This window comes from Tursiops truncatus, chromosome 8 (genome assembly GCF_011762595.2).
Source record: "Tursiops truncatus isolate mTurTru1 chromosome 8, mTurTru1.mat.Y, whole genome shotgun sequence".
In the NCBI taxonomy this organism is placed as follows: Eukaryota; Metazoa; Chordata; class Mammalia; order Artiodactyla; family Delphinidae; genus Tursiops; species Tursiops truncatus.
Genome location: NC_047041.1, coordinates 102,197,522 through 102,760,276, shown reverse-complemented (window position 1 = coordinate 102,760,276; position 562,755 = coordinate 102,197,522). Strand labels below are relative to the sequence as shown.

Sequence of the window (562,755 nt, the reverse complement as noted above, 5' to 3'; positions counted from 1 at the left end):
CCCGGCTCGGGGAACTAAGATCCCGCAAGCCGCTCGGAGCGGCCAAAACAAAAAAACCTCCCTAGGAGTTTTAGATACACAGAAAAAGTGAGGAGATAGTACAGAGGAATTCATATACCCCTGCACCCAGTTTTCCCCCATTAGCACCTTATGTTTGCCTGGACAATAAGGTACATTTTTTACAAGTAAGGAAGCAACATTGATACATTAGTATCAGCAGATTTCCTTAGTTTTTACCTAATGTCCTTTTCTGTCCCAGGGTCCCATCCAGGACACCACTCATTTGGTTTTCTTCCCTTCCTTCCTCCCTCCCTCCCTCCCTTCCTTCCTTCCTTCCTTCCTTTCTTTCCATACCATGTGGTTTGTGGGATCTTAGTTCCCTGACCAGGGATTGAACCTGGGCCCTCAGCAGTGAAAGTGCCGACTCTTAACCACTGGACTGCCAGGGAACTGCCAGTTTTCATATCTTCTTAGGCTCCTCTGTGCTACCGTTTCTCAAACTTTCCTCGTTTTTGATGACCTTGACAGTTTTGAGGAGGACCTGTCAGGTAGCTTATGGAATATCTGTCAATGGCGGGTTTTCTCATGATTAAGTAGGGGTAACGGGTTTTGGGTAGGAAGCTCACAGAGGTAAAGTGCTTTGATTAATTTTTGGTATAAAAATACAGTTATTTCCAAAATTGTAACTTTTCGCTCCCTCCATCCCTTCCTTCCCTGTTTCCTTCCTTCCGTCTGTCTTTTTCTTCTGTGGTGCACCTGCTTTGCCGGCCCCGAGAGCTTCCTCTGTCTCTCTGCTGGGTAGTGAGCACTGGGCCTGGCATCAGAGCTAAGAAGTCGAGGGGTGGGGCGCTCAGTGGGATCGGAGAGCCTCAGGGAGGCTGCTGGGGGCGGGAAGGTGGTCTGCGTGGTGCAGATCTGCTGCTTGAGATCATGGACTTCCTGGGGGTTTGAATCCCAGGAAGCCTTGCACTTCCTGCTTCTCTGTTAAGAGCACCCTTAGGTACTTGCTAGGGTTGTTGGGAGCACTAGGGAGATGGTAGATTATGGCCCCATCAAAGGGGGTGCTTGAGGTGAGCCCTAAACAGTCCTGCATGACTGGAGTGATGGGAGATGAGGGGCAGCACCCCCTTGCCCTCAAAGACCCTTCAGTAGCTGCTATAAGCTGTACAGCAAAACTGTCCTCCGGGCTGACCCTTGGGCTGCAGGCCATCACTAATGACAGAATGGCCTCCCTAGAACACCCACTGGGCTCTCATCTGCTGGGCGCTCACTAGGCCGGGAGTTATGTTAAGTCGTCCCATACACAGGTTGGACCTCTTCCAACCTGTGAGCATGGTACATCACAGATAAGTGGTATTATCATTACCCCCTTATAGAAGAGGAAGCCCAGGCACCACTCACTGAGTTAGCCACTGTATACTGATCTTGATCTGACAATAAATCAATGTATCTGAAACCAAGAGTGTCATAGAAGAATCCAGAACGAGTTTTTCCTTCTCAAAAACCTTTCTCCTCTAGTTTACTGATTCCTGGGTGCCCTTGAACAGTTCTGAATAAAAGCCTCACTAGCACTTTGATGGAACAGAGTTTCAATTTGAGGACAGTCACTCCAGTCCTGCAGGAAGACCTGTGTCCTGCCAGCACCCTGTGACCTTGGGTGGGGCTGCTAACCCCTGCTTCCTTATTAGTGCACTGTGATGTGTGCATGGGTGTGTGGGGAGTAATCCAGTGCCCTTGATTGATTAAGAGATACTGCTGATCCGCAGGGCTACTATTGAAATAGCATTTGTTGTCAAGTAAGCTTTCTTAGTTGCAGAAAAACTAGAAACAATGCAAATAAATTTACAACAGGCATAATAAATAAAGTTTTAAAACTTTAGAATATTCACTAGATGAAATAATATGTGGCCACTAAGAATGACAGTCACTTAAATGCACCGTGGTATCCTGGATTGGATCTTGGAACAGGAAGAGGACATTAGTGAAAAAACTGGTACAACCTGAATAAAGTGTGGAGTTTAATTAATAGTGTTAAAGTTAATTTCTTAGTTTTGATAAATGAATGTTAACATTAGGGGAAGCCAGGTGAAAGGTATATGGGGACTCTATGTACTATTTTTGTAATTCTTGTTTAAATCTAAAATTATTCAAAAAAATTGAATGACATTCTCAAGTTGTTTGGAATATAGGAATAGTTTAGGCTAAAACATTCAATGAAAAAGACAGAATTCAAAATTGTGTGACAGTGTGATTACAGCTATGCAAAATTATTTTTCATAGAAAAAAAGAGGAAAAGAAAATATGCAATTATTGGGACTTCCCTTGTGGTGCAGTGGTTAAGAATCCACCTGTCAATGCAGTGGACACGGTTTCGAGCCCTGGTCCGGGAAGATCCCACATGCCATGGAGCAACTAAGCCCGTGCGCCACAACTACTGAGACTGCGCTCTAGCGCCTGCGAGCACAACTACTGAGCCCACGTCCCACAACCACTGAAGCCAGCACACCTAGAGCCCGTGCTCCACAACAAGAGAAGCCACTGCAATGTGAAGCCTGCGCACCACAACGAAGAATAGCGCCCCATCGCCGCAACTAGAGAAAACCTGAGTGCAGCAATGAAGACCCAACGCAGCCATAAATAAATAAATAAATAAATAAATAGTTGGGTGACTATGAAATTGAGAGTTATTCAAATCCTAGGTTTTTTTTTGTTGTTTTCCAATTTTTCCTTAATATGGGATCTCAACCACTTAGAGCTTTTCAGAAGCTGGGAACATCAGAAGGGAGTGGTTAATTTCAGCAGGAAAGAGCCTTATGGAAAGGCTGTCTGATCACTCTCTGAGTCAGTAAGAGGGCCAGGGAGCAGGTCCCCACCACTCGGATTACAGCCACTGGCTGTTGTCTCTGGGCCCACCACCCCTACCCATTGCCTGCACAATGCAGGCATCCAGCCTGGGTTCAAATTAAACTTGTCATTTGCTAGCTTGAGACCTTGGACAAATTTCTTAATCTCTCTGCCCCTCAGTTTCCTGATCTGTAAAATGAGGCTTCTGCTAGCTGTGCCTACGTCGTAGGGCGGCTATAAGGATTGAATAGGTCTGGCATGTAGTGAGCTCCATATACTTGTTAAAGGAAAAGAAACATCACCAGTGTCAGTGGAACAAATTTAAACATCCCTTTTTGTCTCTTGCCCAGATTCAAAGTCCTAAGTGAGGGGGCTAGCAGGTGACTTGACACTGGTGATGTCCTCCCTGCCAGAGTCAGGAGAGAGTGAGCGTCCAGTGGGCGGTTCGGCTTCCATAGAAGAAGGGGTGCTGCTTCCCCACAAGGCTCCACAGAAGACCAAGAAACCAGAGAGGGTCCAGGTACTAAGCTGCGAAGCAGGGATTTTATAGTAAATGCTCAATAAATAATTATTGAATGTATGAACGGGCAACCAAATAAATGCAACAGCTGCAACAAACAGTAGAGCTCATTTGGGAAGAGATGCCAGGAAGCAGGAAAGAGTTGGAGAGCCCAGGGTGTCTCAAGTGGCAGGACTGGGCCAGAGAGAAGCCCCGAAGGCTGCCACCTCCTGGTGCAGTGGCAGCAGCCCTTTGTCACGTGACTCAGTGCTCAGCTGGTGGCAGCACAGGGAGAAGAGGGTCCGCAACTCCGCTAACTTTTCCCAGCACCTTCCCGCCCCCATCACAGGGTCTGGATCTCCTTGTGGGCTGGTTCTCCAGCAAGAAGGACCCCAGGGTTCTCCAGATGCCCCCCCTTCTTCCCTTCCCTCCTCCTCCTGCCAGTCCCCCAGGTTCTGGCCACAGCGGCAGGGTGTGCCCCCAGGTGCTGGCTCATAGCACCTTACTTTCTGGCAGCACTCCCTTGGGGTTCCTTGTTTTTAAAACAAAATTTTTTTAATGTATTTATTTGGCTGCACGGGATCTTCGTTGCAGCATGCGGGATCTTTTTCAGTTGCGGCATGTGGAATCTAGTTCTCTGACTGGGGATCGAATCTGGGCCCCCTGCATTGGGAGCGTGGAGTCTTAATCCCTGCACCACCAGGGAAGTCCCCCCACCTTGGGGTTCCTTGACATTCTGAAGTTTTTTGATCATCTCCTGAACTATGTTACAAATTCTGGGGTGGGATCAGGGGAGAGGAGGGCAGGGACCGAGACCCCTCAGTCCCAAGCTGCCTCCCCAGGTGTAGCACAGAGGAAGTTAGATGAGGCTTGGTTACATGGCCCCGTGGAAAACTCTTTGCCGAGCTGTCTCCTTTGGTCTCACTCTGGACCACGCACTGGACTATGATCCTGTGAGGTGGTGCGCGCAGGATCGGGATTCAAACCCTAGATTCTGACCCTAGAACCATGACAGATGCGGGACAGCATAATTTTCATTCTAGGTCTGCTCAGACTGGCCGAATAGTCAACTCACTTTGGCCACTCTGAGCTTATCTTTTCTTCAGTAAAATGTTGGGATGGGTGGGGCTCAGTGGGTGGTGGCTGGTGGGAGCGGCGTGTCCCCAGGCAGGAGCGATGAGGTCGCTCTCCACAGCTGGCCAGCCTCCCCGTGCTGGGGAAAGTCTCCTCTCCTTGGGCCCTGCTGCCCTCTGCTGGTCGAGGTCCAGCCGCCTGGCCCGTGCCCAGGGGCGGTCAGGAGCTGGGGCTGGGAGTCCCGTCCTGTCCTGTCCCGTGTCCAAGTCCCTAGCTCTGCCACTCACTGCTTTTGGTCCCACTCTTTGGCTTTCTGAAACTGCTTCCTCAGCTGTAAAGTGTGGGGATGGTGAGGGCTGAATGGGGTAGGATGTGCAGAATGTCACGTACAGCGCGTGGCCAGACAGGACTTTGTGATGCTGCTCTGGTGGGCAGACAGGAGCGGGAGTCCTAGAACAACTCTGTCTCAGATGCCTGGGTGTGAGGGGTGAGCTCGATGTGTCTTTCGTTCATTGACTCCCCCAGCCCCCTGGAATCCCCAGGTTCCTTCCCGTTTATCTCAATGGCAGGAGCAAGCCGCTCAGTGAACATCAGACACTCCCCTCCCCCACTGGTTGTGTCCACATTGGAACTCCCACACAGGATGGGGGCTGGGAAGGCAAGGACCATATCCTGCTCACTCCTCCACCCCTGTGCTCCGCCCTGGACTGGGCTTGGTGTCCCCTCAGCAATCATGAGCCCTGGAGGAAATTCCGACCTATCCTCCCAGCTCCCCTCAGAGGGTTCAGCCAGCCTTGCAGAAAGCCATCTGCCTCATACTCCATGTCCACTCCCCTCTGAGGCTGCCCATCCTTGTCATCAGGAGGGTCTATGTTCCCTCTCAGGCCTGGGATCCAGATTGGGAAGAGGGGACCAACACCCGAGAAACACTTCCATGCTTGCCCCTGCTTTGCAGCCCCTGCAAGAATGTTGCATAGCAAATAACCCTCACTTCATAGTTAATAACTCTAGTTGACACTGACTACGGACTGAACAAGCCCTAGTTGCATTAACTCATTGAATCCAACTCTGGGAGGTAGGTCCTACTCTTACCCTCATTTTACAGATAAGGAAACTGACACAAAGAGGAACCTAGTGACTCCTCCGAAGTCACAGAGCTGGTAAATTGCAGAACCAGGATTTGAAACTAGGAAAATCCCCTGCTTTCCATAAGCTGGCCTACGTGTCAGAAGCCTTTAGCTTGGAGATCAAGCTCTGGGTAGGGTGGGTGGTCAGGTATTCCATGCTGTTTTGGATCTCTCTGCCCCTCTGGTCTTAGGCTCTGCTGGATCCCTAGCTAGTGGCTTCGGGATGACTTCCTGGAAGCTGTGAGTTCTCATCCTCCAAAGGAAGGGTCCCCAAGAGCAAAAGGCAGGAGAGAGCAAACAGGGTGGCCTGAAGTGGGTGATCTGCCAGCCACCCACCCCTTCCCACACCCAGACGCGGGCCCAGGGTGCTGTCTGGGCAGAGGGGAGAGGAAAGCTTCGTGACTCACAGATAGTGTGCCCCACCCTCCCTGCGCAAGGATGCCAGGGAGTGGCCTGTCCTGGGGAAGTTGACTTGGGGTCCCCTCCCCTACCCCTTGCCTTCCTGGCAGACACCCCCAAGGCTGGGCGGAGGCGGTGTGAAGAAACGAAGACACTGGTTTGTGGCTCTTGGCCCCAGCTGGCCTCCGGGCTGCACCTTCCCCAGGCTCCCACTCGTCTGGCCACGCCGCCCTGCCAGGCCGGTTGTGAGAAACTGAAAGCGGCTCCTCAGCTGGGCATCTCCAAGTGCTGCCACTCACCCTGCCCTCCCGTGACACCTGGGACAGCTGTGCGGTGGCCGGGATGGCTGGGGGCCTGAAGCTGGAAACCAGCCACCGAGTGGTTCCCACCTCTCCCAGAGCAGGTGTCTCAGGAAGGGGCTCGCCTTCTCACGCACGCAGGGGTGAGGCCTGCATTCTTCCCTCACTCTCAGCATCCCCACCCTTCCCACACGCAGTCCACCCTCTCTGCAGCCACCGCTTCCCAGCCCAGAAGTCACCCGGCCTTGACTTGTGGTGGCCTGTTTCTCATGTCTGGGTGTCTGCAGCTGCCCAACTGGTCTCCTGCTCCCACCTCTGCCCTCCTGGCCACCCTGCCTGGTCTCGTCACCAGATGTGTCATCTTAAGGAATCCAAACTGGCCTTTCCCACAGCACGGGAACAGAGGTCCAGTTCCTTAGCCAAGGGGCCCACGCAAAGACAGTAAACGCTCTGGTGTGCAGGCGGGTCCGTGTGTGTGCGGTGATGCAGGAGTGAGGAAGCCAGCAGAGCCACAGGCTTCCTGGACAAGGTGGTGTCTGAGCTGGGCACCGAAGGATCTGGGGGTGGAGGGGGGTTTGAACAAGCAGTGACTGGGAGGAAGGGCAGGCCGAGGTGGGGAAACAGCCAGAGCAGAGACTTGGAGGCTGGTCCAGCTACCCTGGGTGTGGCTGGAGTGTCAGGTGTCCTAGGCGTAAGGTGGGGAAGGTGGGCTTCAGCCAGATGTGAGAGACCTCCCAGGTCTCCACCTGGCGAAGTTAGACCTCCTCTGGACGGGGGGCTGCAGAAGGCTCAAGGTGACGTGACTGGATCTGTGCTTTGGAAGATTGCTGATGGGGAGGATGAAGGAGGCCAAGAGCCTGGAGGCTGGGAGACCTTTGAGGTGGTCCAGGCAGGCGCGGCTGACAGCCTGAAGTGGGGCATTGCCTCGCGGCACTCGTCCATTTGTTCATCACGTATTCCTTTAGTGCTTCTTCCATGCGAGGCACTGTTTGAGGCACAGGGGATTCCAACAAACGCAGTCCGTGCTCTCAAGGAGTTGGCAATTCAGTGGGAGACAGGATCACGTCAAAAGTTGATGAGCTCTCCAAGAACGTAAAAGAGAGCAGCCAAGGGTGGGGGGCGGGGGGAGGTGTGGCTGGAGAGAAAGTAAAGGTGAGTGTTCCTGCCTCAACTGCTCCCCTGCAGGCACTCTCCTCTCCAGCGGCCCCCATCAGAGCAGGCCCCTGCCCACTTCCCCCTCTGTGCAGTGGCCCCAGAAGCCCCCCTTCTCCACCTCTCACACCTGTGGATCCTTCCACCTCCTTGACCCCCATCCTGCTTCCCCGCTGCTCACAGACAGCAGTTGTTCCCAGACCTTGACCTCCCAAACCGTGTCCTGGGTGAAGTACAGCAATGGCCAGAGTTGAATTTCAGTCCTACTTCTGGCCACGTGACCCTCTTCTTCCAGAAACCTCAGTGCAGTGTTTGAAGGCATTCACCTCATTGGATGAGGCCCACACACATCATACAAAGTAATCTGCTTTACTCAAAGGCTACAAATTTAAAAGTAATCGGGGGCTTCCCTGGTGGCGCAGTGGTTAGGAGTCCGCCTGCCAATGCAGGGGACACAGGTTTGATCCCTGGTCCAGAAGGATCCCACATGCTGCGGAGCAACTCGGCCTGTGCGCCACAACTGCTGAGGCCTGCGCACCTGGAGCCCCTGCTCCACAGAGGGAGAGCCACCGCAAGGAGAAGCCCACGTGCAGCAAAGAAGAGTAGCTCCCGCTCCCAGCAACTAGAGAAAGCCCACGCACAGCAACAAAGACCCAACGCAGCCATATTTATTTTATTTTAACTAAATAAAAATAAAAGTAATCGGGACTTCCCGGGTGGCACAGTGGATAAGACTCTGCGCTCCCAATGCAGGGGGCCCAGGTTCAATCCGTGGTCAGGGAACTAGATCCCACGTGCATACTGCAACTAAGAGTTCACATGCCACAACTAAGGAGCCCACATGCCGCAACTAAGGAGCTGGCAAGCTGCAACTAAGACCCGGTGCAGCCAAATAAATAAATATCTTTTTAAAAAGGTAATCATATCAAAAAAATACCTTCACAACATCTCAACTGGCATTTGACCAAACAACTGGGCACTGTAGCCTCATCAAGTTGACATATAAATTTTTTTTTTTTTTTTTTTTTTGGCTGCGCTGCATGGCTTGTGGGATCTTAGCTCCCTGACCAGCAAACCTGGGGCCAAGGCAGTGAAAGCACCGAGTCCTAACCACTGGACCACCAGGGAATTCCTGGGAAGTCCCAACATTTAAATCTGGCCATCACACCTATTTATTTATCTATCTAATCATCTCATTCTTGATATTCTTAACCCTGCTGAGAGATAAGAGGCAACAAGGCAGAATTTATTCCTCCTGTTTATCAGGTGAGTAGACTGACACTCTCCAGAACCAAGCCCACCACTCCATCACCTTCTAGTTAATACTCTCAGCCCTCCTTGGCCTGAGCCTCTTGTCTCGTCTGCCTGGCAAAACCTCACACAACATTCGACAAGACTCTCAGTGGCACTCATTACCCCCCAGCCTCACCGGGCTGTCTCTCTTTTCAGGGAAGTGCCTTTTCTCTCCTGGTAGCTTCCCAACCACCCCTGCATGCTGGGGTTAGGACCCCTCCTCTGTGGCATTGCAAACAGATCTGGCTTTGAGGGCACAAACTGTGGGTTCCCTGTATAATACCCCTAGTTCTTGTCATGGTGTTTCGGGCACATCAGGGAGCTCCTTGGACACCAGGCTGTTGAAGGCACGGATGATGGAGTCCCTGGTTGTCTCAGGGAAGGAGTCTGAGCCAGCGCTCAGGTCTCCTGACATCTGGTTCAGTACCTTGCCCTCCCGTATAGGATACACTGTCCAGTACAGCTCTACTCCATGCAATCCAGCCCGTGTTTCCTGCACACCTCCTTTATTCCTGGCACTGTGCTAGGCACCTGACAAGCAGTTTGTCACTTTACCCTCACAGCAACACTCTAGGACGGGCATGATTACCTACATTTGCCAGATGGCATGTTGAGGCTCAAAGAGTGTGACTCTCATAAAGTCACATGGCTCTGGAAAGTGGCAGGACTAGGATTCACACCCAGATCTGCTACTGACTCGAGAGACGGAACACTCTGCCTCTCTGCAATGCCAAGAGGCCAAGCCACATCCCCAACTAGGGTCTGGGAACAAAGAGATGAGGGAGCCGAAGAGCCTGACTTCAAGGGAAGCCCAGGTCTGGTACAAGAAGTCAGTGTGAAAAGCTTCCTATAGCCAGATAACTATCAAGGGTTCCAGGGACTCACATTTGGGGAAATTAGAGGAGATGCGTGAACTGGGCTTAGCTCACTGGGCTGGGGAGGGCAGGCAGGGGGAGAAGAGGGAAGAACATTCTGGGCATGGGGTGTGCTTGGGGAAGGAGCAATCAGGCTAGAAATCTAGGCCAGGAAAAGTTGTTTCCCACCCCTGAGCAGCTTATATTAAAACACTGGAGTGGAGCCTGTAATCCAGGTGGGGTTTTCTGAGCAGGTCCCTAACATCACTTCCTCTGCCTCAGCTCAGCTCTGTAACCTGAGCCATGAGCCCTCACCTGGAGGAAGTGGTCCCACCCCTGGAGCTGTTTCCTAATGAAACTGAGGGGGTGGGTGTTAGTGGCTGGTTCTGTGTGGGTGCACCTCATCCAATCAGTTGAAGACCTTAAAAGAAAAGACTGAGTTTTCCCAAGGAAGAAGGAATTCTGCCTCAAGTCAGTAATACGGAATCCCTGTCTGAATTTCCAGCCTGCTGCCCTGCAGAATTCAGACTCAAGACTGCAACATTGGGACTTCCCTGGTGGTCCAGTGGGTAAGACTCTGCGCTCCCAATGCAGGGGGCCCGGGTTCGATCCCTGGTCGGGAAACTGGATCCCGCACGCATGCCGCTACTAAGAAGTCCACATCCTGCAACGAAGACCCCACATGCCGCAACTAAGACCCGGCACAGCCTAAATAAATAAATATTTTTTTTAAAAAAAGACTGCAACATCGACCTCCAGCCTGCCCGACAGGTTTCAGACTTGCCAGCCTCCACAATCGCAGGGACCAATTCCTTAAAATCTCTCTCTGTATATATAGAGCCTATTGGCTCTATTTTCCTGCAGAACCCTGACTATCCATTTTATCAGTCATATTACATACATCTATAGAATATTGTCTATTGTATTTATCATAAATAAAAGTGACACCTGTGAACCTTTTGTGAGCACTTACTGTGTGCCAGGCACCTGCTACGTTCTTCGCAGGTGTCTCATGATGCTCTTACTCATCCCAAAGCTCCATGAGGTCATCTGTGATTGGTCCCATTTCACAGACGAGAGGCCCAGAGAATTCCAGTAACTTGCCCAGGGTTCTAAAGTGATAAAGCCGGATTTGGATCCAAGGTAGTTACACTGGGTCCAGTGCCTACGTGGGGTGTGCTCTTATCCACCATGGAACGTGTGTGTAAAGGCATTTCGAAACAAGAGGCGTGACGCAACTGAAAAGTGATGTCATTTTAGTGTTACAGTTACCACTGGGATGGGCAGGGCGAAGGGGGACGGGGCAGGGTGTGAGTTCTGGCTGGAGGGTCCTAGCACCACCGGGTCCTGAAGGTGCAGGCCCGAGAACACCCACGAGGTGGCGCCAGGCTGCACAGGCCGCTCCAGGATGTGTAGTCCAGGGCTGGGAGCTGGGAGTGATTCCAGGGGTCTCCAGGCCTAGCCCTCCACAGGGCTGGTGAGCCCGGGAACCCCCTTCCTCAGGCTTCAGAGGGGTTTCTCTCCAGTCCAGGGATACCAGCGCCAGAGTCAGGGGCCCGGCCTCGGTGGTGCCCATCTGTTTGGGGTACAGTTCGGTGGTCACAGCCTGGGGACTGGGTCCAGCCCAGCCAACTGGCCAGGTCAGCGCCCAGCTCCTTCCTGTGCCGCTGGTGTGGTCAGGGAAGGAGCGCCCCAGCCCATCAAGTCACCACACAACAGCTCTGGGTAATCCGCCTCCAGAAGTTGCGACGGCGGCTGCTGAGGGCCACCTTGGCCGCCTCCTGGAAGATGGTGTGGACGTTCTCCTGGAGCAGAGCCGAGCACTCTAGGTAGGCCACGGCGCCCACGGCCCGTGCCATCTCCTGGCCCTAACAGGGAGAGCGGACGGGGCCGCCGTCAGGTGGGTGCCGCTGGGGCCTCACGTCCAGCCAACCCCCAGCCCCCTTGGCCATCCTAGGTGCGTCTTCCTAGGACACCCACAGCTCCTGTCCCCTGGCCTGACCAAGCCCATCGATGGCTTCATCGGGTTTCCTGCCTCAGTTCCCGGCTGGGTCTCTGCCTCTCGAGGCATCAACGAATTAACTTCCCGGCCTGACCCAGGCATGCTGCAGAGAGGGGCCTGTGGACTGGAGACCTGGGGGTCCCCCCCGGCTGTGAGGCGGGTAGGCAGGATCTGATGTGCACCGCACTCACTCACTCTCCATCCCACAGCTGGAAACTTCCAAGCCCGGCAGTTCTTGACCATGACTGCCTCCAAATCAACCCCTACCCTGACCCACACCCTGCGGGTGCCAGATGTCTGGTGCTGCTGAGAGGCTGGGCCGGAACAGCATTACCCCAGGGGTTTCCTCTCCTGGCACCCCTACCCCCGTGCCCTGGGCTGGGTTTCCTACCCTGTGGTAGGTCACAGGTTCCAACCTATTTTTCTGCAGCTTCTTCACCAGCAACTTGTCCTTGCGCAGGTCAGTCTTGCAGGCCACGACGATGATGGGCACCTCCTTGCAGAAGTGATTCACCTCCGGGTACCACTGTGGGGAGGGAGGTGGGGAGGGGGGATGTGTGAGCCATCAAGGGAGTGGGCCGCTCTCCTGCCCTCCAGGTAACTCCCACAACAATAATCAGCAAAGCCAGTTTAGGGAGAACTACTCTGTGCCAGGCTAAGACTTTACATGTAATGAACACATTAACCCCCCAAGTCCCTATGAAGCAAGTTCTATTATCAATCCCATTGTACCGATGCACTAACTGAGGCTCAGGGACGTTATATAACTTGCCCTTGGTCACACAACTGGAAGTGGCAGAATTTGAACCCAGGGGGTGGCACCCAGAGCCCGGTTCCCACCTGCTCTAGAATCCTACCTCTGCAAGGTAAGGGGTCCCATGACCGTCTCCCCAACAGGGTAAAATATATAAAGAAATCAGTGAGGCTTTAAAATTAAAGCATCTCACAACATGGTTGCAGCAGCTGTTGCCTGTTGGAGGGGGCACTCCTGTCCCGTGTCAGCTGCTCTTCGGAATGCGAGCCTCCAGGGCCTGGTTATTTCAGTCTGGACTATAACCTGGGAGCCTGGAATCCAGGCGTTAGATCTCCAGCAGCGCACGCCTGCTCAGTTTCAGGAAAAATTGACATCAAACCGTCTGGCTTCTGGAGCCAGATGGGGCCGGTGTGCGGTCCCAGCAAGTCCTCCCCTCCACAGAACTGCCCTTGAAAAGGGTCTCCTCCCCGACTCCACTTTGCTAAACGCAACAGGGAATCCTCAGACCTCATCCTACCTGAGCCCTGACATCAGCGATCACTCCCTCCTCTGAAACCTGGTCTGCGCTTCATCCCAGGGCCGCGCTCTCCTGGTTGACCCCAGGTCTCCAGGTGACAGCCCCCCTCTCCCCCACGCCCAGTCCACAGCTCTTCCCCACCAGCAACTCCTAAATGGATCTGCCCAGCCCTGCCCCCTCCCGGGAACTGCAGCCTCAGACTTCTGCCTGCCTGCCTGACCCTCCACTGGGACGCCCAACGGGCCTCCATCGCCCACCTCCCTGCCCCCAGCTTGCTCCTTCTCATCTTGGGAAATGGCAAGTCCACCTGCCAGGTGCTCTGGTCAAATGTCTCTCTCCCACCCATGTCCAATCCATCTGCAAATGCTGACGGTTCGGTTCTGCCTTCTGAACAGATCTGCTGGCCTCTCACCACCGCCTCTGCTGGCACCCCGGTCCCAGCCACCACTTGCCTGGTCCTTGGTGCCTACAACAGTACCTGGCACACAGTAAGTTCTCGATAAATGCTGCCATCATCGTTGTGGTTACAGTTACTAATGCTGTCACTGGCTGTGTTCTGAGGAACCCTGGAGCACGCCGTTCACACGCGCATGGAGGCCCTGGCAGCAGTGGGGGCGGGGCTGTGGCTGCTGGGTAGGAGCAGAGGAACTCAAGGGACCGTTTCCCTGACACCTGTGTGCAGCCTCGGGAACCTCTGAGATAACTGGGGGACATGCTGGGAGGCCGCTGGGAGCCAGTAGTCACACTGATGGAGGCTGAGGGCTGCTGGAAACTGATGGCTCGTGTGACCTTGGGCAGGCCCAGGCTGGGGAGATGCGGAGGCCTCTGGGTCGCCCAGAATCTTCAGGCAGGGTCACGGTAGAAAGAGCCACAGCGTTCTGAGTCTGCAGTATGGGGCAGACAAGGAGCACTGGACCGGGAGTCAGAGGGCCAGTCCAGACCCTGCCACCAAATCCCTGAGGGACCCTGACTAAGTCTCTCTAGGCCTCAGTTTCCCCATATTTATGCCAAAGGCACTGGACCCGATGCCATCCAGGGCCTGCCGAGCTCTGACAGTCTGCTGGGTCAAGGGTAGGGGTGGAGCAGAGCGGCCCGGCTATGGGGCTGTGCCTGTCTGCCCCCCACCCGCTGTACCCACCCGGTTAGAGATGTTGTCAAAGCTGTGTGGGCTGGTGACGTCAAAGCAGAGGAGCAGGACGCTGGCATCAGGGTAGAACAGGGGCCGCAGGCGGTCGTAGTCGACTTGCCCTGGGTAGAATAGGGGTGGTCACTCCCTCCAGATCTCCTGCCCATTGTCAGCACCTCCCCAGCATCAGGGAGGTCACCCCAACCAAGACTAGGGGCGGGTGTCGATGGGGATGGTCTGGATCAGGGCCTAGACCTGTGCCTCAGGATCCAACACGTGAACGTCCCCCTCGGGGCTGTGTTCCCCTGGCTGGCCTGTGGGACGTGCCACTGCTGAGAGAGCCCTGTTCTGGAAGGAGTGGGGGATGTCTGAGGCCATCACTCAGAAGCCTGCTTTGCCCTGGACTTGGGGCGGGGATGGGGGATGAGAAGAAAGAGGCAGGCGGGACCTGGGCAAAGATATCACAGCCCAACCAAGGTAAGGGGGCTGCTGGGATTCCCAGAGTTTAGCTTTGAGTTCTGATGTAGATTTGACTCTGAACCCTCTTATGGGCTAGGTCAGGAGGCTAGAGGGCAGAGGTCACGTTCAAACAGACCTTACAGAAGCTAAAGCCAGGGTGGACCGCTCAGGAGGCCAGGAACGGTCCATCCCTTGAGAGCTAAGAGCTCCGATTCACCTCCAGGACATGGTGGGCTGCTCTGGGCTGGGGAAGCAGCAGACACAGATGCCGAAGCGAGGAGGGTTCAGGCTCCCGGGGGCCCTAATCCTGGCCAACACCTGTTCCCTGGAGACTGGTTGGCCTCCCTGGTTCGGAAGGAAGGTCGTGGGTCCCTTCCTCCCACTCTGTCCCTCCCCCAGCCTGGCACCCACCTGCTGTGTCCCAGATTTGGAGGTGCACGGGTTTGCCCTTCACGTGCAGATTCACGGTGAGCTGCTCGAATACCGTGGGGGTGTAGCTCTGAGGAAGAAGGGGTCAAGGGGGCAGCTGAGAAGGCGGCATCTGAAGCCGGTGGTCACAGTGCCCAGGCCAGAGCCCAGGAGTGCCCGCGGCACTGCCGCTCTTTGGAGTAGCTTGGAGCAGAGTGGAGTAGTTTCTGGGGGGGAGTCGGCTGGTGGGTGGAGGCCTAGAGCTGCCACTCTGTAGCTGTGCACCCTCCCAAGGCACTGAGCCTCCCTGGCCTCCTCTGCGCCTAAAAAGTGGGTCTATTAAGGCCCCCAGCGCAGCACGTTGCTGAAAGGATTCAAGGAGGCGCTTCATGCGGAGCCCTGAGCACAGGGCCTGGTAGAAAATAAGCACTGTACACATGCCGGGACTGTTATTTTTATCTCTGTCCTCGTCCAGACTGTCCCATTTCTGAGCCTTCCTTCCTGCCGTCCCCTCCTCCTTCAATGACATTAACCTATGTTTGTTCATTCACTCACTTACTCATTCATTCATTCATGAGCACCCTCTCTGGATCCGATTCTGGACACCCGGGAGCAACTAATAAAGACTCATTGCCTGCCCTGAGGAGCTCCTAGCTTTTGGGGGCCCCTCCTTTGCCTCTCAACCTTTCACAATCCAACCAGAATGCCCCTGTTTCTGTCTCTCTTACCTGCCCTGCCTGGCCCCAGGGGGAGGTCACCCAGGCCAGAGGCCCCTCCGCCCCAGGCCTGCTGAGCCTGAGCTCACCCCGTCTCCACAAAGGCTGGATGAATGGAAGCAGGATGGGTTTTTACACAAGCGCAGGAATAAAGACGGGGAGCTTTTAAGGATGGGGTCTGAGCAACAGGGGAGAAGGTTATCAAAACCCTGCCACGACACAAGCCCTTTGCACCAAGGGGCGTGCTGGACCGCCTGCATCTTGGGTGCCCAGGCCTTGCTCCCTTGCTCAGGGCTGGGTGGGGGGACCACAGACGGGAGGACACTGTGGGGCCCTGTGCCCTGAGGCAAGACTCTTCTCTCTGGCCTCAGTTTTCCCATCTGTAAAATGAAGGCCTTGCCAGCTCTCAAACCTTGTGTTTCTTTTAAATGAAGAGGTCTCTTGGGAATTCCCTGGCGGTCCAGTGGTTAGGACCCTGTGCTTTCTGTGCCGGGGCCTGGGTTCGAAACCTGGTCGGGGAACTAAGATCCTGCAAGCCGGGCGGTGCCCAGATAAATAAATAAATAAATAGATAAATAAATAAATAAATAAATGGAGAGGTGTCTCTTGGGCCTGGAGGCAGACGGGTCCCAGGAAATCAGGGTCCCCAAACAGGAGAGGAACCTAGACAAGGCAGGTCCAGCCCTCTGGTGACAGGCATGTTCTTCTCCCTTTCCCTTCAGAGTGTCCTTCACCATGCACTGTCTGGACTTCCCTGGTGGTGGAGTGGTTAAGAATCCGCCTGCCAATGCAGGGGACACAGGTTCGAGCCCTGGTCCAGGAAAATCCCACATGCCACGGAGCAGCTAAGCCCGTGCGCCACAACTGCCGAGCCTGCGCTCTAGAGCCCGCGAGCCACAACTATTGCAGCCCGTGCGCCTAGAGCCCGTGCTCCGCAACAAGAGAAGCCACCGCCAGGAGAAGCCCGCGCACCACAACAAAGAGTAGCCCCCACTCGCTGCAACTAGAGAAAGCCTGCGTGCAGCAACAAAGACCCATCGCAGCCAAAAAAATAATTAATTAATTAATTTTTTTTAAATTGTGAAAAACACACTGTCCATCAACTGTGAGATGCCCATTTCCGCACTGTAACCTCTCTGCAATTGGGATGGGTCTCACTCTCAAGGCCATCTCAGAGCCCAGGACAGTGGTGGTGAGCGACCACCCCTCCCAGCACTGCTTCTGGGCCCCAGCTGGCCTAGCCTCTCTGTGGCACTCTGTGGTGCTCCCCACACTGCCATAATTGTTGGGTTCTAACAGGCAGCCTCTGGGGGCCTGGAAACACATCCCTCCCCCCAGCTAAAAAAAATGTGACTGGCCAAAGGATGTGACATCAGCTCCAAAAACCACAAAGCAAGAGTCGGCTCGATGCTGCCACAGTGGAAAGAAAGGCTGACTCTGGGTTAGCGGGCCCGGCTGCTCCTGCCTCCCGCATCCAACCCCCCAGTGCTGTACCACCCCAGGGCTTTGGCGGGGCTGGGATCAGCAGGCAGGGGGACGTGATGCTGGAAGCAGACCCACGCATGGACTCCCAGGGGAACTGGGCTGAGTGGGGCACGGTGGGTGGGTGTGTCCAGCCCGTCCTGGTACCAGTGAGTCCGCTTGGACAGGCAGTAGGCATGTCAGTGAAGGAGTGACAGTCCACATGCTCAGGCGTCAAGGACATGCCAGGTACTCGGGGCCGTCTCTCAGCCTTACCTTCCACCTCACCACCACCCTCGGGTCTCTCCACCCGGCGAGGTCGAGGGAGGGGTCGGAGGCTCACAGAGGCTGAGCAAAGCACTGAGGGCCCCGGAGTTTGTTGGAGACTGAGGTGCTAACCCAGCTGTCTGAGCGGCTGGTGTGCTCTTACTCTCCAAGGCTGAGCCCACGGGACATCCACTGTAGGGGCAAGAGCTGGGGGAAGACACGATGTCTCCCAAGAAAAACGCTGGCCACTTTTCAGTGAGTCCTTCCTGTTGCAGCTCAGAGCTGAGCCCCTGACCTGTACGAACTCTCTCATCACTGCGACCCTGGGAGGTGGGCACCACGGTTATTCCTATTAAGCAGTTAAGGAAACAGGCACAGAGAGGGTAAGCGGCTTGCCCCAGGGCGCACAGCTGTAAGTCGCAAAGCCGTGATTCGAAGCCAAGGCTGTCCGTCCCACTTAGCCAGGCTGTGCCGCCAAGTGCTCTCTTAGGACCCGCTATGTTCCCCAGGCTGCCTAAGTCATTCCCCGGGACACCTCTCCCGGGTAGGTGGCATTCTTGGCACTTGACAGGCGATGTCACTCCCGCGGGCAAAGTGAGAACTGCCTTCGACCCCACGCTCTGCGGGGAGGCAGAACGGGCGCACTTCCCTCCCGGGGTGGAGAAGGATGCACCCAGGCCGCGGCGCCCCGTTGAGCCCGAGGGACCGGCACTCACCTCGGGGAAGGCGCCCTCGGCGAAGACCATCAACAGCGACGTCTTCCCGCAGCCGCCGTCGCCCACCAGGACCACCTTGACGGACCGCGCGCCGGGCGGCGCCTCCTCGCCTGAGGCCTGGGCCGCCTTCATCGCGGGGCAGCGGAGGGAGGACCAGGCGCAGCGGAGCGGCGGCCTCGGGGCCGGCGGGGCAGGAATGTGGAAGGGGCGGGGCGGGGCGGGGCGGGGCGAGGAAGTGCGGGCGGCGGCTGGCGGCTCAGGTGAGGGGCCGGGCGGATTCCGTGGCCTGGCGCCGGCTGGGCCCTGCCCCTCGCGTCCCAGGTCCCAGGCGGCCCGAGGAAGACACACCTCTGTGTGGGGCGCTAGGTCACAGGAGTGGGCACCGAGACTCGGCCTCTGTCCTCAGGAGCGCACCCTGGTCTGATGGGGAGCAGACACGTAGCTGGGCAGTGATGGTGTGGACGGGGAAAGAGGAGCGTCCTGGCCCCCTTCTCCGGGAGAAGGGAGGTGGGGGTCAGCCCTGCTGGCCCACTAGCTTGCTGGGGACAGGGACTGGGTACCTGGTGCCCAGCCTAGGCGGGGCACCCAGCAGGAGCTGGTGACTTTTGATGGATGAATGAATGAGTGAATGAATGAATGTGCCTTTCCCCAGGGCTCTGGAGAAGCCCTCCACACCACGGCCTCCCTACGGGTGTTTCAGGGCGGGTGGGAAGGGGGTGATCTGGCAGGCCTTTATGCGTTAGTCACTGGCACTGCCAGCTGGGCCTACCCTCCCCCAGCCAGCACCAGGAAGTCTCACTACAGGCGGGTCTCACCTCTGCCTCGGTCATGGTCTGGAGAAAGCGATGGAACCTTCCATCTGTCAAGCGCTTAGAGTAGGGTCTGGTACGTGGTTGGTGATGCCATGTGTGAGTGATTCTTATAATTTAACCAACACTGATGGCCCCCTGTGCCCACGGACCTGGGGACCCTGAACCGTTGAAGTCAAAGTCTCCCACGGCCTAGAATGGGAGACAGGCAGGACATCACTGTGATAAGAGCTACAACGGTGGGGGGGACAGGCAGCGGACGGGAGTCGGGAAGAGGGGCTCCTCACCGGGGTTGGGGGTGGTCAGGAAACCCTTCTGAGAAAAGGGGCCAGAGTCTGCAGGAAAAAGTGAGACACAGTTAGATAGTGGAAGGGTAAAGCGTTCCAAACGGAGGCAACAGCACGTGCAAGGTATGGAGGCAAGGGGGGGGGGAATCCTTTGCTGGGGGTTGGGGGGCGTGGTGTGGTTCTTCCCTGTGATGATGGTGAGGCTGGTTTGGGGAGTTGGTACAGGGGGTGAGGCTGAGGGTTAATTAGGGCCTGGAGAGTGAAGCACTTTGGACGCCAGGAATAAAGACAGAATTGAACTGGAAACTCACTGTCACCCGACCTCCCACCCCTGTTAGTAGACAGAGTCAAAACATGTATTTAAAAAATGGGCACAAGGGCCCCCAGATCTTGGACTGTTTTCACTGAAGCTCAGACAAACAGAGGGCAGAAGTTTTGGGGTTTCACACCCTTCCCCACACAGGTCATGACATCATTCCTCATGGAGTTCCAAGCCAGGCAGGTGAAAAACCACCCTCAGCCCCCTTTAAACCTCACTGTGGCCCAAAGGGGCAGCCAGGGCAAGAGTCACGGCCCCTCCTGCACAGAGGCAGAGCCCAGACCCCTGACTCCCATTCCAGGCTCACCCAGGGCCACAGTCAGCAGGCTGAATGAAGCCTCACCTGGATGGAGGGAGTGCCCCAGGACATCCCCAACCTTTAGGCCCCTTCCTCCCCAAAACCACCAAAGGGCTGGACAGTGACCTGGCACCAGGCTGGGTGTGTAGCCACTGATCAGGACTCCCCGCCCCCAAGGAGTGGTAGGGAGGGACCCCATCCCCCAGCGATCAGCTGTCAGCCTCGTCATCCCCTAGTCTCTCCACTACTGCTGTCATCAATCAGGCTTTGGGTGGCAAGGCTGGGAGGCAGGTGGGGTCAGACAAGGGGTGGAGGGAGCTGAGAGTCAGACAGAGGCTTTTGGCCTTGGTTGCTATGGGGATAATCACTCTAATGACACTCCTGATATGCGTCATGCTTTAGAGTTTCACTGAACATTTCCTAATAGTAACAGCGCCCATTAATGGATTGCCAACCGAGTGGAGGCACTGTCCCCTCGCAGGTGGGAAGTGTTAGCCCTGGTTTACAGATGGGACACTTGAGGCCCAGGGAGGTTTAAGCTCTTGTCTAAGATCCAAGAGGCTAGCAGGAGGCAGAGCTCTGAGTTTGAACCCAGGTCTGGTGACAAAGCTGGGCTGTCTCCCAACATCACACCTCATGTGCATTATTTCATTTAGTGCTCAGACCGTGAGCTGGGCAGGGTGGGTGATCGGGAGCTGAGGCTCAGAGAAAGGCATTGGCTTGTGGCAGGCCAGCACGACCCAGAGCCAGGATTTCAACCCAGGTCTCCTGATGTTAAACCCAGCCTCACTCCCACTCTGCGTTCCTGATTCTGTGAGAGGGAGATTAGTCACTGGGCTGGGGAAATCTGCCTTGGTTGGCAGGGAATTTCTCCAAATCTCAGACATTGCCAGGCCCTGGACGGCACCGTTTTCCTGGAGTTTATTTTGGAGTGGGGAGGCGGCCCAAGTCACAGTCTGCCTGGTCAGGGTACTGTTAACTGTCTTACTGTTTTCTGTGGCTGCTGGTCACTACCGGCTTGCGGGTGACTCATCCCCTTGAGGCCCCACCAGTCCCGGGTCCAGAGTCCTTCAGCACCCTGCTCAGCGGGTCACTGCCCTGCAGACCCCAGGCCCTCGGCCTGAGGTGGAATCCCCTCCTTCAGATGCAGGTGGCCAGGCAGGATCTTCCAGTCCCCAGCCAAGTCTTGAGCACCTCCAGGGCAGGGGCCAAGTCCCACCCATCTCTGTATCCCAGACAGGAGTGCCTGCCCCAGGCTGGCATCCAGCTGTGGCTCAGGATGTTATGTCCAGTTCACTGGCTGGACAAGGAAAAGGAAGGAAAAGGAAGGAGCAAGGGTAAGAGAAAGGAAGGAAGATGGACTGCTTCAAAAGCATTTACAAACTGAAGAAACAAAGGAACAACAGTTGCATGGATGAGTGAATTCAGCGAATGACCTGAGTGTCGGGTCAGTAGACAGGTGACCACCCTCCGGCCTCCATCTGCTCCAAGGCCCCCCTGGCCTTGGCCCCTCTGCCCCATTTTCTGACCTCCCACCCCCATTCTCCCTGAGGCCGGAATCCCCTGCTGTCGGGGCCGGATCTCTGCTGCCCCCGTGTGGCCGCTCTGCTCCCTGCACCGTCATCACCCGGGGCTGCCGGCTCTGCTTCGGGTTCCTGGCTTGGGGTGTGGAGAGTTTATGGATGGTTGAAGGAGTGGAGGGACATGGAGGCACCCTGGAGTTGGTGCCAGAGGGGGTGGAACTTCATAGGCCCAGTCCTGCCCCTTGGGATGCCTTGGAAGGGGACACAGACTCTTTGCTCCCGACGCCTCCTGGGATGTCCCCTCCCGATGTCCCCTCCCCTCCCTTTCATCCCAAACACCAGATCCCAGAGCTCCAGAACTCCTCCACCCAAAGCCTTGACCTCACGTTTACTGAGCACCCACTGTGTGCCAGTCAGTTGGCATGTGGCATTTAATTCCATCCTGTGAAGTATGTATAATTCTTATCCTCCTCTGACAAATGAGGAAACTGAGGCACAAAGGGGCTAGATAATTTGCCCAAGATCCCACGGCTGATAAGTGGGGGTGTGGGTGCTTTTAGAGGCCTTCTTGACTAATACGCTCATTCTCCAGATGGGGAAACAGGCTCTTGAAGGGAAGGAATTGTCACACAGCAAGTAAGCAGCAGACCCAGCCTATGGCAGGTGGAACACAGAAGGGCTTCTTCTCCCAAGTTCCCCTCCGTCTGGCCTCTCCAGACCAACCCAACTCTGGCTGCCATTTAACTGGAGCTCAGGGCTGGGGCCGCAGGCCACCTGTCCCTGCCTCGCCATTACTGACCCTTCTGGGTGGGATGGGAAGGTTGATAACGGGGTGGGAGGGGGTGGAGAGTGAGGGAGCCCCGTGGCCCAGTCTGAGTGTTCCTTTAGTTGTTTGGTCTGTCCCTTCAGGTGTCTGCAGGCAGAGACAAGGCAGGAGGGAGGAAGTGAAGCTTCGAGCTGCTGTGGCTCACCCTGCTCCTCCCACACGCAGGCGTGGACCGCCACTGCCGCTGTCAGAACAGGGACCGCCATACCTGTCCTCTTGGGTGGGACTTGGCTATCCTGAGGGCTCCCAGACAGAGGGGGCTTGGGACCCTTGAAGCAGGCCCACGGGCCTGGGGCTGGAGGAGCGGGGAGAAGAGTGGGGTGGCAGGGGAGGAAGAGGCAGGAAGAGATGGGAGTACAGTGGTTTGGGCCCTGCTAAAGGCGGCTGGGATGCTCCTCATTGACCAAGAGCAGCACTCGCTGATGTCCCTCGTCATCACTTCAAAGCGACTTAGAGCAGCCCCCCCTCCCTGCCTCCCTCCCTCCCTCTGACCTCTCCTGTCCAGGGCCTCACTGCCAGCAGGACCAGGACCTTCGGCCTCACCCAGGACATGAAGCTTCCCCAGCTCAGCCCCACCTGGCCTTTCCAGCCCCAGCTGGCTGTGTGGCTCCCCAGACACCCGTGGCACCTTTGCATAGGCAGTTTCCCTGCCTTGAGGCTGCTCTCCCTTCTCCACCTGCACAGCCCTCGCCACCCAGCGAGGCTGGTGCCTCCATCTCCTCCAGGAAGCCTTCCCTGGTTTCCACCCTTCCTGGGCTCCTGTAAGGCCTGTCTCATTGGTTACCTCTGTCTGCCGGGCTCTGCAGGGGGTGGGGGTGGTGTTCCACAGAAGCTCTTCCTTCAGGCCCTGTGGTGGGCAGGCCTCCTGAGAATTTCTACCCAGATTCTCCTCCTTCCATGCTTGCTGTGATCTTCCAGGGGAGGGGAGGGGAAAACCAGAGCAGCCTGGGATCCAGAGGGGCTTCTCTGCTGCCCCTCGGCCCCACTGTCGAGAAGCTGGGGAAGGCGGCATTATGGTCTAGTAGTTAAGTCATGAGCTCAGGAGCTAGACAGCTTGAGCTCAAATCACAGCTCTGAGATGCTCTGGCTGTGTGATCTTGGGCTAGTTACCTAGCCTCTCTGAGTTTCAGTTTCTACATCTGCAAAAAAGGAGCCAACAACAGACCTACCTCTAAGTCTGCAGGGTTGCAGGCCAGGCAGCAGTACTCACTGAACTCACATGGCCCGTCTCCCCTCCAAGCCTTTCCCCGGGCTCCCTTCTCCCCATCCTCCCCAACTTTAGCAAAGTTGATGCATTGGCCAACTTTTTGTCCACTCCTGCCCTTTTCTACATGCTGTTCCCACAACCAGGAAGGCTGTTTTGGTCTTACCCCCCTTTTCTGGCCTTATCCCTCTCGCCCTGAAGACAGCGCAGCAACACCACTGGGCGGCCTTCCTTGATATTCCCTTCTGCATTCTCCCTGCCAGCCTGGCTCGGGGCCGCTTCTCGGAGCTTCCCCAGCAGCCTCGTGGCACTGGTCCTTGTGACGGTCTCCCCAGCCAGACAGAACCCTCCTGCTCCTCCGGGCGCCCAGCAGCAGGGGAACGCGTGCTCACAGCAACCCGCACCGAGGCCCGGGGCCCTGATTTCTGGAGACAAAGGTGATTTGGGGCGAGCAGGGCTCCCCGGAAGCCCCCTCCCTCCTGCCCCAGCTTTATTTTGGTTCTAGAATTATTCCAGTCAGCATACTCGGTCCCCACCACGCCCATCCGGGTGCACAGTCAGCATTTCATGCAGTTAGAGGGAGGGATGGAAGGGGAAGAGAAGGCAGGCGAGTAAATGGTCTGCACAGCAGAGCCACTGGGGTGGAAGGGCGGGGGCCTCTCCCTGGCGGCAGGGGCCCCCGCCAGCTGCGTGTCCCCGGGCCCTGGGCTGGCCTGGGCCGCGCAGACCTCCTGGCGCCGGCCACACGGTGGGCAGCCCGGCCTCGGGACCGGGCCGCAGCTGCGTCAGGTGGGGAGAGCCACCACGCTGCCTCAGGTCCCGTGACCACCCTGGGCTCCCCGACATCACTGGGGGTAACTGGCTGGGCCTGGGCCTCCGTAGCCCACCAGGTCCAGAGGCAGCCAGCCTGAGGACCTACCTCTCACCTCCCTTCCCCCCATCGCTGTAACCCGGTGGGCCCCCCACCCCTCAGCTGCGAGGGGCGCACAGCGCCTGCTTCTCTGGGGCTGCCTTCGGCGGCTTGGAGCCGCCTCAGTGACACCTAGAAGGCCACGCACGCCTTCCCTCCAAGACTCCTGTGGGTGTGTAACGGTCCAGCCCTTGGCTCCTGGGCAGGACTCCTCTGGGGTGCCATCCGCACAAGCCCTCACCGTTGGGACTCCGCGGAAGCCACAACCTGCCGGCTCCTTCGCTTGCCCCAAAGCCCCCTCTCTGCCTTACAGGGTTCTCCTGAGGGCTCTCCCCCAATAAACCCCTTGCCTGCGAACCTCGGGGTCTGCTTCTGGAATCAGCCTTGGGCAGCTGGTGTCCTGGGGGTCTGAACCAGGCTCCAGAGCCATCTCCCCCGCTGGCATTCAAGCCTGCCCCCCCAACTCCATCCTGACCCCCTCAACTTCCCCTCACGGTCGCCACTCAGGTCGCCCCTTCCTGCAAGGCCCAGCCCAAGGCCTCGGGCTCCACTGTGTCCTCCCAGGTGCCTGCTGCCCACAGAGGCCTCTCCCATGCCCCTCGGCAGTCTGTATTCTGCCTCCCCATTGCCCACCAGCACCCCCCAGAGGCTGAGGCATCTCTCTTCCCCGCAAGGCCTGGCCTGAAGGGACACCAACCAACGCCGTGGAGCCAATGCCTGAACACAAGGACCTGGCTCTGGGACTCTTTGGACCCCTGGGCCTTATAAGGGTTACAGTTCTATTTCATAGAGGATGACCCAGCGTCCCACATGGCCTGAGGGCCACTGATTGGCCTGGTCCCTCGGTCTCTCCTCCTTCCCAGAGAGAGGCTCTTGTGTCCACGGCAGTAGGGTGAGAACTGCGTTTGTGACAGGGATGTTCTTACCCTGCCACGCTGCGGACGGGCCACTGGCCTGGGACACTCAGTTCTTTCCCTGACCCTCACAGCACAGCTCCCATCTTGTCCCCGCGCTCCCCGGCCCCAGAGCCCTCCCCAGGTCTACGTGGAGGGGCCGCCATCCGCAAAAAGCAGATCACCAGGGCAAGGGGATCTTGTCTTCCCGACGTCCTAGGGGCTGTGCCTTGTTCGTGTCACCCCAGCCTGTGCCTTGCACAGCACCTGGCCTCCAAGACTCATGGTCCTTGTGCGTGGCCTCCCAGCAGGGATGGGATGTGGGGAGCTCTGAGAGGCCAAGGCCCCGCCAAGGCCAAGGGACAGGCCTGTTGGGGAGCTCAAAATGGGAGCACAGCGGGCCAATGCCTGGCTGCCCTCCCTGGGCCCTGGCCCAGCCACGGCTGGTCCTCAGTGGGAGACAACCCTGGGTCCCTAGACATCCAGCCAGGCCTGTTCCTCCACCGCAGCCTGGATAGAGGGACCAAGATGGCTCTTGGGGACTCCACCGGGGGACCCCAGCGTTCAATGGTTCCAGCCAGACTACAGAGAAGGGTGTTGGAGCTGAGTTCACGCCGGGCTCCGGTGCCCACCCGGGCCCTGCCCCGGCTGCTAGTTTCGACGGACAGGGTGCCACATGGACACGGGCCTGCGCAGCGTGGCCAGCATCTGGTTCCAGTGCGTGGTGCCCATGCCACTGGCCGACGGCCCAATGATGACATGGCCTACGTTGTCCCCACGGCCATCACTGCTGCTCTCAGCTACCGTCACACGGAGAGACAGGTCCTGGGGAGGAAGTGACATGGGTGCTAGGGACCAGGGGCAGTGCCAGAGGTCCCCCATGGCCCCCAGGCCCCAGCGGGGTGCCAGGCACGGCCCCGTGAATCCTCACCTCTGACCTGTCTAACCTCACAGCCCAGATGTAAATGCTGGCCTCACCACTTCCTTGCTGCGTGACCTTGGGCAGTGACTTGGGCTCTTCCTACCTCAGTTTCCCCATCTGTAAAATGGTGATAATCATAGTTCCCACCTGTTCTGGGAACGAAATGAGTTAAAAGGTGTAAAGCACTTAGAACAGTGCCTGCACACCGTCAGCGCAGTATAGATGTCTGTTGTTAATCCTGAGATAATCGTATGTTGGACTCATAACAGGAAGGGAAAGAACTTGCTTGAGATCAAAGTGGTGAAGCTGAGACTGGAACCCAGCCTGACTTCTCTCCTTCCCCTCCCCCCTCCCCTCCCCTCCCCCCACCGCTGGTCCCAAGAAGTAGGAGGCTGCAGAGTAGGAGTGGTGGCACTAGGACACCCAGGGAAGCAGGGGGCAGACGGGTGGCCTGTCCCATGAGGGTGGCAAGGCAGGACCAACCAGGGATGCTGAGATGTTTTTCTGGATTCCAAACACCCAGAGTGCGGCAGAGTTCTGGGCTTTCAAATTCAGGCCGGCTATCCCAAGAGGGGAGATTAGGGGGTTTCTGTACAGCCCCAGGGCCAAGGGGCAAGTTTTGGCTCAAGGCACAAAAGGACTTTCTCACGTGGTCAGGAATGCCCAAGGATGGAAGGAGGGAGTGAGGGAAGGTGGTGAGCTCCCCATCCTCTGAGGCATGCAAGCCGGGCCACTTCTGTGGCCCAGGGCACATCCTCTGCAGTCCTCCCACCCTTGGCCTGTGATATCTGTGCTGGGAGGGGGTCTCCCTGGGGCACATCGCCTGCTGAAGGCCAGGGGGGTTCTGGGGAGCTCCACAGGGCCTCTGTAGGCAGAACCTCGGGAGATTTAGGGCCAGAGCTCTGGGCGTTGGGTCAGTCCTGGCTCATCCCTAGTCCTCTGCAGCTCCCTCCACCGGGAACTGTCTTCCCACAGATCTCAGCTTAGCTACCCCCACCTGCAGAGGCCTCCCCTGACTGCCAAGGTCTGGCATGCTCTTAGTGGATGTGATTGTCTGCAGACTTTCCTGCCTGTCCCTTGTGAGCGCCAAGGAAGCAATTCCCATGTCCCCAGCACCCACCAGAGGGCTGGTACCTAGTAGGTGCTCAATACACACTTCTCGACTAGAAAGGTGATGCCTTAAGGCAAACCATCACCCCCTGCAGGAGCTCGGAGGAGATAGACTGGAGGGGATAGAGGGGCCCCCACCCCCTGCGCCATCCCCCCTCACCTGGAGCACGATGGCTGGCACTGAGAAGATCATGGCTTCATTGAACACTGGGTTAGGGTCGTCCCTCTTCACAGCCGTCTTCTTTTTGCTCATCTTCCTCCCATCCTGCAGCAGGTACACCTTGACGAAGGGGTCTGTGGGCGGGGAGGGGGGTGGGGGTGAGAGCCAGTGTGACACTCACTTGGCATAGACCTGCCCGGTCACAGCGGCTCACCGGCCACTCTCTCCTGCGGTCCTGCCATCAGTTCTTTATTGCGTTCCCATTTTACAGATGAGAAAACTGAGGCTCACGCGCGAGTCAGGAGAAGAGCTGGGCTTTGGACTCCGGCAGCCGGCCCACCAGCCCGCACGAGTGCTCCCCTCATGTGAGGCTCTGGGGAGCTCAGCAGACCCACCAGTTTTCATTCTATAAATGGCCCAAACGCAGATGTCAGCCCCGAGTCACCCGGCGCCTGCTCAGTGGAGCCTGACTCAAGGACATGCAGCTCTGGAATAACGAGTCGCTGCCTGCTCGTCACTTACCACCCACTGGGTGTCCTTGCTGCACCTGCCTGGACCCGGGTCCCCCAGGCTCCCAGTCAGCCTCCTGCAGCCCTCAGTTTTCAGTTACTCGGGGCTGAGGCTCCCGCAGACCTGACGCATCAGGTCCTGCCTGGCACCCCCACCATCTCGGTGGCCCTGGTCCCCGTTTGGGATCTGGGATGCAGTCCAGCCTCTGGGAAACGCCTACCTTGTTTTCATACCAGTGCCCCAGCCTCCTGCTCTCAGACTCCCATCCCTCCCCCACAGGGGCTCCCTGCCAGCCTCTGTGGTTCCCATGTTTCCCCAGCTAGATTAATCTTCCCACTGTGCATGGCTCCTGAGCCCAGCCAAAGCCAGGGGTGGGGGGCCTGGCACTGTGCCCTACACCTACTGATGCCTCCAGGTGCCCAGGGCTTAGCAGCTGGGCCATGGCTCCCACCTGCCCCACGGAGGAGCCAGGCAGCCAGGAGGGCCTTACCCGCTGTGGTCTTGTCGTTGGTCCAGATGAGATTCTTGGCTTTCACCACGACCACTGTAAGACGCTCGGCCGTTGGGAGGTAGCTGAGGGACAGCAGGATCTCGCCCACAGCGTCGGCGGCCTGGAGGACAGGCGGGTGACTCAGAGGGCTTCTGCCCCTGGACTTGAGGGGCCCAGGGAAAGGCAGAAGCTTCCTTCTCCACTGAGAAGCTGCTGCTCTTGGGGGCCCTTACACCAGGGCACCAGGCTGGTGGAATTGAGAAAGGGACCCCTCTCCCGCTCCACAGCGCCATCCCTGCCTTGTACCGGGTATGGGTCCTGCCTTGGAAGGAAGGCCATAGGTTGCCTGTCAAATGCAGCAACAAAATGCAGTTATGTTCCCTCATTCCAGACCAGAGAAAACATTCTCCGGTAGTAGCACTTACAGGTCCAGGTGGACTGGAATTAGTAGATCATTTGCTTAAATAACAGTGATGCTCCCTAAGCGCTGCTACATTTATGACGGTAAACTGCAGCTTGGCCTCTGTCTGAAATGACTCACTTGAGGGCCAGAGGAGTACTTCCCTAACAGAAGCTCTACAGGAGTAGAGCTTCTAAAGGTTTGGTGGTAGGAGCAGTAGAAGGGCTGTAAACAGTGGTCAGGGTGCCTTTCATCTGCATGCAGTAAACTGAGTTTCCTTGAGTGTGGCTCAGCTCTTTCTCTAATCTCCTAAAGATGTTGGTGTTCAGGCTGTTGCGAGGACAGTGGATTTCCTCCCCTGAAGTGTACATATGGCGCTGTCCTCAGGCACAGGCAGGTGGGCGGGCTTACCTTGTTCTGGTCCTGTAGGTAGAGCCAGCCGCCAAAGGGCTGCAGCGGGAGGTCAAGCACAGAAAGCTTCAGCTCCACCACCCCTGTGCTCACATTCCGCTCATCTTCATCGATGCCAAACACGGAAAACCGCAGGCTCTTCTCCTCCAGGGCTGCAGGGTCCAGGGGGATGGAGAACTTCTCGTCGAAGAAGATGGAGTAGGCGTTCCTCTGGATCTGCAGAGAGAAAGAGCAGTGGAAGGAGGTCCAAAGCTGGGGAGGAGGTGGCAGCTGGATGCCTGCGAGGCCATGGCAGGGAGTGAGCGCTGGATGGGGTGTCTGGAGACCTGGGCTAGCGTCTTGGCTCTGCTGTCCCCACACTGCAATGCCAATCCTTCCTTTGGTGGCTCAGCCCTGATGATATAAAAGCCCCCTGTCCTCTTCTCAGTGGTGGCCAATCTAGTGGCCTGGCATTCGAAGCTTCCACAAGCTGACCCCAACTAATCCCCATCCTCAGTGCCCATGGGTCCACAGAACCCTTGCGATGTGCCGGCTGAGCTGGCCATCTTTCTTGCACGTGTTCAAGTCCAGCCCTGGGCCAGGCATGCAGTGAGTAGGGATAACTGTCTGTGAAGTTGAGAGTCACTGATGTCCCATCCCGCGTGGGGCCTGGCCTAGGACTCTCTGAACGTTATGGGGTGGATGGACCGATGGAGTGACGAGGCAAGGCTGGGCAGACTCTGTTTCTAAGCCTAGTCCTGCCTGGTGGGCGCCACTGGCCTCTTCCCAGGAAGCCGTGGGTGGGCCCTCCGGGAAGGTGCACTTGTGGGCACTGATCCCCCTTCCGTGGGGGGCTGCTTTGGTCACTGCCTGGCGATATTTTAAGAGAGGAGATCTCATCCCTGGCACCTCGCCTGATGCCGGGGGGCTGCCCAACCTGGGGGCAGCCACCCACTCACTGGGATTGGCTGGGCTGTGATGCTAAGAAGCCTGCATTCTTGGGAATAAATCTGTCGGTACCTCCAGATGCCCTGAGCTGCACTCTTCGGTCACTGTCTGGGCTGGAAAAGCCTCTTCTTACCTTGCGCCCTGAAGGCTACATCCCCTACCCAATCACTTGCTTGAGAACCAAGGGCGACCCTTCCTTCCTGGGATAAAGCCCACCTCCTGATCCTGACCCTGACATTCAGGCTTTTCACGATCTTTGGCCCTAAATTCCTTCCTCTGGCCAAATTAGCGCCTTGACTGTCCCCTGCCCATAGGAGTACAGGCTCCCTGACGATCCATTCTCTGTACGTTGCACTTTATGAGCACGTGGAGACCCCTGGGGTGGAGTCCTGGATCTCCTGCTCACTTGCTGGGGTTGTCGTGGGCAAAGCACTTTCCTGAGCCTCAGTTTCCTCATCTGTAAGATGCCCTCAATCCATCCCCCATCACTGGGGCTAATGAGAGGGTCGCAGATGCGTTGGGCTCTGTGAACCAGGTTCTCAGCATACATCAGGCCGTGGTGGCTGCTGTCAACGTGCTGCCTCGAGGGGTGTGTCCAGAACCGCCCAGGTCCTCCAGGCAGCTGAGGCCGCGGGCAGCGTGGATCTGGGCTCAACAGGAACACCTCATGGTCCTGACAGACGACAATCCACTGAGCGCTTACCAAGGACTGGGCTAAGGATTTTGCGTTTCCTGAAGCACTATGATGCTCACTTGACAGATGGGAAAACTGAGTCGCAGAGTGCTTAAGTGACTCACCCAAAGTCACACTTCTAGGAAGTAGGGAGCCAGGATTTGAACCCAGGCAATCAGGCTCCAGGGTCCTGCGCCTAACCACCCACTGGGCTGCCTCTCTGAAGCCGGCCTCCCCTTCTCGGCCCTACGTACGCCCTGGTGGTTGGTTCTAGACCCTCCTAGAGTGCGGGGGGCAGGGTGGGGCAGGAGAGGAATGACAGTCTCCACCTCTGAGGGGCAGCCAATTTCAGCACAGGAAACAGGACTGGACACGGGTGGGTCTCTGAGGAGCCAGAGCCACTTGGCCGCAGGATCCTCCTGCCCTGGTCACAGCCCGTGCTGGGCTGACCTCGACCGCTGGTGCTGGGCAGCAGGGTGTCTCACGTAGACCTCTCTCTCTCTCAGCAAGGGGGGTGGATCATGGAGGGGTATCCTGGGGGGTGTGCTGGGTCCCTCTCCTTGCCCCTCCCGGCTTATTCTGCACCCTCCCCCCTGCTTTCGGCCCCAGGGGCTGACCTCCATGGGCTGCATCAACAGGCTCCCTAGGCCTCTGGCTTCCGGTGGGGTCAGCCAGTAGGGGTCACTGGAGGGAAACCAGAGGTCGGAGGGAGGTCGGGGTGCTTATTCCTCCAGGTCCTTCTCGGCAGGATCGCTGCGAGCAGACGGCGCCTCTTGACCAAAGGGCACGGCGCCTATCAAAGTGGCCCTCTGCATACACTGGTCTTTAGGTAACCTCGCGTTCCCCTCATCCCCTCAGGCCAGGGTACCACGCCATCCCTGAGGTCGCCCCCCACACAGCATTATAACAGTCCTGTTATTAAGCTGTCCCCAAATTAGCCAACATGAGCTTGTCATCCCTTCCCTGCCAGGTCCCCAAGTTGACACAATTGACAAATGGACAATTACCACACACTGGATTCATGTGGCAGGACTGCTGAGAACTGCACACAATGGGAGCCTGCAGGTGGAGGCCCCAGACTCCCAGTTCTGTCCTCCCTATAGCCAGCACCTTCCGCTCTGGGATCAGCACCCAAATCTGCTCTCTAGCTCCCTCCTCAGATTCTGCCTGGCCCTGCACCCCTGCCTGCCTGGGCAGGACTCCTGAGAGCCCAGGGCACACGGCTGCCCCGCCCTCCCAGCCCCCACTTACCCGGGAAATGCCCACGATCTGCTCATCCGGCAGCAGGCTGACGCGCATGAAGCAGGACTCGAAGCTGGCTTCCTCCCGCTCCAGGAGGTCCTTGCCCTGCAGCACAGCCACGTGGAGGGTGTGGGAGGCGGCATCGTAGTCCATGCTCACCTCCACCTGGCCCAGCGTGAAGTCCTGCCCGAAGGTGTTGCTCACGGAGGAGATGGAGTTCAGGGAGTCGGCCGACTGGGATTTTCGGAGGGTCCCGTAGGGGGCCAGGTCCAGCTCACGGCCCATCAGCTCCAGGGGTCCCAGCTCGCTGATGCTCTCAAAGGTGTCCTCAATGCTGAGGCTGCCTTTGCGACTGGGTGGCCCCCTAGTGCTGGCCCGCTGGGCATTCCAGGCAGGCACTCTCTGGGGGTGAGAAAAAGGGACATGGGAGCATCGAAAGGGCAATAGGCATGGTCTTGAAGAGACAGCAAAGAGATACGGTAAGCCCTGTTCATGCAAGGCACCTCCAAGTTCCCCTTTCGCAAAAACAGGGCATGCCTTAGTTAGGAAGGTCCTTCTTTATTGTTATTTCATGTCAGTTTTCTCTCCCTAACCAGAAGGTAAGAGAGCTTTTTCTCAAAATGTTTATTTATATGGACTGAGTTTCATACATAAAGATGTTCACTGCAGTGATGTTTATAAAAAGGAAAAATAGTTAGCAATCTAAGTGTCCAGCAGAAGGGGAACGGGTAAGAAAACTAGAGTACAGATACTCAATACATGACAGAGCAGCCTCAAAGGAAGTTTACAAAAATGTCTACCACATGAGGAAGTTTTCAAGTTGGATAACACTAACTCTAATATTCAAATTTTTCTTTTCTCTCAATTGACCTTGGGATTTGAGAAAACAAAAACCTTTGTACTGTAAGCATCTCCCATGTTGGTACATAATCTTCATTACCATAATTTTTAATGGTCCCCTTAATTTGCCATTGAGTGGATCGCCATAGTTTATTTTACTATTCCCCTACAGTTGGACATTTATATTGTTTTTAATTTTTCACAAATATAAACAATGCAGCATTGAATAGATTTCCTTTTTTTTTTTGGCCGCGCTGCACGGCATGCAGGATCCTAGCTCCCTAACTAGGGAACGAACCCGTGCCCCCTGCAGTGGAAGTGCAGAGTCTTAACCACTGGACCTCCTGGTAAGCCCCTTGAATAGCTTTCTTAAAATCTTGACTTAGAGGACATAGTCCCCCTTTTTTTTTTTTTAAATCTATTTTATTTATTTTTTATTTTTGGCTGTGTTGGGTCTTCGTTGCTGTGCACAGGTTTTCTCTAGTTGCTGCAAGTGGGGGTTACTCTTTGTTGCAGTGTGTGGGCTTCTCATCGCGGTGGCTTCTCTTGTGGAGCACGGGCTTTAGGCATGTGGCTTCAGTCGTTGTGGCACATGGGCTCAGTAGTTGTGGCTCTCGGGCTCTAGAGCACAGGCAGTAGTTGTGGCGCACGGGCTTAGTTGTTCCATGGCACGTGGGATCTTCCCAGACTGGGGATCGAACCCGTGTCCCCTGCATTGGCAGGCGGGTTCTTAACCACTGTGCCACCAGGGAAGTCCTGAGGACATAGTCCTTTTGAAAGCTTTTGATACATGTTTCCAAAATGCTCTTTGGAAAAGTTGTTCCAATTTACAGTCCCTCCAACTGAGCGTGAGATAATTCCTTCCAAAACCCCAAATGAGCGAGCATGTGGGACCTTTATCTGGTAACAGATTCTGGCTGTGCTCTCTGGAACTCTACATGATGTTAGAAAAATTCTCTGCCAATGTTAAGTGATGAAGCATTTAGCAATATGTAGAGAGCCCTAAACATGTTTATACTCCCTGATACAGTAGTTTCACATCTGGGCATTCATTCAAAGTACGTAATCCCAAATGAAGACAAAGTTTTACATGTAAACCATTTACTGCATTATTTATAGTGGCATTTAGTAAACCATGGCACATACACAAAAAGGAATCTTAGGCAGCCATTAAAATAATGTTTACAATCAACAATATGAGGAAGTGCTTCCGTTTTACGTGAGATGAAAAGGGTAGGGTATAAAATTCTCTGTAGAGATGACACCCATTGTGTAAAAACTATGCATGGAAAAAAGACCGGGGGGGAGGGGCCTAGATTTAAAATATTGGAAAGAAATAAATCAAAATGTTAATAGTTTGAAGACAATTCACAGTTGCTTGCCTCTGGGTGGTGACATTTGGAGAGGTTTTTCTTCTTATTTTTATTTTCCTGTAATTGTCACAGGATGGTGTTTTAAATTGAAAGCATTCATTCATTCGCCAAGTATTCATGGATTACCTAGCACTGGGCTATGTTGGAATGTGGAGGAGGACAAGGGTCCCTGTTCGCAGGAGGAAATTAACCAGGAGGGAGTGAGGGGGGGAGGGAGTGGGGGCCAGTCCTGAGAGTGGACGGTTGGGGCATGGGGTGTGCAGTCCAGTGTGCACCCATGAAAACAGAAGCCTCACCTTCTGCTGGGCCTCTGCGTAGTTCTCACCATACTTCTGCTGAAGGTACCTGTAGTCGTAGTTTGGGAACGGGGAGGGGCTGGGGAAGCTCCCCGACGTCCAGAGCTTCCACAGGCTCACAGCTGCAATTCCCAGCAGTGCCAGGGCCCCGGCAGCATAGACACCCACTTCCCAGTCAGGGGGGCTCTTGATGACTGCAAGGCAAGAGCAGAGCAGTCTCTCGTTAATGGGCACTAGGACCCCTCAGTTGTTACACATTCCCACCCAGTGAGCCTGTAGTTCAGCACTGATTTGCTTATTCATTGAAAAAATATTTATTGAGTGTCTACTACGTCAGGTTCTGTGCTGGGTGCTGGGGATCCAGTGTTGAACAAGCTATACACCCTCCGATATCTGCTTTTAGCTCCTTTCCACAAAAACATACATTACTATCAGGAGCGACCCTTGGGTAGAGCAGATGAAGAGCTGTGAACAATGGTTAAATATTCCTTAGGCTTTAAACAGGTAGGGGTTTTTTTAAAATTAATTAATTTTATTTTTGGCTGCACTGGGTCTTTGTTGCTGCACAGGGGCTTTTCTCTAGTTGAGGTGAGCAGGGGCTACTCTTCATTGCAGTGCACAGGCTTCTCATTGTGGTGGCTTCTCTTGTTGCAGAGCACGGGCTCTAGGCACGCGGGCTCAGTAGTTGTGGCTCACGGGCTTAGTTGCTCTGCGGCATGTGGGATCTTCCCGGACTAGGGTTCGAACCCATGTCCCTTGCTTTGGCAGGCGGATTCTTAACCACTGTGCCACCAGGGAAGCCCCAGATGGGGTTTTTCTTGCCTCTTTGAGTTCTCTCTACCTTCAGAGGACTTCTGCTTCCAGATAATCAATGCAGCCTGTTGGGATCTGAGGAAAGTGGAAGGGAACTTGGGGGAGAAAAAGAAATGACCCCCTTTTTGCCTCAGACCTCATCTAAAACAATCCAATGTCCATCAGTTGATGAACGGGAAAATAAAATGTAGTACATCATACAATGGAATATTATTCAGCAATAAAAAGGAATGAAATGATACACGTTATAACGCGGATGAACCTTGAAAACATCAAGCTAAGTGAAAGAAGCCAGTGCCCCAAGACCGTATGTTGTATGATTCTATTGCTATGAAATGTCCAAAAGAGGCAAATCTGTACAGACAGAAAGTAGATTAGTGATTGTCAGGGGCTGCCAGGGGTTGGGGGGAGTAGGGGGAAATGTGGAGTGTGGGGTTTATTTTTGGGGTGATGAATATATTCTAAAAGTTGATTGGCTAATGGTTGCACAATATACTGAAGCCCACTGAATTGTACGCTTTAAGCGAGTGAACTTATGGCATGTGAGTTTTATCTTGATTAAGCTGTTACCAAAAACCAAAAAACAAACAAACAAAAAACTCAGCCAGAAGTGAGAGGTGGCTGTAGGCTGGGCAGGGCTTGGGGACAAATCCAGATGCTCAAATGCGTCTGCCCACGGATGTTTTAATAACCTCACTCATCTGAGCCTCACTGTCCCCAAACAGTAATTAACTACCCCCTCAACTGTGTTGGGTAAGTCCTCACCTAGCACAGAGCTTGGCCCACGGCAGAACCATAAATGTTAAGTCACTCTTCTGGGAAACCTGGCTCTGCATTCCCAAAAGAAGCCAATGAGACAGTAGGATTCGTTTTGCAGAAGATCGCACTGTTGGCAAATATAATTCTCTAAACCATTCTCAGTGTTGCCTCTATACTCGATTCAAATGGGGAAACTGAGACACACAAGAACTTGCCCAAGGTCACAGAGCCAAGAAGGGGTGGCCCTGGGATCCCAACACTGGCGGCCAGATTCCAGAGCAAGCAGGGGTAAAAACCACGGCCCCACCCGGCCTCCACCAGCACGGTTCCCCAGCAGCCGGGCGGAGAGATGTGCGGAGGGTGTTTCAGGGCGGAGATTTCTCATCACACAGCCACTGAGCACCTACTGTGTGTGAGCACCCTGCGGAGCGGGTCAGCCCCAGGCCCAGTCCCCGTCCTTAATAAGTGGCTCATAGTCTAGTGGGTGGGGTGGGCAGATAAACAGACAAAAGAGGGATGGGGGTCGTGATGAGAACAGCCCAGGAGGGCTTCCCAAAGAGAGATGCCTAAGCTGGGATATGCAGGAGCAGCAAGAAGTGTGCCGGCCAAGGCGCCAGGCACCAGGAGTTTACGGAAGGAGGAGGAGGGTGTGCAAAGCTCAGAGCGTTCAGAGCGCCCAGTGAGAGAGAGGGAAGGGGGCATTTGGGGATGGAGGGGCCACTGCCACTGCTCCCCAAAGCCTGCGTAGGGAGGAATCATCCAGCAATGGGAGGCCCCAGCCGGGCCCTGCTCTGCTGAGCCCAGCCAGCTCCAGCCAGAAGCTACCATACTTGCTCACCCCAGAGAAGGGCAGGGCCCAGCCTTCAGCCCTGGCATTTACGCAGCACTTAGCACCCTACGAGCTCCCTACCTCCACTTTCCAGAGGAGAACTGAGGCGGATAGCAGTTAAAGAACACATCTGTTGGGTTGGCCAAAAAGTTCGTTCGGGATTTCGGGCCCAGCTTCTCGACACACCCGAACGAACTTTTTGGCCACCCCAATATTTATGGGCTCAAGGCCACAGGGGTGAGAAATGGAGAGCGTGGTGCAGGTGCTTTGGCTCCCTGAGGCCACCTCACCTCCCTGGCTCCAGTCTCCTCATCCAGAAAGAGGAGATGACACCAAAAACATCCCCATCCAGTGGTTCTACCCCAAAGGAATTGATTCTAAGGGAAAAATCCCAACAAGTTTTATGTCTGGAGTGAGTCATCGAGTCTGTATTTATAACAGCAGAAATCTGGAAGCAGCCTGAGGGTCTGAGCAAGGGTGCCTGTGGTGCTGCCTCAGGAGGGGTTGTCACTGGGCTTTGAGAATGGCAGTTGAGGTCATCAGGATGTCACCGTGGCAATGCAGAGAATCATTTCAGGCATTGTTAAGAGGAAAAAAAAAACAAAAAACAATCCCCAACATGGTATAAGCACATGATTTTGATGTAAAACTCACGCAGCAGCGTATGGGCAAGGGCTGGGCGGACCAGGGAGGCATGGGAGGAGCCAGAGATGCGGATGGAGGGACGGTGAGCAAACCTGTTTACTCCTGACTTCTGTTGCGAGAATGTAATTTGTGGGATAAATAAAACCACAACAAAGAGCTACCGGGGGCCCAGGGCCAAGACCTGGCCAGGCTCTCAGGAAGTCCTGGGAGTCCTGCGAATAGGGGATGGGATGGGAACGTACCTGGTGCCTGGAGAGTGAAGTGCATGTGCGGGGGGGCTCCCACCTAGACACACACACAGCCCCAGCCAGCTCACAGGGGCTTGGGTGCTGCCAGGAGGCGGGCCAGGGCCCGGGCACAGCGTCCACATAGGCGATGGGCACAGCAAAGTGGCAAAGCAGCCCCAGGCTCCCCTGAGAGTGAGGATCCGGGGGCTGAGGGCCTGAAGCCAGCACCCTGGCTGGCATGAAAGGGGGGCCAGGGCCAGGGACACGAAAGGAAAAACCCCAGCAAGCTGACATGAAATGATGACAGTTAATGCTCATTTATTTACTCATTTTATTGCGTACCAGCCTCTGGAAGGTATGAGAAGAATTCCCCAGGGAAGTGAGGTCTGAGCTGAGACCAGAAATGAGGAAGGAGGAATCTTAGTAATAATGGTTCCCTTACTATTTTCCATTCGCCAGGCTCTGCTCCAAACACTTCATGTATACTAACCCACTGAGTCCTCAGAACCACCCTGTGAGGAAGGTTCTATTATTATCCCCATTTTACAGACGATGAAGCTGAGAGATAGAGGAGCTATTCGCTGCCAGACAATCTGGCTCCAGATCTGTGCTCAAGATCTCCACACCAGTCTCAAGGCCTTAGCCAGGCAGATGCAGTTCCCAAGGGAAGGGAACAGTATGTGCAAAGGCCCGGAGGTCGGAGAGAGCTGTGTTCAAACTGTTGGGCACTTCACACATGTTAGCTCGTTGAATCTTCCCAGCAGTCCCTGAGGCAGGCCGCATTGCCCCCATTTTACGGATGAGTAAGTGGAGGTTCAGAGAGGTTTCATCACTTACTGATGGCCACGCCAGGGCCTGGACAAAGACCTGTGAGCCTGCAGGTGAAAAGTGAAAATTCCTGGCTGGGAGTTGGAAAAGGTGGTTCCCCCTTGTACGTCCTTCAGCTCAGCCCTGGGCTGGCTGGGGTCTGAGCTAGGGGAGGAGCTGGAGTGATGGGGAGCACCGGCCTGGGAGTCAGGAGACCTGGGCCCACGTCCTGACCCTGTTACTTACTTAGTCACTGTCCCTTTCCTTTGCTGAGCCTGCCTTCTCCCATCTGTAAATGGGGAGGGGAACGTAAGGAGAAAAGATGGCGAGGGTACTTCAGTTCTGACACCATCCATCGTCAGCTGGAGTGTGTCTGGTGTCTTGAGGCCGGTCCCAAGCTCAGTGCCTGCAGGGGCACACATGAGGAGAAGGTGGGAGCTGCCATCCCTGGACTGGGCGACCTCTGAGTTTAATGTCCTGTGGATCTAACATCGACCTTCCTGGGTTTCCTCGCCTTTGGCTCCAGGAATGGCCCCAGGGGAGTGGATTCCGCATGACAGGCTCGACCTTAGGGAGTAGCAGCACATGGGCCTCCCGGGCGATCCCCTCAAGTCCTTCCACCGGAGCAGAAAGACGAAGAGACCTCAGACTGGCCCCAACCCGGCGTCCCCAAGGCTGTGTGATCTTGGGCAACTCACTGACAGTCCTTACCAGTAAAACAGGGCCGTGACTGGTGTCCCACTGACATCCCCCACCCCAGGCCCGGTGGGAGGGTCCTGTGAGATGGCACGTTTGCCGCGGGGACTCACCGCTCAGGTGGTATTCTGCCACGTCCACGGCCATGACGCCCACCGCAGGGGCTGAGACTGGAAGGGAGAGGAGAGTCAGTGGAGGGGGCTTCAGAGGGTCATCAACCCCACCCCCCGCTATGGCCCAGGTGCCCATCATCCAGCTCACACTCAGGTGGAGGGGGCCTGGGCAAAAGTAGTGTTTTTTTCATTCTTTCATTTTTATTTTTTGGCTGTGCTGCGTGGCATGCAGGATCTTAGTTACCCGACCAAGGATCGAACCTGGGCCCTCCGCAGTGGAAGTGCGGAGTCCTAACCACTGGACCGTCAGGAAAGTCCCTAAAATAGCATTTTAAAAAAATGGTGTTTAAAGCTCTTTTCAAGCACTCTGAGACCTCATTTCAGGGTTGCCAAACACGAAAACACAAGACACCCAGTGAAATGTGAATTTTGGATTCGTTTTTAGTGGAAGTATGTCCAAATATCGCATGGGACATGCTTATACTGAAATATTATCCACTGTTTATCTGAAGCTCAAAAGTTGCTGGCATCCCGTATTTGTACTTGCTAAATCTGGCAACCCTGCTTCACTTCCGTCCTACCAACAACAGGCTGACCAGCAGCAACTCTGTTACTCCTTAGAGCGGCCCCTCACGGTGTTCCCTAAGGCTGACTTCAAATGCTTTTGTTTAAATCGGACCCGAAATGCTGCATTTCTACAATATTCTATTATCAGTTCTTTCTCTGCTTGGGATGGTTTCCTCCCCACCCTCCGCTCCCAAGTTTTATGAACCACTGAAGGTCTGAGAGGTTTGAAGGTTTAAGTTGTTTAGAAAGGTCTAGAAGCTCATACAAGCCATCACCTGCCCAGGCAACTGCTTACAGTTTTATTATTTTTGTTGCTAAGAAGTAAACTGGCTCCCAGACATGTTCTAAATGGGGTGGGGGGTTGAAAAAGGGAGGCTAGGAAGAGCTGTATGGATCTCAGCTCAAGGGACACGGAGGACAGGATGGCCCCCAAGCTAACCTCTGCATTCCCTCGCGGTTCAGAGAGGTGGTTATAAACAGGTAAGATGGGGTACACGGGGCGGTGGCGGGGGAGACCTGCAGAGTGTCCGTCCACCCAAGGGCAACTGCTTTTCTGTTCCCGCGGGAATGCCAACCCAGCCTGGCTGGATCTTCTGAAAAGCCAGATACCGGTATTTTTTAACATGCAGTTTCTTGATTTTTAAATGTTGCAACCAACTCACAAAAAATGTAAACACTACTGGGTGGAGAGGAAAAGGGTCCTGGCTGGTGGCGGCTAGCCTGTTTGCAACTCCTCGAAGGATTGTGTGGGCTCCCTTTGGGACTGGGGTCAAATCAGGGGGTGAGCATTTTCTAGAATCCTGGGGTTCTCCCCAGTTTGTAGCTCTGGAGTCAAGAAGCTGGGGTGCCTTGATCCAGACAGGGTTATCCGGCACATGTGGGAGTGCCGTAGGTCCCAGGACAGCAGGCCTCGAGAAGCAGGGCGGAACAGGGCCCTGGGGCAAAGCCTTGCCAGGTGCACAGACAGCTCCTTGCTCCCAGCTCCCCTGATGATGCCCCCACTCCCACAGTGAGATGTGGGTTGTCATGGTGATGGGAGGGAGGCGCTAACCTGGACCGGCTTCACCCATGCCAATTCAAGTGGAAGCTCATTGCTGGGACCTGCTGAGATCATGATAAGTACCTTGCTAAGCACCCCTTACACCCAAGCCCTAAGCACTTTGCATGTATATTACCTCATATATTACCGACCTCTAACAGCCCCTTGAGGTAGGTGCTATTACTATCTCTGGTTTGTGGAAGAGAGTCTGAGGCAAGGAGGTAAGGTCATTTGCCCCAGGCTACACAGCTTAAGAAACTGTTCAACCCGGGCCACTGGTTCCACGCTCCCTAACCCCTGTGCCTTACTGCGGGGGGGGGTGGGGGGGGTGGGCGGCATAAGGATTCAAAAGTTGCCTGAGAACCCGCAGGCCAAATTAGGCAGTGTGTACAAGCCCAAGGTGGCCCTACTTCGTGGCAGAAGGGAGGCTGGATACACCAAAACACACATGTTAACATGAACACACATGTCCCAGTCTGCCTCTGCCTTGCTGGGAATCTGATCATGCCATCAGCTTTCTTTCCTGTTTCTCTAGCACAGGCTGACTTCCTGCACGGGGACAGCCCATGCCAGCAGCACACTAGAGTGGGTGGGCTGGGTACACCCCTGCGGCAAGTTCCTGTGGCTGGGGACAGAACCCCATACCTGCTGTATCAGACCTCTGGCTGTCGAGGGGCCCCCATGTATCAGACCTCTGGCTGTCGAGGGGCCCCCATCTCTCCAAGGCTGGTCCAGCTCAGACCCCAGACTCCCACACTGCCCACCTTTCCCCCTCCCCTCATCACAACACCCTGGGAGCTGTGCTTTCAGTGGAGTTGTGAATGACTCTAGGCTCACCCAGGCCAGAAGGTCCCGCAGGTGTGCCCTGGGAACGGGAGAAGCCAAAGCACATCTGCCTGAGAGGAGGGAAGAGAGAACTTGGGAGAGATGTCGAGGTTCCTGGGATGGGGCGGCAACCTGAGTACAGCTGTGAACCCCCGATCTGCCCCCTCTGTAAAATGGGGCTTAAGATGGCCTTATCAGGGTGTCAGGAGGGAGGAATGAGAAGTGCAGTGGGGCTTTTTGGCAAATCTTAGCTGCTGTGCTTCCTCGCCTGGCAATGGTCCGAAAGGCCCCTGAGCCCCTACTTTGAGCAGTGGAATTGTGTGGGCAGCACTGCCAGCCTGCAGATGTGTTATATTTGTCTTAAAGTGAGTTACCAACATTTAAAAATTGGGAAATTTCCCATTAAAAAATGAATTTCTTAAAAAAAAAAAAAAGGATAGATTTCCAGCTTCCCGTTAAAAGTAAGATTTGGGAACAGTGGGTCTGTATACCCTGCCACCCCCAACAGCCAGAGCTGGAGCTGAGTAGGCTCTGTCCCTCAGACGGGGCATCTGCTCTTCCGGCCTGGCACCTCCTACCCTTCCATTCACTTCCAGAACCTGCTGGCCCCTGGAAGCATCTCTATTCATGAGCCTGGTAAGCAGGCTTTTGGATGAGCTAGGGGAGGTTCAGAAAGGTTAAGTGACTTGCCCAAAGCCACACAGCCAGCAGTGGTAGAGCTGGGCCTGCCACCCCATCCAGCACCTCTTCTATTAGTAGCCACAGCCCCTGTGCAAAGGACTTCATGTACGTCTTCCCCATGGCCTCGCCCAAGACCCCTAGGGGGCAAATCCTGTTATTATCCCCACTCCACAGAGGAGGAAAGTGAGGCTCAGGGAAGGGCAGTGAATTTGCCCAGGGTCACCCAGCCAGTAAGCGGAGAGCTGAGACCGAGCCAGATCTGGCTCTGCAGCAAGCGCCCTTCTTAACGGCTTTACTTACTATCCCTGAGACCCCCTGACTCCATCTCAGCCAGTACTGACAACCTCCGCAGACTCCCACTGGCAGCCTGGAGGTTTGCCAGGTAGAGGGGCTGCAGCTTCAGCTTGGAACAGGACGCTGACAAGGCACATCCGAGGCCAGGGCAGCCTCTGACCAGAGCTTCCCTGCATTTCTGACACACAGGAAATGGGGCACAGCAGGGGTGGGTCAGAGCTGCCCCAAACCTTCATCTGAGCCCCTTCCTGGCACCCTTCCTCACTCCATCTATTCATTCTGGCCCCAAACCCCCAAACCCTAAATTGCATGGCGCTTGTTCATTGAAAACAGCTCTGGGTTCCAATGCTGGCTTAACCATACCTACCCGGCAATACGTACCTATTGCTGTAAGAATTAGACATAATTCATGCTAAATGCCTAGCGTAGTGCCTGGCTCGTAGTGTGAACACGATATAGACCTGATGACTGAATGGATAAACGGATCCCCCTTTTACAGATTAGGAAGGTGGGGATGGAGTCACTCGGCATATGAGTAGCAATACTGGGACTGACTCCCGGGTACAATGCATCTGGGCCTGGGCTCTTGGCCACCATGCCACCTCCTGACCAGGCCTTTCGGGGGTGGAGATGGGTGGGAGGAACTGCCACGGGCCTTACTGGAATCTGACCACAGTCGAGGCCTCCTCCTGGGCTTATCAAGAAATGGCTTTCCAGGAATTTGGTGACTCTGCGGCGGAGAGGGTCCCCACGTCTCTGCTCCCCCTCACCCCATTTCCTTGCTTAGTGTCCCCATGTCACATCTCTGGCTAGCAAGCTTTTGGCTCCCCCTACCCTCACCCTGAGGCCAGCAGGCAATGGGAAGGATCAGGGGGTGGTACAGGGGAGCCCTCGACCTTCCAGGCTGGGAACCTCTTTAGGAGCGTTAGCTTTGAGATCCTTTTCAAGTGCTCCCACTTCCTGGAATAACCACATCCTGCTACCATCCCCCCAAAAGCCCACAAAAACCACAGTACAGACTGGCGAGGATGGTGGTAGCTGGCATTAACTGGGCACCTACTATGTGCTGAGCACTGTACCAAGGACTCGCCAGGTGTTATTTCGGCAAGTCCTCCCTGCTGCCCTCTGAGGGGGCTGATACTCTTCCCATTGTACTGGTAAGAAAACTGAGGTGCAGGAAAACACTTGCCCATAGTCACCAGAGCAGACAAGAGGCAGAGTCCAAGGTTGAACCCCGGGCTGGGAGCCCCCTCTCTCCCAAGCTGTTTGGAAAGGCTTCAGATTTCAGGGTGGGGAGGCCAGGGGCTTAGGTCTTGACCCTTCTCCAGACTGGCTGTGTTAATTTGGGTGAGTCTCCTGCCCTCTCTGAGCCTCAGTTTCCCCATTTGTAGTAGGATGCATAGCTCCTGCCGCTCTCCAAACCTGTCACCCACCCCCTGGCTCAGGGAAGAGGCTAACATTCCAGGGTGCAGGTTTCCCAGGCTCTTTGTGGGGGAGGGTGGCCTCACTGGCTGAGGAGGGGGCACCCAGTCCCTCTGCAGCCCATGAAAGAGGGATCACTAGGAGGGCGTGCTCAGGGCTCCTCCACCCACAGGCCTGGCTCCAGGTCCCCATGTTTGGACCCAGTTCCCCCTTCTTCAGCCCAAATCTACAGCCCCAAGGCCCTGGGATGGGCAAGCTTCCTCTCCCAAAGAGCAGTGGCATCAAAGGTTGGCAGGGAGACCCTGGAAAGCTCCCCACCCGTGCTGGTGACACCAGACAGAGGCTGAGGATCCTCTTGGCCTCCCAGGGCTTCCTGGCAATAGGGTGCGACATGGGGCATTTCCTAAAAACCCAGCACCCATGCCGCGGTAACCCCCAGGATACATGGGGACCGGAGTGTGGGGGGCTGACCCGGGAGTCGGGAAGAGGGTGTGAGGCGGGGCCGGGAAAGTGGGGACAATCAGGGCGCTGTGTGTGTGAGGGGCGTGCGTGCAGCGCGGGCGCCGGGGAGGCGTGTAAATGGCCGGGTGAGCCGCGTGTGTGCACACGCGGGGCGGGCGTGTGGGGCACGATGCGATGCGCAGTGCATGGAGTGGCAGGGCCGGGGAAGGGTGCCCGGCGTGCGCTGTGCCGGGCTTGCGTGTGCAAGCGCGGCGCGGGTGTGCAGACGAGAGGGGAGCTTGGAGCCCGGGGGTCCCCGGCGCTGGGAGGGGCACTGCGTGCATCTGCGCGAAGGGCGCGTACTCACCCCGGCTCCGCGGAGGGGCCGCCGCTCCAGCTCCGGCTCCGGTTTGGGCTCCGGCTCCGGCTTGGGCTCCGGCTCCCGGCCGGCCTCCCGCAGCGCGCACGCACTGGCGCCAAGCCCGGCCGTAGCCGGCGGAGCCAAGCCTGCAGTGTCTCCCCGCGCCCGCCTGGGAGGAGCGCGGCGCGGTCCGGGGGCTCGGCCGGGCCGGGGCGGCAGTCGCGAGCTGCGCCGCAGTCCGGGCACGCTCCCAGGAGCCCGCCGCGCGCTCCCTCGCGCTCGCCCGCCCGCTCCCTCTTTAAAGTGACAAACCCGCGCGTGGTCTCCGCTCCCGGGAGTTGCGCGGCGCTTCCGGGGTCTAAGCCGAAGATCCCCAAGCGCTCCCCGGATCCCAGGGGGTCGTCCGAGGCAGAAGCCAAACCCTCACTCCCTGGCCCAGGATGAGTGGGGATGGGGAATGGGAACGTGCTCACCGCGAGCTTCGAGAGGCTGGCGGAGCACTGGGCACGGAGTCAGCAGGCTTGGGTTCTAGCCCCAGCTGCCGCACCCCGGCTTATCCTGTTCCCCTGTTAGGCCTCAGTTTATTTTTCTGTAAAACGGGCTGGATACTGTGCACCTCCTAGGAACCGATCAGGAAACAGGAGGCGGGAGGTTTCCGCTTCTCTGAATGGTAGGCCAACATCATCTCAGTTAATCCTCACAATGGCTTAATGGTGTCAGTGGTCACTCCGTTTTCTTTTTACAGGAGGAAACAGGTTCAGAGAGGTGAAATGACCTTCCAAGGTCACAGAGCCAAGGGCCAGAGCCAAGACTTGAACCTAGGTCTATGTGACTTTAAAGCCCATACTCTTAACCACTTAGGGGTCCTGCTTTCTCTCAAAAGGAATGAATGAATCATTCAGGAGATATGACGCCCCCGCTGGATGCTAGGCACAGTGCCAGGTGTGGGCGATCTTCCATCTTCCGGGAACAGGGGGACAAGTCCCTCCCTGCCCGCGCAGTCTGGCAGGGAGGCACGCACGCATTAAGAGGGGCTGGGGTGTGCGGGGGGAAGGTGCCACGTGCTGTGGGCTCAGTTACCAGGACAGCAGGCTTGGTGGGTACCTGGGAGGGCTTCTGAGGGGATCTGTAGAATCTGGGGTGGGATGGGAAGAGGGGAGAGGATCTCAGGTGGGGAGCAAGTGTGCTAAGGCAGCAGTAGTTTCTGGATCATCTGCCCTCTGGGATTTCGGGGCTGAAAGCAACCTGCGGGCACTGCCCTCTCAGTAGGAGCTGGGTCTGTGCTGGCCTTGTTGGTGGGAGGGGGCATCCTTGGTCTAGAAAGCAGGACCCTGGGGAGCCAAGGATTCAGTTTCACTCTCGTCCACAGGGGACACCCTGTTTTCAGTTCATTTTATGGATTCCGAAGAAAAAGGAGAGAAAGGTCATTAATTATGCCCCTTTGAAGGGGAGGGCTGGGCACTGGGCCATGGGCTCTCATTGCCATTTCTCATCTAAGTTAATCTTCATAGCCAGCCAGGTGCAGTTTGGAATGACCGAGCCCATTTTTCCACATGAGGACACTGAGGCATGAAGGGTTCCCGGTTCGGGAGGGAGCATTGAAATTAGACACACCATCAGCACATAAAATGGCACACTGATACTGGCTTCTGTTGGAGCAGTAAAAAGGTGAGGTTGATCAACAGCAAAAAACCAAATAATTCAATTGAAAAATGGGTGGAAGACTTTAATAGACATTTCTCCGAAGAAGGCATACAGATGGCCAGTAGACACATGAAGAGATGCTCAACATCACTAATTATTAAAGAAATGCACATCAGAACAATGAGGGACCAGCTCACATGGGTCAGAATGGCCATCATTAAAAAGTCTACAAATAACAAATGCTGGAGAGGGTGTGGAGAAAGGGGAACCTTCCTACACTGTTGGTGGGAATGTAAGTTGGTGCAGCCACTATAGAGAACAGTATGGAAGTTCCTCGGAAAACTAAAAATAGAACTACCATATGATCCAGCAATCCCACTCCTGAGCATATACCCCGACAAAACTGTAATTCAAAAATATACATGTACCCCTATGTTCATAGCAGCACTATTTACAATAGCCAAGCCATGGAAACAACCTAAATGCTCATCAACATATGAATGGGTAAAGAAGATGTGGTACATATATACAATGGAATACTACTCAGCTATAAAAAAAACTGAAATAATGCTATTTGCAGCAACATGGATGCAACTACAGATCATCATTTTAAGGGAAATAAGTCAGAAAGAGAAAGACAAATACCATATGATATCACTTATATGTATAATCTGAAATATGGCACAAATGAACCTATCTAAAAGACAGAAACAGACTCACAGACATAGAGAACAGGCTTGTGTTTCCCAAGGGGGAGGGAGGGAGGGAGCAGGAGGGACTGGGAGTTTGGGGTTAGTAAATGCAAACTATTACATTTAGAATGGATAAACAACAGGGTCCTACTGTAAGCACAGGGAACTATATCCAATCTCTTGGGATAAACCATAATAGAAAAGAATATAAAAAATGTATATATGTGTATAACTGAGTCACTTTGCTGTGCAGCAGAAATTAGCACAACATTGTAAATCAGCTATACTTCAATTAGAAAAAAAAAAAAAAAAAGGTGAAGTTGAGGCTGTTCTGCTTCTGGTGTCAGCCCAGTGGGACGATGTGGGAACTGGAGTCTGGAGTGAGCTTGAAAGGAGGTCTTGCCAATTTCATGTAATAACCCTTCAGTGGCCAGAAAAGCATATGTATGTGTGCCAAAGACAGGAATTACAAGTGCCTATCCACAGGAGAGTATGTAAATGCATAGCGGTACAGTCACAATGGCACACGGTGCAACAAAGAGGAGAAAAGAGCTACCACCACCTGCAACAGGTGGATGAATCTTGCTTGTAAAGTTGAATGAAAGAAACCGGCCACAAAAGACCACATGGTGTATGATTCCATTTACAGAGAGTTCAAAAAGCAGGCAGAACTACTCTCTGCTGTTAAAAGTCATCATGGCGGTTACCATGCGGTGGTGACTGTGAGGGGCCTGAGGGGGATTCTGGGATGCTGTTCATGTTCTGGTTTTGATCCCAGTGCAGGGTCCCCCCCACCCCTCCCCCCAGCTCTGTTTTGTGTGTGCGTGTGTTTGAAAATTTGCAGCACTGCACACTTATGATTTGTATACTTTTCTACATGTGCGATACACTTCAATACCACTTACAGAAACACACAAAAACCTTGTGTGGCTGCCCACTGCACTGGAAAAAAGCCAAACTCCTTTCTGTGGTTTACAAGGGCCTGCTGGCCTCTCTGACATGCCATGCCGTCCTCACCCACCAATCTCCTGCCTATCAGCCTTCTGGTGTTCCCAACACCTGCCAAGCTGTTTTCCTCCTCAGGGATTCTCACTCGCTGGTCTCTGCCTGGAAGGTGCTTTCCCTGTTCTTGCCAAGACCGCTCCCTTCATCCCTCACCTCTTCCGAGAGACCCTCCTGACGACCCCACCTAGAGTCCTCCACCCACAGCATGCTGTTTGTTTCCTACAGAACACTAGCCATAATCTGCAATTATTTTATTTGTTTACAGTTCATTTTCTGCCTCTGCCAGGAGACTGATAATCACAAACACACGGCACACTTACCGTGTGCCAAGCGATATTCAAGCATCGTATTAAGGCATTGAATCTTCACCCCAACTCCATGGGGGGATACTCTCCTTAGCCCTATTTTACTGTTGAGGCAATTGGGGCTCAGAGAGGTTGTATAAGTTGCTCACGGTCACACAGCTGGAAAGTAGCAGAGCCAAGGTTTGAACCCAGGCAGCCTGGTTCCAGAGTCCTTTCTTTAAACTCTATACTTTGACAGATCTGTTGTTTTTTTTTTTATTCCCCTGTAGTATATCTGGGACAGTATGTGGCACACCGTTGGTACTCAATAAATGTTGGGGGAATAAATGAGTGTGCTAAAGAGAGGTGAGGGGGAAGCTTGGATCCCAGAGTGGGTGTTGAGGGGAGGGATTGTGCAATGGAATCTGGAGTCCCAGGAGCAAGGTAACCAGGGAACCGACAGCAGATGGAGGTTCCCAGACAGCTGGAATTAACTGCAAGCTGTAGTCAGGGCCAAGGCCTTGCCTGGACCTGGGCCTGGGCACATCTTCCCAAGTGGAGCCTACCTTCAGCCTCCCCTACAGACCCTACAAGACACATAGCCATTCACAGAGGGGGCTCTGCCTTAAGGGCATACAACCTGTCTAGGGTCCCTTGAAGGATGGAAGCCCCCCAGGAGGTGATGCTACCTATCAAGTGCCCAGGGCTGTGGTGGCCCTGGAGAGAGTGACATGAATCTTGTGAATCACCTGCCTCTGGCCAGAAACTTTCTGGACCTTGGAACCTCCTCCAGGGATAGGAAGGTCCTATGTGACTTACTTGGAGTCTAAGATGTGGCTACAGTGCTGGTCAGTGAAGGCCACAGCCTGTGTCATCATCTCCCTTGAACTTGTCATGAAGTTCCCACACCCCGGTAGCTGGAGTCAGCGCGCCACTGGTTCCCCACCATCTTCTGCACCAGCCTGTCCTGGTGGGGCTGTCACGGCTGTGAGCCTGCTCAATCCATCTCCCAGCGGGACCCCTCCTCATTCTTCATCAGCCTCTGGGACAACTGCGACCAGTTCCTGAAGAGCAAGGGCGCCTTGGGTGAGGCGTCGCCCTGAGGTCTGGCCCAAAGGATGCTCTACCCCTGCGGCTGCTGGGTGTGAAGTCAGCCCAGCTACAGATCACGAAACTAAGGCCCAGAGAAAGGAAGGGCCAGCCAAGGCTGCGCAGTGGGGGAGTTCTGGGGTCAGGACAGGGGCGTGGGCCCCAAGGCCAGCGCTCCAGCAGCAGTTCCACGTTGCCAGGGCCCTGGCCGGGAGCTTGTCCGTTCTGCATCTTGAGACCTGGGCCTCCTGCGGGCCCGACTCTTTCGTTTTCGGAGAGGCTCAGCCTAATTCTCGTGGGCATGAGCTCTGAGGTCAGGCAGACGTGAACTTGCATTTCCATCCCTGACAAGTGGTTTCACTTCTCTGAGCTCAATGTCCTCATCAGTAAAATGGGGCTGAAGTTCCTCTCACCTCACAAGCTTGGAGGAGCATTAAAGGAGCTGGTGCCCGGGGTAGAGCAAGGCCTCAGTGAATGGGAGCTGCCGCTATCACCCGCTCTTTCCTGAGCTTTCCGTTCAGGTTTTCCCAACCCTGCCCTCAGCCTGCCTCTTTGTGATGATGTTTTGCTCCAGCCATGAGCTCTCTCTGGCCTCCCTCTGGCCTCTTCAATGCCTTTCCTCCCACTCCCACCTCATAGAAATCCAGAGTCCTCCTTGCCAGCAAGGGGGGCAGGAACCGCTGGACACTTCTGTATTCACAGTTTTTTTCTGGTCACATACAGGAAGGAAATTCATAAAGATCAGAACACTAGACACAAAGGGATGCTAGCAGTGAAGCCACAACTGCTGGGATCTGTCAGACATGTTTCAAACCCTCTTTCTATTCATTATCTCATTTGATCCTGCCAGGCTGATGCTACTCTTTTGCTGATGAGGAACCCAAGTCCAGGAGAGCTGAAATCACTGGCCATGTGGAGCCCACGAGGCCTGGCCCCAAATCCTGAGCCCCCTCTCTCCGAGAAGCCCTTTATGTTCCCTTTGCTCCCAGTTGGGGCTCCCATCAACCCATCACCTGAAGGCACCCACCTTGCCTGATCCCACACGCCTCCCTCATCTATGCCAGGGTAAGGAAGTGGCCCCTTGAGCAACTGCCACCGACACAGCTCCTTGGACAGCTGCCCGCTGGGACGCAGAGAGCATGAGGCAAGGGGCCAGGACCCAGGATGGGTGAGTGTTGATGAGGGCAGCCCAAGGGAGGCCTGGAGATGCAAATGCTGTTGTGGTAGCAGGGGCAGTTCTCCCAGAGCTGGCTTCAGCCTCCCTGCTTCCCTGTTGCAGGGACCATCAGTCTCTGTACGCACAGGACACCTGGGCTGCCTGTGTCATCTGCAACTAAGAGCCCCTCGGGTGGGGACAAAGCTGCCACTGGCATTAGGGCAGAGGAAACCCAAGAGGGAGCTGCAGCTCTGGAGGTAGGGGCCCCTGTTCCAGCCACCCAGCACGCGCCCAGGGCGACCTGTCTGCCAGCCCCTTCTCTCCTGCTGGGTATCAATCTGTCCACCTGCCTCTGCGGCTCAAAGGCCCAGGGTTGCTGTGATTCTCCCCACCTCACTCCCAGGCCCGTCGGCTCTCTGGGCCCACATTCGCTGGCTGAGATGGTCCTTCCATTGCCCCCACCCCACCACTGTCTTTGGCAGTCCCAGCCTCCAGGGAATGTCAGTGTTGGAGTCGGGAGGCCACGAGGGTCCCAGCTGCCTGTGGAAGGCCGGAGAGAACAGCTACGTCCATCTGTGTCCTCAGACTCCCATGCCAAGCCTCCATCCCACCACCCGCCCCTCCCCCCCCCCATGCTGCAACCCCTCAGCCCTTTATTCTCCAACCTGGGTTTTGCCCACAAGGCCCCAGGTTTCCACCAGGTCCCAGTTGCTGGGGACCATGCTGTGCTCACAGCCCGGCCTGAGTGCCCAGACAGAGGGCAACCAGGCCCTTTCCCCAGTCCTCTCCAGAGAAGCTGGTATTTGGGAGGCAGGGTTGCTAGTCCGTGGTATCTGTGGTTGCCATTCCATCTACTCCACCCGCCAAGCTCCCCCACCAACCCTGGCATCTGTTCTGGACATATTACTTGGATTCCCAGTCCTTGAGTCCTGTCAACAACACCTCTTTTCTTCCAACGAGCATTTTTTGTGGGGATGTGCGGGTGAGGTTGACACTGTCCCTGACCCCTGATGGGATGCTGGAGTGAGATAAATTGTGCCCCCCTCCAGGAAAAAAAAAAAAAAGATATGTTCAAGTCCTAACCCCTGGTATCTGTGAATGGAAAAATAAAGAAATATATTTGCTGAGGTAATTAAGGATCTCAAGATGAGATCAGCTTGGATATAGGGTGGGTCCTCAACCCAATGACTGGTGTCCTTCTAATCACAGACGCAGAGAGGAGAAGGCCAGGTGAAGACAAGGCAGAGACTGGAGTTAGGAAGCCCCAAGCCAAGGAGCGCCAAGGGTTACCAGTTGCCACCAGAAGCTGGCAGGGAGGCATGCGAGAGATTCTCCCTCAAGTTTCCAGATAGAACCAGCGCTGCTGACACTTTGACTTCAGACTTCTGGCCTCCAGAACTGTGAGCGAATAAAGTTCTGTTGCTTTAAGTTGCCAAGTTTGTGGTCATTTGTTACAGCAGCCCCAAGAACCTCATACAGAGGGTTTGAACCCCGACGTGCACCAAAGGCACTGAGCAGAGGGCCACGGGGTCTGGGGGCAGAGCAGCCCTGACCTGGGGGTCAGATGAGGCTTCTCAGCCATGGCCACACTTGACATGGGCCTGTAACCTCGCCAGGAAGAGACAGGGACATGGGAGAACCTCACAGACAAGGTCCAAGGCAGGACCATTCAGCGTTTTCAGTGCCCAGTTAACTGGCCGGTGGGGCCTCAGCCCAGGGAGGGGGGCTGTAGACCAGGGGCCTGGAGTAGTGATTGGGGTGGGCGCAAGGGCTGAGGCCTTGAATGGTGGGGTTGGGGCAAAGAGGAGAGAAGTAGGAATCTTGTCTAAAAACCAGAAAGATCTGGATGGCCTGCTCAGCACCTGGAAGGGCTGCAGGGAGGAAAGGGGGAGGAGGGGGGATCCAGGTGGGCCTTGAGCACCAGGCCACCTGAGGAATCTTCAGGGAGGCGGATGTCAGCTCAGCCCCCCAGACTGAGAGCATCTCGGAGGGGCAGCAAGCTCCCCATTAAGGGAGGTGTGTAAACAAGAGTGCCTGGGGGACTTCCCTGGTTGTCCCGTGGTAAAGAGTCCGCCTTCCAATGCAGGGGACGATCCCTGGTCGGGGAACTAAGATCCCACATGCCGCGGGGCAACTAAGACTGCACGCCACAACTACTGAGCTTGCGTGCCTCAACGAGAGCGCCCGCGTGCCGCAAAACTACAGAGCCCACGTGCCCTGGAGCCCGTGTGCCACAGCTAGAGAGAGAAAACCACATGCCACAACTAGAGAGAAGCCCAAGTGCCACAACGAAGAGCCCGCGTGCCGCAACTAAGACCCAACACAGCCAAAAAATAAATAAATATTAAAGAGAAAAAGAATGTAAAAACTTATTTTAAAAAAAAGTGCCTGGGAGAGACCTCAGCCCCATACAAGGTTTGTTACCGGTGGCCCCAAAGGACCCCTTTCTGTCCTGAGACCCTATACGCTGCCTGACTGGGCCCTCACCCCAGCAGCTGGTCTCGGACCTCCCCTCCCCACTCCGGGAGTCCATTTCCCTGAATTACTCTGACCCGAGCCAGCCATACCCCCTTACCTGCCAGACTCTGGAGCCTGCCACCTGTGAAGACACAGGTGCCATTCTTTGAGACCCAGAATTTGGGAACGACAGGCAGATTCTCATCACCCCCAACCTCCCAGAAGAAAGGCTGGCCCTCCTGGGCCTCAGAGCCCCAGCTTATCTCCCGGGACTCCCCTCCCCCTGGGGGAGCAACCACTGCCGCCCCCTTTTAGTGTGTATTTCCTTCACACTAAACATCTGACGTCTGTTAACCTTCTCCACAACCCTCAGAGGCAGTACACAAGATTAAGAGCACCAAAGTTGCTGCGGGACCTTGGATAATTTTATAACCTCTCTAGGCCTCAGTTTCTGCAAATTGCAAAATAAATGTAACTGCCTCCTAGATGGGTTACAATCTGGAGTGCGGCTCCATAAGTGATGGCTCTTATTATCATTTTGAGCCAATGGGGAAACCAGCCCCAGTGCTGACTGCAAGGCTCTTTTGCCCCATTTACCTGCTGACATTTATAAGCCCCTACGTTTTCAAGTGGATGCTGGTCTGAAATGAGTGAGATAGACCTTACCCTCAGGGGGCTCACAGTCTGATAGTGAAGGCCAACTTATGACCAAGTTACAAGGCGATGTGATAAGGGAGTACAGAGCACCGTGGGAGGGCAAAGGAAGGGTGGCCCGTCCAATCTGAGGGGGGAGGGCTTCCTGGAGGAGGTGACCTTTAAGACCTAAAAGATGACCAGGTATAGGCCAGGCAAAGGGGGTTGAGGAAAGCATTCCAAGCAGAGGAAACTGCAGATACCAAGGAGCTGCAGTTCGCTGGGCTGTAAACTCCGTGAGAGTAGGGAGGGGGTTTCACCTGATCAACCCTGCACGTGCAGCACCTGGGAGGTGCCCATAAGTATTTGTTGAGGGAATGAAATTCACTTGGGGAGGGGAAAGGAGCAAGACGGGGCTGTGGAGGTGAGAAAGGACTGAGCAGGGTCTTGTGGGTCCCAGGAGTTTGGACTTTATCTTGAGGGCTTAAATGCAAGTCAGAAGGAGTTCTTTTGCTGGAACAAGAGGGTTGCAGTGGAGATGGAGGTGGGAGCATATCTGGAGGCTTTGCCACCCACATGGGTACCTGGGCTCCAGTTCCAAGTCCCTAGCCTGCCGATCTGTCCAGCCCTGGGGCCTCCCTCCCTGGGCCCAGGCTTTCCCTCACCCCCTCTTGTCCCTGAACCCCGGCCTGTGCCCATCCAGGTGCTGCGCCCCACCCCTGAGCATAGCCCCAGACCCTGAGCCTTTGTCCCTACTGTCAGTCCTGCTGTGGAGGTAACAAGCAGCGGGGGCTCCCCCTGTCTTTTGCAATAGGTTTCTTGCCACTAGGGTTCCGACCTAAGAACCTCAGTTTTCCCGTTTGTACAATGAGCATTGCTCGTCCTTCCTCTCACAGGCTCGCTGTGATGAGCGGTGAGATGGTGCATCTGAAACGTAAAGCACGCTAAATACACGTAGTGTTCATTTTTTCCTTTCACCATTACGGTAGTCAGATGTGTGTCCGAGAGAAAGATTGTAAAATACTAGTAAATAGAAAAAGGAAAACAAGTGTAATTCCCTGAAGTCCCACTGCCCAAGGGGAACATCTTGGTTTCTGCCTCAAGTGTGTGTTGTGACCATTCCAAAGGGAAACCCAGCCCCGGAGGAAGCGTGGGACAGGTCAGGCCGGCCCTCCAGGCTCAGGCCTTCTTTGAGGAGGAAAGATTATGTGGAAGCCCGTCAAGGCACATTTATTAAGCACCCACTGTGTGCCCGCGCTGGACCGGGAGACAAGCCCTTCATGTTTAGTGAGAATGTTGATTTCCCAGAAGGTCTGTCACTAAGGGTGGGATTGTGCCGGGGGACACTGCGGGGTTCAGAGCGGAGGCTCCTGAGGGCTGAGGGGTTGGGAGCCTCTGTCAGAAGTTCTTCAGAAACAGTCTGGTACCTCCAATCCAGTTTGGCCTACAACGTCTGACACCTGGGAAAATTATTGCCTTCAAAATAAGCAAAGAAAATCAAAGTTAATATTTTATCTCACACAAATATTTTGACAACTAGTAAACTGCACGTCAGTATAGTGTGATACAGAACTCTATTTCTGTGAAGTGTGGACCCATTTTGTGTGATGTGTTGTGTTGTGGGATGAGGCCTTCAGGAGAAAGAGGCCCTGGGGCCTAGGAAAGTCTTACATGTCCCTGGCCTCCAAGTTCTTTCCCCAGACCCGGAATTGCCTTGGCTCAGCCTCCTCTGGGGGGTGAGACCAGAAAAGTGCAGGCACCATCACCAAGAAGTCACTGTTAACATAAGACAAAAGGGTTTCCCTGGTGGCGCAGTGGTTAAGAATCCGCCTGCCAGTGTAGGGGACACGGGTTCGAGCCCTGGTCCGGGAAGATCCCACATGCCACGGAGCAACTAAACCCGTGAGCCACAACTACTGAGCCCGCGTGCCACAACTACTGAAGCCCACGCAACAAGAGAAGCCACTGCAATGAGAAACCCGCACACCGCAACGAAGAGTAGCCCCCGCTTGCCGCAACTAGAGAAAGCCCGCATGCAGCAATGAAGACCCAACGCAGCCAAAAATAAATAAATAAAATAAAAAAATAATAATAAAAAATAGGACAAAAGAACCACAGGAATGCGTCTCCCAACACCCCCCCACCCCTGCCTGAAGACCCTGAGATGCGATTGAGGCTACCCTCCCCCAGTATGCCCAGGGAGAGGCGTCAGGGCCTTATGGGAGTAAACAGGATGTGGGGCAGCCGCAGAAAACATTTGGAGGTGGTGGCAGGTGTCACCAGCAGGCCTCTGGCTGACACAGAGCCGGAACAGTCCTGGCAAGACGAAGGGGCATGAGCTCAGGCTTGGGCACGGAGCCCAGGAAGGGGTCAGGTGGGGCTGGGCGCTGCCCACCTCCAGCTCCACCATGAAGCCTACTGTCAGGACATTGACCTCCTCCCCCTGCCACCAGCTCTAACTTGTCCTGCCCACCCCTCAGAGCCCAGTGCGTCAGAACTCCAGAAACCATCCATACCCACCCCCTCAAGGGAGCCTGGGATAGAGTTGGCATGGATGCTTCTGTGGGGGAGGAACAAATGACTGAAGATTCTTCTTCAGGGTAATTCTTAAGACTCTGTTCTTTCTTTTTTTAGCCTGGGAGGTGGCAGAGTATTTTCTCTAAATGTCTCGGTAAGCCAGAAATCAGGTCAGGTATTTTGTTGTATTTTCTCACCCATCGCTTTGGCCTTTTGTCTAGCCCTTGCCATCCCTCAGGCCACACACTTTAAGCTTCAGCCACGATGCCCTACTAACTATTCCCCAAACACAACAAACTCTCTTGCCTCCAAGCTTTTGCTCGGTGCAATTCCTTTTGCCTGGAATGCCCTCTATTTGCTTCTCTCCATGTAAACTCCTCTTCATCCTTCAAAACCCTCTCCTGTAAGGCCTTCCACGATTGCTCCAGCAGGTCAGTCAGGCTCCTCTCCCACAGTACCTGGACGCTCCCTCTAGCACATCACATAGAGTGTCTTTCCTGGAAGTATTTCCTTCCGTGCCTGTCCCTACTGGATGCTGGCCAATTGAAGAGTAGAAGCTGGTTTTTAGTCATCTCTCAATCCTTCACGCCCAGCATACAACAGGTGCCTTGTCAATATTTAAAAATCAAGAACCCACATTTACGGCTTCCCTGGTGGAGCAGTGGTTAAGGATCTGCCTGCCTATGCAGGGGACATGGGTTCAAGCCCTGCCACGAAGATCTCACATGCTGCAGAGCAACTTAACCCAAGCACCACAACTACTGAGCCTGCGCTCTAGAGCCTGCATGCCACAACTACTGAAGCCCGTGCGCCTAGAGTCCATGTTCCACAACAAGAGAAGCCACCACAATGAGAAGTCTGCACGCGGCAATGAAGAGTAGCCTTTGCTCTCCGCACCTAGAGAAAGCCTGCGTGCAGCAACAAAGACCCAACACAGCCAAAAATAAAAAATAAATAATTTTTTTTAAAAGGAACCCAGATTTATGAAGGCCTTCCATGCCAGGCAGAGTTTTCAGTGCATTACATGTATCTAAGACTCCCAACACCCCTACAATGACGATTGCTTTATCAGCCCCAATTCTACATATTCAGAAATGGAGGTATAGAGAGGTTAAGAAATGTGGCCAGTAAGACATGGAAACAACCTAAGTGTTTGCCAATGGATAAATGAATAAAGAAGATGTGGTAGATATTCACAAGGGAATATTATTCAGTCATGAGAAGGAAGGAAATCTTGCCACTTGTGACAACATGGATGAAACATGAGGGCATTATGCTAAACGAAATAAGTCAGACAGAGAAAGACAAATACTGTATGATATCACTATGTGTGGAATTAAATTAGCCAAACTCATAGAAACAGAAAGTAGAGTGGTGATTACCAGGGCCTGGGGGAAGGTGGGGGTGGGTGGGAGACGCTGGTCAAAGGGTACAAATTTCCAGTTATAGATGACTAAGTTCTGGGGATTCTAATGTACAGCATGGTGATTATAGTTAACAATACTGTATTATATACTTGAAAGCTGCCATGAGAATAAATCTTCAATGTTCTCATCACAAAAAAGAAATGGTAATTATGTGATGTGATGCAAGTGTTAGTTAACATTGTGGATCATTTTGCAATATACAAGTATATTAAATCAACCCCTTAAATGTACACAATGTTATATGTCAATTATACCTCAATAAAACTGGGGGAAAAGTTATTTTTAAAGAAACAGAGTGGTTTCTGACAAATCATAAATGAGACCTGATGAAGGAGTTCATGTGTTTGATGCTCGTACAATTTGATTGTCTTAAGTGTGGCTTCTACTTTTATCTGGTGGGGGATAAGTCAATTAATTGTTCTACTAAAAAGAGAAAGAAAAAAAGGAAGGTACAACAGACACCGCAGAAATACAAAGCATCCTAAGAGACTACTACAAGCAACTCTATGCTAATAAAATGGACAACCTGGAAGAAATGGACAGATTCTAGAAAGGTATAACCTTCCAAGACTGAACCAGGAAGAAATAGAAAATATGAACAGACCAATCACAAGTAATGAAATTGAAACTGTGATTAAAGATCTTCCAACAGGGCTTCCCTGGTGGCGCAGTGGTTGAGAGTCCACCTGCCGATGCAGGGGACACGGGTTCATGCCCCGGTCCGGGAAGATCCCACATGCCACGGAGTGCCTGGTCCCATGAGCCATGGCCGCTGAGCCTGCGTGTCCGGAGCCTGCGTGTCCGGAGCCTGTGCTCCGCAACGGGAGAGGCCACAACAATGAGAGGCCGGCATACCGCAAAAAAAAAAAAAAAAAAAAAAAAAAAATCTTCCAGCAAACAAAAGTCCAGGACCAGATGGCTTCACACGTGAATTCTATCAAACATTTAGAGAAGAGCTAACACACATCCTTCTCAAACTCTTCCAAAAAATTGCAGAGGAAGGAACACTCCCAAACTCATTCTATGAGGCCACCAACACCCTGATACCAAAACCAGACAAAGATACTACAAAAAAAGAAAATTACAGACCAATATCACTGATGAATAGAGATGTAAAAATCCTCAACAAAATACTAGCAAACAGAATCCAACAACACATTAAAAGGATCATACACCATGATCAGGTGGGATTTATCCCAGGGATGCAAGGATTCTTCAATATACACAAATCAATCAATGTGATACACCATATTAACAAATTGAAGGAGAAAAACCATATGATCATCTCAATAGATGCAGAAAAAGCTTTTGACAAAATTCAACACCCATTTATGATAAAAACTCTCCAGAAAGTGGGCATAGAGGGATCCTACCTCAACATAATAAAGGCCGTGTACGACAAACCCACAGCAAACATCATTCTCAATGGTGAAAAACTGAAAGCATTTCCTCTAAGATCAGGAATAAGACAAGGATGTCCACTCTCACCACTATTATTCAACAAACTTATGGAAGTCCTAGCCACGGCAATCAGAGAAGAAAAAGAAATACAAATTGGAAAAGAAGAAGTAAAACTGTCACTCTTTGCAGATGACGTGATACTATAAATAGAGAATCCTAAAAATGCCACCAGAAAACTACTAGAGCTAATCAATGAATTTGGTAAAGTTGCAGGATACAAAATTAATGCACAGAAATCTCTTGCATTCCTATACACTAATGATGAAAAATCTGAAAGAGAAATTAAGGAAACACTCCCATTTACCATTGCAACAAAAAGAATAAAATACCTAGGAGGGCTTCCCTGGTGGCGCAGTGGTTGGGAGTCCGCCTGCTGATGCAGGGGACACGGGTTCGTGCCCCAGTCCGGGAGGATCCCGCGTGCCGCGGAGTGGCTGGGCCCGTGAGCCATGGCCGCTGGGCCTGCGCATCCGGAGCCTGTGCTCCGCAACAGGAGAGGCCACAAGAGTGAGAGGCCCGTGTACCGCAAGAAAATTTTTTTAAAATAAATAAATAAAATAAAATACCTAGGAATAAACCTACCTAGGGAGACAAAAGACCTGTATGCAGAAAACTGTAAGACACTGATGAAAGAAATTAAAGATGATACCAACAGATGGAGAGATATACCATGTTCTTGGATTGGAAGAATCAATATTGTGAAAATGACTATACTACCCAAAGCAATCTACAGATTCAATGCAATCCCTATCAAATTGTCAATGGTATTTTTTATGGAACTACAACAAAAAAAATCTTAAAATTTGTATGGAGACACAAAAGACCCTGAATAGCCAAAGCAGTCTTGAGGGAAAAAAATGGAGCTGGAGGAATCAGACTCCCTGACTTCAGACTATACTACAAAGCTACAGTAATCAAGACAATATGGTACTGGCACAAAAACAGAAACATAGATCAATGGAACAAGATAGAAAGCCCAGAGGCAAACCCATACACCTATGGTCAACTAATCTATGACAAAGGAGGCAAGGATATACAATGGAGAAAAGACAGTGTCTTCAATAAGTGGTGCTGGGAAAACTGGACAGCTACATGTAAAAGAATGAAATTAGAACACTCCTTAAAACCATACACAAAAATAAACACAAAATGGATTAGAGACCTAAATGTAAGACCGGACACTATAAAACTCTTAGAGGAAAACATAGGAAGAACACTCTTTGACATAAATCACAGCAAGATCTTTTTTGATCCACCTCCTAGAGTAATGGAAATAAAAACAAAAATAAACAAATGGGACCTAATGAAACTTGAAAGCTTTTGCACAGCAAAGAAAACCACAAACAAGACGAAAAGACAACCCTCAGAATCGGAGAAAATATTTGCAAACGAATCAACGGACAAAGGATTAATCTCAAAAATATATAAACAGCTCATGCAGCTCAATATTAAAGAAACAAACAACCCAATCCAAAAAAGGGCAGAAGACCTAAATAGACATTTCTCCAAAGAAGACATACAGGTGGCCAAGAAGCACATGAAAAGCTGCTCAACATCACTAATCATTAGAGAAATGCAAATCAAAACTACAATGAGGCATCACCTCACACCAGTTAGAATGGACATCATCAGAAAATCTACAAACAACAAATGCTGGGGAAGGTGTGGAGAAAAGGGAACCCTCTTGCACTGTTGGTGGGAATATAAATTGATACAGCCACTATGGAGAACAGTATGGAGGTTCCTTAAAAAACTAAAAATAGAATTACCATATGATCCAGCAACCCCACTACTGTGCATATACCCAAAGAAAATGATAATTGAAAAAGACACATGTGCCCCAGTGTTCATTGCAGCACTATTTACAATAGCCAGGTTATGGAAGCCACCTAAATGCCCATCGACAGACAAATGAATAAAGAAGATGTGGCACATATATACAATGGAATATTACTCAGCCATAAAAAGGAATGAAATTGGGTCATTTGTTGAGACATGGATGGATCTAGAGACTGTCATACATAGTGAAGTAAGTCAGAAAGAGAAAAACAAATATCATATATTAACGCATGTATGTGGAACCTAGGAAAATGGTACAGATGAACCGGTTTGCAGGGCAGAAGTTGAGACACAGATGTAGAGAACAAACTATGGACACCAAGGGGGAAGCCACGGGGGGTTGGAAATGGTGGTGTGGTGAATTGGGTGATTGGGATTGACATGTATACAATGATGTGTATAAAATTGATGACTAATAAGAACCTGCTGTATAAAAAAAAAACTAAAATTCAAAAATTAAAATAAAAAGAAAAAAGAAAGAAAGGAAGGAAGGGAGAAAGAAAGAAAGGACTTCCCTGGTGGCGCAGTGGTTAAGAATCCACCTGCCAATGAAGGGGACACAGGTTTGGGCCCCGGTCCGACATGCTGCAGAGCAACTGCAGAGCAGTTGATCCCACATGCTGCAGAGCAACTAAGCCCATGTGCCACAACTACTGAAGCCCACACACCTAGAGCCCGTGCTCCACAAAAAAAGAAGCCACCACAATGAGAAGCCCACGCACTGCAACAAAGAGTAGCTCCCACTCTCTACAGCTAGAGAAAGCCCGCATGCAGCAATGAAGACCCAACACAACCAAAAATAAATAAAATAGAATAAATAAATTAAAAGATCTCCTTGTTAAAAAAAACTTTATGAAAGAAAGAAAGAAAGAAAGAAAGAAAGAAAGAAAGAAAGAAAGAAAGAAAAGAAAGAAGAAATGTGGCCAAGAACAAACACCAGCAGGTGGCAGAGGTGGGATTCAAACAAATGAGTAACAAGTGGTAATAATAATAAGTAATGAGTTGATGAATGAATAGATGAATAAAAGGACTGAAAGGAGGAGAAAAATCAAATAAAGAGGGATGTTCTCAGTATTGGGGAGGAAGTGCTCCCCCTCACATGTGAAGAGAAACCTTTGATCCAAATCTTATAATAAAGAAATATATTCTTCCTTCTCCCGCTCCCTCTTATTACTGTCTCCCACTCAGGAACTGAGAACTGGCATGTAAAAATAGCAAACCTGAAGGAGTGTGAAGGAAGTGCTCAGCAGAGCACCCCACCAGGAACTCTACTCTCCTACCGTGTCATCCACTCCCGATTTCTTGCTCATCCTTCAGGGCCCAGTTTATTTCCCTCTCCTCTGGGAAGCCTTTGCCAACCCCCAGCAAGTAACAGAAACTCAAGGAAACTAGCTGAAGCAAAAGAGGGGGACTTATCAAAAAGATCCAGTGTTTCAAGCCATCCCAGGACATCAATGCAGCCAGATGTCCATGAAGGACAAGGATCAGGGATGGAGAGACTATCAGGAGCCCTAATGGCTCCCCGCCTGCGGCTCAGCTTCCTTCTTCCTTTTGTGCGGTCCCCCGTTACGGGGGAGAACGGCCACCCACACCCACGCAGTTAACATCATCTTTAGAATTTCAATCTGTGCCACATTCTTAGGGAAGAGCTCTGATTGGCTGGTGTGGATCAGGTGATCAGCCCTGCTCCAATCCCCTGGGTCAGGAGTGCTGTCACGTGGTACAAATATGACGGCTGGAGGCCTGCCCTCAGAGAGTGAGGGGAGAAGCAAGGCACCCAGAAGGTGTCTCTGCTGCCTGCTCATTCATCACCCTCCCTCTTCCTGCGGAATTAATCTCCTCTGTGCTTACGGTTCTTCCTTCACAATTCCATTCAAGCTCTGATCACGTTCTTCGGCTTGCTGTCTGAATTGAATTGGTGCGTGTGTGCCTATCCTTGTGCACAAGCCCACAGGAGAGCTCCAGCTTGCAGAATAGACTGACCCTCGACCCCTGTGTTACTTTAAGGCCTCCATCCTGAACCTCTCCTGGAGGCCAGCTTCATGGGTGTACAGCCTGCGCATGGTTTAATGCTCTGCTTTTGCCCTCTTGAAATTCTCAGTAATTTTTGAATAAAGAGTCCAGCATTTTCATTTTGCACAGGGCCCTGAAAATTATGTAGCTGGTCCTGCCTCTCTCCTAGCCCCACCTCGAGCTCTTCCTCCCAACCTAAGTCTCCTTGGGCTGTCATAATAAAATACCACAGGCCGGGTGGCTTAAACAACAGAAATTGATTTTGTCATATGTCTGGAGGTTAGAAGTTCAAATCAAAGTACTGGCAGAGTTGGTTTCTGGTGAGATTCCTCTTTCTGGCTTGTAGAGGGCTGCCTTCTTGCTGTGTCCTTAATGGCCTTTTCCCTCTGTGTGCCTGTGGAGAGAGAGTGCATTCTGGTGTCTTCCTCTTCTTATAAGGTTGCCAGTGGATCTGATTAGGGCCCATCCTAGTGACCTCATTTAACCTTAATTACCTCCCCAAAGGCCTTATCTCTAAATACAGTCACAATGGGGGGGGGGGTGGCTTAGGGCTTTGACATATGACTTGTGGCGGTGGTGGGGGACACAATCCAGCCCATAACACTGACCTTCTTGGATCCTAGCCCCTTTGCTTGCACCCCAAGCACAGCCTCATGCCTGCTCCTTGGATTTGCCTGGTGACACTCTCCCTTGGAGATGACCTCTAGTTTTCCTCCTTAGTGGTGGCCTACTTTGTCTTGGATTCCTCACCCTGGGCAGCACCCTGCCCTACCCAGTCTACTCCTGACCTTGTCTGTTACAGTCCTTTAGGGCCAGGGGACCCCCCCACCCCCACCCCAGGCCTGGAGGAGGGTGGGGCCAGTCTCCTCCATGGCATGGGAAGCACTCACACCCTTCAGGGACTTTGTCAGCATCCTGGATGGTGCGTTCTTGCTTGCCTAACTCATACTCAACCTTCAGAATTTGCCAAGAGCCCTCTCCTTCTTGCACGCCATTTCTGCCCACCTTCCACTACTCGCATGGCTGGGGTCTTATCTTACCCCATTAGCGTTCCCACGATACCACATCACAATGGCCAATTTCATACCTATTGGTTCTGCTGGTGCCTTTGTCATCATCTTCACCCTGGTGCCTCACACAGGGTTGGCACAGAGCAGGCACAATAAAGGATGAGCCCCTATTGAAGGTGAGGCTTAGATTGTCACCTTCGATCCTTTTCCCCAGACCCTTTCTGTTTTTTTTTAATATTTATTTACTTATTTGGCTGTGCTGGGTCTTAGCTGCAGCTCACAGGATCTTCGTTGAGACATGTGGGATCTAGTTCCCTGACCAGGGATCAAACCCAGGCCCCCTGCATTGGGAGCACAGAGTCTTAGCCACTGGACCACCAGGGAAGTCCCTCCCCAGACCCTTTCTGACTGTACCCAGAAGGTGTGCAGGGAGTATTGTCTGCAGGGACAGAGAGGGAGTTGGCCACTTCTAGGCCAGATGAGAAAATAATCTGTTGGTTTCTTAATCATATGGCTTTTTAAAACTACAGCCATCAAAGGCCCCAGATAACGTCACATACTTTGGTCCTTTTTACTTTCTATTTGCAGTTGTGATAGCCCTTAGGAAATATATTCACTAAGTTTTTTAAAATTATGGAAGCCATACCGTTATATCCTCACTGTAGAAAAATCAAACAAACGGCTGTAGTCTAAGATTTGAAACACAAAAACTGGTTCAAAAAACTGCAACTCTTTCTAAATCTGTAATAAACATGATGACCCAAAAACCTATGAGATGCGGCAAAAGCAGTTCTAAGAGGGAAATTTATAGCAATACAATCAAGAAACAAGAAAACAAGAAAAACACAGGAAACAAAAACTGTAAAGAAATACAAACACATGGAGTCTAAATCTGTAGTAACTGAGCTCAGCTCCCCAGCCCACAGTTCTGCTCAATAGCAGCAAAATCCCCAATATTTCCAATTTACCACTGGGCACTTTCCATTCACACTTACACTTATAAATCTTTGAGAAAGTTTTTCTTATATTTTTGACCTTGGCTAACAGTAGGAAATCCACTGCACTTTGAAACCCAGTGCAACATTTAATCAATCATCAGGGAGCAAAAGTTTCATAAAATAAAACTTAATTTGATACTCTCTGATATTTTCTATCCTGTCTCTATTTTCTAATCTATTCTGCGATGCTTTATTTGATTTTATTCTGTGTTGTCCACTCAGTGAATTTCAAGAACCACTGATGGGTCATAAGCCAGTTTCTCTCCCTAACCCTTTCCCTCTGCTTCTAGTGTTACCTGAAAACTGGGTTTGCCTCTTGGTGGGTGTTGAGCCAAAAGACACAACCAAGCCAAAGGTCAGGAGAAGGAAGGATTTACCACTTGCAGCACGTAATGAGAACACGGGGGATCTTTCCCAAAGTAGTGTTGCCCTGAAGAGCAAAATTGGGGAAGTTTTAAGCTAAGGTAGATGCATATTCATGAAGGGGCTTGAGTGGCGTATGCATATTCATGAAAGGGCTTGAATAGAGAATTCAACACAGAATTGGGGCAAAGGTTGACAGAGTCCAAGCTTCAGTGGATTGTTGAAAGGTCCACATCTTCATTCCTTAGGTTCCAACCAGTTTGGTGTCTGGGGTCTTAGCATGTAGTTCTTGTAGAACAACTCAGAGATGTCCATTGTCCTTGAAACACTGGATCTTTTTGATAAATCCCCCTCTTTTTTTTTTTTTTTTTTTTTTTTTTTGTGGCGATATGCGGGCCTCTCACTGTTGTGGCCTCTCCCATTGTGGAGCACAGGCTCCGGACGCGCAGGCTCAGCGGCCATGGCTCATGGGCCCAGCTGCTCCGCGGCATGTGGGATCCTCCCAGACCAGGGCACGAACCCGTGTCCCCTGCATCGGCAGGCGGACTCTCAACCACTGCGCCACCAGGGAAGCACAAATCCCCCTCTTTTGCTTCAGCTAGTTTCCTTGGGTTTCTGTTACTTGCTGGGAGTTGGCAAAGGCTTCACAGAGGAGGGGGAAATAAACTGGGCCCTGAAGGATGAGCAAGAAATCGGGAGTGGATGACACGGTAGGAGAGTAGAGTTCCTGGTGGGGTGCTTTGCTGAGCCCTTCCTTCACACTCCTTCAGGTTTGCTATTTTTACATGATACACGTGTATCAGGTTGTTCTTTTTTTAAAAATTAAATTCTAGTTAATTTATAATGTTCTGTTAATCTCTGCTGTACAGCAAAGTGATTCAGTTATACATACATATACACGGAAACCCCCTGACTCTTTCCACTGAGGAAAACTTTCTGTTCTGAGTGCTCCAAGGCCTGCAGCACTTTATTTCTCAACAAACCTCTTCTTCCTCAGAAAGCCCCACAATAGAAATCTCCTATGGGGAGAAACTTGTTTTGTTTCTGTTCTGAATTTTGAAAAGTCTAATTTGAAACCCAAAGCTGAGCAATGACTTCTTTGTTCCCCTGCATTCGCCCTCCCAGGAACCGGTGGTGGTGGTGGTGGTGTGGCTGGAGGGAAGGGTAAAATGAAAGAAAAAACAATAACAACTGCAGAATCAAAATAATACTCTTCTACACAGCTGGAGTGAAAACCCCCCGCTCCCCTTCCCCACGCTGCCCTCTGAAAGTAAGCACCTCTATCCGGTGTTTGTTTATACATTCCTGTATACATATATGCACACAACTTTGTGTGTGTACATATATATTCTGCTGTTATTTTTGTCATTTAGAACCAGCCTGCCTGGATTCAAATCCTTGCTCTGCTATTTACTACATGTGCAACCTTGGGAAAATTACTTAACCTCTCTGTGATTCAATCTTCTCAACTGTAAAATGGGAACAACAATAGTGATTAACCCAGAGTAGCGAAGATTACATTTATTTTATTATTATTTTTTTTTAATTTATTAATTTATTTATTTTTGGCTGCATTGGGTCTTCATTGCTGCGCATGGGCTTTCTCTAGTTGTGGCAAGCGGGGGTTCGGTAGTTGTGGTGCCTGGGTTTAGTTGCTCCACAGCATGTGGGATCTTCCCGGGCCAGGGCTCAAACCCGTGTCCCCTGCATTGGCAGGTGGATTCTTAACCACTGTGCCACAAGGGAATCCCGAAGATTACATTTAGAGAGAGGCTAGCACGTGATGAGCTATACAGTGTTAGCACTGTGATTTATTGCAGAATATTCCATTGTGTGGGCACATCATCGTCTCCTATTGAAAGACCAAGGTTGTTTTCAGGTTTCGTTATTGCAAATAACGTTGCAATGAACACACTGGGCATGTGTATTTTTCTTTTAAAAGTTACAGCCCAATTGTCTCCTCCAATGATTGGAGGAGACAATTTATACTCCTACCAACACTACCTATTTTTCCTGCACTGTCACCAATACTGGACACCATCAGTTTGTTAGGTGAGAGGATGATGTGGTATTTAGCAGGCTTCTCCACTGTCAACTTACTTTTTATTCCCCCATCCCTTGGCTGTGAACTGTGTTTATGGTGCCTATGGTTATACAGTGAGCACTCCTGGAACACTTAGCCTGTGCTAAGAGCTTCTGCGGGTTGTCGCCCCAATTTCTGAGGACAGCCTGTAATGTTGGTTCCCCTTATTGTCTCCATTTCATAGATCAGAAAGCAGAATCCTCCCGTGATGAGCCACACCAGAGCTAGCAAGTGGCAGAGTAAGGACTCCTTCCTGGTCTGTCTGACCCTGCATGTAACTGCTTAGATGTAGAAACTGAGGTCCAGAAAAGGGACGTTTCTCTGAGTGCACCCAGCATGTCCGTGGCTCTGCCCAGGCCCTTGCACGGCCAAGCCACCTCTGACCCCACCAAGTCGGCAGCTGTTTCTCACCCACCATGGCCTTCCCTGGCCCCAGCCCCGCCCCAAGCTGCCCACTCCAGACCCTCCTCCAGTTTGTGTTCTTTTTTTTTTTTTTCAGTTTGTGTTCTTTGGCCACTGTGGCTTCTAGCATGCCCGGGAAGGGACCCAGACTTCCCAGCAAATAAACACCGCCCACAGATTTCCAAATATACAGATAAGTGTTCCCTCCCACCTCGGCCAGGACTGGCTGGAACTCCACACATTCGGCCCTTCTTCTGCTCCTCCTGGTGCCGGGTTCTGTGTCTGAGTCCTCAGTGGAACAGCACGTGTCCTCCACTGTATGGGGGAGGGGAAACCTGCACCGCGGGGCATCACTGTCCTCAACAGTAGCAGAGTAACTAACAGCCATATCCTGGTTCGGATACACTTTTCCAGTGTTCACATTTTACGAAACAATTGTGAACAGAGTCTCCCCAAACAACTTGGACAGCAGTGTCTTTGTCACCAGAAAGAGCCCTTTTGGGAGTCATCTAACAGGGCTGTCACCAGCACCCCACACCCCAGCCTCACATCCAGGGGGGTGAATCAGGGTCCAGAGCTGTTCAGGTATGTTAGCCATCTCCACGTGGTCACCACTTACAGAGAGGGTTGCTTTTCAAAAATTTGATTAGGAAGAATTTTGAACATATATAAAATTAGGCAGAAAGCCCACCCTCACCCTGTCCCCATCACCCAGCTTTTGCAGTTATCAGCTCAGGATTGATCTTGCTTCATCTTCATTCCTGCCTGTTTCTCTCACCTTTAAAACAAATACTGTATCATTTCATCCACAGAAGGTAAGAGTAGGGCTTCCCTGGTGGCGCAGTGGTTGAGAGTCTGCCTGCCGATGCAGGGGACACAGGTTCGTGCCCTGGTCCGGGAAGATCCCACATGCCGCAGAGCGGAGCCATGGCCGCTGAGCATGCACGTCCGGAGCCTGTGCTCCACAACAGTGAGGGGCCCGCGTACCGCAAAAAAAAAGGTAAGAGTAATCTAAAAGACGAAGAGTCTTTTATTAATATAATAACATTTTCACCCCTAAGAAAGGAATAGATCTCTCATATCATCCAAAATCTGGTCAATATTCAAAGTTCCAGATACTTCATAAATCTTTTCTTTTTTTTATAGTTTGCATTAGTATCTAAATAGGGTTAATACACTGTGATTGGTTAATATGTCAGGTTTCTTTTACTCTGGAATTTCCCCCTCCATCCCTCTCTTTTTCTTTTTCTTTGCAATTTATTTTGTTGAAAAAACCTTGGCTGTTTTATCTGTAGGGATCACTGCAGTCTAGAATTTGCTGATTGCAGCCCCATGGTGTAGTTCAGCATGATTCTCCATCCCCAGGGGTTCTTATAAATTGGGAATTGCATCTAGAACTGCATCTGATAAATGCAGGCTTGACTTTTTTGGGCAAGAATATTTCATAAGTGGTACTGTTTCTCCTGTCTGGAGGCATATACTGTCTGGTTGCTTCTCCTTTTATGATGCTATCATGTCGCTTTAGTTTTTTAAAGCTCTTATTTCGAAAAAACTTCGAACCTATGGAAAGTCGCAAGGATAGTGCAATGAACTCATTGATTTACCAGTTTTTGCCACATTTGCTTTATCATTCATACTCTTTTCATATATAGATATATTTTTCTAAGTCATTTGAGAATGGGTTTCAAGCATCAAGCCCCTTCACTCTTAAATATTTCAGGGTGAACCTGCTAAGAACTCTTTTCCATAAGCATCTAAAAGAAAAACCATTCTTCTATTTTCACAGTACTTTTGACACAATGTGTGGGGTTTTCCCTCACACTAAACAATTCTCCAGCTCTTCAGACATCAAGTTGGCGTCCTACAATTCAGTTCTGACATTAACTTCCCAGAGTTAGCATAAACACCACAGGTTAAGGGCTCAGTCCCACAAGACTGCTCCCACTTTGGACACCAGTCATAAGTTGCCGGTTGTCACCTGTGCTTTTGGTCAACCAGCTATAAATTAGGGGTTCCCAGACCCTCGCCTCAAGTTTGATAATTTGCTAGAAAGAACTCAGGGAAATATTTATGTTTACCAGTTTATTATAAAGGATGCAGATGAATAGCCAAATGGAAGAGAGGCATAGGGCAAAGTATACAGAAGGGCCGGAAGCTTCCACGCCCTCTCTGGGAGTGTCACCGTCCTAGCACCTCGATGTGTTCACCAACCCAGAAATTCTCTGAACCCCATTGTTCAGGGTTTTTGTGAAGGTTCCATTAAGTAGGCATGCCTGATTAAATCACTGGCCTTTGGTGATGGAACTCAATCTCCAGCCCCTCTCGACTCCCCAGATATCAGGAAGTGGGGCTGAACGTTCCAACCCTCTAATCACCTGATTGGTTCCTCTGGCAACCAGTCCCCATCCTCCCAGCATCCCCTTATTAGCATAAACTCAGGTATGGTGGAAAGGGGCTTATTGCAAATAATGAAAGATGCTCCTATCACCTCTATCACTCAGGAAATTCCAAGAGTTTTAGGAGCTCGTGCCAGGAACTAGGGACAGAGTCCAAATATATATTTCTTATGCCACACTATCAAATTCAGGAAATATTACAGTGATGACATTCTATTATCCAATATCTAGATCATACTCAAAATTTGCCAATTATCTTGTGTTGCTTTGTGTGTGTGTGTGTGTGTGTGTGTGTGTGTGTGTGTGTGTTGCTTTTTAAAATGACTTTAAAGGACTTATTTCCGGGAATTCCCTGGCAATCCAGTAGTTAGGACTCTGCACTTTCACTGCCGAGGGCCCGGGTTCAATCCCTGATCAAAGAGACTTATTTCCAAATGTCTAATCCTTGCAGCCATGGAATCGTATCCTCAGAAATAATTTATAAATCTATATTAAATTTATTTTTATTTCATTTTTATTATCAAAGCAATAAATGTACTTCATTTAAAACATAAAACAGTCTAGGGACTTCCCTGGTGGTGCAGTGGTTAAGAATCCGCCTGCCAATGCAGGGGACACAGGTTCAGTCCCTGGTCCGGGAAGATCTCACATGCTGCGTAGCTACTAAGCCCTCGCGCCACAACTACTGAGCCCGCGTGCCACAACTACTGAAGCTCGCATGCCTAGAGCCCATGCTCCACAACAAGAGAGGCCACCGCAATGAGAAGCCCGCGCACCACAATGAAGAGTAGCCCCCGCTCGCCGCAACTAGAGAAAGCCCACGCAGCAACGAAGACCGAACACAGCCAAAAATAAATAAAATTTTAAAAATAAATAAATAAAATGGTCTAAACTTATGAAGAAAACTAACATTCCTTTGCTTTCTCCCACTCCATCCCCATGGCAGCCCCCACGTGGCTTCAGCCCAGAGGTGTTTCCTCTGGGATTTACCTCCGTGTTCCTAGATAATATGCTTTCATTGCATTTCTTTCTTTTTCAAATGTAGACGTTATCTGTTGGCTTCTACTATGAAAGATCACGATGTAGCCCTCCTTGATCACCCCTCACCCACCCTCCCAATATAGTTATTAATACCTCATGAGCTCTGGTTAGATATTCATTGGTTACATTGTTTTGACTGTGTAAATACTGTTCACAGCTGAGCCACTCCCTCCCCACACCCCCGACCCTGAGCCTCTCACTTGTAATGTGGGAACACAGTGGGTCTGCTCCCTTCACAGTGGGCACCCCCATCCTCCGTGCTGGAGTGGTCACAGGGAATCTCTCTAAGCTACCTCTCCCTCCTCTACTGAGAAGCCTGTCACGGCTCCCTGGCGGTCCTTGGGTGACGTGCCGTCCCGGCTCCTTTGAGCCCTGTCCCTTGTCTATCTGTCTGTCCTCACCTCCCCCACTCCCATTTTTTCCCCAGCAAAACTGAGTTATGCCTTGATCTCCAAACGCTCTAGCTGGTCCACGTCTCCATGTCCCATACGTGCCACTCCCTCCGCCTGGCACGCCCTCCCCAGCCCTTCCACGGGGTGAACCACACTCAGCTCTGCTGTCCGCTCCTCAGGAAGCCTTCTGTGATGCCCACCTTCCAAGAGCTAAGCTTGCCCTTCTCTGGGCACTTCCGCTCCCTAGCCAGCTCTGGAGTACTGGATCATCAACAGGGCTGTCACCCCAAGGGGCCTGGAGGGCTACGCATGTCGTCCTTTCTGAAGTTCTCAACGGAGCAGGGTTCTGACTGTGACTTGCTGAGCGTTGGTTGAATTGACTGCTTGTGCCTGGAGCTCAGAGAAGGGAGACAGGGCCTGGCAGTCGGTAGGGGCAGGGAGGGTTCAGTGACAGCCACGGTAGGGGGTGGGGTAGGGTGAGGAGAGAGGCCTTCCTCCCACGCCCATTCCAGCATTGGCACTAAAAGAGACCACCCCCTTGGAGGCCCCAGGGCAGCCGTCTGGTCTGCGGCTGGGCCCACTTTCCTGGATCCTGACGCCTGCGACCCTGCCAAGGTCCAGCTTGGCCAAGGTGAGCTGAGGACATGGCAGGCTCTGAGGGCCAGGTTTCCCGAGGCTGTCATTGATAGTGCGCTTCCGTGGGCCGGCCCTGGACTCAGCGCATGCGTGCTTTGGCCCATCTCATCCCTAAGACACCTAGAGCCAGGTGCTATTATTAACACCCCCATTTCCCAGAGAAAGACTGCTGAGGCTCAGAGAAGGGTCATGCAGGGAGAACGTCCTGGAACTGACTACTGAGATCCCAGGGCTAAATGTTCTTAGTGCTTTCCATGCATTAACTTGGGTGAGGAGGGACCGTTATTATTTCGATTGAACAGGTGAGGAAACCAAAGCGCAGAGAGGTTAAGCAACTTGTCCAAGGTCACCCAGCAAGTAAGTGGCAGAACCCGGGCATTCGGCCACAGAGTTTTACTCCCTTTGCTCTCAGCCTGATCTTGAGGGTGATGGGGGTGGGGGGCGATGTGGCGCTCCCGGTCAGGACACAGCACACCTCAGTTTGCAAAGATATTGCACACCTGCCACCTCACCTGCCTTTCAGTCCAGAGAATTCACAGAGATCATGGCCCCCGTTTTGCAGAGGAGAAAATGAAAACCGGAGGAGGGTAACGACTGGCACAAGGTCACACAGTAAGTTAGCTGCTGGATAGGGGCTTGGGTCCCAGGTTTGATACCCAGGCCTGGGCCGGCCCTGGCCCCCTGACTGGCTGGACCCACTGAGTTTGGTGACCCTGAGGAAGGGGGTTATCAGGGGGTTACAGGGCAGGTGAGCAGAGAGTTCTGAGCGGGGAGGCAGGAGGTCTGGAGGGGAGCCCAAGCCTTGCCTCCTGCTTGCCGTGGGAACCTCAATTTCCTCATCTGTAACATAAATGGCCTGCATCTGTTGGACCCTGAGGGCCCTTCCAGCCTGAATTCACAAGGTGCCTGGGGACACAGTGTTTCCTGCTCGCCCCGTTGCTTTCCCCGTTGGTGCAGCCGAGCAGCCCCATTTCCCCTGCAGGATATTTTTTTCCACCTGTTCGCAGCCTCTTCCCATCTGGCATGGCTGCAGGCCTCAGGAAGCTGGGGAAGATGCCCAGCCCAGCCCAGAGCGCCACACTGGTTTGGGAATGAGCACCTACTGCTCAATCTGCCTCACCACGCTGCCCAGTGAGCACTTCCTCGTTCTGTTTTGTAGCAGAGCAGCCTGTCATCTGTCTGTCTGTCTGTCTGTGACCCTCTCCAGCAGGACTGTGAGCTCGATGAGGGCAGAGGTCACATCGAGAGATCAGAGCTTGATAAGCAGTGAGCCTCCCATTTCTGGAAGCATGCACAGAGAGGCTGCGTGTGGCCGGGATGTGGAGCGGGACAGAGAATGGAGCCGGGGGTGGGGGTGAAGGGAATCAGGCCCTCCAGCTCCGGGCTCTGAGACCCCCAGGAGCAGTCCTTGAGACCCCACGGCCCGGGAGAGGACTGGGGGGCTCTGTCCTCTGTGGGCAGTGGAAAGAGAACACAGAGGCATGAAACTGACTCATCAAGGATGTCTTTATAGGAACTGTGGCAGACACTGGCCTGAGGGTGGATAGACTCAGAGCCTCCAGGGCTTTTGCTCCATAGGAGTCCCCTCTGTGCTTGGGCCACCCTGACCGCCAACGTCGGGAGGCCTCGGTGGGGAGCCACATCCCCCCACAAGTGTCCACGCTATCAGCCATGTCCTCTGGGGTCTGATGGGCTGCCACACCATGAGAGTGACGTCTTCCGTGCTGACGAAACCAGGATGGGCAAAGCTTGGAGGGTGCACTTTGGGGGAGGGGGACCGCTTGCTGAGCCAGGGGCATCTGCTGCACTCTCGCCCACTCGAATGGTCTGCACCTCCAGATGCACCTCGTTCCCTCTGGCCTCAAGGCCTCTGCCCAGGCCCCTCCCTCACCTGAAACACTCATCCCCTCCCCTGGCCAGGCTAACTCCTACTCATCCTTGAGGTCTCTGTTTCAGTAATTCAACAACTGCTTCCTGGGCACCTACGATGAGGCAGAATAGTGAATAGTGAATAGTGAATAGTGAAAGTGAATAGTGAATAGTCCTGCCCGAGTTTCCACACGATGCTGATGTGGGATGAGTTGCCATAGGCTTGTGGCTATAACGAGTAGCCCCCAAGTCAATGGCTTAACCCAATGAAGGTCTATTTTGCACCCATATCACAGTCTAAATGGGTGGCAGGGGGGCTCTGCTTCAGTGCCACTGCCATCCCCTAGCCTTGGATAGGGTCCCCTTGGACCCTCTGCATCGGGCCAGCTGGTGAGGGAAGAGGGGGAGCATGGAGGGCTGGGCAGGGAGGCTTCACGCCTTGGCCTGGGGCAGCAGGCATGCCACTTCCACCCACTTTCTCCTGGTGAGAGCTTGGCCGCAAATACACTGTCTGAATGTCCTGGGGCTGCTGTAACAATTCCCGAAACTTGGTAGCTTGAAACAACAGAAATGTATTCTCTCATGGTTCCGGAGGCCAGAAGCCTGAAATCAAGGTGCTGGCAGGGCCGTGCTCCCTCTGCAGCTTCCAGGGGAGGGTCCTTCCTTCCTCTCCTGGCTTCTAGGTGCTGTCAGCAATCCTTAGCATCCTGGGCTTACGGCCGCATCACTCCAATCTCTGGCTCTGACTTCACATCGCCTTCTCCTCTGTGTCTTTCCCTTTTTGTGTCCCTCTTATCAGGATACTTGTTATTGGGTTTAGCCCCCTGGTAATCCAAGGTGATTTTCTCATCTCAAGATCCTTAATAATTATATCTTGCAAAGATTTTTTTCCAAATAAGGTAAAATTCATAGGTTCTGGGGATTAGAACATGGACCTATCTGTTTGGGTGCCACCTTCCAACACTAGCAGAATCACCTGGACTCCTTTACACAGCAGCCAGCTTCCAGGCGGGCAGAAACAGAAGCTATTGGTACAAAGTCTCTTAAGGCCTAGGCCCAGAAGTCCCAGAACATTATTTCTACTGCATTCTATTGGTCAAAGCAGGTTTCAGGGCTTACCCAGATTCAAGGGCAAGTAGAATACATAGAATACCCTTCCTGTTGGCAGATGTGGCAACAATGCCAAAGGGCACGCGTCATGGGAGGGATGGCGGCTGCTGTCTTTGGAAACAAGCTCACAGAGTGTGTGTGTGTGTTTTGGCGAAGGCCTCTGCTAGAGGCCCCGGAAATGTGCTCCCTGATGATGGTGTTGCTGACGAGGCTGAGGTAGGAAAGGCTCCACCCGAGTGGAGCTCAGCCATCAACTAGCTGACCCTGGGCCAGTCCCTCATTCACTCAACAACTACCTACTATGCGCCAGGCCCCGAGCGAGGCACTGGGGTCCCAGTGGTGAGCAAGCCAGGTCCCTGTGGAACTGGCCATCCTGTGGATGACAAAAGCTTATAACTGGACACACTTGTCACAGAGTGTGACAAGTAGAAGGAGACCAGCAAGGAGATGGGCTGGAGAATCCCTGGGGACAAAAGAGGCCAGGATGAGCCTGGAGGGCAGAGACCCAGAGGATGACCCCTCCTGGGCCTCAGTTTCCTCCTCTGGACATCAAGAGGGTGTGTCAGAGCCATGGACCCAAACTATGTTCCCTGGAGTCCTAGCATCTCCCAGAGGCACCGCAGGGGCTACTGCAGGGGATACTGCAGAGGGGGCTGAGCAGGGGGCATCTAAAGTTTGTGACTAATTGGGTTGGAAGCTTCCAGGGATCTCCCACAGTCTAGGTGCCAAGCCAGACGTCCTGGTCTTGTCCTGGTCTCATCCCGGTGACTGTCTGGGACAAAATTTTCCCAGGACCCCTCCTGTTCCTGGATGGCTCTGCCAGGGTCCTGGGCTCTGGGGAAATAGGGAACCTCCCCTTTGTCTATTGGGCCCTCAGGTCCCCCTAACACCCCAGAACAAACCCTCCACCAGGATGCTTGCAGCTGCTCCCTTACCTTTGACCTTGGGTCTGCTTGAGCTGGGAGAGCCCCAGGGACCCCACATGAGGTGCCAGTGTCTCTCAAAGAGCTCAGGCTCTTTGGGGTCCCACCCTCCCCTCTGTGTGGCCCTGGGTGGGCCCCTTGCCCTCTCTGATCCTCTGGGTAAGTCCTGCCTCATGGGGGTGAGCACAAAGGCAAGGAGCCGGTGAGATCCAGGCCCTCTGACGCTGGCTTGAGATCAGCACAGGGAGAGCCAGAGAAGTGCCAGGAGACACCCAGCCTCCTGGGGACCTGCCCCTGGTGCTTCTGCCCCATGATCTGGGAAGCTCTGGACCCCACCTGCCCCCAGGGGGTTGGGAGAGGACTGGGGTCGAGTTAGTCAATAGGAAAACCATTTACTTCAGTTCAGCAACTTTTATTCCTGTGTTCAACGCAGTGTTGGGCATTGGGTAGGGGCGGGGCCAGAGATGCCAAAGAGAATAATCCCCTCCCGCCTCTGGGCCTCAGTTTTTCTCGCACAGGGAGGGAAGGTTTCCTCTGTTTCCTTCATGGGGAGGCTGTGAGGACAGTGGCAATACACGACAAGACATAGTCCTTGCCCTGGAGATGGGCTCACCCTCTGGGAGGGAGGCCCATGCCCTGCCCACCACTAGCAGCTGGCAAGAAGGGCGGCTGGGGCCCTGTGACCAGGCGATGCGCCAGAGGCTCTCAGCCACGGGTCTGGCTTCACTGAGCTCTGTCCTGGTGACAGAGGCCTCAACGGGCCACGTAAGGAAGGGGAACAGTCCACGCAGAGGAGGTCACTCCGTTCACAGTCCAGAGGGCCACGAAGAGGTAGGTCATGCCATCTCCTCCAGGTGCAGCGAGGACCCACACCGCTGCTAGCATCCTTAGCTGGTGGTGCCCAGCGAGGGCTGTGGGGAGGCCGACTGGCTCAGGGTCACGCTGGGGAAGCTGGTGACAAAGCTCTCCCACCTTCTCCTTATCTTCTGCAAGACAGGAGGGGTCGAGATCAGGGCCCAGGTCTCTGGACTGGGTGGTGGGCTTCAGGTGCTGTTCCACCTACAGCCACGAGGTGGTGGTAGACCCCAGAGACAGAAGCATGGCTCACTAGCCACCCTTCCTCCTAGAGGAAGCCCACCCAGGGGGGACGGATCACCCCCTTTTCCGGGGAAGAGGGGAGCACAAGATGTAACCCTGGGGAAGTTGTACTGGCTGATCTCTTGCCTCCAGCAAAATCCACCCATCCAGCACGCTGACAGATTGATCATCTCGGAACAGCTCTGACCGTATCACCCACCTGCTCTAAAACCTTCCCTGACTCCCCAGTGCCTATGGGATAAATCCCAAAGGCCTTCAGGCCCCCCTGAAATACAGTTCTTGGATATCTCTCTCTCCAGCCCCTTCCCCAGACAGCTCTGTTATCTTTTTGATCTACAGCCCCATACATTTCTGCCTCTGAGCCTTTGCTGCCCTGGGTCCTGCTCCTGGGGACCTCCCCCTCCCCTCTAGCACTCCTCCATCCACCAGCCCTCAGCCAAACCTGTTGATATTGCCTCAGCCACCACTGGCTGCCTTCTTGCTGGGCTTGGATCAGCTGCTCTGTGTCCCCCAGGCTCCCTGGCAGTTGCTCCTGCCCGGGGGCATCCAGCCTTTCTGGGCCTCCGTCTGAGGACCTGGACTTCTCACGACCCTGTCTGAGGCTCAGCGCCCGACGCAGTTGGCCTGCCAGGGGCCTCCCGCAGGGCTCCTGGAGCTTGCTATAGGAGGACCGTGGTCCTCGCAAGGACTGGCTGCGTAGCCCTGTCCCCATGGTTCTGGAGGCTGCAGGCACAGGACTGCTCCAGCCCCTTGGCGAGCCCCTGGCCTTCTGAGATGGCCTGGTGCCTCCACCCACCTGACAGGAGCTCACTTGGGGACAAAGGTTGGTGCTGTTGAGGTGGCCGTTGTAAACCAAAGGGCGGTGGAGAGGCGGTGTTGTGGGTGACTCAGGGATGCTTGACCTCGGTGGCCTGCCCTCCTCTTCCTCCTCCAGGCAGCCTTCCCTGACCACCCCACCCCAAAGATCTTGCCCTCCCCTGAACTCCTGTAGTCCTGGCTGTCCAGACTCATTTCGTTGACAGAACAGATGGCTCAACAGCAAAACAGAGACAGGCTTTTAAGAAATAGGACAGCTCCAACCTAGAACTGTCAAATTCACAGAGACAGAAGGGAGCATGGTGGTTGCCAGGGCCTGGGGGGAATGGCAAGTTGCTTAATGGCTATAGAGTTTCAGTTTTGCAAGGTGAGAAACTCCTGGAGGTTGGTCGTGCAACAATGTGAACGTGCATAACGCTACTGAACTGTACATGTAAAAATGGCTAAGGTGGTACATTTTATGTGTCTGTATTTTTTTTGCTACAGTTGGAAATTTAAAAAAAGAAAGAAAGAAAAAAGAAACAGGATAGTTCTAGGCTGGAAGTTAGGAGACTTGGGTTTTTTCCAGGCCTAGCTCTGCCCCTAATTTTCCAGCACAGAATAGGGTTAAGCGCTCAGGCTCTGAGGACCAGCTGCTCCTGGGTAAACCTCGGTTCCATCCCCCGCAGCTACGTGACGCTGGGTGCCTTCTCCCTTGGTTTCCTTGTCTAAAACAGAGACAGATAACTCACGTGGTGTCGTGAGGACTAAATGTGATGATGCTATGCCCAGCAAAGGGCTTGGCATGCAGCAAGCGCTCAGTAAAAGTGAGCTGGTGGCATTCAGTATTTGAGGCAAACCCTTTTTCCTCTTGGGCAGTCTTCTCATCTGTAAAATGGGTTGTTGTGAACATCAAATGAAATCATGAATGTGGACGCCTCTAAAGACAAGACTACCAGCAGCAGCTCTTTCTCCCAAGTCAGGGGAAAGAGAAAGGTACTTGGGCTGGGCCAGCCGATCCTCAGAATCCTAGAATTTGAGAGTTTAAAGGGAGCTCCCACATCTGAGAAACAAAAACACACTCCTTTTTGTTTTAATCTCTATTTTTTGAGCTTTTATTTTTTACTGGTTCTGGAGCTAATTCCTGCCTATATTTCGTTTAAACCTCATGACAGTCCTATGAGGTGTGCATCATTTTCTTCATGTTATAGATCCCCATTTTGTAGATGGGGCAAACTGAGGCTCAGAGAGATTAAGCATGCCCAGTAAGTGGCAGAGCTGGGACTCCCGCCCTGGTCAGACTGGCTTTAGAGCCCGTGTTTCAACCACTCTGCTCTCCTGTCCTGGTGTTGGTGGCAGAGGTGGGACTGGAAGCTGGGCGTCCTGCTTCCTCTGTGTCTGGGGTGCCGCACGAGGTGCCCTGTCAGGGGTCGGGGAAGTGCTGGCTGCAACTCTTGGCTCACCCCAGACTCCTCTGCTCCTGGTCTTGCTTTTTCCCTCTCTCAGAATTTCTAGGCCTTCCTTGGGTTCAGGATCTCTTAATATCTGTCAGGCTCACCTCCCAGCCAGAGGAGCCAAGGCAGGGCCAGTGTGAAGAGGAGAATGGAGAAAAGGGACCCTGACCCTCTGTCCCAGCCTGTCCCAGAGGTGGATTATGACCATTATTCCAACCCTGACCACACGTTTAATGCCTGACCCATGTGCCAACCCTGACCTTGGTTAAAAAGCAACAAAACCATTACACAGTCTTCAACGCCTTCACTCCACCACAGTTAACTCAAATCCTCACTCTCATCCAAGTCTGAGCTGGGAAGGGCTTGCTGATGACTCACGGGCCTCTGAGATGTGTCAGGGTGAATCACTCGTTCTTGTGTCACGCCTGTCGCTGCCGTATACCCTCTTGCCAAGCGTGTAATCGTACAACAATTCCCCAGATCCGTACATCTGTGGAGGACCGGGAGAAAATATGTGTTCTTTTCCTTCCCTCCCCACTGCCTCCCTGCCTTTGTCACCGGGGGGGTGGTGAGGGTTCTTACCTTTCCAGACCCTGCTGGGTGACAGCTCCCCTGGAAGCCTGCCCAACCCCTCAGCCTGGGTTAGGGAGGCTGTCCCCTGTCCAGCCCACCCAATACACACAGTAGCAGCAGTCACCCCAGGATGCCTTTCCCCGCCACACTGGTGTCCCTTGATGGCTAGGACAACATCTCTTTCATCTCTGTCCCCAGGACATGACATAGTAAATGCTTGGGCTTAAATATTGGAGACTATTACGTGTCTATTGCTGTGTAACAGAATACCCCAAAACTTAGTGGCTTAAGGCAGCACTCATGTATAACCTCACAGTTTCTGTGGGTCTGGGATCCAGGCACAGCTTAACGGGGGCCTCTGGCTCAGGGTCCCTTGCAGGCTTCAATCAGAAGGCTGTTAGTCACCTCCAGGTTTGTCTGGGGGTGGATCTGCTTCCAAGGTTGTTGGCAGGACCTGCTTCCTCGCAGGTTGTTGCCGTGAGGGTCTCAGTTTCTTGTTGATTGTTGGCTGTTCCCAAGGGCAACTCACATCATGGGGGCTGGCTTCAGTTGGAGCCGGCAAGAGAGTGTGAGAGATGGCAGGCGGGCAGAAGCCACAGTCTTTGGGGAACTTAACCTCAGAAGTGACCTCCCATCACTTTTGCCATCACTGTTCCTCCAAGGCGAGTCACCAGGTCCAGTCGGCACCCAAGGGAGGGGACCCACAAGGGCGTGAACACCAGGAGGCAGGATCTTTGCGGGTCATCGCGGAGGCAGCTTACCCATGAGACCTGGGTCCCAAGCCCATCAGACTGCCCGAGCCGAAAGCCTTGCACGTTTATGGGACACCTACGTGCTTTGAGTGAGCAGCTTAACCTCACGTGCCTACAGTTACTCAGCTATAAAATGGGGATAATATTTTATTTCATCAAATCTAAGATGACGTCGATAGAAAGATAGCATTATTTTATACACCAGTAAGAAAGAATATCCACTGCCCATTCATTGGAAGATGCAGCCCCATTTCAGAGCTTGAAGTGTGGGGGGGAAATGTACGTCTTAAAATTAATAAAACCCACAGTGTTTATTTCCTAAGGTGATCTGAGACTTAAATGACTGGTACTATTTAAGGTTGTTGTGAGGCTTAGATGTACGGAAGGCTGCAAACTGGGGCAGGCTGCCCAGATGTTCCATTTATTTATTTATTTATTTATTTATTCATTCATTTATTTATATATGGCTGCATTGGGTCTCCGTTGCTGTGTGCAGGCTTTCTCTAGTTGTGGCGAGCGGGGGCTACTCTTTGTTGCAGTGCACGGACTTCTCACTGCAGTGGCTGCTTAGTAGCTGTGGCGCACGGGCTTAGCTGCTCCGCGGCATGTGGGATCTTCCCGGACCAGGGCTTGAACCTCTGTGCCCTACACTGGCAGGCGGGTTCTTAACCACTGCTCCACCAGGGAAGCCCCAGATGTTACTTTTTATTAGTGAGCCAATGAAATTAATCCACACCTACACACTGTGGGCAAGATCTTGTTTTGATGATGTCTAGGCTAGAAGGGAGGCCAAGGGGAGCAGGATAGAATCTCCACCCCCAGAAAAGGAGGGATTCTCATGTACATCAAGCAAGGCACCTTAAAACAGACACCAAGCGCTGAGGGTGCACGGAAGAGAACGGGAGACCCCCATCTGTCTTGGAGGTGGTTAGCATCTGGGCAGGCTCCCTGGAGGAGGTGGTGTTGGAGCCCAGCATTGAGGGCAGGGAGGACTGTTGCAGTAGAGATAGAGGTAGGATCCTGTGGGTGACCAAAGCCTGGGAACACAAAGGGTTGCCCTTGGGTGGGAGAAAAATCTGGAAAGGTAGACTGAAGCCTGCTCTTCCTTCCAGAGCCTGGAAGAAGAATCTGAGCTTGGGAGACAAGGGGGATGGGGTGTGCCCTCCACTCCAGGAGCCTTACCTCTGTGATTGCATTTCACCCTCACACTCTCTGGAGCTTAGCCCCATTTTTCAGATGAAATAACAGAAGCTCAGAGGGATGAAGCAACTTGCCCAAGGAGACACAGTCAGTAGTGGGCCTTGAATGCAGCCCCACAGAGTCAGGCCAGCAAACAGAGTCCTCAGCAAATGAGTGTTCCACCCCCAGACTCCACTCCTCACCCCGGTCTTCATGCACCCTACACGATGATCAGACAGAACCATTAGCTTAAGGTTAACGCCACTAAAGTTTTCCTTGAAAATATGATATGCCCACCATCAATGAGGCAAGGGGCTCATGTGTGTGTGTTTCAACTAATAATTTATCTCTTTGCCTGAGCAGCTCTTATAATACAGTACATTTTGGGGGAACTAGTTCTTTTTTTTTTTTTTTTTGCTGTACACGGACCTCTCACTGTTGTGGCCTCTCCCGTTGCGGAGCACAGGCTCCGGACGCGCAGGCTCTGGACGCGCAGGCTCAGCGGCCATGGCTCACGGGCCCAGCCGCTCCGCGGCATGTGGGATCTTCCCGGACCGGGGCACGAACCCGTGTTCCCTGCATCAGCAGGCGGACTCTCAACCACTGCGCCACCAGGGAAGCCCAGAACTAGTTCTTTTACTTCAGAACAATGATCCATTGTTTTGGTTTTCATTTCCCAAAGGAAGCTAGAATGCCAGGCTGTCAGTTTCAGCAAGAGATTTTGGTCAACTTATCACTTGGAGAAATCAAACAAAGGGAACAATAAATAGTAATAATGCTATTGATTGTAAGAGCTCCCACGTTCTGAGCACTCAGGCTGTGCCAGGCGTTGTGCTTAGGGCTTCCTGTATTCAGTCCTGATAGCACTCTGAGGAATCGGGGGAGAATTGTTCTCAGTTTAGACAAAGCGTGTATCAGTAATTGCAGGGTCCCAGAACTGGCAACGCAGATGCTCTTGCATTTTTTTCAAATGTGCAGGACCTGATGACTATCAGCGGTGGGTCTGCCCCTTCTCCTGTCTGAGCCTATTACCTCCTCGGTAAAATGGGCCTGAGCGGGTCTAGCCAGGGTGCCCCAAGGTTTCCTTTGTTAAAAAAACACCAGTCACTGGGCCCCGTCAAAACCCCTTGCATATACAGGTCTGGGCAGGGCCCTGAAAAGCTGTCTGCACAATCACATCCCAGGAGATCTGTCTCTTGTGGGAAATCTTGGAAACAATTGCTCAAAGCCCTTCCACCTCTGAGGACTGTGATCTTAGGACTCAAATTTCAAACCAAAGCTCTTCCTTTGAAATCTGAATTCTAAACATTCTTGTCTTCTCTTTCACAACAAGGTGGCCAGTGGAGCAGAAAGAGCACAGCCTGGGGGGGTCAGTGGACTGGAGGTCCAGTTCCAGCTCTGCCCCTGACTAGCTATGTGATCCAGAGAGGAAGTCATTTCCTTTCTCTGAGCCTCCGTGTCCACACCTGCAAAATGGGTACAACATACCTGCCCAGGGATGTTGGGAGGTCCAGAGGAGCCATAGCTCAGAGCTGGGAGGAGGATCTTACCCTCCTCTGCCTCAACCTGTGGGCAGAGGCCTTGATATGGACCTGGGGAAGTGCTGAGACTGTGATCTGCTAGACCAATGCCCACCTTGGCAGGTGGAAGGTCTGACCGACTTGTAGAGATGCCATGATGGGATGGGCTTGTGTATGGAGGAGTCACCCCAAAAGCCTGGGTGGAGTGGCCTGGACCCCTCGAGGATGTGGGGGGAGGGAAACATATCAAAAAGAGCAGAAGAGCTACTCCTGAACCATCCCCACCCCATCACACACTGTGAGGGTCCCCTGCTGCTTAGAATGGAGACACAACCCCAGCCTGCGGAGAAGGGCTGTCGTGGCCATTCTTCAGTCAGTGAGTGGGTGCGTTCATCACAGCCTAGTGCCCTGCCCTGTGTTTCCATCAATAAGGGTTTATCCTGAGGTCTCACCAGCAGTTAGGCTATCTGCAGCTCAGTTCGAACTGCCAGAACTTTGTTAATTAAAAAAAAAAGTGATTTTTCTTGTGTCATCTCAGGACAGGGGTTCTGGGAAATCTAGGTTGTCCTTGTGAGATCCTCAGGGCAAACCTGGCCTTCCAAATTGTAAACACAAGAGTGGTGGGCTGTTTCTGGGTTTATAGTGACTGCTACAGTATGAGGGTTCATGGCTTTGTCTGTGAGTCCCCATCCACTCAGATGCTTCTGCTTACCCAAGCCTTCTCAGCGCCAACTGCTCTTGGCCTTCCCCACAGCTCCCTCTCAGGCTGCACTTCCTGAACTTACTAGCAATCTGTCCTCACTGACCCTCTCCATGCCTTGACCCCATGATGCCCTCCCCCAGCTTTGCTTGGGCCATGTATGGGATCCATTTTTACCAATATATTTACCTGATTAACTCTTGATTTATGCATGTATGTATGTATGTATCTATCTATCTATCGACTTTCCCTCCTCCAGGAAGCCCTCCATGTCCCCTCTCGTGGGGAAAGGGACCCCTCCTTGGACTCCCATAGCACTCTGGCCATTATCTCTAGCACAGCACCACACTGCTTTGAAGTGGAGTGCTTTGAGGTCTGTGTACCCTCACTGGTCTGGGAGCAGCTTGGGGATGGGGAAAATACCTCATTTTCACCGTATCTCTATTGGGTGCTGCTGAGGGGGCTGCAGAGTGAAGGGATCACATTTGTCCCCACCACCCCATTTTCCTTCCTGGCCCAGTTGACACCTCCCTCCTCCGAATTTACTCCTTCCTATCGCATCGATCGTGCCTGCTTCTCCTTAACTTTCCCCTTCCCCTTAAATGTGGTACCCTGCAGACTCCTCTCCCTATCGGACTCGGCTCAGCTTCTGGGGCAGTCCCATCCACTCCATAGCTTCGACCACTAAGTGTGGGCTGATGACTCCCACTTCTTCATTTGCCAACTATATATTAAGCATCTACCATGTGCCAAACTCAACTTTTGTAGAGGTGATGTTCAAGTGTGGGGAAGGGACAGGAGTATAGAAGATAAACAGACAAAAACCAAGAACTTTCCAAAAAGTGACAGTTACTAAGAAGCAATAAGGCAGACATACTCCCAGTCTAACAGGAGCCCTGAGCTGCTCTGCAGCTGCCCCTGGCCCACTCTCTCCCGACAGAGCCCTGCTGCCCAGCCTATGCCTCTCCTGGCTGGCCCTCCACAGGCTGGTCTCAGCCTGTCTGTCCTGCCTCCCCTTCCCTTGCATCTCCCAGAAACTCAGCCACGTTCCCCAACCTTCCCGGGCCTCAAGAGTCAATTTCACAAGTTGGGGCCTGTTTAAAAAATAAATTAATTAAATAGAAAGATTCCTGGGCCCCACCCCATGAATCAGGATCCACAGGGGCCTGAGGTCCGGGAATCCATTTTGTTTTTAAAGAGAGTCCCAGGGGATTCCTCTTATCAGGGAAGTCTGGGTAATAACTTCTCTAGGAATCTCAGTGGGTCTCAACGCTGACCCACATTAGAACAATTTGGAGAGCTTCTAAAACTAGCAATGCAATGCAATGCAGGGGATTCCATTCGCCAGAGACAGACTTAAGTGGTATTCTGCTGATGATTCTAAGACCTCTGAGTTGGTGGTTCATATGTATAAGAACCATGGGGGAGGAGTGGGGCTCAAGAATCTGTGTTTCCAATCAGTACCTTGTCCCAAGGAGATCCTGTCACTAGTATTACAGAAGCCCACGCTGAGCAATGCCTTTTCTAGCCACACTGGACTCCTCATCTCAGCTTTTTCTTGGGCAGTTTTCTCTGTCTGGGGTGGAATACCCCTCCCAGCTTTGTCCTCCTGGAGGACTCAGCCTGGAGGTAGGACAGAGCCTGGATGGAGAGATGTCTTGTTTCCTAGCCAAACTTCAACTAATTTATGTGGCTGAGCTAACTGTCTAAAATCCATACTACTTTTGTTCACAGCAGTCCATCTTTTAGCTCTCAATTAGTTTCTTTGTTCAGACCTCCACCTGGTGGTGTTGACATGGGATTCACCTGAACCTGCGTGGAGCCACCTGCCCTCTGCTCCAGACTCAGGATTTCACAGGGACCAGCCAGGACTCAGCTGATGTTCCTCGAAAACTGGATTCACCTCTTGGTGGGTGTTGAGCCAAAAGATACAACCAAGCCAGAGATCAGGAGAAGGAAGGATTTATTACTTGCAGCAAGTAAGGAGAACACCGGGGATTTTTTCCAAAGCAGTGTCTCCCCAAACAGCAAAATTGGGGAAGTTTTAAGCTAAAGGTATATGCATGTTCATGAAGGGGCTTGAGTGGAGGAGAACACAGCATAGAATTGGGGCAAAGGTGGACAGTTAGGTTCCAGTGGACCTGGTGGTTGAGAACCTTGGTGGGGGAAGGTGTTAAGTTCTGCAAAATAGCTCAAGAAAGTGCTTCAGGCCAATCTTTATCATTGAAACAGAACTGGAAGTTTACAACTGATTTATTATCTTTGCTATTGTTACTTCTCTTGCCTGATAACAGTGTTTGTTCCCTTACGATCATTATTACTGAGACCTGTTCAGGGCAAGAACTGTGGTCAGGTGAGCTCTATGATGTGATGGTAGAGGCTGTTTTTTTTCACGTGCGTCTCCGGCATAGCACCAGGCCCATAGTAGGTGCTCAAGCGATGCTTGTTAATTGAATGAATACCTGAATCTGGAAAACTGGAATTTTAATCCTTGTTCTGGTACTAAAATAGCTGTGTTGGACTGACCCAGGTTGGAGTTCAGCCAGATATGTGGAAGGAAGGACAAAGAAATTTGTCCAAAGGACAAACAAAATGGACACAACACAGAGAAGAGAATGCAGTTGTAATATCTCTCCATACTCAATCATCAAATTTTAGTTAAAAAGATGTTCTCATAGTCCTTGATTCTCCCAACTGTCTAGAAGCAGGTTATTTTTCTCCATGCCTTGATTATCATCTGATGTACCTTATATTTTATTTTATCGTCTTTCTTCTCTCACTGGGAGGCAGAAATTTTGGTTTATTTTGGTCACTCCTGCATCTCCTGGTTGGCACAGAGCCCAATTTTTGAAGCTTTCCGTTCAACCAAGCCTTCTAAACCCTCTAGGTCCTGAGTGGCCTCTATTTACAGATTAGGAAACTGAGGCTCAGAGAGGTGAGGTTGCTTGTCCAGTGTCACACGGAGACTCCTGCCCGTCACCATCACCCCCACAGCTGCTAAGAGACAATCGCGTAAACCCGTCTGGCACAAGCGCCATTTCCTTCTTCCTGCCCTTTGCAAACCCTTTTTCCTCCGACCTCTTCTCCACCCATTAGCGTGCACCTGAGTCTGCCTGGATTCTTGAGCCCGAGGGTTATCTGTTGTGCTTGGGGTTTTGAGAGACACGTGCTACCCGGGTGAATGAATCGCACGTCCCCACCCCCGCCAATAGCCAATCACAGCCTGTCAGAGCCTGGCCACTTCCGCCTATTGCGGGCCGCGTCTGGGGCCTTGCGGCCCACGTGGGGCTCTGGAGACCAGGGAGTAGGTGGTGGTGAGCCAGGGGCGGGCTCCCCCAGCCTCGTCACCAATCCAGAGGCCTGCCGGGGACGGGAGGGGCGGGGCTGATGTGGGGCGCCAAGGCTTAAACGTGACGGGCAGGCGGGCGTAGGGAGGAGTCCCGGGCAGGGGAACGGTGAGTGACAGAGGAGGCTGTCCAGTAACAGGAGGGGTTGGGCTGTCTGAGCCAATAGGAAGTCCGCAAGGCGGGACTGGGACCGCAGCAAGTTCGGTTGCGCGGAGACCGCAGCTGTTCCCTGTCAGTGGAGGCAGCGGCGGTAGAGGCGGTGGCGGCAACTTGCGGCAACACCGAGGAGGTGAGTGCCGGCGGCGCTGTGCATTTTCCTCTTCCCGCAGCGGGTCGGAGCGGGTGGGCGTGCGCCGGCGCTGCCGCGGGGGACGCTTATGTAAGGGTCGCGCGCGCCAAGGCGGCGCCAGCTCCACGAGTGACGGCTGGAGGAGACGGCAGCGGGCGGTGCGCGACGCGCCGCGCCGCGCGCCGCCCCTCCCCTCCCCCTCCCGCGAGGGACTGTTTGCGCGAGCCCGCCCCCCACCCCCGCCCTGGGGACCCGTCGCCCCAGTTCTCCGGGCCCGCCGCCCCGCGAGCATCCTTCCCGCGTTGGCGCAGCCCGGCCTCGTCCACTCGGCTCCCCGGGGGCCGCCGGCGGCCTTATTCCTGCTCTCGGGCCCATTTTGCAGATGGAGAACCTGAGGGCACGGAGCCCTCAAATGCCTCGCGCGAGGTCCCTGAGGGCTCGAACCCAAGTCTGTCAGAATCCGGAGCCCAAGTGTCCCCCACCATACTGGAAGTTGCTCAGCTCTGAAGAAAGCCATGGCGTGTAAGGCGAGGGTTTTCCGTGTTACGAGTGCCTGCACTCTGCTTCCCATAGGATCCACCTGGTAACCCTGGGGGGCATTCTTGTAATTCCACTTAGTTTCAGAAGAGGAAGCTTCGGGCGCCCAGAAGCAGTGATTAGGAGGAGGTGGGGCTGAGCTCAGCCCGTTATTTCTACAGCTTTTAGCAGTTTACAAAGTGCAGTGAGTAGCAGCTGGCCCTCCGGGAAATGCCCTCCTGGGCACGCAGTCTGAAGCCCTGGCTTTGAGGACCTGCCATACACGTTCCTCCCAGCACATCTTGCTTTGTGTACTTGGAGTGAGTTGTTTCACCTCTGGATATCCTTTTCCTCATTTCACAAGTGCCGGGGCTAGGTCAGGTCCCTAGGTCCCTGGGAGCTTTGAAATTCTTAAAAATCTGATTAAAATTCATTTTGTGATAAAGAGGAGGCCAGGGATCCCCGTTCTGTAGCTGAGAAAGCTGAGGCTCAGAGAGGTGCCGCTATTTGCCAGATCATAACCAGGGCCTCCCCAGTCTTTACCAAGAAGTCTTTGCCTTCCCGTTGCTCCCTTACCCACTGCTACCAGCAGCCTTGGCCTCCCCACCCCCCCACCCTTCCCCTGCCTGTGATGCACATACTGGAGTGGATGTGCTCAGCATTTCGATGCCCTCGCAGCTACAGCTTTTCTGCCTGCCTGCTCTTCATCTAAACCCTTGAACTCTTCATCACATTCTTTGCACACCTGTCATGTTCAGAGCCCTAGACTGGGTGCTGCGCGAAGACGTGGGAGACGAGGTGCCCCAGAACTGCCAACAAACTGGTTGGGGGAGAGAAAAAGAAACAGAGCGTAAGCAGAAAGTCGGCATGCCGCAGATGTTTGTAGAGAGCTGGTGTGGGTGAGGTATGGCCAGAGGAGGACGTGGAAGAGGAAGTTCCGTAGAGGCTGGCAAATCAGGGCAAAACTCACACCAAGGCCAGGGACAGGAGAACTGGACTGGCTGGGGCTGGATGGGCATGGATTAGGGAAGGCTTGGTGGAGGAGGCGAGTTGGGAGCCTCCTTTTTTTCTTTTTCTATAAATTTATTTATTTTATTTTTGGCTGCGTTGGGTCTTCGTTGCTGCGTGTGGGCTTCCTCTAGTTGCGGTGAGCGTGGGCGACTCTTCGTTGCGGTGCGCAGGCTTCTCATGGCGGTGGCTTCTCTTGTTGTGGTGCACAGGCCTCAGTAGTTGTGGCTCACGGGCTCTGTAGCGCAGGCTCAATAGTTGTGCCACACAGACTTAGCTGCTCCGTGGCATGTGGGATCTTCCCGGACCAGGGCTTGAACCTGTGTGCCCTACATTAGCAGGCGGATTCTTAACCATTGCGCCACCAGGGAAGCCTGAGTTGTGAGCCTCTTGATTCCACGGCGGCCAGCAGTGAAGAAGCAGTGATTGGATTTGAGCAGCCAAGGTTGTATGATGAAGTACAGGTGAGTTTTAAGTAACTGGACCCTGGCAGAGGAAGGCTGAGGAAGGTGGAAGGAGAACGTGGAGATAGCACTTCCCAGTTGAGTGTGAGAAGTTTGGTTGGTCATCTCGCAGAGGCCTCTGCAGGAGGCGTTATAAGGTGAGGGCACTTGCTAAGGTGCGGGTGAGTCAGAAGTGAGATTGGGTCCAGAGGCGCCAGGGTGCTTGGTTGGGCTCTGAGGGCCCAGCAGCAGCGGGCCTGAGCTACAGTCTGTTCTGTTTGTGTTCTAGTAAGCAACCTATGAGCACGTGTCCTTGTGAGAAGTTTCTTAGTGGCTGCTCTGCCCTGCAGAAAAGGGCGTTGTTCACTATAGCTGCGCAGTATCTATTGGTTGAATTGAATTAGGCTGCCATTCAGAATTTCTGCAGTTTACCCCAAAGTCCCCTCTGCTCCTTATCTCTTTATCTTTCTCTACTGAAGCCTGTCCCAGCTTGACTGACTCTCTCTGTGCCAGTTCTCACCTCCAAGATCATCCCTCAGAGGGGTTTGCCTTGATGTTGTAACCCCGGTGGATCCCTCCTGCCTTTGAGGTGCTAGTACAGGTGGCTTGTCTTTTTTTTTTTTTTAAATCCTCTGCCTTGTTTTCCCTTTGTCTCACTTCCAGCGCCCTGGGTGCTGTGCTGGGTCCCTGTCCTGACACTGTTTGCAGAGGCGTGGGGCACTGGGGCACAGCAGGACTGCAGATCCAGGTCTCATTCCAAGTCACAGCACATTCAGGGGCTGCAGGGATGATTGTCGTATGTCAGAGGATCTGGGCGGAAGGCCTGGGCAGGCCCCAGACTGTCCAGATCTCTCCCTGGCACTTTCCCGCGTGAGCTGGAGACCTCAGGCCGGTAAACATTCCCCGTGAGGACTAGTGTGGGCCTTCTCTCTGGCTCCCTCCCAGTAGCATCTTACTGTCTTCTGAACAGGGCCCTCCTCCCCCCATCCAGAAGGTGTGCCTGTTTGGGGGCAAGTTTCTCTTCCAGACACATCGTTCACAGAAGTGGGGCATTTGCCTGCTCTCTCTGAAGCCTCACCTGGGCCCGCCTGACCATCTCTTCCCTTCCCTCTGTGTCTTAGCTGCCTCTTGTCTCAGCTGTGGATACTTTGCCAAACTGTCAAAGGAGTAGGGCCTGACGGTGGAAGCTGGGACAGTGACGAAGAGGAAACCGTTTCCTCTTCCTTACTGAAGGAAAAGATAGGCTCCCACCTGTTGGGCTTTTTCTTCTCTTTGACCCCACAGGTACCCTCTTCTGCCTCAGCCTCATCTGAGACTACTGGCTGTTGCCCCGAAACTCACTTCTTTGTGTCCTTCTGCTGATCTTGTTCCTGACGATCTTGACTCTGCAGGACTTTTCCTCTTCTCTTGTCCTGTCGAAATTACTCTTCAGGCTTTCCTGCAATAAGCCTTGCTGAATCTATTGAGCTGGACGTGGGTTCTCTCTTTTAATAATAATGATGATAAATAATGATTGATTGTTATTAATAATAAAAGTCATCCTTTGTTGAGCTCATACTGTGTGGTGGCAGGGACCTTGCTAAGCCCCTTTTATGTATTATTTGATTATCACAACAACCCTACAACAAAAGTACAGTTAGCTCCTTGTTTACAGATGAGGAACGGTGAGTGAAATAACTCGCTCAGAGTCACACAGCTAGGAAAGGGCACGGCTAGGGTCCTCCCCAAGCTGTCAGGCTCAGAGTACACGCTCGGGTCCCTCTCACATACTATCCTGTTCTTACCTCTACTAGCTAGCCCCCGACAACCCTGCCCTATGCAGGGTATGTGCTCAAGACGTATTTTATTGAATTGAATGCCCCAAACATTCATTTTCAGCCTTGACATAATCTACCAAGGCAACTCGTTTTCTTGGAACATGGACTTAGTTCATTTGATGGTTTGCTGGCCTGTGTCTCCATTTTGCTCTTTACTGACCAGTGGCTAAAGCTAACGGACAGGTGTGGCCTTTCAAAAACAAGCAGTCTGTAAACTCTAGAAAGTGGTCACGCACCACCAACTGGGCTCCCATGGGTCCAAACACAGGTGTGCTCTTTGTGTGTGGGGTGGTGGTCTCTGCAGGAAGGGATCTGAGGACATAGCTGGCGAAATAGGAAACACATCAGCTTCTTCATTTGTGTCCAGTTGCAGAGTGAGACAGGAACCAGGCTCAGAGAATCCGGAGGTGAGTTAGCTCCTGAAGGATTGGAGGTGGCTCGAAAATTGGCCTGAGGTTGGATGGGAATGGGCAGGAAGACCAGGCACTTCAGATCAAACAAGAAAAGTTTCTAGAACGTGTTCTTGTGTAGTGGGTGCCAGAAAAAGGTTTTACTTAAATGCTTATTAGGCACGTTGGCCAACCGTCTGAGCGCGTCCTCTATACCAGGCATGGTGCCAGTGCTTTGAGTGTGTACCTCCTCGGGAGCCTTCCTCCCTGGTGGTGTTACTCCCATTGCACATATGAGGAAACAAGCTTTGAGTGGTTCTGGGAGTGGGTGGCAAAGCAGCAAGAATAGAGCCCAGGTAGTCGGATGACAGAGCTGGGTTGCTCTCAGCCCCGTGCTGTCCTGGTGGCCCCCCAGATACCCTTGAGATCAGGGGAAGGCAAAGCAGCAGTTCTCCTCTGGGTTTTAAGTCTGTGTTCCTGCTATGCCTGGCTTCTCTGGGGAGTGCTGGGAGAGAAACGAGGGTAACACTTTCTTTTTCTTTTATTTAGATAACCCCTGCCTCCTGAGAGCTGACAATACACTTGAGGGTAAGTCCTGTGCCTGGGTCCAGGTCAGTGGGATGCCTGTGGGAGCAGCAGCTGTAGGTGTTAGCAGTCCTCGCACATCAGTGATCAAGCTCAATAAATAAAAAAGGCCAAGCTCTGAGTTTTGGAAAATATATGCAGTCTTTGTTCCAGACTCTCTTGGTTTTCTTGGTTTTCACAGGACAGTGATGTCTGGCTCCCTGCTGGCCCCAGTTGGCTGCTGGCCAGCCTCAGCAGGAGGCCCTGCTTCTGGAAGGGTGTGGCTTGGGATGCCTGGTGGGGGGGGAGAGTGGCGAGGCTCCTCAGGACCACAGGAAGGAAGCATCTGTAGGGCTGGGCAGCCTCTGAGAAGAGCCCTTGAGTCCACGTGGAGAGCAGGCAGCTGGGCACAGGAGGTGGCTCTGTCAGCTGGCTGTAAAAGCACTTGATTGTGTCCAGACAACGATGAGGGGGTGAAGGTGGACTTGCCCCTCCTTCCCCCCACATAGTGCTGTGTGTGGCAGCACGGCCCTGTATAACCTCCTGCTCTTAAGGTTTCCCCTCACACGGGAAACTCCACCGATTGCGTTGATCCCGGTGCATCTCCGCAGCCTAAATTCCAAGGCCCTCGGGTCCAGGGTCCACCTGGTGGTCTGTGAGAGGGCCCTAACCGGGCATGGTCCTGGCTCTGTGTAGCATCCCGCCTGCAGTTCAGACACTGGTATGCTCCTCCCTTCGTCCAGAGGCAGGCCAGCCGCTACCCCCTGTTTCACAGTCAGGTGCCCTGGGAACTTAGTGGCTCAGGGGCAGCTTTGCCCAGAGCTCAGGTTCAGTGCTCAGTGTGGAGATTCCTTTGTCCGGGGACTTTTTTCATATGATCCTTCAGAACCCATAAGCTGTTCTCCGTCCTGAGATTTTTCCACAGTCCTCACGTGTCCTAGGTCTTGGGCCAGGAGTGGCCGTTTTCCACTCTGAGATGGAGTTTGCTTGGAAAAGTGGGCGGAGTGTAAAGGCAGGTGGTATGAGTGGAAATGCCTCTGGACCTGTGACGGACTCCACCCTCCACAAACTTCCCACTGTTCTCTCTGCTTGCTGTCGGTCTCCCATCTTAGCTGATAGAGTTGAATGTTGTTGCTCTTTCTGGCATCCCTGTGAGGAGAAGAGAGGCAGTTTGGTGACAGTCCCAATTTCTCAGCTTACGGAGCTGAGAAATTGGGGCCCAGAGAAGGCTAATTAGCAGAATCCAAGATTCTGACACCCCTCCTTTTTTTTTTTTTTTTTCCCCAGAGTATCATCTTTTCTTGCATGTCTTCCCCAAATCCATCAGTAGGAAGGGAAAATTAGTCGCCAGGAAGGGCCTTCCTCTGCCAGGTCATCTAATTTGTTAAAGCTTGTTTGGCTTTTCAGTCCCTACTTCCCTCCTGAGTCTATGGAGCTTTGCTTAGTTACTGTAACTAAGACTCTGCCATTGAAGGTTCTCGCCTTCCCCTGTCCTCCTCCTTTTGGTCGCCTTGGTGATCCTGGAGGGAGGTAGATGTGGGCTTTTTTTTTTTTTAAGTATTATTCCAGAAGGCGTAACCCTGGGTCATCTCAACACCCCCTCATGGCTGCTCTTCCTCACCTCCTTACCCTGATTTGCCTGTGGGGCAGGGGGCGTTTGGCGGTGGTGCTGGGATATCGGATATCCAAGGCAGCTCTAGGTACATTTCCACCAGCTGTGGGCCAGACTCCACATGTGGCAGCTCCTCTCTGGCTGAGGCCTCGGGAAAATTCCATGATCTGGCTGTGCTGAGTCATGCTTAGTCTCTGAGGATACGTGTGTCACCTTCCGCATGTCTGTCACTGGTCAGCCCAGGATCTGGGAAAGGCTGCAGTTACTTACTATAGAGTGATATCATGCTGCTGATCTTTTCTATTTGCCCATCGCTGTATGCTTTTCCCAGTGCTTTTACTAATGTGCTGTTTATCAATATGAAAATGATTAATATTAAATCATTTATAATAAGTGGATTATTCTGGAAAACATTCCTCTCGTGAATGAGGAAACTGAAGTTCGGTGAGACCAAGTGACTTGGTGAGTTTTGGGTGACTGGTGAGTAGCATGCTTGAGTGAGATTTTTTAATCATCCCCCCCGCCCCCGGGTTTTTGTGTAATGCAAAGATTATTCAGAAGTTACTTTGATTGTACAAATTGATTTTCAGTTTGTTCAAGTTACAAACTCAAAAATCTCATTCTTCCTTTAAGGGCCAGTCTTTTACATTTAGCTTTTAAGTGTAGCCTACCAATCTTTCTGTTCTACTTATGATTCTAGAAAATTTTAATAATCACTTTAAGGGGTCTTTGGGTTAATACTTGATCCATTTGCAATCTTAACTCATTTGAAAATTTTAAATTGAGTTTATGAATTACATTCAACTTCCTTTAATAATACTTGAAATTGTCTGATTACCAAATCTTTAATACTTAAATATTCCTGTTTAACTAATAAATTAAACTGACTCTTAAATTTTCTTAAACATTCCTATACTGTTTTATCTTATTTTTTCACACAGCTTTACTGAGGTGTTTTTGACATAATAAATTGCACATATTTAAAGTGTACAATTTATATTTTGAAATATGCATGCACTTGTGAAACCATGACCACAATTAAGATAGTGATTATCCAAAAGTGTCCTTGTGCCCCTTGGTAATCCCTGCCTCCCACCCCTCTCTGCCTTTACCATCTCCAAGTAACCACTGAACTGCTTTCTGTTACTATAGATTAATTTGCATTTTCTAGAATTTTACCTAAGTGGAATCATATAGTATGTACTCCTTTTTTGTCTGGCTTCATTCACTCAGCATAATTATTTTGAGGTTTGTCTATGTTGCATGTATGAATAGTTCTTTTTATTGCTGAGTAATATTCCATTAGTGGATATTCCACAATTTGTTTATCTCTTCACCTGTTGGTCATTTTAGTTTCCAGTTTTTGGTGATTCTAAATAAAGCTGCTGTGAACCTCTGTACAAGTCGTTGTATGGACATATATCTCCTTTTATCTTGGCAAATGTGTAGGAGCAGAGTGGCTGGATCATATGGTAGGTATATGTTTAACTTAAACTGCCCGACCGTTTTCCAAAGTGGATATATCATTTTACATTCCCACCAGCAGCAGATGAGGGTTCTGGTCCCTCCACACCCTTACCAACAATGGAGACGGTCAGTCTTTTTCATTTTAGCCATTCTGAAAGGTATGTAGTGGCATCTCATGGTGGTTTCAATTTGAATTTCCCTGGTAGCTAATGATGTTGAGCATCTTTTCATGTGCTTATTTGTCATCTGCCAATACTGATTTTATTTTATTTTATATTAGTTTTTTAAAACTTCATCTTTTTTTTAAAAATGTTTTATTTATTTTATTTTATTTATTTATTTTTGGCTGTGTTGAGTCTTTGTTGCTGTGCGCAGGCTTTCTCTAGTTGTGGTGAGCAGTGGCTGCTCTTTGTTGCAGTGTGCGGGCTCCTTATTGCAGTGGCTTCTCTTGTTGCAGAGCACAGGCTCTAGTCACAGGGGCCTCAGTAGTTGTGGCATGCGGGCTCAGTAGTTATGGCGCATGGGCTTTGTTGCTCCGCGGCATGTGGCATCCTCCCGGACCAGGGCTCGAATCCGTGTCCCCTGCATTGGCAGGCAGATTCTTAACCACTGCGACACTAGGGAAGCCCCAATACTGATTTTAAACTTAGTAAAATTCCGAGTTAAAATCCTAAGTTTAAACCAATTACTCAGTTACATATTTTAATTGGAATCTTGAGACTGACTCGTTACTCTGAACAGACCAAATTCCCTTGAACAGTGAAGTACATAAAGTAACAGATACACACAGATTTCTTAACACAAAATTATAAATATTATGGTTTTTATTTTCTTAGGCATATTTATATGCTTAAATTTCGTCTTCCTGGAGTTAAAGAAGCTTGCCTAATAAGGAAATAATGATATGATCTCAAACTGTAGTAAATCACTTTCCTAAGTGACATTTGGAGTTTCTTTCTCAACTGGATAACACTTTTTTTTTTTATAATTCAAGAGATTGCTGCCCAGGGTGAAACTGGGTCTTAGTCTTTGAATCCAACTGCTAGGCAGAGCCCCGAGTCATTGCCATTTTGCCCCCAATTGGGGACGGTTTCATAGCCCATGTGCCCTAGATTGAGGCATGCCTAATCCTTCTCTTCTCATGGAACTCTGCACTTCTATACCCAGGCTGCTACGCTGTGTGACTGGATTCAATTAATCTACTTAAGCCTTCATTTCTGTGCGCTATGGCCACAAAATAGGTGGAATTAAAATACAAAATAGGTGGAATTTAGATTCTGCATATCTTCCAAACCTTTGATCAAGGACTAGTTTTAAAATCTTGCCAGTGGGACTTTCCAGGTGGCACAGTGGTTAAGAATCCACCTGCCAGTGCAGGGGACATGGGTTCAAACCCTGATCTGGGAAGATTCCACATGCTGCAGAGGCTAAGCCTGTGCGCCACAACTACTGAGTCCTCATGACACAACTACTGAAGCCTGCGTGCCTGGAGCCCATACTCCACAACTAAGAGAAGTCACTGCAATGAGAAGCCTGTGCACTGCAACAAAGAGTAGCCCCTGCTCTCCACAACTAGAGAAAAGCCTGCGCGCAGCAATGAAGACCCAATGCAGCCAAAAATTAATTAATTAATTAATTAAAAAAAAATCATGCCAGTGACACAGCAGTGTGGGAATTTGAGTCCCAGTCTTCTGTGTCTGGCGTTTCCTCCCTATACCTTACATCTTATCAAATGCAGAGAAAGGGAGTCTGGTACTTAAGGGTTCTTGGTTTCTGGTCAGGCTTGGTTACTAAGAAATTCTGGCACCCGAAACCCATGCCTGCCTTTTCGTATTCTTTAGTTCATCCCCCTGGAAATGGTGAGAACCCTGGCCTCTCCCTAACCTCCCAGTGGAGAGCTACAAGTCTCTTTGGAGGGACATTGTGATCAAACTCTTGTTAGAGATTTGGATATTATTTTATTTATTTTATTTTTTTAAAGTGATTTTTTAAAACTTTATTTTTAAAAATTTATTTATTTATTTATTTTTGGCTGCGTTGGGTCTTCGTTACTGTGCGAGGGCTTTCTCTAGTTGCGGCGAGCGGGGGCCACTCTTCATCGTGGTGCGCAGGCCTCTTACTGTCGCGGCCTTTCTTGTTGCGGAGCACAGGCGCCAGACGCACAGGCTCCGTAGTTGTGGCTCACGGGCCTAGTTGCTCCGTGGCACGTGGGATCTTCCCAGACCAGGGCTCGAACCCGTGTCCCCTGCATTGGCAGGCAGATTATCAACCACTGCGCCACCAGGGAAGCCCTAAATTTATTATTTATTTATTTATTTTTGGCTGCGTTGGGTCTTCACTGCTGTGCGTGGGCTTTCTCTAGTTGCAGCGAGCGGGGGCTACTCTTCGTTGCAGTGCGCAGGCTTCTCCTTGCGGTGGCTTCTCTTGTTGCGGAGCACGGGCTGTAGGCGCACAGGCTTCAGTAGTTGTGGCGCACAGGCGTAGTTGCTCCGCGGCATGTGCGATCTTCCCGGACCAGGGCTCGAACCCGTGTCCCCTGCATTGGCAGGCGGATTCTTAACCACTGTGCCACCAGGGAAGTCCCAGAGATTTGGATTTTAGATGATAAACAGATCTGGACTTGCGTTCCTGTCTTGGTCACTGGGTGTGGCCTTAGGAAGCTTGTGACTGGTGAGTGGGACCTGGCTGAAAATTATTAATGCAGGCTGACCTCTCCCCTGTTGTCTAATGCTTATGTGGCTCCATATGGGTAAAAGCAAAGGTCTGTGGAGTTCCATGAAAAGGAAATTTGAATAGGGGACTGTCTTAGATTCCTGCTTTTCAGAAGTTTTAAATACAGTCTTTCCTTACCTTTGACTCTGAGTTCCCCCTTCAGGTGGTGAAGGAGCATTGCGTGATACACAGCGTGAGAATCTATTAAATGATGGCAGTGACATCACTGAGTATTAGCATCTGCATCCAAAGAGATAGGAAAATGTGCTCCATATCAGGGCAGGGCATTAAATGGCAGAGGATACAGAGAAAATTAAAACTAAAACTTAAAAAAACAAAAGGCATTTGACAAGGCATTTGACATGGCAATTTCAGTTCTAGAAATGTAACCTAAGGTATAATGGGACAAGCACACAAGCATACTAGGCTGTTTGGATCAGCATTTTTATAGCAAAAAAAAAAAAAAAGGGAAACCACCAACTGTACATCAGAAAAGGATTGCTACATATGCAGTCCATTCAGTGTCATACAATGCAGCTTTAAACATAGCCCGTGTACCCTGATCAAACTGTTGCTGTAAACCTATTACCACAGAGCAAGAGCCAGGATACTTTTACTCGAGAAAAGGTAAAACAAAATGTATAATACCTCATTTTGGTTATTTTGGAATGTTATTCCAATTTTTTTTCTAGATGCTGGAATTATAAAATTATGTGTTTAATAAACGTTGCTGTGTCTTGTAAATAATCAGATTTTTAAAAAAATTTAGAGAAGTGTGGCATTTAAAACACTATTTGGGGCTTAAGATCAAGTACAGAGTGTTTAAGTATCAGAGTTCTTTTACCCATATTCTTCAAAAAATTGCTTAGAGGGATGAAAACCTCTTTCTAACTGCCATATGAGATATAGATTCCTCGGGAATGGTGAAATAAGGAGTTCTTAAAAGGTATTCCTCTGTAAAAGAAATGAGAAAACTGGCAAAAATTGTCAGAGTCAACTTTTTCAGAACTCTGGAAATTAACCAAAGGCTTACAGCAATCCAGGGAACATTTATTCAAGAAAAATGGCTGAATCTTGTTTTCAACAAAAGATTATGAGGCATGTAAAGAATGGCATATACACAGGGAAAGACACAATCAGTAGAAACTGTCCCTGAGGAAACTCAGGCCTTAGACTTTATAGACAAAGACTTTAAATCATCTGTTTAAAAATATGTTTAGGGCTTCCCCGGTGGCGCAGTGGTTGAGAGTCCGCCTGCCGTTGCAGGGGACACGGGTTCGTGCCCCGGTCCGGGAAGATCACACGTGCCGCGGAGCGGCTGGGCCCGTGAGCCATGGCCGCTGAGCCTGCGCGTCCGGAGCCTGTGCTCCGCAACGGGAGAGGCCACAACAGTGAGAGGCCCGCGTACCGCAAAACAAAAAAACAAAAAAAAACCCAAAACAAACAAACAAAAAATATGTTTAGGACTTCCCTGTCAGTCCAGTGGTTAAGACTCGGAGCTTCCACTGCAGGGGGCATGGTTTTGATCCCTGGTTGGGGAATTAAGATGATCTCCCTTGCCTCGCTGCATGGCCAAAAAAAAAAAAATGTTTAAAGAACTAAGGGAAAGTATGAGAACAATGCCTCACCAAAAAGAGATGATCAATAAGAGATAGAAATTACCAAAAAAAAAAAAAAAATTCTGGAGTTGAAAATTACAATAACTAAAGTGAAAAAATCACTAGGAGCTCAACAGCAGAGTTGGGCAGGCAGAAGAATCAGCAAACTTTTTTTGTTTTGGCCGCGCCACGCAGAATGTGGGATCTTAGTTCCATGACCAGGGATTGAACCCGCACCCTCGGCAGTGAAAGTGCAGAGTCCTAACCACTAGACCACCAGGGAATTCCCAGAATCAGCAAACTTGAAGATAGGTCATTTGAGGTTAAACACTGAGAAACAGAAGGAAAAAAGAATGAAGGAAAATGAGCAGGGCCTCAGACACCGACAGCATACGCATGATGGGAGTCCTAGAAAGAGGATAGAAAGGAGCAGAACGAATGTTTGATGAAATAGCCCTAAAATTCCCAAATTTGATGAAAAACAGTAATTTATGTACCCAGGAAGTTCAGTGAACTCCAAGTAGGATAAAATCAAAGAGATCCACACCTAGACACATCATAATCAAAGAATCTTGAAAACAGCAAGAGATAAGCGACTCATCACAAGGACCTTTGATAAGGTTAAGAGCTGACTTCTCCTTGGAAACCATGGATGCCAGAAGGCAGTGAGATGAACATAGATGCCATATGAGGCAAAACCTTTAACTGTATTTGATCTTTGAGTCTTAGATGGCTCTGATCTCTTCCATCTTCAGGGATAACATGTCAATGTAGTCCCTAAATAACAATTACTCAAGCTCCTTTCACACTTGACCTGTAGGAATTCTTTTACCAAGTTCCCCTCTGCAGGTATTTTTAGAAATACCTAAGGAATACTTATTATGTGTTCCACCAAGCCTGGGACATAGTTGGGGCTCAAAAAATCTTTGTTAAATGAATAAAATCTACCTGGGTTACTGATTTCCTTGGCCAGCTGTCTATTTTCTCTTCTGCATGTCACTAGTTCTCCCTGTCTCAGGGCTGTTGCCTCCTTCCTCATATTATTTTGCCTTCAACATGCAAACAGACTTAACTCATAACTTCTCAAAGTACATCTTTTATTTTATTTTATTTTTTTGGCGATACGCAGGCTTCTCACTGTTGTGGCCTCTCCCGTTGTGGAGCACAGGCTCCAGACGCGCAGGCTCAGCGGCCATGGCTCACGGGCCCAGCCGCTCCGCGGCATGTGGGATCTTCCCGGACCGGGGCACGAACCCGTGTCCCCTGCAACGGCAGGCGGACTCTCAACCACTGCACCACCGGGGAAGCCCTCAAAGTACATCTTTTAAAAATATTACCAGGCTTCCGGGTGGTGCAGTGGTTAAGAATCTGCCTGCCAGTGCAGGGGACACAGGTTTGAGCCCTGGTCCGGGAAGATCCCACGTCCCGCAGAGCAACTAAGCCCGTGCATCACAACTACTGAGCCTGCACTCTAGAGCCCGCAAGCCACAACTACTGAAGCCTGCGCACCTAGAGCCCGTGCTCCGCAACAAGAGAAGCCACCGCAGTGAGAAGCCCGCGCACCACAACGAAGAGTAGCCCCCGCTCGCCACAACTAGAGAAAGCCCGCGCACAGCAACAAAGACCCAACACAGCTAAAAATAAAAATAAATAAATAAAATTTAAAAAATAAATAAAATATTACCAGATATTTCACAAAATTTTACTGAATGCTCGGGGATAGCAGGTTGGAATTACAACACAGAAAAAAAATTTTTGTCCCCAAAGGTGAATTCAACCTTTACCTCAAGAAAAATAGAACAACTACTATAATCTACTAATGGCAGCCTCTCCCCTACCCATCAGCCATCAAGGTTTCAACTGTCTCACCCCAGGACACTATGGAACCAACTGCTGATGTTCTGTTGCTTTTGTTGTTGATAATATTCCTTATATGTGTATCACACTTTAGAGTTTTATTCTTTATTGGACAGTTCTCATTGGGACAGGTTAAGGTTGTGGTTTCATCGTCATGGATGATGGATCAGAGGTTCGGGGGGGTTCAGTGACTTACCCAGCTCCACCAGTAAGAGGCAGAGCCAAGCTTTGGAAGCAGCAGTTCCAGTTCCTGGCCTTGGGTTCTTCCTGCTGTCCAGAATATTAGAACATGATGCCTCAGTGTCACTGTGCGCAGGTCTGAGAAGACCAACCCGAAACTCTCCGACTTTCCTACTTAAATTAATCTCTTCATCCGTGTTTGCTGCTTTTGTCCCAAAAGCCATTTGTTGTCACCTGGACTTGTGGCCGGTTGGGAGTCTTCACTCAGGGCAGGGCTCTCCTCCCTGCCATGTTGCCTAAGACCTTTTGCCTTTCCTCAACCTTTCTGGATTTTGACTATTCAGTTCCAGCCGGTTGCAAAACAGCTGTTTGTGTTTTTGCTGACCCGAATCATCTTTCCATCCCTTTTTACTTCTGATATTCTTAAATGGCAGTTTCAATATTTGGCAAAATAAATTCCCCGTGATCTAATCCTGAGTTTTCACACTTCACTGAATGGTTTAAAAAGGGCAAAAGTTATTACTGTGCATTGTTCTAAGAAAGTGTTCTTTGCTCAAGCATTTGCTGTGCATCTGTGGCAGGCACAGATGGATCTGACGACATGGCCCCTGCCTTCAGTCGCTTATCCTGTGGTTGAGGAGAGAAGGGATGCATGTCCTGGGGCAAAATACATGCTCGCTCAAGTAGTAACTAGCTAATAAGGAACAGTCATAACTGCTGTTTACTGAGTGCTGTTTCTGTGGCAGGTAAGATGCTAAATGCAAAAACGAATGTAGAAAATTATCAGGCAAGTTCCTTAGGCTCTTTGAGCTTTGGTTTCCTCGTCTATAACATAGGGGCAATAAGACCTTCCTCATGGGGATATTGGGGGGATTAAATGAAATAACGTAAAGCGGCACTTAGTGGGCACATCCTAGTGGTGGCTGTGTTGATGGGGCCAGTGGAGAATAGTTCCAGGAGAACTCATTATGGAGAGTAGAATACATGAGGCCAAGGGCCTGCAAGCTGAGGGGACTGGGTGGGAGGGGAGCTGCTCAGAAAGGACTTCTTGGGAGAGTTGGCCCTTGAATGAGGGAGTCACATTGGGGTTGGTGGAGAGGAGGGGACGGTACCCAGGCAGTGGCACACGGAGGAAAGTCATGGCGATGAGAAGAGCCAGGCATGGGAAAGGGGTGATGCCCCTAGCCTCACTGTCAGGAGGAAGGCGATGGATGGTCCATGAAGGTGGAGATTTGTGTTTGCTTTGTCTTCTGCTGAACACACAGGACCCTGGAACTTAGGAAACCCTGTTTAAAAAAAAAAAGGATGCTCTTGGGGATTAGTGAGCATCAGGGCTGGGAGATTCATTCTGTGAATGCCCAGCTGCCTGTTGGAATTTGAGACAAGAAGCCTCTGAGATGCTTGAGCTGGCGACCCCCCGAAAGGTGAATGGGGTTTTGAGAAACTCTTCTGGAAGCAGTGAGCCAGCTGACCTGGCATGGGGAGAGGCAGGAGGTCAGGGTGGGGGACCAGCTCTGAGAGGCAATTGTTGCAATTCAGACCAGCTGTTACCACGTGTGTGGACTAGGGAAGGGGTGGTGATGGGAAGGAAGAAGTGAACACAGAAGAAAGGTTGTCATGGAGCGAAGTGCAGAGAGGACTTGGAGAACTCTAGTTTGTAACTCTACCTCTGTCCCGAAATGCAGAGCAAGAAAAGCAACGCATTCATGTAGCTGAAGGACTGAGGTCGGGGAGAGTGGAGAGGCGTAGAAATAAGGAGTTGAAGTGGGGTGCCATCTTTGGAGATGGGCTATTAAACCCCGCTCAGAATTTCCTGAGAAAACTGAGTTTGCTTGAGACCGGAGCAGTTAGTCCTGAGAACTTAACCTGGAGAAAAGTTAGAATAGACGGGGGGCACCTGCTGACGAGAGGGGAAGTGCGTGGAGACTGAAGTCACAAGTTAGGGGATGGTCAGCTTTACCTTCTATTGTAGGAAAGGTCTGAGTCTAGTCTTGCAGCTGGCCTCTCCCTTTGTTGTTTTTACGACTCTGAGTCAGTTTTCTTCCCCCTCATGACTCACTTCTGCAGCTGGGGAGAACACACAGCTTAAAGAGGCTTTCTCTCTAGGGGGCAGATGAAGGACATTTCTGGGGCAGAGGGCCCCAGAATGTAGCCATTCCTAGCAGACTTATGGCCCCAGAAGGACGTTTCACTCACTGCCTCTTTGAGATTTTTGTCCCAGATCAGCCAGCCCGGCAGAATAAGCCCAAGTGGTCAGTTATCGATGGGATCCCAACCAGGGGTCTCTGATGGTGTTTTTTACGTTGAACATCTCTGACACCAAATGTGTGCTGTTTTTCCCAGCACCAACAAATTCTCTGACTCTGGCACCAACTGGGTGATCTACAATTTAATTCAGTTCTGACACTAACCACTTGGAGTTAGCGCAGATACCAGAGGTTAAGCGCTCAGTCCCACAAGACTGTCCCTATTTCAGTCCCCAGTCCCCAGTTACCACCTGTACTTCTGACCAACCGACTAGAAATAGGGCATTCCCACCTAGGTTTGATAATTTGCTGTAATGGCTCGCAGAACTCAGGGAAACACTTTACTTACATTTACTGATTTATTTTAAAGGATACAAATAAACAGCCAGATAAAGGGGTACTTTAGGTGAGGTCTGGAAGGATCCAGGCACAGGATCTTCTGCCCCCATGGAGTTAGGGTGCCTCACCCTACTGGCATTCACCAACCAGGAAGTTCCCTGAACCCTGTGGTTTAGGGTATTTATGGAGGTTCCATTGTGTAGGCATGATTGGCCATTGGTGATTAACTCAATCTCCAGCTCCTCCCCACTTCCTCGAAGTCGGAAGTCAGGGGTTAGGGCTGAAGGTGCCAATCCTCTAATCGCGTGGTTGCTTCCTGCGGTTAGCCAGCCCCTATCCTGACGCTATATCTAGGAGCTCACCAAGAGTCATTGTATCAGCACAAACTCAGGCGTGGTTGAAAGGGACTTTTATGAATAACAGAAGGTGCTCCTCTCACCCCTATCACTCAGGAAATTCCAAGCGTTTTAGAAACTCTTGTGCCAGGAACCTAGGGCAAAGACCAAATATATATTTCTTATTATATCACAACATTGCAGGGTCTCTGTGGGATTCTAGGCTTGGATGGGCTGGAGTTGTGCCCTGGCTGTGAAATCTTTTGAGATGATGGAGGACCTTCCACCCTGAAATCTGAGGTCTGGTGAAGCAGTTACTGATAAGGCAAAGGAAGCCCAGGTGTGATCCATGTAATGGCCTCAGCAGCACTACACTTGAACCTAATAGAGTTTAACAGGTTACCAAGTGGTAACCCAAAAGATTAGGGCTTGACTTAAAAAAAAAAAAAAAGAGTTTTATATTTTAGCTCAGTAATACTTGCACCTGGTACAGATGTTTAAATGTATAAAAATCTCCTTTTGGGGCTTCCCTGGTGGCGCAGTGGTTGAGAGTCCGCCTGCCAATGCAGGGGACACGGGTTCGTGCCCCGGTCCGGGAAGATCCCACATGATGCGGAGCGGCTGGGCCCGTGAGTCATGGCCGCTGAGCCTGCGCGTCCGGAGCCTGTGCCCTGCAACGGGAGAGGCCACAACAGTGAGAGGCCCGCGTATCGCAAAAAAAAAAAAAAAAAAAAAAATCTCCTTTTGTTTTCTCTCCCTTATAACCCAGTGTCTCTCCCTAGAGGCCACCTCTGGTTAAAGTGTCTTGTCTATCCTTTTAGAGACGATGTGGCCATTTAAAATAGAAGTATACTTCTGTTCTTTTTTTCTCCTACACCCTCTCTCTGCTCTGTGCCCTTTTCATTTATGAATGTATCTTAGAGATACATTCCATATCAATACGGATGTCTGCCTCACTCTTTTTCTTTTTTTTAAACAAAATGCACATCTTTATTTGTATATTGGAGAGTTTGAAAGAATATATACCAAACTGTTAATTCTATTTGAGGAAAAAAAGGGAGGGTATCAGTTACTGTGTTTTCACTTGCAAATAATAGAAAATATAGACACAAATATGCTTAAATAATAAATGGAATATAGTGACCAAGTAACCAAAAAGCTCAGACGTGAAGTGGGCTTTGGTGAAGGGTTAATGCAGGAGTTCAACAGTGTCATTCAGCTGCCAACTTTTCTCTGTCTTGCCCTTTGCCTTCAAAGGTAAAAGCTTCTTGAGGACGTTATGCTAAGTGAAATAAGCCAGACAAAAAAGGACAAATACTGTATGATTCCACTTATATAAGGTACATAGAACTGTCAGACTTTTTTTTTTTAACATCTTTATTGGAGTATAATTGCTTTACAGTGTTGTGTTAGTTTCTGCTGTATAACAAAGTGAATCATTATATGCATACGTATATCCCCCATATCCCTTCCCTCTTGCGTCTCCCTCCCACCCTCCTTATCCCACCCCTCTAGGTGGTCGCAAAGCACCGAGCTGATCTCCCTGTGCTATGCAGCTGCTTCCCACTAGCTATCTGTTTTACATTTGGTAGTGTATATATGTCTATGCTACTCTCTCACTTCGTCCCAGCTTACCCTTCCCCCTCCCCATGTCCTCAGGTCCATTCTCTACATCTGTGTATTTATTCCTGTCCTGCCCCTAGGTTCTTCAGAACCATTTTTTTTTAGATTCCATATATATGTGTTAGCATACGGTATTTGTTATTCTCTTTCTGACTTACTTCACTCTGTATGACAGACTTCAGGTCCATCCACCTCACTACAAATAGCTCAATTTCGTTTCTTTTTATGGCTGAGTAATATTCCATTGTATATATGTGCCACATCTTCTTTATCCATTCATCTGTCAATGGACACTTAGGTTGCTTCCATGTCCTGGCTATTGTAAATAGAGCTGCAATGAACATTGTGGTACATGTATCTTTTTGAATTATGGTTTTCTCAGGGTAGATGCCCAGTAGTGGGATTGCTGGGTCATATGGTAGTTCTATTTGTAGTTTTTTAAGGAACCTCCATACTGTTCTCCATAGTGGCTGTATCAATTTATATTCCCACCAACAGTGCAAGAGGGTTCCCTTTTCTCCACACCCTCTACAGCATTTACTGTTTCTAGATTTTTTGATGATGGCCATTCTGACTCGTGTGAGGTGATACCTCATTGTCATTTTGATTTGCATTTCTCTAATGATTAGTGATGTTGAGCATCTTTTCATGTGTTTGTTGGCAATCTGTTTATCTTCTTTGGAGAAATGTCTATTTAGGTCTTCTGCCCATTTTTGGATTGGGTTGTTTGTCTTTTTGATATTTAGCTGCATGAGCTGCTTATATATTTTGGAGATTAATCCTTTGTCAGTTGCTTCGTTTGCAAACATTTTCTCCCATTCTATGGGCTGTCTTTTTTTTTTTTACCGTTTCCTTTGCTGTGCAAAAGCTTTTAAGTTTCTTAGGTCCCATTTGTTTGTTTTTGTTTTTATTTGCATTTCTTTAGGAGGTGGGTCAAAAAGGATCTTGCTGTGATTTATGTCATAGAGTGTTCTGCCTATGTTTTCCTCTAACAGTTTTATAGTGTCTGGCCTTACATTTAGGTTTTTAATCCATTTTGAGTTTATTTTTGTGTATGGTGTTAGGAAGTGTTCTAATTTCATTCTTTTACATGTAGCTGTCCAGTTTTCCCAGCACCACTTATTGAAGAGGCTGTCTTTTCTCCATTGTATACTCTTGCCTCCTTTATCAAAGATAAGGTGACCATATGTGCGTGGGTTTATCTCTGGGCTATCTATCCTGTTTCATTGATCTATATTTCTGTTTTTGTACCAGTACCGTACTGTCTTTTTTTTTTTTTTAACATCTTTATTGGGGTATCATTGCTTTACAATGGTGTGTTAGTTTCTGCTTTATAACAAAGTGAATCAGTTATACATATACATATGTTCCCATATCTCTTCCCTCTTGCGTCTCCCACCCTCCCACCCTCCCTATCCCACCTCTCCAGGCGGTCACAAAGCACCGAGCTGATGAGCTGATATCCCTGTGCTATGTGGCTGCTTCCCACTAGCTATCTACCTTACGTTTGGTGGTGTATATATGTCCATGCCTCTCTCTGGCTTTGTCACAACTCCCCCTTCCCCCTCCCCATATCCTCAAGTCCGTTCTCCAGTAGCTCTGTGTCTTTATTCCTGTCTTACCCCTAGGTTCTTCATGACATTTTTTTTTGTTAAATTCCATATATATGTGTTAGCATACGGTATTTGTCTTTCTCTTTCTGACTTACTTCACTCTGTATGACAGACTCTAGGTCTATCCACCTCATTACAAATAGCTCAATTTCGTTTCTTTTTATGGCTGAGTAATATTCCATTGTATATATGTGCCACATCTTCTTTACCCATTCATCCGATGATGGGCACTTAGGATGTTTCCATCTCCGGGCTATTGTAAATAGAGCTGCAATGAACATTTTGGTACATGACTCTTTTTGAATTTGGGTTTTCTCAGGGTATATGCCCAGTAGTGGGATTGATGGGTCATATAGTAGTTCTATTTGTAGTTTTTTAAGGAACCTCCATACTGTTTTGCATAGTGGCTGAACCAATTCACATTCCCACCAGCAGTGCAAAAGTGTTCCCTTTTCTCCACACCCTCTCCAGCATTTATTGTTTCTAGATTTTTTGATGATGGCCATTCTGACTGGTGTGAGATGATATCTCATTGTAGTTTTGTTTTGCATTTCTATAATGCTTAATGATGTTGACCATTCTTTCATGTGTTTGTTGACAGTCTGTATCTCTTCTTTGGAGAAATGTCTATTTAGGTCTTCTGCCCATTTTTGGATTGGGTTGTTTGTTTTTTTGTTATTGAGCTGCTTGTAAATTTTGGAAATTAATCCTTTCTCAGCTGCTTCATTTGCAAATATTTTCTCCCATTCTGACGGTTGTCCTTTGGTCTTGTTTATGGTTTCCTTTGCTGTGCAAAAGCTTTGAAGTTTCATTAGGTCCCATTTGTTTATTTTTATTTCCATTTCTCTAGGAGGTGGGTCAAAAAGGATCTTGCTGTGATTTATGTCATAGAGTGTTCTGCCTATGTTTTCCTCTAACAGTTTTATAGTTTCTGGCCTTACATTTAGGTCTTTAATCCATTTTGAGCTTATTTTTGTGTATGGTGTTAGGGAGTGATCTAATCTCATAGTTTTACATGTACCTGTCCAGTTTTCCCAGCACCACTTATTGAAGAGGCTGTCCTTTCTCCACTGTACATTCCTGCCTCCTTTATCAAAGACAAGGTGACCATATGTGCGTGGGTTTATCTCTGGGCTTTCTATCCTGTTCCATTGATCTATCTTTCTGTTTTTGTGCCAGTACCATACTGTCTTGATTACTGTAGCTTTGTAGTATAGTTTGAAGTCAGGGAGCCTGATTCCTCCAGCTCCGTTTTTCATTCTCAAGATTGCTTTGGCTATTTGGGGTCTTTTGTGTTTCCATACAAATTGTGAAATTTTTTGTTGTAGTTCTGTGAAAAATGCCAGTGGTAGTTTGATAGGGATTGCATTGAATCTGTAGATTGCTTTGGGTAGAAGAGTCATTTTCACAATGTTGATTCTTCCAATCCAAGAACATGGTGTATCTCTCCATCTATTTGTATCATCTTTAATTTCTTTCATCAGTGTCTTATAATTTTCTGCATACAGGTCTTTTGTCTCCTTAGGTAGGTTTATTCCTAGATATTTTATTCTTTTTGTTGCAGTGGTAAATGGGAGTGTTTTCTTGATTTCACTTTCAGATTTTTCATCATTAGTGTATAGGAATGCAAGAGATTTCTGTGCATTAATTTTGTATCCTGCAACTTTACCAAATTCATTGATTAGCTCTAGTAGTTTTCTGGTGGCATTTTTAGGATTCTCTATTTATAGTATCATGTCATCTGCAAACGGTGACAGCTTTACTTCTTCTTTTCTGATTTGGATTCCTTTTATTTCCTTTTCTTCTCTGATTGCTGCGGCTAAAACTTCCAAAACTATATTGAATAAGAGTGGTGAGAGTGGGCAGCCTTGTCTTGTTCCTGATCTTAGTGTAAATGCTTTCAGTTTTTCACCATTGAGGATGATGTTGGCTGTGGGTTTGTCATATATGGCCTTTATTATGTTGACGAAAGTTCCCTCTATGCCTACTTTCTGCAGGGTTTTTATTTTTGGGTGTTGTATTTTATTTTGGGTGTTGAATTTTGTCAGAAGCTTTCTCTGCATCTATTGAGATGATCATATGGTTTTTCTCCTTCAGTTTGTTAATATGGTTTATCACATTGATAGATTTGCGTATATTGAAGAATCCTTGCATTCCTGGAATAAACCCCACTTGATCATGGTGTATGAGCCTTTTAATGTTCTGTTGGATTCTGTTTGCTAGTATTTTGTTGAGGACTTTTGCATCTGTGTTCATCAGTGATATTGGCCTGTAGTTTTCTTTCTTGGTGACATCCTTGTCTGGTTTTGGTATCAAGGTGTTGGTGGCCTCATAGCATGAGTTTGGGAGTGTTCCTCCCTCTGCTGTATTTTGGAAGAGTTTGAGAAGGATAGGTGTTAGCTCTTCTCTAAATATTTGATAGAATTCGCCTGTGAAGCCATCTGGTCCTGGACTTCTGTTTGTTGGAAGATTTTTAATCACAGTCTCAATTTCAGTGCTTGTGATCAGTCTGTTCATATTTTCTATTTCTTCCTGGTTCAGTCTTGGAAGGTTGTGCTTTTCTAAGAATTTGTCCATTTCTTCCAGGTTGTCCACTTTATTGGCATAGAGTTGCTTGTAGTAATCTCTCATGATCCTTTGTATTTCTGCAGGGTCAGTTGTTACTTCTCCTTTTTCATTTCTAATTCTGCTGATTTGAGTCTTCTCCCTTTTTTTCTTGATGAGTCTGGCTAATGCTTTATCAATTTTGTTTATCTTCTCAAAGAACCAGCTTTTAGTTTTATTGATCTTTGCTATTGTTTCCTTCTTTTTCATTTATTTCTGATCTTATCTTTATGATTTCTTTTCTTCTGCTAACTTTGGGGTTTTTTGGGTTTTTTTTTTTAATTTTATTTTATTATTTATTTATTTATGGCTGTGTTGGGTCTTTGTTGCTGTGCGAGGGCTTTCTCTAGTTGCGGTGAGCGGGGGCTACTCTTCATTGTGGTGTGCGGGCTTCTCGTTTCAGTGGTTTCACTTGTTGCACAGCATGGACTCTAGGCGCACGGGCTTCGGTAGTTGTGGCATGTGGGTTCATTAGTTGTGGCTCACGGGCTCTAGAGCGCAGGATCAGTAGTTGTGGCACACAGGCTTAGTTGCTCCATTATATGTGGGATCTTCCCGGACCAGGGCTCGAACCCGTGTCCCTTGCATTGGCAGGTGGATTCTTAACCACTGTGCCACCAGGGAAGTCCCTATTCTGACTTTTGTAGTAATAATTCTCTTGATTTTCTCAATAGTTTACCACTTATGAACAATCTCTAAATAACTTACTGTTTAGTTCTGCCTCTTTTGGAACATCATAGACATGGAGTTGTACTGTGACTTCTGTGACTGGCTTCGCATTACATTGGGATTTATTCACGGGCATGCATGTGACTCCTTTCATTTTCTGTGCTGTGTAGCTTTACACTGTATGAATGTGTTACAGTGTATTTATCCTTTCTGCTGCCTGGAAGCCTGTATGTGTTTGCTCTTAGGAATAACCCTGCTGGGCACATTCTTATACATGGCCCCTGGTGTACGGGAGCAAGTTTTTCCAGGATATGAAGTAGGAGTGGAATTCCTGCCACATCTAACTCTTCCTGGTTATGCAAAACTCTATTCCAGTGTGGTTGTACTAATTTACCCTTTTTCCCACCAGCAATATAGAGCATTGAGTATTTTCTGACCACCCATGTGGTGGGAATTTGAACCACAAACCTGTGAGTGTTGTCTTGTGATTACAACTTCTTGGGGTGAGTTTGTTTGTTTCTCCAACTGCTCAGTGCCGAAGATAGAGACATTTGATGTTTTGTGCAGGTAGCTCTTGGGGGTGAGGAGAGGTAGATCAGGTTTGTTTCTGCTTTACTCGTATTCTGAGGGAGTATCGTTGGAAGTCACAACTTCACTGGAGGTAAGGTCTCCTTAGACCTCCCACCTTGGGTGGGCTCTGGGCTCTGCCTGTGTGCCCTTTGAAACTTGGAAAACTGAAGCTCAGGTTTGCCTTGGTTCTGCAAATGCCCTCAGTGCAAAAACTTCAATGTTTACTTGCCTCTCTGGGTTTCTGCCTCTGCTTAGATTTGGACCCAAATGTTCCTTATTTTCTTGCTAACTTGTCTATTCTTTCAAGAAAAAAATTTAAATATATATACATATATAGACACACACATATTTTATCTAGCATTTTTAGTTGTTTTCAGCAGGAGGGTTGGACGGTTATCTCCCCCAGCTAGAAAATTTCTTTTTTAAAGTAGTGCTTTTGGAATGGAGTCCTTGCATCCCTAGGGATGTGGCTTCCATTCTCATGGGTCTTTGGGTTTCACACTTGAGAATAAGACCATCAGTATCACAGTGATGTTATGGAGGCGGTTTGGGCTGTTCCCCCAGAGTTGTAGTACTTTGCTGCTTGGGTTGGGCCAGGAAATGTGACTCACTCATTTCAAACTCATGTGACACTGATTTGTCCCAGAAGGCCACTTTGTGAATTTGTAATGGAAGATGGAATCTCTGGGGTCTGCCCCTCCTGGTTTTAAAGACCTGTGGTTGGCCCATCTGTACCAAGTACCAGGGGCTGTGTACCAGCCAGGGGCTGTGTCCACTCTAGCATTCACTATATAGATAGGGTTGCTTTGGAGAGCAGGAATAGCACAACTATTAATACATGTCTTAAGGGATTTTAAGAATGATATTATCCTATTTTAGACCCTGGTCCCCCTTGACTCTGGTTGCAGATTCCTACTTTCACATAGATCTTTTTCCAATTATTTTGCCCTTCTGATTTATGAAATTCCCCATAATTCACATATTTTTGGCATTCCTGGGAAGACTGAATACCCTTGCTGTCATTCTGCTACTGCCAAACTGATCTTGTTTTGTGTTAATTTCAGGCTGGCCTGATTCTTGTTTGGTTTTGTGTTTTCTTAAAAACCTTTTTATATTGTCCTTCTGTTGTCTGGAAACGAAAAAGGCTACTTATTTATTTTATTTTTCCTTTTTTTCTTATTGTGGTAAAATACACATAAACTTTACCCTGTGAACCATTTTTAAGTATACAGTTCAGTGGTATTAAGTCCATTTCACATTGTTGTGCAACCATCCTCACCATCCATCCCCATAACTCTTTTCATCTTGTAAAACAGAAACTCACTCCATTAAACAATAACTTCTATTCTCCCCTCCCTGCCAGGCCCTGGCGACCATCATTATACTTTTCGTGTTTTCATGTGCTTATTGGCCATTTATATATCTTCTTTGAAGAAATGTTTATCCAAGTCCTTTTTTCCATTTTTGAATTGGGTTGTTTGTTTTTTTGCTGTTGAGTTTTAGGAGTTCTCTCTATATTCTAGTTATTAACCCTTTATCAGATATATGATTTGCAAATATTTTCTCCCTTTCTGTGGGTTGCCTTTTTACTCTGTGAATAATGTCTTCTTTTTTTTTGTGAAGTACAGTTGATTTACAATGTTGTGTTACTTTCTGCTATACAGCAAAGTGAATCAGTTATACATATACATATATCCATTCTTTTTTAGATTCTTTTCCCATATAGGTCATTACAGAGTACTGAGTAGAAGTTCCCTGTGCTATACAGTAGGTCCTTATTAGTTATCTATTATATATATAGTAGTGTATATATGTCAATCCCAATCTCCCAATTTATCCCTCCCCTTCTTCCCCTCCCGGTAACCATAAGATTGTTTTCTACATCTGTAACTCTATTTCTGTTTTGTAAATAAGTTCATCTAAAACATTTTTTTTAGATTCCACATATAAGCGATATCATATGATATTTGTCCCTCTCTGACTTACTTCACTCAGTATGATGATCTCTGGGTCCATCCATGCTGCTGCAAATGGCATTATTTTGTTCTTTTTTATGGCTGAGTAATATTCCATTGTATATATGTGTCACATCTTCTTTATCCATTCCTCTGTCAGTGGACATTTAGGTTGCTTCCACGTCCTGGCTGTTGTAAATAGTGCTGCAGTGAACATTGTGGTGCATGTATCTTTTTGAATGACGGTTTTCTCTGGGTATATGCTGAATCACATAGTAGCTCTATTTTTAGTTTTTTAAGGAACCTCTGTACTGTTCTCCATTGTGGCTGTACCAGTTTACATTCTCACCAACAGTGTAGGAGGGTCCCCTTTTCTCCACACCCTCTCCAGCATTTACTCTTTATAGATTTTTTGATGATGGCCATTCTGACCGGTATGAAGTGGTACCTCGTTGTAGTTTTGATTTGCATTTCTCTAATAATTAGTGACGTTGAGCATCTTTTCATGTGCTTTTTGGCCATCTGAATAATGTCTTCAGATGCGCAAATTTTTAAAATTTTCATGAAGTTCAATTTGTCTATTTTTTCTTTTGTTATTTGTGCCTTTGATGTCATATTAGAGAAGTCCAGTGTCCAAAGTCATGAAGCTTTTGTCCTGTTTTCTTCTAAGAGTGTTGTTATTTTTGGTTTTACATATAGGTCCTTGATCCATTTTGAGTTTATTTTTGTATATGGTGTTAGGTAAGAGTCCAACTTCATTCTTTTGGATGTGGGTATCCAATATTCCCAGCACTATTAGTTGAAAAGACTGTCCTTTCCCCATTGAATAGTCTTAGCATCCTCATGAAAAATAATTTGACCATATATGTGAGAGTTTATTTCTAGGCTCTCTGTTCTATTCCATTGGTCTATGTGTCTACCTTTATGCCAGTACCACACTGTAATTGATTACTGTAGCTTTGTAGTAGGTTTTGAAATCCGGAAGTATGAGTCTTCCAGTTTTGTTCTTCTTTTTCAAGATTGTTTTGGCTATTTGGGGTCCCTTGAGATTCCATTAGGATGGGTTTTTCTATTTCTACAAAAAAATGTCATTAGGATTTTGATAGGGATTGCTTTGAATCTGTAGAATGCTTTGGGTAGTATTGACATTTTAACAATATTAAGTCTTCCAATCCATGAACATAGAATGTGTTTCCATTTATTTATGTCTTCTTTAATTTCTTTCAGCAGTGCTTTATCGTTTACATTGTACCAGTCTATCAACTCCTTGGTTAATTCCTAAGTATTTTATTCTTCTTGATGCTATTGTAAATTGAATTGTTTTTGTAATTTTCTTTTCAGATAATTAATTGTTCATGTATAGAAACTGTTCTATACATGAAACTGTTCATGTATAGCATCTATACATGAAACTGTTCATGTATAGCAACTGTTTTTTGTGTGCTAACGTTGTATCCTGATACTTTGCTGAATTCATCTGTTAGCTCTCACAGCTTTTTTATGGACTCTGTTGAGTTTTTATGTGTAAAATCATATCTGCAAACAGAGGTAATTTTACTTCTTCCTTTCCAATTTGGATGCCTTTAATTTCTCTTTCTTTTATAATTGCTCTGGCTAGAACTTCTAGTACTATGTTGAATAGAGTGGAGAAAGTGGCATCCTTACTTTGTTCCTGATTGTAGAAAAAGCTTTGTCTTTCACCATTGGGTATTATGTTTGCTATTTTTCATGGACATCTTTTATTATGTGGAGTTAGTTTACTTCTGTTACTGTTTTGTTGAATGTTTTTACTCTGAAAGGGTGTTGAATTTTGTTAAATGCTTTTTTTGCATCAAATGAGATGATCATGTGGGGGTTTTTTCCCTTCATTTTGTTGATGTGGCATATAACATTGATGTGTTTTTGTTTGTTGAACCATCCTTGCATTCCAGGAGTAAATCCCACTATGTCATGGTGTATAATCCTTTTAATATGCCTCTGAATTCTGTTTGTAGATTTTTACATCAGTGCTCATAAGGGATATTGATCTGTAGTTGTTTTTTTTTCTTGTAGTGTCTTTGTCAGGCTTTGTTATTAGGATTCTGCTAGCCTCATAGAATAAGTTAGGAAATGTCCCCTCCTCTTCAGTTTTTTGGAAAAGTTTCAGGAGGATTGGTATTAGTTCTTTAAATGTCTGATAGAATTCACCAGTGAAGCCGTCAGGTCCAGGATTTTTCTTTGTTGGGTGATTTTTAATTACTGATTCAATCTCCTTACTAGTTATAGGTCTATTCAGATTTTTTTATTTCTATGTGATTTAGTCTTGGTGATTTTCTGTTTCTAGGAATCTATCCATGTCATCTAGGTGATTCAGTTTGTTGGTGTACCGTTGATCATAGTTATCTCTCACAGTCCTTTTGATTTCTGTATAATCAATAGTAATGTCCCCACTTTCATTTCTGATTTCAGTAATTTGAGTCTTCACTCTTTTTCTCTTAGTCCATCTAGCTAAAGGTTTGTTAATTTTGATCTTTTCTAAGACCCAACTTTTGGTTTCACTGATTTTCTCTATTGTTTTTCTATTCTCTATTTCATTTATCTCTGCTCTTAATCTTTATTATTTCCTTCCTTCTGCTGGCTTTGGACTTAGCTGTTCTTCGTTTACTTGTTCCTTAAGTTATAAAGTTAGGTTGGTGATTGAGGTCTTTCTTGTTTTTTTTAATGTAAGTATTTATAGCTATAAATTTCCCCCCAGCACTGCTTTCACTGCATCCCATAAGTTTTGGTATGTCATGCTTTTGGTTTCATTTGTCTCTAAGCATTTTATTTCCCTTGTGATTTCTTCTTTGAACAATAGGTTGTTTAAAAATGTGTTTAATTTCCACAAATTTGTGAGTTTTCCAGTTTTCCTTTTGTTATTAATTTTTAACTTCATCCTGTTATGGTAGAAGATACTTTGTATGATATGTATCTTTTAAAATCTTTTGAGACTTAATTAGTGGCCTAATATATGGTCTATCCTGGAAAACGTCCCACGTGCACTTGAGAAGAATGTGTATTCTGTTGTTGTTGGGTAGAGTGTTCTTCATATGTCTGTTAGATATAGCTGATTTATTGTGTTGTGTGAGTCCTCTGTTTCCTTACTTCTGTTTTACCTATTATTTTGATAAGGTATTGAAGTCTCCAGCTATTATTATAGAACTGTCTATGTCTCCCTTCCATTTTGTCAGCTTTTTTTTTATTTTTTATTTTTTGCGGTATGCGGGCCTCTCACTGTTGTCGCCTCTCCCGTGGCGGAGCACAGGCTCCGGACGTGCAGGCTCAGCTGCCATGGCTCACGGGCCCAGCCGCTCCGCGGCATGTGGAATCTTCCCGGACCAGGGCACAAACCCGCGTCCCCTGCATCGGCAGGCGGACTCTCAACCACTGCGCCACCAGGGAAGCCCAATTTTGTCAGTTTTTGTTTCACATATTTTGATGGTCTGTCATTAGGTGTGTAAATGTTTATAATTGTTATGTTTTCTTGCTGTATTGAACTTTTTATTAACATATAATGTCCTTCTTTGTCTTTTTTAACCTTTTTTTATTTAAAGACTGTTTAATCTGATATTAGAATAGCCACTCCTGCTCTGTTTTGATTACTATGCATGAAATATCTTTTTCCATCCAGTCACTTTCAACCTGTTTGCGTCTTTGGATCTCAAGTGACTCTCTTGTAGACAGCGTATAATTGGATCTTGTGTTTTTATCCGTTCTGCCAATCTCTGTCATTTGATTGGAGAGTTTAATCCATTTACATTTAAAGAAACTACTGATAAGGAGGGACTTCTTTCATTGCGCTATTTGTTTTCTGTATGACTTATAGTTTTTTTGGTCCCTCATTTCCTGTGTTACTGTTCTTTTGTGTGTGTTTAGTTATTTTTTGGTAGTGAAATGTTTAAATTCCTTTCTCTTTTGCTTTTGTGTAATATTCTATAGCTATTTTCTTTATGGTTGCCATGGGGATTACATTTAAAATCCTAAAGTTATAACATTAATTTGAATTTATACCAGTTTAACTTCAGTACCATACGAAAGCTGCTCCTTTACAGCTACATTCCCACCAGTATCAGTTGTTTTGTCGTAAGATTACATTTTTATATGTTGTGTGCCCCCAAACATAAAACAATAATTCCTTTTAGTGCATTTGTTTCCTAAATTATGTAGAAAACAAGATCTGAAGTTACAAACCAAAGTTACAGTAATACTAGCTTTTTCACTAATAATGTTTTTTTCTTTAAATGTATTATAGTTGACCCTTGAACAATGCAGAGGTTAATCCACATATAACTTATAGTCGGCCCTTTGTATCTCTGGTTCCTTTGTATGCATGCATTCATCCAACCATGGACTGTGCAGTATTATAGATTTTACTATTGAAAAATATCTTTGTATAGGTGGACCCATTCAGATTAAACCTGTGTTGTTCAGGGTCAGTTGTAGTCTCTTAAATCATGTAGAAAACAAAAAGTACAGTTATAAACCATTGTTATTATAATACTAGATTTTATAATTGCCAATGTTTTTACCTTTATTGAGATCTTTATTTCTTCATATGCCTTTGAGTTACTGTCTAGTATACTTTTATTTCACCTTGTAGGATTTCCTTGAACATTTCTTGCAGGGCAGGTCTTGTGGTCACAGAGTCCCTCATCTTTTATGTGGAAATATCTTAATTTCCCCCTCACTTTTGAAGGACAGTTTTGCCAAATACAGGACTTACGTTTGATAGGTTTGTTTTGTTTTGTTTTTTAGCACTTTGAATATATTGAACCACTGCCTTTTGGCCTCCAAAGTTTCTGTATGAGAAATCTGCTGTTAATCTTATTTTTTAAAATTAATTAATTAATTAATTTCTGTCTGTGTTGGGTCTTTGTCGCTGTGTGTGGGTTTTCCCTAGTTGCGGCAAGCAGGGATTACTCTTTGTTGCAGTGCTGCGGCTTCTCATTGCTGTGACTTCTCTTGTTGCGGAGCATGGGCTCTAGGTGCACGGGCTTCAGTAGTTGCAGCACACAGGCTCAGTAGTTGTGGCTTGCGGGCTCTAGAGCACAGGCTCAGTAGCTGTGGTGCATGGGCTTAGTTGCTCCGCGGCATGTGGGATATTCCTGGACCAGGGCTCAAACCCGTTTTCCCTGCATTGGCAGGCAGATTCTTAACCACTGCTCCATCAGGGAAGTCCTGCTGTTAATCTTATTGATGATCCTTTGTATGTGACAGTTTGCTTCTCTCTTGTTGCTTTCAAAATCCTCTTTGTCTTTGTCTTTTGAAAGTTTGATTATAATGTGTCTTGGTGTGTGTCTCTTTGACTTCATCTTATTTAGAGTTTGTTGAGCTTCTTGAATGTTTATATTTATGTTTTTCATCAAATTTAGGACATTTACAGCTGTTATTTCTTCAGATATTCTCTCTGTCCCTTTCTCTCCCTTTTCCTTCTTTTTTAAAAGTAATTAATTAATTATTTTTTGGCTGTGCTGGGTCTTCTTTGCTGCATGTGCGCTTTCTTGTGGTGAGCAGGGGCTCCCCTTTGTTGCAGTGTGCAGGCTTCTCATTGCGGTGGCTTCTCTTGTTGCAGAGCATGGGCTCTAGGCGTGCGGGCTTCAGTAGTTGTGACACTTGAGCTCAGTAGTTGTGGCTCACAGGCTTTAGAGCACAGGCTCAGTAGTTGTGGCACACGGGCTTAGTTGCTCCATGGCATGTGGGATCTTCCCAGACCAGGGCTCGAACCCGTGACCCCTGCATTGGCATGTGGACTCCAACCACTCCACCACTAGGGAAGCCCTCTCCCTTTTCCTTCTGAGACTCCTACAAAGCATATCTTGGTACACTTGATGGGGTACCACAGGTCCCTTAGCCTCTGTTCACCTTTCTTTCAGTCTTTTTTCTTTCTGTTCATCAGGCCTGATAATTTCCATTGTTTTATCTTAAATTTCACTGATTCTGTTTTCTGTCTGCTGAAATCTGCTTTGGATCTCTGTAGTGAATTTTTCATTTCAGTTATCGTACTTTTCAGCTCCAGACTTTTTTTGTTTCTTTCTTTTAAGGTTTTCTGTGTCTTTATTGATTTTTTCATTTTTAATTGATATTTTCATTTATTTTCTTGCCTTTCTCCACATCTTCTGATAGTTCTTTGAGCATCTTTAAGACAGTTGTTTAAAGTCTTTGTCTAGTATATCTGCTAGTATATATATATGTCTTTCTCAGGGACAGTTTCTGTTAGTTTTTTTCCTCTGAATGGGCCATACTTTCTTGTTTCTTTGTATGCCTTGTGATATTTTTTGTTGAACACTGGGACAGTTGATTCTAATAATGGGGTAACTGTGGAAATCAGATTCTTCCTCTTTCCCAGGGTGTGTGTGCTGTTTTTGTTTTTTTGATTGTTGTAGCCTGTCTCTGTGCCAAGGATCAGCCTGAGGTGTGAGCTTAAGGTCTTTTCAGATGTTTTCTTCCCTAGGCATGCATGGTCACTTTCTGATTTTCCCTGTATATGCAGTTGTTTTTGAATTTCCTAGTCTTTGATGCCTGGCTTCCAAAAGGAGAAAAAGCCAAAAATGAAGTGGGAGAAAAGATGGTGTGGGCTTTTTAAATCCCCTGGCAGTCACTTCAGCCAGAGGGGATGGGGCTTGCAGCAGTGGGGCTGGGTGGGGGGGATGAGAGGGATGCAGCAACAATGGCTGTCTGTCTCTTTGTCTGCACCTTTGTGATAAGAAGCAGCAATCAGTGATTGTCCTCAGTATTTGGAGGACAGAGTCCTTTCTGCCCACCCTGGCTCCATAAGCTCTGTGCCAGGTACTGCAAGAACAGTGGCCCAGTTGCCTGCTATTGGGGTGGGTAGGGAATGGGTAGATGCTACTATGCTAGGAGCTGAAATTGACTGAACTTAACCACAGTTGACCAAAACTAACTGTGATTTACCCTGTATGTATACAAAATAAAATAGGAGGATTCTGGGAAGGCGCCCATCTCTTACAGGTGTGTCCATAAATATACAGGTATTATTTCCCACGTTTATATTCATTTTTTGTAGAACTTTACATTTTATAATGATATAAAAAATTAAGACAACTTTCCTCTAAAATACCTGTTTCTTTTTCATATTCTCCTTTACTAGTGCCCCTTTTTTTCTCCTCCCACTTTCTTTACATGAATTTTGCATTTTTTATTGCCTCAGTTCTATAAATTGCCTTCTGAGTTTAGCAGTTGTAGCCATCACATTTCTGACATGTTCTGTGCTGTGGAGCATTGCCTTTTTCAGTGTAATCAGTTGCATAGGGTCTCATTTCCCCTATTAGGTCTCTGCTCTCCAGCTTCCCCTCCTTCGCCAGGGAAATGCCCTGGAACCTCTGTGCGCCCTGAGGCATTTCTGCCTCTTTAGTAGTTCTGTCTCTGCTCTCAGGTGGTGCTCTTTAGTCCCTTTGATATCTGCCTGTCATGCTGTGCTCATCACAAGGCATCAGTCTGTTCTTTGGACCATTTTAGACATAAATTCGTATGTTTGTTTTTATTTTCTTAGCCTTTTCCCCTTCCTGTTTCTTCATATAAGTTTCCTCTGTTCTTTACATTTTTCTTTTCTTTCTCTCAGTCCTGATTCTACAAACATTTGTTTCCTGTGCTCTGGTTTCCTGCCTTCCTCACCACTCTTTCATCTTAAGTAGGTTTGACACCATCCAGCTCTTTCAAGTGGGGAGAGCAGAACCCAAAGTTAGCACCCCAAATTCTATCCTTTTCTTTACTGCATGAATGGACAAACCTTTACTGAAAGCCTGTTGTGTGCCGGGGCCTTGAGTAAGTGCTCGCCCACCTGTCACCCCCTCGTCTTACTTAGCTTCACAGCAGCATGGATGCACATAACAGCATCCCTGTTTTACTAAGGGATCCAAAAGGTAAGCCTGTGGAGTTTCTCACTGACGATCTGCAAACTCCCTTCTGTTGGGTTGTGGCGACAGGAAGGAGTACAATCAGGTGGTTTTCTGTCCATGCAGCTGGTGCTTCATGTATATAGACTGTTGACAATGACTTTTAAATTTCAGCTGCTTCCCTCTGCCATCTAGTACATTTCCGGACTGCTGTTACCTTCCATATCAGAGAATGAAAATGAAGGAATACAGTGGTGTGATTGGGCGCCAAGCTCTGGAGTCAGACTACTGGGGTCAAGTTCTTGACTAATTAAAGCATAACTAGGAAGGCCAGCCTGGATGGTTAAAAATTATGTATTTAAAATGTCACATATGCATTAATGTTCATAGTAGCATTATTCATAATAGCCAAAAAGTGGAAACAACCCAGATTTTTATCAGCTGATGAGTGGATAAACAAAATGTGGTATATCTTGATAGTGGAATGTTATTCATGCTACATGCTACAACCATGGATGAACCTTGAAAACATTATGCTAAGTTAAAGAAGTCAGACACAAAAGGCAACATACTGTATGAAATTTATATGAAATGTCCAGAATGGGCAAATTCATAGAGACAGAAACTAGACTAGTGGTTGCCATTGGTGGGGGGAGGGGGAAATGGAGAGTGACCGTAAATGGTACCAGGTTTCTTTGTGGGGTGTGATGAATATGTTCTGGAATTAGATAGTGGTGATAGATGTACAATATTTTGAATATACTAAAAACCACTGAGGTGTATAGTTTAAAATGGTTAAAATAGTGAAAAAAAAATTTCTAAAGTAGTAAACTGAAAGTTTATTCACATCACATTGGACCGATTTCTCCTGTGTGTCAATGCACCTGTACATTTTGTACATACTTGAACCCACTGTATGTACATTATCAGGCCCATCTGCTGTACAATTCTAGTTGGTCATGGACCTAGTCTCTGGTCATATCAATTTACCATGATTTGATACAGTTTAAAAAAAAATTCTACTTTCTCTGCTATACCAGGCACTTAAGAAGTACGCTACGAATATTTGTTGAATTACCTATGCTTGCTATTCCCATTTCATTAGTGTGGACAATTGCAGGTTAGCTGTAATTACCTATTGTTCCAGATTGTTTATGTGCCTTTCAGTAAGAGCTCTACATTTTACATTTGTAAGCTGTGTACATATTTTTTCCTGATAGAAAATAGCTTGCTTGCCTTTTATCACAAAGGTAATATCTGCTAATTATAAGAGGTTGTTCAGGTAATGGTCTTGCCTGGACTATGGCCTTTAGATTTTAGAGGCCTCCAAACAATTCTGTATCTGCAAAGGAGTTTCTTTTTTGAAAACTATTTGCCCTGTCATTCTTTTCATCATCTTCTCTGCATCTGGAGTTTGCTTGGCTTTCATCATTTCCTGCTAAATAGCTTCTTAGTCACCTTCTCTGAGACAGGAGCCTAGGATGCCATTGTCCTCTGGTCCAAAGATCTCATCTCTCTTGTTTGCAAATAAGAAGGAAGAATAAACAGAGTGCTTGCCATTTGTTCTGCTAAGCCAACACCCCCTTGATTCCTAACTTTTTTCTTTCTCTCTTTCTCTTTTTGTGGCCTTGTCATTTTCTGAATTCCAAAGCTGTGTGCTTTTCCGTGACCCATTTAAAACCTTCATCAGGGCTTCCCTGGTGGCGCGGTGGTTGGGAGTCCGCCTGCCGATGTGGGGGACGTGGGTTCGTGCCCCGGTCCGGGAGGATCCCACATGCCGCGGAGCGGCTGGGCCCGTGGGCCATGGCCGCTGAGCCTGCGCGTCCGGAGCCTGTGCTCTGCAGCGGGAGAGGCCACAGCAGTGAGATGCCCGCGTACCACAAAAAAAAAAAAAAAAACCTTCATCTATGATATAGCTCTTTTGCGGAAAGGAGATGGTGGACTTCTAAGACTTCTCCCTTTCCCTTTGTGAGTGGCAGAGATACTCGCCAGTCTGCCTTCTTGCTTCTCAGTGGTATCTGGTCCCCTTTCCCTGCTGCACTCATGGCTCAGCAACCTTGAGGTGAGATGTGGTAGCAATGACTGGCCATTCTGTCTATGAAGCTAATGTTATTGACCTGTGCCTTGCTTTTCTCTTGGGAGTTATTTTCCAGGAATGAGGATGCTCTCATACTCTCTGCATCCTTGTCTGAAACCCCCCCTTTTTAAAAAAAATTATTTATTTATTTTTGGCTGCATTGGGTCTTTGTTGCTGCACGTGGGCTTTCTCTAGTTGCAGCGAGCGGGGGCTACTCTTGGTTGCGGTGCGCGGGCTTCTCATTGTTGTGGCTTCTCTTGTTTGGGGCATGGGCTCTAGGTGCGTGGGCTTCAGTCATTGTCATACGCGGGCTCAGTAGTTGTGGCTCGCGGGCTCTAGAGCACAGGCTCAATAGTTGTGGTGCACAGGCTTAGTTGCTCCGCAGCACGTGGAATCTTCCCGGACCAGGGCTTGAACCCGTGTCCCCTGCATTGGTAGGCAGATTCTCAACCACTGCGCCACAAGGGAAGTCCTGAAATCCCCTTTTTAGCTAATGGCAAACTTGGGCAGGACAGTTCCTCAGAGTGAGGGGAGAGCCCAGGACCTGGAGTGCAACTAACAGGCCTTCTCAGTGATGGGGAGGCCAATGGCTCTCGGCTTCCTACGGATAGTAAACGACTCATGCCCATGTCACCTGCAGCCATGTGGGGATGTGGGCCAGAGACAGGAAATGAAAGGGTAGAGCAGAGGAAGAGCAGGCACTTCTCCCTGGAGTTGTAGATGCAAGTCCAGCAGAGCTGATGGCCATTGCTTTTCCTCACTGAGCTGATGACCAAAAGAATATTTGAATCTTAGGATGGGACCGTGATTTTTTGAATGAAAGTATCACTTTCTGTAGCTGCCTCTTCATCCTTCTTGTCATTATTGTTTGTTTAGATTTCAAGCCCCAAACCCCATTCTCTACCCCCACCCCTCTGATTTAAATTAATACTGTCTGAAACCCTCTTTCTTAAGAAAATCTTTTCTGGGATCGTAAATGCTGGGTGGGCTTTATGCAGGCAAAGGGACCCCCAACCTCATTCACAAGCACAGAGGACTTGTACTTAGGAAGGTGGTGGGTCTCTTTTTTCCTATTTAACTGAGCTGGGAGTTAGGGAAGGAACCCCTTTGCGAATTATGTGGAGGAGGTAGCTTTCTCTTTGTGGAGGTTTGCCAGTCTGGAGCTCTCAGGGAGAGTTCCAAAGTGTGGGCAAAATCAGGTCAGAAGTCTTGGGTGATGTTGTATCTGCAGGTTGATTTGTTTCCTCATTTAGAACTCAATTTATATAAAAGGATACAACAGTAAAATAGTAATGGCAGCTCCGTCCATTCTGCTCTGCTGTGGTCTCTTCTGGAGGGTGGAAGGTGTTACCTTCAGGAAACTGAGGCTCCAGGAGGTGAGCTGATTGCCCAGAGTTGTGCAGGTACGAAGTGGCAGAGCCCAGGTTCAGACTCGTCTCTCTGCCCGACAACCCAGGCCGTGCCCAGTGCCAGGCGCTGCCAGAAGAGCAAAACGCACCCCGCTGTGGAGTGCTGCGCGTGGTGTGTTTCCCTGTGTCATTGCTGTGCTTGCGTCCTTTGCAAAGCCTGTGGTTTCCTTCTATTTTTCCTTCCCCGCTAGCCTCTGAGTGATACCAAGGGCCTGGAAGCAGGGTTCTCTGCTCAGACATCTTGGTTCTCATCTGTTTTACAAGATTATCCTTGGCCTCTGTTCTGTTTTTGCTTTTGTTTCCTTTCTGGAATGCTTCTTTAAGGCTGTAGTAAAGATAAAGATAATCCTGCCCAAGGGCTTGAAGAAATGTAAGGGAGAAGGTTTTTTAGCAAGCAGTTGAGGTTTCCAGCAAGGTTTGTTGCCACACTCCTTGATGCCCTGGGGGTCGTCTTTCTCAGAAGCGGAGGAGACATGTGTATAAATGGACGCAGCTGCGTTGAGCCGTGGACCCAGTGAGGCATCTTGTCCTCGGCCACATTTCTCTGCATTAAGCAAATTAAATGGGAGCCCAGGCCCAGCACCATTCCCTGAAGAGGTTGGAGTTCTGATCCCAGGTAGAAGGAAGAAAGCCAAACCAGTGAGGCTGCTTGCAGGAGGGTGCGGTGAAGACAGGAGTGGCTCTGAGAGTCTTGGGATCTTGGGGTCGACAGGAAGCCATTGCTTAGAGCTGCCCCTTTGCCCTTTCTGAAGCAGCAAGCAGGTCCCTGAGAGACAGGCCTTCTGGTGACTGCCACTTTATGTACCCGATTTTAGGTCCGTACCATTTCTCCTGTTCCCCTCTACTTGTCCCAGACACATATTCAATCTGGGGCTGACGGTCCTGCTGATGAGTAGCCTGGCACCTTTCTTCAGGGTGTCTCCTGAGCCAGCTGCGACTCATCTTGTTGGCATGTAGAGTCTGAGAACACATCTCCCTTGCTTTCCCCCTCCTCCCTTCCCCTTCCCTCTATGCCTCAGCTAGGACCATGCGGTATCCTGGGTCTGTGGTAAAATAAGCTTAGTTGCACACGCACCTTCTTTCAGTCTCTGCTACTCTGACTCTTCCAGGTCAAACCAGCCTCAATCTGAATTCACTTACCCACATATTCATTCAACAAGCCTTTTGTGCCAGGCACTGTGGTAACCTACATTTTCAAGGCTGTATCTGATATTGTCAAACCAGTATCATATGCAAAAGTTTGGGTCACTGATCTGCCTTTGACCTGATGCCCGTTTTATAAACTCATTTTCTTCTTGATTAATACAGTACCTCTTCCCCAAAGAGTTGAGGCCTAGATTTTGATTCTGACCTCAATTCAAGGTGGGGAGCCTGGACCAGGCCCCTCACTGACAGGTCTCATTGTTTTCTCAGGATGGGAGTTAGAACCTCCCTCCCCCTTTGTTATCTGTTTGCTATTCCTAGCACAGATCCTCAGGATTGGCCTGTGCACTGCCTCTGGCCTGGAGCCCATTTGGTTGTTGTAGCTACCCTGTCCCCCACTCCCACCCTGCGCTCCTCCCCCCAGGCAATGGCTTCTTGTTCCTTCCCAGCTTGTCCAGCTCCTGGAGGTCTCTGGAGAGTCCCTGACTGCACACAGGAAGCCCCATCCAGGGTTCCGCAAAGATGCTCTTTAAGGGTGTGAGTGAAGGGAGAATTTGAAAATAGAAAAAGGGACTCCGTTCACTTACTTTACCCTTTGAGACTAACCTGGTGGTTTGAATCAGTCCACTTGGGCCCATGATGCCAGGATTATTGGAGTCTTTCCCAGGGCCTCTTCTGGAACCCTCTGGTTTCTGGGAGTGCTGGAGGCTTGTGGGGCTTGGTCTAGCTCCTCTCTGAGGAGCTGCTGTGTTAGGAGCTGCTGTGTTAGGGGCGCTTCTGGATCGGAGATCTTCAGGGAGAAGACCCGAGTGTTGCTGCCCTCTGGTCCTGGGCCTTCTCCACTGGGCGGGGGCTCTGCTTTGGGGCCAGGGTGAGCAGAACATCTGGGGACTTAGGGGGTGGGGAAGCCTTTTATTCATTCCCTTATTTATTTGTTCTTTTGCCTCTCACCTTCCCACCCATCTCACCTCCCCACCCCAAAAAGAGAATGTCAGAAGTAGAAATGTTAGCAGCAGAGTAGACTCTTACAGACTCAGGCCTGGTGGTTTATTTATCTCCCTTCCGCAGGAGCTGCAGGTGGAGACAAGAGTGCTCATTGCCTTCACATGAATTTTCCTTTAGTTCAGGATTACTTAGGAGGAGGAAAGATTTTACTTGCTGTTTTCCTTACCACCTAGAGAGCTCACAAGCTGTAGCAAGGGTAGGGACTTGGGCATTTTGACTCAAGATTTTGCAGAGGATGCTGGGTGCTCCATGCTGGATAGGAATACGTGCTAACTTAGGGGAGAGCTAACAGGATCCCAATTTCTCCCCTCCCTGCAGCAGGAGGTCCTCATGGACCATCCCAGGCCCTAGGCAGCCCTTCCAAGGACCTGCCCACAGCCCACCCGGAGCTGTGAGTGTCGCTGTCCGGAAGGCTGAGGCCAGGCCTGAGGTGCCTTTTGCCAGCACCTCAGGCCAAAAACTCATCTCTCCCTTGTTATACACGGTGCCAGCAGTTTTCCAGACCCTTTCCCCTTGTCAGCAACTTTCTTATTTCAGAGCAGTTGACATGCATTTATGTAGGTGTTAGATTACCGGGAAGCTTAGATCCAGCTTAGGCAAAACACAGACATACCAGACAGAGCCTGAGAGCAATGTACAAAGCAACAAACACATCAACCACGATAAAATGCGATCATCCCGGGCCTGGCTCCTGTTTTCCTTGGAGCTTAGTTCTGGAATTTCAGACCTGACTTTTTTTCTTGGCTTATCAATTTTCCATATCCTTGAACTCCTTATCCCAGGTAGGAAAAGGTGAGGGGCCATCTCTGGAAACCTATACCAATTTGCATAGGCCCTTACAGTAAGCAAAGTACTTTCACATACATTCCTAAGGGGTATCAGCGGTCTCATTTTGCAGATGATTTGCCCGAGGTCAGGTATTCTGCCACCAAGTTTTCTGTACATTCTGAAGAGCCATGTTTCTCTCCCTTTAGGGTTTATTTGTTCTCTAAACGTTTACCCAGTGCCTGCTTGGTTCCCTGCTCTGCTAGGTTTGGGATGCCAAGATGAATAAGCCGTGGTCTCAGGCCTGGCAGTGCAGTGAGCTACTTGCTGCCTGTAGCCAGCCACGTCACTTGGGAAGTAAGGCTCCTCTTAACCTTCTTCGGAACACAGACTGCACAAATAAATGTGCTTGGCAACAAGCAGAACAGGTGTTCTGTCCAGAGCCATGAACTGGGCCTGCCCGTTGCTGGGGGAAGGCACTGGGCTGGGCCGAATGGTGGGGGCACTCAGGAAGGATGTGGTGAATGAGAACTGGGTGCCTTCCCTGGAAAGTGGAGCCCACGCACGGAAAGCCTGAGGATTGATGGGAGAGTGAGGGAGGAGGTCCGGGCCCCGCGAAAAGCTCCTTCGTTTTTGCCAGTCCCGCCAGCAGTAGAGGGAGTTCTGGCAGACTCTGTTGGTGGCTAAAAGCAACGCTGGTTGTTGTGTTTGTTCAGGGGGTGAGGAGGAGGAGGGACTGAAGCAGAGGCGGGCGGTGGTGGTATAAAAGCATTTAGGGAGAGACTGAGCCAGCATGGGGAGAAAGGGTAGTTAGCACTTAGCTTGAAATGCTAAAAGATTCAAGCGGTAGCTGGTGCTAGGCGAGGACTGAGAAAGGAGAAGGGAGAGTGAACCGAATCTGGGGCCTCCGAGGATTGGAACCAGCCTTTCCCTCTCCCCCCACGCTTGCTCCTCAGGGTCAGGAATTCCACCTGATCGCCCTCTCTGTTCCTTTAGCGCGAGACTTAAGGATATTTGTCTTATGGAAGTCTCATGGAAGTCTCAGAACCTGGCCCAGTGCCTCTCAATGAACTGTTCCCCATGAAGCTCGCTGAGGCCTATTGCCCCTCTCCCAGTAGCCCCCACCGAGGGGAGGGCCCCTGGCACAGACCCACCCCGTCGGGGATGGAGCCCTTGGTCTCCATGGTCACTGGGCTCTGAGTGGTCAGCAGCTAGCCCTCAGCTTCAGGGGCCACTGTGTAGCTGAGAGAGACTTGCATTTGCTTCCCAACCATTTATTGAGTGCTCACCCTGTTCCAGGCCCCGTGCTACACACTGGAGACACAGCAGGGAACCAGAAAAACAGCCCTGATCTCCTGTCCTCAGGGGAGGCAGACAGAGAAGGCCAGTTGCTGTGTAATTGCAGCCTTGATGTAAGGAGAGTGCCTTAACCCGAGTGGGCCAGGAGAAGCCTCCCCCGCTGTGCTGTTATCTGCTTCACAGCAGGCGCGGCTGGGTGAGGATCTTGGCAGAACACCGGGGGACTTGGGGCAGGTTTCACGTCTCAAACTCTCAGTGAACTGGAGTAGAGGGTGGGAGGGGCTATGGCAGCCACGCCCCCTCCCTGGCTGGAGCCACGCCTCCCCCTCCCCAGCTGGAGTCTCTTCCGGAGCTGTGTCGTCCTGGTGAGTCCCTTCCCACTGACGCACCCTAGGACCCTGTGTGGCACAGCTCTTAACTAGCCCCTGTGGTGTCACTGGGGTGATGGCAGAAGGGCTTGTTTCAAGTTGAATTAAATGCTTTCTTGCCCGGCAGCGGATTATCAGATTGTGGATTATTTGGTTTTCTCCTCACATCTGTTAGGTGTGTTTACTTCAGGCCAGGCTCAGCCCTTCCCTGGAAGAACTCCCAGCAAAGTCTTCCTGATGTCTTTTTTTCCTGGCCTCTTACCTGCTGACCTTACTGAGAGGTACTGGGCAGGGGTGAGGTGTGAATTCAGAACAAACCGCCTTGGTACCCACAGGAGCACAGGTGGAAGAAACTGAGTTCGGGGTTGCCCAGGTAGCAGTGACCAGAAAACAAGAAGTACCCGGGCTGTGAGGCCCTGATTTCTTTTTTGAAGGCAGCCCTCGTAGCCCTTCAGGCCATGACTGTGGTTGTGTCTGCAGGGCCAGGGCCACCCTTAGGCCGGGCACGTGTGGCCTCTGCCTGGAACTGTGCACCTGAGGGGCCCACACGTTGGAGTGCCTCCCTCCAGTGCTGTTCCAGCTGGACATTCCGAACCCAGACTGGGACCCACATCAGCCCCTTTGGGGAGCTCTCAACCCTCTACCCTGTGCAGGGACAACCAGATGTCCTGCGGGGTTGTCCCAGGGCCCTGAGTCCAGGCCCCGTTCCAGGAGGGCAGATTCCACTGGCGGCTGCGACAGTCCTTTGTAGGGTTGTGTGAGGTTGGGCGGCCAAAATGGTGCTGACACGCTAATTTTGAGCGACTCAAGTTTTTTATATAGATAAGGGGATTTCCCCGCCCCCCCCCCCAAGTGTTTGCCTGGGACCCCACGTATCCTAGGGCAGCCCTGTCCAGGGGCTACCCATCGGGCCTTCCAGCTCTGCTTAGCAGCTCTTGGCCTAGACCAGAGTGTAGGATAAGGGCCTATTGTTTCTCCCTCGGGCCTGAATGGCAGTCTGTTTTCTGCACTTGGCTCCCGGGCCAGCAGCTTTCTTGCTGCTGCAGTTGTAACAGTCTTGTCTCAAATGAGAAATTCGTTCCCGCCCTGACTTCACATTGTTTTACTGGAATCATGGGAGGATAAGGCTTTGAGCCAACATGGGGTCTTGTGTTGGTTGCTGCTGGGTGGGAGCTGATAGCTGAGGTGCAGAGAAGGGGGCCTTTCCTACCAAGAGACCTTAGTCTGGGGGAAGCAAAAGGGGGAAAACCCCTTTGTTCACATTGAACTAAGGGGCGAGTTGGCAGGAATCTAGGCCAGCTCTGACCTGGCAGGAGAGGAATGTGGTAGGAATGCAGAGAATTGGTAGGAAGCCCCCTCTGTGCCCCCTGGGTGAACTGAGACTGGGGGCAACTGGGCAGAGCCAAGGTGAGATATTTGCTGCCCTCTTCCCTTTCTCCCTTGCTTCCTGCCATCCTTCCCCAGCCACATGTGTTCCTCTTTGCCCTGTCTACTGTAGAGCAGAACAATCCCGAGATTGAAGGGGCCTCTTTTGTGTCAAGGTCAAAGGAGTGGAAAGGTGGTGTGGGACAGAGAGCTTGTTTGTAAGACTTTGAAACCGCAGGAAGCCATCTGCTCAGTTGAAACAACTGGGCCCTTTAAGGTGGTCAAATATAGGGCACTGAGGTCAGTCCGCCTGCCTTGACTCAGTGCAGGAATCACAGCCCATTCTGCACTCACCTCCACTACCTCCTCTTATGTCACAAAGTGAAGAAGCCTGTTTGCTTTATTTTAAAGTTGTTTTTCCTTCTCTCAGTCCACAGGGAATGGCTTCCTAGACCAGTGGTTCTTCAAGTGGGGTCCCCAGGTCCCTGCAGGTCCTCAAGACCATTTCGAGGGGGTCCCTGAGTCAAATTTTCATATAATACTAGGAAGTTACCTGCCTTTCCCACTGTGTTGACATTTGCACTGATGGTGCAAAAGCAATGGTGGGCAAAACGGCTGGCAGCTTTGCAGGAGTCAGGGCGGATCCCTTCACCTCCACACCCTTGCAGTTCAAAAGAGCCAGCTTCACTTAAGACTGGCCTTGATGAAACAGTAAAGATGGCTCATTTTATTAACTCTCTATGCTTGTGTGCAGGTCTTTGATATTCTATGATGATGAGATGGGAAGTAAACAAACTGCATTGGTTGGCTCGAGGGAAAGCCCTTCAGGGGGGTTTTGAGTTACGAGCTGAACTAGCCGTATTTTCAGGAGATGCTGTTTTTACTTGAAAATAACTGGCAGCTGTGGTTATTCAGACTGGGGTATCCGACAGACTTTTTCTCGAAAATGAATGTAGTGAGCCTGTTGCTTCAAAGAAAACAACTAATAGTATTTGTTGCCAGTTTGTTTACCAATAGTATTTGGTAAAATTAGAGCTTTCAGGCCAAAATTAGCATTTGGAAAGCTTGTATCCATCCTCTTGTGCTCGACAACTTCTCAATACTTAGAGTTTTCTGATGAGATTGATGGTGATATTACATCTGTGACATCTTGGCATTTTATTATATCAGTAAAATGTGTCAGCATCTTGAGGATTAGGATAACTCAGTAAACTGGTATTTTCCAAATGACCAGTGTATGACGTTACAAAATCATGTTGGGAAAAGGCCCATTTGCAATTTAAGAAAGGCCAATGGGGGCTACCCTGGTGGTGCAGTGGTTAAGAATCCGCCTGCCAATGCAGGGGACACGGGTTCGAGCCCTGGTCTGGGAAGATCCCACATGCCGCGGAGCAATTAAGCCCGTGTGCCACAACTACTGAAGCCCATGCACCTAGAGCCCATGCTCCGCAACAAGAGAAGCCACCACAATGAGAAGCCCACGCACCGCAATGAAAGAGTAGACCCTGCTTGCTGCAAGTAGAGAAAGCCCGCACACAGCAACAAAGACCTAATGCAGCCAAAAATAAATAAATAAATAAATAAATAAAATTTATTAGGGAAAAAAGAAAGGCCAATGGATTTTTAACGTAACAGTACATTAAAGTCCATAGGGTTTCATATTTCACATTATAATTAACTACCATTTGTCAAATTTTGTCAAATTAGTATCCAACAGTGGTATCCACAATTGTCTGAAAAGGCAATTAAAATATTCCTCCCTTTTGCAACTACATGTCTGGGCGAGTCTAGATTTTCTTCATAGACTCTACTTATTACAATAAATTGAACACAGAAGTGCAGATATGAGAATCCAGCGTCTTCTGTTGAGCTGAACATTGAAGAGATTTGCAAAATGTAAAACAAGACCCATTCTTCTCACTAATTTTTTAAAAATATAGTTATATTTTATTAAAATATTTGTTAGCTTATAATGTGTTTGTTATTTTTAAACAAATTAATAAATATCAACAAAGGTACCACATCCTGGAATAACCCAGCACTGAATTTCCTTTGTCTACAGAAACCCCTCCTCCCCTTATTAGAAAACTCTCTGAGATCAAGGAGCATCTAGACTTCTGATTGATGGTTAAAAGGCAAACACAAAAAACTTATTTGCATAAGAAGGTTAACTTTTCAAGAAGCTTTAACATGCATTACTTTTAAAATTTTATTTTTATAACAGCTTTATTGAGATATATTTCACATTCTTTAAAATTCACCTTTTTAAAGTGTATAATTCAGTGGTTTTAGTATATCCACAGTGTTATACAACCATCACCCCTATCTAATTCTAGAACATTCTTATCACCCCAAAAAGAAACCCTGTTTCCCAGAAGGAAACCTTCCCCTACAGCCTCTGGCAACCATTTTCTGTCTCTATGGGTTTACCTCCTCTACACATTACATAGAAATGGAATCGTATAATAGTGGCCTTTTGTGTCTGGCTTATTTTAGTTAGAATATTTTCAAGGTTCATCTACTGTGTAGCAAGTAACAATACTTAATTTTTAATGGTTGAATAATATTCCATTGTATGGCTATACAACATTTTGTTTATCCATTCATCAGTTGGACATTTAGGTTGTTTCCAATTTTTGATTATTATGAACAGTGCTACTATGATCATTTAAATGCATGTTTTTGTGTGGACAAATGTCTTCATTTCTCTTGTGTATATATCTAAGAGCTGGATCATTTGATAACTCTGTATTTAATTGTTTGAGGAACTTCAAAGAGTTTTCCAAAGTAGTCATTTTATATTCCCACCAGCAGTGTATGAGCGTTCCAGTTTCTCCATATCCTCGCCAATACTTATTATTGTCTGTCTTTTTGATTATAGTCACCCTAGTGGGTGTGAAGTAGTATCCTCTTGTGGGTTTTTTTTTTTTTTTTGCGGTACGCAGACCTCTCTGTTGTGGCCTCTCCCGTTGCAGAGCACAGGCTCCGGTCGCGCAGGCTCAGCGGCCATGGCTCACGGGCCCAGCTGCTCCGCGGCATGTGGGATCTTCCTGGACCAGGGCACGAACCCGTGTCCCCTGCATTGGCAGGCGGACTCTCAACCACTGCGCCACCAGGGAAGCCCCCTGTTGTGGTTTTGATTTGCATTTTCTGTAAGGCTAATGATGTTGAGCATCTTTTCTTATGCTTATTGGCCATTCATATGTCTTCTTCAGAGAAATGTGTATTCACATCTGTTGCCCATTTTTAGTTGTGTTGTTTGTGTTTTTGTCATTGAGTTGTAAGAGTTCTTTATATATTCTGGATATTAGACCCTTATCAGGTTATATGATTTATAAAACTTTTCTCCCATTCTGTGGTTTGTCTTTTCATTTTCTTGCTGGGGTCCTTGAAAGCACAAAAGTTTTTTTATTTTGATGAAGCCAGTTTACCTATGTTCTTTTTGATTGCTTGTGCTTTTGCTGTCATAGCTAAGAAACCATTGCCTAATCCAAGGCCACAAGGATTTATATTTTATTCTAAGATTTTTATAGTTTCAGGCCTTAAATTTAAGTCTTTGATCCATTTTGTGTGAGATTCTGTAGATGGTGTGAGGTTAGGGTCCAACTTCATTCTTTTGCATGTATATATCTGGTTGTTCCAGCACCGTTTGTTGAATTGTCTTGGTACCCTGTTGAAGATCGATCGATTGGCTGTAAATGTGAGAGTTTTCTGGGCCCTCAATCTCTTCCACTGATCTATATGTCTATCCATATCCCAGTACCACACCATTTTGATTACTGTAGCCTTGTAGTAAGTTTTGAAATTGGCAAGTGTGAGTCCTCCAACTGTGATCTTCTTTTTCAGTATTTTTTTGGCTGTTCTGGTTCCTTTGCATTCCCATGCAAAGAATCATCTTGTCAATTTCTAATAAAGTAAGCTGTGATTTCTTGATAGAGATTGCATGCATTGAATCTGTAGATCAGTTTGGGGAGTATTGCCATTTAAACAATATTAAGTCTCTGATCTGTGAAAATGAGGTGTTCTTGTTTAGGTCTTTACATTCTTTCAATGATATTTTGTAGTTTTCAGCAAACCAGTCCGCACTTTTGTTAAATCTGTTCCTTGGTGTTTTATTCTTTTTGGTGCCTGTCTTACTGTATCTTGATTTAACTGTATCTTGTTTACCCCTCCTCCCCACTCTCTCCTCTCAACCACACTGAGTCTCCATAGGGCCTGGCACTTCAGTAGCACAGTGCACTACAGTAAAGGTTTTATGGTTTTATTGATTTTTTACCCACACCACCTTCGTGAAGAAGGCATGGCCATTACTGCCCCTGGCGTAACGGTTGAAGAAACCGAAGCCCAGAATGCAAGGTGAGTCCCAGCACAGCACTGGCCGATGGTCGCAGAGGCAGGGCCCGGGGCTTAGTAACTCACAGCTCCTTCTGGTCATCATCCTCCCTGAGACTGACACGCTATTCTTGGCCCCCAAGTTTGTTTCTGTGTTGCTACCTCTCTTATCTTGAGCCCCTGGGCATGATGGGAAGAGAGATGGATGAAGGCTGGTATCACAAGGACTGACCATTAGGATCACTCTTCTGGGCATCACCAATGTGCCAGACTCTCTGGGTATTTCAAAAACACATGACCTCTTGAAGCCCTCAGAGCAACTCTACAAGATGACTCAGATCTTTCTGCATTTTATAGATCAGGAAACTAAGGTTCAAAGGGTTATGAATATTCCCAAGTCAAAGAGCGAATTACGTGCTGGAGCTGCAGTTCAGCACAGTTCCCAGAGCTCAAGCTGTGGCGCTGGACCAGGGGAGTCGTGGTGCTGGAAGGTGTGAGCTGTGTGGAGGAGGAAGGGAATGGGGGTTTCTTGGAAATTGTGAGGCTCCCTAACACTAGGGTTGGGTTGGGTCAATCTAGAAGCATCTGTTCATTAGTCTGGAGCTGATGTCTCCAAGTAGTGGGCTTGTTGTGTCTTTCTGAGGGTGACAAAGTGCCAGCAGAGGCCTGGAAAAGCCCTGTGACCCTATACCCTGTGGCGTCATCCTTTGGTCATTAATTCTGGTGGTGGAAGCTCATTTGCCACGTGTAGGTCTTGCCTCCACCATCCACATGGTGAATTCTTTTTTTTTTTTTTTAATATTTATTTATTTATTTATTGGCTGTGTTGGGTCTTCGTTTCTGTGCAAGGGCTTTCTCTAGTTGCGGCGAGCAGGGGCCACTCTTCATCGCGGTGCGCAGGCCTCTCACCGTCATGGCCTCTCTTGTGGCGGAGCACAGGCTCCAGACGCACAGGCTCAGTATTTGTGGCTCACGGGCCCAGTTGCTCCGTGGCATGTGGGATCTTCCCAGACCAGAGCTCGAACCTGTGTCCCCTGCATTGGCAGGCAGATTCTCAACCACTGTGCCACCAGGGAAGCCCCTACGCATGGTGAATTCTTAAAGTGCAGGGGTCACATCACCTTCTATCTTTGTTTCTCCATAGCACCTAGCATTGTTTCTGTTACCCGGTGGGCATTCCTTATAAGCTTTTTGAATAAATGGAAGACATTCTGCTTGCTTTGCTCCTAGAAGTTATAGACTCTCAATGCCTCTGTGGCTGGATTTGGGGTGATAGAGAAGAATGGGGGACCAAGGCCATTAGAGGGGTCCAGCTGCTCTCGTAGTGCGAGACAAGAGGCTTGAGATGGATGCAAGATCTGCCTCTTGTTGACCATGTTCCCATCCCCAGAGCTGAGTGCAGACCGATGTTGTTCCTACTTGGAGTCCCTGATGGGATGTCTGGTCTGTCTGTCACACGTAGGGTCAACAGTGTTGTTTCTACATCTGAGCAACCCATGAAACCAGAATAACTTGGCCATCAGTTTACCTGCGACAGATCCTTACTCCTTCCCCCAAATTGTTTCCTAAGATGAAGAAAACAACCATGAAGAAGTAGTAATTGGTGGCCTTGGTGGTATTTCACAGCTGCGTAGAAAGTTAGTTGCTGCAATTTCCAATGCTGGATGTTCTGCTTAGACTGGAAACAGCTGCACAGATGATTACGTCCCTCTGTGATGCAGTGAGGGGTAGGGAGCTTGCCTTTCTCCCCAGCCTTGTTGTGGCAACGGGTGTCCCAGTCACACCAAGCCACACATGGCTTGTGAACACGCAAAGCCAGGTGGCCTTCCCGTCACAATGCTCCCTCTTGCTGGAGCACTTCCTCTTCCTCTTTCCCTGCCAGGCCACCTGTCAGTCTCCTCCTTAACCTCCAGTCTCATCTCTAGATGTCATTCCCGCTGCTGTTGGATAGAAAGTGGCTAGTCATAGTAACCAGATCCATTGACCCTCACAAACAACCGTGCAAGGTATATGTTGTTAATCCCCCAAAACATTTTACTATTCCTGGATGGAGCCTCTCGTTGGAGTGTCATTCTGGCCTCATCTCCCGGGATCTCCAGCTGCCGGTCTTTGCAGGGTTTATTAGTGGTTCGCACCCTTCCTTGGTGGGCTGGAGGGGAAGCACGAGGCTGCTTATTGCCAGCTCTGGAGAACGATGAAGAGGTGGAAACACAGGTAGCTGTGCGGGTCAGGATCTGGATCTGAGAGCAGTGAGCAAGTTCCCTCCCCCACTGGGTTTTCACTTAACTCGTGGGCTCCAGGAGGCTCCTGTGATTTGGACCTTCACCTGACTTAGGGACCAGGTGCACCCACATTTCATTAGCAGGCTCTCTGGGCGCCAGCTGCCACGTCAGGTCGTCGCACGGAGCCAGGGAAGGCCCTCTCTGACTAATTAACCTTGGGTTCTGGACACTAAACAAAGTTAGAACAGTGAGTTATTGACTCTGCTGCCTCCAAGAGCTTGTCAGAGCTGAGGCTGGTTGTTTTTGTTTTGGTGGTATTGGGTGGTACCCAGTGGGTGGGAACGCTACTCCTGTTCTTTTTTTTTTAAAGATTTATTTTTATTTATTTATTTTATTTATTTTGGCTGCGCCGGGTCTTAGTTGCGGCACGCGGGATCTTTGTTGCAGGATGCAGGATTTTTTAGTTGCGGCATGCGAACTCTTAGTTGCGGCATGCACGCGGGAGCTAGTTCCCTGATCAGGAATTGAACCTAGGGCCCCTGCGTTGGGAGCACAGAGTCTTCCCCACTGGACCACCAGGGAAGTCCCTCTACTCCTGTTCTTGACCGGAGTGGTCTTTGGGAGAACACTGCACTAAATGAATTGGTCTGGGTGGGCTTAATAATGTGGGCACGCATTTAAAAACCTTGCTAGGGCTTCCCTGGCGGCACAGTTGTTAAGAATCCGCCTGCCAATGCAGGGGACACGGATTTGAACCCTGGTGCTGGAAGATCCCACATGCCGCGGAGCAACTAAGCCCGTGCGCCACAACTGCTGAGCCTGCGCTCTAGAGCCCATGAGCCACAACTACTGAAGCCCGCGTGCCACAACTGCTGAAGCCTGCGCGCCTAGAGCCCGTGCTCCGCAACAAGAGAAGCCACCGCAGTGAGAGGCCCACGCACTGCAACAAAGAGTAGCCCCCGCTTGCCACAACTAGAGAAAGCCCGTGCGCAGCAACGAAGATCCAACGCAGCCAAAAATAAATAAAATAAATTGATTTTAAAAAATTAGAAAAAACCTTGCTGACGAGGTCATACCAGGCCAACAACCCACAAGAGCCACTGGGTAACATGTGCCCTTGTGAGGAATCCAGTCTCCTGTCCCCATGATGTTACCAGTTCCCAGGGGCACAACCTGAGGCATCCCGAGGTCTCAGGAGGGGGAGAAAGACATTAGACACCTCATTTTTTTCTTCTCCTGTTGGATCCTCTGCTCCTTTTCTTAGGCCAGAAGCTCGCTCTCCTGCCTGGCTCTCCCATCCCTGGCCCCGGTCCTCCTCCCCTTGTAAAACCCAAATACCACTGCCCTTTAATCCTTCAGTCAGAACACATGGGCAGCAGCTTTTCACTGCCTCCTCCCAGCTCACCCCTGACCTGATTTTGTTTTTTTGCCTTTTCTCAAACAGTCTGTTCAAGGTCTACTCCTGAGTTGGAGGTTGGCTCACAAGCAGCCTGTCTCTCGCCTGAGCTGTAGGGGAGGGGGCAATTCTGGAAAGTCATTGACAGAGGCTTAACCCAGAACGTCATTTATAAACAGGCAGCAGGCAGAGGGCCCAGATTTCGGTGTTCCGGCACCAAGGACAGCATGGCCTCCCTGGGGCTCTGCAGACCAGCTGCCGTGGTAAGAGGACCGCCTTTCAGAGTCCCCTAGGCATACTGTCCTGGGTGGGGTGTGCACGCACTGTGGCCTCGTTTCTCTCCTCTCTGGAACTTGGCAGCCTTCTCGTACCTGGGAAAGGAGAGGGCACAGGGATTCTGGGAACGGTCCTTAGAGACAGGAAACCAGGGGTGGCCTGGATCATTGCTCATGGGCCTTTGGGGACACTGGTCAGGGATGGGCAGGACCGAGGAGCCCGAGGTAGGCAAACCCTACCTGACAGTGAAAATGGGTTCTGCCCAAGACCTGGGGACAGAGGAAGATGGGCCGTGAGTCCCAGAGCTGTGGGCCAGAGTGCCTTTGTGTGGTGGTGACATTTAGGGGAAAGGTCACGTGGTTCCTTTGACTGGGGTCCCTTGTTGAGATGGTGAAGCTGCCAGCGGTCGGGAAGGGTCTCCTCTGAGCACAGCACCAGGCCCAGGGTGCACACGTGCTGTACTGCACATCCTTGGCCAACTCGGGCCTTGATGAAATGCTCTGTAGCCGCAGAACAGGAAGGCCTGGCTTTCCTTTAGGAATCTGGGAAAGATCAGCTCTCCTCAAGACGTGAGTTTGTGATTATATCCTAGACAGCAATGAATGGAAAGTGGGTAGGCACCCCCTTCTGGGAAGCCAGATTTCTGGCATTTGAGCAGACTTGCAGCTCAGGCCTCAGGGGGGAGGACTTATCCCATTTGCTTAGAAGAAAACCTTTCCCTCAGTTTACAGGGAGGAGAAACAGATAAGGGCCCCAAATGGCTTCTGGTTCTTATCTTCACACCAGGCCAGAGTGTCCTCCAGGTCATGGGATAAAGACTCAAGGAGAAGGGAGAAACTGGCGCTGTGTGTGTGTGTATGTGTGTGTGTGTGTGTGTGTGTTTGTTTGTTTGTGTGTGTTTGTGTGTGTCTGTGTGTTTCAAGGAGCAGGTGAGAGGGAGGGACATACAGTTCCCTCTGCTTTGTCCCCAGCTTGCCAGGAGCAGAAGCTGGTAAGGAATATGCCTTTTCTCCCTGCTGTCCTGTGGAGGGATGTGGTTCCTTTGACTTTATTCACAGTCAGGTAACTCTAAGGGACACCTGCCATGAGGAGGAAGTCTGAGACAAGGAGGCAATCAGTACTTACTAATCAGGATGGATCTGGAATGATCTTGTTTGCCTATTTGGTCTCCTTCTGACTGGAAGGAAATGTCAGTTTCCCGTGGGCAGGGACCTCTTCTCTCTCTTTCAAGTGCCTAAGGGCACCTGGCCGTGTTACAAAGGCTCAGTCAATATCGAATGATTGAATGAATGGAGTGCCTTTTCTTTGCTTCTCATTTCACTAAACCTCTCCAACTTCATTTTCTGTTGATTTCATACCAGACTTTTCACTTGATCAGCACCTACTTGGTGACGCCTGACCCTGGCCCTAAACTAGTCAGGCCAGACTGTGCTCGCAGGGAGAGGAGGCCCATGCCAGACCCTCTCTCCGTCCATCTGCCCGCCGAGCAGGTGCCGTCACCCCGTGTGCCAGGCGCTGCGACCTGCCGGGGCCTCTTGAGTGGATCCTTCCTCTGAGCCCAGATCAAGTCCCCACCCCCATGACCCCTTACCCAGCTCTCCTCAGCTGCTTCACCCTTCCCCCGCCTCCTTTGCATATGCTAGGTGTTTAATATTCCTTATATTTCAAGTGAACTAGTCTTGTCTCCTCGCCAGATAGACAGTTTCTTGAAGGCACGGGCCGTGTTTTATATTATCCTCTGTCCTGCAAGTCTGTGTTACAGGCAATAGGTGCTCAATAAACACTTGATGGCTCTGATTGTGTGAAATCTAATCATAGTCCTTTGAGGATGCTTTGCAGTTTACACTTTATGAAACCGAAGGAACAGTCTGCAGTTTCACGTACAACAGGTCACTCACTTGTCAGCCCTCCATGTTGGACGGATAAGCCTGCTTTATAGGTGAACTAACAGGTCTGAACTGTTTTTCACTCATAACACTTCTGACATCGAATATGTGGGTTTTTTCCTCACACCAACTGATTCTCCTGTTCTCTGCAGACATCAACTAGGTATCCTCCAATTCAATTCAGTTCTGACACTACTGAAAGTTAGTGCAGACCCCACAAGTGAAGGGCTCAGTCCCACAAGACGGCCCTGGCTTCAGACACCAATGACAACACCTGGCCTCCTGTGAATCAGAGATTCCCCGACCCCTCCTCAGGTTTGAGAGTTTTCTAGAACTGCTCACAGAACTCAGAAAAGTACTTACTATTACCAGTTTATTTTAAAGGATACCATGAGCAGCCAGATGAAGAGGTGAATAGGGCAAGGTCTGGAAGCGTCCAGAGTGCAGGAGCTCCTGTCCCCAGGGGTTGGGGTGCACCACCTCTTGGCACAAGGGTGGATTTACCAACCTGAAAGTTCTCTGAACCCCATCGTTTAGAGTTTTCATTGAGGTTCCATTACACAGGTATGATAGGCCATTGGTGATTAACTCAATCTCCAGTTCCTCCCCTCCAAGTAATGGGGTAGGGCTGAAAGTTCCAACCTTCTAATCACAGGGTTGATGCCTCTGGCAACCAGCCCCCATCCTGATGCTATCTAGGGACACACCAGGAGTCACCTCCTTAGCATAAACCCAGGTGTGATTGAAAGGGGCTAATTATGAATGAGAAAGGTGGCTCCTGTCTCCCCTTCCACTCAGGAAATTCCAAGCATTTTAAGAGCTCTGTGCCAGGAACCAGGGACAAAACCCAGATTATATATTTCTTATAGATCACAGTATCACACAGGTGCAGAGAGGTAGGTTGATCCCCAGACTCAAATGATCAGATGGTGGCAAAGCCGCAAGTTGAACCTGAGTTTTTTGACTGTCAGACCTTGCCCTTCCAATGGGACCACGTGGTGTAGGGGGCGTATGGGGGTGTGTGGTCCCCACCTTCGCTTCTTCAAAGCTGCTCCTGCCCTCCATGAAGGGAGATTCCTGCCTGACTTCACTTGTCACCCCTGCACTCCCCACCCCCTCCCACACCCTGGCTGTTTTTCCCTTTATCCTTCCAAAGCTCCAGCTCCTGGGATGCTGGTGCAGTGAGTGGAAATGGGAAATGGGCTGCATGAAGGAACACTGAGGTGGCAGGGAGTTCAGGAGGTGGTGCTGGGGCCTGGGGGGCAGCAGATGGGGCTGGAAAGCCCATTTTCCTTATCTAGAAAGTGAAGATGAGGGACTTACCTGGTGGCGCAGTGGTTAATAATCCACCTGGTGGGCTTCCCTGGTGGCGCAGTGGTTGAGAGTCCGCCTGCCGATGCAGGGGACATGGGTTCGTGCCCCGGTCCGGGAAGATCCCACATGCCGCGAAGCGGCTGGGCCCGTGAGCCATGGCCGCTGAACCTGCGTGTCCGGAGCCTGTGCTCCACAACGGGAGAAGCCACAACAGTGAGAGGCCCGTGTACCGCAAAAAAATTAAAAAAAAAAAGAATCCGCCTGGCAATGCAGGGGACACGGGTTCAAGCCCTGGTCTGGGAAGATCCCACATGCCACGGAGCAACTAAGCCCGTGCGCCACAACTACTGAAGCCTGTACTCTAGAGCCCGCGAGACACAGCTACTGAAGCCTGTGCGCCTAGAGCCCATGCTCCGCAACAAGAGAAGCTACCGCAATGAGAAGCCTGCGCACCACAACGAAGAGTAGCCCCCGCTCATGGCAACTAGAGAAAGCTTGTGTGCAGCAATGAAGACCCAGCGCAGCCGAAAAAAAAAAAAAAAAAAAGTTAAAAAATGAGAAAAAGAAGATGATGCTGTCTGTGCCAGTAGTCAAGGTTCCTGTTAGTAGCAAATGAGAGCATCTATTAAAGTACTTTATAAACTGCAATGCCATAAGAATATTGTTGTTCAATATAATTATAGTATGCAAGTTGCAGCTCAGTAAAGTTCCAAATGGGATAATACCCACCTCATAAGTATGAGGGTGACCTGGCTGGTGCCTCGTCCAGGGCCTGGCACTTAACAGACGCTTGTAGCTATTATTCACTATTATTGTTTTTGTACTTATTGTAAGACATGGCGTCTTCCCTCAGAGAGGGGTGGGTGGCACTGAGAGGGCCTCCTGAAGTAGGGACCTGTAGGTTGGGACTGAGAAGATAGAAGAGGCAGTCTGTCACCTGGGGCTTTCGTAATTCATTTACTACCTCAGGAAACCCTGTTTTTCCATAAAGTCTAAACTTCTCAGCTGGGATGCTCCTTCCTCCCTGGAGAATTTTCAGCAGTCTAACTTCTCAACATTGAGGAGAAACTACTACCTTCAAGCGAACACGCCCACTGCTGCTGGCAAGCAGAAAGTGAGTCTTGGCACTTCAGAACCTGCTCAGTAGGCAAAAGAGCCTGCGGTTGTAGTTGCCAGAGCTCCTGGCAGCCACCCGTCTCTTCTCCCCGCCCAGGGCATGCACTGCAGGGTAAAGGCCAGTGTGGGTCTGTGCACCCTGGCTATCACTGCAAAACTTCAAAACAACCCAGGGGGGAGGTGCCTGCTCCACTCAGCTGTGTGCTCTGTCGGACTTCCACCAGCGATGGGCACAGGACCAGTGAGGTCCAGTTAGCCTGTGCGGGAGAGGCTGTGCTGGGGGGATGAGGCGTGGGTGTGATGCTGACCCGGCTGGTGGGGGAGGTGGCAGGCCCTCACACAGTGATTGCAGGCCCGGGAACAGCCAGGGCAAGCGTGATGGTTGGGGAGGAACGGTTGGGGGTTGGCAGGCAGGGCAGAGCGAGGGTGGTAATGAGTAAGCTAGATAGGATGGTAGATCTTAAATCTATCCACAGCAGGCTCCTGGGGAGCAGGACCCTGACTGAGGCACAGCTTGGGACGATGGGCAGAACGGAATGTGATTGCCGTGGCCAAGCTACGTATCCTGAGTTTCTGTTTCCTTACTTACAAAGCTGGGGCCTTACAAAAAACCTTACAAGGTTTTTTGATGGTTAAATGAGATAATGTGAAGCACTTAATGCGATGGCTGGCACTCGGTGGCAAGCCCATGCAAGCGATATCCGTGGTTCTGATGCTTTGCCAGGTGGCCGTGGTCATTAGGATAAAACCAGCAGTAGTGGATGCCTAGGACTCTGTCTCTGGGAAGCCTCTGGCCAGCTTTTGTGCTCAAATTCCAAAGCAGGGTGAAAGGTCAGATCAAGGGGCAACAAAGGAACGGCTTCCTGGGGAATCAGGAATAGGGAGAGAAAGCAGCAGCAGCCCTAGTCAAGGTCGTGTCCTGTCTGGGTTGCTGTTTACTTTCCTTCTTCCAGGAATGGAAGCTCTTTGCCACTGGATTCCGTCACCATCTCCTCGGCTTGTGGACTCTGTGAGGTGGTGATCAGTTTATCAGAGAACCAAGTTTTCATGCTGAGTGAAGTTCCACAGTGCCTTCCTCTGTAGGGTTGCTCGGGGTGTGGGTGTTGAGCAGAAGAGCAGTAAAGGCTGGCCAGGAATGGTCGACGGTCATGCATTGATTCTGAGAAATTGAATTAATTGGCCAAGGCAAGTCACATACCCAACAAGGGAGGTTGAGGCATCCAGGGACGAGCAACGGTGGGAAGTCATTACTTACCTGTAGGCCTGAAGGGGTCAGGAGAGGAAGTAGTGTTTCCTCCAGACTTCAGGGCGGGTTGACAGAGTGGAGGCAAGGATGCCCAGCAGGGAATCTCATAGAGGCCAGACATATCCTGAGTCAGGACTGTGACATCAAGGCCAGCAGAGAGTAGGGAAGAGCATACTCCACGTTCTCTCTTCTCCCAGCCTCCTCTCTCCTGCCCGGGGCCTCCCATTGGCTGAACCTGCAGGACGCCAGCCAGCGAGGGAGTCCAGGTACCTCCATCCACAGGCCTCAGCTTCGCTGGGTGCAGGGCAGAGAAGGGAGATGCAGAGAAGTGAGCGGAGAGCAACCAACCAGGAAACCTCTCCCAAAGGCTAGTTCCTGGTGGAAACATCGACTCAACAGGTGTGACGGACTTCCCTGGTGGCACAGTGATTGAGAATCCGCCTGCCAATGCAGGGGACATGGGTTTGAGCCCTGGTCCGGGAAGATCCCACATGCCGCTCAGCAACTAAGCCCGTGTGCCACAACTACCGAGCCTGCATTCTGGAGCCCACAAGCCACAACTACTGAGCCCGCGTGCTGCAACTAGTGAAGCCTGTGTGGCCTAGAGCCTGTGCTCCGCAACAAGAAAAGCCACTGCACCGAGTAGCCCTCACACCGCAGCAAAGGGTAGCCCCTGCTCACCGCAACTAGAGAAAGCCGCGCACGGCAACGAGGACCCAGCACAGCCAAAAATAAAATATAAACAAATAGGGCTTCCCTGGTGGCGCAGTGGTTGAGAGTCCGCCTGCCGATGCAGGGGACACGGGTTCGTGCCCCGGTCTGGGAAGATCCCACATGCCGCGGAGCGGCTGGGCCCATGAGCAATGGCCGCTGAGCCTACACGTCCGGAGCCTGTGCTCCACAACGGGAGAGGCCGCAACGGTGAGAGGCCGGCGTACCGCAAAAAAAAAAAAAAACAACATTGTTGAAAAAAATGAAAGAAAACCTGAATAAATAAATGGACTCCCTATGTTCATGGATGAGAAGGCTTAATATTGTTAAGATATAGGCTTAATATCCTTAAATTGATCTACAGATTCAATGCAGTGTCTTTTACAATTCCAGCTGCCTTTATTTGCAGATGACAATATGAGCCTAAAGTTCACATGGAAATGCAAGGGAACTAGACTGCCAAAGAATCTTGAAAAAGAACACAGAGGACTCGCACTTCCCAATTTCAAAACTTATCACAAAGCTACAATAATCAAGACAGAGTGGTACTGGCATAAGGACAGACATACAGATCAATGGAATAGAATTGAGAGCCCAGAAATAAACCCTCACATTTATAGTCAGTTGAGTTCTAACAAGGGTACCAAGATAACTTAACGGGAAAAGAATAGTCTTTTCCACAAATCGTGCTGAAACAACTGGACATCCACTTGCAAAAGAATGAAGTTGGACCCCAGCCTCATACCACACATAAAACTCAAAGTGGATCAAAGACCTAAACATAAGAGCTAATAACTATAAAACTTTCAGAAGAAAACATAGTCATAAATCTTTGTGATATTGGGTTAGGCAGTGGTGTCTTAGATACGACAGCAAAAGCACGAGCAATAAAATTTTAAAAATAGATAAATTGGGCTTCATCAATATTAAAAACTTTTGTGCAGCAAAGGACACTATCAAGAAAGTAAAAAGGTGGTTCAAAGAATGGGAGAAATTTTTTTGCAAATCATTTATCTGATAGGCCCTTGTATCTAGAATAGATTTTGAAAAACTCTTAAAACTCAACAATAAAAATACAAATAATCCAAAGGCAAAGGATATGTATAGACATTCCTCCAAAGAATATATCCACATGGCCAGTAAGCACATGACAATATGCTCAACATCATTAGCCATCAGGGAAGCGTAAAACAAAACTGCAATGAGATATCACTTCATACCCACTAGGATGGCTAATCAAAAAGGCAGATCATAACAAGTGCTGGTGAGGATGTGGAGGAATTGGAGACATAAGCTGCTGGTGGAATATAAAATGGAGCAACAGCTGTGGAAAACAGTCTGGCTGTTCCTCAAGTGGTTAAACATAGAGTTACTATATGATCCAGCAGTGTATACCCGAGAGAAATGAAAACACATGTGCACCCAAAACTTGTACACAAGTGTTCACAGCAGCATTATTCATAATAGCCAAAAGGTAGGAACAACCCAAATGTCCGTCAGATGGGTTAATAAAATGTGGAATATCTGTACAATGAGATATTCTTTGGCAATTAAATAGAGTACTGTTACCTGTTACAACGTGGATGAACCTTGAAAACATTACGCTACATGAAAGAAGCCAGACACAGAGGAGCATATAATTTAGTATTCCTGTGTCAGTTAGAAGCAAGGCCCTGGGCCTCAGTTGTCACTCATGTTGTCTTCCTGTGTCACAGTCAGGTTCAGCCAGAGGCCATTTCCACCATGGGTCCCATCAGTAGGAATGCTGGCTCCGCTTCCCTTCAGGTCCCCTTGTGGGGAAGGGTGCCTGTGGAGTGGTCATGTGTAGTCCACGCCTTACCTGGTGCCCCTCTGAGTGCCACGCTCCGGGGACGCCCTCTGCCTTCCTGTTCTTGCAGCTCTTGCTGCCTTTCTGGCCTGTTCTCTCCCTTTTTTGGGTGGGGCTCATCCACAGTAGCTTCCTGAGAAGCAGTGCCAGGAGGTCAGTTGTGGCAGCCCTGTTCTTTGTATTTTTTTTTCCTTCTTGTCTTTATTTGAAGAGAGCTCAAAATACTAACAGAGTATCACTTTATTACAGTCATGATTTCACAGTCACAAGACTGAAAGTTTCAGATTTTACCAAGAGTGAAATGGCTTTATACATGAACTTCGGTTTAACCCCAAAATAGCAGCTACCCAGGTTTCCCACAGAACTTGACCATAATAATGTATAAGTCCCATTCTCATACGCATCCTCATTCACATAAACTGCTCTTAAATTGAGTTCGATTCCAAAGTGATTAAAATTGATTAATTGAAATCAATTAAAATTGATTTGCTCTTTATCTTTATTTCACCTTCACACATAATGGATAGTTCAGCTGGATAGAGAGTTTCAGGCTAGAAATCATTTTCCTTTTGAAGTTTTAAAGAAATGCTTTGTTCTTTTCTAGCTTCCCAAGTTGCTGTTGAGAAATCCAAAACCGTGCTGATTTCAGATTATTTGTGCCCCCTTTCCCCCACTTTCTGCAAGCTTACAGGGTCTGAAATTTCATGACATGCCTGGTGTGAGTCTGCATTTGTCCATCTTGTCGGCTCGGTGCGTCCTTCCATGTGGAAACGTGGCCTCTGTCCTAGGGGTTTCTTGAATTATTTTGTTTCTTCCCCTGTGTTTTAGCTGTTCTCTCTTTCTGAGACTCCTGTTATTTAATTTTTGGATCTCTTGAACTGACCTCAGATTCTCATCCCTTTCTTTTTTTTTTTAAATAAATTTATTTATTTTGGGCTGCGTTGAGTCTTTGTTGCTGCGTGCCAGCTTTCTCTGGTTGTGGCGAGCAGGGGCTACTCTTCGTTGCGGTGCGCAGGCTTCTCATTGCGGTGGCTTCTCTTGTTGTGGAGCACGGGCTCTAGGCATGAGGGCTCAGTAGCTGTGACTCACAGGCTCTAGAGCGCAGGCTCAGTAGTTGTGGCGCATGGGCTTAGTTGCTCTGCAGCATGTGGGATCTTCCCAGATCAGGGCCTGAACCCGTGTCCCCTGCATTGGCAGGCGATTCTTAACCACTGCGCCACCAGGGAAGCCCTCTCTTGCCTTTCTTGCCCACTTTCCGTTTCTTTGTCTTTTTGTTTCAGTTTCTAGGAGATTTCCTTTACCTAATCTTCCAACCCTTCTATTGATTTTTTTGTTTGTTTTTCCCATTATATTTTAATTTCCAAGAGCTTTTCTTGCTCTCTGAATGGGTCTTTAAAAATATGTGCATAACATCCTACAGTTCCACCTATGTAGTCTTTTCTTGTTTCTCTGAGGATATTAATGCCATGTTTGTTTAAGTTTTCTTCTCCTTGCATTGGCTGTTTCCTCCAAGTTGCTTTTTTCTGCTACTTTCCTTTGGTCTCTCTTTGAAGGAATCTGTCCTCGGCTGCCCAGTGATCTTTGGTTGCCGGTTCACAATGACCAGTAGGGGCTAAAAGCTGCCTGGGAGTCCAGTTTCTGAGGTGCACAGTGGTGATGAGGCATGCTATTTGTTGGGGAACCTCAGTGTCAATATCCTGAGGCCTCCCCTCTTGGGCTGGGTCAGGTCTCAGAGGAGGGGAAGGGTGTTCTAGGAGCTGAGTGGGCAAGGGGACAGGATGCATAGGCTCACTTAACTTTCCTCTCCTGTTTTTGGCAAGGTACCCAGGCCCTCACCTGTGCCTTGCACCCCCCAGTGCAGACCCTGAGCTTCGTCCTCTCCAGAGAGCAAACCTCTGTTCTTCAGGAGAGGGTGGGAGAGGGGTGGTCTCCAGCAGCATGAGGTGGGGGGACGGATCTAGGGATCTAACTGCTTCTCAAAAGCTTTCACCCAGCTTCCATTGTACGTATCAGCCCATTCATCCCATCCCGGGGGACCTGGAGCCACAGTTCCCTAGCTTCTTGGTGGTGGAAACTGGTGGATGAGCAGCCTTCCCCACTGCCAGGTAGGGCCACGAGGACAGTTAACCCAAGCTGCTTCCACAGTTATGTTGCTGTGGTCTCCCTTCCTGGTCTCTCTGTCCTTGGGGATTTATAGCTTAAAAAACAAAAACCTCTTACTAAAGTTTTGGTGGGATTTCGGGAGGGAGAAAAATTAGACACATAACCCAGACATGAGTGGGCTTTGCACAGGGAAAAGGGCATCCAGGTGGGGAGCATCTTGGTGGAAGGAGTGCTCTGAGGAAGACGGGAACGTGCTTGGATTATTTGGGAACAAGGAGGAGGCAGTTTGGCTGGAGTTACAGGACCCAGGAGGCTGAGGAGTGATGGGAAATGAGGCTCGACAGGCAGGTTGGACTAATGATGTGAGGCGAGATTCTTACCTGTAGGCAGTAAGGGTCGTGGAGGGTTTTAAAAAGAGAGTGAAAGAATGCCTGCACCGGGGATGCTGTCCTCAGTATATAGCCTGGATCAGTAGCTAAAGCCAACCAATGGTAATGGTTGGTCATGGTTAGGAGGCCTTTACAGCAGTTCAGGTAGGAAGAAGGGGGTGATCTAGGGTGGGTTAGTGGAAATGAAAGCAAGGAGAACGTGAGCGATTTCAGAGGAAGAACTGATGGGCCTTCTTGACTAGATGGTGGGAGAGGGAGAGGGAAGGACAAAGATGACCCCCAAACTGAAGCCCTAGTTCCCTGGGGATGGAAGACAAGAGGTGTTTGGTTGGGTTTGGGGGAGTGTGTGTCATCTGGGATGGGGGAGGGAGGGGGTAAGTTCTGTTACAGAATAGACATTTGACATGTATGTGCAACAGCTGTTATTTTAAATCCTCACATTTCAACCTGCAAATGCCTCTGTTGGTTAAGAAAGAGTGAAGGGGGTGGGGTGGGGAGAGAGAAAAGGTGTCAAGGGTATATGAGTAAGGAAATCAGTCCCTTAAAAAGCAAAGACTAATTTTCACGTTGTTAAATGAGATTATCAAAGGAATCTTTATTTTGGTATCCTCACAGGTTCATTAGTGTTGCAGGATGGCTTCTGAACTGCCTTGAGCATAGAGAGTTTCTGATTCATTTCTTCCTTAGCTCATCCTCATGTTTTGACTGAATTAAATGCTCTGTACAAGAGGCTTCTACAAAAGACACAGAGGCCTCTTTTTTTAAAATTAAATTTTATTTTATATTGGAGTATAATTGTTTTACAATGTTGTGTTAGTTTCAGGTGTACAGCAAAGTGATTCATTTATACATATACATATATCCATTCTTTTCCCATATAGGTTATTACAGAAAGTTGAGTAGAGTTCCCTATATTATACAGTAGGTCCTTGTTGATTATCTAATATATATATAGTAATGTGTATATGTTAATTCCAAACTCCTAATTTATCCCTCCACACCCCCCACCTTTCCCCTTTGGTAACTATGAGTTTGTTTTCTAAGTCTGTGAGTCTGTTCCTCTTTTGTAAATAAGATCATTTGTGTCATATTTTCAGATTCCACATATAAGTTATATCATATGATATTTGTCTTTGTCTGACTTACTTCACTTAGTATGATAATCTCTATCAGAGATTATAATAATAATGCCATGTGGCTGCAAATGGCACTATTTCATTCTTTTTTATGGCTGAGTAATATTCCATTGTATATATGTACCACAGCTTCTTTATCTATTCCTCTGTCAATGGACATTTAGGTTGCTTCCATGTCTTGGCTATTGTGAATAGTGCTGTTATGAACATTGGATGCATATATCTTTTCAAATTATGTTTTTCTCCAGATATATGCCCAGGAATGGGATTGCTGGATCATATGGTAGTTCTATTTTTAGTTTTTAAAGGAACCTCCATACTGTTCTCCAGAGTGGTTGTACCAATGTACATTCCCACCAGCAATGCAAGAGGGTTCCCTTTTCTCCACACCCTCTCCAGCATTTGTTTGTAGACTTTGATGATGGCCATTTTGACTGGTGTGAGGTGATACCTCATTATGGTTTTGATTTGCATTTCTCTAATAATTAGCAATGTTGAGCATATTTTCATGTGCTTTTTGGCCATCTGTATGTCTTCTTTGGAGGAATGTCTATTTAGATCTTCTGCCCATTTTTTGATTGGGTTGTTTATTTTTTGATATTGAGCTGCATGAACTGTTTGTATATTTTGGAGATTAATCCCTTGTTGGTTGCTTCATTTGCAAATATTTTCTCCCATTCTGTGGGTTGTCTTTTCGTTTTGTTTATGGTTTCCTTTGCTATGCAAAATCTTTTAAGTTTAATTAGGCCCCATTTGTTTATTTTTGTTTTTATTTCTATTTCTCTAGGAGGTGGATCCAAAAAGATACTGCTGTGATTTATGTCAGAGTGTTCTGCCTTTGTTTTCCTCTAAGAGTTTTATAGTGTCCAGTCTTACATTTATGTCTCTAATCCATTTTGATTTATTTTTGTGTATGGTGTTAGAGAATGTTCTAATTCATTCTTTTACATGTAGCTGTCCAGTTTTCCCAGCACCACTTATTGAAGAGGCTGTCTTTTCTCCATTGTATATTCTTGCCTCCTTTGTCATAGATTAATTGACCATAGGTGCATGGATTTATTTCTGGGCTTTCTATTCTGTTCCATTGATCTGTATTTCTGTTTTTGTGCCAGCACCATACTGTTTTGATTGCTGTAGCTTTGTAGTATAGTCAAGTCAGGGAGCCTGATTCCTCCAGCTCTGTTTTTCTTTCTCAGGTTTGCTTTGGCTATTTGGGGTCTTTTGTGTTTCCTTACAAATTTAAAAATTGTTTGTTCTAATTCTGTGAGAAATGCCATTCATGATTTGATAGGGATTGCACTGAATCTGTAGATTGCCTTGGGTAGTATAATCATTTTGACAATATTGATTCTACCAATCTAAGAACATGGTATATCTTTCCATCTGTTTGTGTCATCTTCAATTTCTTTCATCAGCATCTTATACTTTTCGGAGTACAGGTCTTTTGCTTCCTTAGGTAGGTTTATTTTATTTTTATTATTTTATTTATTTATTTTTTTGCGGTACGCGGGCCTCTCACTGTTGTGGCCTCTCCCATTGTGGAGCACAGGCTCCGGACGCGCAGGCTCAGCGGCCATGGCTCACGGGCCTAGCTGCTCCGCGGCATGTGGGATCTTCCCGGACCGGGGCATGAACCCGTGTCCCCTGCATCAGCAGGCGGACTCTCAACCACTGTGCCACCAGGGAAGCCCTATTTTATTCTTTTTGATGTGATGATAAATGGGATTGTTTCCTTAATTTCTCTTTCTGATCTTTCATTGTTAGTGTGTAGAAATGCAAGAGATTTCTGTGTATTAATTTTGTATCCTCTAACTTTACCAAATTCATTGATGAGCTCCAGTAGTCTTCTGGTAGCATCTTTAGGATTCTCTATGTATAGTATCATGTCATCTGCAAACAGTGACAGTTTTACTTCTTCTTTTCCAATTTGGATTCCTTTTATTCCTTTTTCTCCTCTGATTGCTGTGGCTAGGACTTCCAAATTATGTGGAAAAGAAGTGGCAAGAGTGGACATCCTTGTCTTGTTCCTGATCTTAGAGCAGATGCTTTCAGCTTTTCACCATTGAGTATGATGTTAGTTGTGGGTTTGTCATATATGGTCTTCATTATGTTGAGATAAGTTCCCTCTATGCCCACTTTCTGGAGAGTGTTTATCATAAATAGATGTTGAATTTTGTCAAAAGCTTTTTCTGCATCTATTGAGGTGATCATATGGGTTTTTAAAAAATATTTTAAAAATTTATTTATTCATTTATTTTTTTGGCTGCATTGGGTCCTCATTGCTGCGTGCGGGCTTTCTTTAGTTGTGGAGAGCAGGGGCTACTCTTTGTTGCGGTGCACGGGCTTCTCATTGCGGTGGCTTCTCTTGTTGTGGAGCATGGGCTCTAGGCACATGGGCTCAGTAGCTGTGGCTCACGGGCTCTAGAGCACAGGCTCAGTAGTTGTGGCGCACAAGCTTATTTGCTCTGCAGCATGTGGGATCTTCCCGGACCAGGGCTCGAACCCTTGTCCCCTGCATTGGCAGGCAGATTCTTAAGCACTGTGCCACCAGGGAAGCCCCAGCATGTGGTCTTTATTCTTCAATTTGTTGATGTGGTGTATCACACTGATTGATTTGCGGATATTGAAAAATCCTTGCATCCCTGGGGTAAATCCCACTTGATCATGGTGTATGATCTTTTTAGTGTATTGTTGAATTCGGTTTGCTAGTATTTTGTTGAGGATTTTTGGGTCTGTGTTCATCAGTGATGAACATGGCATGTACTTTTCTTTTTTGTGTGGTATCTTTGTCTGGTTTTGGTATCAGGGTGATGGTGGCCTCATAGAATGAGTTTGGGAGTGTTCCTTCCTCTGCAATTTTTTGGAATAGTTTCAGAAGGATAGGTTTTAACTCTTCTCTAAATGTTGGATAGAATTCACCTGTGAAGCCATCTGGTCCTGGACTTTTGTTTGTTGGAAGTTTTTAAATCACAGTTTCAATTTCAGTACTTGTGATTGGTCTGTTCATATTTTCTCTTTCTTCCTGGTTCAGTCTTGGAAGATTGTACCTTTCTAAGAATTTGACCATTTCTTCTAGGTTGTCCATTTTATTGGCATATAGTTGCTTGTAGTATTCTATTATGATCCTTTGTATTTCTGTGGTGTCAGTTGTAACTTCTTCATTTCTAATTTTATTGATTTAGGCCCTCTCCCTTTTTTTCTTCCTGAGTCTGGCTAAAGGTTTATCCATTTTGCTTATCTTTTCAAAGAACCAGCTTTTAGTTTCATTGATCTTTTCTACTGATTTCTTCATCTCTATTTCATTTATTTCTGCTCTGATCTTTATGATTTCTTTCCTTCTACTAACTTTGGGTTTTGTTTGTTCCTCTTTCTCTAGTTGCTTTAGGTGTAAGTTTAGGTTGTTTATTTGAGATTTTTCTTGTTTCCTGAGGTAAGATTGTATTGCTATAAACCTCCCACAGAGGCCTTTTTATTTGGGGTCTGTAGCCAAACGGGCAAGTGGAGAGGGGGTACCACTCACCCAGCCCACCCTTACTGCCTGTCTCCAGGTCACTTTGGGATGCTTAGCCTGTCTAGGTGTTCTTTTCATCTGTGGCTCCCGGGGAGGTGAGGAAAGGGCCCTGGTTGTAGCATTTGCAGATTTCTGTGGTGTACAGATGCCCACTGTGATCAGTTTCAGGCTGTTACTCAATGTCACTGAGCACTGAGTTGGAAAGGGGCAGAGTCAGGGAGCCGGTGGGAGCGATCATTCTGTGCCTGGTGCGGGTGGCTCATGATAGATCCTCCCCCAAAGGATGTGTGTGGGTGGGAGGACCCCATTTCTTAGGTCATCTGACTTGCTCTGACTAAGGAGGCTATGAGGGTCAAGTTGTGCTTCAAAGCATCATCTCCACAAGCAAGCCCCAGCCCAGCTGGGCTGGCCTGTGGTTCTCTCCTCATGGCCCTGGCCCTGCCCACCTCTGCCCGTCAGAAGCAGGCCCAAGTCCCCTGTTCAGCCTCTGCATTGCTGACACTGAAAGCTGACGTTTATAATAAAGGCCCGTTATGTGCCAGACACTCTTCTGAGCACGTTACATACATTAACTCGTTTGATCTTTGTAACAAGCCTATGCACATTACTGTTATTATCCCTGATTTTACAGATGAAGAAATTCAGGCCTGGAGATTAAACAGCTTGCCCAGAGCTAGTGGGCTTGGTGGAGCCCTGACTGGAACCCAGGCCGTTCGACCCCTGGGGTCTTACCACTGTGTTTTCCCTGCCCTGTTACGTCAACATCTGGGAATTCTCTTTACGTGTTTTTTTTTTTTTCTCCTTAAGATCCAGTCAGGGCCTCGGCACTGTTGGTGCATTGGGGCTGCCAGATAAAATACTGGTTAAATTCAAATGGCTAGTTTATTAAAATGGCTAGTTGAATTCAAATTTCAGGTAAACCAATAATTTAGTAGTGTTAAGTATGCTCCAAATATTACACAGGATATACTTGTACATTTTTTAAAATGCAGTCTAGCTGAAATTCGGATTCTAACTGGACACTTGGCATTTTAATTGGCTGCATCTGGCGGCCCTTGGCTCAGCGACTTTATCTCGGTTGAGAAAAGAGTCAGGCGCCCAGGAGGAGATTGAAGTAATCAGTCTTGCTACTCGCATTTCTCTGGCCAGATTGTGCTGAGGGCTACCAGTCTCTGATTCATGGTACTTTTTTTGTTTGTTTAATTTATTTCTTGGCTGTACCGCGCGGCATGCGGGATCCTAGTTCCCTGACCAGGGATCAAACCCACGCCCCCAGCAGTGGAAGCACCGAGTCTTAACCACTGCGCCACCAGGGAAGTCCGTCATGGTACATTTTAAAGTAAAACATACTTAATATCTAAATTCCAAACATGTCTAACTTTTGCTTTTCTCCTCTAAAGAAAGAATATTAACACAACCTGTTGTAGGAACATGCCAAGATACAGGTAGATCACAGCAGAAACGTAAGAAATCTCATACAATCAGTCTAATATTTAGCTATTCCAGAAGACTCATTTGACCTAAACCAATTCATTCAGAAAACTGTCTAAAAATTTTTTAAGCCCCCTCACAGGGAAACGCCATTGCCTTTTCTAATCTGTATCTTTTGCTGATCTGACCGGCCAGATATTTTTCATAAAGCTTAGTCTCATCCTGCTTCTTGGAGCGGCTGTGGCTAACCAGGAGTTTGGGTGTGAACAGGAAGCACGGCCGTCTACAGGTCTGCCTTCCCTGGGCTGCTGCTTCTCTGGCTGTGCCTCTCTGAACGTGATGTCTTGCCCTGTCAGCCCAGAGAGCCGGAGCACAAAAGCCACTGGTCATCTTAGCCCTTGGCAGGGTCAGTGCATTGGGTGATGCCTGGGTCCCAGCCGGTGCTGGAGTATTTGACACTGGCACTAGAGCTTTGCTCTCAGAGGAGGGAGGCGCTCTTCATCCAGTACAAGGCCAGTCTTTCACCTGAGCTGAGCCGCTTTCCAGGGATGCTCCATCTCTGTAACTCCTAGCAGCCTACCCTCCTGTTTCCAAACAGCATTCGGCTCTGTTTTCTGATCTCCTCCTGTGGAAGGTTTAGCTCGCTTTTACCCCCCAGCCCAGACATACCCACTTTCCCTGCTCTCCTCCTTCCCGCATGGTTACGTAACCATTTAAAAGTACATTTTCAGTTTTTACATTATTAAAATCAAGTAAATATTCACAGTTGAGAACACCAGGTGTATACGTGGTAACGTTTTCCTGTATAACTTCTCAGTTTCCTGGAGTTGCTCTTTACCTCATTCCTTCATCCCCAGACGAACTATAAAAACTGCCATCTCCTCCCCATTTTTTCAGAGACATCAGGTCATCCAGCCTTTTTGTTTGTTTATTTAGACCCCCGATTGCCCCCTTGGAGCCCCATCTCTGGAAGCTTCCCGGCCCATGCTGTTGTCTGGAGAAGCAGTTCTCACCATCCCCTGAGAACTCCCCAGGCTTCCTTCTGTGCTGGCTCCCAGGCTTCTCGGTCTTGGTTTATCTACTCCCTTGTTTCGTTGGTGCTCATCTCCCAAGAGTTTCCTGGGAAAATGCACGCGAGGGTGGTAAACTTTCCTAGGCCAAGCAGGTCTGAAAATACCTTTATTTTGCCCTCACACTTGATTGATGGTCTAACCGGGTAGAAAATTATGGGTTGGAGAGCGTTTCCCTCAGAAGTGGCTCAGCGTTACTGTGGCCTCCTTCTTCTCTTCAGGAGTGTAGTTGGCTGAGTGACGGCCCCCAAAGATGTCTAGGTCCTCATCCCTGGCACCTGTAAGTGTCACATTATCAGGGAAAAGGGTCTTTGCAGATATGACAAAGTGAAGGATCTTGACATGGGGAGGTGACCCTGGATTATCCGGGGGCCCTAAATGCCATCGCAGGTGTCCTCAGAAGGGAGATGCAGGAGGTTAGACACACACTGCGGTTCTAGAAGGCCAAGTGATGACAGAGGCAGAGACTGGAGTGATGTGGCCATAAGCAGAGGCATTCTGGCAGCAGCAGAAGCTGGAGGAGGCAAGGAAAGACTCCCCTGCAGCCTCCGGAGTGGATATGACCCTGCCTGCACCTCGATTTGGGCCCAGTGAAACCGATGCTGAACTCTGGCCTCCAGAACTAAAAGAGAATACATTTTGGTTGTTTTAAGCCACCCACTCTGTGATACAGGAAGTTAACAGGATCCCCCTGATCTTACTTCCAGGCAGGACTTCGGGCATCGTGCTGGGGCTCAAAGGGTCCTCACAGCCACAAGTGCACGAGGTGCAGGAGGTGATGCTGGATGACTCTGCCCTGCTCCCCCCCGGGGGGCTGGGGGCGGGCTCCCCGGACTCAGCCTCTTATTTTCTTACCTTTTCGCCTATTTGCCATATGTCAGTCTTTTTGTTATGCTTTCTGGGTGATGTCCTCCACTGTCTTCTAATTCTTCTATTTATTATGTTTAAAAATGTCTGCAATGCTATTTTTAATTCCCTAGAGCTCTTTCTCATTGCCTTTTTAAAATAGCTGCCACCTCGCAGTGCTATAGCTTCTCTTACTTCTCTGAGATTAATTATAGTGGTTTTTTTCTAAGTATCTGCTCTCTCTATTACTTTCTCCTCAGAGTCCCATGTTTTTATTCCCAGTTTGTTTTGGTGAATTTTTTTGGCTCTGTCCTCAAACATCTGGTGATTTTGGCTGTCCCTTCATACTGAAGCCGATTGGAAAGCCTGGGCACGGTGGGGCTTATGGACCAGTTGTCCTCACCTTGAGAGGAGGCTGCAGGCCACCCCTTTCTTTGGGTGCCGACTACGTGTCTGTAGCCACGGGACGTCCGTCCTGGGCGGGTGGTTTCCTAGAGAGGAGCCCTCAGGGTGCTCCCTAGCCATCAGCCTGGGAACCACTTCGTGGTAGCCGAGGGCTTTGCCATCTCCCCTGCTGTCTGCAGCGCCGTCTGGTGCCCTGTCTGCCGCCTCTCCCCTGGCTGGGCCTCGTGGCCACAGTGGAGCCTTTCCAGGAACCCAACCTCTCGTCTTCTGAAAGGCGCCAGTGCCTGGCGGTCAGGAGCGGGGCCCTGGATGCCCATAACCGGTCCACCTGGCTCTGACACTTCCTAGCAGCGTGCTCTTGGGCACGTGACTCCATCTGTCCTGGCTGCGCCTCAGTTTCCATGGCTCTAGACCTGGGAACGCAGGTGAACCGTCTCAGGGGTCGCTGCGAGGATTCAGCCAGTGACTGCGCTGGACTCAGCAGGGCTGAGGCTGTTCGCTGTTCCTGTGGTTCTGCTGGGGTGTGGTGCAGGGATGGGTCTGGGGCTCTTACTCCCTTAGACTGTAACCAGCCTTCAGTTTGCAGCCCCACTGTCCAGCCGACCCACTAAGTTCTGAACTTCCCGGGAGCCTGCAACTCACATTTGCTCACTCTGTGGATTCCTCTGCGTGCTCTCCACCCCCCACCCCCCGTCATTGCCACTTGTCCACATGCTGTGCCTCGTTCAGGTTTAGGGGCCTCTCTCATCTGCTGCCCTTGGCTTTCCCATTTGTCCTTGGGGGTTTGTGCTCTTTTTAAAAAGATCCTTTTACCGATGTTTTAGTGGGATTTCAGAAGGGTAGAAATGAACCCCTGTGTTCCATCCATACATTTCACCAGACCTAGTTCTTACCGTAAAAAGGGAAGCAAATATGTCAACATAGTGACATCAGTTTATTCTGAGTTTCTGGGTCTTATATTTATTGCTAGCTGTATGGTCTGTATTTTTCAAATGTTTCATAAAGAAAAGAAAAAGAAAGAAAGAAAGGGAGGAAGGAATGAAGGGAGGGAGGGAGGGAGGGAGCCTCGATCCTAGTACCCTCTAGGATCGTCTAGGATGCTCAAGTGCTCATCCTGCATTTCTCCTCTTCTTACTTGAACATTAAGTTAAGACGTCCTTGTCCGGACATTGGGGAGTTTACAGCAGAGACCTCCTTACCTCCCACTAACTCACTTTTACCTCTACCCCCTCTGAGCCACCGCTGTGGCCACCAGTGAGCCCTCTGCTGTTAAACCCCATGTCTGTTTTTTTCACTCCTTATCAGAGCTCTGCTGCCTTAGACATTGACATTCCTCAGAGCCCTGGCCCTCACCATGCGCCTACTGGTCCCTGGGTGTCCCTCGGCTCATCCTGGCCCGTGGGTGTTTCTGGCCGCCCCATCCATCCTTCCTGCCCTCATGTCCCCAGCAGGACGTGGCTCCCAGACCTGCCTCTCCTGCTCAGAGTTCTCCTTCAACGTCAGACTCACGTCCAGCAGCCTGTTTGGACTCCCCAGCTGGATAGCTTGCAGTTAATTCAAGCTCATCAGGGTCAAAATTGAACTTGCCGGCCGCTACCTACATCCGCTTCTGTGTTCCTTAACTTGGCATTGCCACTGTTCACCCCTTCCCTTAAAACAGGAGCCAAGAGCCACCCTTACCTGTGGCCTCTTTACCCCTCGTCGAACAGGTTCTGGAGGAGTACTTCCGGCATGTTTCTTGCCTACATTAGAACATCTTCCTTGTTTTTCTTCCACCTCTAGTCTTTCCTCCTCAAATTCGTCTTCCTCAGAACAGTCAGAGTGGTCCCTCTAAATTGCAAATCCCTCCTCCCCTGCCTAGTTTCCTGGGTCACATCCCCTGACATTGAGGGTAAGTCTGCGCCCCTTGCTGCGCATGCAGGCTCGTGACCTGGAGTCTAGGTGTCTGCGCTTGGTCTCCTGGGCATCCTCACTCCCTGCCTCTGGCCTCGGTGGACATTTGCCAGGCTGTTTGGTCCTTCGTCTTTGCTCCCCCTGTCCCCACGCCTGAACCACCTCCCTCCTTCCTCCTTGTCCTTTGATTCGTCCCTGGTGTGTTTCTTCAGGAGGTCTTCCTGCTGGCTCTGCCCTCTCTCCGTGCAGCCATGTGTTGGCATCGGCACAGTTCACAGGCTCGTTTTTGCTGCCACCCACTCGGCCTTTCCTGGCCCAGAGAGGGTGCTGATCACAGTCCTAAATAGCTCCGTGCTCTGAAGGCCCCCGCTTGGCCTGCTTCAGGATGAGCGGGTGAGAGAAGGCGGGGGGGGGGGTTATTTTTTATTTTTAAAAACAATTTTTGGCCGCGCCGTGTGGCTTGCGGGATCTTAGTTCCCTGACCAGGGATTGAAGCCGTGCTCCCTGCAGTGGAAGTGTGGAGTCCTAACCACTGGACCACCAGGGAATTCTCGAGGGAGCGTTTTTAATACCCTGTACTCCCCAGCCCCTGGTTTTAGGGTCTCTGTAGGTTCTGGTCATTTATGGGGAACGTGGGTCTGTTAGTTTCCTAGGGCTGCCATAGCAAAGAACCCAAAACGGGATGGCTTACGACAGAGATTTATCGTCTCGCAGCCTGGAGATCAGAAGTCCAAAGTCAAGGTGTCGGCAGGGCCACGGTCCCTCTGACAGTTCTGGGGGGGATCCTTCCTTATCTCTTCCAGCTTCCGGTGTTTCCAGCAATCCTTGGCGTTCTCTCCAGGCACATGGCTGTCTTCTCCCTGTGTGTCTCCACATGGTCTTCCATCTGCGTGTGTCTGTCTCTATGTTCAAATTTCATCTTTTTATAAGGACACCAAACATATTGGATTTGGGCCCACCCTAGTGACCTCATTTTCACTGATTACCTCTGTAAAGACCTAATTTTGGGGAATTCCCTGCTGGTCTAGTGGTCAGGACTCTGCACTTCCACTGCAGGGGGCACGGGTTCGATCCCTGATCAGGGAACTAAGATTCTGAATACTGTGCAGAGCGGCCCAAAAAGAAAAAAAAGGAAAAAAAAGGACCTTATTTCCAACTAAAGTCACATTCTGAGGTCTTAGGGGTTGGCACGCCCACGTATCTCTTTGGGGAACAAAATTCAGCCCATACACTGGTGTCCACTTTCCTACCACCTTGAAACTGGGGTGACCTGAGTGAGCGAGTGGGGACGAGGTCCTGTGTGACTCGCCAGCTGGGGTGGGTGTGCCATGAAGGTGTCAGGGAGCTTTCTGGACCACCTGCATGTCTGCTGTGTTTTGGTGTCCGTCTCCCTGCAAAGCATCGTCCAGCCGTGATTAGAATTGAGTCTTTAGTGCCTGTCACCCTCTCAGCCCTGAAATGCTGTCCTGGTTCCCACCCTCGGGCTGGGAGGTATATTTTGCTGACCTTGCCCCTTTGACCTTCCTTGTCAACGCTTTGGGCTCTTATCTGTGTGTAAGGGACACTCATGTGTCCCTTTAGCTTGTGTGTGCTGCTCCCAGGAGGGCCATGCCTTATTCATTGTCTAGCCGCTCCACAGTATTTCTGGGCTCACAGTACTCTGCAAGCTCATGTGGCCTGGAGCAGTCATTCATTCCTTCACTCATTCATTCCCCAGACATTTAATGTCGGTGTCGGGCACTGGGCAGAGTGCTAGGGAGACACTGGGGGACAAAACAGACTGAGAATCCTGTCGCCAAGTCCTCACAGTGTCTGGTGAGACGGGTCAGCAAATCGTTATAACATTAAATGCTCCTTTTTTTTTTTAATTTCATTTTTTTAGAATAAATTTCTTTATTTTTTTATTTTCGGCTGCGTTTGGTCGTTGTTGCAGCGTGCAGGCTCAGTAGTTGTGGCACACGGGCTCAGTAGTTGTGGCGCACGGGCTTAGTTGCTCTGCGGCATGTGGGATCTTCCCGGACCAGGGCTCGAACCCGTGTCCCCTCCATTGGTGGGCAGATTCTTAAGCACTGCACCACCAGGGGAGCGCTAAGGGCTCCTTGAGGACACAGACGCAGACACGACCTCACCGAGAACCCCCACAAGCAGGAGGACAGGGGTTGTGGCAGGGACAGTGACAGAGCTGCAGTGAAGACAGATGGCCGCCCGAGGAAGGGTGTCTGAGCAGCCTGGGGTGGTGGAGGAGTCCAGGAAGACCTTCCTGAGTGGGATCTAAAGGATGTGGAGAAATTCGCGCGAGTGGCTTTCCGGCTGTGAGCCTGGCCCGACGTTCAGGTCCCCAGGCAGGCATGCACAGGTTGGCAGTAGCACTCCTTTTGCACCAGGGGGCAGTGTTTGCCTTGAAAGTCTCCTTGCCCTCAAATGAGGCTGGGACAGGGCAGCTGCTGTGCCCACCGGGCCCCCTCCTCACCCTGTGCTTCCTGCCACTCCCTTGCGGGCCTTGATCAGTCCTCATGCGCCTCTCTCTCTGAGCCTCCCCCGTTTCCCAGTCCACAAATCCCCTTGGCCAACGCGGGGCCCGTTGTCCCAGGTGCCGCTGTTACCCCCTCTCCCCTCTGCCTGCCGCCTAAATCGAGGGTTGCCAGGGGCGACGCAGAGCCCCGCCGCTCAGGGTGGGAGGTGGGCTGTGCTGCCCCAGGCCCCGCGCTGTTTGCGCTCCGAGTCTCTTCCTGCCTTTGATGTTCTGGCGCCCCTTTCTTCTTCATCTGTCACCTTCGTTGTTTCTCCTGTCCTCCCTTCAGCTCCCCCTGCTCAGAAATCTCGGCCTTGGTCTGTCCTCTCTTGGGCGCTTTGATATCAGCCGCTGCAGCCCTGAAAGTCAGGTGGAGTCTTTCCCTTTCATCTGTCCCCGTTGGCCTCCAGCCCCGGGCCACCATCCGACACGTTTAGGACAGCGCGGAGCTGCCTGGAAGGAAGGCTCCCCGAGAGCAGCCCCATCCATCAGAGGCTCGCTTCTGCCACAGTGTGGAGTCCTCCACCAAGAACTCTTTCTTTCTGGTTCTGACCTGCTTTTGCTTGCAGCCAGCCGCTGAGGCCGGCTGGGGGCAGGGGATAAAGCCTGGTAGGGGTGCTAGTGCTGGGGGTGGGTAGTAGGAAGTAATTGTGTAGGAGCCTCACTAGTTAACTTGGAGATCCTGGGGCCTGTTTCTGACCCGCTCTCCCTTCTTCTCACCCCACCTGGCTGCTCCAACACACGTCTGAGATGGATGTGATCAGGTACTTGGGGACTGGGGGCGGGCAGTTCAGTCTATGGGCTTCCAAAACTAACACATCAGCCAGCCACCCCCAAAGCAGGGCCACAGCTTTACTTTCCTCTGTGCCTCCTGCCCACAGTTGCCCTCTGAGTCTGCAGGAGCTGCTGTGTGAAGAACAGGGATATTTAGGGTGGAAGCAATACAGATCCTCGAAGGAACATTCCAGGGCCCGATGCTTGGCTACAACAGCTATTCAGGTGGCCGCCTACCCTGATCCCAGCAAGGCTGCTCTGGCTGAGAGCACGTCCGCCCTTGAGCCCAGTGGCTTTATTGTCTGGACCAAAATTCGGATGGTGATGGCTTGACGGCGGAATTTTGTGCTGCTCTTGGTTGCAAGAGGCAGCCTGGGAGGTGTAGTTTAGGTCTGAAGTAATGGGACCTCTAGTGACATTTTGATGATTATTGGATGAATTGAAACTGCCCTAGCTCATCAGGGACACGTGATGGCTGGCTCCGTTAGCCTGCTCCCTGGTGAGAAGTGCAGAGCCCCACTGGTGGCCCTGCCGAAGTTCAGGCAGTAACGCATTTTTATCAGGAGTGGGGTTTTGGCTTTTGGTGTCCAAGTGCTGTCACGCTGTGCTTCTGATGAAAACCATAACTTATTCCTTTAGTTAGGTGAGGACACCCTAATGGGTCAGCGCTCTTGCTCTAGGAGACATACAAAGTGGGCTCAGAACTGCCCCTGCTGGCTGACCTTGAGTGTGACTTAATCCCACTGTGCCTGGTTCCTTCTGTCAAAGGGAGTGATAAGCAGCTGTGAGGCTGACCTGAGTTAGTACGTGCGGAGCCCAATGCCTGGGAAAGAGTAGAGACTCTGCTAGGTGTGCTGTTCCCCGCTGTGTCCCCACCTGCTGGCACCGGCCTGGCACGGGGGTGGAGCTTGGCGAGTGTTGGACGCTGTAGAAGCCGCAGGGGCAGGGCAGGTCACCGGGCCTGGCAGCCGATGTCACCACCTCCCCTGCCTCGTGCCCCAGGTTGTTGTCAGCACCCTCTTGACTGAATCGTCACCACTCCCTTCTGGAAGGAAAGAACACTGAGCTTATCCATTCAGTGTTGGGGGGAGGTTTGAAGCTGGAAGAGAAGTCGAGACTGCCTGTGGAGTCACGCTGAGAGGCAGCGGGGGAGAAACAGGTGTTCCCAACACTCCCCGCCTCCCTGTGCCTCATTCTTGCTGGCGTTGTTTACACGTCCCAAGTGAGAGTCAAAGCCGTCTTCCTCCCCGTCTCTAATGCACAGCCCGGGGCCAAGGAAAGGGATCTGTCAGCTGGCATTTGCAAAAATAGCAAATGGGCCTCTCTGGGCCTGTCGGCTCACTGGAGAGGAAACCGGATAAGGGATCTTTGGGCGGTGGCGGTTGCTTTTCTCTTGCTCATCACTCCCCCATCTCTGAGGTCAGAAAAGGAGATTTTTGCTCACGTGTGCCACTGGCACTGAGCAAGGCAAAGTGGCGTCCCCGAGGCAGGTGACCGGAGGCTGGCTGTGCCCTGGCTCCTCCAAGGGGCCTCTCCCCCCGGGGGAACCCAGCCAGTGGGGGAGTCCCATCCGTCCGCAGAGCAGCCGCCCTCTCTGAAGGCTTGTGGCTCCCCTGGGCAAGGTCAGCTGATGCAACAGAACACGAGGGCTTCCCAGGGTGTCGGGTTTGGTTAACGAAGCCCTCGGCGTTTTTAAGGAAGATTTTCAGCCAAACTGCCAACGACCTTGAGAAGTTCTGGGTTCCCATCCCGCAACCGAAAGCTCAAAAGCAAGGCACAGTGTGGCACCAATGGTGGGAGCCTGGGCCTTGCCCACACCGCCCTCCTGTGACCGGTGCCGTCACCTGTGCTCTGCTCTGCAGTGAGGGGACGAGAATGCTACCTGCAACGGTGCTTGAGGGAAGGCCAGTGCTCTGCGAAAGTGGCGCTGTGAAGAGGGGCTGGCACTCAGGTCACTGCAAGATGCCAGAGTTTGGTCTCAGGGCGGGGGTCCCATTGAATGCCAGAGGCAGCCCCTCTGGGAGGGCTGCAGAAGGGAGTTTGGTCTCCTGAGGCCTGGCCACGCTCAGACCTCAGGCGCTGAGCTTCTGCTGCCGGGCCTCACCGGGTGCCTGGCTGCCTGCCTCCGCCACCCCGAGCGGGAATCCGCCCACTCAGCGCCTCCTTCGGCCCACCCCGGACCCTCAGACTCGACACAGCCAGAGTGAGTGCATCACACACTCGACCCACGAAGGGCCTGCTTCCTGGAAGGGAGGCCTCTGTGAGGTGGCTCACCTCTGTCCTGCAGGTTTTCTCCCAGCTGAAGTTGATTCTGGAAAGGCCTTAGGAGGCACCAAGCAGCCGAACCCCCTGGGTTTCAGGTCTGGGAGGGGAGTGGGACTTGACAAGGGAAAAGGCTGGGTTAACCAAGTTCTGAGGTGTCCTGGGAACGCAGCAGGATTTTTATTCACCTTTGTGTCCTCAAGACCCAAGCGTGGCTTTGCGGGGTCAGGGGGTGGGGGTCGCTTGTGACTAAGCTGGGAACTGAGCTACAGGGCTGTGTCTAGGCTCTGAGGGGCAGTGTGACCTGTGCCCTCGGGCATCCACGAGGGCCCCGTCTGACCAGCCTCCCCAGACCCCACTCTGCCTGTTGGCTGACGTTTCTGTGCCTTTCACCTGCAGGGGCAGCAGGAAGTCCGCTGTCCCGCTCCCGGCTGGTGTCCTGCCTCAGGACACCTCCTTCGGGCTTCCCTGGTGGCGCAGTGGTTAAGAATCTGCCTGCCAATGCAGGGGACACGGGTTCAAGCCCTGGTCCGGGAAGATCCCACATGCCACGGAGCAACTAAGCGCATGCGCCACAACTACTGAGCCTGTGTGCCACAACTACTGAGCCCGCACGCCTAGATCCTGTGCTCCGCAACAGGAGAAACCACCGCAGTGAGAAGCCCACGCACCGCAACGAAGAGTAGCCCTTGCTCGCCGCAACTAGAGAAAGCCCGCGCGCAGCAAGGAAGACCCAACACAGCCTAATTAATTAATTAATTTTTTTAAAAAAGAACACCTCCTTCGTGCTCTTTCCCTATCCCTGGGGATCGGGGAGCAGGCTTTGGGCTGTGAAGCTCCTGCTGCCTGCGTGACCCAGCCTCCATGCCTCCCCTGCTCCGGGGCACCCCTTCCGCCAGTTTCAGCCTTGGCAGCCGTCCCTGCCTCCAGCAGACTGGGGCGGGACAACTTTGTTCCCTGGGCCACTGACTCAGGCCGAGCAGATGGCGTGGCCTCCCTGGGAAGAAGCAGCCCTGGGTGCCTGGCTGGTGTGGGGTGAGTGCCCCAGGGCTCCCTTGTCACGTGCAGGTCTTCCCACCCGAGAATGCGGTCCGCTCTCTGTGGGTGCACGTTCCGGCCCTTGTCCGGCGAGAGCCACTGGGCGGGTGGCCGCATCACTGGTTGGGGCGGGAATGAGAGCCCTGCGGGTGTGGGCACCAGAGCCGGGGGTTCCTTCTCGTGCCCCGCACTCATCAGGGAGGAAAGGCCAGTGGGAAGATGGCGATGGCGGCCACGTTCATCGCCCAGGCATGGCACTCAGGGCCCCCGCTCAGTGATCCCCAGGACGACCTGCCGAGGTTGGGGTGGTGTTGGCCACTTCCACAGAGGAGGGAATGAGGCCTCAGGTGCCCAGACCCAGGCCTGCTGACTCCAGGTTCACACTGGGCTGCCAGCCGGTGCGTGTGGCTGCCCTCTGCCCACTTTTTCCACTGCTCTGACTTCAGCGAAGGACCGTGACCTTTCCCCTTCTATAAACATCTGCCTGCTCACTCCCGCACCCCAGGGTCTGCTCAGGTCTCAAGTCCAGGCCGATGTTTGCTTCCGTCTGCACAGGACAGGGGGCTCCGGGGCATTCAGAGACTCCCCACCTCCACCACCCAGTGCCCAGACCCTGGTTTCTTGGTTTGTAAAGTGGGACGCCAGGAAAGCCCTTGCTGTCTAGAGCACGTGTGAGGGTCAAATGCAGAAATGTGTGTGGGTCTCTAAGGCCGGATAATTCAGACTCCCTTGTTTGCTGACTGAGCTAGGGAGGCACTTGGCACCCAGCCCGGGGGCATAACCTCCAGGGATCTCTTTCTTTATCTGGAAAAGGGATTGGGGCATGTGTGGTTGGGGACAGGACAGAAATGTCTGTTTATCCACAGGACAATGCGTAGTGCCTAAGGCGTCCTCAGGAGTAAACCCACCCAAGCGGGAGAAAAGAGCCTGCCTCCCTGGAGATAGCTGAGACGTCCCTGGAGGATGGAGAGTCTCCGTGCCAGTGGTACCAGCTGTAAGGCTGCTCACCTGTAGATAAGTGAGGAAGATCCCGCCTGCAGCCCTGAGCAGAGCAGGCATCTGGTGCCCAGGACGCGGGCGAGGTTTGCATCCCACACCTGCTCCCGGGGTGTGCGCCATGGACCGCCAGGGCCTGCTTGCTTCTGGCTGCTCCGCTGGGCAAGCGCTTCCCTCCTAGTGGGTGGGTGTCTGAATCCGGAAGCCGGTGCAGAGGATTAGGTGCTGCCAGTAGACCTGCGAGGGGGAGATAACAGGATAGCATCTGAAGTTCACTGGCTTTCAGAAAGGTGTGGGAGTCAAATGTTTCCACTCTGAGGCCCAGCTGGTACTTGGCACCCACAGTGAGCGGGTCCCGGGGGCTCCCTTGGGTCGCTTCTCCATCGGCGCCAGCTGGAGCATGGCTTCTTTCTTTCAGACCCACAGACAGGCTGCGGAAGCAGTGCGGAGAATTCTCTCACACCCCTTACCCCAGTTTCCCAAACATTGACCACGTTTGCTTCATTATTCTCATGTTTTTCCCTGAACCATTTGAGTGTAAGTTGCAGATATGATGCCCTTAAACTCCTAAACACTTAAGTGTTTTTTCCCTAAGAATGAGGATATTCTCTAAAGTTACCGCAGTACAACAATTAACATTGACACAATACTCGTTTCTAACGTACAGACCTCATTAAAATTTTGTCAGTTGTCCCCCTAATGTCCTTTACTGCAGCTGAAATCCAAGATCCAATCCAGGAGCACGTGTGCATTTCATTGTTCTGGCTCTTTAGTCTCCTTTAACCTGGAAGTTCTTTAGTCTTTGTTCCTCATGACCTTTGACACGTGTGAAGAGTACAGGCCAGTGGTTTGGTGGAACGTCCCTCAGTCTGGGTTTGCCTTGTGTTGGCTCCCGATTAGACTCAGGCTGGGCATCTGTGGCAGGAACACCCGCAGGTCCTTCTTGGCCGCCCGTCAGGAGGCATGTGATGGCCGTTTCCTGCTGGTGATGTTAACCTGCATGACACGTACAGGGGTGTCTGCCAGGTTCGTCCACTTTGTATTAATAAGTAAGGACTGTGTGCTCCATTTTAGAAGATGAGCCAGAGCCCAGCGAGGCTGCTTCCCCACCCTTGACATTCGCACTGCTGGTGGGACCCCGGGCGCCCACTGCCCGCCCTCGCCTCTGCCCCTGTTGGCTCTCAACTCCCGAGAGCTTCTGCCCCAGCCCCACGGCGCTTCCTGGCTTTCCTCCTCATCCAGACTCAACATTGGTGCACCCACCACAACTCTCTTTTTTTTTTTGCGGTACGTGGGCCTCTCACTGTTGTGGCCTCTCCCGTTGCGGAGCACAGGCTCCGGACGCGCAGGCTCAGCGGCCATGGCTTATGGGCCCAGCCGCTCCGTGGCATGTGGGATCTTCCCGGACCGGGGCACGAACCCATGTCCCCAGCATCGGCAGGCGGACTCCCAACCACTGCGCCACCAGGGAAGCCCTCCTGTCTTGACTGTTCTGTCCCCAGCAAATCTACCCCAGGCCCAGGGCTTCCAACCCCACCCTTTTGCTGAAGCACCCAGGCTTCCTGCCTGGCTCTGACCTCTTTGGCAGCCCGTTCCCAACCCCAGTCTGGTCTCTCCTGAGGTGGGGGAGGCACTTCCACTCGCCCATCCTGGGCTTCTTCCTTCCCCTCATCTTCCACAGTGGGTCTCAGCGAATCTAGCCTGTTGTATCCCAGATACCTCCCCACCCCCTCTGTCCCCCCAGTCAGAGGTGCTGTTTCTGTCTCAGCCCCTGCACAGCCCCACACGTGCACCCTCTTTCCATCCTCGCTGCTCTCAACCCAGGCATCTTTTCCAAACACACAGCAGGTCGTGCCCTCCACCACCGTGTTGGGTGAGAGGCGGACGTACCCAGAGGCCTCGGCAGCCTGGCCCGTCTCACCTTCAGCCGTGGGGTCCCTGCCCCCAGCTGTCAGACCGGATCTTTCTTGGACACACCCAGCTCCTTCTTCCCTCGGGTCCTTGGCTGTGGCTGTTACTGTGCTTGGGGTGCGTTCCCTGCAGATCAGATCTGTGTGTGGCTGCGGCTTCCTGCATTTAGGTCCCCACGTCTGTGCCCTCCTCGGAGAGGCCCACTTAATATCCAGCCCCCCGCCCGGTAATTCACAAAATGTTACCTGTTTTCTTGCCCTTGGGGCACTAGTCATGATCTGAAAGGACCTTATTTCTGTCTGTTTTTTTCCTTTTCTCTTCTCCTTCCCTGGGTCTACCTCCTGTGAGCGCCGAGGCCTTCCTGCCTTGTTCTCGACGCCCTCGCCTGGCGCTGTGCCTGGCGGGGTTGATGCTCGGCGGGCTGCCCTCTCTCCCCTGGTCTGAGGGCTTCCCTCTTCTCTCTTTCTTCTCTTTATTTCCTTATTTCTTTTCTTCTCTTGTCTTTCTATTTGGTCTTTATTTCCCCTTATCCGTCTTGTTGGCCATAATATGATGCTGAGGTTTTTATATATAAATATATATATATATATATTTATGCTTCTTAAAACAAAATGGTTGAGTCAAGCATTTAACCTTTACTGAGAAATAGTTCACGTGGTTAGCTGGATGAAGGCACCGGAGCAAGGGTAAAGGACCGAATGCCAGTTTGGGCTCTGCTGTAACAGCTGTGTGACTTTGAACACACTTTTTAAAGCTCGCCTGGGCCTTGGTTTTCTTCATTTGTAAAATGAGGCGGTGGTTGACCTCTGAAGATGTTCTACATTCTGGGATGTAAATTGCCCTCAATTTACTTTTATTGTGATAAAATGTGTATTGATGTAACAGAAGGTGCATCTTAACTATCTTTAAGCGTATGGTTCGTTCACTGGCGTTACGTACCTTCGCATCGTTGTGCAACCATCACTACCGGCCATTTCCAGCACTTTTTCGTCTTGCAAAACTGAGACTCTGTCCCCTTTAAACAATCCCCAACCCCACCCCCATCCCCTGGCCCCCCCACTCCCACTGTCTTGTCTCTGTGAATTTGACTCCTCCGGGGACCTCATCTAAGCAGAATCATGCTGTATTTGTCTTTTTGTGACTGGCCCATTTCACTGGCCCTCAGCTGGGTTTCATGACTAATTTACTTAGTAGCCCTTGTAGCAAGAAAGGTTTCTGCAGTTTGAAGAAATCTGCATTTTAACCAAGTAGAGGCTGTGCTTCCCTAGAGCACACTGATGCGGGTTCGCTCCTGGGGAGATCCACTGTCACCCTCCCTGCCCAGCCAGACGGAACCCTGAGGGAGGGACGCAGGGGTCAGTGTGGGGCACGAAGGTTCTAAAGTCTGGGGTTGCCTGGACAGCTGTGCCCAGCAGAGGGGACACTGACATTACACACTGTGGTCATGCAGGGCTGCTGGCTCGTCTCTGAAATTGCTTTAAAAGCTTGAAGTGCGGTGCTTTAGAAATTATAGTGAGTATTAGAGTATGAGGGTAAACTTGGGGTGCCATCTGGGTGTGAATTTGCTCCCTTCCCTATAGTTACTCAGCCCCGCAGGGAGGAATCGAGGCAACAGTGGTGCTGGCTTTCACGCGGGGCTGCTGGGAGGCTGGCGCGGGACCCCCGCTCTTCCCGGGGACCCTCCGAGCTGAGGTTTCTCTAACCTGGCCATGACTTCCCTCCCTAGATGCTGAAGTTTCAAACTATCCGTGGGGGCCTGAGGCTCCTAGGTATCCGCCGAACCTCCACTGCCCCCGCTGCCTCGCCCAGTGTCCGGCGCCTGGAGTACAAGCCCATCAAGAAGGTCATGGTGGCCAACAGAGGTGAGCACAGCGGGAGCCAGTGTCCAGCCCCTGCCCCAGCTCCCTGCCCCTTTTTCTGCGTCTCTTAGGATCCGGGGATCTAAATTCCCATCCTGTTGCCCACCCCCGGCCCCAGGCGAGATCGCCATCCGCGTGTTCCGGGCCTGCACGGAGCTGGGCATCCGCACCGTGGCTGTCTACTCAGAGCAGGACACTGGCCAGATGCACCGACAGAAAGCTGACGAAGCCTACCTCATCGGCCGCGGCCTCGCCCCGGTGCAGGCCTATCTGCACATCCCAGACATCATCAAGGTGGCCAAGGTGAGCGGGGCTGGGCTGGGCTGGGGGCCTCCTGAGGGCCAGGCCTGGGTCCTGTGTCTGCCCCCCGCAAAACTTGACCCTGCTGGCAGTGAGTCCCTGTGAAGGGACGAATGAGTGAGTGAGTGAAGGAATGAGTGAGTGAAGGAATGAGTGAATGAGTGAGTGAGTGAAGGAATGAGTGAGTGAATGAATGAGTGAGTGAGGGAATGAGTGAGTGAATGAGTGAGTGAATGAGTGAGTGAGTGAGTGAATGAGTGAGTGAGCGAATGAGTGAGTGAGTGAATGAATGGAGCAAGTGCGGGGGAGCAGGCGCGAGGGCTGCAGGGTTTGGGCGGGCCTGTGTGAAGGGCTTTGAGGTGAGCTCCACTCTTCTGACGCCACCAACCCCCCGCCAGGAAAACAACGTGGATGCCGTGCACCCTGGCTATGGGTTTCTGTCAGAGCGAGCAGACTTTGCCCAGGCCTGCCAGGATGCCGGGGTTCGGTTCATTGGGCCGAGCCCCGAGGTGGTCCGCAAGATGGGAGATAAGGTGGAAGCCCGGGCCATTGCCATCGCTGCAGGTGAGCATGGGGGCCACACAGCTCCTGAGGGGGCTGTCTGGGGCAGGGGCGCTGCTGGCGGGCTTCGGCCTGACCTGCCCGTCTCCCAACAGGTGTCCCCGTGGTCCCCGGCACAGATGCCCCCATCACTTCCCTGAACGAGGCTCACCATTTCTCCAACACCTACGGCTTCCCCATTATCTTCAAGGCCGCCTATGGGGGCGGGGGGCGCGGCATGAGGGTTGTGCAGAGCTACGAGGTGAGCAGATGCGGAGGGCTGGGAGACCACCTGCAGAGGGACTGGGGTGCTGGGGGCGGGCGGGGCCGCGCACGGCAGAGCTTGGGACCCACTGTCTCCTTGGCCCTCGCCTGCCCTCCCAGGAGCTGGAGGAGAACTACACCCGGGCCTACTCGGAGGCTCTGGCCGCCTTCGGGAACGGGGCGCTCTTCGTGGAGAAGTTCATTGAGAAGCCGCGCCACATCGAGGTGCAGATCCTGGGTGAGTGGGGCGTGTTCCCGGGGCCACAGCGCGAGGCGGCTGCCAAGGACCCGCTCCTTCTGGCTTGGGGAAAGCTGCAGGGGCTCTCCCTCAGGAAGGCCCTCCCCAGGAAGGCGGGCTGTGGGGCCGTGCTGGTCGGGCCCAAGGCCTCCGTTGTGCCCGTTTCTGTCCTGGCTGAGCCACCGCTGGGAGCCGTGCCGAGCGGCCACAGTGCTTGCGTGGGGATCGCCAGCAGCTCGGGGGTGTCTGGGTCCCAGGAGGAGCTGAGCGCAGTCTACCTCCACCCCAGGGGACCAGTACGGGAACATCCTGCACCTGTACGAGCGAGACTGCTCCATCCAGCGGCGGCACCAGAAGGTGGTCGAGATCGCCCCTGCTGCCCACCTGGACCCCCAGCTTCGGAGCCGGCTCACCAGTGACTCTGTCAAACTTGCAAAGCAGGTGAAGGGCAGGGGCTCTCGGGGACAGAGTTTGAAAGCCAAGGGCACGGGCTCCTCCCCATGTGGAGACAAGGAGCCCATTCCTGCAGGCTTGCTTTGAGCTCCTGCTGGCATAAGCCTCACAGCCAGCGGTCACTGGGGTCCAGATGTGGCCAGCAGCTGCAGAGCAGGGAGGCCCAGGGTGACCAGCTCCGGGACGGGGGCAGGAGGATTGAGGGCTGATGCGGGGCCCTCGGGATCCTTGCTTTGCAGCCGCAGAGGCGCTCGGCCCAGAGGCCAAGCCTGGAGACCAGAAAGGCTGAGAGGAGGAGGGAAAGAGCCACCGGCCCCTCCTTAGTGCCCTCTGCACAGATTGAGTTTCTGCGCAGCACCAGCGAACCCCTGGAACAAAGGAAATGGGAGTCAGTGGGATCTGTTAAGATTAAAGAACAGTATTCAGGCATCTCTTCCTTCCTCACTTATTGTTTTTTTTTTGGCTGCTCTGGGTCTTCGTTGCTGCGTGTGGGCTTTCTCTAGTTGCGGCGAGCGGGGGCTACTCTTTTTTGCGGTGCCTGGGGTTCTCATTGTGTTGGCTTCTCTTGTTGCAGAGCACGGGCTCTAGGCGTGCAGGCTTCAGTAGTTGTGGCTCGCGGGCTCTAGAGCGCAGGCTCAGTAGTTGTGGCACACGGGCTTAGTTGCTCTGTGGCATGTGGGATCTTCCTGGACCAGGGCTCGAACCCGTGTCCCTTGCATTGGTAGGCGGATTCTTAACCATTGGGCCACCAGGGAAGCCCCTCGCTTACTCTTAACTGTCCCCTACATCACATCTATTGCAACCCATTTGCTCCCCAGGTCCTCCTCCGCCTGTCTCTGCTCTGCAGGGATATGGAGTGACTTCCCCAGGCCGGCCCAGGAAAGTGCCTGCCACACGTGACCAGGCTGCAGCAGGGGCCCTGCTCTCTGTTCCGCTGGGGCCCTCCTGACCCCACCCCCACTCAGAGGCCAGGCATCCTACCCCCGCCTCTGCCTCCCCATCCCAGAGGCCCGAGTGGACATTTCTTCAGATCTGCTCTCCCCGGCTGCCAGGCGGGCCCCTGGGCCCGCTCTCCTTCCAGACCCTAGCTCCCTCAGGCTCTCAGGCAGCCCGCGCCCACGGACCATGGACGCTTCTGTAACCTTCCCCAAATGGAAAGCCAGCCACGGCTAACATGCAGCATTGATTAGGGTCTGATTATAGTTGAGATTTTGGTTCCTTTATAAGAGGACTATTCTTGCCTTGAGTTTGGTCTTATTTATTGGCTTATGCTGTGTCTCCTTCCAGAACAGATTTGAGGGAGCTGAATGAAGTCTAGTTTGTGGTTTTGGTAGGACCAGAAGTGAAGCTAGAATTAGGCTTGTATTTTGAGTTAGAGCCTTATCTGTTGGTTCCTCTCAAATGGCATCTCTTTGGGTAGTGGCCAGAAGTGATGATGGAGTAAAGTAGAGGGGAACTTTCTGAAGACCCTCGAAGAAGAAGAAGGGTCCAGGAGAGGCCAGGGTGTGCACAGGTGGGCCTGTGCCCAAAAGCTGAGGAGCTGCTGGGTAGAGGGCACCGTCTGGGCCAGACAGGAGCTTCTGCTCATGTCTCACCCGGACAAGCTGTGTGCAGCCCTCAGAGGTGTCTGCGGAGGCCTGGGGTAAGATGTCCAGGCCGGGGCCCATTGTGGGTTTTGGGCTCTCGCCTCCCGGGGGCAGGGCTGGTGGGCTGCCTGCCATCGGTTGGGGCAGGGTTTGCCGCAGTCTGTTCTGTTATGGAACCAGCCCAGTGGGTGAGCCTGCATCCCCATCGGGCTCCCACCACTGCGCCCCTGCTGATGAGGCCACCCCACAGGTGGGCTACGAGAACGCGGGCACGGTGGAATTCCTGGTGGACAAGTACGGCAAGCACTACTTCATTGAGGTCAACTCGCGCCTGCAGGTGGAGCACACCGTCACCGAGGAGATCACCGAGTGAGCACAGGGGTCAGCCCAGTGACGCAGGGGCAGCCTCCGTGACCAGCCCGTGGCTGCAAACGGCGGGGAGCAGTACTGGGAAGGGGCGTCTCCCCCATCTTGTGCGAAATCCACATCAGGTGGTTCCTAGGGAGTGGGCAGCGGGAGCTCAGCTCATGTCCACTGGTAGAGAATGTTTAGGGATCCAGGTACTTACTTTTTATGAAAATTATTATTATAAAAGCATTACATGGTTATTGTAAGAATTAGTACAAAGGAGCAAATAAAAATGACTCAGAACCCCACCCCTCAGAAACGGGATGCTGAGGAGGTTCCCGGCACGCTGTGATGTGTGCTGCACATAATGACCTCACTGGAAGATGGTGCCAATCAACCCCATTTTTCAGATGACGAAACTGAGGCTCAGAGAGGTTAAGAGAGTTGCTCAAGGTCACACAGCTGGTCGTCTCCAGCCCTGTGCTGTGTCTCCTACGCCCACACTAAATCTTTTGGTTTCTTTCCATCTTTATTTACTACATAAGTAGTTTGACACAACTGAGATGTTTTGTATAGAGCTTTTATTCTACATTTAAAATTTAATATTTGTCTAAGGCATTCCCATTCTTTCCAAATACTTTAAGTGGTTGCACACTATTCCATTTTCTGGGTATTTTATAACTTATCTACATATTCCTCTATTTTTAGACAATCAGGTTGTTTGGCTTTTGTAGTTATTAAGGGTGTGTCAGTTAACATCTTTGGGCCTACATCTTTGCCCACCTCTCTGAAGAGTTCTGAGGACAGACACCTTCAGTAGGATTACCTGAGCAATGGATAAGCAACATCTCACCTAAAGAGCCTTCGAGACCCCTTGTTCCAATTTGTTCTCCCACAAGCATTGCGTAGAGACATTCCAAAAAAACCTGCCCATTTTATAAACAATTAATATGGCCTTTCATGGTTTCAAAATACATACATTGAGCCTTTCAAGTGTTACACCCTAGCTTTGGGTCAGTCCATCTCACCATGGAACCTTTCGGACAGTTCCTTCCCCGACCCCTGACCCCACCTGAGACTGAGGATGCTGCTGGGGCGCCTGCCTTTGCCCGGCAGGTGCACGGAAGGCCTCAGGGTCCTTGCTCGCTCGAGGTGAAGGCTGAGTTGAGGCACATGCTCCGGCCTCGCCCTCTGGCCCCGTGAGACTTTCCCCATTGCGTTGCTGTAAAATTGTCGTCAATCTTGAGCCTGTTCGGAGCCTGTTCTGCTAAGGACGGGAGTCTTTGCTTGCTCGAGAGCAGAGGTTTTATGTCAGACAGACACAGACTGGGGTGCAGCTTCCTCCCGAGTCACTAGCTGCGTAGAGCTTGGGTGGGCTGCAGCCTCTCTGACCCTCGGGCTCCTCCTCTGATGGGAATGACAGTGACTCCCAGAGCATTACCGTGGAGGTGAAGCTTGGAAAGAGCACAGCCATGGTCTGCGGTATAGACACGGCGGTGCATGGTAGTCATCCTCACTGCTGTGGAGTGGTTTAGCAGGAAATGCGAAACGCTGAGGAAGATCCGCCAGGGCAGTAGTTCCCAGGCCGTCCTTATCATAAGCCTCGGTGACAATAAATTTAAAACCTTGAGTTTTTTTTAACAGCCGTTCCACTTAGATTTGTTGCTGTCCTTAGGAGCATGGCAGTCAGCGAGGGTGTGCTTAGAAAACCAGACACATTTGGAGAGCTTTGTACTGTGAGATCTTCTCTGAAGGGTCTTTCTTGGGGACGGGCCCAGCTGCAACATAGGTCCTGGGAGGGTGGGATCCTGACCGCGATGGCACCCACCGGTGTGGACCCTCCAGTAGCTGCGGCCCCATCTCAGCAAGCCTGGCCTTCACTCTAACCCTGTCGTCTTGCAAACTGGCCCCCAGCCCCACCCAGCACACACCCTGTGGCACATACCACTCATAAGAATGAGGGTCTGAGTCTTCAGATCCAGGCTTGGCCAAGGGAGGGTTTGGGGGAGGCAGGAGGACAGAGAGACCCCAGGGAAGGAGTAGGGCAGAGCGTGGGGAGGAGTAGTTTGCGAGGGGGTGCAAGATCAGGTAGATGCTAATATTTCAGCCACCCCTCCGGCTGCCGCGTTCTCCTCATTCAGACTCTGCGGGTTCCCAGCCCAGTCTGGTTGGGAGGAGGCTGCCGAAGGGTCAGCCGGCAGGGGCGGCGGGGCCGGGGCTGCCCTGCCCATCCCCTGCCTCACGCTCTCCCCCTCCTCTGCCTCTCCCCCATCCTGCAGTGTGGACCTGGTCCACGCCCAGATCCACGTGGCCGAGGGCCGGAGCCTGCCTGACTTGGGCCTGCGGCAAGAGAACATCCGCATCAACGGCTGTGCCATCCAGTGCCGTGTCACCACTGAGGACCCCTCGCGCAGCTTCCAGCCGGACACCGGCCGCATTGAGGTAGGGCCGCCTTCCCGCTGAGCCCGCCACCAGTCTCGGCCTGCTTGCAGACGCTTCTCCAGGGGGCACGAGGGAGCCTGTGGGCCCGGCAGTGAAGGAGGCCCCTGGCTTGAGCTGACAGGAAGCTGGCTGAGAGTACGTGGGAGCCAGGCACTGTCCAGGACTAAAGGGGAGAGCACTCCCGGGGAGAGACGGCCATGTGCACAGGCCGGAAAGGCCAGCGGGGGGGATCACGTGGAATAGGAAGCAGACCAGCTGGGTGCCAAGTGCACGGTCCCTGGGAACAAAGTGTCACAAGAATCCAAAGCTTCACTGCCCACCGAGCAGCGCTGCTGGCCTCTGTCCTGCCTTCAGTCTGAGGGAGACCCTGGGTGCAGCAAGGGATTGGGGCCCGTTATGTCTCAGTGGAGGGGACGGGCTGGGCCAAGGGACCCATCAGGGATGAATGAGGGAGTCGGGGAGATGGAGGGGGCCAGGGAGGAGACCCAGAGGCAGGCTCTGCCTGTCAGGGGCTGAGAGAGGGCCTGGGCGGGCTCCCCTGCCCCTCCCCTGGGCACTCCTCTCTCCCCTTCCCTCCCCTCCCCTCCCACCCCAGCCTCTGGGCCCGCTGCAGGCAGGCGCCCTCTGGCCTGCTGGGACTCCTGTTCCCTGGTCCTGTCTCATGCCACCAGCTAAGGATACCTCCAGTCCTGCACGTCAGCAGTGCTGTCACAGGCTCTGCTGGTTTACTGCTCCCCATCTGGCCCGAGCCTCTGAGGAAGCAGGATGCGTGCAGGAGTCCAGGGAGGAGGGCGAGGGTGATTTTGAGGCAGACCCTGAGTTCCTGAGACAAGTGATGTGGGGTGGCCGGGGAGGGAAGGGGAGCTGTCTGGATTCTGAAAGCCGCATAGAGCTGCTCGGCTTGAGGCAGAGCTGCTGCCGGAGTTGCGTTTCTGGAAGGGTCCAAGTCCATAGGTGGGGGCCAGCCCCAAGGCCAGAGTGCTATGCACTGAGCGGCCCCGACTTCCCTGCCCTCGGCCGGGAAGGGGCAGCTCGGAGACACAGCGCTGCCTTGCTGCACCTCCACCTCCGGGGCCTGGCTCCTCTGAGCCTAGTTTACCGCAGAATATTTTTAGCTGACAGTTCCTGCTCACAGCTGTGTGGTCACCCTTAAATATTTTATTGAGTTCCTTTTTATTGAACACGGGCCTGTGTCCCTCAGACGCGGAAATACGGTGCAGCGTGTGTCCCAAGCCCCCCCGGCTGTCTCTCCCGTCCCGTCTCCCTGACCTGTGCCGCACATGGGTCGCCTGCCCCGGGTGCAGGCTCTCCCTCCCCCTCCACAGTGGTTCACGCCCCAAGCCCCTGTCCCCGTGCCGTGGCCCCCCTCCCCGCATCCGACCGTTTGGGGCCCCCGTGCATCCCCATGACGCCTCTCTGACCCTCCCTCTCTGCTTCCCTTCCTGGGCCCGTGGGCTCCTGTGTGTCTCCCTGCATCTGGCCTGGCTCCCTGTTCCTAGTATTAATCATCCGCTCACTGGCTCCTCCCATTTGGAAGGAAGGGAAGGTGGGGGGACACGGAGGCCTTCCCTGTCACTGCGTATGTTATACGCCCCCTGGCCCCCTGGCCTGCCTCCGCTTGCCTTGCTCTCGTCCTGCAGCATCCTTGTCACCCGCCTGTGTGTTTCCTCATTTGTTTGTCTGCCCCCTTCGCCCAGCAGGCTGGGAGCCCCCTGCGAGCAGGGGACTCTGTTTTAGCTGCTCTGTCTCCACTACCTGGCACGAGGCGGGCACACATGCTGTGGAATGAATGAACCTGAAAAGCAACAGGGTTGGTCAGGCGGGCGGGGTGGCAGGTCGGTGGGATCTGGCCGGCTTGCCCTGGTCCCTCCGTGCCCTGCAGGCTCCGCATCAGCCCTGAGTGCTAGGCGCCAAGCCCTGGGGCTGGCAGGGCACGCCCTCCCCATCCCTTGTCCTGCCCCCTTTCTCCTCTTGGGGAGGAGGGAGCGGTGACTGTGGCCCTTCTTCCACACGGTGGGGTGCCCCTGGGTTTGCTGGCAGAAAGTAAGAACTTGACAAGCCAGAGTTGGGGTTCACCTGTGCACGGCCCTCAGCACCCTGCCGGCCCATGCTGGCCTCTCCCCGCAGGTGTTCCGGAGCGGGGAGGGAATGGGCATCCGCCTGGACAACGCCTCTGCCTTCCAAGGCGCCGTCATCTCCCCCCACTACGACTCCCTGCTGGTCAAAGTCATCGCCCACGGCAAGGACCACCCCACGGCCGCCACGAAGATGAGCAGAGCCCTTGCCGAGTTCAGAGTCCGAGGCGTGAAGGTGAGAGTCTGCAGGCCCGAGATGCCCATTGGCCTCTCGGTCAGGCCCTGTCAGTTGTGTATAGCTGGAGATGGAATCACAGCCACATACTGTCTTGTCCCTGAGGCCAGCGCTGCTTGAGTAGCTGCGGGCACTCCCTGGGCAGACGCTGCCGTCAGACACTCTGCAAGGCAGGAGGGGCAGAAGGACGGGGCTCTGCCCCTCGGAGATCACGCTGCCCAGCCCCCTGTGGAGGGTGGCGGCCTGGCAGACCCACTCCTCCTCACCTGAGAGTCCCGGGGGATGCTCTCCCGTGCTGAGGACACCATCCCCTGCCCACTGCGCACGGGGAGCTGGGTGGCTGACGGCCCTGCGCACGGTACACGGGGAGCTGGGTGGCTGACGGCCCCTCCGCACCGCCCTCTCCTCGGCTGCTCCAGCCCTGCTGCGTCCAGGCTCGGCGCTGGGTCTGGGGCGCATGGGCAGCGCTGTCCTCTCTCAGCCCCACATCATTCCCCTCACCTGTTGACATGCTCCACAGTGTCTGGCAGGTGCTCTGAGGGTGCAGAAGCGTTTTGAAAAAGCACGTGGGAGGGAGGAGCCTGTGGGGCTCAGCCCACCTCCCAGGGTCCGTGTTATGGGGCCTCTGCACTTCCGTGAGGAGCCTCAGGGCTCCCGGTCGGGGGGCCATTTCCTGCACACGTGGCAGAGACGTGTCGTGACGTGTGCTCCACCCGCTTCTTGCTGCGGGGGCTTGGTCTCCTACCACGGTGTCCCAGGGCTGCTTCCGGTGGGGGGTGGCCAGTGTGCAGGGGGCCCGGCCACCCCACCCCTCGCCTGCCTGCTTCTGTTGCTCTGTGTTGTCCTGTTGGTGACCCCGGCTGGTCCCCCCGTGGTTGTGCCCGTGGGCCATAGGACCCTCCACCTGTCCTATGGGCTGGAGGGCTCCTGAGCGCCCACTGCCTTAGAGCTGGCAGGTGGAGAAGGGAGACCAGGGCCACGGGGGCCTTGAAGGGGCCGAGGAAGGTGGGAGGCTGACAGCACGCTGGGGCACCAGCATCCTGCCCAAATGTGCACCTGGACCAGGCCACTGGCCCTGCCAACCCTGCGCCGCAGCCCTGCAGGCCACCTGCCCTCCCCCGCCTTCCCCTGTGCCTTCTCCACCCTCTCTCCGCGGCCCCTTGCAGGGCTCACGCTCTCCTGCTCTTCTCTGTTGAAGACCTTGTTTCATTTTATTTAAACCAGGATCTCTCTTGGGCCACATCCAGGTATGTGTTCTGGGGCTGGGCGGGCAGGCACACGTGTGTGTCGATGCCATGCACACATACAAGTGTGTGAGCTCGGCCTGCCACATGTGTACGCACGCACCTTATCGCGCCAACTCTCACTGGGCTGCCATCAGAGCCACAGTGGGCCCCCTTAGGCAGAAAGGGCCACACACCCCTCAGCACAGGTGCAGCACAGCAGGCCTGGGGTGCCACGCCCACCCTCCGCAGCGGGACCCGGGCACCTGCATGTCCTCGAAGCACTGGGTACACGGGCTGCGCCACACGTGCCCGGAAGTGTGTTTGGAGCACTGACTCCTCCCAGCTGATGCCCAGGAGCAGTGGTTGTTTGAAGGCTGGAGGAGGCCTGTCTGGGCCAGAGGCTGGTGGGGACCTGGGCCTGGAGGAGGCAGGGCAGGGCACGCCGCCCCGCGACTGTGGCTCCTTGAGGTGGGGACTAGAGCAGGGGCCGTGTGGGCGTGGTCCCCCTTGGTGTTTGCCCCTGGGTGTCCAGCAAGAGCAAAGCCACGAGGGGCGTCAGTGGAGCAGTTGAGAGCCAAGATCTTGCTCAGGGCCTGCATCCCTGACAGGAACCTTCTGGGGGGTCCCAGACTGACAGCAGGGCAATGGGATTCCAAGTCCCTTTCCAATCCCTTTGGAGTGACATTTTATACATCCAGAAGGTGCCCTGGCCAATGGTGAATAAGGTTGTCACCCACGGGAGCCAATGGGGACTTCCTTACTGAGTTGCTAAGAACGTTACCAGCCCAGGTCCCTTTGCCCAGAAGGGCTGCACCGCCTCCCACCTGCTCCCTTTGCTACCCAGTGCACTGTAACGCCCATGCCAGGTGAGGGCGAGACATCCTGCCCGTGCGCTGTCAGGAAGGGGCGTTCCCTGCACTCAGACGTGGGCAAAGAGCACAGAGGCACTGGGCCCCACAGCACTCCAGGACCCGAGGGCACCCCAGGCTGGCTGGGCCTCCACGGGGCTGGTAGCCCCAGCACTGACCCCGTCTTGTTTGTGCCTCCACTGGCCCGGAGTCCCCCCTCTCTTTTCAGGAAACCTAGCAGGGCAAGACCAGAGACTAGCGGTGAGGTGACCCCAGTAATTTTATTATAAAGAAAAACAAGACTTGCACTTGGTGGCTGTAGCCCCCGCCTCGGAGGCCGTGAGCACCTGTCACAGGGACCTGTCCCATTTTGCCCGACTGGAGGCCAGAACCAAGGAGAGCGCCCCCTGTCCTTCCCAAGGGACCCAGGGTAAAACCAGGAGGGACTCCCAGGCAGCACTGACCCACTGGGCCAGGAGGCTGCCCACCCCACACCCTCTGCCGCCCACCCCGGGCTGGCTCCCTTGCCATCACACCACACTCTCTTCCAGCCGCTCGGCGCTGCCCCCCATGCCCCGGCACCCGGCCCCGAGCAGCCCCCCGTGCACAGAGTGGCTCCGTCGGGCCCAGGCCCCTCCGAGGCGCCTGGCGTACCCGTAGCACCCGCCTGTGTCTCCCAGGTCCAGGGAGCAGCTGCGCTGGGGGCGAGGCGGGGGGCTCCGTGGTGGGTGCGTCTTGGGTGTGGGGCTGGGGCCCCCGTTGGTCTGGGATTGGACGTGGCTGAGCTTGAGGGGGAGGCGGCCATTCCCGGCCCCCCGGCCCCGAACCAGCAAGGCCACAGTGAAGACCAGTAAGGCAGCCACCAGCACCCCCCCGACAGCCACAGTCAGGGTCCCGCCCAGCACGTGGGCCTGCAGGGCGTGGCACAGGGGCATGGCTGGCAGCGTGGAAAAGTGGGCACAGCCCAGCAGCCTAGTGGCTGTGAGGTCGGAAGGCCCAGCGGCGGGTGACAGGGCCAGCAGACAGAGGTCATAGTCGGCACCCGGGACCAGGTGTTTCAGCAGGAAGTGGTGGCTGGAGGCTGGGACGATCCTGTGGGCAAGGGCAGGCAGTCAGAGTGCAGGCAAGGGGGCCCAGGCCCCAGCCCACCCCCACCCGCCTCACCACACGCCCCCAGGCCCCAGCTCTGAACTCCCCCTTCCCCAGGACCACACGGGCCTGTGTGTTCACTGAAGAAAGCAGAGAAAACAAGACAGGCGCGTGTGGCCCTGGAGCCGGTTGTCAGGGGCCAGAGAGGTGTGCACGTTGACACCCGGGCCCAGGGCTGGCCTCGAGGCGGTAGAGAATCACACGCCAGACGCACAAACACCACGCGTGTGCGGGCCAAGCCCACGAGCTTAAATGCAGACGGCCGCCAACACCCGAGGCCTCCCCCTCCCCTCCCCCTGCAGCCCCCACTCGGCCCAGGCAGCTCAGAAGCTGAGGAGGGGTGTGTGGAAGCCCCCGAGGAGGCAGAAGGAGCAGGAGAGGTAGCCAAGCCCGAAGGGTGGGGCAGGGTTCAGAGGAGGGCGGCGGGGGTGGCGCTGGGGGCACGGACTGCGAAGCCCCTCCTCACCGGTACACGAGGGTGTCGTCCTCGCTGCTGTTGTATTGGATTTGGAACATCCACACGGGGTCCGCCGGCCGCCCTGGCCCCCAGCTCACTAGCCCCGAGGTGGCGGTCACCTCCGTCACCTGCACGGCTGGCTCAGACTCCAGCGTCCCCTCGCCCTCGGCAGCAGTGCGGGCTGAGGCGGCGATGTCCGAGGGCCCCGGGCGGGCCCCCTCGGTACTGCCGTTCCCTCCGTGGGGTAAGGCCAGCACTCGTAGTTCTACCCGCGCTGTGGCCTCGCCAGCAGGGTTGGTGGCAATGCAGGTGTAGCCCCCCGCGTCCGCGGAACCCGTCACCCCAATCTCCAGGGTCCCGTTGGGAAAAGCCCGGGCTCGGGAGGAGTTGCCGACTAGCCGGTCGTCAGGGCCGACCCAGTGCATGGTGGGCGCAGGGTCGCCGAGGGCGCGGCACCGCAGTGTGGCCCGCTGGCCCTCCAGCACCCAGAGGCGCTGCGTGTGGCGGGCAATGAGGGGCGGCTCACAGGAGAACTCGCCCTCAGGCACCGCCCAGAAGTAGCGCCCGGCCAGGCTGGGCGGGGAGGCGCAGGTCTCCAGGTCGTCCGGCCGGGCGAGCCGCCGCAGCCACAGCAGTTCGCAGTTGCAGTGCAGGGGGTTCCCACTGAAGCTCAGCACCAGCGGGGCAGGCGAGGCCTCGGCATTGCGCCCCCGGGAGAAGAGCGGGTCGGGCGCCAGCGTGGCCAAGCGGTTGGAGGTGAGGTCGAGGCGGGAGAGCTGGCCGAGTTGGGCAAAGGCGCCCGGGGGCAATGCGTCGATGAGGTTGTGGTCCAGGTTGAGGGTGTGTAGGGCAGGCATGGCGCCGATGCCGGCCCAGGGCACCTGCCGCAGGTTGTTGTAGGACAGGTCCAGGTCCTCCAAGCTGTCCAGGAAGTCGTCGAAGGCCCCCGGTGCAATGCGGCCCAGCTGGTTGCCGCTGAGAATGAGGTGCTGCAGGTTGACGGGGCCCCGCAGGCTGCCAGTGCCCAGCTCCACCAGCCTGTTGCCATCCAGGTGCAGGGAGCGCAGGCTCTCCAGGTCCCCGAAGGCGCGGGCCCCGATGCGGGTGATGGCGTTGCGGGACAGCGTCAGGTCCACCAGCCCCGTCATGTTGCGGAAGTCTGGCGGCCCTAAGGCCTGGATGAAGTTGTCAGCCAGCCGCAGCTCCACTGTGCGCCGGTCCACGTTGGGTGGCACGAACAGCAGGCCTCGGTGGGCACAGAGGGTGCTGAGCGACTCGGACAGGTTCTGGCAGACGCAGGGCAGTGGGCAGGCGGCCGCTCCACTGGCCAGCAGCAGCAGCAGGAGCGGCGGGGCCATGGTGAGCGCCCTGTAGGGAAGGGTCACAGCCCAGGCACAGGTGGGTCTGGCACAGGTGCCCACTTGCCCCAAGACCCAGTCTCAGGGGCCAGCTTCGAGAGCCTGGCCTGGCGGTGGGGTCAGGGTCAGAGGCCCAAGGGGTCCCCCAAGGCTGAGAGAGGGCTGGAGCCTGCAGGGCCAGGGCCCCCAGAGTAAAGGTCACATTCCCCAAGCAGTTAGGGGGAGTCCGGGCTCTGGGTACAAGGTGAGGCTTGAGGCAGGAAGCGGAGGTGGCCACGAGAGCAGGGAGGGTCCCGGAACTTCCTTTCCCCGGTGTCCCCTGGAATCTCCGGCATCCCTTCGGCGCCATCCCCTCCCCCGCCTGCTAAGGTGCCCCTCCCCAACCCCTCCCCAACCCCTCCCGTGGCCCCTTGCCCCTCCCTGGCCAACCCCCAGTCTGTCCCCCGCGGCCCCCTCACCTGGTGTCCGCAGCTCAGGGGGCGCGGGCCGGCCTCCCCGTGGGCCCGGCCGGCCCCTGCCGACTCCAGGCGGCTCTCCCGCGGGGGTGAGGCCCGGGGCTGACCAGCCGCCCTCCGCACGCCTTCCGGCCCATGGCGCTCGGGCCCGCGGCCCCGGCTCACTCGGTTCCCGGCACCTTTTCCGCGGCGCGGCGGCGGCGGCGGCGGCGGCGGCGGCGGCGGCAGCAGCGGCAGTAGCGGCAGTAGCAGCAGTAGCAGCAGTGACAGGCAGGGGGGTGCGAGCCAACGAGCACGCGCACCGTGGACACGCACGTGGAGAGCGGACGTGGAGGGGCTCGCGGGGATCCACCGGGGCCCAGGCCGGCTCCCGAGGTCACCCGGATACGCGGCCACTGCAGAGCCCACGGGTGGCTCCTGGTCACGCCCGAGGCCCGGGCCGGCGCGGACCCGCCGCGCAGCCCCCCGGCGCCGCCGCAGTGCACTCACCCTGGCACAGGCGCGCGCGCCCCCGGCCACCCTGGCGCCCCTGCATCCTGCACCGCACTGGCGCCTGCTGCCGCTGCGCGAACCGTCACTCTGCAGACAGCCAGACAAAGCGCCAGCCCGCGGGCCCCTTCACCATCTCCCAGAGACGAGAAAGTCTTCGTCACATGTCGCTGGGCACCCTCCCGAACACACCCACGCATGTCCACACACCCACACGTCCCCGCACCCACAGGCAGGGCCGGGTGCAAACCCGCACTGTTGCTGGGACCCTTGCATTCACAGACACACGCTGAAGGTCATAACCGTTCTGCATTGCCAAGTCACGTGGAGGGTCCCCAACAGACACGGGCCTTGCGGGGGGAGGGGAGGGTTTGGGGCGTCGCCTCCCCCTCCCCCCAGGAACGGCTCCCGCGGGGTGGGGCCGAGAGGGCTCGGCCTTGGGTCTGGCGCCGTGCTCCGCCCCCGCTGCCGGCCCCTCCCTCTTTCCCGGGCTCCCCGCCCTGCCTGGTGCGCTCCGGAGCCAACCGGTCTCCGCCTCCGACCCAATTGGTGTGCGCGGCGCGGTTCCCAGCTGGCCGGCGGTGGCACGCTGTTTCAAGCTGTGCGTCAGTGGTCCTGGCTGTGCCGGCGGCCCCTCCGTCCAGCTTCTGCCCCTACCGGGCCATTTCCCTGGAAGAGTGGCCCGGGACAAGCTCGGCTTAGACGGATCAGCTGAGAAGGGGCTCCCGGGGTGTGTGTGTTAGTGGCGGGCGGGGGGGGGGGCGGAGGCGTGAGTTCCCTGCTTTCTACCTCCGAGATCCGGGGCTTGGGTGGGAGCGCTGAGGGCTGAGAACCAGGTCGGGCACTTTGGTCTTTCGTCGTGGCTGCCCAGATGGGAAACAAGGCAAGTCACCACCTCCCCCAAGTATTTCCTGGTCCTCAGGCTACTCAGATCCTTTCCCTTACCTCAGGGAAACAGACGGAACTCTAATCCTGCCTGGTACACCAGGTAACCTTGGACAAGTTTTTTAACCACTGAGACAATTTTCTTATCTATGCCAAAGAATATTAATTTTACGTGCTTCATAGGGCTGAGAGGAGAAGAAATGAAGCAGCCTGTGAGGGGCTGAGCCACCTGGCCGCTGGAAGCCATTCTTACCGTTGCCACTCCCCCGGCCTCGGCTGTTGCATTTGTAAAATGAAGGCACTGGATCCTAGCCCAGGTCAACTCTTGCTCAGTGGCATTAGATATCCCCTTGTTCCTCTTCTCCCCATCAAAAATGTTTTCATTCACTCTAAACGTACGTGTTTACTGGCATCCATCGTGTTCCACTCTGTGCAGGGAGTTGGGGTACATCAGGAACCAGATGGGCCTGGTTGCTATCCCCATGGAGTACAGATGGGATGACAGAGGCTCCGAAAATTACAAAGGGGGAGGGGTCTACAAAAGGGACATGCAGGGTGGGACAGGGGAGGCCTCTTAGGATCCTTCCCACCCCTAGGTGGCTCTAGGTTCTTCAGATGGTTTAACTGGTTTCTTCATCTCAAATGCCATGCCTTGGCGCAGGTGAAATGTCCCCATCTCTTTAAGAGGAGCATTGACTAGTCTCAGGGGCAGACAGGCAGACTGGTCACACCAGACAGGCACGAGGCAATGTCGGCTGGGCCCCACTCTGCAGTGGCCACCAGTGGGATGCTGGCTGGGGAGGCACCCTTCCCATTCCGGGCCTCCAGGTGATAGGAGCCCTGGGGGAACAGGTAGGATCTCACAGTAGCAGCAGGGCCCAGCAGCTCATGCTGGGCCTGGAGTCCCTACTGAAGGTGCCACCAGAGATCACGAATGGGTGACACATGGAGCTGCCTTCTCTGAAGTAACAGCCAGGCTGTAGCCATATGGTCATAGGCACACGTACACTGGAATCCCTTCCACTTGCAGTCATGGGGCATCTCTCAGCGCTGGCTCCCAGGCCCCCATGTGGCCTCTAGGTTGGACTTTACCCTGCCCTAGCGTCATTCTGTCACCCAGCTGTTTAACGAGCAGACCTGGGGGCCCTTGTGCACAAAGCACGTGGGCACCGGTCCCTCAGACAGCACCCATGCTCCCGGGCATGTGAGGGATACAGACAAGCGAAAGATGATGAGGCTGAGGGAGGAACTTTCCAACAGCTGATCCCATGGAGTCCTAGAAAGGGAGCATCCGGCTCCACTATGAGGGTGGGGGATGAGGACAAAGGTGGTCTTCGAGTTCAGACTTCCAGAAAGAGCTTACCAGGCAGGTGTGGAGGTGTGAGAGCACAAGGCAAGATTGGTGTGGCTAGAGGTGGCCATGATGACGAAGCCCGGCAGAGGGCATGGCCTGAGGACAGGGGTCACAGAGTCTAGAGATGGCTGTGGTAGAGTCGTCTGGCTTGACCAGTGGCACAGGAGTCGGGGGTGAGGGTGATTTTAGTGGAGGTTTTGGTAACTGGGTAGATGGTGAGACACCCAGCAGAAGGCAGAGGACTGGGTGAGAGAAGCTGATTTTGGACCTGATGAGCTTGTGTGAGGGACACACAAGGACAGATGCCCAGGAGGCATTTCCACTTTGGGTCTGGAGCTGGAGGCCCAGGACAAGGCCACCCAGAGAGAGTGTGCTGTGTGGGAAGAGGCCCAGTGACAGCCCTGAGAACTCCATCCTGCAGGGGTGGGAGGAGCCCCCAGTGGGGACCAGGGAGAAGGAGGGGAGCAAGATGTCTTGGAAGCCCAGGGAGAGAACATCCCGGTGGGAGCTGTTAGCAGGAGAAGGCTGGGAAGGTGGCCCCTTAACTGGAAGGAGGGGCCGTAGGGAGACTATCAGGGCATGGCCGTGTGCTGTGTGTGGCGGGGAGGGTGCTGGAGGCGGGAGCCTCTTTGAAGAGGTGCAGCTAGCAGGGCCAGAGGGGACTGCTTTATGCCGCACCGCTGTGGGGAGGGCCGAATCCATCTAGGCTGTGAGGTGGGAGGAGGTGCTTATTTCCAGATCCCTGAGGAAGGAGGAGGTGGGGCTCAGCACATGCTCCACGGCAAGCAAGGAGGGCAGGACGGGCTCAGGCCCCTCACGGCTTAGGGGACTCTGCCAGAACGGGGGTGGGTCTGGTGAGGAGATGGGGGAACGCCACTCCGCAGGGAGGCTTCAGCCTCAGCATGGTGCCCTGGGGAACTTGGGCAGCTGTGCTAGCCTAGAGTGGCACTTTTAGCCTCTCCTGTCCCTGTCTGTGCTGCACGGTGACACCCTCCCACCCGCCTCTGTCCTGCAGACCAACATCCCCTTCCTGCAGAACGTGCTCAACAACCAGCAGTTCCTGGCAGGCACCGTGGACACCCAGTTCATCGATGAGAACCCGGAGCTATTCCAGCTGCGGCCTGCACAGAACCGGGCCCAGAAGCTGCTGCACTACCTTGGTCCGGCCCCGAGACTGCCCTTCTCTCCCCTCCCAGATGCCTTGCTTCTGGCTCCCTGCCCAGAGAGCTTCCTAGCAGCCCCTGCCTCTGTCCTCAGTCTGGTCCTGCACCTTCTTCCTTTGCTTCACCCTCCCACCCCGCCCACCTTCCTTGCTCCTGATCTTAGAGGCCCCCTTTCCCATCCATGTGGCCGTCACTAGGTCCCCACTGCCTGGACCCAGGAGGCCCTGGCTTTGGAGAGGACGGGCCAGCTGGAAGACCAGGGATCCTGGAGGAATCCCCCCATCCCCGAGCCCAGCAACTCTCTGCCCTCAACTCAGGCTCTGCCCAGCCTGCCCTGACCCACTGCCCACTCTCTCCCCAGGACACGTCATGGTGAACGGCCCAACCACCCCGATCCCCGTCAAGGCCAACCCCAGCCCCACGGACCCTATTGTCCCTGTGGTGCCCATAGGTAGGTGAGATTCATTCTGCCACCTCATAGGGGAGACAAAGAGGAGGCTGCCCCCTGCAGGATGAGTGCTAACGCCCCAGTCTGCCCTAGGCCTGCCCCCAGCTGGTTTCAGAGACATCCTGCTGCGGGAGGGTCCCGAGGGCTTTGCTCGAGCGGTGAGGAACCACCAGGGGCTGCTGCTGATGGACACGACCTTCAGGGACGCCCACCAGTCACTGCTGGCCACGCGTGTGCGAACCCACGATCTCAAAAAGATCTCCCCCTATGTTGCCCACAACTTCAGCAAACTCTTCAGCATAGAGAACTGGGGAGGTAGGCTGGAGGAGGGATGGGATGGGATGTGGGACAGTGCATGGCAGGAATGTGGTATCCACAGTACAGGCAGGCCACTCAGGCTCTCCAGGAATAGCTAGAGATGTTAACACTGAGGGAACGAGTGAGAACGGAACAAGGCACGACATTCATGTGTTTAGCAAATAGTGACTGGTGCCCATTCTAGCCAGTCCTGGTGCTGGGCATGAGATCGCAGAGCTGAGACCCAGGCAGCTCAGGGTCAGGGAGGAGATGCCTGCCTGTTAATTATAGCACAGAGAGTATGGGGTGAGGGCTGTGAAAGCGGATGCAGAGAGGACACAGTAAACCTGAGCTGTCCCAAGAGATCAGCAAAGGAAAAAGTCTGCAGGAATTGTGGCTGGGACGCGAGGGGTGCTGAAGATGAGCAGGGCCTGGTGGTAGGGCCAGAGGCTCAGGCTGCAGAGCTGCAGGGCGTGGTGGGGTCCCCAGGACGTTTCGGGGTTGACCTGGGCCTCTTGGTCCCTGTGCAGGAGCCACATTTGATGTTGCGATGCGCTTCCTGTACGAGTGCCCTTGGCGGCGGCTGCAGGAGCTCCGGGAGCTCGTCCCTAATATCCCGTTCCAGATGCTGCTGCGGGGGGCCAATGCTGTGGGCTACACCAACTACCCCGACAATGTGGTTTTCAAGTGAGCCTGGGGTGGGGTGGGCAGACACTGCACGATGTGGCCCAGCAGGTGCCAGGCCACAATGCAATGGCCTGTGCTCCCCACAGTGGGCTTGAAACCAAGTCTCTCGGTAGCTGTACCCAGCAAGGGCTGCAAGTTACAGTCAGGGAACTGGGAGGGCTTCCAGTGGAGGCCCCAGGAGGGCAGGTGACTTGTCCCAGGCCACGTGGTATAGAGCTGGGGCTGAAACCCAGGCCACACTGTTTCCCTCAGCCTGCCATTCCTTTGCAAAGCAGAATCCCCAGCAGATTCTTCGAACTTGGGCAGACTGAGCTGCACTGCATGCGACTAGCACAGGACAGCTCCGGTCCTTGCCGGATGCTGCTGGGGCGACCCTGCCCAGCCCAGGCTGCCCTGGAGAGGCCTTGTCCACACTATGGACATACTGTGGTGCCCCTGGCTCTGTGGGTGCCACGCCCCCTGCCAGACCCAACCGTCACGTATTATTCCCCAGGGGCTGCAAGTGGGCCAGGAGGCAGAAAAGGATGTGCTGCAGGGAGTGGGATGGCGCTAACCCCTGAGCTCTCCTACCCACTCAGGTTCTGTGAGGTAGCCAAGGAGAATGGCATGGATGTCTTCCGGGTCTTTGACTCCCTCAACTACCTGCCCAACCTGCTGCTGGGCATGGAGGCGGCGGGCAGTGCTGGTGGTGTGGTGGAGGCCGCGATCTCCTACACGGGTGACGTGGCCGACCCCAGCCGTACCAAATATTCACTGCAGTACTACATGGGCCTGGCTGAAGAGCTGGTGCGAGCTGGCACCCACATCCTGTGCATCAAGGTGCCTGGGCCCAGCCCACCCCCAGGAGTCTCCCCACCATGTCCCTCATCCCCCCCATGTCACGCCCCCTCCTCACCGTTTTTCTTTCTCCTCCCCTCTTCCCTTAGGACATGGCAGGGCTGCTGAAGCCAACGGCCTGCACCATGCTGGTCACCTCCCTCCGAGACCGCTTCCCTGACCTCCCATTGCACATCCACACCCACGACACGTCAGGGGCAGGCGTGGCAGCCATGCTGGCCTGTGCCCACGCAGGCGCTGATGTGGTAGACGTGGCAGCTGACTCCATGTCTGGAATGACTTCACAGCCCAGCATGGGGGCCCTGGTGGCCTGTACCCGAGGGACTCCCCTGGACACAGGTAGGAACAGCCACAGCCCAAGGCCATTCCCCTCTCAGAGCTGCAGCCCTCACCAGTCCCAGCAGAGCTGGGCATATCCTAGAATCCAGATGCTCCGGCCTGGCCTGGTCTTGCCTTCCATCAGCCACGTCTGCGATGTGGCCTGACCTGGCCCTGGGGTCCTGGGAGGAGCATCTGGAAGCTCAGCACATTTCCAAGCCCTCTCCGCCTCTGGCCTCCCTGCAGGGGTGCCCCTGGACCGTGTGTTTGACTACAGTGAGTACTGGGAGGGGGCCCGGGGACTGTATGCGGCCTTTGACTGCACGGCCACCATGAAGTCTGGCAACTCTGATGTGTATGAGAATGAGATCCCAGGGGGCCAGTACACCAACCTGCACTTCCAAGCATATAGCATGGGGCTCGGCTCCAAGTTCAAGGAGGTCAAGAAGGCCTATGTGGAGGCCAACCAGATGCTGGGCGACCTCATCAAGGTGAGCCAGGCCCAGTGCTCTTACCCCCGCCTCTGGGCCTCTATACGGTGCCTGGCACCCTAACCCAGGGGTCCCCTCTCCTCAGGTAACCCCCTCCTCCAAGATCGTGGGGGACCTGGCCCAGTTTATGGTGCAGAATGGGCTGAGCCGGGCAGAGGCCGAAGCTCAGGCAGAAGAGCTGTCCTTCCCCCGCTCAGTGGTGGAGTTCCTGCAGGGGTACATTGGCATCCCCCACGGGGGGTTCCCTGAGCCCCTTCGCTCCAAGGTAAGGAAGGCCCAGCACAATGTGGTGGGGCGGAGGGGAGTCCAGGAATCAGGCCTGACCCTCTGCTTTGCACCCCAGGTGCTAAAGGACCTGCCAAGGGTGGAGGGACGGCCCGGAGCCTCCCTCCCTCCCCTGGATCTGCAGGCACTGGAGAAGGGGCTGATAGAACGGCATGGGGAGGAGGTGACCCCGGAGGATGTACTCTCAGCGGCCATGTACCCCGACGTCTTTGCCCACTTCAAGGACTTCACTGCCACCTTTGGTCCCCTGGACAGCCTCAACACCCGCCTCTTCCTGCAGGGACCCAAAATTGCAGAGGAGTTTGAGGTCAGTGGCTCTGGCACCCATCTGCACTCCACCCCAGCACTCCTGCTATCCCTAAGGACCCCAGCACATCTAGAGTGCCAGGCTTTGGCTTGGCCGTCACTGGGCCTCGTGAGCTATGGGTTCACAAAGTACCCTTAAGAGACCAGGGAGCTAGGCCTTTACAAGGGAGGAGCTGAGACCCAGAGAGGGGGGACTTGCCTGGGATTGGGTCAGGGGGTTGCCCTCCCCGCACCTGCCCCCATCCCAGCTCTGAGCCTCCACACCCTCCCTGCAGGTGGAGCTGGAGCGAGGCAAGACGCTGCACATCAAAGCCCTGGCCATAAGTGACCTGAACCGGGCCGGCCAGAGGCAGGTCTTCTTCGAGCTCAATGGACAGCTGCGATCCATTCTGGTCAAGGATACTCAGGCCATGAAGGTACAGCCCCCCCCACAGGGCCAGCCAGGCGGTGGGGATGGGCAGGGCCTGGTGTCTCACGTCCTCTCCCCTGTCTGCAGGAGATGCACTTCCACCCCAAGGCCCTGAAGGATGTGAAGGGCCAGATTGGGGCACCCATGCCTGGGAAGGTGATAGACATCAAGGTGGCAGCAGGGGACAAGGTGACCAAGGGCCAGCCTCTGTGTGTGCTCAGTGCCATGAAGATGGAGACTGTAGTGACTTCGCCCGTGGAGGGCACTGTCCGCAAGGTCCACGTGACTACAGACATGACACTGGAGGGTGACGACCTCATCCTGGAGATTGAGTGATCTTGCCCCAGACTGGCAGCCTGGCCATCCCCACCCCAAGCCTTCAAGGTGCTGTGCTGCCAGGGCAGGCCCAGGCCAGCCAGTGCCCGAGGGCAGGAAGGGCGGGCCCTGGAGCTCCTGTCCTCAGTTGTTTGTGGCAGGAGAGACACTGCCTGTGGTGGCCCATGCCTTTCCTCCTGCCCTCTGTCCTTTTCCTGCCGGTGGACAGTTGCTCACATATTCATCCCTTGCCAAATAAGGGTCCCCCCCTGCTGGAGACTACAGGTGGGGGTGCAGGCAGGCCTGGGACCTAGGGAAGCAGACTTAGGGGCCCTGCCTCCTGCAGGGGAAACCTAAGTCCCAGGTCTGAGAACTTCACTCAATAAAACTGGCTTTCCCCTTCCCTCCATTCTGGGTCCTGTGCAGCCCACCCCACCCTAGTGCCACACGGCAGAGGGGCAGGGCTGCCTCTTGGACTCCCCCCTGGGCAGGGGGGCAGTCAGTTGTATCTTCCTCCTAGGAGGGTAGTGAGGATGACAACAGTGGCCCTGGTTTTACGTCACTACTAAGTGCCTATTGTATACACACCCCAAATAGGATAATCTAGTTGTCACTGAGAGCTTGGGCTGGGGAAGGGGTTGTTCCAAGCACTTAACACCTATTAACTCAACACCTGTTAACATTTTCACCCATTTTATAGACACAGAAATGGAGTCATAGGCAGGTTAAATAACTTGTCCAGGACCTGACTGACAGCTAGTTAAGAGGCAGAGAGAGTTCAAACCCAGGCTGCTGGTGGACTTGCTTCTCAACTACACTGCTTTATTTTCTAAGCTGGGACCAACCCACCACCCTATCCAGAACTAGATGCAAACAGACACCACTTTCTAGAGGCAGACGAGACCCTTGGGTGTGGGAACCTCTGGGTGTGGATTTTGGTGGGAGGTTAGAAGCACTGGACTGAGTCCCAGGATCTAATCCTGCCTGACCCCCTGACCCCCAAATCAGCCCTCGGGAGAATCCCAATTCTTCCCTGCAGTTCCCTCACCTGTGGGGTGGGACAGCAATCCTGCCCATGTCACTGCACCGCTGCCCACCGCACAGGGGAGGTAAGGATGGTGAGTAAAGAGAAAGGCAGGGGGATCCTGGGCAGTTCCTGAGCAGGAGCATAAGGAAGAGGAGGGACAGAGCCCAGATCCCCTGACCCTCAGGGGACCAGGCAGGAAGTACATCCCAGCACCCTGCCAGCCTAGTGCTCTCAGGGTACTACACCTAACCTTTGGTGTGGTCCTGGGCCGCCGCCTCTCTCGACTCCCAGATCCCAAATGTACCCTCTAAAACCAGCCTGTACTCAATTCCTTGGCTTCCCTGACAGCTGCTACACAGGCTGGGGGAGAGGAAAGCTCTCCAGGGAGGTAGGTATGTGACTGTCACGATGCCCTTTTAGATCCAGTTTAGCCACAGCCAACCTGCGGGAGCTCTGGGGAGTGACTGCACAGCGGTTTCCTTTCCTTCGACAACCAGCCTCAGGGAAGGGGACTTGGGACAATCTCCTTGAGTCTGGAATGGGACCTAAAGGGATAACATTAAGAATGTTTAAAAAAAAGTGGGGGGGTGTCCTAGGGGCAGCGGAATGAGACTATAAGAACCATTCCAAAAACACGATGAAGAGCAGGTAAAACACTACCAAGTTCTAGAAAGAACCCTGAGTTACAGTGTTGCTTGGCAGGGTTGCTTATGCTTGCTGGACCTTTGTTCTGGGTTCCTCCAGAGACCAAACGACTGGCACGGTGGCAGAGGTCTGAGGTGGAGAGAGCCAAAGAAGCCTCCCAGGTGACTGAACTTCCAGTTTACACTTATTTCCTCTTGTGTAATGTGAGGCTGGTAGACTTCGGGGAGGTCCTGGTGGAAGGCCCATAGTGGACTCCCCCACCCTCTCAGAGGCTGGAGGCTCCGTCACTGGGGTCAAGGCCCTGGGTTCTACTCTGATCCTGGTAGATAGGCACAGGTCCCAGGATGAGCTGGGCCCACACCTGGTACCTGGTCCCAGGCCCACCTGTGCTAGGACTTGGGGCCTTGCTCAGGAAGGAGAAAGCTGCAGACCCAGGGCAACCACAGGCTCCCATCCTGTCTGGTACTTCAGGGAACTATGCCTACCAGGCTTCCCTGCCTAGAGGTTAGTGTTCAAGGTAGCCAGGACCAGGTGAGGGGCATATTCCCAAGACCCCAAAGAGACTAATTCCCAAAGGTCCAAGGCCATGTTACCCAAGTTAAATCTCTTTAATATCCCAATACAAAGTCCTGATGCAAAAAGACAATGAGAAAACCCTGGGAAGGTGGGGGGAGGGTTTTTGTAAATTCCACCCCCGAGCAGCTTTTCAGAGGCAGGGGGGACAGAGCAGCTCAGAGAAGCAACAGTCCAAAGTGAGGAAGGGAGTGCACGGCTCCTGGGACCCGCCCCTTGTCCCCTCACTCCTGGCTGCTCCTCAACCCCCTTTCAGGAGGGGCCACATCCTTTGGATATCTACTCCTTTCTCTTGGTCCCTGGGATTCAACTAGCTCTGGCTTCAATCCCCTACAAAAATTCCTGAGTTCTCGGGGACCCCAGCCAGCTCCTCCCCTGCAGTACCCCTTGATGGGGAGGGGCTGGGAAGCCCATGAGAGTTCATAGGAGTGTGTACAGGAGCGTGGGTCAGGAACACAGGGGAGCCTCTGAGTCCCCTGCCCGCTCCAAAAGCACACAAAGGGGAAGGCTGCCGTAGAGCTTAGGGTCCGTGAGGGGCTGGAGCAGAAGCAGGAAGAATCCCACACCCAGGGCATAGCCTGCCAGCAGGAGCCGCCTCTGCGGATGCTCCAGGGCCGCACATACGGCAGGAAAGCCCATGTAATTGCAGAAGGAGTGGCAGAGAACCGGCCCAATCAGGTGTCCTGGGGAGGGGAGACAGAGTAGCTCATGGAGCAGCCCCACCACCTCCCCGGGCCCTTCCAGGGCTAAGACCCTTCATCCCCTGAAACAGGAGATCACTGCCCCACCCATCCACCCACACACCACAGCCTGTGCTTCCTGCCAGCTCTCAAACCACAGCAGGCCGAGGGCCCAGGCTCAGCCTGTCTCAAGGACTGCGGTAGAAGAAACTTGTCGCTCCTAGAACAGACACAGATTCCCATTCTCCCACCCACTCCTGTGGGCCCTTGAGCCCCAGGGTACCCGAGAGACTGAGGACCAACCTGTGCGAATGAAGAGGAAAGCAGTGTAGGCACCGAAGACAGCTGTGTAGGAGAACTGGAACGCTGGAGACGGGGAGGCCTCGAGTGACCACACCTGCATGCCCTTCCTGCCCCAGCACTGCACACCCATCAGCCAGAGACAACCCCTTCCCCTGGGGGCAGTGGCTGCCTGCCCCAGTACCTAGGCTGTTCTCTACACCCCAACTCCCATGGTCAGCGGCCCCTCCAATACTGCAGCCCTCTGTTCCCCATTCTTCCTCCAGAGTGACTTATCAGGGACACCCTCACACACCCAACCCAGGACTGCCCCAGGCAAGCTCTCTAGGACTCACCTGCAGACAAGAAGATGCTCCCCACACTGCTCTGGCGGAAACGAAGCTGCTCAAAAATGTGGTGAAAATGGGCTGAGGAAGATGAGAACCACATCACATTCCTCCCAGCCTGCCCTATAGGCCCTGCCCTTGCCCCAAACCCCATTCTTGGTTCCCATGCCAGGAACATTTCAGTAGGACCAGGCTGGACAAACTCACCAACTCCAAAGAAGAGTGGGCAGGTGAACACAGCAGGGCCCAGGCCTGTGCACGGTGCTAACATGGGCAGCATGCAGGCCCGGAACACCAGCTCCTCTGTCAGGGGGGCGATCACTTGGTTCCGCAGCCAGCGCATGTCTGTGAGGCAGCGGGCCCAGGAGCGAGGGGCTAGGGAGGGGATTCAGGGCAAGCAATGAGTGACTAGCTATTGAACAAAATGACCCTAGAGGCCCCAAGGGCCCCTCTGCCACAACCTCCCCCTGGCCAAACTCAGCTTAGGCATAAATACTTGTGAGAACAGGAAAGGGTCAAATTTTCTTATCGGACCTAGTATAAAACAGCGTCTCAAGGGGACCGAAAGGGAAGGCATTAGTAGCTGAGGCAAGGTGTCCTGACTGTAAACTCTGGAAACATCAAAACTTGCCCAAAACCAGCTCTAGTTCGGGAAACCAAAGGTTAAAGGAAGTAACGGACAATGCTTTCTTGTCCACGACAAGTACTGCCTGGGGTCCCTACAGGCCTCACTGGACATCAGGAACTAACTTTTTGAGACCACCGGATATGTGCTCCCGCTTTACTGATGAGGAAACAGAACATCTCATGTCTCATGTCCAGGACCCACCATAAGCACACTGATCCCCTTACCTCATTGTCCTGGACTGCCTGTACCTACTTTTTTCCTTGGCCCTGAGGACTCACCTAGGACAACCTTCAACCTATCTGCCAGGTCACAGGGGCAATCCATAGAGAGCTGCATCAGTGGACCCAGGAAAAGGATCTGGGGGCAGAAAAACAGGAGCGATCAAAGGAAAGTTTCAAACCATAATCCACTGCCCTTGCCCAGACATGGCTTCATGAGACTTCAAGCTTCCATAGATGCATACCCGAGGGCCCTGAGCCATCTCACAATTCTTGTCTCCCATCAGTCAAAAGCTGGATACAATCAGGATTAGAATAAAAGGCCACGTAAAGAAGCGTCACGCTAATAACAAAGAGCAGAGAAGGAAAAATAAAGCAAGAGCACTCACCATGGTCAGCAGCAGGGGCAGCAGCGCTGCTGGAAAAATGCCCTCCAGCCTGAATCCCATCAGGGTGAGCAGGGATGTGCCTGGCTGAGCCACAGGAAAGGGGGCATCAGTCTTGCTTCCTCCCCCAATGAGCCCTGAGACCTCTCGCCCGCTGCCCTCTGCCCCGCCTCCTTCGCACCTGGATGCCTGTAAGTTCCCTCCAGAGTAGCACGCAGAGGGGCGAGAGACTTGACACTACCAGGACACTGGTGAAGCGCCGCTTGATTACGGCAGGATGGTCCCTATGAAGGAGGCAGTAAATTCAAGGGGACCACAACCACCTCCTGACAGCGCGGCCCCACCCTCTGTTCGCCCAAGCTCCGCCCATAGCCCCGCCTCGTGGAGGCGCGGATTTTGGCTGCGCGCGCGCGCCCGCGCGCGCGCAGCCCCCGCACCTGGGCAGCTCGCTCTTCCAGACGTAGAGGCTGCCCACATAGGAGCAGGCGAGGCTGAGACAAGAGAACACGGACACCCAGCAGCACAAACCGGGGCCTGGACCGCCCAGAGCCGCCGACTCGGGCTGCCGCTCCGGCCGCGACACCGACAGCAGGCGAAGCCCGTCCCCGCCCAGCGCCGCCATCGCGCCCGGACCCGCGGCGCGCCCCAGTGACGCGGTCCCGCCGCTGCCAGGCCCGCTCCGGCCGGAAGCGTGGTGACGTCACCCGGCGGCTCGGGCTCCAGCCCCGCCCCCGACTCCTCCCCGACACTGAAGCAGAAACTGCGCGCGCAGAGTAGGTTTATTGAACTACAGACAACATGCGGCCCCGGCAGCGGCAGGGCAGACGTGGAGGCGGCGGGAGGGGGCCCGATTCAGGACGCAGAGCCGGGACTTAGCCACTCGGACAGATTGGAGATTTCCTGCAGCCACAGCGCGTCCTGCGGGAGGAAAGGGGGCCCGGGGTGAGGACCCCTTGGCAGCGGCCGGGTCCCCGCCCTCCCGCCGCTCCCTCCCCTGCGCGGCCTTAGCCCGGTTACCTCCAGGCCGCTCCTGGGGCCCGTCCTGTTTCTGCTAGGGGTCAGGGGAGCCGCGGTGGGTTCCGCGCGGCCCAAGGCGGCCTCTGACGGGTTCAGGGCCCGAGGGGAGCGGAAAGCCCGCGTCTCCTCCACTCCTTGGCGGAGGCTGCCTCTTTTGAGACTCTTGTTTTCTACTTGCCCGCTGGTCCCTAGGAGAAAACAAGCCCGCTCCCATGTCCTGTGCTAGGACGACCCTTGGGGGAAACCTGGGAGAAAGGGAGGAGCTGGAGTCCGGCTCTCTTAGCCCTCCCACCTCAGGACCCTTTCATCTGGTCCTGTCCGGATCAAAACCCGGCAGCTCCGGGTCTTCAGGGTCAGGCTGAGGCTGCACAATGGCTTCGGGGTCTCTCTGTAGCCACTGAGCTGGGCCTGGGAAGAGGCATCTGGGATTGAACCAAGCCCTCACTTGGGGCTTGCGCCCACTTGGTCACTTCACACAGATTCCTCGTGGAGTCTGCACCATCCAGCTCCTCCCTCCCTGCCAAACTGTGATTCCCCTGCCAGAAAGCCGGCCTCACCTCTCTCCCCCTTTGTTGGGCACGCTGCTTAGGCAGTGCAAACTTAAAGTAAGTTTGGATCTACAGGTTCTTCCTGAGCACGTCCTAGGAATGTAGATCAATGAGCTGTTCCCTGGGTGAAGCTCACAGATGCTAGGAACGATGCAGAAGTGTGTACAAAGTCCAGGGGTAAAACAAAGAAGCTGTTAACCATCTCTGTAAGTGAAAAATGTTTCCTTGAGGAAATGTCTGAGATGGGTTTTGAAGGATGAAGAGTAATACACCAGACTGACAAGGCAGAGGAAAGGATTAACAGGCTGAAAGGGTTAAGCAAACACCCAAAGGCATTAAACAGTATCCCACACAAAATGCAAAGTGTAGGGGGGGGTCCAAGGAGATGAATCTGAATGGGTTAGTGGGAATCAGAGAAGGCTAAGAAATGGATTTTTATCTGTAGGAAATAGGAAGGCAGTGAAGAATTTTTAAACACTGGAGATATATTGTTAATTTTGTATTTCAGAAAAGTCATCATTCGTCAAAGGTGTGGCTTAGAGTCAGCTTAGAGGAGGGAAGACCTCAAGAGCCCAGAAGAAGTGAAGGCAGCGGGGATGGAGGAGTCAGAAGTATTCATAAGGCCGAATTGACAAGCCTTGGTAGTAGACTGGATATGAAACATTAGAATGGGGGGCAGTTCAAACGAGTCTCAGGTTTCAGATGTGAAAAACTGGATAGGTTGTGCTAGTAGTCATGACAGAGACTGAAGAAAGAAGAGCTGATTTTGGGTGTGTGTGCAGAGGGCAAGATATCAGGAGAAAGGAAATTGAGGTACCAGTGGGACCGCCATATGTAGCAGCCTAGTGAGCAGATATATCTCCCACCTAACACTCAGGAGAGACCTGGAATGGTCATACCAGCTGAGGAGTCTTCTGCCCAGAGGCAGGGGTCAACGCCTGGGATGGAAGAGAGCAGCTAGGGAGGGACTGCAGTATGAGCACTATTTGGGGGTGGCCAGAGGAAGCTAGTCGAAGAGAGAAGAGATGGGGAGAACCTGATGAGTCATAGTCTCACAGTGCCAAGCTCTGCAAATAGTCCAGGTGTGATAAAGATGAATGCACAGTCATCAGTTTGGTAATTAAGAGGCCTTCCCAAACAAGAGACTTTGCAGTTCAGAGGCCACAGGGAAGGCAGGTGCCCTGGGTTAGGGAGAGAATGAAAGAAAGAGAGGGAAACAGTGTAGCTTGCTTTTTTGAGAACCTTGATTGAGATATGATGGAGAGAGACAGGTGGGAGAAGTTCAAGATCATGGGAGATATCCTTTTGAAGATGGACCTCCTGAGGGAAAGGAACTCAGAAAAGAAGTTGAAGGTGCAGAGATGATAACGTGCTACCATGAAAGCAGTAAGGATAATGCCACCCCTTAGCCTGGAGGGGGTGAGTCCCTATGCTGATAAGGTTCTGGCAGTGGGGGGAGTACAAACTGGGTGAGTTTACTGAAAAAAGAGATTAGTAAGTGAAGTAGGAGGCTAAATCAGGAGGACGAGGCTTGGTAGTTTTTTAAAAGAATGGAGTGGCGGGCTTCCCTGGTGGCGCAGTGGTTGAGAGTCCGCCTGCCGATGCAGGGGACACGGGTTCGTGCCCCGGTCCGGGAGGATCCCACATGCCACGGAGCGGCTGGGCCCGTGAGCCATGGCCGCTGAGCCTGTGCGTCCGGAGCCTCTGCTCCGCAGCGGGAGAGGCCACAACGGTGAGAGGCCCTCGTACCACAAAAAAAAAAAAAAAAAAAGGATGGAGTGGCCACTGAGGAGAAGGCCAGGAAGACAATGGAAAGAATTGACAAACTGAAGGCTCCTCAGGGAATGGACCACAGGTGTACAGTGGCATCACACACTTAGTGATTTTCTTCAGTGTAGCTGCCCATGTGGAACATAGGACTGACGGCAACTAGAGTTGCAGCTCTGTAAGGCAGAGCAGCTCAAACACTCTTCTAGGGGGCGGTCCACCAGATCATAAACACCTAGATTTTAAGGCTTATGTTGCATTGTAGAGAAAGCATGAGCTATAGAGGCAGCAGGAGTTCAGATCCTCCTCCTGCTAAGTGCTCTATCCTATCTCTGAACCTGGGTTGTCTCTTGTGAGAGGGGGCCAATGCTACCCACCCCAAAGGGTCACCGTGAGAGTGGTCACTGGAAGAGCCTAGCATCTCCCTGGGTCCACAGAAGGTGCTGAATTAAATGTTAATTTTTTTCTTCTAAGGAAAGTACTTATTCTTTTGTCTTTTCACTACATAAATAGTGAATCGTATGTGGTGAATGCTGAATTGTGCTATATGATACACTTCCATTCTTCTAAATCTCCAAATCTAAATTATAGATTCTTGGCTTTGTACCAGCCTTTGCTGCAGGGTTCTTTTTGGGAGGAACAGCCCCCACAACATTTAAAATACAGTTTAATTGACAGAATGATTCAGAAACACATCTTAGGCCTAAGCACAGACGCCATGCAGTATGTTGTAGCTGTTACCCTGGAGAGAGGAATTTTACCAACAAAGCACGCTGCTGAAAGCAGTCCCCAAATTCCCTCAAGCCCAGGCATTGTTAGGTCCGACAGTGCATCCCCACCAGCCTGGCTCTGTTAGAGATAGACCAGAGCCAGACTGCCTGGGTTTGAATTCTGGCTCTGTCGTTTACTAGCTGTGTGACCTCAGGTAAGTTTATTGACATCTCTGGGCCTCTGTTTCCACATCTGTAGAATGAGGATAATAATAGTACCATAGTACTGTTTTGAGAATTAAGAGCGTTAATACACTTTCAAATCTCGGACTAGTGCCTGGCACCTGCACCATACCAGTTCAAGCACCAGTGGCTATGATTATTTTCAGACATACACACCTGCTACTGCAGGCCCTGAAGGCTGTTTAAGTGTTGGAGGGAGGGGAAAAGACAATATAATCACCGTCACATTACACACACTGACACCTCCCCATAACATTTATCAAGGTTGAGGTGGTGTCTGCAACCAGGAGCAGACTCCGGAGCCCCAAACACAGTAGTAACCAGAACTAAGGACGGCCACAGTAGCAACACTATAATGATGAAAACATGAAGGAACCAACTGAATTCAGGGCCCTGCCCCATCATGTGCAGCTATCTAACTGCACAAACTGAGAAATTTCTAGTCCTATCGTAGCAGCTTTTGGAAGGGAATGCCTCCTGCTGCCCCAGAATACCCAGAGTGGTGGTGGGAGCCACAACCAAAGCCCAGAACGTTGCTGTGGTGTAAGGTGCTGTCTGAAGGTTTGAAGTCACATCTTTGACTTCCCAGCTTTGATCCAGGGCTCACCTGAAAAGCTGGATGAAACCTTACCTGCAAGGAGCTCCAGGCTGCTGTTCTCATGTGCATCCTCTGTGCTCTGCTCTGCATTATTTTTCTCTGGGAGCAGCTGCTTAAAAAATTAGAAGTCCTAAGTGAGTTTTGCAGAAGCATGAACAAGCCCCAGTGAGATCACGTGCCTGGTGGCTTTGTTGACCTCACAGGGCTTTCCTCCTTCACCTGGAACCCCCTATTACTTCCTCCTGGCTCATGTGAACCCCCTGCCCAGCCCCCAACTTTTAAGACTTCCTTCTTCTTTTGGAGGCTTTGCAGTTCACTCCAGCCATTCCGGGCATTTCCTAGCTTTTCTGAACTCTGGTCACTCATGTACTGTCTGCTCCATTCCTTGGGCTCTTTTAAGTATGCATTGCATGCCCCTTTTCATCAATTTATGTATTTATGTCCATTTCCTACATCTTAAATTCATTGTAAGGTTCATCATGCCTGTATCTCTTTTACAGCTAGCATAGTGCCTTGCACACAGTAAGTGCTCAACAAATGACTGACTGAGGTCAAACATGGGAAGCCACAGGGCACATTTTGTAGTCTTGTGTAGCTTTCAAAGCCCTGCTATTTGGTTCAATTTGGACAGAGAAACAAAGGTCAGAACCCAATCCTCCCAGTTCCTTGTTTTTCAATACAAGTATATAAAAATAGATATCCTCTTCATCAAAATTAAAAACTTTTGTGCTTCAAGGGACACTTGAAAGTGAAAAGTCAACCCACAAGAATGGGAGAAAATATTTGGAAATCATATCTGATAAGGGACTTGTATCCAGAATAAAGAACTCATAGTTCAACTTTAAAATAACAACCCAATAAAAAAATGGGTTTGACAAAGAATTTGAATAGACATTTCTCCAAAGAAGAGATATAAATGGCCAATAAGCACATGAAAAGATGCTCAACATAATTATTCATTAGGGATATGCAAATCAAAGCCACTATGAGATACCACTTTATACCCACTGGGATGGTAGTAATAATAATAGATAATAACAACTGTGGATGAGGATATGGAAAAATTGGAACCATTACACAGTGCTGGTGGGAAAGTAAAATAATGCAGCCAGTTTGGAAAACAGTTTGAGTTACCATATGACCCAGCAATTCTGCCCCTAGCTATACACCAAAGAGAATGACAAACATATGTCCACACACACAAAAATGTTTACATCAGCATTATTCATAATAGCCAAAAAGTGGAAATAACATGTCTATCAACTGATGGATGGATTAAAAAATGTGGTGTATATCCATACAATGGACTATTACTCAACCATAAAAAAGGAATGTACTGTTACCTGTTACAACATGGATGAACCTTGAAAACATTATGCTAAGTGAAAGAAGCCAGACACAAAAATCCACTTATTGTATGATTCCATTTATATGAAATATCCAGTATAGGCAAATCCACTGAGAGGAAAAGTAAATTAGTGGTTGCCAGGGGACAGGAGATAGGAGAATTGGGACTGACTGCAGATTAGGTACAAGGTTTTTTTCTTTGGCGTGATGGAGATGTTCTGGAATTTACTGGTGATGGCTGCAAACCACAGTGAATATACTTAAAACCACTGAATTGTAAATTTACAGTGGTAAATTTTATGGTATGTGAATTTAACAAAAAAAATGTATTCTATCATATGTTGTTTAACAAGGCAAGTTTCAGTTTCTAAGTAATTATATTCCAAGAAACATAGAAGAGGTAAAGATGGCCCTAAAGGTGTGAAAAAAGAAACAGCATTAGGAAAATTTCCAAACATCTTTTTTCTTCTTTAAGAAAAAGCTTATTCTTTTACTTCACTCCAGCCTAGTAAGTCTCATGTAATAGACAAACCTTTACCCAAGGAAATACCTACATTCAGATATAAATCTCTGAGTCCTAGGAGAGCCTTGCACACCTTCCATTCTCATCAGGTCCCCCAGATGAGAGAGCCCTATCCTCAGGATAGACCTCCTTGAGTTTAACACTCTATGAGACATTTCATTCTGGTCTACCACCTGCGAAACAATACCTTTCCTTAGGAAGCTGCCTCCATGCTACTGCTCCTGCTTACTCTGGGTTTAAGTTTTTAGTCCCTACACTCAAATGTGACAGTAAGTCCAGGATTACTATCTTGTCTTCATGGCCCACTGTCCTCTGTTCCAACACCAAGGCTTAATATCTCCACTCTTGGCACGACCTTTCCATGAATATATTCTATAAAACCCTAAATATTCTCTCATTTCTTTCATTTCTCCATAAACTATATAATAGCTATAGATGGTTTTATTCAATGTTACTCAAGAGGTCAGCTATTCTACTTTACCTGTTTAGAAATGGAAACTGAGGGACTGGTGCAGAGGTAAAAGAATTGGACCTATCATTCATCTTGTAGTTTTTAGCTATAGCCACTGGGTGCCAGTCGTGTGCCACTAACAAGTTACTAATCACTAAATGGCCATTTTCCGAGGGAAACGGGAATGATCTTGAGTAGGGAAGTATGGGTTTGGTCACTTATATTCCCTGGGCTTGTGATCGAGTCCTATATGGCAAAAATGTTACTAGGCTTCGGATCCAGGAGAACTCATTATAAATCCTAGCCTTGCCATTTACTGACTGCGTGATTCTGGGCAAATTAGAAAAGTTCCCTAACCAGTTTCTTCATCTATAAAATGGGAAATCTACAACCTACCTCAGGATTTTTGTAGAGATTAAAGTGGAAATCTTGGCACAGATTAGGGATTCAATAAATGTTCCTTCCTTCCAAGCCCTGTGACTACTGCATAAGACTAGCCAGCCATCTGCCAAATTTACTGGGCTGTGAATGGCCCTGAGGCTATGGGTCATCACCATAGCAATACAGTGGGGCAAAGGAGGTCAGATCATTTCCTTTTCAGATCTCACTGGGATATCACAGAGGCCCAAGCAAAAGGACTTCACAGGCTGAAACACTTGTAGATCCTGCCCATGTATCTCAGGTCCTATGATAATGCCACATGCCTTACCCTTGACCTATCCCTAGAAATTTGAAGATATAGATAGCTGTAGTGAATTGAATAGTAGCCCCCCAAAAGATATGTCCAAGTCTTAACCACTAGTACCTGTGAATGTGCAAAGGGTCCTTGCAGATGTAATTAAGGATCTCAAGATAAGATCATTGTGGATTTAGAGAGGGCCCTAAATCCAATGACAGGTGTCCTTGTAAGAGAAAGGCAGAGGGAGACTTGAGAGACAAAGGGGAATGGCCATGAAGATGGAGGCAGAGACTGGAGTCATGTGGCCACAAGTCAAGGAACATCTGGGGCCACCAGAGCTGGAAGGGGTAAGGAAGGATTCTCCTCTAGAGCCTTTGGAGGGAGTGTGGCCCTGCAAACACCTTGATTTCAGACTTCTGGACTCCAGAACTCTGAGATAATAAATTTCTTTTGTTTTTAAGCTACCAAATTTGTGGTAATTTGTTACAGCATCCACGGGTAATGATACAATGGGTATTAGCTTTTACCTATTCGCTCAAGTTGTGGGCAGCAGCTTACCGAGCTGAAGGGAAACCAGCAAGAGTGTTTGCAGTGAGCCAGCTGAAAGGAACGGCAGATGCATTCCTAGGAAGGTGCTTCCTAGAAGGTACATGCAGCCATGAAAAAACAGTGTGGTGAAGGGAGTATTTATAGGGGCTTCACTGCTACAAAGCAGAGGAGAGTGGGCAAATCCATGAGATGCTGTGATCCTTGGGTGACTAGGTACCCAAACCTCCCCATCTGATCAGGCAAACAGAAGTAGGAGAGGGAGAGAGGCAGAAGAGGTGTCTCTCAGAAACAGTGTCTATAATTTTTATAGCAACTTTATTGAGATATAGCTTGCATACATATAATGAATTGCATCTTTATAAAATGTACAATTTGATAAGTTCTGGCAAATGTATATACTTGTGAAACCATCAAGATAACCAGCATATCCATCACCCTCAAAAGTTTCTTCTGTCCTTCATAACTCCTCCACTCCCTCCAACTCCTATGCCTCCCATCTTCAAGCAACCACTGATCTGTAACTACAGAGTAATTGGCATTTTATAGAATTGTTATAAATTCAGTCAAGCAGTATGTACTCTTGTATTTCCAGGTTTTTTCATTCAGCATGATTATTTAGAGATTCATCCATCCTACTGTGTGTATCAACAGTTCACTCCTTTTATTGCTGAGTAGTATTCCACTGAACGGATATGCTGCAGTGTATTTATTCTTTTACCTGTTGACACTGGGTTGTTTCCAGTGTTTGGCTATTACAAATATGGTAGATGTGCCATGAACATTGGTGTATACATTTTTGTGTGGTATATGCTTTCATTTCTCTTGGGTAAATACCTAGAAGTAGAATGTCGAGGTCGTGAGACAGGTGTATATTTAACTTTTTAAGAAACTGCAAAACTGTTCTCCAAAGTGGTTGTATCATTTTTTATTCCTACAAAGAGGGTATAAGAGTTCCAGTTCCTGCACAGCCTTGCCAACACCTGGTATGGTCAGTCTTTTTATTACAAGTAGGTGTGAAATATTATTTCATTGTGGTTTTGATTTGCACTTCCCTAATGACTAATAATGTTGAGCATATTTTTGTATGTTTTTAAAAATTAATTAATTATATTTTTGGGCTGCATTGGGTCTTCATTGCTGCGCGTGGGCTTTCTCTAGTTGCAGTGAGTGGGGGCTACTCTTCATTGCAGTGCCTGGGCTTCTCATTGCGGTGGCTTATCTTGTTGCAGAGCACGGGCTCTAGGCGCGCGGGCTTCAATAGTTGTGGCACGCAGGCTTAGTTTCTCCACGGCATGTGGAAGGGACCAGGGTTCAAACCCATGTCCCCTGCATTGGCAGGTGATTAACCACTGCACCACCAGGGAAGTCCCCATACTTTTGTATGTTTATTTGCTGTTTGTATATCTTCTTTTGTAAAATGTGTGTTCAAATCTTTTGCCAATTAAAAAAATTGGTTTGTTTGTTTTCTTATTATTGAGGTTTGAGAGTTTTAAAATAATCTGAACATGACGGTAAGATTTTTAAATAAAGGTTCAACTTCTTTAATACTATAAAACTACCAGGTATATGGAGCTATTTCTTCTTGAGTGAACTTTGGTAATTTATGTCTCTCAAGGAATTTTCCATTTAATCTAAATTGTCAAATTTAGTGCAATGTTCATAATATTCCCCGATAATCCTTTTAATATCTGATGCCACCTCTCTAATTTCTGATATTAGTGGCAACTTGTGTCTTCTCTTATTAATCTTCTTTCTCAATGAACCACCTTTACGTTTCACTGATTTTTTTCTCTATTGTTTTTCCATTTTATTGACTTCCACTCTGATCTTTATTATTTCATACTTCTGTTTATGTTTAATTTGCTCTTCTTATTCTAGTTGAAGTTGGAAGCTGAGGTCATTGATTTAAGACCTTTTTCTTTATCTTTTTCTTTTTGGCCGCACCACATGGCATGTGAGACCTTAGTTCCCCAATCAGGGATCAAACCCCTGCCCCTGCAGTGGAAACATGGAGTCTTAACCACTGAACCGCCAGGGAAGTCCCGAGACCTTTTTCTTTTCTAACACAGGTATTTTCCTCTCTAAGTACTGCATTAGCTATGTCTCACAAATTTTGATAATATATACTTCCATTTTAATTAAATAAAATATTTTCGGGCTTCCCTGGTGACGCAGTGGTTGGGAGTCCGCCTGCTGATGCAGGGGACACAGGTTCGTGCCCCAGTCCGGGAGGATCCCACATGCCGCGGAGCGGCTGGGCCCGTGAGCCATGGCCGCTGAGCCTGCGCATCCGGAGCCTGTGCTACGCAACGGGAGAGGTCACACAGTGAGAGGCCCGCATACCGCAAAAAAAAAAAAAAAAAAAATTATCTACTTTCTCTTTTGATTTTGTGTTTGATCCATGGGTTATTTATAAGTGTGTCATCTAGTTTCCAAATATTTGGAGTTTTCCAGATATCTTTTTCTTATTGATTTTATTATAATAAAATAATAAAATATAATAATTCTACTGTGGTCAAAAACATACTTTATATGACTCAGATCCTTTAAAATTTATTGAGATGTATGTAATGGCTCAGAATATGGTCTATCTTGCTATACGTCCCTTGCATACTTAGAAATAATGTATAGTCTAGTCTACTGTGGTTGGGCAGAGTATTTTATAAATATCAGCTAGGTAAAGTTAATTCATAGTGTTATTTGAGACTTCTACAAACTTACTAATTTTTTTTTTTTTGGCTGTGTTGGGTCTTCGTTGCTGCACACGGGCTTTTTCTCTAGTTGTGGCAAGGTGGGGCTACTCTTCATTGCGTTGCACAGGCTTCTCATTGCGGTGGCTTCTCTTGTAGTGGACCAAGGGCTCTGGGTGCACAGGTTTCAGTAGCTGCAGCACGTGGGCTCAGTAGTTGTGACTTGCAGGCTCTAGCGCACAGGCTCAGTAGTTGTGGTGTACGGGCTTAGTTGCCCCACGGCATGGGGGAGTCTTCCGGGACCAGGGCTCGAACCTGTGTCCCCTGCATCGGCAGGAGGATTCTTAAGCACTGCGCCACCAGGGAAGTCCCCAAACTTACTGATTTTTCTGTCTACTTGTTCTACAAATTACTGAGAGAGGTATGTCGTGACTTCCCAATATAATTGTGGACTTCATTTCTCCTTAGAGTTCTATTAACTTTGCTTCATGCATTTAAAAACTCTCTAAAAAGTTTTATGAATGTTTAGAGCTATTGTGTTCATTGTATTCACTGTATTATATTCATCATTATGAAGTAACCCTCTTTATCCCTAGTAATATTCTTTGCTCTGAATTCTACTTTGTCTGATATTACTATACCCTCTCCAGCTCTCTTTTTATTAGTGTAAGCATGGTATATCTTTTTTCTATTCTTTTATTTTTAATCCATTTCTGTCTTTATATTTAAAGTGAGATTCTTGTAGGCAGCATATAGTTGGCTTTTTATTCAATCTAACAATCTCTGCCTTTTAATTGGGTTGTTTAGACTATATTTGATACGATAATTGATATGGCTGGGTTTAAATATATCATCTTATTGTTTTCTATTTGTCTCATCTGTTCTTTGTTCCCTTTTCTTTTTCATCTTTTTCTTCTTTGAGATTGAGTATTTTTTGATAGATTATTTTCTAGAGCAGTTTTAAGTTCATAGCAAAATTGAGCAGAAGATAGAGAGATTTCCCATATTCCCTCTGTCCCCACTGATGCCTCTACCATTATCAACATCGCCCACTGGAATGGTACATTTGTTACAATTGATGAACCTACACTGACATATCATTATCATCCAAATTTCATAGTTTATGTTAGGGTTCCATCCTGGTGTATATTTTGTGGGCTCAAACAGATGTATAATGATACATATCTACCATTATACTATCATATAGAATAATTTAACTGCCCTAAAAGTCCTCTGTTCTCCCCCTATTCATTCCTCCTTTCCTCCTAACCCCTGACAACCACTGATTTTTTTTTACTGTCTCCAGAGTTTTGCCTTTTTCAGAATATCATGCACTGTATTTGGAATCATATAGTATGTTGCCTTTTCAGGTTGGCTTCCTTTTACTTACTTATATGAATTTAAGTTTCCTCATATCTTTTCATGGCATGATACCTCATTTCTTTTTCAGCGCTGAGTAATATTCCATTGTCTGCATGTACCACAGTTTATTTATCCATTCACCTACTGATGGATATCTTGGTTGCTTCCAAGTTTTGGCAATTATGAAGAAGGCTGCTGTAAACATCTGTGTACAAGTTTTTGTGTGGACCTAAGTTGTAACTCCTTTGGGTAAATACCAAGGAGCATGATTACTGGATCACATGGTAAGAGTATGTTTAGTTCTACACAAAACTGCCCAACTGTCTTCCAAAGTAGCTGTACTATTTTGCATTCCCACCAGCAATAAATGAGAGTTCCTGTTGTTCCACATCTTTGCCTGCATTTGGATTTTGGCCCTTCTGGTAAGTGTGTAGTGATATCTCATTGTTGTTTTAATTTACATTTCCCTGATGACATATGATGTGGACCATCTTTTCATGTGCTTATTTGCTTATCTCATGCCATTTTTCGTGAGGTATCTGTTAAGGTCTTTGACCCATTTAAAAATTTTTGTTGAGTGAATCCACGGCCGAGTGGGCAATTTGAACGCCACCCAGCCGGGGCATGCGGCCGGGGTGCTGCTGGGCCTCACCTGGACGCCAGCCTCTGCCTCTGGACCCGGAAGGCCGAGAAGGAGCCGTGGGTCCGCAACCCTGAGCGCCAGCCATGGGCCCACGCCGATGGATCCGCAAGTCCGAAGCCCCAAGGAGGCGCACCGTGAGCCCGGCTCCTGCCGCCACCCGGCCGGGCCCATACTTAGGCACTTCCTCCCGTCGACTTGCTCGCTGGAGACATTGGGTTCTGAAGGAGATCCGAACTCTTGAGAAGAGCACACACCTGTTGTTAAGGAAGAACCCCCTTCTGCCGCCTGGCAAGAGAAATATGTGTTAAATTCACTCGTGGTGTGGACTTCAGTTGGCAAGCTCAGGCCATGTTGGCCCTACAAGAGGCAGCAGAAGCGTTTCTAGTTCATCTCTTTGAGGATGCCTATCTCCTCTCCTTACATGCCAGCCGCGTCACTCTCTTCCCAAAGGATGTGCCGCTGGCCAGGAGGATCCGAGGCATCAGGAAGGGCTCGGCTGAGCTCCTGCCGCCCGTGACTCTGGATAATACCAGGGAATCTGCCCGTAACCAGGACGAGATCCTGTACAAGGTGCTGCCTGGACTTGCTGTCTCTGAGCAGAGTGTGAGTGTTGCTTTTGTAATTAGTTTTTTTAAAGAAGACTGCATGGCTTTCCTCTGTAACAGAAGTAATATATGACAGAATCAACACATTCCGAAAGTCCTGAGAATAATTTTCAGATGAGGAGACTCCAAGTTTGACTTCACTTTGCAAATTATTCATACGACTGATGATTTGGAAGACATCAGATTTTCTAGGTTATGGGAGAAAAGGATATTTACTGATTATTTTAGATCTTTCTGTACCATTTAAATTTTTTACCATATGTATATTTACTTTTATTTAAAACATAAGGGAAAAAATAAGAGACGACCACTTCAATCAGTTGCATGGAAGAGCCTGGCGCATCCAGCATACAAATCTCTGTCCTTCAGATTGACTTCATCATTAGTGGCAGCAGCAAGTTCCTGTGTGGATTGTGCGTGTCGACAGATTATATAGCTTTTCAAAAACTCAATTGGGATGAAAATAGGAAATCGTCAGGGCTTCCCTGGTGGCGCAGTGGTTGAGAGTCCGCCTGCCGATGCAGTGGACGCGGGTTCGTGCCCCGGTCCAGGAGGATCCCACATGCCGCGGAGCGGCTGGGCCCGTGGGCCATGGCCGCTGAGCCTGCGCGTCCGGAGCCTGTGCTCCGCGACGGGAGAGGCCACAACAGTGAGAGGCCCGCGTATGGCAAAAAAAAAAAAAATCACTCAGAAAGTCTAGCTTGTAGAATTTATTTTATTCTTATTTGCAAATCATAGATGATGTATCATAATTTATACTTCAGAATTTTTCATTCCAGGACTTTTAAGAGCCTTTTCAATGTTTTTACAGGTATTTTTTATAACTTCCTTGTGGAGATATAATAAAAATAATTCTTTAATGAGAAAAAGTTAAAGCAAAGTTACTGTTATACAGAGATTATACTGTGTTCTTTGTGTGTTAGCGTTAAGTTCTTCATTTGGACACTTTGCCAACAGCCACAATTTAAACGAGAGAATTCAGGGATGTGTTTTTGTCTCCAGTGGAGTAGAGTATGAGCAGATAAAAACCTTGCCCATCTCTTGTAACTGAAAGCAGTTTAAGAGATTTCCAGAGAAATGGAAAGTGCCACCCGAAGACTTTTAGATATTGTGTGTGGTGAAAATGATTAGTAAGGGTGGATACTAATAATGATGTGTCAGCCAACTGAATTGAGAGACAAACTAAAGGGAAAAGGACCAAGTTCTGTTGTTTGATAAATTTTAACCCTTTGGAAAAACCTTTTCCTGTTGGACATCAACTCATTTTTATGTAGACATTGGAATAAAGCTTATCTATCTATGACTATAAAAAAAATTTTTTTTCTTGTTGATTTTTAAGAGTTCTTTGTGTATTTTGGATAATAGTCCTTTAATCAGAGGTGTCTTGTAAATATCTTCTTCCAGCCTGTGGCTTGTCTTCTCATTCTCTTGAGGGTTGAATATTTTTTATGATTCCATTTTATCTCCTTTCTTGGATTATTAGGTATAACTCCTGGATGTGTTATTTTGATGGTTCCTTTCATCTTTAACTTACCAGTTTATTCAAGTAATATTATACCACCCCAGAGATAGCATAAATTCTTACAACTATACATCTCCATTTCTCTCCTCCTGGTCTGTGTGCTATTGTTGTCATACACTTTACTTCTAACATAGGTTATAGACCTCAAAATACATTATTACTGTTTTTGCTTTAAAAAGTTAATTATGTTTTAAAGAGATTTAAATAATAAGAAAAGTCTTTATATTTATCCACATAGTTACCATTTTAAGTACTCTTCATTCCTTTGTGTAGACCCAGGTTTCCATCTGGTATCATCTTCTGCTTGAAGGACTTCTTTTACATTTATATTTCTTGTCTGCAGATAATGAATTCTTTCATCTCTTGTATGTCATAAAAAGTCCTCATTTCATATTTGTTTTTAAGGATACTTTTGTTGGGTAAAGAATTCTAGGTTGACAGGTTTTTTTCAGTACTATAAAGATGTTATTCCATTTTCTTCTAGCGTATATGGTTTCTGATGAGAAACTTGCTGTAATCCTTATCTTTGTTTCCTTGTTATTACATAACAAGGTGGTTTTTTTTTTTTTGTCTCTGTTTGTTTTTAAGATTTCTTTTTACCACTGGTTTTAACCAATTTAATTATGATGTGCCTTGGTGTAGTTTCCTTTGCTTCTTAGGCTTGGAGTTTGTTGAGATTCTTGGATCTGTACGATTAATAGATTTCATCAAATTTGGAAAAATTTCAGCCATTATTTCTTCAAATATGTTTTCTGCCTCTGCTGCTTCTTCAGATTCTCTAATTATACATGTATTAGCCTATGTGAAGTTGTCCTATAACTCACAGATGCTCAATGGTCTATTATTATTTTAACCTCTGTGTTTAATTTTTTAAATTTATTTATTTGTTTGTTTGTTTATTTTTGGCTGTGCTGGGTCTTCATTGCTGCGCGCAGGCTTTCCCAAGTTGCGGTGAGCAGGGTCTACTCTTTGTTGTGGTGTGCAGGCTTCCCATTGCAGTGGCTTCGCTTGTTGCAGAACATGGGCTCTAGGCACATGGGCTTTAGTAGTTGTGGCATGCAGGCTCAGTAGTTGTGGCTCACGGGCTCTAGAGCACAGGCTCAGTAGTTGTGGCACACGGGCCACACAGGGATCGAACCCATGTTCCCTGCATTGGCAGGTGGATTCTTAACCACTGAGCCACCAGGGAAGCCCCCTCTGTGTTTAATTTCAGATAGTTTCTATTGCTACGTGTTTTTCCTTAAGTGTCTAATGTGCTATTGATACTATTCGGTGTAACCAGTATAATTTTCACCTCAGAGACATTAGTTTTCACCTTAAAGTTTGTTTCTTTTTTATACCTTCCACATCTCTAACGAATATGTTCAATCTTTCCTCTAGTCTCCTGAACATATGGAATACAGTTATAAGAATAACTGGTTTTTGTCTACTAATTTTATCTTCCATGTCAGTTCTGGATCAGTTTGGATTGATGGATTGATCAATTGATTGAGTTTTCTCTTCATTGTGGGTTGTATTTTCCTGCTTCTTAGCATGTCTGTTTTTTTTTTTATTAGATTCAAGGCAGTATGAATTTACCTTGGTGGGTGCTGGATATTTTTGTATTCTTATAAATATTCTTGAACTTTGTTCTGAGATGCCACTGAATTACTTGGAAACCACCTGATCCTTTTAGGTCTTGCTTCTGCTTTTGAGCTTTGTTAGGCAGAACCAAGGAGTGTTTATTGTAGATGTAATTTTTTTCCATTTCTGAGGCAAGACTATTCTTAGTATTTTACCTGATGCTCCATAAATTATGAGACTTTGCTCTCTGGTTGATGAAAATAGGCACTATTCCCAGCCCTGTGTAAACTCTGCCTATTGTCCCCTGTAATCCTTCTGAGTGGTTCTTTACCTGGACAGTTTCTTCACATGAATGAGCTGATCAGTACTCAACTGAATACCAGAGAGAGGAGCCTCTGCAGATCTCCAGAATTCTCTCTCTGTGCAGCTCCCTCTTCTCTGGTACTCTGCCCTGAAAGCTTAACCTGCCTTAGCATCCCTGGGTTCCTAGCTTCATCTATTCAACTCAGGGACACCATGAGGCTCTGCCTGGATTCCTTCTCCCTGTTCCACAGTCTCTGTACTTTCTCTAAGCAGTGTGCAATGGCATTCATAGAGCTCACTTCGTTGTCTTCCATCTCTCAGGAATGACTATCCCGTCCATTGTCTGAGGCCCAATGTCTTGAGAACCATTGTTTCATATGTTGTTGGTTTTTTTTGTTATTGTCCAGATTTTTGGTTATTTCAGGCAGGAGGGTAAATCTGGTCCCTGTTACTCTATCTTGGCCAGAAGCCGCTGTATAATCATTTCCCTCTTAATCTCTTTTATTTACTCATCTTATACTTTAATTCCAGAAAAGTCGATCCTGCTGATGGTTGCCAAGAGAGCCAGAAAAGTGGGCTTCAGCTGAAACACTACTACTACCTACACCCAGAATCTGGAAATACATAAAATTTCCCAGTTATGATTTCTCTTCACTCATTAGAGGAGCCTATAACTATCTGACCTCCATGAGGGCAGAGACCCCAACTAATGCAACTCTGTATCTCCAGCATCCAAAAAGGTAAATAGATAAAAGTATGTTTTTCATTAGGCAAAACTAAACATAGGAATTCCATCATATCATCATCCTCATAAAAGTAGCTATGTGCTTAGCAGTTTACTTACATTATCTTATTCAAACCTCACAATGATCATTTTAGGTGTGCATCATTCTTATTTTACTGATAAAGAAACTGAGACTTGGAATAAATAGCTTTTATAATAATACCATGCAACTAGTTTGTGGCAGAAATGGAATTCAAGTGACATCTCTAACCATGCTCTTAACCTCTATGTAATACCATGTTCCATAAAGTTTTTCTAAACCATAGGCTTCCTTGCTAAAAGGCTAACCTCAGATTGTGCAGTCTAAAGTACTACACCTACCCATTGTGTACTCAGGGTTCTCATACATCAATATGGAAGATTTCCACCAAAGTACCTATTATTACTTTACACTTACCTGCTTCACCTCACGTGAGCAGTGGTGAAGAAATCGGTTCTGGGTGATCTCATGAAATGATTTATGCAGCTTGGTCCCAAATTCCTGTGTGTCAGCTGCCTAAAATGGGCCAGAGACAGAATATGTTGAGTTCCAGTACTGGCAACCAAAGGGTAAGTACCCACAGGAAGTTTACATTGGGAGAGATGGAGACTAATAGAAAGGCAAACCACTGACATCCTTCATGTTGTGTTAGAAGTTTCCTTAGTTCTTGTGGACACAGGATAAGTAGAAAGAAGGTCTGGGATACTTGACATGAGACAGGTAGTTGTGGCTCCCATATATCTTCCAATTTCTGTTAGCTAAGCAAGGTCTTTCAAACAAGGTCTTTGTTCTCCTATCTCCATAGGAGATAAATATCCCAGAGATCCATCTGTTCGTGAAGAGGTTATATAAACTGCTCTCCTCTAAAACAAGTTCCAAAAGAGCAGAGGTTCTACTGAACAACTAAGGCTGATATAGGAACTTTTCCCCAGATAAATCTTTCAGGGAGGAAGGGAACAGTAATTTAGTTTGCATCCATTAAGAAATGGGTAACAGCCTCTACTTTTTAGTATAGAATTGTATTGATAGGATATTAGAGTTAAAAGGGGCCAGAGTAATCACCTAATACAACACACTAATTTCATTTCATTTTATTTTTATGTATGTATGTATGTATGTCATGAAGGAAAGCGCAGTGTTTATTGTAAGGCACCATACAAGGAGTCCAGGGTAGCTAATGCTCAAAAAAACCTGAACTCCCTGATGGGTTTCAGGGGGGTATTTTTAAAGGCCAGGTGAAGGAGGGAGTCTCAGGTTATGTGATCAGCTCATGCACAATTCTCTGATTGGTGGATGGTAAGGTAACAGGGTGGAGTCACAGGAGTTAACATTATCAGTCTTCAGGCTCCAGTAGGTCTGGGGGCTACTGCTCATGGTCATCAAGTAGTTAGAATCCTCCATTCGGTGAGGGTTTTTAAAACATATATAAAACAACTCAGGAAATGTGCATCATATACTGTTATCTAGGTACCTCAGAGAGGAGCTAAAGCAGAGGACACGGGTGGAGGGGTCTCCCCCTTTAGGAAAGGCCCCATAGGCTCCTGCTCAGTTACAGTTTCATGCAGCTTTCCATAATTCTATTTAGAACAAAATACATATGCATGCTCGAGCAATGAAATATAAATTGCATAATTTCAGTAATGCCACATACCACTTAAATGCTCTTATATTTGCATTTAAAACTGGCACCACACAGAATGAAAATGAATGATAAAATTTATACAAATAATGTAAAATTTTAATTTTTCTTTACTTAGAACATTAACTAGCAAATAAAAAACACCAGACAAGTCAAATGAAACTGCAGAAGAAATTTAAAAGCTTTATACTTTACTAACTTTACTGCTTCCCCCCTTTTTTGCATTTTGCAAGGGCCCCCAAAATTGTGGCGCTACCCCTGACTATAAAGGAGCAGCCCTGGGGAACTTGGGGATGAACACACTAATTTTATAGATGAGACAACTGAAATTCAAAAAGGAGAGGTGACCCACCCAAGATCTCATAGCCAGTTAGTATGAAAGTTAGGGCTGACTTTCACTGTGCTACCCATGTGACCCAGAAAGTTGAAGCTGTGAGAAGATGCACTAGATTATAAAGGTGTTATACATTTTGACCCATTACCATTTATAGAAATTTATTCTAGGAAATAATTCAAAAGAAGCAAGCGATCACATATAGGTATTAACTGAAGCACTATTTGTTGGCAGAAAAAATGTAAACAACTTAAATGTCTGTCATTAGGGGAATGGTTTATTAAATTAGATTAAACTAATATAGGTGAATATTGGTTAACCAATACAAATTTTAAGACTGTTGAAATAGGGGAAAAGGTCAAATTATATATGAATATAAAATACTTTGGTTATGACTATATAGTATAATGTATATGAGATAATATGCAAAAATTAAGTGATAAAGTTTATTAGTTATTATTTTAAATTTTATGTATATTACACTATCTTTTCAAGAAAAAAAGTACAAAAAAATGAAGTGACATGGAAAGAATGTGTTATCCCTCTGATAATTTGGTCAGCACACACTGGAAGGAAGAAAGGAAAAAAACCAACATTTATTAAGAATCTACCATGTGTAAAAATGGGCAGAAGACCTAAATAGACATTTCTCCAAAGAAGACATACAGATGGCCAAGAAGCACATGAAAAGCTGCTCAACATCACTAATCATTAGAGAAATGCAACACAAAACTACAATGGGGTATCACCTCACACCAGTTAGAATGGGCGTCATCAGAAAATCTACAAACAACAAATGCTGGAGAGGGTGTGGAGAAAAGGGAACCCTCTTGTACTGTTGGTGGGAATGTAAATTGATACAGCCACTATGGAGAACAGTATGGAGGTTCCTTAAAAAACTAAAAATAGAATTACCCTGTGACACAGCAATCCCACTACTGGGCATATACCCTGAGAAAACCATAATTCAAAAAGACATTGCACCCCAGTGTTCATTGCAGCATGATTTACAATAGCCAGGTCATGGAAGCAACCTAAATGCCCATCGACAGACGAATGGATAAAGAAGATGTGGTACATATATACAATGGAATATTACTCAGTAATAAAAAGGAATGAACTTGAGTCATTTGTAGAGACTGTCACACAGAGTGAGGTAAGTCAGAAAGAGAAAACAAATATCGTATATTAACACATACATGTGGAATCTAGAAAAATGGTACAGATGAACCAGTTTGCAAGGCAGAAATAGAGACAAAGATGTAAAGAACAAATGTATGGACACCAAGGGGGGGAAGCAGGGGTGGGGGGGTGGGGGGATGAACTGGGAGATTGGGATTGACATATATACACTAATACATATAAAATAGATAACTAATAAGAACCTGCTGTATTAAAAAATAAATAAAATAAAATTCAAAAAAATAAAATAAAATACTAGCCATCGCATACTACTTAAGACAATTTAAGATGAAATGTATTAAAACTTTAGCATTAAAAAAAAGAATCTACAATGTGTTATGCAGGTTCACACTTAGCTCTCAACTTCATAATAACCTTGTGAGGTACTGTTATTTTTTTCTAATTTGTAGATGAAACTCAGAGAAGTTCAGTACAGGCCTAAGTCCACCTAGCTAGTAAACAAATGAGCCAAAATTTGAACTCAGGCCTTTGATTCCAAACCTTGTTACACTATTCCATACTGCCAAACTCATGTAATGCTTATGGTTGCTCAGTTATTTTCAGTATATTCTGTTGCCATGAGGTAATAGAACATTCTTCAATAAGAAACTGGGAATCACTGATCTAATCCTAGCTCTGCTTATAACTACCTGTATGATAGAAAGGAAACAAATTTTAAATAACTCATTTTCTCATTTATAAAATAGTATATACATCACTATCCATTCAACAAACATTTCTTAAAACACTTACTTATGTAGAATCATAGGAGGATCAAAGTAAATAAGGTTTCTAAGAGCACTGCACATATTACTAAGATAGGTAGTAGAATGTCATTAAAACCCTGGCACATTTAAGCATCCCCAATCTCTTACTAACTTGAAGCGTCTGGAGGCATGTCTTTCGGAAGCTGCTGCTGGTGCTTCCAGTCATGATACTCATGATGGAATTCACAGCCACTGAGAGTGAGGCCTGTAGTTTCTGATGAGCCTAGAGAATAAAACAAGGAAGGGGGAGGCTGCAGTTTATAATAATACCAAACTGCTGGTTCAGATAATCCCAAAGGGACCAAAGGTTTTAGTCAGAGCAGGATTTCAAAAATTCTTCCCCCTCCACCAAAAATACTTACTGAGATCATGACATACAAAGGACACTTAGACTTATTGACGTAGATACATTCAGAAAAGACACGCAGTAAGACACTGAGCAACAAAACAGATATATTTATTATTAAAAAACAAAAAGCTTTAAGCTTTACTCTTTTAGTATAGTTGTCTTTTCCCTGAAAAGGAGGCCATATGAAGTAAGAAATGTGTTACCAAAAGTACACAGGATGGAGGGATTCAAAAAGTCAGGTAAGGGGCTTCCCTGGTGGCGCAGCGGTTGAGAGTCCCCCTGCCGATGCAGGGTACGCGGGTTCGTGCCCCGGTCCGGGAAGATCCCACATGCCGCGGAGCAACTAGGCCTGTGAGCCACAACTACTGAGCCTGCGCGTCTAGAGCCTGTGCTCCGCAACGAGAGGCCACGACAGTGAGAGGCCCGCGCACCGCGATGAAGAGTGGTCCCCGCGGGCTTCCCTGGTGGCGCAGCGGTTGAGAGTCCGCCTGACGATGCAGGGGACACGGGTTCGTGCCCCGGTCCGGGAAGATCCCACATGCCGCGGAGCGGCTGGGCCCGTGAGCCATGGCCGCTGAGCCTGCGCGTCTCGAGCCTGTGCTCCGCAACGGGAGAGGCCACAGCAGTGAGAGGCCCGCGTACCGCAAAAGAAAAAAAAAAAAAAAAAGGAGTGGCCCCCCGCTTGCCACAACTAGAGAAAGCCCTCGCACAGAAACGAAGACCCAACACATCCAAAAATAAAAATAAATAAATTAAAAGAACGCTCAACATTAAAAAAAAAAAAAAAAAACCTCTGGCCTGAATCATGAAGAAAAAAAAAAGTCAGGTAAGAAGACAAAGTGATGTTATAAAGGATTAGGAAATGGGGGAAGAATGTAAGATTTAGTGAAACAGCAGCTCTAGACACATGTGTGGGAAGGGGAAATATATAGATAAGAAAGATATACATTGATGTAAGCTTTTATATATAGGATGGATAAACAACAAAGTCCTGTATAGCACAGAGAACTATATTCAATATCATATGATAAACCATAATGAAAGAGAATATAAAAAAAGAATGTATATATATGTATAACTGAATCACTTTGCTGTATAGCAGTAATTAACACAACATTGTAAATTGACTATACTTCAATTAAAAAAAATTTCAGGCCAAGTGCATGCATGTGCTTTCAATTTATCCAGAACTTATAGTCAATAATATAGCACTTCAATGTGTGAAAGAGGGAAGAAGACATTAATGACACTACAAATTAATATACAAAAATACTTCAAGGTGTAAAACTACCTAGAATGAATATAGTGTCCTGGGTTCAGTGTTTACTGTTCCTCTTTTATAAATGTTTTCCTGTCCCCTGGTATAATGGGAGTGGTGAAAACAAACTAACAGGCAGGCAAAACCAAGCTCATTTTGCTTGTGAAAAAACACACTCACATCGTAAGTCACGTGTTCCAAAAAAAATAAAATTTGTTCACACTCAAAAAAAAAAGAAAAGAAAAGAGGTATGTTATCAGTCATTTTCCCTGGTCTACTGTTCTGCCCATATTTATTCAAACTCACCTACTAGGAGATAAGACTAAGCAAGCTGGTTACAGTGACCCATCTAAGTTAAAGCCCAAGTTCCTAGGCTAGATGCAGTTTATAAGACCAGCCCAGGTGGGGACTTCCCTGGTGGCACAGTGGTGAAGACTCCACACTCCCAATGCAGGGGGCCCAGGTTCGATCCCTGGCCAGGGAACTAGATGCCACATACATGCCGCAACTAAGACCCGGTACAACCAAATAAGTAAATATTTTTAAAAAGATCAGCCCAGATGACCAAAGAGAGGAAGAAGCATTCAGGGAGGAAGGGCTCTCAGGCCCTGTCTGCCATATACTCTATCTTTTTCTTAGAGAAAGGAGAAAGGGAGTTGTGAATTTCTTACTACCTTGACAGCGTGGTGATGCTGCTCCAAGGCCTGGTCCACAGCGACCTGGATGGAATCTTGCACCACACTGTGGCTCTCCGTGAGAATGGCACTGAGATGAGTTGTGAGCAAAGTGTGGACTCCTAAGGGGAGGGAAAATGTTGGTAACCTTGAGTGAGAATGACCACTTCAAGACTGCTGTTCATATGCTGTGAATCAGGGCTGAGAATGGGAAAGAGGCCACTTGAAAAAAGAAGCCACTTCTGCCTATCCAGAGATAATTACTTTTCTAGACAAAAACCCCCAGCAATTTACAAACCTACCCAATTCCCACTTACAAATGAACGAAAGCTCACTAAAATTAAAGTGAAGAATGACATTATTTTTGAAGAATCAAATGAGGGATCCTGTTTAATTCACATCAGAAACAGAAATATATGCTAAATACTATAAATAATGACACTGGTGGCTCCCAAAGGAAAGGAAAAACCTCCTGGAGAGTATGTCTAACTCTACTCTGTTCCTATTTGAGCGTCACTGTTATGGTGAGCCACTGCTACTGTCAGGGTATCAATCCTTTTAGATACGCTGTGGTATAGAAAAAGTTAAGGGCTTCCCTGGTGGCGCAGTGGTTAAGAATCCGCCTGCCAATGCAGGAGACACATGTTCGAGCCCTGGTCCGGGAAGAATCCCATATGCTGTGGAGCAACTAAGCCCGTGCAGCACAACTGCTGAGGCTGCGCTCTAGGGCCTGTGAGCCACAACTACTGAGCCCATGTGCCACAACTACTGAGCCCATGTGCCTAGAGCCTGTGCTCTGAAACAAGAGAAGCCACCGCAATGAGAAGCCCACGAACCGCAACAAAGAGTTGCCCCCACTCGCCACAACTAGAGAAAGCCCGCACACAGCAACAAAGACCCAATGCAGCCAAAAGTAAATAAATGAAAAAAATTTATTTAAAGAAAAAGTTAAAACTCACAATCTGAGAATTGCTGGTATAAGGTCTTTTTAAATGAGGGACTATCTCTGATAAAGTAACCATAGGCACCACTGCTCAGCATCCTTCAGAAAAGCTAACACGTGAGACTGATGGGCAAAATACGTCATTAAACAATATGCCAGCATTGATGATCCTGATACAACCAATACAGGAAGACAAATTTACTTTTTGGGGCACCTGGAGAAAATGCTTCTTAATTAATCTTTCTTCTTTCAGTGTTTTTCTACTCCCTGTATGGTCTGTTCAAAGGTAAAGCTGGCTGGCTTTTCTCAGGGCTGCAATTAAAATGCAAGTCAGAAAAAAAAATGCAAGTCAGAAGGAACATTTTCTACCACAAGGTACCATGATGCTTTCCTGGAAGGGAGGGGAGGAATTGCTCTGCTCAAAAGGGGTCTGGAACTGGAATCAAGAGAATATAGATTCTAGCATCAATTTTACTATCAACTAATAGTGACCAAGTCACTTCACTTTTCTCATTTTAGTACAGAAAGTGCCTTTATACCACCTGCTCTCATGGGTATTTTGTGCAGATAAACTGGGATAATATATATAAAGTGTTTTGAAATGTACATTGCAATATTCAAAGAGAAAATATCGCTATTGCTATGATATCATGTGGATTACTATTTTCTATAGTTTGGTCCTAAGAATAGCCTTAAGAAATCAGTTGAAGCCCCTTTGAAAGCAGACATTTAATTAAAAAGCTATAGTTTCATCCCTAAAACTGCTGATACCACCAGATGCCTTTAACACTGTGGCAAAATGAGTTAATCATAGAAAAGTTACCATGACAAGGTAGGCAGAAGGCCAATTAAGTGATTTTCTTTTTTAAGACACATGGAAACAGACTGTAGTTCTGCACAAGCTGTTTCCTAAAAGGAGCTCTGGAGAAAGCTTTCAAGGATCTGAGAAAGAAGAGGGGGAAAAGAAAATAAAATTACTACATATATCTGTATCCATGTATCTATACCTACCTACCCTTACAGTGCATCTTCTTCAAAGGCTAGTCCTAAACTCTCAGATGTATAAGGAAATTTTAAAAGATAACTACTATGTTTACTAATGCAGTGATGGATTTCTGTTTAATCCAGTACTGAGTACCACTACCTGAGATGCTGCAGGCCTTCAGAGTCAAGCTAAACGAGGTGTACAAACTATCACAGTATTATAATAATGATAGTAACCCTGGTTTCTGAGGAAGTATGTTTAATAGGATTCAGAATGTGGTACCAGATTTTATGTCATCCTAGGGAAGACTGAACATGGTGCTCCCTCTAGCAGACCAACCTTAAAAAAAAAAAAAACTGCCAAAGATAGCAGATCTTACATCTTAAGAGGGTCTTTAGACTTGGAAGGGCCTTTGATAGCACCTAGTCTAACAATCTCATGTTAAATATATGAAAAGGAAGGATCAGATGATTTATGCAACTTGCTTTCCAAAAAATCATTAAGGAATTTGGTAGCAGTACTAAAATTAAACCCAGGTCTCTTGATTGTACCCTGAAGTCCTTTCCACCATACTAAGCTGCTTCTGAGTCTTTGTCCATGCCAGCACAGGTAGGATAATAGCCCTAGGCATTCTCACCTTTGACCTCCTTGCTGGAAGCCTCATTAGTTTGAGTCTCTTCTATGTTCCCATTCCAGGGCCTTAATGAATGGAACAGTGGGGCACCAGAGAACACCAGCTCCTCAAATAAAAGGGTTACAAGCCAGAGCCCTGGAAAGCAGTGCTTCTCTCCTAAAGAATATATACATGATGGAAAAAGGTAGGAAAGGCATGCAAGGCTGGCAGTAGAAAAGAATCCCACAGGTTCAACAAATAGTTGGCAGCAATGTGAGGTCTTCTGATCTGGTGTTGTAAGCTGTCTCATTTCTCTTATGACTCAGTGGAAGCAGGGCCACACCAAATAGCACTGGAATGCCTAGAGAGTAAAGTCCCAAGAAAAAACAGTCGCCCACAAAGAAAGAATAACCCAGAAACATATCAGGAACACCAAAAGGAAGGCTTATGAACATTCCCCCAGACATTTATCAGCTCCACTTCTTGCTTCTTCCTTCAAAGTTTAGGAGGGCACTGAGAAACACTTAAATTTATGTCTCAGGCTTTATTGGATTAAAATGCATAAGCTGGGCTTCCCTGGTGGCGCAGTGGTTGAGAGTCCACCTGCCTATGCAGGGGACACAGGTTTGTGCCCCGGTCCAGGAAGATCCCACATGCCACGGAGTGGCTGGGCCCGTGAGCCATGGCCGCTGAGCCTGCGCGTCTGGAGCCTGTGCTCCGCAATGGGAGAGGCCACAACAGTGAGAGACCGCGTACCGCAAAAAAAAAAAAAAAAAATGCATAAGCCAACTCTCATACTCAGTGGTTTTCAAACTTTACTATGTTTAGGAATCACCTGAGAATCTTGTTTAAAATGCATATTCTTGAGCCATACCAGATTTTTACATTAGCAAAACAATGAGTTAATCCTTGCCCAGGAAGCTGCACATTTTCAAATACTCCAGGTGATTCTGATGCGTGTGTTTCACAGACCACGGAACAGTGAAATCACTGCTTTACCACTAACAGAGAGAACCTTCTGATAACAGGTTATCACCTATCTGCTAGATAAAGGCCAAAGGTATTTGTATGCCTGAACAAGGACAATTTCTCCCTTTCCAGAGGTTGATGTGGCAATCACACAAAGCCATTCATACCAATGTACTCCCACAGCACCTCGTGCTCAATCTGAGATGTTGCATTAAGGCCAAGTAAAACTGATAACTTTCTTGATTCCACTTGGAAAAGCAGTAGGGTGGTGAACAGTTCTCAAGCCTGAAAAGCTTTAAAAACATACTGATACCTGAGGCCCACCTCAATCCAAGGAAATCCAAATCTCTCCGGGGGTGAGGTTTGGGCATTTTTTAGAAGCTCCCCAGGTAATATATTGTGCAGCTGAGGTTGAGAACTACCCATCTAAGGTAATATACTCTGGAGGAACCAACAGGAAGTGTCTGCTGATTTCTGGTCAACCAAATCTGGGAATGTCATCATCTAAGCGACGCTTCAAGATATAGATCTTTCGCATAGAGCATATAATTTTTTTAACTTATTTAAGCAAGGTTTTTCATTGAAATGAGTTATTTTACAGAAACACATCTATTCAGATTTATGCATCATGTAAAGTCTCCTTTCTTTATTCTCTTAACATTTAAGCACACCCAAGCTGGCAGCCCCACTCTCCTATACCTACCCCAGAGTTCCATTTTCTGGACTGGAAATCCACTGTGGAAGTCCACAAAGAGAAAAAGCAGCAGAGTTTGTCCCTGGGGGTCCATATTCTGAGTCTGATCCCCCTCACTGGATTCCACCTGATAACTCACATCTGGAAGCACCAAATCTAGAGGACAAGATATTACAGAGTATCCTAAGTAAAGCCCTCAAAATGCTAAGTGAATAAAGAACCTATACCTCAAACAAAGAGGGATCTGAGATAAATCTAAATTCGAACACTCCCTTCTCCTCCTGAATCTGTTTCTCTACCCACATGATAAAAGTAAATAATAGTGACTCACAGGAAGAACATCAAAATAACAACTGGGTGTATAAAATGCAAACCAAACAGCATTCCTTAGAATTTACTGGGAAGTATTATACAGTAAATTCATTCACTCCTCATGTAACTTTCTAAGGTAGGTATCACTAATAAGAGGCTAGTAAAAAGTAGGTATAGCTAGTAAGAGTAATGATAACAGCTAACTTGTATTGAATGCTTACCACATGCCACGTACCACATTAAATTCTTGGCATGTATTATCTCAACATTCAGACTTCACCGCACTATGGTATGGGACATATTCTTATGCTCTTTTACAGGCAAGAAGAGAGGCACAGGTAGGTTAAATACATTGCCCAACATGAGACAGGAAGTGGTGGAACTGTTTTAGACTAACCCCAAAATCTGTGCTCTTAACCACAGTGCTATATAATATTTGTATTCCCAAGTAATCTGATCCCTATGGTCTTTTTCTAGAATATAATCACTATAGTCCTAAATTCCATCCAGATCCATATAGAGAAGCACCTCCATGTGGATCCTGGTTCTGTAATGAGGGAAGGTGACATGTGCGGACATTTTCTATGCTATTCATTTCCAAAATTAACTGAGCAAGTTTAGGCATCACAAATTGGCAAAAAATGAAGGAAATCAACAAAGCATGAAAATAAAAATGGAAGAGAAAAGGAGATATGGAGAGCCCTCGAGATTTAAAAAATCCTGATAGCATGACATCCCATCTGTTAAGACCAAAAATTAATATTTTTTTTTTCAGTGACATCAATGGTTTAATGGATAGGGGGATCTTACATGTCTGAAGCAAGGTCCTGGAGTGATACCCCACTGTGTGTGGCAGACAGCAGGCAGAACATGGTTATCAAAATCTGGAGAAACTATTCTAGATAGACATTCCCAAAACATAATTATTCCTATAGAGTTTACCTAAAGGCTCTTATCTTATTTACATTTACTTAAAATTTCATCATAGCAAGATATTTTCCTTGCTGACAAATTTGCAACAGATATAATATGGTCTTATTTGACCTCAAAATAAGCCTAGGTGTAAGTATTATACTTAACACTGATGACTCTAAAGACATGTCTATATTAATCAAACCAACAAGTTTAAGCTAGCTTCAATACCAGATATCCATTCAGTACTGAATATTTCCCATATCACGTGAAACTGAAATTCATTCTGGAGTTTCTTTTATATTTCTGAGAGTTTATATGAGCGCTTAATTTCTCTTGAGCCAATTAAACAGAGCTCATCCACAAACCAATCTTGGCAGTGCCATTTGGAGGCAGAGACCCCTTTATAAGGTACACATAGACACACATTTATTTATGTGGACACAGAGATCTCACTGTTTTCTTGCTAGAGTTTAAAAAGGTCTTTTTTTTTTTCTTCACTCTCAAGGATCACAGGTAATTAAAGTTCCTGAGAGCCCAGGTAGATTATTAACATCTCAAAGACACAGGAAGAGAAATACCAATTCCTTCTAGAAAGCTAACTTCCTCTAAGGCCTATGCAAAAACCAGTTTTTAGAACGTCAGAAGAGTCCCATCTTGGATGTTTTCAGGGATTTTTTTCAGTTTCTAAATAGCCAATTCAGTTTAAACAAATAACAGTAATAGACAATAATACATATCATTCACTCACATTCGCTTGCCTCACTTTCAGAGGAACATGAATCACCATTCAAGTTACTAAGACCCTCCCTAGTGAGGGTTAAAACCAGGAAGAGAGAACAGGATTTGGACTCAGGTACCCAGACACTCACACACACACCCCCAAGATAAAAGCCAAACCAATTCCAAAAGGCTCTCTTTGGTACAATAGCAGAGCCATTAGGGGACACTGTTCTCTTAATACATCTTCCACAGTTTGCCAGGGGAGAGGAGTAGTAGGTATTCCCCCTCATTGGGCCAGGTGGTACGGTAAGCAGCCATTACCCAAGGGAGCAAGGAAAGCACTTCACCCTCATTGCTGGCCCCATATAAGTGCCCACAGCCCACAGCTGTGGCCACAGCCTTATTAAGACCAAACATTCTTTCCTCACAAAACCACTTACCTCCAGAAGCCCAAGGACACCCTCCTTTCATTCCGCCCTCTGGAATAACTACCTACTCAAGAAAAAATGTCTTACCACGAGGCCTACTTCCAAGATGAAGATTCTATCTTTCCCCCGGAAATACTTCCCTATACTGGCAGGCTTCAATCTTCTCATACCAGTCACAACTCTAGAATACCTCCTCGCTACTGGTGAACTTCCTCAGGATCCAGTTGAACAGACTGCCTTCTAAATTTCAAAGGATTCTAGCTAACAACAGTCAAACTCAAGACTATAAAGCTCCTAGACATCAGCTCATGGTTGCATATTCCTATTTCTCAGTTTTATTTGCTGGTCTAATTATTAAGCATCCAATTTCAGTATGATTCACCCAAAGCCAATGTGATTAGGCTCTATATGAATAGTACAGTCAGCTTCCTAGGTTTATCACTATATGGTTTATACTCCTGCCTTGCTTTTACGTAGTATTACAATTTTTCTAAGTAATTTTATATGGATTTTTTCATTTCATTGAGAAATATTTCTCTTCCACGATAGTTCAAAGATGTTCTTGCAACTTTACTAACCTTTCTAAAACCCCAGAGTTGATGGATTAAGGTACAATAGAAACCCTCTGAACAAGTCCCTGGAAGGTGAAGGCCCACTGACTACATCAAGAGGGCCAGGAATAGAGAAGGCAGTAGGAATGAGGAGAACCAGCATCAACACGTAATGCCAGAACGGTTAGGCTCTGATGGGGCTTTGCCTGTTGACACCTGTTTGACTCACTTTATGTGGAATCTCAAACTTAGCCAGACTCCCACCTGTAACCCCCAACCTAAGCCATCAGATCACTAGGTCCTATTCTTTTTTTTTTTTGCGGTACGCAGGCCTTTCACTGTTGTGGCCTCTCCCGCTGCGGAGCACAGGCTCCAGACGCGCAGGCTCAGCAGCCATGGCTCACGGGCCCAGCTCCGCGGCATGTGAGATATTCCCGGACCGGGGCACGAACCCGTGTCCCTTGCATCGGCAGGCGGACTCTATGCCACCAGGGAAGCCCGGTCTTATTCTTATATACACTTGCTATTTATATTTCCTTGCATTTCTCTAATATTCTCCAGAGTTCTTTATTCCTATGCAAACAAAGAGAGGGAGATTTACCTCTATCTAAATTGAAATCCAAATTGGGCACCATACACAAGTGGTGTTTCTTCCAGTTAATGAAATACGAGGTATCTTTGAAGATAGTAGAAGTTGGCTGCTCCGGATTTAGCAATATCAGAGGCAGACCTGAAGGTCCATATAGAAATATGTATAGTTGCTAAAGAAAATTGCAAATTTTTAGTTTTTTATAACTGTATTTATATGCATAAAACAAACACAACACTGAGCTGGTTCACACTCTCAGAAATAAACTAGTGTGCTAGGCGATTACATATTAAGCCTTTTCCACATTAAGGATAGGTGTGAGGTGCCAGAGATAGATCCACTAGAATCCCCAGGAATTATTTTGGGTTTAATGAGTGTGAGCTACAAATATAGTTTTGGGACAATTTGTTTATTTACTCTCCTACTCATTAAATCATAGGTTTGAATGGTACCACAGGCTAAACACTACACTGTACTAAGTTCTGGGGATATAAAGATGAATATACAGATTTAATACTTACCTTCAAGTTATATTTATAGTATGGGAGATACATGTAAAAACCAGTAAACTGTAATATGATATGATACATGCTAGAATGAAAGTATATACAAAGGAATATTTCCCAGCAAGTATTTAAGTATATTCAGATTGAGAGGGAAACACTTCACCTTCTCCAACCTACTCTCTAACCAAGACTAAGGAAGGTAGGCCCTTAAATGGTTTCTTTCTCTTGACTTCTCATTCCTACCCTCACCCTCCCTGTAACCCAGTGTTTCTCAACCTTGGCACGTTGACGCTTTGGGCCAGATGATTCTTTATTGTGGGGCTGTCCTGTGCATTGTAGGATGTTTAGCAGCATCCCTGGCCTCTACCCGCTAGATGCCAATATCACCTCTCCCTCCAGTCATAAGGATCAAAATGTCTGCAGACATTGCCTAATGTCCTCTGAGGGCAAAATCACCCAGTTAAGAACCACTGCCTAAACTTTGTTGTCCCCTGAACCAAGGCTAATAAGACCAGAATATATATTGTCCTGTATCTTTCTGTTTTCATCCTCTTTTTCATAGGGTAAACATGAGGCATTAAGTGTGAAGATTAAAATCCTTACCCAGTAGGGACTGGGGCATTACTGAAAGTCACAACAGAGCAAAGGGAGGCAGTGCCTATGAATGAAGTCTCCATCACAAATCCAAGAAGGCATTAACACTTGAGCTAAGGCCAACACATTCACTATTTAGAGCCAGGGGAGATTTTAGGTGCTGCAGACTCAGAATAAGAGTGAAATATCCGAAGAGTCAAAATGTGTGAATGTCTTTTAATTGGGTTGTTTAAACTATTTACATTTAATATGAATACTGTTATGGCTGAGTTTAAATCTAGCATCCTGTTACCTGTTTTCTATTTGTTCCTTGTATTTTATTTCCTTTTTCTTCTTTTCTATTTTTGGATTGGGTATTTTTTATAACTCCATTTTATCCCTTTTTCTGACTTATTAGTTATAACTCTTTGTGGTATTAACTTAGGGATTGCTTTAGGCTTTACAGTATACAACTCTAACTTATCACAGTCTGCCTTCAAGTGATACTGTAACAGTTCACACATGTATAGTATGAGAATCCTTCAACAATGTACTTCCATTTCTCCCCTCTTGGCCTTAGTGCTGTTGTCACACATTTTACTTCTACACATGTTGTAAGTCTTACACACTGTTGATATTTTTGAACAGTCAATTATCTTTTGAAGAGGTTTTTTAAATAGGGCAAAAATCTTTTATATCTACCCAAATAGTTATGATTTCCAGTGCTCGTCTTTATTTGAGTAGATCCAGAATTCCATCTGGTACCATTTTCCTTCTGCCTAAAGCATTTCCTTTAACGTTTCTTATAATACAGGTCTCCTGGTGATGAAGACTTTGGTACATCTGAAATATTCTTTATTTTGCCTTCATTTTTTTTTTGAATTTTATTTTATTTTTTATACAGCAGTTTCTTATTAGTTATCTAATTTATGCCTTCATTTTTGAAAAGTATTTCCTCTTGGTATAGAATCCCACATTAACGGTTTTCTTTTCTTTTATTAAAGATGTTGCTCCATTTTCTTCTAGCTTATATTGTTTCCAGTGAGAAATCTGTGGTATTTCTTATCTTTGTTCCTCAATATGTAATGTGTCTTTTTATCTCTAGCTGTTTTTAAGATTTTTTTCTTTACTACTGGCTTTAAGCAATTTGATTATGGTGTGGCTTGGTATAATTTTCTTCATGTTTCTTACGTTTAGGGTTCATTGATCTTCTTGGATCTGCAGGTTTATAGTTTTCATCAAATTTGGAAATTTGGGGAACATTATTTCCTCAAATATTTTATCTGCCTTGCCTCCCTGCAGGACTCCAGTTACACATCCCTGAATTAGGCCACTTGAAGTTGTCCCACAGTTCACTGATGCTTTGTTTATTTTTTTAGAGTCTTTTTTTATTTTACTTTAGTTAGTTTCTAGTTTTGTGTCTTCAAGCTCACTAATCTTTCCTTCTGCAATGTGTAAATCTGCCATCAATTTCATTCAGTATTATTTTCATCCTGAAAATTATATTTTTTTCCTCTAGAAGTTCAGTTTGGGTCTTTAAAAAATCTCTTTCACCTCTTTATTTAGTATGTTCAATCTTTACTCTCACTTTTTGCACATGGAATACAGTTATAACTGTTTTAATGTCCTTGTTTACTAATTCTATCACCTGTGTCATTTCTGGGTAGGCTTCCATTGATTGAAATTTTTCTTTCATTATGGGCCCTATTTCCCTGCTTGTTTGCATACCAAGTAATTTCTTATTGGATGCCCAGCATTGTGAAGATTACCTTTTTGGGTGCAGAATATTTTTGTATTCCTATAAATATTCTTGAACTTTTTTTCTGGGACACTGTAAAGTTATTTGGAAACAGTTTCAGTCTTATTGGTCTTACATTTAAGCTTTGATACGTGGGACTAGAGAATCCTGTAGGCTATGGCTAACTTTTCCCCACTACTCAGGCAAAGCCTTCTTAAGACTCTACCTCATGCCTTAAGAAGTATGAGGCTTTCCACCCTGCCTGATAGGAACAGGAACTATTCCCAGCTCTGTGTGCATTCCAGGGATTCTCTTCTGTCTGGAGCTCTATTTCTATGTATTTATTTCCTCTTCAGTACTCTTTTCTATAAATCCTAGCTGTCTAGACCTCCCTGAACTTTGAACTTTGTCTCCTCAACTCAGAGAGATCCACCAGACTCCAGTTGGGTATCCCCTCCTGGTGTTGTAGCCTGGAAATTCTCTCTAGACAGTACAGTGGGGCAAACACAGGGTTCACTTGTTTGTTTCTCCTCCTTCTAGAACCACTGTCTTGCATTATCTGTTGTGTAATACCTGAAAACTGTTGTTTAATATAATTTGTCCATTTTTTCTAGCTGTTCAGGGTAGGAAAATAAATCCAGTCCCTGTTATTTGATCATGGCTGGAAGTGGAAGTTCCTAAATCCTTTGACACAATCTCATTGGCTTTGATAACTTCCTTGCTTTCTGGCCCAACAAGATACCCAGCTCATCTTGTACATTTCTACTTTAGGCCCAGAATCAGCCACTTCTCCTTTTTAGTGAGCAGTGGTATTTAGAGGACACATTCTGAGTACCACGAGTGTTCATTGCTTCTAAGGTTTTTTAGTGGACAGAGCTAAGAAATATATAATTTTTAAAGTCAGAAAAATTGGGGATTCACATTGGTATTTTCAATTCTGTCTCAAAGTTACTTTTAAAGATTCTTATTTCTTTGAATTTACACTCATATATCTTCTATCTTATGTTAAAAAATTTGGTTCCTAACAATGTTAACATAATTACTTATTTGTTTTTACATAAGTATGCACACAATTTCAATATAATAATACCAATATTATTACTAAGAATCAAGACCACTTAATGAATTTTAAGAGTTCTTTGCAGTTCATTTCATCCTTAGAATATCCCACCAAGAATGTACAGTCAAAACACTATGCTCTAGTCAGTTGAATTAATTCTTCTTCTTGTATGGATTATAACAGTAATATAATATATAGGTAGGTTCATTACCTTTTATCTTGAAGAATATTTTTACTGGGTATGGAATTCTAAGTTGATGATTATTTTATGTCAGGACCTTAACACTATTATTCTACTACTTTCTGTTGGTATGAGGAAGTCAGCTGTCAGTTTCTCTTTTGAAGAAAATCTGTCTGTCTTCCCTGGGTGATTTTAAGATTTTCTTTTTGTCTTTGATCTTCTAGAAGGTGTGGATATATAGACAGATATATATTTTTTATAAATTTATTTATTTATTTTTGGCTGCATTGGGTCTTCGTTGCTGCACACGGGCTTTCTTTAGTTGCAGCGAGCGGGAGCTACTCTTCGCTGCAGTGCGTGGGCTTCTCGTTGTGGTGGCTTTTCTTGTTGCAGAGCACAGGCTCTAGGCACATGGGCTTCAGTAGTTGTGGCATGCGGGGTCAGTAGTTGGGGCACACGGGCTTAGTTGCTTGGCGGCATGTGGGATCTTCCCGGACCAGGGCTCGAACCCATATCCCCTGTATTGGCAGGCGGATTCTTAACCACTGTGTCACCAGGGAAGTCCCAAGGAGTGGATATCTTTTTTTTAACCTGCTTGATTGTTCAGCTTGAAATCTGTTTTAGTTGCTTCAGCCATTAACTCTTCAAATATAGTTTCTGCCCCATTTTTCTCTCTCTTCTCCTCTGGAACATGAATTAAATGTACATTAGAATGTCTCACTGTTTCCTCTCACTGTTTACCTCTTCTGTATTCTCCATCCTTTGTCTCACTTTGCTTTGTTTTGCTCAGTTTTTGCTATCCTTATATTTTGGTTCGTAAATTCAGTTATGCTGTGTCTAATTTGCTGTTAAACCTGCCTACTGAATTTCAATATTGGTTATTGTATATTTTGGTTCTACAATTTGTTTGGTTCTTTTTAAAATTATGTCACATTCAATAGTTTCAGTTCCCTGGCAAAATTTTTAAGCTTGCCTTCATTTTCATAAACATAGTAAGCATATTTTTTTATTTTTAAAATCAGTATCTGATATTAGCAATTATCTGGAGTCCCAGTGCATGTTGCTGTTGCTTTTGTTTTTGTTAGCTCTTGTTCACGCCTCCTTGTCTTCTCTTGTACCTGATTGTGTGTGTGTGTATGTTAATGTGTGCATGCACATGGGAGCTGGATGTTATATTTAAGTATCTGTTAAATAATTTGAAGCATAGATGCAGTTATCTTCCTCTAGCAAGAATTTCTGTTTGCTTCTACAAGGCATCTGGGAGAATTAGAAATTTAGAATCACCTTAAACCAATTTCAAAGTTTAAGATTTTCTGGCCGGCCTAAACCACCCCCCAAAATAAATGCACATCACTGAAGGATGGTTTATTTCAGGTTCACCTTACTCCTTAAAGTATAGCCTTTTACTTATCCCTGTCCAAAACAAGAGGTGTCTTTAACAGCACTCCCAAGCTCAGCAGGCCCTGAACTCTTTGGCCTTCTTCTCCTGCGTTGATTCAGAAGTTGTCTTAGTCTCTCAGCTACTTGCTCTAATTGGCAAATGACCCTAGGGCAAAAGAGCCCTCAGTGCTGGGCTCAGCTTTTTGTAATTCCTTTCTTTCCTAAATCACGGCCCAGAAATTCCTCCCTATTCACTAGCTGTTAGATACTTTTATGATGTCTTAGTATTTCATCCAGCCTTTGTCTTCATTAGGACGGTTGGTCTAAATTACCTAGTTTGCCATTTTCAGAAACTGAAATCCCACCAGTTTTCATAGTTAGCTCTCTCTCTTTACTAAAACATCACCTCCCTGGAGTCTACACTGACCATAATATTTAAAATGACATTCCCATCATTATCTCTTTACCCACATTATTTTATCTTCACTGCACGTATCATTACCTAACATCCATTTATTTATTAAATTTTCCCATGAAAATGTAAACTCCAAGAGGATAGAAAATTTGTCTTATTCCCTCTTGAGAATGGGATGAGGACGAAGAGAAACTTTCATATTTTATTTATACTCTTCTGTATGATCTAGATATTAAGAAAAAGCATGTTTTAAAATATGAAATGTCCACACACAGTGTTTATCACTATCCTGGCTCCTTCTTCCTCCTTAAAGACGTCCTCAGCTGACATTTAACATACCAGGACCTTGGCCCTCTTCTGTTCTTGTTCTTTATACTCTATTACAACTTCCTTTACTCCTACAGCTTCAATCATATAATCATAATAATACTGAACATTTATCAAACACTTATATTATGTGTCAGGCAATATGCTGGGAGCTTCACATGGATTATTATATAGTTAACCCTAAAACAAACAAATCCCAAAAGAACAACAACAAGAGAAACCTTTGCAAGGGAAAATAAGTCTATGAGGTAGGTATTATTATCCCCATACTAAAGCTGAGGAAATAAAGGCTTAGGCTGGTTGAGTAAGTTGTGCAAAGTCACACAACTAATTAGTGGTGAATCTAGCATTTTTACTCTTGTGTCACGCTCTAGCCCTAGCACTATACTATACTATAGTTACCTACGGAGAAAACGCTGAGGCTGTAAAATCTATTTCTCTAAATCTGACCACTTGCAAATTCCAGACCAAAATTTCTATATGGCTGCTTGCCATTTTTAAAGGATGCCCTGCAGGCACCATAAATGCAACTTATGTAAAGCCAGACTAATCTTCTTCACTCCTCAGATCTTGTTGCCAGTATCATTATTCTGTTGGCCATCTATGGAAATCGTTTTTAACAGCTTTACTGAGATTTAATTTACATATCATACAAATCACCCATTTAAAGTGTACAATTAAATTGGTTTTAGTATATTCAAAAAGTTGTGCAACCATCACCACTATCAGTTTTAGGACATTTTTATCACTCCCAGGTGAATCATTCCCCATCTATTTTCTGTCTCTATAAATTTGCCTATTCTGGATATAGAGTTCTTGACATCAACTTTAGCCATTCTCTGCCCCTAATCTCTCCCTAGTCAAACAACGAACTGGTTACCTCATCATGTTGATTCCTTCCGGTGATAAGTCTCTCCTTTCCATGCTCATCACACTTTTAATTCATGCACTTAATAGCTCTTGCCCAGCTCACTTACTTATTTAATTAGTGATTACTGACGTCTCTCTCCCACCCATCCTGCACAAGGCTGCTAGAGATTCCTAAAACATTTAATGGTTTCCCATTATATAGAGAATAAAGTTCACACTCCTTAGTGTGGCACTCAAGATCCACCATATTCAACCCCAAACTACTTTTCCAGCCTCCTCTCTCCCTCTTGCACCATTCATTCCATGCTTCAGTCATACTGGATTATATGAAAACAGTGTGGCACTTGTCATATTTTATAGTTTAAAGTTTCTTGGAAAAATTCTCAAGCTTAGCTTTCATATTGGATTTTTGTTTTTATACAAATCGTACCAGCTTCTAGATACAGAGTTTATATGCTAGAGGCTTTTCTAGAATTGAAATATAAAAATCCATTTTCAAAGACAATGAATTTGAACATTTTGGTGGACTCTGTCATTAAAAGGATATGGAAGCTGAAGAAATCCTATTCAGCTGGTTGGAAAAGACCTTTGGGCAAGGACAGAGAGCAGCAGCTGGAGTCAGTATCAGCTCCCCCAACAAGCCCATTTTAGCCACGTCATCAGGGATGAAGAGCATGACTGGATGTCCTAGCACGGGATGGATTCTGCTGCAGAGTAATTCAGTTGCACCAAATTTTGGTGTACTGTCAAAAAACAGGTAAGACAAATTTAGCTTTTTTCCCTCTTAAGAAGTTATTTTAAAGGGAATTCAAAATTCTTTTTATAACTTCTAGCATATGCATAACCATATCATCCACCACATAAATTTTGTTGGTATAAGTAACTTGTGTCCCACTCAGTGAATCACAGGGAATGGAAAAAGTAGACAAATAGGCATTTCAGGAATTATAGCATGGCTCCTGCTTTTGCTGCCACTAACGGCAGTTTTATATTCTCAAAAGTATATTCCCTCCACTAAAATTACTCTATGTTTCTGAGCAGAAGTTTCCAAGATCATTCAAAGATCAGCATGGTGGGGGTGGGGGTCAGGGGTCCCTGAATCACAAATGACCTAAAACTGGCCTCATGATACTTAGGTTTCTGCTTTTACACATGCTACACCTTCCCCTGAAGAAGTCTGAGGTTACTATTTGGTAGGAGTAATGAGAAAAAATTGGAACATCTTTCTCTTCTAGAAAGAATCTAGTGAAATTTGGTATTTGCTTACTTTCCAACAACTCTTTTCTAAACAGAAAAGAAATGTTAATGAACCTTTCCCCCTTTCTCTAAACTAATCAGGTCACCCAGGGAAATATGTCCACAAACATTGGCTTAGAGGCTTAAACTCTTTCAGTCAATCTATGATAGCAAGGCCGTCTGCCTGTAGGGATTGTATGATGCTAGAAGATTACTAAATAAAGATGTGGGGTGGGGGTTTTGTGTCCTGCAGATATTAAAGAATAAAACATAGTCTAATCTGAGAGGTAATTTTGGTCAAAAGTAAGAAAACAGACTGAAAAACCATAGACAGTCTCTTCAAGCCTTAAGATCCTATGACTACCAGTGTTGATCCAGGGCATATAAGTGGAGGCAGAAACTACTGAATAAAGAATAGATTCGCTGGACTTAAACATAAGTTAGGCATTTTCTTGCTATAATTCATGTTCACTTTGGGTTCTGTGGTAACTGGATAGTACAGGAAGGCAAAGCACAGGGTTCTACTCCATTTATTTTCCACCTCCTCCATGGATTTTTTTGCAGTCTGAAAAAGGTAGAGGTGGGAAGAAAGATGATTTCTAAACCTATGCAAAATGCTAATACACAAGCAATAATATACAAAGAATTCCTTTGCAGTCATAGTATCTCTCTAGCCAAGAGTTCAAGTAATCTCTAAAGTCATTCCTCTCTTCTCATGTCTAAATGGGATTGGAGTTAGCAGGGTTTGTTTTGTTTCATTTACGGAAGAAATTAAGGCATGGAGAGGAGAAGGAACATGCATGTCCTCAGGTCAATTAAAATATATTCAAGGAGCCAGGAATAATCATCGTTTTCAATACAGATAGCTTAAAATTTTTACTTTCAATTTTCTTACAGAGAATCTGACACTTGGCACTAAGAATTGACAACTGAGACCATTTTCAATTTCTGCCCACATTCATACTCATAGTAAGAGAGTAAAACATGGAGAGGGACAACAGTGCTTTCCCCTTCACCTCACATAATGCTGATGGTTTACGACAAGCGCAATTCCATTTGACAGGTTCAAAGTAGGTTCATTCTCTGCCCTGCAAAGCAAAGAAAAGATAAGCCATATCTCAAAGATTCTAAAACCAATCTCTGCCTCTTACAAATTTTGGCCCATGAGTACCAACCCCAGAAATTACTGAAATTTAGTAACCAATTAACCAAGGGGAAAATGTCTATTTTTAAGTTTTCTCATTCTAGTGAAAGGGAAAGTCATGAAAGGTTTAATCTACTTACTCATTAAAAACTAATCTAGAGGGCTTCCCTGGTGGCACAGTGGTTGGGAGTCCTCCTGCCAATGCAGGGGACACGGGTTCAAGCCCTGGTCCAGGAAAATCCCACATGCCACGGAGCAACTAGGCCTGTGCGCCACAACTACTGAGCCTGAGCTCCAGAGTCCGCAAGCCACAACTACTGAGCTCGTGTGCCACAACTACTGAAGCCCAGGTGCCTAGAGCCCGTGCTCCTCAACTAGAGAAGCCACCGCAATGAGAAGCCTGCACACCACCACGAAGAGTAGCCCCCACTCGCCACAGCTAGAGAAAGCCTGCGCGCAGCAACAAAGACCCAACACAGCCAAAAGTAATATAAATAAATTTATTTAAAAAAGAACTAATCTACAATAAGAAAATGTGGGGGGCGGGGTCTCAGAAAATTAGTTTCAAAGTGACTTCGAGTCAAGAAATCAAACTGTGAACCCACTGGAAATAATAGGACAATAATGACTGAGAAAAATTGTAGAGCCACTGCATAAACTTAAGCCATGGATTAAGGACTTACCCAAAGATCTCCATGGAGAGGATTCCATTCACCTTTACACTAAAATTAAATCTAATCTGCAAAATAAATGGGGTGTGATATTTAACATGAACCAGAATAGGGATTAAAATTTTCCATACTCAATTCCTAAAGGAGAAGATATTCTTTATATCACTTTTTTTTTCCATTGCACTTTCCCTAAACATACTTAACACTTGTCTGTGTTCAAATTCTGCATCTTAAATACATTGAGTTCTACATTACAATTCCAAGTAGTCACAAATTATGAGGAAATACTACCCTTTTGTCCTCTGCTGTTCTCCTAATGTATGTCTTCTCCCCTTCTTAAATGAATTATCAATTTTTCTCTCTATTGTTTCCATTGTTTTCATATATGGAATATTCCATGCTTTTTTCTTTGTTTTTTCTTCCCCTATCCCCATCTCTTATGTCCTCCTTCCAATTTACTTCACTGTTCTAATTATTTTATACCTTCAACCTCTATTTTTTTTCTATATAATATAATGGGTAATAAGGAACTCTAGAGCCAGACTGCCTCATTTCAAATCCTGGTCCTGCAAGTGATTTAACCTCTGTACCATATTTCCTTGGCTATAAAATGGGAATGATGATAAAACCTACTTCACAAGGGGTGTTGGCAGGGTTGAATGAGTGAGTACGTGGAGAGCACTTGGAAGAATGACTGGCAAACAATTAAGTACTGAATCCTGCTTAAGACAGAAAAAGTAGGAAACATGCCAGAAAAAAAGGGGAAGTTATATAGCATACTTGTGTGCAACTTTATGAACATATCAAACTACAGGTAATAATAAAAATTTTAGCTTTCCAGAGTTCAAAGTATTTTACCAATTTCCTTAGTTGCTCTTATAGTCACTTTAGAAAAAAAGGAGATAATCAGCAAAGTTTATCATCTAGGTTTAAAAGAAAAATGAAACGCAGAAGAGGGAAACGAGGTATCCAAAGTGATACAATAAAACAGTAAGGCAGTGAAAATAAGAACCCAAAAGAAAGTTCTCTCTATATCCAAGGGCTCTCAACTATGTCACATGACCAACATCAAGCCTGCCTTAGGGATACAGGAACCAAATCAATTCAATATTAAAACTTTTGATCACTGTAATTAAAAGAAAGAGGACCAATCAGATCCTTCCATGCCCTACAGAGTAGAAGTCTTTTAAAAACATATGACTTAAACAAGAGAATCGTTATTGTGCAGAAGAACAGCTTACCTTGGGGAGCACAGTGATGACTTTGCGTAAAAAGTTCTTTATAACCAGGCTATCTGTCATCAAAGTTCTGGGCTTTTCATGAACCTGTAACAACATAACAAAAACATCCACTGCACATACACAAACCCAAGAGCACAAGTGAATTAAATTATGGTATTTCTTCTTATAAAAGTAACTACACCTCAGAAAGCTTTTCAGACATCCAAGGGGAAACATCTTTGGGTCTGAAAACTGAACACCAAAGGTAATCTAATAGCCATCACTTCTTGGGCTAAGGTACCTAATTTCATGGAACTTCAGGAGACGTGAACAAATACCAGAGTAAAACCCACAATCTCAAAACCACCTTTTGGAACAAATTTAAAAGTAATTTACATTGGAGCTGAGAAGAGTAACTCTATCTTTATTATTCTAATGTGGGTCAATCTGTATTAAGAATCTGAGTGGAGTCAAAGGAGCAGGCACTAAAAAGAACCTATTTTTAAACCTTAATCCATTCATCCAAACATTTGTATTTAAGGAAAAGCTGCAAAGCAGAAAGCTCAGAAGTCAGAAGACCTGTGTTCTAATACTGGCTCTATAAAAATTACTGCAGTAATCATGAAAAAAAATCACTTAACTTCTCTGGACCTTATTTCCTCATCTGCAAAACAGGCATAAAACTTAGCCTTTCAACCTCACAAAACTGTTTTAAAGACCAAAGAATAATCTGAAAATATATGTTAGACATGGTAACAATAATAGATACCACTTGATGAATGCCTACTATGTGGCAAGCAATGTGCAGGTGCTATATCTACAACAATCCTCAAGTCAGGTATTACAATCCCCTCTTTATAGATTAAAAAAAATGAGGCTCAGAATTCCCTTGAGGTCCAGGGGTTAGGACTCCGAGGTTTCACTGCCAAGGGCGCATGTTCAATCCCTGGCCGGGGAAATAAGATCCCTTCAGGCCCTGCAAGCCCTGCAGCGTGGCAAAAAAAAAAACAACCAAAAAATGAGGTTCAGAGAAGTTATGCAACTTGCCTAAGATGTTCAGTAATAGAGCCAGAATTTGACCCTAAGTCTATCTAACAACAATTGTCCATGCTTTTTCCAATATACCCTGATATCTCCATACAAATATAATAAGATTTATCACTTAATGAGGGCTTTCTCTATTCCAGGAATGGTACTAAATATTTTACTTATATTACCTCATTTACCCCTCACAGAAACCATATTAGGTACATATAACCTACATTTTATGGATAAAAAAAAATGAATTTCAAAGAGGTTAAACAACTTTGCTAAGGTGTGCCTGATCTGGCTCCAAAGCTTTAGTATTAACCACTTTCCTATACTATATTTAACATAGTGTCCCTAAAACCGAAGTTAAAATGCGTCTCCGAAAAAATGGAGAAGTCAGTGAAGAAGAAATAGAGTCAGAAATCAGTAAGTTCTTTTCTTTTTTTAATAAATTTATTTATTTATATAATTTTTTATTTTTGGCTGCGTTGGGTCTTCACTGCTGCGTGCGGGCTTTCTCTAGTTGCAGCGAGCGGGGTCTCCTCTTCATTGCGGTGCACGGGCTTCTTATTGCGGTGGCTTCTCTTGTTGAGGAGTACGGGCTCTAGGTGTGCAGGCTCAGTAGTTGTGCCGCACGGGGTTAGTTGCTCTGCAGCATGTGGGATCTTCCCAGATGAGGGCTCAAACCTGTTTCCCCTGCACTGGCAGGCGGATTCTTAACCACTGCACCAGCAGGGAAGTCCAAACAGTAAGTTCTTATTAGTGGCTCAGAAAATACAGAGCCATGTACTAAGTGTATATTAAAAGAGAAGAAAGGTCCCAGACCCCAAAAATCTCATAACACAATAAAGAAGAAACATGTAAATATCTAATGAAGGATAAACTATTATAATACTCTTTATGGGCTTCCCTGGTGGCGCAGTGGTTGAGAGTCCGCCTGCCGATGCAGGGGACACGGGTTCGTGCCCCGGTCTGGGAGGATCCCACATGCCGCGGAGCACCTGGGCCCGTGAGCCATGGCCGCTGAGCCTGCGCGTCCGGAGCCTGTGCTCCGCAACGGGAGAGGTCACAACAGTGAGAGGCCCACGTACCGCAATATAAATAAATAAAAATTTAAAAAATAAAAAGAAATATAATACTCTTTATAAGTACACTGAAAAAGAGATCAAGAACTGTGCAATGGCAGCCCCAGCTGACATCTGCCTGCAACTTTAGGGGAGACCCTGAACCAAAATTTAGCACCCCAATTCCTGACCCACAGAAATTGTGAGACATAATAAATGATTATTGTCGTTTAAAAAAAAAAAAAAGAACTGTGCAATGGGTGGGGATAATTAGAAAAACTATTATAAAAATATTTGAAAGTATTAGAAAAATGGATGGGGATTATTAAAAAATTCTGGAAACAAATCTAGGATTATTCACACATGTAAACAGCAGTAATTAAACAGTAATTGCAGCATACATACCATAGTCACATCCTTCTTTTAAATTTTTTTATTATAAAGTGTTCAAATAGTAGAAAAGCAATGGTCTCTTGAAAGCATTTCCTATACTTAACACTTCCAAAACAACTTCTTGGAACAGTTTCAAACTTTTGTAACTTAGTGATTATAGGGTATATCACAGAAAGGGCTTAATTATATCTAGCAGTAAGGCAACCAAGTAAGTGGAAGTTCCTTGAGCAGCTACCAGAGAGGGTCTACAATTAGTAAGGATGGGAACTACCATTTACTGAACACCTGCTACATGCCAAGCAGTTTATATACAAGTAGGAAATACCCCCACTTTATGGATGAGGATAATGACTAAATAAGCGAATTAATTTGTCCAAGGTCACACATAGCTAATTAAGTGGCAGAACTGGGATTCAAACCTAGATCTGACTCCAGAGCCCACATTTCACTATGAAACGCTGCCTCTCCAAGAATGTTCATTTTCTGTACACATAGCTATCTGAATCAGATACTACGTAATCTATCATTATTTTTTATGGAGCCTGATGGGCAATGCTTAAACATGACTACTGAATATGTATGTGTATTTATTCACTGATAAAACACTTAATGTAGCTTATCATGTACTTAGGCTTACAGAGATAAATAAAACAATCTCTGAATTTGAAGAATTTACACTTAAGTAGAAGAGAAACACAAAATAAATAATTTGTATGACAATGTGAAGAAGCTTTATGATTTAAATATATAAGAGATGCTAAAGAAATACACAAGAACAATTGGCACCTAATCCAGACTGAGAAGATAAAGTGACATAATGTCAGGTCAGTGGAGGATACTTAACACAAAGCAAATAGCTCCTTTTAAGATGTACTCATAAATTATTGAGAGAGAGAGAGAGAGAGAGAAAAAGAAAGGAAGGAAGGAAGGAAGGAAGGAAGGAAGGAAGGAAGGAAGGAAGGAAGGAAGGTAGGAAGGAAGGAAGGAAGGAAGGAAGGAAGGAAGGAAGGAAGAGACACTACACAGTCTTTTACAGCCTTTTACAGTTGGGTGTTAGAAACCCAGTACCCCAGGCCTGACATACCTTCAGAAGCAGTGAATTTACTTACATGTTGTTAGGAAAAAACATATGCTGCCAGCCCTGGGCAGCGGAAACTACTATTGAAGCACATGTTTCAGCCTTTAAATACAAGTCTAATCATATGATACAATATGGGAGCTGTTTTATATTTTCAAACATGAACTTATGTGGTTACGGGTTCTATATGACTTTCTAAAAGAAAGTCAGTGTCTCTGTCTCTCTCTCTCTTTGCTTAAATAGGTAAGTAGATAGATGATAGATAATAGAGAAATAGAGAAATACAAAGATAGATAGATAGGTTTGTACGTATATATGTATATCTCTACCCATTTTATCATTTTGTATCATGGCAAAAATAAATACAAAAATGGATAAATTCATCAAGAAGATCTTGCAAAAATCAAATTGTTTTTGGAAAGACATGTTATCTAGCCTAATGGACTCCAAGATGCAGGACTGACTGAGCATAAACACAAAACCAGCATCTCTCTTAAATGAAGTTTTCCTCAGTCTTCCCTGGAATGAGCTCTCCTCACATGCCCAAAGCAGTGGATCATTTATTACCGCTTTTTCATGGAGGTCTCCATTCACTAGCCTTTGCTATAAACCTTGCCACTTGACCCTTCTTCCCAGTTGAGATATACGTGTATGATGAAATCTTTCACAACCTCCCCTTTTTCTCTTCTCATTCTCTTCATTCAAAAATCTTTTAAATAGGGACTTCCCTGGTGGCACAGTGGTTAAGAATCCGCCTGCCAATACAGGGGACACGGGTTGAGCCCTGGTCCGGGAAGATTCCACATGTCGCAGAGAAACTAAGCCCGTGCGCCACAACTACTGAGCCCGAAAGCCACAACTACTGAAGCCCATGCGCCTAGAGCCCATGCTCTGTAACAAGAGAAGCCAATGCAATGAGAAGCCTGTGCACCGCAACAAAGAGTAGCCCCCGCTCCGGCAACTAGAGAAAGCCCACACGCAGTAACAAGACCCAACGCAGCCAAAAATAAAGAATAAATAAATAAATAAATTTATTTTAAAAATATTTTAAATAGCTGCACAGTATCAGAGACAATGAGATGTAATAGAGCAAATACTTTCAGGAAATCCTTGTTCCTCTTAGGTTATACTGCTCTTACCTCGCCCCACCTATCACCAACTGATTACTGGGCACTAAGCTCACAGTTCTCCTCTGTACTCTATAAGCTCACAGTTCTCCTCTGTACTGCCATCATCCTCTGCCATCATCCTCTGTCCTGCCATCATCTTGGCTGACTTCCACATACAAACAGATGACCAGTCTAAGCAACAATTTGGTCTCATAATTCTCTGACCTCCTCAACTCCAACAACCTTGACCTCCACTCATTTCCAGCCACCTACTTCCACGGCCATAGATTGGAACTGTATTGTTCTGGAAGGCTTAAACTAAAATGTCCCACTCTTACGTGAAAAAATATGCGCCAAGATGTTAATAGTGGCTACCTTGATTAAGTCAATTATCTGTACTCTAAATGCACACTTTGATTTTCCTGAGGGAAACACTGCTCTTGCAATAAGGAAAAACAAAACAAAAAAAGAAAGAAACTTTATCACTCTGATGATAAATTTTTGTTCTTTCAAGTCTCTGAACTTCTTATACCCAGAAAATCTGTTTTTCGGTCTCATCAAAGACCTCTAGACCTTGACAACTTCCCATTGGGTTAGGTACCCTTCCTCTAAGCTACCTCAGCATCAGTGCATACCTGTATCATGATATATATTACACTGCATTGTAATTATTTGTTTACTTATCTATCTTTTCCTTTAGATTCCAAGTTCCTTGGGATCAAGTAACATGTCTTGGGACTCTGTCTAGCACAGTGAAGCTGTCGTGAACAAACACAGGTTTCTGAGTAAAGAAATGAATATTGAAACAGCACTGATCAATATGAGTAAGACTTTGATTCAGATTCTATTTCTGTCCTTAACTTTGGTATGACCTTGGGAAAGTCAGTCAAATTCTCTGAATTTCAGTTTTCTTGTATCTGTAAAATGGGGTGATGATTATCCTTGTCCTATCCATTTCATAGAGTTGTCAGGAGGCTTAAATAATATATATGTTAGGTATAAGAATTACCATTGTTTGTTCAGACTGGCTAAAACACATGATTTCCTTTTCTAGAACTGCTTTCCTTGGCTCACTGAAATCAGCTTTTTTATTGCTACTTGACATTAATAGTTTTAGAGCTGACTAACCATTAATTGCTCCAGACTGTTCACCCTTCGTTCCCCTAAACAAGATAAGGCACAGCCACGGATATCTTTTGTCCCGATACCATAGTCATTTCCTTTTAGAAGAAGGATATAATTGTTCCAACATGGAGAAAGGCCTCCCAAGTGCTTTTTGGGAGAACATTTAAAGTACTCTAATTCTTTGTCTCTACCAATTCAAAGGAAGCAAGATAGGGGATCCGAGAATTGTTAAAGGGAATGGAGAACTCAATTGTCACTCTCATAAATCTGGGCTACAAAAAAATCAATAAAGATCTTTAAACCAACCTAATAAAAATGTATCTAAATAGGATCTGCACTGGGAATCCATTTTTATTTTCTTTTTCAGGAGATCCAAATTCAAATAATGGTTTACTTCAGTGGTTCTCAAATTTACCTGCACATTAGGAATCATCTGGGATTTTAAAAATATTCCAAAGCCCAGGCCACACATCTTACGGACTGGATTGTGTCCTCCAAAATTCATCTGTTGCAGCCCTAGCCTCCATGTGACTGTATTTGGAGACAGGGCCTTAAGAATGTCATTGAGGTTAAATGAGGTCATAAGGGGGCACCCTAATCTGATAGGACTGGTGTCCTTGTAAGAAGAGGAAAAGACACCAGAAGGCTCTCTCTCCACATACATACAGAGGAAAGGTCATGTGAACAGTGACAAGATATCTTGATCTTGGACTTCTAGCTTCCAGAAGTATGAGAAAATAAGTTTCTGTTGTTTACGCCACCCAACCTGTGGTATTTTTTTTTAATGGCAGCCTAAGCAGACTAATCCAGCACCCTAGACCAATTAAATCACAACCTCTTGAAGTGGGACACAAACATCACTATTTTGAAAGCTCCCAGGTGATTTAAAATCGGCACACGGAAGTTTGGGGACCAATGCCTTATTTCATTTCAACTTTGAACTGTAACGGACCTAGGTTTTTCTTTCCTGTTATTACATTTGTAGAAAAATAAGAATCAAAACATCATTAATTTATAGAACCACAGCAAAACTTGCCTCAAAAATCATCTGGAAGGGTGTTACCCCTGACACGTCCTGAGAATAGCTGGTTTCCTCTGAAGTCCAGCTCAGCTCTGCAGAGAGTCCAGGCAGTATAGACTGTATTTCTGTGTGAGAAGAGATGGTGGCAGAATAGAACAAGCAGTTTGCATAAGCACCAGTTTCTGGAGTTATTAAACTGATAAGCCAAGAAGTCTCTTCCCTGATGAAAAGATTATCTGCAAAATTTTAAATATGACTGGAGATGGCTATGCATCAGCAAATTGCTTAAACATTTAGAATTATTTTATGGGGATAAGACATTTAATCACATGTTTTCAATTTTACACAAATTGAAAATTTGCTAAATCAATTTGTATTTTCACTTAATTTCCACAAGGACATATCCAATGCCACAATCTTCAGAGGTGATAGCTCTGATATTCTTATATTTTTAAATAAATCAATTCATTATTTAATAACACAAATCCAGTAAGTGAGCTAATTTATTTTTTTTTTAACATCTTTATTGGGGTATAATTGCTTTACAATGGTAAGTGAGCTAATTTAGAACTTAAAACAGAAAAATTCAAGAATGACCCTCTCAGGCATTTACCTAATGCCTAATGCCTTTTTTTACCCAAGAGAAGCAAACTCTTGCTAATTTAATTGTCAATTAACCACTTCGTATATTTACATATGTTGATTCAGAACTCTACACAAAGCATCAGTGAGTCCTGGATCATCATCAACAGATAGAACCTCAAAGTATGCGCCATCCTTCTTTCTTTCTGTACCCTGGCACTAATATTATAAAGGGAAAAAAACCCAAATCTCCCATTTTATAAAATGCCATCCCTTATTTCCCCTCTATAGTAGTATTAGAATGGAGAACTAAATATGAATAAAAATATATATCTCAGTCTCTGAACGTTCTACCTTATATATTTTTTTTTTATTTTTTGCGGTACGCGGGCCTCTCACTGCTGTGGCCTCTCCCATTGCGGAGCACAGGCTCCAGATGCACAGGCTCAGCGGCCATGGCTCACGGGCCTAGCTGCTCCGCGGCATGTGGGATCTTCCCAGACCAGGGCACGAACCCGTGTCCCCTCCATCGGCAGGCAGACTCTCAACCACTGCGCCACCAGGGAAGCCCTGAACGTTCTACCTTATAAATGAGGTTGACAATGTTGATATTATAAAAGAATTCAACTTAAAAATTTTAATAACAATAACATATATCCTAAAATAATAGCACAACTTTCTTCTAAAACATTCATACCATATATCTAATAAGCTTTAACCATCTCAAAGAAGATCAAGTTCTAGCTATCAATCTTAATGGGTAATATTTTTCTTGCCATTAGTTTGTTTTTCAAATATAATTCAGTAACAAAGCTTGAGATAATATGGCAGCAAGGTTATGCTACACTGAAGTTTAATGAAGTTGGCACTAAACCAGGATGACTTACATCAATCTTCAGATTTACCACTGACTGACTTTCTGACCTAGGGTGACCCCCTTTTTTCTGTGATTCAATTACCTTTCTGTGAAATAAGAAAAAATTGTTCCTCAATCCTATAAAGTGGTAATACAGTGAAAAATAGGGAAAACATGTAGATACATGAGAAAAAGGTTTGTCAATAACTTAGAATTCTCTAGAAATCTTAATAATGATTTTTTTAAATGAGTAGTTATTTGGGGGAAATTAATTTCAATTAACTCACTCCATACACCAAAAAAAAAAAAAAAAAAATCCAGATGGATTGACTAGAGTTAAATGTGAAAAGGTAAAACAGTAGAACTAAATAAAAAGTCTTCTGTTTCAAGATAAGTCAAGCATATGTTGAAATTTCATCTTCCCATTCAAACACATAAAATGATAAAACAAGTATTTTTAAATTTTAATAAAACATAGTCATAGGGACTTCCCTGGTGGTCCAATGGTTAAGACTCCACGTTTCCAATGGAGGAGGTGCGGGTTTGATCCCTGGTCGGGGAACTAGTATCCCACCTACCGCATGACACAGCCAAATAAATAAAAATTAAAACAAAACAAAATATAGTGAGAAAAAAAGAAAAGAGAAATCTTTATAGACCAGAAATAGAGAGGTATTCTTCCCTAATCTTCGAAAGGAAAAAGAGAGAGAGAATCCACAACGGTAAGTAAGGACCAAAGATGCCCCATGTTTGAGGCATGGAATGGAAAAAAAAAATGGAGCTAATATTGCAACACTAACAGGTTTAAGAGCAAGAGCCACAGAGGCCACACATAGGAGGTATAAGCAAGGGACCAAAACATGAACAAAAGCCAAAGGGATGCCACCTGCCTACCTGAGGGTTGGTTAAAAGCCAAGTGATGCTAGTAGCAGCATCAGTGATGCAGGCTGAGGGCCTTAGAGCCATGTAATATAAGTACGGATGAGACTCAGAACTATATATTCTATTAAGATACAAGAGCCTTTTATCTTTCCACTCAAGCAAAGTTTAATCCAAGATACGTGCCCTGCAGATTAGGGCTCAGCAACCCAGAGAACCTCCTACTGGAAGGCTGTCAATGCAGGATGTGTTCAGGACAAAAGGGTCATGGACAATTAGCTCTTAACTAAAAATTACCAACCAGTGAAGACCAATACCATGAAAAATAGGACACATATCAACCAACAAAATGTATACCTGAGGAAACAGAGTTAATAAAACAATCTGAAAAGAACTTTAAAAATAAGTGCTCTGTATTTTATACCCTCAAATATAAAAAGAAGCCATGAAACAAGAATACACTGCCATCAATTAAACAGAAAGTAACAGCCAAAAACCCTATTAGAAATCTTAGAAATTGAAGATACAGTGTTTGAAATGAAAACCCTATGGATGGTAGATTAGACACTGTAAAAGAGCATATTTAAAAGAAAAAGTAGTACTTGAATGTCCATAGAAGCATGATTCATAGTAGGAAAAAGTGGAAACAACCCAAATGTCCAACAAATGATGAACAGATTAACAAAATATGGAATATTATTCAGCCAGAGAAAGAAATGAAGTACTGTTACATGCTACATACTAACATAAATGAATCTTGGAAACATTATGCTTAGTGAAAGAAGTCAGACACAAAAGGCCACATAGTGTATTATTTTGTTTATATGAAATGTCTAGAACAGGCAAATCCATAAAGACAGAAAGCAGATTAGTGTTTGCCAAAGGACAGGGGGTAGGGGTAAGGGGAGTGACTGCTAATGGGTACAGGGTTTCTTTTGCGGGTGATGAAAATGTAATGTTATAAATAGTGATGACAGTTGTACAACTTTGTGAATATACTTTAAACCACTGAATTATATGCTTTAAAATGGTATATTTTATGACATGTGAATTATTTATCAATTAAAAGAAGGAAAAGATAAAAGACATTAAGAACAGATTTCTAAAAGGCAAAAACACTAAAAAAAATTTAAAAAATTCAGAATAAAGAATGACTGAGCCACACAGCTAAACACATCACAATGAAACCCAGAATAACAAGGATAAAGAGAAAACCCTAAAAGCTACAAAAGAGAATCAAATTAGCCAAAAGAAACATGAGTTAGACTTCTCATCAACAATGCTAGATGCCAGAGGATAACTGAGTACTATCTTCAAAGATCTGAAGAAAATTCACTTTGACTCTGGACTTTTAAGAGAACCAAACTACCATTAAAGAATGAGAAACTCAATATGTTTATATTCCTTAAGCCCTTGCTGAAAGAACTACTAAATAAACCAGCATGATCTTTGAAAATGAGTTTACATTTGCACCTTTTTGCTGAGATAGGGTGGAGATAAGGGGGAAAGAATGATATAATATCAATATCAAACTACTTATTGACATAGCTCTTCAACTCTTAAAGAAAAAGTAGATAGAAAAATTTCAATCTTGTGGCAATGTGAACATACATCAAAACCATATATTGGGACTTCTCCTTTTTGCAGTGATGAAATAACTGGTACCAAATAAGCCCTCCCACCAAAAACTACTATAAAACTGGATAAAATATACTAGGCAATTGTTTTCAGGCATTGAGCAATAAATAGCACAAGCTGTGATCCTTGAGAGAAGGGAAACTCATGACATGACCCCTATGATTGCCCTCGATGTCTGCCTGGGGAAATTTTCCTGCCCATGGAGGACAGAGCTGGAGCCCAAGCAGAGCACAGTGGTTCCATTAAGCTGAGGAGACAGCGAATAGAGCTCAGGGTTGTGAAAGTACCTGGAATCTGCAAGGCAGGGCACTGGAGAGGAGGGAACTGTGCAGAAGTGGGTACCAAAAGTCTGTATGGAAGCTCCCCATGAGCCTTTGGCCAAGGGCTGGGCTATGCATACAGCGGTGAGACTATATAAGATTTCCCAGAGAGCAGTTGCAATGGAGTTGAAAATGGAACAAGAAATTAGTGGTGAAGCAATGGTGGGAAATGTTGGCCTTCAGGCCCAGCCAGAATGGAGAGAACTTGATAAAACTGATGGTGTCCAGCTGAGATGGCAAAAAGGTAATGTTTTAGTAGTAAAAAACACATTCAAGAAGAAGGTCTGATCCACCCTAAAAAAGCCTAAAACCAAGTCTCAACAAGATTCACAGAGAAGATACAGTTGGAGGTTATCTGGTATCAAGTTAGAGGCGTTTGAAAATGACTCGGCTTTCTGTAGATCTACCCTTTAAACTGTATTTTAAAAGCCTACACAAGGTTAGGGTGATTAGCTTGCTAGAACTGCCTGCTAGAACAAAAATCAACACTCTTCAGAGGTAGAACAGAATATAGATCACATTATCCAGTAGAAAATAAATATTTAATAGACATGCAAAGAAAAAGGAAAATATAACTCATACAAAAAAGCAATCAATAAAAACCAAGCCTGTTACAGGTGTTACAGATGTTAAAATATTAACTGCAGAGGAATCTGGGTGGACAGTATATAAGAACTCTGTGTACTGTTTTTACAACTCTTCTATAAATCAAAAATTATTTTCAAATTAAAAATGTAAATACTCTGCAAAAGGATGAAACTAGACCACTATCCTACACCATACACAAAAATTAACTCAAAATAGATTAAAAACTTGACTATAAGACCTGAAACCATAAAACTCCTAGAAGAAAACATAAGTAGTAACCTCCTTGACATGGGGTTTGGCGATGATATTTTTAACTTGACACTGAAAGCAAAGGCAACAAAAGTAAAAATAAATAAGTGGAACCTACATCAAACTAAAAAGCTTCTTCACAGCAAATGAAACCATCAACAAAATGAAAAGGAAGAAAAAATCTGCAAATCATATATCTGGTAAGGAGCTAATAACCAAAAAATATAAACAAATCATACAACTCAATAGCAAACAAACAAGCCAATTAAAAAATAGGCAGAGGATCTGAATAGGCATTTTCCATAAAAAGGCATACAGATGATGGACAGGTACATGAAAAAATGCTCAACATCACTAATCATCAGGGAGATGCAAATCAAAACCACAATGAGATACCACCTCACACCTGTTAAAATGGTCATTAAAAACTAAGAAGCAACAAACACTCCTGGTACTCAGAATGTGTTCTCTAAATACCAGTGCTCACTAAAAAGGAGAAATGGCTGATTCTGGGCCTAAAGTAGAACTGTACAAGATGAGATGGGTATCTTGTTGGGCCAGAAAGCAAGGAAGTTATCAAAGGCCAATGAGATTATGTCAAAGGATTTAGTTATAAAATAAATAAGTCACGGGAGTATAATGTACAGCACGGCAACTACCTTTTTTGTATCACATATTTGAAAGTTGCTAAAAGAGTAGATCTCAAGAGTTCTCAACAAGAAAGAAAATTGTAAGTATATATGATGACAGATGTTAACTAGACTAATTGTGGTGATCATTTTGCAATATACACAAATACTGAATCATTATGTTGTATACCTGAAACTAATATAATGTTACATGTCAATTATACCTCAACTTTAAAAACTTTCAGACTTAACCTATGTAGAATCTGCATTTATGAAGATTGCCAATTATCAAGTATGCTAAGGGGGGATTCTTTGTAACAAGTCTGATCATAAGTAGTTTAATCTATTTCCAATGATATACATAAGCTAAAAGAAGAAAAAAATTTTATATTGGTTCAAGATGGTGGAGTAGAAGGACATGCGCTCACTCCCTCTTGCGAGAGCACAGGAATCACAACTAACTGCTGAACAATCATCGACAGGAAGACACTGAAACTCAACAAAAAAGATACCCAGATCCAAAGACAAAGGAGAAGCTGCAATGAGACAGTAGGAGGGGCACAATCACAATACAATCAAATCCCGTAACTGCCAGGTGGGTGACTCACAAACTGGAGTGAAGGTTCTGAGCCCATGTCAGGCTTCCCAACCTGAGGGTCCAGCAACGGGAGGAGGAATTCCTAGAGAATCAGACTTTGAAGGCTAGTGGGATTTGATTACAGGACTTCAACAGGACTGGGGGAAACAGAGACTCCACTCTTGGAGGGCACACACAAAGTAGTGTGCACATCAGGACCCAGGGGAAGGAGCAGTGACCCCATAGGAGACTGAACCAGACCTACCTGCTGGTGTTGGAGGATCTCCTGCAGAGGCGGGGGCGGGGGGGGTGGCTGTGGCTCACTGTGAGGACAAGGACACTGGAAGCAGTTCTGGGAAGTACTCCTTGGTGTGAGCCCTCCCAGAGTCTGCAATTAGCCCCATCAAAGAGCCCTGGGTAGACTCCAGTGTTGGGTCACCTCAGGCCAAACAACCAACAGGGAGGGAACCCAGCCCCACCCATCAGCAGACAAGCAGATTAACGTTTTACTGAGCTCTGCCCACCAGAGCAACACCCAGCTCTACCCACCACCAGTCCCTCCCATCAGGAAACTTGCACAAGCCTCTTAGATAGCCTCATCCACCAGAGGGAAGACAGCAGAAGTAAGAAAAACTACAATCCTGAAGCCTGTGGAACAAAAACCACATTCACAGAAAGATAGACAAGATGAAAAGGCAGAGGGCTATGTACCAGATGAAGGAACAAGATAAAACCCCAGAAAAACAACTAAATGAAGTGGAGATAGAAAACCTTCCAGAAAAAGAATTCAGAATAATAATAGTGAAGATGATCCAGAACCTTGGAAAAAGAATGGAGGCAAACATCAAGAAGATGCAATAAATGTTTAACAAAGACCTAGAAGAATTAAAGAACGAACATCTAGAAGAATTAAAGAACAAACAGAGATGAACAATACAATAACTGTAATGAAAAATACACTAGAAGGAATCAATAGCAGAATAACTGAGGCAGAAGAACAGATAAGTGACCTGGAAGACAGAATGGTGGAATTCACTGCTGTGGAACAGAGTAAAGAAAAAAGAATGAAAAGAAATGAAGATAGCCTAAGAGACCTCTGGGACAACATTAAATGCAAAAACATTCGCATTATAGGGGTCCCAGAAGAAGAGAGAAAGAACCCAAGAAAATATTTGAAGACATTATAGTCGAAAACTTCCCTAACACGGGAAAGGAAATAGCCACCCAAGTCCAGGAAGCACAGAGGGTCCCAGGCAGGATAAACCTAAGGAGAAACACACTGAGACACATAGTAATCAAACTGACAAAAATTAAAGACAAAGAAAAATTATTGAAAGCAACAAGGGAAAAATGACAAGTAACATACAAGGGAACTCCCATAAGGTTAACAGCTGATTTCTCAGCAGAAACTCTACAAGCCAGAAGGGAGAGGCATGATATACTTAAAGTGATGAAAGGGAAGAACCTACAACCAAGATTACTCTACCCAGCAAGGATCTCATTCAAATTCAATGGAGAAATCAAAAGCTCTACAGACAAGCAAAAGCTAAGAGAACTCAGCACCACCAAACCACCTCTACAACAAATGCTAAAGGAACTTCTCTAAGTGGGAAACACAAGACAAGGAAAGGACCTACAAAAACAAACACATAACAATTAAGAAACATACATGTCGATAATTACCTTAAACGTGAATGGATTAAATGCTCCAACCAAAAGACACAGGCTTGCTGAATGGATACAAAAACAAGACCCATATATATGCTATCTACAAGAGACCCACTTCAGACCTAAGGACACATACAGACTGAAAGTGAGGGGATGGAAAAAGATATTCCATGCAAATGGAAATCAAAAGAAAGCTGGAGTAGCAATACTCATATCAGATAAAATAGACTTTAAAATAAAGAATGTTACAAGAGACAAGGAAGCACACTACATAATGATCAAGGGATCAATCCAAGAAGAAGATATAACAATTATAAATATATATGCACCCAACATAGGAGCACCTCAATACATAAGGCAACTGCTAACAGCTATAAAAGAGGAAATCAACAGTAACACAATAATAGAGGGGGACATTAAAACCTCACTTATACCAATGGACAGATCATCCAAACAGAAAATCCATAAGGAAACAAAAACTGTAAATGACACAACAGACCAGATAGATTTAATTGCTATTTATAGGACATTCCATCCCAAAACAGCAGATTACACTTGCTTCTCAAGTGCATACGGAACACTCTCCAGGATAGATGACATCTTGGGTCACAAATCAAGCCTCACTAAATTTAAGAAAATTGAAATCATATCAAGCATCTTTTCTGACCACAATACTATGAGATTAGAAATCAATTACACAGAAAACAACGTAAAAAACACAAACACATGGAGGCTAAACAATACGTTACTAAATAACCAAGAGATCACTGAAGAAATCAAAGAGGAAATCAGAAACTATCTAGAGACAAATTACAACAAAAACACGATGATTCAAAACCTGTGGGATGTAGCAAAAGCAGTTCTAAGAGGGAAGTTCATAGCAATGCAAGCCTACCTCAAGAAACAAGAAAAATCTCAAATAAACAATCTAACCTTACACCTAAAGGAACTAGAGAAAGAAGAACAAACAAAACCCAAAGTTAGTAGAAGGAAAGAAATCATAAAGATCAGAGCAGAAATAAATGAAATAGAAACAAAGAAAACAATAGCAAAGATCAATAAAACTAAAAGCTGATTCTTTGAGAAGATAAACAAAATTGATAAACCTTTAGCCACACTCATCAAGAAGAAGAGGGAGAGGACTCAAATCAATAAAATTAGAAATGAAAAAGGAGAAGTTACAATGGACACCGCAGAAATACAAAGCATCCTAAGAGACTACTACAAGCAACTCTATGCCAATAAAATGGACAACCTGGAAGAAATGGACAAATTCTTAGAAAGGTAAAACCTTCCAAGACTGAACCAGGAAGAAATAGAAAATATGAACAGACAAATCACAAGTAATGAAATTGAAACTGTGATTAAAAATCTTCCAACAAACAAAAGTCCAGGACCAGATGGCTTCACAGGTGGATTCTATCAAACATTTAGAGAAGAGCTAACACACATCCTTCTCAAACTCTTCCAAAAAATTGCAGAGGAAGGAACACTCCCAAACTCATTCTATGAGGCCACCATCACCCTGATACCAAAACCAGACAAAGATACTACAAAAAAAGAAAATTACAGACCAACATCACTGATGAATATAGATGCAAAAATCCTCAACAAAATACTAGCAAACAGAATCCAACAACACATTAAAAGGATCATACACGATGATCAAGTGGGATTTATCCCAGGGATGCAAGGATTCTTCAATATACGCAAATCAATCTATGTGATACACCATATTAACAAATTGAAGAATAAAAACCATATGATCATCTCAATAGATGCAGAAGAAGATTTTGACAAGATTCAACACGCATTTATGCAAAAACTCTCCAGAAAGTGGGCATAAAGGGAACCTACCTCAACATAATAAGGGCCATATACGACAAACCCACAGCAAACATCATTCTCAATGGTGAAAAACTGAAAGCATTTCCTCTAAGAGCAGGAACAAGACAAGGATGTCCACACTCACCACTACTTTTCAACATAGTTTTGGAAGTCCTAGCCATGGCAATCAGAGAAGAAAAAGAAATAAAAGGAATTCAGATTGGAAAAGAAGACGTAAAACTGTCACTGTTTGCAGATGACGTGAAACTATACATAGAGAATCCTAAAGAAGCTACCAGAAAACTCCTAGAGCTAATCAATGCATTTGGTAAAGTTGCAGGATACAAAATTAATGCACAGAAATCTCTTGCATTCCTATACACTAATGATGAAAAATCTGAAAGAGAAATTAAGGAAACACTCCCATTTACCAATGCAACAAAAAGAATAAAATACCTAGGAATAAACCTACCTAGGGAGACAAAAGACCTGTATGCAGAAAACTATAAGACACTGATGAAAGAAATTAAAGATGATACCAACAGATGGAGAGATATACCATGTTCTTGGATTGGAAGAATCAATATTGTGAAAATGACTATACTACCCAAAGCAATCTACAGATTCAATGCAATCCCTATCAAATTACCAATGGCATTTTTTATGGAACTGGAACAAATCATCTTAAAATTTGTATGGAGACACAAAAGACCCCGAATAGCCAAAGCATTTTTTCCCTTGAGGGAAAAAAATGGAGCTGGAGGAATCAGACTCCCTGACTTCAGACTATACTACAAAGCTACAGTAATCAAGACAATATGGTACTGGCACAAAAACAGAAACATAGATCAATGGAACAGGATAGAAAGCCCAGAGATAAACCCACGCACCTATGGTCACCTTATCTTTGATAAAGGATGCAAGAATATACAGTGGAGAAAAGACAGTGTCTTCAATAAGTGGTGCTGGGAAAACTGGATAGCTACATGTAAAAGAATGAAATTCGAACACTCCTTAACGCCATACACAAAAATAAACACAAAATGGATTAGAGACCTAAATGTAAGACCGGACACTATAAAACTCTTAGAGGAAAACATAGGAAGAACACTCTTTGACATAAATCACAGCAAGATCTTTTTTGATCCACCTCCTAGAGTAATGGAAATAAAAACAAGAATAAACAAATGGGACCTAATGAAACTTGAAAGCTTTTGCACAGCAAAGAAAACCACAAACAAGACGAAAAGACAACCCTCAGAATCGGAGAAAATATTTGCAAACGAATCAACGGACAAAGGATTAATCTCAAAAATATATAAACAGCTCATGCAGCTCAATATTAAAGAAACAAACAACCCAATCCAAAAAAGGGCAGAAGACCTAAATAGACATTTCTCCAAAGAAGACATACAGATGGCCAAGAAGCACATGAAAAGCTGCTCAACATCACTAATCATTAGAGAAATGCAAATCAAAACTACAATGAGGTATCACCTCACACCAGTTAGAATGGACATCATCAGAAAATCTACAAACAACAAATGCTGGAGAGGGTGTGGAGAAAAGGGAACCCTCTTGCACTATTGATGGGAATGTAAATTGATACAGCCACTATGGAGAACAGTATGGAGGTTCCTTAAAAAACTAAAAATAGATTTACCATATGACCCAGCAATCCCACTACTGGGTATATACCCAGAGAAAACCATAATTCAAAAAGACACATGCACCCCAATGTTCATTGCAGCACTATTTACAATAGCCAGGTCACGGAAGCAACCTAAATGCCCATCGACAAACAAATGTATAAAGAAGACGTGGTACATATATACAATGGAGTATTACTCAGCCATAAAAAGGAACGAAATTGGGTCATTTGTTGAGACGTGGATGGATCTAGAGACTGTCATACAGAGTGAAGTAAGTCAGAAAGAGAAAAACAAATATCATATATTAACACATATATGTGGAACCTGGAAAAATGGTACAGATGAACCGGTTTGCAGGGCAGAAATAGAGACACAGATGTAGAGAACAAACGTATGGACACCAAGGGGGGAAAGTGGTGGTGGTGGGGGGGAGTGGTGGTGTGATGAATTGGGAGATTGGCACTGACATATATACACTAATATGTATAAAATGGATAACTAATAAGAACCTGCTGTATAAAAAAATAAATAAAATTCTAAAAAAAAATTTTTTTAAACTCACTCAAAATTAAAATACTGCACAAACAAAAAACTAAGAGAATAATTGCCAACAATGACAAAGAGGTTTACTATACTTACTATACAAAGTATAGAACTTTGTATAAAATAGAAAAGCACTAAGATCCTAAAGGGGAAAATGAGCAAAGAATGTGAACAAACATTCAACAAAGAAATAAACAAATCAATAAACATAAGACAGTCATTTCACTGTATTAAATGCAAGTTAAAATGAGATACGATAACTCTAGTTTTTTCCTAAGTAGAAATAGAAACACACAAACACAAACACACACACACACACACACACACACACACACACACACTATGGTAATTTGAAAGAAGGTATGACAAGGTTTTCAAAGTATGATTGTCTCTGAGATTATATTATAAATATGTATAATATTATAATTATTTTTCACCTTTAGTTTTTTTTTTATATATATAATAATGGGAATTGCTTTTGAAATTTTTTTTTTTGGCTGCACCATGCAACTTGTGGGATCTTAGTTCCCCGACCAGGGATCGAACTCAGGCCACAGCAGTGAAAGCTCTGAGTCCTAACCACTGGACTGCCAGGGAACTCTCACTTTTGAGATATTTTTTTTTAAGTGTTTTAAATATCTAAAAAATGATAGGCAATATTCTGCCTATCAAATTAACCAAGCCTTCTTTGAGTAGTAGTGCACAATACTGGTAAGAAGGGGATCAGACAGGTGTTTGTATACATTGATAGTAAAAATGTAAATTGCAATAATTTTATGGAGAACAATTTAATAATTTTATCAAAGTATTATTTATAATACCATAAAATTAAAATCACCAAACATCCTGAAAGAGGGGAAAGCTTAATAAATTATTATAACCTTTCAATGGAATAGTATAAATTTTTGTAACTTGTTACTACATAATTTCAAACTCACAGAAAAGTTGCAAGAATATTACCAGGAACTCTCATATACCCTTTACCCAGATTTAGAAATTGTATATTTTGATACATTTGCTTTATCCTCTTTCTCTTTCCCTGTGTGTGTATGTATGCATATTTTTTCTTGAACCAATTGAGAATAAGCTGGAGACACTGTGCCCCTTTATCCCTAAAATAATTCAGTGCTTATGTTCTAAGAAGAAAGTCTCTTATATAACCTCAGTATAATTATCAAAATAGGAAATTTAGTATGAATGTATATAGTATTATTATCTAATCCATAGTCCATATTCAAATACCAGCAATTATCCTAATAATGTCCTCTATAGCTATCTTTTCCTGGCCCAGAATTCAATCCAGTATTGCACATTAGATTTAGTTTTCAGTCTTACTCTTCTTTATTTCTCTGCCTTTCCTGATCTTGACATTTTTGAAGAGTTCAGACCAATTTATTTTATAGAATATCCCTCAAATTGGATCAGCTGCTTGTTCCTTAAAATATTCAGGTTATGCAATTTTTGCAGAAATACCACAAAAGTGATGTTGTGTCCTTCTCAGCACATATCAGGAAGCACATGATAACAGTTTGTTCCAACATTGGTGATGTTAACTTTGATCTTTTGGTTAACGTGTCCCATAGATTCCTTTACTGCAAAAGTTAGTATTTTCCCCTTGTGATTGATAAATATTTTCAAAGTAATCTCCACAAATTATGTATCTGTTCCTCATTAAAATCGCACTCATTAGTGTTAGCATCCATTGATGATTTCCTAAGTCCTTTATCTTTTCGACACGTATTAGTTGGCATTCTACCTGTAATGAACAGCTTTCCTTTCTCCTTATTTATTTACATCTGTATGGAGTCATGTGTTCTTATTTTATTCACTGAGTTATAATCTCTTACTATCATTATTTACCCTATATTATTGTCCCATATTTGGTCAATGGAAGTCCCTTCAAGCTGGCCACAGCTTGTCTGTCCACATCACCTTCAAGGAATTCCTTTATTTCAAGGATACGGGGGCTTCCCTGGTGGCACAGTGGTTAAGAATCCGCCTGCCAATACAAGGGACACGGGTTCGAGCCCTGGTCCAGGAAGATCCCACATGCTGCAGAGCAACTAGGCCCATGTGCCACAACTGCTGAGCCTGCACTCTAGAGCCCACAAGCCACCACTACTGAAGCCCATGTGCCTAGAGTCCATGCTCTGCAACAAGAGAAGCCACAGCAATGAGAAGCTCACGCACCACAACGAAGAGTAGCCCCCACTCACCACAACTAGAGAAAGCCCGCACTCAGCAACAAAGCCCCAATGCAGCCAAAAATAAATGAATAAAATATTTTTTTAAATTAAAATCACGGATATTCTAGGCTCATCTTGTATTCTCCCTACCCCAATCCTGGAATCAGTGTTTTCCCCAAGGAGTTCTAGTTCTTTTTAGTGGAGAAGTGTGGTTGGAAACCAAGATTTGAGAGCTAAGCAATTGCTATTGGGATATTATTATTTCTAGGCTCTCTCAACAGACAAAGCTAGGATACATACACATATCTCTATGTTTCTATATTTATCTATCATATGTAATATATACTATACAGTGGGAACCATGAGTTCTAATTCCACAGGGTGCATTTTAGTCTGCCCCCTTTCCATACTTGTAACTTCTTTATCCAACAGCGAAAAATCACGTTCCTATTAATCTTAATATATTTACTCAATTTATCAAGCTAGAATACACAGGAAGTAGTTTCAGAATTGTTAAACCTTATCTCTGGAAAGCAAACCTACTAACTAGATTTCAACATTTGTTTATAGTTCTTTTATTTAGGTAAACTTTACATACAATATAATGCACAAATCTTAAGTGTACAACTTGCAGAGTTTTGACAAATGCATATAACCAGGTAACTCATGCTGCATCAAGATACAGAACATTTCCATCATCCCAGAAAATTCCTAATTGCTTTTTTCTCAGTGAACACTTCTCAGAGGCAATCATTTAAAAGTTTTTTCATTAGTTTAGTTTCACTGTTCTTGAACTTTATATAAATGAAATCCATATACAGTGATTCTTTTGTGTCCATTTTCTTTCTCAGCATAATGTCTGTGAGATTAATGCACAGGCATACCTCATTTTATTGTTTCACTTTATTGCACTTCAGAGATAGTTTTTTTTTTTACAAATTGAAGGTTTGTGGCAACCCTGCATGGAGCTAGTCTATTGGTGTCATTTTTCCAACAGCATTTGCTTACTTAGTGTCTGTGTCACATTTTGATAATTTCTGCAGTATTTCAAACTTTTTCATTATTATTATGTTATGGTGCTCTGTGATCAGTGATCTTTGATGTTATAGTACTACTGCAAAAAGATTATGACTAGCTGAAGGTTCAGATGATGGTTAGCATTTTTTAGTAATAAAGTATTTTTAAATTAAGGTATGTATATTTTTAGACATAATGCTGTTGCATACTTAATAGACTATGTATAGTGTAAACATAACTTTTATATGCACTGGGAAAGCAAAAAATTCATGACTCGCTTTATTGAGGTTTTTTTTTATCAGAGTGGTCTGAAATTGAACTTGCAAAATATCCAAGGTATGCCTGTAGTTCATTCCTTTTTATTCCTGACTAGCATTCCATTACATGTATACACCCAACTTATTTATCCATTCTCTTGTTGGACATTTGGATTTTTCCAGTTTTTGGCTATTTTTAATAAAGCTGCTATGAACAGCTGGTGTAAATCTTGTTTTGGACAAACAGTTGCATTTCTCTTGGGTAAATACCTAGAAATGAAATTGATGGGTCATGGCATAGGTATATGTTTCACTTCATAAGAAACAGTCAGTTTTCCAAAGTGGTGTGGTTGTACTATTTTACACTCCCACCAGCATTATATCAGAGATCTGATTGTTCTACATCCTTGCTAACATCTGGTGTTTTTTAATTTTAGCTATTCTGGTGGACTGTGAATTTAACTTACAATCTCTGGTGAATGATGATGGTAAGCACTTCTTCATGTGCTTAGTGGCCATTAAGATACTTTCTTTTGTGAAGTATCTATTCAAATCTCTGGCCCACTAAGAAAAAAATAGATTTGGAACTTCTCTAGTGGTCCAGCAGTTGGGACTCCACACTCCCATTGCAGGGGTCCCGGGTTCGATCCCTGGCCGGGAACTAGAGCCCGCATGCCACAACTAAAAGATCCCGCACGTGGCAATGAAGATCCCGCATGCCGCAACTAAGACCCGGCGAGCCAAATACATAAATAAATAAATGTTTTTTAAAAAGAAAGAAAAAAATAGCTTTATTGAGATACAATTCACGTATCATTCAATTCATCCATTTAAAGTGTACAATTCAGTGGTTTGGGAATATATTACATTATTAGTTTTTAAGTTGTGGTAAAATATACACATAACAAAATTTGCCATTTTAACTATCTTAAAGTATACAATTCAGTGTCACTAATTACACTCACAATGCTATACAACCATCACCACTATCTATTTCTAAAGCTTTTTCATCATCCCAAACAGAAACTCTGCGACGATCAAGCTGTAAGTTCCCATCCTCCCCGCTTCCCATCTCTGGTAACCTCTAATCCACTTTCTGTTTCTATGAATTTGCCTATTCTAGATATTTCATATTAGTAGAATCATATATTATTTGTCCTTTGTGTCTGGCGTATTTCACTTAGCATAATGTTTTCAAGGTTAATCCATGTTGTAACACATATCAGAACTTCATTCCTTTTCATAGCTGAATAATATTCATATATATATATCACAATTTGTTTATTCATTCATAAATTGATGGACACTGGGTTGCTTCCACCGTTGGGTTATTGTGAATGATGCTGCAATGAACACTGGCGTACAAGTATCTATTTTAAATCCCCGCTTTCAACTCCTTTAGGCATATCCATAGGAGTGGAATTGTACGGCAATTCTATATTTAGCTTTTTGAGGGACTCCCAAACTTTCTTCCATGGTGGCTGAATTATTTTACATTCCCATCAACAATGTTCAAAGGTTCCAGTTTCACCACATACTTGTCAACATTTGTTATTTTCATTATTTTTCTTTTTTTATTGAAGTATAGTTGACATACAATATTATATTAGTTTCAGGCATACAACATAGTGATTTGAATTTATATACATTAAAAATTGATCACCACAATAAGTCTAGTAACATTCTGTCACCATACAAGGTTATTACAATATTACTGACTATATTTCCTATGCTGTGCATTACATTCCCGTGACTTATTTTTCTTATAACTGGAAGTTTGTATCTCTTAATCCCCTTCACCTATTTCACGCAACTTCCCACTCTCCTCCCATAATCATCATGATCATTGTCTTCGTCATCACTGCTATCCTAGTAGGTGTGCAGTGTTTGGCCTGTTTTTGTTTTTTTTTAATCAGGATGTCTTTTTTTTTTTTTTTTTTTTTCCCCCGCTACGCAGGCCTCTCACTGTTGTGGCCTCTCCCGTTGCGAAGCACAGGCTCCCGACGCGCAGGCTCAGCGGCCGTGGCTCACGGGCCCAGCCGCTCTGCGGCATGTGGGATCTTCCCGGACCGGGGCACGAACCCGTGTCCCCTGCATCGGTAGGCGGACTCTCAACCACTGCGCCACCAGGGAAGCCCAGGATGTCTTTTTTTTATTATTAAGTTTGAGAAGCTTTTTTTAATATTATGGATATTATGGATAAAACCCTGTTGCCAGACATGTTTTGCAAATGTTTTCTCACAACTATGGTTAACATAATCACTTTCTTAATATCTTTTGATGAGCAAAAGTTTTTTATTTTGATGAAGTTTATCAGTTTTTTTCTTTCATGGTTACTTATTTCTATGCCCTAAGATTTTACCTATTTTTAGGTTAAAGGATATTCTCCTTTGTTTTCTTCAAGAATCTTCTTAGCTTTTATTTTCAGGTCTATCTTCCATTTCTAATTTTTGTGTGTGATCTGCAGTAGATGTCAAGGTTCATTTTTTTTCCTTATAGACATATGGTCATTTCAGCAACATTTGTTGAAAAGACTTTCTTTTCCTTGATGGATTGCTTTGGTGCCTTTATTTTTTTTAAAAAAATCAAATAACCATATAAGTATGAGCCTGTTTCTGGCCCTTTTCATTTCCATATATTTTCCTATTTTTAAAAAATTAATAACGCTTATTTTTTAGAGCAGTCTTGAGTGAAAAATTGAGGAAAAGTACGGAGAGTTCTCATATATCCATACTCCCATTTGTGGACTTAAGTTTTCAATTCATTTGGGTAAATACCAAGGAGCACCATTACTGGATCATATGTTAAGAATATGTTTACTTTCATAAGAAACTGCCAAACTGCCTTCCAAAGTGGCTGCAGCGATGAGAGTTCCTATTGCTCCACATCTTTGTCAGCATTTGTTGCCAGTGTTGTCAATGGGTTTTGGCCATTCTAATAGGTGTGTAGTGGTATCTCATTTTCATTTGCATGTCTCTAATGACATAATAATGTGGAGCACTTTTTCATATGCTTACTTGCCATCTGTATATCTTCTTTGGTGAGGTGCCTGTTCAAGTCTTCTGCTCATTTTTTAAAAACTGGATTGTTTTCTTATTGTTGAATTTTAAGAGATCTTTGTATATTTTGGATAACAGTCCTTTATCAGATATGTCTTTTGCAAATATTATCTCCCAGTCTGTGACTTGCCTTTTCATTCCCTTGAGACTGTCTTCCACAGAGCAGAACTTTTTAATTTTAATGAGGCCCAGTTTATCAATTATTTCTTTCATGGATCATGCCTTTGATGTTGTATCTAAAAAGTCATCTTTATACCCAAGGTCATCTATGTTTCCTCCTATATTAATTTCTAGGAGTTTTATAGTTTTGTGTTTTACATTTAGGTTTATGATCCATTTTCATTAATTTTTATGAAGGTGTAACATCTGTGTCTAGATTCTTTCATTTATTTATTTGCATGTGGATGTCCAGTTGTTCCAGTACCATTTGTTGAAAAAACTATCTTTGCTCCATCATAATGCCTGTCCTCCTTTGTCAAAGATCACTCGACTATATTTATGTGGGCTCTCTATTCTTTCTGTTCTGGGCCCTGTTTCTGGGACCTCTATTCTGTTCCATCTATCTATTTGTCTATTTTTTTACCGACACCACACTGTCCTGATTACTGTAGGTTTTTTTTGTTTTGTTTTGTTTTTTGTGGTACGCAGGCCTCTCACTGTTGTGGCCTCTCCCGTTGTGGAGCACAGGCTCCGGATGCACAGGCTCAGCGGCCATGGCTCACAGGCCCAGCCGCTCTGTGGCATGTGGGCTCTTCCCAGACCGGGGCACGAACCTGTGTCCCCTGCATCAGCAGGTGGACTCTCAACCACTGCGCCACCAGGGAAGCCAATACTGTAGCTTTATAAGTCTTGAAGTCACATAGTATCAGTCCTCTGACTTTGTTCTCCTTTAATATTGAATTGGCTACTCCGAGTCTTTTGCCTCTCCATGTAAACTTCAGAATCATTTTGTTGATATTCACAAAATAACTTGCTGGAATTTTTATTTGGATTGCACTGGATCTATATAGATCAAGTTGGGAAGAACTGACACCTTGACAATATTTAATCTTCCTATCCATGACATGGAACATCTCTCCATTTATTTAGTTCTTCTCTGATATATTTCATCAGAGTTTTATAGTTTTCCTCATATAGCTCTTATACATAGGTTTTGGGGTTTTCTGGGTTTTTCTCTTTGCTTTATATCTAAGTATTTTGTTTTTTATGATGCTAATGTAAATGGTAATGTGTTTTTAATTTAAAATTCCATTTGTTCATTGCTTGCATATAGGAAACCAATTGACTTTTGTATATTATCCTTGTATCCTGCAAGCTTGTTATAACTGCTTATCAGTTCATGTAAAATTTTTAACCAGTTTGTGAATTTCTATAGAAAGTCTGCTGATATTATGATTGTGTTGACTCCACAGATCAATTTGGGGAGAATGGACATCTTAGCAATATTGCACTTTCCAGTCTATAAACATGATATATCTCTCCATTTATTGTTTAATTTCTCTTGGCAATGTTTTATAGCTTTCAGCAAAGATCTTTTACTTATAACATTAAATCTATCCCTACGTGTTTCATATTTTTTGATGCTATTATAAATGGAACTATTTTTAAATTTTATTTTACAATTGTTAGCTGCTAGTATAAAAAAATCTTGTGGGGGAATTCCCTGGTGGTCCAGTGGTTAGGACTTGGCATTTTCACTGCCAGGGCCTGGGTTCAATCCCTGGTCAGGGAACTAAGATCCCACAAGCCACATGGCGCAGCCAAAAACAAAAATCTTTTTGTATATTTACCATGTATCCTGCAACCTTGCTAAATTCACATATTTCTTCTAATATTTATTTTGTAGATTCCCTAGGATTTTGTACATTAAAAAAATTATATCATTTAAAAATAAAGACTGTTTTACTTCTGCCTTTCCAACCTCTATGCCTTGTACTTATTTTTCTTGCCTTGTTTACATTGGCTAGAACCTCTACTATGATTTTTAAATGATATTCTTAAAGACCTTGTGAGATAAGAAAATTCTTACTCAAAGTGAAAAATAAAAAAATATACCACACTGGGGACTTCCCTGGTGGCACAATGGTTAAGAATCCACCTGCCAATGCAGGGGACATGGGTTCGAGCCTGGTCCAGGAAGATCCCACATGCTGTAGAGCAACTAAGCCCGTGTGCCACAATTACTGAGCCTGCGGTCTAGAGCCCATGTGCCACAACTACTGAGCCCGCGTGCCTAGAACCTGTGCTCTGCAACAAGAGAAGCCACCACAATGAGAAGTCCGTGCACCGCAACGAAGAGTAGCCCCTGCTCGCCGCAACTACAGAAAGCCCGTGCACAGCTATGAACACCCAACGCAGCCAAAAATAAAATAATAAATTTATATTAAAAAAAAAGAACATCCATAGTGATATTCTTGTATCAGTAGAGTATTAGAAGAAAATGAGATTTAGGAAATCATTACATTAGACCTATCATTCCACAGCCAACTGTGCATCTTGAAACAAAATGGCATTATAACAGAAAAACTGAATCTCAATGATTTGTACATCATAGTGTCAAGCCTAAAAATACAATTTACACAGTATCTTAGTCCCTTTGGGCTGTTATAACAAAATAAGACAGATTGAATTGCTTATAAAGAACAGAAATTTATTTCTCACAGTTCTGGAGTCTAGAAGTCCAAGATCATACTGCCAGCATGGTCTGGTTCTGGGCTCTTTTTTGGATTACAAATTTCTAATTGTATTTTCATATGGCAGAAGAACCTGGAGAACTCTGTCAGTTCTTTTTTTACAAAGGCATTAATCCCATTTGTGAGGGCTCCACCCTCATGACTTAAGTACCTCCCAAAGGTCCCATCTCCTAATACCATCACATTGGCCATTAGGATTTCAACATATGAATTTTGGGGGGACATAAACATTCAGACCATAGCACAGAGCTAATGGCTGAATTTATTTTAAACTTCATCTTAGAAGTTTTTCCCTAAAAACATGGAAAAAGTTCAGAAAAAAGAAAGTACAGATAGTAAACACTTATAAAAAGTTTCAAAAATATATGAATTAAAACTATATACCTGTTAATTAACTAGTAAATTGGCTAAAATAGTTTAAGTAATTGAAATTCCTAATGCTAGCAAAGTACAGGAAGTTAATATCCTCATATACAAATGCTACTATTACATGATACAACTTTCTAAAAAGCAATTTCAAGAGCCATAAAAATATAGACTTTAATCAACTTAAATCTACTTCAGGAAATTAGTCCTAAATTTTTCAATTAAGTAAAAAGCTATATGCATTAAGATACTCATCCCAGAGACATTAACATTAATTAGCACTTATTGAGAACTATGCACTCAGAATAACCGCTATGCCACATGCATTATGTGTATTACCTCGTTTAATCCTCAAAACAGCTTTATGAGGTAGGTATTTTTCAAAAGATCAAATAACTTGCTCAAGGATACACAGTATGAGTTCTTAACCTCTACAATATGTTGCTATTCATAGTAATGGGAAAAAAGAAAGAACAAGCCTAAAAGCCTCAAAATATAAAATGGTTACTTAATTTATGATACATCTTCTTATGGACAACTTATCCATTAAAAATAATGACTAGAAGACTGTCATAACATGAAAAATGCTGACACGTTAAATGAAAAAAAGGTAGTAGGACAAAATTGTGTATACATTGTGATTACAACGATATTAAAAATACATGGGGGAAAAGTTTGTGAGAAGTTTTTTCCTTTTCCCTATTTTCCCCTAATTTTCTAAAATGGGCTATATTGCTTCTATAACAAAAAGTACCATTTAAAAATAATTTCTCTGATGATGGCAAAAGTTGAGATCCGGCTGTTTGTTGTTGTTTCCCAACAGACTCAGCAAACCAGTAATTATTTGGTTTTCTTGCCTTTAACCAGTGAATAAAGTAACAATAGTAATACCAAACATTTTAAAGAATGAGGCTAATTAAGCCAAAAGATGAAAAGTTCTTTGGTTGGCTCTGTGGCTTGATGTCATTAGTTAAATTGGCTAATTATTTCCACATTATAAAACAACCCCAGACGTGCTCTAGAGAAGGAAATAGAAAGCAGGACATTATAATGGAGAATCAGCAACCTTTCAGAAACACTGTGTCAAATCTTCATTCACTCCCTCAAAAAGCAGAGAGACTAGTTCTTTGGTTGGCTCTGTGGCTTGATGTCATTAGTTAAATTGGCTAATTATTTCCACATTATAAAACAACCCCAGACACGCTTTAGAGAAGGAAATAGAAAGCAGGACATTATAATGGAGAATCAGCAACCTTTCAGAAACACTGTGTCAAATCTTCATTCACTGCCTCAAAAAGCAGAGAGACTAGTGGCCATTGCTGCATATCCAGTTGGCTCCCTCAGCCAAGCAAGCCAGTCAACAAAGGTGTGGTCACTCAAGTACCTAACAAAGGAATATGCACCTGAGCCTCATACCACCCCAAACAAAAAGATGTAGATTGGGGCTTCCCTGGTGGCGCAGTGGTTGAGAGTCCGCCTGCCGATGCGGGAGACATGGTTCGTGCCCTGGTCTGGGAAGATCCCACGTGCCACGCAGCGGCTGGGCCCGTGAGCCATGACCGCTGGGCCTGCGCGTCCGGAGCCTGTGCTCCGCAACAGGAGAGGCCACAACAGTGAGAGGCCCACGTACCGCAAAAAAAAAAAAAAATAGATGTAGATTGAAAATGGAGTAAGAAAAACATGATAATTCTTCCAAGCCTACACTTACCTCTTCACACAACCTCAACAACTCAATCACCAAAAATGATACAAGCTACAGATTTCTTCAACTTGCAGTACGAGAGTGAAGTGAGAAGTTGTCAAAGAAAGAGAGAAATTAATATCTATTCATTCATTGAGCATAAATAAATAGTTGATCATCTGAAAAGTTAATACATAGTCAAACCTCTAGCAAAATAGAATACTGTATAGTAGACCAAAATACTATGGAATAGTGGTTAAGACATAGCCTCTGGAGCCAGTCTGTCTGGGTTCATATAACCCACTCAATCACTTAATAGATTTGTGACTTTGAACAAGTTACTTCACCTTTTTGTGTTTAAAATGAAATGTTTCCTATTAGTGTTATCATTATCACCATCAAGAAAAAGAGAAGGTGCAAAAACAACATAAGAAACCCCGAAGAGATAAGAGTACAAATATTTTTAAATCATAAAGGAATACTATAGGACTTCCCTGGTGGTGCAGTGGTTATGAATCTGCCTGCCAATGCAAGGGACACAGGTTCGATCCCTGGTCCGGGAAGATCCCACATGCCACAGAGCAACTAAGCCCACATGCCACAACTACTGAGCCTGCACTCTAGAGCCTGCAAGCCACGACTACTGAGCCCACATGCCGCTACTACTGAAGCCCATGTGCTTTCGGGCCCGCATGCCACAACTACTGAGCTGGCATGCTGCAACTACTGAAGCTTGCACACCTAGAGCCCGTGCTCTACAACAAGAGAAGCCACCGCAATGAGAAGTCCCCACGCCACATCGAAGAGTAGCCCCCGCTCGCCGCAACTAGAGAAAGCCCACGTGCAACAACAAAGACCCAACCAGCAGCCAAAACTAAAAAATAAAAATTTTTTAAACAATACTATAAATAACTTCACATCAATTAATCTGAAAACTAAGATGAAATGCCGAACACATAGCAGGTGCTCAATAAATACGTACTGGATGAATGAATTAAAAGGAATAAGGGATAATGTGTGTGTGTGTGTGTGTGTGTGTGTGTGTGTGTGTGCGCGCGCGCGCGCATGCATTTTTCTTTTTTAATATACATATACAGTTGAGCCTTGAACAACACGCATTTGAACTGCGCGGGTCCACTTATATGCTGATTTTTTTTTCAATAACTATAGCACCTGCGTTTTCATTTTACAGATCTTTAATTAAATGTGGGGAAAAGTTTCTGTCTGATTAGAGATCACATGCGTGGAATCAAAAGAACTAGGGTTTGAGTCCTGATTCTATCCAAACGGTTTCAACTTCCTGCCCTTGGGTGAGTCGTTTATCAATTCATTTGTTTTTGAGGCAGAGATAACAGTACGCAGATTTTTGACTGTGTGTGGGGTCGGTGGCCCAACCCCCCATGTTGTTCAAGGATCAACTGTATTTCCAAAATTGGCTCTAGGGGAAATAGAAAACTTAAGCCAAACATTATTAAAGAAAGCAAGTTGGTTATCAAAAATAATTCCTTCTTCACCTCCCACACCCCCAAAATACCAGGTTCAAATGATTTTTTTACAGGGTAGTTTTACCAAATTTTCAGAGAACAGATACAAAAAGTTCGAGAACAGAAATGGATAAACCTACTCAACTCATTTTACAAAGCTAGTATAATCTTGGTACCAAAATAAGACAAGGACAATATAAACCAATCTCACTAGGAATATAGATGCAAAAGTTAAATCCAGGATATGTAACAATTATATAATGAAAACAACCAGCAAGGGTGTTTTTTATCAGAAAGTCTATCACCATAACTCATCATATTAATAGATTAAAGACTTAAAAAAACACATCATAATCCCAAAAGATGTAGAAAAAGCACTTTTGAAAATACAATACTCATTTATAACAAACACTACTGGCAAATTAAGAAGAGAAATTCCGGGCTTCCCTGGTGGTGCAGTGGTTGAGAGTCAGCCTGCCGATGCAGGGGACACGGGTTCGTGCCCCGGTCTGGGAGGATCCCACATGCCGCGGAGCGGCTGGGCCCGTGAGCCATGGCCACTGAGCCTGCGCGTCCGGAGCCTGTGCTCCGCAACGGGAGAGGCCACAGCAGTGAGAGGCCCACGTACCGCAAAAAAAAAAAAAAAAAAAAAAGAAGAGAAATTCCTTAACCTGACAAGGAGCAAATATCAAAAAACTATAGTAAAATCATACTGTATGGTAGAAATTTTTATTTATTTATTTATTTATTCATTTATTTAATTTTTGGCTGCATTGGGTCTTCGCTGCTGCACGCAGGCTTTCTCTAGTTGCAGTGAGCGGGGGCTACCCTTTGTTGCGGGGCACAGGCTTCTCATTGTGGTGGCTTCTCTTGTTGTAGAGCACAGGCTCTAGGCGCGTGGGCTTCAGTAGTTGTGGCACACGGGCTTCAGTAGTTGTGGCTCGCGGGCTCTAGAGCGCAGGCTCAGTAGTTGTGGCACACGGGCTTAGTTGCTCCACGGCATGTGGGATCTTCCCGCACCAGGGCTCGAACCCGTGTCCCCTGCATTGGCAGGCGGATTCTTAACCACTGCGCCACCAGGGAAGCCCTGTATGGTAGAATTTTAAGTAATATCATTGAAGGAAGGCAAGACGCAGATGCCTAATATCACCTGTGCTCTTCTATCCAATACTAATATTGTTCTATCTAATGCAATATGACAAGGAAAAGAAATAAGCCATAAAAGAAGTGAAAATGAAAAGAAAAAAAATGGTAAGAATTTAGAAATGCTTTGATTGTCCTTATAGAAGATCCAACAGAACCTACAGATAAATTATCAAAATTTTAACAGTTCAAGTCAGTAATATTGAAAAAATGAATACCACTCACAATAGCAATAAAAACTATAAGACATTAGGAATAAATACAACAAAAGATGTCTAGGACTTATGAAAAGAAGTGTTAACATAAAGAAGTGTTAACATAAAAGAAGATCTAAATAGGAATCACGTCAGCAAGATGGCAGAAGAGCAAGTCTCAGGCCCTCACTCTCCCTTGGAGATACCAAACTTAACAACAATATCAAATTGCCTTTTTGAGAACTCTAGAAACCAATTAAGAGGCATGCCAGGCAAGCACAGAAAGGAGTCATTCCAAAGCAGAATCCAGGCTAAAGGAGCACCTTCCATCATAGGCATCCTAGCCTGGCATCCTAGCCTCACAGCAGAAGAAAAGGAGCTATGACCGAAAAACACACTGGCTCTTAAAGCTTCTGGGAGGTGGTGCATATTACTTCCATTCGCATTTCACTGGCCCAAGCAAGTTACATGGCCCAGCCCATAGGGAGAGAAGAAAATATTTCAAACAAATAATAAAATCTAGCAAAATGGCCTCTGGAGTCAGGCAGGCTTCAGCTTTACTAGCCAGGTGCTCTTGGGAAAGTCCCTTATTCTCTAGAATCTATATACTGGAGATTATAGGGCCTACCTCCCAGTTGTGACAATTAAAATTAAATAACATATTTTTTTAAGAAAAAGAAGATCTAAATAAATGATAAAGTATATCAACTCACAGAAACACTTAATACTATAAAAATGCTAATTGCTACCAAATTAACCTACAAATTCAGAATAATAACAATCAAGATCACAATAAGATTTTTCATGGAACTTAACTAACTATAAAATTCATAGGCGGGACTTCCCTGGTGGCACAGTGGTTGGGAATCCGCCTGCCAATGCAGGGGACACAGGTTCGAGCCCTGGTCCGGGAAGATCCCACATGCCACAGAGCAACTAAGCCCCTGCGCCACAACTACTGAGCCTGCACTCTAGAGCCCGGGAGCCACAACTACTGAGCCCACGTGCCACAAATACTGAAGCCCATGCACCTAGAGCCTGTGCTCCACAACAAGAGAAGCCACCGCAATAAGAAGCCCGTGCACCACAAAGAAGAGTAGCTCCCACCCACCTCAACTAGAGAAAGCCTGCGCACAGCAACGAAGACCCAAAGCAGCCAAAAATAAATTTAAAAAAAATTCATAAGTAAGATAATGGTTTTAAAAACCAAAGGCAATTCTGGAAAAAAATAAGGAGGGGGGATTTGCCCTATCATACAACAAGATTAATTCTAAAACTTTAGGAAATAAGACTCTATGATACCAGCCTAGGGACAGACATAAAGACTAGAGCACCCAGAAACAGATCCAAGCATATATAGAGCCCTAGTTTATGAAAGCATAATAACACAAATTATTGGGGAAAGGAAAAGATTTAAATTAGATTCCTAACTTGTATCATAAATAAACATAAACTCTAGATTAATTATAATTATAATAATAATTAAATTTTAAAATTTTAGAACTATTAAAAGAACTATTTAAAAGAATATCATGACTTCAGTGTAAAAAAGAATGGTCTCAAATCAATGATTACAGCTTCCACTTTGAGAAACTAGAAACAGAAAAGCAAAAGAGATCCAAAACAAGCAGAAGAAAGGAAAGAATAAAAGATCAGAGTGAAAATCAATGAAACAGAATACAACAGAAAGAATATGGTTCTAGCGAGACTGATTAAAGAAAGAGAAAGTGAGAAAGTAAGAGAGAGAGACGAATATAAACCACCAACATCAGGAGTGAGAGAGGTGATATTGCTAGAGATTCTACAAGTGTTGGAAGGATAATAAGGGTATATTATGAACAATTTTATGTCAATAAATTTAACAACTTAGATGAAATGGACAAATTCCTTGAAAGGTACAAACTACCCACACTTACTCAAAAAAACAAAATAACCTGAATAGCTCTATAATCATCAAAGAAATTGAATTTGTAGTTAAAATATTTCCCACAGGGCTCCCCTGGTGGCGCAGTGGTTGAGAGTCCGCCTGCCGATGTAGGGGACACGGGTTCGTGCCCCGGTCCGGGAAGATCCCACATACCGCGGAGGAGCTAGACCCGTGAGCCATGGCCGCTGAGCCTGCGCGTCCGGAGCCTGTGCTCCGCAACGGGAGAGGCGACAACGGTGAGAGGCCCACGTACCGCAAAAAAAAATATATATATATTTCCCACAAAGGAAAAATCAGGCCCGGATGGCTTCCTTTGATGAATCGTACCAAATATTTAAGGAAGAAATAATACCTTCCACAGAAATTCTTCTAGACAATTGAAGAACAGAGAATACATCCTAATTCATTTTATAAAGTCAGCATTACTCTGATACCAAAATAAAGTCATTACAAGAAAAGAAAACTACAAATATCTCTTATGAACACAGATGGAAAAATTATTTTTTAAATGTCAGTAAATCAGGCTTCCCTGGTGGCGCAGTGGTTAAGAATCTGCCTGCCAATGCAAGGGACATAGGTTCGAGCCCTGGTCCGGGAAGATTTCACATGCTGTGGAGCAACTAAGCCCGTGCGCCACAACTACTGAGCCTGCACTCTAGAGCCTGCGAGCTACAACTACTGAGCTTGTGAGCCACAACTGCTGAAGCCCACGTGCCTAGAGCCCGTGTTCCACAACAAGAGAAGCCAGCACAATGAGAAGCCCACGCACCGCAATGAAGAGTTGCCCCCACTCGCCACAACTAGAGAAAGCCTGTGCGCAGAAACAAAGACCCAACACAGCCAAAACTAAAAATAAACAAAATAAATAAATTTATTTAAAAAAAAATTTTTTTAAATAAATAAATAAAATGTCAGCAAATCAAATCCAACAATACATAAAAAGGATACATAATGCATCAATGGCCAACTGGGATTTATCCCATAAATGCAAAGTTGGTTTAACATTTGAAAATCAATGTAATTCACCATATTAACAGCCTAAAAAAGAAAAATCATATGATCTTCTCAATAAATGCATAAAATCATTTGATAAAATCCAACATCCATTCCTAATAAAAACTCTCAGCTAGCCAGGGCTAAAAGAGAACTTCCTCAAACCAATAAAGGGCATATTTAATATTAAAGAAACGAAGACAAATTCATTTATTTTAACTTCTCTTGATCTTCAATCAATCTTCTCGTTATAAAATCTTTCCATGTGTTATGCAAATTTAGCAGCAAGAGACTATTTAGAATGTATCAAAAGCGTGAGGGTTAAGCGTGGACTCACAGGATAACCAATGACCTAAGTCCCCAAGCTCTTCCCTTACTTCTAAACTTAATATCGGAGACTGAGGTAAGTCTCAGTTTCCTCATCTCTGAAACAGAAATGGTGATAACTTATGTCTGACCTATCTCTCGAGAATGAGGTCATGTCTACAAAACGAGCTCCCAGGAGAAAAAGTGTTAGATAAGTAGTGAGATTTAGAGTTGTTGATCTTGTAAGATAGAAAATTATAATAGATTTTAAATTTTTGACTATGAGCATCCCAGATTTTAAAAACATATATTAAGTCAGACATCCAAGAGTTCACCATTGTGAGTTTTTCACTCAGTGTTGAGCAAGCCTGGACACATCAATCTCTCTAATGTATGAAAAGCACAACTCCTGACTTCCATTCCCAACAAATTAACAAAAGGGACAAAACTAAATATTTTTCTTTTTAAATCTCCCTGATGCCATTTTGGAGGCAAAAGCTGAACTATCATAACTATGTAACCGTACATCAACAGCAAAACTGTCTTCCCCACTTTCAAGGGTTGGTATTCCTATCTAGTCTTTTGAAGAAAACAAAGTTGTAAATTTTCTTACTTGGGAAAAATACATGAACATTTTTTTAAATGATTGGCCAAACTGTATTTTAGTAAAGCGTTAAATTATGTCAATAAACATGGGAATGAGGAGATATTTAAAATAAGATTAAAAAACAAGTAAAGGGCTTCCCTGGTGGCGCAGTGGCTGAGAGTCCGCCTGCCGATGCAGGAGACACGGGTTCGTGCCCCGGACCGGGAAGATCCCACATGCCGCGGAGCGGCTGGGCCCGTGAGCCATGGCCGCTGAGCCTGCGCGTCCGGAGCCTGTGCTCCGCAACCGGAGAGGCCACAACAGTGAGAGGCCCGCCTACCGCAAAAAAAAAAAAAAAAACAAGTAAAAATAATATGACTAGGAGAGACAAAAAAACAGTGAAATAAATAAAGACCTATATATATATGGCTTTTTTCATATTCCTCCAACTCATCACTCTCTTCTACCCTTTCTTTTCCTTCTTTTCTTCACTAAAGTAAGGACATGTTAGGAAGTAGCTTCTAGATTTGGGCAAGAAGGACAAGCTAAAACTATCCCGTTTCACCAAATAGATATTTATGATAGAATTAGTTCTACATAAATGGATAACAAATGAATATGTAAATGGATTTCTACATAAATGGATAACTATATGATGCAGAATAGTAGTACATATGTTAATATAAAGGAATGAGAATTTTTAAACACGTAAGAATTTATCTATCTTAATGAGCATCATCCTTCAAAGTGCAGAAGATTATTCTAATTGACAGAGTACCTCAAATCGGGTCTGAGGTGTTTTATTCTAATAAGCAATTGGGAGTCATTAAGGGAGGAATATAAAGCTGTGTTTAAATTAATAAATAATTTAATAAATAATAATTCTACACTATAAAAGCAAAATTAACCAAAAATTCAATTACATTAGATAATGGAGAAAAGAAAAGGAGAAGTCTCCCCTTCCCCTCAAAAAAAGCCAAAACTTTTAAGCCTGGAGAATTATGAAAATGTTAGTATCACTGAAAGGAATGGGGATTACACAGTAAGTTAGTTTAAGAAAATGAACCCTATTTGAGACATGTTACACATGATATTCCAGAGGAACCCTCAAATGGAATAGTCCAATTGACAATCAAAGCTAGAAACACATTAGAGATAGAGACCAAAAAAAGTCTCATCAACATAGAAATAATAGTTAAAGCCTTAAAAGCAGAAGATATCTGAAGTAAACGTAGAATAATGATGCAGAATAATAAAGGGAAGAAAGGCATATTGGTGACTGATCTTTAGAGAATATCCTCTGTGTTACCAAAGAAGCACTATGGTACTTATCACACTGTGTTTTATTTTCAGAGGTACCTCTCACTATAACTTTTTTGTGGCAAGGTAGAGGTTCAATAAAGGTTTACTGGACAAAAGTTCAAACAATTAGGTACCACAGACAAAAGAAAACTTAAAAAGAACATAAACTTTTAGAGAGGTAGAAAAACAGGGAGATTATCTTGGTCATCATTTATTAATCCAGCATAAATAAAACACCCAGAAATATGAGCCTGTTTGTATAGGAACTGATCTGAAGTGGTCCAGATCCAGAGAAAAAGTACCTTGATACAACTCTGATAGAATAGATTGAAGAGTAAAGAAAACTGAAGCTGGATGGCTCTACAACAGTACAGTTCCCCTAAAGAGAGGGCAGACCTCTTTTTAGGCACTGAGAGAAATCAACTGAGCAATGAAGAGGATGACATAGCTAACAAACTGAATTCAGAGGCATATGAATTTTGTACAGATACATAATTCTTTAGCACTGGGAAATCTGATGGTTAATGAATCAGCCACCAGAGACTTCCTGATGAAGTTAATTACATAGTGTAAAGATTTGTGAATAGACCAATTCAAAGCAGTTTGCTAATAATGTTATAGGAATGCTAAATAAGTAACAAGAGTAATAAAGGCATAATTAATGGTACATAAGTCAGGGAGCTAAGGAATTCAAATCTTAGTCTTGGACAGCTTCCTTTGTGAGCTTCACTGAGTCATTTTTGTTACTAATTAGTAAGAATAAATAGCATTATTAAGTGGAAGTTAATATCATGAGCCCTAACAGCTAGAGAGAAGACAGGCTAAGGTCGGTTACTAAATGTGATTGACTATGAGCAAATGACTCAATTTTTATTGTGTATTTGATGTACACTACTTCCTCTTTGTACAAAAAGTTAGCCACCTCCACTTCATCACAAGGATATGAAAACAGACTAAATAAAATATGCACAAAATTGCTTTGAGCTTTTAAAATAACAAATTAAAACTAAGTCAACATGACACAAACTGTCTAAAGTTCGTATTAGCATAATAAATAGGTGGTTATTCCATAAACTATACTCAATACCTTCTCCCTATTATTAACAATGATAATAAAACCATTTCTTTGTACTTACATGGCTTTTCACTTTTTTCAAAGCACTTTCACAAATATTAGACAAAGAAGCAGCACTATGTATGATCTAACCACTCATTGTGCAGTTTAGGTTTAAGTTGCAGGAAATATTCCTATCTCCTCCCTAGAGTTAATAACATATTCCCTTTTATTTTTATGAATTTTCATTTCTTTCAAAGCACCTTCACACATTTAACTGGAGCAATGGCATTAAGAATGCCTTTCCACTCTTTGCATCATCTCAGTGGCATAATCCAAAAAGGAAGAGAACTAAAGATTGATAAATAGACTAGATGATTTTGAGGCAGTCAACTCATGATTCTTAAAGTTGAATTCAGATTTTCTAAAAGTCTTAGAATTGCAGCAAACTCTCCAGGACAGTAAGCTGACTCTCTCTTTCTTCCAGGCATAGGCTTTGGGAGGCAGTATAATCAGATGATTAAGATATCTTAAATATGGCACTAAGGGGAGAAATCAAATCTATCATATTCACCACTGTAACCCCTCTGTGTCAAGCACAAAGCTCAGCACACAGTAAATGCTCAATAAATCATCATTTTGATTATTACTACAGGGAGAACATTCTACCCAAGCTCCCACAGTACATCTGTTATGGAGCTAAGAACAAAAATCTCAATTTTTTGTTTTATTACTTTTCCTCCACAATTACTGCTTTTAAATGTGTGCACACCAAGCAGAATCTAAACAAATTAGGACCACAGAGCAAAAAGCTGAGGTTTATTAGGAATCCAGTGTACAGACAGCTGGAAGGTAGATTCAGAGGGCCAAGACAATTTCAAAGGCTAAAGGGAATACACCTGATGACCCTTAAATTAACAAGCAAGCACTTTTAAATCCCCATGCTTAAACTAAAAATTACTTCAGATAAGAAGTTTCAAAAGGTAGAACTGTTTCCTACATGTTTATGTCTTTAGTCTTTCATATTGTGAGTTGCAAAAAAATAGTTTGTTCTTTTCTTTGATAAGACCAAGATAAAGGAAGGTACTTTGGTTTATGCAGTAATTGAGTTGCTGGAAATCTGGGTATAAATTAAAATTTTAAATTGATTGTATTTTAAAAAGCATTAAGAAACCCTGCTATTTGAAAAAGTCCAACGGTAATACATTTCACAAACATTTACTTTATAACATTATACCCTTCTAATGTAGCTTTTTGATTGTTTCTATATTTAATATATAGCATATTTTCTTAAAGCAGTGACAAACATAAGTCAAAAAAAACCCACCACAGTTAATTAACTGTACTCCAATATAAACTAAAAAGTTAAAAAAAAAACACCACAATCTATTTATATTCCAGGTTTAGTTGGGGAAAGTTTCTTTTAAAAAAATTGTTTTGTAAAATTTGTAAATTAACCACTCATTAGGAAAAGACAGACCCATTAGATAATATTTACAAGTCACACAACCATAAAAGATAAAAATGAAAGCACAATGGTTCTCAAATCATTTTGGTCTCCTTAAAATAATGTATGTATGTCCTTTGGTTTTAGATTATTCTCAAATCAAAGGAAAGAAGAACTTCTAAAACTAAGGTCACTGAAAACTCCTAAACCGTAAACCTTGGCATGTGGAAAACAGTATTAATACCAGCCCAAATCTTTTATAGTAAAAGCATTCTCCATATATTATTTCTTTTAGGTAGATGTGAACAAATACTTTACTAAAAATTGTATTTTACATCTGGGAAAATTCTGCCTGAGGTTGTATACAGACTTTTCAGAGAAGCTACAGTGACCTAGGTATCTTGTCTTAGGTCTATACAATTTTCCTGTATCTGTACAATTTTATAGATCATCTTTCAGCAGGATTTTCAGATAAATTACAGGATAAACTGCTGCATGGAACATGCAAATATACTAAAAAAGTATTCATTGTTTATGTGAAATTCAAAGTTAAGTGAGTGTCCAGTATATTTATTTGCTAAATCTGACAACTCTATCTTTCAGTATATGTTAAATTTGTTTCAAAAATACCAAATTTATTGACAGGAAGAGATTTAATCTTGTGGAAGTCGGGTAATTCTTTACCTTTTAGGATCTTCTTGAGGACCAAACCGCCAAAAATGCTTCCTGCAGAAGCAACTGTAAGAAACAGAATACAAAGAAGTATCATAAATAAAGCAATTCAATGGATTTCATCTAAAGAATCATATGGGAGCCTGAAATCACTGTTTATAGATACAGAACATTAAAAGATGGTCACTACTAATGAATTCAGTAAAAATGGAGGCACCAAAGAAGTATTATGAGGCTACAACTGTTCAGGGGCAGAATAACTTCTTAGAGATGAGAACCAAATAGCAACTCTTTTTACCTATATTAAACACCAGGGCTGCCTCTTTGAATATTACTATTCCTGATAAAAAAGGATCATAGGAAGACCACAGACTCTTGCTAGTAACCAGAGTATATCATGCCAATAACTCATATTCCAGTATGAGATTCAATTAAAATTTTTGGCCTTTCTTTTAACCAATTTACTCTTTAGTAAATTTACTCTTTACTAGACTATCAGGTAAGAATTATCTGTACCTAGAGTTCTAAATCTGAACATTCCGGCACTTAGAGCAATAATTCTTCAGGGAAAGACAGTAAGGGAGGAAGCAGGTACCTAAGAGGGGGGAAAAGATCAGAATCCCCTGGAGGCTTTTTTTCCCAAATAGAACATGACTTCCCCCAGAGTGATGCGACCCCACAGTTAAGAATCTAAGAATCACTGCCACAAGAACCAATGGAAATGTGTCTATCCCTCAAGAAATATGTATTCTTCAGGCAGGGAAAAAAGCTTAAGAACCACTGATCTAGGGTGAGAGGCAATACCATTCTCTAAATGTGTGCTGTCCAATATAGTAGCTACTAGCTACATGAGGCTATTTAAATCTAACTAAATTAAATCAAATGAGAAACTGTTCCTCAGTCACACTAGCCACATTCAAGTGTTCAATAGCCAAGCGTGGCTAATGGCTACGGTACTGAACAGCATAAAGAACATTTCCATCATCACAAAAAGTTCTATCAGATAGCATTGTTCTAGATCTCCAGATTTTGAATGATTCTGGATAAATGATACATATTTCAAAAGGCCTGAGCCCAGGTAGCATAGAATATTTAACAAAAACAATCTTTTTTTTTTTTTTTAAACTTAGTGTTCCTCACACTGATACACTGATTCTGACCTAAAGGAGTGGGTGATTGTGATTGGGACACGGATGGAAGGTGGTAGCAGGCCGACACCAGTGATTAGCAAGGAGCTAGAATATCAACAAGAAACAAACCACAAACTGTATGTCTCACAGTGTGTCCATGATGTTTCTCAACTGCATATATCACACTGTTCCCTCTAACAACCTTTCTTAGTTTTAACAAGTATCATACCAACAATTGTTGAAAATGGGTCACTTTGGGTGAACATGTGCAGGGAGAGCAATCATTCTGCCTGCTCCACATCCAACCCCAAATTTTCAGCTATGCTCCTAATCTTTCTGTATTAAATAAAGTGCTACCCTTCAAATGCAAAGATGACAGAACACATATTTTTAAAGCCACAGCATTCCCCCAAATTCTCTTTACAGAAGATGATTTTTTAAAAAGCTACGAGGTCAAATATGTTTGGGAAATGCTGTATACTACAGCCAATTTTTAAAGATTCACAGTCCGTGCTTGCATATTAAAGGTTCTGAGAAGATCTAAAGTAACAAAACTCATTTGATTTTAACCAGCATTCCTCAAGTTTAGATGACTGCATAACTCCTTTCTCATAATTTATATAAACATCCTGTAGCACACATTTTGGGAAACACTGCAGTAATAATACTTGTTAAAGCCTTCAACAATTACTGATAGGAAAAACTACTGGGTTGGCAAAAAATTTCCTTCAGTTTTTAAGTAAAAATAAAAGACATTTTTCATTTTTACCAAGAAATTTATTGAACAACATATTCACAGTTTTGTTCCAATACCTTCTGCCACTTTTCAGGCAACTTCATAATTCCATCTTCCCAAAACTTTTTATCTTTTTGAGCAAAGAACTGGGCCAGGTGCCTTTCACAGTCTCCAAGGGAATTGAAATTTCCATTAAAAGAATTCCGTAAAGACCGAAATAAATGGAAATCTGAACGTGCAATGTCTGGTGAATACAATGGATGAATCAGAACTTCCCAGCCAAGCTGTACAGTTTTCACCTGGTCATCAAAGAAACATGCGGTCTTGCGTTATCCTGATGGAAGATTATGCATTTTCTGTTGACTAATTCCGGATGCTTTTCAGAGTGCTGCTTTCAGTTGGTCTAACTGGGAGCAGTACTTGTTGGAATTAATCGTTTGGTTTTCTGGAAAGAGCTTGTAATAGAGGACTCCCTTCCAATCCCACCATATACACAACATCACCTTCTTTGTATGAAGACCAGCCTTTGGTGTTGTTGATGGTGGTTCATTTCGCTTGCCCCACGATCTCTTCCATTCTACCTTATTGTACAGTACCCACTTTTCATCTCCTGTCACAATTCGTTTTAAAAATGGAACGTAACATTCGTTACGTTTAAGTAGAGAATCACATGCGGAAATACAGTCAAGAAGGTTTTTGTCGCTTAACTTATGTGGAACCCAAACATCAATGCAATTAACATAACCAAGCTGGTGCAAATGATTTCTGTTTCAATTTTATTTATTTTTGGCTGCGTTGGGTCTTCGTTGCTGGGTGCGGGCTTATTGCAGTGGTTTCTCTTTTTGCAGAGCATAGGCTCTTTGCACACGGGCTTCAGTAGTTGCGGCACATGGGCCCTAGAGTGCGTGGGCTCAGTAGTTGCGGCTCGTGGGCTCTAGAATGCAGATTCAGTAGTTGTGTGTGGCACACAAGCTTAGTTGCTCAGTGGTATGTGGGATCTTCCCGGACCAGGGATCAAATCCATGTCCCCTGCATTGGCAGGCGGATTCTTAACCACTGCACCACCAGGGAAGTCCTGCAAATGACTTTCAACACTTGATTTGGATATTTTGAGTATGTCGGCTATCTCCCGTGTAGTATAATGTTGATTGTTCTCAATTAATGTCTCAATTTGATCCCTATCAACTTCAACAGGTCTACCCAACCGTGGAGCATCGTCCAGTGAGAAATCTCCAGCACGAAACTTTGCAAACAACTTTTGACACATTCAATCAGTCACAGCACCTTCTCTATACACTGCACAATTTTTTTTTTGCGTTTCAGTTGTGTTTTTACCTTTCTTGAAATAATAAAGCATAATATGCTGAAAATGTTGCTTTTTTTCTTTCATCTTCAATATTAAAATGGCTACACAAAAAGTCACCAATTTGGTAAGTTTTTTTCTAAATGCACGCTGATATGACAGCTGTCACAATACAATCTAACAAAATTGTTTTGAATGAAGTTAAAGACAACTAAACACTACTAGAGCCATCTTACAGAAAAAACCTTTTGGCCAACCTAATATATAGTCATCCCTCAGCTTCTCACAGATGGACCATTCCAGCAACAAAATTTTCTGGTTTGTTGTGAGTTGCATTTTGTGCCTCTAAAAGAGATTTTGAAGAACTAAGGCCCAGTACTTGTGAATATGACCTTACGTGGAAATAGGGTCTTCATAAATGTCATCAAGATGAAGTCATACTGGGTTAGAGTGGCCCTAAATCCAATTGGTGCCCTTATAAGAAGGCCATGTGAAGACACAAACACAAGGGAGGACATTACATGTAGACAGAGACAGAGATTGGAGCAATACATCCACAAGTCAAGAAACACCAAGGGCTTGCTGGCAACTACCAGAAGCTAGGAGAGAGATAAGGAATAGATTTCTCCCTCAGAGCCTCCAGAAGGAACCAACCCTGCTGAGATCTTGATTGTGGGTTTCTGGCCTTCATAACTGTGATAGAATAAATTTACTTTGTTTTAAGCCACCCAGTTTGTGATACTTTGTTACAGCAGCCCCAGGTTTAGTTCCCAGCCCTAGCCCAATGACACCAATCCACACTTTCAGGTAAAGATGACAGATTGAACATACACATCTACTTTTACTCCCTCCTGAAATCTCAATAAAATGGAAAAGGAGTATTTTTTAAAGGAATAAACCCACAAAGATAGAGAATAAGAGAGAAAGATGATTATAATAAAATTATAGAAACAGAAAAGCAGAAGGACTAGTGGGAAAGGATTTCGGACTCAAGACCTGAAAAATTGAATTATAAGCCAAAAAAGGGAAAGGTGAAGAAACAACACCAATTATACAACAAAATCCCCAAAGACTCAAAAATGGCAGTATTAGGAACCTCTGGAAGTAGTAGTGGGAGCCAAAATAAGGAGAGTCAGCTGAAAAAATGAATTTAAGAAGTAGTCAGATCTTTAGATTCCCTTCTCCACTCAGCCTTCTAAGGACTGGCCCTCCCTAACCTTGGTGAGGGGGTGGGGAGAGGTTATTCTTTGAAAAGATAGAAGCATGGGTCTCTGGGCTGGGAACTAAAGTTGTACTAAAAACAAACGGATTGAGTGAACATAAACATTGAAAGCTAAGATACAACCACCCCCCACTCACCCCACCCCAATCCCTCAATCCTAGAATGCTGGCAATCTGGCTTTTTATCTACCTGGTGAAAGACTCTGAACATATGCATAGAAAAATCTAGAAGAATATATACTGAATGTTAATAATTATCTCAAGGGGTGAGATTACTGAAGAGTCTCATTTTCCATAATGTATGTTTCTGTAATGTTATAATGTTTCATGACAAGCACGTATCGCCTTTCCTCCTGTCAAAAAAATAATAAAAATAATAAAGAGACAATAAGCAGAAGAGAAAGGTCCCTTACACTAGACGGGCTGAAGAGGTCCATTAGGCTCAAAATGTCTATGGAATTCAGTTTCTTGCCAAAAGCTATTGTGGCTCAAGTCCCTTTCTTTGAGTGAAATCAACCCTGCCACCTTGAGCACAGTTTACTGGATCAGAATCAATGCACAAGCTAAGAGAACCATATGCAGACCAATATCACCCTAGCCAGGTAACTAACCACCTCTCTCACGAATGGTGGGAACTCTGTCCAATCAGAGTGGAGTTCATGTGGAGTAACAGCAAACCAAACTATCATACCCCTCTTGAGGATGTTCACTGCTAGGTAAACAAAGAGAAGACAGGTCATTCCAGTTCAGGTGAGAAAATGTCTTGTAGAGCCTAAAGTACTATCCAGTCTCAACTGGGACTCAGGGTGACTCCTCTAAGGCTGATGGGACAACTTCATTCCAAAGTATTCTTCAATAAACCTACACACACACACACACAGCCAAAAAACAGTCAGACAAAAAAGTTATCACTTCACAAGTTCAAGAAAATTAATTGTGTCAGGGCCACTCAATGCATCAGCTTTCCAAGAGTACAGGCAAAAATGATGAAAGAGTAAGAGCCAAATGGAAGAGATATATATTTTCAAATTAACTGCAAGTTAGGATTATCAAAATACGCACCATTCATCATTTAATTTTTTTTTTTTGGCTCTTTTCCAACTACCAAAGGCTGGACATGAACGAAAGAGGATACAAAATTCAATGTAATATAATTTAGCTATGAAAAAGGAGGTTAAAACCAAGAGCAAGAATTAGATTGTTTCTGAGCAATCTAAACTTAAACCAGTAAAATAAATAATCCTTTGATAAGTCATCCTACTCACCTTTCCTGTATGACAGATTTGTAAATCTATCACCAGATACTTATTTCATAATCACTTAAGTTTAATTATGGAACAACTCTGGAGTAATAACATAATAAAAGATTATGACTAATTGAAATTTTTAAATAAACTATAACATAAAGCATGACAAAACAAAGACAGAAATCAATATTTTTTCTTCCTCCACTTACTAGTTGTTACACAATGAAGAGTATTTGCCTGGTGCTTAGAATTTAATGCTTCTATGGAAATCACTAGCTCTCCTTCTAGCAATGCTCCCTTTGATATTCTTGCTGTTTCACACCTCCAGTGAATAATTAAATATTTCAGTATCTGAAAAGGGCACAATTCAAAGAAAACACAACCTTCTTTAAAAAATCATGGTAATAATAAACTTGTATGACACAGTTAAATTAATAATTCTCATTTCCAAAAACTAATATTCTTGCTTGCAAAATGTCAGATTTACAATTGTTAAGAACGGAGCATTGTGTCTAAACAGAAGAAACAGCTAGGTGAGTGACATAAAAAAGGAGACAGCGAAATTCAACACAATGGCCAAGACAGGAAATGGAGACAAAAAATTGTTTTATTCAAAGGATAAGTTCATCTGGAAATAATAATTTGAAAAAATTAAGTGGGAGTTTGTTTTTCCTGTTTTATTTTTTTCTTCTCCCTAAATAAAAGCCAACATGAAGATTATGAATAAGAATGGCATCTGCTTGTGAATCACCTTTACCTTTCATTAAATCAACACTTCTGAGGGTCAGAATACTAGTTGAGAGCATTGGCTCCAGAAGCAGATGCCTGGGTTTGAATCCCTGATGAGCCAAACACTAGCATGTGACCTTGCACAAATTACTTAACTTCTCTGTACCTCAGCTTCCTCATTTATAAAAATGAGGACAAATCTACCACATACAGCAGCTGCTGAACGTAAACAAAACAATATGTGCAAAATGTTTAACACAGTGCCTGGTATATAGTAAATGCTTAATAAATATTAGCTATTATTTCTAACAAATTCATCTGCACACAATATTTTAAGTTTAACAGGTCTCCACGATATCTTGGTAGAACATTCAATCTTGATGAGACCATTTTAAAATAAAATATATTGTATTTAATTTCCATTACTATTTATGAAAGTAGACTCTCACTTCCACACTGAGGTACCATAGCGAAAATTATTACACGCCCCCCCCCCCCTTTCTTTTTAAAGGCAGGGAGATCCCAGCACGAGAACTTGGGAACTAAGATCCCAATCTGTACCAGTTTGTAAGAAAGGTTTCCAGGCATTTCTACAGTCTAACACTTTCCTTCACACATCCTCTGACTTACTGTGCTCCCTCTGTTCAGATTTTCCCGCAGTTTCTTTATCCATAATGAGAGAGCAGTTGGGAAAAGAACATCAGCCTGTGAGTCAGAAGCTCTGGGTTCTATGCTAGGTTCTGTCATCTGTAAAATCTAAACCTCCAACTCTCTCTGATAACAAAGAAGGCAGGAAGCCTGGGAGAACTCGAGGTGCCTTCAGGTCAACTCCTTGTGGCCTCTGGTCCTATTTCACCTGTCTAGTAGTTACGTACTAGTAGTTAATCTGTCTAATACGAGGCCAGTAGTTAAGAATTCAATCATGTAAGGCTGTAAAAACGTTGTCATGAATAAACAAAGGTGGCAAGTCGGGGCCAGGTGTTCAGTCCCACCCCCCAGAGCATCTCTGGCGCGTGCTGTGGTCCGAGCTGGGTGAGTGAGGCCTCCGAACCTCAGCCTCTCATCAGGCAGCTGCTCTGGGACCTGACCCAGGAATCCCCTCCACACCTCGGTTGACCCGCGGGCCGGATACGGCTTTCCCTCGCTCCCACTTTGCACCGGATGGCCCCGACTTCCCCCCAGGTCGCCCACTCCTGCTTTCTGCTCGCCCTCCCCGGCACGGGCGGGTCCTCCTGGGCTGGCATCCGGGCTTGAACCTGGGCGTCCGCTGAGGTTTGGCAAACACTTGAGCTGCCTGAGCCTCGGTTTTCTCCGCTGTCAGGTGGGGGCGACACCAGCGCTCAGAGGACGGCCATGCCACCCACTGACCAAATTCTCCTCACTGAGCACCCCGCGGGCTTTACTGCCCAGATGCTCCCACGCCCCACTTCTCCTCTGCTCCTCACAACCCCGCGAGGGACACGCTGACTTTCACCGAATCCTATCATTCCCGAACCTTCCTTCTCCCCCTCAGGCAAAGCCAGACCCCTCTGCCCAAACTTCGCGGCCTCCTCACAAGGCCCGTCTCCTCAGAGTGTCCTCCTCCGCTTTCACTCCCTTCCCGGCATCACCTCGCAGACAGCCACGGCCGTCCCCTCCATTCCGCGCGGCGAGCAGTAGCGACGCCCAATCGCTGGGCGCCCGCCAGGGATTCGACCTCCGCCCGCGCCCACGCCCACGCCCACGCCTGGCCGCGCGACGCCGTCCCTTCCCGCCCGCGCGCGCGAGCGAGCCCCGCCCACCGGTTCGCCGCGCCTGCGCACTCAGCGCCGCTCCGCCCCGCCCTTCTCCCCTGCGGCGAGCAGCGAGGACCTGCTAGGAGTGGTGCGGAGGGTTCCCGCGGTAGCGGAGGTCCGTGGGCCGGCCGCTGGGCAGGCTGCGGGGTTGGGGAGAGCCCGCGGGTGGCAACCGAGGCTGCAGGCGAGCAAGAATGAGGACAGGCCACCACTCCTCCCTTCCTCCCGAAAGAACTTTTCCACGGTCCCAGCGCGAGGTGCAGCCCTCAGCTCTTTGCCTCCGCCGGGAGAAGGGCTGCCGGTGCCGGAAGCGAGATCCCCAAACCGGTGCTTGACCTCCAAACAGTCTCACCTCCAGGGGGGACTGCCCCAAGTGCCCCAGGCCAACCTCTGGTTTCCCACCCTTGGCAAGTTAAAAAAGAGTTAAATTTGAATTTCAGATTTTAAAAAATAATAATTAAAAGAAAACAGTTTTTTAGTTATATGTGTATCACATGCAATATTTGGGACATATGTATACTAAAAACAAATTCGTTCTTCTGAAATTCAAGACTGGGCGTCTTGCATTTTATCTGGCAACCTGTCCCAAGCAGATCCCCAGCTTAATCCCAGGGTGCCCAGCCAGCCCCTAGGCAGGATCTGGAAGGGCACAAGCCCCCCAAGGTTGTGCACTAAATATGCCAACGACAGGACCTGGATTTCTTAGGCTCCAGCTGACAGAAGCTCCGGGGATTTCCAAGAGCATTCCCAACTGATCGGGAAGGTAGTCCTCCAGAATGCAGCTGCTGAACTCAGGGCTTTTCATGGACGAGCATGGTAAGAGGGGCTTGAGCCCAAACTGATGATTTGGCAGTTGGTTCCTCAGGCATCCAAAAGAAAACTGGTGAGAGAGAGTCCTGCCTGGCCTGCCTGGCAGAGCGTTGCCCAAGGAGAAGGGTGGTGCAGGGTTTTGGCTGCTTTCCTTCAAGGAAAATTCTTCCACCCCAGCTCCAGAAAGCCAGGACTGGGCAGAACAGGCAGGGGAGCTGGCAGAGTGCCTGTCCAGTACATAACCTTGGTGCTACTCCAGAGGACATGACTATTGAGACCTGAATCACAGAGCCTTGTCCATCTTTGCTCAGCACTCTTGACCACCCTTCCCATCTCTGTTGCTCAATAGGTAGATCTATTGCAGAAAGGTGGCTTTTATTTATGGAAAATTCATCATAAAACCATCTCGGACTTGATATGAGAACTGACTTTTGGGGAATCGTTGGAGCCTTCCTCTCCCTTTCACTCTCTTCTCTCTCGGGTGTCCCCTTTAGGAAGGGGAGTTGCCAAGGGGAAGGGAGCTAAGATTGAATGACTACCTGTTGTAGGATACCACTGGCTCTTTACATCAATTTTTTTTACCCTCACAAGTATCTTGTGAGATAATTGTTATCTTCACTATCTGATGGGTGAGAAACCAAGATGCTGAAGATGGCTCTTTAAAATATTTCCCATGGAGAGTGTTGGCTCAGCAGAAAATGCCCCACCTTGAGAATGACACTGGGAAGGAAGGGTGGAGGAATAGCTGCCAATGTAGAAGTACTTCAAGTGAGTTGGTCGTCCTGCTTCCAGCTCTTGGCCTTGGAGTGAGCATCAGGGATGAACATGCAATGGAATACCCAATACCATCCTAGATGCAGGGGAGGCCTAACAGAGGTGGCCAGGGACACAGCCAGATGTAGGCAGAAGTGAGGAAGGGAGCCTGTGATCTGAGGGCCTGCCATCGGGATTGCCACCACATAAGCCATTGTAGTCAGCAAAGTTTGATGCAGGCTTGCCATGTGGTGGGCACTTACTCTGTGCTAAATGGTCTTCACCTTTCCTTTATCTTAAGTAATCCTCCCAATCTTGTTAAGGGAAGTGTTATTATCATTGTTTTATTAATGATCAGAATGAGCTTCCAAGAAGAGGTTGTATGACACTGAGTTTGTAAATGGCAGAGCCAGAATCTCAAATAAAAATCTCTTAACCACTCATTCCTTCTCCCACATGGATATGACTGCCTAACTGCTTGTCTCAGAGTTCTGTAGTACAGGGACATTAACATTACCATGAGAAGCCAACCCCTCCGTGCAAAAGCTAAGACAGTGAACTCAGGTACCCTCATCTCCCTACAAACTAACGCTTGAATGAGCCACAGTTCCCACCCTTCTTTCGCCCATTGGTGTGTGCCCCCATCCTGTTTGAGGTCTAGTAATTAACATACTATTGGACTGACTCCACATTATTAAAACTGTTTTTACTTAGACCCCATCCTCAGAGCAGTGGAGTGTTAGAGCCAGAAGGGATTGTAGTAGAGGTTATCAGGGATCCCCAATAGATGAAAAAATTTGAGGCCCAAAGAAACGAAATGACCTGTGTGAGGTTAAGGTCACCTTAGTCAACCAGGTCAACCGAGGAGCCTTTGGATGCTGCTTTGGACATCTTCAGCCCTGGAGTTCAGGGTCATATTACCAGTGTCTTCAGAGGGCCAGTTCTCCCCTGTCCTTAGACCTAGTGGCATATTGACTCTGCATTCCTCCACCTACCTCGGGATTTGGATTACTGTTGCATGTCCACTTCGGGACATGCTGTTTATTCTGAGAAGAAATGCCCTGTCTGGGCAAAAGAGCCCCGGATTGATTCTGACCCAAACCCAAGGGTTTGAGCGGAGCCAGAACATCCTAGGGAATGCTACCAGGTGAACAGTGACATTTTAGGAACTGTTGCGCTGTCTTTCCCTTTTGAATGTGCCCTCTCTGTGTATATCATTCCTGGATACTGCTTAGGAGCTACCTTGTTCTCAGGCTCCCCTACAGCATTCAAAGTCCCCGAAGAGATGACCCTAGGCACTTAGTGGAAAATATCCCTGAGGTCCCCCTTATCAGGCTGTTGCAAAATTAAGTCCACTTGAGTAGTTTCTTTCCCCCTGGGAATCTGTTGAGAGCCTGCTTCTCATATAGGCAATAGGAAAGGGTTAACTGCCTCTCTCGGGTCCTGAGCCAAGGCTGTGCCCCACCAGTTCCCATAACCGGGTTTCCTGAAATGGAGCAGGTCCCAGGTGCCTCTCCACTAATCACATCCCTGGAAATGGGGCCAGGAAGCTCAGATTAGCTCATCCCTTCACCTTCTTGAGGCCTTCTCCACCTGGAGCACAGAATCTGGGGCAGCTTCATGACTCACCTCCCTCTGCTTCCCTATCAGGGGTCAGAAAGGGATATTCTCGCAGAAGAATATTAGATTATGGGGGGCACTAGAGGCTATAGTGGTGCTGACTTTTGTACCAATTCTTGCACTACAGCAAAGGAAAGATTCTCCCCCCAAGACGATATCACTGTTTATATAACTAGAGTATTTCTTCTTCACCCCCGTTCCCTATGTTTTCTTCCTCTCCTTCTTAGAATGACTGACTATGATACTGGGTAGCTTCCTGTTTTTCCTGGCTGATAATCAGCCTTTGCACAGAATCTCTGATTTCTCATCTACTAGTAGCAGGTTCTGGGGCCAGCCCAGGATAGCATTCCTTTCCTGTTAGTGTCTGGTTTCTCCTCTTTCTAGATAACCCATAAAATGTATATCACAAAGTGGTTCTGCTCTCCGTAATTGGCTTTTTACTTTCTCTCTAGGCAGAGCTGGCTTTGTCCTGCCAGCTGGTGTCCACCGGAAGGGAAGTATTCTTTGTAGCATAGAAGACTCAGGAATGGAAACAGCAGTGTGATCTGGTCACATATGGCCAAGTAAACCAATTGATTCAAAGGCCAGATGATCAACTTTACTTGAAAGACAAGTAGGCTAACTGGGACAAAGAATCTTCTTCTAGGTGCTCCATTAAAGAGGACACTGGATCCACATGTTCAGTCTTGGTTCACTTGTTGTATGATTACAGTACTCTGCAGTATTTTTCCAAGAATGCTGGTGTACGAAGTCTTTAAAGCTAGTAGTATGGAAACTTGGTTGAGCTTATCTTTCACTGGTCTCCAAAGTTGACTTGATTTTCACCCATTCTAGCTTTAAGGCCGCTTCTATCTTCTGTTTCCCCAACTTTCATTCTCACCAGCTGAGAAAAGGCTGTGGGATCAAAAGTCTAAAAGGGTCAGGATGTCTTCATTCTTTTCCCATTTTACTAGTCACTTTAGGTGTTATGTTCTAGTTTTCCACAACTAAAATAGGAAAATTCTCCCAGGAATATGGTTAAAATAACATCTGTGAAACAATTGGAGAGTTTTAGAATCTTTAAATTAGAAGAAATCTTAGAATTCATTTAATCTAGTACTTCCCAACCAGAGGAGCAATATTTTTTCCAATTCATTTCCTTTATCTCCACCCTTCCTCCTGAATAGCCTCTCTCTACCTCCTTCTTCAACCTATTGCTGGTAACCAAGGCAGAGAATTGATCTAGTTTGCATATTTTGTGTATTTAGGATTGGGAAATACCTCCCTGATTTCATGCAAGAGTCATTCCAACTGTCCTGACAAGTTGATACCTAGCTTTTACTTGAATTGTTGAATTTACTTGAATTGATGAATTTACTTGAATTGTTGGGAAAGATGCCACCTCAGAGGCAATCCATTCCAGTTTTGGACAGCAGTGGTTTGGTAGAGTTTTCCATCATATTGAACTGAAATCTCCCCTGCTGTATCTTCCACCCATTGGTCCCAGCTCTGCCCTTTGAAACCACAGAGAATTCATCTAATCCTTTTACAAAGGGTAGAGGGGAATACCCAGAATTCTTATTGTTAACTTGTCACAGTGGTTCAGAACTGGCCTGAATGATTGTATTACAGATGTCCTTTGCTTTATACACTAGCTATGTTCCTGAAACGTGTAAACCCAGTTTTGTGTGAATCAAATCATTTTAAACATACTGGGAGACTGTCTGAAAGGAACGCTGTTATCAGTTCTTTCATTAACTAAAAATTGCTTTTGTAATGCAAATAACCACCCCATCCCCGCATTTAACCTTTTTTGCAAGTCTAGATCTTCATACTTGATGTTTTACTTGAGGGGAGATTTGCCTACATACAAAACAAGTAAAATAATGATAATAGCAATAGCTAACATTTGAGCCCTTATCTGGCACCAGGTGTCACGCACCTGACATGCATTATTTAATTTCTCACCACAACTTCCCTTAGAATGATCCTCTATTTCCACTGTTGTGGAGAGGCCACAACAGTGAGAGGCCCACGTACCGCCAAAAAGAAAACAAAAAAAAAGAAAGTGATGGCCCAGAATTTCAACAAGGTCACAAGACTCTAGAACCTTGTGTCTTTACCACCGGGAAGTTTCAAATGCCAATAATAGTTGAAATGGCTAACTCCTAGCTATGTGCCACAGCACAAGTAAATCAGGCTACGATACAGAAAACTGACCTGAGATTTCTATAGCTTCAAAGATGGACACAGAATCTACTCTTTTTGGGTTCTGGCACTGTAAGTTTCCCAGCACAACTCACATTTTCCAGTGCAATTTGATCGAGGAACCCCAAAGACATCCCTTCAGTTATTAGCACTAAGCAGATACTGCCAAATTTTATTTCAGATATATGGGTATCATCAGACACTTTTTCATGGGAGTTTGTGTACTCCCAGGGCTTTGTGGCATAAGCTTCTTAGAAGAAAAAAGTAGTTCATTACTGCCAGGTAAAAGCAAAAGTATTGAGAATAATGGTTGAGCCCAGCCTGTTCCTAGGTGAGTTGGAATCATTCAAATGTGTGGGGTTTTTTTTTGTTTTTTGTTGGGTTTTTTTGTGGTACGCGGGCCTCTCACTGTTGTGGCCTCTCCCGTTGTGGAGCACAGGCTCCAGACGTGCAGGCTCAGCGGCCATGGCTCACAGGTCCAGCCACTCCGCGGCATGTGGGATCCTCCCAGACCGGGGCACGAACCCGTGTCCCCTGCATCGGCAGGGGGACTCTAAACCACTGCACCACCAGGGAATACCTCAAATGTGTTTTTAGGTCCAGTTTTTAATGGTGCTTAGGTTTGCAAGTTAAAAATAGTTTGGGAGGGATGGTCCGTCAATAAGTACTGTTTTAAATCCACACTGGACAAAGATAAATGGTTGTAATACTTCTATGTTCTCAAATCAGTTCCAGTTTCTCCAATTTAGTCAACAACAGCATGCACTCACAACATTGCTCAGCTCAGAACACATCCCGTGAGGCTCCTAGAACCCCAGGCTTTTCCACACTATAGAAGGGAGCTCCAGGTAGGGCTCTTCCGTCCTCCACACCCCTCCTCCGCAGACCACCGTCAGAACTCCCCATTTGACTTGAGACTTTATCTTGGCTCATCCTCAGACTTTTGCTTTCAAATACATGATCATTCTTTGCAAATCATGTCTGAATTGGTGTTACACAGGCCTCCTGGTCCACAGTCATCTTGGGAAATCAGGTCAGTCCTTGTAAGCCCTGGAGCTCCCATCGCAAGCCCACCTTTCTGACCTTTACTTGTACAGCACGCTTGTTTACAACCTCAGGTCATAGACTTAGGGGAGGAAATATGTAATTTTCTTTCTTTCTCGACCTAGCTCTTCAGCCCCCATTTCTACTAATGGCAGAAAAATAGTAAACCACGCTGATTCCAGACAATTCAATCATCTCAAGTTTTAAAGTCAGTCTCTTAGGATTCTCCTCCCAATCCCCTTCTCACAATGTTCTACTTTGTGGTTTAGGTATTATTCTGATGCCAGGGAACAGGCTTTACGGTCAAGTGCTTTCTTGCCTAACTGATAAACTCTAGCCTTCACTTGGTCTTGGCCATTGGGCACTGCACCTGCTGCAGAGATGATGTTCTCTGGTGAGTGGAAGCTGTGGTCTTGGTATAGACAAAGAGCAGTGATTGCTTCGTGGGGAGCTCAGTGGTGGCTCCCACTTCAGCTCTTCCTGGTATATCTGAGCCTCTATCGGGTCCCTGGCTTGGGCCACATACCCCCTCAGCCTCTACTGTGGGGTGCTCACCCCCTACCCTGCAGCAGTCCCTGCAGGCACCCAGTTCTCAGCTCACTCTCACTCTCCTCTCAGGGGCACCAAGGAATTTTTCCGATTTCCTCCAAAGGTCGACAAGCCAAGGAGACTTGGGCTTAGGGGGTGAGAAGCCTGGGAGTGGTGAGGAGATGGAATACATCTCAGACCTACTTTGCCTACACAGGTGACGACGCTACTTCTATTCTGTGGCAGTTGCCCTTGTGGACACAGGGTACTTTGAAAGGCTGTGTCTCCTCAGAGTTCCAGGAATGAAGTGGAGCATGAACCCCCTCTGTCTACTATTGTTTGGTGGGGGGGAACAGAAAACAAAACCCCACTGTTGCACCTAGTTGTTCTTGTACAACAAGAACAACTCTCTTGTTCTCCTTTCCCAATCTTTTTCAGTTTTGCTCCAAGCTCAAAAAGGATTATATTTTCTCTGTGAAGGGGAAACTCACATGTTCTTTCCAATTCGACAGTTGATGGCATAAACTGAACTTTAGGTTCATCAGGTTCTGGCTCTTGAGATGTCTCTTGGATTAAAAAAAAAAATCCCTCTCAAGAACCTGGCTCTTACAATTAAAAAGACTGAAGCTTTCAAGAACATGTTCTCTGCAATAGATTTTAAAAGGTCTAGTTAAGAGTTCAAAACCAAGACTTTGATCTTCTGTATCATTTCTATGCGGAGGGCAGTACATCTAGAAAGCGCTTGCCGCTGCTTAAGTGATGGGGGATAGATTAGGGGTAAAAGAAATGGAAAACACATTGTTTGGTATGAAAACATCCAGTTGCTTCTGTTTACAACAAGGAATCACCTTCTCCCCCAAGGTCTTTTCCGTTTTTCACTGATTTGTTGCACAGGTATCTACATGTCTGCTCTGCAGAGGATACAGCTGTGATAGGGATATTCTCTCTTCCCTCATGGAGCTCATCCTCTAAGAGGAAACACGACCAGTGGGCAGTAACGGTGCAGTACGGAGTGATACCAGAAGGCCCCTGCCCCAGACTTGGAGCCCAGGGAAGGCTTTGTGTGAAAGAAGCAACAGCGAGAACTTTAGACTTTATCCCAAAGGTGTTGGGGAGCTACTGAAGGGTTTTCAGCAAAGAAGTGATCTGTCAGATTGTTGTGTTAAAAAGAGCACTCAAGCTGCAGAGTGGTAGATAAAATGACCCAGGAACAATGCATAGAAGGAGAAAAGGGCCTAGAACAAAACACCATCACCAACAATAACAACAAAATTACTTGACAAGCAGAAAAGGAATTCACAAAAGAAACAAAGGAGGGACCACAGGGGCTGAAGGAAAACCAGGAGAGTGTGGCAACCCTAAACCAAAGGAAGAACATTCCAAGAAGCAGGCACAATTAGAGTCCATTGCTGCCGAGAGAAATGGTAAGATAGTAATTGGAAGTTGACACTGGTATTTAGCAATAGGATTATTGACGACCTGGTTGAAAGCAACTTTAGAGGACTAGAAGCTATATTGCATTGGATTAAATCAATTGCATCAAAGCCTATCTATCCCCTTCGCTTGCCGTCTGTCTCTACACTGATATCTTCCAAATGCATATCTTAGTCCAGACCTCCTCTTTTTTTTTTTTTTTTTTGGCCACGCCAGCAACATGCGGGATCTTAGTTCCCCAACCAGGGATCAAACCCGTGCCTGCTGCAGTGGAAGCTCAGAGCCTTAACCACTGGACCGCGAGGGAATTCCCTAGACCTCCTCTTTGAGCTCCACACCCAGATATAATGGATGACTCAATGTCTCCAAGACCAACACTCTCTCCACCCAAACCTCATCTCGGCAAATGGTACCTCCCTTCCTCCAGTGGCACAGTCCATCCATGAAAAACCCTTTTTCCTCACGACCACCCCTATATCTAACCCATCACCACAGCTTGTCAATCCTTTCTACCTATGTGTTTCTCCATCTCCACTGCCAGCATCCAAGTTCAAGCTACCATCTTCTCTCTCACCTGAACCACGGTGGTAGCCTTCTAACTGGTTTCTCACATCAAATTACATACCCCTCTAACCTGTTCCCCACACAGCAGCTGGAGTAATCTTTTAAAACTACAAAGTTGATCACTTCGCTTCCTTGTTTCAAATCATTCAATAGTTGCCAGGACTCTAAAGGTAAAAACCTAAATTCTTTAAATGGCCTAGTAAGCCCTGCATGACCTAGCCCTTGCCTATCTTCCTAGCCAGCATTCACCACACAATTCCTCTGTCTTCCCTCTCACTGTCCCTCTCTCTGTTTCTCACACCATGCCTCCTGCAGTATCACACACTCTGTGTCCCTGTAGCCAAGAACATGGTTCAAATGTCAGACTGTCTGAGGTAAAATCCTAGTTCTACCCCTTCCAGGTTCAATGACCTGGGGCATGTCACTTAATGTCTCAATGCCTCCGTTTCCTCTTCTGTAGACTGGGGTTAAAACTTACCTCTTAGAGTTGTTACAAGAAGGAAATGAAATGTTCTGTGTAAAGTATAGAAACAGGGAATTCCCCAGCAGTCCAGTGGTTAGGACTCGGTGCTTTCCCTGCTGGGGCCTGGGTCCCATCCCTGGTCAAGGAACAAAAATCCCGCAAGCAAGCCGTGAGGCACCGCCAAATAAATAAATAAATACATAAATAAAGTATAAAAATATAGTCCCCAATTAATGTTAGCAACTGCTAATATTATTCCCCGTTCCCTGCCTGGTTAATGCTTCTCATATTTCAGATCTCAGCTCAAATTATCTGCGGGACGCCTCCCTCGTGCTCCCACCTGCCCACCACACCGCAAACTCCCTAACCAGGTTATGACTGTTAAATTCTCACATAGCATCCTGAACTTTTCATTCATTCTACAGTACTTTGTGATTATATACCCGAGGGATTATTTTATTAATATCCATCAGCGCTACCAGCCTGTAAGCTCCAAGAGGACAGAGACAGTGTCCGTTTTACTCATTATTAGATCCCCAGATCCCAGCACAGTGTCTGGCATATAAAGCAGGTAGGTTTTGGATGAATGTTTGATTGAAAAGGAGGCAAAGAAGCGGAGCCAATGAGTTCAAATGACTCTAGAAGACTATCATCATAAAGATTAAGGGCAAGACATGGAGAAGGATCTGGTTTTCTCACTACATTTTTAAGCTGGCAGATACTTGAGCATGTTTAAATGCTGATGGGAAGGAGCCAGAGGAGAGGGAACTCACCAAAAGGGATGAGAGCCATGGGGCTGTGCGAGGGGATGGGACTTAGGGCAGGAGCAGGAAGAATCAGTCTCAGACAGAAGGAGGGACACCTCTTCCATGGTATAGGAACGAAAGCTGAGAATTCAGCTGTGCCTGTAGGTTTGGTGGCAGGAAGTCCTACCAAGACCTTTCCATGAATCTTGGTAATGTAAGCAGCAAACCTGGATTTATCCGAGAAGCTCAGCATATTTGGTGGACATCACTCCATTCACTTTTGCCACTCATGTAAAAAGAAAGCAGATATTTTCTTCATCATTGACTGTACTAACGCACTACAGAGCAAAATAACAAGTTTCCAAAGCAACTCAGTTACAGAGCTGAGACAAGCGATCTTAGTGTTCTCTTTATTGAACATGCTTCCTCCCCAAATTGGGAAACAGTATGGTAAAATGATAATATGGTAAAATAATAGCTGGCACTAGTTGAGTGCTTACCATGTATGGGGCACTGTTCTGGTAATTTATCTGCAATAACTCATTTGATCCCCACATTACGATGTGGAAGCTGAATTCCAGGGAGGTTAAGTAACTTGCCCAAGGTTAACAGGTGGAGGTGGCAAAACTAGGTTTTAAACCCAGGACACCAGGACTTCCCTGGTGGTCCAGTGGTAAAGAATCCGCCTTCCAAAGCAGGGAACACGGGTTTGATCCCTGGTCGGGGAAGTAAGATCCCACATGCTACGGGGCCACTAATGCCGGGCGCCACGACTACTGAGCCTGGTCGCCTCAACAAGAAAGCCCATGTGCAGCAAACCACAGAGCTCGTGTGCCAGAACTAGAGAGAGAACCCGCACGCTACAACTAGAGAGAAGCCTGCACGCCACAACAAAAGATCCCTCATGCCTCAGTGAAGATCCTGAGTGACACAACTAAGACCCAATGCAGCCATAAAAAAAATAATAAAATAAAATAAAATAAACCCAGGAGTCTGACTCCAAAATTGATACTTTAAAAATTTTTTTTATTTTATTGAAGTATAGTTGATTTTCAACGTTGTGTTAATTTCTGCTGTACAGCAAAGTGATTGTTGTACATATATATATTCCTTCTCATATTCCTTTTCATTATGGTTTATTACAGGATACTGAATACAGTTCCTTATGCTCTACAGTAGTACCTTGTTGTTTATCCATTCTATATATAATGTTTTGCATCTGCTAATCCTAAACTCCCAATCCATGCCTCCCCAAAATTGATGCTTTTAACCACTCTTCTATACTCCCTCTCTAGCAGAGGGGAAAGAACATATGAGGAATCAGAAGACCTGGTGTCTCTATTACGAACTAACTCTATGTGCTTGAGCATTCGCTTAGGTGTCTGAGCATCAGTTTGCTCATCAATAAAATGAGAATGAGAACATTTACTTTATGAGGCTTTTAAAAGGGTTATGCGATGTTGAAAAGGGGAAATCACTATATACAAGATATTATTGTCATGTTTATCATAAGATCTAATATCCTTGTCTTCTAGTTGGGTCACAATCTAATAGGCTATCATGGAGACCCTCGGTTCCCATAACCAGTACAGCAGCAGCAGGTTGGCTGATTCTCATCCCATCAGCTTTAACATCCCTGACCAAGTCTCCTTGATGACCAAAAGCACACCTCGGTGCTCCCTTCCTCCTGAATGCACTCACTACTACCTTTGGGAACAGCTGCAGCTTATGCCCTCACTTCTTTGATTTTGTTGCCTGAGGAGTGACTGTTAAAAAATAAGTAGACTGAATTACAGCTAACAGTGAAGTGCACTCCGGAAGGCCAAGTTCCAGTTTGGTGGTAGAATCCTGGTTCCAGTTTAATGGTGGAATCTGACTATCAGAGCTGGGAGAGAACTTCAAGTTCTTCTTTTAGTGCAACTAACACAACAACCCCTCTCCCAACCCATTTTATAGACTAGGAAAACTGAGGCCAGGTAGGTGAGATGACACAACTAGTTTGGATTGGTAGCAGGCTTTTTTTTTTTTTTTTTTTACCTTGAAAATGTTTTCAAGTGGGTTTAACACAAACGATTTCACCTTACCAAAATCATATCTGGAAAGTACTTCAAATACTTACATATTTGTTTCATTATGTATACCTTTTCAGAAAGGAGCCAAATCCTAAAATGTCATTACTCATAAATAAACAAAACCTTAAACCAATAATTCAGGCAAAGCCCATTCTTCACATTGCCCTTACTTGGCCATTTCAAGCATTTCTCAGGTAGAAACAGGCCCACATCTTCAGGGGCAGTAAAATCTAATGGTTCAATTCAGACTGCTCTGTACAAAGCTCAGTCTATTATTACTAGTTCATCTCTTAGCTTAGTCTCCTAGTCTGAAAGAACTGTACCTATCTCTTAGAGCTGGAGTTGGGGAGGGGGGGTCACATGAAATAACACACTTTTAGCACCTACCTGGCACTCTATAACTTTATGATTTGGGCATAATTCTTTCCTCTCTTAAGGAGATAGCAATTCACTATTCGATGACCTTAGACCACTAGACATTAGACCACTCCGATGCTACTAAACCAAGGAGAAACCCAGCTGTGACAGGCTGAGATATGTCCGTCCCCACCCCCATTCCCTTTTAAGACAGTGAGTAGGCCGGAATTCTGGTTGATAAATGAGAGGAGCTGAGAAGAAGCTGAGAGAAGCTGCAGTGATGACTGTTCTGAGAATCTGATCTGCGAGGAGACGAATCTCCACATGTACCGTGGAGATGCTTTGGGAAAGACAGCCGGCCTACCTGACCGAAGGAGGACCAGAGAGAGAAGGGCTGGATGAAAGAAATGCTTAAAGGGAGATGGATTGACTGGAGGTGCCCAAAGAGGAAAAATTGAAACGGGAAACAGAGGCTGAATATTGGGAAATCTTCTGGACGGTGAGTGCCATTAAAGGAGGCATTGCGTGTCCCGGGGATACAGATTTGGGGCGAAAAGCGTAGCAGGGACAAAGGTGGGCTACTCAAACTGCGGAGACAGAGCCCCCAAGCTGTGGGGGGTACCCGGATGGCCCGAGGGTGACCAGGGCCGGCGAGGACCGGAAGGCGGGGCTCTGGGGGCACTCACAGGGTAGGCGGGGGGTGGGTTGGGGGGGAGGTCGGGAGCCGGCAGAGGAGCCGACGCCGTGTTAGCCCCGGGGAAGGTCAGCGACCCCGGGCCGGGGAGCTGAGCGGAGACCCGAGAGGGGCCGCGGTTGCCATGGCGCCGGGCGGGGAGGGGGTGACTTGGGCCCCGCCCCGAGTCCCGCGGGGCTGCCGGCTCCAGATGGTCCCGAGCCTCCCGCGGGAGCCGGCGGCCTGCGGCAGGGGGAGGCTATTGTCCTCCTTCCGCGGCGCCGCAGTCCCGCCGCTCGCGCCCGCGCCCCGCCACCGCCGGCCCCGCGCGCTCCCCGCGCCGCTCGCGCCCCGTGACAGCGCCCGCCTGCAGCCTGCCGTGCGCCCCGCCGCCGCCCGCAACCGCCCCTCGCGGCTGGGCTGCGGGCGCGGCAACGACCGGTGCGCCCCCGCCCGCCGCGCTCCCGGCTGTCCGGCCGGCGCTCCGCACCGAGGTAGGTGCCGGTGCCCGTGCCCGCTTTGTCCCGGCCGGCGGGGCTGTGCGCTTTGTGCGGCCGCGTGCGGTCGGCGGGGTCGGGGTCGGGGTCGGGGTCGGGGCCGGGGCCGGCCAGGGGAGCAAGGGTGGGAAGATGCGGCTCCTGGCGCTCGCTCCCGCTGGGTCCCGGGGACAGGATGGAGAGTCAAGTGCCAGCCACCCAGGTACCCGTGTGCGAGCAGCGGGGATCGAGGCTTGCGGGACGCGGGCCTTTCCGGAGACCAGAGAAGAGTCTGGAAGAGTTGGGGCTGACAAACGCGTTAAGGGATCGGGTCGCTGGGCTCTGAGCGTGTCTGACAGCGCCAGCTGTTCGCATCGCGGAGGCGGGCCGGCCGGCGCGGGTCCAAGTGCTGCGGACACGCTCGGCTGTCTCTGCCCCGCTGCTGTGAGCGCTCGACTCCCTCTCGGGAGCTGGCTGGGGGCTCCCTCTGGAGCCGGTGGGCTTCTCCTCGCCTCTTTGGTAGCTAGCTAGCTGCATGCTCTCCTTTTATGCTCCCTCACAGTGTGTGTGACATGCTCCCTCACAGTGTGTGTGAGAGAGGGACACGGTTGGCTGTGGTGACCGGAACACCGGCAGAGGAAAAAGGGAGAATGAAGCCCCTGCGGGTGGCGGGGAAGAGGCAGCGTAAGGTGTCCCTGTGGCCGAGATATGCAGAGGGCTTGGAGTCCGTGGGCACAGAACTAGCGGGCAAGGCCTCCTCCTGAGCGGTTCCAACTCCAGCACCACAATCGGCATTTACCACCCACTGTGGCTCAGAACGACTTTACCCCTTTAACCTCGTGGCATTGCATACTTGTCTGATCTGCAGGCTTGCCCCTGTCCTAACCTGCTACATGCTGTCTCCGTGGGTTGTTTCTCAGCTGCCCTCCTCCCCTCCGAGAGCAGCCACAATTCCGGCGCTGGAGAGCTGGTCGGTTCAGGCACCGGCACGGTGTCTACAAACCAGTTTCCCTTGAAGGTGAAGGGGGCAGAGTGAATTCCAAATGTGTGACTTAGCTTGAGGTGCTGGGCAACCTCTTGGCATATTCAGAAGAGCAAGGGATTAGGGAGAAAAAAGCTAATAGGGATCTTAGATTTGTCCCTTAGGGAAACTGATGTAACCCATCGGTTACAGACTTGGGGGAGGGGCGTAGCAAGGGAGTGGAAATTAATCTGAATAATTCTGCCCTGAGTGGAGGATTCTAAAGGAGACGATCAAACAAAAATATAGTCCAACTCTTCAGCCCAGTTCCTAAATTCCTTGGAGGAGAGTTCCTGGCGCTTTGTCAGGAACACAGCCTTGAGAGAAATGGTTGGGGTTTTGTCTCTCTGTTCTCTGGTTGCCCTGTGTGCATTTCCTTCTGCTGTCCTAGGAGCCCCGAGTTTGTTTGTGATTTCTTTTTCCTTTTACCTCTCCGCTGGTCCACTCATACTTTGAGTCAAATAAGATTTTTACTTTGCCAAAGTCCCCATTCCTTCTCATCTGTTATTCATCCCGCTGTCATTTGTTCAACTCCACCGCCCAGCAGCATCTCCAGCCACATCGTCGTCCTTCCGCACATCTGCAATTTGCCTGTGTCCAGCCATCAGCTCTATTTGTCTCATTAGATCTAGAGCCCACTCCATCTTCATTTTCCTCTCTCCTTGCCTGAGGCTTCTGGTTCTTTGTGGATCTTGGGGTTTCTGAGGGGAAGTTGTATTTGAGTTTAGCATGGGAGAGAGCCTAAACAGACCCAGGGGCTAACCTCAGGTCACACTCATCCCTGAAACTTTGTGTCTTCTCTGTCCTCATAGCTTCTCTAACTAATTTAACTGCTTCTCATCTTTGGACCACAGTGGCCCTCAAGATGTGGTCTCCAGACCAGTAGCTTCAGTATCATCTGGGAACAGTTTAGAAATGCAAATTCCCAGGCCCCACCCCAGATCTCCTGAATCAGAAGCTCTGGGGAGCAGGGCCCAGTGGTCTGTGTTTTAATAGCCCTCCAGGTAATTACGATTCATGCAAGGTTGAGAATCCCTGATCCTGAACTATAGAGCTCAACACTGACGGTACTCCAGATGAGAAGCAGAGGGTCTTCTCTGATGCCATTTTCATTCTTTCCTTGTGTTTTTTTCTCTAAATCTAAAAAAGACATGAATTTGATGGAAAAAAAATATGGCCCATTCATTCAATGTCTCTTTTTTAAATGTTCTTTTTTAAAAAATTTTATTGGAGTATAGTTGATTTACAATGTGTTAGTTTCTGCTGTACAGCAAAGTGAATCAGTTATACATATACATATCTCCACTCTTTTTTAGGTTCCTTTCCCGTATAGGTCATTACAGAGTAGTGAGTACAGTTCCCTGTGCTATACAATAGGTCTTTATTAGTTCATTCAATATCTCTTTATTGAATATCTATTGGGAAAACACCAACATGAGTAAGATGCAGCCCTTGTCCTCAATGGGTTAAAAGTGGAGCAGGCAGAGAGACACATAAACAACTCACTGTAATACAATGTGATAAGTGTAATAATAGCTGCACGCTGAAGTGCTGTGGGAGCACAGAGGAGGGAATGATCAACTGGCTCTGAGGGAGGGAAAGAATTAATCAGGAGGAGGATGTGTCGAGAGAAGGAATTAGGGTACAAGACAGACTCTAGCCCGGGGGGATAGGATTTCTAGCTTTACAGCCCAGCGAAAGGGAGGAAAGGGGAAGGGGGGCAGCTGCCCTTGAGGACCAGCTCTAGGCTGAGTAGAGTCCGCATCCAGCAGCGCTTGGGCATATAATCTAGCAGGACCCCAAGCGTGCAGCTGGCGGGAGTTGGCTTTATTATAGCATGAACAATGTAAGCTACTTGGGCCTGGCCTCCAGGTCAGTAGCTAAGAATAAGGCATTGGTGAAACTGTAATCTGGATTAGCTGCCGTACCGTTCTATTGCCAGAGTCCAGGAATCCATGGAGAAGAATCAGGTTGATGATTCCCCAGCATAGAGTTGATTTAGGCGGTCATGGGGCTGGGACACAGGCTGACTAAGGAAATGAGCATGGAGACCCAAATCATAAGCGAGGAATGATAAATCAGAGAAGAGAAACCAGGATGGGATCTATGTAGAGAAACTCAACCAGAAAACTACAGGACTCTGGACATGGCAGCAGGGAACACAGAACACAGCATATTGTCCAAAAGGCCAGGGGTCTGCAGAGCCCAAATGCTTGAAAACCAAAACTCAGAGGCCCTCAGAACCACTGTGCTGAAGGACACCAGAAAGCATCACTCACTATGGGAATAAACTCCTTGGAGTCCCAACATGGTGGCCCCATGGGGTCCTGTGACCTAAGGCAAGGGTCCCCAACCCCCGGGCCGTGGACAGGTATGGGTCTGCGGCCTGTTAGGAACCCGACCACACAGTAGGAGTGAGCAGTGGGTGAGTGAGTGAAGCTTCATCTGCCACTCCCCATCGCTCGCATTACTGCCTGAACCATCCTCCCCGACCACCACTGTCCATGGAAAAATTATCTTCCACGAAACCAGTCCCTGGGGCCAAAAAATTTGGGGACCACTGATCTAAGGACACCAGAGCCATCTTGGTTCCTTATCTATATGATGGGAGGCATCTTGGAAACTCAGGATGAAAAGCATGTACATCTCAGATTGGATTTAGCCAGGGGACCATTTTATTTGGGAGAAGGGGAGGTTTCAGCTTCATATTTTCTCCCCCAGGTTATAGGAGAGGCTGTAACACCCAGACCTCCCTGAGAGGTCTGGATCCCATGCCTTGGTCCCAATAGGATCTGTCAGGAGGACAAAGTTGGGTCACCAAAAAGAAGACAAAGAGGTATATGTTTAGGTTTTGTACAGCTTCCAGAGGTCCTGGGGACACACAGCAGTTTGGAGATGGGGTCTGACAGTCTGCTTCTTTAGGTTTCTGCTCTTTGTGGAGTACAAAGATATAAAACAAGGTTTGAAAATCTCAGAGGCCTTCAGGGGCCAAGCAGGTAACAAAAATGTGTGACAAGGCTGGGAAGGAGCCAACAGGGAATGGTGGGGCCTGTAGAGAAGTGGAAAGCGCAAGCCCACCTAAAAGAATCCCAAATTAGTTCTTTTATAACAGCTCATTGGCCATACCCCTGGGGGCTGGCTTTAGGAGGTTTGTGACTCCTGATAAAAGGAAAAAGGGTCACAGAATAGAAGGCGGGACATTGTATGTAGGGTTTTTTGTGGAGAGCTCTGTGCAGGGAGAGCGGGAATGCTAGAAATGTGCATCCCAGAGCTGAGTGTGAGCATGGCTGCTGTGGAAGAAGCCCTAATCTGAGGGGCCCAGAGAAATGGAATTCGAATTGGTCCCAGGGCTTAGGCTGCTTCCCTGTCCGGTGGCTGAGAGTACTCGGGGACTCTAGTTCAGGTCACACCTTGCCTACAGCACTCTTTGCTCAGGTTGACTTGACTCTGCCCTCGAATTTATTTTTATATAAATATTTACAGAGCAAATTCAAAGAATCTGCTGGGGATTAGGGGAAATGATGGATTTTAAATGAGAAAGGAGTCCTCAGCCTAGTAAAAATGAAGCTCTCTTTCCTATTACAAGGAATGAAAAGCCCAAATCTAGGAACCTGAGACCTTAACTCCCAGGGAAATGTTTGTGTGTGTTTTCTTTTTGGGAGAAAAGGGAGGGGTAGACAGTCCTGGCCTTCACGTGGGGCGGGTTCTGCTTGATGAAACCACTTAATGACAGAAGCCAAGTTCTGCCCTGTACACCCATGGGAACACATCTCACATCTCGCTAACCACCCACAACTCACCACCCATTCTTTCTTCCTTCCCCCACACCACACAAGAGGTACCATACCTTTTTTCTAGAGCCAGAGACTGCCAAGGTCATAGCCCCAACCCTAGGAAGTGGTGCTAAGGATGAAAATGTCTTTGTATTTAAGAGGCACTAGGAAAATGAGAAATGAAGAATTTGGGGTTCAGTTACAGAGTCAGCCCCCTCCATTCTCTTGAATGGCTGCTGAATTACTCGAGAACTTTGGATAGTAGAGGTTTAAAAAAAAAAAAAATCCCTAAAAGCTAATCTGAAACTCATTTGTTAGTTTGGAGAAGGACAGGGTTTGTTTGTGTAAAATAGAGTCGTGAGTTGTGCTGGCGAGCACACATGGTCCCAGTTTCCCCAGCCTGGGCCCTAGAAGGGAGTTCTGAAGGGCTCCAGGAAGTTCAAGAACATGTAAATGTTATGATTAAGCGCTTGTCCTCCAGAGTCAAAAAGAATCTCGCTTCAAAACCCAGCTCTGCGCCTTCCAGCTGCCTCCCAGCGACCCTGAACCGTGATTTAACTTTCATGGAGCAACTTCGTCATCTATGAAATGGGGATGATAATGGACCCTTGCCCCACAGAGGGTTGCGGTGAGGTGATGCATGTAGATGGCGAGGACACATATCACAGCTGACGTTCATTGAGCACCTATTAAGTATTCTCTGTCACAAGTAAAAGGAAAACAAGGGGAGATAACCATACTGCGTCCTCCTTTGAACTCCTGGGCTCTTTATCCATGCTTACTAGCAGTGCATCAGTCTTCCTGGTGTATCATAGATGCATCTTGGCCTGAGAGCAGGATGTGGGTCTTTTCACCTCAAATCGCTTATAGCAGCAGTCCCCAACCTTCTGGTTTCATGGGGGTGGGGGGGATGGTGGTAATGCCAGCGATGAGGAGTGATGGGGAGCTGCAGGTGATGCTTCGCTCCCTCACCCGCCACTCACCTCCTGCTCTGCAGCCTGGTTCCTATCAGGCCATGGACCCATACTGGTCCACGGCCCGGGGGTGTGGGGATCCCTGGTTTACAGGGTATAGGAGGCCATCTTGGGGGTGGGGGTGGGGGCAGGGGCACTCAGAACAGTTTGTGGAACCAGGAATGAAAGAACTCCAGTTTATACTCACTATTGCCCAAGGGGTCCCAGGCCTGCTTCCTGCATTGCCCTGGTGTCCATATTGCTGTCCTGAGCCACGCTGAGGGCCATCGCCACCTTCGGCCCCCTGCCCACTGTCCCTCTCTGGCCTGAGGTTCTGGAGACCTTCATCTCCACTATGTCGCTCTGAGACACTGCTGCCTTCCAGCCTCACTCCACGTGTGTCTGTTGTGTTCCTGTCTGTCTCTGCTTCTCCACCATGGCTTCCTCTCTCCCACTGGGGGATGATTTCCATTGGTGAAAACAACGACCACAACCTTTGGCCGTCAGGAGAACAGAGCAGATCTAGGGCAGGAAGAGAGGAGGACATGGTGAGTGTTGGACTCACTGGCTTTGAGAGGCGCCTCACCAGCCACATTCCCCCTTGCAGGAGCAGGAGGCCATCCACCACCATGAGCAGCACCCTGTCACCCACAGACTTTGACAGCTTGGAGATCCAGGGCCAGTACAGTGACATCAACAACCGCTGGGACCTGCCCGACTCGGACTGGGACAATGACAGCAGTTCGGCCCGCCTCTTTGAGAGGTCTCGAATTAAGGCCCTGGCAGGTGAGGTCAGGGGAGGGCCGGGGGAGATGCTGAGAATGGGTGTGGGATGGGAAGCTTGTCATGAAGAGTCCTTCAACTTCATGGGAAGACCGACTCTTTCTAAGCTGCTGCACTAGAGCGGGAAATCCAGATCACCCTACCAAGCCCCTGGCCCCCAACTCCAGCCTCAAGGACAAACCGCGCACCATCAATAACATGCCCAGCTTCCTTCCCCACAAGCAGGGAGAAGCCGTGCTGACCCTGGGACTCAGCTGTGTTCCCCTCTGCGCTCAGCTGACTTCCCGGCCTCTGTCCCTGAGTCATGTTCCTTGATTCTTTTGCGCTTAGTCTTGCTATTCTGTTTCCACCCACCTCTCCCTTACCTTTCATCCTCTTGTCTCTTCCTTGATTTCCACCGTCATCTCTCACACCTGTTCCCCTTCCTAGTCCAGTAGCCTCTCCTCTCCCTCCCCACCTGTTCCTTCCACCTGCCGCCTGTTCCTCCCTCTATTTCATCTACTGGTTCCCTGAAGCAGGTTCCCTCTGCCTGCCTCTGGTTTCCGCAGCCGCCCATTCTCCCCGCCTGCCTCAGCCCCTGCCCTCCCCTATGGCCTCGGTTCTCTCCTTCAGCCCCTGCGAACACAAGCAAACCCGTTCGACGGGCCTCCCTGCGTTCTGGGGAGGAGTTGTCATGGCAACAAGAGTGCGGCTGCCACCTGACACCACCGGCTGCGGCTGTCGTGGGGCTGAGTCACCCACACACCCCAAGGCCACCCACCTTTTTGGTTTCCCTCCTCCATGCCACCCTTGTCTTTTCCACTGACCTGCTGGCCTCCCAGCCCAGTGCAGTGGGAGAGGTCACAGCTACTCCTTCCTGAGAGGTGGTGCTCCCAGCGTGGGTGGGGTGGCCTCCTATAAGAAGGGAGACACTGAGGGGGGTGGTTCCCAAACTTGGCCGCACTTTTTACAGGATCACCCACGGATGTTTTCACAAATATCGGTTCTCAAACCCCTTTCTGGACACACCAAATTAGAATCTTTGGACCTAAGGTCCAGGAATCGGAATTTTTAAGCTCTCCACGTAATTCTTTTCAGGCAGCCCAACACCATTCTGAGGATCCCCATGTGGTAGCCATTGCTTCTGGGGGTCCCTTATCAACTTCTGCTGGGCCTCCCTGTCCTTCCCGTTAGGTCTACACGCTGGCTTGTGAAATACTCATATTGCTGTTTCTATAGATGAGAGAAGGCAGAAGACACGGGTTATGGAGAATCTCACCTCTCTGGGGGAAAGCTTCCCTGGTACCCTGATTTTGGATAAGAGTAGCTTCTAGAATGGTCATGATGTCTGTGTGCACACGACACGTGATACCCAGGACTGTTGCAATGTTTGTGCATGCGACATATGCCACCTATGCTGTCAATAGGTGTTTATCTCCACTACTAAACGGGGCTCTCCTGAGGAGGTGTCGCTGTATGGGCCTTGCCTAGCCCTGCGCCTCGCACCCGTAGGTGCCAAATAAATACTGAATGAAGGAAGATGGGAGAAGGGCAAGAGTAGCTTGTAAGTGACAAGGGCTGAAGCCCATAGAAAGGTAAGAAGGAAATCGGGTAGATGTGCCCGGCAGTGGGTGTCCTGGGGGCCTGGGATGGCCTGGCCGAGGAGGGCCTGATGGGCCCCATGGCAGGGAAGGAGCTGATACTGGAGGTGAGGATGACAAACAAGTGAGGAAGATAACAACACCTATCTCACAAATGAAGGAATGTAAGCAAACACCTAGCACAGTGCCTGGCTAGTACTACTGAGCTGGCTTTGCCCCTTCAAGGATTTCTCTTTCTCTGCTCCCTGAGCTGGGGATCAAAGCCCACATCCTGAAGGGGGACCTCCCAGAGTCACAGAGAGGGGGCATCCTCATCACACCTGCAGACCCTGGGAAAGCAGGACTTTGCTTCGGGGGCCTCTCGCTCGGGTCTTGTGTACTCGGGGGCAACTCGGGGCCAGACGGGCAGGTCTCTAAGGCCCCGGCAGTTCCCTCCTGCGGCCCGCGGGGCCTGGCCCTGCCCCAGCCGGAAAGCTCCGCCTCCCACCCCTCCCCCGTCACTGTCCGACCTGTTTGTCTGGAGCTGCCTCCGTCTCCTCTCGCCGCAGCCAGGTGTGTTCTGACGACGGGTCCCGCAGCTCGGGGCTCAGACATCCCGTGACTCCTTTTTCCCACTCCTCGAAACTTCCACCGTCCTCGAGGCACACCCCCTGCCACCCGGGGACCCCAGGCTCGCGGGATCCCAGGCTCGAGGGGGAGCCGACCCTCGGCGCCCCGCCACGGCGCGGGCAGAGCATGGACGCTGGGCCCCGGGAGAGTGAGAGGCAGCAGCATCATGAACGGGCACGGAGTGAGCAGGGCGCACGGGCACGGCCTGAATGGGGCCGGCGAGTTTTACTACGAGGCTGTGGAAGAGTCTCAGAACCCCGGGGGCCTCCCGCTCTCGCCGGCTGCCTTCATCAGCCCGGCTCAGTACGCCAGCATGCTGGAGGGACGCTTCAAGCAGCTTCAAGGTGGGCTCCGGGGGGCGAGCGGAGGGGAGCCGCGCGGAGAGGGGGCCCCGCGGAGCGAGGGGCCCGGGGGGCGTGGGAGAGGAGCCGGAGCCAGGAACCCGGGGTCGGGGGGAGCGTCTTCTGTGACTCAGACGTTTGTGTTGGGAGACAAAGTGCCGGGGGAATAATTACAAGTGGCCGGAAAACACGGGGATGCTGACAGAATCGGGAAAGGCTTGGACCCGCTGGAGGGGCGGTGAGAGCGAGAGCGGGTGTGACGGCGGCGTCGGGGCCCAGCTGGGCGTGTGTCCTCGAAGGCGGGGAGCGAACGTGGTTCGCTGAGACTTTCCGGCCTTTGGGAGGAGACGCCCCCTGGGGTGGTCAGGGAAGGAGACAGGGAGAGTGAGCCAGTAGGCGAGGGACCTAGGGCGTGTTTGTGCTGCCCTGGGTTTCTGAGTGGGTGTCTTAAGTGTGTGTGGAAACCAGGGAGTGTGTCAAAGGGAGCTGGTGCAGACAGGCTCAGGTATATGTCTGAGCAGGCTGTGTTCACCCTGGCGGCCATACTCCAGTGTATCTCTGGGAGCCACTGTGTCTTGTGTGTCCGTGGACGCCTTGTAAAGTTACACTTTGTCCCTGGCGCTTGGCTTTGCACATTTTTCTCCTAGCTGCCCCCGTTTCCACATCTTCCCCTCTCCTGCTACCTGTGCGCCAAAATGGCCTCACCCCTGTGTGCCTGGCATCAGGGCAGACTCCATGGGTCCAGTAATGGCTGATGTTCCGGGCAGTCCCCGGCTCGGGCAGGGCCTGTGGACCCTGAGAGAAGGCCCACAGAGCATCAGGATATCTGAGCATTTGTTAGGACCCCAAGGTTGTCCCAGGTACGGGGTTGGAGGTAAGAAAGACAGAAATAGACATGGGTGTGTCGCTATGCTTTATGGGTGAGGTGCATAGGAATGTGAGATTAAGGGGTGAGTCTTTTCGGTTTCCGAGATGCTCGTGCTGAGACGGAAGGACAAGTGACTCTTCAGGCCCTGGCCATTTGGACTGGGTCCTTGCACTGGGCTCCTCTGGGGAGAACTGGTGGAAATCCTAGTGGCCGGAGCAGCTTCCGATGGCCTGAGCCTCTTCCCTCACGTTGTCATTTATAATACTTTTAATTCTTATTTTTCTGTGAAATGTAACAGCATCCCCTCATCAGCAGGTCCGCCTGTGGACCAGGCAGCAGGCACCTCCTCACTTTTTTGGAGATTGGCGCTAAACTCTGCCTGGCTTCTCCCTGCCCCCACCCCGTGTTTCTTGGACTCACCGTTTCCCCTGTTTCCTACTTTCACGATGACGTTTTCCCTCTTGGCATTGGAATATTAGTGTCCTGGGACAGGATCCCTTTGCAACCAATTGAGTCAACCCAGAAGTAGAGGAGCCTGTCTTTTCTTTAAATTATCCCAGGAGAGCAAGCTGACTCAGGAGGCCTGCAGCCTCTATAATGTCACATCCTTCTAATGACCACTTGGAACAGCGGCTGCTGTAATTTAAGTTCACACCCTCTCCTTTGTCCACCACCAAAAGGGAACAGCCATACCTCCTGCTGGACCGACCTGAGCAACTCTTACTCTTTCCTTCGGGTTAGATCATGCCTATAAACAGTAACTCATCGAGGAGCCACTTCGTGCCTCATCTTACACACATTGTCTCAGTCAACACAATGACTTGCTGAAAGAGAAAGTAATGTGCCCATTTTACAGATGAGGAAAGTGAGGCCCTGATGGGTGAAGCAACAGCATTTCACCACTGTTACATGACAGAGTCCTGATCCCAGACCTCCCCTGCATGTCCCCTGCTTCTAATTTCTTTCATCCTTTCTTCACAAAGCCTGTTTTCCATCTCTTATTTTTGTTCTTCACCTTGCTTATGAACTCATTCCAATTTCTGTATTTCCCGGCTTTTTAAGCTATGGGTTTTCCTCCCGGCCGTCTTCCTGCCCTTCCTCCTCCCCAGACCTCACTTCCCCAACCCCACCAACTGGTGTTTAGAAGCAGGTGCACGGTACTTGAAGGGCAGAAATGACCCCATGTTGCTGCCACAGATGAGCGAGAAGCTGTGCAGAAGAAAACCTTCACCAAGTGGGTCAACTCTCACCTGGCCCGGGTGACATGCCGGGTGGGAGACCTGTACAGCGACCTCCGGGATGGACGTAACCTCCTGAGGCTCCTCGAGGTGCTCTCGGGAGAGACACTGGTGAGCTGTGGTCACCAGGGAGGAGGAGGCCTGAGAGACAGTGGTCAAGGGGACAAGCTATGGGAGTGGCCCCGAACAAGAAGAGTGACACCGCAGAGCAGAAAGCAGTGGCCACCCTCTGCTCAAAGGATGGTTTCATTTTGAGAGGCTTTGCTGCGTGAATTAAACCAGGAGCATTGCTTCATGGAGACAGGAACAGTGGCCCCATTGAAAACATTCTTTTCCCACCCACTCTGGGTGTCCTTAATTCCCTTGGGAATCTTAATCTGCCTCAAGCCTCATCTGCAACTCAGCTTTAGCTCCCTGGGGCGGTCCCTGTGTTCCTGAGGGAGGTCATGGGGAAGGTGTAGGAAGCAGGGCCCCGGGAAAGCTAGGAGGGAAGGAAGAGGAGGCCCATGGTCCCATGGCTTTGTGTCCCTGGTCCCTCGACAGCCAAAGCCCACAAAGGGCCGCATGCGGATCCACTGCCTGGAGAACGTGGACAAGGCGCTGCAGTTCCTGAAGGAGCAAAAAGTGCACCTGGAAAATGTGGGCTCGCATGACATTGTGGACGGGAACCACCGCCTGACCCTCGGGCTGGTGTGGACCATCATCCTTCGATTCCAGGTACCCCGCACGGTGTTGCTCGGTGGGTGCCCTGCACACCGGTGCTGCAGCCCCCAAGGTCACTGCACACACGGAGGGCCTAGGACCTCCTACGCCAAATCAGGGGACGCTCCTCATTAAACAGGGTGGAGGCCAGCGTGGATGTTGTCAAACTTCTGTGGCAAATTCCCTGTGGCCTGGTCTGTGTACTGGTCACGGGCTATAGGACCACATGTCGCTGCACAAGGGACTGGAAATTTTACAGACTGGTCCTTCCCCACGGAGAGTTTTAGAGCTACATCTGGGGTCTGGTCACCAGCCCACTCCGCTGCCTCAAACTCTGCTCACCTTCCTCAAAAGAGAACAGCCACCCTACTCCTTCTTATGCTCTGAGCAAAGCCAGTCCAGTGTCCTTAACGCCATCACAGCTCTCCTGATTCCCCTGCCTCCTCTCCGGGTGTAACCTCCCCTGCTCCTTCCAGCCCTAAGCAGAGCTCTGTCAGCTTCACCTTTGAAACCCAGCTGTCAGGAAATGTTCACTCCACTACCTGCAGTTCCCCCACCTGCAGGAACCGCATTCTTCGCTTCGAGGCACTTCCACTCTTCTGAGTTCCCACCCCATCCTGCTGCCTCAGATCCCTTTGACCTGAAGTTTTGTGGTCACTGACCCAGGAGGAAAGGTCCCCAGGCTCTGTCCTTGGACCCCTAATCCAGGAATCTAAGGAGCAGTTTCCTGCCGTGTATCTCTGAGCATCTCTGATAATTCCAGGAGCCCCTGTTCAGGGAGTGAGGGCCTGCCTTCCTCCCTTCCTTCCTTCTGTCCTTCCTTCCTTCTTAGATCCAAGACATAAGTGTGGAAACAGAAGACAATAAGGAGAAGAAGTCAGCCAAGGATGCCCTGCTGCTGTGGTGCCAGATGAAGACCGCGGGGTGAGGCTGCCCAGGCAGCGTGGCCTTGGAGGGTTGGATGCACCGAGGCTGTGCAGAAAAGGAAGGATGGGGGCCAGGAACCACAAGCTGGAGGTCTGTCCTCGAGGCACAGACCGGGATGGCCCTCCTCACTGTCTATCCTGGCCTCTGTTTACAGGTACCCCAATGTCAACGTGCACAACTTCACCACCAGCTGGAGAGATGGGCTGGCCTTCAACGCCATTGTACATAAACACCGGTGAGAAGACGGGGGTTCGAGAGCTTGTCTGAGTTACTGGATGGGTTGATGACCCATGGGCCCAGGCACACATAGACAAAGCAGTGAGATGAGATGAGCTACACGGCAGTTACGGGAAAGGAACGTTCGGAGAAGAGCCAGGATGTCGGGGTGCCTACTGCATGGAGGGCTTGCGATGGGAGCCCTGGGGCAGGGAGGGTTGGGGACTTAGGGAGAAAGATAGGGGTGGTTTACTTTTCCTCTTCAGAATCTCACTTGCCCTTGATACCTTCTATATTCCTTCCCCACCCAGGCCAGACCTGCTGGATTTTGAGTCCCTGAAGAAGTGTAATGCACATTACAATCTGCAGAACGCTTTCAATCTGGCTGAGAAGGAGCTGGGACTTACAAAGCTGCTGGATCCTGAAGGTGGGGCAGAGAGGCTGTGGGTTAGAGACAGAAGGTAGATGAGTGGGTGCCGGGGGCTGAGGGCGGCGAGAACGGGAAGGAACTGCAGATCGTTCAGATGGCTACGGGATTTCTTTGGGAAGTGACGGAAATGTTCCGGATTTAGATCGTGGTGACGGTTGCACAATCTTGTGAATGTACTAAAAACCGTGGAATAGTATACTTTAAAAGGGTGAATTTTATGGCGTGAAAAGTATATCTCAATATAGGAAGAAAGGCAGCCCCGTGGCAGAAAGAGCCCTGGGGTATGGTTCTATCCCAGCCCCTCTACGGAGCAGCTCTGTGACATAGAGCCAGTCGCTTGGCATCTCTGTGGCTCGGTTTCCTCACCTCTAAAGTGAGAAGATTGGTCTCCGTGGTCTCTAAGGGCCCTTCTAATCCCAAAACTCTAGGGTTCTAAATTAAGCTCCGTGACCTTGAGGTCTCACAAAGCACTGGCCTTATGGTCAGCTGACCCTACTCATTGGCCCCTGTGGTTCTGATCTAATGCTGATGAGACTGGGAATGGCCACTGAGCTCTTGTTTTGTACCTGGCACTACACTTGACGTGCTCTAATTAATGTAATCCTCACAACACCCCCTTTGAAATCAATATCCTGCTCCATTTATGGAAGAGAAGACAAGGGCCTGTAAAGCTTGAGTGACTTCCCCAAGGTCATACGGCTGGTGGAGCTGAGATTCAAATTCAGGCAGCCTGGCTCCAGAGCCTGTTTCCTCAGTCACCTCTCTGGGAGAGCAGAGAGCCGTCTTGGTGCAGCCGGAAAAGGGAAGGACGGAAGGGCCGAGTGACTTCCTTGCTGAAAATGCTCCTTCTGAAGCTCCTTGGGCAGATTTCGGACTTGGTTACTTTCTCCCTGTCTTCCATCGCACCTGCAGTCCCTGTTCCCGTGATTCTTAGTCCAGAGTGACAAACATCAGCTAAGTAGTAATCGAAGCAGGCCAAGTACAAGGTTGCTGGGAGAGCATTTGAGAAGCACAGCTCAATGCTGTGCTATGGTAAAGCTATGATAAAGCACAGCTATGATAAAGGATATTTAAGTAAAGCCTCGTATCCCATAACTTTCTGAGATGATTTCCGTGGCTCCCGCCTGCCTGTGGGAGGTCAGAGGTGGTCAGGAGGGCTTCTGGTCTAATAGTCTTCCCTGTAGGTAGGATGCAAGCTGGCCCAATTAAGAGAACCAATTAAGAGATTTCAAGTCATAGTCAGCCTTGGTGTCCTCGTGGTAGGAGTTAATTTGGCTTGAAGGACACTCACCTCCTGGGCCCACAGCTGAACTTTGGGACTGAGGCAAGAAATAGCCATGACTGTGCCCCAAGACGGCCCTGAGAACTGGCCTCTGTCCCTGCTTCCAGGGCTCCCTGGGCCCATCCCTCTGAACATTCTGGGTTCAGGAGGCCTCGTTCATACCTTCTGTCTTGCTGCCCCTGAATTGGATGACTTCTTGGGCATCTTTCCAGCCCTTAAGTCCACGATCCATCCCCCAATGGGAATGCTATTTCTTTTCTTGTCTCTCTTCCTCCAAACAACTAATTTTACACTGGGCTTCTGGATTTTAAACTCTTTGGGCTTCTGGATTTTTAAACTCCGCTTGTTTCTAGGAAGAGGGGGAATAGAGAGGTTAGCTTTTCATGCCCTTGTAGTCCAAATAGTTTATTTGTCATTTTACTCTGAAGGGAGCTGGAAAGATATCATCAGCCTGGGAGGGCTAGGAGGCCCCTAGGATTGGGGCATACTTCTGGGAGGCAGGTTTCTAATCTCGGCCTGATCTGAGTGGTCCTTTTTCTCAGATGTGAATGTGGACCAACCAGATGAGAAATCAATTATTACCTACGTGGCTACTTACTACCACTATTTCTCCAAGATGAAGGCCCTGGCCGTGGAAGGCAAAAGAATTGGCAAGGTACTCTCCAGCATGGGGGTGGTAGGCATAAAGACCAGAGGAGGCCTGGCCTAGGGGTCCTACTCCCCTAAAGCAGGAGCAGGGGAGGACTGGGCCAGGGAACCCACAGCACGGTTTCACAGGTGCTGGACCACGCCATGGAGGCCGAGCGCCTGGTGGAGAAGTATGAGTCCCTGGCCTCAGAGCTGCTGCAGTGGATTGAGCAAACGATCGTGACCCTCAATGACCGGCAGCTGGCCAACTCCCTGAGTGGTGTCCAGAACCAGCTCCAGTCCTTCAATTCCTACCGCACTGTGGAGAAGCCACCCAAGTAGGTGTCCCTGAGCCACACCCTGCCACGGCCTGCCTGCCCCAAGCTGTGCTCACACAGCAGGAAGCCTAAATGAGGGGAGCCTTTTGGGAGGGAGATGCGGCAGCACATAAATGCAGTGGAGGCTCACTTCCCCCCGCTCAGAGCCCCATTAGCAGTTTCCAAAGTAAAAAATTTTAATGGTCACCCATTACAAGAAATCATGCTGTGGAAATGATTGCCATGGTATGTAGAGCCGGTGCGGTCTACTCAGAAGAGATTGGTCGGGGTGTCTCGGCAGCCCAATCCCAGCTTAAGGACAGGGGATTGGATCCGACAGGCAGGTTGTCGCTGGCAGTACGTGCATGTGGCCGGTCACTTGCACATTGCACAGGTTCTTATCATTTATGTATTTTAGCAACTGACTGTTGAAGTATGGAATTACTACTAGATGGTTCTATACGGTACATGCTAAAACTTCTGTGTTTTTTGTTTTTGAGCTCTTTTGGTGTTAATGTGTTTCAGCCCCAAAACTAATATTAAGCCAGAAAACATCTGTTCCTGTGCATTCCAGGGAATGATTTGAGGTGTGCCCTTTGACCCAGAAAGTCCTCTTCTGGGCATTGAACAAAGAAATAGCTTCAAGGATATTCACGAACGTGACCTTTGTAAAAGAAAAACAGGTCATGGTACAGCCACTGAAAATAATATCAGAGAAATGCATTTATTCACCTGAAAAGACGTTCATGAAACATAAGAGTTACAAGACAGTTGTCTGTGGATGGCAGAGAGCAAAGGGCTAAGCGTCCAGATTCAAAGTACCTGAGTTCACATTGTGGCTCTGCCACCTACCCTTGTGAGCACTGGGCATTATTTAGCCTGTCTGTGCCTCGGTTTTCACATCTGGAAAATGGGGGTAATGAGAGAATGTAGGTAACAGTGAGAAGGAGTTAGTGCATGCAAAGCCCTGAGAACAGGGCCTGGCTCTCCGTGAGTGAGTCCTCCACAAATGTTAGCTGTGGTTATGGTATGATCCCATCTGTGTAAAGCAAAAATGCAGTACATACATGCCCAAGGGTGACAGTGGTCGGGTCTGTGTGGTTTTCAGTTGTTTTAAAATTAGGTTCTTTTTTATTTATTTTTTGCGGTATACGGGCCTCTCACTGTTGTGGCCTCTCCCGCTGCTGAGCACAGGCTCCGGACGCGCAGGCTCAGCGGCCATGGCTCACGGGCCCAGCCGCTCCGCGGCATGTGGGATCTTCCCAGACCGGGGCACGAACCCATGTCCCCTGCATCGGCAGGGGGACTCTCAACCACTGCACCACCAGGGAAGCCCTAAAATTAGGTTCTTTTTAAACGTGGTTTACCAATATTTTCACAAGCTTTTATAAGAAGGAAAGCAACACAGAACAACTTCATTCTGAAATGTAAAGAGCCCCCGGGCCCCTCGTGGCCTTTGACTCTGACCCCACCTGGCCTCCTGCCTCAGGTTCACTGAGAAAGGGAACTTGGAAGTGCTGCTCTTCACCATCCAGAGCAAGCTGCGGGCCAACAACCAGAAGGTCTACACGCCCCGCGAGGGCCGGCTCATCTCTGACATCAACAAGGTCCACAGCCTCCCTTCCATCCCTGGGACGACCCACCCTCGGCACCAGCCCCTACTGTCCCTGCTTGAACCCTCGGCCTGGCTTGAACCCACCCATCCCGGGTGCAGGCGTGACTCCCACATCCTCTCCCGAGTCCTGCACGTCCCCCTCCTCCTCCCTCGGTCTCTCCATGCAAATTATACCCCAGTCCCTTATCTTGTTCAGCATATCCTCGACTCACGGGCCCTACTTTTGTTTCATTTTTTTCACAGCATAAGATTAACAAAAGTAATAGGGTTCGCCCACAGCCCCACCACCAGAAACAAATCCAGTGATTTCCACTGTTCCCTGTCCCCCTCCCGTCTTTGTCCACCAGCAGACGTGGTTTTCATGGGGCTCCACGGCATTCACGCCACCCTGTTCCTCATATTTCCCTGCACAGGCGTCTGACCGCATTCCACAGACCCACTAGACCGAGCTTCCCTGGGACCCACCCTGCACCCCCAGCCCCGGTGACCCCTCCCCGCCCTCACTTCCTGAGCCCTGGCCCTTTAGCACTAATCCTGTCTCCACCTCGCAGGCCTGGGAGCGGCTGGAGAAAGCTGAGCATGAGCGTGAGCTGGCCCTGCGCACGGAGCTGATCCGCCAGGAGAAGCTGGAGCAGCTGGCCGCCCGCTTCGACCGCAAGGCCGCCATGCGGGAGACCTGGCTTAGCGAGAACCAGCGCCTTGTGTCCCAGGTAGGACACGGCGGGGGGCTCTTGGCCTGTCCAGGCAGGTCTGGAGACATGGGAGAGTGAGAGAGAGTGGTGGATAAGGAGCCCTGCGAGGTGGGGAGCTAAAGAAACAAGAACTCCATCACACAGACTTGGAGACCAAGAGCCCGGGAGCCAGGGGCCAGAGCGTTGAACAGGAGAAGGGCTGGTGAGACAGGATGGGGTGGGATAGAGAGGACGCTGAGAGCCACCCCGTGGAGTTGGCACCTCGCAGCAGAAGTGCTCCGGGGGTGGGGGGCAGGGGGTGAGCAGAGCGGCTCCCGGAGCTCCCAGCCCTCCCTCCCTGTCCCCGCCCCAGGACAACTTTGGGCTGGAGCTGGCCGCCGTGGAGGCAGCAGTGCGGAAGCACGAAGCCATCGAGACGGACATCGTGGCCTACAGCGGCCGGGTGCAGGCGGTGGACGCCGTGGCCGCCGAGCTGGCCGCTGAGCATTACCACGACATCAAGCGCATCGCCGCGCGGCAGCACAACGTGGCGCGGCTCTGGGACTTCTTGCGGCAGATGGTGGCCGCCCGGCGGGAGCGGCTTCTCCTCAACCTGGAGCTGCAGAAGGTGTTCCAGGACCTCCTCTACCTCATGGACTGGATGGAAGAGATGAAGGTACCAGCGGATGCGGAGGTGGGGTCAAGGTGGTCGGGACCGTGGGAGTACGAAGGGCACGTTCGCCCATCTGCTCAGCCGAACCTTTGCAGAGGATGTACCAGTCCAGGGCCCTGTCCCCGGTTCAGATGAACAGAGCAAACAGCTCCCTGTCCTCAGGGGGCTCACGTTCCAGTGGGAGGAGGCTGATGATCAAACCCGTGGGCCTGTCAAAAAACAACATAGCAGGTGGGCGTGAAACCTATGAGGAAAGGGAGACAGGCCGTGCGATGGAGTGGTCCAGGAAGGCCTCTCTGAAAAATGCCATTTAGGCTGAGAGCAGAATGTCCCAAGGAGCCAGCACAGGGAGATCTAAGGAGAGAATGTTTCCAGGCAGAAGGAACAGAAAGGCCCTTGGCCTGCTCACATGTGGCATGTTCCGGATGAGAAGGGAGGCCGGGGGGTGGGGGTGGGCTGCTGTAAGAACAGGGAGGGGACAGGGGATGAGGTAAGGGAGGAAGCAGCCTGCTCGCGTAGGGCTTACAGCCCTGGTCAGGGAGTTTGGATTTTACTCAGAGTAACATGGAGCATTGAAAGTGATTAGAAGGTTTTGAAAAGGGGGAGAGACATGATTCTGCGTTTTTACATTTTTTTAAATGTCACTTTGACTGCTATTTGAAGAATGGCTGTGGGCAGCCAGAGTGGGAGCAGAGAGAGACCAGTCACAGGCTGTTGCAGTGATCTAGGCGAGAGACGGGGATGTGGATAGGTCTGCAGAGATGCTGACGATTGCTGGGGTGCTGGGGACTGAGCCACGACCATAGGAGGGTGGCGATAATTCTGGTGCTGAGATGATGAGTCAGGGCGGAGATTCCAGGAGCAGGGTTTAGTAGGAAAGTTGTTCAGCAGGAGGGGAGTTGAGTACAAAGAGGCCAGGGTGCCAGGAGAGAACTCAGGGGTCACTATGTGTGTGAGTGAGGGCTGACAGCTGGGAGCATGTGTGCTCACCTGGGTGCAACACCTGGAGCCGCCCCAAGAGGTCGGGATGTGTGGTTGATCCAGGAAGATGGGACGAGGTTAGTGCCTGTGTGTGGCGGGGCAAGAGGCCTGACTGGGAGGGAACCGGGCGGCTCTCAGACGGCCATCGACATGCTGCGTGCGCCCCGCAGGGCCGGCTGCAGTCCCAGGACCTGGGCAAGCATCTGGCTGGAGTGGAGGACCTGCTGCAGCTGCACGAGCTGGTGGAAGCCGACATTGCTGTACAGGCTGAGAGGGTGCGGGCCGTCAGCGCCTCTGCACTGCGCTTCTGCGACCCAGGAAAAGGTGAAAACCGGGAGGGGGAGGAACTGGAGAAAAGGTGGGGGGGCTGGGAAGGAGAACATTAAGAGCTGAAGCAGCAAGACTGGAAAAACCTGAGGACGGGAAAGATGATGGGTGGACGGTGGGCGACAGAGCTAAGAGGGTGGGGTGGGGGGATTCGTAACTAGGGGTGCACAGGGGGCAGGAGAGGGCTGGGCCACAGCTTTTGGCCCTCTGGTGTGACTGTTTCAGAGTACAAACCGTGCGACCCCCAGCTGGTGTTGGAGCGGGTGGCCGCCCTGGAGCAGAACTATGAGTCGCTGTGCAAGTTGGCAGCGGCTCGGCGGGCCCGGCTGGAGGAGTCCCGGCGACTCTGGCGCTTCCTCTGGGAGGTGGGCGAGACCGAGGCCTGGGTGCGGGAGCAGCAGCACCTGCTGGCCTCGGCAGAAACCGGCCGGGACCTGACCGGCGTCCTCCGCCTGCTCAACAAGCACACAGCCCTGCGAGGCGAGATGAGCGGCCGGCTGGGGCCCCTGAAGCTCACCCTGGAGCAGGGCCGGCAGTTGGTGGCCGAGGGCCACCCCGGGGCAGGCCAGGCCGCCGCCCGCACCGCCGAGCTCCAGGCGCAGTGGGAGAAGCTGGAGGCCCTGGCGGAGGAGCGTGCCCAGCGGCTCGCCCAGGCCGCCAGCCTCTACCAGTTCCAGGCGGACGCAAACGACATGGAGGCCTGGCTGGTGGACGCGCTGCGCCTGGTGTCCAGCCCCGAGCTGGGGCACGACGAGTTCTCCACGCAGGCCCTGGCCCGGCAACATCGGGCCCTGGAGGAAGAGATCCGAGGCCACCGGCCCACCCTGGACACCCTGAGGGAGCAGGCCGCGGTCCTGCCTCCCGTGCTGAGCCGCGCACCTGAGGTGCAGGGCCGGCTGCCCGCCCTGGAGAGGCACTACGAGGAGCTGCTGGCCCGCGCGGGCGAGCGCGCACGTGCCCTGGAGGCGGCCCTGGCGCTCTACACCATGCTCAGCGAGGCGGGGGCCTGCGGGCTCTGGGTGGAGGAGAAGGAGCAGTGGCTAAACGGGCTCGCCCTGCCTGAGCGCCTGGAGGACCTGGAGGTCGTGCAGCAAAGGTGGGCCCCGCTCACGCCCCGCCCTCCCGAGTGGCCTTGAGTTTGGGGCCAGTGTATAGGGTGGCCCCCATGTGGTGGTGTGTGGTGGGTGCCACCATAAACTGCCTGCTCTGGCTACATCCATCCTTTGGAGTCTTGCCAGTCGTCCGGTTTCTGCTTTAATGAGAAACGTTAAATAGCCTCAGAAATAGAAACATTATGCCGCAAACTCCTATACAGCCCTCACCCAAATTCAGTCATCATCAGTATCTTGCTCTGTTTGATTAATTGTCCTTTTCAAAAGCAAATCCCCAGTATTAACGTTTCACCTCTGTATTCTCCAGGAGCACAGAAATTTGCAATATGAGTACACTATTTTGTAATTGTGTGTGCAGGCTTACACTAGCTAAGGCTTTGAAGTTATAAACCTTTTAGACAGAGACACTGATTAACCCCTCGTGAAGTAGCTTTATTTACAGAATAAGAAATCCTAAAATAATTTAGAAATGATGTTTTTCTTATCGAACCACACACAATACCATTATCACATAAAACAAAATTAGCAATTCCTTGATATCACCTACTACTCAATCTTCTTTTTCCTTCTATTGGTTTACTTATTTATTTATTTATTTTTCTTTTTTGGCTGCGTCGGGTCTTAGTTGCGGTACTCGGGATCATCTTTCGTTGTGGCGCACGGGCTTCTCCCTAGTTCTGGCGTGCGGGTTTTCTCTTTCCAGTTGTGGCGCACGGGCTCAATAGTTGAGGCGCGCGGGCTTAGCTGCCCTGTGGCGTGTGGGATCTTAGTTCCCTGACCAGGGATGGAACCCGCGTCCCCTGCATTGGAAGGCAGATGCTTTACCACTGGACCACCAGGGGAGTCCCTACTACTCAATCTCTAGTCACATTTCTTGGTGGTCTTAAAAATGTAATTAAAGATGTTTTGTTGCTTTTTTCAATATATCCCATGACAGGAGTCAGAAACCCCTATGCCAGATACAGCCTCTGCCTGTTTTTGTAAATAAAGCTTTATTGGAACATAGCCATGCCCATTCATTTGCATGTCATCCCTGTGTCTGCTTTTGCACTAAAACAGCAGAGCTGAATATTCGTGATAAAGACCGAATGGCTCACAAAACCTAAAATATTTATTACGTGGCCCATTTGCAGACTCTGCTCTATGAGAATATGAAATGTTCCAGGAGAAGTTATGCTTCACATCTTTATCACTTAAATTTTTCTCGTTATCAACTCATTTTTTAACACATATTAGTAAGGTGAGACCCAGGTAGGCAGCTAAGGGGTGAGTCCCAGGAGGAGTAAGGGAGGTTCTGCTGAAGGGGGAAGGCCTGTGCCAGGGATTAGTTTGACTTGTTGTCCAGCTGGTCCTCACCTTTAATTTTTACCATGTTTTTGAGCCGCTCTAGAGATGACAGTTTTTCTACTTGTCTGGGGGGAGTTGGGGGCTCCCCCTTGATCCACAGATGCTATGAACCATGTAGGGAAGAGGTGCAGAGGCTCCTGTCAATAAGCCTCATGTTGACGGAGAGGAGTTCTCGTGGGCATGCATCTAAGGGAGGTGGACCAGCGCACCGCTGCTTCCCACCACTCATGCCCAGCTCTTCCACCCCATCAGGTTCGAGACCCTGGAGCCTGAAATGAACGCCCTTGCAGCGCGAATTACTGCTGTGAATGACATCGCAGAGCAGTTGCTGAAGGCCAACCCCCCGGGGAAGGACAGCATTGTCAACACCCAGAAGCAGCTCAACCACAGGTGGGGTGAGAAAGGATGCAGCAGACAGGACGGCAGCTGGAAGAGAGTTCTGTAGGGCATGGGAGGGAGGCTAAAATGAGGAGGGAAAGCCATCTGAAATATGTCGGACGGGGGTGGTGATGAAAGAGATGGAAGTGGGGTAAAGGTCGTCTGAAGGGGCTGGTGCCTGGACAGGGAGCAGACAAGAGGGGTCACGGAAAGATGAGTGGGGAGCAGGCTCTCTAAACAGCAGAAGCAGGCGGTAGGTTATACCAAGGGCGAGAGAGCAGGAAGAAGCTTCCCATCTACCTGCACAGGGCGGGAAAGCTGAGCAGCTCCGGACACTCCCTCTGCCCTCAGGTGGCAGCAGTTTCGGTCCCTGGCGGACGGCAAGAAGGCAGCTCTGACGTCAGCCCTGAGCATCCAGAACTACCACTTAGAGTGCACAGAGACCCAGGCCTGGATGAGAGAAAAGACCAAGGTCATCGAGTCCACCCAGGGCCTGGGCAATGACCTGGCCGGGGTGCTGGCGCTGCAGCGTAAGCTGGCCGGCACCGAGAGGGACCTGGAGGCCATCGCTGCCCGGGTGGGCGAACTGACCCGAGAGGCAAATGCCCTGGCTGCTGGCCACCCCGCCCAAGCCCCTGCCATCAGCGCCCGGCTTGGAGAGGTGCAAGCCGGCTGGGAGGACCTCAGGGCCACCATGCGGCGACGAGAGGAGTCGCTGGGCGAGGCGCGGCGGCTGCAGGACTTCCTGCGCAGCTTGGATGACTTCCAGGCCTGGCTCGGCCGCACGCAGACCTCCGTGGCCTCTGAAGAAGGGCCGGCCACCCTGCCTGAGGCAGAGGCCCTCCTGGCCCAACATGCAGCCCTGCGGGGAGAGGTGGAGCGGGCCCGGAGCGAGTACAGCCAGCTTCGGGCCGTGGGTGAGGAGGTGACCCGGGACCAGGCCGATCCCCAGTGCCTCTTCCTACGGCAGCGACTCGAAGCGCTGGGAACCGGCTGGGAGGAGCTGGGCCGCATGTGGGAGAGCCGACAAGGCCGTCTTGCCCAGGCCCACGGCTTCCAGGGGTTCCTGCGAGATGCTCGCCAGGCCGAGGGCGTGCTCAGCAGCCAGGTAAGAGTCCGGGGGGCAAAGTCCCAACCAGGAAAAAGTGGGAAATAGGGACCAAAGGAATGAGAAGGAGTGGTGGATGAGGAGGTAAACGCAGCACATGGAGTAGGTGAGGGAACAGGATGGGCAGGGAGAACACGTTAAAAAAAAAATACGGGGGCTTCCCTGGTGGCTCAGTGGTTGAGAGTCCGCCTGCCGATGCAGGGGACACGGGTTCGTGCCCCGGTCCGGGAAGATCCCACATGCCGCAGAGCAGCTGGGCCCATGAGCCATGGCCGCTGAGCCTGCGCGTCCGGAGCCTGTGCTCCGCGACGGGAGAGGCCACAACAGTGAGAGGCCAGCGTACCGCAAAAAAAAAAAAAAAAAAAAAAAAGGGAGTGAAAAAAAAAAAGATGTAAACATAACTTACCAAAACTGACTAGAGAAGAAATAGAAAACCTGGCTTGTCATATAACAGAAATGTAATCAGCAGCTATAAATAAGATGGAACACGACTTGGAGTGTTAAAGTCCCTCCAGCCCAGCTCCGTTCTAACTTTCTGAGACTCCCACATAATCACGCACCATCCCTCCGTCTTCAGGGCCAGAGTCTGCCTGTCCCTACCTGGTTGGCTTCCATGTCTCAGATGGGCCCTTTGGTAGGTTCCTTCTGAGAGGTTGAGAAATGAGCTCGGTATCTCCCCTCCCACACAGGAATATGTTTTGTCTCACACGGAGATGCCGGGGACACTCCAGGCTGCTGATGCCGCCATTAAAAAACTGGAAGACTTCATGAGCACCATGGATGCCAACGGTGAGCGGATCCGCGGGCTCCTGGAAGCCGGGCGCCAGCTGGTGTCTGAGGGCAACATCCATGCCGAGAAGATCCAAGAGAAGGCAGACTCCATAGAGAGGAGGTATGATGAGGACAGTGGGCAAATGAGGGTCCCTAAAGGGGACCAGGTGAAAACAGGATGAACGTGGCACTCAGACCGACAGATGGGGGTGGGGAGCTGACAAAAAGCAGAGGAGGAAAAACCAAGTGGTCCGAGAGGGACTGAGTCACAGGCGGGGAAGTTCCGCCTCCCCGAAGTCTCCTAGGGTAGCTGGACACTGGGCCTCAGGGTTGCTGGGTTGACTTGTAGCGCTCCCGGAAGGTATTGTCCCCAGAGGAGGAGGACTGAGGGCTTCTAGGTTAGTTAGACGGTCATAACTCTTTCATAGCAAGTTCAAGGGCTTCACAGGGGCCTGTCATTACAGACACAAGAAGAATCAAGAAGCAGTGCAGCAGCTTTTGGGCCGTCTTCGGGACAACCGAGAGCGGCAGCGTTTCTTACAAGACTGTCACGAGGTGAGGCTCGCAGTCCCCCATGTCGCCTCTGACGTTCCCTGGCCACCCTTTCCCACAACGCCCTCGCTCTCTGAGCCTGGAGTCAGTCCACTGCAGTGTCACCTGAGCATGTGAATCCCTGCCTGGCTTCTCCCCACATCCCCCACCTCCCCCGACTCACCCTCGCCCCCTTCCCGCTTCACACTTCCCTCTCTCTGAAGTGTATTCTGCCCTTCTCCATCCCTGCTCCATGATCGGTCCAGCTGAAACTCTGGATTGATGAGAAGATGCTGACAGCCCAGGACGTGTCCTATGATGAGGCCCGCAACCTGCACACCAAGTGGCAGAAGCACCAGGCGTTCATGGCCGAGCTGGCCGCCAACAAGGACTGGTTGGACAAGGTGGACAAGGTGAGCAATGGGACGGGGGCAGCAAGAAGGAAGCCTTTGGAACCTCCTCCCTTCAGCGTCCCAGCCGCAGTGCAGGGGAGGGTCCTGGCTTCAGGATCTGGTTTAGAGATCATGGAGCCCTTGGTGCCAAACTTCCAAGGTGGAAAGAAATGGTCTGGGGAGCAAATGTCTTAGGTCAATGGGACAGTGACTCCAGAACTTTGAGAAAAGGCAAATTAGTACGGAGCCAGACTGCAGCTTTGGGTCAGCACGATATCTATTCCTGGTCCAGAGCAGGAGGGCACTCTTCAGTGGGGTCATCAAACTTCTCTAAAGGGCCAGGCGGAAAATACCTTAGGCTTTGCAGGCCACGCAGTTTCTGCTGTTATTACTCAACTCAATTTGGCCAGTGTGGTGCCAAATCAGCCACAGGGAATACATAAACGAATGAGTGTAGCTGGGTTCCAATAAAACTTTATTTATAAAAACAGGTGGTGGGCCAGATTTGGCCCTCGGGCCACAGTTTGCCAACCTCGTTTTTGAGTCTTGCTTTCCTGGTATTTGGTCTCCCACCCAGCTCTGCCTCAAGAGCTGAGCACAGGCAAAACTTAATTTCTACTCAGCAAGTATTCCTGGACAACATCCTGTGTGCTCAGCACTCTTCTAGGTGCTGCAAGGTATATAAAAAGATGCTTTCCTTCCCTCAAGGGCATGACGGTTGGGAAGAGGAAGAGACCAGTGTGGATCCAGTTTCTCCATTTGTTCAGCAAATATTTACTTTGTGCTACTCTGTACAAGGCCTTGTATTAGGCACTGAGTGGGGAACAAAGGTGATTCCATTGCAGGCTCCACCCTCGAGGAATGACACAGGAGCCAGGATATGAGACATGTACACAAACAGCTAAAGTCAATCCAAAGCAGAATATAACAAATATAATGAGAGAGCCTGATAAAGCCTGGGCACTAAGGAGAGAGGAGACGTGGGAATCCTAGAAGCAGGGGCCAGCGGGGCAGTCCATGAAGGACGAGGAGAATTTGGACAGGCAGAGGTGTTGAGGGAAAGATGTTTCTTGGTAGAGAAACCAGAAACCAGGGGTGTGGAAGTGGGGCGCCTGTCTAGGAGCAAGGGCGTAAGTCCTTCTGGCAGGAGCACAGAATGCGTGAAGCGGCCATGGAAGGAAAGGTGGGAAAAGCCTGCCAGACCGGGTCATGAAAAGCCCCGCTCACCACGTAAGGACTGTGCATCAGAGTGGATTGTGCCGACGGTTGGTAAAGTTCCCCAGTGGTGCTCTTCATCCTGGCCTGAAGGCAGTGTCTTGGTTTGTGTTCCCCTGGAAGCAAGGCTTCCAGTGCAGGACACTTCCACGGGAGGTGATCACAGGAATGCCAGTAGCGGGTGGGGAGGTGAGGCGGAGAAGGGAAGGTAGTCAGTGAAGGGTCCACTGCCATGCCAGTTACCCCAGTGGGCACCTGACACTCAGTCCTCATGGGACACCTGGGCGACGGTGTGGAACATGCATGAGTTATCCCAACCAAAGCAAGGACTCCCAGCGTTGGTCCACCAATGCCCTGGCTGTCGCTGGTTGAGGACTGCTTCTGGGGGCATAACTCCCTGGCACTTCCAGGCCACCTTGCGTACAGATCAAGTCACGCTGCCCTCACCTCCCCAGAAACCAAAGTCCTCAAGCAGAAGAGCTGGGAGTGGGGAAACCAGGTGAGTCACTTGCCGTAGTTCAGGTGAGAGGTAATGAGCTGAGAAACACAAAATGATGGCGGATAACACAATAGCACGTGCAATATGACACTGAAAACCACAAGCACCAGGGAACTCAAAATAAGGAGAGAGCGCACTGGCCTCTTCACTGAGACAAAGTTGTATTGTTTCTTTTTTTTGCGGTACGCGGGCCTACTCACTGTTGTGGCCTCTCCTGTTGCGGAGCACAGGCTCCGGACGCGCAGGCTCAGCGGCCATGGCTCACGGGCCCAGCCGCTCCGCAGCACGTGGGATCTTCCCGGACCGGGGCACGAACCCGTGTCCCCTGCATCGGCAGGCGGACTCCCAACCACTGCGCCACCAGGGAAGCCCTGAGACGAGGTTTGATGGGACCTTGAGGAAGGAGTAGGGTTTACTCAGCAGTGAGGGTAGGAGAGCTTAGAAAGCTTGGAGAACACCCAAGAACTCGGTAGGATAGCCCTTACTTCAGGTCTCCTGCCCTTTAGGTCCCTGTTCTGCTATCGGCTCGTGTTCAGTGGTATCTAATTCTGACACTGACCCCTTCTTTGTCCCACACCCAGGAAGGGCGGGAGCTGACTCTGGAGAAGCCGGAGCTGAAAGCTCTGGTGTGGGAGAAGCTAGACGACCTGCACAGGCGCTGGGATGAGCTGGAGACCACCACCCAGGCCAAAGCCCGCAGCCTCTTTGATGCCAACCGAGCTGAGCTGTTTGCCCAGAGCTGCTCTGCCCTGGAGAGCTGGCTGGAGAGCCTGCAGGCCCAGCTGCACTCCGACGACTACGGCAAGGACCTCACCAGCGTCAACATCCTGCTCAAGAAGCAGCAGGTACACGGCGGGCCTTTGGTGGGACTGGTGAACAGCAGAAGAAACGAGGGGGGAGTCAGTAGCTCTTGAGATTCACGAGACCATCCTCAGCCCTCGCAGACAGCGTCTTCACTGGTATTTCTCAAGGCGACTTCCACGGGCCACCAATGTCAGAATCTCTGGGAGTGTGTGTCAGTCAGAGTAAAGTCGGGAGACAGAAACCACACTCAAACTTGAACAAGGAAACTTTAGTGAAAAGAACTACTAACTAATAAAAGAGGGTTACCTGCCAGTGGGGTAAAGAGAACTCCAAAACAGGGATCAGAAAACATTTTTCTGTAAAGGGCCAAATAGTATTTTGAGCTTTGAGGGTCATACGGTCTCTGTCACAACTGTTCAACTCTGTCCTCCTCGGGTAAAAACATCGACCATAGTCGATGCGTAAAAGACTGGTGTGGCTGTGTGCCAATAAAACTTGATTTACAAAACCCAGCCAGGGGCGGGGTTTGCTGACCGCTGGTCTAAAGAATGCAGGAATAGCACGTGTAGGGAGCAGCTACTGCCTCTAGGACTGAGGAGGGGGCGCCCAGGAAGGAATGGGATGCCCTCCTCCTACCCCAAGGCTGAGTTTCAGACCTCACTGGTGAAGGCAGAGGCCCGCTGGATGGCGTAGAAATTTGATGGGGTGTCACAGACCAGAGCAGGTCTGAATCTGGCAGGCCAAGGCTGGCCATCAGGAAGTTGCCACTGAGATGCCAGCAAAACCTGCTGGAGGGTGAGGGCCACCGGGTCTCCTGCACACCGCGGGCAGTTGTACCGTAGGAGCAAGAAGGAAAGCACACTGGAACCGTAGCTAGAAGCCTCCGCCTCGCCTGTGCATCCAGGTGTCCCTCCAGCGCCCTCTACGGACAAGGCCTAGTGTTGCACCAGCTGGCAAAGGAGAAATATTTACAGGGTCCAGTTCCAGTGACTCAAAATGGGCAAAGATGGACTTGGACCTGAGATGGATTGGGGACTAAGAGACAGTAAATTGATAGCTAGCACAGTTCTCACACCCCCTGGATTCTCATATATATTAAAGTTTGAGATCCACTGATGTAGGCCATGAAGAGATACTCTCCCTGGGCTGAGCCCCAGGGATAAGAATTCATGATTGGCTCGATATAGACCAGTGTCTCCGCTGAGTTTGAAGGTGGAGGCACGGTGATAACACCTCCTTCCTCTTCCGGTTGGCAGATGCTGGAAAGGGAGATGGCTGTGCGAGAGAAGGAGGTGGAAGCAATCCAGGCACAGGCAAAAGCTCTGGCCCAGGAAGACCAGGGTGCAGGGGAGGTGGAGAGGACCTCGCGGGCTGTGGAGGAGAAGTTCAGGGCCCTGTGCCAGCCCATGAAGGAGCGTTGCCGGCGCCTGCAAGCCTCTCGCGAGCAGCACCAGTTCCACCGGGACGTGGAGGATGAGATCGTGAGTCTCCGGCGCCTGGGACGGGGCTGCCTTTGGCTCTCTAATCTCCTTCTTGGATGCTGGGGGGAATGCCAGCAGTGCTCTGTTTTCTCTTCCCTTTGGCACTGAAAGTCAACCCTCTAGGGACACCCTCTAGGTCCCTTGGCCCCAGAACCGGGAGCCCTAGAAAACCTTCCCCCAGGAGTCCCCACTATCCAACCCCTAGCTCGGACTTTGCCCTCCGGACCTCCACTAACCCCCACTTTCGTATCCAGTTGTGGGTGACGGAGCGGCTGCCCGTGGCTAGCTCCATGGAGCATGGCAGGGACCTGCCCAGTGTCCAGCTCCTCATGAAGAAAAACCAGGTGAGGCAGAGGCTAAAGGCGGAAGAAAGGGTCCCAAGAGCCTCCCCAGACTTGAAAGTGTGTTTTCTTAAGAACTGGGGTTCCTCTGGCTCCCCCTGGTTGCTGGGTGTAACCCTAGACTTCAGTGGTTCACCTTTCCTCACCTCGGGAGGGTGGGTTCCCCTGATGGGAGATCGTGTGGACTGAAGGGGCGTCATGGGCCAGAAAAGAGGGGAGGTGAGAGGACGCAGGGAGGATGAGAAACAATGGTGTGAAGGGGGGCTTGCTGTTGAGTAAGCGTAAGGGGGGGATGTCGGGTGAGGGGGTCCCTCGGCAAGCCTTTCAGCGTCTCCTCCTCTGTCGCCACGGACAGACCCTGCAGAAGGAGATCCAGGGCCACGAGCCGCGGATCGCGGACCTAACGGAGCGACAGCGCGCTCTGGGTGCGGCGGCAGCAGGCCCGGAGCTGGCTGAGCTACAGGAAATGTGGAAGCGCCTGGGCCACGAGTTGGAGCTTCGAGGGAAGCGACTGGAGGAGGCCCTGCGGGCCCAGCAGTTCTACCGCGACGCCGCGGAGGCAGAGGCCTGGATGGGCGAGCAGGAGTTACACATGATGGGCCAGGAGAAGGCCAAGGTGAGAGCCAGACCAGAGCTCAGGCTACGGCTTTCCTCCCCCCTCCCCCTACTCTCTGCTGCCACTCTCCCCTCCCCCAGGACGAGCTGAGTGCCCAGGCAGAGGTGAAGAAGCATCAGGTATTGGAACAAGCCCTGGCCGACTACGCCCAGACCATCCACCAGCTGGCAGCCAGCAGCCAAGACATGATTGATCACGAGCACCCAGAGAGGTGAGCATAGCACCTGGACCCCCAGGCCAGTCCCTGGGGGAGAGGGGAGCCAGTTCCAGAAAGGCCCAGAGATTGCAGAGCCTTCCGTACTGCATGTGTACAGGACCATCTAGAAAGCTGGAGAAGCAGGGACTTGGCAAGCAGTTGGGGGGCAGGACTCTCTGGGATAGACTAGGGGTCAGAGCAGTGTGTCCTCCCCTCCCCCGCAGCACGCGCATATCGATCCGCCAAGCCCAGGTGGACAAGCTGTACGCCAGCCTGAAGGAGCTGGCGGGAGAGCGACGGGAGCGCCTGCACGAGCACCTGCGTCTGTGCCAGCTCCGCCGGGAGCTGGACGACCTGGAGCAGTGGATCCAGGAGCGCGAGGTGGTGGCAGCCTCGCACGAGCTGGGCCAGGACTACGAGCACGTGACTGTGAGTGCGGGGAGGACAGCGGCCACAGGTGGGCTCCGGGAAGGGTAGACTAGCACTTCATCCTGTCCCAGGTAGCATCGGGTGCTGTCTGGCTGTCCACCAGGGCCCCTGGGAGACTAGCACTTCATCCTGGGCGGAGCACCAAGGGGCAGGGGTGCAAGACCAGGTCGTGCAGACGCTGTCCTCTGGGTTCTGAGATATTTAATTGGGAGAATCGTGTAGAAAGGAGGACGTGGGGCTGCGCATAGACGCGGGCCAAAAGGAAATGACCGATCACTGTTTTCCAGTAGACCTCACCAGTACACTGGGGACTTGAGATTCCTCCCCACGGTTTGGGGGTTGGACACTCACTGGTGCCGAGATATGGACCATAGTTAGGGTATCCTTGTCTGAAGACTCAAGGTTCCAAGTACCCCTTTGCTGGGGGCTGGAGGCTGGGCGTGTCAGTCAAATCCAGGGTCAGTGGGAACCAGTTGCTTCTGCTGCCTAACTCAGCCCTGCTGAAGAAATCTGTTTTGGCCCATGTGGCCCAGGGAAAGAAGTGGGTTCTCAGTCTGGGGTGAAAGGACTTGCCCCGCAAGTCAGGGACCACATCACAGTGCTGTCCGTGCAACCGCTTCCTCTGCCAGATGCTCCGGGACAAATTCCGAGAGTTCTCCCGGGACACGAGCACGATCGGCCAGGAGCGCGTGGACAGCGCCAATGCCTTGGCCAACGGGCTCATCGCCGGGGGCCACGCCGCCCGGGCCACGGTGGCTGAGTGGAAGGACAGTCTCAACGAGGCCTGGGCTGACCTGCTCGAGCTGCTGGACACGCGGGGTCAGGTGCTGGCAGCTGCACACGAGCTGCAGCGCTTCCTGCACGGTGCGCGCCAGGCCCTGGCGCGGGTGCAGCACAAGCAGCAGCAGCTTCCAGACGGGACCGGCCGGGACCTCAACGCTGCCGAGGCCCTGCAGCGCCGACACTGTGCCTTTGAGCACGACATCCAGGCCCTCAGCGCCCAGGTCTGACTCAAGCATGGGTGGAGGCAGGGGGAAGGGATGAGAGGGCTTAGAGGAGACTCCGTGGGGAACATGGGGAGGCTGGAGGGATCGCATCCTCTGCAGGGCCACGTAGGGATGACGTTAGGATGGTTCCAGGAAACCGTCTCTGGCCAGGGGACATCTAGCCACCCCGTCCACACCTGTAATGACAAGGCTTTTTGAGGGCCCGTGACATTTTCACGTGGTCCTGGTGGGTAGAAGATTCTTCATGGTGTACTAAAACCCATCTGTTGGTCCCACTCAGGTGTTAGACCTACACAAAATAAGCATAGATCCTTCCCGCAGCCATTTAAACCCGGTCGGCCCCCCACCGAAGTCCCTTCTTCAGGCCGAAAATCTCACTCTAGCAATCTCTGAGGTCCCCCACGAGCTGGACAGGCCTCTGAAAGCTCACCGGCTAGTGACCCCTTTAAAGGGTTGATCCCCAGGTTAAGCCCAGGCCCCCTGGTAAGACCCTACAGGGCAGAGTATGACAGGGCTTACTCTGGACTCCAGCTCTCATCTTTCCCAGCACCCCCCTCCCACTCCTCCCCCTGCTTCTCCAGCTGGTAAAATGGGCAGGAGCTGTTGAGCAGAGGTCAGGACTGAGGAAGGTTGCAGCCCCTCAGAGTCTCCCAACTCTGCCTGACTTTGACCTGGGCCCCGGCAGGCCCAGCAGGTGCAGGATGACGGCCACCGGCTCCAGAAGGCCTACGCCGGAGACAAGGCCGAGGAGATCGGCCGCCACATGCAGGCCGTGGCCGAGGCCTGGGCGCAGCTTCAGGGAAGCTCTGCTGCCCGCCGCCAGCTGCTGCTGGACACCACGGACAAGTTCCGCTTCTTCAAGGCTGTCCGGGAGCTGATGCTGTGGATGGACGGAGTGAACCTGCAGATGGATGCCCAGGAGCGGCCCCGGTGAGGCCCACAGAGCCTGGCGGCCTCCGGGGGTTATGGGCTGGTGGCCGGGATAGGGTTGTGGGCAGCGGGTGATGTGGTCTCCGTGCCCCCAGGGATGTTTCCTCCGCAGACCTGGTCATCAAGAACCACCAAGGCATCAAGGCGGAGATAGAGGCCAGGGCTGACCGCTTCTCCTCTTGCATCGACATGGGACAGGGGCTGCTCGCCAGGAGCCACTACGCGGCTGAGGAGGTGGGTGAGGCCTGGGCGTAGCCGGGCGCCCTCACGGGGGAGGGCTGAATGCTGATTTCTCCTCTGAGTCTTCCTGCTTCCTTTCATTCTTTCTTTGCAGAAACCTTTCACCTTCCCCTTAGTGCTGTTCAGGGATCTCCCCATTCTGTCTTTCTCCCAGAACTGTCTGCCTCTTGAAATCAGAAATCACTGGTTCCCCCATGTGAGACCCCCAGGGACCCTGGCAAGGCCCCTCTGGGTGCTAACTCGCATCTCCCCCCCCCACCCCGCCCCAACCCAGATCTCAGAGAAGCTGTCTCAGCTTCAGGCACGGCGCCAGGAGACAGCTGACAAGTGGCAGGAGAAGATGGACTGGCTGCAGCTTGGTGAGCCGCTGTAGGAAACTGAGGGCTCCAGGCCCTGGGTGGTGAGGGAGCAGCTGGGGGTCTTGCACCAGCTCCAGGCCCTGGGCGGTGAGGGAGCGGCTGGGGGTCTTGCACCGGCTCCAGGCTCTGGGCGGTGAGGGAGCGGCTGGGGGTCTTGCACCCTGTAGTTTCCAGAGTAGGTGAGACCAGGAATCTGGGGCATGGAATTCAAGGCCCTCACCCTTGGCACTGCCTGGCTCTGCCCTAAGCTCCTGCTCTGGGGCAGTGGCTTTCTCTGTGCCCCTGTGCTTGAAGCTGCTGTGGCTATAATACCCTGTCGTTGCCCACCCTGATTTGCCACCTCCCTGCAACCCCCAATCCCTGCAGTTTTGGAGGTGCTCGTGTTTGGGAGAGACGCAGGTATGGCGGAGGCCTGGCTGTGCAGCCAGGAGCCGTTGGTGCGAAGTGCTGAGCTGGGTTGCACAGTCGATGAAGTCGAGAGCCTCATCAAGCGGCACGAAGCCTTCCAGAAGTCCGCAGTGGCCTGGGAGGAGCGCTTCAGCGCACTGGAGAAGCTCACGGCGGTGAGGGCTACAGGACCCCAGGAGTACCGGCCCCATCCCACTGCCCCAGACTCTGCGCGCTCTCCTTCTTGAAGAAGGCATTTCTTCTCTTCCCATTGCCCCAGCATCTCCCAGATGTGAGCCAAGAGTGCCCTGTTGTCACCTCAGCTTTAGGAGCCATCCGTTTCCCTGGGTGGCACTAAGAGACACCATCCCCCCCATAACTCCTAATCCCCGCCCTCATCTGGAATTATAGTCTCCATTCTTCCTGTTTCATCAGACTAGAGCTGAGACATTTCAGCTTTCCCCAATGCCTGGGACCTTCCATGCTCTGACCTCAGAAATTTTTGACAGCTGGAGGAGCAGGAGAAGGAGCGGAAAAGAAAGAGGGAGGAAGAGGAACGGAGGAAACAGCCCCCTGCCCCAGAGCCCACAGCCAGTGTGCCTGAAGGGGCCCTGCTGGACAGCCAGACAGCTCCCGATGCTACCTGGGACAGGTGAGAGGTGGGACACTTCGGGGAGGAAGTGGGGCCTGAGCCAGAGCAACACACAGACTTCACGTTCTCTGTCACCTCTGCCGTTCCAGAGCCCAGCCCCGCCTGCCAGCACCCTCACAGCCAGCCAGCGTGAACGGCGTCTGCACAGATGCGGAAGCCCCACAGGTGACTCCTGCTGCCCCAAGCGCCCCCATCAGAATCTGAGCCCCTCCCCTTGCACATCTGCTTACAGCGTCTTGTCCTTGTAGCCCCTGGTGGAACAACAGAGACTTGAGCAGGGCAGCTTCCCAGAAGGGCCTGTGAGTTTCTCCTGGAGGTGTGGGTATCGATAACTGGGAGATATGGGATGAAATGGGGGTGTGAGCTGGGCGGTGGGGACAGCGGGGTCAGGAGAGGGCAGAGACTCAGAGGAAAGGTGGAGGTGGCAAGACCAGCTCATGGACTTCCAGCTTTGCGACCTGCAGGCTAGGTGTCTCCCATCTTATCTTTTTTGTTTGTTTGTTTTTTGCGTTACACGGGCCTCTCACGCTGTGGCCTCTGCGGAGCATGGGCTCGGGCTCCGGAAGCGCAGGCTCAGCGGCCGTGGCTCACTGGCCCAGCCGCTCCGCGGCATGTGGGATCCTCCCGGACTGGGGCACAAACCCGTGTCCCCTGCATCGGCAGGCGGACTCTCAACCACTGCGCCACCAGGGAAGCCCCCATCTTATCTTTTGACACAGACACCATTTTCTTCACAGGGGTCTGGTGCTGGGGACGAGGCCAATGGGCCACGGGGAGAGAAGCAGACCCGGACACGGGGCCCGACCCCTCCTATAATGCCCCAGAGCAGGTCATCCGAGTCAGCCCGGGTTGCCACCTTGCCCACCCGCGGCCCGGAGCTCTCTGCCCAAGAACAGATGGAGGGGCTGCTGTGCCGCAAACAGGAGATGGAGGCCTTTGGCAAGAAGGCCGCCAACAGGTACCGGGTCTGGTCGTGTGGTGCCTGCGGCCTCTGCGGCTCCTGCCTTCTGGAGAGGCTTGCCCAGAACCTCTTCCTAGACTGGGGCGGTGGGGGGTAGGACTCAGGAGCAGGTGGGGCCTCAGGTGAGGGCCGGGAGGGTGTAGAGACGATGGGCCCAATGACAGCCAAGCTGTTCCCAGGACGCCTGGCCCCTCAAAGTCCAGTCGGTCACCTGCGTCCCCTCCTCGTCACCTGCACCATGTCTCTCCCAGGTCATGGCAGAACGTGTACTGTGTCCTGCGGCGTGGGAGCCTTGGCTTTTACAAGGATGCTAAGGCAGCCAGTGCAGGAGTGCCGTACCACGGAGAAGTGCCTGTCAGCCTGGCCAGAGCCCAGGGCAGCGTTGCCTTTGATTATCGAAAGCGCAAGCATGTCTTCAAGCTGGGGTAGGAATGGAACGTGCCCTCGGGATGGGAGGGAAGGTCACAGTGATACAAGGCACAGGGGAGCCACTAGGGGACAGAGAGGTCAAGGAGGGAGAGGCGGGGGATCTGGCTGTATTCCACACTAAGGGGAGCCGAAGCACCAAGACGCAGGCCTGTCAAGCTGAAGAGTTATCCTGCCTGGGAGGTCTTGAGGCAGGATGCTGGCGCTCCCCTGTCTCCAGGTACCTCCGGGGGCCTGCCCCTGCCTGCCCCTGGTCCTCGGCAGCCAATCAGGAAGGATGTGCTTTGGCACAGTCCCGGGAATCTGAAGAACGTGCAGAACGTGTCTGATCTGGCTCTGAGGTTCCCGGGCATGTTCTCCAGCCTGGTCTCTGGGTGATAGTGAGCTCTCACCAGCCCTGATCTGGCCAATCAGAGTCTCAGCTCTGCCCTGAAGTTTCTCTCTCTCCCAACAGCTTACAGGATGGGAAAGAATATTTATTCCAGGCCAAGGATGAGGTGAGCTGTCCCTTCTCCTCCCGTGTCCCCCTTCTCTCTGGGAAGTCTTAGAACCTCCAGATGCACATTTCTTTCTTCCCTCGCCTCTCTCTTTTTCCTTGTCTGAAGTGTCTCATTCTTCGATATCAGACAACCCACAATGTGCCAACTGGATGTTTGTGAAGGCCACACCAAAACATGTTCCCTCCCTTAAAGGGGTCTTTTTCTCCAGTGAGATGAGGCAGTCATCTCCACCTCCTCCTCTTCCACTTCCCCACTGTGGGCGAGCCAGCCACCCAAACATAGCATCCTCCAAGCTGACCAGTTGTCTTTCCGCGCCCCACTGCAGGCAGAGATGAGCTCGTGGTTGAGGGTGGTGAATGCAGCCATTGCCACTGCGTCCTCGGCCTCTGGAGAGCCTGAAGAGCCAGCGGTGCCCACTGCCACCCGGGGCATGACCCGGGCCATGACCATGCCCCCGGTATCACCGGTCGGGGCGGAGGGACCTGTCGTACTTCGCGGCAAGGATGGCAGAGAACGAGAGCGAGAAAAGCGCTTCAGCTTCTTCAAGAAGAACAAGTAGTTGGGGGCGAGACTCCCAGGCCAGCTGCCTCCCTCTGTCCAGGAAACTGCCAGGGACCGTCGACAGGGACCACCCTCTTGTCAGGACAACTGCCTGCTGCTAGGGTCTGTTGCCAAGGTCAACCCATCACCAGGAACTGTCTCTGGAGACAAGTCAGTGTCCCCAAGGGCAACCCTTCTCTTCTGCTATTTAATTCCAGACTGGTGGTGGGGCCCAGGCAACCCCCAATTCCACTCCCCCCCTTCTTCCCTCCTCCCCTAGCCTTACGCCTCTATCCCCACCACAGCACAGCACCCTCTCCATAGGCCACGTGGGGAATGGCTGCCCCTGCCTCGGGGTCATTCTCCCGCCACAGCTAGGGCACGCCATCCAGTCCTTGCCCCTGGGAACCAGCCAGGAACCTCTCAGAGCTGAAGCAGGACCTGGGGGCAAGATTGCCAGATGACAGGTCAGAGACGCCGAAGCTCCCCCTTCCCATCCTCCCTCATCCTCTGACTCAAGCAGCCCCTCCATCTCCAGCAACTCTCAACAGCTTCCGGGTGTGAGTTGTTCAGGGGCAACCACGGCCTTGAGTCTGGCCAAGGAGGTGATTAAACAGCTCAGCTTCTCTTACTGCCTCTGGGTGTCTTTGCTTTCCTGACCACAAGCCTCTCTGCCCATGCCCCTGTTCTTCCTTCTGGCCCTGGTCTCCTGTGTGTCAGGTTTCCCGCTCTGCCCCCAGCATCCCGCCAAGAACCACATTATCCTGTGAGTCTCCTCATTTCCCCATGACAATGACCTCCTCTTTGCTGGGATGACCAATGTCAAACCTCTTTTCAGACCAAAGACGTTCACCATGATATTAACAAGCAGTATGGAGGCAGTGAATGACTGCTTCCCTGGTGCACAACTTTCTTCACTCGTGATTCTCTCAACTGTTTTCAAAAATGGAAGACAGCCTAGTCTCAGCCACTGCTCAGCCTGACAGCGGAGACTGGAGCATGTAGGTGGTGATTACTGACCCCCACCTTCTGTCTCAATAGAGAGGACCCCAACAGGGGATCGAGGGAGTTCAGACAGGGATCAGATAAGTAACAGGTTCCCAATCCACTGACCAATAGAATGAGATCACCCTGGGAAGCCACGAGATACATCCTAAGTGTGTAAACGAAAACACAGGAGAATGTATTTTAGATCCAGTGAAGTATAAAAAAAAGGAGCAGGGGGCTTTCCCTCTTGTCTCTGGCTCGGCAACTGGAGGTTTCAGGGCAATAGTATTTGCCTTGGTGGCCTCCTATAGGAAAAGCTTTGTTCTTTCCCTACTTCCCATATACAAACAACCATTTCTTTTTGGGGCTCAGAGGTCTTTCCAGGAAAGCAGCCCCATCTTTAGCATAATCGGCCAAGGGCCCTGGCTGAGCAGACCCTGACTGTCATCAGCCGTGACAAAGACAGGGTCAGGTGTGTGCAGGCCCAGAACGTTTCCAAACATGAGTTGTGGTAGACCAGATAGTACACAGAATAATTATCCCTTTCTCTTAAGAAGAGCAGATTCAGTATGCCAAAGTAAACATGTGGATAATGTAACTGGAATAATCTGTCGTGGGAGTAAATGGAGTAATACATCAGCACTACACAGACACCTTCTTTTGTTCTTCAGGTATAACTGTAACATCTCCACCGTATGAAGGAAGAGAAAATCACGCATTGCGGCGTGCCCAGGGAATCTGGGTATTCGTACTCCTTGGTGACAAGCCTGTGGGTTGGGAGAGAAAGCAATAACTGGAGATTTTAGAAGGAAACGTATATGGGCGTGAGGAACCAATGGAGAAGTTATCATTTTAACTTGTAAATAGGGCAGCCAAGTGAAGCAGTCCTGCAGAATGCGGTCAGACATTGTGAATGGAGACGTAATAAAAATATGGTTTGAGCATTTATGAACACATGGTAGCTGAAGCTACCCGAGTCCAGGAATCCTTAAGGACAGGACATAGAAGAGGATAAGCATAAGCATAAGGTCAGGAAGCAAGTCTTGGGAGACACCTTCAGGAATGAGTGGAAGACAGGGAAAGTTCCAGGAAAGATGACAGAATGGAACGGAGTGACGGATATGAGGCAGATTAGAGCACAAAAATACAACAATGCGGCTTCCACAAATCAATGGGGAAATAGGGACAGATAAAAATGGATTAATTATTTAGAGAAAAATGTTTGCGTTCTTACCTAACCCCACCTCCAAGGGTGAACTCTAGATCTGTGCTATCTGGTATGGTAGCCACAGGCCATACGCGGCTACTAGCCACTTGATATGTGGCTAGTCCAAATTGAGATGTGCTGTAAGTGTAAAATGTTTTCCGGAGTTTGAAGACTGAAGAGGAGAAAAAAGAATTTAAAACATCTCAATAATTTTTATACTGATTATATGTTGAGATAGTTTAGCTATATTGGATTTTGAAAATACTAAATTTAATTTCAACTGTTTCCTTTTATTTCTTAAATGTGTTTACCAGAAAATTTTGTATATGTTGTTCACATTATATTTCTGTTTGGACAGCACTGCTCTAAACGGACTACAGACCTAAATGTGAAAGGTAAAAACATTAATGTTAATAGAAGAAAATGTAGGAGAATATATTTGTGACTCAGGGGGATGGAAAAGGACATTTTATACAAAACTTCAAAAGCACAAACTTTAAGACAAAAATTGATTAAGTTGATCACATAAAAAAATTAAGGATTTCGGGCTTCCCTGGTGGCGCAGTGGTTGAGAGTCCGCCTGCCGATGTAGGGGACACGGGTTCGTGCCCCGGTCCGGGAAGATCCCACATGCCACGGAGCGGCTGGGCCTGTGAGCCATGGCCGCTGAGCCTGCACGTCCGGAGGCTGTGCCCCGCAACGGGAGAGGCCACAACAGTGAGAGGCCCACGTACCACAAAAAAAAAAAAAAAAGTAAGGATTTCTGTTCAGTGAAGGAAGGACTCCATGGACAAAGTTAATAATTTGGTGGAATGAGAGAAGATATTTGAAACCAATAAGAGATTAATATCTAGAACATACAAGAAAATCCTGCAAACAAAAAGGAGACTGTAACCTGACAAGAAACATGGGGAAAAGATACGAATAGGGAAGTTACAGAAGAGTCAACCTCCCACACTTCAGAGAAATAAGAGATGGTTGGAATCATTAGTAATCAGAGAAATGCAAATTAAAGCAACAATGATATACCACTTTATACCTATTATACTGCCCAAAATTAGACAACTGGATAATGGCAAACATTGGCAGAGACACTGAGATGCAGGGCCCCTCAGGTGGGAGGGTAGACTGGTTTCCAGAGGACAACCTGGCACTACTTGGACAAGTTAGTTCCAAGTATACCCTATGACCCAGCAACCCAGCAATCCCACCCCTGGGCTTATCTCCCCTCAAATTCTCACACCAAACCATTAGGGCGCTCAGAATTAACATAAGGATGTCCACTGCAACCTTGTTTATAGCAACACTAAGGAGTTGGGAGGCAACCTGAGTGTCCTATGCTGGGATATGGATAGGCAAAACACGGTGGCTGCACACTGTGGAGTATTACTCAATAGTTAGACACCACACAGTAACTTAGTGCTTAGTGAAAAGAGAAACAGTGAGCTATACAGCACAATTTACATAAACATTTGCAAAATTAATTAACCCAAATGAACAATGGGTGGGCTTTGTCTATATCCATATTAGGAGAAACCAAATGTAAAAAGGGATACTTGGGACAATCTAGGAAAATTTTAAATATAAATATTAGATGAAATTAGCATAGCATAGAGCTGATGCTTTAGAGGCAGTTAGTGAAAACCTTACAGGCGAATGACATTATGTCTGGGATTTGCCTTAAAAAACTCCAGCCCACCCACCCACCCACACAAAAAGTAGAGGGGCTACACAAAATAAGATCAGCAAAATGCTGATAACTGTCAATGCTGAGTAAGGGGTCCACAGGAGTGCATAATATTCTCTATTTGTGCCTTTTTGTAATTTTCCACAATAAAACTTTAAATTAAAGGGAAAAAGTAAATGTGCACTAAAAAGACATGTCTTGTAGAAAACAAACTTATGGTTACCAAAGGGGAAGGTGGGGGAGGGATAAATTAGGAGTTTGGGATTAGCAGATGCAAACTACTGTATATAAAATAGATAAACAGCAAGGTTCTACTGTATAGCACAGGGAACTATATTCAATATCCTGTAATAACCTATAATGGAAAAGAATACGAAAAATAATATACGTATATATAAAACTGAATCACTTTGCCGTATACCAGAAACTAACACAACATTGTAAATCAATTTTAAAAAAAGACGTCTTGCAAGACATTTAAAAAAATATACTTCAATTAAAAAAAAGACATGTCTTGCAAGAACACAAACAAACAAAGTAATACACACTAAACTCATTTACTGGTTGCCTATGAGGGAAGGGGAAGGGAGGTAACAGGGAATAGATAAGAACAGGGAAATAGATGGGGGAAGGAGATGTAATGGTATAGTCAGAGCTATGAGGAGGAACAGCATAAAAACACAGGAGAAAAGGATGGTGAATGAATGAAAATTTTAGAAGGGTGAAAACTGTTAAAAGGACATTAGTTTTGGTAACCTCAGAAAACTTGGGGCATTGGAGAGGAGGACAGAACCCAAAACACAGTGCACGAAGGTGGGCGACAGCAGGTTCAGACTCTATTTGTGGAAGTCTGTCCTGGAACACAGGGAAGAAACCCAACTTAAAAAACCATAACAGTGGGCTTCCCTGGTGGCGCAGTCGTTGAGAGTCCGCCTGCCGATGCAGGGAACACGGCTTTGCGCCCCGGTCCAGGAAGATCCCACATGCTGCAGAGCGGCTGGGCCCGTGAGCCATGGCCGCTGGGCCTGCACGTCCGGAGCCTGTGCTCCACAACGGGAGAGGCCCGCATACCAAAAAAAAAAAAAAAAACCATAACAGTGAAGATGAGTGAAAGCTATTTCAGATATGGGCAAGGAGGTCCCTATACATGTTTTAAAAGTCTGAGTGTAGAGAGAAAGTGGAAACGACCAAGAGGAGAAGGAAAGGGGAGAGGTAAATAGAATTAGGTGGGAGACAAGCATGATTGTTATCAGAATTGGAAGGACAGTGCCTCTTCTGAAATTGCTGGGAAACAAAGAATTCAGTGAAAGAAACATAACAAAGTGGTTGGAGAGGAAGAGGTCAGCCTGCAGAATTTGTGCCTAACAGCATCAGAAAGCATACCAAGGAGTAATGATGATTGACAACCACCCTGGCATGCTCTACTTGGAGATAAGCTCAGTCCATCAATCTCCATAAACTTCTATTCTTTGTTCAAAGGTGACAGAGTAATCCACCTTAGTATCTTCCTTTTTACCACCAGGAGGTGCCCTTGGACCACAGCTGAATTTTGAAAGCCGGAAAGTGCTCAGGGACTCAGTTGCCCAGTCCTCCAGCAGCTTGGTGTGGACACGGAGACCTGGCCTACCCCCAAAACAAGAAACCTCTCTGGGCCTCCTTTGGTGTGCTCACCACGGATCAGGAACTGTGAAGGACACAGAATTAGAGCTTAATTCTCTAGCTAGGGAGAGAAAACCAGCCTTCATGTATATGTGACAAAACTTGACTGATTAAGTGCAGCTAGGATAGAAGGCCTCTTAGAGCCATCTCAGCTCTGCCATCTTTGGTTCTCCTTTTCCTCACCAATGCATAACGTGTTTGCAATTTAAAATTTTTAAATTATGTATAAAAGCTCTACCAAAAAAGACTAGGTTGGCTTAAAATGTGGCGCGCCTCTATTTCTAAAATGTTGTCCCAAACTGCCACAGAGGCTGGCAGGCGCTAAGAAAACCCCTTTTTAGGGGGCCCAGTGAGATAACCCTTTGTCATCTGCAGCCGCCTTCCTCCCCCACCCCCGCTCCCCCACATGGCCCAGCAGCACGATCCATTGTGATGCTTAGTGATTCTCCCGGGCTTCTGATTTCACCAAGTCAGTGGTTGCGTCCAGAAACCTTCTGACGCTTGAGCGACGACCGCCCACCTTCCAAGGTGGTGATTGGCTAGTCAGGCCAGGGGGCGGGCTGACCTCCGTCCGCAGTACCGTCACCAGCTGGCCCCGCCCCCGTATTGGGGCGACTGGGAGCAGAGCCCAGGGCAGCCATTTGTATGCGGCCGCGGGATTGGTCGTCCGGCTCCCGCGAGGGTGAGGCGGGGCAGCGCGCACTCGCGCGTGCGTGAGCTGGCGCGCGAGAAAGGGCCCGGTCACGCTGAGGCTTGAGCGGCCGTCGCCATTTTGTAGGGTTCTCTCTGACGCGGGAGCCGCCGCCGCCGCCGTCGCCGCCACCCGGAGGTGCGAGGGGTTCTTGTGGGTGTGGGGGGAGCCTGAGGGAGGGCCGGGCCGGCCCCTGGCTGACGGGGTTGGCCCAGGGTTAGGGTTTCTCCTCTTGCTGCGGGAGGTCCGGGGAAGACACCGGGAGGAGGCGGGGCCGGGTTTCCGGAGGGGGCGGGGCAGAGGTCGGGTCGAGTCTTTGTTGGGGCGAAGGAACTGGAGTTGGGCCGCTGGGGCGTGGGTGTCCCAGGTTGGGGCAAAGGGGGCCTTTTAATTCTTAGAGTATCTTGAAAGGTGATGCGGCACGGAAGAGAGGTACACAGATTTCCCTCCAAAACCTTGTTACCAGGGACAGTAAGATATATGCCTCTTGCCCCCTGCTTGGACTCCTCTTACCTGCCCCCTAAAGAGTATTTTCAGCTAACCCTGTTATCTAAAATGCGCCTCATTTAACGGAGATGATGGGCTGTGCACTGCCTGCTGACACTCGACCTGTTCGCGTGTCACACACAACTCACACTACTCCTTAAGAGTAAACCTTTCCTCCCGCTGTTGAAAACATAATGAACGTCTCTGTGAGGATCTTGATGGTGCCAAGAACTTTGGAGGATTAATCCAAAATGCAATGCACTGAAATTTTTCCCTCCACCCCTAACTTTTGGAAATCTCCTTTCTTCTTTTCCAGGCTCTTGTCAGGATGGTGAAGCTGTTCATTGGAAACCTGCCCCGGGAGGCCACAGAGCAGGAGATCCGCTCACTCTTCGAGCAGTATGGGAAGGTGCTGGAGTGTGACATCATTAAGAACTACGGCTTTGTGCACATAGAGGACAAGACGGCGGCCGAGGATGCCATACGCAACCTGCACCACTACAAGCTGCACGGGGTGAACATCAACGTGGAAGCCAGCAAGAATAAGAGCAAAGCTTCAACCAAGTTGCATGTAGGCAACATCAGTCCTACTTGTACCAACCAAGAGCTCCGGGCCAAGTTTGAGGAGTATGGTCCAGTCATCGAATGTGACATCGTGAAAGATTATGCTTTCGTACACATGGAGCGGGCAGAGGATGCAGTGGAGGCCATCAGGGGCCTTGACAACACAGAGTTTCAAGGTGAACTGCTCTGGGGCCTGGGTGGCAAAACTGAGTGGGGTTTAGCTCTAGACAGAGGCAAGAACACAGGACTGTGGGGCTGGCAGGGTGGTTTCTTCCATTCCGTTTTAGCCGGAAATGATAGAAAGATTGTGTTTACCACGCTTAAGCACAGCTTACTCTTGGAGAAGCAAACACTTCTCCTTTCCGGATTTGCCGAGATGTTCCTTAGCAACTTTGTAGAATTGCAAACGGTGGGTTACTTTATCCTGCAGGCCATCATTCATTTGGGTGCTGTTGGAAGTTTAATCTGCCTGGGCAAATGAGTATCTCATGGGAGAAGGGAGGATAAAGGTCTGTGGGTTACCTGCTTTTTCTGTTATGACAAGGAAGCCTTTTGAGAGTTTCAGTGCTTAGGGTTTATACTCTTCACTGCCTTGGGTGATGGGCTGTGGTGGGAAAGAACAATGAAGACATCTCAAAGAATCCCCATATTATAAATCTGGGTGGTGAATCTGGATTTGGGGGAGTATCTTTTGAATACTCAGGTTTGTTCGGTCTGAACTATACAAGCAGAGCCAAAAGCCATGCCATGGACTATTCTGCTCCACCTACTACTATTTAACCCTAAGGGGAAAAAGGAAATTTCTAAAAATATTAGGTTGAATGGGAATGATGGTCCTGCTTCTGAGGAGATTCCAGTAAGGGTGTTGTATCGAATTACTTATGTCATTAATAAACATACATATGTTGTCATTAATACCACAAGAGGTTGACTGAAGACTCTCTAGGACTGTGCTAATATGGTGGCCACTAGCCACATGTGGCTATTAAATTGAAATTAAATAAATTTTAAAATTCAGTTTCTCAGTTGTGCTGCACACATTTCAAGCACTCAGAAGTCGTATGAGGCTAGTGGTTAGTGTGTTAGTGCAGGTATGGAACGTTTCCATCGTCACAGAAAGTTCTGTTGTACAGCGCTGTTCTTCAAGTTTTTTGTTGACCCTATCATCTTGGACCGCACGTTTATAGCCGCTTTTCGGGTTCATAAATTAAGACCATTTTTTCTCTGAGTGCCACTAAAAGGGTCGTTAAGAAGTACTTAAGGGTCCTCTACTAAACCTAGAAAACAGAAAAGAGATGGAGAAGAGGAAAAATTGACCAGAAAAGGGTAAGAAAGTTTGCAAATAGTAGATTACAAATGGTGCGTCAGATATCTCTGGCCTCAGCCAGTGTTGTCTTGGCCTTTAGCTACTCTTTAAAGCACAGGGCAAAAGTTGTAGATACTTTCTACCGTGAACTTGTCGTATGACTTTGGACAAGTGTTTTAACCTCTCAACGCTTCATTCTCCCCACTTATAAAATAGAATTAATGATCCCTGCCATACCTCCTTCACAGGATGGTAGTGAGGCTAGAATGAGGTAATAAGATGTGAAAGTGTTTTAACAGTAAAAGCACTGTATGATGAAAGGTGAGTGGTGTTTGCAACAATGAGTGTTTCTGTTAAGGTTAGAAACTTACTTAAAATGTAATAGTTGGCTTTCATTATTAGCTGTTGCACTTCAGACAGCTTTAAAAATATTCTTAATTATTTTCATTTGATGAGGGAGGGGATCGTAAATGGACAGTGTTGGGGAAATGGGGGTTTTCTCTTGACAAGTAACAATTAAAATGTAAAAAGTGCAATTAAACTCAGGTACAAAGTGCAGAGGTATTCTGGTATAATACTGCATGTTCTTGCCTATTTAATATGCAATTGAATAAAAGGGTAGGGGCCAAAATAAGTATATGGAAGTCGGTTAACTGGGGGGAGTAGGCTTGAAAGGAATGTTTGTTTTAATATAGTGAGTTTAATTACTTCAGGAAGCGGATATCTGAGTAACGCGATGATCCATGAGATTTTTTTTTTTAATGTCTTTATTGGAAGAAAAGGATCCTTTATTTGGTTTTTCATGTTCTTAGCCTGGGCCCCTGGAAAAAGCACTCAACGGCGTACGGTACGTACGTACAGACATTTTTATAACCAGCTCTGTTTTTTTTCCAGATGACAAGAGAAAGTTTAGCATTGGATAATAAGTTGCAGTTTTACAGAAAATACAATCTAAATACCAATTTGTCACATTTTTCCATAAAGCCTTTTCAGTCATCTCCTAATGAAGGGGGCCTCTTAAGAGTGCCACTTTGGGCATCTTTTGAACCTTTATTTGTTAATGGCTGCCATAGGCTTCCTCATTGTATGACTTCTGAAAGAAAGCAGCAGAATCTGAGTTTACCTGGGTCTTTCAGGATGTTTCCTCTCCACCGGCAGCAGTGAACTGAACCACTATTGAGTTAGCAAACAAGTTTGCATTGGAAGACCCTAAAGAAGCTATTCCCAAGTAAAAACTCAGGCAGCTGAATTGGGAATGATATGTAAGAGTTCAGATGTTTCGTTTTTCCCCCAATATATAAACAAGCATTAAATTGGAGTACAGTTGTATATCAGCTATATCCCTTGATAGGAGCTCAGCAATGAGGACCCCAAGTTGCCCTCCTCTTTGTTTCAAAACAAAACACTTTTGTGGGGGCTGGTTTTCTGGGAAATGTTGGCAACACATCTCAGTAATGTTTTGGAGATCTCAGAAAATCTTTAAGCTTTTGGCCTCTCCAAAGCCAAAGTGTAGTAGAGTGGTAGAATTTAATCTTCTTTCAATTTTCTTTGGCCTGGATCCTTCAGGTAATAGAGAAGCACAGTATATTTCAATTATAAGAACTTTAGGGCAGGGCCCCCCCCACCCCGGGCTCTAATGCCTGATGATCGGAGGTGGAGCTGATGTAATAATAACAGAAATAAAGTGCACAATAAATGCAATGCGCTTGAATCATCCAAACCCCTCCCCACCCATCACCCTGGTCTTTGGAAAAACTGTCTTCCACAAAAAAGGTCCCTGGTGCCAAAAAGGTTGGGAACCGCTGCTTTAGGGGATTTAAATTAAAAGCCTAGTTACAACCTCTGGAAAGATTATGTGGAAAAAAAAAACCTGTCACTTCTGTTGCGGATCTTTTAGTTCTAGGTAAAAAATTTTTTTACCTGAATCCTTTTCACAGCTACTACAGAGGTAGATTTTGCCACAGATGTTTATAAACTTCTGAGTTCCGCTCTAAATCAGTGGTGAAGACTGGATGTATTAATAGAAACATCAAAGTGGGGGCAAAAAAAACTGGGTTTTATTTCTCCAAAAAAATGGACCCATAATCTATAAAGGAGCAAGTTAAATATTTTCCTTAAAAGTGTACCTCTAGTTCTCTGGATTGGCTGTTTTTTAGATTGGCATTGTTACACTGACTTCAGAATTGGAGCACAGTTTGTGTCTTTCACACAGATTAATGTCACCGTGCATGTTTGAAAGCCAAGTTAACTTGTAATCCTCCAGTCTAAATTATAGGGAATTCTACATTTGGGATATAAATTGGGGCAAAAATCCGTGTGTTTCTGTTCTAAGCACAGTTAGCATTTGGCCCATAATAACTTCTAAGAATGGGAGTATCTAAATCTCTGAAAATACTGGTATGGCTAACTGCTGCTTTCAGAGAATTATTGCTATTTGGTATCTGTTGACAGTATCAGTGTTGATGGTGGATGCTGCCTCTCTACTAGCAGCTGGAAGTAAAAACCTGAGCACCTTTGTTTCTGCTAAAGAAAGGGTTTTAAGTTTGAGACGGCAACTGCTAGAAACTGGGGTGGTAGGAATGTTGGACATTGGGCAGAACTGAGCTTGACTAAAGTGATGTTACTGCACTAACCCGCTCCCCTCTCAGGGTCAGTGCATGGCGCTGTTCTGGCTGCCGTCCTGAATCGGGCTGTTTCCAACAGGATGGTGGAGCACGAGGCCTCCTATCGCATAGCTGCATCCAGAACAAGGTCTGTTAAAGAGAGAGCAACTTACTGGTCGTGGAGGGGGGATTTGTTCTGAGCCGCCCTTTAGAGTGATGTTCTCTACGTCTGTACTGGCTGCCTTTTGGCTACAATTTGTAAAGCATTGACTTGTCTCCAAAGTCTTAGGCAGTTTGGCACTAAATGCTGCCAAGAATATGCCTTTCTCAAACTGCTTTTAAAGACCTTGGATGCTTTCATTAGTAAGGGTCCCTGGGCTTGATGGTACACACGGCCAGGGCAAAGATTGTTTCTTCTCTTAGCTGTTCCTCGTTCTGGTCATTTTCTGGAAGTATGGATGTGGCTTGTTTGTATGGGTGCCCAGAAGCCTTTAGGCAAATGCTGCATTTTTCTAACAAGTAGATAATCCCCTATAAAGAATTGTAAACTACATAGTAGGATGAAATGCCGATCATTCCATTACATGGAAGCACACTGTCCCTAAGAAACCAGTACTGCTTCAAGATCTAATTCTAGCTGTTGACAGGCCTAGGTCAAGTAGTTTTCTTTTCCACAGTAGGCATGGGTTCACCCTTGCTGAAAAAAGTGGAGGTGGGGTTGAAATGTGGAGGGTCTTATAACAAACTCTTAGAGGTACTAGAGTTGAAGCAGATGATGAGCCAGGTATGATTTGTGTACCCAACATAGCCTTCTGGTGACACCTGCAAAAATGGCTGGAGGAAACAAGATGGACAGCATATTGCTGGGGTTTTTTTGTTTGTTTGTATTGTTTTTGCGGTACGCGGGCCTCTCACTGTTGTGGCCTCTCCCGTTGAGGAGCACAGGCTCCGGACGCGCAGGCTCAGTGGCCATGGCTCACGGGCCCAGCCGCTCCGCGGCATGTGGGACCTTCCCGGACCGGGGCACGAACCCCTGTCCCGTGCATCGGCAGGTGGACTCTCAACCACTGTGCCACCAGGGAAGCCCTGCTGTGGTTTTTAAGCTACAGTAAATGCTCAGGCCTTATGTGGCCCTGAGTAAATCATTGAGAGGTAGGGTGCTTTCCTCTGGCATAACTGAGGTTTTGTTGGATATTTGATTTGGAAAAACTGTCAGGTTTTGAATGGTTAGAATTAATAATAGTCTTAGTAGTGAAAAGTGGAAACTTTCTCAATTTCTGTGTTGGAGAAGAAAGTTGTGGAGACGGAAGTAGGAGGGAATCCCAATCTACTGGTGTAAGTAGAGTATTGACTGGTTTCTGAGAACTTAAATTTTCTAGCTCTCGTCTGTTAAAACTTCAACTTCTTTGGGAGGGGATTGCTGAAATAGGGTTGCAGGAGTGTGCGTATGTTTGCATGTCTTTTGCCAACTAGTTCACTTTCATTTTGGGGAGGATAAAGAATGTCAATGAGTTATAATAAATCTTCTTACGTCTATTTCCTCAAGGCAAACGAATGCACGTGCAGTTGTCTACCAGCCGGCTTCGGACTGCCCCTGGGATGGGAGACCAGAGTGGCTGCTATCGGTGTGGGAAAGAGGGGCACTGGTCCAAAGAGTGTCCAGTAGATCGTACGGGTCGTGTGGCGGACTTTACCGAGCAGTATAACGAACAGTATGGAGCAGTGCGCACACCTTACACCATGGGCTACGGGGAATCCATGTATTACAACGATGCGTATGGAGCGCTCGACTACTATAAGCGTTACCGAGTCCGTTCTTACGAGGCAGTGGCAGCAGCAGCAGCAGCTTCCGCGTACAACTACGCAGAGCAGACCATGTCCCATCTGCCTCAAGTCCAGAGCACAGCTGTGACCAGTCACCTCAACTCCACTTCTGTTGATCCCTACGACAGACACCTGTTGCCAAACTCAGGCGCTGCTGCCACCTCAGCTGCTATGGCTGCTGCCGCTGCCACCACTTCCTCCTATTATGGAAGGGACAGGAGCCCCCTGCGTCGTGCTGCAGCTGTGCTCCCCACAGTTGGAGAGGGCTACGGTTATGGGCCAGAGAGTGAGCTGTCTCAGGCTTCAGCAGCTGCACGGAATTCTCTGTATGACATGGCCCGGTATGAGCGGGAGCAGTATGTGGACCGAGCACGGTACTCAGCCTTTTAAAAACTGGAGGTGAGAGTGGGGTGGGTATGGTTAAGAGATTCCATTTAGTTCCCCAGGAGGGAGACCTGTGCCACATAGAGGAGGCTAAAGCCATCCGTTTGCTGTCAGGATAGTATCCAAAAGGTATAAATTGCATGTTAGTCTTAAGTATTTCTCTAACTTAGGCCAGGGGTTCATTTGGCCTGTCGAGGTTTTAGTTTACAACTCCAACCAACCAACTTGTTCCTTCTGAGAGAACAACAGCAACTCAGTTTGTTAGTGAGAATATTTTTCTTTAATCAAGTGTAAGCAGATCTGGGTTACAGAGACATAGTTAAGAGAACTAACATTTGTTGAGTGCCCTCTTTGTACATTATATCATTTAATTATACAGCTGGCCTTTAAGATATTTTCTTTTATGGAGAAGGGAACTAAGGCTCAGAGGGGTTAAGTCCTTTGCCTAAAGTCACCTGGTAATTGAGAGGTAGAGCCAGAATTCAAACTCAGGCGTGCCTGAGTCCAAAACCACTTTCTCTTTCCACCACAAAAGTCACTGTAGTGTACGCTGAAGAGTACAGGTTCAGGAGTTAATAATGAATGTCACCAGTGAGAATTTAAGCTGTAACTTCAGACATCCAATTTGCTAATAAAACTACTACTTCGGTCATGAGCCTTTATCAGAGGAAACTCTTCTAACATATCTATAAGCCAAATAAAATCCTCTAAATTCTAGGTGTTTAGTTCCAGGATACTTGCCTGAAAGCAGAACGTTTTGATGCCATTGTCCCATCGAGTCCCTTCCTTGTTAGTAATCCAGAGCATCGTGTTCTGTGTGGGCACTTAAGCCGTATTTCTGCATGGCTTATGATGCTGTCATTTAGAGCCTGACACTTAACATTTCTTCCAGCAAATTTTGTTTTTTTTTTGTTTGTTTGAGAGGAACATTTAAGGAGCTAGATAAAACAGGTAATTTTCTGATGTGTGTAAGTCCCATTGATGGTAACCTTGCAATTTTTCCTACTTCAGAAAATGTATAGCAAAGATGTTTGAATGTCAAGAATAACTAGGAGTATCTAGAGATTGATAAATCTCTTCATCTGAGTGGAAATTGCATTATAACTTTCTATTCTCATAGTTTTCCTTGTACCTTGAAATTGACCATCAGTAGAACTGGAGGCCTCGTAGCAAAGTTAAACTGAGTTACCACTGAGTTTTCAGGGTTCCTGAGTACCCTTTTGGTATATGTGTAGAAGAAAACCAAGTGACAGGAATTTGCCCTTTTATGTAGTGGGAAGCAAATATGATGCGAACCTGTGATAAGTTATGTCCTATATGACCATGACAAGACGGATCCCCTGAGACCGCTGTGTAGTGTGTGTTCATGTGCATGAAGAGGACAATCTTACAACAAGTGTAGTTTGCCATTTTACTTTTTTTACTTTTATTGCTGCTGGATCTGCCATGAAGTAGGATATGCCTCTAAAGTAAGGTGGTATCTTCTATCGGATAACTTATATTTCTCTCAGATATGTTCCAAAGTTAAATATTAAATTAGTGTATATTGTGGTCTTTAAAGGGTATTGCTAAGGTATTTTTTAAGTGGTTTTTGACTGCGAGCAGTGGTTGTTCAACTAACCTCTTTTTAGTGATGACTTTTAAAGAAACTTACCTTCCAGGTGTGAACCTCAAATGGACTGAATAACCTTGAGTTGGTTGCAGTCCCAGGAGCCTGATGTTAATGAGGCTGCCAGGATGAAATACTCCAGAACTGTTGGGGATCCAAATTCGGGTCTCACCCTAGCAGAACTGATTCAAGAACGTCACAACTTTTGAAGTCGATTGGCACAGATCAAGACCAAGATTTGGCCCTTTGTCTGTAATAAGTAGAGGAACTTGGTGTGAGTTAACTTTTTTTTTCCCCCAGCCATTGGTGTCTGGAGTTCCCATCATCAGTGGAAGAATTAGAGAATTTAGGATTTCTTCTTTTGATTTGGTAAGGGAGATTTGGTCAATTAAAGGAACTACTGGAATTATGGCTCTAAATCTGTGACAGTATGATATGCAGATATGTTGGAGGATGAATGAACCACTCCTTGATACCCTTTGTGATTGTGATACCCATTTCTGAAAATTTGTTCACTATGAAAGATTAAAAATGAGACAAATTTAGAAGACTGCAGTTGGCCATATTTGAGACCTTGGCATCTTCTGATTGTTCTGGATAAATTATGGTTCTTGATAATATCTGTATGCCCTTTGTTGCAGCGACAGTAGCCTTGTATCACAGAAGTAGTCTTGCCTAAAAGATTGGTGAGAAAGTGAGAAAGATATGTTTATCACCAACACAGCAGTCTTCCAGATAGACTGCTTCTTGTTCTATATATAGCTAAAAGTAAACTCCTATATATAGCCATAGAAGACTCCTAGGTAATTATGAGAGTTGTAAGTTTGATCCGGTCTGACTTGGATTTGTTTTGTTCTGTTCTTTTCTTTCCCCCTGGAATACAGGACGGGACCGGGGCCCTTGTACTCGGAGCCAAGCTGCTCTCCAGGCATTGTGTAAGCCTCTTGTGTTGTGCTCTCTTTCAGGTAGGATAATTGCGGACTGAACCCTCGGGCTGCGGTCATATATGAGAACTTGCTCCGCGCGGTCCCCTTTGCCGGGATGTTTCCATTGCTTCATGTTTCAGTAAACAAAGGAGTTTGTGACCAACTATGTTTTCTTTCTTAATTTAATTCTTCTAAGTTGACTTTTCTTTCCTCCTGATACTAGTCTCTGTAGCCTTTCACTCTATTCCTTATGTTCTCAGCCTCTGAGCAGCCCTAGGTAAGGATTATGCTGGCATCCCCTTTTTCCTGTACAGTGGAATCCCTCTTATCTTGCTTTCCTTAGGAGTTGAACCCTTCTCCCTGTCTACCTGCAACATCTCCTTTCCCTTTAAAATGACCATGTAGTGGCAAGCAGCCTTTTACTCTTCTCTGTTAGCTCTGGACTCTAACATTGAAGCTAATCTTCTGAAACTGCTAGGACCATTGGGGTTTTGGTGGTTGTTGTTTTGTTTGTTTTGTTTTTTTATGTCTGACCTGTGATCATGGTACAGCATTAGCTGAAATTTAGCCTTGTTTTACTCCACTTCTCCCCCCCTTTTTTTTTTAATATTTTGACAAATAAACGTTTCTAACACTTAAGTATCTTTTTGTATTTGTGTGACTGTTATTTACCACCCATATCTTCTGGTTCTTTTTCAGTTGTGCTCAAACCACAAACTTCAGTGACAGAATAGATATCTGAAATTTAGATGTACAAGGAAGGATTTAGTGAGATAAGTAGTATGGCTGCAGCAATAAGTGGAGATAAGTGAGCCAGCATCTTGAGACATTGATAAATATGCTATACCTGGTAGTCAGCTGCTTCTCTCTAAATAACCAGAGCTGCTTTTCCCCTTTTATAGGCCAGCAAACCCAGGTTAGTAGTGATAGAAGTAAGCCCCACAGAGAGAACCCTGCATCAGGAAAAGGCTGAGCCAGAACAAAGGACCTGTCAGATTCTCACTTCGACTTCATAGTACATGTTCATTTAAATTCACAATTTAAACTAGGATTAGACTTTGGCTAAAGTGAATACAGTAGTTACGATGATATGGAGAAACGTGTATTTTGAGCAGAAAAGCAAGTAGGGTATTCATAACTGGCAGTGATAATATTCTGCAATAAAATGTGTCCTCTAGAATTTTTTTTTAAAGATTTATGGACATGCTATTTTTTTATCATTGCTTAGATCCTCATGAAACAAGTTTAATGATGGACTCAACCCCACTTAAGCTTTATTATATCCTGTATCACATGGTGATATAAATTCTGTGAAGCTTTATCTAACAATCATACAGTACTTTCCCCACATATTTTGTACTTCTTAAAATACTTTTGACATAGGTGAAGCAAAACTTCTTGATTTTTGGGGGTAGGATACAACAATCTGGAGAGGTTAATCTCTCTATGCACACACTCCAACTAGTGATGATGTATATACAATATTCATGTTAGCTCCAGTATTCCCCAAGGAGGCGGGATTGTCCTTGTTTTACAAAAAAGAAGGCAGAGATACTGGGATTTCCTTGTGATTGATCTGCAAGGCATCGGGCAGAGCAAAGAAAGTATGTACAGCTTTTGCTAGCCTCTCCAAAATCTCTGGTCCTCCTCTGTGCTAAGTTAACATAGAAATTTAACATATCTTGATTTCCATATCACTGGCAGGACAAGCTAGAAAAAAAATTGGATTCTGCAAAACAGTTTTACGTCACTGTCCAGTAAAACTTTTGGCAGTGTTGGAAGTGTTCTATATCTGTGCTGTCCAATTTGTAGCTGCTAGCTACATGTGCCTGTTAAGTACTTGAAATGTGCCTAGCGAAGCTGAGAAACTGAAGTTTTTATTTTAATTATAATTAGCCACATGTGGCTAGCGGTTACTGTATTGCACAGCACAGTTTAAATGGTAAAGTAAAGACTTCTGTTAGTACAGCTGTTAAGATTCCGCACTTCCACTGCAGGGGGGCACGAGTTTGATCCCTGGTCGGGGAACTAAGATCCCGAATGCTGTGTGGTGTGGCCAAAAAAATTAATTAATTTAGAAAATAATAAATGGTAAAATATTGTAAGTTTCTTAGGAGGAGAAAAGCCTTGAAGAAATCTTATAAAATATTTCTCCCTTAGAAAATCCTTTCACTCTACCCAAAACAGACGACACTGGGAAAGGGGTTAGTTTTCAGCCAACATAAGAGGACTGTTGAATAGGAACAAATAGGTTTATTTCTAAACCTCAGTTTAGAAATTGCATGTTGTGGGTACAAAATTCCTTTTATTCACCAAGACCAAGTTGCTCATTATAGACCATTTTAGAGTCCCACTAGGCCTCTCACACTAAAAGCTCTGGAATTCATTGATCAGTGATTTGAATTGCTTCTGGGCCAAGATTTGGGTGATGAATGAGACACGTGATTCCTAGTTGAGAAGCAAACTTTGACCGCGTCTGTCATAAGCACAACAGAGGGACAAGTACAGGGTGCCTTGAAAACATGTAAATAGTGACTGACTTTGGGGGACAGGTTGTGGGGGGCAGTTGCTATTCCAGGTTGAAACAGCATATGTGAAGGATCCTGATCAAGGAAGAGTGTGGTGCCCATTAGGAACCAGAAAGGGAGCTCTGTGGCAGGAGAAATCTGTGTAGCAGAAATCTGAAGAGGTAACTTCCAGCACAGTTCACGAGAGACTTGTGGGCTGTGTTAAGGAATTTCATCTTTAAGACTAACTGGGGGACTTCCCTGGTGGCGCAGTGGTTAAGAATCCACCGCCAGTGCAGGGGACACGGGTTCCAGCCCTGGTCCGGGAAGATCCCACATGCCGCGGAGCAACTAAGCTCGTGCGCCACAACTACTGATCCTGCGCTCTAGAGCCCACGAGCCACAACTGAGCCTGTGTGCCACAGCTACTGAAGCCCGCGTGCCTAGAGCCCGTGCTCCTTGACGAGAGGCCACCACGGTGAGAAGCCCGTGCACGGCAATGAACAGTAGCCCCCGCTTGCTGCAACTAGAGAAAGCCCACGCGCAGCAATGAAGATCCAACACAGCCATAAATAAATAAATAAATAAAGACTTAATGCAAGCTATTAAAGGGTTTTAAGTTTGAAGGTAACAGGATCAGATTCATTTTTCCTGAAAGATCATTGTGATTGGACAGAACAAAAGTGAATAGCATTACACTCCAATGTTCACAGAAGCATTATTTACAATTGCCAAGGTATGGAACCAACCTAAACGTCCATCAACAGATGAATGGATAAAGGAAGATGTGGTATATAAATATATATAATAGAATTCCACTCAGCCATAAAAAATGAAACTTTTGCCATTTGCAGCAACATGGATGGACTTGGAGGGCATTATGCTAAGTGAAATAAGACAAATACTGTATGATACCACTTACATGTGGAATCTAAAAAATACAACTAGTGAATAAAACAAAAGGAAGCAGACTTAGTGATAGAGAGAAACCAACTTGTGGTTACCAGTGGGGAGAGGGAAAGGAGAGGGGCAGTACAGGGGTGGGGGTGGGGGGGAAGTGTTATAGGATTATATGAAATTGTGTGAAACTTTTGAAAATTGTAAAGCACTATTGAACTTAAAGAATTCAATTTTTAAAATACTTTTTAAAAGTTTAAAAGAAGTGAATAGTGAGATTTGCCTGATATGTAACAGAGGTCTCTCCCCTAATCATGAGGCCGATAGAGTTGATGTTTTGTTTTAAAGGAAGAAAAAATACCTCAAAGACAGGAAAACAACCATTCATAAGGAAATGTGATTCAAGGGGGCAGCGTTTAAATCCTGAGGCTAACTGATCAAGCCTTTACAGGGATGGGTTGTGCCTCTCCCACTCTAACATTGCTGAGCACCTGTTGCGGGCCAGGCCCTACCTAAGGGTTTTACACTAGGCACCACTGAATGCTGAAGGGCAAGGGAGATGAAATAGATCTCAGAGATCTTAAGAGATGAGAAAGTATGACCAAAACAGTAACTGCTATAAGAAATGTAGGGCTTCCCTGGTGGTGCAGTGGTTAAGAATCCACCTGTCAATGCAGGGGACACAGGTTCGAGCCCCGGACCAGGAAGATCCCACATGCCGCGGAGCAACTAAGCCCGTGCGCCACAACTACTGAGCCTGCACTCCAGAGCCCACAGGCCACAACTACTGAAGCCCACACACCTAGAGCCCGTGCTCTGCAACAAGAGAAGCCACTGCAATGAGAAGCCTGCACACTGCAACGAAGAGTAGCCCCTGCTTGCCACAACCAGAGAAAACCCACGCACAGCAACGAAGACCCAACACAGCCAAAAATAAAATAAATAAATTTATATATAAAAAAAGAAAAAATGTAAAAGCATTGTGAGAGTTCAGAGGACAATTATTTATGCAATCCTACCAAAACTCTATAGCTTATTCTCGGTGCCTTAAGATTAAAACTCTTTTTTTAATATTTCTCTCCTTTGAAATGAGAATACTTATCAGTAGTCCACAAAGAGGGTGAAATGTTTGTGAGGGATGAAGGCCGAGAGGACATCCCTGGCCCAGTTTGGAGAAAAGAAAAAGCTAGAATAATACCTGAGGCCTTCCATCTCCATGAATTTCTTCTTGAGCTGTCAGCTATTGGAGGTGGGGTCCTGGGCACCACTCAAGCAAGGCCCAGCCACAGCAGCAGCACTCTGAGGTACTTCAGGTACAAGGCAAAAGAAACCGCAGACTGACTCAAACACTGCAGCTGGGAGAAAAGCATCCAGATTCCCCCAGGTGGTGTCTCTGAACTCCTGGCTGTTACTCAACACCTTCCTTAGGGCAGTGGGGGGAAACAAACAGCTACCATTTGCAGCAACATGGATGGACTTGGAGCCCGTATCACTGGCAGGACAGTCTGGCAAACGCTCCAGCCTGGCAAACGCTGAGACCACTGCAGCCCAAACCCTGCCTCTTAGGCCTGTGGCGGACTCCAATCTCCCCTTTCCTCCAATCTCTGGCCACACGATGAAGTTAGACAGTGTGGCACAGAGAGATAAGACGCCCTCAGGGCACTCGATGCACTGCACAGAGCTTGTCCACAGGGCAGGAAAGGGTTTGCTGGCTGCAACGTAGCCCAGGAAAGGGAAGCAACGTGCCTAAGATTGGCCTCATGGCTTGTCAGAATTTGGCTCACAAATCTGGGCCTGAGATGAAGTGTCTCTGGCATACCTGGGAGGAGAAAGGAGGAAATAAAAATACATTCCTAGGAAGAGCTGTCAGCTTTGTCAGAGGAATCCACCTCAAGGCTTTCTTAAGATCAGGGCTATGCTCTATTGCCAAGGAGAACCGAAGCGCAAGAAGTGACAGTTCAGTCCCAGGAACCCACAAAGGAAGAGGGAAAGGTCTGGCAAGATGATTTCAGTCAGCAGTGTCTCAGGTTTGCAGGCCCTCTGAGGATCCAGGCCAAATTTAAACCGCACAACAGCCCTACAGATTTAATGACACCCATTATCTCTACTAATCCACAAGAACCCAATGAGGTAGCATCCTTTGGCTCCCCTGGTAATTAAAGCAACTGAAGTTTAGAAAGATTAAATAATTTGGCCACCCTTCCCACAAACACACGGTGGTGAGGAAAAAAGACCCCCGATTCCTACTGCCTATTCACCACAGCAGAAAGCCAAAGAAAGAAGCTACTGAAATGGAGACAAACAGTTGGCAAAGGCACCCAGCAGTCCTAAGGCTAGACTCTATCTACCCTACTTGGGGGCGGGGTAAGCCTCTGCATTTGGCAAGGTGAACTAGACTTCCAGTGATAGTGTCCCTGGCCCACCCTTGGCTCTTATCTCAGAGGCAGGACAGTGGCTATGAGAATTAGGAAAATGAGTGGTTAGGGAAAAGGCACCCCCCACCCTAAGTACCGTTATATTCCCTCCACGTTGGGGCATGGCCAGTACACTTCAGTGGCTGTGTTTGTGAATCATACCTCGCCTCTCCATAGGGACACAAAGAGGTATTTGGGCCAAGACCACCTAAGCTGAGTAAGTGGCCAACACTCCAGAGACCATGCCACTGCTGCCACACGCCCACCCCCACCCCCACCCCCCGCACCCGGAACCACACTGCACTGAACCAGACAAGGTAAGCCAAGCTCAAGATGGGCCGGCGCAGGTCTGGCTGGAGGAAGCTCGGAGGTCCGGACCCTGCAGGGAAGTCAGAACCCCGAGTGCGACTGGGAGTGGAGCTCGCACTGCCACATGTCTCAGGACACTCACTAGACTAATGGCTGAAATTCAGGCTCCGGAGCTGGACTTAAATTAAGCCAGAACTTAAATCCAAGCCCTTTCTGTAGTCTTAGACATGCAATTTAACCTTTCAGAGCCCGTTTCCTCATCGTAAACTTCCTCTTAAGCGTTGTTCGGAGTAAATGCAAAGCACTCAATTGGCCATTATTATCACAGATGAACTGTGATGTGTGCAAGCAAAAGAGAGGGTTCCACCCTATCCATGTAGGGAGCTGGAGGGAGGAGAGCTGTCATCACTCCCTCTTCAGTTTCAAAGATTCCAGCTCCTCCTCCTTTCTTTTCCAGCTGTGGGACCTAGACACAAACCCACTCAAGCTCTGCCCTTAGGGATCACCAAATCTCAAAGCTGAAGGGCCCTCCTAGGTTATCAGTTCCGCCACCTCTGTCTTTCTTGACTACTGACTTATGGGATGGGGCACAACACCAACCCTAACAAGGGCCATCCAGGAATCCTCCAGTCCTACCCCCGGGTCTGGTCCTATGCTGGCACTCAGTTTCTTGAATGACTGGTAACTGCTAGGGCAATGAATGGATGAGGGCAAGGGCAGAGGGTAGTATGTTCCCAGGAGGAGCACATCATTCAAATGATAGCTTACATATATACAGATTTATTATTAAAAGCCTGTTACATGTCAGGCACTGTTGCCAGGCACTGGGGTAGTTTCCTGTCCCCCTTACAATTCTGTGAGGAAAATATTCACTAAATGAGTAAGCAAAGAAACTGAGATAAGTACCACAAAATACAAAAACTGGGCAAAATGGTAGGGAAGAATAAGGGGGCATCTCTTAGAGGCTGTCAAGGAGGGTGCTCTGATGCTTGATCCTGAAGCTAAGACCTGAAGGTAAGAAATTAATCTTAAAGTGGTCAAGGGGAAAGTCCTTCCAGGTAGAAAGAAGGTCCTGAGGCAAGAAAGTTTTTGGTGAACAGGATCTGAAAGGAGGGCCAGTGTGGTTAGAGAAAGGCGGGTGGGGGGCCTGCGATGACACTGGAGTTCGGGGCAGAGGCCAGATATTTCAAGGCCTAAGGACTGGCATTTTAAACACAATAGGAAGCTGGAGTTATGGAGTGACAATCTAATTTATATCTAACAACATCATCTCGGCTACTGAATGGAGATTAAATTGAAAGATGACCAGAGGAAAAAAAGGAAGGAGAAAAAGAGAGGCCAGAATGCCACTGCAATAGTCCTGGTGGGACTGTATGGTCTCCACTGTGGTGTGGCAAAGACATGGACAGAAGTGGCAACGTTTGATATAAAATATGCTAAGGGACAGACAAGGGGGATAAGAAATGAGGGAAGAATCAAGGATGACTACCAGGAATCTGGCTGGAGCGGCTACATGGACGGTAACACCATTTAAAGAAATAGGGAAGGTTGGAGGAGAAATTATTTTGGAGTGGGGTGACTCAGGAGTTCCATTTCACACACATCAAGTTTGAGATATTCTGTTGACAACCAAGGAGAATGCTCAAGCAGGTCTTTGGATCCCTGAACTTTGAGCACAGAGAAGAGATTTGGGACAAGAGATGTAAATTTGAGTCTTCAGCATCTAGATCAGCATTATGCAACAGAAATATAAAGTGAACTGCAAAAGCCACATGGGTAATCATTGAAAACTACTAATAGCGACATTTTTAAAAGTAAAAAGAAACAGGTGAAATTGTATTATTTTTAATAATGTATTGTATTTCACCTAATATATCCAAAATATTATTTCAACATATGATCAAAACATATGATTCAAAAAATGAGTATTTTTACATTCTTTTTCATATGAAGCTTTCGAAATCCCATGGGTATTATATACTCACAGCACCATATGTGCCTCTGGCTCTTATACTGGACAGCACAGCTTTAGATGGTACACAAAGCCAAGGCGGCTAATGAAATCCCTTAGAACAGGGTTTCAACCTTGGCACTACTGATATTTGGGGCTGGGTAGTTCTCTGTGTGGGAGAGGAGGCTATCCTGTGCATCATAGGCTGTTTAGCAGCATCCCTGGCCTTCACCCATTAGATGCCAGTAGCATCCTCCCAACTTTGACAGTTAAAAAGGACTTCAGACATTGTCAAATGTCCTAGGCAAAGGGTGAAGAGTGAAGAGGGGGAATCACCAGTGATTGAGAACCACTGACCTAGACAGAGAGAGAGTGTAGAGAGCAGAGGGCCCAAGAGAACGCTGGGAACACCAGCCTTACCATCTGCCTTAGGTAGTGTGCATGGGGCATTAAAAGGTTCAATTCTCTGGTTCAATTTTTCTAGGACTGTAGGCCCTAGGGAATTGAAAGGAAGGGGTGAGGTGATTTCATGTGAAAACTGCAGAGGTCCAGTTTCTAGTACATGAAAACACCCAACCAATGTCGGTAACAGCAACAGCAAGAGGTCCTCCCCCACTGTCACTTCTTATATAATCAAGTTTTCCTCTCCTCATCTGATCCCTTCCTCTTGACAAATGGTAGCATTTACCAAGGACCACTGTCCCCAAAGAGAAACTCCACATAACTATCTGGAGAGATTGGGGGTTATCCAAATTAGAGGAAACCATGGGTATAGATTCAGTATCAAGCTTCTATGGCCTTGTATGTAGACATACAGCTTGCTTGAGCATAGAGGAGAAAGTCTGGGACTGGAATCTACATGGTGGGTAAAGCCAAGGAAACTGGTGATAATAGAGGAGCCCTAGCCTAATTGTTAACAGTCCTGAAAACTTATCAGCTTCCTTTCTACCTTGAAAACCCAAATCTGTTTTTAAAACAAACAAACCAGGCCTTTAAGGAATATCTAGAGGACTAGCTGGTGCAAATACTAAGGGAGGAAGGGCCCTGGCATTGACTAAGATGTATAAAAAGTCCGGCGTACAGTATGGCTGAAGCCAAGTGAGCAAAGGAGAGGAGGACAAAGTCAGCTAAGAGGAGGGGGCAGATCATGTAGGGCTTTACAGACCTTGGCATCCGACTCTTACTCTGACTGAAATGAAAAGCCCCTGGGGGGAGAGGGGGTTTGAGCATTTTGTGATGTTATCTGATTTCCGTTTTAAAAGGATCACTCTGGTTGTAAACAATGTAGAAGCAGGGACATTAATTAGTAAAGAATTTAGGAAATCCAGGTGAGAAATGCTGGTGGCTCTGACTAGAGTATTAACAGGGAGATTCTAAGAAGTAGAGCCAATAAGATTTCCTAATGGACTGAATGTGGGTATAACCATCATTTTCAGCCAGAGTGCATCACATCATGATATTTCTCTGCTTAAAAACAATGCAAGAAAAAAAAAAAAAAAAAACAATGCAAGACTATTTTATTCAGAGTAAAGACCAGAAGTGCCCCAGATGATCATTTAACTACCTGACCTCTTCTACCTACCCGACTCTCCCCCATCACTCCACTCTTGCCTCTGGCCTCCTTACTTTGAGAACTGGCCAGCTACAATCCCACCTCCAGGCCCTTGCTCAAGCTGTTCTCTCTACTTGGAATACTAGAGGGCTGTATGGCCAACTTCCACTTCATTCAAGTCTATTTAAATCTCAGTTTCTCAGTAATCTACACCCACATACGTTGCTCTAGCTCTCCCAGTCCTCCTTACGCAACTCTACCCTTTTTAATACAAAGCTCTTATTTCCTAACACACAGTTTACTTATTTACTATGTTCACTGTCTGTCTTTGGTTGGAATGGAAGTTTCAGATGGTGGAGCTTCCATTAGTTCGGGTGATGAGACTAACAAAGAGGAGAAACCACCAGCATGTCAACCATAATAGACACGTGGCATGAACAAGAAATAAGCCCTGACCTTTTTTACGTTTAAAAAAAATCATTTCACGATTTAGCATGAAATCACTAGCAACATTCCTGTGGAATGGCAGGGGTAAAAGCCTGATTAAAGAGGGTTTAAGAGAAAATGGAAAGCAATCATTAGAGAAAGAAACCATATAAAACACTTCTGAGTTTTGTACAAAAGGAAGAAATAAAGTGGTGATAATTGGTAGGGGAAACAGAGTCAAGACGTTTGTAAAATGGGAATGACAGAATGTCTGTAATGCTAACAAGACTGATTTAATAAAAAGGAAAATGGATGATATGAGAGGAATAGAACTACAGGAACAAGAAGGGCCCTAAAGCATAAGTAGAGCAACTAGCCTTAGATAAATGCAGTTAATTGGGATGCTGGAAGGTGAATAGGTGTGCTGAGAATGTTAATTCTTTTCTGATTGCTTCAGTTTCTTCTGCAAGGTGCAAAACACATCATTCATTAGGTAAATAAGCATGAGAGGAGAGGAAGTGAATGGGAGGGCAAATGGACCAAGGACCTATTCTCTAATTCTGCCTAACAGAATTATGGGTCTACACAAGATATAACGTTTGTAATAATTTATTTAAAGTGAGAGCAGTCACTGAGATTGTTTTTCTCCAGCAACCTTCAGCCTCATCAGTCAGACAAATGAATAGATGAACTGCATTTAATCTGGGTTGTGGTTTTGCCAAGTATGATAAAGCTGGGGACTGGGTAGGCTTTGGGCTTGCAAGAAAAATGATGGGGTAGCAAAAGAATGAAAGTGATTGGCTATGGTTTTCAAGTTGGATAAGGAGGTGATAATATTAGAGGGTGAGGGACAATGAAAAGTAAAATCAATGAGCTGGGAGTTCCAATGGGATCAAAAGGATTAGAATATTAAAGAAAGCAATCTGGAATGACAGAAGATGGCTGAGTTGAAGACAAGAAATAAATTTCAAAAGACTAAGAGGATGGCATTTTTGAAGGATTGTCTTCAAACCAAAAAAACAAAACACACTTCTATATCAACTGGTGTTTAAGAATGGTGCACCACTGAGATGGTTTACCCATTTCCCCTTGATGAAGGGGGAAAACACTGCCAACCAGGTTTCTTATCCATCTGCTATCTTAAAAGACATTCAAGGGCTTCCCTGGTGGTGCAGTGGTTAAGAATCCGCCTGTCAGTGCAGGGGACACGGGTTCGAGCCCTGGACCAGGAAGATCCCACATGCCGCGGAGCAACCAAGCCCGTGCGCCACAACTACTGAGCCTGCGCTCTAGAGCCCACAGGCCACAACTACTGAAGCCCACGCGCCTAGAGTCTGTGCTCCGAAACAAGAGAAGCCACCGCAATGAGAAGCCCGCGCACCGCAACGAAGAGTAGCCCCCGCTCTCCACAACTAGAGAAAGCCCATGCGCAACAACAAAGGCCCAACACAGCCAAAAATAAAATAAATTAAAAAGAAAGAGACATTCAACACCAAAACCTAAAGGAAATTTGTTTAAAGAAATTGTTTAATGACTAAGTTAATTTATGACTGACTTTGGAGGATGCCCAGGTACTGTTTATTATTTCATTCTTCACTTTGGTAAAGCAAATCAGTATGGTTCTAACATGACTCTTTCTAAATCCAAAGTTATAGTAACTACATAAGAAATTAATCTCTGATGAAAAATTGGACCAAACAGTAAGAATGCTGGTCTATACACTCCAAGTCAGTCAAATACTTTAGTGAAATTGCAGGGAGGTGGGTGTTAAAAAAATTTTTAAAGGCTGTTCTTGTTGCAGCACGAGAATGTAGCCAAACAGGACACCAAGAGGGGAAAATAAAAACAAAAAACCCATGGCTTTGGGCACCAAGAGAGTAAGATATCTGCTAATAAGCTATAGCTTGACCTACACAACCACTGCAGAAAACCAGTTGGGTAAAGTCTTCCACCCAGTAGGACATCTAGGGGATAAGATCTCCACTTAGGCCAACATAATGGCCCATAATTTTATAAGTCTAAGGTATGTCTTCCAGCCAGATAACTTACATATTGTAAAAGGCTACCTATAACCTTAAAGCCCAATTCAAGAAAAAGGCCATGGGACATAAGTAAACTTCAAAATAGCAAACATAAGAACAGGCCAAATATGGCAATGCACCTATATGAAACTGGAACAGATTTATCACCAATCAAGTAGAAGAGCTCCTTCACCAAATATGAGGTGGTTCTAAAAACCTCGAAAAAAGGACTCCCCCGGTGGTCCAGCGATTAAGACTCCACACTCCCAATGCAGGGGGCCAGGTTCGATAGGAAACTAGATCCCACATCCATGCCACAACTAAGAGCCTGCCTGCCACAACTAGAAGATCCTGCATGCTGCAATGAAGATCCCACGTGCCACAACAATTTATTTGGAGCAGCCAAATAAATAAATATTAAAAAAAAAAAAACAACCCTCAAATAAGCTTTGTTTTGGATTGCCAAGGGGGGATAACTTGACAAAGAAAAAAATTTTCAAAAGGGATTAAAATTTATGTATCTACCCCCAATTGTTCTGCATGCTGTCCACCAGAGATGGAAACAGTGTAAGACAGAATAGGTGAAGAGAGAAATGTCATTCTCATCCATCTTGACAAATAGAGGCACACTGGGTCCCTGTAGGTTCAATACTATTAGAGAAGTCCTGGGCATTGTCACAACTGGATTGGGGAGCACTACTGGTTGTTTGGTAGGTTCTGTAGGTTGACTCCTACAGATTGAATCCCTGGAGGACAGGCATGCCAAACCACAACAAATCCGATTTATACTCTATAAGTAAAGCCTAAATACATTATTCAGAGCACTCTAGGCACAGATTTACAACCAGGGTTGACTTTTCCCCCAAGGCCAACCCCTACAGACTGTGATTTAAAGGGTCTAAGGCAGTGGTTCCCTCTGGATAAGCAGGTTTTGTTAGAGTAGGTAGGAAGCATCTGTATCCCGTTCATTCCAGTCTTCCAGGAAAAGTGCTAAAATTTCTTGCTTCTTATAATCAGAAGAGGAAATATGATGTTCTAACACTATTTTCATTCCTTTAGTTCTACTGCAATTAAATTGAGATTTCTTTCAATTTGGTCCCCAGCTGAGTGCCCACCTAGAAAGCAAAGTCAGGTATCTACCTCATACTTTATATCAAATAAATTCCAAATAGATTAAATTTTTAGTTAAAAAATGAAACCATTAAAGTATCAGGAAAAAAGTAAGAATTTTCTTATGTTCTTCAAGTGCAGAAATCCCAAATATGATGCAAATCCTGAAGTCCTAAGAATAAAGGCTGGAAATTCAACTACCATACATTTTATTTTCTTACATGGCAAAAACATCATGAATAAAATGACAAATTGGGAAAAACACTAGCAACTCCTACCACAAAGAGCTAATTTCCTAAACATATACATTGCTTCCACAAGTTAGTTAACATGAAGACCCAATTTTTAAAAAAAGGTAAAGACTAAGGATATGAAAAGACAAAAAATGCAAATGGCTCTTAAAAATATAGAGATGATCAACCTCATTCATTATAAAAATAGACACTAAGTATAACTATAATAAGATACCATTTAACCCATCGGGTTGGGAAAGATGAACAAATGCACTGATGAGGGTTTAAAGAAACATTTGAAAAACTGGAATAAATTCTGAGAACAATCTGACATGTAGCAAAATGTAAAATGCCATTCCATCTCTAGGAATATAACTTACAGATACACTTGCACTCATGCAAAGTAACTATATTTCATCTAATCCAAATGCCAATGATTTTAAGGTCATCATTGATTTTAAGATGCATCGTTATTTTATGTACCACTAAAATCAAAACACTGCCAATTAAACTATGGATATTAAGATACAAATTTCTGATATTAAAAAATGTGGGGGAAATATATATATATATTCTATAACCTCATTAATTTCATTCCATAATTTTTTAAATTGAGGTAAATATTCAAAATCTGGTTCCCTATCTTTGCTGGGCATCCTGAATTTTACAAGATGTGCCATGCTGAAATTCTACAGGAAACCTTTTTGGGCATCTTAGCTCCCAGACTGCTTCTCTGGCTCTCCAGGGAAAACTTTTCATCATTTACTACGAAAGTCTGCTCTTCAAACCATTTCAAGTCTATAAATAAAATCAGAATGTCCTAGTCCAGCTCACGCTAGTGTGTAAAAACGATCCTCCTTCCCCTTGCAATAGGCTAGATGGAACAGATCAGGTTGGATGGTCTATACCATTGGTCCCCAACCTTTTTGGCACCAGGGAGTGGTTTCATGGAAGACAATTTTTCCGCGAACGGGGGCGGGGTATTCAGGTGGTAATGCGAGTGATGGGGAGCCGCAGATGAAGCTTCGCTCACTCCCTCGCCTGCCGCTCACCTCCTGCTGTGCGGACCAGTTCATAAGCAGACCAGTACCGGTCCACGGCCTGGGGGTTGGGGACCCCAGGTGCTAAGGAAGCTCCAAACTCAATCTGGTTTCAATATTCCCTACATAGTGAAAATGAGAGAGGTCCCATCTCGCAGTTTAACTGAGTACGAACAATTCAGTATGTTCAGTAGAGGTACTCTACTGAACCAGCAGGCTTAGCCCTTCAAAGAACCAGCCCCAGTGGACTAAGAGCATAGTACTCAGTTTCCCTATTGGCCTTGACAAGTTAGAGAAAACATGAGCAGTAGTAACATACTCAATTCAACTTTAAGATTTACTTATCATTAGCTAAGCCCCTTCCTTCTTTGGTGTCTTATCTCCCTGACAAACTGCTAGCACCACCCCTATCCTGTATCTCAGGGGTGTTATTTACCTGCCAGTGAATAATACTAGGCCCTACTCATGTCAGAAAATTTGTATTTGGTGAGAAGTTGGAAGGTTTCCTATGTTAAGCCATCATCTCAGGCTTAAGTCAGAAAAAAGCCGTTAGCATAAAACTTATTTTTATCAAAATTATGCGCGAACGGGCTTGCCTGGTGGCGCAGTGGTTGAGAGTCCGCCTGCCGATGCAGGGGACACGGGTTCGTGCCCCGGTCCGGGAAGATCCCACATGCCGCGGAGTGGCTGGGCCCGTGAGCCATGGCCGCTGAGCCTGCGTGTCCGGAGCCTGTGCTCCACAACGGGAGAGGCCACAACAGTGAGAGGCCCACGTACCGCAAAAAAAGAAAAATTATCCACGCACATGATTTAGCAAATATAACAAGGCTTTCACGTCTCTTGCCCCATCCTCCCCAGAAGCAACAGATCTTAGCTCTTTTCAGCGTTCCTTACCTTTGTGTCTGAGTAAGATGCTCCCTGTTCTTCATTTACCACTTTAAGAAATTATCTATTTTTTTTTTGGTAATATTTGGCTGCGCCAGGTCTCAGTTGAGGCACGTAGAATCTTCACTGCTGTGTACGGGATCTTCGTTGTGGCATGCGGGATTTTTTTTTTTTTTTCAGTTGTGTCGTGCAGGATCTAGTTCCCTGACCATGGATCGAACCCAGGGCCCCCGCGTTGGACGCCAGGAGACCCTATCTATTGATTTCTATTATGAAATTTTGAATTTTGCTCTTACACACCCCATTACTTACCCATCCACACTTCCCTATTCTCCCAATTTAGATGAAAATTATTTTATTAAATATATAAATCATGCTGCCATGATTATGACTCGGTAGAGCTCCTAATTATATTTTATGAGTTTTTGTTTACTCTGGAATTAGCATTTACATTTTTTCATTTATTTTCTATTTTCTTATCAGCAATTGAGCTAACTCTTCAAATGAACCAAAATTTCCTCAAGATATTCAAATATGCTAAGTTTCAAAATCAGTCTTAGAGTCATTCCATTCTAGAACTCAACTTTCCCTTGCTGCAACCTAGAGTACTGTTCTCCAAGCCAAAGCAGAAAAGCAGTCCTGGGACTTCCCATTGCCATCATTTCTGGGAATTCCGTTTGCCTCCGCATGAGACCACATGGAGAATTCCAGTACTAAGCAAACTCCACTTCAGTAATTTGCACCAGCATTTAATACCACAATGCAAATAGTCTACCTCTCACTACTCCACCCCCCTAGAGTCTAGCTTATTGCTGATGCAGCTCTGGGATAAGAAACCTGGTTTAATTTAGCATTCCAACTCAACCCCAATTTTGAGGGTGTGTGGATGACTTTTAAGTGAAAGTTAATCTAACACCAAATCAGTATCATCCTGAAAACTGCCCTCCTAAGCCCTCTGACTCATCCAGAATCGGGCTTGGCCAGACGCCATCACAACAGAATGGTGTAACCATTCCTATCTCCACCTAACATATATACCAGTTATTTGCACACCCAAATTGCCTATGCAGAAAGCTGCCTGTGTAGGCAAAATAAGGACAGGCACCTAATCAACTTTATTCTCCACATGGTACTTACACGTAGCTGGTAACCAGTACTTCACAATGTGCAAAGCAAGCTCTCAGGTGGATGCCAACCACAGTTTACTCAACGGAACAAAAAGAAAAGTGGAAGGCTACATGGGAATTCCCTGGCTGTCTGGTGGTTAGGACTCAGTGCTTTCACTGCTGAGGGCCCGGGTTCAATCCCCTGGTGCGGAACTAAGATCCCACAAGACATGCAGCGCAGCCAAAAAAAAAAAAGTGGAAGGCTACAGAAAGCTAGTGTATTAAAGCATCACTCTTAAAAACCTACTGTACAACTCCTGAGGCTAAGCGTTAGCAGTATAACTTTGTCAATGACACAGGGCAGACTACGTGGCCTCAACTCGAGATACATTGGATTGGAAATACACACAAAAATAATTTCACAAAATGTAATGTTGAAATAGCGAATTCAATCATTTCAAAACACCTTTTTAAAGTTTTAGAACTACTTTTCCACTGTTCTTAACAGTGTTTTTCCTTTCAACAGTAATTTAAAAAAAAAAAGACAAAAAACCCCAACACTATAGTAGGAATACAGCATTAAACCAGCCCAGATTCTGGCAGTCATGAAAAACTCAGGTTGTCTGTTACAGGGAGATCATGCTCTCAGAGGGAGAAAGAATGCTTTATCATGCAAAAATATATTACTCCCATATTTAATCCACTGTGACACGTCACCACCTTCATTGACCATTCCCATCTAAATGCTCTACTTGACATTATGTAGTCTCCCTCTCTTAGAATATAAGCTCCAGATCTAGACCTAAAACAGTACCTTGCAGAGTATCACTGAAAATTTTTATTTGTTGAATCAGTGAACACTGCTAGTGCCCATCTTTTGAAACTTGCCAACCCCACCCATCGGACCAAGGGGTATGTTCATCAGTGCTGATCAGTAATGGGTCCATCTTTGGCGGAAAAAAGGAACCAAAGCAGGAAAACCCTCTAAGTGGCAGTGGCAGAAAACCAAGCCCGCCAGGGAAGATAAAGACAAATACAAGGACCTAGCCTAGATATTAGTCATAATCTTCTTTGTTGATCACTTCTTATCTGTAGGAGCCAATAACTCTTCCCACCCCTAATCCCAACTCCAACAGTTTTCCCAGAACTGTTGTCTTTACCACTTGACCTCTCACCAAAGACAACTTCCATATTCAGTAAAATGGTGGCTGGGAGATTAACACACAAAACGTCTCTCACAGGGTTTCAGAGAACAAATATCCAATAAATTACAAGTTGTACTGTTATCCCCATCTCAGCCATCTATGAATTAGAAACATTAAGTAGGAAAATATGAGAGACTACCCAACTAAAAACCAGCTGCTTTTTCTTACCTCCCATTACCACAACCCACCTTTCCTAAAAGCATAAGGCCCAGCATACAGTAGGTGCTGAGTATTTGTTGAATGATGCTGGGAAATGCCCTAACCAGACAGAACCCCACTATATATATTAAAACTGGAGCAAGAAGGTACAGACAAAAAACATCTGCAAGACAGTCTGTTTTGATAAAAGCATGGAACTAAGAAGCAGTGGGTCTTCCTTGTACTCACCCCCCATCCTTGTTAAATCATCTAAAGCTCACTTCTGGGCCCTTCTTCTATGGCTATCATTCTAAAGGAAATGAGGTACTAGTGGGGCCACTGAGGAATTCTTTGGATTTTGGCAGAACTGTACAAATAGATGGTGAAAGCCATCAAAAGGTGTTGCTTACTGGCCTAGGAAAATAGCAGAATGCTGTTGGAGCCACAACTTAATTTTCCACATGGCATGAAGTGAAAGCTGACCTCCTGTTCCCTCAAACCCTTCCTTATTCTAGACCTCTTCCTTGGAAAGTAAGTCAAACTAGATGTACTGATTGACTGGGTGGTTGGAATGTTAGTAGTAAGGGGTAGGTGACAATTGTTTCTCAAGCAGGGGAAAGTCCCACATCTCAAAACTCCTAGTAAGTTGATGGTTTTATAACAAAGGTGTATGAGAGACAGAAAGTCTTTAATGGAATAAGCCTGCCTACCTGGGTTCTTCTATATAAGTCCTCTTTTACCTTTGGCACTTATAAATCCTATCTACAATAAGGAAAACAACTGCAGTGATGTTCACCCAGAACTGAATGTCAAACTTTATACCCTCCCCTTCTCTTCCAGAGACAAATAAAGAATCCAGACACAAGCCCAAGTAAGAACTCTCTCAAAGCACACATTCCCTAAGTTGAAAAACCATTTATTTCACCGGAAAGAAAAAAGTGATCCAACGCTATGTGTCTACCTGCCATAAGCCTTTAGGTCAAAAAGACTCAGGAGCAGTGACACTCTCACAACACCCACTGGAAGCAGGAGGTGGGGATACAGTACAACCCCCACCAGTTTCTGCACACAATGAGACCTGCTGGGAGAACAGAACATGATGGGAAGCTACAGAAGTATTGAAGGACAGAAAGAACACGGAAATGGGCAGGAGAGAGGAAAGAAGAGGTGGTCTGAACTTAACAAGGTAAATTAAGGTCCACGGTTCCTGGGGGACTGAACGCACAGAGCTGAGAACGTCCCGGAGATGGGGTACCACGAAGGGTGTATTCTCATGCACAACCGCAGCTCGGAATTTCAGCCCACACACATCCCACCTGAAAGAGAGCACAATACAGGGGCTTTACAGCAAAGCTCACAAGGGCTTTCCCACTTACACTTCAAAGAACATCTTTACAAAGTACGGTAACTTGACACTCCTTTTAAGTTTACTTGTATCCATCCATAGTATAATAATAATCTCTAAAAGTGAAAAGAGCTTGAAGGCCAGACAGTAACTGGGAAGGCTCAAGCAATCCCAGACTAGCCTTTCTCTAAACGAAATAGCAAATTTTCTTTCACGAGAGTAGACAGACATTGCATTTCTCTTGATGTTAGCACATTAGCATTCCTCAGAGAAGGCAATTCCACATTTACAAACTGTCACTGGAGAGCAGGAAAAAGGGAAAGGTTCCAATTAGCTCTTAGCTCTCCACAGTAAAAACTATGTTTGAATCTTGGAGTTACAAGTTTAAGGTCTAGGAAAAAGTGGCATTAACTGAACAAGCTGTAACACCTGAGGGCGTCCAACTCTGACTAGGGAAGAAAATAAAAGAACGTACTGGAGGGCATGTGTAAGCTACACATCAGGTCACTCAAGTTTCTTCTCCAGCCCTATCAGTGATCTCCTATCCAATAACCCTGGGCAAGTCACATACCTTCTGCCCTAATGGAAAAGATGACAGTATCACCCACCCTGTTACTACAGGATTACAGATCAATGGTAATGTCTGGGACACAATGGGAGCTACTCAAGACAAAGGGTGTTGTGAAATACCCTTTAATACAACAGCAGTCTCAAACACCTAGAGCCCAAAGCTGGCAAGCATCAGAAGAGAATACACTCAAGTAGAGCCAAATGGATCATGAGGCTCAAAATGTATAGGAAAAAGCCAGAGGACTCAAGGTAGAGCTGGTGGTTGAAGAGTGTTAAATGCTCATAGCTGGTGGGAAGATGAAGGGAGTGACGTGCTTAAGGCAAAGCTCCCAACCTTGGATTTCAATATTACTGAAGAAGAGTAGAATTAACAGGGTGCGTACATATTTACGTTATTATGTACCTTAAAGAAGTGGAGAGAATGTCAAATCTAATACCGTGGGGACAGTTTAAAAACAAAACTGAACAAAGTAAATGGGCTCTTACAGGACAGATTCAAAGATAAAGCAATGGGGTAGGCATTCTATTCAGCTCAGGGAATGAATGTGAACTGACCAGAGAAGTTGAATTTGAGTCTATGCCCCAGACTCCTTGCTGAAATCAACTTTATAAGTTGAAAGATATCTTTTTCTACTCCTCTCTGCCCCAACTTACCATCAGACCTTTCACACAGCATGAAGCAGAACAGGAACCTTGCAGACCTTAGTAATGTCACACACCTAGGAATTTCAACGAAGGCTCTGAGAAACGGCACACCTGGGTCTGAATGTCTGGTTTCCAGGTTTGGTTCAATTACAGCACACAGGTGTGACCCAAGATTCATCACACCACTGTTTGCTTTTCCAGGCACAAATGGAATCAGATTGACTCCCAGGACTAGGAGCCCTGGAAAAACAGCCATGAGGGATAAGGATGTTTATATATTTCACAAAGTAGTTAGGACTTCTCCCTATCCTCTGAACCATTAGCAACCTTACCCTAACCCTGCAAAAGCAAGCAAGCAGGGCAGCCTAACTGGAGCCTTTAGGCTGCAGGAGGGATGGCAAAACCAGAACAAGGGACACCCCACCGCTCTCACCTCAAGCTTTAAAAGGCTGAATACCGCGCCCGATCCGCATACTGCTCCCGCTCATACCGGGCCATGTCGTACAGGGAATTCCGCGCGGCCGCCGAAGCTTGGGACAACTCACTCTCATGCCCGTAACCGTAGCCCTCTCCAACAGTGGGGACTGGGCCGCGACGCAGGGGGCTCCGATCGCGCCCGTAATATGAAGTGGAAGCTGCAGTAACAGCAGCAGCGGCTGCTGCAGCAGCAGCAGCTGTAGCAGCAGCAGCTCCTGAAGTCGGCAACAGGTGTCTATCGTAGGGATCGAGAGAGGTGGAGGTGAGGTGACTGGCCATGGCTGTATTCTGGACTTGTGGCAGCTGGGACAGGGTCTGCTCTGCGTAATTATACGCAGAGGCAGCTGCAGCAGCCACTGCCTCATAGGACCGGGCAGCACGGCAGCGCTTGTAGTAGGCATCGAGCGCTCCGTACGCGTTGTTGTAATACAATGAATCCCCATAGCTCATGGCGTAAGGTGTACGCACTGCTCCATATTGCTCATTATATTGCTCGGTAAAGTCTGCCACTCGGCCCGAACGATCTACCGGACACTCTTTGGACCAGTGCCCCTCTTTCCCGCACCGATAGCAGCCGCTCTGGTCTCCCATCCCGGGCGCAGTCCTAAGCCGGCTGGTGGACAACTGCACGTGCATTCGTTTGCCTTGAAGAAACAGACGCAAGAAGGGTTGCTATCACTCTTAGTCATAGCCCCAGCCCCTACCCCAGACACTGGTCATAGCAATGGCTTTACCTAGACAACTCTAATGCAGGATTCATTGCCATTTTTAAGATATTTTTAAAAGGTCCAGTATATATTCAGTATAATGACCTGATTTCAGGCAAAGATCAATTAAAGGAAGAAATGTTTCAGCTCTAACACCAGTTTAACGCTTAAGAAAGAAACTACTCTAGCTCAAAAATAGGCATTTCATCCTTTGCCAAGTAACTGTGGACAAAAACTACTCTGAACGGTGGCCCAATGTCAAAAGAAACCACAATAATAGTGCTCCACAACATTCTGACACCTCCAATCTTCACTATTAAGACTCCTGAATTCAGTAAGCAGGAGAATGCAAAGGCCAGTCCCCCATACCGCCCCAAAATCAAAGAGAATAGAGTAGGACTCTAAAGTTACCATTGACAGTAATCCAGACTTGATCCGTGGCTGAGTGCGGTAGGCAAGTTTCAAGACTTTTGGGAAAAACACTCATGAATGGGGGAAGAGGGGTGAAATACGAGTTGAAGGACTGCCTTCCCCCTAAACTGGGTCCTTTAAATTGTTAGTTCTGATATTCATTCTAACAGGGATCCTTTACAATATTTAGTGACCCCTTATAACAGGGGGTCAAACAAAACAGGTCAGGCAGTTCACAAGATGCCTGAATTTTCAGAAAGAGTATTATGAAAAATGTGGAAGAAAAGAGGGGATGAAAAAAGTGGAGAATGACCAATAATGTTAGTGTATCAAACTGTTCATGTTAGCGCAAGATTAAAGTACTTTTTCTCCTCTAGAGATCTAAGATCCTAAGAACATGCACTTGATACTAGTTTTTGCTGAAAATTACAATTTGTATTCTGGAAATGAGAAAGTTTAAATTTTAAACCTTTTCACAGGAGCAGTTTCCACCTAACATGATCTACCATTTTAATGTAAGCAAAACTCCAGCAAAACCTTTCCAATACAAATGGCTATCATGCACCCAAGCATGCAGATGGCGAAGAAGTGAATGCTTAGAACCAGGGGAGTTAACAGATAGGTCATCTACTCAAGTAACGTTATAGAAAATGGTAAATATACAATTTCACCTACAAAATTAAAGTTAGGTTCTAGAAGACTAAAAAAGGGAAAAGGGAAGGACCAAAATATCAAAAAAAAAAGTCCCAGTTCAAACATTTTATCTGATAAGTGTAGGCTGCCAGTGAAAAGCTAAGATGTACAATTAAGTACTTAAGTGCTTTAAGTGCTAACCCATGTCCCTCATTATTTGTCCAAGTGGCCACTTTGGCACCTAACAAAACCAGAGAAAATAAGGGCAACCGAGGAACCAACCATGTCTCTTCAAGACAGAAAGGTCATTAATAAATGTCCTGACCTAAAGATTTGCCAGAAAAAATTGCAAAGTCAGAAAAAGCAGCTAAGTCTTTAAAAATATCTAAAATGGATGTTCCTTAAATGGGCAAACAATAAAAAGAATATCCCCAACACTGAGAAACTGAAAGGGAAAAAGACCATCATAATAAATACTGCTACTCTATGTACATACAGAACTGTACTAGACAATGCTAAAGAGAATGACTAACAGTAAGGAAAACAGAGCAAAAACAACTAAACCTCAGAGAGCCTAGACTTCAGATACCAACAGTTATGCTCTAAGTATGATGTGTCCTGTATCAGTTCACAATACCCTTCCCTTACATGTGTTAACTGTTACAAGGAGACACCACCACCTCTTCTATGACTTGGTTAAAGTGTAGAAGAGTATCCAAAAATTAGATATCATAAACCCTCCACCAGAGCAGCCTTTCCTCCCAATTAAGTTGTTGACACAAAATAATTCTCAACTTACCAATTAAAAATGGAAAACCAGACCTGAGAGACCTGTGACATTTTTCTTTAATAATGCACAGCAATACCCATAACACAGGGCACCATTAACTTGGAAGAAATGATGATCAGACTTCCAGGTCTAAGAAGGTCCAATTTAAGTAAACATCAAAGATAGCCGAAATGACTCTTAACAAGAGGAGTGCTCAGGAGAAGCAGCAGCTACTACCTTGTTCGGGCTGAAAAAAGTTGGAATATAGATTAAAAATGTTAACAAGGAGTTGTGGGAATACTCCATAATTTAGAAGTAGTTACACTGAAGGGGAAAGGCTCTTTTCTGGCTTTGACACTGGGAACCCAAAATGGGTGGACGAAGAGTAGAGTTAGCAACTCACCATGGTTACCACCCCCTTCACAACTGCCACCCTTGCCACAGGAGCTTACATCTTAAACCAAGAAAACAAAATGTCTATCCACAGCATCATTCATGCTGCCTTCCAGGCACACTATTAATCTAGTCAAGGCTCCAAGGTTAACACCCATCTAAGTACTCTAATCACCAAGGATGTTAGAGCTCACTCCTCAAACCAGTGAAACGGCTTTGCCATTATCGCCCCCCAAATCCCAATACCTTCTCCTCAGAAACTCCTGAAATTAGCCTTCAGTTCTAGAGTGTCCTCGTCCTCCAAACCGAACCTCTTGGTGCAAGCGTAACAGAAAAGCGGTAAGAGCTATAACAATTTAAAGACACTAGTTCTCTCAAGACTTGTTTAACGACAAATTATATTTACTGAGAAGCCATGAATTGGGATGAGGTGGGGGAGCTTCACAGATATTTTGCTCCTAAACATGTGGCTTAAGCCAGCTTTTGCCAGGTCCTTCCACATACAAAATAACACATGGGGTGCTGAGGCAATAAATTTCAGAGTGAAACACTGTTAGGTGCTCTACTACCCCCCCACCCCGCAAAAAAGACAAAACTGAATAAATCTTCAGAGGAAGGGATTTCTGCACTAATAGGCAAAAAAGCCTAGGGGTTCCAAACTAATGCCAAGTGGTTCTTCTCCCAAACTTGATTTGCCTAAGGTAAAGCCTCTAAATCCCATGCATTCTCCATTTAAGCCCATCACCCACACTTAATCCTCACAATCAGCCAACCAACAGCTGTATCTCTCTCTCTATCCCAGACCCCTCCTATCCAGCCTATTTTCTACACAAAACCTTGTGTTCAGCCCTCTTCCCAAAGAGGGTGGTTCACCTTGAAACTCTGTGTTGTCAAGGCCCCTGATGGCCTCCACTGCATCCTCTGCCCGCTCCATGTGTACAAAGGCATAATCTTTCACGATGTCACATTCGATGACTGGACCATACTCCTCAAACTTGGCCCGAAGCTCCTTGTTGGTACAAGTAGGACTGATGTTGCCTACATGCAACTTTGTGGATGTTTTGCTCTTATTCTTGCTGGCTTCCACGTTGATGTTCACCCCGTGCAGCTTGTAGTGGTGCAGGTTGCGTATGGCATCCTCGGCCGCCGTCTTGTCCTCTATGTGCACAAAGCCGTAGTTCTTAATGATGTCACACTCCAGCACCTTCCCATACTGCTCGAAGAGTGAGCGGATCTCCTGCTCTGTGGCCTCCCGGGGCAGGTTTCCAATGAACAGCTTCACCATCTCGGACACAGCCTGGGCGAAAAAAAATGAAATTTCTAACAAAAGACCTCAGGCCCATGTCAGTTAAAAAAAAAAAAAAAAAATCAATACTGCCATCTCCTTTGGGTCTGGCAAATATTTCCAGTTTTCCCCCCTCTCAGACGCCCCACACGCACACGCACACCCCCAGATAATAATCAAAGGGAAGTAGGAATAAGGAGGCCCGCTACAATTCCAGCTATAGAACCTACAGAAAGGAGAAAGCATCTGTGACACAGATCCTTAGCAGACACAGACAAAGGGTTTGGTAAGAGCTGAATAGTTTCAAACGGAAACGCAAATGAAAGCGGGGCATAAATGCAGCCCTAGGGGTACTGGGCTTTCTACCTACTAAATAGACAGCAAATTCCCTGGAGGTCCGGTTAGGACTCCACGCTTTCACTGCTGAGGGCCCGGGTTCAATCCCTGGTCGGGGAACTAATATCCCGCAAGCCACGCGGCGGCTCCGCCGCCAAAAACAAAAAGAGACAGTCAGAAAACAAAGGTCTAACTACTTGGCTGGCTGGACAGACTGAAATTATGAACTGGCTCTTCCTCTCGTAACCGAATTAGCCATTTCCTGAAAAAAGGACCTTATAATAGCTACATTTTAGGGTTTCCTTTGGAAGCAGTGAACCCGTGACTTAAGCTGGATAGCGAGGCGTTCGGAGAGTACAGGAAGTGCTGGAGCGGGGAACGCCTCTCTCGGGGTGCCGTCCTACGAGCTCCTGGAGAATTGGAGAAATGCATGGCCAGAGAAGGGGCCTTGAGCCTCAACGGCCAGACGAGTGTCTCGGGGCTTCAAAAATTTTCGAAACGGGGTTGTAATTCCTAAGTCTAACGGAAAAGCGGTTATCTCGGTAAAAGCCTCGAGGCAGTAAGCCGAGCAAAGTCGGATAGAGGGCAAGGTGGGGAAAAAAAAGCAAGGTATTCTCGGGGGAGGTCGTGGGGGAAGGGCTGCTTGAGGCTTACCGCGCAACGCCGAGCACCGAGGTCGGCTCTCAGTGACGAGTGCGGAGGCCAGGACCACCCTAGGATACCCCTAAAGCCCAAGTCGTGAGATTTAACAGGGCAAAAAAAAGACAGTGAAGGGGCTCGGAGTCTCTCACCCGCACGAAAAGCAGCAAGGGCTCTTCCTCGCGGCGCGGACGCTTCTGACAAAACGCTAAAATGGCGGCGGCTGCAGCAGTGACTCTGGGTAGAGAGGGGGAGGTGAACCTACCACCGGATTGGCCGTTCAATAAAATAAAAGGCAGGCGTTCCCGTAGATCCTCTTCCTGATTGGTTACCACGAACGCCAATTACCTGAGGCCTGGAAGAGGTGGAAACGTCAGTAACCCCACAGAGTCTATACGAAAGCCAATGAGCACCTCTCTCGACAAACCGAGGTCACTGATTGGATGGAAGGTCGGCGTGAGGGAGGAACTACCAACGTGGGCTTCGCTGGCGGGGTTCCGCCCGCCATTAGGCGGAGCGAGCTAGGGATCCGGTGTGGCGGTCTTCAGCTTCACGGCGTAACTTTGTTAAGCTTCCACATTTCGCCACTCCACGTGCGCTCCATTTTGCCTTCTACTCCACATTTCTCCCTCTAATCTCCCAAACGCCATCCCCCTCGCAGCCAGGGTGCTGCGGGCGGTAGCTTACGCAGACCCAGAAGCCAGGTAAGAAAAATAGCAAAGCTTCCCACCTGAAGAAACCAACCTCCTCCTTTGGCCAAGAATCCGCACTGGCGCCCTGGGAGTCCCGGAGCTACCCCCACATTGAAACTACTTTCATAGGTGGTGAAAGGAACTCTGAAAACGGTTAATGGGCTCAGCTTCAATTAGGGTATAAAGGCCCCGACGTCGGCTCGGTTGACGGCTGCATTTCTCAGGAGGCGCCGAAGAGACAAGTTCCTTGGAGGAACCAGCCTCCCGGGGTCCAAGATGAAGAAAAGGGTTCTCTGTGTGACCGTGGAGATTGCGCATACACCCCCACCCCGCCCTGAGAAAAAAACTAGAGCAGCAAAGTTTTTTGTTTTATTTTATTGGGCGCCATCACAGCCAGAGCTGTAGGTTTAAACTCCTAGAACCGACCTTAGAGGGAAGAGCCTAAGTCACAACCAGCTATAAGCAAAATACAATCAAAACAGCATTCTCCAGAGGGTCCGGCTTCCCTCCTCACATTTTTTTTATCATCCTTTGGCTTCTTCACATAATCCCATAATTCACTGAACAAGCAAGGCAGCTTTTGAAGAGGGAGTTTAAAAAGGGGGATGGAAGAACTTAAAACATGATAAAAGCAGTGAGGAAAGGGATCATCAGGAAGTGAAGATGACAAAAGCAGAACACACTACCGTTCAAAGCAGCCCCCCCAAAAGGGGTGGGGATCATAAAGAGAAAGGTGAAGTCAAAGTTATGGAAATAGATTTTAAAACCTGACGTGACTCAGAAATCAAACGGTGGGGAATTGGTCAATAATTTATTCTAGGGTGGGAAAAGGCAGGAATCTAAAAATGTCACATTTACAAATGTAGTGGTCACTAATCTTGGTCCGTTTTCATTGTGGATCCTGATGCTGACACTGCGGCTCTGAATAAAGGCCAAAGGATCAGTGATGAAGAAAACCAACTGCATGTTAGCCGCAAGTGTGCCCTCTGGAGGGGCCCTGCATCGGGAGGTGGTCACAACTCCTTGTGCGCAGGTTCGGAAACACATCTGGTATAGAAATCCTTTCAGCTCCTTTGTTTGATCTTCCAAAATTTTTGTCCTAATAGCCTTGGAGATAAAACTTTCTTCCAAAATACCAAAGCATATGAGATCAGCTTACTCTATGAAACTAGGAATCTCTCCAAGTCCAAAGGGGAAAAACTGGGAATAGAAATCTCGGGATCACAGTTCAGGCCAGTTTGCAGACCACCACCCACACCCACCCCCTGATCTAATTATTCTTGGTTTACCTTCTGAAAGCCCTCTAGGTCCAGTTATATTTGTTTCATTTTGCAAGCTCATCCAACTGAGTAAACCACATTAAATCATTCCCCTGCTTTTTAAATTAAAACCAACGGCAACTGGAAAAGTTTCAATTCACACTACCCAATCTGGTTGTTGCCAGAATCTCCCAATCTCTGTAACAATTCTCCCACCCCCATCCCTAACACACCCCACCCCAACTATGCTCCAGCACACTGGCCCCTTTGTCCCAAGCTCATTCAGACTGAAATGTTCTTTCTCCAGGTCCTTCGCTGGCCACCCCATCTAAACACAGCCCCCCACTCCAACGCTACACCTTGGAACTCTATCCCATGACTCCATGTTGTTTTTCCAAATACTTACCACCACTTGAAATCCTATTCGTTCATTTTCTTACTCCCTCCCAGCCCCTGCCCCCAGCAAATACTTGTTCTACAGGGGCAAGGACCTTTTCTTGTTGTCTACTATTACCCTGTGTTAAAACTAAAACTGCCCCTGGCACGTGGTAAGCACTCAAATATTTGTTGACTAACTTAACAAATAGATAAAGCATGAGTTAAAACCTCGATAACCAAGAGGAGAGAAATGACTTTGGATTTGCAGTCAGTATCAGCTTAAGAACATGGACACTTAGTACTAAAAACAAGCCCTTTTGCTCTTATCACCTAGTATACTTTCCAGTCTCCCTCAAACATAAAAAGCCCAAAAGCCAGGGGTAACTTATGCTACAGCTTCTGATCACCAGGATTACGTTTCACAAATGCTGCAAAATGAAGCTTTAGGTAGGGAGATTTGTAGCTCCAGTGTCTCCATACTGATGTTCATTTACCCAACTGTATTTTACCAAAATACTTAAAAATTAAAGGTTTTTAAATTAAGGATATCTGGTCCAAACCCTCTACCTTACCACACCAACTACAGAGAATCGGATGTTTTAAAAGCACTTTGTCTGGAACACTGAAAACGGCCACTTTGGTGATTCTTCTGATCAGGTTACCAAGCCTCTAAATTAAAAGGTAAAGCAACTTGTCCAAAGTCATCTAGCCTTTCTGTCAGAGCCAAGCTTAAGTATGTTTTGGCTCCACATCTTGAAGAGATGAAAGAGGCTGGAGCCTGGACTCTTGAAAGGGAAATGAGGAACAAATCCAAATTCAGAGGGAAACACTGTTGTCAGTGTAGACCACTCAAATGTGAATAAGCAATCTATTTGTTTCAAACCCTTTCACACTCTTAGGAATGTATACAACTTATATACCTAATAACTCTGGCTCCTAATCCAGAAATGAGTTACTGGTATAATAAGGGCTCAAATTAAAAACCAGTAATCTGCAAGGATATTCAGAGGGAGCCACTAGGCCAGTCAGCAAGCTTCCTAAGCCTCCAATCCCACTGCCAACTACACACTCTAAGCCTCCCCTTAATGTCTGTGCAGGGCCCCTACTCCGTACCTTTCTTCTCCATACCTAGGGGAATCTGACCCTCAGGACACAACAGTGTTGTCTGACACTGGAGGTGGCCAAAACTGGTATGGTCCAGTGGCCTACATCACACCTAGGTACCACTCATTACAGAAATCCCCCTTCTTCACTGTTACTCATACGTGCTGTACTCACACCTACACCCAAAGTCCTTTGCTCAGCTGTGTGCTACCCTACACAGTCCCAATCTCCCCAGAATGTTCTAACTTCTTATTTCTGAGATGGCTAGCATTTAATGAGCAGTGACTATATATGAGGCTCTACACTTGCTACATGTTATTTGCTCCAAAATGGCTGGTTCAATTCCTTGATCCACTACTTTCTAGCCATGTGATCTTCAGAAGTTACTTAACCTACAGCCTCAATTTCCAAAATAGGTTTAAAAGTACCTAATACAGGCTTCCCTGGTGGCGCAGTGGTTGAGAGTCCGCCTCCTGATGCAGGGGACACGGGTTCGTGCCCCGGTCCGGGAAGATCCCACATGCCGCGGAGCAGCTAGGCCCGTGAGCCATGGCCGCTGAGCCTGCGCATCCAGAGCCTGTGCTCCGCAACGGGGGAGGCCACAACAGTGAGAGGCCCGCGTATCGCAAAAAAAAAAAAAAAAGTACCTAATACATTTGAGTTGCAATGAAGGTAAAATGAAATATATGAAAAGCACTTTTAACAATGCTTAGCATGTGTTAAATAGATGTTAACTATTTTCCCTATCTTACAGATGAAAAAACTTAGGTAGAATTCCTGACATGTCCAAGATCACCCAGATTAAGTGGCAGAACCGGGATTCAAACTTGGGAAGCCTGATTTTAGAGCCAGTACCCTCAGTAATTCTCTCTGTGCCAAGTCAGTTTTCAAATCAAACAAATTCCATCTCCACAGTTTTCTCTAGTGGGGCTGCCCCATCCTCTCCTTCCTTACCTGTCACTTCCCTAGCATTGCTTATTAACTGTAACTAGTTCATCGAGGTAGGTCCTGCACCCACCCCCACTATCGATTTCCCAAGGTCAGCCCAAGGGCTCAGCTACCTGAACACTATTTCCAGCACTACAGACACACAATGTTTCTAATGATTTACAGCTAGACTTGAAATCATTTATTAATAAATTTTTCTTCCTGGAAAACTAGATTCTACCCTTTATGATCTTTTTAAAGGTTCCTATAGAATTTAGGTGAATAAGAATTTTCCACCTATCATATCCATCTTATCTTCTTTATCACCCAAACTCCTATTACATTACATACTAGTCCATAAATCTAGGAAATTGTTTCATTATGACCTTAGTCATCCCACATTATAGTCAACTTACTTGGCTTGATAGGACAAAATGACTGCAGAACCAACAGTCTGCGCACAGACTTTGGCAGAGCTTAACTGATGGGCATGACTAGAAAGGCAGCCTACCCATGGAGGCTGACCACTCAGTGATAGTCCCGTTACCTCCAGCACAAGGGATGGGGCCCCAGGCCTACCCCAGACAGAATCTGAAACAAGGTCCAAACCGCAGGAGAGAAGAGGCTGTAGAGGGGAGAAGCCTTTACATAGTCTTGTTCCAGGAATAAACCATCTAAAGCTTCTCCAATGAAGGTCGAGTTACAGAGGTGATAGATCAGAAGAGCAAAGATCTGAAGGACACTGGGAGCGCATATTCCCACCCACCTCTCCCAAAACACACATTAAATGTCTATCCTCCCATTCACTCAACCCAACCGTCTCCGAGTTATAGGACCCTGGAAATCAGAAATCCACAAAAAGCAAAGTATGAAGAGTGGGCTATAGGATTAACACAGGTGGCATAATTTACAGAGGGAGGGAATTTTAAAACAATCTGCAAGAAAGAGGAAAATGACAAATGATTTAGCTTTAGCTCCTTCTAGCTTAAATGAGAAGCCTGGCAGCGGAGGCAACAAGGGCATCAGGACCTAAAGATAATAAGCAGAGTGATCATCTAGGCCAGGTCAGCCTGAAGAACTTGGGCTGCAATAAAGAAATATCAGCACTGGCCCTGAGAGCACATTAGGAACCATGTACTAATGGTTTCATAGGAACCATGGGATTGGGACAGTGGCAGAACCCTCACTGGAAAGAAAGATGACAGAAAGCCACTGACAAAGAAGTAATTACAAATACGCAGGCCACAATCACAGCACTACAATTAACCAACCCTTGATTTTCCAGGGAAATAACCAGAGCTAAGCCTGTTAGCTTGGCCCTGAGATTACCCCACCCTCACTGCAGAAAAGTGACAAAAAACCTATCAAATTCGCCCTCCTCACAGTCCTGCAAACAAATGAAAAGGAGCAGCAAAGCACCTGAAGGCAAAGAAGTGAGAAGAAAGAAAAGCAAGGAAGAGCACTATGGCCTCAGTACCCCTGAGATTACCCCCAGTTTGCATCCACAAATAGGAGCTCACAGTTAAACAAAAAACATATGCTTTTGCCCACTGGGCAGAGGAAAGAGAACACCTGGGGCAAACTACTCTGTCACAGGGAAGTTCACAAGAAACCAGTGAAGGAAGCAGAAGAGAACCCACCTGAACTCCATTTGACTGATACACACACACCCCAAAACCACCCTGCCCCAACAGACTCCCAAATCAAATTTATAAAGCCCCCTTTCCCAAAGGAATGTCAGTTTCCTGTCACCACCCTACCCAACCAGTCTTTCATTCACCCATCATAAAGCCCAAGCCTCTGTCTTGTCCATGGCTGGAATTGTCTTATTTTGTGCCCAGGTCCTCTGAACCCCTAGTCCCAGAATGAAAGTATAAACAATCAATTCCTCAGCCTATCCCAGCACCCCTATTTGGTTACGCTTGCACCTCACCCACTTCCCAGAGTCTATCATAACACCTTCAAATATAAACCCAACAAGAAAACATCTGGAAACCCTAACAAATGAAGATAGGCAATTTGAGTCTCAGGTGACTATGACAGGGGTTGGCAGGACGCAGGAAGGACACTCCGTGCTGATGTTCGACGTGCGAAATACCAGGTCTATAGCCAGAATCCCCCATACCAGCTTCCAACTGTCCCGACCACAGGGCATTACCAGACAGTGACATGACCCCCCCACCCCAACTACTGGCTCCTTCCCAGTAGTTGTCCCAGCCCCAGTACTTACTGGAGCCCACTGCCTGAAGGACCTACTAGCCTCATAAGCACCAAAGCCACCCATTCCCCACTTCTCACTTGAGAAGCCAAACCCCAGAACCACCCCGCTGGAGCTCAGGATTTTCCTGAACTGGAGACAAGTCAAGGAAAATAGCCAAGCACAGGCGAGGAAAATGGGCAGTAAATTTACTGCATTTTGGTGTGATTAATTCAAGCTGAAGCAACTTGGGCCAGACTCTCCAGTCCTAAAGATGGCAGACTAGCAGAACGACGATGGGTTAAATCCCTCTGGCAGCAGGGAAATCATTCTAATTCCTACATTCAAACCCCTTTCCTCATCTGCCCTGGGTTCTCTGGCCACCCTCCCTTTAGTTGTCATGTCTTCCTGGATGTCAAACTTCCTGAAACTGAGTGCAATCAAGACAATGACAACCAGGTTTCCAAACTGCAAATCGCCCCAAGTTTTATTTGTAGTCCATACAAAAGGGAAAAAAAATTAAGGTTTTCTAACACCACCTACTTGGGGAGATGGGGAAGTGGACTGTGCCGCACAGCATCAGCTAGAACATCAGGGGTCAGTAGGGATCTGGACATATACCAACCAACTGTCCCAACAGGAACTCAGTCTCAACACAGTCTACAGAGGGACAAAGTCAGGGCCCCCTGGACAACTGGCACAGCTTGGCGCATAGGAAATGGTTAAGCTAACCCTTTCCTGGCCTCCCTCACATCTAAAAAGAAAAAGGCGCCGCCGACCTCAGCTGCAGGTTGCTTCCCCATCCAGACGACCTTAAATATCGCGCACAAAAATAAAAGGGAGCCAGGAAAAAAATAAAAACATAAAAGAAATTCCCATCCTGGGGAGATGGGAGGCAGGGGAGAGGGGAACCGCAGATCTAGAGCCAGTAGCAAGATTCGCTGCTGAGGCGAAGGAATAAAGTAGGTTACTGCCGAACACTCAAAAGGATCGTCTCCTGGGGAAGGCCCACATGGTAGAGGGGATGAAAAACCGCAAACAGGAGAGGTATGGGCCAGTGGTTACAACCTGGGCCTGCACCCTACCCCACCTCTCCTCTCCTTCCCTCCCTGTGGAGCCCTGTCCCAGGATGGCCCTACATGCGGCGCTGGTAGCCAGAGTGCATCTGAGCTGCCCGCAGGTAATCATTATAGGAGCCCGAATAGCGTGCGTAATCGGAATGGGCATCGGGCAGGCGACGGTAATCCAGCGAGGACTTTGTCGGCGAGCGGCGGAACGAAAGCTGCGACTCTGATAAACGGCGGTAATCAGAGAGCTCGGCTAAACGCCGGTCGGAACCATACCTAGTCGAGAGAAGAAGACAGTTGGTGAATGAGACAATTGAGGGGAGGGCTCCAGGTGGGCACGGGGGAGATGCCAATGGGGATAGGGAGGGTGTAATCAGATTGGTCTCCAACAAACAAGATTTTGTCAGAAGGCTCAACACCCTATCCAGGGCAAGAATTCAAGCCTGGTCCAACTCAGTGGGAAACCAAGCCCACCACTGAAGACCACCCTTCTGAACTGGCCAAGGTGGATTCTGGTCTGCATTCCCAAACCACAGACAAACTATCCCCACCCTTGGGCCCTGCAGAGAAAGACCTTGGTTGTTTACCAACAGAACGGCGGACGAAAGCAAGGTCCCCAACTTCCCAAAGAGTGGACGCACCACATACACCCTGCCTTCAGCCAGTGACTGCCAAAGGGACTACTCTTTCAAACCCACCCCCACCAGAGGCCAGGACAACCACGTAACAGGCTTAAGGATCCTTCAGACAGTGGGAAAGACTATGGGCCACAATCTTGCAGGCAGTAGCTCCAATAGCACTTGGGCTAGCCTTGACAGGTGACACTTTTCCCAGCCTGACTAGCTGGTACCACCCCAGTCTGAGCACTATGCTCCACCTGAACCCTGGTGACCAGGAAAGTTCACAGACATCACCCCCCTCAGCTTCTGGACACCCCACAGGAGTAGAGAAGACCAAGGGAGGGGCCGATGGCTCCAGTTTCCCTCCCATGCCAACCTCAGCCCCTTGCCCTGAGCCCCAGCTGGGGGCAGAGGCGGGGGGGCATACAGTACCTTTTCGACATGGCGACAGCCTTTTTGTACGGATCGTCGTAGCTGGCCCGGGGTGGGGAGAGGCGCGTACGCTCATAGGGCGGCGGGGTGCTGTTGGCGTTGGCAACGGCCCCCTGGGACATGGACAGGTAGGCTGCAGACGGCTGACCTGCCCCATCGTAGGCATTGCCCGGCTGGCCACGGTAGGAGGCAGCAGCCTGAGGATGCTGCTGTGCAGCATAGGAAGCAGCCAATGAGGCTGATGATTGAGTGCGGTAAGGAGCTGCCAGGGTGGCAGAAGGTTGGGCCCCGTAGGCAGCTGCAGCACCATAGGAGCCAGTGGCCGCAGCAGCTGACTGAGCCCCATACGAGCCTGATAGGCCCATTGATGCTTGAGCTCCATAACTATTCAGCTGGGTCTGAACAACTGGCTGGGCCCCATAGGAGCCAGCCATTGGGGTAGTGGCTTGTGCAGCATACGCAGCTGGCTGGCTAGCATAAGCAGCAGCTGTAGCTGGTTGTGCCACATAGGCAGCAGGTTGGGAAGAATAGGAAGCAGCCTGTTGTGCAGCGTATGGGGCAGACTGGGCATTATAAGAGGCCGAAGGCTGGGCACTGTAAGAAGCTGCCTGGGCCCCATAAGCTAGTGAAGAGGCTGCAGACTGGGCCCCATAGGAGGCTGCCTGGGCCCCATAGGAGCCTAGGGAGGAAGCTGCTCCCTGGGTGTTGTAGGAGGAGGCAGCCGCACGAACCCCATAGGAAGAGGCAGCCTGCGCCCCATAAGAGGATGGCTGGTTACCATAGGAGGCAAGGGAGGAGCCCTGAGCCCCATAGGAGTTGAGCGAAGAAGCCGCAGCTGGCTGACCCCCATAGGAGGAGAGGGCCGAGGCCGAGGGCTGGGCTCCACCATATGGACCAAGCGAGGAAGCTGCGGCAGACTGGGAGCTAGGGCTAGCCAGCTGGCCCCTGTATGGGGCCCCAAGGGAAACAGAGGGCTGAGCGCGGTAAGAGGCCGCCTGGGCTGTCATGGGCTGAGTCCGATAACCGACACCCAGAGAGGCAGAAGGCTGGGCCCTGTAGGCAGCGCCCAGTGACGCTGAGGGCTGGGCCCGGTAGGTGGCTGGCTGGGCCGTCAGAGGAGCCACATACGAGGCTCGGGGAGGTGAACGGCGCAGGGGGCTGCGGTCGCGACCAAAGAAGGGTGGTGTGGGCTGACGGGCTTGCCCATCAAAGCCACCAGTGCTGTTGCCAAAAGCCTGCTGGTAGTCGAAGGTGGCAGAGAAGCCACCAGTTCCGGGGAATGCCGTATCCCCAGCCCCTGGTTTCTTGGTCTTGTCCCCAGACTGGATAGCCAGGCCAGGCCCCTTCTTCTGACCCTTGGTTGAGAGTTCCACGTTGATGCGCTTGCCCTTCACTTCTTTGCCGTTGAGCTGCGCGATGGCGGCTTTGGCATCTGCTTCCTTCTCCATGTGAACAAACGCGTAGTCTGATAAAGCAGCAGACAGAGGGTTAGCAATTAGGGGGGCAGGGCATGCTACCTGATGGGTCCCAAACTGGACACACCAACAGCACCCAGCTGTTGCCAGCTACCTCCAGGCCTCCAAACCCTCCTCTCCAGGAGTAGGTCATAAAATGTGGCTCCCATATAACAAAGCTTCTGACTGTCCCAAGCAGGCAGCTTTGTCTATGGCTTTCTTCCCATTCTCCCCGTTCCCCCTGCCACCTCACCCAACTTCCTGGTGAGAGAAGAAAGAGCAAAGATGAACAGCAACACAGGATAAAAATCTTCACGTCTCCTGTAAGTATAAACGAGCAGACAAAAAGCAGAAAGCATTCCTGGATCACTCAATTATTCAGTACTGTCTATCCCAAGATTACCAAACACTACTGTTCACCTTTGAGGCTTAACTCTCAAACACTGAAAATGACCACTTATGTCTTGGAATGACCCATGTCTCAGCCCAGGGTCCAATTAAGGCAGGAGAGCTACACTGCAATGCACAGTCCATGAAATTCCTCCAGTACAATCTCCCCCTTTCCCACAGTACTTCCCCGTTTTCAAAGCACTTCCATGCACAGGACCTCATTTGGGCCTCACAACAATCCCAGGAGGCAGGCAGAGCAAAGGATCATTATCCTTATTTTACAGGTGGGCAAACACACTCAGAGAATTTATACGGCTTGCGACAAAACCATGTGTCAGACCCAGAAACAGAATCCCAGCTCTCCATGCCTCTTCACTACACCAGTCTACCCCTGAGAAGTCAATGTGTAAGGCAGGATTGTGTATTAAGACTAGACATTTAAGCTTAGAAGGGGAGAAGCTGGACCCCACGTAAGCCAATAAGATGTGAGAATGGAAACTGAGCCTCCTGGCTGAGTTCAGGCCCAAGGCACGCACACACACACACATACACACACACACACACACACACACACGCCCCCCACCCCCAGGCTACATTACACCAGAGGTTACTCATCAAGAGACAGAAGTATTCCTTACCCCTTGGGCTTCTGTTCACAGAAAAGATTTGGTTTCTCAGCTTCACAGCAAGAAGCTGCAATTACCACAACTAGCAGGCTCTGCTAAGCAGGTTACCCCTCAGGTCCTCATTCAGTTCTAAATGAGCTGTGGTAGGAAAGCCTCTAAGACAGGATGTTGATCTCAAAGTCCTACTCATCTACCATATAGAACAAGAAAACTTTAGGAAAGGAAGTAATAGGAAGAAATTCTTGTTCACATCCAAACTCACAAACCACGATGGTGCAAGCAGAATCTGAAGAACAATGAAAAAGGTCATGCTGGTGGTTAAGTAAGGCCATGCACTTAACCCCATCTGGACCTGTGGCTACTTTTAAAGTCCAAGCACCAGGACCCCATCTCTCTCACATCACTTTAGGAAATGAATTACCTAGATGAAGTTACTAAGATTCCATTCTTGATAAGAAATCCTTTTAAATGGCCTCTAAACAAGTGTCCTAATTTCTAGAAACTTTCATACTGGGATGCCCTCTCTAGCTGTTCCTATAAAGCAAGCCATTTTCCTGGATGTAAGCCACCAACGTGACTCTCATACAAATAAGAATAAAAATAATCAACAGGGGCTTCCCTGGTGGCACAGTGGTTGAGAGTCTGCCTGCCAATGCAGGGGACACGGGTTCCTGCCCCGGTCCAGGAAGATCCCACATGCCACGGAGCAGCTGGGCCCGTGAGCCGTGGCCGCTGAGCCTGCGCGTCTGGAGCCTGTGCTCTGCAACGGGAGAGGCCACAACAGTGAGAGGCCCGCGTACCACAAAAAAAAAAAAAATAAAGTAAAATAATCAACAGGTAGAAGTCAGAAGTGTGGTATAGCAAAAGGAATCCTGGGGCTAGGCGCTAAAATGCCTCAGCTGAAGATCCAGTTCACTGACTTGCTGTAAGTTCTTACGGAACTTACAATTTATTTCTCCATCTGACAATCTGTCCTACCCACCTCAGAGTTAGAAGATTCAAATGAGATGATAAAAATGCCTTGTAGGGCTTCCCTGGTGGCGCAGTGGTTGAGAGTCCGCCTGCTGATGCAGGGGACACGGGTTCGTGCCCCGGTCCGGGAAGATCCCACATGCCGCGGAGCGGCTGGGCCCGTGAGCCATGGCTGCTGAGCCTGCGCTCCGCAACGGGAGAGGCCCGCATACCGCCAAAAAAAAAAAAAAGCCTTGTAAAGTATAAATAGCTATATAATGATAAAAATCATGATAATTATTCAAGCCTAGGAATAACCACAGGCTTAGTTCCCTACAGATATGATCTTTCATCTCTAATAAAACACAAGAAATACAATGTAACCTGTAAATGCAAATTTGGAACTAGCCAGAGATGATAAAGGAACAAAATGAACTATCACAACTGTCTTTACACCCCTAGGGCCAGAACCTGATTCTTCCAATTGCGAAAGGCGAAAAGCAAAGCGTTCCTTTCGGCCTAGCCACAGGGCACCAGAACTGTCCTCTCATCTCTCACCTCCAGTTTGGGTACAGTGAGCTAAAAATCAATGCTGGTGGTCCCAGATCTCTTTAAAAGCAAAGGCTGAGCTGACCCTACCACCAGGAGAATGCAATGGCAAGCAGAAAGCAAGAGTGTAGGCAGATTAAAGGGAATTAAAAAACTTTCAGGCACTATGAGGGAATATTAAGGAACCATACTATATTCCTGGTTAACCTATCCACAAATTCCTAGGACTGGAATAAGCTAGGAAAAAACACCCAACAAAAACTTTCAATGGGTTTACAAGAGCAATAGGATGTCACATTATCTATTCCCTACTTAGCTCGGTTTTATTAAGAGACCAACTTGTGAAACTTGAAAATTGAGATTTCATGTGTACAATTCAATTGACCACACAGATAAGCTATATAGCTGATAAAAAGAAAGCCATCGGATACAATTATATCCAATTTATATCTGAGAGTTTCTAAGCCTGATACTGGAGGGAAGTGCGAATAGGTTGTCCAGCTGACTCCATCACATGAGGGCTAACTAACCCTTATCACAGTGAGCAGCTAAACCCAGACCCAGCCCTTCCAAAGATGCCCAGGAACCTAACTACTCCTAGGACAATAAAGAAAAACCAAAGATCTAGAAAACTCCAGGGACCCACCTGCCTGGAGAGGTAGTTCAAGGAAACGGTGACCCCTGAAGGAAATCCATCACATTTAAAGGGACTAGCAGGCAATGATTTACAGAGCTATCCTAATGGTCTGGTGACTTCACAATTCCTCCAGTACCAAAGTTAAGAGAATCCAGAAAAATGAGTTTTCCTATTCTCAGAAGAGTAAAAAAATTCTAATTTGAAACTACAGAGCTGTATGTAGGAGGAAAGAATGGCCACCCACAACAAAGGAGAGGAAACAGTTTCCTATTCTGCCCTTCAGACTTCTCATGGAATCTAAATGGTTCCTAAAGCTGTCAGCAACTCTCAAACTTCATCCTTGAACACCCAACAGAATGTAGCTGTGGAGAGTGGTTACAATCTGCTGTTGCTATGGAAATTTTTATTCTACAAATCATATCTAAGCTCCTGGAACCAAGCAACTACGTTATTCCCCCTGTGAAATAAAACGGAACTGGCTGTCCTGTGCAATGCCAAGCTTCTGTGCTTTTCAAAGACCTGACAACCAACACAAGATGACTCAATCAAGTGCCCATTCCCAGAGCAAGAAATAAGTAAGCTATTTATAGAGCCAGAGCCAAGTCTCTTCTACTACATTCCCAACTTAAAAACTTCATTTTCCTTCACTCCAAATAGAAAGGCATCAGTGGAGAATATGATCCTCAAATCTTTACCACAGTCCCTTACCTCAAAATATTATCAGGCACTCTCTTACATATCAGCATAACTACAAACAACAACTAACCACCACTCCCTAAGGAAATCAGTGCATCTCTGCCAATCAAATGTTCGCAAAGGGACAAAATGCACAAAACTTTCACTCTAACTCTCACAAAGAAACAGTCAAGAGTTCTAAAAACCACATGCAGTTACACACTTCACCCCACCCCCCCACTGTCACTTGGTGTCAGTCCCAAGCAAATTCAGGCAAATTTTTAGCCTTCTCTACCAACCCAAAGAAGGCTTCTTGACCAATGAGTTCCATAGAGACTGTCCCCTCAGATGCAAGTTTCTAGACTCCCAATCTAGTAGCCACCCTGTCTGAGAACCACACAAAAAAATGTAATAGGTCAATCAAACAGAACTCTCATAATGAGTCATATACATTTCCTGGCCAGGGGCCCAATCTGATGCCCTTCCCACTCTTTCACTCTAAATAAAAGCAAAAATTCATGCACCATACAGCCTGCCTCATCAGAGCACCCAGCAGGAAAGCCTGATTCCAGATAGTCATGAATTTGCATAGCCTGAGTTGAGGAAAACAAAATGCAGTATTAATGCAGAAGGAGGAATTACTCCTAGTGGTGGAGACTGCAACCCTCACACTTCCCCCAGTTACGGAAAGGATAAGGAATGACCCAAAAGATGTATCTTGGTGGAAATGAATAAGCACCTGCTCCCAAATGTATTTACTATCCTTAAAACTTCTCACACAGGGTATGAGCAGCTATGAATCCAACACCAGGAGCAAGGGATCAGATACTCACTCCCAGGTTGCATCCCTGAAGATAGCAAGGCAAAGTTGACTCTGATCTGTTCCCAAGTGGAACAGAAACTGGCCACATACGCAAGGGCTATACCTCCAAATCTTGCCAACAAAAAAGAAAAAGAGCTTAGGGATAAGAACCCAGACTATGAAAAAAGTCAACTAAGTCCCAAAAAGGAGGTCAGGCCTAAATTATAGTGATATATTCTTCTCGAAGGCAAACTAGGGATCTACCCTGACAATTAGAGTACTCAAGCAAAGATGACTATTAAGTCCCCACGTCCCCCTCAGAGTGTGCCCCCTTGCAAAATCACCAAGCTTCTAAAAGGATACCGCCCTAGGGCACCGGCTTGACGAGTTAGTTGCTCAGAAGAGGCCATTTCATAAAACAAGCCTTCGTCCACATGCGAAAAGTCGGGGTTTCCAGTTTATAGATGTAAAATCGATCCCAAAGGGGAAAAAAAAAAGTTTGAGGGAGTTGGAAAGCACAGAATTGCCACGCCTAACCCACCTAACAATACTGAAAGGCCAAAGTGGTTAGGAAGGGGCCCCTCCTGTACCCACGAGTAACTATACCCATCAGTAGACCCACGCCACACAATACTAAAAGATCCCAGCCCAAGAAACTTCCAAGGGCCCCGTTACCTTCCGCTCGGGAGCATTCATCGAGAGGGAACACGACGGTGGCCTTGGGGGGGGGGGGGGTTCAGCCCCCACCTTTTCCCTTTTCCCTTGCTCTGACAGACTTCTGAAGAGGAAGTGGGGAAGTGGCGAAATCTTCCCCGCTCCATGATCCGGCTTGTGCCCGTCACTTCCCAATTTCCGTTCGGCGCCAGGCCCAGGAGCCCAGTGGAAGGCGCGCCCCCGGTACCCTCCCAAGTCTCTCAGGCGCGTCCCCGGCCCCGTAGCCCGGCTCGCAGTGGCCGCCGCACCCACCCAGAGCCGCTTCCTCCCATTTGGTTAATGGTGCCTGACCCGCACGGGAGGAGGGTGGCTCTACCCAACGCGCCCCCAACACCTCCGGCCTCACTCCCGCGGACTTCTCCCAGCCCCCACCGCCAACCGCGCAGTGACCGACCCCCGGGAAAGGGGCGTGGCTAACAAGCAGAGTGCCCCGAGCGCGCCCGCGCCCGCGCGCCCGTCTCCACATTACCTTTCACCACGTCACATTCGATGACGCGTCCGCGGCGCTCGAAGAGGCTGCGCAATTCCTGGCTCGTGCACGCAGCCGATACATTGCCCACGAATATCTTCCAAGTGTTAAGAGGCCGTGGGCGCGACATCTCCACCACGAGCGCGCGCCCCGGCCGCAGCTCGTGGCCATGCAGGGCCTCGATGGCGCGCAGCGCGCCCGCGTTCTCGCGCATGTGCACGAAGGCGAACTGTTTCATGACGGCGCAGCTCATGACCGTGCCGTAGGGCGCAAAGAGAGCTGCTAGCTCCTCCGGCGTCGTATCCGCCCCATCGACGTTTCCCACGAATATCTTCATTTTGCCGCCGCAGCCGCCTTCCCGGAGAGCCTGGACCTCTCCTCCAGCGACAGGCGAAACGTCTGACCCGCCGGCAGTCCTCCCCAGGAATGGCTGGCGACGGAGAACCCCGCCGCGCAGGCGCTCTGACCTAGCCAATCGGAGCCCAGATCCCGCGTGCCCTGCAGCCAATCAGAGAGGCTGAGAGAAAATGCACTCAGGCGCAGCCAATCCCAGAGGGCCTGGAGCCCGCTCGTTAGCGGAGGGGGTGGGAGAGGGACGACTGCGCGCGACCAACCGCCACTGCCGGGGGGAGGGGGAAGAAGGGCTGGAGAGGGGGATCCGCGTGCGAGGAGCGCAGTGGCTGCAGAGAGGCCTAGTCAGTGAGGCGGCCTCTGGCCTGGGTGGGGCCGAGATCGGCGGGCCCCAAAGAAAAAACTTTGTTCAGTCGGAAGTCAGAGCCCCTCCCATTCTGGCAACCTAGGCCAAACACGCGCCTAGAGGTGGCAGCGAGTGTCCACGGGAAGGCCCAGCCTGGCGGGAGAAAACAGGACAGACGCCTTCCTTAAGCAAACGACTCCCAGGACTGCCGCCTGTGGTCTGAGGGGACCCTGAGAGGCATTTGCCCTGGAGAAACCCTCGTGCCATTAATTTATTCTTTGGAAACGCATTCCCTGAGGTTGCTGAGGTCCTGGCAGAGGCTGGAGACGTTGAAAAATCAGTAAGAGCCTCTCCCTTTTATGGACTTTCCAAACGAGGAATGAGATATATATCTCTGTGTATGTTTGAAATTTTCCACAATAGAAAGTTTAATAAAATAGGAAATTAAGTCAAAAGAACGGTCCTTGAGAGGGTAAAAATTGAGCCTTTAAATAGAAGAAGAAAAACTTCAAAACTGACGGTTGTACGTATGTAAATAAAAAGATTTTGCATGGCAGAAGACGTCAAAAACAAGAACATGTGACAAGTTCAGGGAAATGTTTGCTTGCAAGTTCATGCTACAAATTTTATTGAGAACCTACCCTGTGGGGCAGGACCAAGGATAAAGCAGTAAACAAAAAGTGACAAAAATCCCGACCTTGGAGCTTATATTATGGTGGGGAGAGACAGATAATAACAAGTAAAACATTTAGCCTGCTAGGTAGTGATAAAGACTTGAAGTAACTGAGGGAGCAGACAAGCCATCCTCTGGGGGGAATAATTCCAGCGTGAAAGTACATGTCAGGAAGTCCTGGGGCAGGAGCATGTCTGTCCAAGGAATCACAAGCTAGTATGGCTGGAGGGGGGGAACAGAGTGAATAATAGAGCGTAAGGATGGGGAGGAGGTGTAGAACCTTGTGGGCCATTGAAGTAATTTTGGCTTTCACTCTTAGACCGGAAGTCTAGAGAGCAGAGGGGTTCATCTGATATGACTTATCTTTCATAGTTTTATAAGTATCATTCTGGCTGCTATTGAAATGGGTAAAAGCAAAGAGAAGACAGTCATTTGCTCAGAACAGTTATCACTATGGCAAAAATCCAGGAGAGAGGGACTACCCTGGAGGTCCAGTGGTTAGGACTCCGCACTTCCCCTGCAGCAGGCTTGGGTTCAATCCCTGGTCGGGAAACTTAAGATCCCTTATGCAGCACGGCCAAAAAAAAATCCAGGAAAGAGATGATGGTGACATGGATCAGGGTGGCTGCAGCAGAATTCAGGGGAAGTGCTCAGATTTGGATATAGTAGTTTGAAGGTAGAGCCAACAGAATGTGCGATTGGATGTGAGTTGTGAGAAAAGTCAAAGATGACTCCAGGTAAATGGAAACATGGAGTTGCCATTTATTGAGATAGGGAACATTGTGGATGACCAGGACATAATAAGTTGTTTTTTTGGTTTTTTGTTTGTTTTTGGCCATGCATCGCCACCTGTGGGATCTTAGCTCCCTGACCAGGAATCAAACCCAGGCCCACAGAAGTGAAAGCATGGAGTCCTAACCACTGGACTGCCAGGGAGTTCCCTGGACATAATAAGTTTGAGATGCCTCTGAGTCATCAAGTGGAGATACCAATGGACAATTAGATATGTGTCTGGAGTTCAGGGCAGAGGTCTGGGCTGAAGATACAAATTTGTGAGTCTAAAGAGTTAATATCTATACTGTACAAAGAACTCCTACAAATTGATAGGAAAAAAAGATGAGATAAATATGCCAAGGATGCTAACTGGTAATTTTATAGGAGAAGAAGTACAAATAGCCAATAAACAAGAAACTTCATTGCTCGTCAGGGAAATGCAATTTCCTGAGAGAATGAGAACGTTTTCGCCCCTCAGATGTGCAAAAAATTCAGAAGATTTATATCTGTTGGTGGTAAGGGTGTGAGGAAATTACACTTACAGATTGTATCTATGAACTACATATGTAGGTGAACTCTACATCCTTCTTGGTAAGTATTCTGCCAATATCAAAACTTTAAATGTAGTGAGCTGGGATTTCCCTGGTGGTGCAGTGGTTAAGAATCCGCCTGCCAGTGCAGGGGAGATGGGTTCGATCCCTGGTCTGGAAGATCCCACATGCCATGGAGCAACTAAGCCCGTGAGCCACAGCTACTGAAGCCCACACGCCTAGAGCCTGTGCTCCACAGCAAGAGAAGCCAGCACAATGAGAAGCCCATGCACCACAACAAAGAGTAGGCCCCACTCACCATAACTAGAGAAAGCCTGCACAGCAATGAAGACCCAACGCAGCCAAATAAATAATTATTAAATAAATAAATGTAGTGAGCCTTTAATATAGTAATCCTGCTTTGGAAATCTAGCCTACAGAAAACTCATCAATAAGGATGTTGGTATAAATTTATTTATTGTTGCATTGTTTGTAGTAGCAAGCAGGGGAAGCAACCTGAATGTCTATAAATAAGGAAATATTGACTTATGATGTAATATTATGTTGCTATTAAAAATAGGTCAGGGGACTTCCCTGGCGGTCCAGTGGTTAAGACTCTGCACTACCACTGCAGGGGGCACAGGTTCCATCCCTGGTCAGGGAACTAAGATCCCACATGCCCCGAGGCCAAAAAAAACCCTCTAAAAATAAAAATAGGTCAGAATCTATTGACATGGAAGGGTGACCATAATTTAAGAGGGAAAAAATGTAATTATATAACATTACATCTTTCTAAACTGTAGGTGAAAAACCCTCAATATAATACGCATACATTTTTTCAGCAAAGAAAAGTAATATCGGTTACCTCAATGGGATGAGATGGGGGTTAATTTTTTTATGCTTTTCTGTATCATTAGACTTTCAACAATGAGCATCTAATTATTTTATAATTTAAAAAAGTACACTGTAAGGGGGAAAAGAGGGGCACTCTGATACATTCACAAATCCAAACTGCTGGCACTATTCTCAGAGCAGGGTATCAGCAGGCCTCTGGACACCCAGGGCACATAGTCTTTTAAAAGGATTCGTGGTGGCAGTTCCATGTTTGTTCCAAAAAATCCTGGGTTTAGAGTCAGAACACTGCAATAGAAATATAATGTGAAACCCATATGTGCTTTTAATTTTTCTGGTATCCACTTTAAAAAATAAAAAGAAACAGGTAAAATTAACTTTAACAATATATCTTATTTAACCCAGTGTTTCTAAAAAAATATTCTTTTTTCATGTTATCAATATAAAAATTCTTGTTAAGATATTTTACATTCTTTTCCTTCAACTAAGTCTTTGAAATACATTGTGTATTGTACACTTACAGCACATCTCAATTTGGGCGGGCCACATTTCCAGTGTTCAGTATGTAGCCACATGTGGCCAGTGGCTGCCATCTTGGCTAGTGCAGGCTTAGCCCTCTTCTTGAAATGGCCTTTAGATCCTGAAGAGACATCCTTTGGAAAAGCGAAACTTCAACGTTGGGGATACATGTGATTTTTTAAAATAGCCCTATATTTTTCAGAGCCAAGTGTGAGGAATGAGGATTAGCAGGAAGATCAAGCTCAGAAATATCCATCAACAAATAGTGTCAGAGCTGCCAAGGATTCTTCAGGATGAGCCAGGCCAGGCCAGGCTGACCCAAACCCTTTAAAGATCAGAGACTCAGCGACTTCCCCGGTGGCGCAGTGATTAAGAATCCGCCTGCCAATGCAGGGAACACGGGTTTGAGCCCCGGTCTGGGAAGATCTCACATGCCGCGAAGCAACTAAGTCCGTGCGCCACAACTACTGAGCCTGTGCTCTAGAGCCCGCGAGCCACAGCTACTGAAACCTGCACGCCTAGAGCCCGTGCTCCACAACAAGAGAAGCCACTGCAATGAGAAGCCTGCACACTGCAACAAAGAGTAGCCCCCGCTCACCGCAACTAGAGAAAACTCACACGCAGCAACGGAGACCCAATGCAGCCAATAAATTAATTAATTTAAAAAAAAAAAAGATCAGAGACTCAGAGTATCCATTAAGGCTGCATCAAAAATACTTCATTGTTTATAAGTAAAATAATAAATGATAAACTAAATTAGGTTCTAATTATAAACACATTTTTCACCTACAAGGACATCTCAGTTAATTATACTAACAAACCAAAAACTTTTTGGTTTAGTTGGTGACTGTAGTAGGCCAAAGATATCAGTTCCTAATCCCTAGAACCTGTAAGTATTACCATATTTGGAAAAAGGGTCTTTTCAGATGTGATGAATTTAAGGATCTTGAGATGGCGAGATTATCCTCGATTACTTGCTTAGGCCCTAAATGCAAGTACCTGTATCCTCATAAGAGGGAGACAGGGGGAGACTTGGCACAAATACACAGAAGGAGAAGGTGATGGGAAGACAGAGCAGGGAGAGTTTTAAAGATGCTGGCCTTGAAAGTTGGAGCGATTGGCCGTGAGCCAAGGAATGCCAGCAGTCATCAGAAGCTGGAAGAGGCAAGGAATGGCAAGGATTTTCCCCTAGAGCCTCCAGAGAAACTGTGGCCCTGCTGACACCTTGATTTCAGCCCAGTAGTACTAATTTTTGACTTCTGGCTTCCAGAACTGTAAGAGAATAATGATCTCTTTTAAGCCACCCAGTTTTTGGTAATTTGTTACAGCAGCTACGGGAAACGAATAGAGTTGTAAATTGTTTTTTTAACAACACAAATGAAGATATTTTCACAGCATGGACTCATATTATCTTGTTCCAAACTTTTCCCCTTTCGACCCTCTTCCTTCCTGCTCTCCACCCTGTCCTATGTAAGGGTGTGAAAAGCGGAGGCTTGGGGCTGTGGTAGCAGTCACCCTGCAACCAAAATGGGAGGGGGGTGCTAAGAGAAACGTACAGGTCAGGGTGACACAGTGTCCTGACACCACTGAGCCACTGGACCGGCTCTGAATCCTCAAACCTCCAGACTGCTTATCTTATGAGATAATTAAATGTCTTAATTGCTTTGACCCCTATTAGGACTCTTGCTACTTGCAGCAGAATTCATCCTAATATAGAATTCAACAGACAGTATCAAAACTGCAAGTAAGAAAAAGCAGTACATTTCCCTGGTGATTAGCGATAAATTGATTTGCTAATCATCAGGGAAATGCAAATCAAATCACCTTGATTTATCACCTCACACCTGTCAGAATGGATAGCATCAGAAAGAACACAGGGAATTCCCTGGCGGTCCAGATGGGTGGTGGGAATGTAATTTGGTGCAGCCACTGTAAAGAACAGTATGGAGGTTTCTCAAAAAATTAAAAATAGAACTACCTCATGACCTAGCAATTCCACTCCTGGGTATATATTGGAAAAAAACAAAAACACTACTTGGAAAAGATACACGCACCCCAATGTTCACAGCAGCATTATTTACTATTGCCAAGATATGGAAGCAACCTACGTGTCCTTTAACAGATGAATGGATAAAGAAGACACGATATATATGTACAATGGGATACTACTCAGCCATAAAAAAGAACAAAATTTTGCCATTTGCAGCAACGTGGATGGACTTGGAGGGCATTATACTAAGAAATAAGTCAGAGAAAGATGAATACTGTATGCTATCACTTATATGTGGAATCTAAAAAATACAACAAACTAGTTAATATAACAGAAAAGAAGCAGATTCACAGATACAGAGAACAAGCTAGTGGTTACGGGGGGGGGCAGTACAGGGCTGGGGAAGTGGGAGGTACAAACTATTGGGCGTTAGACAGGCTACAAGGATGAAGTGTATAACACAGGGAATATAGCCAATATTTTGTAATAACTTTAAATGGAGTTGAGAACTAAATTATTGCCTGCCATATCAGTAAACAAAGGATTTCACAGCCATCAGCCATCACATTACCCCTGTTTCAGTGAGCCCAGACTCTCGCATCTTCCCATACATAGAAAAGTGGAAAATTTCTTAACTTGAGATATCTGGTTTTCTTTTATTATCAAGTAATCTTTTGAGGTTCTGACTACATTGGTTCTGTTGCAAAAACTCCTATATATCCTGGCTCTTCCCCCTTTCTCTTTGGAGCAGTCTCTCAGAGTTATTTGAGATGCTATCTCATGGGCTTGAAGTCCTAAGAATGTCTGCCGAATAAAATATAACTCTCAGGAATTCCTGGCGATCCAGTGGTTAAGACTCCAGCTTTCATTGCTGAGGGCGTGGTTTTGATCCCTGGTCGGGGAACTAAGATCCCACAAGCCTCGTGGTGCGGCCAAAAAAAAAAAGGAAAAACATAACTCTCAACTTTCAGATTGTGCGTTTTTATTTTATTTTTTCAGTCGACAAAGTATAACCTTTAAAAACTGTATAAAAATAAAATTTAAAAAGTATTTATATTAAAAAAAAGACCAGGGGGACTTCCCTGGTGGCGCAGGGTTAAGAATCAGCCTGCCAAGGCAGGGGATACGGGCTCAAGCCCTGCCAGGAAGATCCCACGTGCCATGGAGCAACTAAGCCTGTGCGCCACAGCTACTGAGCCCACATGCCACAACTACTGAGCCAGCACACCACGAGCCCATGCTCTGTGACAAGAGAAGCCACCGCAATGAGAAGCCCAAGTATGGCAACCAAGAGTAACCCCTGCTCACCGCAACTAGAGAAAGCCAGCATGCAACAATGAAGACCCAACGCAGCCAAAAAAAAAAAAGTGGTTGAGTGGGACTCCGTGCTCCCAATGCAGGGGGCCCGGGTTGAATCCCTCGACAGAGAACTAGATCACACATGCATGCCGCAACTAAGAGTTTGCATGCCGCAACTAAGGAGCCCGCCTGCTGCAAATAAAACCCAGCAGAACCAAATAAATAAATATTTTTAAAAAGACCAGTTTCACACCTTAAAAAAGAAAAAGCAATACAGTTGGGACTTCCCTGGTAGCGCAGGTTAAGAATCCGCCTGCCTATGCAGAGGACACGGGTTCGATCCTTGGTCCGGGACGATCCCACATGCCACGGAGCAACTAAGCCCGTGTACCACAACTACTGAGCCTGCGCTCTAGAGCCCACGAGCCACAACTACTGAGCCTGTGTGCCACAACTACTGAAGTCTGCGCGCCTAGAGCCCGTGCTCTGCAATAAGAGAAGCCCACGCACCGCAACGAAGAGTAGCCCCCGCTTACTGCAACTAGAGAAAGCTCGCGTGCAACAACGAAGACCCAATGCAGCCAAAAATAAATAAATTTTTTTTAAAAAAAAAGCAATACAGTCATGTTGTCTAAAAATATGGAGGTAAATTCCAGAAGAAATGGCTAAAGGAGTTGAAATCTCTTACCTCTAGAAAGTGGATTTGGGAAGAGATGGGACAGAAATTGCTCTTTTTCATTATAAGCATAGTAGTACTATTTGACTTTTTAAGTTGTGTACCTATGTTACTTAGATAAAAATCAAAATATAGGAAAAAAAAAATTAGGACTTCCCTGGTGGCGCAGTGGTTAAGAATCCGCCTGCCAATGCAGGGGCCACGGGGTTAAGCCCTAGTCTGGGAAGATCCCACATGCCACGGAGCAACTGAGCCCATGCGCCACAGCTATTTAGCCTGTGCTCTAGAGCCTGTGAGCCACACAGCCAAAAATAAATAAATAAATATATAAATTTTTAAAAATAAAATAAATAAAAATTTATTAATTTTCAAAGTACTTTATTTTTTTTGCGTTGGGTCTTTGTTGCCGCGCGCGAGTTTTCTCTAGTTGCGGCGAGCAGGGGCTACTCTGTTGCGGTGCACTGGCTTCTCATCTCGGTGGCTTCTCTTGTTGTGGAGCACGGGCTCTAGGCGCGCGGGCTTCAGTAGTTGTGGCACACGGGCTCAGTAGTTGTGGCTCGCGGGCTCTAGGGCGCAGGCTACGCAGTTGTGGCGCACGGGCTTAGTTGTTCCACAGCATGTGGGATCTTCCCAGACCAGGGCTCAAACCAGTGTCCCCTGCATTGGCAGGCGGATTCTTAACTACTGCACCACCAGGGAAGCCCTCTACTGCTTTTTTAATGTAAATGATTTTTTAATATTGAGATATAGGGAATTCTCTGGCGGTCCAGTGCTTAGGGCTCCACGCTTTCACTGCTGAGGGCCAGGGTTCAATCCCTGCTCAGTGAACTAAGATCCAAGTCATGCAGCACAGCCAAAAAAAAAGAGAGATAATTCATACAACATAAAATTCACCCCTTTAGTGTATAACTCAGTGGTTTTAGTATATTCACAGGGTGGTGCAACCATCACCACACTAATTCCAGAACATTTTAATTAATCACCCCCAAAAAGAAACCCTATACTTATTAGCTGTCACTCCCCATTCTCCCCTTCACTCATACCCTGGTGACCACTAATTTTTCTGGCTCTGGATTTGCCTATTCAAGACATTTTATATAAATGGAACAATACAAATATATGGCTCACATGTCTGGCTTCTTTCACTTAGCTTAATGTTTTCAAGATTTATCCACATCGCACCTTTTTTTTGTTAATCTAAAATAATTTCAAAATAAAGCACTTTCAAAAATTGACTTTAGGGGCTTCTCTGGTGGCGCAGTGGTTGAGAGTCCGCCTGCCGATGCAGGGGACATGGGTTCGTGACCCGGTCCGGGAAGATCCCACATGCCGCGGAGCGGCTAGGCCCGTGAGCCATGGTCGCTGACCCTGCGCGTCCGGAGGCTGTGCTCCGCAACGGGAGAGGCCACAACAGTGAGAGGCCCGCGTAAAGCAAAAAAAAAAAAAAAAAAAAAAAAAAAAAAATTGACTTTAGGGTCACGATTTTTAGCTAAAATGTGTAATTTTTTTTTAAAGTTCGTAAACAGTCGTAGAATAGTTTCAACGTATTTATGAGACTTAACAGGGGGACTTCCCTGATGGTGCAATGGTTAAGAATCTGTCAATGCAGGGGACACAGGTTCGAGTCCTGGTCCGGGAAGATCCCACATGCCGTGGAGCAACTAAGCCCGTGAGCCACAACTACTGAAGCCCATGTACCTAGAGCCCATGCTCAGCAACAAGAGAGAAGCCACTGCAATGGGAAGCCTGCGCACTACAGCGAAGGGTAGCTCCCGCTTGCCACAACTAGAGAAAGCCTGCGTGCAGCAATGAAGACCCAAAGCAGCCAAAAGTCAGTAAGTAAATAAATTTATTTTTTTTAAAAAGGATAGGGATGGGCTTCCCTGGTGGCACAGTGGTTGAGAGTCCGCCTGCCGATGCAGGGGACACGGGTTCGTGCCCTGGTCCGGGAGGATCCCACATGCCGCGGAGCGGCTAGGCCCGTGAGCCATGGCCGCTGAGCCTGCGCATCCGGAGCCTGTGCTCCGCAGTGGGAGAGGCCACAACAGTGAGAGGCCCGCGTACCGAAGAAAAAAAAAAGAAAAAAAAAAAAGGATAGGGACCCACATAATAGAATATTTTTAAAAGAAAAAAAGACTTAGGAAGTATGTTGAGAAGTTTACATTTAGGCTAGGAATCTGTGGTATTTAAGAAAATTAAACATATTAAATATACAAATACAATTCTTTAAAGTTTGAAGGAATTTAAGTTGCAGATGGGTATGATTATTTAAAGGAGTCCAATGTAGCCAACCAGAGTTTATCAAAGAAAAGGTAAAGATAATAACTCTTATCTTACTAGATTTATAGATAGAACAATAAACGTTGTAAAGTTAAAGCCTTAAGGAAAGCTAGGCTTTAAGTATGTTACTTTAATACAATTGAATAGTAACCTGTATTAGTTTCCTGTGGCTGCCGTGACAGATCACCAAAAAACTGGGTGCCTTAAAACAACAGAAAGTTATTCTCTCACAGTTCTGGAGGCTAGAAGTCCAAATTAGTAGCACTGGGCTGAAATCAACATGTCAGCAGGGCCTTGTGCCCTCCAGAGACTCTAAGAGATAAACTGTCCCTGCCAGCTAGCTTCTGGTGGCCGCTGGCATCCCTAGGCTTGTGGCCGCGTCACTCTAGTCTCCAAGGTCAACATCATTAAACTTCTTTCCGGACTTCCCTGGCGGTCCAGTGGTTAAGACTCCATGCTTCCACTGCAGGGGACACAGGTTCATCCCTGGTCGCGGAATTAAGATCCCGTATGCCCCGTGGTGCCGGGGGGTTGTGGGGGGGACCTCCTGGGCCTTCTTCTTGTAAGAATACCTATGCTTGCATTTAGGGCCCATCGAGGTAATCCAGGATAATCTCATCTAAAAATCTGTAACTCAATCATATCTGCCAAGACCCTTTTTCCCAGATAAGGTAATATTTACAGCTTCCAGAGATTAGGACCCGATAATTTGTGTGTGGTAGTGGAGGCATTATGAGCCTATCACAGTAACTTTAAAAAAAGAAGTAATCACAGTCTCTTCAGGTGCACCAATACCACTAACATGCATCATAGACACAGTGACAGGATTCTCTCCTGCTGAAATTTTTAGCGGTATTATTAGGCAATTAGACCAAGGGAACCCAGAGCACTTTGCTCTTGGCCTTAAAGCTCAGCCCTCTCTCTGTTATGGTGCTTTCCATCACCAGGGTTTTTAGGTATAATCTCCTCTCTCTCTCTCTCTCTCTCTCTGTCTCTGGCTAAGATACCTCAAGTCCTTTTTGGAAGTACGTGACATATATGTATTTAAATTAGAGGGGAAGATGTTGGGGGCTGGAGGATAGTCCTGACTCTACTCCTAAAACACATAGCTCCAGTTTTTTTGTTGTTGTTTTTTTGTTTTGTTCTTTGGCCGTGACCCGCAGCTTGGGGGATCTTAGTTCCCCAACCAGGGAATGAACTTGTGCCCCCTGAAGTGGAAGCCTGGAGTCTTAACCACTGGACCACCAGGGAAGTCCCTAACTAGTTTTTTTTTTTTTTGGCTGCGTTGGGTCTTCATTGCTGCCCACCGGCTTTCTCTGGTTGCGGTGAGCGGGGGCTACTCTTGGTTGCGGTGCGTGGGCTTCTCATTACAGTGGCTTCTCTTGTTGCAGAGCATGGGCTGTAGGCGTGCGGGCTTCAGTAGTTGTGGCACACGGGCTCAGTAGTTGTGGCCCATGGACTTAGTCGCTCCTCGGCATGTGGGATCTTCCCAGACCAGGGCTCGAACCTGTGTCCCCTGCATTGGTAGGCGGATTCTTAACCACTGCGTCACCAGGGAAGTCCCCCTAACCAGTTTTAAAACATGAGACTAGTAGTTCTCAAACTTTAGTATGCCTCAAAATCACCTACAAGCCTTTTTTTTAAAATTTTTTTATTGGAGTACACTTGATTTACAATGTTGCATTAGTTTCTGCTGTACAGCAAAGTGAATCAGTTATACATATACATATATCCACTCTTTCTTAGATTCTTTTCCCATATAGGTCATGACAGAGCACTGAGTTCCCTGTGCTATACAGTAGGTCCTTATTAGTTTTCTATTTTATATATAGTAGTGTGTATATGTCAATCCCAACCTCCCAGTTTATCCCTCCCCACCCCGCCAAAGGCTTTTAAAACAGATTCCTAGGCTTCACTCACCAAGTGTCTGATTCAGTAAGTCTGGAGTGAAGCTCCAGAATTTGCATTTCAAACATTTCCAGGTGTTGCTCAAGCCTCTGGTCAGGGATGACAAGGGCCCCCACTTGAGAGCCACTGGTAGTGGTAAAGCAGAGAAGACAGAGGAGGAACAGAGAGAAGGGTTTTCAGAAGCCAGAATTTCACTTACCTTCGCATAATGGCCCCCACCTCTTCCAAGGACCCCACCTGTGGCCAGGAGCCCTTGAGCCGAGGCTCTGCCACGGCTCTGAAGAGTGACTCCAACTGGGCCCCTCTACCAGGATTCAGCTGGGGAGATCTCCCGCTTGGGAAAAAGGAGCAGCTCTACAAACCCACAGTGTGGAACCCCAGGCAGAACTGAGAATGCAATGCCGGAAGGTGAAAACCCAGGGGGAAGAGGGCAGAAGAGATAGGAGGTTTCCAAGACATGGGTTATGAGGCTGGGCACTGGCAGCCACTGAGAAAGCAGCTGCGGCAGAGGAAAGATGCTAAAGGGCAGCTGAGAGAACAGGGGGCAAAAGAAAGTATCTGGGTTCCCTGAGACACAGTGCAAAAATCCTTGGAGTTACACATGATTTTGAGCAATCTGTGGAACAGTTTTTTTTCTTTTTTTTTTTTTTGGCTGAGCCACACGGCTTGTGGGATCTTAGTTCCCCAACCAGGGATTGAACCCCTGCCCCCCGCAGTGGAAGCACCAAGTCTTAACCACCGGACCACCAGGGAAGTCCCTGAAAACTTCTACTTATGGCAAATGACTCTTGCTTTCCATACTTTACACTGAGAACCAATATAGACTTAGAACCAGACCACCTGGGTCTGAATCTAGACTTGGCCAAGTAACTAGCTGTGTGATCTTGGGCAAGTTACATAATCACCCTGTGTTCCACTTTTCTCATCTGTGACATAGGATAATAACAGAACCTACTGGGAATTCCCTGGCAGTCCAGTAGTTAGGACTCGAGCTTTCACTGCCAACTAAGATCCCACGAGCCACGTGGCGTGGCCAAGAAAAAAACAAAAACAGAACCTACCTTGTAGTATTGTCATGAGGATTCAATGAATTACTGCACGTGAAGTGTTCAGAATAGAGTCTGGCACTTAATCATCATTATACAGGTGTTAGCTAATATGATTAAATTTTCCTTTTTTTTTCCTTTTGTGGTACGCGGGCCTCTCACTGTTCTGGCCTCTCCCGTTGCGGAGCACAGGCTCCGGAAGCGCAGGCTCAGCGGTCATGGCTCCCGGGCCCAGCCGCTCTGCGGCGTGTGGGATCTTCCCGGGCCAGGGCACAAACCCGTGTCCCCTGAATCAGCAGGCGGACTCTCAACTACTGCGCCACCAGGGAAGCCCTAAATTTTCCTTTTTAAGTAAGTTTAAAAGTGAATTAATTTAAAGAATAGTATTTGGTAAATGATAGTACAGATGGTTGGTGGACATGGCAGAAGTTGAGAGAGAACACGAAAATGCCTGAATTTGGCAAAGATTTTCCACCTGTGCTCCCTGAAGCCCCAGGGTTTTTGGGACGCTTAGTCAGAGCTAAGCATCTTTGGCTGTAGTTCCACTTCTGCTTTATAGATAGGGTTTCAAGGTATTTGAACAGTGTTCTGTGATTTAAAAACGAAGTTTGAAAACCACAAGGCTGAGAGTTTAGAAGAGAGAAAAGTTAATGGGGATACTGATCCCTTAGGAGTAGAAAAAGAGTGGCAGGGGATGGTGAGCAGTCTAGCCATAAATGGGTTAAATCCAGCTAGAATTCCAGAATGAAGGTGAGAGGAAGTCAGGAGTTGGCTGTGAGCAGAGTCCAAGGGGAGTTCCTGCAATGATTCTGAGGTGGAGAAACACAGCCTGGGCCCCAGGCTTAAAAGGGCTTGGTTCCCCAGGAACCAAGGGGAGCTGGAAAGCAACCAGCATAGGTTTGGTGAGAAAAGAGCAGGGCTAGAGGCAGAGCCAGCAGTCTTGAGAGGGAAACAGACAGGGCCTGGGGAATGGGAGCAGAGCCAGGTGCCTCAAGCCAAGGCCAGCTGGCTGTTAATCCACCCACCTTGCTCCAAGCAGGCAGTGTAAGGGGCAAAGTTTGCACCCTGCCAGCCTACCATGTCACAAAAGCAGCTTCGTCATGGGTGAGCAAGCATGACACAGTCCAGTGGGGGCAGGGGGCACAACAGATGATTGCGAAGCCCCAGAATTCCCGGCGCCAATTCCCCAAGGAATTCGATGTCCTTGGACATCGGCCATCCTTGTGAGAGGGGAGCCTGGCTGGGTCTGCCTCCAGGGGCCGCATTTGGCCTCAGAATCACAGGCACTGCTCCCTTAACTTACCCTGTGCCAGGCCCTGTGCCAAACACTTTATTTACTCGATTAATTAAGAGTCTTTTACTTGCGAGTAAGGAAATCAACTCAAGCCACATTAACTTTTTTTAGAAAGTGGGTGATGATGCATTGGTGGGGGGATGGTCTCTTGACTCCCAGATCAGGAGGTCGCTGGCCTCAGGAAAGGCCCAGAGTGCGGACTCCGGAGCATCTGGCATCCTCCTGCGACTCTTAGGTTCTCCCTGTGCATCTGCCTCATTCTTCCTCCTCAGCTGATGGGCTTTTTCTGATACTTGGTCCACAATGCAGGGAGAAGAGGCCCACCCACAGCTCCCATATTCCCATGTTACAGATCCAACCCCAGGGAGAAACTAAAGCTGGATCCACTTTGATTTCTCTGGGAAAGCAAGGCCCTGTGTGGGTCAGGTGTCCATTTTGGTTCCAACTGGCCATAGTGAAGGGAGGGGGACAGGTCACAAACAGAAATATGTCTGCTATGGTCCTTCACTCTGACCCTGAGGAGAAGGATACGGCCCTCAGGAACTGGTTGGCTTTGAATCCAGTTTTCTTTGCCTCTAAAGCCAAGAGGTGGCCCTCGACAGGGAGGACAGAGGCAGAGGGACTGTGGTTATTAAGCCCATTAAGGGACAACAGGACATGGACAAAACACCAAGTTCCACATGAAAATAAAATTTTAATTTGCCAAGGGAAGATCACAGCAACCCCTACATACCCCACACACTAGTTCTCCTAGGACTGGGTGAGCAGGGCCTCCCTCTGGAAGTGCTCAGCAGGGAGGACAGTGACAGACCCGAGGCTGAGGCTGTGCTCAGAGGTGGGCGGGGGGACTGGCGGGCTGCTTTCGCCCATCGCCAGCGATGGGCCGGCCTCGCTCCTCCCAGATGGTGAGCCCGTCGCAGGAGCAGATCTGCTTGGGGTTCTGGAAAAGGCCAGCAGAGCGTGCGATGATGCCACAGGCCAACCTGCGGAAGAGCAGTGCGGTTGAGATGAGCACCTGCCTGGCCCCTCCCGGTCTCCGCGGGCACTGCGGGCAGAGCACTCACCCCTCTCCTGAGTTCCCTGTGATCCTGGACAAGGGATGGCCACCCCGGCCCAGGTCGTCTTCTCCCTCATCGACGACCAGGCTTCGGCCAATCACATCACACACCTTTGAGGGGAGACAAAGACCTCAGACAGTGGACCTGTTAGGAAAGGTCCCCACCTTCTTTTCCACCTCACCTTCAGCCTCTCATCCTCTATCCTGAAGACGGCTCGGCCATCAGCTTCAGCGTGGATGTTCCCTAGGTCTCCACGGTGCTGCAATGAGACCCGGGGGGGAAAGGGCACGTGGGACATGGCTGCTAACTTCTGGCTTCCCAGTATCTGGGTCCCCTTCCTCAAAGTACCAGTGTCCTCCTATGGGTCCAGTCTGGTAGGATGAAGGGACGGCCCAGGACACAAGGAAGGAAACTGGACTCTCTCTCCCTGGAACGAAAATCCTGGGCATGCTGAATGACAGCACGCTGAAAACGGCCAGTGACTCCCTCCCTAGGAAGTCATGTCACTAGACCAGGCTGCTTCTCCTACAAGGCTGCTGCCCAGTCTGCATCCAAGCCTCAGAATCTAGCCTGGTTCCTGCTCTTTTCCAAGCCCACTTCTCCAGCCTCCGGATGACTCTGTGAGCCCCTGGTAGTCTGCAGTTCCCCTGGGCTTAAGTTGGCCAAGCTTGGCTTCTTGACCATCAGAGGCAGCCAGCATCCCTTCCCTGATGTCCGGCCTCCAGGAAAAGAAGAAACACAGGGGCAAAGGGCGTCTCCTGCCCCCAACACCTGGTTCTGCCCACCTTCTCCCTTGAAGGTAATAAAAATGTCCTGGGACTTCCCTGCTGGTCCAGTGGCTAAGACTCTGCGCTCCCAATGCAGGAGGCCCGGGTTTGATCCCTGGTCAGGGAACTAGATCCTGCATGTCGCAGCTAAAGATCCCACATGCCACCTGCACACCGCAACTAAAAAGATCCCGCGCGCCCCAACTAAGACCCGGTGCAGCCAAATAAATAAATATATATATATTTTTTAAATGTCCTAACACAGCTACTGAGCTCCGCCTACATCAGATACCCTCTGCCAGGCAGGGTGGGAGGTGATGGTCAACACCCCTCAAGGGGTTCAGAGCATGGTGAGGAGACAGACATGGAACAGACTAGTGATTACAAAACATAAGATTAGCACAATAGTGAGTGTGTTTCCTGGTGACAAGGCCCTACTGATGAGTCCCAGAGACCCACGTCTGTCTGTGCAAATAAATTGCCCCCAACCTGACAACTTGGGCAGAAGTAAGAGCCTGAGCCAACATGGGCTGGTACACATGGCCTTGCCGCAAAGCAGGGTCACAAAGCATGTCACTGTGTGACGGGGCTGACGAGCAAGCAGCAAGAAGAGCCACTTCTGCTTTATCTTGTTTCCCTTTGGGACGTCTGCTGCTCACACCTGGCACTTTTTGCTGTGCCGGGTGTTGGGGTCTTTTGCGGTAGGAAGATTAAGGAGGGGGAGGCGTTTCCAGGACTGGGCGGAGGAGCAAGCGGCCTGGTGTGTGGCTCAGAGGCTGATCCCCTCTGAATCCCTGAGGAGGGGAACACATAGCACCGCAGGCGGAGGAGACGGAATCAGGTGTGTGTGGACAGGGCGTCAGGAAACATCCCATCACTGAGAGAGGAGGCCGTCCTCCTGGCACGACATCCAGGACAAAATGTCAGCTTGGTGTTGAAACGTCTTTAACGCCTCTCTGACATTCACTAATCACCCTGACAGCGGTAAAGCAGGCCGTAGTCCCTAGCAGGACCCTAATGACACGTTTTAGGTCTGCACTGATGTACCTTCACAATGATCCTCCTCTTGGGGCTGGAAGTACTGGTTTCTTATTTTCTGTGGCCATATCAAGTTTCTTGTTAAAAATAAATCTACCTTAATTACATGAATGATGTCTTGATTTTCTTCAAAATAATGGTGGAGAAGGGCCAGGGGTGTTGATGAAGCAGGACTGGCCACGAGTTGGTAACTGGGTGACAGGGACATGGGGGTTCAGGACTCTAGTTTCTCTACTTTTAGAAATTGTTTGAAACCTTCAGTGATAGATTAAAATGTTAAAAATAACTAAATTTACCTAAGGGGAAAAAAATCAGTCAATTTAAATAAAAACATTGAGTAACTAACAGAACAAGTAGTACTCAGATAAGGCAAGAATCATTAAGGCAGCATGTGACTCACTGCTGATGGGGAAACAATTCTCTGGTGTAAAATTAAACTCCAGGGCCAGGAGCTGCAGCATCAGGGACAGCGTTTTGTTTTTTGTTTTTTGGCCACACCATGAGGCACGCGGAACTTCCCCGATGAAGGCTCGAACCCATGTCCTCCGCAGTGGAAGTGAGGAGTCTTAACCACTGGACCACCAGAGAAGTTCTGGGATGGCCTTTTTAGTTTAGGTAAAAGCTTTAACTTCCACACCATCACCTTCTCCAGGAAGCTTTCTCCCATTGCATGTGCCCCTCGGGCTGGGTCAGGAGCTTGCTCTGGGCTCCCAGGGCCTCCGGCAGGCTCCTGCAAGGATTCTCTCACTGCACTGCAACCAAGGAGTTCTCAGTGTCTCCCTCACCAGACTGTGAGTCTTAGGGAGCAGGCCTTCAACACAGAAAGTGTCAATAAATGTTTCTAAATGGAACCAAAAAAGTGAGGGAAAAAGACCCCAACAAAAAGGAATCATACTTTCAGGCCCCAAGAGCTGCGTGCCCTGCCTCTGAGACTTTGGGTTCTCTCTCAGCCTAAAAAGAATACTTACCTGGTCGGGGAGTTCCCTGGTGGCCTAGTGGTTAGGATTCTGGGCTTTCACTTACCCGGTCAGAGTCCTGGGGACCTCCATGAGACATTCCATCAGGGTTAAAGTGGTCCCCACAGCTAAGAAGGAAAGATAGCAGGTGGGCAGTGAAACAATAGCTCACAGGCCAGGTGATCCATCCTCTTACTTGACATTTGTTTCATTTATTCATTCACTCACTTATTCATTCATCCACTCATTCAACACACAGGCCCACTCTGTGCCAGGCTCTGAGTTGAGGGCACTAAGAAGAATCAGCCATGGGACCTGCCCTCAATAAGCTTCCAGGCGAGACACAGATGAGTAAACAACTAATGGCATGACAGCATGACAAACACCGTGACATGGAGACCTGACTCTCCCGTGTCCAGGAGTCACCTTCCATCTCGGAGGCAGTAAGGTGGCTATGAGCAGGAGTGTCTAGGTCAGATTTTGGTTCAAATCCCCACTCTACCATTTACATGCTCTAGGGTCTTTGACAAGTCATTTAACCTTTTTGAGTCTCAGTTTTCTCATCTGTAGACTGGGCCTTTGTGTATATGCCTCCCAGGGTACTTGTGAGGATCAAACGTGAAAGAGTGTGTGAAAAGCTGAACACAGCCCCCTGCACTTATGTGGGTGCACAACTGGGGCAATAAGGATGCTACAGGGAGGTTACAGAGGACTCACCTGTTGCAGTTCCTTGTGAGGTCTCCGAACTCATGGACGTGCAGTCCGTGCAGCCCAGGCTGCAGGCCGTCAATGGTCCCCTCGATGAGGCAGCGTTCAGGGGTCAGCTGTAGGAAGTGCACCACTCCCTGCACAGGGCCAGGCCCCCCGAGAATGGCCACTGCTGCCCCCAGATTCTCTGTAAGGTATTAAACACCAGGGCTGGCTCGTCACCTCACCCAGCCCCACCCATTTATCAACTTGGAAACGACGTGGAGAGAGCCCCCATAACTTCGCGGGGTCCCTAAAGCCACGCCAACCCGAGCCCCCAAAGGCCATGGTTGGATCTGTACCACACCCAGGCCACCTCCCTCCCAGAGAGGCCAAGGCCAAGGTTACTCACGGAACAGGCCACTGCCCATGCCCTTGAGTACCGCCTGCCTCCCAGTGCCTTCTAGAAGGGCCTGCACCTCCTGGCTGGGCAGGGTGGTCTGTACCAGGACCATCTGGTTCTCCAACTGCACCTCCACACTCTGGACACCTGGGAGAAGACAGGAGACAGTGGGCAGCAGAGGGCTGGCACCCCTGTGCTGGGAGCAGGGAAGAGAGAATCAGGGGGCCATTCCCCATCCCCATCTTAACCAACCTTCCTATGGTTAGAGGCAAGCTCTGAAGCTGCCTTCTAGCTGTGTAAGGCCCTTAACCTCTCTGAGTTTGTTTCTTTATGAATAAAGTGGGGATAACGCCATCTTGCCCCCAGGAGTGTTGTGAATTCTTATTTCATGCGAGGCATTATTTATAACTTTTTTTTTTTTTTTTTTGTGCGGTACGCGGGCCTCTCACTGTTGTGGCCTCTCCCGTCGTGGAGCACAGGCTCCGGACGCGCAGGCTCAGTGGCCACGGCTCACGGGCCCAGCCGCTCCGCAGCATGTGGGATCTTCCCGGACCGGGGCACGAACCCGTGTCCCCTGCATCGGCAGGTGGACTCCCAACCACTGCGCCACCTGGGAAGCCCCTCTTTATAACTTTTGAAACACAGATAGTTCTTTTAAAAATGTTTCAGCACAACATTGTAAATCAACTATACTTCAATTTTTAAAAATTAAACAATAAAAAAAAATGTTTGTATAAAAGTGGGCTATCAATAGCCACATTACTCATGATAGTCAAAAGGTGAAAACAGCCCCAAAGCCCATCAAATGATGAGTGGATAAACAAAACTCGTACCCATGCAATGGAATACTATTCACCCATAAAAAGGCATTCAGCACTGATACATGCTACAATGTGGATGACCCTTAAAAACATTATGCTAAGTAAAAGCCAGTCACAAAGAGCACATATTAGATGATGTCATTCTGGATGAAATACCCAGAAGAGGTAAATCTATAGAGACAGAAAGTAGATTAGTGGGTAGGGGAGTAGGAGGGTGATAGCTGAAAGGTACAATTTTCTTCATAAGGTGATGAAATAGAAAACTGATAGTGGTAATGGTTGCACAACTCTGTGAATATACTAAAAACCACTGAACTGTATACTTTAATGGATGAATTTTATGATATATGAACATTTCAATAAAGCTGGCACACATAAAAAAGAGGGGGCTATCACCACTATCCTGAAAGCTAACATTTACTGAACATGCACTGTGGGCTTTTTCGTACTTTACCTGTATTAATGCAGTAACCCTGTGAGTTGGGCACTATTATCCCCACTTTACGGATGAGAAAACTGAGGCATAGAGAAGTTAAGCAACTTGCTCCAAGTCACGTTGTAGTGAATGGTGGGACTGGAACTCATCCCAGGCAGCCTAGCTCCAGAGCCCGAGCACTTCACCTGAATACTGCTCACCCTGAGAAGCAGCTCCAGCCTCCAGGCTGGCTTGGCGCCCCCGCCTCCATCCTCCTGTGGCAGTTCCCACTTCTCCTATGTAACTCATGCTGCACCGATTACAATCCTCTGTGTGGGCAGGAGCTCTGTGTGGTCCACAAGGGTCAGGTTCAAAAGTCAGAGGGTCTCAACTGCCCTCCAAATCCCTGAAGCCACCCTGGTGTATACACAACCTGCGGGATGATTCTGACACATGCTCAGTTTTGAGGGCCATCGAGCCACCTCAAAGAAGGACGAGAAGGGGCTTCTCTTTCATTCAGATGTTCAGGGCTCATAAGCCTTTTAAGAGAACTCTTGAATCCTGAGCCAGAGCACAGGGGATGGCTGGGAACTCTGAGGGATGATCTCACCTGTGGAGCTTACAACCATTCTGCTCTGATCTTAGTAAGTGTGTCTGTTGCTCTGGCAGGGTAGAGCCCATGGGAGCCGGGAGCCCTGGGCAGCCCAGAAGACAGGTTTAGCGAGGCATGTCCCTCTGCTGAGCCAATGCTGTGTGAACTGAAGGCTGCACTGACTGTCTGCATTCCCTTCATCCTTGGTTCCCCCACCCACCACCACCCCCGCCCTGTATTCATTCAACAAATGTGTGCTGGGCCTGGAGGAGGCCAGGGTCAGGGAAAGCACCAGTCCTAGTCCGCAGGGAGCTCATGGGCTGTGGGAGAATCAAGACTACACCTGGATTAACCATCAGGCAGAGATGGGAATAACAGTCCCTGAGGCACACACAAGGAACCTCAGCTGTTCAGATTCCTTCCAACTCGAGGCCAAACGGGGAGATGGTACTGGGCGGAGGTAGCACCCAAGAGGCAGGACTGTTTGGCCTGTGGTTACAAAGGGTCCCACGGTCTTGCTTCTACAGATCCCCTGCCCCATCGGTGACACTGTTGGGGGAGGGGCTGAATTTGTAAACAGAAATCAGACAGACACACCCATCTCCTCCCGGCAAGTACTGGGCAATTCTGCCAGAAGAAAACCCCCCAAATAACCCAACTGCCTGTCACTTAACACAATGTCTCATCCTGGGCCACCTAGCGTGAAGCCTTGGAGCTCCAGGTCCACCCAGAGGTGCCTCTGGATGCCAAAGTGGTAGGGAGGACGGCAGGGAACTCTGAGCCTCTAGGGAATGCCAAGAGCTGTGTGCTCAGCTTTACACACATCAGGACAGTGATACTGTCCTCCTCTGGCAAGTGAAGAAATGAGGCTGGAGGGCTTCTCAACTGGCTCGAGATCGCAAAGCTCAGAAGGCAGCCTGTCCAACTCCAGAGCTGATGCTTGGTCCCCTTGCCCCACAGGAAGAAGGACTGGGCCCCAAAGGATTGATTGTCTGAGGCTCCCAGAGCTTAAGTAAGCATGCAGTGTGAGGGATTCACTTGCCTATTCATTCATTTAACAAATGTACACTAAGTGCCTATCATGCGCCCCGTTCCAGGCAGTAGGGATGCAGCAGGGAACAAGTCAGGTGATGTCTCTGCCCCATCAAGCAGCATGTGTTCCAGCACAGGAATATGGATATCAAACACATGCACAGGGAGATTCAGATAGGGCAAAGTGTGCTCAATGAAACAGGTATTGGGGAACAACCGGGGCGTGAGCCACTTAGGCTGGTGAAGGAAAGTTTCTCTGAGCCTTTAAGCATAGGCCTGAATGTAGTCAGGGAAGAGCATTCCAGCAGAGGGTACAGTTTGGGCAAAGACCCTGAGGCAGGAACAACATCTATGTGTTCTAGGAAGAGAAAGGCCCAGTGGCTGGAGCTGGAGTAAAGAGAATGATAAGATACAAAGTTGTAAGTGGAGACCAATGAAACAAAGCCCTGCAGGCAACAGGAAAGAATCTGGAATTTAATTTTAATGCAAGGGGAGGCCATTGGCAGAGGCCACAGAGTACAGTGGTTGAGGGTGTGGGCTCTGGAGTTGAAATTCTGAGTCTGCCACCTACTAGCTGTGTGGCCTTAGCTTACTCAACCTTTCTGTTTTCTTTTCAGTTTCTTCCTCTACAAATGGAGATAACAATACAACGTACTTCAGCAGGCTACTGAAGGCCTAAACGAGTTATCTCATATAGAGCACTTAGAACAGTGCCTGGCCTATGGGAAGCTCTTAAATATTAGGACTTTCACAGGATTTTAAGCAGAGCAGTGACAACATCTGATGTATGATTTAAAAAATCATTCTTAGCAATTTCCTGGCGGTCCAGTGGTTAGGCTTTCACTGCCAAGGGTGCAGGTTCGACCAGCGGGTTGGGGAACTAAGATCCCACGAGCCACGCGGGGCAGCCAAAAAATAAAATAAAATAAAATAATTGAAAATAAAAAAGGAAAAAAATCACTCTGGTTTCTATGTGAAGAACCTATCGGAAAGGGCAACAGAGAGCCCAAAGATGAGGTTCTCGTGTGGGTTGTGGTGAGGTGAGGTGGTCTGGTTTGGTGTGAAGCCCAAAGTACAGAAAAAGAGTTTTAGACACAGCAGACAAGACTTTCTGATGGACTGGCTTTGGCACAGGTAGGTTGCTGCTCTGGGGTCTCCTAAAAAGAGCTGCGTCTCTGCACTGAAAGTGGGAGGGCCCCAGTGGGAAGCTCCTTGTGACTGCAATTCCCAAAACCTTGACCTGAGTCTGAACCAAGAAGGCTGGCTCCCCAGCTGAGCAGCAGTTCGGTTTGGCTGGTGTGGAGTGTGGCCTGGCCAGTAGTACCTGTTTAGCTCAGAGCCCAGAGAGGGAGAAAAGATAAGGCCGTAGGGGACTCTAGGGTGGGTGATAAGAGTTCAAGGAAGTGAGCCTTGGGCTGGGAGGTCCTCCCACTTACCCTTAGGAGGAGAGCAGAGCCTTCTTCCCCAAAGCCCAGGCCTCCTGGAGAGGGCAAATCACCCGATCACTCTTTCTGTCTCCCTCTCTGTATCTGGGAAGCCAGCCCATGAGAAAGCGAAGCTGCTTCCAGTTACCCAGACCAGAAAATGTAGTCACCAGAAGTCTTTATCTGGCCTCTAAGAAACCTGCAGAGGGCTAAAAACTGCCCTATGTCCAACGGAAGTCCAGCTGTCTGCTCTCCCAGTAAGAATGTTTTACAGGAGGTAGAGTCCAACAGCTTTGGAAAGCTTTGGTCACAACACTCCACTCTCAGTGGAATGGCTCAGTTTTCTCAGACACTCACCCCTCATTCCCAAACACATAGTCAAAGCAAACCCAGCTTTAGGATCTGTCCCCCTCTGCAAACATGGCACTGGAAGCCAGCACCAAGCGCTCTGGGGGCTGAGGGCAGGTGCTGCCCGGCCGCTGCGCACCAGCCCCGCTCTGCTCTCCATGCATAAGATTCATGGGCAAACATGAATGGCTAACAAAGTGAAATGGTGTTGGAACAGTGGGAATCAACAGTTTTGCACAGGACGCTTTGGGAGATGTTGTTTACTGTAGTCTGCCTGAAGTTGGGACAAAACTGAACCAACAAGAGCAGTTTGGTGCTTTGGAAAGTGTGAGAGCTGCTAGTGAACTCTAGTTTCCTCTATCAGGAGAAGTAACTGAAATGAATGAAGCTCTTGCAGAAAATCCAGGACTTGTCCACAAATGTTGTTATGAAGATGGTTGGCTGATCAAGATGACATTCAGGAACACCTCAGAACTAGATGAACTAATGGGTAAGGAAGCATATGAGAAATACATAAACTCTATTGAGGAGTGAAAATGGAACCCCTAGATAAGACAGTTTGAACAACTGAAAAAAGATCAGGGACTTCCCTGGCGGTCCAGTGGTTAAGACTCTGCGCTTCCACTGCAGGGGGCACAGGTTCGATACCTGGTGGGGGAACTAAGATCCCACATGACGCACGGTGCGGCCAAAAAAAAAAAAAAGTTTTGTCCCCTCATGCCTCTGCCCAACCAGCTTACCACCTATAAGCCCTGCCTCTCATAATTCCTAAGATTTAGTGGGCTCTCACTACATGCCAAAGACCTTTCTAAAGTGCTTTTACATGTATTAACTAATTTACTCTTCACAATGAACCTCTGGGGTAGCTTCCATTACCTTGCCCATTTAAACACTGAAGAAACAGACACAAAAAGTAACATGCACGAGGTCTTAGTGCCATTAAGTGGCAAAGGGGGGATTTGAACCCAAACAGTCTGACTCTAGAGCACATACCCCGAAGACCTAGGACACACTGCTGCCTTATACAGAGCCAAGTGCCACCAATGTCCCAGTTTCAGAAGCCATCACATGGCAGCTCCTCCAAGAACTGCTCTTCCCAGCGCAATGCTTGTGTGCTCATGTTACCTGAGGGCAGAGGCTGTGCCTGAAACATTTGTGAACACTTTTCCCTAAAAAGCCCCCAGTGTCTGGTCTATACCTGAATGACTGGATAAACATTTGACAGAATCAAAGACAGGCAGTTCCCATGGCCATGCTGGTGGCTCTGCCTTCTCAGATCTTTCCGATTGTGCCTGGTCACCTCCAGACCGGCTAGCTGGCTTTTAAGAATCAGGGCCGGACTTCCCTGATGGCGCAGTAGTTAAGAATCTGCCTGCCGATGCAGGGGACATGGGTTCAATCCTTGGTCCGGGAAGATCCCACATGCCGCAGAGCAACTAAGCCTGTGCGCCACAACTACTGAGCCCACGTGCCACAACTACTGAAGCCCGCGCCCTAGAGCCCATGCTCCGCAACAAGAAAAGCCACGGCAATAAGCCCGTGCACCTCCCCCGCTCGCCGCAACTAGAGAAAGTGCAGCAATGAAGACCTAAAGCAGCCAAAATAAAAAAAAAAAGAATCAGGGCCGCCTAAGATGGAACATGGCTAGGGCTGCTGTTTGCTTTGTCAAGATTATTTTGTTTCTCAAGCAAGAACTGCCTGTGTGCCAGGGAAAACCCCTGTAGGGGGGGACTACGCTCTGCCTCCCTCCTCACCTCCAGGCACTGGAGGTTTAAGACACCAGAAGGGCAGGCAGAGCCAGTAGAAGAATCTGGCAGGGCAGGCCTGAGACCTGCACTCTAGACTCCGCCTCTGGGTCCCTGTGTGACTCTGAGAACATTCCTTCCTCTCTCCAGGTCTCAATTTCTGCATCTGTAAATGGGAGTAGGATTGGTCTAAGAGATTTGCCTGCCCCTCCCAGAGGCCTCCTGACTGCGCACTGAAAAGTTAATCTGGTTAAGCAGGTTCTTACCTGCTATCCCTTGCAGGGACGTGCGCACCGCGTCCACGCAGCTCTGACAGGTCATCTGCACCGCGAACTCCAGCTGCAAGGACGGGCCGATGAGAGCTAGGGAACCTTCTTGCGTGACCCTGTTTCACTACCTTCCCTGCGACCACCCCCAAAGGCCTGGAGTAACGCCCCACGTGACCCCTCCTCAAGCGCCTTCATTATCACTCACGATCATTCCAAGAGCAACACCCCTCAACATTAACGCCAAGGGCCCTGCTACTCTCACATTCCAGCCTGGATCCCAGGCCCCAACCCAGGTGTACGCTCCTTCCCCCATTCTCAAGTTAACGATCACCCCAGGGGCCGAAGCTCTCGCCCCTGCGAGGCTCCCACACGAGGCCTCGACCCTCACCGTGCAGGTAGTCCCGCGGTCCCCCGAGTCCGATGCCATCCCGAACGCAGTCACCACCGGAGGACCCGAACTGTCCAGGTCCTGTGGCGCCAACCCTGAGACGCGTCGGGAGAGGCGGAGCCCCGGAAGCCACTCCTTGCCCCGCCTCCCGCTGCGAGCGCACGCAAGGCTCTGCATCCCACCCACCCACGTCCACGCTGTAGCGGGCAAGGGCTGCGCAGGCGCACTTGGGCCATCCGGCCCCTCGTTGCCTTAGTAACCGCCGGCGCCGCCAGCGCCGCCTGGTCTAAGATGGAGCCGTATAAGCCCGAGTTCCAGCGGTTTTACCACCGGTTGCTGCGTCCGCTGTCGCTCTTCCCCCGCACGACGACGCGCACAGAGTCTCAGAAGCGCCTCTCGCAGGAGGTCCTGATGCTGCTGCCCCTACCGGTCTCACGGCTGACGGTGGCGTCGCTCTGCCGCCAGGTAGCGGAGCGGCTGGCCGACAGCGGGCTGGAGGCGCGCGCGCCTCGCAAGGTACGACTCCGTTTCACCGAGGTCATCCTGGATGAGCTAAAGTGCAGCTGGCAGGAGCCCCCCACCGAACCTGGTCTGAGCTACTTGAACAATCAGAGGCTGCGGGAGCGGCTCCTGGTCTACGTGCTGCTCAGCAGCGAGCAGCTCTTCGTACGCTACCTGCACCTTCAGAAGATCATGTCGACCCCCGCAGCTGTCTTCACCGAATCAGCCACGCTCACCCGGTTGGCCGCCAGCCTCGCCAGGGACTGCACAGTCTTCCTTACCGGTCCCGAGGTCTACCGTGGCCTGCTCGCCGACTTCCGCGCCCTGCTGAAGGAAGGGCAGGTCCAAGTCTGCTTGTCCAGACTGCGCCTCCTCGGCCCCACTGCGGCTTTCAGGCTCTGCCCTATCCCGTGGCATCACAGCACTGGCTTTGCCCAAGTGCCATATTCTAACCTCAGCCTGAACTACCTCATCCAACTCAGCCGCCCGCGAGAGCTTGTCAGTGAGCCTGAACCGGACCCAGTGAAGGAATGGAAGTCCATTCCCCAGCTGAAGAAGAAGAAGCCTCTCCGCTGGCTGTCCACCATGCAAAAGGGGAGAGAAAGCAACTTCAGTTCACAGATTGCCTCACTGCCTGGGTCCTCTGTGGCTACCCCCAACCAGGTTCCCCCCACCTCCCACTTGCCCCTCTCCTCCCAGCTCCAGAGGGGCCAGTCCATGCCCTCTCTGCGTGAGGGCTGGAAACTAGCAGATGAGTTGGGCCTTCCTCCATTCTCTCCTCGCCCCTTAACCCCACTGGTCCTGGTTGCAGAGAGCAAACCAGAGCTGGCAGGGGACACTGTGGCTGAGGACCTGAAGCAGAGGATGAAGAACATGCAATTGGGGTGGTCTCACTACTCACCGCTGAACTCGGGCCTGCCCCCACTCTTGGGGGCCCTGACCTACCGCCCAGCTGCAGCACATCACATGGAAGAGCTGCAGAGAATGTTGAAGGGCCTTGAGGAGAAGAAAGCCTCAGAGCAGTGGAGCCCCCAGTCCCCCAGATCCCATCCACTTGAACCACAGCCAGTGACTGTTACTTTGAAGCTAAGGAATCAGGTGGTCCAGGCAGCTGCTGTACAGGTCTCAGCAAGAAACTTTTTGGATTCCTTCCACGTTGAGGGGGCCGGAGTCCTATACAACCACCTGGCTGGTGAACTGGAACCCAAACTTATCGAGGAAATGGATACTGATTGCACTTTGGGCAGTAGCATCAGGGAGGTGTACAAGGAGCTGATGAGCCATGTCTCTAAGGACCACTTCTCTTTTGACCAGGGGCCCCTGGTTGAGCCTGCAGCCAATAAAGACTGGTCGGCCTTCCTATTCTCAGCCTTTCTACGTCAAGAAAAACAGCATCGTTTCATCAACACCAAGCTGGCTGGACTTTCTTCCCTGAGAGCTAACACTTTACAGTCCAACCCTGATAAGATGTCCTCCTTCACATCACTCCAAGCACGTAAAAGCTGGGAGAAGTGGTCAAACAAGGCCTCATGGCTGAACTGGTGGAAAACGACTTTGTCTGTGGGTGACTACTTCAAGTACCTCACCACCCAGGAGACAGACTTCCTCCATGTCATCTTCCAAATGTATGAAGAGGAGGTTCCTGTGGAGATCGTGGCCCCTGTCAGAGAGTCCCAAAAGATTCAGCACCCACCTCCCTTGCTAGAAGACGACGAGCCAGACTTTGTGCCAGGAGAGTGGGATGGGGACACGGTGCTGGAGCACAGGCTGGGAACTGAGAACAACAGCCTCCTGGAAGACTCTCACAAAATCCTGAGCCTACAGAAGCGTCTGGAGCAGCTGTGGTCCATGCTTGAGGTCCCTGACAAAGACCGGCTGGACATGGCCATCAAGTACAGCTCCAATGCCCGCCTGAGGCAGCTGCCGTCACTGGTGAGTGCCTGGGAGCAGGCCTTGCAGCCCATTCAGCTGCGGGAGGTATTGCTGGGGAAACTGGAGTGGTTTGAGCGACAAGCCTCCAACCCTAACCGCTTCTTCCACAAGACCGACATGGGCCTGAGTCGCTTCCTGGAGGAGAATCAGATCCGCAACCATCTCCATAAGAGGCTCGGTCTAGTGGAGGCTCCTTTGGTTCCCCTCCTGGAGGAGATCGAGTTAGTCTTTGGTGAGCCAGTGACCTTCAAGGGGCGGCGCTACCTGGACAAGATGAAGCATGACAAAGTGGAGATGCTCTACTGGCTGCAGCAGTGGCGGCGGCTCCACCACCTGGTCTGGGGCAAGAGGGCCTCCCATCAGTCAGCCCTGTCCAGGAAGCTCAGCAGCCAGCCTTTAATAGCCCCTGGGAATACGCCCATTACTCTCTGACCAGGTCAAGTGCCCTCAGGTCCCTCCCTCACCCCCATACACCCAGCAGCTCACCCAGACCTCTGGACTGCTTTGAAAGAAGAAATATCTGGGAGTGCGGGGTTCAGGAAAACTGTGCTTCCAACTACCAGGGGACTGAAATTAGCACTTTATTTTGACCATGAAGTTCTCATAAAAAAATCCACAAGCCCAGTAGTCCCATTTCTGTCAAGCCATGAACAGCACAGCCAAAAACTCATGCATCAATAGAGAAGGGCAAGAGGAAATAAAGTGTGAAGGATGTAGCTTTATTAGGGTAGTCTGTGTAGGCCTCACGGGGAAGGGGAGATTTGAACGGAGTCTTGAAGGAGGGGAGGAAGTGAGCTCCGTGGACATCTGGGACAACAGTGTTCCTGCCAGCTATTGGGAAGCGTAAGGCAGGCGGGTGCCTGGGGTGTTCCAGAAAAGCAAGGTGGCCAATGCAGGTGGAGCAGAGCTAAGGGGAAAGAGGGATGAGTCAGAGGGGTCGTGACAAGGTGCCGGGGGCAGGTTAGATTATGTAAGGCCTGTAGGCCATTGTAAAAATGATTTCAGAGATAGCCTATGCATGTATGAACACACATGAATATGTTGTCTATACACATGTCTTTACACCAGCAGTAGCATGCTGTCCCCTGTTTTGCCCCTTTTTTTTTCCCCAATGAGCTTGCCTCAAGTTCATTCCACGTCGGTACACATAGATCTGACTTATTCTTTTTGATTGCTATCTAGTATCCCACTGGGTGTTTTTGGTTTTGGTCTTGGTTTTTTTTTTTTTTTGGCTGTGCCACGCGGCTTGCAGGATCTTAGTCACCCATCCAGGGACTGAACCTGGGTCCTGGCAGTGAAAGCGTGGAGGCCTAACCACTGGACTGCCAGGGAATTCTCTGGGTGTATTTTTATTTTGTTTAACCAGTCTCTTATTGTTGGACATTTACAAACAAAAACAATGCTCTAAAAAAATCCTTGTTCATCTCTTTAGTATGTGCAGCTATTTCTATGGTTTAAGTTCCTGGAAGTGGAATTATATCTAAGCATAAGCACTTGTAATTTTGATAGATATTACTGATTACCCTCCACAAAGGCTGTAACCATTTGCATTATTGTCAGCACTGCATGATGATAATAATAATTCCCCACTCTCATCAATAGTGTTATCAAAATTTTTAATCTTTACCATCTAATAGGTGAAAAAATTGCATCTCATTTGAGTTGTGTTCTCATCTGTCTTATGAGTGAAGTTGCATCTTTTAGGTATTTAAAAGCTGGGTTATTTTCTGTAAGATTCTCATGCCCTTTGCCCACTTTTCAATTGGTTTTGACTATTCTTTTTTTTTGGCTACGTTGGGTCTTTGTTGCTGTGCGCGGGCTTTCTCTAGTTGTGGCTAGCGGGGGCTACTTTTCGTTGTGGTGCGTGGGCTTCTCATTTAGGTGGCTTCTCTTGTTGCCAAGCATGGGCTATAGGCATGCGGGCTTCAGTAGTTGTGGCTCGCGGGCTCTAGAGCGCGGGCTCAGTAGTTGTGGTGCACGGGCTTAGTTGTTCCGCAGCATGTGGGATCTTCCCAGACCAGGGCTCAAGCCCGTGTCCCCTGCATTGGCAGGCAGATTCTTAACCACTGCACCACCAGGGAAGTTCCTTACTATTTATTTAAATTAACACTAATCCCATTATGTGTTTACAGACATAATATATGTTATGAAAAACAACTTTTTTTTTTAAAGTAGTGAAGAGTGGCTATTTTACTCTTTTGCAAATCTCCTGAATGTCTGGCTTAATAGGAGACAACTGGATTCTCATGTTTCTGCTGCATCTGTTGCGATATTGCACGTCATGCAGCCTCTGGAAAACACTGTACTCAGAAACAGGGAGGGTAGAAAAGGCAAATAACGTGTCAGCAGTATTATGAAAATGTTTTTTGTTTTTTGTTTTTTTTTTTTGCGGTACACGGGCCTCTCACTGTTGTGGCCTCTCCCATTGCGGAGCACAGGCTCCGGACGCGCAGGCTCAGCGGCCATGGCTCACGGGCCCAGCTTCTCTGTGGCATGTGGGATCTTCCCGGACCGGGGCACGAACCCGCGTCCCCTGCATCGGCAGGCGGACTCTCAACCACCACGCCACCAGGGAAGCCCTGAAAATGGTTTTGATATCATGAAACCCCAGAAAGGGTCTGGGGGGGCCTATTTTTTTTGAAATAGAGGAAGGGGCACAGGTGGGAGCAAAGGCAGTAGTGAGGGTGGTGTTAAGGACTGTGAGACATGATTCGGGGGAGTGGGCAGTTGCTGGGGCAGGGGCAGTGAAAGTGGGGGAAGGGTTGGGTGACCAGCTTGTTTGCTTATAAAATGTCAAGCCAGAGGTAAAATACAACTTGAAAAAAACAATCGGCAATTCTGCAAATTGGTCATTCAGCTGCTGGACAAGCACATTGGCTTCTGGTGATCTGGCCACGCTGGGAAGCTGAGACCCACAGAGCTGAAGTCCAGTCCTGACGGTTCACCAGTGCTGGCGGGAACTGGATCTAGGCCCAGGTGCTTCTGACTTCACTAAGCCTACAGCCCCACCCCCTTGGTCTTGGGGTTTCTGTGCCTGGCCCACCTCTTCCTTGTACTGTTGTTTATCAAACCCTTTTCTTTATGTTGACTCCCTTTTTAAGAAAATTGTATTGAAGTATAGTTGATTTACCATGTTGTGTTAATTTCTGCTGTACAGCAAAGTGACTCAGTTACACACATATATACATCCTTTTTTATATTCTTTTCCATATGGTTTATCACAGGATATTGAATATAGTTCCCTGTGCTCTACAGTTGGACCTTGTTGTTTACCCATCCTAGATATACTAGTTTGCATCTGCTAACCCCAAACCCCCAGTCCTTCCCTCCCCGACCTTGGCAACCACAAGTCTGTCCTTTACGTCTCTGAGTATACTGACTCTGTTTTGTTTTTTGGTTTTTTTTTTGCGGTACGCGGGCCTCTCACTGTTGTGGCCTCTCCCTTTGCGGAGCACAGGCTCCGGACGCGCAGGCTCAGCAGCCATGGCTCATGGGCCCAGCCGCTCCGCGGCATGTGGGATCTTCCCGGACCAGGGCACGAACCCATGTCCCCTGCATCGGCAGGTGGACTCTCAACCGCTGTGCCACCAGGGAAGCCCACTGACTCTGTTTTAAAACTTATTTTAAAAGGCAATTTTAATCACACTAGCTAATACTATATAGTGATTATTAAGTGCCAGACTCCATTCTAAACACTTTTCATGCAGTAATTCATTGAGTCCTCATGGCAATGCAGTGAGGCAGGCACTACTGTTATTTCAAGGCCCAGATGAGGAAACTGAGGCACAGAGTGGTTATGTAACTTGCCCAAGGTCACACAACTAGGAACATGGCAGAGTCTGGATTCAGACCCAGAGGTCTGACTCCAAGTACATTCTCTTAACCACTGTACTGTTTCTTATCATAAAATATAAAAAAAAAACAGGTCTGCCCAATTGAAGTCCATGGGGAGAAGCTGAATATGATCAGATTTTCGGCTTTCATCGTTACCTGTCCCCGGAGGAAATCAGGCTTTCGGACAGCCCACTTGATTCCCAGCGGTGACTCTGAGGCCCACATCATTCTTCTTTCAGGCCCAGAGCACCGAACTCCTCCCAAGTGGCAGACACTGCTTGGTGGGGGGGGGGTGGGGGGGGTGGGAAGCAGAGCCAGAGGAAACCAGAAAGAACCAGTCGCTGTCTCCGAGGAGTTTAAAGTTTAGTAGGGAAGATAATTTCAATAATATGGCAAGTGAAGGGTACGGTGGGAGCCCACAAAATGGACATTCAACAGAGCCGGGGCATAGGGGAAGGGTGATCTGGGAGAGCTTCCTGGAGGAGGCCACACTCAATTGGAGTCTAAATTCTAGAAGGTTGAGTGGGAGTCAGCAGGCACATGGTGGCAGAGGAGAAGAGGAGAGCTTTCCAAGCCCAGCGTGAGCAAAGGTACAGGAGAGGAAGCATAGTGTATGGGGGAGAACTACAAGTACTTTGGCATTAATCAGCCTTGAAAAGGCTGGGAAGGGAGTGAGACTGGAGGCGGAGGCGGAGGCAGGGCCAGGTCCAGTGTGGGCCTTGTTCTGTAGGTGTTGGGAAGCCATGTATTCACCAGCAGATACCTACCGAGCACCTGCTCGGTGCCTGGGGCTGCTCCAGGTGCTGAGGACGCCACACTGCACAATACAGACAAGGACGCTTCGTGTTCTGGGGGAGGACACAACAGCCAGGCAGGTAAAACAAATGATACAGGGGGAAAAAGCCAAAATGGCAAGAGAAAATTCAGAGAAAAGCAATTTAAAATAGGGGATCGGGACTTCCCTGGTGGCACAGTGGTTAAGAATCCACCTGCCAATGCAGGGGACACGGGTTCGGGCCCTGGTCCGGGAAGATCGCACGTGCCGCGGGCCGCGGAGCAACTAAGCCCATGCGCCACAACTACTGAGCCTGCGCTCTACAGCCCGTGAGCCACAACTACTGAAGCCCGCGCGCCTAGAGCTGGTGGTCCACAACAAAAGAAGGCACCGCCATGAGAAGCCCGCACACCGCAATGAAGAGTAGCCCCCGCTCGCTGCAACTAGAGAAAGCCTGTGCGCAGCAACGAAGACCCAAAGCAGCTAAAAATAAATAAATTTATAAAATAGGGTATCATGGAATTCCCTGGCTGTCCAGTGGTTAGGAATCTGCGCTTCTACTGCAGGGCGCACGGATTTGATTCCTGGTCAAGCCGGGGCACGGCAAAAAAAAAAAAAAGAAAATAGGGGATCAAAAGAGGGAATATTTGAGCAAAGACTGGAAGGAGTGGAAAGAGAGCTGTGTGATACCTGGGAATGAACATTCTAGGCTGGGGCTAATGTAAGTTCAAAAGCCCTGAGACGGGTGTGTGCCTGGTGAGTCAGGAGGCCAGTGTGGCTGGAGTGGCACGGACCAGGTGGGGAATGCTTGGGAATTAGGTCAGAGAAATAAGGGGGTTTTATCAGGCTTTAGTCAGAGGAGTGACATTTGGCTGCCCCACGGGTGAGGGTTAGGAGGCTGCGGGTTGGAGGCTAGCAGACAAGGGTGGAGGCTGCCACGGTGGGAAGATGAGCCAGGACGGAGTGTTTAGGAGGCAAATTTGGCAGCGTTTGGTGAAGACTGACTGTGGGGAATGAGGGTAGAGAGTCAAGGGCACCTCCTCAGTGTCCTCCTGGGTGTCTGGCTTGGGCCTCTGGTGGAGCCCTTCATGAAACGAGAGGATGGAGGGTTTGGTGGGAGTGCTGTGGGGGGAGATGATGAGTTCAGCCCTGAAAAGGTTAAGTTTGCAAATTCCCTGGTGGTCCAGTGGTTAGGACTCCACGCTTCCACTGCAGGCTGGTGGGGTTCAATCCCTGGTCCGGGAAATAAGATCCCACAAACTTCATGGCAAAAAAAAAAAAAAAAAAAGTTAAGTTTGATGTGCCTGCAGGGCATCCAAGTGGAGATCCAGAGGCAAATGTTTTTTCTTAGATGGACAGAAATTTTGCTAAAGATGGAAATCTTTAAACAGCATACTTATATCCATATGTCTTATGTCACTGCTCAGATATCACAAACTAATTTTCTAGGTCAACCTGGGGCCTAAAATATGTAAAAGAATTATTTTTTTACAATTTTACCAAAGCTAAACTTTTTTTTTAAAAGCTATTATTCACTAAATACAAAGTTCACCTAATACCACTGAGTTAGGCATTGCTATGGACTAAATGTTTGTGTCCCCCCCAAAACTCATATGTGATGATGTTCGGTGGTACTTTGGGAGGTATTTAGGGTTAGATGAGATCATGAGAGTGGGGCCCCAGCCCTTATAAGAAGCAGAAGAAACCAGAGCCCCCTCTCTTTCCACCGTGGGAGGATACAGCAAGAGAGCAGCAAATGACAAACCAGGAAGAAGGCCTTCACTAGGCCCTGGTCTGCTGGCACCTTAATTTAGGACTTCCCAGCCTCCAGAACTGAGGAATAAATGTTTGTTTAAGCCTCCAGTCTGTGGTATTTTGTTACAGCAGCCTGAGCAGACAGAGACAGGCATCATCAGGTATATCCCAGCCAGGGAGTCAGAAGTCCCAGGTTTCCCCCATCAACAGAGGGGTGGATAAAGAAGATGTGGTACATACATATTGTACAATGGAATATTACTCAGCCATAAAAAAGAACAAAATAATGCCATTTGCAGCAACATGGATGGACCTAGAAATTGTCATACTGAGTGAAGTAAGTCAGACAGAGAAAGACAAATATATGATATCATTTATATGTGGTCTAAAATAAATGGTACAAATGAACTAATTTACAAAACAGAAACAGAGTCACAGATGTAGAAAGCAAACTTATGGTTACCGGGGGGAAACGGGGGGAGAGATAAATTGGGAGATTGGAATTGACATATACACACTACTATATATAAAATAGGGAATTCCCTGGCAGTCTAGTGGTTGGGACTTGGTGTTTCCACTGAAGGGGGCACAGGTTCCATCCATGGTCGGGGAAGTAAGATCCTGCCTGCCGTGTGGCCAGAAAATAAAATGAAATGAAAAATATAAAATAAAATAAAATAAATAACATAAAATAAAATCCTACTGTATAGCACAGGGAACTTCTACTCAATGCTCTGTAATGACCAATATGGGAAAAGAATCTAAAAAAGAGTGGATATATGTATATGTATAACTGATCCACTTTGCTGTACGCCTGAAACTAACACAACATTGTTAATCAACTATACTCCAATAAAAATTTTTTTAAAAAAAGAAAGAAGAGAAAATACTTGTAGAAAGAACAAAACAAACAAAAAGAAGTCCCAGATTTCCCATTCATTGTCTGTGACCTTGGGCAATGAATTCCATCTCCTTTTCACCCATTCATTTATCGCATATTCAGTGAGCTATGGCTGTGCTTAGGCACTGAGGAGAAAGCAATGAATGAGCAAAGCTGACAGGGTTTCTGCCCTCAAGAGCGAGTAGAAGTAATGGAGAGGCCTGTGGATCACCCGTGACCTTGAGCCTCCCTTCCTGCCTTGAGAGACTTAGGAGCAGGTAGGTTATGTTCAAGCCCAACCAAGCCCTGGGACCTGGGACCTGGGCTTTATGTGCCTCATTTTATTGTACTCTCATCTCGTCCCTGCAAGACATCTATATGCTTACCCTACAGATGAAGAAATGCTCAGAGAAGCAGAGCTATTCGCTGAAAGTCTTATAGTTAATAAGTGATAGATAAACATTTAGAACTTGTGCTTCCCTGGACACCATCGAGAGAGTGGAAGACACCCCACAGGATGGGAAAAGAGATTTGCAAATCACATATCCGATAAGGGAATTGTATCTAGACTATATAAAAAACTCTTACAGCTCAATAATAAAGACAAATAACCCAATTTATTCTTTTTTTTTTATTTTATTTATTTATTTTTGGCTGCGTTGGGTCTTCGTTGCTGCATGTGGGCTTTCTCTAGTTGTGCGAAGTGGGGGCTACTCTTCGTTGCGGTGCGTGGGCTTCTCATTTCAGTGGCTACTCCTGTTGTGGAGCACGGGCTCTAAGCGCACGGGCTTCAGTAGTTGTGGCTCGCGGGCTCTAGAGCACAGTCTCAGTATTTGTGGCACACAGGCTTAGTTGCTCCGCAGCATGTGGCATCTTCCCGGACCAGGGATCGAACCCGTGTCCCCTGCCTTGGCAGGTGGATTCCTAACCACGTGCCACCAGGGAAGCCCCTAGTTTCAGGTTTTAAATCACGACACCTCATCTGACCAAACTCCCCAAAATAACAACTTGCTGGCTGATTAAGGCAGAGATTGAAGTGGGTTCCACTGAGGGAGTTATTAAAATGTCATCCTCTCCTACTTCAGGACCTTGAAGGCCTCTGGTCACTTGGAGATGACCTTTCTAAATTAAAAGGTAATTCCTATGAAGGGTGTAATATGGGGCACAGAGTAAGCACTAGCTATGCGTTATTATTATTGTTGTTGCTGTTATCGGATGATTCCTAGGAGTTATACAACAGTGAGGTGAGGTCATTCTGGGATTAGGGTGTAACAAGAATCTTCAGGGGGGCTTCCCTGGTGGCGCAGTCGTTGAGAATCCGCCTGCCAATGCAGGGGACATGGGTTCGAGCCCTGGTCTGGGAAGATCCCACATGCTACGTAGCAATTGAGCCCGTGCGCCACAACTACTGAGCCCACGTGCCACAGCTACTGAAGACCCCGTGCTCCGCAACAAGAGAAGCCTCCACGATGAGAAGCCCGCGCACCACAACAAAGAGTAATCCCTGCTCGCTGCAACTAGAGAAAGCCCGTGCACAGCAACAAAGATCCAACATAGCCAAAAATAAATAAATAAAATAAATAAATTTATTTAAAAAAAAAAAATCTTCAGGGACTTTCTGAAGCTGCTGCAGCCTGAGATCTTAGCCACAAAGCAGTGAGGATATGCATCGATTTATGCATGGAGCTCTAGAGCCCTTGGGGGTGGAGGTGGGGAAGGTCAGTATACTAACCCTAGGCCTAATGATTCAGCCAGGGACACCTGGAAGTGGACCAGAGCTGCTCACTCAAGGCTGAGAGATGTTCCCTGAGATATATTCACCTCTAGGAAAGGAGTCTGGGCTCAAGACTTTGGGCCCAGAATTTCCATCCATCCATCCATCAAATCATCGAAGAAATATTACAGTAAATCCACTAAGGGCCAAGGCAGGGTCATTTTTTGACCCTTGTTGGTCTTAGTCTGTCAGACTTTTGGGGTCCCCACCCCACATCTTCTCACATCTGATCAAATGCACCTATGTCCCACATCAAATAATATTTTGCTGTAAATTTATTTGAAAGAAATTTTATAGTTTTGCTTTTGAAATTATCTGACTTCATGTAACTTGTTTAAACTATGATTTGCTAGAAAAATGTAAAAATAAAGAAAAAACAAACAAAAAAACAGTCCAGTGGGAATAAGCAAAGTAAGGACAGGGTATGATGGATGTTGAAAGATACAGTGTTCTGAGAGAGAGGGAGGGGGCTCCTTTAGACGAGGTGGTCCTTATTCTGAAGAAATAGCATTTAGGCTGAGACAGGAGAGCTGGGAAGGAACCTGCCCCCTACAGAGCAGGGGGAGTCTCTCCAGGCAGAGGGAACAGCCAGTGCAAAGGCCCTGAACCTGGAAAGCACTTAGCTTGTGGACAGGAAGAGGGTCATTGTGGCAGGGGCTGAGTGAGGGGCACGAGATTAGTTCAGACAGGAGGGCAGGGGCCAGGTGATGCCTAGTCGTACAGGCCATGGTACGGAGTTGAGATTTTGTTCTAAGTGGAGAGTGCCAGTTAGGTTTGGCTCCCTGGGGAGCAGATTCAGAGAGGGTGATTGGCGGGCAGGAGGTCCATTAAGGAGTGCTCTCAGGATCAACACGGGTGGAAGAGAGGGGAGGGAGGCAAGACTGAGCAGAGGGAGAATTTGAGCTGCGTGCAGTCTCAATGGGCACCTCCCCTGACCCAGCAGGGAATTCTGAAGCTGAGATGACCCTTCAGATTTGTCATTAGATGCAGCTGCCTGGGGGAGTGGGCATGACTCTTCAGCCGAGGCCCTGAGGGGTTGACAGCGGAGGGCAGTGAGCCAGTAGCTGGACACCAAGTCCATCCCTGAAGAAGAATCTGGTCTGTGCGTCACAGCCCACAACCTGATCCAGTTTATGTTTAAGGAGGCCCCTCTAGCTGCTGCGTGGAGAGAATTATTGGAGGGAAGAGTGGGTCCAGCCAGGCCAGCAGTGATGGTGGTTTGGCCATGAGTGATGGCTGTGGGAATACAGATAAGTGGATGATTCTTGGAGACATTGGGAGGTGGAACCAGAGCACTTGAAGATGGATTAGATGTGAGGCATGCAGGGAAGGGAAGAATCAAGGACGCTTCAGGTCTGTGGACTGAACAACCGAGGGAACAGTGATGCCATATGCTGAGATGTGGGATTCCTGAGGGAAGTGGCTGGGTGGGAGGTGAGAGAGCAGGGAGAGAGCGCCCCTCAACTTCCTTACAGGCTCAAGACCCTGGAAGTGTCCAGGACCAAGCCTCAACAGCGCCATCGTGTGGTGGTAATAAGCCATAACAGCAGTGGACTCCAGACCTCAGTTGCCTGCAAGGTGGGGAAAGAGGTCAGACCACAGGAAATACCCTCAGAAACCAGCGCCTCTTTCGGACTAAGTAAATCGCTGCAGATTTTGGACAACTCAGAGTGGGCGGGAGATGAGGAGCCTCAAAAGAAAGAGGTAGCTAGGCAACGGAGTTTGAGGAATTATGTGAGAAAGATAAAATGGTGTTACTGTACCTGTGCCATAAAGGAATCAATCAACATAATAATAATGTTGACAGCTACCATTCAGTGAGCAGATAGGAGGAGCCGCATGATCCCTTGTAATCTACACGCATCAATACAAGGAGGCTCAGAGAGGTGAAAAGATGTGTCCCAGGTTATACACTAGTAGATGGTGGTGGAGTTAGGATTAAAACCCAGGTCAGCCTACCAATGGATCTCAATTCTGTTAGATCCAACACGCCATTTTAACAGTAAATGTTTTACAATGCCCTCTTTACATCCCGACATCTGGATTGTGCCTGATGCATTACTGTGCACTCGGTCAATATTTGTTAAATGAATGAAAGGAAATTCATGGATAGTATCCTACCTAACGACATAATTTTTTAAATCAAGCAAAAAGAAAATGAAAGCAATTTGTGCTAAAGAAATCTGCATTTCCACATGTACATGCTCAGTCAGGATCACATCGGAAGACGTAACAAGGTGATTATTGTGAACTGGGATCACCCCAGATACTGATCTAGGCATGATCTTTTTCTTTTCTTTTTCTAAATTAATTAATTAATTAATTTTAGCTGCGTTGGGTCTTCGTTGCTGCACGTGGGCTTTCTCTACTTGTGCTGAGCGGGGGCTACTCTTCCTTGCGGTGCGTGGGCTTCTTACTGCTGTGGCTTCTCTTGTTGCGGAGCACAGGCTCTAGGCGGCGCGGGCTTCAGTAGTTGTGGCACGTGGGCTTAGTTACTCCGCGGCACGTGAGATCTTCCCAGACCAGGGTTTAAACCCGAGTCCCCTGCCTCGTCAGGCGGATTCTTAACCACTGCGCCACCAAGGAAGTCTGAAACATGATCTTCTGAAATGGTGAATGTAAGGCCAACTGGCCCGAGGCAGGGGAACACAATCAGATTCACAGGTTGCATCAGACCGAAACTCGCCGGACCACCCAGTTCCAGAAACTGACCTGGGGACTTTGCACCCGGCCCAGCCTTCCCCGCCTTTCGAGGGGCGGGACTAACGGTTCCCCAGGATACCCGAAAAGACCACCAAATAAGGAATACCCTGCGCCCTCCCAGATTCACCACACCCCTTTCCCTTCTTCCCCTATAAAATCTTGCCCAACCCTCGCCCGGGTGCGACTTCTCTGGCCCCTTTCTCTCGGACCACTGAACCTCGCCCGGGAGCGCTCCTTTCGGGGTGCCGTTTGTTAAGATCCGACCTTACAGTGAATGCCCTTTGTAAAGATTTGAACTCATACAAGGAAAATTCTTCCCTGGAGTTTCATTTTAGTAGACTTCCTGGAAAATTTAGTGTATGCTATAACTGCACATAATATTACATGTTTACATATATAACAGAGTTAGGGTTCTTGGCGCAGATAATTATAAACAGGTTTTTCCTCTTACATAAATGACCAGTGGGACATTAGAAATCTGTGCAGGACACGGAACAGTTCTGTTATGTGGGACTGTCCTGAACATTGAACGATGTCTAGCATCTCTGGCCCCTGTCTACTAAGGACCAGAAGAGCCCCTATCAATGTGAAAACAAAAATGCCCCTACATATTTCCAAGTTCAAATTTCCAGGGACAGTAGAGCTCGCTTGAAACCTCTGGTGTATGTGAAAGCCTAGCCACCTAAGCTTTGCTTAACTGGCCTTCTCCTCTTTCCGAACCCCCCCTCCCGTCCCCCCCCACCCCCACAAGGATCTGGGCTTTCACACTCTCACTTCTCATCCCACCCTTTAGGACTCTCTCTGCAAGTGTTTGTTTGTTTGTTGCTAGAAGACTAGAACTGAGGTGATGAATGAGGTACATTTCTATCTTATTTCTGCAAATAGGCTCAGAGAAGTAAAGTAACTTGCTCATAGCCACACAGCCAATTTGAAGTGGCTAAACCAGAATTAAAAGCTAGTCAGTCTGACTCTAAAGCCTGTGATTTTTCCCTCTTTTCTAATCCCTTCTCACTTTCTCCTACCTCCCAGTCTTGGGGAAACAAGTCTTAGGAAACTGAAGTATTTCACTTACTGGGTAAAATTTTTAGAAGTGTCCACCATTTCCAAGGGTCAGGAGGTGAGCTGGAGGGATCTGGAATAGATTCAGACCATACAGCTGTTAACTACCATTTTCATAAATCAGGTGAAATTCCCAGAAGGAAACCCTGCTGTTTGCCCTACCTTGTCCTAGAAAGGGAAGTTCCATTTGGCCAGGTCCAGGGTGTTGGGCCATCTCCCAGACATTTTCATTTCTGGGTAGCATTTGCTTTAGTGTAAATGCGGACCTTCTCAAACCCTAGTGGCAGAAGAGGGCGAAATCAACCCCTTATCCTGGAACCTAGGGATGAGCTGCAAGCAACTACCATTTCATTGAAAATTCAGGTCTTTAAGGAAGTGCTGCTGGAATTCCCTGGCAGTCCGATGGTCAGGATTCATTTGGTGCTTTCACTGCCACAGCCTGGGTTCAATCCCTGGTCAGGGAAATGAGATCACTTAAGCCACTTGGCATGGCCAAAAAAAAAAACAACTGTAAATTTTGCACACCATCCCTAATATTTGGGGGACATTCCAATAGAAAATAAATTTAAAATAAACTTCATCTCAGTGTAGAAATTGACATATAAGGGCATACTTTTCAAACATAAATGTTTCTAAGATTCACCCACATATTCCAAGTTCCTTACCTAGACCTACTGAAGCAGAAGCCGGGACCATGCATTTTCAACTACTCCCCCATTCCTCACTCCACACCCCCTGGCCACTGGGTGACTGATCTTTTTTTTTTTTTTTTTTTCTTTTCTTTTTTTTGACCGCACGGCTTACAGGATCTTAGTTTCCAGACCAAGGATCGAACCTGTGCACCCTGCTGTGGAAGCACAGAGTCCTAACCACCGGAGGGCCAGGGAATTCTGGTGGCTGATCTATTTAGTTCATTGAGCTTACCTGGGAAAACAATGCTCTGTTTATCCTCTGGCTTTAAATGGCACCCCTCCTGTACCGCGGGGTCTGCAGAGGCCAGTTTGAGAAGCAGAATCTCTATCTGTATTAGAACTGGATTCAAACCCTGCTTCCATCTTCACCCTTTCTACAACTTGGGCAAGTAACTGAATCTCTTGTTGCCTTAGTTTCCTTATCTGCATCATAGCTGTTTTGTGGGGTTGTTGTGGGGTTCATTTGGCTAATACATATGCATGTACTGAGAATGCTGAGTGCCTAGCATGTAGTTAGTGCTCATTAAATGTTAGACATTATTTTTACTGTTGTTAGTATTTTTGTGTACCAGGCTCTCTTCTGGGGAACACGCATGCAGACAGACCTCTAAGGTGGGCCCCATGATCCCCACCTCCTGGTGTTCACATCTTTGTGTAATCCTCTCCCCTCCCCTTGAGTATGAGAGAGACCTGTGACTTGCTTCTAGCCAACAGAAAACAGCAGAAGTGTGAGACTTCCCTGGTGGTCCAGTGGTTAAGAATCTGCCTGCTAACGCAGGGGACATGGGTTCAATCCCTGGTCAGGGTACTAAGATCCCACATGCCATGGGGCAACTAAGCCTGTGCACCACTACTACTGAGCCCACATGGTCTGGTGCCTGAGCACTACAACTAGAGAGCCTGTGTGCCACAACTAGAGAGAAGCCCACACTCCACAACAAGAGATCCTGGGTGCCGCAACTAAGACCCGATGCAGCCAAAAATAAATAAATAGTTTAAAAAAAAAAAAAAGGGAAGGAAAACAGCAGAGGTGATTGATACAAGTGACTACATGTGTGATTATATTAGCCAAGACTTTAATATCCTCGCTTTCCCTTACCTGCTTTGAGGAAACAAGCAGCCGTGTTGGGAAGGTCCACATGGCAAGGAGCTGAGGGTGGCAGACAGCCATCAGCCAGCGAACAACTGAGGCCCCAGTCTGAGGTCCCACAAGGAGCTGAGTGCTGCCAACAGCCCCGTGAGCTTGGAAGCAGATCCTTCCTCAGTCCAGCCTCCAATGAGACTGCAGCCCTAGCCATTCATTTTGTGATAATGTTCCACACAGTGATAGAAAACTGATACACCACCCCTCTCTTTGCAAACTATTGGTTCCTACAATTCTCCCCTCACTCTCCTGAATCATCAATATCTCCCTTTCTATTCCATCAACTCATAAGCATACTCCAGTGTCTCCCATCTTAAAAACACGCTTTTTGGCTGTGCTCCAAGGCATGCAGGACGTTGGTTCCCCCACCAGGGATCGAACCCCGGGCTCCTGGCAGTGGAAGCATGGAGTCTCAACCACTGGACCACCAGGGAATTCCCAACTCACCACTCTTTTTTTTTTTTGATGGTACGCGGGCCTCTCACTGCTGCGGCCTCTCCTGTTGCGGAGCACAGGCTCCGGACGCGCAGGCTCAGCGGCCATGGCTCACGGGCCCAGCCGCTCCGCGGCATGTGGGATCTTCCCGGACCGGGGCACGAACCCGTGTCCCCTGCATCGGCAGGCGGACTCTCAACCACTGCGCCACCAGGGAAGCCCCCAACTCACCACTCTTAATGAGGTCCCCCATGACCTACATGTTGCCCAATCCCAAGGTCACTTCTGTCTCCTCATCTTACTTGCCCTCTCTGTGGCATTTGACACAGCCAGCCACTTCCTCTTTCTTGAAATCCACTCTCTTCTACTTTCTTGACCTCATCCTCTCAGACTTCCTTCTCTCTCAATGTCCATTTCTTCCCAGTCTCCTCTGCAGCCTCCCTCTTTTCAGCTCAGCGCCTGGATGTTGCCATGCCCCTGGCTTCACTTTCCTCATGTGTAATTGTACGGTTTCTCTCTTGAAGGTTGTTGTGAGAATTGCCTGAGATAACATATGTGTGACTTAAAAAAAATTCCTCCCTTTCGTTTGTGAATTACAAGTATGCGCTCTTCCCTCGCTCTGATGAGAAAATGAGGCACCCTTTCCCCCAGACACTTGTTAGGTGGCTCCGGTGCCCAAGGAACAGACTTTGGGGAAGATGACTGTTTCCCACGAAGGTGAAATAAATACGACAGCAATGTGGATCTCTGGAAACCCAGATCTAAGAAAAGTCTCACTGCCCCTGCTGGGCCTTAGAAATTGCTACACCTTTCAGGAGGAGGCAGTTCACGGGGCTAAGGGTCTAGGAATACAGAGGCCATGGCACTGAGCTCAACCAGGGGCAGTGGGGGTGAAACCGTGCACCTCAGATTGGGATTCGAACCCACACAGCCAGGACTCAAACCCGACCAAAAGCCTTGGTATTCCAACTGAGGCCATACACCTGCTTTCAGGACTTAATGAAGCGCAGGTTCTTGATGTCTCACTGCAGAAAGAATTCAGTGAGAGACAAAGTGATAGGTAAAAAGTGGATTTATTTAGAGAGAAACACACTCCACAGAGTGTAGGCCATCTCAGAAGGCAAGAGTGGCCCCAGGGTATGGGGTTGTCAGTTTTCATAAGGGTGGGTAATTTCTTAGGCTAATGAGTGGGAGGAGTATTCCAGCTATTTCGGGAAGGGGCGGAGATTTCCAGGAATTGGGCCACCGCCCACTTTTTGATCCCTGTGGTTGGGCTTGGAACTGTCATGGCGCCTGTAGGTATGTCATTTAGCTTGCTGACGTGTTACAGTGAGGTATACTGAGGCTCAAGGTCTAGTGGAAGTCGACTTGTCCACCATCTTGGACCCATTTGGTTCTAATCAGTTTATGTCATGTCCTCGGGCTGTGTCATTCTTTCAGAGGTTGTGCCCTGCCCCCTTCCCTCCTGTTTCAGGGGTGGGTCAGGGACGCCTTCCTGAGGAATCATCCTCTAGACCGAGAGCTGAAAGGTGTCTGGGAGTTTGGCCAAGGGAAGAGCAATGTGAAGCTTCCAGGGTGCGCAAGAGCTCGAACTTCTGCAAATAGAGTCAGACTGGAGTGTCAAGTGCACAGCACAAGGTGACAGCCAAGGTGCTTCTGAACCTGAAGGGAGCCTTAGGAGCCAGATTAAGGACCTGGGACTGTCTCCTGCAAGAGAGACAAAGGGAGCCCCGAAGAGCTGCAACTGGGGAGGGCACAAGCAGGGGGAGATCAGCCACTGCTGGGCTCCCTCAGGCCCTTCCCTCTCAGACATCAGCTGGGAGCTTGGAGCTGACTCTGGTCTGGCTCCAGCACTAAGTTTTGAGTAGCTGAAAGTCACTTCGCCTCGATAGCCCTCTGCTACCAAAAGAAGTCAGATGTGGACCGGATGATCTTTAGGACCTGCTCTCCCCACTCTCCATGCCCAAACTAACCCTCTACCCACTTTTGGGGCTTCCACAACTCCCTTAAAAACTCTCTTCCCTGTTTCCTGTCCCACAGCTGGTAACATCTTGGAGGAAAATTCCTTTTACTCATCTCTCTCCACTAGACTGGGAGCTCCGAATAGGCAGCACTATGCCTAGTGTATCTGTTCATGCTGCTTCTTGCTAGGCCTTGAACACAGTGGTTAATACTTGGTGGAACAAAAGAACGGTCCCAACCCTGTGCGCTGTTTGCATGTTTGTGTTTGATCCCCATGACTGCCTGAGGCAGTACCAGTGCAGGGAATTTTAGCTGCCATTTTGCTGATGAGAAGAGGGGCTTCGAAGAGCTGGTGGAGCTGTGAACTCAAGCTCTGAAGCCAACTCTCTGGGTTCAAGTCCAGCTCTTTCACTTAGCAGCTGTTTGGCAAGCCACTTAATCTCCCTAAACCTGTATTTTCTCAATTATAAGTCGGGGATAATAACATCTACTTCACAGGATTGCTACAAAGATTAAAGGGAGATGGCATATAACATGTATAATAAGCATGCAATAAATGCTAGTTATTTTTATTCTCAGGCCGGCATCCTTTCTCCTCCCCAAACGTTACCAAGTCCAAGCTCGCCCTGCTCGCCGCACGACAGGCCAATAGATCGGGAGACGAGGTGTTGAGGCAAGGAATACGACTTTATTCACAAAGCCGTCAGACTGAGAAGATGGTGGACTAGGGTCCCCCAAAAAACATCTTATCGGGGTCTGGATGCCAGTTTCTTTTATAGAACAGAGACGGGGAGGAGGTGAGGAAGTAAAGTAAAAATACCATTTATCTTGCAAAATAGGAGGGGATGTGTTAATCTCTTCTTTTGTGCAGCCACTCACAGATGGACAAGGTCAGAATGTCTCTCTGTGAGCTGAACAAAGGCACTTTAGTTTAACAGGCAGAGGGGCAGGCTTCCCTGTGGCAGGATGCTCACAGCTATAGACAGTGATTATAATAACAAAAGCAACGAAAAGCAAAGGTTAAAGTAAAAGAAACAGATCCAACAGGGAGTCAGAACTGGCTCTTCCTGCTACACAAACAGCAGCTCCAAGACGTAAGAAGATTACTTCAAGGCTGCGGCTGGGGCCACCCCTCCTCAGACCCGGCTGGTGCAAGGATGCGTTGTCAGCGCGGGACTAGCGCCAGGATGCCTGCACAGCCAGCGCGACCCATGAGCCTCACGTGAATAAGCGAGCGCGCAGGCGCCCCCAACCGGCGCCCATTGGCCGGCACCCCGCCGCCCTGGAGCTGAGGGAGGGACGGAGGGAGGGACCCTCAGGGCTCCCCCGACCCACCCCACCCCCCCGACCCCCCCGACCGCGGGCTGCTCAGCCCGGTCGGTTGGGTCGCGCGTCTGTCAGAGCCTGAGGACGGGACGCCGGCTTCGCCCTCGCCATGGCGCCCTGGCTGCAGCTGCTGTTGCTTTTGGGGCTGCTCCCGGGCGCCGCTCCGGCCCCCAACGAGCCCCGAGCGGCCGGCGCGCAGGCCTGGGAGCTGGAGTCCCCGGAGCTGCTGGAGCCCGCCCGCTTCGCCCTAGAGATGTACAACCGCGGCCGGGCTGCCAGGACGCGGGCCGCGCTGAGGGTCGTGCGCGGTCGCGTCCGCCGGGTGAGGACGCGCTGGGGGCGGCGGCGGCGGCGGCGGTGGGTGGGGGCCCGGTGCGGGGTGAGCGGGACTCTCGTCCGAGGGCTGGGAGCTTTGGGGTAGACTTGGGGCGGGGGCGTTGTACGCCTGACTTGGGATGGGGGCGTTGGACCTCTACGGATTGGGAAGGGGAACGGCACGGTGGGGCTGTGAGCCCCACGAAGGCCGGACTGAGGAGGGAGTGGCTGTGCCCGCCTCACGGCGCCCCCCTCCACCCCCCATCCAGGCGGGCCGGGGGTCGCTGTACTCCCTGAAGGCGACCCTGGTGGAGCCGCCTTGCAACGACCCCACGGTGTGCCAGCTCCGTGTGTCCAAGAAAACCCTGGTGAGTGATGGGGTTCCTGCGATACCCTGCCCCCAGACTGAGTCTGGCAGTAGTTGGGATGATCGGTCAAGTCCAGAGGGAGGGATCTGAGGCCGCAGCTACCCCACCGTGAGTCACTCCCCAGGCCTGGAAGGCCAGAGACCAAGAAGCTGTAAAAGGGAGGGTGTCTGGGTGCTTACTCCCGTACTGTGCCTCGCTCTCCCCTATGGGGATGGTTGCCTTGGAGGTGGTCCTCACTTGGGGACCCTCCGGCTCCATCTTGCCAAGGCCTTGCTCCTGTCCCAGCCCCCCAACGGTCTTCCTCCTCTTCCTCCAGCTATGCAGCTTTGAAGTCCTGGATGAGCTGGGGAAACACATGCTGCTGAGGCAGGACTGTGGCCCAGTGGATAGCAAGATTACAGGTGCTGGGATAGCCCAGGGATGCTGGGATAGCTCAGGTCAGACTTCCCTCAGGGGTCAGTCCTGATTCTTCTCTGTTCCAACTCTCTCCTCCAGATGACAAAAATGAGACTTTCAGTTCATTCCTTCCACTGTTGAACAAGGATCCCCTGCCCCAGGTGAGGAGCCTGTTTGTCTGGGGAACTGGCTGCTGCCTTATATTCCCTCTCTTCCCCTCACCCTGGCCTGGGGCTCCCGGGTCCTTCTGAGAAGGATGCCTTGTAAAGACCCCTCTGCCTTTCCAGGACTTTTCTGTGAAGATGGTTTCAATCTTCAAGGACTTTGTCACCACCTATAACCGGACATATGAAACGACGGAGGGTGAGGACCTAGCCTTGGCTGTACCTGTCCCGATCAGATCAGGACCTTCCCCCCAACTTGGCACCTTGGTGTGGGAGAGGGGAAGGGCACAAGGGGCAGTGCATCCTTTCAAGGGCCCCTAAATCCCCAACTTCTTGCTCAGCCTCCCAGGACTTGGCAGCCATCTCAGATACCTGGCCCCTTCTCCCATCTGATTTTCCTAGTCAGAAACCATAGGTCTCCATCATCCTGGGTAGAGTGGGATGGGGCAAAGGCCAGATTTTCTCTGCTGGAGGACCCCTGGCATGGTGGCCTTTTCCCACAACCTCCTGTGTCAGGATGTCCTCTGGAGCCCATTTCGGTTCTGCCTTCATACCTGGGAAGTCATCACCCCGGTTTGGCCCCATTGTCACTTGCAGGTCTGGCCCCCTACCCTCACTCACCCCAGGGTTCTGCCCTTCTTGAAATAAGCTTCAGGCCTGATCCAGAGCTTACCATTCCCCGGGGAAACCTCTGCCTCTTATCCCCAAGCACCTCTCCTTTTATGATCTGCCTGGGGCCCAAGCCTCTCTTCTACTCGTTCCTCAGAAGCCAGGTGGCGCATGTCCGTCTTTGCCAATAACATGGTGCGAGCGCAGAAGATCCAGGCCCTGGACCGTGGCACAGCTCGGTATGGGGTCACCAAGTTCAGTGACCTTACAGGTAGGGTCAGAGCCGTCATGGTACCTGGAAGAGACAGGGCCTGCTCCCAAGGCCCCTGGTCAGGACTGGCTTAGAATACTCTTTTCCCATCCCCTGCCCACAGAGGAGGAGTTCCGCACCATCTACCTGAATCCCCTCCTAAAAGAGGAGCCTGGCAAGAGGATGCGCCTAGCCCAGTCCATCCCTGACCTTCCTCCACCTGAGTGGGACTGGAGGAGTAAGGGGGCTGTCACCAAAGTCAAGGACCAGGTTGGACCCCCAAGAAGTGAGGGTGGGACATGAGGACTGCACTGGCGTTTGGAAGGGACCCAGCCCTGACTCTCCCTGTCTCTTGCAGGGCATGTGCGGCTCCTGCTGGGCCTTCTCAGTCACAGGCAACGTGGAGGGCCAGTGGTTCCTAAAACGGGGGTCCCTGCTCTCCCTCTCTGAGCAGGGTGAGCATCCCACTCTGCCCACCCTGTCCCCAGCCCAGCCCCTCCGGAGGGCTCCTCGGGACCAGGCTTCTGTCTCCTAGAGCTCTTGGACTGTGACAAGGTGGACAAGGCCTGCCTGGGTGGCTTGCCCTCCAACGCCTACTCAGCCATAAGGACTCTGGGTATGCATTCATGGGCTTCAGGAGGGGCAGCAGGAGCCCCAGCTCCCTCCACAGGAAGTCACTTTGGGAGGGGAGAGGCATGAGCGTGGCAGTCACCTGAACTGGGTTCGAGTCTTATTGCTGACCCTTACCGGCTGAAGACCTTGGGCAGGTCAGCTCTTTCAGAGCCTCAGTTGTCTCACCTGGGAAATGGGGCTCCTCATGCCCACTTTGTAGGATCGTCTTAAGTGTCAAGTGAGGAAATACATGTAAAGTTCCTGGTGCACAGCAGGGGGTCTCGGTATTTTCAGTATTCTCGGTATTGCTTGGCGGTCTGTATTTCTATAATGCTGCTAAACCAGGGAGCAGCACACCTCACCCCTGAGAGGGAGGCATTGTCCTAAATTGGCAATTCAGTTGAGCAGTGGGTCGCAGTGGCAGGAAAATAAGGGCTGAGGGATTGAGGTGGCTGTACCAAGATTGGTGAGGGAGTCTGGCAGGGGTCTGGGCCAGATTGGGAGCAAACTGTCAGGGCCGGATAAGCAAGCCAAGGTCAGGAGTCCCAGGAATGCTGGGATGAGTGAGGAGTCAGAAGCTGGGAGCTGGATTCCATCTCTGCCACATTTCTCACTGGGGGCTCCCCCATCCCTCTGGGCCTCAGTTGTGTCACCTCTAGAATGAGGCCTCCCTCAGAGAGGATGGCCTATAGCTGGGGGTGGATAGAGAACATGAGGCCTTGTGGAGGAGGGGCTTAGCACAGCCCCTGGCTGGGAGCAGATGAGTGTTATGAACTGGGGCCCACGTTTTCTCTAACCCCCAATCTGCCCCCCGCCATTCCCCAGGAGGGCTGGAGACAGAGGACGACTACAGCTACCACGGCCACTTGCAGGCCTGCAGCTTCTCTGCAGACAAGGCCAAGGTCTACATCAATGACTCAGTGGAGCTGAGCCAGAATGAGCTGAGTGAGTGAGGGAGGGGTGCGGGGGTGAGGACAGGCCAGGTGGGGCTGGGGCCTGGGTGCCCCTGACACTGCCCCTCCTCTGTCTTAGAGCTGGCGGCCTGGCTGGCCAAGAAGGGCCCCATCTCCGTTGCCATCAATGCCTTTGGCATGCAGGTAGGACCCCAGCCTCACTGCTGCTCCGGTTCTTGCTGACTCTTCCCCCACTTCTCAGAGCTGGCCCCCTACTCGTCTTCTCCCCCTCAGTTCTACCGCCATGGGATCTCCCACCCACTGCGGCCCCTCTGCAGCCCCTGGCTCATCGACCACGCCGTGCTGCTCGTGGGCTACGGCAACCGTGAGTTCCGCTGACCCTGCTCTGCCCATCCATCCACCCCAGGTCACAGGCAGAGGCTGGACCACAGCATCTCAGGACCTCTGGAGGGGGCATCAGGGGAACACCAAGGAACCTTGTCCTAAACTCTGCCTCGGTCTATGGGCCAGGCAGGATCATCCATCCTCTCTATGAATGGGAAAGCCAAGGCGCTGGGAGGTTGAGGTGTTATGAATGGATACCCTGCTAGAGGCGGGTGGGGGGTGTCCTCCCCAAACCCCAGAGCCGTACCAGGTCTCCAGGAGCGTGGTAGGTGGGCCTGTCTTGCTTTCTGCTCTTTTCCTAGTACCTGTCACACAGTAGGCCCACAGCAGATGTTTGAAGAGTGCAAAGTGCTTGAGGCCCTGACTCCCTGCTCTCTGCACTGCTCCTCAGGCTCTGCCACTCCCTTCTGGGCCATCAAGAACAGCTGGGGCACTGACTGGGGCGAGGAGGTGAGTCTCGCCCGCTTGGCCCCAGCCCTCCAGCCCCCATCCTGCCCCGGTGCCCTCACCAACCCACCCTGTCTCCCAGGGTTACTACTACTTGCACCGTGGCTCCGGGGCCTGTGGTGTGAACATCATGGCCAGCTCAGCAGTGGTGGACTGAGGCATACCAGCTCCGGGCCTGGTGCTGACCAGAGCAGCCCCTTCCCCTGCCTGACCTGCATGACCAGGCCCCTCCCCAGGAGGCACAGCTGGCTGAGGGACGGGCACCAGGTACCTCAGGGTGAGCAAAGGCCACTGGGCTAGGGGCACAGCCCCTACTCCCACCCTGAAGTTCCCCAACTGCACCTTTGTTGAATTGTGGTAGCTAGGAGGATCTTGGGGTGAAGGATGATGTCTTGGCAGCCAAAGCTGGGGCAAGAACCCTGGGCTCGGGTAAGGAGCAGGGGGAAGAAAATATTCTGGTCTTAAAGCCAGCTTTGTCCTCTGTAGGCTCAGGCTTCCTGCCCCGGCTTTCCTCTGATGCTATAAATTTTCTGGTCCCCCCTGGATCTGGGGACAGTGTTGCCTTCCATGTCTAGAGAAACTGTTGTAACCAACCTTTTCTAACACAATAAAGAGGTGTCCTAGAGCCCAGTGTGGTGTGAATGTCGGACCCTGAGGGCAAGGAGGGGTGGTGGGGACCCCTGGAGGAGGGTCACGGTGGGGCAACTGGTCCTGCCCAGAAGCCTGAGGGCCCAGCTTCTGCTTCAGGAAGCAAAAGGAGATGGAGAGGGGCCCACCATGGCTTTTTATTGAGAAACACTTGGCCGGTCATTCTCTAGGGCCCTTGCTCCGAGGGATGGATGGGATCAGCCGGAGGAAGCATCCTCTCTCTGGACTTGCATAGAGAACCTCAGGGGTCGAGGTCAGAGGTCACTCTCCCCGTAGAGGGCGCTGGAGAAGGCCACATAGTCCAGGGCTCCGGCTGGAGCCCCGGCCCCCTTGTAGGGCGTCATGCGGCGGATGCAGTACTCGGCCTGCTCAGCTGGGAGTTCCTGCCGCAGTTCCTCAGGTGTGATGTAGTTCTGGGGAAGAAGAGGGATTGAGGGCCCACAGGTCCTGTTCCCTGCCCCCGCCCGCCAGCCCCCTGCACCACCAGGGACTCACCTTGTCTCCCGCCAGGATCTTGAACGAGGCCACAACCTGCTCAGCCGTGTCGGTCTCGGCTGTCTCTCGGGTCATGAAGTCGATGAAGGCCTGGAAGGTCACGACCCCGGCTGCGTTGGGGTCCACCATGGTCATGATTCGAGCAAACTCCACTTCCCCCTGCAGGGTTAGAGGCCGGGCACCGTGCCCGGGGGTGCTTAAGCCAGGAGGGCTCCCAGTGTCCCCCTGGCCTGACAGCTCCAGTGACAAGGTGCCCCCTTTCTCCATAGACCATCCGCTGCAGCCTTAGCTCTAGGTCTGGGAAATCCTTTCTGCTAGGCTGTGCTCTGCTTCCTGCCCGCGGCAGTGCTTCCTGCTGCCCGTCGGTCCTGACCTTTTCCTGGGCCTCTGTAGTGCTGTTTCTGTGATGTAGAAACGTTGCAAGCTCAGGCTTTGGAGTCACACAGAACAAGGTCCAAATCTAGTGTCTTTGGGCAAGTTAATTTACCTCTCTGAGCCTTTGGTAGCCCCTGTGTGAAATGGGGTAATTCTCCCCAGCCCCAGCGGGTGGGTGAGGAGGAAATGAGGTCGTGTGTGAGGTGGGAGGGACACAGGCACAGGTGGGACGGCTGGGACGCGGCTGGGGGACACTCACCAGGTCGTAGCCCATGGAGATGAGGCAGGCCCGGAAGTCGTCGGGCTCCATCATGCCATTCCGCTTCTGTAGTGAGGGAGCAGATGTCAGGCTCAGTCCCCAACACCCGCCCCCCCCGCTGCCCCTAAGTCCACCACCGCACAGGGCTAAGCCCCTGCTGACCCGGTCAAAGTGGTTGAAGGATGCCCGGAACTCGTTGAGCTGCTCCTGGCTCAGGCCCTTGGCATCTCGGGTCAGTATCTGGTTCTCCACCTCGTTGATGGTGCGGGCAATGGAGGTGAGCAGCTGCTCCCAGCCCACACGGATGTGCTGGGAAAGCAGAAAACAGGCTGGGTCAGTGGGTGGCCAGTGCCTGTCCACTAGGTCTGGCTCCACCCCCAATTCACTGTATTGACCCTGGGCAAGTCCTCCCCCTTGCTGGGCCTCTGTCCCCATCTGGAGGTTCCACAGAGTGACGTCCAGTGGCCCTTCCTGCCTTAAAGTTTGATGATTTATTATGTATTATGTATTGATCAACCAGCCATGGCCAATCCAGGCCTGGGTTTAGACTGCTCTGTGACTGGCCAGGTCACTTTCACTCACTGGGTCTCAGTATCCCCACAAGTACTTTGGGGGACCTGGCCACGCTGAACTGGGGAACCCCTGGGGCAGATGTGCTGTGTCCAGCTGTGGCCGCCCCAGGCTTCCCCAGCCAGTGCCGCCTCCCTTCTGTCCTGAGCGGGTATGATCCCACCTCCATGCTGTAGACGGTGTGCTTATTGTCGAACACCAGGTTCTCCTGCAGCAGCTGGTGGTCACCCTCCAGTTGGTCGATGTTGCTCTTGTAGTTGATGATGTTCTGCTCCTGCTGCCGCAGCCCCGCCATCTGCTCCTCCAGAGAGCCGGCCATTCCCGCTGCCAGGCGCCCCACTTCCTGCAGGGGGTGCCGGGCAGAATGAGGGCTCCCAGCTCCCAGTGGCCCAGCCTTGGCCCTACTCTCCCGGGCTGGCTCCATGATCCCAGCCTTACCTCCACCTTCCCCTGGATCCAGGGCCCAACGGCATTGGCCTGGGCTGCAAACTGCCGCCGGAGCCTCTCGTTCACCTGTTGCCTTGTCAGCTCCTCCTGCAGCGTCTGGTCACGGCTGGGTACCAGCTTTCGGACCTGGGAGGGAGGCTGGTTGTGCCAGGGGCAGCTCTGGGAGTGGGAGATGGGCTCCAGCCCCTCACACTGCTCCCGCTGCTCTGAGCCAAGGCCTCAGGGCTCTCTGGGGGCCAAGCTCTGAGCACTCAGCCTCTCTAGGCTCGTTTCCTTGTCTGCAAAATGGGGCCCATGACATCATTCTTAATGAACTTAGATTGTTTTATAAAGGATGTCCACACACCAGATCTAAGTCTGCTTCAATCAGGCCTGCCAGGGGCTTCCCTGGTGGCGTAGTGGTTAAGAATCCGCCTGCCGATGCAAGGGACACGGGTTCGAGCCCTGGTCCGGGAAGATCACACATGCCGCGGAGCAACTAAGCCCATGTGCACCACAGCTACTGAGCCTGCGCTCTAGAGCCCATGTGCCACAACTACTGAAGCCCGCGTGCCTAGAGCCCGCGCTCCACAACAAGAGAAGCCGCCTCAATGAGAAGCCTGTGCACCACAACGAAGAGCAGCCCCTGCTCGCTGCAACTAGAGAAAGCCCACGTGCAGCAACGAAGACCTACCACAGCCAAAAAAAAAGAAAGAAAAAATCACACCTCACACGAAAATGCTGCTGTTACGGCCATTTTACAGATCAGGGTGGTTAGAATGCATCTGAGCGGGGGGAGGCAGGGAAAGGCCACAGGCGGCACTGACCGTGTCCCACTTGGTGTTGATGTCCTGCGGGCTGAGGGCGATGTAGGGGTTGGCAGAGCTGGGCCGCAGCCCATATGTTTGGCAGATCTTCTGGATCTCACCCTGGATGCCCAGGATGGCTCCCCTCTCTCGGTCGGCCTCGGGCAATGTTGCTTTGAACTGCTCGTGTGCTGTCACCAGGCTCTGGGGAGGGCAGGCAGGAAGCATCAACCAGCGCCCCCACTTCCCGCAGCAACAAAGGGCAGCAGCGTGCTCCGGGCCATCCAGTGGGGCCAGGGCAGCACTGGCAGGAGAACCCAGGCCTTCCGTCTCCCAGCACTCGGGAACTGGTGTTTTTCTCTGGCCCCCCATTTCCCAGGAGCCCAAAGGGGTGGCTGACAGAAACAGGCCGCTTCCCTGTCATCCCCTCCAACCACCCCACACCTGGAACCCCTGCGCCCACCTGGGTCTCCTCCACCGAGTGCACCAGCCACACGTCCTGCAGGTCCTCCACAGCGCCATCCAGCCAGTTGTTGAAGGGTGCTACCCGCCTGGCAAACTCCAGCTGCAGCTGGTCGATGGTCTCTAGGAGCTTCTCCATCCGCTAGGGGCCACAGGGATGGCCAGTCAGCAGCCTGCCCAGCAGGCCCTCTCACCTCCTCCAGTGTCCAGCCTCCACCTCCCTGGCCCCCAGCCTCACCTCTAGCGCATCCCGCCTCTTCTGGGTCAACGTGCCCAGGTTGTCCCACTGGTCGCAGATGGCCTGGCAGCGGCTGTTCACCGAGGCCGCCTCGTGGTAGTCTAGCTCACTGGGGGCGGGAAGGGGGGCAACTTTGGGGCCAGACTCCAGCCCAGATTTCTTCCTGACTGCCCTCCAGGGGCTGGAACCTGGGCATAGTGGTGGTGAAGGCATAAGGGAGCCAGGGGAGGTGGGGGCAAAGCGGGGCTTTCCTAGCGCAGGGACTTCCCAGCGCATTCCCGGGAGAAGGGAGTCCTCAGCTCCAGTCCCTGGAGGAGCTTGGGTGGAGGGGCAGGGCCTGGAGTTTCGGGGGCCGGTTTCTAAGAGGTGGCACAAGGCCCAGGCTGCTGGTGAGGATTGGGCCTGCCTGAAGCTGAAGGGAGCCGCCAGGTTTGGGGGCAGGTCGAGCGCCAGTGTGGGAAGAACGTGGGTAGCAGAGCGAGCTCCGGAGACGGGGAGAGGGTTACAGGAGGAGGGCAGAGTAAGTGGTGACGGGGAAGGACATGGGTGCCAAGGCAGGGTTACCAAACCAGGGAAAGCAAAAGGTCTGGAGGGCTATGGGAGCGGGGAGAGGGGGTGGGGCCAGGTAGGGGCGTGGTCACCCCGGGCTGCCCCGCAGCAATCCGCGCCTACTTGAGCTCCTGGGCCAGCGCAGCGACGTGCTCCACGCGGTCCTGGTGCGCCGCCAGGTCGCTCTCAAAGGCCTCGTGGCGCCGCAGCAGCGCCCGCACCTCCTGCAGCGAAGCCGACTCATAGTCCCGCTGGCTCAGCATCTCCTCCTTCCCTGCTCGGAGAGAGGCCCGGCTCAGGTCACCAAGCAGCAGCTGCGACAGGAGCAGGGGGTCCAAGCCGGGCTGTGTGACCATGGAGGGTCCTCATCTGTGAAATGTAGGTGATCACACCTGCCCAGCCTACCCTCGGGGTTTGCTCTGAGACACTAGTATGATAAAGTTAAGTGAAGCTCCTGTTCCAGGGCATGGCCTGTGAGTGATGTCAGGGTCCCTTGACCCTGCACGATTTGGGGTGGCCCTTGGTACACTTTTGGTATTATTCGATCGCAAAGTGCTTTCCAATGACTCTGTGAACCCAGTGAGCCCTTGATCCATTTTCCTTTGCTTACCCAGTGCCCGGCACTTGGTAGACCCTCTATGAATATTTGTTAGATGAATGAATAATGAATGTAAAAGTGCTTTGAGAATGACAGTTACCATAATTATGCAGATAAGACCACAGTCACAGTAATTGCAGCAGCAACCATTTATTGAGTGCCTCTGCATTTTGCAGAGAAGGTAACTGAGGTTTAGAAGTTCAAAGACCTGTCAGGATCACATAAATGGCCATATATTTAAGGAATTATTCTGTCAAACCACTGCTATCCAATATGTCCATAATCCATTATTAGCGTTCATTATTTTTTTCAGCAGGACTCATTCAGTTATAGGATTAAAATCCTTGATAGAATACAGAGAGAATGTTTGCACCCAGTGATATATTTGATTCATGCAATATTTTGGCATCAGTATACTTTGGGTATAATGTAAGTGATGTTAGTGGGGGGACTCACCTTTGGACACCTGCCACATACACAAATAAAGTACTAAATGACAAATTAATCAGAGCAGACCTACAGAAGACCAGAGCCAGGAGAAAGTTAGGGGCCTGAGTTTACAGATAAAGAAACTGTGGCCCCAAAAGGGGCAGTGACTTGACTGCACAGCAAGTCAGGGTGGGACTAGAAAACAGATCTCCAGCTTCCTTGCAGAACACCAGGACAGAATCAGGCCCCAGAGGTACCTACCCCGGGTCCAGGCTTCATGCAGGGAGGCCTTCTGCTGGAACTTCTCTGCCAGGTGCTGCAGCCGCTCCAGGCGCCGGATCTCCGAGAGCAGCCAGTCCTCATAGCCCTTCTCCGCTTGCTCCAGCCCCCGCCATGCGTTGGCTATGTCCTATGGGGCAGGCAGAGGTGCCCGCCATCACAGTTCACCCGTTATACAGACGGGGACAGAGAGTCCAAGGTCACCCGGAGGATGTGGGCAGGGCCGGGGTCACCACCTCCCCTGGCCTGGCTCACCGAGACCAGCTTGCCCTCAGATGGCATGAAGGCGGGCCGGTGGCTCAGCCGCAGCTTGGTTTGCAATGTGTTGAAGTTGATCTCCAGCTGGCACTTCTCCTGCACGCGGGGCGGCTTGTGCAGGCGCCGGTAGTCCCGGAAGTCCTCCAGCTTGCGCTGCATGGTGTTCTTGCTGGGCTCGCCCGTGCGGTTCTCCAGCCACGGCACGGTGCGGCGGATCCATTCCAGCAGCTGCAGGGCCAGGCAGGGGCAGAGCAGAGAGCGCTGAGTGGGCCTGCTCACCTCGCCCACCCCTCTCCACCCACACCCAAGCTGTGGCCTGAAGGCCGGGCCTCAAGCAGAGTGGGGGTCCCCGCTCGTCAGGGCAGGAGCAGGACGGTTAACTTCTGAGTCCAGGGACCAGTGTAGGTCGGCAAAGCACAAAGGGCCAGGAGACTGCCTAAAGATGAGTGAATGGAGAAATGAACGAGTAACTGGATGGATGATGAGTGGATGACAGGAGCCTGGGTGGGCGGAAGGGGGCCGGGGGTGGGTAGAGATGGCAGGAGGAGGCTGGGAGAGGCCACGGCTACTCTGAGGAGAGGTAGGCTCTGCAGGTCCAGTCCAGGGCTCAGCTGGGTTGGGAGAGCACAGGTAGGGGAGAGGGGGAGGTCCTCTCAGCCCCAGCCTCACCTCACTGGCCAGCTTCTCGTACTCCTCCATCAGCTTCTCGTTCTCCTGGTTCACGGCCAGCACCTTGCAGATCCTGTTGGCGGCTGTCTCTGCCTGTGGTGGGAGTGGGCGGAAGGGCTGGCGTTAGAGCAAGCTGCCACAGACACCCCCGACCCAGCCTCCCTCTGTAAACCCTTCAAACCTGGGCCCATGCAACAGAGGAGAGGATGAGGGGGCACATCTTGTAGGGTAAGGATGGGCTCCCAGGCCAGAAGCCTCTGCGCCTGAGCTCCCCCAAGGATCGAGTATGTGCGGCTGGGACAGTGGCCCTCCCACCCACATGGGGCCTGGCACCTCCAAACGTGGAGATGCCGCCAAGCTTGGGCCCCTGGGCCCACACGCCCAGCCCAGGCAGCAGCAGCTGAGCCCCTACCTGCTCCGCCCCCGCGAAGGCGTGGTAGAAGCAGGAAACGTAGGTCATGACGGCCTTCTCATCGGGCTTTGGGGTGTTCACGATGTCTGCGGGATGGCAGCGAGGTGTCGACTGGCCGAAGCCAGGGGTGGGGAGTGGGCTCCTGTCCCCACCCAGGCAGAGAGTTCCCTCGGGACGGTAGGGTGCACAGACATCTAGTCATGGCCACCAGCTGCCTGGTGCTCCAAACCCAGCTCTTCCCTGGAGTCCTCTCGGACCACCCCAGGGCCTAGCAACCTCCCCCGCTGTGGGGTGAGGAGAGCATGAGGGTGTGGGTGAGTGAGCAGACACTGTAGCCCTGATGAGGCGCCAGTCCGCACTGCCTGGTGTCTCTAACCATCCCATACCTTGGTCTGTCTGCCTGTCTGTCTTTCTCCTAAGTTCACATCCAGGGTACCAGGCACAGTAGGTGCAAAGAAAATGTTTGCTGGTTCAACTGACTAACGCCTTTACGGGCCCAGGGACAAGAGGCAGGACCCACCGGAGAGCAGCTCCCAGGATGGGTGACCGTCATGCCGCCAGGTGACCCAGGTTACTGGGATATGGGGTAGAAGATGGAGCCATTACATGAGGCAGAGGCGGCAGAGCCTGGTTCCACTGGGTGGAGAGGGATGGGGACCGGACACGGGCTCCTGGAGAAGGGGGCCTGTTGGCAGGGAGGATTCTGCCCAGGGAGCAGGGTGAGGGCAGAGCATTGCAGGAGGAGGGAGGAGCAGGGACAAAGGTGTGGAGGTAGGACCGTGCCGACTGGTGCGTAAGGGGAGTCCTCACCCAGGCGAGGCTTACTCTCACCTTCTGCATCCAACATCTTGGGGATGTCCAGGTACTTCTCTGCCACCTCGAAGGCAGTGTTCAGGTTGCCGATGGGGTCATCCTAGATGGTGTGCGGGGTGGGGGGGAGAGGTGAAAGGTCAGCTGAGGGCAGAGACTGGGGAGTCGGGGCTGCGGGTGGCGGAGGCCTACCTTGCGCAGTTTGGCGTAGTCAATGAGGTCGGGGCGGTGCCGGTGGATGAGAGCACAGAGGGCCAGGCCATCCTTCCAGCTGCACAGAGAGAACGGGGGTGTGGGCGTCAGGCCTGGGTTCAAGCTGCAGCCCTGTCCTACCCTCGTCCCAGGAGCACCCCTATCAGAACGGCCTCATCTGTAAAATGGAGTAAAGTCCAAACTCCTTGGCTTGGCATTTAAGGCCCTTGATTGCCAACCTGGGACCGTTTCCTCCAAGCTCATCATGGTTCCTTCACATCCTTGTGCTTAAGCTACACCAATTTCTAGATGTTTTTGGTCTCCAGGTCTTTGCTCACAAGGTTCCCTCTGGCTGGAACACCCTTCCCGCGATGTCTCCTGTGCTCCCTCCTCCAGGAATTTCCCCCTTGCCCTCCTGGATTCGATTCAACATTGACCGAGTCCTCCTATTTTTCAGACACTGTTGCAGGAAGTTGGCTGTGACCTCTCCTGCCCTGTGGCTTATGCCAGGGCCCAGAGCCCGGCTGAGGCCCCACACGCTGATGGGCAGACGGACCTGGTATGGAAGTTCTGCACATTGACGTTGCGGTATGGCGCTGTCTTCCGCTGACACCACAGGAGCAAGCCCTCCTTGGCCGAGGTTTCTGGGCGGGGACGGGGGTGAGTGTTGGTTGGGGAGGGCTTTGGGCCCGCCCTCTCACCCTACCTGCCTCCTTGCCGCTCACCTTCCACGGAGATGTCCTGGATGGCGAAGCGAAGGATGATGGTCCAGATCATGCCCAGGGTCATCTTCAGGTTCCCGTCGACAATCTCTGCAGGGTGGGGGGGTGGAGACACACTCCACCTGGCACTTGAGGCCTTGGCTGCCCTCCCCCTGCTCCGCCCTCTGGCCCTTGTCCCCATCCCAGGGCCGGCACCTAGTAGGTAGGTGCTCGATCATTTTCCTTCAAAATGATTCACTGAACACCTGCTGGGCGCCAGGTCCTGCGCTGGCACTTTGGGTACCTTCGCTCCGGACAGTCCCTCCTGCGAGGCACGGACGGTTATCCCCATTGTTGAGATGAGGGACCGCACCCCCAGCCCCTGCCCAGGCCTCCTCCTGCCACCGCCTCACCTTCGGCACCGATGGACACCAGCTTCACCCCCTTGCTGGCAATGAAGTCCAGGGCCTTGTTGACATTGGCGATCTTGTGGAAGCGCATCTTGCCTTTGTCTGGCCTGGGCAGCCTCTCTCCTGGGTGTGAGGGGAGAGGTCAAGGGTCAAAGGTCATGAGAGGAAGCTGAAGACATGGTCCTCAAACTTCCCCCTCCCTCAGCAATCCCCCTCCAGCACTCTGATGCCACTACTCCCCCAGCTCTCTGGGTTTTCCCCTGTGTCCTGGGGTCCCTGTGCACTGTTTGCACCCCTCACCTGAAATGACCTCCAGGAGCAACATGAGTTTGAGGCCATTGCGGAAATCCTCCTCGATGTTCTCGATCTGGGTGCCAGCCTTGCGCAGGTGTGAGTTGCACCAGGCAGTGAAGGTCTGGGGGCAGAGGACAGTGCTCAGACCCTAGTGCTAAGGACAGCGCCCTGGCTCCTCTGTCAAGGCAGATCTCAGAGCCCAAGGCCCTGGATTCAAGTACCGGCTCAGCCACTGACTTGCTGTGCATCTGGGGCCAGCCCCTTTCCCTCTCTGAGATTTAATTCTCCTGGAAAAGGAGAAATGGGGTCTGGGGCCCATTCAGGTCCCAGTTTGGACTTGGGGTGCCTCACTGCCGGCACAACAAGCACTGAAGGGGGAATTAGAAACCTGTAAAGCAGACACGCCAAAGTGTGGGGCTCTCTGAGGCACAAGAGTCAGTGCAGGTGATACTGCTTCAAATCTGAAAAATTCTGAGAAGCACAGATGGCTCTGAGGGACTGTGCACCCGTGTTTTTATTATCTCAGGCTCACCGATCCCTTAAGGCTGCTGTGAACTGGCCTTCAAGCAGACCATGAGGCTGCAAGAGCTTTCTGCAGGCTGTAGAGGCTCAGCTGGACACTCAGGCCCAGCCTGACCCAGTTTCTGGAGGAGACTGCCCTCCCTCGTGTGCTGCCGCCTCAGCCTCTGTCTGAGATGGGAGGGGTGGTATACGGCTGCGTGTCTTTGGGGGATGGCAGTGACCTAGTGCACAAGTTTCTACCAACCTACCAAGCCTCGAGGCCCTGGATTCTGCCATCAGCAGTCCTTGGTGGAATCCATACTTGGGCTCCAATCCCAGCTGAGCTACTCACTCTCTGTGACCTGGGATGTGCCCCTTGACCTCTCTTGGGCTCAGTCTCTCCATTTGCACAATTAAGGGTTCAGACTCAGTGATGTCTCAGGTCCTTCTTCCCCTGACCTTGCAGGATTCTGGAATTGAGAGCATCCCGCCGCCACCGCAAAGCAGATACTCCCGGGAGGTGGCCCTGGAAATCATTTGGAATTCTTTCCCTCCGCTGTGTAAGTGGGTGCTGGGTCGAGATAGGGCAGGAGGAAAGGCAGGACTGGGTGAGGCCTCCGTGGTGGAGGAAGGGGCATTTTTCATTTGACAAACATGACTTTTAATGAGATTTGCTCCTTGCCGTAAAGGAACTCACAGTCAGTCAAAGAGTCCTGTTGGTCTGAGAAGTGCTGGGAGAGACTAGTATTGGGGAGACTAGGGGAGGAGTTCTTCATATCAAGTGGGGGACCTCTTGGGGAAGGTTAATAATTGATCAGAACTGTGATGGAAGAGCAGGAGTTACTCAGGCAGGGAAGGGCAGGCAAGGGCATTCCAGGCAGGGGCAGCCACACGGGCAAGTGCTTGGCGATGAGAAACAGTTACTAGGTTTGCGGAGCTACAGCTATCTGGGCACTGCTCTGGGGGTGTTGGGGTATACGTGGTGAGAGGCAGGCCGGAGGGGCGGCAGAGGCCAGGTCACGCACGATCTTGAGTGCTAAGCCAGGGAGTCTGAACTTGATCTTGAGGGCAACAAGGGAAGCTTTCAGGCACAGGACAGGGAGGGGCAGCACTGTGTTTTAGAAAGTTCATTCTGGTTGCAGAGGGGAGACAAATGGCTTCGCAGAGCAGAAGGGAGAAGTGAGGAGGTGCCGACTGAGACCAGGGTGAGGGAGGAAAGGTGTCAGTGAGTGGGACAGGGCAGGATCAAGTGGATGAGATGAAAACATTTGTCCTTGCTAGAATATAAGCTCCCTGAGGCGGTGTCTTTAATTTTGTCCCCTGCTGAACTGCTGGCACCTAAAACAGTGGCTGGCACATACTAGGACCTCCCTAAGAAACGATGAATGAATGTTTGCAATGAGGTTGAATGAAGAGGACTCGGTTATCAGGTGGGGGAGGCAGGAGGGCTTCAAGACATGGAGGAGAAGTAGGCATGGGGGTGGGACCAAAGCTGAGCACAGAGATGTTCATTACATTGTAATAAACAATGTTAGATGAGAAACAACCGGAATGTCCAGCTCCAGGGGGTGCTGATGAATTTACAGAGCGTCTACTCTGTGCAATCATTGAATGAGTCAGTGAGGTGGGTGGCTGTAAGTTGGGTTGGAAGGATGCTCCTGATATTTTAAGTGATGAAAGCAAGTTACAGACTAGCCTGTATCTTATGAGGGGCATGTGGACCTGGATCTGGGAGAGGCCTGGGTGGGTGGGTGGGGGGGATAGGAGTTGTTGCAGAGCAGATGGCAGCTGGAGCCAGGGGCAGGGATGACATCACTGGGAGATTGCTGGACCCAAGGACCACAGCCCTGCTTGGAGACAGGTGCAGGAGGAGCCTGGGGGGAGGCGTGTCACCCCGGGCACCCTAGCCGAGTCAGCTGAGCCTCCCAGCCCCTGGGGTCATCTCCTATCAACTAACCCAGAGGAAATGCTCTGATTCTAAATTCTGGGATTCTCAGATCCTGCAAATTCCACCAAACACCCCTGTTCCCCTGCCCTTTCCTGGACTCATACACTGTTGGCAAGTGCTGAGCAGGGTCTAATGACCTCGTGGTACACTCCTACCGCTGTCCTGCCACACTCCCCAAAGTTTCCTCACTCCAGCCTGGATCATTTTCTCTTTTGGGTCCCCAGGTGTCCTGCCCCCTCCACTTGGGAAAGTCTGCGAGTGAAAATAGATCGGGGAGGGGAGGCCCGAGTGCCTTACAAGGCTGGGCCTGGGCAGCAGCTGCCCATGTGCCCCTCTCAGCTCTCCAAGGTGCTGCCTCAGCACGAAGTGTCTATCTGGCCAGAGAGTCAGGTTACCTACCTGAAAGGGAACCCAGGGCTCCCCTCCTCCCCGACCTTGTGGCCTTTTCAGCAGATTTAGGGCCCCTGGGGTAAGGAGGGGTATCTTGGGAAAGAATGGGGGTGGGGCAAGCAACGGGCAAAACCCCTCAGGTTGCGGGGCGTCCTGTTTTCTGACAGCATGTGATTTGGCTCCTACCTCAGCCCCAGTTTCCTCATTTAACAGTTGGGATAGAGTGACCACGGACACCATGCTGGAGAGAACATAGAGAGGGTGGGGAAGGGGTCTGCGACGGTTACCCCTTCCCCACACTCCCAAGTCCTCTAGCTGCCTGGCTGCAAGTCCGCAGGTGGGGTCTGGGAATATTTCACTAGAGAGTGGGGCTGTGGAGACAAAGATCATTCTTCCCAACCCCACCCACACCCTGAACTTGGATCTCCCGGGCTTTGCCCAAACCATATTCCTTAGCAGAAGTGGAGCAGTGGGCCCAGGGGAATGAACCCTGTGGGGTGGGGACCCCTGAAACTCTTCTTGTCCTCCTAAACCCCTCGTGAGGGTCTCCAGCCCTCTCTTCGGGCCCTGGGGGACAGCAGAGGACTGATGGTCAGAGGCTGGGCGAGGAAGTGGCACTGAGGGTTAAGACAGGCTCTGCCCCTGATCTGCTGAGATGCCAAGGACAAACCGTCTGGCTTCTTAGGCCTCAGTTTTGCCATCAGGAAATGGGCTAGCACTCACTTTCCGCTGCTGCTTCTCCCAGGCCGGGTCCAGCAGCAGGTCGCGGTCCCAGTCCTCCTCCTGTTCCATGTACTCGCCGCCCCTGCCGCCGCCGCCCGCGAAGGGCCCCTCCCCGGTCCCCAGACCCTCGGGCTGCATAACCATCATCATCTCGCTCGGGCTCCTGGCTCCGCTCCGTTCGGCGCGCTCCAGAACACGGGGGCCGCGTTAAGTAGCACCCGGCCCAGCCCCGGATCGGATTCCTGCTAAATATGGGAGAGAAGGGAGGGGCCGGATGGGGGCGAGGCCACTCGGGTCGGGACCAGGCAGCAGGTTGTCCTGAGGCTAGGAGACTGCAGAATTTGGGGGCACTGGGATGTACCCCGTGACGGAGATCCGGGGTTCGCGTTCCGGCTCCGCAGCTTGGGCGCTGTGTGACTCTTGCGAAAGCCACGGGGCCTCTCTGAGTCTGTTTCCTCACATGTACAACGAAGATGACGATAATAGTCTGGCTGCAGACTGCTCTAGAAGCTACCTTTTGGGCCTCATGACCCTTTTCCTGCGTCGCGCTGGTGGGAAACAGGGAGCACTATTCCCATTTCACAGTCAGAAACACCGAGGCGCCGAGCTGTTTTGAATGTTTTCTGGGGTGATGAAGGGAGACACTAGAGCATGGGGAGGGGCTCCAAGCCAGCTGGATGGGCCGAAACAGGGCTATTAATATCGGGGCGACTAGAGGGAGAGGGGGAATGTGCTGAGCCGCGAAACACCAACAGCACCCAAACTGCAACTCAATCCTCCCGGAGTGCGGGCCAGCGGGACCAGCGTGAGGAGCATCTGCGGGAGGGGCGGGGCCTGCGCGGGTGGGCTGTAACCGCGCTGCCCTACCGGCTCTAGCGCCAACGAGATTCCAAGCATCTCTTTGGCTCGTTCGGCCGTTCAATCACATCTCCGTATCTGCGGGCCCTCCCCGTGAACCTCAACGCTCGCTCACCCCCTTCAGAGCTCCTATTGGTCGTAGCAGACATCCGTTTGCCACTCTCCCCGCCCCAATACGGAAGCGGAGGGGTACCCGGGATCCGACCGCTAGTGGGTCCAGGCCATGGGGCAGCCCAGGGCTGTGGGGAGCGCGGAGGCGGCGTCCGCGCGGCTTCCTCTTGTGCTCACCGCGCTGTGGGCCGCGGCCGTGGGCCTGGAGCTGGCCTACGTGCTGGTACTGGGTCCCGGGCCGCCCCCACTGGGACCCTTGGCCCGGACCTTGCAGCTTGCGCTGGCAACCTTTCAGCTGCTCAATCTACTGGGCAACGTGGGGCTCTTCCTGCGCTCGGACCCCAGCATCCGGGGTGTGATGCTGGCCGGCCGTGGTCTGGGCCAGGGCTGGGCGTGAGTGGGGCACGGGATCTGGCGGGGGGAGAAGCGGGAGCTTTGGGCAGGGGGAGGGCCTCAGGACCTGAAGATGTTAGAACCAGTTTACAGTAAGATCCGCTTGAACCAGATGGCAGAAGGAGTATCATTCATCCACTTACAAATATTTGAGTACCTACTACGTGCAAGGTACTATTCCAGGCACTGGAGGTACAATAAAACATATTCCTGATTTCAGGGAGGGGGCAGATGATAAACTTTAGGTGTAATAAATCAGAAAATAATGTAGAATGTTAGAAGGTGTTGGTGGTAAGGAAACAGAAAGAGCAGGATAAAGGAGACTCAAATTGCAGTTTGAAATAGGGTGGTCAAGGTAGGCCTTATTGAGAAGGTGGCATTTGAGCAAAGACTTGGAGGGGGGAGAGTTAGCCACAGTCATCTGGGGGAAGAACGTTCCAGGCAGAGGGAACAGATGATGCAAAGACTCTGAGGCATTTGTTTGCCCAGCATGTTCCAGGAACAGCAAGTGTGGCCAAAGTGGAGTGAGGGGGGAGAAGTCAGAGACATAAAGACCTTGTAAGACCTCGAAGACTTTGCTTTTTACTAGAAGTGAAACGGAGAGCCATTGGAGGGTTTTGAGCGAGGAGGGACATGACTTAGATTTTATTTACTTGATTTATGTTTTTCTTGGCCGTGCCAGGGATCGAACCTGGGCCCTCGGCAGTGAAAGCGCGGAGTCCTAAGCACTGGACCTCCAGGGAGTTCCCCTGACTTAGATTTTAAAAGGATCAGTCTGGCTGCTGGGGTGAGACTACACCAGTTGGGACAAAGGTGGAGTCAGGGAAGCCAGGCAAGAGGCTGTTGCAATAATCCAGGGGGGAGCTCATGGTGACTTGGATGGAGGTGGTAACAGTGGAGGACAGGAGAAGTTTGCTTCCAGATGTTAGAGACCAGAGAAAGGCCTCAGGACTGGGGCTCTCAGAGCTGGAAGAGCCCTCAGACCTGCTGTGCCAGGAATGGAAAGGCCTGGGAAGTGGTGTTTAGCCTGCATTTACCTGTGAAGAACCTGAAGCTTAGAGAGGGCAGGGGCTGTGCCTGCTTCCCCAGGATGGGCTCAGGGGCTGACCGGGCATGAAATGGGGCACTCAGAGCTGCTGGGGGAACTGACCCTGTGGTTCCTTCCCTGCAGTTACTGCTACCAGTGCCAAAGCCAGGTGCCACCGCGCAGCGGGCATTGCTCTGCCTGCCGCATCTGCATCCTTCGCCGGGACCATCACTGCCGCCTGCTGGGCCGCTGCGTGGGCTTCCACAACTACCGGCCCTTCCTGTGTCTGCTGCTTCACGCCGCAGGCGTCCTGCTGCACGTCTCTGTGCTGCTGGGCCCTGCCCTGTCGGCCCTGCTGCGAGCCCACACACCCCTCCACACCGCCGCCCTCCTCCTGCTGCCCTGGCTCATGCTGCTCACAGGTGGGGGGCCGGGGAGGCCTCCACAGAGAGGCAGAGGCCCATTCTGGTAGGCGATGGGATTTCCGCCTGGTTCTCCAGGCAGCGCCCTGGGGACCTAGTCCCCACGTCAATTACGGGAGGTGAAGGGAGCCTGGTATTCACTTGGGTGTGCCCTCTGGTAAAATACAGGGCCTCAGCATAGGTACAGAGTTCTGGCTGAGAGACTCAGGGGAGGAAAGACTAGTGGGATTTCACCTAGAGGGGGATGGGACGGTGAGAGAGCATTCTAAGTGAGGGGCATTCGGAGCTAGGGGAGCAGTGTGAACAAAGGCTTGGAGGTTGGGCACGGAGTAGTGAAGGCATTTGGTGGGAATTGTGAGAATTAAGGCTAGGGCAGTAAGTGAGGACTGGATGGTGGAGGGCCTTGAATGGAGTGTGAGGAGTTGGTCCTTACTTGACTGGGCAGTGGGGAGCCAGTGAAAGTTACAGGCAGGGGAAGGTCCAGTCTTTGGAAGTGGGGAGGGGATGTTTTGAATCAGGAGACTGATTGAGAGGCTGTGTTCTGGTTGACACTTTCTTCTGACACCACCCAAGGTAGAAACCCCACTGTTGTTTTTTTTTAAACATAATAATTATTATTATATTTTTGAAGATGTTGGGGGTAGGAGTTTATTAATTTATTTATTTTATTTTTGCTGTGTTGGGTCTTTGTTTCTGTGCGAGGGCTTTCTCTAGTTGCGGCGAGCGAGGGCCACTCTTCATCATGGTGTGCGGGCCTTTCACTATCGCGGCCTCTCTTGTTGCGGAGCACAGGCTCCAGACGCGCAGGCTCAGTAGTTGTGGCTCACGGGCCTAGTTGCTCCACGGCATGTGGGATCCTCCCAGACCAGGGCTCGAACCCGTGTCCCCTGCATTAGCAGGCAGATTCTCAACCACTGCACCACCAGGGAAGCCCCCCACTGGTTTTTTATACTTTGTTCTCTGCCCCCCAAAATGCTTTGGGCTTGCTTTTCCCTGACTCCTTCCTCCTGACCTGTCCACGGTCCTCTCTGTAACCTTGTCCTGCAATTACTAAACTCCCTGACAACTCTGAATAGTGGCTCTGTCTCATCCTATCCAAGCCCGGCTCTGTCCCCAGGACCCCCTCCCTGCAGCCCAGGGGGCGTCTTGGGAGGCCCAGTGGGGCTGTCAGGGTTTTCCTGTGCCCACACTGGCTTCCTGAGCAGCCCTCCTCTGCCCTCCTCATGACCCCCCTGCCTCCACTGAGACTCAAGCCCTCCAGCTGCTCCTGTCTGCACGCTCCCAACCCCCGGTCATCCACAATCTCCCACTCGCTCCCCGCAGTCACCGAAGACTTGGGCTCCGGCCCCTTGTCTCCCTCTCAGCCCTGGGCCTTGCTGAAGGCATAGGTATCTGAAAGCGTGGGTGAATGGCCCCAGTCGCTCAGCTTCTTGACCTTCTCCTCCCCTCCTCCCTTCCCCTACTCCCACATCCCCACCCCAGTCGTGTCAGAATCCAAAATGTGTCACCTCCCAGAGCACCCCATGTCACCCCTCTCTCTGCCCCCACCGCCTCTCCTATCTATCTCTCATTCTGTGCTCCGCGATGCCCCTCCGGAGCTCCTGGCCCTCACCTTTCTGTCCATCAGCACCTTCCCCCTTCACCACCCCAGGTCCAGCGTAGCGCCCTCATTTCCACCAGCCTTCCGCAGCATCTCGTCTCAAGACTTTTTGCTCCGTCTTCCTTCCGCTGTGCCTTCCTGGCTTCTCTGTGTCTGCCCTTGGCTGCGGAGAGCTGCCAGAGATGCCTGGTACTATGTGGCAGTCGGTGTCACGTCACGTTCATGGCTGCTGACCTCAACAGGCCCTCAGCGGTGCCTGGCTGCCCTGGTTTCTCATAAGCTTCCTCCCCCTAATGGCTGCAGCTCAAATCTTCCCACTTTCCTGTCCTCCAAGCCCCAACCTCTCCTGAAAATACATCACAGAGGAAATTAGTCATCAGATGGCACATCCAGAATTGGCTGTCCCGTCCTGGAGGCAGAAGCTCACTGCCCCGCCTTCTCCTGGTGCCCGACCCCTCCTCCCTGCTGGGAGCCCTCACACCGTGGGTCGCTTCTCCTCCTGCCACTCCAGGCTCCCTCCACTGGCTTCCTTTGGGTTTTCCCAGCTGGTACAAAGCCTCTCTTCACCCCACGTCCTCCTTTTCCAGCTCATGCCTTCGGGCTCTTCCATCAGCAGCCAAGTCAAAGGACTTGCCTGGGCTATAGGCTGCTTTTCCTTGCCTCCCACCCATTCCTGCCCCTGCTCCAAACTGGCTTCTGCCCCCACCCGTCCTCCGAGACTGCCACAGTCCCCAGGCCTCTGTCTCCACAAAACCCAGAGGACCCTTCTGTGTTCTTTTCTTGCTTATGAGACCTTTCAGCCTCATAAAACTGCTGGCCTTCAGCCTCCTTAAAGGGCTCTACGCTTGACGTCCACGATGGCTTGTACTTTGGGGTTTCCTCCTTCCTTCCTGGTTTCCCTAGATCTGATCCCTAAGGACCTGGTTTCCGGGCTGAGGTCGAGACGCCCTTCTCATCTCCCTACACACTCTGCCGGGTCTCGGAACCGCCCGGGTACCAACCGCTCACAAATCTGCGTATCCAGCCTGGGCTTCTCTCCTGAGCTTCCAGAACTGTCCACTCACTTGTCTCGCAGGCACCTCTCCATCCTGCCTCAGGACCTTCACACAGAATGTGTTCTCCCCTCTTCACTTAGCAAATACCTCCTTAACCTTCAGGCATCACCCAAAATATCCCTGTCAAAATAGATGAAGTTTATTTCCCTGAGCCTCTTGATAAGTTTCCATGTCATCTCCCCACCAGTAGGCTCTCTTTTTTTATTGGAAAAACATTCACGTAACATGAAACTCATAATTTTAACCATTTTCAAGTGCACAGTTCAGCTGCGTTTAGTATATTGGCAGTGTTGTGCAGCCATCACCACCATCTAGTTCCAGACCCTTTTCATCGCCCCCAGTACCCGTTAAGCAGTCACTCCCTATTTCCCCCAGTGCCCCCAGCCCCTGGCAACCACTAATCTTCTGTCTCTATGGATTTGTCTGTTTGGGACATTTCATGTAAACGGCACCATACGATACATAACCTTTTGTGTCTGCCTTCTCTCGCTTGACATCACATTTCATGGCATCTTGTAGTTCATTAGTTCACCTGATACTTACTACCTTCTGTGGGTCAAGATGATGCAAGGTGCTGTACTTTTGCATTGTCACACACATCACAGCTGTAATTAAGTAACTGAGACATGATCTCTTGAATGTCTGTCTGTGAGCTCCCTGAGGTCGGACATGCTACCTGCCATTCATCCTGGTATTCATAGGAGGTGCTCACAAGTTTGTGATGCATGAGTGAAAGTCGCATCTAGGGCAGGGGGCTGTGTCTGCCCGTTTCACTAGTGTGTTCCCATCAGCCGGCATGGGTTGGCCAGGGAGCAACAACTCAGTGTTTGCTGAGTGGAGGAATGCGCCCTGCTTCATGGTGGAGTAGGGGACGGGAGGAGGGCAGGAGCTGGGCTCTGGGACGGCTGGGGCCTGCTGCTTCTCCTTGACCCTCTCTGCTCTCTCCTTGCAGGCAGAGTGTCTCTGGCGCAGTTCGCGCTGGCCTTCGTGACCGACACGTGTGTGGCGGGTGCACTGTTGTGCGGGGCTGGACTGCTCTTCCATGGGATGTTGCTGCTGAGGGGCCAGACCACGTGGGAGTGGGCTCGGGGCCAGCGCTCTTACGACCTGGGCCTCTCCCACAACCTGCAGGCGGCCCTGGGGCCCCGCTGGGTCCTTGTCTGGCTCTGGCCCTTCCTGGCCTCCCCGTTGCCGGGGGACGGCATCACGTTCCAGACCACAGCTGATGTGGGACTCATGGCTTCCTGACTCCAGGAAGAGCCTGAGCTGTACAAGGAGTGGGGAACAGGAGAGGGGACTCAGATAACTCATTTCAGGCCCACCCCCAGCCTCAGAAGGGGCGGCAGGCTGGTACGCTGGTACTTGATGCCTGCTTTCGGCAACTCCAGCCCCGCCCTTAGCCTTGCCCTTGCCCAGCTTGGACTCCTAGTGTCCAGGGCTTGGGCCCTGCAGCTCTGCCTCTATCAGTGGCCCCTGAGTACAGCGAAGGGTCTGGCAGGGGGCTGCTCGGCCTGCCCAGCTGCCCCTTTGCCAGGTTAATAAAGTGCCCACTTGGTTCTTGGACTCCCTCCGTCTCTGTGGGTTTCTGGACCTTCACTGTTTCCAGGGTTGCTGTTTTTGGTTCCTCTGATTGGCAGGCCTGGGAACCACAGAATGCCTGAGGGTGTGAGCAGCCAGGGCTCTGCCTCCTGCGGCCTTGGGGCGGGGGGGTGGCCAGCAGCTTACGGCAGAATGTAGTGTTCCAGGGTATGAGAATCCAGAATTCTTCCCCAGGTTCAGTGCTTTATAGTTAGGAACATTTCACAGCAACAATTTCAGTGAACTTCTCTCCAGCTAACCTGGTGCACTGGGCAGCAATTTTGTGGGTGATAAAGCTCTGAGAGTTGATGTGATAAGATCACATGGTAGTAAATGGAGGAGTCCAGATTTGAACCCAGACCTTTGTGCTTTCTCCTTCACCCTTGAACAGCCGAAAAAATCAAGGCAGAGAGATCAGGTGGGGCTGTTCAAGCATCTGTGCTGGCTGGGTGGTGCTGAGACTGCTAAGCTCCTCCTCTCTGGACGCTTCAGGAGCTACTTGTTAAACACTTCTATTTAAATATAGTAAATAGACATTTCCAGTTAAATGTGGCAGGTTTAAACATGTGAGTTTGTTTCCTCTTAAAATCTAAAATGATAGTAAAGAAATTAAAAATGATGTAAATTTACAAAGACAAAGAAAATAGGAGGGAGACAGCACTAGACCAAAGAGCCTGACAACATTCTGAAAGATGGAAAGTGGATAGAGGCTCATTTACTCTCTTAGAGAATTAGAAGTTGAAATTAAGCGTTCCCTTCTTGGAGGGGCCAAGAGGCAGCCCGATTGCCCCCAGGAGCCCTGGAGAGGTTCACTGTGGAAGGCAAGGTTTGGGGCTGACAGTAGGGCTGGGACTGATTCAAGGTCTCTATGAGAAGCAGCTAGGTTGCCCCGCCCCCCAGGACCCACCTGACCCCTCGCTACCCCCCTGGGGTGGAGGCGGGGGCTTTTCGAAGAAGCTTTGCATCTCGGGGGGCCCTGGGGAGGGTGGGGGTGAGGGACTGGACCAAAAATGGAGTTAAGTGAAAACCTACAAGTGCTGCTGGGGGAGGGGGGTAGTCCTTCAGTGACATGGCAGGCTTGCCTTCCAAGAACCCGCAGAGAAGCCCACCCTTCTGACAGGCCCCGCCCATGCCCACAAAGGTTTGAGCTGCTAAGACTCCTTTGTTTTTCTAAACAGCATGCTCTATTACTATTTTTTAACTCTGTTAGGAACTTGGTGTACCTATCACTTTGTGCCGTACATAAGCATTGGAAGACTTCTGTTTCCTCTACTGCTTTACCCCTCACCCTCCAGAATATCTTTTCTTGTTGTTTTTTTTTTATAGTGAAAAGATAGGGAAATGTTTATAAAATAGAAACAACACCCTCCCCACCCCCATTTAAGAAATGGATACTATTTCCTTTGAGGTCCCTGCTGTGCCCCTCCCTGGTAGAGGAAACACTGTGCTGTCTTCATCATCCCCTTGCTTTGCCCTGTGATTTTATTAGCTATGTTTGTACTGGTTTTGCATGTTTTTGAATTTTATATAAACGGAGCCACGCCATGTTTATTCTTCTGTGATTCGCTTTTTCCTTCAATATTTCTAAGATTTATCCAAATTAACGTGTGTGGCTGTAGAGCACTCCTTTTCCTTGCTGTATAGTGATCCATTGAATATACCACAATTTATTTTTCTCTCTTGTCCCACCGATCATTTTATCTACCCCTGTGTATGATCTCCTAAGATCTACTTGGCCCTTGCTCTTCCATATAAATTTTAGAATCAGCTTGTCAAGTTCCACCAATAAACCCCCCACCCCCCTTGAAATTGTGACTGGAACCCAACTGAATCTATAGATCAGTTTGGGGAAAATCAACATCCACATGAAATTGAATTTTCCAGTTCGTGAACATGGTGTATCTCTCCATGTAATGTTTTCAATAAAGTTATGTATGTTTTCTCGTAAAGATCATGCCTTTATGGGTTAGATTTATTCTTATGTATTTGGTATCGTGATGCTATCATTCATAGTTTATGAAAATAATTTTATGTCCAGCAAATCTAAAACTTATTTATTTCCTTGAAAATTCTTCTGGGTTTTCTGTATTTATAATCATATCTATGAAAAAATAGTTTTGTTCTTCCTTTTTAATTTTTATATCTCTTATTTTTATTTATTTTTTTTGACTGTGCCACGCGGCTTACAGGATCTCAGTTCCCCGACTAGGGATTGAACCCAGGCCGTGGCAGTGAAAGCCCAGAATCCTAACCACTAGACCACTGGGGAACTATCTCTTATTTTTCTTGCCTCTGTCTGGATGGAAGAAAGCGTGGCTACCCTTGACTTGTTTCTCACAATAGAGGGAATGATTTCAATATTTCACCATAAAATATGTTTGCTGTGTTTTTTTATTTAATAGATGATTTTATTAGGCTGAGAAAGTTCCCTTCTGTTCCAAGTATGTTGAGTTTTGATTCTTTTACTTTCATTCTCTGCCTCTTAAGAATGGCCTGTAGACGGATTGTTTAAATCTTTGTCTTCTAATAACTGAAGTACAGTCCATTCTTTTTGGCCACGCCACACAGCATGTGGGATCTTAGTTCCCTGACCAGGGATCAAACCTGTGCCCCTTGCAGTGGAAGCACAGTCTTAACCATTGAACTGCCAGCCAGGGAAGTCCCAGTATTTAGTCATTTTTATCTATTGTAATTAACGTTCTTGGATATATTTCTACTCCTTTATTTTGTGCTGTTGTCCTATCTTGGCTAGTGTTTTACCCTTTTAAGTTATTTTTTTGCTGGGTGTAGAATTCTAGGCTAATAGTTATTTCCTGTCAATATACTGAAAATTTTATTCTGTCTTCTGGTGTCTCTTGTTGCTGTAAGTCAGCTGTCATCTATTTCATTTTTTTGTTGTTACTGTTCCTTTGAAGATACCTTCTGTCTCCAACTGCTTTTAAGATTTTTTTGTCTTTGGTATTCTACATTTTACTGTGATGTGTCCAAGTGTGGTTTTCTTTGTATTTATCTAAATGGGATTCCTTAGGTTTCTTGATTCTATGAATCGATGTCTTTCATCAGTTCTAGCACAGAGTCTTAGCCACTGGACCACCAGGGAAGTCCCCCGCCTTGTCTCTTAATAGCTCCTATTTTCTCTGTTTCTGGCATTCTGAATAATTTCCACAAATCTATCTTCCAATTAAGTCTTTCATCAACTGCTAAACCAATCTATTGAAGTTTTTTTGGTTTTTGTTTGTTTTTAGTGGTTGTACCAACTCATCGAGTTTTATGTGTCAAATGTTTTATTTTTCATTTCTAGAGGTTCTGTTTGGTTCTTTTTCAAGTTTGCCTGCTCATTTTATATACTCTTGCTTACATTTTAAGTTCTTTTAAAATTATTTATTTGTTTGCTTATTTATTTATTCATTTATTTATTTATGGCTGCATTGGGTCTTTGTTGCTGCCCACGGGCTTTCTCTAGCTGCGGCGAGTGGGGGCTACTCTTCATTGCAGCGTGTGGGCTTCTCATTGCAGTGGCTTCTCTTGTTGCGGAGCACGGGCTCTAGGTGTGCGGGCTTTGGTAGTTGTGGCTCGCGGGTTCTAGAGTGCAGGCTCAGTAGTTGTGACACATGGGCTTAGTTGCTCTGCAGCATGTGGGATCTTCCCGGATCAGGGCTTGAACCCGTGTCCCCTGCATCGGCAGGCAGATTCCTAACCATTATGCCACCAGGGAAGCCCAAGTGTTTTTTTCAAATTATTATTTGGCCATGCCATGAAGCATGTGGGATCTTAGTTCCCTGACCAAAAATGGAAGAATTATGAAAAAAGACATGGGGGTCCAGGAATTAGGGAATCTAGCCCAGAACATGGCAAACAGAACTCCCAGGAGAAGTGCTCGCTGCAGTTCTAGAGAGCCAACAGCATTCACTTAGGCGGAGGATGAACAGAAGTGTACAGAAAAAAGAGGAACCGTCGGACTGGGAGGAGGAAGAATTAGCAATCGGTATAATATGGAAAACTAAGCAAATGAAAAAAACAGGGCAATTATTAACTCCATGAAAAATAAGTACACAAAAAAGGTAATTTAATTATAGCCCAATTCTTGGCTCTGTAATAAGTAGATAACTTTCACACAGTAATCCAAACAGTATGAATTTACCTAAAAACTGGGGAGAAAAGGAGAGGGCAGGGTGCTCCCACAAGAGAGCTATAAGCCTCATCTATTACGATAGGGAGCCAAGAAATAATGTCTAAGCATAAACATATTTAAAGAATAGCTAAGAGAACTGTAGCATGGGGGCAGTACTGGGGAATGGGGAGAGGCTTGCAGGATCTTAGTTCCCGGACCAGGGATTGAACACGGGCCGCTGCAGTGAAAGCGCGAGTCCTAACTGCTAGACCACCAGGAAATTCCTGAGAGGCTGTTTTCTTGTTATAAACTGGCTAATTCCATAGTACCAAGTAGGTACATGTTTTTAGATACTTAAAAAAAAAAAAAGGCAGCACCACTCTCCTCATCCTTAATGTACAGTTTCTTGGAGCTCTAACTGGTGAGGGCATGGGGTATCATGCACAGTTTCTTGCTTTGTATTGCTTTATTTACACTGTCCAGACCAGTACAATTCACATATTTTTTAATAATAGGTACATTGTATTATATCATATAAATTCACGTTAGGTTGGGCTTAGGAATAGTTTCTCCGCTTTCATCATCATGAATAACTATGAGTTGAACCCAGATCAGACTTCTTTGTTCCGAGTTCACACAGTTCATCACTTCACTGGGGTAAAAGGGATTGTGAGGTCATCTGGCCCAGCCCCAGTGACACAGCTCCAGTGACAAGGGGCCCAATACCTGCTAGGGCAGGCCCTTCTGTCTCTGATAAGCTCTCTCAGAAGACTCTTCAGGTTAAGCTGAAATCTCTCTGACAGCGACACTCGCTCTACCTGTCTTTCCATTTCCAGACGAAACGTCCTGCTTATTCCAACTGTGCCTCAGTCAGCTCGATCTAGAAAGTCTAGACCACCCTGATCCAATTGGTTTGTTTGCGAGTGGCTGGACTCTGCAGAGAGGAGGGGGATGGGGCTCTTTCTCTGGTCCAGTCCCCTTGCTTCTCTTAACCTGGCCCCAGAATGCATTCCCTGGGGAGGACAGGGGGTGACTGTGGGCTGTCCCTCACTGTCTCCGGCACAGAGGCTGTTGCCCGGCAGAATCAATCAGCTTGGGGCCCTTGGTCTCAAGAGCAAAAGCTCTGCACTTACTCCTGCACCTACTTTCTGGAGTTGACTCCTTGTTTCCTTTAGAGGGGCTGCCAGCTCTAGGATGTTAGAGCTGAATCTGGTCAAACTGCCTCATTTTACGCTTGGGGAAACTGAAGCACACAGGGATTTGGGTACTTCCCACAAGCCTGAGCTGTCTGCCACATGCTAGCCTGTACCTGGTCAGACAGAAGATATAGGTCCTTCCTCAGGCAGTAGGGTTCCTGGCTCACAAATGGCTCAGGGCGGCCCTGGTAGCGCTAACTCAAAAGAAGGCTGTGAGGCGGGCCAGGCAGACTAGCCAGGGGGCTCCAGGAAGCACCAAGGGCCCAGACTGTGGGTCTCTGACGCTTAAGGTCTAAACATGTACCTTCATTCAGTCTTCAACCTGACTCAACACCTATGGTCCATGCCTTTCCAGTGAATCTCACACTGTGGCCACTGCCCAGTGAACCTGCCACTCACCTGACCGATCTGGGCTCCGGGGCACAGAAGAGCATCTTGACTGGCAGTTCTAGGCTTCTGCCTCCCAAAGCCCCTCCCCAGGACCCCAGAGACGCCCCTCCTGTGTGCCGCGGCCCCACCTCTGCTCTGTCTCTCTGAGCCTTCCTCTCCTGGGATGCTTTCTGGGCACGAGCATCCAAGTCAGGAGCAGCAGCTGTGTGGTCTTCAGAAGCCTGGTGGGGGCTGGGGCCACTAGCTCCTGCACGGCGCTCTCTGCCCCCCGCAGCAGCTTCTCCCTTGGTGATCTTCATGGAGCATCACAGGCCTGAGACCTTGGCTGAGCCCAAGACTTCCGGTGGGAAGGCAGCTATTCCCGGGGCCCCCTGCTGAGCTCACGAGGGGAGATCAGAGGATGTGTTTTGTCTGCAAGCTGAGCTGGGAGGAGCCAAGCCTCTGGAACCCCAGGGAGCAACAGGGGGCTCAGTCTCACCCAAGAAGAGCCTCTGATTGTCTCAGGCAAGGCCCCAGCCAATTCTGCAGCAGCAGCAGAGTGACATGCCTAAGGGAAGCGGCAGACAAGGAGGCTGGGCCTATGCCCTCATCTCACCTTGAGCACTTCAGAACTCTGCCTTCAGACCTGGGAGTGGCTTCTGGGGAAAAGTGGGGAGAAGAGAGAGCCCAAAGGGCCAATGCCTGGGTTTCCCTGAGGAGGATGGAGCCCAACCTCCTGGGGACTCACTGACCTGCTGCTACAGGTCACCCAGTGGTCAGGGTGGTGAGAAAGGGGCACTAGGAGAGGAGAGGGAGGCTGTTGCCCAGCACACTGCTGCACTGGAGTGGGCCTGGGGCCGTGGACTCTGCCCGGCTCAGTGGAAGGGGCTGGAACTCCCTGGTCCTGATTCCACAGGGGCTTTAACACCGGCTCAGGCGTCAGGCAGCTGCCAGCCCCTCACTCACAGGCATGTTGATATGGGCGCTGAGCAGGGGTGCGCTCTGGCCTTCTCGGAGCACCAGCACCTATGGAGAAGGTGCCCCAGGTAGTAGGGGGCATTCCCCCTTTACCCCTGCTCCTGCAAAGGCCAAGCACGGTCTGGTCTGCACTGGCCCTAGTGCAGGGCTCTGTCAAAGGGGAAGGGGAGGCTGGGAGGCCTCTACTGGGCAGACACCCACCCCATCCTGGCAGCCACCCGGGGGCCTTGTCCGCACTCACTCACACTGACCTCCCCAACTAGTACCAACCGGCAACCCACCTTGATAATGTCTGAGATGCCCTTGTCACTAAGACTCTCCACAAAGGTCTCCAGGGGGTAGTTGAGCCCTGGCACCAGCAAGGGGACCTAAGTTTGGGGACAAAGAGGTAAAGAAGTCAGCCCTCACGCCTAGACAGTGTTTGGTAGATTCCAAAGCACTCTCACACCTGTTGTCCCAGCTGAACTTCAGTGTGCCCTGGCAGGGTGGGCAGGGATGACAAGCCAGTTTGAGGAGGATGTGGGCTCAGTGGGGGGAGAGAATGCCGCAGGGCTGCATGCATGTCCCTAATTAAAGCTAAACCTTTTTTTTTTTTTTCTTTTGGCCACACCGCACAGCAGGCGGGATCTTAGTTCCCCGACCAGGGATCAAACCCGTGCCCCCTGTAGGGGAAACGTGGAGTCTTACCCACTGGGCCACCAGAGAAGTCCCTAAACCTAAACCTCCAACCAAGTCCAGGGCTATTTCTTTCACATCCCAAAGTCTTTCTCAGTTTCTGGTCCTTCCAACTTAGGGTCAAACCTGGACCTGGGGGGAAACAAGGCTCTTCACTCTGGAAGAGTCTCCGTGGGGCTCCCATTCCTGCTGCAGGAGTGGCTAGAAAACAGGGTGGGCTCTGGGACCCCAGAGCACCAACAGGCTTCTGAGAGCAGCACCGGTGAGGCCTGGACTCTCACTGTTCTCCCAGAACCTTCGGTGTGCCTCCCTGAGACCTCTCACAGGCTGGGAGAAAAGCAGCTGAGGCAGGTCTCGGGGGCTCTCCCCAGGGCCCCTGCTGCACCCTAGTCTGGTCTGTGGCTGTAGCCACTTGCCAGCTCCCTCACCTCTGACCTGCGGACATCTAATCCGGCCCCGCCCAAGCTTTCTCACTCCAGGTCTCAGTAAGGTGGGTCCAGTACCTTGAAGAAGGCCCGGGGCAGAGCATAGAGCCCCTCGTTGTACAGGAAGCAGACCAGCAGCCCCAGGATGGGTCGGGCTGTTGAGGTGTTCTGCAGGTGAAGGGTGAGCTTAAAGGTGGGGCCCAGGCCCTGAACCTGTGCAGAGGGTGGGGTGGGGAGAAAGCCCGTAGGACCTAGTGGCCTTGGGGGCCGAATACGGCCTACCCCGGCCCTGCCCGCCCGCTCCCCCTCAGCGCCCTCAAGTCACCTTCCTCGAACCACTCTAATGCACTGTCCATCCGCCCCTCAAAAGGCACGGAGCTCAGAAGCTTGGCTCCGTGTGCAAGGGATGAGCAAAATCCCAGAGCGGAGAAGGGGCTCGACCAAGGCCACTCAGCAAGTTGGTCGGAGGCACAGTTGGCCTGGGGAAGCCGGCCCTGGCTCCCACCTGTGTCCGTGTCCGTGCCCTGCCCCACCCCGCTCTTCGCAGGGCCTGGCCCAACCTCCTCCTCTCGTCCTCTGGTGGCTGCAAGGATTTCACTTTCCTCCCTCTTATCCTCGACTGCTCTGCAGCTGCTTCCTCGCTGTATCTATCCACTTTCTTTAAGGAAAGAGATATCAGAAGCCCAATTGGATCAGACAGCACACCTCAGGGACCCATTTAGAGCCAGCTGGAGCCCTGACGACCTTGAGGTCACTTGTGTCTGAGTACAAGGGGCCCTCATCCTCCTTGTGCCAGTGTAAGTCTCAGGATGGCCCCTTCCCAGTACTGAGCAGTCCCAACTCCTTGGGCTGCCGGCAGTTACCGAAATGAACAGGTTTCTTCCCTGTACCACAGCTGTAAGAGTCCCTCAAGGCTCCTGGGAAGAAACAGCCCAAGGTGACTACCTGTGTGCCCTGCCCCAAGTCTGGGGGCTCGTCTGAGGCACCGCATGGAATAAGGGGGCTGGAGAGCGTGCCCCACTCTGCGGCCAGCCAAGGGGAAGAGGCGGCACAGGAAAGAGGTGAGAGCGCTCTCACAGGGGAGGACGTGAGACTTGGGCCCTGGGCCTGTGGGAAGGTGAGAAGGGGCACGGGGCCTAGTTGCCTTGGGATCCGCTCCTGGGCCGAGGGGTGCCCGCACAGCCCTGACCTCTGCCCTCCTGGCCCCGAGGTGGCTGATGCCCCCGCCACGTGGGTGCTCACCACAGCGTGCAGCTTGAGCGGCTCCCGCGCCGTCGCAGACACGGGGCTCAGGCTGGACTCGAGGGCCTGCGCGTAGGCGCGGGCGGCCCGGAGGCGCAGCAGGTAGAGGTCTGCCTGGAAGGCCCGGTGCATGGCTGAGGGGGCACACAGAGGGCCGGTGCTGGACGCGAGGCGGGAGGAGGGGGCAGGGCCGGGGGAGAGGGTGCTGCTCAGGCGGCCGTGGGGAGAGCGCGAGAGGAAGGCACAGTGGGCAGAGGCTGGGAACGCGGGCAACGGGAGGACTGAGGTCCCACAGCCAGCCCCTGGTGACACTGGACGCTGCGGACCACTCCCTGCTCCTGCTTCCTGGTTCTCGCACCACCTGGCTGCCCACACAACCGCAGCCTCCTTTGCTGGCTCCTTCTAGTAAGGGCTGGGGTTCCCTCGAGTTTTGTCCTTGGTCTTCTTCTCATCCTCTGTCTTCCTCGCTGCCCCATCCATGTCCTGCCCCAGCTGTGACCACCCCAAAGAGGAACAACCACGAGCTCCTGAGGGCAGGGGTGCATCAGGGTCCGGCCCACGTCTGCACCTGGTACTGTGCACTCATCTTGGGCAGCTCAGCGCCTGGCCTGCCTGCTGCTTCTAACTGCCTGATGGGCACCTCCACCTGGACGTCCCATCAACCCCTGGAGCTCAACGCTGCGGAAACCAACCTCATTTCCCTAACTCCGTCACTGCATCCCCATCCATCAAGTCACCCAGGTTCACCCCTCACAGCTAATCATTGGCCAAGGTCGGATGACCCTTCCTCAGGGCCTCTCCAGAGCCCGCTCCCTCCCCTCCATCCCACTGTCCCTACTTTCCAGACTGAGCACCTTGGTCAGCCAGTCTGTCCTTGCTCCTTGTGCCTGCGAGGAGCCTTCTGCCATTCAGAAGCTTTCATCTTTATGTTACCCCATCCTTTCATCTTTCCTTTTTCCTCTAATACTTTCACAGTTTATTTTTAATTTACCCAGAATTAACTTTTGTGTTTGGTATGAGGTAGAGTTCTAACTTTTTTTCTAGAAACAAGTTGTCCTAATTATGTTTCTTGGACAGTCTCTCCTTCCCCCACTAATTTGAAATGACACATCTATCATATACTGACTTTCCACGCGTACAAGGGTGTGTTTCTGGACTTCCTAAACGTGCCACTGAGCTGTATCAATTCCCATACTGATGCCACAGCTGCTAATTCCTACAAATTCATAGTTCATTCTGCTATCTGATAGGCTGAGTCTCCTCATTCTTATTTTCCCCAAACTTCTTAGATTTACTCTTAGAATCAACTGGTCAAGTCCTCAAAATAAAACCCATAGGGATTTTAACTGTAACTTTGCTATGTTTCTAGATTAATTTCAGAAGCTGTTAACTAATCAACAGCTTTACAACTTTAGGTCTTACGACCCTGAGACTTGGTAAGTCTCATCATTTAAATATTCAGGTGGTCTTTCCTGTTCTTTAAAGCAGTTTTATAATTTTCTTTATTAGACTTTGTATGTTTTCTTGTTAAGTTTACATCTAAGGATTTCTTTGCTATCGTGAATGGAAACTTTCTCTTTTCTAACTGGATACTGTTGGTATATACAAAAGCTATTGATTCTTGCTATTTTCATTATACCTTAGAGAACTGCTTAATTATTTCTCTAATATATCAGTTGCTTCTCTTGGGTTCTCTAGGCTACAACAGCCTGCTAGCTATTTTCTTTATCTTGTAATTTATCCTTTAAACTGTAAGCCAGATTCCTTTCAAAGACAGAGGGGGTTGAGTTACTGTATGTTTCTGCTTAACATCTTTCCCATCTCTCCACTACACGGAATAAACCAAAACATCTTAACTTTGCATTCCAGACCCTTTCGGAGCCAGCTGACCTGCTTTCCCAGCCTCCCCGCTGGCCACTGAGCCTTCCTGCACTGCACCCGCAGCTACATGACAGATGCTGCTTAGATCCAGGTAGGGCCCTGCGCCTTTTCCCAAGCCTCTTCCTAAATCGCCCTCCCCTCTCCCTCTCTGGCTGGTAGGCTTATAATCAGCTTTTGGGGCCAAATCCAATATCATCTCTCTCTGAAGCCTTTCCCAGGCTCCCAGGCAAACACACTCCCTTGTGTGTCTCAACAGCCCTCTGCAGAGACTTATTCTACACCTGTCATGCAACATGAAGTTAGTAAGGTCTACTGAGCTCTTTAGGTAGGGACTGGCCTAATTCTAGGCACCCGGCACAAGGCCTGGCATAATCATAGGTATTAAGTGAATGAATGAATGAATGAATGAACAAAAGAGCAGGAAAATCAAATAGGATAAGGAAGAACCTCGATCAGATTCTACTTCTCTCATGAGACTTCCTCCATCTAAAAGTGGCTGCTCCCTCCTCGAGTTCTAAGGGCTCTCGCCCTCACCCACAGCACCTTCCCCCTTGAGCTGTAGCTCTTTGTTGGCAGGGTGTACCTCCTAGGCTGTCTCTGGGCTTCCAGAGGCATGAGACCCACCCGGTTCACCCAGGTCTCCTCCCACTGCTCAGGGCACCCAGGCGGCATTCACCCAGTTCCTGCTGCTTTGGCGCAAGGGAGGAGGAAGAGGAAGGAGCCAGCCTGAATCTCACCGGTGCCGGCTTCCCGCTCTCGCAGTGTCTGATCCACGTAAAGCCGGGTCTTTCGGGGCATGTTGAGTTTCATGGCCTGGGCTGGTGGGGGACCTGCTTCACCTCCCCCCTCCACAAACACTGCTGTGCGCTTCAGGATCTTGATAATCAGGCCACCACCTAGGGAGGAGGACAGGCAGAAGCAGATTTGTCCTCCCCATTTCTACCCTACGTTCCCATTCTTTCTTCCCAAGCAATCTGTCTCATATCGACCCATTTCAGTCTTCCTCCTGAGACTCTGAGTTTCTGGAAGGAATGAAGTGTGTCCTACCATTAATTCATACATTCATTTAGCAGCTGATTTACTTGTTTATTTTTGGCTGCGCCACTCTGCTTGCGGGATCTTACTTCCCTGACCAGGGATCGAACCCGGGCCCCCTGTAGTGGAAGTGCAGAGCCCTAACCACTGGACCGCCAGGGAATTCCCTAGTAGTTATTTATTGACCACTGTGATGTTCCAGTTCTGCATTGTGGCGGATACTGGGGTGAACTGGAGACACAGCCAGGGCCTGGCCCCCAGGTAGTGACATCAGACTGCTGGTGAGCTGTCCCCAGTGAAGGCCCAGCCCAGACAGGACGTGTCTGCAAGCCCTGCTTTCCAAACCTAGGCCCACCAATGTTCCACATCCGCCTCCTCTTCTTTCCCAGGATCTGGCCTATCTCACTGACTCCCAACTTTAAAACCCCTGCCAGGCCTGACTTGTCTCACCTCGTGTAGTCATGATGAGGGTGTGATCTTCCCGCCCGTAGCGGCCAAAGCAAAGGCTGGTCACTGCATCCTACGGTGGCGATGTCAGAGTTTAGCTGGGAAAATGACTCAGTGAGGAGAGCAAGTCTGGGGGGAGGGGGATAAGGCTTGGAGACCCCAGATATGATGTAAGAGGTGAGATGTGAGGCGAGGCCTGGAGCCACGCTGCCTCTAATCCCAGCCCCCTCCTCACTGCCACGGCCACAGTTCCAGACTGAACATCACTGGCTTTGGGGTCAGCTTTCTAAGAGGTCTCCCAGCCTAGTCTTCCTCCCCAGTGTCTTTCACACTGCTGCCTCTGCTGCCTTTCAAAAATACAAATATGACCACACCTATTCCCTGCTGAAAAACCTCCAGTGGCTTTTGCCCTCCTTGTCAGGACATTCAAGGCCTTCCGCATCTGACGCCAACTTGCCTTTTCTATCAGTTCTCTCCCTGCCCTTTCCCCAACCCACACACCACACCGCCTGCCCTCCCAGCAGCCTGTGGTCCAAACCAGCTGCTTTCCAATTTTACATTGTGACATATGACACTTTATACATACAAGTACACAAAGTTTCACATGTGATATATTCTGAACTTCTTTTTTCTGGTTCTGTTGCTGGCCTATTAAATTGATATTGTTTGAAAAAGTCTGGTCCAGATTCATCAAACTACCTGGACTCCTTTAAAGAACACTCATGCCTCTCAGCCTTTGTTCATGTTATTTCCAGTCTGGAATATTCTATCTCCATTTATCCACTCCATTTATCGAAGCAGACTGCTTCGAGGCCCAGCTGAATTGTGGTTTGCCCTGTGAAATGGCCCCTGAGTTCCGTCCCCATTTATCCTTCACCCCCCCCCGCCCCCAGTCACTGGGCTGCCTCTGCGCTTTTTCAGTGCTTTGCTCTGCTTTAGTCTGCCTTGTATTTGAATCGGCTGTGTCTCTAGCTGGCTATCACTTCAGACTGTAAGTTCCCCGACAGTAAGGATTCAGTCACTGATTTATCCTTCTAATACAGTGAGTTGTGCATATGGGATGCTCAACGAATGTTTTCAAAATGCATCAGAAGTTAAGGGTGGCAGGTGGAGTGGGGTCAGGAGAGGCAGTGAAGGGGCCCCACAGGCGGGAGCGGGGCAAGGAGGAGGCAGCAGCTCACCGGCGTGCGGACGATGCTGAGCAGGGCCTTGTCGCGGTAGATGCGGACCTCTCCGTTGGCCAGTCCGGCCATGACGGCCTGCAGGCCCCGGGAGCGCTGCTCCAGGAGGTTCATGGTCAGGATGGCTGCGGGCATCTGCACTGTCCACAGCCTCTTACCCTGCGTGGGGGGCAGGGGACGGCTAAATGTCTGCAGGGGGCTCAGGGCTTAAGAGTGGAAAGAAGGGGTGGCTGGAGTTGCTGGGAAGGGAAGGCCGGAAGGGCTCGCCTGCTGAGGGGGACTAAGGAGGCACGGGTGGAGGGGCTGGGGCTGGTGCTTGCCCAGAGGCCACACCTTGTGGGTGAAGCTATGCAGGCTGTCTTGGTTGCTGCCCACCACCAGGACCTTGTGAACCCGGACAAGCCCCACAGGCTGGGCACTCAGCTCGATGCAGTACTTGGGGCGCTTGGAGTCTCTGTGGAATAAAGACACACTCTCCCAGCCCCAGAGGAAGCCTCTCTCCTTCCCCGGCTGACCCTCCTCTTTCCAAGCCCCACAGACTACCCTGGCAGGAACCTTGGCCCACAGCAGATGACTGCGCTGTTAGTTCCACCTCTGTGACTTAGTAGCTGCACGACCTTGGATAACAGGAAGTGTGTCTTCCCTCCTAGTCTTCCTCTCAACTTTACCACAGTAATTTGTGTGATAACCTGGCACTTACCAGTTTACAGTGAGCGCACTGCAGGTTAGACAAAGTAACGGACTGACGCAGTTTAGTAATTCATCAGAAAAGCATGAGGAGTTTATTCTGTGTAAATGCACTGTTCTCAGTTTCCTGGCCTCTGAGTCTTAATTTCTCTTATCCAGAAAGTAGGGATAATTCCTGTCTGTCCATCACAGGCTCTAGCCCACCTTGCTTAAGTCTGAGCCAGAGTCATCTCCCACCTGATGACTCCTCTGAGAGCTTCCCCACTGGTCTCCGGGACTCCTTCCAATCTACCCTCCACCCAGCACGGTAATCTTTAAAAAATGTAAACGGGTCATGTCATTCTTCTGAGTAAAACCCCATAATAGTTTTCTACTGCACTTCGGATAAAATCCAAAATCTTTACCATGTCCCACCAGGTCCTGCATGAGCCGACCCTGGTCTCTACGTCATGTCTTGACACCAAGCTTGAGTGGCACAAGATAATGTCTTTCCCACCTAGAGTTCGCTTAAATTTCCTCTGCCTGTAACACTCTTGCTTCACTTTTGCGGAGCACAGGCTCCGGACGCGCAGGCTCAGCGGCCATGGCTCATGGGCCCAGCTGCTCCGCGGCATGTGGGATCCTCCCGGACTGGGGCACGAACCTGTGTCCCCTGCATCAGCAGGTGGACTCTCAACCACTGCGCCACCAGGGAAGCCCTTGCTTCACTTTCTGAACAACTGGCTCCTTCTTAACCTTCAAGTCATCTCCCCAGATAGGCATTCGCTGATCACCCTGACCCCATTGTTTTTTCCCATTGAGCCTATATTTTTCCTCCATAGCATGCATCCAGTTTGCAATATTACCTTGGTTTGTTGACCTTAATATCTATCTTCCCACAAGGGCAGGGACTTTGTTATGTTTTGTTCATCAATATATCCCCAACACCTTATACAATGCTTCATACATAGTAGGTGCTCGAAAACATTTCTTGAATTAAAAAAAATGACTGTTGAGAAATATCAAACTAATGCATAAGGAAATGTCACATACCTATAAAAGCAACAGAATAAGTATGAGAGACTATTTTCATTTCTTCTAATATCTGATTGCATCACTCGTGTTACGGCCACCCGGCCCAGTCTCTCACTTTGCCAGGCCCCATCGGACGAGCCTCCACATGTCCCCTGTGCTCAAGGGCTCTGCCTCCTATATGAAGTTCTCAGCTCTTTCCATTCCCACATTCCAGCCCCAAAGCCCCCTGCTCATCTTACAAGCCCTCAAGACCACCAGGTTTCTGAGATGTTCCTCTAGCCCCAGAGACCACGGATGTGGCTACCTTCTCAGCATATAGATGTTCCCGTTGCGGCAGGCAGCAGCAAGACGGAACTCCACATCGAACTGGCCAGAAACCTCCAGGAAGACGGGGACGCTGGGTAGGCTCATCTGCAAAGAACAGACTCAAACATCCCGATTTCCCTGGAGCCCCAGCCCTTCCCTGACCTGAAGTAATTCCTCCAAGTCCCAATCTCCTCACTCACACCCTGCTGGTCACAGTTTAAACTTGTACAATTTTTCTGGAAGGAAACTCGGCAACATGTAGCCCTTTGACTAAACTCGGCCACTTCTAGGAATGCATCGTAAGGAAGCATTTAGATAAGCACGCAAAGATGTTTGGGCAAGGAAGCCCACTGAGGTGGTGTTAATAATAGCAAAAAACTGCAAACAAATGTACAATAGGTGACAGGGTACATCTATATAATCGATGTTGTGTGGCCTTTGCAAAGGCTGATGTGGTTTTATATAGATATGGAAAGATATTGATAAGCTTCTGCTACATGAAAACAGTAGCTTACATGATCCTATGCCAAGAGGCCATATTTGTAAAAAAAAAAAAAAAATTATGTAAAATTATATATCTGTGTCTAAATATGAAAATGTCTGGAAAGACTTATGCCAAAGACTTATCTGTGGGTGGTAGGATTTGGGGATATATATCTTTTTCTTTTCTTCTTCTTCTTCTTTTTTTTTTTTTTGTGGCCCCATCACATGGCATGCGGGATCTTAGTTCCCTGACCAGGGCTTGAACCCGTGCCCCCTGCAGTGGAAGCGCAGAGTCTTAACCACTGGACCGCCAGGCAAGTCCCTATATCTCTTTCTTTACGCTTATCTACATTTTATAATTTTCCACAGTGAACACATATTACCAAGAACTAACTGGGGGGCAGGAGATATTGGGGAACAGGGGAGGGAATGGAGCCTGGGCCACGGGTGTGCCCACGGCCAGGCCCCACACTGACCTTGGCCAAAACAGTGAAGGCTTCTGGGTCCAGTACCAGGAGCTCCTTGTTCTCAGTGCCCAGCACCAGGCAGGACACAGCGTCCTCGTCAGCCAGGTTCTTCTTTAAGGTGGTCATGGTGGTGATGACTGTCTGCAGAGGGACTGCAGGGGTCACCCAGTAGCTCCCCTCACACCATTCCCCCAGAGACTCCCAGGACGCCCCAGGAAGAAAGAGGGCAAAGGAGGAGGAAGAGTATCAGAGATGTGACAGAAGATTTATGTACAAAGGTGTTTACTGCAACAAACCTAACTTTCTAACAAAAGAGGATTGTCTAAGTCAATTATAAACTATCTGTATGATAAAAAACCCATGCAGTCATTTACAAAAATCACATTTTACAAGAACACTCAGTGACAGGGAGGATGCTTCTAACGTATTAAGAGAAAACACAGGTAAAAAGTTATGTTAGTATTATCCCAGTTAAAAAAAAATATATGAATAAAAAAACATGCTGGAAAGCTAAACCCTTAAATACAAACACTGGTTATCTCTGGACAATGAGATCATAGGTGATGTTTAATTTCTCCATTGTGCTTTCCTACAGTTTCTACAGTGGGCATATGTTCTTTTTCTAATTGTGATTGGAGAGAAAACAAAAGAGAAGGGGATGATCCCTTTTTTAGGAATTTCTCCTATGGAAGTAACTTAGCGGGACTAAAATGTTTCTTTGGATAAAGCTGTTCATTGTGTGACTATCTTTAAGATAAAAAAAAAGGAATGATCCTCAATGCCTAGTGGAAGGAGAAAAGTTATAGAAACATGGATGTTAGTGGCTCCCAATCATGTAACCATGCACATACTTGGAACGATGGCCTCCCCAAAACTGCATCTTTTAAGCAATACTTACTTCATTTACTTCCTGATTTTAAAAGTACTCAATGATAGTGACACCTGTGGACCTCAGCTGCTGCTCGGCAGGAGAGAACAATGTTTCTCACAGAATTGTCTAAGGCTAGCCAAAGGCTGAGGTATGTGTTGGTCAGTGTGTTCGGCTCACGTGGCCTCTACAGGAAGTAGCCGGTTCCCCTGCGGCTTTCTGAAATGCAGGGACAGCTATGGGAGCCCATCCCTGGGCTAGAGTCAGGAACCCCTAGGTCAGGAACCACTGGAGTTCATCAACGAATAGGATCATCAATAAAGCCATTAAAAGCATAACTAAGAAAAATATGAAGTGCATAAAAAGGAGACATTTCTTCTCCAATGACCTGCGTGTGAATAGTTACATAAACTATGAATGAAATAATGAATAATCAATGAAATAATCAAGGGGTCACTTGATTAAAAATGGAGTTCTTCAAGACTAATGCTCAAGATATAATGCTATGTACTCAAGGGAAGCAGGATATAAAAGCATATTTATAAAGGAAATGTACCAAGCTGGTAAGAGGACCTCTGAGTAGTGAGTGTAGTCACTTACATTTCTCCTTTATATTTCTCTTTATTTTCAAAGTTTTCTCTAATGAAAATATATTACCTTTACCCCCAAGATGGTGAAAGTTATATAAAGCTACATAACTATATATCAATTCAAAGCTGTCACTGTGGGGCTTCCCTCGTGGCACAGTGGTTAGGAATCTGCCTGCCAGTGCAGGGGACATAGGTTCAAGCCCTGGTCTGGGAAGATCCCACATGCCGTGGAACAACTAAGCCCGTGCGCCACAACTACTGAGCCCGTGTGCCACAACTACTGAGCCTGGGCGCCTAGAGCCCGTGCTCCGCAACAAGAGAAGCTACCGCAATGAGAAGCCTGCGCACCGCAACAAAGAGTAGCCCCCGCTCACCGCAACTAGAGAAAGCCCACGTGCAGCAACAAAAACCCAATGCAGCAAAAAAATTTTTAAATGAAAATAAATACATTTGTTAAAAAAAAAAAGCTGTTACTGTTAACTGGAAAGTAGAAGCCCTGCAGCTTTGTGACTATATATGTGGAAGGGTAACTGCAAAGTAAAACTAGTCGCATTTGGCTGTAGAATTTACCACTAACGTTACATCGTCTTTTAAAAAAACTGTCCTTATTTTTTCTAGGGAAATAAGAAGAGAGGGGCAGTACCTGCCGCCTGATGGACTTGGACTTGTGCTGGTTCACAAATGCCTCCATTTCACTCAGCTCCAGCTGCAGAAACCTGGACACACAGAGCACTGACACCTGCATGCCTTGGGCCTGGCTGCCCTCCCCAGGCCACTCCAGGGCCGCTCCCTCCCCGCTGGGAACTTCTGGAGCCCTGGCCCTCCAGAGGGCCCTTACCTGAGTGACTGTACAGACAAAGGCACCTCTGCCTTCTCCCTGTAAGGAGAGGGACCATCATGGCACGTTTAGTTAAGGAACAGGGCCTGGGGTTCAGACTGCGGGCTCTGGGATGAAGGCGTAGGGGTGGGGGAATGAGGGAGGGGTAGGAGGCATACGAAGGGGGAAGTGGGATCTCACCGGATGCCCTCCAGCATCTCCTTCAGGGTCAGGGGGTCAATCCGGTCCTGTGCCAGCATGGGAAGAAGGTACAGCCTGTGAGCACCAGAGCCAGGCAGGGAACGAGGACAACCCCAAGGCTGCTACCTTCGCCTTCTTGTTCTCATCCCGCACATCACTCACCTCTTTGGCCTGGTTCCAAAGGTCCTGTTCCAGGGGGTTTGGAGGCAACTGGGGCAGGCTGAACTTGAAGTAGGGCCTGAGATTCTTATACACATACACGCAAGGGCCTGACGCGAGTGCCAGCGCTGGTGTCCGGGGTTCGTGTTGCTCCATGAAGAAGGTGGCAGCAGCGGCTGGCAGGGCAGGTAGCGGGCTTTCGCTCAGCACTGTGGGCCCTTTAAGCACCTTCAGGCGGGGCTGCTGCCCACCTGGGCCAAGGTCCCCCACCACCAGCTGTAGAGAGAGGCGGGCTGATTCCTGGCTCAGCGTCTAAAGACCACCCCCGCTACTGCCCCTCTTCTTGGGCTTAGCTCTTTGCTGGTGCACATTCATATACGCTCACAATGCACCATGGGTGGGTGGGGGAAGGGCAAAGGCTTTGCAAGAAGGCTTGTAAGCTGTGTGACCTTGGGAAAACTGATGCAACTTCCTGAGCCACAGTTTTCCCACGTGCAAAAGGGGAATACCTACCATACGACACTTGTAGTGAAAATCAAATGAGATAATCAACTAGAGAACCTAGCGAGGAATAGGTGGCAGCTCATGTTTTCATTGCTTGTTCAGTAAACATTTCTTCAGGGCCTGCTCCATGCCAGGCACTGTTCTAGACACTGGAACAGTTGCTGAGGTCAGTGGGGGGCCTGAAACTCATATCTGGGCTCTGAGGCCTGGCTTCCAAACGGGAACAGGCTAAAGATGCAGAACCAGTCACGCAGAGCAGGATGTGCTCTATGGACCCAGAGAGGAGAACCAAGCTCCTCAGCCTGTCTTTTCCACCCTCCAAGCCACCGTAGCTCTCATGCAAACCCATTCTCCTGAGTGAGGCCTTCAAGGCCCCTCTGATCTGGTTCCCAACTTGTTTTCTAACACCTCCCTATCCATGCTATGCCCCAGCCAGAATGCGGGCTGCCACAGAATGCCCGGATTCTGCGCATGTAGTGTGCTAGGAGCCACACCAGTAACTTCATGCGTCCTTTCATTTAATCCTAGCAACAACCCGTGAGGTAGGTACGATTATTAGCCTCATTTCACAAATGAGGAAGCTGTGGCTTAGAGATGTTAGGTAAAAGTCACCCGGCTAGTAAGTGGTAGAGCTAGGACCTGAACCTAGGTCTGTCTGGATCCAAAGCCGGTGGTCTTAACTATCATTTCATATTGGCCTCAACTTTCTAATTTCAAATTTGCTCTTTCCAAATATGCTGTGAACTTCCAAGCCTCTCTGCCTCTGCTTCTGCTGTTCCCTCTGCCTGGAATGCCCTCCTCTCTTCCATGCCTTCTTGGGACACTTCATTCATCCTTCAGCACCAGTTCATGTTACTGCCCTCTAGTGCCTCCTGATAGAGTCACTGTTCTTTCATTGGTGCTCCCGTAATAATTTCCATATATTCTATTTTAGCATCCACTCATCTACCCCAAAAATATTTATCAATTATCTAATTTGTGCCAGGCACTGGGTTAGATGCTTGGAATCGACAGTAAGCAAACTAGCCATTGGAAAAGTTATTACACAAAAGCATTACCATTTCACATTAGTTATTGGGTCTGTGATTTCTCTACCCTTCACTGCTGTCAGCCCAGCGCCAAGCATACACTAGGTGTTCAGTCAACATCATGGATGAATTAAGGGCATTGTCTATATCTCCTTCTGACTATGGACTGGCTCATTTCTAAGTTTAGTGTGTGCACAACACCTGACACACAGAAGGGGTTCACTGTATGCTTGCCGAATTGTTGAATGATTTATGGATAGGAATTTGGGGGCCAAAGTCACCAAATCTGACTGCACAGTCCATGTAGGGTATGACTCCCTTCAAGCTGCCCACATAACACACCCATTGTGGGTTCACTGCCCTTGCTGAGGGCTGAGCTGAGAGACCCAGGTCTGCCACCTTTTACAAACTCGGTAAACTCAGCCTCTCAGAATCTATTTTCCCACTAATAAATAATATCTATGTATGTGAAACTGCCTCAAAGAGAGTCTACTCCAGACATGTTAACTTCCTTTATTTAGCCCAATATATATCTCAAACTTTTAAAAACCTGTGCCTTCAAAATTTTTTATCTATTTTTCTTCTTCTTTTTTTTTTTTTTGCGGTACACGGGCCTCTCACTGTTGTGGCCTCTCCTGTTGCCGAGCACAGGCTCCAGACGCGCAGGCTCAGCAGCCACGGCTCACAAGCCCAGCTGCTCCGTGGCATGTGGGATCTTCCCGGACCAGGGCATGAACCCGTGTTCCCTGCAACGGCAGGCGGACTCTCAACCACTGCGCCACCAGGGAAGCCCTATTTTTCTTCTTTTTTTAATATTTTCTTGACTACCCCGTGCAGCATGTGGGATCTTAGTTCCCCGACCAGGGGTCGAACCCGCGCGCCTTGCATTGGAAGTGTGGACTCTTAACCACTGGACTGCCAGGGAATTCCCCCAATTTTTTATTTCTTTATTTACATTTTATTTACTTACTTTTATATTTTAAATTAAATTTAAAATTTAACCTTTTTATTATGGAAAATTTTCAGTCATATACAAAAGTAGAGAGACTCATATAATGAACCCCCAAATACACACCATCCAGCTTCAACAATGATTAGCTCATGGCTAATCTTAAAATCTATACCCTTTTCTTAAAAAAAAAAAAAATTATTTATTTGGCTGCACTGGGGTCTTAGTTGTGGCATGTGGGATCTTTAGTTGGGGCATGTGGGATCTTTAGTTGAGGCATGTGGGATCTAGTTCCCTGACCAGGGATCACACCCGGGCCCCCTGCATTGGGAGCATGGAGTCTTAACCACTGGACCACCAGGGAAGTCCCTATGCCTTTTTTTTTTTTTTTTTTTTTTTTTTGCTGTACGCGGGCCTCTCACTGTTGTGGCCTCTCCCATCCTTTTGATAAACATAAAACTCTCACTCTCCTCCCTTCTACTTTCCCTCCAGAGTAACGCCCCACCCCCAACCAAGGGATGTGCCCTTCCAGTAAAGAATTACTTCAAGTTAACAAAATTAAGATGCTTTATCTTAGTATAATTTCCGGCAGCATTTTTGCTCTGCTTTACTTTCCGCAGTCTGTACTGTGAGATCAACAGGTTCTCTTCACTTTCCACATTAAAAATAAAATTTAACCCTAAATGTGCTTTTTCAAAGTACACGTTAATTCCAGATTATGCTGAGCTTCTTTGCAGCCATCGGGAAGTCTCACCTCTGGGGTGATATGCTTACCTTGTACTCCCCGTCACCATGCAAATCTGCCAGCTCTGGAAAACATAAAACAGCCATAAGCCAGGGTCTCAGAATTCTAGAGGCTTCCCTACAGAACCATCTGACTCCTCCGTCCCCCAAGAACCGGGGTTCCTGGTCCCAGAGACTCACGCAGGCAGGCGGAAAAGGTGTGGATGTTGGCCATGGGGTCGTAGTGTGCATCCAGCCATTTCGAACTGGCTTCACTGCTGGGAGAAGAGGGAAAGAGTTGCGGGGGGCGCGGAAGATGAATCCCAAGGAAGGGGAAGAAAACTTGCCGGAGCTGGTTTCTGAGAATGAGGTGTGTAGGCAGCTTTGAACTAGGGGTATAGAACATCTGGGTCCAAGTCCAGGCTCCACCACCGGTGCACAGCGACCTCGAGTCACCCACACGCACCCATTCACTCCTTGGGCCTCAGTTTCCCCACTTGATCTCTAAGAGCCCTTCAAGGACCGCCAGCGCTGCTGAGAACCGCAGGAGCCCAGATCCCGGGACCAGGGCACCCTCTTTACATAGGTAGGAAAAGAGGCCTCAAGGACCCCAGCCTTCACCTCTCAGCTCTGCCGCTGTCGGAATCCGACGAAGACGCAGCAGCCATCTTCTCAGGCGTCACCCTGGCAACCAGCTCCGGCAAGCCGCCGCGCAGCGCCTAATAGAGCCCGGGTTCTGGAAAGCTCGCGTATAAAGGTTCCGGGCGCTCAGCTTTCCGGCCCGGGACGCAGAGGCCAGCGAGCAGGATGCTCTGGCTTGTGCCGGGCTTCTAGCTACTGAGATGCAATCCCTCATTCCAGCTCATATCATTTATCCTTGATCCTTCCAGTAGGAGCTTTTGGGCCCTGCAGCTCAGAGTCAGCAGCAGGGCCCTCTGGCTTTGAGCCCTGGAAACGAGCCCTTGTAGTGTTTATGAACAGCAAAACTAACTCCTCCCCTCTTCATCTTCATGGTTAACCGGGTGGAAAAGAGGCCACTCCTTTTCTCCCTCCTTACTCTAGAGGTCCAGGCTCAGAGAAAAAACACAAAGGGTAAGAGATTAAATCCTAGGATTGTGGCTGAAGTTGAGGCTTTCCAGGTTTTAGGTTCCTGGAATATTTTAAAATAGAAGAAAAGCCACGAAGGAGGACGGCAAAAATTGTGCTACGTTCATCTCTTGACTCTCTGTGTATCCACATTTAGAGGTGATGTCAAAATCCCGTTGTGGATGGGAGCCTAAAAATAACCCTCCTTCTCCCTCCGCAGGCCTTGATCCCAGCACCTTGCTGGGAGCAAATGAGAAGTGAGGTAAAGGCAAGGAAGAACCACACAAATTGCAAAGATGGTGGTGGTTTCTAATATTTATTTTTCTGGTTATAAAAGTAATACATGAAGAGCACTGGACTGGGATAGGTTTTGAGTCCTGCAGGATGCCAGGTCACTTTCTCAGAACCTGCATTGCCTCATCTGGGAAGCCGGATAAGGAGTCCTGCCTTGCTCACCCCACAGAGGGCAGTGCAGATCAGATGAGATAACACAGGGGAAGCACTTGGTAAGCTGGAAAGTGCTGTCAAATGGAAGGGCTTAGTGTCGCCACCCTCGGCTGAGGTAGCACCAAGGTCCGAGCTCCTGCCCCTCCCCTAGCCCCTAAGACACGGACAAAAAGGGGGCCACTTGCAGCCTTGGTTTAATGGAGTGGGGGAAGGGCCATGCAAATCTGCCTCAAGCCTGGCCAGATGGGGTTTCACTGGGGCACTTCCAGAACCGGGCATCAGCTGTGGCCAGCTGGGTGAGGATCTCCTCCAACTCGGGCCCATCCTCTGGGAAGCGCTCAGAGAAGGATCGGATGAGGCCAGCAGCTGAGGCCTCATACTCAAGAAGCTGTACTTCTGAGCCTGGGGAGGAGATGGAGAAAAAAACAGCAGCAGGAAAAGGTCTTAATAGGGAAGCAGAATCATAATCATAAGCATAGGAGTAGCTAGTTCTTCCTGAGCTCTTACCATGTGCCAAAAATTGTGCTCGATATTACTTTTTTTTTTTTGCGGTACGCGGGCCTCTCACTGCTGTGGCCTCTCCCGTTGCAGAGCACAGGCTCCGGACGCACAGGCTCAGTGGCCATGGCTCACGGGCCCAGCTGCTCTGTGGCACGTGGGATCTTCCCGGACTGGGGCACGAACCCGTGTCCCCTGCATCGGCAGGCGGACTCTCAACCACTGTGCCACCAGGGCAGCCCCTCAATATTTCTTTATCTAACTGAATCCTTAAAATAATCCTATGAGATAGGAAATATTAAAGGGGGGGTATTCAGTGAATTGCTGCACTCATTCGTTCACTTAATAAAGATTTACACCAGTGCCATGTTAGGTAAAACAGACACAGTCCTTGGCCTCCAGGAATTGCCTTATCTCTGTCTACTGCTGGACCCTGGGCAAGTTTCTCATCCTCTCTAAGCCTCAGTTTCCTCATCTGTAAAGTGTGGGCAAGCACAGTACTTGTCTCAAGAAGCTGTGGTGATTAAATACAAGAATGCATTGAGGGAATGCTCACCAGGCGCCAGCTACCACGAGCATCACGACCCCTGAACCTATTATTCACCTGTTAAGTGAGGCTGTTCCCAGGGTACCCATCTCACTTATGGGGTGTTCCTGAATACTCCTGGGAAGCACTTCCCTCTAACATCCTTCCACTGCTCTACCCACTCACAGCACCTTGTTGTGCTCTGTGGCATCATGGGATGTACGCAGCTAAGAGCACAGGCTCTGAGTTCAGATGGCCCAAGTTCAAATCCTGGTCCTGCCACCCACTAACTGTGTGACCTCAAGCAAGTACATTCCCTTCTGTGTCTTAGTTTCCAGCTGAAAAATGGGGATAATAACTTCCTCATTGAGTTGTTGGGAGTTGATCCATGGAAAGTTTTTACCCAGACTCTGGCACATGGAAGTCCTCAAAAGTTAGCTACAATCATCATCAGCATCTTCATCAACATCACCACCACTACCTTTGAAAATTCAACCTGTTCTTCAGGCCTTAAAGATTTACCCCCACTTCCTCTCCAGACCCTTCCCTGAGTCCCTCAAAAGTAGAGGTGATCTTCCCTTCTCTAAGTGTTCAGACCACTGTTTGTGTCTCTTGGGCACCCATGAACACTTCCCTTATAAGATCATTTCTCTCTCTGGCTTACTCCTAATGGGCTGTGAACTACTTGAAGTGAGTAGTCCAACCCCAATGCCTGCCCAGGGCTGGACAGTCAAAGCAATGACGATATTGTCCATGTAATGAGCACTGACTATGTGCCCGGCATGATCCATTCTCTCACTCATTTGACAGGCATTGAGAGGCTCCTGTGGGCCAGGCCCTGTGCCAGGTGTCAGGGATGTGCTGCTCTTGCTGCCATGGAGATGAGCAGACGAGCAGACAGGAAAATGGCAGAGTGACAGCCGTTTGAAGAAGAGGAAGCTGGGTGATAGCTCAGGGGGTGTTCCTGGAGGGTGGGGAGCCGGGGAGAGGGTTGCCAAGGGGTGGGGGCCAAATTCCTCTATTTTATTTTTTTTTATTTTATTTTTTTTTAATTTTATTTTATTATTATTATTTTTTTTAAATGAGGTGTATTTTCATTGTTATTAATTTTTTCTTTTGGCTGCACCACGCATCTTGCGGGGATCTTAGTTCCCTGACCAGGGATTGAACCCATGCCCTGGCAGTGAAAGCGCCAGGTCTTAACCACTGGGCCACCAGGGGATTCCCCAGAGTAGAGTTTAGAATAAACCTTTTCAATGCTTTTTCCTCACCAGGAGGAGGTAATTATTTCATTTAACCCTCACAACTGCCCGTGACTATGGCAGTGAGGAGCAAACGCTCTTAATACAAAAGCGCCTTTAATACAAGAGGTACAAGCGCAAGGCAGACAGGGCCAGGGATTCTGGCAACGGCATCATTGCTTGAGGAGGGAGAAGGACCACGGGGGTGCTGATCTCTCTCCGGGCTCTGCCGAGTCCTGCTGTCCCCTGGGCTCAACTCGGCCTGCTGGGTGCCAACTCTCTGCCTGAGCTGACCTCACTCCTGGGCCCCCGACAGGCCTGATTCTCCGGTATGATGCCTGGCCTCCTCACAGGCCCGGGGTCTGCCTGTTCTACTAGCCCCTGCTCTGCTGGCCTGCCCCAAACCTTCTGTCGCCGTCTGAGAAGCAGCTTGACCCCGTGTGTGTGGGGGGTGGAAGATGCCAAGGTGTGGGCCTGAGGGTTGGCATGGGGAGGAGGGCCACCCCAGGTAGCCTTTCCTGAGCCCGGGTTGGTTCCAGGCCTTCTCTGTGCTCCCAGAGGGCTCTGCACGGCCCCCATCAGTGAGGGCTCAGGAACCCATTACCTTCGAGGCGAGTGTTGGGCTGAACGATGAGCTTCCGGGCTTCCTTACGGAGCAGCACTGTGTCCCTGAGGGAGAGGAAGCACTCGGGGGGTGCATCGGTGACCGCCGCATACCCCTCATACAGGGCCCGGCCTCCAGCCACGTCCCCTGTGGACTTCAGCACCTGTGGGAAGGCAGCAGTTAGTGCCTATCATGGGCGCCCTCCCGGCATCCACGGGGCTTTGCCAGGGGCTACAGCCAACGGCGCCCAGCCCTGGACTACATCTGCTCTCTCGCAGCTTTCCTGTGCTGAATATGCGAGGAATGCGGGTCACGTGCCAGCACAGAGTAAGTGCCCACACTAAAGTGAAGCCAATTGTTCTCCTCTGCGTGTCTCACTTGAGCTGTAGACAAGGAAGGTATTATCATCACCCTCTTTTTTTTTTGAACATTTTTAGGGACTTCCCTGGTGGTCCAGTGGCTAAGACTCTGCGCTCCCAATGCAGAGGGCCCGGGTTTGATCCCTGGTCAGGGAACTAGATCCCACGTGCCGCAACTAAGACCCAGTGCAGCCAAATAAATAAATAAATATTGGGCTTCCCTGGTGGCGCAGTGGTTAGGAATCTGCCTGCCAATGCAAGGGACACGGGTTCGAGCCCTGGCCTGGGAAGATCCCACATGCCGCGGAGCAACTAAGCCTGTGCACCACAACTACTGAGCCTGCGCTCTAGAGCCCGCGAGCCACAAGTACTGAGCTTGCGAGCCACAACTGCTGAAGCCCACGTGCCTAGAGCCCCTGCTTGCAACAAGAGAAGCCACGACAATGAGAAGCCCGTGCACTGCAACGAAGAGTAGCCCCCGCTCGCTACAACTAGAGAAAAGCCTGTGCGCAGCAGCAAAGACCTGACACAGCCAAAAAATAAATAAATTTATTAAAAATAAATAAATAAAAACAGTTTTATTTTCACCATGACAAATGTTCAGGCAATTATCCTTAGTGTTCAACAAATACTTTTCCTTGGCTGCATGGCATGCGGGATCTCGGTTCCCCAACCAGGTACTGACCCTGTGGTGGGAGCTCGGAGGCTTAACCACTGGACCGCCAGGGAAGTCCCCACCCTCTTTTTTTAGTAAAACATTTCACACACCCAATATATATAGTATGTATGTTATAAAGAATAAGACACCCGTACGACCACCACCCAGCTTAAGAGTCAGTCCAGTCGCCCCCTCCTTGACTGCACCCTGTGGTCTCCCCCATCTGAGGAATCAGCACTCGACCTGGTGCTCATTAGTCCCTTGTTTTCCCTGAGTTTTACTCTCAACCATAAATTTCGCCCATATCCTGTGATGTGCTTTTTCTGCTCGAGTTACATCTGAGATTCATCTGTGTTTGTGCGTGTAGTTATAGTTCACCCTTCTCACAGCTGTACGTATTCCACTTACAAACACGCCACAGTTTCATCTCTTCCACTGTTGCTGTGTAACCTGTGCTTTTTGCCCTTTGAGGCTGCTGGGGACATCCTGTACGTCTCCTGATGCTCAGAGGCAGGTTTCCCCAGAGAATCAAGGTCTGGAGGTCAGGTGAATGCTCATCCTTAAAGGACGATGCCCACATTGTTTTCCAGAGTTGTTGCACCTGTTTACATTCCCAGAAGCAGGGGCTGGCAGTCCGTCCTGCTCGGCACACCAGGGTGGCGTTGACAGTTTTTCATTTTGCCAAGATGGTGGGTGGAAATCTCATGTTGTTTAAGTTGTGCTTTTCTGATGACTAACGAGATGGAATAACATCGCACAAGTTGGTGGGCTACTTATTTTCCTCTTCTGTTCATGAGTTTTGCCTATTTTTCTGTTGGGTTGTCTTTTCCTCCCTTTTTTTTTTTTTTTAAGTTCTTTATATATTTAGATGCTAACCTTTTGTTAACACATATGTGGTAAATACCCTATCCTAGTTTAAGACTCATCTTCTCACCTTCTTTATGGTAAGTTTTGATGAATAAAAGTTATTATTATTGTTATTATTTTGGCTGCGCCGCATGGCTTGCGGGATCTTAGTTCTCTGACCAGGGATCAAACCCAGGCCCACAGCAGTGGAAGCACAAAGTCGTAACCACTGGACCACCAGAGAAGTCCCTAAAAGTCATTTTTAATGTAGTTAAAGGGATCGATCTCTTCCTTGATGGCCTGTGCTTCTTGTATGGGGAGAAATTCTCCTCCACTCTGAGGTCATAAAGATATTCTTTTCTCAGTTTAAAACTTTGCCCTTCATGTGTAAGCCTTTAATCTCTCTGGGATTGAATTGTGTGTGTGGTATAAAGTAGAAATCCAAAGTGTCTCTCCATAAGGATAATCTATTGTCCCAGGGCCACTATTAAATGGTCCCTCCTTCCCCAGTGGTCTGCAACACCACTTCTGTCATATACCAAACAATCAAAGCTCTTGGTTCTGTTCCACGGGTCAATTTGTCTATTCCTGCCCCAGTGCCACACTGAATTTAGAAGTCTCAGAATAAAATTTGATATCTGGTGGAACAAGTCCCCAGCCTGTTTTGCTTCAAGCGTGTTGTGGCTCTGATTCACGGTCCTTTACGCGTCCATCTAAATTTTACCATCAGCTTGTAGAGTTCCATGAAAAACCCTCTTGGGCCTTTATTCAACCTTGCTGAACTCTTTTATTACTTTCAATAATTTATAGATTCTTTAGGCTTGCCTACGTAGACAGTCATATCATCTGCAAAACGATGGGTTTTTTTTTGTTTGTTTGTTTTTTGCGGTACGCAGGCCCTTCACTGTCGTGGCCTCTCCCGTTGCGGAGCACAGGCTCCGGACGCGCAGGCTCAGCGGCCATGGCTCACGGGCCCAGCCGCTCCGCGGCACGTGGGATCTTCCCGGACCGGGGCACGAACCCGCGTCCCCCGCATCGGCAGGCAGACTCCCAACCACTGCGCCACCAGGGAAGCCCGAGGTTTTTTTTTTAATTTTTAAAAAAAATTTTTGGCAGCCCACATGGCATACAGGATCTTAGTTCCCCGACTGGGGATAGAACCCATGTCCCCTGCAGTGGAAGCACAGTCCTAACCACTGGAACTCCAGGGAATTCCCAAAACGATGAGTTTTGTTTCTTCCTAATGCCTAAACTTTTTACTTGTTTTTCTTGTTTCCTTCTGAAAGCTAGGACCTTCAGTACACTGTTGATTAGAAGTGGAAATAGAAAGTATATTTGTCTTCTTCCTGATCTTAAAAGGAATGTTCTAGTGTTTCAACAAATGACATTTACTGTACTTTCGTTTTTTGAGACACTCTTTGTCGGGAACCAGCTGCAAGCTGACAGTTCTTGCAGCTTAAAGCATGGCAAAGTCCTGCTTAATTCTTGACAGGACCCGAAAGATTATTAGAGAAGATATGAGTCTTGGCCCGTGAGGCTGCTTGCGGTTTCTCTAACTGTAGTTTGTCCCTGGCATGTTTTGGTAATCACAGTCTGTTCTCATGCATGTTTATATTCTGGTTCGCAGAATGTTTTGTACTATAACTTCAACACTAAGGAAATACTGTCTGATGATTCTGTCTTGTGATTTTAACAAAAACATGTACTGCCTACTGCAATATATAAAGAGTTTTGATGGGAAATAAAGTGTGTGTGTGCTTGTACACCACCCTCCTGACCCCGTCTCTGCTTAATCCCCTCACCTGCTCTCAGGACTTGTTCCTCAGTCTAACAGCGACTGACAACTCTTATCGGTTAAAGAAATTCTTTTTGAAAAAACAAAAAAAGAAATTCTTTTTGACTCTGAGTTTCCTGAGCATTTTTGATCCTAAATAGATATTGACTTTCAAGAGCTTTTTCTAAATCTATTGAGATGATCATGGTTTTTCTCCTTTAATATGGTGATTTTCATAAATATATTTTATGATGTTAAATAAACCTTTCATTTCTGGGATTAAACCCAAATTGATATTTTCTGGGTTTGATCTAAGATTTTGTTTTAGAATTTTGGCATTTACATTTTTCCTTCCTGAACTATCTTCGATTTTGGTATCAAGATTAAACTGGCAACTTACAAGGAGGTAGAGAACATTCTCTTTTTCTATTGTATGGAAGAGTTTATATAAAATTGATACCATCTGTTACTTGAATATTTCGTAGGATTCATCTGTAAAACTCTGTGAGCTTAGCATTTTTAAAAAATTAATTAATTATTTATCTTTGGTTGCGTTGGGTCTTCGTTGCTGCGCGTGGGCTTTCTCTAGTTGCGGCGAGGGGGGGGCTATTCTTTGTTGTGATGCGGCAGGCTTCTCATTGCGGTGGCTTCTCTTGTTGCAGAGCACGGGCTCTAGGCTCACGGGGTTCAGTAGTTGTAGCTTGCGGGCTCTAGAGCGCAGGCTCAGTAGTTGTGGCACACGGGCTTAGCTGCTCCGCAGCATGTGGGATCTTCCCAGACCAGGGCTCGAACCTGTGTCCCCTGCATTGGCAGGTGGATACTTAACCACTGCGCCACCAGGCAAGGCCCAGCTTAGCATTTTTTGTATGAAGATTTTAGACCACCGATTTAATTTCTGTAATGGCTATAGGATTATTCAAGCTATCTATTCATGAGTCAATTTTAATGTTATTATTTTTCTAGGAATTTGTCCATTCATCCAAGTTAAAAAGTTATTGCCATAAATTCCTGCTATATTTACAGTTATGTCCCCCTTTAAATTTCTACTCTTATTTTGCCTTCACTTTTTTTTTTTGGCTACGCAGTATGCGGGATCTTAGTTCCCCGACCAGGGACTGAACCTGGGCCCCCTGAAACAGAAGCGCAGAGTCCTAACCGCTGGACCCCCAGGGAATTCCCATTCTATGATGTTTCTAGACAGGGGTTCCAATTGTCATTCTTGGTATCTCTAGAGCTTCCTGGATTTATGAATTGGGTCTTTAATCAGTTCTATAAAATTCTCAGCCATTATCTCTTCTAATATTCCCTCTCTTACCTTTTCTCTCTCCTTTCCTCTTGGAACTTCAGTTTATGTACATTAGACCTTTTCACACTATCCTCCATGTCTCTTAATCTCTCTTTCAAATTTCCTAGCTTTGGGTCTCTGTGCTACATGCTGTATAACTTCCTTTATCTTCAGCTGGATTTAAACCCTGTTTCAGCTGCCTATTTTTAGTTTCAGTGATTATAAAGATTATTGCTAGGAGGTCTATGTAGCTCTCTTCCAAATATCTGACATTTTGTGGCTCTGATCCTTACTTCTTTTGCCAATTTGCAGGTGGCAAAGTAGGATTCCTACTAGGGCACCCTCCAGGTAAGCCTCCCCCTCTTAGACCCAGGGTTAGAATGATTTTCCCTAGCTTTGGAGTAATTAAAACCGACTGGGAACTCCTGGGGGAAGGTTAGAGAGAATACCTCACCTTTCTCTCTTCTGCATGATATTTAACACCCAGAATGTGAACACACATTCATCAGGTCGACAGGTTAGACCCCAGGAGCTTAAACCAAAGAGTTGGCAACAGGGGTGCTGACGGGACCCAGGTGTTATCATGAACAAGTGAGTAAGGCAGGTAGGTAGTGGACCCGGCAAACTGGAGAGTCACGCCATGTCCAAATGTCCAAGTGTGCAAACGCAGTGGCTGATGCTCAGTTCCAGCCCATCATTCACGTGGGAATTACGTCTGTTGATGTCAGCCCTTCAAAGAAGTCAGAAATACACATTTGTGTCTCAGCTCACCAACTTCTATAATACGGGTGGGCCAAAGCTATGACTGTGTTTGTGACCCATGGCTGAAGCCTTTCCCTATGGAAAAGCCTTCATCTTCCCTGGGGCTGGCTCCTTGCTCTGCTCTTGGCTTTTCCTGGGGGCTAATAAAAGAAACAGCAACACCAAAAATGCTTCCATATTCCGTATCTTCTGTAAAACTACTGCTGCAGACACTGTCCATTCTGCTGAATGACTCCTCTCGTACAGAGACCCACCTGCTTCAGTCTCTAGAACGGAATGCTCTGCGTTCACTCCCTACTAAGTCACAGTTCGATACTGGCTGAAGATGTGGCAGATTTGACTCCTTTATCTAGTGACTTATTATTATTATTCATAGACTGTTTTGGAATAATTTTAGATTTACAGAAAAGTTGCCAAGATAGTACAGAGAGTTCCCGTGTGGCCCTGGCCCAGTTTTGCCTGTTGTTAACATCTTACAAAATTGGTACATTCGTATTAACTAAACTCTAGACGTTATTTAGATTTCACTAGTTTTCCCACTGATGTCTTTTATCTATTCCGGAATCTGACCCAAGACACTGCACTGTGTTTTGCATCTAATGATTTTTAATTTCTAATTTTATTTTACTTTAATGGCCAAACATATCTTTTTAGGAAAAATGCCTAACATCCCTTCTGGAAATAGGTGGGAGTACAATCATAAAGAGATATTTGCTGAATTGAAGGCTGGGCCTTCTTCAGGTTGAAAAAGCCAGCAGGACCCTGTTCTGATGGAAGGCACTTCCCGGTAAGGAGTGGGTCACCATCGGTGGTCCTCCAGCTTTGTTGAGTGTCAGAATCACCTGGCAGGCTAGTAAACGTGCAGGTTCCGGGGCCCCGCACTCAGAATTTCTGAATCAGGAGCCCTGGGGTGGTGCCTTTGAATCTGCATGTCCTGGGCGATGCTGCTGCTGGTCTCTGGATCACACTTTGTGTCACACTGGCTTGGATAACACGACATTCTATCGCTCAGTTCCACATATATGTTGTTTCATTTAATTCCTACCAGGTGAGGCAGGTGGTGTACCTCATTTGACAGATGAGAAAAGTGGAGGCCAGCAAGGCAAAGTATGTTACCCCAATTACACAGCTGGTTAGTACTGGCACCAGAACCCCAAAAGGTCTACTGACTCTAAACATCCCTACCTGGGAGGGACGTCAGGGCTGCAGTGACCACTGTCCCTCCCTCCTTCACTCACCAAGCTCCAGGCTTCCTCCTTCTGTCTCTCAACCCACCAAGCTCCTTCCAGTCCCAAGACCAGGCTTTACGCTTTGTTTCTTCTGCTATCAGATCTTCTAATAGCTGGTTCCTCCTTGGCACTCAAATTCCAGCTTAAATACCACCACCTCCAAGAAGCCTTCCCTGTTACAGGGTGGGGAGACAGGGTGAGGCTGGAGGGGGCCTCCAAGGTGAGAGGCCCCTGTTTACCTGGAGTCTCCGCAGGAACCTCTCCAGGGCGGGCTTGCCCACGGTCCGGATCTTGTTGCGGTCAAGGTGGACCTGGGCATCTGGGCGCCCATCGGAGCCTGTGGTGGGAGTGACGGTAACAAGTCCCTCGCCGGCCTCCAGCAAGACCCTCAGGATCACAAACCGGGCCTGCATGTGGGCCTGCCGGGGCCAAAGAGAAAGGAATCATTTGCAACCCCGAGGCAAGAAGTATCAAGAGCTCATTCCAAGGTCTGATATATCATATGTGCGCACTAATTGTCAATTATTATTGTCGTTTTATTCTTCCCCAGCCTGTGGGTCCTTTTGTGCCTATTCCTCTTCCCTCAAATGCTTCCCTTCTCCTCTCACAAGGGAGGGCAGGCTGCCCTGGTAGACAGGAAGGCCATTTCCAGGCAGGACCCAGAGCCCCATGTTCCCCCTTGTCACCCACCATCCCCTCTGCTGCTCCACAGCCCACCCTCATGACAACAGTTACCCCCAGAGGGCCCCTCGCCACCAGGACCCCGAGCACTTTCTTCTCCACAATCCTGTTTGCATTCAACAGTGGGATCAAGAGGGCACCGTTATCCACAGTTTACAGATGACAAAACAGAGGCCCAGAGAGGTGAAGTGACTTGCTCAGGGTCACACAGCTCGTAGGAGAGAGCAAGGACTAACCCAAGTTTCCTGACTCTAAAACGTGTGTTCAGGGCTTCCCTGGTGGCGCAGTGGTTGAGAGTCCACCTGCTGATGCAGGGGACAGGGGTTCGTGCCCCGGTCCGGGAAGGTCCCACATGCCGCGGAGCGGCTGGGCCCGTGAGCCATGGCCGCGGAGCCTGCGCGTCCAGAGCCTGTGCTCCACTACAGGAGAGGCCACAACAGTGAGAGGCCCGCGTACCACAAAAAAAAAAAAAAAAAAAGTGTTTTTTTAAAAAATAAATTTATTTTTGGCTGTTTTGGGTCTTCGTTGCTGCGCACAGGCTTTCTTTAGTTGCAGTGAGCGGGGGCTACGCTTCGTTGCGGTGCGCGGGCTTCTTATTGCAGTGGCTTCTCTTGTTGCGGAGCATGGGCTCTAGGCATGTGGGCTTCAGGAGTTGTGGCACGTGGGCTCAGTAGTTGTGGCTCACGGGCTCTAGAGAGCAGGCTTGGTAGTTGTGGCACAGGGGCTTAGTTGCTCCACGGCATGTGGGATCTTTCTGGACCAGGGCCCGAACCTGTGTCTCCTGCATTGGCAGGTGGATTCTTAACCACTGCGCCACGAGGGAAGTCTCCGTGTGTTCTTTTGATGACACAATATTGCCTCCTCAAAACAGACTTACTTGACTTCTTAAAAGATTTCAATTGCTTGCCCTATCTCTAAAGTACATCTCATCACCGAACAGTGTAGCCTAATGGCTCTGGAGGCAGGCTGCTTGGATTTGAATTCTGGTTCTGTTACCAGCAAGTTACTTAATCGCTTTGTGCTTCAATTTCCTCATCTCTAAAATGAGGGTAATAACAGTACCTACCTCCTGGGTTGACACTGGGGACAAATGGGTTAATCACATAAAGCACTTAGAACTAAGTGGCACAGAGTAAGTCCCATGCAAGTCATCTGTTAGTGATCATAGTAAAATCATCTCATCTGATTCACCCTCAAAGGTGGGCAAGGAGATTATTACTCCCATTTCACAGACAGGGACACCGAGACTCACAACAGTGACCTGACTTGCCCTCATATGCAGTGGACTCTGGGATCAACCCAGTTTATGTGCCTCGTAGGTACGGTTGTCCCTTCCCTACACCCAGAATCCTGATCTTGGTCCCCACCTAAGGCTCTTCCCTCCTGAGGGGTCCCCTGGCCCCCACCTGTCTCCAGCTGGAGGCCTCAGGGGTGTAGAACTCCAGAGCAAGCAGCCCGGCCCGAACCATGTTGAGCCAGTTCACGTAGACCACATCTTCTGCATCTGCCCCCTCAAAGCCAAAGATCCTGGGGGAGGGAGGGGAAGTGGCAGGGGGGAGGGGGGCCAGAGGCTACCCGGGCCCTGCCCTCCCTGCCAGCACCCCCTCCATCCACAGAGGAGGCCCCCCCACCCAGGCCTGCTGCTCGTACTCCAGCACTTGGGGGTTGAGGCAGAGGTAGAGGCCCACGCTCTCTGCCCGGCACTCTTCATAGCTGGAGGCAATAGTGCTGAACTTGCTGTCCCAGGTCTCCCCGCTCCGGTACCAGCTCTGAATCTGGGAGGGGAGGCCCAGGAAGCAAGCTTAGGGGTGCCTGCCATCCCCCTGGGCCGCCCCAGTCCCAGCACCCCAAGGCTCCGCCGAGGCCACCCTCACCTGCTCCCCTGTCTCTGGGTTGATCACTGTCTCCTGGTCAAAGTTGAATGTTCCTTTCTCATCCTGCAGAAGAATGGTCATGAATGTGGGGCAGGTGAGGGCAAGGTGCCCCTGCCCTGGGTCAGGCCTTCAGCCCTGGATCCAAGTGGCTCAGAAAGGTGCCGGGAGCAGTGAGTGGATGGCAGGAGCAGCAGGTCCACTGACACACTGCCGCCTCCAAACCTGTCCTGTGACACATCTCAGAAGCCCTGGAGGTAGGAGAACGTCAGGCACCTACCCCTGCACAGACAGTGACACTGCAGGCCAGACGGGGAGGCACATGCCCAAAGTCACATGAAGACTTGGACTCAGTATCTCCAGAGCCCAGCTGGAGATGTCCCAGTGGGTGGACCAGAAGGCCTGGCCGCTTCTCACCTTCCTGGCCCCTCTGCTGGCAGAGGAGGTCACAGCATGTGACTCTCTGCCTCAGAAGCATCACCCTCACCGTCCTCTCCATGTGCCAAGTGTCTTTCGTGCACCATCCATTTCACCCTTGCAACCACCCTCCAAGGAACATTCTATTACTACCCCACTTCACAGAGGAGGAAACTAAGGCTCAGAGACTAAGAACCCCAAAGCCGAATCAGAGCACATAATGTCTGTGCACACTGTCTCTTAACAATAACACCCATTTTCAGAGGGCCTATCGAGTGCCAAGCAAATCCCAGGGCTTTGCCTTTATTCCTCACAAAAGCCATACCATAGGAGTCAGGAACCCCATTTTACAGATGGGCCAACTGAGGCTCAGGGAGGGGAACTGTCTTGTTGTGCAAGGCCATCGAGGGGCCACATGTGTCCCCGCTTCCCTGGGACTTCAAAGCCTGGACAAAGCCCAATGCCAAGCTGTGCCCCCATCAGCTGCTCTCTGGATCCTCCTGACTTCCAGGCCCAGCCCATCCCCATTTGGAGAGGCAGCTCCACCCCACAAGGAGCAGGCCCAACGCTGCACTCTCTGACAGCCCTGCCCCACCCACCCCCAGTCATGTCATCCATGCAGCTCCGGGCTGGGGGTCCACAATGGGCTCTTCCCGGCCTGCCAGAAAGGCTGTCTGTCTTCTCATATTCCCTGAGTGGGTGCTGAGGGCGCTCCAGTCACTCTGGCTGGCCAGGAGGAAGGGGCAGCTCTGGGGAGAAGGGGCCCCCTTCAATACCTGGAAAGGTACAGGCTCCAGGGAACAGCAGTGCAAAGACAGACAGTGCTGCAGCCTCAGGACTAGGGGCTCCAGACACTGCCCCCTCCTGGCCTCTCTAGCTCTGGGGCTGCCTGGGTCACACCCTCAGGGCAGGCTTCCCTGGCCTGAACCAAGCAATTCTTCCTGTGGGGGGACCTTAGCTGGATAGTCCTGCAGGTCCCACTCAATCCTGGGACATCTTGGGGGAGGCTGAGACACTGAGGGCCAAGACTGGAGCAGCTTCACCTCTGAGGGGCTGACTGTGGAGGAGGGGAGCCGTAGGCCTGGTTCTGCAGAGGCTCCTGCGGGCACCACGGCCAGCCCCGTGTTCTTACCTGCACAAAGAGCTTGCCGCTGCCATGGCCCAACAGCTCGTGCAGCCCCACCTGCACGTCAAAGGAGGGTCCCTTCCAGCGGATGTACAGGTCCTGCCGAGACAAGCAGAGACCCATGCTGCCCACTGTCCCACCACGGCCACACGGCCTGCCCACACCCCCCGTGCCAGGCCGAGGGCCCATCGTGATGCACACATTTGCTAAAGGCCTACTACACTGGGCACCGCAAAGCCCATCCCATCCTTGCAGCAACCTGCGAAGAAGGGTCTGCCTCCACTGTTTGCCAGCTGGGGAAACAGGCTCCAAAGACACAAGGTCAAAGGTCACAAGCGGGGAAGCAGCAGAGCCAGGCCCGAAGCCACGTTCTTTCCTCTCCTCTGCGCTGGCCTGTCCGCCTTCCTGCATCAGCTGAGGTCAGGCCAGGCCCAGCGCCGGCCCTTGGGCTGCCGGTGCCCACCTTGTCCTCCTCCTCCAGGAAGGTGAGCTTCTCCCGCTGTGTGGCATAGGCCACGGCCAGCACGTTCCCCAGCGACACGTTCTTAAAGCCTTCCGTCTGCCTTAGGTCGTCATCTGGAGAAGGTGAGGGTGGGGACCAGGGAGAAGGGGCAAAGGTCAAGGGTCACAGACGAGGAGTCTGGACAAGAGGGACAGGCCGGGATGGTGAGCGGAGCAGGGTGATTTGTGGTCAGGGTGAGTGTGTGGAGGCGGAGGGTGCGACTCTCAGTGGGGTCTCCTGGGGGTTTGGGCCATCCTGTCGTGTTCGAGGGGCAGGGCCCACGGAAGCTCACAGTTGGGGATGTTGATGCCGGCAGGGATGCCGGAGCCGGCGAAGGTGAGAACATCCAGGGAGGTGAAGTCGGGGGTGAGGAACTTGTCCTTCTCGAAGGCTGGGGGCCAGGGAAGCTCCTTCAACAGCTGCTCCGCACTTGCCACTAGCCGCTCAAACTTGGCACTCATGGCCTTGTTCACCATGGCCACGAAGCCTGTGGGGGGACAGAGTGGGCTGTGGGTTGGCAGGGTTTGGAAGGGATCTCACACCCTCCTCAACCCCTCTAACCCTCCAGCCGTCATGCAGGTATTGAATGCCTGCTGTGCACAGTGACCCTGTGCTGGCCACTCGGGAGGACGGTGACCCAGGCCTGGGCCCTGCCTCCACGAGGTCACTGTTTTGGGATGGGTGGGGAACAGAGAGAAGGCTTCGCTGAGTAACACCTGAGGTGGATCTTAAAGGAGATTGTGGGGAGTACATAGGGGATGATGGGGAAAGGATCAGATGCCCAGTGGAAGGGACGACGTGAACAAAAAAAGATGCTCTCCTTTTTGGGGGAACTGTGAACTGTCCTGCACGGCTAGTGCACCTGGCTTATGCGGTGGTGAGTGAGGCTGCCGCACAGGCGGCTGGGACTGATCCTTTCAGATTCAGTGCAGTTAGCGTTCCTGGCTCAAAGCAGTACAATTTCCAAAATTGTACTCCATAGAACACATTTTCTATGAGAGCCTTCATAAAGAAAGAGCTCCCTGGTCAGATAAGTTTGGGCAAAACTATACACTCTACCTCCATCTTCTTAAAGGTTCGCAATGCACATTTGCACGTTAAAGAGTCCTGCAAGCAGAGACTCCCTGCTGCTCAGCAACAAATCCTTCTTGATGTAATTCCTGCTAACCCTGCAGGGACTGTGCGCTGGAAAGGCCTGACCTAGACCGAGGAAGGGGTCAACCTTAACCTGGCCGAGGGATGGGCTTGGCAATGCCTCTCCATCTGGATTCGCTCTGTCTGATGAAATCATCACACCAGGGCAGGAAGAGAGGATGATTAAAATAGCAAAGAAGGAAAAGCGACCTAAATAAATGTCCAATGATTGGGGATTATTAAATAAATCAGGGGGCAGCTATGTGATGGCATGCCATGCAGCTGTTAGATATGTAGTACAATATCAAATGCTGTGGGGAATTATTTATGATATATTGTGAATACTATACACCTATTAAAAAGAATGTGGTAGGTCTATATATACTGATAGGAAAAGTATCCACTATACATGATTAAGTGAAAAAACCAAGTGACAGAACAATACATAGAATATAAGCTCATTTACCTAGATGAGTTAAAAGGAATGTGTGGGGACGTCCCTGGTGGCGCAGTGGTTAAGAATCCGCTTGCCAATGCAGGGGACACAGGTTCGAGCCCTGGTCTGGGAATATCCCACATGCCACGGAGCAACTAAGCCCGTGTGCCACAACTACTGAGCCTAGGCTCTAGAGCCCGCGAGCCACAACTACTGAGCCCACAAGCCACAATTACTGAAGCCCGCGTGCCTAGAACCCGTGCTCCGCGACAAGAGAAGCCACCGCAATGAAAAGCCTGTGTGCCACAATGAAGACCCAATGCAGCCAAAAATAAATAAACTTATTTAAAAAAAAAAAAAAAGGAATGTGTGTGTGTGTGTGTGTGTGTGTGTGTGTGTGTGTGTGTGTGTGTGTGAATGCTTCGACAAAGGCCTGGAGGGACCTGTACTCAACTGCGAGCTGTGGTGATCTCAGGAGGGGTGTGACATAGGAGAGGATAGTAAAGGAGGGATTTCACATTTTATCCTACATACGTCTGTACTGTTCCAATTACTTGCAACAAATGCAGATTTTAAATCACACACACGTTTTTAAGCACAGCACTATATAAAAACAGAAGACAAAAAGTACATTCCAAATTTTAACCTTGGGGTGGGTACAATCACAGTTGATTTGTTTTGGTCTGTATTTTCATAATTTTTGACCACGAACAGAGACTACTTTTCTAATAATCACAATGAGTTGTGTAAAAAGGGGGGGACCTCTGAGACTGAGGCTGCTGAGGAGGCCCTGGGGTCTTGGCCCTCAGAGCAGGCCTGGCAAATCAGGACCCAGGCAGGAAACCTGTCTCACCCTCCGGCCCCTGGACTGCCTGTCCCTTCTGCCGTGTCCCTGGGCCTGGATCTCTGGGCTCAGATCCAAGCCCTCATGGGCTGTCGGGGCTTTCCTCTCTCCTCCAAGGCTAATCTCCCAGGCTTTTGGCAGCTGGATGCTCCAGACTCTCCATCCAGGGGCTGGGGAGGATAAAGCTTGGCAGAAACAAGTCTAAATCCTCAGGCTGGATGCCCTGCCCTGCACTAGTGGTTCCCATGGGGGCTTGGACACAAGGGCCGAGGCAGCCTGCCACCTGTCCTGAGATGACAGCAGCCGAGTCAAGTTCACAGTCCCAGTGTTAATTCTGCTCCCATCAACTCAGCACCATTTCCACGCCTGGCATTGTGCTGAGCTGTCTGCATATAATACCTCACTTCCCACGACACCCAAAAAGGAGTGACGGATGCGCAGAGGTGGGGTTAAGTGGCTCAAGGTCACACAGCCATTAAGTGACAAAGCTGGAGCCTATGCCTGGACCAGACATGAGAGGCAGCACAGCAAAGTGGCTCAGAGCCAAGGTGCCTAGACTAGGCCACCCACAACCTGTGCCTCAGTTCCCACAACTGTGAAGTGAGGAGAGACATTCTCATAGGATGATGGTGTCAAAATGAGCTACGTGTCCAGTACATGGCAAATCATCAATGGCTGTTGTCATTGTTATTATTACTGCTGAGGGAGGAGCGGGGAGGGGAGAGTCCTCAGGGGACAAGGGTAAGGGTTTCCATCCGACCGCCCACCTCCCAGAAGTTACCTTCAAACTCTCCGCGGGAGCCAAAGGGGTCTCGGTAGCTCTCGATGAACCCGATGTAACTGGGGGAGAGAAGGGCTGAGATGGAGGCGGGGCGGGGGGAGGGGGCAGGGTGGGGTGAAGGCTGGCGCCTCACCTCTCCACGATGGGGGCTTTGTCCTGGATCCAGAAGCGAGAGCCCTTCTTGTGGGCCTCGATAGAGCCGTGGGTGAAGCTTTCTATGTACTGGGCCAGCATCTGCTCCTGGTGGCTGGTGGCTGCATAGGCCTGGGGGTGAGCAAGGGTTGGTCGACCTCAGGCTACCCACCCATCCCCATACCCACCTCTGCTGCCCAGAGGGGCCTGGAGAAGCACCTCAGCCCCTAGCCAGCCCTACCTTGGCTTTCTCCAGGTGCTCCACTACCTTCTGGAGGATGGGTGCATAGTCTCCCCGGGTCACCCGGAAATTGCTTCCCTGGAATTCATAGCTCTTCAGCTTGGAATTCATTTCGGAGTCCAGAATAGGCTCTGAGGGAAAAAGGATGGCTCAGGGAAAAGGCTAATACAAGACACCCCAGCAGGCTTCTCGCTGTGACACTCCTTTACTCGAAGATCTTCAATGGTTCCCCACTGCCCACAGAAATTAGTATAAACTTTCATCTTCAAAAATATAGATATTGGGTTGGCCAAAAGGTCGTTCGGCTTTTTCCGTACCACCTTACAGAAAAACCCAAACGAACTGTTTGGCCAACCCAATGTTATGTTACATGAAATGTTCTGAGTGATTTACATGTTAACTCATTTGAGCCTTGTATCAGCTCTGTGGGGAGAGGGAAATTATTATCTCTGTTCTACAGATGGGGGAGCTAAGGCACCGAGAGGTTAAGTCAGTTTTTGAAGGTCACACAGCAGCAAGTAGCAGAGTCGGATTCAAACCCAGTGTGGCAGATTGTATTTAAAAAGCTAGCCATACCCTAGATGTAATCACAAGAGTCCTTATAAGGAGGAGACAGGAGGGTGAAGGGAGGTAGGAGATGTGATGAGAGAAGAAAGAAGAGGGAGAGATGTGAGGAAAGGGCCACAGGCCGAGGAATGCAGGCAGCTTCTAGAGACAGAAAGAGGCAAGGCAACAGATTTCCCCTGAAGGCTCCAGAAGGAACTGGAGTCTTCTTTTAGACTTTGGACCTCCAGAACTGTAACAGAATAAATTTGTGTTGTTTTATGCCATTAAATTTGTGGTGATTTGTTACAGAAGCAATGGGATATTTTTTTTTAAAGGATTTTATTTTTTTCGCTGTGTTGGGTCTTTGTTGCTGCACGTGGGCTTTCTCTAGTTGTGGCCAGCCTTCGTTGTGGTGCGCGGGCTTCTCATCGCGGTGGCTTCTCTTGGTGCAGAGCATGGGCTCTAGGCATGTGGGCTTCAGTAGCTGTGGCTCGCAGGCTCTAGAGCGCAGGCTCAGTAGCTGTGGCGCACGGGCTTAGTTGCTCCACGGCATGTGGGATCTTCCCGGACCAGGGCTCGAACCCGTGTCCCCTGCATTGGCAGGCGGATTCTTAACCCCTGCGCCACCAGGAAGTCCGCAATGGGATATTAACACTGTTGTATTTTGCCTGTTGTCTCTGATCCATACAACATACTTCTAGCTTATATTTAAGAAAAAAGAAAAGATGGCCACAGTATCTCCCATCTCCCAAAGTGACTTCTCCTATCAGGACTTCTCCTCTTGAAGCGGGGCAGGCAGGCTTGTGGCTACAGCAGAAGTGACGCCATGTGACTGCCGAGGCTAGGTCACAAACGGCGACACGGCGTCTGCCTGGCTCTCTTGGGGTGTTCGCTCTGGAGCCCAGCCACCACGAGCAATATGAAGATGCTGTGTGAGGTGTTCTGGTTGACAGCCCCAGCTGAGGTCCCAGCCAACAGCTAACATCTACCACTGGACGTGTGAGTCGGTGAGCAGGCAGAGGATGCAGCCCCTAGCTGTTGAGTCGCCCCCCACCTCTAAGTCTTCCCAGCTGAGGCCTCAGACATGGTCAGCCAGAGACATGCTGTTCCTAGCGTGCCTCATCCAAATTCCTGACCCACAGAGCCCAGGAGCATGAAAAGGTGGCTTTGTATCACTAAACAAATGGGGGCGCTTGTTACGTCAGGCAGCCTGGCTCCAGAGCCACACTCTTAACCACTGTCCTCTGCTGCATCCTAGAGGCCCAGCTCATACTCCCGTGCGATCCCCTCCTATTCCCTGGAACCCTTATCCTCTTCCCTAGTCAAATCGCACTACGTACGTGCTGCTCCCTAAACCTTCCCACCACCTTGCTTTGGCTCATGCTGTTCCCTCCACCAGGAGTGCTGTTCCCGACCTGTCCTCCTTTGCTTGGTATCTGAGGATCAACGAAGGGAGAGCTGCTGGGAAGGCACCGGTGAATGAAACACAGAGTTCCTCCTCTCAAGGAGCTTGAAGTCAACAGAAAAATAACTGGGAAATTACTGGGCGTGCTGATGAGCAAAGAGGCTGTGGGAAGACAGGGACAGGTCCAGGGAAGGTGAGGTCCAAGCCTGGCCTACAGGACGATTAGGGTTCATCAGTGGAACACCTAGAGAGGAGGAAGGACATTCCAAGCGGCAATGGGGAACAGACGGTGCAAAGGCCTGGAGGGGGTAGGTGAGAACATGGGGTTTTCAGGGAATTGGAAGCTGCTGAGCGTGGCTGCAGCCCAAAGTCTAAGTGGGATGCTGGGGCTGGGAGGTGGGAGGTGGGTGTGGAAGGGAGGACGGGGTTACAAAGGTCCTCACAGGGGCCTGGATGCTTCTCTTAATGCTGCATCTGTATCCCCCTCACCTGGTAACAGACGCCAGTTTTCTTTTGAGAACCACCCCCTCACAACCACCCCGAGTCCAGGTGGTGGGTCCACCTGGCTGTGAGTCCACCTGGCTGTGAGGTAGGCTTGGGACCAGGGTCCCTTAACCACAAGGACCCGAAACAGAGAAACCTGAGCCACTCCCAGACGTTAAGACACTACTTCGGGGAGAAGAGGGCTCTCTTTGCTGGAATGGCCCAGCTGGTGGGCCAGGCTGTGTGTTTTGGTTGACAGCCCCAGCCGAGGCCCCAGCCAACAGCTAACACCTACCACTGGACATGTAGATGGGAGCAGCCTGCTGTGGGTGAAGTCAAAGAGAGCTGAGCCAAGAGACAGAGAGAGAAATTTCTGAGAATACTGTCTGAGCAGCTGGATCCAGCTGTGCCTGAAGCTACTATATTCTGGGCTTCTTAATTACTCAAGCCTACGAAGTCCCCTTTGCTGTAGGCAAATTTGAAATAGGTTTCCTCACTTATAACCAAGAAATTCCAAATGATGGAGCCCTTAGAAGTGCATCTGGGCTTTGCCTTGAAGGTACTTGGGGAGATATTTAGGAAGTGGATTTTAGTAAGTTCACCACCCCCACCTTTCTGTATTGTCCCCAACCTCCAAGACACACGTGGTCACCTTTTTTTTTTTTTGCTGTACACGGGCCTCTCACTGCCGTGACCTCTCCTGTTGTGGAGCACAGGCTCCAGACGCGCAGGCTCAGCAGCCATGGCTCACGGGCCCAGCCGCTCCGCGGCATGTGGGACCCTCCCGGACCGGGGCACGAACCCGCGTCCCCCGCATCGACAGGCGGACTCTCTGCGCCACCAGGGAAGCCCAGGTGGTCACCTTTTCCATTAAGCCTTCACTGATGTGCAGTTTGGATTTCTCCTCTAGGCTGTCATGGGACATATGGTCCAGCCTCTACTTCCATTGTTTACATGGATTGGTATCTTCTGCGCCACTGCCTGGAGGATGAGGACCATGGCCGACACGTGGCCCCTGTCAGAGGCTTGCAGCAGTGATGTTCGCCAGGTGGAACAAAGGCCCTTCCCCTGCCCTTGAGCCTCCTCTTAGGTTTACATCACCACCAGCAGCACCGGGGCTGGGGACGCTCACCTCACAGGAACACCATTTGCTGAGCACTAGGGCTTGCACCTAGCAAGCCTTCGATCAACGTGTGCCGTAACTATTACAACTGTGGTTACTGCCTGCAGCTACCATAGTCGGCTAACCCTGTCCTGGGTTCTGGCCCCCTCCACGCTGGTCCAGGAACACAGGAAGGAGGAGAAGGGGCGTGAGCTCACCTGTGCTCAGCACAGAAGCCAACCGCACCTCGTAGCAGGGCTTCCCATCCTGGCCGACCTCCTTGAAGAGCCGTGTGTTGTAGGCACTGAGGTTCTGGAAAAGACCAGGGCAGGGGTTTGGGGGAGAGTAAGTCCAGAGCGGGCTGTGGGGTGGGGGGAGGGAAAGTGGGTCACACCAGAGAGAGAAGATACACAGGTAAAGCAGTCCGGGGCCTCCGGTGGACGTGCCTGAGTTGTCTGCGAGGGGAGAGAGCAGGGGCAGGCCAGGGCAGACTCTCGCTCTGCTCAGTACACTAAGCGCTAACTTTTACTAAGCGCTGTGCAAGACACTTCGTGACCTCAGCTAACCCGGGGTACAGGAGGCAGGTCCCATTCCACAGATAAGGAAATGTCACTGTGCGGCTGAGCTGGGAGGTGAAAGTGACACATGGATGCCCCAGCCCAATCCAAGCAGCTCTGATGTTCTGTGTCCTCCTGCCCTGAGGCTGTCACAAGGCCCTTCAGCCCAGGGTGGGGCAGGGGCAGCTCCATCAGGGCACACACGGGGACATCTTCATTCACGCCAGGCTGACCCTTAGACGAGGATTCCCAAGTCTTCTCCACCTCAAGGACCCAAGATGCCCATGCCTCTGGGCCCAAGCTGAGACACAGGAGTGGGCGCCAGTGCCAAGGGGACCCCAACAAACCACCACCCCAAGTTCCCCAACCCCCAAACCTGTGAGTCCAGAAAGTCTTGGGCTAGTTTGGCATCTTCCATGGTACAGTTCCCAGAGAAATAGGTGGTGATTCCCTGTCGGGGAAGGGGCAGATGGGAAATAGGAGTTGCTGAGTTGGGTTGGGGAAGCTGGTGAATTCCTTCCCAGCCACCCTCTCCAGCCTCTGGCTTCCTCCACTTCCTCTCAGCAGCCTCCACTGTCCCTCTCCAACTCTTTCCAGGGGGAAAAAATTACAACACAAACAACAAACAGAGGCCCAAGTCCAGCCTTCCTGAAGCTCTGTGCCAGCCTCTCGCGGGCCCGCCCCTACGGTTTGCTGCATCCCTCACCCCACGCAGCTCCCAAGCAGCCTCCAGAGGTGGGAAGCTTTGGCCCCCTCCTTTCCCATGCCCCCTCCTCAGCTCCCTCCAGCTCTCAGCTTCTCTCCTTCCTTCCTCCTGCACATGGCATCCCAGGATGTCAGAACTGGGAGGGCATTCAGAAAGCGTTCCATCCAACCTGCTTACAAATGATGGCGCTGAGGCCTGCAGTGGAGGGCAGCTTGGCCTCAGGCGTGACGGACAGCCTGCTGCCTCCCCATCGGGTGCCCCTCCCTCCATACCAGGCGGCCCCCAAGGATGCCCTCCACTCCCCAGTGTGGTTGGGGGGGCCTCACCTCCTTCCCCAGCCCGAGGTGTCGAAGCCTCGATTCCAGAGAGAACATGAGCTCCCCGCAGGTCTGCCAGAGGCCCCCGACTTCCTCCGGGTGCTGCTCCGCAGCCTTACTACCCAGGATCACACGTTCCAGCTTCTCCTGCAGGGGAAGGGAGGCCCGTGGCCTGGCCACACCACCCGAACCTGCCTCCTGGAGTGCCCCCCTCCCTGCCCCCATCGACCCCCAAGCTCTTCTCCCACAGTCTAAGACCTTCTGGCCCAGAGTGCAGTTGACAGACCGGCAGCACTGACTTTGCCCGAGAAATGCAGACCCTCACGCCCCACCTGCTCAGGCCTGCTGGGTCAGAAGCTGCATTTCAACAAGCTCGCCAGGCAATTCGTGCACTCAGCAGGGGCTGAGAGCCCTGGTGTAAGAGCTGCCTCTGCCCCAGATGGGCCTGAGCCCCGTGGTCCCAGAGAGGGGCTCCTCATGCCCAGGCTCCTCCGCTGTCCTCAGTGGTGACAGGCAGGCTCCACCTCTGCAGCACCTAACAGCGCACAGAGCCCTTTCACAGCCTCCGCTCATTCGTCCCTCGGGTCAGCAGGGTCAGGAGGTGGCTGCAGCACCCAAGGCCGTGCAGTGTGGTAGTGACAAGGTCAAAGCTCCTCTCAGGGCCCGACTCCCACTGGGGCTCCATCTGCTGCATGCCCCGCCCCCCCATCCCACCGGCCCCAAACTGCCCACCTTTCCCAGCCGTCTTCAGCTCACCTTGGGCAGGTTGGGAACAAACTTGGTGTCACCAAAGGACTTGTAGTTGCCCATGTTGGAGTAGACACCTGCAGTGTAGACCAGGAACGCCTGGGGGAAAGGGGGTCAGAGGAAGCACAGCCTCCCTACCCCACGGAGGTTCCCTCCTGGGATATTAACACCCCAGAGGAAGCAGTATGGGTGAGGCTGGGAGACTGGCGGGGCAGGACCCACATCCTGGGAGGCCCCAGTCTGGCCACAACATGCTTTCACAGCCCAGTCTTCACACACTCATCGTCCAGCCAAACTGGTCTTCTCAACAGCTACCAAATACATCCAAGCCCTCATGCACCTTGTTCCCTTTACACCAGCACCCTCCCAGCCACCTGCCGCCCTCTCATGTGACCCCCGAGGCCCAGTGCAAACACCACCTCCTTCTGCAGGAAGGGCTGTCCACAGCCCTCACCTGGCAGGCAGCCAGCACCGGAAGCATCAAACGTTAGGGCTGGAGGGGCCTTGGTCAACTACTCTGTGGTTTTTGCCGGCCCCAAATCTAGGCTCCCTTCCTCTGGCAATAAGGCCTCACATTTTCCTTTTGGGATAGGGCGAAATCTCCCTTCCCCAACTCCAGGGCTGGACACAGGCCCAAGGTGGCCAATAAGAGCCCAACCAGGACATTTCCCAGTGGCAACGAGCCTCCGGTTTATACCAAGACTCATCAGGCCTGAGTCCCCTGGAGCTCCCCTACTGGGGTGACGGAAGAAAGCAAAGCTGAGAGATGAAGACTGCATCACCATGGTATCACCGAGCCCCTGAATCTGGTCGTGCCTGAAGCCTCCCTAGCCCTGGACTTTTCAATTATGTGAGCCAGTAATTCTCTCTTTTTTTAAATAGACTTTATTCTATAGAGTAGGTTTAGGTTTCCAGCAAAACTGAGCGGCAGGCACAGAGATTACTCCAAAGTCCCCTATCCCCACACAGGCACAGCCTCCCCCATTTTAATAGCCCGCACTAGACTGGTGCATTTCTTACAACGGATGAACCTACATTGACACCTCATCACCCAAAGGTCATAGCTTACATTAGGGTTCACTCTTGGCGTTGTACATTCTATGTGTTTAGACAGATGTATCATGACATATATCTACCATTATGTATGATACATTACTCTGTATTATACAGAGTAGTTTCAGTGTCCTAAAAATCCTCTGTGCCCGTCCTCCCTCCCAACGCCTGGCAACTACTGATCTTTTTACTATCTCCATAGTTTTGCCTTTTCCAAAATACCATATAGTTGGAATCATACAGTGTGTACCCTTTTCAGATTGGTTTCTTTCACCCAGTAATAGGCATTTAACTTTCTCCATGTCTTTTCATGGCTTGATAGCTCATTTCTTTTTAGCACTAGATAATGTTCCATTGTCTGATGTACCACAGTTTGTTTATTGAGTCAGCTACTGAAGAACATCTCAGTTACTTCCAAGTTTTGGCAGTTATGAATACAGCCGCTATAAAAATCGTGTGCAGGGGCTTCCCTGGTGGCGCAGTGGTTGAGAGTCCGCCTGCCGATGCAGGGGACACGGGTTCGTGTCCCGGTCCGGGAAGATCCTACGTGTCGCGGAGCGGCTGGGCCCGTGAGCCATGGCCGCTGAGCCCGCACGTCTGGAGCCTGTGCTCCGCAACGGGAGAGGCCACAACAGGGAGAGGCCCGCGTACCGGAAAAAAAAAAAAATCGTGTGCAGGTTTTTTTGTGGACATAAGTTTCACTTCAAGTTTTCACTTTGGTAAATACCAAGGAGCATGACTGCTGAATCGTATGGCAAGAGTACGTTTAATTTTATAAGGAAGTGCCAAACTCTCTTCCAAAGTGGTTGTACCATTTTGCATTCCCACCAGCAATGAACAAAAGTTCCTATTTTTGCACATCCTTGCCAATATTTGGTGTTGTCAGTGTTTTAGATTTTGGCTGATCTAATAAGTATATAATGGCATCTTGTTTTTTAAGTTTGCAATTCCCTAATGACATACAATGTGGAGCACCTTTCCATACGATTATTTTCCATCTGCATATCTTCTTTGGTGAAATATCTGTTAAGGTCTTTGTCCATTTTTAAATCAGGTTGCTCATTTTCTTACTGTTGAGTTTTTTTTTTTTTTTGCGGTACTCGGGCCTCCCACTGCCATGGCCCACGGGCCCAGCCGCTCCGCGGCACATGGGATCCTCCCAGACCAGGGCACGAACCCGCATCCCCTGCATCGGCAGGCGGACTCTCAACCACTGCACCACCAGGGAAGCCCTTACTGTTGAGTTTTAAGAGTTCTTTGTACATCTTGGATAACAGTCCTTTATTAGACATATATTTGCAAATATTTTCTCCCAGTCTGTGACCTATCTTTTCATTCTCTTGACAGTGTCTTACACAGAGCAGAAAACTTTAATTTTAATAAGTTCAGCTTATCAATTATTTCTTTCATGGATCATACTTGGTGTTGTATCTAAAAAGTCACCTGCATACCCAGGGTCATCTAGATTTTCTCCTATGTTATCTTCTGGGAGTTTTATGGTTTTGTATTTATATTTAAGGTTGTGATTCATTTTGAGTTAATTTTTGTGAAGGATGTAAGGTCTGTGTCTAGATTCTTTTTTTTTTTTTTTAACATATGGATGCCCAGTTGTTGTAGCATCACCTACTAAAAAGACTATTTTTATTTCATTGTACTGCCTTTGCTCTTTGTCAAAGATTTGTTGACTATATTTATGGGGGTCTATTTCTGGGCTCTCTATTCTACTGCACTGATCTATTAGTCTATTATTTTGCCAACAGAACACTGTCTTTTTTTTTAATTAATTAATTTTTATTTTTGGCTGCATTGGGCCTTTATTGCTGCACGCAGGCTTCCTCTAGTTGCGGCGAGCGGGGGCTACTCTTCATTGTGGTGTGTGGGCTTCTCACCACAGTGGCTTCTCTTGTTGCGGAGCATGGGCTCTAGGCACATGGGCTTCAGTAGTTGTGGCACGTGGGCTCAGTAGTTGTGGCCCACAGGCTCTAGAGCACAGGCTCAGAAGTTGTGGTGCACGGGCTTAGTTGCTCCATGGCATGTGGGATCTTCCGGGACCAGGGCTTGAACCTGTGTCCCCTGCATCAGCAGGCGGGATTCTTAACCACTGCGCCACCAGGGAAGCCCCAGAACACTGTCTTGATTACTGTAACTTTATAGTAAGTCTTGAACTAGAGTACTATCAGTCCTCCAACTTTGTTCTTCTGCTTCATTATTGTGTTGGCTATTCTGAGTCTTTTGCCTCGCCATATTAACTTTAGAATCAGTTTGCCGGTATCCACAAAACAACTTGCTGGGATTTTGACTGGGATTGCATTGAATTTATAGATCAAGTTGGGAAGAAGTGACATCTTGACAATATTGAATCTTTCTATGCACAAACATGGAATTTCTCTCCATTTATTTAGTTCTTCTTTGATATTTTTCATCAGAGTTTTGTAGTTTTCCTCATATAAGTCTTGCACACATTTTGTTGGATTTACGACTAAGTATTTCAACATTTTTGAGTGCTATTGTAAATGGAATTCTGTTTTAAATTTCAAATTCTACTTGTTCATTGCTGGAATATAGGAAAGCAATTGGCTTTTGTGTATTAACTTTGCATCCTACAAACTTGCTATAATCACTTATGAGTTCTAAGAGTTTTGGGTTGATTCTTTCAGATTTTCTACATAGACAATCATGTCATCTGTGAACAAAGACAGTATTAAGTCTTCCTTCACAATCTGTGTACCTGTTATTTCTTTTTCTTGTCTTATTGCATTAGCTAGGACTTCCAGTACAATGTTGAAAAGTAGTGGTGAGAGGGGACATCCTTGCTTTATTCCTGATGTTAGTGGGAAAGTTTTTCACCACTAAATATGATGTTAGCTGTAAGATTTCTGGTTTTCTGACAGTTTTTATCATGAATGGGTGTTGGATTTTGCCAAATGCTCCTTCTGCATCTATTGATATGATCGTGTGATTTTTCTTCTCTAGCCTGTTGATGTGATGATTTACATTTATTGATTTCTGAATGTTGAACCAGATTGGCAGGATAAATCCTACTTGGTCATGGTACATGATTCTTTTTATATGTTGTTGGATTCAATTTACTAACATTTTATTGAGGATTTTTGCATCTATGCTCATGAGACATATTGGTCTGTAGTTTTCTTTTCTTTCATTGTAATTTTTGTCTGATTTTGGTTTTAGGGTAATACTGGCCTCACAGAATGAGTTAGAAATTATTCCCTCTGCTTTTCTCTTCTGAAAGAGATTGTAGAGAATTGGTATGTTTAGTATCAATTAAGTTAGTACTACTAACTTAAATGTTTAGTAGTGAACCTATATTGGCTTGATGTTTTCTGTTTTAGAAGGTTGTTTATTAATTATTGATTCTATTTCTTTAATAGATATAGGCCTATGTAGATTATCTATTTCTTCTTGTGTGAGTTTTGGCAGATTATGTCTTTCAAGGAATTGGTCCATTTCATATAGGTTATCAAATTTGTGGGCATAAAATTTTTCATAGTATTCCTTGATTATCATTTGAATGCCCATGGATCTGTAGTGATGTCCCTTCTTTCATTTCTGATATTAGCAGTTTGCGACCTCTCACTTTTTTTCTTAGTTAACCTGGCTAGAGGTTTATCGATTGCTATGATCTGAATGTTTGTGTCCCTCCAAAATCAGTATGTTGAAACCTAACGTCCAAGGCCATGGTATTAGGAGATGGGGCCTTTGGGAGGAGATTAGATCATGAGGGAATAGCCCTCCTCATTGAGATGAGTGCCCCTACAAAAGAGATCCCAGAGAGCCAGCTCAAATGATCCATCATGTGAAATCACAGTGAGAAGTCAGCAGTCTGCAACCCAGAAGAGGGCTTTCACCAGAACCCAACCATGCTGGCACCTGTCTTCCATTCTTTTTCTGCCTTCTGTGGTTTTAACTGAGCGTTTTATATGATTCCATTTTCTCTCCTTTCTTAGCATATCAGTTGTACTTCTTTTTCTAGTTTTTTCAGTGGTTGAGTTTGCAATATACATTTACAACTAATTCAAGTCCACTTCATGGGCAGTTTGAGTACCTTATAATAACAAAAGGATCCTAATTCTTGCCTCATCTCCCTCATATCACTTCTGTCATTCATTTCACTTCTACATAAGCATACATAAGCATATACATACATGTACACATAAGCACACATAGTTGGATATGTTGCTGTTATTATTATTTTGGACAAACTTATCTCTGAGATCAATTAAGAATAAGAAAAATAAAAGGTTTTATTTTACCTTCACTTATTCCTTCTCCAGTGCCTTTCCTTTTTTTACTGTACATCTGAGTTTCTGACCTATAACATTTTCCTTCTCTCTAAAGAACTTTTATCATTTCCTGCAAAGCAGATCTATTGGCAACACATTTCCTCAATTTTTGTTTGTCTGAGAAAGTCTTTATTTCCACTTTACTTTTGAAGGATAATTTCACAGGGTATAGAATTCTAGGTTGGTGCCTTTTTATCTCAACACTGTAAATATTTCAGCCCACTCTTCTTGCTTGCATGATTTCTGAAAGGTCAGATGTAATTCTTCTCTTTGTTCCTCTGTAGATAATTTTTCCTTCTGGGTTTTTTCAGGACTTTTTCTTTCTCTTTGATTTTCTGTAGTTTAAACATGATATGCCTACATGTAGGTTTTGTTTGTTTTTCTTTTTTGTTTTGCACTTACTATCCTACTTGGTGTTCTCTGAACTTCCTGGATCTGTGGTTTGGTATCTGACATCAATTTGGGGAAATTCTCAGTCATTATTATTTCAGATATTTCTTCTGTTTCTTTCTTTCTTCTTCTGGTTTTACCACTATATATGTTACACTGCTTATAGTTGTCCCAGTTCTTAGATATCTTATTCTGTTTTCTTCAGTCTTTTTTCTCTTTGCTTTTCAGTTTTGGAGGTTTTTATTGAGATACCCTCAAGCTCAGAGATTCTTTCCTCTGCTATGTCAAGTCTACTAATAAGCCCACCAAATGTGTCCTTCACTTCTATTAGTGTTTTTTTGATCTCTAGCACTTTTTGGATCTTTGTTGGAATTTCCATCTCTCTGCCTACATTGCCCATCTGTTTTTTTTTTAATTGAAGTATAGTTAATTTACAATATTGTGTTAGTTTCAAGTATACAGCAAAGTGATTCAAATATATATATGTATATATCTATATATGGATTTTTTGGGGTTTTTTTTTTGCAGTACGTGGGCCTCTCACAGCTGTGGCCTCTCCCATTGCGCAGCACAGGCTCCGGACGCGCAGGCTCAGCGGCCATGGCTCACGGGCCCAGCCGCTCCGCGGCATGTGGGATCTTCCCAGACCGGGGCACGAACCGTGTCCCCTGCATCAGCAGGTGGACTCTCAACCACTGCGCCACCAGGGAAGCCCTATATATGTATTCTTGTTCAGATTCTTTTCTATTATAGGGTATTACAAGATACTGAGTATAGTTCCCGGTGCTATACAATAGGTCCTTGTTGTTTACCTATTTTATATATAGTAGTGTATATATGTTAATCCCAAACTGCCCATCTGTTCTTGCATGCTGTTTCCATTAGCACCCTTGGAATATTAGTCATAGTTGTTTTAATTCCTGGTCTGATAAGTCCAACATCCCTGCCATATCTGAGTCTGGTTCTGATACTTGCTCTGTCTCTTCAAGCTGTGTTTTTTGCCTTTAAGAATGTTTTGGAATTTTTTTCTTGATAGCCAGACATGATGTGCTAGGTAAAAGGAACTGTCATAAATAGGCCTTTATTAAGGTGATGGTAAGGTGTGGGGGCAGGGGAAGCATTCTAGAATCCCATGATTAGGTCTCAGTCCTTTAGTGTGCCTTTGCTGCTGGACTATGAACTTCACATGTGCTTCTCAGTCCCATGTTCCCACCACTCCTCTTAGGTGGGACAGATGGTCAGAGCTATGGAGCTGGGTATTTCCCTTCTTCCAGATCAGTTAGGCTCTGATAAAACCCTAGCAGGTTTGGTTCTGGTTAAACAGTTTTTCCTGAGGGCAGACTGTGTTAGGAAGAACAGAATGTTCTAGCATATTTCAAAAATGGTTCCTTTTCCTCTCCTCCTGTGAGGAGCATGAGGGACTTTTTCTCTGAAATTCATTATGAGAACCAGGTCAAGCTCCTGGAAGTAAATTCCCCCAAACTGTGGGCCCCCCTTATGACTGGGTCCCCTTGGAGTTTTTAACTCTTAGAATTGTCCACATTGAGCCTCCAGCAATTCGTCAGTTACAGTTCAGGTTTTCCTACCCCAGCACTGGTTCTGTGGAGGTTTCTGCTCGTGCATTTTTGCTCTGGTAAGTTGTGATTCTCTGTACCTGCCTGTCTGTCTCTCCAATTTTGGGGGCAGCAGTTTGCCCTGTGACCTCACTTCTCTTAAGGATCTAAGAAGAGTTGTTGATTTTTCAATTTCTTCAGCTTCCTTACATGCCAGACCAGACTGGGAGTCAAGGTTTTTTTTTTTTCTTCATTTAAGCCAATTTGAGGTGGGTTTCTGTTACTTACAAACAAAAGAATCCCACTGAAAATAATGAATACTTGGGTAGCACTTTTCCATTAATAAGTACTTCCCCAGCTATTAGCTCTTTTAATGAGTAAATCAAGGCCTAGAGACGGGATGTGATTACTCACAGTTCAAAAAAACGTAGAAGAAACAGCCTGGGCCTCAGCGCAGAGATAAGCAATCCAATCCCTTTATTTTACATATAGAAAGACAGACCATATCCTCATACATTCTTGGTGAAGCTTTTTCAGAGGATGATTTAACAGCACCAATCAATTGCCAATGTACAGAGCCTTTGACCCAGCAATTCTACTTCTACAAATAGATCCTACTCACACATGTGCGTAAGTATGCTCATCGTGGTATTGTTTGTAAGAAGAGTAGAGAAAAACCTAAATGTCCATCAATAAAGAAAAGATTAAATTGATTATAGTGTGCATTGCTGTGGAATGCTTCACTGCCAATAAAAAAGAATGAGGTGGATTTATACGTACCCCGTGTAAGTTCTCCAAGACATGGTGTTCGGTGAAAAAAGCAGAACTCATAAGCATACATAGAATGTGATCTCATATGTAAAAGAGAAAATAAGGAACTAATACATGTGCATATGTACATGTACAGGTATGCAATACAGGCAGAGGACTGAAAAGGTTATATATCCCACCATCTTCAGTGGTTACCTCTGGGGAGGACACTGAGAACAAATGATCTTTTTGCTTTGTTTTGTGTCTTTCTGCATTTCTGTAATGCACTAAGAATGCATTAATGTATTCCTTGGCCAACAGACCCACAGACAGACAAAAACAAGGGGACAGGCAGAACATTCTGCCCAGGGACACACAACACGGTAGAGGAAGATATGGTCAGAACACAGACCTCCTGATTCCTACACTGGACTCATTCCTCTACCGCCTCCGAATCTCCACAGCTGTTTCCTTTACTCCACAGCCCTTGTTATAATCACAGCAGCCACCACTTATCTTGGCATCAGGTTGCTACAACCCTAAGAGGTACAGACTATCCTCACGCATATCTTGCAGATGAGAAGACTGAAGCTCCAGGAGGGGATGTCCCTGTGTTTGAAACCTTTCGTCTAATGCAAAGAGACAGAAAGTCCTTTGTACCCCTGCTTCCTGGCCTCTCACACCCAGAAGCCACTCAGGAAATGCAGGCTGGCCTGAGAGAACTGACCTGATATTCCTCTTCGGTAAGGCCCTCAGCCAGGGCATGCTGGCGCAGCTGGTCGGGGTCCTGCGCACGGAAGAGGCGGCTGAGCAAGGCATAGATGTAGGGGGCCTCAGGGGAGGTCTGCAGCAGCACGGCCAGGCCTCCATACCAGGCAGCCCGTGACAGGTGGTGGGCATAGAGGCGCTCTGTGGGTAACAGCAGGCGGAAGGCCTCGCGGCAGTCCAGGCTAGACACGCCGATGTCATTGGGGAGGATGTACTGGGTGTCCGCCATGGGCCCTGCTGAGAACCATCACCATGATCACAGCCATCATTTATCGCACGCCAACTGCACACCTGACTCTGCACTCTCACAGTCTGATTTAATCCTCTCCAAAGTCCATGAGGAAGGGAATACCACTGTACGCATGCACCAGATATGCTAACTGAGGCTCAGCCACGGTTAGGTGACTCACCCAAGGAGATTACAAAATATTCTGGTAGGCAATGTTTGGCCCATGGCCTCTCAAACTTAAAGACTGAATCCAACTACCTAGTATTACAGTTGGGGAAACATGTCCAGAGAGGCTAGAGCTTTGCCTAATAACACAAGGGAGAGGTCAGAAGCAGAGATCTGCATCTCTGGATTCCCAGCCCCAGGCCTCACTCCTCCCCTCCTCCTTCTCTGACCTCCTAGCCTCCTCCTTCAGAATCATCCTGCAGGTTCTTCAATTCTGCCCACCACTGTGCTCATAAGGACAAAGTCCCAGTTGGAAGACCCAGGTTCCAATCCTGGCTCAGCCCCAGACTCCTAATATCAAGTCAATTGTTTTACTTTTCTGCCCCTCCATTACAGCCTCTGTAAGATGAGATTGATAGTAACCCCAGCCTCACCAGGTGGGTATGCAAATTAGATGAGGTCACGAGGTCACAAGGTCACCCCTATCGAATGGAATGTACCTACAGCAGTAAATGATTTTCCCTGAACTCTTCCTCTCTCACTGATCCCAGGATCTGTCCCACCCTCATCCCTCTGCCTTTTCTTCGGTCCTCCGTCCTCCTGTCCTCTCCCTGTACTGAGCCAGGGGAGCTACCCTAGCTACAGAAATTCAGAGTTGGGAGAAAACTCATTTTACATTTAGGGAGATTGAGGCCAAGCAACTTACCGAAGGTCTCACTGCCCGGTTGGGATCCGGGTGTCTCCCAACCCAGAGTATACTCCACAAAGCCCTCTCTTACTAGGAATGAGTTTCCAACCTCCCCCGCCCCTCCCGATGCTGCTCCCCAATAGCACAATCCCCTGGGCTCTAAAAGGAGTGTTAACCCTTTGCTGCCTGGAGCATTCCTTGGCCTCGGGGCCGCGATGAATTTGGCAGGGGTACGGGATGGGGGGCAGAAAGAGAATGATCTTGCGCTCGGCCCAGACTCGCCCTGTCCCCCGAGGATGACACATGGTGACCCTGAATCCCGGGCGCCGCGCCTCACCTCACCTGCAGCAGCTGCTCCGATCGCAAACTCACTTCCTGCTTCCGGCTCCCCCCCATTCATTGGGGCTCCGCGAACTCCGCCCCCACCAGCCAATTGCCGGGCCTCGGGGTCCGGACGGGCATCGCCTTCAGCCAATAGGCGCGCCGAGGCGAGCTTCGCCGGCATGCCGGCTCCCCGCCCCAGGCACCACGGCGTCGTAAGCAGAACGGCCCCTGTGGCCTTGGCCTTTTGTCGGCAGGTGGCGCCCGCGCGGGGGTCAGGAACCTCAGTGGCCTGGCCGGTGGCGGCCTAGTTCCGGCAGACGGGGCTGGCAAGGGACCCCGAGTCCAGGCGGGGACTGTGGGGATTACCCCCCCACAGTCCTGACCTCCGCTCTCCTTTGGGGTTTCTCCCAGTCCCCCGAGCTCAGTTTTGTATGGGGGAACCTGCACCGTGGGAGTGATGTGATCCTTCCTCGGTGGAGTCGAGGGCCAGGGGGCGGAGACTCTTCCGAGACTGCAAAACCCTTCGCGCAGGGAATCGAGGCTACAGGTGAGCGGGCTCCTGCCAGGGCTGACATGGTCCTACCGTGTGGGGGGCGCGGAGAAACGCCCCCAAGTACTTCCCTGCACCGCTACCGACTTACCGTGGGCCTGATGGGGGCTGCAGCTGAGTATCTTCGAGCCTCAGTTTCCTCAGCACAAAGGGGCGAGGGGCCTGGCAGTTCCCTGGTGCTTGCCGGGTGCCTGACGGATGAGAAAGCCGCCTGTGACCCCAAAAGGCTGCCCAGGGCAGAGCCGAGCCTTGGATGTCTGGAGAGACTCACAGGAGGATGGCCTGGGCGGGGAATGGCATGTGGAAGGGCCAAGCGCCCAGCCTGGGCGACGTGGGGAACATGGTGAGGGTCCCAAGTCAGAGGTGGGGCAGAACCAGGCCATCTACGGTCCAGTCAGGCCTCCCCTGCCTACTGGCTGTGTGTGCTTGAGTGGGACACTTTACCTCTCTGAGTCTTGGCTTCCTCAGCCAGAGAACCAGGCTAAAAATCGTCTTTACTCGGAGGGATGTTGTAGGCTTGAGTGAAGTGTTGACAGGGTAGTGCTGCCCCCTAGTGTTGTGCAGAGAGGGGTGGAAGAGAGGGGATACCCTTCTTGCCAGCCTTGGCCACACCTGTGTCTCAGCCCAGAGCAGCAGCTACCCACGAGTGGCACCAGTTTCTCATTCACAAAAAGTGCCCAAGGCCCTGCTTGGTACAGTGGTGTGAACTGTTGACTCTGATGGTGATTTTCATTGTAGGGAGGAGCTCAATAAATTGGTCTGTGTCCTTAGAAAATCACTTTTCTTCCCTGTGCCTCGATTTTCATTGTCTTTAACATGCGTGTAAAGTCTTCCTTGACTTGGGAGAGGTTGAAATGTACACAGATAAAGAAGGAAGTGCCTTCCATGGACACCAGTGGGCAGCTCAGGCCAAGGAAAGATCCCAGTACTCCTGGGAAACCCCCAACCGAGCTGCATTTTTATCTTCACAGCTAATATGAGCACTTCCTGAGGGTCTGTGCTAGCAGCTTGACATGGAGGGTCCCATTTAATTCTTGCAGAAACCCTGAGATAGGATATCATTTTACCTGTTGCACATATGGGGAAATGGAGGCTGATGGATTCATTGACTTCCCTAAGGCCACCCAGGAAGTCCTCAGGTGTCCCTGAACTGGGGTCTAGCCTTCCACCACATTGTCCCCTCCACCTGTCCCAACACACACACACACACACACACACACACAGTGTCACATGCAGCAGTCTAATCCCTGGAGTCATGACCATCCCCAACCTTGGCTCTTGCCCATGGGAATGAAGGAGAAGGTGAGGAAGTAATATTAAGTACATACTATGTTACAGGTGTCCTCCATACATTCACAACCACCTGGCAACATAGGGACTGTTATTCCATTTAACAGCTAAGGAGACTGAGGCTCCAAGAGTTGGAAAGGGGTAGAGCTGAACCAAGACCAGGGCTGTCTGACCCCCTCCACCAACACCTCTGAGTTCTCCCTCGTGTGGCACGTGTGCCTTTTGCTTGCCTCTCCTCCTAGAGAGTCTGAGGTTCCCTGATAGAAATGGCATGGGAGTGTTCCCCCGTTTGGTTCTCAAAAGAGTGAGAAGAGAGGAACTGGAAAGAGTTGGATTCTTACTGCTCTGGCTGTGTGTGTGTGTGTGTGTGTGTAGTTGCAATGCTCCCAAGTCCACCCCAGCATCCCCATCTGGGCTCCCCCTCTGTGACAGTGTGATGCTCTAGAAGCAAGAGTCTGATCACCTCCTCTCACCACCAGCAAGTGCCCTCTCTCCTCTCAACAGTCCCCGGTCTGGTCTCTGTGGCTCCAGCCCACCGTGTGGATTAGGGCAGGTCCCTCCCCTTGGAATCTGTACTCCCTAAGGCTCTGTCTTCCACTGGGGATGATGCCCAGGTCAGGCTGGTACTCAGAGCCTCTTCTTCAGATTTTTATATTTCCAGAACCTCCATCTACCTGTCTTTCCAACTTGCTTGCCCCAGGAAAGCTCTGGGGCAATCCCAGCAGCACCCCGAGCTTGCCTTGGCTCTCAGGAAGAGGCGACACTTAGCCAAGATGAATAGGGATCCAGTTCAGACTTGGCCTCTATGGCAACCAAGGCCCACCAGACCCCAGCCCAACATTCCCAGCCTTCATTCCTCTTTTCTGCCTCCTCCACACCCACGTCATTGGTCATCAAGCATTTTCCCTGCCACACCTTTGCCCATGCTGTTCCCCTTACCTGGGTTGCCCTCCAGACCCCTCCATCCCTGTCCAAGGAAAGCAGCCCAGTGTGATGGGGAGAGGGCAGGCTCTGAGGCTAGGCAGTCAGCTGCGGATTCGAATCTGACTTGGCCACTTTCCAGCTGTGTGACTTGGAGCATGTGTTTTAAGCTCCCTGTAAACAGAAATGGTAACACCTCCCTCCCTGGGTTACTGGGAGGATTAAATAATAAAACCTCTGAGAAGCAGAGCCTGGTGCCTGGTGAGTGCTCAATGAACATAGTTATTATTACCATTAGCACAGTGCAGGGCACACAGTGGGCATTCGCTGATGGTAGCCCTTGTGTCACAGCCAACACTCTGGAACCACGAGTCCTCTCCCCGCCCCCCCGCCCCTGCTCAACTCCTGACTGTCCAGAAATGAGAATCGGAACTTTCACCCAGCATCTTCCCTGTCAGCATGGCGCCAGCATCTCGTTCCAGCCACCTTTCTGCCCCCTGAAGCCCATGCTCCAGCCACTCTGAACCTCTCACTCAGTTCCCTGCATACTTACACCTGAGCCTGTGCTCGGCCTCCCTTCTGCCTTAAGTACCCCCCCACCACTTCCTGTGGATCCCTCCTGTGGGGATTCCCAGCAGTCCAACGAGGCGGAGCCCTTATGCGCCTCCTCAGTGAAGCCTCTCTCACTCCTCACTTTTCTACCCTCCAGTGAGACCAGCTTCACAGCTCCTGGTGATTCTCTGATCCCAGCACACAGGAAGCCATGCTGTCCTTCAGTAATTGGTCTGTCATCCACTAGGCTGTGAACTCTACCAGGCAGGGAACCAGGTCTGACTGTCTCTGTCTCTGTGTCCCCAGATCCCACTTGGCAAGGAGTCCTGCCCACAGTAGGTATCCGCAGATGTCGGTCCCAGCCTGCTGCCCACCCGGCACTCCCTTAGGGGCTGGAGGCGTTGCACACATGCAGGACACGAGGGATTTGTGAGGGCAGCTGAGCAGCAAGGTTTATAGAGGAACCCAGGGCAGCAGCAGGGTGATTATCTGGAACTGGGTCGGCAGGCTCAGGGCACAGCCAGCCTAAGCTGGGGGTCAGGGGCCCATGGCCCCTTCATTCCCCCAGGGGCACAGTGTAGGTGGCATGATGTGGGATGCCCCAGGAAGGGCCAGGGCGTAGGGGTGAGCCTCCCTCCATCAGCCCGGGACAGAGCTGGTGCTGAGGGCCCCATCATTCTGACCAAGGTAGGGGTCCCAGAGACCCCCCTTTGGAGCCAGAGTTAAGAGGGGAAGGGCACCATCCATCCAACCCGTCCATCTGGTGTGGCGATGTGCCAGCAGGTAGAGTCCCACATGCAGAGCTCCCTCTGGGCTGCAGGAGGTGGGGGACCTGGGTGGGCAGGCGGGCGCGGCAGCAGGGGGCCCCCAGGGAGCCTAGTCCAGCGGCCCCTGGAAAATGAGGCGGACACAGCCATGCTCGCCGGTGAGCCAGGCCCCGCAAAAGGGACAAGCAGCGTGGAAAGCGTGGGTGCCATGGGGCAGTGGCGTCTGAGCCCAGTAGCGGGCAGTCTTCTCAGAGCAGACGTGGCCACAAGGTGCGAAGGCGTGGCTGGGCGGCCCGGGGTCCAGGCAGAGGCCGGCCTCCTGGCCGAGCCACAGGGGCACGTAGGGCCCCACGAGGCGGCAGAGAGGACACTCGCGCTCCTGGGGGCCCCGCTCGCGTCGGCAGCCCCAGCCGTGGTAGCCGTGGACGTGGCCACAGCGGACGTAGACCCAGGGCTGCTGCTTGTCAGGTGCCGTGCGGCCACGGGCCGGGCTGGGGAAGGCGAGGGTGCTGAGGCCCACGGGACACTGGGGCCGCGCTGCATTCGCCTCCTGCCTCTGGGCCTCCAGCTGCTTCAGCGTGGGCGCCCGCAGCAGCCCCGCCGGCGTGCGCCACAGCAGCGTAGCTCCACACAGGTCAATGAGGGAGCCGTCCTGCAGCACATTGGACTCGTTTTCCACCTGCAAGGGCAGCAGAAGAGCCTTATTGCCCAAGAGGCTCCTGAACCCCCTGCCACTGGGCCGCCGTGACCCCAGTCAAGCCACCCATCCATCCCACTGAACCTCCCTAGAGAGAGCACTCTGGACCCGTGGGGTTGGCTGGGGCAGAGGAGGGGGTTGGACTGGGGCAGAGGAGGGGGGAGGGTGGGGGCAGAGCAGCAGAAAAGACTGAGAAGCCACGTGGGAGGGGAGGCAAGTGGTCCCAGGCAGGCACTGTCCGAAAAAACAGCAACAACAAAAAACACCCAGGCAGGCACCATTCCTTACACTCAGTGGAACGTGGGCCTTGGTCACCTCATCTGTCAAATCAGAAGGCCTGGACCAAAATGGGAGTTTTCTAAAACATTTTCCCAGGCTCTCCCCTAATGGCAGAGGCCAGAAACTCCTCTGTCCAAAACGCTGGGACTTAGCCCAAAGCAGGGGTCCTAAGGGTTGAGGTTAAAAGCAAGGACTCTAGTGCTAGATCATCGGGGTGTGAATGCTGGCCTCAGTATTGACTAACTCTGTGTCCCTGGTCAAGTAACTTATCCTCTCTGTGTCTTAATTTCCTTATCCTCAAGATGGATTTTACTTCCCTGTATAGCAAGTGGTTTTCATGAATGTAAACACTTGGAACGATGCCCAGAACATAGTAGGTGCTCAATAAGTGTGTCCTAGTGAAACGTTCAAGAGCATAATTTTAAAAAGTAATGTTTCCCCAGATCTCCCAATAGAATTGATGCTCTGGAAAGATAAGCCATGCTTTTCCTCGAGGTTTGGCATCTCCTTGCCCGAGGTGCTCATACCTAGGAAAAGCTCTGCGTGGCCCATTTGAGGATCTTCGCCACATGACGTTGGGCAAAGCCCCTATGTCTCTCTAGGACTCTCCCAGCCCCTAACATTAGTTCTCTGGTCTGTACCACATGGAGCGTTCACTGTCACCTGTGTCAGAACTACTCCAAGGCCCTTTCCTGCTGGGAGAGAATAAAGCTAAACCCGTGTGAACGCGACAGACATGTTACAAACTGCCAACATTTCAGGCTACAAACTGCTCACACACAGGCCAAGTGTCACCCTCATAGGAGGGTGTGAATTTTTCAGCTGCTGGCATCCTCAAAGCCACTTGGTACTGCACGGTGTGTTTGTGTGGGTGCCACTTCACATCACCCCAGGGACCTCCGGTAGTATGTGGGCTACACTTGGAGATGCTGGTCTGTTCCCCTCTGTGGTGCAAGTGGCACGTGCCCCCAGATGGACCCTGTTGGGGATCCCTTGTGCAGCAGGACTGGAGATCATCTGTCCTGGCTTGGGAAGGGGGAAGGGGAGATTGGGAGGACCCAGGAAGGATGAGGGGGTGGGGAGGAGGGTGGACAGGCCACCTACCAGCTTCCCCCGCTGCTGTGCCGAGCGGCTGTCCCTCAGAGTATATACATTCCCACAGACCGAGATCTCCCGCCAGACACCCGGGGCCGAGTCCTCAGAGAAGCCGCCTGCTGGGTGCATCACCAGGACCCCGTTGGTGGTTAAGCCGTCCATCAGGCCGTCAGGGGTCCGCCATTTGGCTGCCCGCTCCTGGGACCACACGTGGGATCAGATCACATCCCCGAGTGGCCCCCAGCAGGCTGCGAGCCAGGAGTGCTGCCCCTCTACCCTCGAGCTCAGAGGTGGCCCGGAGAGGACTAGAATTGGCGCTGCGTGACCTTGGGCGTCACCTGACCTCTCTGAGCCTCGCTTTGCTCATTTGTTAAGTGGGGCTGCTAATCCCCGCATAGGTCATGGTTATGATTACTGCAGGCTGGTCCATCACCCCAGGATGCTGCCCCTCCCCAGCCTACCCCTCGGCTCACTCTCAGATGTAGTGCTGGTCCCTGCCCGGGGGGCTCACTCACTCCAAGGAAGATGTTGCTGGAGGCATCGAAGCCAGCGGCATAGATGCGGGCGGTATAGGGCGGCCGGCGGTCACAGAGGATGCGGCAGGCGTAGCGGGAGATGGTGCTCTGGGCAGAGGGGCCCTCGGCAGCCCCTCCTCCAGGGGACGTGTCTGTTACCACAAAGTCGATCATGTTCTCCGTGGAGCGGCCAATCTGTGAGGGAGGGGAGGGCAGGCACAGGAATGCTGTGTGCACAGGTCAGTCCTGCGGGCTTCCCATCCCAGGGTTCCCAGCAGCTGCTCTGTGTGCAGGGTCAGCAAACAAGGAGGGGACAGCACCATCCCAGCTCCCTGGGGGTCTCCACATCCAATCACTGGTGTCTGTGTTTCTCCTTCTCTGTCTCCCCCCCAGTTCCTGGAAGCACCCCACTCAATTAAAAACTAGCTGATTTGCGGATAGAACAGTGAAAGGGTAACGGACACCCATAGTCTGGGAATGTTCAGATGTTAGTAGAAAATAGTGAATTTTTGGTAAATATTTACTATATATCATGTTAAGCATTTCGTGTGCAATATCTCAGTTAATCTTCCCAACGATGCCCTGGGGTGGGACTATAATGGGCCCCACTTTATAGATGAGGAAACCAAGGCCCAGAGAGGTTAAGCGACCCTTGCCCAAAGTCATCCAGCTACTAACTGACGGAGCTGGGAGCAGAAGCCAGGCAGTGCGACTCTCACAACACACTCTGAACTCCTAAACTGTATGCCTCCCGCAGGTGGGAGTCCAGGCTTGGGTCTGAATCTTGATCCAGCCACTGACTTCCTGTGTGACTGGGAAGTCAACAACCCTCACTGGGGTGTCCTGCTTCCTCATCTGAAGAGTGATCCACTGCACTGAGGACACAAAGTACCTGCCCCGTGGCCACGAGCCACCCCCTGGAACACCTGCAGAGCTGAGTGTCCAGGCCTGGTGGTCCAGTGGCCAAGGCTTGTGGAGGCACCCGAGCATACCTGGAACATGTCTGTGTCACTGTCATGTGTGTACTCGACTATGACCGAGTGGCTCCGGGACAGTGTGTACGAGATGCTGTGCTGGCCACGGTTGCTCAGTGCCTGGTGACAGAAAGGAGAAGTCACTTTCCCGGGCATGTGGCCAGGAGAAGGGTGAGCCTCTAAGCCAGAAGCTGGAGCCCAAGGCCCAGTGGCCACTTCCTAGGGAAGGGGCGGCTCCACCCTTTGCAGAGGGTGTATTGTGCAGTTGACACTTTACACAGGTTACCTTGTTTGATCCCTAAAGCCACCCGAAGGAGGCATGGTTATCATTCCCGATTTACAGTTGAGGGAACTGCAGCTCCAAGAGGAGAAGAAACTGGCCTAAGTTCTAACAGCTGGAAACAGCAGAGCCCGAATTCTAACCCAAACCCTCTGCAGCCAAAGGCCTTTCCTTTGTCATTGCTGTGTGACTGTCACATCCCCTCTCTGAGCCTTGGCCGCCTCTAAAATGATGCTGACCACTTCCATCCAACGAATGGGGTCTGGTGGTCAAGGAAACACTGTGCAGACTGTAACTCATGGCAAGGGATCTCCCACCAGCACCATTTCTCTGGGGCAGTGAGTGAAGACACAGTGGGCTCCCCTGCTCCAGCGGGGCTGTGGGTAGGTAGGACTGGGAAGACCAGCACCCAGGACTGCTAGGACAAGCTGCTTGCCTTGGACACAAGCGGTGTGGAGATATGGTGCATGACGTCCGGCTTCACTCCATTGGCGTGTGGCCGGCGGTTCAGTGCCAGGCGGCTTCGGCGGCGGCCCTTGTCCCCACTTGCCAGACACCCATTGTAGCTGTGGATGTGAGGGATAAGAAGAAAGGGTTGCAGGGAGAGAGAGAGAAAGTGAGCCCCTGAGAGACTAGGAGGAACTGCCAACTTCTGGGCAGATCCTACCTTAATAAACAAGCCCTAGAACCACCCACAACTAGAAGACCCTACTCTATCCAATTGGTGCCTTCGGGGAGTGGGGTGGGGGTCAGAATATCCTCAAAAGGCCTTGCATCCAATTAACCAGTGTTTTCTGGATTCCTGAACCATGCCTGGCCGGGTGCCAGGTGCTGGCATGGTATAGTGACACACCACAGTCAGTTCTGTGCCCTAAGTTTTTCAAGGAACCTGGGTGCCACCTGCCATGATCCAGGCACAAGCCAAGTGTGCCCCAGGCCCAGAGACAGGAGAAGGGAATTCTGGCCCCAGGATCAGGTTTCTAAGAGAGGGGACACCCATACTGGGCCTTGAAGAACTAGAAAGGATTCACCTTTAGCAAACTGTCATTAATTATATCACAAGTACTACCGGAAACCAGAATGAAAGAAAAAAAAACAGACCCACAATGCCACTACCTCCATATCGCCACACACATCAAATTTCTACCTTCCTTTCCAGCTCTCGTCCGGAGGGAATGATTGTGGAAGGCAAAGATGGAGTGAGTCATAACCTTGATCGCTGCCATGTACCGGAGCCTCCCGTGTTCTTGGTGCTTCGCATTATTAATTACCTAATGGAACGTGTGCAACGTCCTGCCAGGCAAGTATCTTTCTTCTCATTATACGAATGAGGAAAATTGAGGCTCAGGGAGATAAAATGACTTGCCTGAGGTCCCAGGCTAGTCAGTGGGAAAAGTCTAGATGTGAACTCGGGTCTGTCTGACTCCAGCCTCTTCTGCAGAAGACTTTCTGTAGGAGGGCTCACCCTGAGCAAAGGCCTTGAGGCTGGAAGGGTTTGGTGAGATCACAGAGTGATGATTTGGGTGGTAAAGTGCAGCAGGGGAAAATGAACTTGGTGGGAGGGCCCTGAACACCAGGCTGAGGATTCCGGACTTTATTCCATAAGCAGTGGGGAGCCATGGGAGGTTTGGCGGCAGGAAGTGAAAAGGATGAATAGCTGGCAAATACAGCTGAGGACCACTTGAATCAGAATCTTCCCCGGCCTCACACATGGAGATTCTGATTCTGTAGGTTTGGGATGGGCCTGTCAATGGGTATTTTCCAATGTGCTCGCCAGGTGGCTCTGATGTCCAGCCAGTGTGGGGCTTCACTGCCCTGCAGAGAACAAATGGCAGTCAAGAGGGCCTGTCCCCTTAGGTCTGAGCTCTCCCTCATCAGTGGCCTCACCCTCAGCTGCAATGCCAGCTCTTCCTTTGGGACATCGAGCAGCTGCTTTTTTTTTTTTTTTTTTTTTGAAAGTGTGGAGTCCTAACCACTGGACCACCAGGGAATTCCGAAGCAGCTGCTTTTCTAATGCAAGCACCCCTGAGAGGGGCATCACTTTTGCCCTTGTAAGCTCTTCCCACATATGGGGGGTGGGACAGTTCAGGACACAGGCTGGGGGCTCAGACTGGCCTGGCTTAAATCCTGGCTTTCCCGCTTATCATATGACCTCTGTAACATGGGGTTAATTTATCAGGACCTACCTCACAGGTTCATTGTGAGAACTAAAGGAGATAAAGCATTTAAAAATGCTTGGCACAGAGTTTGGCATATATATAGCAAGCCCTTGGTAAGTGTTAGCTATTATTATTATTATTACTGAAAAAAAAGTACATGGCATGTACATGTCAACAAACAGTAGCCATTATTATTTCTAAATAATCATCACAATGATAACATAGCTTATCATATACTTTCTTTGGGGTAGAGAGAGAGGCCAAAAGGAGGTACAGACAGGGGAGGAAGGAGAGGAATTTTTGCCTGGGGCAAGAGCTAGGTGGGTGGTGCAGAGATCCTGGTCAGGTGAAGACCAGGAAGGGATGAGCTCTACTCAGCCACCAACTCATGTCTCTTCCTCTCTCCTGGCCTCAGTTTCCTCATCTGTAGCATGAGGGTCAGCTGTAGCTTAGCAAAAGTTCACTAGACCTAGAGTAAAAAGCCCTGGGTCCAAATCCCAGCCCTGCCACTTACCAGCTGTGTGCCCTTGGGCCAGTCACTTCCCCTCTCTGAGCCTCGGTTTCCTCACCTCCTTCCTCACAGCATCTTTGTGAAGATTGAAATGAAATAATGTCCATGAAAGGGCTCGGCACAGGCCTGCCTCCCAGAACACTTGGTGTGTGCCAGGCACTGTCCTACATGCTTTACAGAAATCACCTCATTCATTCCTTCCAACAACCCTCTGAGGTATTATTATTAGCATCCCTATTGGGAAATGGGAAAACAGAGGCACAGGGAAGTTAAGCAACTTGCAAGGCAGGATTTGAACCAAGCAGTTTTGCTGGAGAACCAGAGTTCTTCACCTCAGACTACACACACTAGGTGCTTTATGAAAGGCAGCTGGTGTTACTTTCTTCTGCTCAGAAACGTGGGTGGGCAGTTAGAGTTGTCTCAGTAATTTATGAAAAATGGGAAGATAAAATAATAATTATGAATTGAGGTGGGCTTGGTCAACTTTGTCTCTCAGCTGGGAAGGTGAGGAGGGACAAACAGCAGAAGGCCCTAAGTGGGGAGAGCCGGGGCCCTTGGTCTGGCTGTCCTGTGGGGTGCCTGGTGCCCCGCCCCACCTGAACCAGGGAGGCTCACCCCAGAACGATGAGTTCACCATACTTGATGGGCTCCTCCCCTGGCTGTGCATCTTCACTGGGAGAAGAGAGGACACAAGAGTCCTGGTTCTCTGGGTGCTGGAGGTCTGAGGTTCGGGGGGAGCCCACTTCAGGGTTTCCTTCCAACACCATTCTGGGCAGAGTGGGAGAGGAGAAAAAGAGCTTTGCAGCCTTCCACCCCAGCCCCCTCAATGCCAGCTCCAGCCTGCTGCAGGCCACCTAGGCTAACAACAGAGTGACCTTTCACCCACTCTGTTGCTATGGCAACCACTTCACTTCTGCCTCCCCTAAACTGACAGGATTGCTGGGATACCAGGGAAGGGAGATGGATGGGATGGAACCAAGAGGGTGGGGCTGCACAGAGGGTCAGAATATTTGGCAGGGGCAGAAGGATGGACCAACTTGGGGTGGCCAGAAGCTTCTTTTTGGCCAGGACCTCAGTCTGGGATGTGCTTGGAAGAAAGTCACCCCAGGAGTTGGGGGCCCTTACTGCTCATCCTTCACTCAGTTCCTGGGTTTGGCTCTCAGCCCCAGGACCTCTGAGTAACACTTCTGTCAGGTTTTTGGAATCTACCTGTCCATCTTAATCTTTCTGCCCCTTTGCCGGTCTAGGCCTCTGTCTGTCTGTCTGTTTTCTCAGTGACTCTCTGTCCCCGCCGCTGTCCTTTTCGCCATCTCTCTACCCACGCTCCTCCCCATCTCCGCCTGTCTGGCCACCTCTACCTCCCCATCCATCTGCCCCAGTCTCCCCATCTTGTCCTCGCCCTGCGGGCAGGCCTCTGGACCCCTCCCCGGTGCACCCCCCTCCCTCCCTCAGGTGTCAGTCTGCAGTCCCCGGGCCGCCCGGGTCTCTGGAGGCCTGTGGGGGCGGCGCTCCCCCCTCCCGCTCGGGCTGCAGCAGAGCTGGTCCCCGCAGGAAGCCTGTTTGGAAAATATCCCAGCGCAGGAGGGACTGCGCCGGGGCAGGCCGGCGCCCCGCGCCCGGGGCAGGCACAATGACAGCCCAGCACATACGCAGATACACACCCGGCGGCCCCTCCACACAAACACGCGCGCTCACACACACAGTCCAGCACAACCCGAGCCCCGCGGGCAGTGCCCGGACGGGCGCAGAGTCCACCCTCGACCCGCCACAGCAGGCGCGATCGCGCAAAGAGCCACAGGCGCCCGCCCTCAGACCAAGTACCCCTGCCACCCAGACACTCAAACACGCCCCCAGCGTCCGCTGGGGCCCGCCCGGCGAAGCCCCCGCCCCCTCCGCCCCGGCGGCCTCACCTGGCCGAGCTCCGGCCTCCGCTCGGCGCCTCTCCCTCTGCGCCTCCCTCCTGCTCGGCCCTGGGGCTGCCGCGGCGGGATGGGCCCGGCCCGCGGCGGCTCCGCGCTGCCTCGTCACGGAGACACCCGGAGCCGAGGGAGGGGTACGGGCGCCAACAGCCACGCTCCGCCCCCTGTCCTTATGCCCCGCCCCGTGTAAGCCCCGCCCCACTCAAGACTCCGCCCCTTGCGGCGAAGCTCTTCCCCAGTCGGCGGAGCCCCGCCCTTTCGCAGGAAACCACGCCCCTTATGTGGCCCCGCCTTCGGGCCTTGGAAGCCCCGCCCACCACTCTATTTTAGGAACTCCCCCGCCCAACTTCGCCAGCTCTGGGACTCTTAGGTAGTATACGAGACCCCTCCCCCAGTTTGGGCTCCCCTGACCCCGCCCTCATTTCTGGGGACTCCCGAGTTCTCCTTGAGACCCTGGCGCCCCCTCCCCCACCGCGGTCTAGGACCTTCCCACTGGGCTGGAGGCCCCTTTCCCCACCTTAGGCCAGGGACTCTCCACCTCCTGCCCGAGAACTCGCCTCCCAGATGGGGAAGCTGCGGAATTAGAGGAGAGAGGCAGGGGCGGGAAGGAGAGAGAAGGAAAATACTAGAGGAGGCGGAGGAGGGGGTGTGCGTCAGCAGGAAGGAGAGGAAAGCCGCCGCGTTTGACTCCAGTAGCAGACCTGTCTTCCCCCACCAAGCTCGGCTGCTTTCTCGCTGAGCAACCTCCGGCTGACTCGGGGCCCCCCAGGTGTCTAGGAACTCCTCTCTCTCTCCCGCCAGCTTGCACACACTACCTGAGATGCCGCAAAGGGGATGGAGACCTTTGGGGATTTGCAGTCCCCTCCGGTCCTGGGCTTGCAAGAGATCTCGTCTATCAGTCTGTGCCAGGTGCTATGTGCTGTGCTTTGAACAAAATAAGCCCTTTAATTCTTGGGAGACAGGCACTATAATCACCCATTTTACAGATGAGAAAACAGAGATTTAGGAACCTGACTTGGTCGTGGTTATTTTCCTAGAAAGGGCCCAAGAGTGGATCTCAGCTATGTGACTCCTAAGTCCGGACTCCTAACTTCTATACCTTGTTGTTATGACTTGGGAAGGCTGGACAGCACTCAGAGGTGCAGAGCCAGAGAGACCCAGAGATGCATCAGATAAGATCCCTAAAGCTCATTATCTCTTGGTCTGTTTGGAACTATAACCAAGAGCTGGGGGAAGCCCAGAGGGTGGACCTTTAATTTGCATCTTTGGAGTGCATGTTTTATTGAGGAAATCAAGGAAGGCTGCACAGAGGAGGCCACCTTTGGCCCCAGTCAAGAAGGATAAGTGAAAGTTTGCCCACACATTCCTGAGAGGGGGCACACTTCCCCTCCGTCTCCCCAACTTGTTGTTTATGAAGCTGCCCGTCTCCAAGACTCCTCCTGGGCCCCACCACATCCACACACCCCACTAACTCCGCCACCTAAAAATAGTCCAAGATACCAACTGCTTTGCCAACTGTTCTGGGGCCCCAGCAGCCAGATGAAACAAGAAAGCAGCTGACAGCACACCCTTTGAGGACAAAAGCAGTCATTAATCAAAGAGAAACTCCCTGAGAGGCCACCACAGGGCAGGCTGGACTGCTGAGCTGCCGGCAGCAGGTCATACAAATCCTGCACCACAGGGTAGCTTCCATCCCTGACTGCCTACAGTATGCCCACCTGCATGCCAGGTATGCACAGCCATAATAGATCACAGGGACACTGCGACAGTCTTACTCCCCTTTGCACTCCCAGCTTCCAGCACATTTTCTGCCAGAGCAGGCCCTCTGTGAACACGTACTGAATTACTGTTAAAATTCCCAGTTTACAGATGAGAAAAGTGAGGCTGGGGTGGGGGTGGGCAGCCAGGTCACACAGCCAGGCAAGTATGGAACTGACGTTTGACCAGAGCCCCCGTGCTACGACCTGACACCAGACTGCAGGAAGGGCTAAGAGAGGTTCCAAGGCTTTGTCCCAGGAGGCAGAGATTTCTCCTGTGGTAGAGCACTGGGCTTGGAGCTGCATGGTGGGTACAGCCAGACCAGGAGGGACCTCTGGGAGCACGTGATGAGCCTGATTGAAGCATTGCATTGTCCAGGTCAGGGAGAGGAAGGGTGAGTTGGAACACCACCAACAGACACAGAATCTCAAGTCCCAGCCTTGGCTTCTGGCTCTAAGGCCCATGCTCTGTCCTAAGAACTCCAGCTTCGGGACTTCCCTGGTGGTCCAGTGGCAAAGACTCCGCGCTCCCAATGCAGGGGGGTCTGGGTTTGATCCCTGGTCAGGGAACCAGATCCCACGTGCCGCAACTAAGACCTGGTGCGGCCAAATAAATAAATAAATATTAAAAAAAAAAAGAACTCCAGCTTCTTAATCTCTCTAGACATCACTTCCTGTATTTATAAAATGGGAATAATAATAGTACCTTCCTGAAGTGGGATAAAAATGTGCAGTATTGTTTTGAAAACCTTTTTGTTCAGCCCCTCCCCTCTCTCTTCAATCTAGATCTTGACCCTATTGCTTCTTTTTTTTTGGCTGCTTTGGGTCTTAGGCGAGTGGGGGCTACTCTTTGCTGCGGTGTGCAGGCTTCTCATTGTGGTGGCTTCTCTTGTTGCAGAGCACGGGCTCTAGGCATGTGGGCTTCAGTAGTTGCAGCATGCAGGCTCATTAGTTGTGGCACGTGGGCTCTAGAGCGCAGGCTCAGCAGTTGTGGCGCACCGGCTTAGTTGCTCTGCGGCATGTGGGATATTCCCGAACCAGGGCTCAAACCCGTGTCCCCTGCATTGGTAGGCAGATTCTTAACCACTGCTCCACCAGGGGAGTCCCAACCCTATTGCTTTTTAAAAAGGGGACAAAGAAAGGAACAAGATACAGCCCGTATTTCTTCAATTCTTGGGTTCAAGTGCCCAGAGATAGGGGCTGGCATAAACAGTTTGGAAGAGTATTTGTGCATCTAGTTGAGAAAGGATGTTGAAAACAAACAAACAAACCAACAACAAACGCTTTCTGGGCTAAGAGATTTGCAGAGGAATGGATAAGGAAGAGCTAAGATGCTGAGCTGTGCCTTTGAGGCCTTGTTGTAGATAGAAGCGTGGGGCTGGGAAAAGACAGACCCCTCAGATAGATTTAGGGATCCAAACCCTATTCCTTCAGAGTCCAAACTTGATTGGATCAGCTTGTGGAACAATTTATGTTCTAGGACATTGTTGAAAACAATAGAGAACTCAGCTGGCAATGAGTGGAGTTTAACAGCTGGGTGTGGTCAGGGAGAGTCAGTCAAGGAGAGCTCTGCCCAAATCAGTCATCCTAGGTGACTGCGGTGGGCATGCAGACTGAGGACCAAGGACAGAGGCTTTAAACTCAGGCTGTGGGAAAGGGGGATGGACTTTACTAAAATAATCCACCCAGTCACTAAACAAGCAAATAACAATAGTAAGCCCTTGGGGGGTGGCAAATGCAAAGGTGCCACAATATATTATCTAAAATCTTCAGTTTCCAACAGGAAAGGATGACACATAGACTAGGAAAAAACCAGGCAGATGTTGTCAGGATGTGGGGAAATCGGCACCCTCACACACTGACTGTGGGATTGTAAAATGCTGCAGCCACTTGGGAAAATAGTCCAGCATTGCTTCCGACAGTTAAACATAGTTACCATGTGACCCAGCAACTCCACTCCTAGGGATAGGCCCAAGAGAAATGAAAACATATGCCCACACAAAAATTTTTACACACATATTTATGGTAGCATTATTCATAATAGCCAAAACGTGGACAACCCAAGTGTTCATCAATTGTTGAATGGATAAACAAAATGTAGTATATCTATACAATGGAATATTATTCAGCCATAGAAAGGAACAAAGTACTGATATATGCTACAACCTTGAAAACATTATGCTAAGTGAAAGAAGTCAGTCATAAAACACTGCATATTGTATGATTTCATTTACAAGAAATATCAAAATAGGAAAATCTATAGACAGAAAGCGGATTAGTGCTCATTTAGCCCGGGAGGGATGGTGGAATGAGGGGTGATAGCTAAAGGGTATGAGTTTCTCTTTGAGGTAATGAAAATGTTCCGAAATTGACTGTGGTGATGGTTACATGTATCCATGAACATACCCAAAACCACTAAGCTGTACACTTTAAATTGGTGAATTGTATGATATGTGAATTATATCTCAATATAGCTTTTACTAAAAAAGAACAAAATAGAACAAAACAAAACAAGCAAAAAATAATAACATTGAGTAGAAGAAGCTAAACAGCAGAATTCATACTCTATAATTATATAATTATATTGATTATATTAATTATATAATCATACTCTATAATTATATTGATATAAATCTCAAAAATAGTCCAAACTAAGCTATGTCAGTTCAAGATGCTTACTTTGGTGGTAAAACTAATTAGAAAGGCAAGGAAGTTAACACCCTGAAAATCAGGCTGGAAGGAGAACAGCGGGCGCTCTGGGGTGCTGTCTGGGGTGCTGTCCAGGTTGCTGTTTGGTGTCTTGACAGAGTGGCACTCACCTGAGTGCTCGTTTAATGTTTGTTAAGCTCTACATTTATGTTGTGTGAGCTTTTGGTTTGTTTATTGTATTTTATAATAAAAATGTTAAAAATAAGATGAGTTGGTTCAGGGGCGTCCCTGGTGGCTCAATGGTTAAGAATCCGCCTGCCATTGTAGGGGACATGGGTTCAAACCCTGGTCCGGGAAGATTCCACATGCCGCGGAGCAACTGAGCCGATGCGCCACAACTACTGAGCCTGCGCTCTAGAGCCCGTGAGCCACAACTACTGAAGCCCACGCACCCAGAGCCTATGCTTCACAACGAGAGAAGCCACCACAATGAGAGGCCCATGCGCCACAATGAACAGTAGCCCCCGCTCGCTGCAACTAGAGAAAAACCTGCACACAGCAACGAAGACCCAACACAGCCAAAAATGAATAAAATAAAATAAATAAATTTATTTTAAAAAAGAAAGAAAAAAGAAGAGTTGGTTCAATCAAACCCTCACATTCTGTAATTTGAATGGGTAGGGAGTTGTTCCAGCTGAAAAGTCAGGATGTAGAGGAGGCTGGTGAGGCTGAGATAGCCATGGCCAGAGTGAGTGAAGAGGAGCTGAGGAAGCCAGTGACAGCAGGTGCACAGACAGAAGAAAAGCTATGGGAAGGGATAAGAAGGGCCCCTAGAGCTTCAAATGTTGATAGCTTGATTTATTCATTTATTTACCCACTGATCAACAGTGTTATTAAGTACTTGCTTTGGGTCACACCAATGAACCTACTTCTCCCTAATCCCTTAATCCCCAGTGCTGCATCCCCAGAAATCATGTTTATCTTTGTGATATCATTCCCTGGCCACAGCTAAAGGGAATAGGGGTGCCAACGTAACCCAGGCTGGGCCAATCACATTACGTCTGTTGGGAATTTGGAATGGAGACTCAGAGATAGCTTTTTTCTGCTGTAGAGTTGGAGAATCATGGAAAACTGGTTTTGCTATGCCAAAGCTTCACCCTTGGTGGGCACCTGACCTAAGTCTCAAGAGACACTGGGGGATAATTGAACTAACTGCTTTGCCACTGGATACAAGAACTGCCACTTCCATCCTAGGTCATGAAAATTATCCCTACTTACAACTCAGCCTCTACCATATTTGGACAGTTCCATAGTTTTTATGATTGTTACTTTCAAACCCCACTCCTGGCACCAATTTCTGTATTATTTATGGGTTGTATATGGAGGAAAAAAAAGAGGAGAGATTCCATAATTAGATGCAACAGGGTATTACAGAATCCTAGTGTGAGAGACATTTGATATATTTTTGGCTGTCCATAATCTGAAACCTTTTCCTGTGTGTGTGTGTGTGTGTGTGTGTGTGAACCCAACTTGATGAGACAGAGACTAGTTCCAACTATAAAGGTTGAAAATGCCAGGTATTCCCTTTCCCAGCATCCCTTGCATCTAAGGTGCAGACACATGTCTTAGATTCTTCCAGGCAGAGGCATCTGCTTCAGACTGAATCAGAGGCTATTTCCTAAAGAAGCAGATGTGGAGGAGACAGTGGCTATGTCCAATTTCAGAAGTAGCAGTAAAAGTATTTCCAACGGCAGAATCTGCAGCCCTCCGCCAGCGGTGCCAGTGGTGAAGACGCTATGCCCAGCGTGGGCAGTGGTGTATTCTTAGGACCAGTTCTGTGTCACGATTTTGGGTGTGTTCCCACTTGCCTAGCTACTGTGCCTAGTTCCCTGAACAGCCTGGAGATCCTGTGAGTTACTGAGTATCCTTCATAAATTTTCTTCCTGCTTAGGTTGACCAGAATTGGCTTCTGTACTTGAAATTAAGAACCTTGACAGACACCCTTAGAAACCTGAAAGCAGTTCTTCCTGAGGAGTGGCAACAGACAGCAGGAACCTGAAAGGAACCGTCTCTCCCCACTTTTTGTCTCTTTGTCTCTCTGTATGTTGGCATCACTCTTCCCTCCCTTCAGACCAACATACTTGTTCTGAGGTAGGAAGTGGCTGCTCCACATCTCCCAAGTTTTGATATCTTCTCCTTTCAGGAAGCCAGTCCAAATTGAGAATAGAATTCCTAACTTTTGATGAAAAATCACAAGGGGAGGAACTCTGGCCCAGCTTGGGTGAGATGCTCGCTCCTGGCCAGTCAACTACAGATAGGCAGGATCACGTCATATAAAAATAGTTGCTGGGTCCAACCCCATGGATTGGAGGTGCATTTTCAGAGAGTGGGGGAACATCAAGGTCATGGATTGGACCTAAATGTGTCCACTACAAAAGGCAGTTGGGGGCTTCCCTGGTGGCGCAGTGGTTGAGAGTCCGCCTGCCGATGCAGGGAACACGGGTTCATGCCCTGGTCCGGGAAGATCCCACACGCCGCGGAGCGGCTGGGCCCGTGAGCCACGGCCGCTGAGCCTGCGCGTCCGGAGCCTGTGCTCCGCAACGGGAGAGGCCACAACAGTGAGAGGCCCGTGTACCACAAAAAAAACAAAAACAAAAACAAAAACATATGATCATCTCAATAGATGCAAAAAAATCTTTTGACAAAATTCAACACCCATTTTGATAAAAACTCTCTGGAAAGTGGACATAAATGGAACCTACCTCAACATAATAAAGGCCATATATGACAAACCCACAGCAAACATCATTCTCAATGGTGAAAAACTGAAAGCATTTCCTCTAAGATCAGGAACAAGACAAGGATGTCCATTCTCACCACTATTATTCAACATAGTTTTGGAAGTCCTAGCCACGGCATCAGAGAAGAAAAAGGAATTCAAGTGGGAAAAGAAGAAGTAAAACTGTCACTGTTTGCAGATGACATGATACTATACATAGAGAATCCTAAAGATGCCACCAGAAAACTACTAGAGCTAATCAATGAATTTGGTAAAGTTGCAGGATACAAAATTAATGCACAGAAATCTCTTGCATTCCTATACACTAACAACAAAAGATCAGAAAGAGAAATGAAGGAAACAATCCCATTCACCACTGCAACAAAAAGAATAATATACCTAGGAATAAACCTACCTAAGGAGGTAAAAGACCTGTACTCAGAAAACTATAAGACACTGATGAAAGAAATCGAAGATGACACAAACAGATGGAGAGATATACCATGTTCTTGGATTGGAAGAATCAATATTGTGAAAATGACTATACTACCCAAAGCAATCTACAGATTCAATGCAATCCCTATCAAATTACCAGTGGCATTTTTTACAGAACTAGAACAAAAAAATCTTAAAATTTGTATGGAGACACAAAAGACCCTGAATAGCCAAAGCAGTCTTGAGGTAAAAAAACGAAGCTGGAGGAATCAGACTCCCTAACTTCAGACTATGGTACAAAGCTACAGTAATCAAGACAATATGGTACTGGCACAAAAACAGAAACATAGATCAATGGAACAGGATAAAAGCCCATAGATAAACCCACACACCTATGGTCAACTAATGTATGACAAACGAGGCAAGGCTATACAATGGAGAAAAGATAGTGTCTTCAGTAAGTGGTGCTGGGAAAACTGGACAGCTACATGGAAAAGAATGAAATTAGAGCACTCCCTAACACCATACACAAAAATAAACTCAAAATGGATTAGAGGGCTTCCCTGGTGGCGCAGTGGTTGAGAGTCCGCCTGCCGATGCAGTGGACACGGGTTTGTGCCCCGGTCCGGGAAGATCCCACATGCCGCGGAGTGGCTGGGCCCGTGAGCCATGGCCGCTGAGCCTGCGCATCCGGAGCCTGTGCTCCGCAACGGGAGAGACCACAACAGTGAGAGGCCCGCGTACCGCAAAAAAAAAAAAAAAAAGGATTAGAGACCTAAATGTAAGACTGGACACTATAAAACTCTTAGAGGAAAACATAGGAAGAACACTCTTCGACATAAATCACAGCAAGATATTTTTTGATCCACCTCCTAGAGTAATGGAAATAAAAACAAAAATAAACAAATGGGACCTAATGAAACTTAAAAGTTTTTGCAAAGCAAAGGAAACTACAAACAAGACAAAAAGACAACCCTCAGAATGGGAGAAAATATTTGCAAACGATTCAACCGACAAAGGATTAATCTCCAAAATATATAAACAGCTCATGCAGCTCAATATTAAAAAAACAAACAACCCAATCCAAAAATGGGCAGAAGACCTAAATAGACATTTCTCCAAAGAGGACATACAGATGGCCAAGAAGCACATGAAAAGCTGCTCAGCATCACTAATGATTAGAGAAATGCAAATCAAAACTACAATGAGGCAATGAGGTATCAGCTCACACCAGTTAGAATGGGCATCATCAGAAAATCTACAAACAACAAATGCTGGAGAGGGTGTGGAGAAAAGGGAACCCTCTTGCACTGTTGGTGGGAATGGAAATTGATACAGCCACTATGGAGAACAGTATGGAGGTTCCTTAAAAAACTAAACATAGAATTACCATATGACCCAGCAATCCCACTGCTGGGCATATACCCAGAGAAAACCATAATTCAAAAAGATACATGCACCCCAATGTTCATTGCAGCACTATTTACAATAGCCAGGTCACGGAAGCAACCTAAATGCCCATTGACAGATGAATGGATAAAGAAGATGTGGTACATATATACAATGGAACACTACTCAGCCATAAAAAGTAATGAGATTGGGTCATTTGTAGAGACGTGGATGATCTAAAGACTGCCATACAGAGTGAAGTAAGTCAGAAAGAGAAAAACAGATATCTTATATTAACGCATATATGTGGAACCTAGAAATATGGTACAGATGAACTGGTTTGCAGGGCAGAAATTGAGTCACAGATATAGAGAACAAACGTATGGACACCAAGGGGGGAAAGCGGCATGGGGTGGGCGGTGGTGTGATGAATTGGGAGATTGGGATTGACGTGTATACACTAATATGTATAAATTAGATGACTAATAAGAACCTGCTGTATAAAATTCAAAAAAAAAACTTTAAAAAATAAAAATAAAATGTTTCCACAACCTACTCCTTGGGTTCCATCATTTGCTAAAACTGCTCACAGAACTCAGGAAAACAATTTACTTATACGATTGCAGTTTATTACAAAGAATATTTCAAAGGGTACAAATGAACAGCCAGAAGGAAGAGATTGCACAGGGCAAGGTATGGGGATGGGCCATGGAGTTTCCAGAGACAAGACCCTCCCAGCAGCTGCACACGTTCACCAAAAGGAAGTTCTCAGAACCCTGTCCTTTTGGGTTTTTATGGAGGCTTCATTAAGTAGGCATGATTGATTAAATCATTGGCTATCAGTGATTAAGTCAACTCTTTATCCCTTTTCCCCTCCCCAGAGGTCAGAGGTTGGGGGATGGGTCTGAAAGTTCCAATCCTCTAGTCACGTGGTTGGTTTCCCTGGCAACCAGTCACCATCCTCTGGTTACCTAGAGGTTTTCAGAAAATCACCTCATTAACATAAAGTCACCAGTTGTTGAAAGGGAATTATTATGAATAACAAAAGGCTCTCCTTTCACCTTTATGGCTCTTATCACTTAGGAAATTCCAAGGGTTTTAGGAGCTCTGTGCCAGGAACAGGGACAAAGACCAACCTGGATTCTACATCGAATCTGGAACTGAAAATATTTGTTTTTTAGAAATTCCAGAAAGTTCCAAAAAGCAAAACTTAAATTAGCCTTGCACCAGCAACTATTTACATACTATTTACATTGTATTTACAACTACTTGTAAGGCCAACTGGCCCGAGGCAGGGGAACACAATCAGATTCACAGTTTGCATCAGAAAGAAATTCTCTGGACCACCCAGTTCCAGAAACTGCCCTGGCGACATTCCGGACCACCCAGTTCCAGAAACTGCCCTGGAGACATTCCGGACCACCCAGTTCCAGGAACTGACCTGGGGACTTTGAACCCAGCCCAGCCTTCCCGCCTTTCGAGGGGCGGGACTAACGGTCCCCCAGGATACCCGAAAAGACCACCAAATAAGGAATACCCTGCGCCCTCCCGGATTCACCACACCCCTTTCCCTTCTTCCCCTATAAAATCTTGCCCAAGCCTCGCCCGGGCGCGACTTCTGTGGCCCCCTTTCTCTCGGACCAGTGAACCTCGCCCGGGAGCGCTCCCTAATAAAGCTCACTTGAGGCTTTCCTCTGTTTCGTGGTGCTGTTTGTTAAGATTCGACCTTACATTTGGTGCCGAAACCCGGGAGGGGGTACCAAGCCCCGCGGGTTACCGCGCGGGCCGCTCCTCCCCTCCCCCAGGAGACAACCAGGGAACCTCTACTCATCCACCCGATCCGGCAGAAAACGGGGTAAGTCCCCCTCCCTTGTTCCCTCCGACCCTCAGAGTGCCTGCCCACCGGACTCCCTGTCTTTAATCGCGGCCGCGTCAGGGATTCCTCCGTCCTCTCTCCGGGCCTCGGGCAACTGTGGAGACGTCCCAATTGCCTGACCGCTCTCCGACCCGCCGAGCCTCGGGTGATTGTGGAGACGTCCCAATCGCCTGACCGCCCTCCGACCTGCCGTGAATTGGAGACGGAGACCAGGGACGCCTCTCTCCCTCTCCATTCACTCAAGGACAGACTGGGGGTCATGGGAACCTCACAATCGAAACCAGATCCTAAGACGCCCCTGGGGTGTCTCCTAGCCAATTTTACAGCCCTCGGTTTCTCCCAAGATCTCCGTCGCCGACGGCTTATTTTCTATTCCACTGTGGCCTGGTCACAATATCCTCTAGACAATCAATCCAAATGGCCTCCTGAAGGGACTTTCGATTTTAACATCCTCCGTGATCTAAATAATTACTGCCGCAGGACGGGCAAATGGTCTGAGGTCCCCTATGTCCAGGTTTTCTGGTATTTGCGCTCCCGCCCCTCCCTTTGTGTCAATTGTTCTACCTCTCAAATCCTCCTTGCCAAACAAACATCTCCTCCATCCAAAACCTCAATCCCCTTGGATTCCTCCCCACTAACCGACCCTCCTGAATCTCTTACCACTCCCCCCTTCAGAACTCCTCTCCAACCTCCACCCTACCCTGAAGCGGTCCCTCCTCCTCCCGAACCCGCTCCGGCCCCTCCAACCGCTCCCCCGCCTCCCTCAACGAGTTCTCTTCCCACGCCCCTTGCTTACACGCTCTCAAGACTCCCAAGATCCAAATCTCCTCTGCCCTCTGAGAGGAGCAGGAGCGGAAGGACTGGTCAGAGTCCATGCCCCTTTTCCTCTCCAAGATCTCTCTCAAATAGAAAAGCGATTAGGCTCCTTTTCTGCCGACTCTTCCCGCTACATCAAAGAATTTCGCTATTTATCTCAAGCTTACGATCTAACCTGGCACGATATCTTTGTGGTTCTGTCCTCTACCTTAACCCCTGACGAAAGGGAAAGAATTCAAACTGCTGCCCGAAACCATGCAGATCAGGTTCCCCTTACCGACAGCTCCATGCCTGTCGGAGCGACTGCCGTACCCGGCACCGATCCAGGCTGGACTTACCAGGATGGCCAAGATGGCCGCTGTTAATGCGACCTCATGATCCAATGCCTCCTGGCTGGCATGCAGGCTGCCGCTCATAAGGTAGTCCATTTTGAAAAACTAAAAGAGATAACCCAAGAACCTAACGAAAATCCAGCTATCTTTCTCAATCGCCTTACAGAGGCCTTAACTCTCTACACCCGGCTGGATCCCGACACCCCGGCAGGGTAGCGGTCCTAAACACCCATTTTATCACCCAATCAGCCCCGGACATCCGAAAGAAATTAAAACGGGCAGAAGACGGCCCTCAAACCCCTATTCGAGATCTGGTAAAGATGGCCTTTAAAGTCTACAATGGCCGTGAGGATTTGGCAGAATCCAGCCGACAGGCTCGGATGCACCAGAAGGTGGCCCTCCAAACCCAAGCTCTTGTAGCCGCCCTAAGGCCGGCCATCTCCCATGGATCACAGCATCCACGGGGTCCGCAAAAGGCAACCCTGCCAGGGGCCTGCTTCAAATGCAGAAAAGAAGGCCACTGGGCTCGCCAGTGTCCCAATCCCCGACCACCTTCTAAGCCCTGTCCCAGCTGCGGGCTAACGGGCCACTGGAAGAGTGACTGCCCTACGACTGGCCCTCCCTCAGCGTCTCCACGCGGGGGGCAGGCGGACCCAACGGCATTACCACTCGAACTGCTGGGATTGGCTGACGACTGACGGCGCCCGGACTCGAAGACCCCCATCACCCTCGCCGAGCCCAGGGTAACGCTACAGGTAGCGGGTAAGTCCATCTCATTTCTGGTGGACACGGGGGCTACCTATTCGGTCCTGCCTACTTATTCCGGGCGAGTTTCTCCTTCCCAGATCTCGGTCATGGGTATTGATGGCAAACCATCCTTCCCACTCCAGACCGGTCCACTCCCATGTCATATCGAAGGACTCCCTTTTACTCATTCTTTCTTAGTCATACCATCCTGCCCAGTTCCCTTGCTAGGCCGAGATGTCCTTTTCCACTTAGGGGCCTCCCTCCAGCTGGTTAGACTTGACCCTAAGGTCCCCTCCTCCCAACTCCTGCTTCCTCTTCTCGGCCTGTCTCTAGAACCCTCCGCCTCCTATCCCCCTCTTCCAATCACACCGAACCCCAATCAATCCCCAAGTTTGGGATACTTCTAAGCCCATAATAGCAACACACCATTCCCCCATCCTCATCCGCCTAAAGAACCCCTCCAAATTTCCATCAAGGCCCCAATTTCCCATCTCTGAGACTCACCTTAGGGGCCTACAACCTATTATCACCAGACTCCTAAACCAGGGACTCCTTATCCCCACTGACTCTCCCTGCAACACCCCCATCCTGCCTGTCCGCAAGGCCTCTGGGGATTATCGCCCGGTCCAGGACCTCCGAATAATCAATGAGGCCATGATTCCTCTCCAGCCAGTAGTACCAAACCCATACACCTTGCTCTCCCATATCCCCCCATCCACAACCCACTTTACGGTTCTGGATCTCAAAGATGCCTTTTTCACTATCCCCCTACATCCCAACTCCTATTTCCTCTTCGCCTTTACCTGGACGGATCCGGATACTCATACTTCCAGTCAGCTCACCTGGACAGTTCTTCCCCAGGGCTTCCGCGACAGTCCTCACCTCTTCGGGCAGGCGCTGGCACGGGACCTCACTTCCTGCTCCCTTACCCCCAGCACACTCCTTCAATATGTAGATGACCTCCTCCTTTGTAGCCCGTCTCTCAGCCTCTCAAGACAACATACTGCAGATCTCCTCAATTACCTTGGCTCTCGAGGTTATCGGGTCTCCCCAGCCAAGGCTCAGTTATCTGTATCTTCTGTAACCTACCTGGGGCTCCACCTTACCCCTACCACAAAAGGTCTAACAGCCGACCGCACCCGGATTATCCGTGAACTCCAGCCTCCGGAAACAGCGGAACAAATTCTCTCCTTTTTGGGCCTTATAGGATTTTTCCGACACTGGATCCCTAACTTTGCTCTCCTCGCTAAACCCTTATATTTAGCCGCTAAAGAAACCCCTCAAGGACCCCTCACCTCTCCTTCCGCCGTTCGACAGGCCTTTCTCACCCTCCGTAACGCTCTGATATCTTCTCCTCCCCTTTCTCTGCCCAACCCAAACCGACCTTTTCACCTTTTTGTGGATGAACGGGCCGGAATAGCCACTGGACTCCTTGCCCAGCCTTGTAGGGCCTTCCTACTGCCCCGTGGCTTACCTCTCCAAACAGCTAGACCCAACCATGCGGGGATGGCAACCATGCCTTCGGGCCCTAGCAGCGGCAGCCGAACTGACCAAACAAACACTCAAACTGACTCTGGCCCACCCACTAACCGTGTTTTCCTCCCACCGGCTGGTCGACCTCCTAGGCCACAAGTCTCTCTCCCTCCTGGGCCCCTCCCGCATCCAGGAGTTCCACCTACTATTCACTGAAAACCCAGTTATTTCTCTTGATCTCTCCCCTCGCCTGAACCTGGCTTCCCTCCTGCCTATCTCTGGCACCGGGGGTTTTCCATCCCATTCCTGCCCTCATGTCATAGAACCCTTCAAACCACCAAGAGAGGGACTCTTTGACACCCCTTTTTCAAATCCGGACCGCACTCTCTTTGTGGACGGTAGCTCAATACTCGGTCCTGACGGACTCCGACGGGCAGCCTATGCGGTGGTAACTATCTCAACTATTATCAAGGCTAACAGCCTCCCAGAAGGGACAACCTCTCAAAGGGCTTAACTGATAGCACTCACGCGGGCCCTCGACCTAAGGGCCAAAGGGCCATCTTTCTCCCTATGGTCGCAGGCATTTCCCTAGCCTCCTCTTGTTGCTGCGGCCATCGGGGGAGGAGCCCTAACACACAGTGTACCTAGAACAGAAACTCCAGCTAGCCATCGAGGCTTCTGCCGCCTCCATCACCTCCCTCCAGCGCCAGATCACCTCAGTAGCCCAAGTTGCCCTCCAAAATCGACGAGCCCTTGATCTCCTGACGGCCGACAAAGGAGGTACCTGCCTCTTCCTACAGGAGGAATGCTGCTATTACATCAATGAAACAGGATTCGAAGACAACGTAAGACATCGTAAAAGCCCTCCATCGCTTAAGAGAAGAACTCCAATGCAAACATCAACAGTCTGCCTCCCCAGTTCCCGATTGGTGGCGATCCACCCTCTATACCTGGCTAACACCAATCTTAGGCCCCTTAATTCTCATCTGTATCTTGCTCACGTTTGCTCCCTGTTTTCTTAGGTTCCTTCGCAGGCGCATGGAGGAAGTCTCTCAGGTGGCCACAAACCAAATGCTCCTCGGTCCTTACACCTTGCTTCCTACAGAACCCCCCACTGGTCTCCCCTAAGCCTCGGACCTCTGGTCGCCCGACTCCCCTTTCGACGCCCCCATTCAGCATGAAGTAGCCAGAGATCAGAACGCCGCCCCATTACACCAAAGATGTCGGGATGTAAGGCCAACTGGCCCGAGGCAGGGGAACACAATCAGATTCACAGTTTGCATCAGAACGAAATTCTCCGGACCACCCAGTTCCAGAAACTGCCCTGGAGACATTCCGGACCACCCAGTTCCAGGAACTGACCTGGGGACTTTGAACCCAGCCCAGCCTTCCCGCCTTTCGAGGGGCGGGACTAACTGTCCCCCAGGATACCCGAAAAGACCACCAAATAAGGAATACCCTGTGCCCTCCCGGATTCACCACACCCCTTTCCCTTCTTCCCCTATAAAATCTTGCCCAAGCCTCGCCCGGGCGCGACTTCTCTGGCCCCTTTCTCTCGGACCAGTGAACCTCGCCCGGGAGCGCTCCTTAATAAAGCTCACTTGAAGCTTTCCTCTGTTTCGTGGTGCCGTTTGTTAAGATCCGACCTTACACTACTTACATAGCATTTACATTGTATTAGATATTATAAGTAAGTTAAAGTATATGGGAGGATGTGTTACATGCAAATACTATGCCATTTTGTATAAGAGACTTGAACATCCTTGGATTTTGGTATCTGCGGAGGGGAGGGTGAGGTAGGGTGGAGGGGGCCTGAAACCAATCGCCGTGGATGCTGAGGGGCGATTGTATATATTCATCATAAATCACAGTATCACAAAGAACAAGGAGGTCAATGTGGCTGGAGTGGAATGAGGGAGGGAGGGAGGAGAAGGGCCTTATAGGGCAGATAAGGAATTAGGATTTCAATTGGGTTCCAGTGGGAAGTCACTGGAGTAGGTGAGTGGCATGATGACTTTGGGGTGACAAAACCTGACAAGCTTTAGAAAGACCCCTTTTGGCTGCTGAAGGAGGGCCTGCAGAGGAGCCAAAGTGGAAGCAGACACCTGTTGGAGGCTGTTCTCATCCAGATGAAAGATTTTGGTGCTGAGACTAGGGTCACAGAGGTGGAAGTATTCGAACAGGCAGTTAGCTAGATATGAACAGAGAAAGGGGAGCACAGGCCAGGTCCAGGAAACCATACATCTTGTGAACGCCAGGGGTCCTAGAGGCCAACAAAGAAAGGTGGTAAAAGGCAGGAATCTCCAGCATCTGAATGTAACCTTTTGCTCACTACCCTCTCATTACAATAAAATTAGCCTTGCAAATAAGAAGTACCCATCACGCACCATGACACCTGTGTTGCACCAAGAAATACCCATGAAGACTCCATGACACTTCTGATCAAGACCAAATAAGGGTAAAAATCCCTCCTCCCCTTGGGAAGGTGGAACTGGGATGAGATTCAGGCAATATGAACCAAAACCCCTCCCTCCTCAATGAATATTCTGCCCAGTCATTTTCACACCCCATATAACCAGCTTGCCAAAGAAACTCAGGGCAGCTGCTCACCTGAGCCTGCCTGCTCTCCCTCCTGACAGTGTACTATTGTACTCGCTTTGCTTTGTTGGCCTCCGTGTCTCATCTCTGAATTCTTTCTGTGACGAGACAAGAACCTACTTTCTTGGAACCAAAATAGAGGAGGTAATATATGCAAGGATCATTGCACTTGCCCCACAAGTATTTCCCAAAGACCTAGCCACGTAGACCTGCCAGGTGCTAGGTCGGGCATTGGACTTGTTTGAAAAACAAGACAACAGGCCCAAAGTGGAGTCACTTATGCTAAGTCTCACATCACCAGACTTAATTACAATATCCACTCTCCCAGAATCTTAAACCAGTCAACAGAAATCACCTGACCAGCACTAGTGAGACCGCTGATAGATCCCTGCCGTCCCCTAAAGGAAGGCGACCTTGCAATAACCAACCCACTTTTTTGCCTCTTATAACCTCCTTGTTCCTGCTCCCTTTTGCCTATAAAAGTCCTTCATTTTGTACTGCTCCTCGGAGCTCCTTTCTATCTGCTAGATTGGATGCTGCCCAATTTGAATGATATTATGCTCAAATAAACTCTTAAAAATTTTAATATGCCTTAGTTTATTTTGCAACAGAAACACAGAAATGAACAAGGTAGGTGCAACATTATTTTTGAGGGTCACCCAGGCCACTGCAATGACTTTCTATATATTTTGGCCATGAGCATGTAAGAAATACATATTCAGGAATTCCCTGACGGTCCAGTGGTTAGGACTCTGTGCTTCCACTGGCCGGGGCCTGGGTGTTATCCTTGGTAGGGGAAGAGCAAGGCCAAGAAAAAGAAAATGAGTTACAACTAACTTTTAAAAAAAAAAGGGCTTCCCTGGGGGCGCAGTGGTTAAGAATCTGCCTGCCAGTGCAGGGGACATGGGTTTGAGCCCTGTTCCGGGAAGATCCCACATGCCGCGGAGCAACTAAGCCCGTGCGCCACAACTACTGAGTCTGTGCTCTAGAGCCTGTGAGCCACATCTACTGAGCCTATGTACCAAAACTACTGAAGCCTGCATGCCTAGAGCACATGCTCTGCAACAAGAGAAGCCACTGCAATGAGAAGACTGCGCAGTGCAACAAAGAGTAACCCCCGTTCGCTGCAGCTAGAGAAATACCGTGCAGCTACGAAGACCCAGCGCAGCCAAAAATAAATAAATTAAAATAAATAAATTAAAAAAAAAAGAAATACATTTTCATTGTGGCCCAACACACACACAAGGGAAACACAGGTTCCATGAGATAACATGTACCTTTACTCCATGTGATGTACTCTGCTGTTTTCTGTTTTGTTCTTTTTTGTTAAAAATGCTGGTTGAGGGCTTCCCTGGTGGCGCAGTGGTTGGGAGTCCGCCTGTCGATACAGGGTACACGGGTTCGTGCCCTGGTCCGGGAAGATCCCACGTGCTGCGGAGCGGCTGGGCCCGTGAGCCATGGCCGCTGAGCCTGCGCGTCCGGAGCCTGCGCTCTGCGGCGGGAGAGGCCGCGACAGTGAAAGGCCCGCGTACCGCAAAAAAAAAAAAAAAAAAAAAAAAATGCTGGTCGAACTCACTAAATCAATTCCATAACCCACTTATAGGTCACAACCCTAGTTTGAAATAAGCCCTGCTTAAGATCAAGAGGTCAGCAGGTCTGGTTTCTCCTGAGGCCTCCCCGAGTGACTTACAGGTGGCCCCCTTCTCCCTGCATCTTCACATAGTCTTCTCTGCACACGCATCTCTGCTGTCTCTCTACATGTCCAAATTTCCTCTTCTTAAAGGACACCAGTCAGATTGGATTAAGGCCTCATTTTGACTTAATCACCTCTTTAACATCCCTATTTCCATATACAGTCACATTTTGAGGTAGTGGGGGTTAGGCTTTCAACATATTACTTTCAGGGGGAGATAATTCATCCCATAACAGTCACCTTCCTGAGGTGGAGGCAGGCAGAGGGAGCCAAGAAGAAAAGGGGAGAAAGAGTATCCAGGTACGTATATGCACAGACAGGAGGGCACAGGGTGACAGGGAAGGGTGTGCTCCCTGGTGTGACTGGATGGTAGATGGGAGGTAGGGAGCAGCAGGTTAGAGAGGTTAGTGGGGCCTTGAATCCCATCTACACCAACAAGTGTAGACTTTAGCTTGTAGGGTAAGGAGTCTCAGCGGGGTCCCCTGGGCTCTGTGAGAAGTACAGGTATCCCTGGATGGAGAATCCCAGGAAGATGCACGTTAATGAGTGTCTCAGATGGACTGAGATCTACACTGCAGGGAAAAGAAGCCGTAGGTGCCAATGACAAGCTTTACACAAGGGCCTGACACTGGCCAAGTTGGAGAGGCTAGATTGGAGGGGCAAGAATGGAGGCAGAGAGCCCATAGAGGGGCCCATAGAGCATCCAGCCCAGGAAAGATGAAGGCTGAACTGACAATAATAATCGTTAACTTCCATAGAGTGCTTACCATAGGCCCTGTGCCAGCCGGAGCTAAGCACCCAACCTGGTTAATCTCACTGAATTCTCTCAACAGTCCTGTCTGGTAGGTATCTTCATTATTCTTCTTTCACAGTTGAGAAAACTAAGGCCCAGAGAGGTGAAGTGACTTGCCTGAATTCACACAGCTGGCGAGAAGTGTGTGTGTATGTTGGGAGAGTGAGAACCTGGCTGTCAGCCCTACTTTCTGGGCAGTCATGGAGGGGATGGCAGAATTGGTGGGAGCTGTAGGGACATAAGTGGGCGAGACTTGCGGACAATTTGAATGTGGGGCCTTAGGGAGGGGGTGCACTATATGCGGGTAGTTCTAGGTCTCTAACTCCCCACGTCTGCAATCAAAGTTGACAGGAGCCCTGGCAATTCTCTGGCAGTCCAGTGGTTAGGAGTTTGTGCTCTCATTGCCAGGGGCCTGGGTTCGATCCCTGGTCAGGGAACTAAGATCCCTCAAGCTGCGCCGTGTGGCCAAAAAAAAGAAAAAAGGAAAAAAAAGAAGTTGAAGGGAGCCCAGCCAACTCCTTCTCTCGCTGCCTTCCCCCTTCTTTGGCTGCTCCTCCATGATGCCTCTGGGCGCCCCCAGGGTACCAGGCATGGGGCCAAGCGTTGT

General features: G+C 48.9%; 19 protein-coding genes and 3 long non-coding RNA genes across 107 annotated transcripts; 7 read left to right on the top strand and 15 right to left on the bottom strand.

Annotated features, from left to right (window-relative positions):
- Positions 1-10,780: 10,780 nt before the first annotated feature.
- RHOD (ras homolog family member D) lies at positions 10,781-18,540 on the bottom strand. Of its 2 annotated transcripts, XM_033861222.2 has the most exons (5): positions 17,968-18,289; positions 14,811-14,898; positions 13,953-14,062; positions 11,935-12,069; positions 10,781-11,409 (listed from the first exon to the last, which is right to left on the bottom strand). In XM_033861222.2, exons 1-5 carry the CDS (start codon positions 18,097-18,099, stop codon positions 11,242-11,244), a joined length of 633 nt encoding a protein of 210 aa, XP_033717113.1. In that variant the 5' UTR covers positions 18,100-18,289; the 3' UTR covers positions 10,781-11,241. The 2 variants fall into 2 exon arrangements, with proteins under 2 accessions (XP_033717113.1, XP_033717114.1); XM_033861223.2 differs by lacking the exons at positions 13,953-14,062; positions 14,811-14,898 and having other exon boundaries at positions 17,968-18,540.
- Positions 18,541-23,670: 5,130 nt separating this feature from the next.
- On the bottom strand, positions 23,671-45,192 carry SYT12 (synaptotagmin 12). 4 transcript variants are annotated; one of them, XM_073809236.1, is made up of 9 exons: positions 44,916-45,188; positions 39,280-39,336; positions 38,717-38,876; positions 34,391-34,584; positions 31,891-32,283; positions 29,040-29,255; positions 28,229-28,349; positions 27,229-27,362; positions 23,671-25,861 (listed from the first exon to the last, which is right to left on the bottom strand). In XM_073809236.1, the coding sequence occupies exons 5-9, from the start codon at positions 32,164-32,166 to the stop codon at positions 25,688-25,690; spliced, it is 921 nt and encodes a 306-aa protein (XP_073665337.1). In that variant the 5' UTR covers positions 32,167-32,283; positions 34,391-34,584; positions 38,717-38,876; positions 39,280-39,336; positions 44,916-45,188; the 3' UTR covers positions 23,671-25,687. The 4 variants fall into 4 exon arrangements, with proteins under 4 accessions (XP_073665337.1, XP_073665339.1, XP_033717112.1 ...); XM_073809238.1 differs by having other exon boundaries at positions 38,717-38,759; XM_033861221.2 differs by lacking the exon at positions 38,717-38,876 and having other exon boundaries at positions 44,916-45,192.
- Positions 45,193-77,236: 32,044 nt separating this feature from the next.
- On the bottom strand, positions 77,237-78,159 carry C8H11orf86 (chromosome 8 C11orf86 homolog). Its single transcript, XM_019937517.2, has 2 exons — positions 77,890-78,159; positions 77,237-77,335 (listed from the first exon to the last, which is right to left on the bottom strand). The coding sequence occupies exons 1-2, from the start codon at positions 78,157-78,159 to the stop codon at positions 77,237-77,239; spliced, it is 369 nt and encodes a 122-aa protein (XP_019793076.1).
- Positions 78,160-87,954: 9,795 nt separating this feature from the next.
- PC (pyruvate carboxylase) lies at positions 87,955-194,599 on the top strand. Of its 8 annotated transcripts, XM_033861176.2 has the most exons (25): positions 87,988-88,056; positions 88,439-88,578; positions 92,208-92,247; positions 92,779-92,817; positions 168,039-168,254; positions 171,806-171,941; positions 172,057-172,241; positions 172,637-172,802; positions 172,895-173,040; positions 173,163-173,280; positions 173,570-173,721; positions 175,570-175,688; positions 177,947-178,109; positions 180,237-180,419; positions 189,656-189,800; positions 190,165-190,254; positions 190,345-190,566; positions 191,079-191,235; positions 191,814-192,054; positions 192,162-192,411; positions 192,637-192,881; positions 192,967-193,146; positions 193,225-193,473; positions 193,748-193,888; positions 193,969-194,599. In XM_033861176.2, exons 6-25 carry the CDS (start codon positions 171,806-171,808, stop codon positions 194,215-194,217), a joined length of 3,537 nt encoding a protein of 1,178 aa, XP_033717067.1. In that variant the 5' UTR covers positions 87,988-88,056; positions 88,439-88,578; positions 92,208-92,247; positions 92,779-92,817; positions 168,039-168,254; the 3' UTR covers positions 194,218-194,599. The 8 variants fall into 8 exon arrangements, with proteins under 8 accessions (XP_033717068.1, XP_033717073.1, XP_033717067.1 ...); XM_033861175.2 differs by lacking the exon at positions 92,208-92,247; XM_033861181.2 differs by lacking the exon at positions 168,039-168,254.
- On the bottom strand, positions 167,329-168,590 carry LOC141279417 (uncharacterized). Its single transcript, XR_012333625.1, has 3 exons — positions 168,512-168,590; positions 168,181-168,433; positions 167,329-167,463 (listed from the first exon to the last, which is right to left on the bottom strand). It is a non-coding gene; the product is annotated as an uncharacterized lncRNA (long non-coding RNA).
- LRFN4 (leucine rich repeat and fibronectin type III domain containing 4) lies at positions 182,756-186,055 on the bottom strand. Of its 2 annotated transcripts, XM_033861203.2 has the most exons (3): positions 185,916-186,055; positions 184,109-185,467; positions 182,756-183,585 (listed from the first exon to the last, which is right to left on the bottom strand). In XM_033861203.2, exons 2-3 carry the CDS (start codon positions 185,455-185,457, stop codon positions 183,024-183,026), a joined length of 1,911 nt encoding a protein of 636 aa, XP_033717094.1. In that variant the 5' UTR covers positions 185,458-185,467; positions 185,916-186,055; the 3' UTR covers positions 182,756-183,023. The 2 variants fall into 2 exon arrangements, with proteins under 2 accessions (XP_033717094.1, XP_019793081.2); XM_019937522.3 differs by lacking the exon at positions 185,916-186,055 and having other exon boundaries at positions 184,109-185,820.
- On the bottom strand, positions 186,373-199,754 carry RCE1 (Ras converting CAAX endopeptidase 1). 24 transcript variants are annotated; one of them, XR_012333624.1, is made up of 10 exons: positions 199,417-199,613; positions 199,161-199,263; positions 198,983-199,066; positions 198,654-198,732; positions 197,955-198,122; positions 197,757-197,802; positions 197,425-197,531; positions 187,191-187,264; positions 186,906-187,070; positions 186,373-186,491 (listed from the first exon to the last, which is right to left on the bottom strand). XR_012333624.1 is itself a non-coding variant. In XM_073809227.1 (10 exons), exons 1-10 carry the CDS (start codon positions 199,599-199,601, stop codon positions 186,487-186,489), a joined length of 972 nt encoding a protein of 323 aa, XP_073665328.1. In that variant the 5' UTR covers positions 199,602-199,613; the 3' UTR covers positions 186,373-186,486. The 24 variants fall into 24 exon arrangements, 23 of the variants coding, with proteins under 23 accessions (XP_073665328.1, XP_073665336.1, XP_073665325.1 ...); XM_073809227.1 differs by having other exon boundaries at positions 197,425-197,487; XM_073809235.1 differs by lacking the exon at positions 186,373-186,491 and having other exon boundaries at positions 186,562-187,070; positions 197,425-197,487; positions 199,508-199,734.
- On the bottom strand, positions 199,741-292,278 carry TOP6BL (TOP6B like initiator of meiotic double strand breaks). Of its 10 annotated transcripts, none has more exons than XM_073809214.1 (17): positions 291,277-291,421; positions 289,147-289,288; positions 288,382-288,402; positions 283,313-283,366; positions 248,941-249,050; positions 242,128-242,211; positions 240,899-240,954; positions 240,088-240,159; positions 238,384-238,578; positions 230,798-230,949; positions 227,280-227,426; positions 223,067-223,188; positions 220,898-221,008; positions 217,281-217,379; positions 203,896-203,971; positions 199,997-200,184; positions 199,741-199,897 (listed from the first exon to the last, which is right to left on the bottom strand). In XM_073809214.1, the coding sequence occupies exons 1-17, from the start codon at positions 291,304-291,306 to the stop codon at positions 199,832-199,834; spliced, it is 1,725 nt and encodes a 574-aa protein (XP_073665315.1). In that variant the 5' UTR covers positions 291,307-291,421; the 3' UTR covers positions 199,741-199,831. The 10 variants fall into 10 exon arrangements, with proteins under 10 accessions (XP_073665315.1, XP_073665312.1, XP_073665313.1 ...); XM_073809211.1 differs by lacking the exon at positions 288,382-288,402 and adding an exon at positions 212,116-212,391 and having other exon boundaries at positions 203,896-203,974; XM_073809212.1 differs by lacking the exons at positions 288,382-288,402; positions 289,147-289,288; positions 291,277-291,421 and adding exons at positions 212,116-212,391; positions 292,135-292,278 and having other exon boundaries at positions 203,896-203,974.
- Positions 292,279-307,385: 15,107 nt separating this feature from the next.
- Positions 307,386-313,787, bottom strand: LOC117313224 (uncharacterized). Its single transcript, XR_012333623.1, has 2 exons — positions 312,064-313,787; positions 307,386-311,437 (listed from the first exon to the last, which is right to left on the bottom strand). It is a non-coding gene; the product is annotated as an uncharacterized lncRNA (long non-coding RNA).
- Positions 313,788-313,875: 88 nt separating this feature from the next.
- Positions 313,876-342,952, top strand: SPTBN2 (spectrin beta, non-erythrocytic 2). 2 transcript variants are annotated; one of them, XM_033861170.2, is made up of 36 exons: positions 313,877-314,231; positions 316,294-316,445; positions 316,878-317,051; positions 317,869-317,960; positions 318,118-318,198; positions 318,491-318,606; positions 320,434-320,546; positions 320,669-320,856; positions 322,325-322,442; positions 323,002-323,160; positions 323,495-323,797; positions 324,946-325,099; positions 325,328-326,198; positions 327,814-327,951; positions 328,291-329,047; positions 329,737-329,939; positions 330,283-330,373; positions 330,616-330,762; positions 333,037-333,300; positions 334,516-334,740; positions 334,995-335,084; positions 335,437-335,697; positions 335,778-335,908; positions 336,118-336,322; positions 336,952-337,326; positions 338,015-338,259; positions 338,355-338,493; positions 338,774-338,858; positions 339,225-339,421; positions 339,755-339,897; positions 339,987-340,062; positions 340,146-340,196; positions 340,635-340,855; positions 341,110-341,283; positions 341,739-341,781; positions 342,110-342,952. In XM_033861170.2, the coding sequence occupies exons 1-36, from the start codon at positions 314,054-314,056 to the stop codon at positions 342,341-342,343; spliced, it is 7,194 nt and encodes a 2,397-aa protein (XP_033717061.1). In that variant the 5' UTR covers positions 313,877-314,053; the 3' UTR covers positions 342,344-342,952. The 2 variants fall into 2 exon arrangements, with proteins under 2 accessions (XP_033717062.1, XP_033717061.1); XM_033861171.2 differs by lacking the exon at positions 340,146-340,196 and having other exon boundaries at positions 313,876-314,231.
- A 5,581-nt stretch (positions 342,953-348,533) lies between these two features.
- On the top strand, positions 348,534-358,901 carry LOC101320731 (RNA-binding protein 4B). 9 transcript variants are annotated; one of them, XR_004527673.2, is made up of 5 exons: positions 348,851-348,987; positions 349,358-349,781; positions 355,061-355,737; positions 357,384-357,605; positions 358,297-358,901. XR_004527673.2 is itself a non-coding variant. In XM_019937546.3 (4 exons), the coding sequence occupies exons 2-3, from the start codon at positions 349,370-349,372 to the stop codon at positions 355,726-355,728; spliced, it is 1,080 nt and encodes a 359-aa protein (XP_019793105.1). In that variant the 5' UTR covers positions 348,534-348,693; positions 349,358-349,369; the 3' UTR covers positions 355,729-355,737; positions 357,384-358,901. The 9 variants fall into 9 exon arrangements, 7 of the variants coding, with proteins under 7 accessions (XP_019793105.1, XP_073665308.1, XP_019793103.1 ...); XR_002176849.3 differs by having other exon boundaries at positions 358,216-358,901; XM_019937546.3 differs by lacking the exon at positions 348,851-348,987 and adding an exon at positions 348,534-348,693 and having other exon boundaries at positions 357,384-358,901.
- Positions 358,902-376,951: 18,050 nt separating this feature from the next.
- On the bottom strand, positions 376,952-384,410 carry RBM4 (RNA binding motif protein 4). 4 transcript variants are annotated; one of them, XR_002176850.3, is made up of 5 exons: positions 384,277-384,410; positions 382,875-383,298; positions 379,045-379,732; positions 378,621-378,851; positions 376,952-377,367 (listed from the first exon to the last, which is right to left on the bottom strand). XR_002176850.3 is itself a non-coding variant. In XM_019937550.3 (4 exons), exons 2-3 carry the CDS (start codon positions 383,284-383,286, stop codon positions 379,053-379,055), a joined length of 1,092 nt encoding a protein of 363 aa, XP_019793109.1. In that variant the 5' UTR covers positions 383,287-383,298; positions 384,277-384,410; the 3' UTR covers positions 376,952-377,367; positions 379,045-379,052. The 4 variants fall into 4 exon arrangements, 2 of the variants coding, with proteins under 2 accessions (XP_019793109.1, XP_019793110.1); XR_002176851.3 differs by having other exon boundaries at positions 378,621-378,685; XM_019937550.3 differs by lacking the exon at positions 378,621-378,851.
- Positions 384,411-391,278: 6,868 nt separating this feature from the next.
- RBM14 (RNA binding motif protein 14) lies at positions 391,279-400,649 on the bottom strand. Of its 5 annotated transcripts, none has more exons than XM_019937540.3 (3): positions 400,205-400,648; positions 392,938-394,402; positions 391,279-392,161 (listed from the first exon to the last, which is right to left on the bottom strand). In XM_019937540.3, the coding sequence occupies exons 1-3, from the start codon at positions 400,539-400,541 to the stop codon at positions 391,954-391,956; spliced, it is 2,010 nt and encodes a 669-aa protein (XP_019793099.1). In that variant the 5' UTR covers positions 400,542-400,648; the 3' UTR covers positions 391,279-391,953. The 5 variants fall into 5 exon arrangements, with proteins under 5 accessions (XP_019793099.1, XP_073665307.1, XP_073665306.1 ...); XM_073809206.1 differs by lacking the exon at positions 400,205-400,648 and adding an exon at positions 399,697-400,198; XM_073809205.1 differs by lacking the exon at positions 400,205-400,648 and adding an exon at positions 394,645-399,686.
- Positions 400,650-415,416: 14,767 nt separating this feature from the next.
- On the bottom strand, positions 415,417-426,834 carry CCS (copper chaperone for superoxide dismutase). Its single transcript, XM_019937553.3, has 8 exons — positions 426,686-426,834; positions 426,295-426,367; positions 419,661-419,798; positions 419,279-419,456; positions 418,629-418,689; positions 415,982-416,059; positions 415,807-415,910; positions 415,417-415,725 (listed from the first exon to the last, which is right to left on the bottom strand). The coding sequence occupies exons 1-8, from the start codon at positions 426,722-426,724 to the stop codon at positions 415,572-415,574; spliced, it is 825 nt and encodes a 274-aa protein (XP_019793112.1). The 5' UTR covers positions 426,725-426,834; the 3' UTR covers positions 415,417-415,571.
- A 126-nt stretch (positions 426,835-426,960) lies between these two features.
- On the top strand, positions 426,961-433,217 carry CCDC87 (coiled-coil domain containing 87). The gene has a single exon (XM_004317550.4). The coding sequence runs from the start codon at positions 426,977-426,979 to the stop codon at positions 429,548-429,550; it is 2,574 nt and encodes an 857-aa protein (XP_004317598.3). The 5' UTR covers positions 426,961-426,976; the 3' UTR covers positions 429,551-433,217.
- Positions 433,218-447,459: 14,242 nt separating this feature from the next.
- Positions 447,460-452,541, top strand: CTSF (cathepsin F). The gene is given in 14 exon segments (XM_033861161.2): positions 447,460-447,779; positions 448,042-448,140; positions 448,457-448,552; positions 448,554-448,697; positions 448,824-448,899; positions 449,467-449,580; positions 449,684-449,829; positions 449,918-450,014; positions 450,095-450,175; positions 450,997-451,116; positions 451,204-451,268; positions 451,359-451,449; positions 451,861-451,919; positions 451,999-452,541. Coding segments are annotated over 14 exon segments (1,476 nt in total). The 5' UTR covers positions 447,460-447,566; the 3' UTR covers positions 452,074-452,541.
- Positions 452,542-452,689: 148 nt separating this feature from the next.
- On the bottom strand, positions 452,690-465,592 carry ACTN3 (actinin alpha 3). 2 transcript variants are annotated; one of them, XM_033861150.2, is made up of 21 exons: positions 465,359-465,587; positions 461,803-461,917; positions 461,506-461,625; positions 461,117-461,203; positions 460,948-461,035; positions 460,392-460,470; positions 460,221-460,302; positions 459,390-459,475; positions 458,978-459,070; positions 458,306-458,536; positions 458,033-458,180; positions 456,868-457,018; positions 456,196-456,304; positions 455,959-456,099; positions 455,517-455,699; positions 454,702-454,836; positions 454,427-454,606; positions 453,856-454,002; positions 453,694-453,759; positions 453,060-453,218; positions 452,690-452,977 (listed from the first exon to the last, which is right to left on the bottom strand). In XM_033861150.2, the coding sequence occupies exons 1-21, from the start codon at positions 465,506-465,508 to the stop codon at positions 452,819-452,821; spliced, it is 2,709 nt and encodes a 902-aa protein (XP_033717041.1). In that variant the 5' UTR covers positions 465,509-465,587; the 3' UTR covers positions 452,690-452,818. The 2 variants fall into 2 exon arrangements, with proteins under 2 accessions (XP_033717041.1, XP_033717040.1); XM_033861149.2 differs by having other exon boundaries at positions 453,694-454,002; positions 465,359-465,592.
- Positions 465,593-466,374: 782 nt separating this feature from the next.
- ZDHHC24 (zDHHC palmitoyltransferase 24) lies at positions 466,375-472,387 on the top strand. 2 transcript variants are annotated; one of them, XM_019937554.3, is made up of 3 exons: positions 466,375-466,720; positions 467,892-468,215; positions 471,777-472,387. In XM_019937554.3, the coding sequence occupies exons 1-3, from the start codon at positions 466,440-466,442 to the stop codon at positions 472,048-472,050; spliced, it is 879 nt and encodes a 292-aa protein (XP_019793113.2). In that variant the 5' UTR covers positions 466,375-466,439; the 3' UTR covers positions 472,051-472,387. The 2 variants fall into 2 exon arrangements, with proteins under 2 accessions (XP_019793113.2, XP_033717058.1); XM_033861167.2 differs by having other exon boundaries at positions 466,376-466,720; positions 467,892-468,169.
- Positions 472,388-477,649: 5,262 nt separating this feature from the next.
- On the bottom strand, positions 477,650-495,991 carry BBS1 (Bardet-Biedl syndrome 1). 17 transcript variants are annotated; one of them, XM_019937566.3, is made up of 17 exons: positions 495,360-495,991; positions 494,940-495,016; positions 494,790-494,824; positions 491,538-491,810; positions 491,376-491,422; positions 491,196-491,234; positions 491,001-491,073; positions 488,909-489,040; positions 487,948-488,054; positions 486,276-486,396; positions 485,943-486,101; positions 484,765-484,834; positions 484,017-484,175; positions 481,399-481,532; positions 480,235-480,369; positions 479,338-479,424; positions 477,650-479,104 (listed from the first exon to the last, which is right to left on the bottom strand). In XM_019937566.3, the coding sequence occupies exons 1-17, from the start codon at positions 495,404-495,406 to the stop codon at positions 479,018-479,020; spliced, it is 1,782 nt and encodes a 593-aa protein (XP_019793125.2). In that variant the 5' UTR covers positions 495,407-495,991; the 3' UTR covers positions 477,650-479,017. The 17 variants fall into 17 exon arrangements, with proteins under 17 accessions (XP_019793125.2, XP_073665296.1, XP_073665301.1 ...); XM_073809195.1 differs by lacking the exon at positions 495,360-495,991 and having other exon boundaries at positions 494,940-495,353; XM_073809200.1 differs by lacking the exon at positions 495,360-495,991 and having other exon boundaries at positions 480,235-480,324; positions 481,399-481,512; positions 494,940-495,353.
- A 133-nt stretch (positions 495,992-496,124) lies between these two features.
- Positions 496,125-530,487, bottom strand: DPP3 (dipeptidyl peptidase 3). 5 transcript variants are annotated; one of them, XM_033861152.2, is made up of 18 exons: positions 530,321-530,487; positions 528,856-529,130; positions 520,091-520,180; positions 519,344-519,481; positions 518,688-518,762; positions 517,973-518,066; positions 514,219-514,349; positions 513,979-514,109; positions 513,846-513,904; positions 510,943-511,137; positions 510,612-510,724; positions 510,155-510,247; positions 508,609-508,671; positions 508,385-508,509; positions 508,141-508,261; positions 506,293-506,472; positions 499,141-499,303; positions 496,125-496,673 (listed from the first exon to the last, which is right to left on the bottom strand). In XM_033861152.2, exons 1-18 carry the CDS (start codon positions 530,481-530,483, stop codon positions 496,501-496,503), a joined length of 2,382 nt encoding a protein of 793 aa, XP_033717043.2. In that variant the 5' UTR covers positions 530,484-530,487; the 3' UTR covers positions 496,125-496,500. The 5 variants fall into 5 exon arrangements, with proteins under 5 accessions (XP_033717043.2, XP_073665290.1, XP_033717046.1 ...); XM_073809189.1 differs by having other exon boundaries at positions 530,316-530,332; XM_033861155.2 differs by lacking the exon at positions 530,321-530,487 and having other exon boundaries at positions 528,856-528,915; positions 529,001-529,136.
- An 84-nt stretch (positions 530,488-530,571) lies between these two features.
- LOC141279416 (uncharacterized) lies at positions 530,572-558,673 on the top strand. Its single transcript, XR_012333622.1, has 5 exons — positions 530,572-530,849; positions 539,382-539,522; positions 549,169-555,606; positions 557,713-557,909; positions 558,087-558,673. It is a non-coding gene; the product is annotated as an uncharacterized lncRNA (long non-coding RNA).
- Positions 534,042-542,959, bottom strand: PELI3 (pellino E3 ubiquitin protein ligase family member 3). Of its 4 annotated transcripts, XM_033861162.2 has the most exons (8): positions 542,803-542,959; positions 541,508-541,660; positions 540,896-540,967; positions 538,659-538,788; positions 537,961-538,062; positions 536,969-537,163; positions 536,463-536,651; positions 534,042-535,061 (listed from the first exon to the last, which is right to left on the bottom strand). In XM_033861162.2, exons 2-8 carry the CDS (start codon positions 541,657-541,659, stop codon positions 534,492-534,494), a joined length of 1,410 nt encoding a protein of 469 aa, XP_033717053.1. In that variant the 5' UTR covers position 541,660; positions 542,803-542,959; the 3' UTR covers positions 534,042-534,491. The 4 variants fall into 4 exon arrangements, with proteins under 4 accessions (XP_033717053.1, XP_033717055.1, XP_033717054.1 ...); XM_033861164.2 differs by lacking the exon at positions 536,463-536,651; XM_033861163.2 differs by lacking the exon at positions 540,896-540,967.
- Positions 558,674-562,755: the final 4,082 nt, after the last annotated feature.

Bases quoted from the DNA above. Each gene is read 5' to 3' on its own strand.
- SYT12 (XM_033861221.2), bottom strand. From the start codon at position 39,313: ATGGCCGTGGACGTGGCAGAATACCACCTGAGCG. The intron at 32,284-34,390 runs GTGAGGCTTCTG...TCTCACCCCCAG, and splicing joins ACGCAGAGGCCCAGCAGAAG to AGAGTGCCTGCCTGGAATGC. The intron at 25,862-27,228 runs GTGAGGGGGGAT...CTTCCTCCCCAG, and splicing joins TGCCAGCCATCGTGCTCCAG to GACCTGTCTCTCCGTGTGAC.
- RBM4 (XM_019937550.3), bottom strand. From the start codon at position 383,286: ATGGTGAAGCTGTTCATTGGAAACCTGCCCCGGGAGGCCACAGAGCAG. The intron at 379,733-382,874 runs GTGAACCACCCT...TGTTTCTTCAAG, and splicing joins TGACAACACAGAGTTTCAAG to GCAAACGAATGCACGTGCAG.
- TOP6BL (XM_073809211.1), bottom strand. From the start codon at position 291,306: ATGGAGGGGACGGCCGTGGCTGTCTGCGAG. The intron at 289,289-291,276 runs GTGATGCCGGGA...TGCCCTTTTCAG, and splicing joins CGGCCGTGGCTGTCTGCGAG to ATACTGAAATATTTAATTAT. The intron at 221,009-223,066 runs GTAGTAAGAAAT...TTTATTCTCTAG, and splicing joins AGCATCACCACGCTGTCAAG to GCTCATCAGAAACTACAGGC.
- PELI3 (XM_033861162.2), bottom strand. From the start codon at position 541,659: ATGGTGTTGGAAGGAAACCCTGAAGTGGGCTCCCCCCGAACCTCAGAC. The intron at 540,968-541,507 runs GTGAGCCTCCCT...ATCTTCACAAAG, and splicing joins GGTGAACTCATCGTTCTGGG to ATGCTGTGAGGAAGGAGGTG. The intron at 538,789-540,895 runs GTAAGTGGCAGG...TCACATCCACAG, and splicing joins GGCCCAAGGGCACACAGCTG to CTACAATGGGTGTCTGGCAA.
- RCE1 (XM_073809222.1), bottom strand. From the start codon at position 199,601: ATGGCGGCGCTGGGCGGGGACGGGCTTCGCCTGCTGTCGGTGTCGCGG. The intron at 199,264-199,416 runs GTGCGGGGGCTG...CCTCCTTCATAG, and splicing joins TGGAAGAGCGAGCTGCCCAG to GGACCATCCTGCCGTAATCA. The intron at 197,488-197,756 runs GTGAGTCCTAGA...CCCCGTCTCCAG, and splicing joins GAGCATCTTCTTGTCTGCAG to CGTTCCAGTTCTCCTACACA.
- SPTBN2 (XM_033861170.2), top strand. From the start codon at position 314,054: ATGAACGGGCACGGAGTGAGCAGGGCGCACGGGCACGGCCTGAATGGG. The intron at 318,607-320,433 runs GTGGGGCAGAGA...CCTTTTTCTCAG, and splicing joins AAAGCTGCTGGATCCTGAAG to ATGTGAATGTGGACCAACCA. The intron at 340,856-341,109 runs GTACCGGGTCTG...TGTCTCTCCCAG, and splicing joins GGCAAGAAGGCCGCCAACAG to GTCATGGCAGAACGTGTACT.
- PC (XM_033861177.2), top strand. From the start codon at position 171,806: ATGCTGAAGTTTCAAACTATCCGTGGGGGCCTGAGGCTCCTAGGTATC. The intron at 172,242-172,636 runs GTGAGCGGGGCT...ACCCCCCGCCAG, and splicing joins ACATCATCAAGGTGGCCAAG to GAAAACAACGTGGATGCCGT. The intron at 193,147-193,224 runs GTAAGGAAGGCC...TTTGCACCCCAG, and splicing joins CTGAGCCCCTTCGCTCCAAG to GTGCTAAAGGACCTGCCAAG.
- CCS (XM_019937553.3), bottom strand. From the start codon at position 426,724: ATGGCATCGGACTCGGGGGACCGCGGGACTACCTGCACG. The intron at 426,368-426,685 runs GTGAGGGTCGAG...CCGTCCTTGCAG, and splicing joins ACCGCGGGACTACCTGCACG to CTGGAGTTCGCGGTGCAGAT. The intron at 418,690-419,278 runs GTGAGTCCTCTG...TTTCCTTCTTAG, and splicing joins CTCACAAGGAACTGCAACAG to CTGTGGGGACCACTTTAACC.
- LOC101320731 (XM_073809207.1), top strand. The intron at 349,782-355,060 runs GTGAACTGCTCT...TATTTCCTCAAG, and splicing joins TGACAACACAGAGTTTCAAG to GCAAACGAATGCACGTGCAG.
- RBM14 (XM_019937540.3), bottom strand. From the start codon at position 400,541: ATGAAGATATTCGTGGGAAACGTCGATGGGGCGGATACGACGCCGGAG. The intron at 394,403-400,204 runs GTAATGTGGAGA...CTGCTTTATCAG, and splicing joins CGAATGTGACGTGGTGAAAG to ACTACGCGTTTGTTCACATG. The intron at 392,162-392,937 runs GTACTGTATGCC...TCTCTCGACTAG, and splicing joins GCTGTCGCCATGTCGAAAAG to GTATGGTTCCGACCGGCGTT.
- LRFN4 (XM_033861203.2), bottom strand. From the start codon at position 185,457: ATGGCCCCGCCGCTCCTGCTGCTGCTGCTGGCCAGTGGAGCGGCCGCC. The intron at 183,586-184,108 runs GTGAGGAGGGGC...CCTTGCCCACAG, and splicing joins GACGACACCCTCGTGTACCG to GATCGTCCCAGCCTCCAGCC.
- BBS1 (XM_019937556.3), bottom strand. From the start codon at position 495,144: ATGTTCTATACCCCTAGTTCAAAGCTGCCTACACACCTCATTCTCAGA. The intron at 494,825-494,939 runs GTGAGTCTCTGG...TATGTTTTCCAG, and splicing joins CACCTTTTCCGCCTGCCTGC to AGCTGGCAGATTTGCATGGT. The intron at 491,074-491,195 runs GTAAGGGCCCTC...CTGTGTGTCCAG, and splicing joins TTGTCTGTACAGTCACTCAG to GTTTCTGCAGCTGGAGCTGA.
- ZDHHC24 (XM_019937554.3), top strand. From the start codon at position 466,440: ATGGGGCAGCCCAGGGCTGTGGGGAGCGCGGAGGCGGCGTCCGCGCGG. The intron at 466,721-467,891 runs GTGAGTGGGGCA...CCTTCCCTGCAG, and splicing joins GGTCTGGGCCAGGGCTGGGC to TTACTGCTACCAGTGCCAAA. The intron at 468,216-471,776 runs GTAGGCGATGGG...CTCTCCTTGCAG, and splicing joins AGAGGCAGAGGCCCATTCTG to GCAGAGTGTCTCTGGCGCAG.
- ACTN3 (XM_033861149.2), bottom strand. From the start codon at position 465,508: ATGATGATGGTTATGCAGCCCGAGGGTCTGGGGACCGGGGAGGGGCCC. The intron at 461,036-461,116 runs GTGAGCGGCAAG...GTCCCCGCCCAG, and splicing joins CCAGGACATCTCCGTGGAAG to AAACCTCGGCCAAGGAGGGC. The intron at 454,837-455,516 runs GTCAGTGCCGCC...CCTCCCTCCCAG, and splicing joins TCAACACCAAGTGGGACACG to GTCCGAAAGCTGGTACCCAG.
- CCDC87 (XM_004317550.4), top strand. From the start codon at position 426,977: ATGGAGCCGTATAAGCCCGAGTTCCAGCGGTTTTACCACCGGTTGCTG.
- DPP3 (XM_033861152.2), bottom strand. From the start codon at position 530,483: ATGCCGGCGAAGCTCGCCTCGGCGCGCCTATTGGCTGAAGGCGATGCC. The intron at 529,131-530,320 runs GTGAGGTGAGGC...GGTTCTCAGCAG, and splicing joins GATCGGAGCAGCTGCTGCAG to GGCCCATGGCGGACACCCAG. The intron at 518,763-519,343 runs GTGAGGCCCCCC...CTTCCCCGACAG, and splicing joins ACCTCGGGCTGGGGAAGGAG to GGAATCACCACCTATTTCTC.
- C8H11orf86 (XM_019937517.2), bottom strand. From the start codon at position 78,159: ATGGGGACAGGGCTACGCAGCCAGTCCTTGCGAGGACCACGGTCCTCC. The intron at 77,336-77,889 runs GTTTGGCTGAGG...CCTGTCTTGCAG, and splicing joins GGCTGAGGCAATATCAACAG to AAGATAAGGAGAAGGTGGGA.
- RHOD (XM_033861222.2), bottom strand. From the start codon at position 18,099: ATGAAGGCGGCCCAGGCCTCAGGCGAGGAGGCGCCGCCCGGCGCGCGG. The intron at 14,063-14,810 runs GTGGGTGCCAGG...TATTCTACCCAG, and splicing joins CCAAATCTGGGACACAGCAG to GGCAAGTCGACTACGACCGC. The intron at 11,410-11,934 runs GTAGGAAACCCA...TCTCCCTGTTAG, and splicing joins AACCTGTGACCTACCACAGG to GGCCAGGAGATGGCACGGGC.